Source organism: Colletotrichum higginsianum, assembly GCF_001672515.1.
Source record: "Colletotrichum higginsianum IMI 349063 chromosome 7 map unlocalized unitig_7, whole genome shotgun sequence".
NCBI lineage: Eukaryota > Fungi > Ascomycota > Sordariomycetes > Glomerellales > Glomerellaceae > Colletotrichum > Colletotrichum higginsianum.
In genome coordinates, this window is record NW_017263917.1 from 3144393 (window position 1) to 3572146 (window position 427754).

Here is a 427754-nt window from a genome sequence, read left to right on the forward strand (position 1 = left end):
AATGGTCAAACTGTCTTCAGTGTTCTTATCTGTTTCTACTACAGAGACATGATATGCGCAACCAGCAACACACTCTGAACTAGGTTTTATCCTCAATGAGAGAGAGAATGATGCTCAGGATCAGGACCTGAGAAATACGTAAAGATGACAAAGCCCATGCAATACCATTTCCTGCCCAAAGACTTCCATCCACCAGGGAAAGCAGATCAGCCCGTCTATCTATGCCAGCTTCAAAGCGGGGTTCATGGAGAACATGGACAGAAGGGAGATGTAGTTATTTAAGAAGGCACGAGAACCCTGAGGAGAGTACTTGGAGCCCTGCAGCTTGACGGTGATGAGAGGATCCTTGGTGGGATCATCCGACATCTCGAGCACCACGTCGTAAGGGGTGCGCTCTCGGGCCGCGATGACCTCGGTCATGACGGCATCGCCAATCGCGCCGCTCTCGGCCTGGCCTTGCTTGTAGTCGAAGACGGCCTGGAACAGCGGGGCGCCCGTGGTCGCCGTAGGCAGACCGGAGCCAAGGCGGTCGTGGATGACGCCGTAGGGCACGCGGGAATGCTTCAGGGCCTCCCTCACGCTGTCCTTGACGGACACCAGGTGCTCGCCAAAGGTGTTGGAGGAGGTGAACTCGCCGAACCGAAGCGGGAGAAGGTTGGCGAAGAAGCCCATGGCCGACAGCTCGTCCATGGTGGAGCGGTTGGTGTCGGCGATGCCGATGGCGATGTCGTCGCTGCCCGTCATGCGCGACAGCAACACGTGGTAGGCGGCCAGGTAGAACTGCATCGGGGTCGCCTTGTGCTTCCGGCTGCGGTCCTTGATGCGGAAGGCGACCATGGGATCCAGACGCCCGATCGCCTCGTGCTGGTGCCAGATGCCCGCCGCTCCCTTTGGTTCTTGCGACGAGGCGTCGCCGTCGCTCGTCAAGGTCTGCATGAGTGGCAGCGGCGTGGACGCGGATGACTTGCTGTGCATGGAGCTCCAGAACGAGATATCCTCGTCGAGACGGCCCTCTTCCAGGTCTTTGCGCTGCTGGGCGGCGAGGTCGGCAAACTGAACCGTCGGCTGCTTCAGCGGCACGTCGCTGTAGTGCTTCGCTGCTTCAACAAAGAGGTTCTCCGTGGTCGATCCGTCGCCGACGAGCCTGTGGTAGGCAACGATCAACAGGTGCTCGTCGTTGCCCCAGTGGCAGTCGACGAGCCTGAGCGTGTCGCCCCTTGCGATGTCGTACCTTGTCTCGTGGAGCTTCTGGTACGCCTCTTCCGCCGCCGCTCGGTCTGCAACCTGCAGGATCTGGACCTTGTTGTTCGTATGCTTGAGGACCGTTTGCTGGAGGATCTTGTCCGAGTCGGAGTCGTCGTCGTCACCCTGGTCGAAGGCCGTCCGGAAGATCTCGTGACGACGCATCACGGTCTTGAGAGACCGCGAGAACCGCTCGAGATCGATGGCGCCCTTCATGAACATGCCAATGGTGTTGTTGAAGACGGTAGGGTCGTCGATCCCCTGCTGGACCTTCCAGGAGTATTCCTGGGCCAGGGACAGCTTCTCGTGGCGTACGACGACGGGTCCGTCGTCGTCGTCGAACTTCTCGGCCTCGTCATCCGACAACGAGTCAACCGAGCCAGTAAGGGGCGTTTCGGCGGAAGTCTCATTCGTCGCCGTGTTGGACCTGGTATCGTCGGAGCTGTCCGCCGGGGTCTCCTCTCCTTGGTTGACCAAGGGAATGGCGCTCGCCGGCAGTCGCGAAGCGGCGTCGTCGGCCAGGTCGGCCACGGACGCGCCGCTCAACACCTTTAGTAGTGGAAGGTCGAGGAGCAGCTGCTTCGAGAACCAGGAACCAACAGTGACGGCCCCCAGAGAGTCGACACCTTGGTCTATGAGGGGGACATCCGGGTGAAGGCTCTCCCCATCCGCGATTTGCAAAGTGACACGCAGCTTTGCCGACAGATTGTCTAAATGGTTCATCAGTTTAACATGTTCCCAGAAAGAAAGAAAAAAAAGAGAGGAAAAGGAACTGTTGGCAGCCTTGGGCTCTTACCAATGACAATCTGTCGAACCTGGCCCAAGGTCGTTGCCTGCTGCAGCTGTTCCTTGACGGAGCCCTTGGCGCCGCCGCCCTCCGCGGCGTCCTTTCGCTGCTCGGGAATCTTGAAGTTTCCAACACGGGCGTCGTTGAAGAACGTGATGCGGTCCTTGAGAGCAGGGTCGAGTGCGGGGATGCCCGTGGTCAACTCGACGTCCGCCATCTCGATCACGGTCCTCCCACGCTTCTCCTCGTTCTGGAACCTCGCGAGCGTCTGTTTGCCGGAAACGACGGCTTCGGCGAACAGCGTGTGAAGCTCGTGCTCTTCGACCGAGTCGAACATGAACCGGATCGCGTTGAAGTCCTCCTCAAGCTCGGCCCTGGTGACGAACCCGACACCGTAGACGGCTCCGATGTCGATAGTCGAACCCTGGAGTTGTTCACAACGGTCAGTCGAGCTCTGTAGACGGCCGATAATCAAAAGTGGCATGATGGAAAAAGAAGGCATAGTCGGAGCCTTGACTTACCGCCAATCCCTTGGACAACCGTTGCTGAGCCAGAGCCTGCAGGTAGGAGTTTGCCGCACTATAGTTCGCCTGGCCTGGGTTACCCATGACCGCCACGATGGACGAGAACATGACGAAGAAGTCGAGCGGGTTGCTGCTGGCCGGGTCGGAAAACCTCTCGTGGAGGATCTGCGCGCCCCGTACCTTGGGCTCCAGCACCATGGTCATGGACTGGAGGTCCATGTTCTTGAGCATGACATCCTGAAGGACCAAAGGCCCAAAGGCAATGCCGGCCGTAGGCGGCAGCTTCAAATCTCGGAGTTTGGCAAAGCCAGCGTCGACAGACTCTTTGTTGGCAACATCCCTAAAGAAAAACGAATTTGTGGTTAGAAAACGAGTGTGAGATATCGATACGGGGCCAGGGGGACTGGGGGACTGCATCAACATACATAGGCAAAACTGTAACTTTTCCGCCCAAAGCTTCAACGTGGGCAATCCATCTGGGATCAACTCGAGGGTTTCTGCTGGTGAGAACGACATACTTGGCGCCGTGCAAGACCATCCACCGGGCCAAGGACCGGCCCAGGTCTCCGGTGAGGCCGACAAGCAGGTAGGTCTTGTTGTCAACAAAGAGGTTGGCAGAGTCGACCGGGCGGATATTTGCCGATAACGGCTTCTCCGCCTTCCAGTCAACCAGAGTGGACAGCTCCAGGCGCTTGTCGGTCGAGCCAGAGAGCTGACTGGCAGGGAAGACTTGGTAAACTTCGTTGCCGATAGTTCTTCCCGCCGCAGCAGCGATCGATTGTTCGACCACGCTTTCTTCTTGAGCCGAGCCTCTGGAAGATGATGAAGTTGTGCTGCGGACGATGTAATCGCAGCCATACTTGTAGCAACTGGGGGGGAGCACATTGGCCAGGCGATGGCCGATACCAACGGCGGTCTGGTCGGTCGACATGTCGAAGAAAGCCGTGAGGTTGGCCGGGCGAATCTGTTTCAGCCGGCCATCGGTCTCCTTGCCGTGCAAGATGATCCATCGAGCGGAACCGGCGGGGGAGGAGGTGCTCTTCAAGCTCGGCGATGTCGTGGCGAAGCTGATTTGGAAGCCCCGTCTCTCGGCCTCCTCCAGCAGGATACCGATGCAGAAGCTCGGCGGCTCGAAAACGAGAACCGAAGCCGCGGGTCCGGAATCTTGGGCTACGCGGGAGACAGCTTCGCCAATGAGTGTTGCCGCCACCGACATCAGGAGTTCGCCGGGGTCCTTGTCGGCCGCATTGCTTGGCGCCGCAAAGACGTGGTTTTGCGGGACATGGACTATGGACGCGTTTTGCTCCGAGAGGGCCACCACGGACGCGCCGTCCAAAGTGTTTCCTTGCACGAGGTGGAAGAACCCAAGGTGGCTCACACGTATGGCCTGTGAGAGAGCGTAGCGGACACGTACGGTCGTGTTATCGGCCTTCTGGGTGTCACCCAGGCCCGGGAACGTCTCGACGGCCTCGAGGTAGTATGCCGAAGGCTTCGTTTGCTTCAGAGCGATAGGTGTCTGGGCGGGGTCGAAGTCTCCCAGCACAGGGCGGCGAGAGGAGTTCATGCGGTCATTTCTCGCCTTGTCGTGCTTCAGGCGGGGAATCCAGGCGCGACCCTTGCACCAGTAGACTTCGGGTTCGTCGGTCCACGTCGATGCCGCGGTGAAGTCGTCGTCGCTGTCCTCGAGACGCAGCAGTTGCTCGACCAGGAACTTGGTGTCCAGGTCCTTCGCGGAGTCGACGTCGATGAGGGTCAGACCTCGGTCGGGATGCTCCCGCGCGATGGACCTCAGCATGCCGATGGTGCTGGCCTGGTGCGGGTTGTCGATCCAGGCACTCTCCGTCAGCCACAGCATCTTGCCGGCGAGGAAGAGCAGGTTCTTGACGGCCTCGAACTTGTCCTCGTCCAGGTGAGCGAAGATCTCGTCGTCGATCTCGGACAAAACGACAAAGGTGGACTTGGGCTGCAGGTCCGCCGACGCGAGCTCGTCAAGACTGGTGATAGACTGGACGGATCTGTGCGGAAGGGTACCAGTCAACTCCTCCATGATGCGTTGCGTCTCTGGAGACTTGCCGCCGACGACGACCAATGGCGGGTAAGAGGTCTTGATGGGGGCAGACAGAGGGTTGTACAGCGCGTCGATCCTGGAATCAGCGGCGTACGTGCTGAAAACGGACGTGGGGAACAGGTTGGCATCTCGATCGAGAGTGCGGCTCTCGATACCCGAGAACCCAACACGCTTCAGGATGGCGTCCCACCGGTCGTACGAGACAAACGGCTCCAAGACCCGGCCGTCGTCAACGCCGGCCCACCAGTCGGGGAACAAGCCGAAGAGGAAACCGAGTCGGCTATGCTCACGGTGGGTGATCTCAAGGATGACCATGTGACCGCCCGGCTTTAGCAGCGACCTGGCGTGTGCCATGGTCTCCTCGAGCTTGGGGGTGGCATGGAGGACGTTGGACGCGATGATGAGATCATACGAGTGCTCCTTGAAGCCCTGTTCTGCGGGGCTCGAACGGATATCGAGAGACTCGAACTGCATGAGCCCTTCCGTGTCGAACTCGGCAAACTTGGCGCGAGCCTGCTCGAAGAAGTCGGTCGAGATGTCGGTGTACGTGTAAATGTTGAGCCCAAGCTGAGGCGTTGACAGAATGTGCTTCGTAGCGCCGCCCGTGCCCGCGCCTACGAGGAATAACAGGTGGTCAGTGACAATGAAATACAACCAAAAAAAAAGCAGGAAGGCGAATTTTGGCGTCTTGTTTCTTGGACTTACCGATCTCGAGGACATCCATGGACTGGAAACGATGAGCGATCTGGGCCACCAGGTCCCGGGCGTAGTACAAGGCCGGGCCGAAACTCAGCTTGTTGGTGTAGAACTCGGTCAACAAGCCGTCGTGGTCCATGAGATCGAACGGGCTCTGGCCCTGGCAGGTGACCGAGAACAGGTTCTCACCAACTCGCTGAACGAGGCGAACATGTGGGTGGTAGGAGTTGCTGTCGAGTAGTCAAGTCAGACACAGAAACGCAATCACACACACACACACACACACAAGGTCATCGACTCCAACGGGACAGGGATCTTGTACATACCTCTCACATAACTCCTGGATCTCGGCAGAGCTGTCGTTCTCCCAAGACACATCATACCACAAGTCGTTTCCGTTGCGGGCCTCGTTCTGGACATGCTTGAACCAGTCAATCTGTCTCTTGAAGTGGGGGGCAGCGCTGTCGTAGTCGGCGCTGGTGAGCTTGTTGAGGAAGGACTTGATGTAAAAGTAGACGATGCGTTCGATGATTGGTATGGCCTGCTTATCCTGTTCCGTGGCCCAGTGCGCCGGATCGTCCAGAAGCTTGTCCTGTGTAAGCGGGTTCCAGAACCACTTGGCAAAGATGCGATGGTCTGTGGATGCTGTCGGAGGGGAGAACGGCTTGAACATGATGTTCTCGACTTGGAGAAGCGTCGTCTTCTCGGGACCAAAAACGGTGATGTCGCCGCTCAGGAAGTCGCCCTTGTCATACGTGTTGGTGGTGTTGAACGCGAGCTCGTCTGCGCCGGACTCAGCAGCCGCCAGGCAGAGCGATGGGACCAGGGAGATTCTGTCGATATGGGTCGGGACGTATAGTGATCGGAGACGTCGGTCACCCGGCGACGAGTAAGCCCCGATGACGGTCTGGAAGGCGATGTCCAAGGGCGCCGGGTGCATCAGCAGAGGCTGGCCGCGTCCGGCGTCCTGCAACTTGAGGAAAGCAAGCGTGCCGGTGGCTTTGGCGTCGGCTCGTCTCATGGTCTTCAGGCAGCGGAAGTCTTTGCTGTAGTCGTAGCCCATCAGGTCGAGTTCCTTGTAGAAGGATTCGACGTTGACCCTGTTCATTTGGGGGTGCTCTTCCTCGGGTGCCGGCAAGACGGACTTGTCGTCGCCGGCGGGCGAGGATGGCTTGTCAGCCACCGTGATGATGATCTCTCCCTTGGCGGAAGTCGAAAGCTCACTCTCCTTGGACAGACACGAGTCGATGAAGAACTTGAGCGTAATGATGCCGTCCTGGCCGGGCTCGCTGGTCACGCTGGCCGAGAGGTTAAGCTCGACCAAGCTGTTGTCGTCCTCGAACACCACGGCCTTGCTGATGTCCATGTCCACAATCTCAAGAAGCTCCACTTCGTAGTTGTTGTCGCTGGCCACACGCATGGCGGCCTCCATGGCCATGACGATGTAGCCAGCGGCAGGGAAGACGGTCTGTCCTTGGAGGGCGTGGCCGTCCAACCACTCGAGGTCGCGGGGTCTCACAAAATTGTTCCACTGGAACGTCGATGCGGTGGAGGACAGCTTCCCGAGCAGGAGGTGAGGGTGCTGCCCTCGAAGATGCTCCCTCGTAGAGCGCGACTCGGTCCAGTAGCGGCGAGAATGATCCCAGGGGTACAGCGGCAGCACCTTTGCCAGGCTCTGGAAAGGTTGCTGAGGTAACACTTCCTTTGCAAAGCCGGTAGCATCGATACTCGGGACTCCAAAGCGCTCCCAGAGGTATCCGAGACCTCGTGAAAAAGCGGTCATGTCGTCGGCTCCTCTCTCAAGGCACCCGGTATACGGCAACTCCGTTCCGTCGAGGGTGTCCTTGACGGTGGCGAGACAAGGCCCCTTGAGAGCAGGGTGGCAGCCGACTTCGATGCCAACTTGTAGCCCTCGGCAGGTTACGGCAGCCTTCTGGACGGCATGAGAGAAAAGGACCGGAGACACGAGGTTGTCCTTCCAATAAGCGGCGGTAACGTCCTCTGCGGCCATCTCCTTGTTGGTCTCGTCGACGGATGAATACCAAACAAGACCGGTCTGGGCTGGGCTGGCATCGGCAACGGCGCAACCGCATTCCTCCAACAGCTGGACGTAGGGCACCGCGCAAGGAAGCATGTGATGTGAGTGGTAGGCCTTGTCGACCTTCAAGAGCCTTGCGAAGGTGGATTCGTCCTCCAGAACACCCTGCACGTGCTGGATTGCATCCGCATCACCAGAGATGGTCACACTGTCGGGTGAGTTGCTGGCTGCGACACAGACCCGGCCTTCAAAGGCCTCCATTTCGCAAAGCTCTTTTGCATCGTCGTACGACATGCCTGCCGCCAACATGGCACCAGGTTGCCCGCTTGGCGAAGAGGCGTGCTCGGCGGACACAACGCCGCGAAGGTAGGCGATCCGGATGGCTTGAGCAGCGCTGATGAATCCTGCCGCAAAGGCACAGGCGATCTCGCCCGAACTGTGGCCGACCACCGCGTTGAACTGTATGCCGGCGGCAGAGAGGAGTCTGACCAGTACGATCTGCACAGCGCAGCATAATGGCTGCGAGAAGCTGGCTTGCCTGACGTTGGAGGCCTCGCCCTCCAACATCAACTGGTCGTAGAGGGTCCATGATGGCCGATACTTCTCAGGGAGCGTCCTCAGCGCTTCGTCGAGCTCTTCGATGATGCGTGTGGTGTATGGCACACCGAGCAGGAGCTTCTTCAGCATTCCGGGCCACTGCGCGCCCTGCCCTGTGAAGATACCCAGCACCCGAGGCTTGCCCTTGGTGTCGGTGCTGAAGTCGGTCCAGACTTCACCGTCCTCGATGGCGGCCTCCAGTGCGAGTCGGAGGGTCTCTTTGTTGTTCCCGACGATGGCGCGACGAAACGGCAAGACGGATCGCTCCTCGAGCAAGGTGCAAGCCAGATCTTGCAGGCTGAACTGTTGGGTGTCGATAAACTGAATCATGCTTTCGAGCGTTGATTTCATCGACTTCTTCGATTTTGCCGAAAGAACAAGAGGCAGGCAAGATGCCTCTGCCTCTACGACAGGTTCAGCTAGAGGCGTGCTCTGATCGGGGCCCAGATACTCCTCCACAATCGCGTGCGCGTTTGTTCCACCGAAACCTATGTGTCCAACATGGGTTAGCTGTTTCTTCTTTCTGTCTTGCTTGGGGATAGACAAAGGCGGTGATCTCTTACCGAAGGAGTTGACACTGACTCTTCGAGGCTGGCCAGGTGCAACTGTCGGCCAAGGGATGGCCTCGGTCGTTATTTTCAGATGGTTGTAGAAAGGAGCCACGCGGGGGCTCAGCTTGTTGAACAACAGGTTCGGCGGGATCACACCGTGCTTCACAGCCAAGCAGGCCTTGAGCAGGCCGGCAATACCGGCGGTACCTTCGGTATGACCGACGATTGTCTTGATGCTTCCGACGAAAAGAGGGTCATCGCCTGCATTGCTGTTGTCTCCCTGCCCAAAGAAGGCAGACGCAATGGCATTTGCTTCTTGCGGATCTCCAGCCGGTGTACCGGTTCCTGCACAGCACCGTGTTAGACTAAGGACATGAACACTTCCGGACAATCAGTGGGACGGCCGCTTACCGTGCGCTTCGAAGAACTGACAGCGTTCCTGGGGGTTGTTGATGTCCAGGCCTGCCCTTGCGTACGTGGCGCGAATGAGGGCCTCTTGTGCGTCGTGGTTAGGCATGGTGATGCCCGTTGTCCGGCCGTCCTGGTTGATACCGGTCTCCCTGATGACACATTCAATCGTATCACCGTCTTTCAGGGCCTGACTCAATGTCTTTAGGACTACAGAGCACACCGCTTCCTGGAGGGCCACACGTTTTAGTATGACAGATGTCTTGCGGCCGAGACCAGGCAGGGAGTTGGTAACTTACTCCTCTGGCATATCCGTCAGCGCCAGCATCCCACATGCGGGACCTGCCCGAGGGTGACAGCATGTTCAGTTTGCTCTCCAGGACGAACGTCATAGGGCCCAGTATCAAGTTGGCGCCAGCGGCAACGGCCATGGTGCTCTGTCCACTGCGAAGCTGTTGCACGGCAAGATGTACGGCGGCCAACGATGAGCTGCATGCTGTATCAATCGTCATCTGCGTTCAACGACGCAGGTTAGCTCTGTGAGACAGATATCGAACTAATACCAAGGCAGGGATCAGAGGGACCACTTACACTCGGGCCATGCCAGTCAAAGAAGTAGGAGATGCGATTCGAGGCAATGCTCACCGCCACGCCCGTGGCACTGTAAGTGGGAATACTCTCCAAATCGCGTGTCGAAGTGGTCTCGTAGTCATGGGTCATCATCCCGACGTAGACAGCCGTGGACGACCCCTGAAGGTCCTGCATCCGCATTCCAGCGTTGGATACAGCCTCATACACCGTCTCCAGCAGAAGCCGCTGCTGAGGATCCATGCTCTCTGCCTCTCCTGCTTGGATGTTGAAGAAAGGTGCGTCAAAGGCATGCAAGTCCTCCTTCAGAAAATACGCGTAAGACGCGTTGGTGCGTCCATGGTGGGTGCCATCGGGATGGTAAAACGTGTCGACATCAAACCTTTCCTTTGGGATCCTGCTCTGAACATCGCGAGGCTCTTTCAGGAGGTCCCATAACTTTGAAGGTGTGTTTGCAGCCCCGGGAAAGCGGCACCCACTTCCGACAATCACCACCGGCTCGTTCGGGTAGTTTCTCTGAGCCATCGCGACCTTGACTGAGACCTTCGTCGAGCTCTGGTTAGCGCAATAGGAAGGGAGAACTGCTTGGGCGTTAGCGAATGCTCCGGCAACAAGAAGGCTGAGTGAGACGCTATAAATACCAAGTAATTCTGAGAAGATGGTTATATCGAAATGATTTTACGTAGTCATCTACATGCATCTCATGGTATCGTCGCCATTGTTATAAGTATGAGATTTGTACACCAGTGTTTCCATGCTCTCAAAGACCCAGCAAGTTACAGACTTTCGGTTTCGGTCAATCCGTGATAGGAAGTCGAATCCACCTACTTTCGTTGGCGAATCACAAAACAGACGCCCGAATCCTCTGTAAAGGGCCCTCGGCATGATTCGGCGTGTCCACAACCAACAGATTGTTCGGCAGTCGGTATTATTCGGTGATACAAATGATGGCACGCAGCACCGAGCAATGAAGGGATTTCGGCAGGAGACGAATAGAGAAAATGCTGGGGTTGTCAATGCCTGATCAGCCAGATTGTATTAGTATATACAAGAATCCCATTGGTCCTGTGAGATACAACGTCGCATGTCCGATATCTTTTACACCGAGTCTTTCTTTCCAAGATTCCACTTTGTCTCGGCTGTCCCCTATATTCATCCATCGACCGCAATGCTAGTTCGCTCTCTTTTGGAGAGCATCGAGGGCTTCCGAACAGGCCTATGGCCAGACACGCGACAGCATGCCCCTTGGCTTTGGCCATACGCGGCACTCATCTTGGGAGTCGCCGTCTTTGGCTTACTCTTTCGCAGAAAACGGTCCAGTCTGCGAGTGTATAACCCGAAGAAATGGTGGGAACTCACAAACATGAGGTCCAGGAGGGACTTTGACACGCATGGTCCGGACTGGATCCAGGCTTGGTTCTCGAAGAACGACGAGCCCATCCGCTTCGTTGTCGATTCTGGATACTGTTCCATCCTCCCATCCTCCATGGCTGACGAGTTTCGGAAAATGAAGGAACTTTGCATGTACAAGTTCTTGGCAACCGTAAGATGTAGCCCCCCTCTCACTTTTCACTTCCAACCCAAGATCTAACATTTTGGCGCACATAGGACTTCCACTCCCATCTCCATGGCTTCGATGGGTTCAAGGAAGTCACCCGAGATGCGCACCTTGCGACCAAGGTTGTGTTGGGCCAGTTTCAGACACAAGCCAACAAATACGTGGTCCCACTGTCTTTAAAAGCCAAGAGTGCTATATCAGACGTGATGGGCGACAACAAAGGTACGTGATCACTCTCCTCAACCTCACAATGAACGAATTCGGCTCTCGCAAATCAATCGTCACACAGTAAACTGACGTGGGTTCGTTGCCGCACTAGAATGGCACACGACGCATTTCTACAACCAAGGATTGGACTTGATTGTACGCACCGTCGAGTTCATAATGGTGGGGGAGGAGTTGAGTAGCAACCCAGAATGGTTGGACATTTCGAAAAAGCATGCCTTGACGATGGCTGTACACGCTCGCCAGCTTCGTTTGTGGTCCAAGCTGCTACGACCTTTTGTCCACTACCTCAGCCCTCTAGGCAAGAATCTGCGCGATCAAGTAGACAAGACACGCAGCCTCGTCGAACCCATCGTGCAGAAACGACGTTCCGAGAGAGCGGCATGCTTGGCCAAGGGCGTGAAGCCGCCGGTGTATGTCGATTCGATACAGTGGTTTGAGGAAGCGGCCAACGGCGACTGGTAGTAAGTTTATCTGCTTTATGGGACAACATCATGTTCTATTCCAGTTGTAATTGTGCCTGGCATTGAAACGTAGCTCTAACGTACACTAGCGATGCTGCAGGTGCTCAACTCGCCATGCACTTTGCCGGAATCTACGCCACATCAGATCTCCTTATTGGCTCCCTTGTAGACATATGCAGACACCCGGAAATCATAGAACCACTGCGTCAGGAGATCCGCACCTGCATTGCAGAGGGAGGCTGGACGCCCGCCTCGTTATTCAAGATGAAGCTCCTCGACAGCTGCATGAAAGAGACGCAACGCATCAAGCCGGTCGAGTGCGCCACCATGCGAAGTTACGCTCTGCGGGATGTGACGTTCTCTAACGGTACCTTCATACCCAAGGGCGAACTGGTGGCCGTTGCGGCAGACCGGATGAACAACCCCAACGTATGGGAAGAGCCGGAAAAATACGACCCTTACAGATTTATGCGCATGCGCCAGGATCCAGAGAAGGCCGCGAGCGCTCTCCTGGAGAACACCAGCGCCGACCACGTTGGCTTTGGCTGGAACCCTAGGGCGTGCCCCGGCCGTTTCTTCGCCGCCAAGGAGGTAAAGATCTTGCTGGCCCATCTTTTGATCCAGTATGACTTCAAGCCTGTGCCTGGGGACAACCTTGAGCTTTTCCGCCACTCGTTCAGTGTTCGGATACATCCCAATACGAGGCTCATGGTACGAAGGCGTGATGAGGAACTTCCTCTCCCAGGTAGTCAGTAAAATGGGCGTCCTAGACCGTCTCCAAGCCCCAGAGTGAAGCAGATGGCATTGAAAGAGTCTTGACTCGAGCTATTGTCGTAGATCACATGGTTTGGCAGTTTAATACTTGCAAGATGAGTATTTCCAACGGAATACAACAATGAACGAGACAAAGGGTGCCAACAAATCTAAAAAATTGTCGCCTCTGACCTTCACTTGCCTGCTCTGATAGATTGGTCTTTACGGTCAACAATCGTAGTTTGATAAACTGGCGATAGCCCGACTAGCCACATCGAAGATATATGTCTATTTCGAGTTTCTTTCTCCAAGGTTCTCTATTTTGTTCGGCCACTGTTCCTAATGGGAAGGCATAGCCCCCTATATCTCATTGTGACCTGGCGGCTACGGTGCAGTCAGCACATTTAATAACAATTTCAAGTCATCGAACCATAGTCCCGTCACTTTAGCAAAAAGTAAAAAGTTCTTCATTACTGTATATGTGAGAAAAAGACAAGCTGAAATCTCAATAATCCGAAGCTCTCAGCCTCTAGAGATAACCCAGCTACTTGGGTAACGATGCGTATATAGCCTTCTCAAATGTCTGAGTGAGACCTCGACAAATCGGATCATTCCAAGGCTCGAGCTGGTAGGTAACGAGCGTGCAAAGACCAGCGGCAGGGTCAATTTGCTGCAGGTGGTTGGAAAAGAAAGTGTCAGCATGTCGAGCGATCCCTGACGCAGATGAAAAGAATCTTACCCAGATGATATTCGGACCGCCTCCCAAGGTCATCGATCCCTTCCGCCGCCACTTGTCCCCGTCGAGATCCTCCATGGGAATGATGCCGCCAAGCCCAAAGTTTCGTCTCAGCCCCGTCATGGGCATAGGCCCGCCGTAGTTGATGTGCGTCGCCGAGTCCATGTGAGCGTTCATTTGCTTTTCGAGCCTCTCGTCCAGGGCGGGCTGGAACATGAGCTTGACCGTGTCCGGTTTCAAGAGGACACCGTCGTTCTTCAGCAAAGAGAACAGGACCTTCATGTAAGACTCCGGGCTTGTGAAGATGCCCTGGCCTCCGAAGCATTCCTCGCCGTCCTGGCGGAAATAGACCGTGTCGTCGTACACGAGTTTCCCATCTTCCCTGCTGCGTTGGGTCTGATCGGCTCGGCGGGCCAGTAAGTCGGGGCGCTGCTGCAGCTTGAAGGTCATATCAATGATATCCAAGGGATCACATAGGTTCTCTTGCATGTAACTCTCCAGGTCCATCCCGGTGGCTCGTTCTACTAGCCTGCCGGCCCAGTCGAGATTTGACCCGTACATCCACTCGACACCAGGGTCGTTCACAGGCGGCGGCGCTAGTCGACTCTGGATTCCGAATTTGTCGGCTGCAGGGAGGTATCCCTTGGACATGTACTGCTGTAGGAGAGGGTTGATCAACACATACGAAAGACCCGATGTGTGCGTCAAGAGATGTCTTTTGTTTCCCAAAGAGTGGTTTCACAAAGTTAGAAAACCATTGCGAACCCCGAAATGTATCTGGCAACGGAATGTACCAACCTTAGCGTAATGATGCCTTCGCGATCTCTCATGATTGCGTTTCCGGCATCGTCAAACCCAGCCAAGACCTTCATGGATGTCAAGTCTGGGATAATCTTTTCGACGTCTTCATCCAAGCCGATGAGGCCTCGATCCACACATTGCAGCGCCATGATGGAGGTGAGGAGCTTCGTTGCGCTGGCGAACCGCATTGGCGTATCTTCCTCCATCGGGGGAAGTCTCCGGGTCTCATCACGTCTTACCGTCCTGGCCCCGAAGCAGCGCGCATAGTCGATTGTGCCTTTGGGGAGTATTCTACCATTGAGTTACTGTTCGAATGCGTAAAAGGCTCGCACAGGTTGTCTGCTGAGGTAGGGGTTGAGGAATTCATTCAAAGAACATACCGGTAGTGTTCTTCGCCATGACAACAGCCCCCGGAATCTTGCTAGACTTCACGGCGGCCGCAAATGCTGCCTCCATAGCTGGAATTGTGGGGACATCGGCGGTTGAACCGCCATCAAAAGCAATGCTCCCCATGATTTGGCTTGATGATGAGGCTCAAGGACGTTGGCTGCGTGATGGTCTCACTCAAGAGGTTCAAGGTAAAAGAACTTCACAGAAACTGGACCAACAGCAGTCTGTCTTGGGCAGCCACATCAGCAAACCTCGCGTTGAAGCTTGCATCATACTATACTGAACTCCGCTCTATTTTTGGACCCGCCTTGGTACCTCATACATAGCCGGCGGGTAATACGGCGTGTTTCGGGATTTTGGATCGGGGTTATATGCAAACAATCCCTTGATCTATAGGCTACAATGCACATCTCAGTGTGGCCCCACAGAAGCCGATAGAGCATTTGCCTCTGAATAGATCTCCGAGGACTGCAGCAGGCTCACAGCTCTCGGTGACTTGGTTTAGCGCGTAGTCACGCCGAACGTCTCTATCACCGTCATATGGCAGGACCACCACCAAACAATGAGTTATCAACCTAGGTCGGTATTAACGGTCGAGGACGGACTCCCGTCGTTGTAACAATAGATACCGGTGTCGGGATCCCCCTAAATGAGCGCGGTATCTCGAGACCTACCAACCTGCTGTCACCTTGGCAAGTGGCTGAGCAGGTTGAACATCCCCTCTTCGTTCGGTGTTTCATTCAACGACGATTATCTCGCTCATTGTGCAGTGTCAGGGGTCTAATGCCGATGTGTTGTACAGCCTGGCCTTTCGTTGTAGTTATCCATCACTAGAACCTAGCGAGTGTTTATGTATTGAGCAGGCAGTATCGATGGTAAATATGGAGGCTTCGAGCTGCCGAGATCCACAAGGTACGATTCGGCATCAAGATTCTGACGTGCAAATCGCATTGAGTACCCTCACTGGTAACAACCCGGGTAATTACAACCAGAACATTTCTCAAGAGTTTCCATAACATTTGACCATTTACACGTGATTCTTTGATTCTGATAGTTGCCCCTGTGCCCAAGTGCACAGCTAGAGGTATACTGAGTAGATGCATTTGAAGCTGAAGCGATTCTAAACCCAATTTTACTCATCTACAGAAGCGCAGTAAGGACACCTACCCCCTTATCCCTCATCGTTGTTTTAGATTCACGGCTTACCGTTTCTCGCTGCCTAGCATCTTGAGAGAAAATGTCGACCTCGAGTCAAGCCTTCGTTCATAGCCCCGTTGCCATAGTTGGCATGGGGTGCAGGTTCTCTGGCGATTCAACAAGTCCGCAAAAGCTATGGGAACTGCTCGAGCAAGGACGGAGTACTTGGTCCAAAATCCCAACTTCGAGGTTCAATGTGGGCGGCGTATTTCACCCTGATGGCCAAAGGGTTGGTTCGGTACGTTCTACCACGTCGATTTGCACAGTTACTGGGCCAATGGACCCGATACTCGTGAGCATCTTTTCTGACACCAAGCTCTGTCAAAATAGACCCATGTGAAGGGCGGGCACTTTCTTGATGAAGACCCTGCATTGTTCGATGCTTCGTTCTTCAATATGACCAGTGAAGTCGCTAGGGTGAGAACACACTTTGCTTGGTGAGGTCAACGACAAGAATCTGATGAACGGACAGGATATGGATCCGCATCATCGCTTGATGCTCGAGGTTGTCTATGAGGCTCTTGAGAGTGGTATGTGCCGAAGCATTGAGACATACGATACCCTCGTGCTAACACTCTTCTCTAGCTGGCATTCCTCTCGAAAGTGCCGCAGGAACTAACACAGCGGTGTTTGGCGGCATCATGTACAAAGATTATCACGATTCGCTCAACCGCGACCCGAAATCTCTGCCTCGCTATTTCATCACGGGCAATGCGGGTGCGATGGTAGCAAACCGCATATCGCACTTCTTCGATCTGCGTGGCCCCAGCGTTACTATCGACACTGCGTGTTCCACGACACTGACGGCTCTGCACCTGGCGTGCCAGAGCCTGCGTGCGGGAGAGTCGGATATGGCAGTTGTGGTGGGTGCAAACCTGATGTTGAACTCGGATGTCTTCGTGACCATGTCCAATCTCGGGTGAGGCCAATCCCTCCCTTTCTGCGTCCCCATCTCAGCAACGAAGTGTAAGTCGAGTCGTCTAATTCTGCGATCAGGTTTCTGTCCCCCGACGGCATCTCGTATGCTTTTGACTCTCGCGCCAATGGGTACGGTCGTGGTGAAGGAGTGGCCGCTATCGTGTTGAAAGCGCTCCCAAAGGCATTGGCCGATCACGACCCTGTCAGAACCATCATCCGGGAAACGGCGCTGAATCAAGACGGGAAAACCCCAGCCATCACCGCCCCCAGCGACATGGCACAAGAACAGCTCATACGAGAGTGCTACAACAGAGCCGGGATCGACACATCGCAGACGTCTTACATCGAGGCTCATGGGACTGGAACACCCACAGGGGACCCCTTGGAGATTTCGGCCATATCAAGAGCATTTCAGGGTCAGCCCTTGCATGTCGGCTCTGTCAAGGCCAACATTGGACACACGGAAGCTGCTAGTGGTCTGGCGGGCATCATCAAAGTTGCATTATCCCTGGAAAAGGGCCTGATGCCCCCCAGCCCCCGGTTTCTAAGACCCAACAAGAAGTTGATGCTGAAGGAGAAAAATATCAAGGCGCGTGTCATCCCGTTTTATGAATCGTTCGTGCGAGGCTAACATTAAACAGCTCCTCTCGAGCGCCCAACCTTGGCCGCTAAAAGATGGTATCCGTCGCGCATCTGTCAATAACTTCGGTTTCGGAGGCTCCAACGCCCATGTTATTCTCGAGTGGCATAACCCAGACTCCCAGGACCAGGAGCAAACCAACGGATCTGCAACAGTCGATGCAGCCTCCGGCCCAGCTCGTATCTACATTCTCAGTGCAAAAGACGAACCGGCGTCTAAGCGCATGATATCGAACCTGCGAAACTACATCGAAAATGCCGACTCAACCCAGGAAAGAAACCTACTGGCTAGTCTCGCATACACTCTCGGGTCTCGTCGCTCGGCTCTCCCGTGGAAAACTGTCTTTGCGGCTGACAGCCTAGATGGCATCTTATCCAGTCTAGATGGCGGCCAAAACCAGCCCGAAAGATCTAGAAAGGAAATCCGCGTCGGTTGGGTGTTCAGCGGCCAGGGGGCGCAATGGCACGCCATGGGCCGGGAACTGTTCGAGGCTTACCCGGTGTTCAAGACGGCGATTCGTGAATGCGATTCCTACATCAAGGAAATGGGAGCAACATGGACAATCACGGGTAGGCTCCAACGTTCCAAAATAAGATTTCGCGTTCCAAAACTAACCTGTGCAGATGAGCTCCACCGCGACGAAGAGACGACACGGGTGAACGATGCCGAGTTCAGCCTGCCGCTGTCAACCGCCATCCAGATCGCAGTCGTGCGTCTGTTCTGGTCATGGGGAATTCGACCTACAGGCATCACCAGTCATTCCAGCGGAGAAGCCGCGGCAGCTTTCGCAGCTGGCGTCTTGTCGGCTCGATCTGCGATTGGCATCACCTACATCCGAGGTGCTTTGACGCGTAAGGGCAAGTCGACGTCCGGTCCCAAGGGTGGCATGATGGCCGTGGGCCTTGGCAGAAGCGAGGCGGATGACTACATCTCTCGTGTCATCGGAGACAACAAAGCCAAGCACTTGGTGGTGGGATGTGTCAACAGCCCGTCCAGTGTGACTGTCTCGGGCGACCTGCCTGCCGTTGCAGAGCTTGAGCAATTGCTACATGCCGACAAAGTCTTTGCCAGGAAGCTAAAAGTCACTGAAGCATTCCATTCTAGTCACATGAAGCCAATGGCAGCCGAATTTGCGACGTTGCTGGTTGGGCTGCTTGAGGCAAACGACGTCGACCTGACGACAACACCTAGTTCAATGGTCTATTCGTCTCCCAAGACTGGAAAACGTATGAGCAGTCTTGAATCTTTGTTGGTTCCCAGCCACTGGACAGAGAGTATGCTTCAAGCCGTCGAGTTCGAGTCCTCCTTTATCGAGATGTGCTGGGACCCCAAGACGAAAGAGCAATGTGTCGATGTGGTTGTCGAAATCGGACCTCATGGGGCACTGGGCGGTCCCATAACGCAAATCATGCAGAAGCCGGAGCTTGGAGGAGCGTCAGTCTCCTATCTCAGTTCTCTTTCTCGCGGGAAATGCGCCGTGGGCACTACCCAGGGCGTTGCCATGGCGCTTATGCGGCAAGGTTATCGTCTGGAGATGGACGCCATCAACTTCCCCCACGGTCGAGATGACACCAACGTCAAGGTTCTCCACGACCTGCCGACATACTCTTGGAGCCACCAACTACGATACTGGAGAGAGCCGCGCAACAGTCGAGCTCTCCGGCAGAACGAGCACCCGCCGCACCATCTCATCGGATCGCGAGACCCGCTATCGCCATTTTCCGCACCAACCTGGACGAACACGCTCCGGATGTCTGATATTCCGTGGGTTCGGGATCACGTCGTTGGATCCGACATCGTCTTTCCTGGTGCCGGGTTCATCTCCATGGCCATTGACGCAATGTCTCAAGCTCATCAGCCAAACCCGGACGAGAAGACATTCTTCAACCTACGGGATGTGGATCTCATGCAGGCTCTCGTACTGCCTGTTGACGCAGAGCTGGACGTGGATTTGCGCCTGGCCATTCGCCCTTGTGATGAGAAGTCTCTGGGGGTCAAGGGGTGGTACGCGTTTTCTGTCCACTCCATCTCTGGAGAGAAGAACACCTGGACCGAGCATTGCACCGGGCTGATCCGGATCGAGAAGCATGACCGGACGAGCTGGGATGCACCGGATTTGCCGGCGCTGAAGATGATGGATGCAGCAGTGTATAGCCGCAAGACGGATCCAAAGATCCTCTGGGAATCTTTGCACGAGACGGGAATACGTCACGGCCCAATCTTCCAGAACATCTCACAGATTCAGAGCAGTGGACGGCTGTCCCTCTGCACTTTCCAGGTCGCCGACACTGCCTCTATCATGCCATGCTCTTACGAGAGTCAGCATATAGTGCACCCGACTACGCTGGACTCGGCTATCCAGGCGGCATACTCTCCACTTGTCTCGACCGGCAAGAGACTGAAGGCCGCTCTCGTACCAAGACGGCTCAAGAAGCTGAAAGTAGCATCTACCCTCTTCAACTTCGGGGCTGGATCCGTGCTGGGTGCGCAAGTCTGTCTGAAGAAGCAGTCTTCTCAGTCGTTTTCCGCAGACTTGGCCGTGTTTGATGGCGTGACCGGCGACGACAACCCTTCTACCCCAGACGTACTGATCGAGATCGAGGGCCTTTCCTTTCAGTCTCTTGGAGTAAGTCTATCGGGCAAAAGCATGGATTCCGATGGCGGTGGGGATACTCGCAGCTCCTGGTCATGGGCCCCCGATATCACTTTGCTGGACTCCGGCCGACTGAGTAGTCAGTTGAGCGCTGAAGCTGAGCCAAGGGAAAAGGATCTCATGATGGACCTCCGAAGATGCACAATCCACTTTATAACGGAAGCAATGGAACAGCTAATGACGGACGACATCGACCGACTAGACGGCCACTGGAAAAAATTTCACCACTGGATGACGGCACAGCTTGCGCTCACCCGCGAGGACAGGTTGGGCCCTGACAGCTCCAGCTGGCTCCTCGATGATGCCGAGCACAAAGCGAGCGTAAGAGCCAGAGTCTTGGAAGGCGGCGTCAACGGCGAGATGATAACTCGTTTGGGACCTCAGCTGCTTCCAATGTTGCGTGGCCAGGTCGAGCCCCTCGAGCTGATGATGGAGGGGCGGCTCCTATCCAGATACTACGTCGAGGCGCTCAAGTGGAAACGGTCCAACACGCAAGCCAGCGAACTCATCAAGCTACTTGCACACAAAAACCCCCGGTGCCGTATCCTGGAGGTCGGAGGAGGGACGGGAGGCTGCACGGAACTCATACTGAGTGCGTTGGGAGATTCCAAGCCTGTGGATCGCTACGACTTCACCGATGTCTCGGCCGGCTTCTTCGAACCTGCGCGGGAGCGGTTCGCAGACTGGCAAGACGTGATGACTTACAGCACTCTGGACATCGAAAAGGACCCGGCAAGCCAGGGATTTGAGTGTGCTTCCTACGACATCGTCGTGGCTTGTCAGGTCCTGCACGCGACCACTAACATGAGGCGGACCCTGAGCAACGTCCGGAAACTTCTCAAGCCAGGGGGAAAGCTCGTTCTCGTTGAGACCACCAACGACCAGCTCGACTTGTTCTTCACCTTTGGACTACTGCCAGGCTGGTGGCTCAGCGAGGAGGAAGAACGCCAGCTGACGCCATCACTCACCCCTGGCTTGTGGCGCACGATGCTGAGTGCGAGCGGCTTCAACGGCGTGGAGCTGGAAGTCCGTGACTGCAACGATACGGACTTCTACATGATCAGCACAATCATGTCCTCGGCAACAGTCGAGCCTGTGACGGCTGACAGGGACTCGTCCTCGGACGCCGTTCTGGTGTACGGCGACCGCCCTCCTCCATCGGAGTGGCTGACCGATCTGCAATTATCCGTAGCAGGCGCCACAACTATAGGCTCCGCGCCGTCTATAACTTCGCTCGACGAAGCAGATGTTGCCGGCAAGACGGTCATATTCCTCGGCGAAGTCCAGCAGAATCTTCTCTCGAGCATAGAAACCGACACCTTTGCGCGAGTCAAGTCGATGCTGATGGATTCCAGAGCCGTCATCTGGGTGGCTAGGGGAGCGACCATGGCCTGTGATGATCCCAGGAAGGCTCTGCATGTCGGCCTGCTACGAACTCTGCGGAACGAGACCAATGGGAAGCCATGCATCTCGCTCGACATCGATCCCTCGCGCGACCCGTGGACCCCCGAGACGATCGATGCCATCCTCCAGGTCTTCCACACCTCCCTGGGCGCGGCCAACCAACACTCGGATTTCGAATATGTAGAGCGAGACGGCATCATTCATGTCCCGCGCGCCGTCAACAATCCTGGCTGGAGAGACTCCGATACAGCCGAGGCCACGCTGAAGCCTTTCAAGAGCAGTCCGGGCAGCCGACTCAGGATGCACGTCGAGAGACCGGGGCTTTTGGACTCGCTCTGCTTCCGGGAAGAGGAGATCCCGGATCTCCCGGCCGACTGGGTCGAAATCGAACCGGTCACGTTCGGGTTGAACTTCACGGATATCATGGTCGCCATGGGTCAGATCAAGCAGGATCCCGAGCCCTTTATGGGGTTCGAGTGTGCTGGAGTGATCACGATGCTGGGAGAAGCAGCAGCCGCCGAACGGGGCCTCAAGGTGGGAGACCGTGTCTGCGCGCTGCAAAGAGGACACTGGGCAACGAGGGTGCAGACCCCGTCGACCAACGTCGTCCTCATCCCCAGCGGCATGAGCTTCGAGGACGCGGCCTCGATCCCCCAGGCCTTCGCCACCGCCTACATCTCCCTCTTCACGACGGCGAACCTGCGGAAGGGAGAGAGGGTCCTCATCCACAGCGGCGCGGGCGGCGTCGGCCAGGCCGCCATCATGCTGTCGCAACTGGCGGGCGCCGAGGTTTTCGTCACGGCGGGGACCCAAGCCAAGCGCGACTTTGTCTGCCGCAAGTTCGGCATCAGCCAGGACCACGTCTACTCAAGCCGAGACGCTTCTTTCGTTGATGGGATCAGGGAGCGTACGGGCGGCGAGGGCGTGGACGTGGCCCTGAACTCGCTGGCAGGCCATCTTCTCCAGGCAACCTTTGACTGCATGGCCGAGTTTGGCAGGTTTGTCGAGATTGGTCAGAAGGACTTGGAGCAGGACAGTCGGCTGAGCATGCATACCTTCATGCGGAACGTGTCGTTCCAGTGCGTTGATCTCCTCGCCTGGGAAAGGGCCAAGGGGGACGCGGTTCAGGAGGCGTTGAAGCACATCATGAAGCTCCTGGAGGAAAAGCAACTTGGTCTGATCGACCCGGTATCGGCATATCCCATTTCCGACATCGAAAAGGTGTTCCGAACCATGCAGGGCGGCCAACACGTGGGCAAGCTCGTCGTGACGGCGTCGGAAAAGGACCTGGTCCCGGTGCACGGGGGGGCGTCGCCGCTCAGGCTGAGACCCGACGCATCGTACCTCGTCGTGGGAGGCCTCGGAGGGATCGGGCGGAGGATCTGCGAGTGGCTCGCCGACCACGGCGCCAGGAACCTGATCATCGTGTCCCGGAGCAGCGCAGAGCGCAACCCGTTCGTGACGAGTCTGGAACAGCGCGGCTGCGTCGTTCTGCATCACGCGTGCGACGTGGCGGACGAAGGGCAGCTCGCGACGATGCTCCGGCGGCGCGAACAGGTGAAGATGCCGCCCATCCGAGGCGTCCTGCAGTGCGCCATGGTACTCCGGGACGCCCTCTTCACGCAGATGACGGCGGACGACTTCAACGCGGCGCTGCGGCCCAAGGTGCAGGGGAGCTGGAATCTCCACGAGACCGTTGCCCAGGACGTCGACTTCTTCGTCATGCTGTCCTCCCTCGTCGGCGTCATGGGAGGCGCGGGCCAGGCCAACTACGCGGCCGCCAGCGCTTTCCAGGACGCCCTCGCGCAACATCGCAGAGCCCAGGGCAAGCCGGCCACGACCATCGACCTCGGCATGGTCAAGTCTATGGGATATGTTGCCGAGGCGGGTCAGTCAATCTCGGAGCGTCTCGTGAGAATCGGCTACAAGGCCCTGCATGAAGAGGATGTCTTGCTGCTTCTCGAAAAGGCCATCTTGTCCCCTTCACCGCCCTCGAGCTCCTCGGACCCGTCGCAGGGGGTCGTTGTCACGGGCATAAACACATCGAGGGGATCCCACTGGTCCGAGTCCCGTTGGATCCAGGAGGCTCGCTTCGCGGGGCTTAAGTACCGTGAGGCCCCCGTACAGGGAAGCCGGGTCGCGGGGTCCTCCAGCCAGCAGGGCCACGACGACATACGCGGGGAGCTTGGCCGCGCGGCCTCCTACGACGAGGCGATGGGTGTCGTTCTGCGAGAGATGTCACGCAAGCTGATGAGGATGTTCGGACTCGCAGAGGACGACATGTCGGCGTCCAAGAGTCTCACGTCCATCGGCGTCGACTCGCTAGTCGCCATCGAGTTGCGTACCTGGATCACGTCGCAGCTCAACGTCGACGTGCCCATCTTCGAGCTGATGGAGGGGAACACGGTGACCGGTCTGGCTGAGGTGGTAGTGAGGAAATTGGGCCATGTCAAGGCGGATCAGTCTTAGGAGTCGACGGTGCGGACAATAGGTAGAGCTGAATGGGGGGATGCTTCTTGATCGGCGAGCAGCATAGGGGTAGATAGGTTTTTTTCGTCTCGTCACATATTAATTCTACTACGAGAACCTCGCTCTGACTCGATGAATGGTCCGAGTGACAAGTTATACTGTTCGAAGACAACACTACCTGAATGGCCATTGACGTAGCTCAGCCCATATGTGTTAGCTAGCTGGCCCGTCATGAAACCAGGAGACATACAGAGAGACTCCTTGTGAGTGCCCTAGACCAAGCTGAACAACACAGAAAGATCACTCGAGGAGCAGTACTAAGTTGTGTGAGCATTTCTCTAATCAGTTTCTCCCCCTTTTGGTGTATGTCTATAAATCTATGGAAATGAATTGCATTAGTAGAAGGTGATATGACATAAAGCAACAGGGCCGCCGGTTCTTCTATTCTAATTTTTGTCATTTAGAAGCTCCTCCCTATGCAGTAGCGTTTTTCTGTCTCTCCCCGGTAGACGATGCCATGGTGAGGCCGACAGGTGTCGTGGCCCCGTTCGTTCTGGGGGCGGGCGTAGTACTCCTCGTGGCCGGGGCGGATCGGTTGTGAGCCATGTGAGCCTTGACAAGGTGACCGGCGTCCAGGGCGGAACACAACGAAAGCTCCCCGGCGAGGACGGCGGCGCCAATAATGCGTCCCAGCCGGCGGGCATTCTCGCCCGGCTCCGTGGGGTGGGAGCCCCGGACGCCAAACATGTCGAGCATGGCGCTCTGGGGCTCCAGGATGGTGCCGCCACCCAACGTGCCGACCTCGATAGAAGGCATCGAGACCGAGATTTGGAGGTTACCGTTGATACTAGGAATTATCAGTATCCGTTGGTACAGAAGCCCAAAACCTTTTGTATGTGTGTTCGTGCGCGTACAGTCATGCAGGGACAGAAACTTACTTCTTCATGATGGTGATGCAGTTGGAGCTCTCGACCACCTGTGCGGGATCTTGGCCAGTTGCAATGAAGACTGCGGCAACGATGTTGGCGGCCTGGGCGTTGTAGCCTCCCAAAGAAGCCGCCATTGCAGAGCCGATGAGGTTTTTGGATACGTTAAGCTCCACCAAGCTGTCCACATTGCTCTTCAGGACGCTCTTGACAACTTCACCAGGGATGATAGCCTCAGCCACAATACCCTTTCCTCGCCCATCAATCCAGTTGATGGCAGCGGCCTTCTTGTCGATGCAGTAGTTGGCGGACAACGAGACGATCTTCATATCCTCAAAGCCCCCCTCGGCGGCCATGACGTTGAGCGCGTACTCGACGCCCTTCGAGATCATGTTCATACCCATGGCGTCCCCTGTGCTTGTCTTGAAACGGATATACAGGTTGGTACCGGCAATGGCGGTCTTCATGAGCTGCAGACGCGCAAATCTGCTGGTGGAGTCAAAGGCCGCCTTCATCGTGCTCTGCCCAGCCTCGGAATCCAACCAGTTCTTGGCGGCGCCGGCACGCTCTAGAGAGTCGAAGCCCACACAGGGACCACGGGTCATGCCGTCACTGGTCAGGACAGTGACGGCGCCTCCTCCTGCATTGATTGCCTTGCAGCCTCGGTTGACGCTGGCCACGAGCACTCCCTCCGTCGTGGCCATGGGAATGAAATAGCTCTGGCCGTCGATGACCAAGGGCCCGGCGACTCCGACGGGGATAGGCATGTACCCGATGACGTTCTCGCAGCAGGCGCCCAGAACTCGTTCCCAGTCGTAGTTCTCGTAAGGCAGCTTGGACTGTTCGAGAAACCAAGTCTTCTCCGTCGTCGCGCGGGTCCTCGAGATGATGGAGCGGCGAACTCGAACGGCGCGGCTGCAATCCCGAAGGCTCCTCTCCAAGCCATACCCAGTGATCTTCCCTTGCAGAGAAAGTGAAATGACCTCGTCATCCGTCATGTCGTATATGCGCTTCTCGGCAAGTAGTTTGTCCAGCTGAGCTTGGCTGTGGGGGGTGACATTGACTCTGCGTGGCTCTGCCTCGTCTTCGTCATCGCTCGAAGCAGGAGACACAAATTCCGGTTGGATAGCCTCTTCGGCTTCACCTGAACGTGAGTCAGTACCCCGTGTACCGGTCAACGACTCAGTCGCAGCCGCTTTGGGGAGGTCGTTCGGATCGTGTTGGCCGTCGGTATCTTTGATGCCCCATCGAGCGACATTGAAAAGATAACCGTTGAGAATCACGCTCATGGCCAGGGCTACGATAATCCACTTCAAGACGACTGTGTTTTCGAGGCTAGTGGAGATGATGCCAACCATTTGTGCACCAACTCCGTACCCGTACCCGAGAGGCTGATGGTGGTTGTTGTCGTCACCGATGTGATCGCCGTGTTGAGTCGAAGAGCTAGCGTAGTATGCCGAGGGAAACTCCAGCTCGTACTTGATAGAAGGCAGAACCGTGACCACGGTGGTCTGTTGAAGTCCTCTCGCCCTAAACAGAATCTCGTCCAGGCCGTTGGAGGCGATCTTGAAGGGGTCGACGGGGGGCGTCGCCACTATCCCACCAGTCCAGGATGCCACACCGGCAGTACGGAAAGGGATGGTACAAAGATTGACGGTGTTGACGGCGAGGAAACCTGCCACCATCCAGAACTTGAACTTTGGCACGCTTCCTCTCCGGGCCTCCGGGCCAAACAAGAGTCCATTCTCTCCGGACTTGCCGTTCAGTGCCCAGTCGTTGCTCGAGGCCACGTTCTCGGCGACACGGCGGCTCACGCCATCATCTTCCAGGGCTTTTCGTATGTCGGCATGGCGCTTGATGCGGTTGATTTCCAACTTGATACAGAGGATGGCGGTGTAAAACGTAAATAGCAAGAGGCAGTCGAAAACGAGGACCCAGGCCGCTAAGAAGCAGAACTGCTGCAGACCCCCCTGGACGCCAGAAACAGCTCCGGCAACAAGTATACCAATCTCAATGACGTAGTCCCGGACGATTTCGTATCCCCTGTCCCTGATTGCGCTTTGCACGGCGGTTTGGATAACCCCCTGGGCAGGGTTGGTGGATGTCTCCTCGGGACGGCGGTGCTGTACTGCGTGCGACAAGACGGCACGGGTAAACAGGATTTTCTTCTCGAAACCGATGGTGACGACCAAAAACGGCAAACCTTCGGACAAAAGCACGGTGGAGATGGGAACACTGTACTTTGTCGTCACACTCAAGCCGGAGAAAAAGGCGAATGTGGAAGAGATGAGGACGCTGGTGGCTAGCCACACGTTGGATCCCAGCTTCCTCATGCTCAAAAACAGAGATATAAAGGTAAGATGCATGGAAAGGTAGCCGAGAACCATGATGATGATGTCGGTCGTCTCTGCGCTCTTCAGCAGGTAGAGGAACTCGGTCCAGGCGTCATGGAACCAGCGAGCGACGATGCTCTTGGTATGAGCCCTGGCGAGCTTCATGATCCACATCTTCTGTTCCGTCTCTCCCAACTTGACGGCGGGGGACTCATAGTCGGCAGGTAGGCTGGGGATCTCTTGGACTGCGGCGAGAAACTCAGGGGCCTCGCTGTACTTGATGGAGAAGGCCAGAGCGCTCTCATGCGAGTAGGCGGTCGGGTTGTTAAAGGTCAGCGGCAGATGAGAGACGGAGAGATTGCTGGGGAGAGGAACAGTGTGCGGAGAAGGCGCAGACACGAGGCGGTTGGGGGATGAGTCGGGGAAGATGAGGGTAGCCAGTGCCAAGTGCTCGGCGTCGTTGGGTAGGTCGGTTGCGACGTCAAAGTTGTTCCACTTCCAGCTGGTCTCGGGGCCGGCAATGAGATGCCTGCTTCCTTCGGCCAAGGAAGTCCATTCGGCCGTTCTGGACGTGGTACGGGTGGCGTCCGAGAAGGTTTCCTTGACGACTTGGACGTAGGTCGTGCTAGCTAAGATGGCGGTGATGCATATTGTGTGTATAGGGTGGGTGTAGGCGATCTTCGAGACGCATTGTATGATGGAGGCGACTTTCTTGTTTAGCCTGGACGGTGGAGAAGGCCGGTTGTCCGGCTGTTCACCCCGGAAGCGGGACGGGAGAAGCGAAGGGGGAATCATGACGGATGAGGGCTTGCGCCGAAACGGGCCTTGAGCACAAAGAGTAGATCCTACGATCTGTTCGACATCCGATGTCAGCAACCACAACAGAATGATTTGTTGACGCCCCCTTAAAACCCCTCCAGAGGTCTTGCGACACGCTCACTGCGCAGACTGCGTGCATTAGATACGATCCCGGCCGCATTAGATGCCCGCATTGGAGGACCAAAAGGGGACTGAGTGGTGTTGTAGTAGAAACCAGGCGGCATACCTTATCTCCCGGCTTCCTAGGTGTGAAGCAGTAGGTAGGCCGGATCCGCCAGAACGAGTGGTGCTTCAAAATAGAGCCGGCGATATCTCTGAAGGGCACCAATGGGCAGTCGATACTGCTGCCGCGTTGTATGTATCTGCGCGTGAGAGAGAGTATGTGTGGAGGAAAACCCAGGCAAAACCAGACAACGAGATAGACACCGCGGCGGTAGGGCACGTGGCCTGCAATATTGCGGCGTCTTCGCGTCGGCCGAGCTCTTCGGCGTGGTGTGGTCGGGATTGGGGTTCGGATTGGAATCCGGATTCCGATCCTGGTGTACCGTTTTGGTCGGGGGATGCAGCCCGTAGCTGAAGATGCCGTTTGCCCCCAGAGCGGATGTTGAAGAAGGAGGGATTCGACTCCTCGACTCTTTGATTCCTCGCCTCCTTGACCAACAGTGGCACTAAGGGGCAAGACCGAAGGAAGCAACGGCAACGGGAACCAGAGACGGCGCGGGTTCAGACCATGATGGGCGACGTGGTTGGATCGACGACAAGAAAAACGATTGCGTTGCCTTGCGGCAGTTTGTGGACCTTGGGAGCGCTGTGCCGCCCAGCATTGAATCCTACGACCCGCCAGCGGCGTTGGCGAGGCAGACAGACACGACGCAGCGGTTGTGGCGGCCAGCAACCACCAACCGGGCAATCATCTCCAGAGTGGTTGATTGATGAAACGGCAACGAAGTTCCGAGTTGCTCCACCCGGATGACTCGATTATTGCGTCGGCTATGCATGTACTCGGCTCTGAAGAGAAAAGAGGAGACTTCTAGGGGCTGGAAGAAACGAGATTGTAAGGCATCCGTTACTCTGTGCTCTCCGTGCCTGCACAGAACGAAGAGAGAGTCCATCCATACAGCGGGCATGATCGGCTGCCGGACCAGTCCTCACTTCTTCCCTTGACCCATGTCGCCCGCCGTATTCAAAGGGTTCAGAAGCCACCCCCAGCCGGCTTGCAGGTTGCTTGGTTCTGACATTGTGCTGGGTTTGCTTGGCAGGGGTACAGGTGAATCTTGTTGAAAGCGGGAGGGATGGGATTGGATGTGGTGCAGGAGGAGGAATGGGATAGGGTGCACACTCACTACGTTACACTAAGGTACCCTAGCTACACTAGCGGGACCAAGTCAAGCTTTGGTGGCCAGTTCCGTGTCTCCATAATTACAGGGAGAGTGGGGGTCGGTGGAACTGTTCTTCCCGGGGCGATCAATGCTGCTCTCCGATTGGTTAAGCACCGCCGGCGTTCAACGACAGGCCGTTGCGGTCCAATCACAACTAGCCTACGTGCTTAGGGTACCTTTACATAATTACATGATCTATCCGCTTCGGCTTCCAAGGCACTCAACTCAACTCACGCAACTCACACTCACTCGACACCATCCAACGGCCCGCCGTTTCGAAGCCCTACGCCACCACCTTCCTAACTGGCCTTGAACCTGCAACCAACCTTCGTTTCCCCTCTCGCCGTTGATAACGGCATCGGAGGAGCCACGGAACCTAGACGGCCAGACCCTTTCAGATAGGTATGGAGCTACGGGACGGCCCCTTAGCCGCTGCCTGACTTAACAAATCTATGGATATTCCCCGCCTGTCTGCGCAGCCTGCTACAGGTATGCACCGGGCCTCTGCGATGCGACATCGCGATGACTACATATGCATATGGAGACGGAGGACATCAGCTCTTACGTCGTATTCTGGCGGGCCTCCAGTTCCATATTGTTGTGCCTGCTCGCAAAGGATTCGATTCCCTGGCTCGTGGCCGAGTTGAAAAGGAATGCTGGACAAGTGAGCCGGCTCTTATTAATACCCAAGACGTTGCAGCCAGAGTTTGCTTTGTACCAGACTATGTATGTAGCGCGCCCAGACTGTTCCACGTAGAGTTCCCTTCCAGGCTTCGGCATTGATTCTTGAGAAACGGCCCCCTCCCCTTCTTATTCCCGTCTCCTTGTCGCGACTCACAAGTCACAGGGGTACTGCAGCACACACGATGGACGTCTGCCGAAGCCCCCCGCAACAAGCCCCGGAGGCGACCAGCTTCGCCGCGAACAAGCTTTCCGTTCAGTCGTACCGCAGGTCGTGCGACCGCTGCCACGTCCAGAAACTCAAATGCTCTCGGAACACGCGGTCTCCCACACAGTGTCAGCGCTGCGAGCGGGCTGGACACAAATGCGTCTACAGCCAGAGGAATCCCAGACAGTCAACAAGGGTGAAGGGTAACGCGTCCTCTGCCGCGCGGGGAGGGGCCGGCCAGTCGCACCAGCTTCCTGTCCCAGCCGGAGGGGACGATGCGTCATCCGACAAGTTGTCGCCCGAGTGGCCGGGCACCCTTGATGGAGATGCCGTCGACCTTCTACAGGAATGGACCTGGCAAGACTTCACGGGGGGGCCTCTAGGGGAGTATCATGACCTCCTAGGCCAAACTCTGTACAGCCCGCAGACAACGTCGACGACGCCGCTTTCGGTAAAGGATGGGATCACCACCGCGACGACTAGCGAGCAGCAAGATGTCTTCGAACGCCTGTCCAGCATATCAAAGACTCTGGAGGACTACGTGCACTTTTTGGCCAACCAGTGGGACCGTAAGGAGATCCAAAACTGTAAGAGCGTCTGCTACCATCCCTGTTTTCCCCGGCATGAGTGATCTGGTCCAGGCTAACCCCCCACCCGCCATCTCACAGATCCCATTGGCGAGGTTTTCGGCACCTTCCAGGCTTTCCTGACGACGCTTCAGGTACAGAAGCCGATTGAGAAGCCTGGCGTGCTGGAGGGCTGTCAGCATACCAGAACCGTCCTCCTCGCGTCTCATTGCTACACGGTGTGCGTCAAAATCATGGAGGCTCTGGCCGAGACGCTGTGCCAGGACATGTCCGCCCAGGCCTCGCAGAACGCGCTGCGGCAGCCGCCCGGGGACGTCATTTCCGCCAGCGGCTCCGAGGTCGACTTCCTGGTGGGCGAGTCGTTCTCGCATTTGCACCCCCTTGCCAGCTCGCTGGTGTCGGCCTGCACGACTCTTCACACGGGTGTCGGCATCCTGTGCAAGGTCGAGGTGGAGCTCGGCGTGCCCTGGGGGAACAGCATCATGGCCAGAGAGGCGTTGCCTGCCGAGGGCGACGGGGACGCCCTCTTCCCGTCGCAGAAGAGGAAGGGGTCGGCAGGGTTCACGCAGGCGGCTCGGTTCCTCGGTGTGATGCGGGAGGGGGCGGGCAGTGATTTTGGATACATCAGCAATCTCCAGAACTTCCACCGGCATCACGCCGAGATTCTGCGGCTGACAAGACAGCATACCGTCTGTTTCCTGTCCAAGATTTTGTCGCCACAGACAACCAAGACTTAGCACGGAACGGTTGCGAGACGTTGAGAACAGACCGAGTATCATAGAATCACGAAACAAATGTGCCAGGGAGCCAAAAACTTGATCGGATGTTAGGGTTCAATCTGCCATGACTACCTTCCAATCTCGAATTCAAGAGACTAGAGACGGTAGAGTCTCGCAATGTGCCACGAAATCTAACGCTCAAACACAACGACAATCTTCTCTCCCGAAAGCTCGCCGGCCCTGACAACCTCCATCGATTGCTTCACCTGCTCGAACCCTCCGTGTATCACACGCAAGGGATGGTGACGTAGCTTGCCCTCCTCGACGAGCCTTCCGGCGACGCGCCAGAGCAGGGCTCCAAACTCGCGCTCCTCGTCGGAGCCCTCACGGCCGTAGGGCGCAGGCCAGGTCGAGCCCTCTCCGAAAATGGTCGGGCCGAGGGTCCAGTCGGTCGTCACCATCTTCCGCGTGGCCGCGTGCTCGGGGAAGGGGTTGAGAGAGACGTAGCGCCCACCGGCGCGGCCGATTGCCTTGAAGCAGGCCGTCGTGGACTCGACGTTTGTGATGCAGTCCAGCGCATACCGGAGGTTGTTTTTTGTGAAGGCACGCTGATGAGGGGGGGAAGAACGAGAGGGGTTCTTGTTAATGTTTGTCGCGGCAGGGAAAGGGTGTTGTATCTTACAATAGTTTCGGCACATTGTGCGTCGTGGTAGTCAAACACCTCTTCGGCACCGTTCCTCCTGGCCAGATCGAAGTTGTGAGGTGAGCAAACGGCGATGGGAACATATCCGGACCTGTAATCGTGCAATGCCGAAATGTCAGACACGCGTTCAGTGATTAATGGCACAAAACAACCGCCGACGACTGTGGTTGAAGGTGATACCGCTCGCTAGCGGGCCATCATGATCACAACACTTTCGATTCTATGGCAACGGAAGGGAGACGATATCTTCGGGACTGCAACATACTCTCTCAGGAACTGCATCGTGATGGTGGCCGTGGCGGTGCTCCCGCCGTACACGAGGACGTACGTCGTCTTGACGGGCTTGGCATCATCACTAGTGTGCGGCAATGGGATGCCAAGAAGCTTCAAGGCTAGGCCGGCCGTGCTGATGCCGGCAGGCAGGGCGGCGGCTGCTTCCGTGGCCCAGCTGTCGGGCACCTTGGCCCAGATGCCCCCACGCGTGATGGTGTACTGGGCAAAGGCCCCCTGGTCGGGCGTGCGAGGACACATCTCGTTCTGCGCGCCGTAGACCCTGTCGCCGACCCTGACGTGCGTGACGCCGGACCCCACCGCGACCACCGTCCCGCAGTAGTCGGTGCCCAGGAAGGCCCACGGCGTGGCGAAGGCGCCTCGCATCTTGGTGTCGCTGGGGTTGAGCGCGACGGCGTCGACGCGGACGTAGACCTGGTCCGCGGGCAGCTTGGGGCACGGCGCGTCGTCCCAGATGACCACCTCATCGTGATCGTTTACCGTCATGGCCGTCTGCTTCGCAGGCGGGGTAAACGCGGCCTCGGTCGCCAGGCTGCCCATTGTGTCTTTCTTGTCTGTGCGTGGGGAAAGATAGGGGAGGGGAGGGGGAGGGAGGCGGATAATGGGAATCTGTGGTGTGATTCGACACCTTCTAAGCGTGCTGTATCGAGTGCTTCAAATGTCCCTTTTCCGGACCTGTTTTTTTTGGTTATTATTGCAGGGTTATTTAAGAGCATCCTGCCGCTAAACACTGGATGCATCGAGCATCCTCCTGATGCGTATCCACTTGCGGCCCGGTCGACATTCAACACGGCGTTTTTCGGTGTTGAGGTAGGAAACGCCGAACATCGGCGTGTAAGCCATTTGGCTGTTTATGGCCAAGATCAACTCAGGCAAGCATGGCGGGCACGTTTTGATAGATTCACAACAAAATGGGTCGTAAAACCGAAGCCGGGATGCCGTTTGCCGCCGTCTTGGTAGCCAGTACGGTTCCCCTCCAGGCCTCTCTTCTCGTCAGTCACGAAAAGGTATGTCACCGTATGCACCGCCATCACGAAACCCCGATTTTTCTTTTCGTCGCAGACTGACAGCACCATATTCCAGAAATCAAACCCCCTCGACAAACCCCGCAAGCGATTGACATCATGGGCGTCACAAAACCTCAACTCACGACGCCGCCCAGCGCCCCCAGAGCGCTTCTGTGTATCCACGGGTCTGGTGGCTCAGCCAACATATTCCGCGTCCAGACGGCCAAACTCCGCATGGCTTTACGACACGAGTTTGAATTCGTCTATGCCACCGCCCCTTTCGAATCCGAGCCCGGTCCGGGTGTGTTGCCGCTGTTTCGAGGCATGGGCCCGTACCGTTCCTGGTTTTTGAAGGACGACGGTGACAAAAATACCAGAGTGAACCGGGCGAACGACGAAGAGATGCCCAGCGCGGAGACTTCGTCGGTGGGCGGCCGGCTCTTGGCCGTGAATAAACCCGTCCAAAAGGTTGTTGAGGACTGGCAGAAGAACAACCCGCAGATTCCCATCGTCGGGGTCATCGCCTTCTCCGAGGGCGCGTTGGTGGCCGCGTTGCTGATTTGGCAGCAGCAGATGGGAAGGCTGCCGTGGTTCCCAAAGATGGACGTGGCCATGTTCATCTGCTGCTACTACACCGAGGAGGCCACAGACTACATAAAGACCGAGTCGCCGGGTGACCAAAAATCGATCCTGATCGACGTGCCGAGCGTTCATCTCCAAGGCCTGCAAGATTTTGCTCTCCAAGGGTCGCGGAAACTGGCCGCGACGCACTTTTCCCCTCAAAACGCCGACATACTAGAGTTCCAGGGCGGGCACCACATTCCCAGTAGGAAGAGCGACATCGATGAGGCTGCAAGGCGTTTCCTCAACCTGTACAAGAATCGGAAACCCAAAGCACTGAACGCCTAAGTGGGAACAGGATTTGGTTGGATTTACGGCTGCTTTCGCGGTCCATCTCGTAAACATAGTGGCAATAGCGAAACGGAATAATAAGCGAATGTACCTGTAAGCAACTGCCCGCGCCCTCTAGGGTCCCGGTGGCCATTAGGATGTACTATCGATTGTGTTCTCACCAAGAACGCTCGCTCAGCGCGTCGGCTGTCTTATCTGCCTTTAGGTACCTGAAGGCTGACTAACACCGTCCACAACCGAGAAGGAATTCGGGATTCAAGCCAAGCCAAGCCCAGCCTACTTAAGCAGCGGCTCGCCCCGTCCCTAGCTTATTTGCTGTTTACGATGCCGGTTTACAGGCGCCAAGCCACTTGACTCTCTCGGAAAGACAACGGCACCAACAGCAGCCCGCCTTGTCTTCACCTGGCCATCTCTTTTGGCTTTCGAAATCTCTGCATCAAGCCACGAATGTGCTTTGATACCCGCTCTTCTTTTTCATACTCGGTCGCCCCTAAGAAACCCCCTACCGACCTCGGTCTAACCCAAACAAGTCGCGTGGCCACCGACATCCGGGACGATGGAGAAACCCGTCAATGACGCCTCTGTGTCCATCGGCGCGCCGGAGAAACGCGATCACATCGACGAGATACCCCCGAAAGAGCTTGGAAACACACAGGAGGTGGTGGAGGATGTCGAAAAACGGGAGTACCTTTCCGGTGTCCAGCTCTGGCTGGTGCTTGCCTCGGTCACTCTTGTTGCCTTCGTCATGCTCCTCGACATGTCCATCATCGTGACGGCAAGTTCTTCCAAATCTGCCATCTGCCACTTTGTAAGCCTCTGACCTCGTGCGAACAGGCGATTCCTCAAATCACAAACGACTTCCACTCCCTCGGCGACGTCGGGTGGTACGGCAGCGCCTTTCTCCTGGCCAAGTGCGTCACGTCCCTCCACCACCGCCAACCCAGCCCACCTTATCGCTCTCATTTCTCCATTTTCTGACTGCTTTCGGATTCCAACAGCTGCGCCCTGCAACCTCTAGCTGGACGGCTGTACACATTGACGAGCTACAAGGTATAGCCCTTGGCTGCTCTCCTTCCCGGCCACATGGCTAACACGGTGTAGTACACTTTTCTTGCGTTCCTCTTCGTCTTCGAGGTCGGCTCTGCCGTTTGCGGATCTGCACAGTCGTCCAAGGCATTGATCGTCGGTCGAGCTGTGGCCGGCATTGGTGGTTCTGGTATCATGAATGGTGCCCTCACCATCGTCTCTGCCAGTTCCCCTATAGACAAGCAACCGCGTGCGTGGCTCATCCCTCGCCTGTTTTCTTCCTCAATTGGTTAACTGAAAATGTACACAGTCATGGTAGGGACCATGATGGGATGTGAGTAACTACCAAAGCAGAACCAAATTGGTGATGTCGCCTCTGACTCTGGCAATCAGTGAGCCAAATGGGCATCGTGTGTGGACCGCTCGTTGGAGGCGCTTTCACACAGGGAGCTAGTTGGCGATGGTGTGAGTGTCCTTCTGATACCAATTCGACACGTCCCTACTAACAAACCCCTTAGGCTTTTACGTCAACCTACCCATCGGTGCTCTGGCGGCTGTTCTGCTCCTCACCATCCGTATCCCTGATCATCGCTCCCCTGAAATTGCGTCTCGACAAACGCGTTTGAAAACGATAGTTTCCAAACTTGATCTGACTGGCTTCCTCTTTTTCGCTGGTTTCGCCGTCATGATAGAGCTGGCACTCTCGTGGGGAGGGTCCGACTACCCCTGGAACAGTCCTACCGTGATCGGCCTGTTCTGCGGGGCCGGCGTCTCCCTGGCCATCTTTGTGGCATGGGAGCACCGCGTTGGTGACGATGCCATGATCCCAGGCTCTGTTGCCTGCCGGCGTGAAGTCTGGAGCGCTTCCCTTTACCTGGGCTTCTTCTCTGGCGCGTTACTATGCTTCTCATACTACATGCCCATCTACTTCCAAGCCGTCAAAGGAGCATCCGCCCTTATGAGCGGTGTTTATCTCCTCTCCGGGATCTTGCCTCAGCTGGTCATGGCCATCTTGTCCGGCGCACTCAGTAAGTGATCAAGAGGGATGATGGACGTGCCACTGGCTGCATGGTTCTGAATAACTAACATCCACAGTTGGAAAAATGGGATACTATTTACCCTGGGCATTGGCTAGCTCCGCCATCATGCTTGTTGGCGCGGGTTTGACGACAACCCTAACGGTACAGGCAACGGTTGCCCAGTGGGTCATGTATCAGTTTGTCGCCGGATTCGGTCGAGGCTGTGGCATGCAAACGGTGAGCCCTCTCCTTCTTGTTTTCCAGATCATACTAGAAAGGTCTCCTGGCTGATTCTCTTCCTCCCATGCAGCCTGTCATTGCGATCCAGAACACGCTCCCAGCCAAGCAAATCCCGCTCGGCATGTCACTAGTCATCTTCACGCAGACCTTCGGAGGGTCCCTCGCGCTGACGATTGCGCAACTCGTCTTCAACAGCTGCTTGAAAGAGGCCATTCCCAAGTTCGCCCCTACGGCAAACGTGGACGCCATAACCTATGCTGGCGCGACCGGCTTCTCCTCGGTGGTCACTCCAGACGAGCTTCCCGGCGTTCTGCGCTCCTACGCCTACGCCATTGACAAGACTTTCTACGTTGCGCTGGGTGCTTCAGCAGGGACGTTTTTGTTTGCTTGGGGCATGGGATGGCGAAAGATTCAGCAAAAGAAGGGCAATGATATTTCGGGCGTTCAAAGTCAACCGGCGGCGACCGATGGAAGCAGAACAGAAAGCAACGAGGCTTAAATCGGTTTTAGGAGAACTTGTCTACTTAAGCCAGATGGGCGCTCGCTGAAGTGGCATGTGTAGAGATGAAAGGTGTGGTGGGTGGAAGAGTCAGCCTTCGACTGTGGCAGGAACGTTTTTTGTGAATATTATTACCGTTTTTAATACCAAAGAACACTGATTGGAGGCTTGCAGCCTGCAACGAATCCAAGGTGGATTCATTTGTATCTTTCTCATGCTTTCAATCCATAAAACTTCTAGAGAGCTTCACAAGTGAATGATTGAATGGATCTCGCTGAAGTCAACCTCCTTCGTTGTGTCTATCCCACCTCTGTTGCTGCTTTGGTTTGATACCGGCAATTTGAGCATCCACCTATGCCGTACCAGATATCTCAATGTGTTTGAGAAGGTGTTTTGCCATTTCTGTCTTGCCCAATATGTGGATAAAAATCAGAGCCGTCTGCTTGAAAGCTACACGCCGCAGATGAAACCTAGGTAGGTTCTTTTCTGGTGATGCCTCCAGGAACTTGCCCGACTTACAAAAAAACCCTTCTGTCAGGTTCTACGGCTGTCATGAGCCCAAAAGAGTTGCAGGGCACCAGACAGTTTATTTCAAGTAGTCTCACACCACAAGGAATCTAAGCAACCTCTCTGTATCAGTAGGTCGTTTTGGAGGTTCTGTGAGAAAAGACCGGGGTAAAACACAGTCACCAACCCCTACGTTCATTTCGTTGACTTCCCTGCTCTGTATTGCAGCCCTTGACAGTAGTCCATAGTAAAGAGGTCAACAGAAATCTAGATATACCTTCTCTGGCTTGTATTCGGAGATAAAATTGGAAATGGGGTGAAATATCGCCTTCTTTCGACACGACTGTCGACTTCCATCCATCGACTGTCGGCTCCGTTTCGCTTTCCCCAGGCCAGTTTGTCTTCGAACCGTAGCGCGGACTGAGGATTTCGTGACATCGTTAGAGCTCGCTTCTGTAGGAGTACGGATGCGTCGAGAGGCCAGTCTAGATTTTCGATGAGAGAAAAGCCGGAGGTGGAGGTGGCTTGTCCATTCAACAGTTTGAGTAAAAGAAGGGTCGACTGTCAAGAGTTATGGGGGTAATGTGAGAGAGGCTTGACTAATTTACTATTTCTTTCAGCCCAAAATGACACAAGTCCCCAACATACCACCAGTTTACCGGGGTCATAGCCCTCGATGTGAGCTGAATTATACGGGGGGGAAAAGTCAACCTCAGCCCATGGTTTCATTATGTCATCCTGCCGTAGCGAGGTATGTTGTGTTATATTGCATGTGCGAATTGGCAAAATAACTGTCCAACTTTCTATATTGCAAGACTTCAGAAGAAGGCCGCACACCCTCCTTCAAGAATCAGCTATTCCTCCCAAGCCTTTTTGTTAAGTTTCTGCGCATGTGCATAGGCACCGATACACCATAGAGTCTTCGAGAGAGCAAGCGTACCAGCTCCTTTCTATTCCCCTCCCCCAGAACCGCCCAAGGAACGACAATGTCAGCTTGGAACACTTAATAGACTGTGCTGCTGACCTTTGGCACGCCAAATCCATGGAAGCCACGAGAGACAACGCGTTCAGTGTCATAGAATTTGGCGACACAGGATCTTCGACCGAGGGTCTTGTAAAGCATCTGCATGAGCATATTCGCTCCAAAAACTGTCCAATGGGACGGTTTTTCATGGTAACGATTCCTCGGCGACGTGTCAAGCATTACCCTTGCAAGTCTGCTTCATCAATTGACCCTCCAGCGTTGGGCCAGCCCTCAAGTTCCTAGCTTGAAGCACTTGAGGGGATATGGCGCATCGAGTCATGGAGAATGGCTTACCATGCCTTGAAACGAGTGTTTTCAAGAGTACAGCAGTGTGCTAGGAAAGCATCATCGAGGCATACCCTTTGAGTTTGTTAGGAACGTCACTTTCACCATAGCCTCGAGCTACGTTGAAGGTTATGTTGTTAGTTGGAGGCCGCTCTTTATCCCTAATGCTGTGATTCTAGGGATGATCCGAAAGTTCTCATAGTGATTATGCTAAGAAGCCATGGGCAATAACAGCGAAGCCAGTCACTAAGCCGGACTACGAAGTGTGTTGAAACACGTGGGCCTTTTGCTTGCTTTGGTAGTCTCAGGCTATTTTGGACTGGTTCGCAATGAATGAAAAGGGTTCTCAGTGAAACATAACACTAGTCTCAATAAAGGGTCATTAATCGATGGTCTTAGACGAATGGTTTCATAAGGAAGTGGCTGTACTGATAGCATAGTATTTGCCCAGGATTGTGTAGGAACAGCCGGCATGACAACATTTTCGTAATAGTTCCTCGAAAACCCCACGACTAAGTTTAATGCCAATCTTGGCAAGTTATTAAGTTCCTGGTGTGAAGGCCCTATGGAGCCTTTCACAGACCGCCAAAGCCTTCTGTTGAACACTTTTCCTGGATGGTGCGGTTGACCCCACGGAGCGTATCCTGACGACATTTCGGATTTGCTTAACGCAACTGCCGTCATAACTGTGCTATTCCCTGCCACATACACTTTGGATCTGTTATAAATCATTTTGCACCTTTTCTCCGCTGCTTTCATACAGCTGACGGTTGTAAGCAGTCTTGCTCCACGGTGCTACATCAGCGCGCCGCAGTGATTAGGTTACATGGGCAGCATGGTGAGCAACTTGCCTTACTTTGCAAGCAAACAGTAGAATTCAAACAGCATGAAGAGTGTGGAGGGAATACTGAAGCATTTCGGAAGGGCCAAGGTCAAAGTCATTAATGTCAAATCCGGACATAATGTAGGAAAGACCGCGTGGTCCCCCCCCCTCGCTAATGAAGATCGAGTACAATGGTAACGAAAATCTTGTATTGGAAGATGAGCGTGTTAAATGGTCTTTCGATCATTCTCATGCCATCATATAATGACTCATAAAAACATAGTTCCATTAGATTGTGCGAGTCTCTTTTCGTTGAGGCACTCGATCGACCCTTTCAAGAATGCATGCATCCTCGGCCGCCTAAACTACCTTTTAACTGCAGATGATGTAACAACCATTTTCCAAAATAGCAACACGCTTAGTCCAAGGGTTGTGTTACAAAAGGGAAGAGTGACACATCAAGCTTTTGTTTTTTATAATGTATCAGGACATGAGGAAGTTCCATCTCCAGCAATAACGAGAACCAAAGGGGGGAAACAAGCACAGTATCAGGTACTTACTAGCTATTAGCTATCCAACTATTCAATTTATCCTACCACCTTATCCATAGCAGAGCAAACAGGACCTCAGAATTTGATTTATGCGTAGCAGTGCTAGGAGCCCAAGCTGCTTATTAAGGCATCTTCTCAAATGCCAACACATCGCCAGACTGCTTGGTGACCACTAGGATTAACTGTGTTTAAGTATCATAGGCGTCGACGGGCACCAGATCAGTCGACGAATAGCCTCCCCGTGCTTGGACGAAATCGGCCTCAGAAGAGAGTCGACGTCTTGGAACTTCATCCAAGTGACAAAATGAGCGGCCGCGATTGTCGATCGACGATGTTTATCGCGCCGTTCCTGGTTGGGTGAGACATCGGACCCCGGTCGCTGCAGAGTGTTGTGCCACGGGGGTCAGGCCTGCACTCAGGCACCGATACAGATGGAATGGTGTGGTGTGAGTTTGCCCAGCAACTCGCGCAGCAGGTGACGATATGGATGAAGTCACTTGAGGGGAGATGCTCCTCATGAGAATTCGGCTGCGCTTCTCGTCCCTCTCGCTCTGGTATCTTGAAGCTTGGTCGTCGCCGTTGGAAGAGCACGTTCCCCGAGATATATCTCCCCCTTCGATCGGCACTTTCATGGGCAAGTCCCCTAAACTGGAACTATTAACAGGCGCATCAACCCCTCATTCAGCCGACAAGTCAGCGGCTGCACCCGCACCACCCCCCAACTATGCTAGCCCAGGGCGAGGGAGATGGGGCAGTTTTGGGATTCATGGTTCATCGCGGCTTCGTCGACGAGGAGTCAGATGGAGAAAGCTAAACATCAGGAAAAAGTCTCTCTGCTATGCTTACTCTCCTTCTCCCTTTCTCTGCCTTGGAGAGAGATAAGGCCACAGTGGATGATTGATCAGCTCCCCGGAATGCCGGCGAATGTTCCGTGCCGAAATGGCGGTGACGGGTCTCTTCCGAGTCCCCCCCCCCTCTCGACCCACGCTGCGGAACTCCCAAGCAAGCCCTGGGGACTCTGGGACAACTCACGTCTGGTGGGAATGGGCGGCGGGTGGAGACGGCCACCCTCACCGCGGCCATTAACATCGTGGCCGACGCATGGCGGTGGAGGTTGGGCATCATACACCGCGCATGATCCATTTTAGCGACGTGGCGGAAAGAGAGGGAAAAAATCGAGAGAAGGAGAAAAAAGAGAGGAGCTGATGAGAGCTGAGCTGTGGGTTTGGTTTGTATGGTGCGGTGCTGGTCGTGCCAATAGGCCGCATGTGACGAAGACGAGAGAGAGAGAGGGGAGAGAGAGACCGACCGCCATTGACAGCCCGCCTCGCCTCGCCCTCTCCTTTTGCTCGCCCTGCCTCGTCCATTTTGACTCTACGTATGATGAAGAGCTCCGGTCCAGTCAGCCCCGGGTTTTAGGATAAGCTGCTCGTTTATGGCTCTCGTGGTTGGGTCACCACTCACAGGATCTAACACTATTACTGCATCCCACCGCTCCTCTCACACCTCTCACACCCCACTGTCGTCCCGTCCCCCGTCATTTTTGCAGATGCAATGATCCATCATTCTTCCTAACCTCTTCTCCGCCAGAGCTTCCTCTCCCTCTCTCTCTCTCTCTGTCTCTCTGACTACTACCTACAACCATTGAACCCTTTAAACGACCCCCCCTCCTTTGATCTTTCCACTCCTTCTACTCCTTCTTTTTTCTTCTTTTCCTCTTTCCTGTTTCTGGGATGTGTGGCAAGAGATGGTGATCGGGAACCGAGATTTTTCAACCTTTAGGAGTAAGAGTACCAAGAGCACCAAGAGTGACTCGGGGAACGGGGACGATGCGTCGATAGGCACGCACGATAGCTCGTATGAGCACCCTCTGGGTGAGTCCAACTCTCGGGAGAGATGGGGTCTGCTATGATGCGACGCCGAAATATTTCTGTCTTTTTCTTTCTTCTTTTTTTCTTCAATACTTTCTTTTCTTGCTAACATCCGAGACAACTTCCAGCTCGCAAAGGCTACGACATTGGCCCCGCGTCGAGGTGCGAGGTGGGAGACGTCTTCGAGTTCCTCTGGGCCGACTCGCACGAGTTCGAATGGGAGTGGAAATGCCTTGGCTACACTCGCTTCATCGTGCTGCGACACAGCGACACCTTTCCGCATCACTGCGTGTGTGTGTAAGTAACTGCTCTCTGTCTTTCTCTTCCTCTCTCTCCCTCTCTATCACCCTATCTCTCTATCACTGTTCCTCGAGAGTCTTACCCCTCCTCACTCAACACCCCACCCACCATCCATCCCCTCCCCCCTCCCGGCAGACATCGCTAATCTCTCGTCAAACCATGCCAGGCCGATTTCCACCCCCACCAAGAACGATTTCCAGAAACCCGGCATCGACTCGAGCCAGCAGGGCTACGTATTCGACGAGAATGACCGCACGCCGCCCTTCGACCGGCTCCCCTTCTCGCCGGTCGGCATGCAGCTGCGCCCGGGCAAGTTCCGCGTCAAGGAAAACTCGCGCGCCAACTACGCCGACGTGCTCGAGATCGACCACGACGCCCAGGTCATGGTCGTCGGCGACGTGACGCGCTACTTTGACCGCGTGCGGCGCAACGTCAACAAGGCCGTCATGCGCAACGTCCTGAAGAAGGCGTTGGAGCAGTACCGCCAGGGCAAGCTGGTCGGCAAGAAGGGCGCCAAGCTCGAGGCCAGCGAGGTCAACGGCGGCGGCAGCGGCAGTGGCCAGGACGACGACGAACCCGAGGGTGAGAGCGACCCCGACCACCCCGACGTCTTCCTAATGCCTGACGAAACGGCCTCCGTCATCGAGAAGCGACAGCCAGAATCCCCCCTCATCAGCAGCAGCAGTGCGGCAGCAGCAGCAGCAGAGATGCCTCCCCCGCCCCCTCCAGCTCCACCGCTACCTCCGATGGACATGCCGATGCCGACGCCGATGCCGATACCGATCCAGCAGCCTTCTCCCCCGCGGGACGACGCGGCCTCGATTCGCTCCCACGCTTCCCGCGAGAGGAGACACTCCCGGAAAGAAGCGCATTCCCCGCCGCAGGACGATACGGCCTCGATTCGATCCCACGCTTCCCGCGAGAGGAGACACTCCCGGAAAGAAGCGCCCCCTCCGCCGAGAGGCGAGGACCTGCCGAGGAAAATGTCCGACCAGCACGTCGACGGGGCGTCCCGGCCCTACCGGCAACGCATCGACCTCCCGCGTTCGCGCAGCCATCGGCTGCCCGAGCCCGAGACGGGCTCCATGTACGACGTCGCTACGGCCAGGGCGGACTGATGATGCCCGAAAAGGGAGGACGGAGACGCATTTTTAGAACGGGCTTATTCTCCAGGAAGCTAAATGTCGTCGGTCCAGAGTCGGTCTCGGGCACTTGAAGGCGGACGGGCTACTGCTGGCTGTCCCAAATGTCTTTCGCCTCTCTTTTTTATTCTTTTTTCTCTCTCTTTTTTTTTATGACGCCCTCATCATGATTGCATGCATCCAATGTCCTTTTCCTCTCATTTTTCTCCCAATTTTCCCAAAAAATCCTTCCTCTTGTCTCGTCACTGCGACTTACAGCCTCCTCAACATCAACAAATAACGAAACGAGAATCCGCCAGCATTCACGGAGTACAATTAGATTTGTTTTTTTCTGCGTCTCTCTTTTTAACCAGTATTGCCGGTCCAACGACCCATATACAGAAAACAACAAAACATGTACAAAAATGATATTATCAAACTACGAGTTTGTCTTCTCTTCTCTTCTCTCACTCTCTTCTTGGCCATATCTTACCCCATGCTGATCGAGGCCAATGATGAAGTTGACGAAGTGCCGTGGATGCATCTAGATGCATTCTGTAACATGTCGCTGCTTGGGTAGCAACTTGGGCAGCAATCGATGCTTTTTTTTCCCGTCAAGAGACGCTAACACTGCGGCTGTCTGCATCCCCGTGCAGGGTTGCTTCACGATCCTTCACAAATCACCAACTGGCTGGGCCAAACGTCTCGTTCTCCCCCACCGTTTTCAAAATGGCGCCATACGTGGAGTCCTGCATGCGAGATACGGTCAGTTTAAAATGAGCTCTCCACGGGGGGCGGGGAGAGAGTGAGGGGGGGTGCATTGGACAACAACGCAGCGCAATCATCGATCGGGGTCGGAAACCGGCAGAGTGCGCCTGCGGTCGTTATCAATACCATAACGTACCAGAGTGTTGTACACATCGACGTTTCCCCACCACTGCGGTATCGTGACGTTGGGCAGCGTGATGGCGAAGAAGATGACGATGGTGCTGATGATGAGACCCGCGTCCAGCGCCGCGGCCGTGATGTAATTGTACGTCTGCCACCAGCCCCGGAATCGCTTGCGGATGCCGTGGTTGAAGATGAGGCCGACGATGGCCCAGCTCGAGAAGCTCAGCGGCGTAGCCGGCGGCAGCCAGCCCATCGCGCCCAGCATCACTGGGGCGTGGAGCGCCTTGGCGAACTTCAGGTTGAGGACCTTGGCCAGGACGTAGAAGACGACCGGCAAGCAGGCGCCGATGAGCCAGAAGTAGTTGAAGTTTTGGTAGATGGAGCCGGCGCCGAACATCCTCCTCGGCCCGATGACGCCCCAGACGATGGAGGAAGAGAAGAACGCCCTTCCGTTGGGGCAGGTGAAGTGAGCATGTTGGGTCCTGTTGACGCTGGAGTTAGAGACGTAGACTCGAGATAATATTGTCGGGTCAAGGTCAAGCAACATGGGAGCGAGAAGCTTACAGTGCGCAACAATCCTCGATGTTGCCCAACGTCCAGTTCATCACGGCGATCTGCACAAACACGGCCCAAATCGTGGCCACCACCTGGCACCAAAAGGTGGTACGCGGCGGGATCTTCATGTAATGCGCCATCTTCAGGTCCCCCGAGTACGTCTGGGCCTGGCCCAGCGTAATGGTGCTGTACACTTTGAAGATCATGACGCCGATGGGCTTCCCGGGGATCATGAAGCCGGCCAGGAAGGGGGACAGCACGTTCAGCGCGAGCCCGAGGTTGGAGATGGCCAGGATCGTGCACGTCGGCACGACGAAGACCATGGCCAGGAGGTTGGCGACGATGAACGCCCACCACGGCAGCTGGGAGTCGTAGCCCTCCACCGTGGCGAACCCCAGACCGACCGCGACGAGGAGCAGGACGGCGTACCACCACTCCGGCGCGTCCCGGTACTTCTTCATCAGCCTGAGATGGACGTCCGCCTCCTGGTTGCGCGCCGCCCGCAGCCGGTACCAGATCTCCCTGCCGTGGAAGAAGCCGCAGTGCACGATCGCCGCCGTCAGCGCTGCGAACGACAGGCCGTAGTTGAGGGCGAAGGTGGGTGGGAGGAACAAGGGGGAGTATGCCTTGTACTTTTCGACGTCAAACGTGTAGCCCGGACCCAGGATCCTGCTGACCTTGTAGGAGCTCTGCGTGTTGTCGTACGTCTGCGACGTGTTGATGGGCAGGTAGTCGGCGAAGAGCGCGCCCGAGTACGCGATCCCGATGGTCGGGATGATGACGAAGACGAAGAGCCCGATGAGCACGTTGATGTGCGTGTGCGTCGGCGAGAGCAGAGGGTCTCCCAGGTACGCGGAGACATAGGTCCAGTCAAAGGTAATCGGGATGAGGGAGAGACCTGTGAACCCCCCAAACAGCTGGTTTACCACGACGTTGTTGGGCTTGATCCAGGTGACGAACGCAAACACCGAGAGCCCTTGCCAGAGCACACCGGGGATCCAGTAGTAGCAGAACATGGCGCCGAGCACGTAGAAGAAGTATCGGTAACGGCTGATGACCCAGCCGTTGCTGTGCGTTCCGTCGTTCTTGCTCTTGTCGTGAAGGGCGTAGAACAGGGACGTGTTGGCGAACTGATTCGGCCAGATCATGGCCGACGGCCACACGAGGAACCGTCGACACAGGCCGGCGAGGCCGATCCCGATGAGCTGGGAGCTCAGGGTGAAGAGGATCTGGAAGCCCCAGCCCAGGTTGATGTCGTAGAACGGCTTGCCCTGGAGCGCGAGGAGGGCGTCGGTGCTGTATGCGTAGCCGATGGAGACGTTGGACATGAGGGTGATGACGACGTGCTCCTTGATCGTGAACGGCCCCGTGTTGAAGGTCCACTCGACGCCGAACGTGTTGAAGACCCTCGTCGGTACGACTCTGGCCCATAGGCAGCCGATTGGGTACACCAGCAGCTGGACGATGATGGACGGGAAGTTGATGGCAGGGCTCCTAGAAACCGTCGTTAGCAATGAAAGGAGCTGCTCTTGCGTTTCCAGAGTCGTCGTCGCCCGGGCCCCGCTTACCTCATGCTGAGAAACATGTTCAGGCCACTGCCGACTGTCACGAATACCATGCCCAAGATCCATGCCCGGACGGTGTTGGCAACCTCCCCGCCGTCGGTGTTGCGGACGGCAGCTCTGACCTCCTCGAAAGGCGAATCTTCGGTAAAGGTACCGCCATCTGTACTGATGACCTCCTCTGAGTCTGCGTCCTGAAGGCCCTTCTTGGTCACATCGTCCTTTTCTCGGGAGGCATTAGTTTCCCATCGCTCATTGTGCCCTGGGTCTGTCCCCTGTTCGGAGATGTTCACGCCGTGTTGTTTGCTGTCCTCCATGACGGGAGGGACGTGGAAATGGCTCAGATATGATTCTGGTGAACGCAACCGTCATGTAAGTGATTCAGAATCAAGGTCTGCTGCGCAAACCAATGCCGCAATAATTGCTAATTGGTAGATCACGACTCGCCGAACATTGGTGAGCTGCGGGGTGGGAGGAAACAAAATACGGGAACCTCGTTCTACACGGGTCTTATATCCCCCAAAGGGGCAGTTGAACCCAAACTCAATACCTCCATGGGACGGAAAGTCGACCAGGTCGCCCGTTGATATGATAACCGTCACAAGGACATCCTATTACCGTAACGTATCACGCGGGCCCTGCTATCAACTCTTCTCCACCGTGTTCCCAGTAGTTCGTGTTATCTAGACCCAAGTTGGAGGCGGGGTGATGCCGTCTTCCCCGGGAAGAGAGGGGGGCAGATTCGGTGGGAACTTTTGCCCGCTTATCGTCTTGACATGTCTTGTCCCGACGCGGCAATGCTTGTCCAATAATCCACTGTTGGGATCCCTTGACCTTTCACGTCGGCACGTTGCGACCGCGTGACGGTGCCGGTTCAAGGGCATCCTACTATTACCCCGCCTCGAGATAAGGTGATACGATACTGTCCACTATGGAAAGATGAACCTTCTTCTTCCGTGTCGCAATCAGAGGAAGGGTAGGACGGATTGATGCAATCACGATGATAGGTCGGGAGGGTTCCCGCGGGGCGTCTTCCGAAGGGCAAGGATAATCGGACGAGGATCCCGGGCTTTGCCGGGATTGCCACTTGGAGGCGGTTGGGTTCCCTTTTTATCTTCAAAGGGCTCGGGATCTGTGGGAGTCCACCGCGGCACTAAGCATCGTTTTCGTCGTCAAGTGTTGGACACGCATTGTAGTTGAACTCACTACAAAACATAAGGGGTTGAAGGCGATGACGAAAACGAGTGCAACATTGCGCCTGGTTCATCTTTTCTCCAAGAAATTGCCTTGCTTGCGACGTCTTCCGCTAATAAGACATGGTAGACGTGGAAAAAGCAGGTGCTACCACTCCGACTTGGGAATTATGTAGACAGGCGATCAATTGTGAAATCTTGCTTCATGTAAGTACACAACGTAGACAATGTCTTAAGGGTTGTTCACAAACAACCAGCCCTCCTGATTGATATCTGTCTAGGTAGACCTGCTACCTGGCTTTGATCAATTGAGATCTGATTCTTTCGAAGGTCGACTACAGAGACAGTTTGTTCATTCCTACCATTGGCTGCATCAATTGTTCGCTCCCTACACCATCCTAGTCTGACTATGGACACAATCCCTATCGTCCCTAATCGCTAGCCGTCATAAGTCCTAGCCAAAATAGCACCTTGCGATTCACATTGCACCTTTTGGCTCTGGCTAGTCTATAGTTTTGTGAAGAAGTCATGTAAGCTCAGTACTAAGTAGGGCATGGAGACGAGTCTTGTCGATCCAATTCCGCGATGAGGACGTTGGATATTCAACGGAGCACCGTGCCCATTCATTTGAAATCCCGGGATGGGTATGACGCTCGATTGGATTTTTGTACAAGAAATTCCAAGCTTACATTATCTTTCTATTGTCGTCCTTTGGCAGGTCGACTAGGTTTGCTCAAAAGTCGTTGTCTGTGACAGTGTGACAGTCAGCTCTATAGTCGACTTGGCACTCGTCACCGCCCCCTGAGCCAGTTAGTCTAGTTCCAACGCCAATGAATTTTCAATTGGACTGGACGAAAGTCCTCGTAATACATAGGAAGCTACAATTAACGTTGTAGAGTGGTAATCCAGACGAGGGTCCTTTTGTGGGAGATATCCTTTTTGGTCAACAACGACAAGCTGCTCTCCTAAAATTGATTAGCAACTACAACAAGTATCCTACTCCACCATTCTACCATTGTATCGACTGGTTCTTATTACTCTTTGCTACAAATCGATATTCTGTATGGTGCATAAGGAGGAGGGCTAGTTGACTGGGAAGACGGACATCGTTAGTGTAGCATGGAACAGCGTCTATATACTTTTGCCGCTTAGTCACCGACTCCAGGTCTTCGAAAGTCGACGGTCTCCTACAAGAGAATGGGACGATTGCAAACTTGGAAGAAACCGAACATTATGTAACGAATCTTTTGTTTTGTGAATCGTATATCTTCAATGCGTTTCTGGCTTGCCGAGCTGCCTATAAGAATTCGAAATGATCTCCCACGGAACTCGGATGCTCATCGCGTTTCAAGACCGGAGGCTGACTGTAAGAGATCACTCAGCCAAAATGAAGCGCATTAGATATAATCTGCTACTTTAAGAGAATAGTACTATGAGAAAATGCGATTTTCAAAGGGACAAATAGAGTTAATAGGGAGACAAAAGCAAGAGATCCTTATGTCCAGTAGATAATTGGGGGGAGGGTTCTCCTCTTTTTCAGATTCCATCCTTGAATGCTATTTCGCAAGAGTGTTCCACGACCACAGGCACAAATCTTCTCTCTCCCAACCCTGTCTTAGAAGAACCCTATGCTTTTTGAGAGTTTAATTCAATTATTTTTGTTTGTTACACATGGTTATTTGACTGAATGGTCGTACCAATCTCTATTACAGCAAGACGACACCAAAAGATAACATAGCCGCTGGGCACAAATCTAGGCTCTCATCAGACAAACAGTCCATTTCCCATGACATAGGGTTTATTTCTTAGTTGTCAGATATAATAAAGTAACCTTACAAGAAGTGCATCCATGCCTCCCTCCCCATCGGCCCCATCAGAGACTACACTGTGGTGCTCAACATGTGGCTAGATTATCCTCGGTTAATTCGAGAATGATCAAGGCCGGTCTGCAGGTCATGCTGCCAAGCAATCACTCCACGGTGGTTGGTTCCTTCAGAGCAAGGATGAGGGCTACCTCTGTTCCTTCTTTTCTATACGAATGCTGCCGGTCAAAGCGTCTCCGGGACGGCATGGTTCGATTTTACGTCGTATTCCTATTGGGGCCTCTAGCGCTTTGTTCTAGAGCCTAACCAGATGCCAGCAATATGCAGATGTGGCAATGCAGCAGAAGCGGAAATCGCGTGTTACATTTCCGGTGGAGGTCTTCATCCTTCCACAAGGTCTTGATCCTGCGCATCCGCCGTTCAGTAACAGCTTTGCTCAACATCAATACAAATAAGCTTGGCTTACTTCACTTGTAGACAGAGGGCTAACCTCAAATGGCTGGGCTCTTTGCGTTCCTGTTGGTCCGAACATGGGAAATAGCCAACAAGAGTCTATGTGTAGATGTTCAACAGCATATGTCTGTGCCGGTTAAGGCAGTTGATTCTTTGACGTGCAGAGTCACAACATCGGACTCCTTTTGAAGGATTTGCTTTGGCCAAGGAGGATTCACAACCCACCCAATGATCACGTTGCTTGGCAGGAGATTATAGCCTATTTTGCCAGTGCAGCCGACTGACTAATGCGGCCCGAGATCCTTCCTGTAATCAGCTTCCCTATCGAGCACGAAGTTGGATCAGAATGACTTAAGCGACATCGTCGCCGCTTGGCCAAGAGTCTGGATTCGGCTGGCGTCTTGAAGCGCCACAACACTTCCGGAACGTCTGGTATGTGTGTACACTTGCTTGACGATCGCATTGCAAATTGCTGTGGTGGGTATATGCCAGCCAGTGTGCTCGGCCCAAAGTATAAGAATCGTCTGTAATCACTTTGAATCTGTGTCCAGCTGTCTTGCTCTACCCAACCAACACAAACTCTCATCAAACTCTGTGACCTGTTCCACAACTTTCAACATGAGATTCGCTGCCGCTGGTCTTGCCCTTTGGGCGTCTGTTGTAAGTCGAATTATGGAACCTTTTTGTATCTTGCACTGCTGATTCACATCCCCAGGCCGTTGCAATTCCGTCAGACAAGGGCTACCACTACCGTTCTGCCGAAGAGATGAAGGACGAGCTGCTGCCCTTGTCTGAGATGTCCTTCACTGGCCCAGTCACCGTTGGAGGCCCCAATGTCACTCTCCACGGCGACGCCTCGTCCATCTATGACCAGATCCTGGCCCTCAACCCTGAGTTCGATGCGAGCGCCTTCGGAGGCGCCGCCAGCGTCGAGCGCGGCTTGGAAGCCAGACAATCCACCGTAAGTTTTGCTCTCTTCAACATTGGTGTACGAGATACTGGGCTGCCCGCTGCGTCCCGTTCGCTTGGCCTCCCCCTATTTCAAGGTATGGTCTGCTAACGGTTATCAAGGGTAACTGGAACTGCAACAACGGAGTCACTGTTGAGAGATACTACTCGCAATGTGCCAACGCCATCAACCGCCTGTTCACTCTGGGCACCTCGTACTGCAGTGTTGCCCCGAGCACTTGCGCTCGGGTGAGCTGCTCCAAAAGTTGCTCCATTTACCTGTGCAACAACGTAAGTTGCTATATCAGTCCTCCTCCCAATAGGAGAGAAGGCACCCATTGCTGATACGTTTCCAGCAATTCTCTCAAGTCAACGTGTACTGCCAGGATATCGCTATCGACATGGGCATCATTGTTAGCAAATGTGGCTCGGACAACGGCAACGGTGACACGAGAGCTCGCGGTAGCTTGCATTTTACCGGTCACTACACCTCGCTCACCCAGCAGGCGTGCTAGACCGAGGCTTGCGTGGAGATACATGTTGTAAGGCACTTCAAGCGATATCAGCTTTTATTCAGATCTAGTCATTCGTTTCTATGTGCTTTTCGGAATTTATCCGATTGTTTCGAACACCAAAAGTTCATTTACGTGCTATTTGTCCTCCTTCACCCGCATGTGCTAATGATTCGTAACCAAACATCAATACCTGCAAGAAGATCTGTGGCCATCGATAATGAGCAACTGTCATGGTAGACAGCGTGCTGTTGATCCAAGGGCCATGTTCCCTGCCGCTCTTAGCAAGACGCTTCTTGGTCATTCCTGGATCATGTGAGAGCTATGTCGCTCTCTCACACATTTCGGGACTTGAAGGAAATCCACAGGGGGGGCTTGTCCCAGAAGAAGAAGACCTTCTGCCCGACTGCCCATGCTCGGCTTTCAGGTGCCAGCTCCAGGTCGAAGTTCCAGATGATGCGGGCAAGAATCAATCTCATCTCAGCGTAGGCAAGACTGTTGGATAAACAATGTCAGCTTGATGCGACTGGTGGAAGAAACACACAATTTTGCACGAGTGAGGGAAACCTACTTCATACCCAGGCAGTTGCGTGGGCCGTACGAAAACGGTTGGTGCAGGTTCTTCTCGTCGCCGTCGAAGCGCTCATCGCCCAGCCAACGCTCTGGAATGAAAGAGTCTGGGTTAAGGAACTTGGAAGGATTGTGGTAGACGGCGTATTGCCAAATACCTAGAGTGGTCTGTAGAGCTTTGTTAGTGAATCAATCCTGCAAAGGGGGCCCCATCCACCACGTGTGTCCTGGACTCACCCCTCCAGCCACCCATTCGCCGGCGATCTGCGATCCACCGACGGGTGTGCGGCGTGGCAAAGAAATTGCTACGGCAGGGTGGACGCGCATGGCCTCCTTGAGGACGGCAAGCATGTAGGAAAGCTTCTGAACACTGTTGACGTCGATGTCGGCGTCTCCTTGGAAAGCCGATCGGACCTCCTCGTTTAATCTGGCAAGCACCTCAGGGTGGATGCAGATAAAGTAGAGAGCTGCAGCGAGCGTTGTTGCGGTTGTCTCTGAGCCAGCCGTTGTCAGAAGAACGGCGTTATCTCGCATCTCCTCTTGAGATAGTTGCTAACATTCGTTAGAAGAGAAATTCTCTGCCGGATTGTCAAGGGACCCGACCAATGGGTTACCTACATGTTTCTCAGGGCTTTTTATCATTGCATGCACAAAGTCCGGTCTATCTCCCTGCAGGCTGAGCCGCTTTTTCAGACTCTCTTCAGCAAGCTCTTGACTGAGACGATGTTGCTCAAGTAGTCTGCTGGGGAAAACAAGAGCGCAGTACAGAGGCTTCAAGAGGGGGAAGAAAGGAAAGTCGTGGAGGACCTGCATAAAAGCCACGCTTCCGAGGGAGTCGAAGAAGCTTTCGACCCACGGGTGAGACGAGGCTGTTTGGAGGCACCCAAACGGCTCACCAAAGGCCAGATCGCCGATAATATCGAAAGTGATCCATTCAAACCACTTGGAGGCATCCAAGGGCTTCATTCCACCTTCCCCATGCTCACGGAGTCTCTGGATGATTAAGTCAATGTGTCTATCCATCAGAGGCTGCTGCTCGCTCATGGCACGCGCCGAGAATGCATGCGATAACAGGCGCCGCATTGGACCGTGTCTTTCACGCGAAGCGGGAATAAGACTCTTATCCGCGCCCTCGTTGGCATATTTGGGATCTTTGCCGTTCTCTTCTTGGCCGCGCTGGAGGTGGCCACAGACCTCTTTCCACACCTCAGCATGGGAAAGGGCTAGCTCGTTAGGGCCGACCCGAACGATATCACCATAGCGCTTGTGTAATTCCAAGATCTTTAGATGAGGCGTGCCTCGGAGAACGTTGAATGCCGCAGGCAGTGGCGTGGCAGCCCATAGCTTCGGACCGGGGTATCGACGTAGAGGATGGAAGAAGAGGTTGTAGATGACGGTCGCTACGCCATAAAGAGCGAGCTGCATCGATCCTCGGTTAGCTGTTCCAATCAAACTTGGCCTGAAATAAAGTAGGTGCTCACCAAGGTGGTGAAGACGAGCAGCAGCTCGACTGCGGACGGCATATCGATGTTCAAAGTCGATGTTGTGGATGGATATCTTGTTGGGGCTTCTCCGGGACGAGTGTTCTCGTGGCATACGAAAATCCGATTGTTCATTGATGGGTTGAACTTGGAAGACCGAGAAGCAAACCCGTAGTCTTTTTATGTCTGTTGTCTTGACTGATCTTCAGTGTTCTGGCATGACGTACCACGATGTTTTTCGGCACATGTGTCCCATCCCCGTCCTGGGTCCGGCGGGAGCGCTACAATCCCGGTTCCCCGCCTCGGGCCAACGCCAGGTAGATACTCGGGGTCTCATCTCCTCTTTCGTAGCTGGTTCACCGAACACCCACCCACGTCAAACTGGGCCTCCAGGTGATGACCCTGATTGACTGGTCTGTGGTTTCTATGATTTGGGACCGGCCGAAGTTTGCTGTCACGACTGTTTCAGCTACATCCTATAATGCCTTTTCTAATGCGTCAAAAGCCTGGTTTGCCTTGATCAGAGGTTGCCGTTTTTGTTGAAATTTCGACATAGGCTATGGCCAAAGTTCATGAATCGTGGGGCTTTGGGAAGCAGCTTTACAGCCATTGGCTCGTCGAACCCTTGGGTGTCTATACGGATACCCCATCTTCGGCATTGAGGCTCTGACGGGTGCGGGAACCAGCAGCGGACCGCTCGGAAAGTTTTCACTAAGCCTAGCAAGTTGGAAAGGAAATGAAGTAATGTTAACACAACACATCAGACCCTCTACCATCATTGACACAGTATGCGCTAGGTTAAGGGGAAACCAAGTGAATATTTAGCGGGCTACAACGTCTAGGCTAGTACAACATGAGCAGGTGTTGGATTTGAACCCACGACCTTTGGAGTTTAGGCGGTCACAGTGGGGGGGGGGGAGCGGCCGGTAGAAAAGGGTGCCCATCCCACCCGCCAAGGCGGGGGGTAGTGGGCACCAGCCGAGCCCAAGCCTCCGAAGGGCGTGCCTGCCAAGGCCATACATAACCTTGACCAAGCAGCCCACACGAATAACAGCACCACTTTGTTGGATCGATTCGTGCCACTATTCGCAAGCCGGCAACCTGTGCCGACAGCAGGAATATGTGCTCCCTCTTCTTACTGTACTAAACCACTAACAACCGAGATCGACGACACATGGGGCAGTGGATTTATCCCGCACTCTCCGGCATTCGTAATCGAAGAAGCTGAAGTTTTGGATTCCAGTGTTAGCGCACACGGTGGATGACTCCATGGCGTCCCCACGACGAGAGCAGAGAGCTTCAATGACCGGTGATGGCTTTGCCGCTATTATTGAGGCAACGGTACTTGAAAACGGCCAATGCGGGGCTGCGGACGTCGGCTTCTTTCAAAGAGACAATCTGTAGGAGTGAATCTTACCTGGTCAGAGCCAAGGCGATGGGGATGATAGTGAACCTTGTTTTGGGGGCGCGGAGTGAGACGACTTGGGAGGACGAACTGGGGTGCTTGTGACTGAGACGGAGGATCGTCAAGAAAATGTTGTTTGCTGATGTTGAGTCTTGAAGAAGAGTTGTCATCAAGCTTGGTATTCGCGAAGAGAACGAGCCTGTCTATCCAAGAGAAGGAGATGAGCATTCTTCTTGACCAATCTGTGTGCAGTACACTAACTTGCTCCATCGGGCCAGCGGGCAGGGACTGCGAATGTAAAAACGGGGAGAACGTGGTCCCCTATCCTGTCAGATGCAATTTAACACCTACGGTCATTCCACCAAACCAGCACCTGTAGGAGCCGGGAGCCCTACGCCAGGGTAGATCAGAGATTACATTGTTGCCTAGACTTGGCACGTCTTGTAATGATGGCATCTGTAGAGGTGCCGGATCACTGCTCTCTCTCACCCTTGTGAAAAACTTCTCTAGATTGATTTGTTGGTTCATCACTTTCTCACGCTCGTTGTTTGCTCTCTCGAGTTACGATTTCTTTCGTATCATAGGACATATTTTGCTGGCGGTGTTGGTCTCATCAGACCTCAGAAAAGCTCGCTTTTATGACAGCAAGAAAATATATCTTCAAACTGGATTGAAATCACCCATCCGTGACCGCAGCGGTCAAATCAGCTCTACGTTCTCTACGCCGCTGCCTCTGCGCAAGCCTGATGCGGTCGATCTTCCTACTGATGGAGTGCTCACAAGGGACAGGCGGGATTTGAAACTCCCACGAGGCCTACTTGTACGTGTTCGATGCCTCCTTCTTGAAGCTTGCGATGACATCTGGGGTCGGTATGTAAACTGGGACAAAAAGCCCAATAGCCAGACTGCCTCTTACAGCCGAAATGTTCGGGGTTATCAAGCCAAAAAGGGGTACTTACCTGGTAACTTGTATTAAGTGTACTAACAATGGTATGGAGTGCTTGTGGGTACATGGACCAATGAGAAGCTTTCCCCGCTACCTCATTTGGGTTTAACTTCGGGAATAGGGATCGACGTCTTAGTCATTCGATTTGTACAGTGACGCCATCCCGTAACCTAAGTCGCATTTCGCTTGAATTTAGTCACCTACTTCTTCACTTTCTCCTCTTATGCTAGTTCCATTCCAGATGCCTCCCGCCGCAAAACCGATGTCATATATAACCAAGCCCTTTTATTGTGTCAATACCATCTACCTCTAAATCCACAACGCGACTGCTAAGTCTCTCCTCGTAGAAAGTGCGCAGCCCCACACAAACACATCCACCTCAGTTTCCTTCAGGGCACGTCTTTCCGCGGAACGGAGGCGCAGCGACAGCATTAGATAAGCCTGGACACGACAATCGGTGAGGGCGCCAAGACCAGCGCCAAGGAAAAAAATCACGTTCTGGCGCCTATCACCTCGCACCACGCGACCCTCTCTTCTTCTGTCCGGGGCCTGGCACCGCCCTTTTTTTCCCTCCCGTTGATGTAATCTTCCACTGCTCCAGTGTGGGTGAGTACATAGGTAGGTGGTATGGGCATGGCTTTGAATGTGTGTGTACCGTGTACCCCCCCGCTCTCTGACTCTCTCTCTTACTTTCGCTCTCTCCTCTCACAAAATTCCGCATCCTCCAAGGAACCGGGAAGTGGAAGGGGAAAAAAACACTTCGCCGCCAGCTTCGCTCGAAACCCCAAGATGCCAGCGACAGGCGAGTTGGCAACATCGACTCCCTAGCATCTCCCATTCCAATTATCCCATTCCCCTTCCCCCCCATGGTCGGCACGACAAAGCCGACCCCCCGGACCATAAGCCTCCAGTGAGCGCCTCCCGTTCAAACCCACACCCCGCCCGCGAACAGCAAACGGGCACGGCGCCGAGACCAAATAACCTCATCCGACGTTGCCGTACTTCCGTGTGCCAAAACCCGTCCCTTCCCAGAGCCGAGCACGGGAGACCTAAACACCCACCCACCCCTCCATTGATAAGACCGCAAACGTCAGACAAGAGCGTGCCGAGGAGGCCGCCGTGGCACGCGTTTCCCCGGCCCCGGGGCCTTGGTGTGCGTCTTGTGTTCCTGCTGGGCCCCTTCTTGGCCTTTGACAAGAGCCATGAGGCTCGCGTCCCTTAGCCTCATGGGGTGGTCCTCCTTCCTACTCCCGGGGTCCGCCCTCGCGACCGTCCCCATACTCACCGAAGTCTCACTCAAGGGCTGCGCCGATGTGTCCTGCCCGGCCGGCGCCGGCGCCGGCGACTTCGTCGGCGAGTCCAACTGCACCCTCGGCGGCTCCAACCTCCGCCGCATCGGCATCGCCCCCGAGGTCCTCGACATCCCCATCGACGACAACAACATGACCGACATCCGCAAGCTCTCTCTCACCGTCGCCACCCTCGCCAACGGGCCCTCCCAGACCTCGCCCAACTGGATGAAGAAGCAGCTCTACACCCAGTCCTACTACCTCGGCGCCCCCGCCGGCCTCAACCTCTCGTCCGAACGCTACCCCAAGGGCTGCGCCCTCATCTTCCAGCACCTCTTCCAGACCCTGCCCATCGCCCACGAGGTGCCTGACCTGGACACCACCGACTGCAGCCCCTGGCTGCAGCAGTCGTGCATGGACGAGATCACCGGCTACGTTGACGACTTCCGCGCCGACCACGCAAAGAATGAGACCTTACCGCGCTGCCAGGAGCTCGCCATGTACCTCGAGGACCGCACCCGCCGCGACAAGAACTTCCGCTGCAACCTCATCGCCGGCGCCGTCAACATCACCGGCGCCGAGATCATCGGGCCTGACGCCCCGACCCAGCTGGCGCGGGACGCCGGCGCCAACAACGAATGCCACCCGACGCTGCCGCGCTCCTACGACATGCTGAAGCTGACCGACGTCGAGCTCATTCTCGACGAGGAAGGGAGCACGACGAAGCCGACGGGCGGCCTCAACGGCTACACCCCCGTCATGAGCGTGCTGTTCGACAAGCTGCTGTACTCGCAGTGGATCTGCATGAAGACCATGAGCGAGTTCGACAAGGAGAACTCGAGCCCGAAGACGAGCACGCCGGTCATGGCTGGTCTGCTCATGGGCTTAGCCACCCTGCTGGCTGTTTTGATGCTGTGAAAAGGGCACGAGTCTTTGGCAGAGGAGGCGGCACTTTCTATCACGCGACAGAGAAAGCGAGAGAGACAGGGAGGTCATTTCATGAAAATGAGAAAGAGAGAGAGAGGATAAACAGGACTGGCCCAAAGATTAATCATGACTTTATGCGATATATACCCAAATGAAAGCATGGCGATACATGTCATACGCCTTACCCAATCCACTGTACCCCTACCTAAACGCCCGATGATGCATGTATGCGATGCAGTGATGATTGAAAATACAATGCGGATGGCTTGTCTGAGTGAGTTAAATGATGATGCCCCGCTGCGCCCATCCGCCTTTGCCCTTCCAGGCAAAGAGGATCATGCCACACGCCACCCAGACGGTGATGGCCATGGCCCAGAAAGTCGGCGCGTAGCACTGCTGGCCGTAGCAGAAGACGTCCCCGCCGCCGTCGCGCTGAGGCGAGTTCTCGGCGCCGGACTGGTACACGGCCGAGTAGACCAGGCCCCAAAACGTCGACCCGAGGGCGGGGAACATGGCGACGATGCCCCAATTGGTCGCAAAGTTCTCGACGCCCCAGATGACTGTGATGATGATGGGCGTCAGACTGAAGACGGCTCCGTAACCGGAGCCGATCAGGCCGGAAACGATCCAGAAGCGCTCGCCGTGCTCCTGGATGAGGCCGGAAGCCAGGGCGACCAGGCCGAGGGATAGCACCATGGCGAAGAACAGGAGAAATGCGACGCGGGAGATGGCTGGCCTCCCGCGGAGGAATGGCGGCGACGACGAAACCTGCAGGTGCTGCGTCTGTGGCGAGGGTGCCAGCAGGTCGGTCAGGGTCCCGGTGGCCAGACGGGCAACCGTGCTCGTAATGCCAACAATGGAGACATGCGTCGCGGCCGACGTCGGAGGTCCGACGTAGCGCATGGTGGGCGGATACAGGGTCCCGATGACCGTGCCCAGATTGTTGATGAATGCCTCACCGGGGCCGATCATTAGCAGGAAGCCGAGAGCGAAGCACCACATGGTCTTGTCGGCCAGAAAGCTTCTCGTTTCGGCATTGAGCACCATCTTCTTCCTAAGTTTGGCGTCGTCTTCGGCTGGCCCAAGAACGCCGCCATCTTCTGGGTCGTCATCGATTTGTCCAATTGCACCGTAGCCTCTGCTACGTTCAAGCTCGCGCGCGCTGAGAAATGAAGTGCTTCGCTCCAGAAGACCGCTCCGCTCGAGCTCCTCGGCGGCTTCCTCAAAAATGTCCTCCTCGTCGACAACCTTCAGAGTGAAGGCCCCGACGACTCCGACGACTAGCAGAAGAATGGCCAGAAAGACGAAGAAGTGGAAAACATCCAGGTCTCCAGCCGTGCCGTCCGGCAGGCGCTCGTAAAATACATGGCTGCCAAGCTGGCTTAGCCACATGCCACTCAATCCAAAGGCGGCGATGGGCACGGCAAGAGCCAGACCGCGATGCTTCCCCTTACCAAAGTTCTTTGCGCACGTCGCGACGGCGGCCAGGTACATGGAACAGGTACCGACGCCGACGCAGACAAACGCGAAGATCATCAGGGGATAGGTCCAGTCGGCACCACCGGCGATGCGGTTGCCGGCATAGTCGCGCAGGCCTCCCAGGTTCTCGGCCTCGAGCTTCCGGTATGTGCCGGCAGCCAAGGCATAGCCGCCGCCGAACAGTATAGCGGCCAGTAGGGAGAGGGGTGGTGTGCCGACGCGGTCGCAGATGTAGCCGAGAAACGAGACGGGTAGGTAGAGAGCGATGGAGCTGCCGATGGCGAGCCCGTTGACCTGGAACTGGGTGTAATGCAGACGCTCTTGGAAGATGTGGCCGTACATGGAAAAGACGGTGATGGAGCCGGCGCAGAGGGCGGAGATTAGAGCGGCGACGAAGGAGATGGCTCGCAGGGTGCTGGCCGCACGGCGGCTTGGGCGCTTGCGCCAGGAGGAGGGTCTTTCGGAGTCGAAGGATGATCGCGAGCTGAAGCGGCTGATGGTGGAGGATGCATCGTTATCGTCGTCGTCGTCGAGGACTGTTGCCACGACGGTCCGGTCGTCGGACGGGGTCGGCGGAGTTGACGGGCTCGTGGCTCGCGCCATGGTGACTGGCGGCTTCGGCCGGGAGCTTTGAGGTCTTGCTGGTAGCTTTTCGGATCTCGGATCTCGATAGGAGGAGAATTGCGGTTCGGAGATTGTGGGAGGAACGGGCGGTAAGTGATCAGGCAACGAGATAGATGGAAGAGTGAGATAGAGGGAGCAATTAGACAGAAGAGACAAGATGGTCGCAGCTCATTCTTGCCGTAGGGAGCAAACAGATAAGGAGAACATCAACGGAGGGATATTATCAAGGACGGAAGCGAGAGGGAGGAGAAGTCTCGGGATGCGGATGGCGGATAGTAGAAGTGACCGACGGACTGACTAACTGGCGGGGGGGGGTGACCGAAGATGGTGGGAGGAGACGGACGAGACGACGGACTGTCCGCGTCGCAGCCAGAGTCACGATTTCGCACGTCAGCAGGTCGCCTCCGTCACCTAATGATGTCGTGCTCGCAGCGGCCAAGGTGGACCCTAGGTCGCCTGGGCTGTTTGAAGACCGCTGTGGCTGTTTGTTGAAAGAACTGACACGCCGCTGAGCACAGAGCCGAAGCTGCGCTGTGGCAGCCGTTTAGGGGGGGCTGGCAGCACCTTTGTGCTGCACTCGGAGCTGGGGTGAACCAGGCAGGCCAGGCAACGGCGAAGCAAATTAGCCGAGAGGGCCCACTTTCGACATCTGCATAAGCGAGATCGGAGCCCGGTCGATTCGCTGCCGAGGTCCCGTCACCGCTCCCTCACCGAAGCTTTGACCGAGAAGGCCGCCAGGTGAGGCTTTGCCGCCCACCCAACGACCTAGTGGTACAGACTACCCTCACGTGTGTACAAACACAGCCGTTACTCATCTGTTTGCATCCAACACGTCTAATGTCCATCCCCTCACTCTTTCTCCTTCTCTCTTTTCTCACCTCCCACTATGCTTCCCGCTGGCCACGCTTTCCGATCATAGCTTCACGATGACCCCGCCGGACAGAGACGAAGGAGACGAAAAGCACCCAGATAGGCCCGAGCAAGCCCTATCCCAGTCTTTCTCGCAGCTAACACTCATCGATGGATCCCCTGACGTCGGCCTTCGACAAGCAAATCTACGCCATCTTCTCACAGAAATCTCGCCATGGGAACTGATTTACCTGCGATCTTTGATCCAGCAGACGACTCCCAGGCTTGCAGACTTGCCCGACCTTCCTGAAGAGGTCGTCGCCGCGATATCCACCCTGATCGACTGCCCCGATGTCCTCACGTGCAAAAGGGTTTCCAAGGCATGGCGAAGAGCTTGGACAGCCGACCTTGTTGCAAAAGATGTTGCGCGAGCCCACTTCCCCGGTCTGATCGAGCTGTCGCCCGAGGAGGCGTCGCCCTGGCTCCTCCTTCGGCCAGCTTTAGCAAGGACCGTTTCTGTTGCTCGTGGTGAATGCATATCATCCCTCTTCAACGAAACGACGGGACCTTCCCTGCTTGAATGCACCACCACACTGAAGCTTGACGCCCGCGCTTGTGAATATGCCAAGCACAACACCACCCGTCCATCATACCCGCTTCCCGGTGGTGCCGGTTACGCTCCCGGACACCAAGCCTCCAACGACTTCGCTTATTGCGACGGAAGAGTTGCTTGGCGATGGGACGAATACAGTTTTTTTGTCGACGACATTCGTGCCTTGACGAGAACCTTGGTTTCACCCTCTGACCTCGTCGTCAAGGGCGAAAAAGACTTCACCGTATGCGCGTTGTCAACCCAGCTTCTCGTCCTCGTCAACGCTCTCACAACGAGGTCCTTGTAAGTTGATTTGGTTCGGCTTTGGATTTTTGCAGATCGCTTAGACGGCTTCGTCTCTATTTAAGTCTAGGCTTCGCCAGGCCGGCTCCAAATCAATGAGAACATGAGTCCTGATAGGCTAACTCGACTAGGATTGTTTGCCATCTCGAGACAGGGCAATACCGACGAGTGACCCTGCCTTCCCGCATGCACGAAATCACCCTCCACAAGGAGACTTTCGTCGTCACATTCGGCCCTTCCCTCGTTCGAGCAGATCCCCATGTATGGCGCTGGGGAAGTGGTCTCGCCAAGCTGAAGGTGCCCAGGTTCACCGAAATCCCCGAGATACGCAAGCTCATCGACAAGTTCTCCTGCAAACTTGAGCCCTATGAAGCGGCTTGCATGGTGTATTTTATACATCATCCGACTAAACAAGACCTTCTATATCTTGTCACTGGTTTTCATGTCCACTGTAAGTCAACCAAACACCCTCAGCCTGGCCGTATTGCCTATTTGCAGCCTCTAACACATCACCAATCGAAAGTTGCGGCCAGCTCGACAGACTTCGATTCGGTCGACACATTTCGCGAGTGTTTCCACAGCACATTCGTGATTGTCATTCATAAGTTTGACGCGATGAAACATGTTCAGACGTTCAGCTACGAGACTCCCATAATGGAGAGATCGATATCTGTTGGCTTGCGACTTCGATGCCGTCCCATGAACTCCTACGGGCTCTATAACCTCGGTTTCAACTTTGGCTGTAATCGTGCCCGCAAAGTCGACGGCGAGTCGCCTGGTACAACGTCTAGGGTGAGGAAGACCCTCATGGCCACGACCATTCATCTGATCAACTTCAACACGGCAAACGAGACTTTTACGTACGACACACGAGCGATTCGCAGCATGCCTCTGTGGGATCATGATGTCTACACTTGGCGAAAGGTACTTTCGGCAAGCTATTTCTGGAACGGTCTCATTTACTACATGCAAGATGATACTGCTGCTAAGTGCGAAGGCGATGCATCCAAGTTCAGGGGCGTTGGAGCGCTTTGCATTGCCACAGAGTCTTCAACGCTGATCGTGGGCGAAGAATCGCCTTGGTTCAAAGAGGATAAGGTAGCTCGGCTCCTTGGAGTAGACGATGATTTCTTGGTGACGGTTTACGAGAAGGGGTACGCTGTATGGAATTTCGGCAGCCCTACTTGGAGAGACAAGCCGTGGATTCCAAGCTCTGGACGCCTCAGACCAGCTGCACCTCCCGAATCAGAATACTGGCGGTAGACCCAAGGCTGTAATGGCTCGATTAACCCTTGGGTACGGCGGTATGTCGGAGTCCAGGAAGAAGAAGAGGGCGTGATGATAGTCGCGTTAGTCACGTCTGAGAGAGCATCGGTACAGCAAAGTCCAACCATGAATCATGGGATGGATATCCGTTGCCGCTAGTCTCCCATGTTGCTTCTGTCAGTGATGGCTTCTAGGACGCCAGCTGGCGCCAGCCGTTCCGCTGCTATCAGAAGGAGGCTAGTTGCAGAGCTACGACAAGACGTCTAGGCGTTAGTTAGTACACACCGCCCCGCTCTCACCATCTTCACGTCTCACGATCTCTCACAGCGCCGCCATCGGTCGACGAGAGATGACCTCGGATCAACCCCGGACGCAACCAACTCGTTACGGAATGCCGTTGCCCGTGCGGCGGCACCCACCATGCGCCTCATCAACGTCAACACGCTTTCTCTAGATGAATTCTACGGCGACGACGTGCCCCGGTACGCCATTGTCTCCCACACATGGGGTGCCGAGGAGGTGACCTTCCAGGACTGGAGGGATCACAGGGTCGCGAGGGAGAAGAACGGGTTCCAGAAGATTGAACTCGCCAGGGCGCAGGCGCTTCGCGACGGCCTGGACTACCTCTGGATCGACACCTGCTGCATCAACAAGGAGAGTTCCGCCGAGCTCTCCGAGGCCATCAACTCCATGTTCGCCTGGTACGAGTGCTCGATGAAGTGCTACGCCTACTTGTCCGACATCGAGCATGCCGGCGGGGAGCTGGGGAACAGTAGCAACGAAAGCGACAAATACCAGGTTCTGTCTCGGAGTCGATGGTTCACTCGCGGATGGACGCTCCAGGAACTCCTCGCGCCTCGGGAGGTCTTCTTTTTCTCTAGGGAATGGAGTCCCTTGGGTAACCGCAGGTCGCTAGCCGACGCCATTCAGAGTATCACAAACATCGACTGCCAGTACCTCCACAGGCGGAGCAGGAAACTTCTCTCCGGCGCCAGCGTCGCCGAGCGCATGTCCTGGCTCTCGTGCCGCAAGACGACGCGGGTCGAGGACATGGCCTACTGCATGCTCGGCATCTTCGACATCAATATGCCGCTCCTCTACGGCGAAGGCGCCAAGTCCTTCACCAGGCTCCAGGAAGAGATCCTCAAGACCTCGACGGACCAGTCGCTCTTCTGCTGGTCATGGACCGAGAGCGACCCGGGCTCGTGGGTCAGCATGCTGGCGCCCTCGCCGCGGAACTTCCGCAACGGCCAGGGCTACCAGCCAGCCAACGACGCGACGAGCCGGCCGGTGCCGTACTCGATGACGAACTTCGGTCTCTCGATACAGCTGACCCTGATCCGGCCGGCCGACATCCGCATCTCCAACTTTGGCTTCCGCCCACCGCAGTACATCGGCGTGCTGGCCGCGAGCACCAAGGACGGCTATCTTATTGGCGTGCCGCTGGAAGAGGCCGGCGTCACGGACACGTACCGCGTCATCCGCGACTTCCCGCGCCCGATCGCGCTGCAGTGGACCAGCCTCCGCACCCTGAGGGCGGAGAATCTCAAAGGAGAGGTCCACGACATCTTCGTCCCCTCAAAGGCGTCTGGGAAGGACCTCGAAGTTGTGCAGGTCAAGCCGTACGACTCGAGCTTCCACCTAGGGGAGTACGCCGTCATGCTTCTCATCATCAACAGCAGGGGCTCCGGGGTGGAGATCTTCACCCGCATCGAGGCCATCCCGAGGTACACGGATTCGATGGCGGGTTTCATCACGATGAAGAAGTTCAGACTCCCGCGGAACCTAGCCAACAACAGCTCCGCGTCCTCGAACTTTCGCGCGACCGAGGCGCACGGCGCTCTGGTACGCCTCCACTCCAACTCGCTGAGCCAGAAGGACGGGGCCCTGTGTCTGCTGTTCGGCGTGCTAGTCAGCGAGGAGAGGCAGACGAGGTGGATCTTCCGATACCTCGAGGGCCTCGCCGAGTCCAAGGCGTCGTTCAACGAGGCGAACCTGGAGAGGTTGCTGAGAGATGCGTCGACCAACTGGCAATCGCCGTCGTCGAAAGCGGAGGCGAAGAGCGGTTCCGCCCAGACGACCGAGAGGAGGCGCGTGACGAAGCGGGACAGCATCACGACGTCGCTGGGGCCGGAGTTCAGGGCTGAGGTCAACGATCGGAAGACGGTCGCCAAAGCGGCGCATGTTATTGTTTCGGGGCTGCCGGCGGGTTTGAGGACGGTCGAGTCATTGTAACTCTTGGGGGGGGGGCTTGACTTGGTGTCTATGGATGCCATTGATGTCTTTCCTTGTCTTCGCATGCCTGTATTCCACGGCTGTTAGTTACCAGACCGATTCCTATTTGCTTTTCGTTGTGTTTCCTCGAAAACAGGGACAGGCTACTCACAGTGAGGTGTGTTGAAGACCCAGACGCCGTGGCATTAGAGTGCGTTGCAGCGGAAGAAATGCAGGGCTGCCTCGCGCTCGCTCGAGTAAATCGTCGACGTCGCCATCGTGGCGGCTCTCGCCACGGACCTACTCTACAGGGCTACCAGTAGTAGCTACATGATCCATCCACAATACAACCCACATTCCATGACAGAGACTTTCTTGCCGAAATCCCTTCTAGCTAGCTGTGCCACGAAAGTATCATTGACCCCTTCCGCCCGTCTCCTTCCCTCCACAGACAGCGGACCGTTTCATGCCCTTCTTTCGACCGCAAGCCACCATGTGAGCCCCACGCAGGCCGCGAATCAATCATGACAGAGACGGCCTTTTCCATCGAGGTCAGCAGTCTTGATGGACATCGTTTTCAGATGTAATTGATATCCAGAGGCTGTTAGTTCACTTGTTGACGCTCCCATGTTGGTTCAAATCGGACTACGTTGGGTTCAGAGAAGGTTTAAACATGGAGACTCGAAACAGCTAAGTCGATGAAGCTAGACCTGATGTAGAGGGGAATCATTGTGCATTGTGAACCACATCTACTCTCCTCTCGACTTACTGCAGATTACATAACGACTAGACAGCTTTATCGAGCCTCTCACGGATGTTCTTCACATGCCAGACACCCCCTTTGCCCACGATCCACATCTCGTTCTCCCCAAACGCCAGATTCACGGGATCGTTGCCGCCCCCTCCGACGCGGATCGAGCCGAGCGTCCACCCTGATTCCGGGTCCAGGACGTCCACCACCTCGCCGCCGGCCCCGAAGACCCAGCCGCCGCGGCTCACGCGCACGCCGTCGTAGAAGTACTGCATCGCGCGGCTCAGCAGCCTCCGGTTCCCGAGCAGCGGCAGACGCCTCCCCGACGAGGAAACGGCCAAGTCCCACGCCCAAAGGTCGCGGGGGCCCAGGTTGTTCCGCCGTAACGGTTTGGTCTCGGAGGCGCCCGTGTCCGCCAGGTAGAGCGTCCCACCGTCGGGCGAAAGCGATATGCCGTTGGTGTTGCCCTGAAGGTACGCCAGCTCCTTGACCCGGAGAGTGGTGCCGTTGACGAAATAGACCGTGGGCAGCGTGGGCATGGAGTAGGGGTTCAGATCTCGGCCCTGCAATACAGCAAAAGTCAGAACAAATGGGTACGTCATCACTGATCAGATACATACCCAGCCTGATCTGGAGTCAGTCAGATAGTAGTTCCCCTCACGGTCCAGCTCGAGATCGTTGAAGCTCATGAAAGGCCGCTCATAGAAGTTGTTCAGCACGGTCTTGCGCTCCCACGTCTTCGGGTCGATGGTCGCCAGGTATGCCGTCTCGTCCGGGCCCCCGTCCGTGACGACGTGCAGCTTGCCGTTCTGGTACACGCAGCCATGGACGTTGTAAGTTGGCGGGTCCGTCCGGATCTTGGTCAGGTTGTTGGTCCGAACGTCCAAAACATACTGCCAGTCGTGCGTGCCGTTCTGGCCTCCAGGAGGACCCCATTCCACGAAAAATAGTAGCGACTGCTCGGGGATATAACACGAAGCCTCGTGTACTTGAAATGGGAGGACCTGCAGCTGCTCGACGGTGGCGTCTGGTCCGATGATGTCGAAGAAGCGTTCGTCGTAGGCGACAAAGCTGGTCTTGTTGATGTGCTCGTTGCTGCAAGCCACATCGTCCCGTTGTCAGAAGGCGAAATACTAGACGGTTGGGTGGTTTGCAAATCGTTTTAGACTTACATGGCGGCCACCCTGGGGTCGGACACTTCGGCAGCAGATGGTGCCTCCCACACGGAGCGGTTGAAGCGGCCCGGTATCACGGCGAGGAGCGGATCCTCGTTGGAGACCCAGGCCCATCGGTCCGGGCTGAAGCCCGACGGCAGGGCGTCCAGCTGGCCCGGCACCGGGCCGACGAGGCCGACGAGGAGACTGGCGGCGGTCTTTGCAAACATCGTTCTGATGGTTCGGGCCATGATTGCGCGAACTACCGGGCAGTAATCTTCCCTGATGGGTATCTTTATACTCTTCCTGGTTATTGGTACTTTTGCCGGATTCTTGTTTTCACGCCAAGCACTCGGGTTACAGTATCGGACTTGGCCCGCGATCATCGTAATTTCTGTCCCGAACTCGGACTCCGCTCCGTTACCTGTCGGCGGGCTATTTCCGGGAAAGGAGGGAACGCTACGGTGATCGATTAATGTAAGTCAAACTACCCCCATTTCGGCACCCCCCCCATCTCGGCACCCCCAGCCCCACCAAGCTACACTAAAACCTACTACTTTCTATACATACTATATAACCCTACTTTTAAGACTAAGAATTATACTAAAATTATTTATAGTAATTAAGTACTATATATACTAAAATTTACTATTTTTATATATGTTTAGCTAATACTTACTATATACTAGTAGTTAGAAAGTAAAAGTAGTATTTTACTAGTAATATACTATATTTCTTTTTATAAGCTTTATAACTTAAATTTAAAGCTAAATAGTATATAATAACTACTATAAGTATTTATAGAGTACTACTATAGTTATATAAGGTTTAATTTAATATTACTTACTTAATAGCTTTTTTATAGCTATTTATAAATTTTCCTTACTAAATTAATATAAGTAGAAAACTAACTTCTTTATTTTAAGCTTATTAATAGTAGTATACTATATTGCTCTATATTATAATACTAATTATATAGAAATATACTATAATAAGTAGTTTTTATATTTTAATATAATTTCTTTAAATTATAAAAGATGTTTTAAAAAATGTTAAGGTTTACTAGTAAAATACTAGTAGATACTAACATTAGTATTTATAGTATAATTAGTATATAGTAGATAGAAATAATAGCATATTTACTTTTTAAAGATACTATATTACATACTATTTACTTAAATATATAATTTTATATTAAATATAATAAGTAGGTTTATAGTTATAAGGGTGCTAGAAAGTAGTAGGTTTTGGTGTAGCTTGGTGGGGCTGGGGGTGCCGAGATGGGGGGGGTGCCGAAATGGGGGTAGTTTGACTTACTATGTAGTGATGCATATGTAATTACGGGCTGCATTCAACTTTGCTTGCTCCTCTAACCCTTTAATAGGATCACAAATGAGCTGCTTCCCTTAGTCTAGTTGTGGAAAGTAATAGGTCGACATACATATATTTAGTACCTAGGAAAATCCATTTTGCTAGTGGTGGCCTTGTCCCACCTAGGCAATGTCCCTCGACATGGAAAAAAATTAATGTTCCTAACATTTCCTAAGTAGGACTGCGTAAATGCGGATGGGATCCACCTTTCCTTTATCCAACCTAATATCTATCAGACTGAAACGGCTGCTAGAAGGGCCCTGTCAGTAATAACAAGGGGTCTGTCGAAAGTGGTGTGGGCTTAGGTCACCCTCGTGACAACCGGAAAATAGATCCTAGGGGCAAATGCGCAGCCTCGCTCGGGAAAATGTTGGGAGCATTGATTGAATGGATCTAACCACCTAAAAATGGGGTTTTTCACGTTGAGGGACATAGCCCAAGTAGGGGAAGGTCATGACTACCATCGTCGTCAGGAGGGATCTTCCTAGACAACACATCCGAATATACACACAATTAACTAATCAATCTTTCTATAGGGTTGCCCTGCTCAGCTTGCCAGTAATAATTAGGAGACAGTGGACTCTATGTCAGTCCTGCTAGTCATTTAGTTATAGTATCCTTGCTATTTTTTCATCTGCAAAAAACCTTAAACTTTTGCTTTTCAACCTATATTCAGGCGATGCTACAGTTATAGCCCCTAGAAGAAGCTAGCTAACTTATTTAGCTTTCGCGAAGTCCGGTGGCCAAGACAAAACGGTTCAGATAGTCACAAATTGGTCACTATTCCTTATGATTTCGGCATTTCTGCAGTAAAACTTGAATGTACACCCTGTGCCTGAAAACTTATAAACCGTTGCTCTTCTCCTGTGTGCCAGGAGCTGCGAATATCTGGCAGTTAGTTGCTTCTGCAATCAATCACCACATTCCAGTCGCCATTCAATTTACCATCTTCTTGCAACGCAAGCGCTCGTTATCAATCTTAATCATGCTATTCCTCAATATTATCCATTGCTGGTTAGCACTACTTTCGCTACTTGCCAACACAGCAAGCGTCTATGGAATACCAATCCAAGATGTCGGCTTCTCAACACCCGCCTCTTTATCCAAGCGCGACACAGAAACACTTCGCGCAACACTAGTTTGCTTCCATACACAGCGCTACCACGTCGCCTTGATAATCGACCGCAAAGACTACGATGTATCCTACCGATATCATGCCACCCAGAGAGGGAATTCGCGCACATTCAAATTGAGCCGAGACCGGAGGCAGGGTGGCAGCTATGTGGACTTTGGACTCCCAAAACTGACTGCTGATGTTCCTCTCACCTCTTTCGCTAGCAACTGGGATGACGTTGACAATGCTATCAACGTTGAATCCCTTCTTCCAGCTTCAGGCTATGACTGCTGGCAATACGTCAAGAATGCCCTTGCGACCATGCAAACAAGAGGGTGGGTGACTGGGTTGGATGTGGCGAGTGCTTATAGCGAACTTCTGGACAAGGCTACAAATGCCGGGATGGAAATAAGCTGTCAAGCATTCTGAGGTGTGTTATTGGGGTTATTGAGTGTCGCAGGGCGGTGCAAAGGGAGTCGCATTTGGAACTAAAAGCACATATAAAACAGTATGCTATTGTACCAATACGAAGGGCGTAGATACTACTTTCTGCTTGGGCAAAACAGTTTTTTTATTAGTTCTCTTTTCTTGTACCAACCTGAAGTCATCAAGCGAAGGCTGGGGTTAAAATACTAATGAAAGCGAACACGTAGTATGGATGCGTGGCTTGTTATATCCAAAGTAGCCGACGAAGCAACAGCACCGGCGGCAACCTCAAGAACGCGTACCAGTGCTAGGAAATGTGCTCCGACGGACCTAGGCCCTTGCGTTGCAAGTCCTTCTCGTGGGAGTCGAGTGCGAAGGATTGCCATATCTTTGACGTCTCGGTGGAGGACGGGGTCCAAGTGGAAGAGGGCACAGGGGGTGTTCTTCTTCAACAGGGATTGCTTTGCATACAACCCGCGTCCTGGCGTGAAAATCAACGAACGGGACCAGGGTAGCATGTAGAGAGATATGTCAGCCAATGCTTCACGCTGCGCGTCACACGATTGTACCCAAAACCGAGTTTCCACAACATCAGCTTTCTTTGACACTTCCGGTACGCTACTGCTATTCAGTGGTTGGGACGCTAGTTTGGGTGTAGATATAGGCGAGTCCGTCTGGGGTCCAGCATCTCATCACCGTATGGTGAGCACTCCTATGATATATTGAGAACACGATCACTTAAATGACATTGAATTTAGTTGCCCGATCCTTCGAGTTATTTCGCTCAGTGCTAAGCTGGGCTTAGTATTCTTTTAGCAATGGACCAGCATTCGGAACGATAGCTTTGCACCCCACGAACGATTTGCCCGGCCCGTTGTCGGACGGACATTTGGTCATCTTGTCGGGCTATGTTTTGTCGCATCTGGCGAGTGCGGGGACAAGGAGGAAAACCTGCGGACTCGTCACTCGGGATCATTACTTCCATGAGATGCGATTGATAAGAGTGCGTGGCAATTAATCCTATGGGAACAATATCAAACTTGTGACTAGTAGTACAGACAAAGGAGATCTATGGTATCGACTGTGGCCATCCTGCTGTGGTATCATCAAACTCATGAATCAAGCAACAAAAGCCATCAACGCCGCTACATCCCAAAATGTTCTAAAAGAGAGTATCTTTCAAGCGAAGCGCGCATTTGTTAGTGGTTGCCGTTGACCTGGGCCTTGCCGCCCTGCATCGCCTCCATACCGGCGTTGAGCTTGCCGAACTGCCACTCTGGCAGCGTGATGCCCGTCTGCTCGTTGATGGTGGTCATCAGGGGCGGCAGCATCTGGTAGATGTTGCGCATGGTGTCGGCCCCCGAGTTCCCGCCGCCGCCGGCGCCCTCGCCGCCCTGGCTGCCCGTGTTCCAGACGCTGATCTTGGGCTGCAGGCCTTGGATGGCGCCGGCGTTGGCCTTGGCGAGCTCGACGTAGGTGCCGTTCTCGATCATGAGGTACTGCAGCAGGCCCGAGGGGCCGCCGAAGGCGCCGGCCATCTTGCCGTAGGCCTCGGCCATCGCGGCGACGCCCTCGGCCTTCTTCAGCGCCAGGGCGAGCTCGGCCTCGGCGGTCAGCTGGGCCGAGTACTGGTGGGCCTCGGCGTCCTGGCGGGACTTGTAGGCGTTGGCATCTGCCGTCTTGGTGGTGCGGTTGAACTCGGCGGCGGTAAGAGCGTCGGCGTCTTTTTGGGTCTTGTAGGCCGTTGCCTCTGTCTCGCGCTGGCTCTTCTCGAAGTTGGCCTTGGCATCGGCCTCAATGGCGTAGGCCTCGGCGTCGGCCTTCTGCTGGCGGGCCTCGCGTTCGATGGTGGCCTTGACGACGTCGGTGGCACGCAGGCGCTCGATCTCGGCGGCGGCGCGCTTGAGCTCGACCTGGCGCTTGAGGTCCTCGTCCTTGGACTCGAGGGCGCGGCGGGCCTCGACGCGGGCGATCTCGACGTCCCTGCTGAGGGAGGCCTGGCGGGTGTCGAGGTTGGCCTCGGCGGTGGCGCGCTCAATGTCGCGCTCCGTCTTCTGGACGGCCGTCTCGGCGTAGATCTTTGCAATTTCCCGCTCCTGCTCTCCCTTGCGCTTGGACTCGCCGACGTTTCCGCGCAGCTGGGCCTCGGCGACGTCGATCCTGGCCTGGTTGCTGGCGCCCTCGTGGGCCTTGCGGGACAGGGACTCGAAGTAGTTGGAGTTGGGTGCGTCCTTGAGCTCCTTGACGTTTGCGTTGTAGATCTTGAGGCCGAACTGGTCGAGCTCGGACTGGATGTTCTTGAAGATGCGGCGCTTGAAAACCTCGCGCTCGGTGAAGATCTCCTCCATGGTCATGCTCGAGACGAGGACACGAACCTCACCCTCGATGATGCCCTTGACGATGTTCTCGAGGTGGGCCATGGTGCCGCCCTTGTTCTCGCCCGAGTCGGCGAGCAACATGGCGTACTTCATGAGCGAGTCACCGCGGTCCTCGCGGCGGTTGGAGGAGACATGGTCATCCTCGTCGTCGTCGCGGCTTGGAGCAATAGAGTGGCCGGCCTGATGCGTAGCGTTGGCGCCGCGCTGGTTGACATCCGGACCGACGGTGAAGACGACGGGCAGGAGAAACTGGAGCTTCTCCTTGGTCATGGCTTGCAGGTTCATGGCATAGTCGTGGGGCTGGACGCTGAAGCGCATGCACCGCTGGAAGGGCCACACCCATGCTGCCTTTGTGATCTTGACCGTCTTCACGGACATACCCGTGATGGCGAGGTACTCATCGGGGGCGGCGACTCTGTACGACATGTTGGCGGTGTTAAGGATTGGTGGTTGTGGGATGAAGAAGTGGTGAGAGAGCGGAGGTGAGTAGAAGAGGGGTCTGGGTGCTCTGAATTGAGAGGTGGGTGGCCTAAGTTATTTTAGGCCTTTCGTGGCGTGATAGCCGAATGATATCTTGATATATTTGACGTAGTAGTGCGATGCCGAGCGAGATGACTTTGCAAGAATGAAGGAGCAGCTGTGTTAGATATGTGATTGATGCCCTCAGAAAAGGGATACTGGGGGTAGTGTTTGGGAATAGGGTTGGTTAGTGGTATGACAGACGAGTGTTAGCATGAGGAGACGCCGCCATGTTATATAACAACTCAGCAAGGCAAGATGGCAGGCACATCAAAAGTTCGACCTTGATGCTCCCGTCACCTTGGCTGGCGCGGAGAACGCCCAGCCAAGCCGGCCAACGGCGACGACTGGCGCTCGGACGAGGCATCTTTCGACGAGATCAAGGATTGGTGGCAGCCTATCGAGTGAGCCTCGTGTGGTGATCATGGTCACTGGAATGAGAAAAGATGTGTGTGTGGTCGATGGCAGTGCACCCCTTGGACCCCTTTGGGCTGAATTAGTCTGACGCAGGAAGGAATCCGGCAATTCAGGGGCACGTGAGCCACCAAATGGGTCTCGGACCAAACATGTCTTGCTAATGATTGGACGTGGTAAGGAGAAGTCATATGAATGGGGCAACTTGTACACGCTAGAGCGCTTCTCGAAGCCTTCCCCAAATGGCTGCCTACACTAAGATGGCTAAAGTTGCTCCACTCGTCTTACATAATTATGGGGTAGTGCTGATCATCCCTGTTTCGTTCATCTGAGGCCCGCCAACAAGGTCACCATCCATCCATCATCCCATCAGAGACCAGCCAGCCTCTTGTGAGTCTTATCTCCCTGTCACTGGTCAAACTTGTATCAGGCACCGACAAACATGGACTTGAGGCCAGCCCATAGTATTTCCGGGGTTCCTGGAACGAGCATCGTTCATCACGACATGACAACGATGGCCTCAATTTCACTTTGCCGCAACCGATACCGAGCCGAAGTCCCCTCTCAGGCACCGAGCAGAGGACTGAGAGGATATGCCCCGCTTAGAGAGGCTGGCGGCGACCCTGGTTCTCTTCACCGAGGCTTGACTTTGAGACTTTATGATGCCCCGATCAGCCAGGCTTGAAAAGACACATTCCTATTCCGGATACCTCGAGGCAGAAATGCCTCAACAACCGTCGTCAATGGCGAGTTCGCGCTTCGCCTCCAAATGGCGACCGAGGCCCCGGGCCCCCGATGTCCAGAGTGGACACCGACGGCGGGCCTCATTCGGTCACCTGTTGCGGAATGCTGGGCAAAATCCGTACCTGGAACATATCCCCAATGGGATGAGCGACAGCCCGGCACAGCACAGCACTTTAGTCGGGCGCATCGCCCCTCTGCTCCCCAATGCTGGGAAATGACTCTCCTCCAATGACTCCCCTGAAATCAATCCTCATGCCAATAGTGCAACACCCGACTGGACCGCCAGTCACTAGCGCTTGCAATGCCCCCTCGTCTTCGCCCAGCCAGCCTCAGGCGCCCCAAGAAACACCCAAGCGCGATCAACCACACCACCGAGTCACAGCCTCAGCCCGTTCTTGGGGCCTTGCTCATCTTTCCCGCCTTGGAGCTCGTGCATCTCCGAGCCGCCCTATGAATGTCATCGAGAATGAGCCTCGTGATGAAGAAAAGAAGCTCAATGGGGTTCCGCCGCCCCGCATCGCAACTCTAACTGGACGCATGCATTCCTGGTCTCATTCTCAGCCCTGCGGATGTTTAATTGTCGGCGTTGGCCGAAAACACACTCGCCTCCTCATTCAATGACCTACTCATTCAATCACCCATTCAGTCACCTGACCACCTCCGAGGCAAATCTTACACACACGTCTACTATCTTGCTGCCAAGGTCCTTCAACGGCTCTGCGGCTCTCAATCCCATTAGACGTCATTCTGCCTTAGTCACAGGGTGGTGACTGGACTGTTGTTCATTGAGCACTACTAGCAAGCCCAACGTCCCAATCATCATCGCGACTGCAACTCACGCCGCAGTCCGTCGTGTCACAGAAGGCGTCGGTAATCGTCGTTTGAGTTCATTTCTACCCTTCAGGGCAAGGTTTTTTACTCCATCAGAATGTCCAAGGCCCTGGAAGGCGGCGGCGATCCGCCACCTCCATCGTATAGTGAAGCAACGACTTCAAACCCCTCGTCCTCATCATACAACCCCGGCTCATCGGTCTCTGCAACGCTTGAGGACCTGTCCTCTCTTCTCCGTGTCACCCAATCCCAGCAAACAGCGCGCGACACCATCACAACAACGACACTCCTCCCACTACTGACGCCCCATGTAACATCCCTCCTGAACCGATTGGGGAGGACACCGCACCCGCCGGCGCTGACGGAGCTCTACCTCGTGCCCGCCGCCGCAGTCGGTCCGCAGTGGAGCATCACCTCGGACGCCGACAGGAGAGCGGGGGAGGTTGCCCAGGTCATCCGCGTGGAACCGGAGCCGGACCTCGGCTCGAAAGGTGCAGGCGATAGCAAACGCGCAGTCCCGGACGCAGGCTTGTCGGCCGCGAGTTCATCTCGCGATTATGAATTTGACGAATGGGGTCGCTGGGACGACGACGATGCCGCCGCCTCGACGCCCAAGGAGGGATGGTGGTGGTGGAACGACGAGGCGCTCGCGCGTCGTCTTGCAAAACTGCTACAACCCGAACCTCGACTCGACCGCACCGTCGTCAGCGCCGTGATGGAACAGGCGAAAGAAGAAAGAAAGGCAGGCGGCTGGGGGATGTTCCGGTCCGGAACCGAGTCTCCATCCTCGTCTGCCCGGCCGCTCTCTCGGCAGGCGCAGCCTGACAGGTCGACGCCGCTCAGGCAAGAAGAGGACGTCGCCATGACGGTGCGCGCGGGAGAAGTCACCTTTCGCAAAGAGAACGAGATGGGGATCTGGGAGAGCATGCGCGGTTATGGGATCGTTGTGAGAGTCAGAATCCGAAGGGCTTAAATTAAAGCCTTGTCTCTTTCTTCTTTTCTTTTCTACATCGGTGAATGGTGGAAAAGTACAGCACGCAGCATTTTCGGCGTCGAAATGTATCCTCCAGCAAAAGAGTAAACTGCGAACTTCATCTCTCATTTGTTTACTACTGAAGCCATTCCCCCGTACTCTGCAATGAGTAGCCTTACGCTACACGTACGTTCTCCCCCACGAATTCAAAAGCGGGAAATCTTTCCGATACCCCACATTTGTAAAAGTGAGCCTCTCTGAGATGAGGGAGCAACGGGAAGTTGATTTCGGTGCTGAGCAATTATAATCCTCTCAGGGTCAGGCGCTCCAGCCGAGGAGGGTGGCCAGCAACCTGTACCAGCTGTTGAGAGGTCTAACATGGCGACCGCGTCCCCGGCGAAGCTCCAGACTGCGTAGCCCCAGAATGTTGAGCGAGGCGAGGAAATCCTGTATTTGCGGGCTCATCCCCGTCGGGAATTGCTTCTTGTGGCGGTACAATGTGATTGACGTATGTGCCATAGATTGGTAGAGACATATGCCGCTCTCGTCGGTGATGGTACTCGGGAGCCTCTGCTGACGGTTGTAGTTGGTTCTTGACATTAAAGGGCCTTCTAGAAGGCCCGGTGAACTTGGGAGCAGGTGAGCGAGAGGTTGTAGAGGCCGTCACCTCCTCCTATCGAATCATGCCCGCAGATTCGAAGGGCCACCCTGCCGGGGCCCGGTGTCTCTCTGCAGGTCCAGGTGCTCGAACGCCAGCATTGACGAGGCTCTTCTGCATTTGTGGTGTATTGAATATCCACCCATGTGGCCGGGAAGACGATAGAATTCTGAACTACCCTTTCCCATCCGGGTGAAGACGTAATGCTCTCGGTAGGAACATGTAGCCGAAGGTGCTGATTCATTAATCATATATCCTTCCTGCAATGACTGCAGAAACACTGCCAGATACGCAAAATTGTGAAAGAATCTTAACGTTGTTGAGCATGTTGATTATCGCATTTGCTATGTTCTTTTTTACTCCGATGCGTCTTTTGGAATTTGCTTCCGAATGCCCGCAAATGAATTCTATGAGGTCATACAATAAATCGCTCCTCTGAAGAATGCTGCGTGATGGGAGCAGTTTAACAAAAAAGAAACACAGGATACCAGGAAACAGCTAACACATTGTGATATAAACTGCTTCAAAGGTCCGAGCGATACACAACCCAGCCAACCAAGTTGCGTCCTTCAACACTAACATACTATGGCCAGTGACTTAGGTACGTGGCTAAGGCGGTCCCTCTTGAGGTCGCACAGGTACACAATAATACGTATAAAAACCTGTAGGAAACACAGCATAAGTGCTATACCTAGCACTGGAAGCAGTATATGGTCACTGCTATTAAGAAACGCAGAATCATGAAAGCTTCCAGGACCATGACCACCTTATAAACCAACCCTACTACTACTAGGGCCAGTGACCACTGGTTTTTCGAAGATTATATAGGCGGAATGTTCAAGCTTTAGAACCCTTGGTATGTCACACCTTTGGTATCATGCGTCAAGATATCCGCGAAGAAATTGAGCAAGATGCTCGTCTATACAAACAAACATAGCATGGTTTGGATATCGAAACGGATCAAGGAAGTACAGGATTGGATTTTACCCAATACAAGCATTATCATGATTCAGAGAAGGACAATACCAATACAGTTAGCCTAAGGGTGCCTTTCGACGGTGATGTTTGCCGTCTAACTCTTTTCTGCTAGTTGTTGCCATTGTTGCCCTTTGCAAACATTTGATTGGCGTATGTTGGTTGTTGTTTTCTACAAACAGATCGGCATTTTGGCAAAGACTCACTCTTTGTTTCCTGTCCACCTTCTGCTTCCAGACCTGCTGTTTACCACTCGGGGCAGCAAGCCTAAAGTGTTGTTAGAATCACCAATTGAAACATTACACATCCAGTAACCCCTGAGAATTGTCCATCAGGCTGTACGATAAAATCACATTGGCAGAGATATTTGTTATCTACCATGGCTGACTGACTCCATTCTGGTTTTATTCTGAATTGCCCTGTTGTCAAATTATCTAGTGAATGGTCGAGCCACACGACTTTATTTTCACGTTCTGAGTATAGTCGAGGCCGGTGCCAAGAAACGTGGGAACCGCATTTGGAAAGGCTGAAGTGAGACCACGGCATCTACATTTCTCGCCCCCTGCTGCTCGTCCTCGTTCAATCATTCTCGACATTCTTGGATTACCAGCTGAAATACCTTTTTGACGTCTTCTAGGTGGTATTTCGACCCACCAAGCGGGAATGTTTCTATTCCACATGGCCCTGACCGTGACGACGCATGGAGTCTGATATATCACGGGACGGACCGAATCCTAAGGACCATTCCTCTTCCATTGCCCATACAGTCCGGAGACTACCTACCCACGTTACGGAATTGTTGCATTGATCAACAATGGGCCCACCACAAGAGCAGGCCCAAAACGGAGTCGATGCGGCCATCTTCCAAGTTGCGGCAGAATCCAAGTCCGATTCCAGCCCAGGCTCAGCAAAAGACGCGGCAGCAGTCTCGGTCAACAATAGAAGCGACGCCCATGCTGACACGCAGCGTTCCTGCGATCGATATCCTGGCAACCAGACGAGTACATCATGCGAGAATATCGAGGAACCGAAAGGCTGGAAAGCCGACGACGGGCGAAAACCGACCCTGGCGACCACAACCACCGAGCCGTGCTCGAACAAGCCCAGTTGCGAAGACTCTGCCACCAGGCCGCAGCTCAAAACCACCGCCACAACGAGGAGCATCAACCCGAAGCCCGTCGTACGGCAGTCGCGATGGCGGTTCTTCAGCGGCTGGATCGTGCACCTCCCAGCGCTGGTCTTGACAATAGGCGTGGCTGTCGTGAGCCACCAGAGGCTGTTCTGGTACCCGTACTCGGGCGTCAAGGTCGGACGGCTCGACCTGACGGCCGACGACCTCAACAACATCCTCCAGCTGCCGGCCAAGATGCACGAGATCTTCATCGTGGCCTCGCTGTCGGCGATCGGGCTGAACATGTTTCGGCGGCGCTTGATCGGCGACGGTGTCCGGCTCGGGTTTCTCACCGGCGGCTATCGGGTAGGAGACCTCGAATATCTCATCAGCCCGGCGTTTTGGCGGCAGGGAACCTCCGGGTTGCAGCTGTGGGATATCCTTCTCGCCGCTTACCTCGTCTTCGCGACGATCTTGTCGGCGCTTGTCGGACCGGCGTCGGCAGTTCTCCTGATCCCAACGCCAGGCTGGTATCCCTTGGATCACGATCTGGCGTTCAACAACATCACCATGCCGATGGTGTACTTCTCGAAACCCGAGAGTGTCTGGCCCGAATACTTCAGCCCGGACAGGGCCCCGTGGACGGACAAACCGGTCTTTGGCCCGGTCGTTGTGAACAAATGCACGGGCGTCCAGGGGATCTACCAGAGCGACTGCGCCGCCGGGGGGTTCTCTGAGATCTGGAACTGGGCTGAGAGCTTTGGGTCGAACAACCTGCAAGACAACATCACGTTCCAGTCGCTGAACATCCGGCGAAACCTGATGTTCACCCAATCCAACCGGTCGACAACGATCGCCACGACGCCCTCGAGGTTCTTCGCGACAAGTGTCGGCCTGTTCGAGAAGTACGTGCAGCAGAACCCGGTGGGCCAGTTGTCGAGGGAAGCCCGCTACAAGTTGGAGCCTAGGGGGGTTCTCTCGACGGATACTCGGATGAACCAGCCCATATACCAACCCCTTGTGCAATCCAAATGCAAAGTCCACCACAAGGACGACGTGATCTCATCGGGTCAACCGGTGTACTACCCAACAGACTATCTGAACTGCTTCAACGACTCGACGTGCCGGCAGGTCCAAGAGCAACCCCGGAACTTTTTCCTGACGTGGATGAACCAGTCGGAGTGGATGCACCGGCCAACCGCCTCGATATTCCGCACACAGGGCAGGGGAAGCCCGGTCATCAACATCGCCGGCCAGGTCCCGGTCGGGGTGCTGAACGGGCAGAAAGACTTGATTTACGGCTGCAGCCTCCTCGCCAGCTGGGTCGCGGCCAACTACACCTTCGACCCCTGGGTGAGCCACACGCTCCAGTCCAGCGTCAACAGCGTGAACGGCATGAGAGAGATCGTCGGCCGAGATTCGCTGGAGGACGGGCGCGTCATCAGGTTCAACGAAAGCTGGTTCCCGTTTCTGGACCCCAGGTTCAACGTGACGGGGGACGACAGCTTCCCCGAGACGTCCAGCGCCGTCCTCCGGCTGCTGGACACCTTCACCACCACGCAAGACGTGAACGGCACGGCGCAGACAGTTCTGGCCGCGGTCGAGTCCGGCAACATCCCCGCGGCGGAGCTGCTGATACAGAAGTTGTTCGCCGTGTACCTCACCGACGGCCTGGCCCGGACGGGGTCGGGCGAGGGCGCGGGCCTGATCCTGGAGGAGAGCGAGACGAGCATCGTGGGCGTGGACCTGCTCTCGCAGCACGGCCACTTCGGCGGCGTCAACTACTTCGACGCGCTCAACGCGACGCACTCGACGTGGCGGAAGCAGAACATGACGACGGTCGTGAACCAGACGATCGCGGAGCTGTCGGCCAGCATGTCCTCGGGCTACGTCCACGTCGACTTCGACGCGCAGCGGTACGGCTACGGCTCGGGGGACCCGCGCACGACGCTGCGGTTCGCCATGGCCGTCATGATCATCTACCTGGCCACCGTCATGGCCTACGGCCTCCTCATCGCGGGCGCCCAAGTGCTGGAGCACTACAAGATCGAGTGGAGGGGCAAGCCGGTGCGCGTCTGGAGCGTCATGCCCTGGGGTAAGTTGGAGGACCTTTCGGTGCTCGCCCTGAGGTCGCAGCCGCCCGCTGACGAGAACTTGACGAGTTCCGGGCAGGACGCCAAGGAGGGAAGAGTGTGGGAGAGGGTTGTGAGAGTCCGGGCGGATGATCGGCAGAATCTGCACCTGGTCGTGGATGAATCACGGCCGATGCAGCGGGTACAAACCGCAAACGGTGGCTTGTACTTTTGATTTTGTGTACGCTACGGAAGCGTGTGTTAGTCGTACGGAGATGCAGTTCACGATAGTCAGGGGGGAATTTTATTCACGCCAAGAGGAATGATGGATGAGATCCGGTCCGATGTGTAATGAAATGCTTGCTCGAGACCTTGGCCTGGCCTGTCAGAGACTCCCGAAAGGGGTCAAGTCCACTTTTACATATTAATCTCGGCATTGAATCGGCGATTTGCTTGATGGCTTCACCTGGAAGGTCTCGCATATGACGCATGCATGATGGCAACTTTTTTTTTTTTGGAATCTCATTATTTTCCGGCCGTATATAGAGCACACTGGGTATCTCGCGCCATCAATCATTAAAGAAAGAGAGAAAACAACTACCCTTCCTTCAAGCCTTCTCGCCCTTGATCACCTTGTTGCGGCCGATTCCGATCATCTGGAGCATCTCCCTCCAGAAGGTGACGGGAGGGTCTTGAACAACGGCGTGCTGCTCGTAGGCCTCGATGATGGGGCGGTCCCACGTCAGGTCGACGTCCTCGGGCTTGATGTAGTGGGTGCGCTTCAGGACCTTCCAGAAGATGAAGAGGAGGGGCGCCACGATCTGCATCGTGTAGTTGGAGAAGAAGGAGCCAACGTCGAACTCGGGGCGGAACGCGGACCATCCGTAGGTGAGGATGACGATGGTCTGGAGGACAAGGGCGATGTAGGCGCCATAGGGCTGGAAGTACCCGTAGTACGGCATGGTGCGGCGGTCGATGCCCTGGGCCTTGCACGCGCGATGGTAGTTGATGAAGGTGATGGACATGACGATGTAGTTGATGACGCCGCCGCCCGTGATGAGGGCGAGCAGCCAGCTGAGCACCGTGGCCGAGCCGCTACCGCACTGCAGGAAGGAGAGCATGGGGAAGATCATGGTAACGGCGAAGCAGTAGATGGGCACGCCGTTCTTGGTGGTCTTGCGGAGCAGAGCCGGGGCACGGCCGTCCAGGGCCAGACTGTACAGGGACCGGGTGGCGCAGTAGGTGTAGGTGTTGCCGGCAGAGAAGATGGTGGTGAAGAGCAGGGCGTTGACGAGGTGGGGGAGACCCTGGATCTTCATGTTCTCCATGGCCATGACCCACGGGGACGCGGCCGCGGTGCCGCCGCCCTCGCCGCCGCCCAGGTAGATCTTCTCGAGGATGGGGTCGTTGTGGGGGAGCACGATGCCGCAGGTCAGGGCGGCGCCGACGAAGAAGATGCCGAAGCGCAGGTAGACGGTCTTGAAGGCCGACTTGATGTACAGGCTCGGGTGCTTGGCCTCGGCGGCGATCATGGAGATGTAATCCGGGCCGACGATGGTGAAGGTGGCCGTGGCCAGGGCGCCCATGAAGCCCTCCATGCGGCCCGTGTCGCCCTGTGTGAGGTACTGCGAGAAGGCGCCGGGGTTCTTCCAGTAGCGGAAGCCGTACGCGTCGTGCTGCGGGTTGCCGCCGACCATGGTGATGAAGGTGAAGAAGAAGAGGATGAAGATCAGCAGGACCTTGCCGCCCGAGAGCCAGAACTCGGCTTCACCGAAGATGCCAACAGCAACAACATTCAAGAGACTAGATTCACACCACAACGTTTAGTATATATGTGCATACACAGCAAAGAACCACGGGGAGGCATGGTGAGAAGAGGTGAGCGAGAACGAAAAGAGGCCGCAGTCACACCGTGGGCGGTCACAACGAGCTCTAGAAGACACTATCCGGTCGGTTCTGTTTCGTCGGGTTTGAATCGCTGGACGCCGGCATTGCAAAAGTGAATGAATCCACCGGCACAGAGTCCGTCCATACACAGCCACATGTAGCTAGCTGGTTGGGCGCTCACGAATTGTGGCTTGACCTCCCGCGACAAAGAAGAAAACAAGGATATAGCCAGACTTACCCGTATGCAAGAATGATGGCGATGCAAAAGCCTGCTGTGGGGCCTGGCTCTGTGATTTTTTCATTCCAGAAGGAGCAAACGAGATTCAGGGCGGTGATTTCAAAGGGGATCAACAGCGCCTCGTAGAGGAAGTAGTTCCAGCCGACCATGAAGCCGAGGGCGTCGTCGACCCAGACGCCAGCCAGGCGGATGAAGCCGCCCGAGACGGGCATGTAGGTGCTCATCTCGGCGATGGAGTTGTTGACGAGGGCGACGACGCAGGCGTAGAGGGTGTAGGCGAGCAGCAGGCTGCCGGGCCCGCCCTTGACGAGGCCCTCGCCGATGGTGACGAAAAGGCCGGTACCGATGGTCCCGCCAATGGCGATCAGCTGGATCTGGCGGTTGTCGAGCCGGCGCTGAAGGCCGTCCGAGTTGTGTCGCACCGAGGAGCCGTAGCTGTCGAGGGAGACCCTCTCGCCGGGCACGGCTTCGGCCGGGCCCTTGAGCTCGGGACCCGACATTGTTCTGTTGGTTTTGGAGGAGGGGGGATATTCCAACTCAAGCCGCGACGACGGGGCGGGTTTGTTTCGAGCCTAGAGTCTTGCCCGTGGGGGTGTTTAGGCGCGAGACGGAGACCGGAGGGAGGAGACCACCGGGTGCATGTGGAGGAATGTGTACGGGAGGGAGGAGTCGTAAGGGTCGCGCAAGGTGGAAACCCGTGGGACAAAGAGATGGTGGGAGGGAGAAGAAGAGAGACACGGAAAACTTGGAACCAGGTACGTCGAAACAAAATCGATGGGGAGAAGGTTTGGTTTTAAGGGAGGGAGAGAGATAGATAAGGGATCAGCGAGGGGGGATCTTTGGGGGAAAACTCTTTGCGACAAGCCCAGAACAGAGAGAGAGAGAGAGAGAAAGTCTTAAAACTTGGTGCCACATCCCACGCACACCCGCACACACGGTAGGGTACGACATGCTTCAGAGAGACCGCGGGTATTAGGCCAATCTCTCCAGCTCAACCCCAAGAAGCGTCTCGGCCAAATCACAGCCTGCGGTGGTACCTCCACGACCGTTGATTGCAGCAGCAGGCGATCCAGGGACTCGTACGGGCGAGCGATCCATTCAGAGCCCAGCAACGTTGGAGGTTTGTGTGGAGTTGACCAGGACCGTCCCTGATTCCGTCCCAGCGCCGGCCGTGGGTCCCCCCCAGTCGGTCCAAACTCCAAAGGGACTCTTTCCCACCCACTTCTCCCTCTGGGCCAGTTGGCCGCGGCGATTGGGCTGGCTGCCTAGGGCAGAATGTGTCCGCAATGTCGTCATATGCCTGTGTTAGCGTCCTTTTTCCGAACGCGGGCAGTCTTCAATTTGTCGGGATTGGGTCCGGTCATGTTATGCTCATAGACACGTGCAATTTTCGCCGCCTTCGAATCTTCTTTTCGGAAGGTTTCTCTTTCTCTCTCTCTCTCTCTCTCCCTCCCTCTTTCGCAAGCATACTTGCGCCCCCCGGTTTGACCGTTTGCGCGCACCTCGTCTTATCGATATCGTACCCGTAGAAAATCTGATGTTCGCGCCGATGTGGTGGGAATTCTCCAGCTTTATCTGCAGGGACGATATGCCTGAGAGGGCAACTCTATGCGGGGTGGCCGCGATACGTATCCCCCATATCTCGCCCATCCCAATCTGCCAATCTCACTATCAGACCGGTGTGTCAAACGGTTCTGCGAGGAGGGGGGAGCGGGCCCCCTTCAAGGGAGCCGGCGCGCTCTGTGAGGGGGGAGGAAATGGATGGGCCAGCTCGCATTCGACGAAAAGAAGAGGCAGCCAATAGCCAATGAAGATGGGACGGAATCGTCTCCTCAGATGATACGGAGATAAGCTGGTTCGGTGGCCAATCCCCCTTCTCCGGTTTTCTCATACTCGCCTCTTGTTTCCCTTTTTTTCTTCCTTTTTTTTTCTTTCGGTGAGAGACCGACAATTGAGCCCCCCCCCCCCCCCCCCCCCAAAAGGCCAAAATGGCGCGAGGCTGGGGGCGAATTCCCAGGGTGATCCCGCGACCCATCATAGTCTCATACCCTCTCCTCTTTGCCCAGCGCCGCCAGCCATGGGGGGTACAAAAAAAATAACGAAAAACTTTGTCTAAATGTCATCAAACAGCACGACAATTGGCCAATCACCATTGTCGGGTTCCTTGAGAATGGTGTTTGAAAACTCGGATTGCACCAACTAGAGTGTCTCTAAGGGTTCGTGGTTATCCACTTTATATGCAGCCGCCAGTCAATGCCCGACCAAGAGAGGTGGGACGCTCTTTTGTTGTCTTCTAACGGGGGGCCGGCCCAGAAACCAAATTAGACAACTCCACAGTGTTGGGAGTCGTCTGGAGAGTCGAGAGTGGCGGGTGTGCGACGGCGGCGAGCTCCGTCCGGCACGAGCAACCGACAAACTGCGGCTATGGTGAATCCAGAGAGAGAGTCTGAACAAAGTCGCAACAACAACGATGGACGGTCGTTGAAAGAAGCTCATCTTCCGAGGTCGTTGGTTCAAGAGCCGATCAGATCAGCAAGCGTCGAAAAAGAACTCTGGTCGGGCTTGAGCCGCATTGTCTTGTCGGATAAGAAGCAAGAGGCCACGTTGCTGGGCGTTTTGGCAAGGCAATTTGGCGGGCGTGTCAGTTGAGTTTGTAGGTTCCAAGGGATCCCAAGAAAGCCACCCAAGAAGGCCAAGGGGGGGAAACGCCCGGGTGTTTTCGAAAGGACGCGATGCCATTTGCCAAGACCATGTTCCCCCCTGGCCCCTCCTCCACGAGGGGTGGAGAATAGAGCACGACACCCTTGGCCGCGTCTTACGGCGTGGATCCTTCCGACGGCTTGATTGGAACGGAAGCAGAAGTGGGGGTCATCATGCCCGTACGGCCCCACAACGTGCGGAACCGAAAGTATCCACTTTCGGTCCTTGGATGCCCTGCCGAGGACCCGTTCTGCTTTGCTTGGCGCATACCACTGCATGCTGCAGCCTGCAAGCGCTACAGGGCTTTGGGGAGGGAAGATTGGGACAATGACGTAGCACATGCGCCGTTAGCGATGAATAATCGCGCGGGGGCGACCGATGGATAGGACATCCATGCTCGTTGTCGGACGACTCGTTCCCGTAATGAGACATGCCGTGTACATACGAGACGACCTGCTCCCGCTTCCTTCCCGGCTGGCCTCGGCTATGGAATATGTACAACGCAATGCGACCGCCATTTGAGCCAGTCCGGCGCATTGTTCGAATTATCTAATGCCAACCAATTCAAGGTTTTTGAAGAGTTTTCTCCTCTTGTTCGATTTCGTCGGAGCCGCGCTCGACACGGTGCGAGAGAAAGCAACCCAATCTCTTTCGTGCTGCCGTCAAACTAGGGTGTCTGTCTATCCTGAAGGATTTACGCGTTTTCCAATTTGGCAATGAATGGTTTACTGAAATGAGGCCATCGTCGACAGTTTAGCACCATGCCGCGGACCTTGCAGCTTGGAATCCACTTGAAGTGACAGTAGTCAATGCAGATGCTTTATGCTGCGATGCTGAACTAGTAGAAAGAAGACCATTGGCAGTACCAAGTCTAGCTTTCCTACCTGAAGCTGGCCAAACTGGGCTTCAAATAATTACACCCATGGCAGCTTCGTTTGGACTCTCCCGCCGATCTTGGTTATTTGCAGCATCGTGGGTGCGTCTATCTCAACACACATCACAACACTAGGGTGACTTATTACCCAGCTTTGCATTCAATAGACAGATGATGGTGAAGGCTTCAGAAAATCATTATTTTTCAAGCTTGGCCTCCATTAGTGAACTAAACGTGGCAAATTGCATATGTATATCACCCCGAAGCCCATTTGATGAGTCGTTTCTACCTATTTTCGATTCCGGGACGAAGGATGTGACAATTGCAAGTAAATGGACGACCATAGATAGCTTGAGCGTTCAAGTTCGGAGAGGCCGAACAAACTTGCTGACATTTGCGATTGAGGTCTATTTCACAGTTGTCCCGAGACATAACCCGGGCAACTGGATGAGAGCAGCTGACTGCAACAGCGAGGCCTTCCGTATGTACCTCGGGACGACGGCGGACCACAAGCCAATCACAATGCAAAGTACTTGCCGTAGTACTGTTTACCGTACCATTCCAAATCAGACACCATTGCATCCTCAGGTTCGGGCGAACGCAGGCTACCGGCTTTCTTGACTCTTTGGTTGATGCGCGCCGGCTCGACTGCCTTGGTACACAAGACGGACCTCATCTGTCGCACCACCGGCATCCCCATTCCCATCGTCTGGCACACTTTGGACATAAACCTTCCACAGAGGCCTCTCTGCACCACCCAGAGCCAAGCCTGAATAATCTTGCCTCTCTTGGCCAGCTGCGACTGCTTGGAAAGGTCAAGACCCTTTCAAGCAAGACGGAACGCATCATGACCCAGCCCACCGCCAACGCCGATCAGCCCCCGGATTATGCGGAGAACCCGACCATCATCCAAGGAAGTCTACCCCCGGATACTCTCCGCTTGGCGGGCCGCAGTATCCACTCCGCCACGTTCCGCGACGCCGACGCGCCGGGCCTCTACGAACTGAACCACCAGATCGATTTCCTGCGAGAGACGGACAGGCTGGTGCAGTTCACCCGTATCGATTACTCCGTCAAGAACCGCAGTCGGGACGCCGCCTCCGTCCCCGAGATCGTCCCTCATCCGAGACACATCTTCAACCTGGAACGGCCGCAGGCGATCATGCAGGAGGCGTTCCCGTACTACATCAAGTCTGTGTCTCGGAGCGGGTTGGGCAGCATCGGGCTCAAATTCTCGAAAATCGGCAAGAGCGTGTGCAAGGCGTGGCGCGTCGGACGCAAGGCCAGCGACAAGAGTGTGTTCGAGGCCCGCGAGCTCCTTTTCGACGTCCGGTCCAACAACGACGTGCTGGACTGGATCGACGGACAGGAGGTCCGGATCGCGGTGGAATACTCCCAGGACAACATGTACAGCCTCAACATCCTGGCGCCCATGGACCGGGCGATGCGCGATGCGCTCGTCGCCGCGTGGTGCGTGAGGCTGTGGAACAGCTTGGCTGTGAGGTTTCACAAACGGGAGACATGGAATAGAGGTGAGCATTCTGCCTTCGATTTGATCCAGAGCAAAGCTAATAATGTGGCTATCTCACTGTTGAAGTCAAATACATCATGCAGACATGCACAGCTAGTCTGACCAAGTGAGAGAGAGAGAGAGAGAGACTTGGGACGGACCAGAAGCCATGGTATTTCCTAATGGCCAAAGCCCAGGAAACGACGATCATCGGACGATACTTACCCTTCGTCTAAATGCCACATCCCGCATCAAACCTTACCATGGCGCTTCCAGGCACCTTATTGCGATGCTCGGATCCCAATGGCACGACCAGCCGAGACCCGCTTTTCCGTTCGGAGCTGCCGCCGCCGATGCCGGGGCCCAAAGCCCACCACGTCACCGGAGTTCTCCCGACAAAATTTGCACTCGACGCAAACAACCGGGAACAGCACTCTTGAGGTCTGACATCATCGGCACCATTCACATCGCTGCGTTCATCATTCAAGACACACCAGAGTTTATTCACTTCCCACCGTTGCGTTCGCACACACATACACACATCCCCATCAAGTGTAATTCCCCTCGGCTGACTCAGCTGCGCTCGAAGAAGAACAAGAAGAACGTCACCTCACCCCAAGAACACAACCCCCCTCCTCCCCTGCAGCATCACCGCCGCAGTCCGCCCCGCTTGGTACCGACACTCCTCCTACCCAAGTACTCCGTACCACGGTCCACCATCTCATTCCACCGCCAAACTACCTCTGAAGTTCAACACCCAAGATGGACGGACCCTACGCTCGGGAGCTGGCCACCGCCATCGCGGCCATCCAGCACGCCGCCAGACTCAGCAGACGCGTGCTCGTTGCCTCCGACAAGGGCGTCGTGACCAAGGAGGACCTCAGCCCCGTCACCGTCGCCGACTTCGCCATCCAGGCCCTGCTGACCAGCACGCTGCACGCCGCCTTCCCGGACGACAAGTTCGTTGGCGAGGAATCCGCCGCGGACCTCAGAGAGAACCCGAAACTGTGCGAGTCGGTGTGGGCGCTCCTGCAGCAGGTCGCCGGCGAGAAGGAGGACGACTCGTTGTGCAAGCTGCCCGCGTCGCCCGAGGAAATGTGCGACATGATCGACTGGTGCGGCCTCGGCGAGCCCTCGCCCACCGGCCGCTTCTGGGTGTTCGACCCCATTGACGGCACAAAAACCTTCGTCAGGGGCGAGCTGTACGCCATCAACGTCTGCCTGATGGAGGACGGGAGGCAGAGCGTCGGCATCGTCGGCCTGCCGCTGCTGTCGGCCGACGCCAAGGCGCCCATCAACAACGACTCTATCGACCCCACCGGCACCGGCAGCATCATGTTCGCCGTCCGGTCCCACGGCACCTTCATCCGTCCGCTGCCCGGCCCCATCGACCTGCAGCCGACAAAGATCCCCCGCCACGCCGAGGCCGACTCCCCGGACCTCATCTCCGTCACCTGCATCGAGGGCTCCGAGTCCGGCGCCCCCGGCATCCACCAAAAGGTCGCCGAGCGCCTCGGCGTCGCCTACCCGGGCAACGACCTGCTCGGCTGGGTCCTGCGCTGGACCGTCCTCGGCCTCGGCCAGGCCAACTGCACCTTCTGGGCCTACCGGCGGCGCGACCGGCTCGCCAAGATCTGGGACCACGCGGGCGCCATGTTGCTGTTCGAGGAGGTCGGCGGCAAGGTCACCGACGTGGACGGGAACCCGGTGAACCTGACGGCGGGGCGGAAGATGGTGGCCAACTACGGGTTCGTCGCCGCGCCGCCGTCGGTCCACGCCCGCGTCTTGGAGGCCGTGAGGGAAACGTTGAAGGAAAATGGTCTGCACGAATTGCTGGGTTAGATCGAGCCAGGACGATAGACGGATGGGGTTCGGCGTTTAGAGGCTTACTTGCATTTTCTTAACTTTTTATCAACCTACTTCATGATTGTGTTGCAATTGGAAACATCAGACCTCGATTTTCCTCGTGATGCTTGTTGGGATGTTTCCTCTCGAGTAGTTCAATGAGCAGAAATCGTTAAAAAGCCCCCTTCAACAACCACTAGGGGCTCAGTTTTCCTACTTATCATCAATTCTATCAGGGGACGCACAAAACTGGGTCCATACGAAGTTCAGATGTTGTTGCAGGTAGTAGATGTATAGGGCGTTGATCTCTGCCACGCAATCAACAGCGTCGTTTATGCGACAGATGTATAAGGACGGACTACATACTCAGTGGTCTAATCTGTTGACCACGTGCGCACAGGATCGTTATCGCGACGGTCGGTGACAACCTTGAGTAAAGTAGTAATTCCTTTCCTGACGGTCTCGGACTTTGTCCCAACTGGTCGTCGACACCGCGGCCTGTGTAGGCCCAAAGTTCTGACTTAAGGGACGGCCTACAGACTGAACTCTGTATTCCGAACTGCTCGAGGACGATTTTTGGTTGCGTCTCTGACCCGACCGGCTATCAGATCAGTCAATAAAAGACTCACTTCTTTCCCCTAGCAGTGAAGGGCGGCAACGAAGGGACATGCAATAAAGCTTCTCCAGATCCCGGCTACAACGTGTTACTTTTTGTTTTCAGACCCTCCATAAGGACATTACGAAGCGTTGAAGATTAACTTCTTGGACTACGATGTTTAAGATCGGAATCATCAAAACGTTGTAGTACTATCCCCCTCAAGTATCGAAAACTCTGCTGGGCATTCGGGTTTATTGGCTCATGGGCACAGAAGCTCATGCTATTCAAGTCATGCTATGGCTTCCAACACGACCACACTTTAAGCCAGTAGTATTGATCTCCTACAAATAGTAACCAAATGCGCTAGTATTTGGTTTGCATTAGTTTCGTTTTCTCAGCCCCAAATACACAGCTCATGCATTCAGTCCTGCGCACTCGGCAATTCTTCGTGCGTACAAGAGATCCTGATTGGTTATGTATGCTTAAATGCTTAACAGAGCCTGAGTGGCTACATTGGCAGCCCCCATGTGGCGTCCGCCTGCTTTGGTCTTGATGCTTTTCAATCTGAAAGCTGACATGTAGTGTGGTCCGGTCTTACATGGTGGGCAAAGGTCAACTGTTTTCCTGCAGAGATAACGACCATGTTTAGGGTCAGTGGCGCCTTTGGGTTACCACAGCCTGCTTGAACCATCCACAACATTAATTTTGTCTGTTGAACTGGCGTCAAACTTAACGTAAACAGCCCGACAAATAGAGTGAAGCAAACTCCCAGGTATATCATCCTTCATTGTCCATTTAACATTCGAACCATTCGCTCCTCCAGTGCCCGTATTGTTTCTCTCTTTGCCTGGTGTTGGCATCCGCCCTTGGCCCCCCCGCAGTAACCTGACTTCGCACATTGTGTTCCTGTAACCAACGCGGCCACACTCTTCCATCATGAGTTTCGCAAAAGGATCGATTGCCAAGAACAGATGCAAATGGCACTACAATACGATTGTCAATTGCGATTATGACCTTAATTCAGACTCCATCGGCGGTTATTCACGTGGCCAAGTGCCTCCCGAGCCAGATATTGCAGGAATTGGTGTAAGCGCAACGTCCCCTGCCCGAAAGGCGTCTTCATCAATCTCACTGTGTAAATAGATCGTTGCTGTATTCATCGCAGTCACTTCTTTTGCCGTTCTCATGGGCGTCTTCGACGCCCTATGGATACTACTCAAAAAATGTCGGTCCAGGAGGTAAGTCGGTGTGAAACAAAAGCAACCCTCCTTAGTGCCGGGTTGAACGCACAGAGTCTGACCCTACTCGTACAGATCAAAAGATCGCTCCAGGAAACGCAAACAACTCTGGAACAACTTCAGTCGATCGGAGTTCTTCCAGGCTATCACGATATCCTGTAGCGACCAGCAGGTCTTCACGGGCGGGGCGTACGTCGTCACACTCCAGTTCTGGAAAGGCTGCTTCATCACCGCCTATCACTACAACATCATCGCCAACATGCTGCTGCTCACTTGCGCGACTCACTTGATGTCAGTTGTGATATCCAGGAACTATTGGAAGAGCCCCCTCGTTGCAATCGTCCGCGTAATACTGATCACGTCAGTATTCATATTGACCGGGTTCGTGCTCTCGAGTCAAAAGTCCAACTTCCCGATGAAGGTACCCGAAGATGGTGATCCGGATGTGGCGCTCTTGCTTCGAGCCGCCTGTTATCAGGATGAGCGCGGCATGGAGATGCTGAGGAACAAGCTCGTCGACTCTTTCAAAGATCCCGAGGCTGCAAAGCAAGCATTTGTGTTTAGCAACCCGGGAAATTTCATCCACGGTTGGAACCTTTACCTTGCTATCTTGGTATGGTACGCCGTCACCATTCTCGCCGAATTCGGACGATGGTTCTACCGGGCCAGAGAACGACGGAAGCAGAAAAAGTTGCAGGTCATGGAAACAAGGGGCAAGCTCTTGCGCGGTCTGGAAGACCGCACATCGTTCTTGGGCAAGATCTTCTACTGGATTTATGGGTTTTACGTGATGGGCGGACTTGTTATTTGTGGGATAACTGTGGTGGTTTGCGCCATCCAGATAATGAAGTTGAGAAAGTGGGCGAAACGTTCGACATGGCTCAAAGTCGATACGGGAGGCCAGAGCGAGGAAGATGACGCGACATCCTTCGGGCAGCTCGTACCCATCATTCTTGTAGGATTGGTGGTTTTCAGCGCTCTTGCAACGTTCAGTGGTAAGGCCTACCCAACGTTCAACATTCCATGCCAACTTCGTTGCTTATCAAGAACATTTGTGTAGACCTGCGGCTTCAAGGGAAACGTAACAAGGCCCAGGAGGTCAAGCCTACGAAGGGGCATTATGGCCCTATACCCGGCCGTTAACAGCCATCCAACCCATTTTGGACGGAGTCCACGTGGGCTGTAGCGGTTCTCGGCAATTGGTGACAGAGAGAATTGTGTGCTTTTACCTTTTGGTTGGTATTTCCAAGAGCCGAATGTTCGTGGCTTGGGTCTGGATTGCAACGAAGCTTCAGTTGGCATCCCTCACTGTACACTTTTATGTCTCCAGTCTTGATGTAAACGAAAAGACATCTCTATTGCCAATAGGAGGGGGGGTTCTGAAACTCAACAAACCGCATCACCGGAGTGGGCTTGCACGAATGCTCCTCGTCTGGTGACTTCACCGCTTGCCTTTCACAGAATTGGCTGACTCACGACCCTGTGCTTGAATAGATGGCAATGGGATTAGTTTTAAAATTGTGGCGAATACTTCATGGTTTCCAAACGAAAGTAATCAATGTCGATTCTTCGACGAATAAGGACTGTCCCAGCAATGCGTATCAGATGGGGGCGGGATTGCGATTCACGAGAACCAAAGGCAATGCCACCACCTACGCCTAACTCCATCGGTATCCAATGCTCTGTTCGTCGCTCAAGTAAGGGTATCTTCGGTCTCTAACGGAATTTTGCGTCCTCTCTCTGCGTCGGTCTCGTACTCGTGTTGGCCGAATCCAGCTCGTGGCTGGCCTGCCCAGAGGCGTCCAGTTCATATGCCTGATGCGCTGTCGATTCCATCTCGAAGCGGGGCCCCGGGGCCGCAAGTTCGCTGTGGCCGTGCCCAAACTTGGCGTTCTGCTCTTCGTATGCCCATCCTGGCGATCCTCCTCCTGTGGCGACCGTTGTAGCAGTCGATTCCGGGCTTCCAGCAGCAGATTGTCTCCTCTTCCTCCTCCACAGGAAAAATATGGCTGCGGCAAGTAAGGCACCGCCAGCCACGCCACCTACGGCGGCACCAGCTATGGCGCCGGTAGATATGGAACCCGATCCGGCGGTCTCTGGTTCCGTGGCAACTGTGGACTCTGCGGGGTTCGAGCTCGCAGTGGGCGCAGCGTTCGTCGTGGAGACGAGCGTCGTGTCGGCGCCGGTTCCAGTTGCGGTGGCTGTCGTCGAGGCTGTCGTCGTAGTTGTTGAAGTCGTGGAGCATGACGCAGTACTGATTGCTTCGCCCCAGAAGTGACTCTGAGGTAGAGATGTAGCTGTCGAGGGAGTGCAAAGAAGAGCGATACCGTTCAAGTCTTCCCGGTACGTGCCGTTCTGACCGGACTGACAGCACCATCCGCCGTTGTCTAGTTTCCCGTTGACGCCCCAAAGACTCCATGTTGAATCAGGGCACTGTGTTGAATAGGTTAGGCGGTACTCGAATAGCAAGGACACCAAGGCGCTTTTTACCTGTGGGCGTTCCAGCGCCAATTGTCTGCAATCAGAGGGATCTATTGTGAACGGGTGAGCCAAGATCTGGAGACGACTGGTCTCAGTCTTCTTTCTTGTACTCACCGGAGCAGCAATAATTCCCTACATAGTCGCCGTCCCCCGTACACTTGAAGCCAGACGGGCAACATCGAGGCTGCGCGCCTGTACCGCATTCGACTGGGGCGGTCGGAGGACACGATCTGTCATTCCGCAGAGCCCATCCACCCGCATAGGCGCACTCCTGGGCAAAGGCTTTCTGAGTCCCGACAGTCGCGGCCAACAGCAGAGAACGGAGTCTCAGTTGCCATACGCCAGCGTCAGGTGCCATGATATTGTGTCGCCGGGACAAGATTCCTGCGATCAATGTAGTCAATGGGAGATAAAGAAGAGTGGAAACTTCCCGCTAGGAAAACCCCGCGAAAGACCCAAAGGTAAAAGGGAGATTCGAGACGAGATCAACAATGGAGCCAAAGGGTGCCAGCCCTGCGAGTGGGTGCATGCTGGGCCATGCGAGGGCTCCGTTCGGTGGTGCCATAGGCGCGGATTTATTCCTTCTTACGTGCTGCCAAGCGTTGGCAAATTACACCGCACTGCCTCGTTCTCCCCTGTGGACGAGTTCAAAGGCGTCAAATGCTGGGCGACTAATGTCTCGGCGCTTGAGACGCGGGCACAGGGGGGGGCGGATGGACACTACCGTCAGATTTTAGCAAGAAGAGCGGCGGCCGGCCACTGAGACCTTGGGAATCTTGATTTTGGAAACGGAAAACGGGGGCCGCTGGCGTCTGAGAGGCAGCCGCCTGTTGGGGGCCGTTTGAATGATTAGGCAAAAGACTACTAGAAGCTGAGCAGTATGATGCCGATGGCTGAATGCATAGGATGGGTGAGATGGCACTCGACCGCCAACAACTGCCCCCTTTTTCAAAAAGGATTCTATCCGCCTGCGGCGCAGCATCGCCCGCCCAAGGATGTCTTGTTAAGCGACTGCCCCCTGTCTCTCTGCCATAACAAGTCGCCGTGCACCTGGGGTAGCAGCTCCACTAAAGGCAAAGTTCAGATAGACTCGAAAAGAGCTTAGGCCGCAGCTTAACCTTGATTCTTCAGTGACTGTTCAAACGTCAAATTGCGTTGGTAACTTGTGCAACTATTTGCCTCTGACTTCTATTTGGCTCTGATATCTGTCGAGTTAAGTGGGATCTCGGGAGAAATCCACAACTCAGTCATGTGGAAGATTTCTACTAATGACTCATTTTCCACCCAGCTTAGGTTCTCCTGTCGCGCTGTAAGGTGTGAGATCTGAACGGGCGGTCAACAGCTTTGATATTCAGTCCAACTCCCAATAACCGGCGATGATCTAAATCAACAACGAATGCCTTCAGACGCTAGTGATTTTGGTATTGGGGGTGGGTGCAAATACAATTACAAGCCGGATATGAATCTGTCATATCATAAAATTTACTCGTCTCGGCAAACACGTCGTTCTTCGGATCATATATGGCTCACACGACTACAATCTCTTCAATATCCCAATTCTCGACCACGAAGTCACCCTCGTCTCTGGTTTGGAACATGCCGACTCTTTTGTAGTTGCCGGTTTCCTCCACTTCACACCAATGAAGCATCAGCCCTCGAACAACGCCATGATCCTCCTGACATCGCCCAATGGCTACGAATGTCAACCCGACGCCCATGAGCTCGAGTTCTCCTTGGTGCCAACGCACAATATCACCGAGACAGTCGGGCCAGATGAGACATTTCTGTCCATCTATCGAGGTAATCGTGAGATGGGCTTCTGACGAATCCAAAGTTACGCTTCCGCCCCTGCTCCAGAGGGGATCTCTTCGAATAGGTCCACGCATCTTCATAGATCCCTGAACAGACGCATCAAAGTTCCCCGAAACTTCAACGTCAACGACTGCGAAAGATTCTACAACCACCCTGCTATGTTCAAAAATTACACCCTCATCGATCGCAGCCCAGGACCAAGATGGTGCTCGGCAGTCATCCGGTCGCTTGCATCTCTTGGAAAAGGACATCTCTGTTCGCCACAGCAAAAACGAAGGTAGCCGTTCATGTTTCCACAGTCCGGCGAGGTACTGCGCGCCAGTTGATTTCTGTAGCTCAATGGCCACGCCACTAATCGCAGCCAATCGGTCTTGCGGAAAAGTCAGCTTCAGAGCCGAGTATTTGCGGACGACCCTGGTCCAGGTGACAAATAGGTCGGATGCGGAAAGCGAAATGTGCCGTAGACCCTGCGGGTTCAAGTACGAAAAGTGGCTGTACATCTCTTCTCTATTCACAGGCTCTGAGACCTCTCGAGTACAATGCTGGACAGAAAGGTTGTTTCTACCGCTATAGCTTCTGTGACAGGAGCAGCTCCATCGCGCTGTTCTCCAGCCGTACTCGAGAAGCCGAGGGGAAAGCAAGCGCTCCTGGTATGCCCATGCACGTTGTGCGATCGGTTCTGTGATGGGTGGTGACCACCACGTGAAGGAGTCCATGTATGCTGTTCCTGACTTGCTTTGTGGGAGATTGAGTAGAATCCGTCTTTCGCTGAAGTCTGGTCGTCGCTGTAGAAAGCCCTCTGTGAAGGTCTTGGAGGATGAGGCGCAGATGGTCAGATCGGCATACTTGTAAATGTCGGGCATCTGTAACAGCTCGATCTCCAAGTCTTGAGGGTCGTCTTGAACAATGCATAGACTATCGATCCAGACATGTCGAAATCCCAGCTGCTGAACGACTTGAAAGGTGTCTTTGAAAACGGCGGGAATGCAATCATGGGGTATCTTCCAAAGCTGAGAGGATTGGATCTTAGATGAGTTGCACATCAGTGCTTGAGGCCCGCCCCAAGTGTAAGAGAGACAAACGTAGGCTCGAACATCAAGCCCCAAGGTGCGCTTGACCACGACGTCTGCTCCAGGGGTTTCGCCAACATCGATGATGCGTGTTGGTTTGAATCGCTCTTGGTCTGGGGTCTGTGAATCTGCTAGGCATTTGCAGCTTGACAACCAGTCTTGGATTTCCGACTTTGTTCGTTCGGAATCAACACTCGGGTCGAAAGCAGGTAAGATGCACGAAGCGTTGTCGTCTATCACATGTTAGTTTCGGCATTACGACTCAACGGTTAATCCTGGTTTCATCCACTCACCAGTATAGGTATATGCATTGTAGCGACGTGCTGTTCGCCCATTGCCGCAATCAAGGTATGCAATTGAGTGCAGAGGGCTGTCTGGCTGGGAACTGGCCGGCACTCCCGCGAAGACAAGTTGGAACGGTCTCCTGCTGAGGCTCCGCGCCAAATAACGAGCGCGTTGGACCATACCGGTACAGCAGAAGCATTTGCCAAAAAGATGCGTCTTCATCAACAGCCGCAGACTCCGCTGATTGTGAATCGCGAGCAGGTCTTGGCATTGTGCACACCCTGCGCCGGCGGCCTTACGAACCTGGCCGATTGTATGCGGGAAGCGTGCCCGGGTCGTCTTATGCAGCGGTGGGTACTTCTGTTCGACTTTCAGGGGAATTCGACAGTTGAAACATCTGCCATTTTCTGGCTTGTCGTCATGATGAGACTGTCGAATACTTTCATTGGACACTGACATTGTGAGTCTCGACAAGCTGACTGGCGCGGAGGTTTTCGTCAAGGTTTGGAAAGAAACTTGGGAGGTGCATTAATGAGCCATTCGGTTTTAAACATTTCTGACCAAAACTTGAGGTTGTAATTATGCATGGAAATTGACGCCGTCTTAAGCATTATGAGACAGACCAGCCCGGCCAGTCCTTGGCCCATATCTTGACTGGTTGAGCTCTAAATTTAGCCATTCATTTGGAGTCTCGGTTTTGCTGTTGGGGGCTGGCGCTTAGGTATCCTCTCACAACAAAGTAGCCAACTGCATACAACTTCCCCTCCCTTTGTTCCGCGCTTCCCCTTCTGACCGTATCAAAATGCCGCCGACAGACGTTTTTCCATCCTTTCCCGGTTTCCCTCTGGAGCTGCGGCTGAAGATATGGCGCGAAGCACTCTTGGTCCCATCTGTCTGGGTCGCGGTTGTCGATGGCGATGCTGATGCCCTTAAGGACACTGACAACCGGAATCCTCTGCCCATCAACATGGGTTTCATCGGCTCTGCGGCGTACCTTGTGGGCCTTGCCTGAAGAGAATCCCGGAAGCTGATGAAAGAGCTATTCGCCAACCCTCTTCAAGGACCACGGCTGGGTGCAGGCGCCGCCGCCTCAGCCTGCTAGCTGAGATTTTCTCGAATACCCGGACTGCCAGTCCCCTCGGCAAAAGAGTCAACGGCCTGGAGCAGTTCGCCTATCCAAACGGCCCCTGCCTTCTCCCCGCCCGCGGCGGCAATGGGGATGGGAGCGAGAGGTGCGAGCGTGCGAGCGATGCGGCCGCGCGATGGTAACACCAGCAACAACTGCCGCGGGAAGAGCAGGAATAACGGCAACGATATAAGAGGTAGTTAGAAGATCACGTCATGGCAATGGGGTGGGCTTGGGATTCAACGGCAACAAAACACCATGTGCTGAGAAGGATTTCGGTCTAGTCCTAGCGAAAAAGGGCTGTCTATCTATTTTGCAAATCATCAAATGTTTTCCACAGCCGCTTGCCTTCTATCGACCCCTTTTCCAACAGCATCCCACGTAAAGCATCCCATACTTACTTCTTGCCCTCCAAGTACAGTTCGTACTCGTAGCTGGAGAACAGGAAGGGCGCGACACCCTTGAGGTCGTTCTCGAAGAGAGGCATGCTGGCGTAGTACTACAATATTCCAAGTTAGCAGCGGCTCACAACAGAATCATTGACAATGCCACACGACTCACCTCGAACGTGCCGTTGGAGCTCAGGCTGCCGGTCTGCACGGTCCATCCCCAGACGAGGGCGTTGTCGCTTTTGCGCGTGTCGGCGAAGGTGCCGGTCAGCAGCTTGTAGCCGCTGAGCGCCGTCTTGAGGTACTGGTCGCCCTTGATGTACCCGAGGCGCAGGCTCTTGAGCAGGCCGTAGACGAACATGGCCGAGCCGGAGCTCTCGATGTAGTTGCCCCACTGGCCCTCGGTGCCGGGCGTCATGACGAGCCACCAGCCCTTCGTCTTCTTGTCCTGGGCGGCGACGACGGCGTCGGCGACGGACTGCAGGTACTTGATCAGGCGCTCGCGGCCGGCGTGGTCCTCGGGGAACAGCTCGATGACGTCGACCAGGGCCATGATGTACCAACCGACGGCGCGGCCCCACACGTGCGGCGAGGCGCCCGTCTCCGGGTCGGCCCAGATGGCCTTCTTGGCCCAGTCGAAGCCGTGCAGCGGGAGGCCGTTGGTGCGGTTGCGGTCGACGGTGGTGCCGGCGTCGATGAGGTCGAACTGGAGCGCGATGTCGTCCCAAGCAGTCGTGTTGTCGGGCTCGAACTCGCGGGTCCAGCGGGCGTAGAAGACGTCGAGCATGTAGATACCGTCGAGCCACATCTGGTCGATGTAGACGGGGTAGCGGTGGTAGAAGCCGCCGTCGGGAGTACGACCGGTGCGGTCGATCTGGTTCCGCAGGGTCTGGGCGGCCGTCTTGTAGATCTCGTCGCCGGTGGCGTTGTAGATGTCCAAGAAGGTGTGGCCGAAGCGGATGTCGTCGATCGAGTTGCTGTTGTTGTACAGCAAGATCTCGCCGTTCTGCGCCGGGTAGAGGAGGATGTCGGTGGCGTGCTTGACATAGTCGTAGTACTTCTGGTCGCCGGTGCGCTCAAAAGCCCGCAGGACGCCCGAGTAAAAGGACGAGATGGTGTAGGCGTGGGTGGGCTCGACACCGTGCTTTATCTGGGAGTCGGCCATCCAGGTCAGGTAACGAGGATCGCCATTGAGCTTGCCGGGCTTGATCTTCTCCTCGGGAGCGATCGAGAACCATCCGTTGGGCAGCGAGATGGCCGCGGAGGAGAGGGAGGCGCTGGCCAGCGCGGTGGCGGCGATGGAGGTGATCTTCATTGTTTGGATGCTGTTCCCGTTGACTCTGGACTCTAGAGATGAAGAGCAAAGCTGGTGGACATCATGCGCACTTCACGGGCTACATGGCTTCCTATTTATAAGCTGCTACCCTACAATGGAACACTCGTCAGGCTCACCTCAACAATGTCGTGAAGTCGCCATTTCCCAGGTTCCCCTCACGGGTGACTGGACCAAGATTTAGCCAAGAGATGGCCAGCTCAGTGAATTGGCTCGGTTCCACCAGCTTATCCGAAGCGTCTCCATGGCATGGTACAATAGCTTCGAGTGGAAATCCCCCAGGATTCGGCATCTCAACAAGCCATAGCAACAGCAACAGCAACAGCAATGATGTCAAGCCGAGGACGGAGAGGCTGGTGGCCGCTGGCCGTCAACATCCAGACGGAAAAGCAGGGTCTTAGTTGACCAGACTGCGGGGTTTACCCTGCTGTTTATCTCGTGAGGTTGCGGGGAATATGTTGGGGTTGCGAGTCTGGCGCGGGGAACCCCAATAGCTTGTCCTTATGCTTAATTTTCCACCTGGGGAGACCCATGTGATCCGTAGCGATGAGCTCTCTCTGGATGTCATCTGTCCCTTGGCCATTGAGCAGTTGTTCAGTCAGACGGTCGTTGGTCGATATCATGAAACAAAGGAATGCGGCTCCGAGCTCCGATGAGACAGGATCGAGCTCGACACCCTCCCGCAAACCAAACAACCCCTCACCTCCCCCCGGCGCCTCACGGAGACAAACGTGCGACATCTCCCCAGGTGCCGGGACGGCAGTCGTCGTTCGGGGGCATGGTGGCTGCCTCCCGTGGGCTTTCCGCTGACCGTTTCCAGATGCCGCCGCTTTCCAAGGATCGTATCTGCACTGGCAATCCCTCCGACTGTCAGCGATAGACCACCTCACCACCACCTCTCGCAAGTTTATACACCAATCAGAAGCGGCGGGTCCCCAAAAGAGAGTGGTTGACATGGTGCAACGAGTCGATCAGGTCCCCCTCGGCTGGTGTTAGGCCGGCCTGCCTGCGTCAAATCCTTGGCGCTGCCCCCGACCTGAGTGGGCGGTGACAACGCCTCATATTAAAGCAATATGCAGCATCGCCATTTTGCCAAGACAATCCCCTGGAGGGTTTCTCTCTCCCACTTGTACCGCATCTTGACTTTTCCGCCGAGAATGACGGCCCGTCGTCTGGGGTCTTTTCCGCGCCGTTGTGGCCGAGGGGCCATCCGAGGGCCTTATCCAAGCCCCCGGAACTCTCGCTCGTTCGCATAGCAAGGCCGGATCTTGATGCAGCGCCCGGCCCGACTTATGCCCGTGGACCGCGGCTTTTTTGGACTGACTGTGGTTATCTAACATCTAGCTCTTGAATTCCTCGGAATATGTCATGCTATTGACACTTCTGTGGGTTGGTAACGTTGCACCTTGACTCTTGTCAATTGCCGCATGAAATTTCGACTAAAACGCAGCAGAAGCCCATCGTTGGCAGCACCTGTAGGAGACGTAGAGGATTGATTGTTTAAACAGTCTATTTACGAAGAAATAAAGGTTGATGTTGTTCATGTTTGATTTTCTGGCGGTAAAAGGTTGTGGCAATCTCCAAAGTGTTACAAGGCCTAAACATGCCCCTACGTTCACTTGATCGAGGACTAAGAAACTACGAGCATCACCTTTCGATATGCTATTGGGTAGAAACGGGTCCTATCTTCAGCTCTATTTTACAACATATCAAGCGTGACCGTCGACTCCTCAATTTCCATTAGGGTAGAGCAACAGGCTTGAACACGATTGATCTCGCCTGCCGCGGCCCTACCATGTCTGCATTCACATGAGATAAAGATAAAACTTGGGAATAACGACGGATATTTCCTATCCGGAGCTACAGCTCCCAGTCCGAGAGTCTGAGACCAACCGTTGATTATTGATCAGCCGAAACAAAACTCTTCAATCTGAACGTTTGCTGTAACACGAAACCCGAATAGCTTGCGCTCTTTTTATGCTGTCCAAATGTAGAGCTTCCCGTATGCCCAAAGTAAAGTATCAGCAGCTGTTATAAAAGCCAGGTAACAAGGCCCTGTGTAGAACGACTCAGGAACGCACTTCTTGCTTTTCGTTCTTCAGTCAACTTCCCAGCTGTGGCTTTTAAGGATGCGGTTTTCTGGAAACGGCGGTGGGCAGCAGCACACTAATTGTCAGATCTCGATGTCCGCTGGCTCATCATTCTTGAAGACAGTCAACTCCGCAGCTCTTAGACATTAGCCAAGGATTCTTCGCCCAAGCTAGGAAAGTGCTCTCAATCCTTTGCTTGAGCAAGGATGTCGGGGTTGAAACATAGACCGTCTCTTCTGTGAGAAAACTCGTTTAGCCCTTCAAGTGAGTGCACTGTGTCAAGTATTAAACCAACCCCATTCGCTCTTCGCACATCAACCGGCAACATGGAATCTCGAAGCAGCCCAACCGAAGATCCATAATCTCAACTTGACAAATCCTCGGCTCTTGGATGGTTCTCTGGCTGTGATTGTGTGGGGGACGGCGGGTCCCCCCCGTCCGATCAAACGCCGGTCGAGCGGGCCCGCGTGCCCCCCGATATGCCATCACGCCGGCAATAAGGTCCGTTCGCAAAACTCTCAAAAAGCCTCAACTCCACTCGCCTCGTCACGTCCAAACCGCCGCAAGACAGCCTCAAGCCTCACCTTGCCTTCAGGGACTAAGCACTGTCGTCTCCTTGTCCGCTTACATCGAAGCGAAAAAGAATATAAGAAAAGAAGAAAAGAAAACTTCAACATGGCCGAACAACGGACGGTCCACCAGCCCATCCACCCCTCCGTCCGCGCCAAGCTGGACCCGGAGTACGTCGCCCTCCACGACGCCGTCATCCAGTACATGGAGCCCTCCGAAGTCCGCCCCTGGGACCCGGCCTCGCGCTCGGCGCCGAACCCGCTCGCGCACACGACGCAGAGGCTCTCGCCCGTCGGCGCCACCCGGGACGAGGACCTCGGCGGCGGCGTCCAGGCGCGCGTCTTCGTGCCCGAGGGCACGGCGCCGTCGCCGGCTGGGTGGCCCTGCATGGTCTGGCTCCACGGCGGCGGTTGGGTCAACGGCGGACTGGACAGCGAGAACGGCTTCCTGACGCACGTATGCCGATGTGGGTGTCGCCCTTTGTGGTTTTTTTTTGGTTTTTTGGTTTTTGTTTTTTTATCCTTGAATTCTCTTCGTGCCAGACGTCGGCAGTGTTTTGTTGACGAGAGCCCAACAGACGTGCGATGCGTGGTCGTCACCATCAACTACCGCCACGCCCCGGAACATGTCTATCCCGCCGCTGTCGACGACTGCCTCGCCGGTCTGAAATGGGTCGTCGACCCGGCGAACGCGGCCCGGCTCGGCATCAACACGAGTCTCGTCACAATCGCCGGCCTCTCCGCGTTCGTCAATTTCCCCCCTCGTCTCCAAGACGATCCCCTCCCACCCCCTCTCCTCTCCCTATAAGACTGACTGACACAACTACCAGAGGCGGCAACCTCGCCGCGGTCCTGACAATGAAGGCCGCCCTCGCCAACGTCCGCCCGGCCCCAATCTCCCAGCTCCTCATCTGCCCCGTCATCGACAGCACCGCCACCGCCGAGACGGGCTGGGCGACCACCAAGTACGTCCCCTGGCTGACGCCCGGCCGCATGTCGTGGTACCAGAACCTCTACTTCCCCCGCCCCGAGGACAAGGCACGGTGGGACGCCTCGCCGTGCTTCGCGCCGCGGGACGTCCTCGCCCGCAGCCCGAGGACGTGGCTCGCCGTCGCCGAGGTCGACCTGCTCACGCCCGAGGGGCTCGCGTACGCCGCGCAGCTAAGGGACGCCGGGGTCGAGGTCGAGACGGAGGTGTACAAGGGCGCGACGCACTCTGTTCTCGTGCTCGCCGGGTAAGTGGCCGTCTCTTGCTTTCCATCCATCCATCTGTCTTATCTCTCCGTTTTTGTGTCTGTCCGTCTGTCTTTACTTTGGCCCTTGAACGTCGGCTCTCTGACCTTCTTTTTCTTCAGTGTGCACCAAATCAGCAGGAAGCTGGTCCACGACGCCTGCGCCGTGCTCGCAAGGGGCTTCGGCTCGACTTATGATCCTGCTGCCGCCCCGATCCTGTCGCAGCAAGAGTAGGTCGACCAATCTCTTTAACGGGCAGCGCGGCCGGCGGTGTTGGTCTCCTCACATATCGAACGATCGATGATTCCCGCGAGGTGTTCTCCATGATGATGTTTTTTCTCGTCACCGCAAAGTAGTGTATAGAACGAAACTTCTTTATTTACAAGCTATATACCATCAAGGCTCTTATGTAACTCTCCTACTCGTCGAAGTGAATAATACAACGTCGGGCGCCAAAACGTCTACCTGGTCTACCGGTCTATTATGCTGGGAAGGAAAGGGCGGGATCTAGAACAAATCGATTCCAATGCAAACAACCTACTCGGCCATCAGGAGCTTCTGCAACTCGGCGAAACGAACGGGCTTTGGCAAAAAGACGTCGAAGCCGGCCGACTCGGCATCCCGCCGGGCATCCGAGCTGGCCAAGCCAGTCAGAGCGACGACAGTCGTGGCCTGCAGCTTGTGCTCGCGCTCGTACTCGCGTATCCGCTTCGTCGCCTCGAAGCCGTCCATGACGGGCATGCTGATGTCCATGAGAACGAAGTCGAACCGCCGGCGCTTGCTGGCGGACGCCGCGGTCGACGCGCTCGAGGCCGCGATGAACTTGTCCAGCGCCTCCTGCCCATTCTCAGCCTGCTCGAACGAGAAGCCGCACTTCTTCATGAACATGACGAGGAGCTTGAGATTGATCTGGTTGTCGTCGACGAGCAGGATGTGTAGCGTGTGTTGCTTCTGCTCGACGATGACTGGCTGTCCGCCGTTCAGCGCCGGGGATACGGCGAGAGCGCCGAGGGGCTTGATCAGCGGCTGAACGGACATGGCTGGTTCCAGTTCAGACAGCCTGGCGTCTTGATGGAGAGGCGTGCCAACCCTTTCAACCTCGTGGGTCCGCTTTTCGTTGCCGGCCAAAGACCCGGCTGGGATTCCTGCTGCACCGTGGTTCTCCCTCATGTCTTCGGCACGCTTGAGGCAGTGGGTGAAGACCTTGGCCAGCTTTCTTGGGCCACAGCTACATGCAGTGTTAGTGGTAAGGGGAGACCAAGCACGCCCGGGGGACGACGAAGAGCACTCACGGCTGGGGGATCACTTCTACAATCTCGGAAAACTCCATCAAAAGCTTGCTGTGCTCTTGCAGAATGCGTACCGCTTCTTCGGCATTCGGGCTGACGATGACGAAAGGAGCCTTCCTGCGGCTCACGCTCCTTTGCGTGTTGTCCCTAAACCGCTTCTCGAGGATTTCGACAGAGGGCGGTTCGGAGTACAGGTAGATGTCGGCCTCCGGTGGACTCGCCGCGTCTTCTCTCGCCACCGACATCTGGAACCACTCGGTGCACGTCTCGGTAAGGATCCCAGTCAACTTGGCCGTTGGCGTGCTCAAGGGCTGTAATTCGATTTTAGAGCCATCTGCCGCGTCTAGGAAGACGACTTGCAAACCCCGGGTCTGTTCGACGGCGTTGCGCATCACATCGTCGGGTTCGCCGCGGGCGGCGTCGTCGGAAACGGGCGAGAAGCTGAGATGGACGTCGATTTCGGTGCCCCTGTTCTGTTCCGATCTGACTTCGAGGCTTCCTCGCAGGGAGTCGACGATCTGCTTGACGATGCTCAACCCTAGGCCAGTACCAGGTTGAAAAGTGTCTTCCTGACTGAAAGGGAGGAACAGCCGCGTCTGCTGGAACTCTTCGGACATGCCCTTGCCGGAATCCGCCACCCGTATCAAAGCATCAATCTTTGACCCTTCGGCCCTCGCTTGGCCGCTGAGGGAGACGAGGACGAAACCGGACGACGTGTACTTCAGGGCGTTGCCGAAGAGGTTCATGATAATTCTCCGGAGGGCACCGGGCTGCGTCTTGACGAGCCAAGGAGTCTTTGGGTCGATGTCTATCAAAACGGAAACCAATCCCTTGGAGCCTTGATGCTGAAAGTTGACTACCGACCTGACGTTATTCGACTCGTTAACACTGATGCTGGGCTTGGGCGCCTCGAACGGTCCGGCGCCTGCTAGCTTCTTGAAAGCGTGACCGGCGGCGATGGCATCAACGACTTCCTCGACGAGCATGGCGAGGTCGACGACGGACGTCATGCTCAAGCTTTCCAGCGAGTCGGAGGTGATGGCGACAGGCCTGTTCTGGTTCTGTCTCGCACGCTTCCTCATCTGTGCCCGGCCGAGCCTGTTGATCTTGCTGTAGTCGAGTACGTGGTTCAGTGTGTCGAGTAGAGTCTTGCCACAGGTGGCGATAGAGCTGATAAGGCCGGACTGGTAGGGATCAGTGCTCGTATCTTGAAGGAGCTCGGCAGAGCCCAGGATTCCGTGCAAGGGGCTGCGCAACTCGTGGCTCATGCTGGCGATAAAGGTGGTCTTGGCGGCCTCGTTCTTCTGGCTGTTGATGCGGCCGACCTGGGTCATGATGCTGTTGCTGAAAGCCCGGAGATAGGACAGGTCTTGGTCGAGGTTCATCATGCGGCCCGTCACCGACGTCCACAGGAAGCAACCGCCGGCGAGCTTATCCTCCCCGTAATCGAACAAAGGGACGAAGACGACGGCTTTCGCTCCGGGGATCTTCTTGAGAAGCTCTTCGTGGACCATCTTGACCTTTCGCCGCCTGCCCTCGGATCGATCGACGGGGACGGCGCCGTCGACGCCCATGGTCTCCCTGTCGCTCGCGCTGTCGTCGCCAGAAGAGACGCCGATGCCGGCCTCGGTGAAGGAAAAGGTCTTGCCCATGGGGAACATGGAGAAGTACTTTTCGAGGATGCCGAGAGACAAGGCCGGGCCCTGTTCGATTTTGGCGCGCGCACGTTCGTCCGCCACCGAGAAGCTCAGGATCTTACAGGGTCTCGAAGCCGGCGACGTGTCCGAGTCGGAACTGTCGAGGCCAGAGCCCGAAGTGGCAGGTCGAGCGACATCCTCCTCATCGGAAGACTGGTTTCTGCCAGACCTGGAACGGTTGACCGGCGCGGCACTAGTCGTTGCGGTGGCGCCGAAGAGGGCGACGCCGTCGGCGAGGGTCGACTGACGGAGAACCTCGGCTGCACGGTTGAAGAGCTTCGACAGGCCATCGGCCTTCGGCTGAGGCACCTTCTTGGGGGAGGGTGGCGTCTCGGAGAAGGGAGGCGCCGGCTCGGACTGACGGGATGTCGACGACTCTTTCGACCGATCTCGGGCTTCGGCGTTGCGGAAGTACGAGTTAGAGCGTGGCAAGGGACGTCTCGTCGAGGTGAGGGCCATATCGGGGGGGCGTACGGTCGAGGGGCTCCGAGGGAGCTCGTCCTTGGGCGCCGTGTGGTCTTCATTGAGGGTTGAGCACCCCTCGATGAAGGTGGCCAGTCCACGTACGATGCGCTCGCCCTTGAAGCGGTCGACTCGATCGCGGGCCCATTCCAGGTGTTCCATGACGGTCTGGGCGACGCCTTGCATGAAGCGGATCTCATCGGCCGTCAGACCATCGTGAGGACGCTCGTCGGAGACAGCAAAGGAGCCGATCTTGTGGCCGGTGCGCGAAATGATGGGCACGCCGGCGTAGAAGCGCACGCCGGGCTCGGTCAGCACGTAGGGCCGGTTGCAGAAGCGGGAGTCTTCACGGCAGTCGTTGACGATGAGGCCGGTGGCGGTATACGGCTTGCCTCTGTGGTCGAGGCCGGTACAGGTGTTCACCAGAGAGTGTTCGCAAACAGCATCCGGGCGTGACAAGATGACGGCGCCGACTAGTGGTAAGTTACAGTTGTCAGCACATCAGCTCCAACCATGTAGGCACTCGCCCCTCTCCCCTCCCCTCTCTCCACCTCCTCAATGTGTCTTGGAGAGGCGAGGCTGGTGATGGGGATGAGAAACCAGAAGCCGACGTGCTATCGGCATGATGGCGGCGTTCTTCCCTCCTGAATCAGTAGGGGCAGTGTGGTGTTCTACGTTGGACAGGCAGGGGAAGAGAGAAATAGGGGGAGAGAGAGGCTAGCTACGTACGCCACAAATCACCATTGGTACTGCTGGGCTGGTCCCCGTCCTTGTTCAGGCCGTCGCTCTGGTGGTCTTGCAGGTCGTCGAGGTCTCCGAGCTGGACGTTGCGGGTGGCCTCGGCGAGGATTGTCTGGGTGGTGGTATCGATCAGCGATACCATGGCACGCTTGACATTGAGTCGCAAGACGGCCAGCTGGGCAAAGGCCGTCAGAGCCTTGTCGGACGAGGGCTTTGGCCTGTAGCCGCTCCCGTGTAAGTCGGGGGCGGCGATACTGTCGACGCTGAGGGCGACATTGAGCGACGACCCCTGGGCGACTTGCCAACTCTGGAGATATCGCTGCACCTCGCGTTCGCGCTGGGCTTCGGACATCGGATGAGAGATGCGAGGATTGCGCGCGCGCGCTCACCGAGGGGGGCACAGCAGGGGTGGCGATAGGGGAAGGAGGGAGGGGCGGGTGAGAGCGGGTGAGAGCGGGTGAGAGCGAGTAAGAACGAGCGAGAACGAGGGTGAGTGAGCGAGTGGCGTGTGAGCCTTGTCTCCAGTGGCTGGTGGTCTATGGCTGTGGTGTGTTAAGGCAGCGCCGGCGGCTCGGTCACATCTGCCCTCAGCCTCGTCCTTCTTCGTCGTCGCCTTCGTCTTCGTCGTATCGTCGTGGTCGTCGTCGCCCGTTTCACTTTTCGGGAAGTTTGCCTGTTTTTCTCTCTCTACTTTTCTGCTTCTGGCGGGGCAATGTCCGGCATGGGGGGGAAACGCTAGAAGGGCTAGAAGGGACTAGGCGGGAATAGCACAAGGGGGGTTCTCGGAATTGTTGGATAGATGCATTTCCGGGGCGTGGGTGTGGCGGCCTAAAAAGCGCCTTACCTCTTTAAGCGCCTGTTGTGGCAGGTGAGGTGAAGAAATACTAATCCTGCCGAGAGTTTCCTCATGTCTTGGGCGCGTGGTATTACATCATAGGTAACCGTCAGCTGGGTCCACCACCATCGAGATCGAAGGGTGCCCCCCCCATATTCAGTTCTAGATGGGCCCATGAAGCGCGGCCCAGGCAATGACTCGGGGAGAGACTTCCTCTAGTTTACAGCTCTGCAGACTGCACTGAACCAACCTATTGCAATGCTCCTCGACACTTGGGAGGTGCATCTTGCCCATCTCTCTTATACTGGATATAGGACTCATTAGTAAGCACAAGTACACCTGCAGGTATCGCATATCTCGACTCTACTACTCACCCTCCTGTGCAGATTTACCCTGTCTGACTCGGGTTCCAAATCTCATTCTCAACGACTCGAGTGGGTGGGATGCGGCGGAATCTGTCCCGCTGTCACTCTGCACACCTGCCCGGTCCGGTACCTAGGTACGGACGGATACACTGGCTGATGTTGCCGTTGATTCTCCGTTGGTTCTCCCCATTTCAACGATTTCGTCACCCATGCTTGACAACCTAAATATCCCGCAGACGGAAAAATAGGCCAACAAGCGAATATACACCAAAGCCATAACATGTGGGTTTAAAGTCGTTTATTCACCTGGGTCGGATATTCCAAGAGCTGCGAAAGTAAATCTGGGCCGACAAATGGCAGCCTCGGTAACCTGGCTACACTTTGCGGTCCCGAAGTCAACACCAGAATGGTAGCGAAATGCCAAAGCTCGATGAGCACCGTTGGTCAACGTAGATATGGTCCATCCTCAGGACTCAAATCGTTGTCCTTCTACAGTGCTTGGTTCTTCCATTGTTTTTATTTCGGTTGGGGGTTCTTTCATGCACCGGCAAAAGCAATCAAACACTGCCAGGCAGAGACGCCTGTTCATATGCAATGACCACCCATCCACGTCTTGTATTAACCTTTTGATTGCGATATCATGCATTCCTGATAACCACTCATGAGCTGACCCATAATGCTATCTTAGTTTTCCGGTTGACTTGAGATGTGGTGAAAAGAAAATACCTGGATCGCAATCGAGTCAGAAGCAAATACAACGGAAGCTGGCATAGTAACTTAGTGTCCAAACGTGCTCTCGGATAAGAGATCTTCCACCTTGAAATTGTTCCGTTTAACCCCGACAGATCGCTACCTACTTCTTCGTCGCAACCTTGGTCGAGATATTCGGACTTGACTTCTTAGTCTGCAATGATTGTGCCGGGCTGGAGAGGGTAAGAGGGAGCGTGAGTCGGTTTTCTGCAACGGTTGACGGCGCCCAGCGACCACGACGACTATCCGATGAACGCAAACCTCCGCCCAGATATATCAGCTTGTCTCGAAAATTGTTGTTCCCAATATGTGTGGCCTCTCGGCATTTGATCCAATGCCGACCCTCTTGGTGCCTGGAACCCATCGCGTTTGCGACTTCCTTCGCGCGGCCGAATGGGGAAACGAGGAGAGACATCGCCAGAGCTAGTCTGGCGCCTCTCCCGCTTGGCGTCGCAACGGCCAGTGACTCACTCACTCACGCCCTGACTAACAAAGAAACACGCACGACTAACAAGCCAGACTCTATAACTCACCGATCGATACACTCAATCACCTACGACAGCCTTGAATCTCTCTTTTTACACCCCGACCAGCACCCCGCCACCGGCCATGGGCTCTCCACTCTATTCCGTCCTCGTCACCGGCTCCGCCGGCCACCTCGGCGCCGCTCTGATGCTCTCCCTCCCCTCCCTCGGCCACGTTCCGCTCGGCATCGACATCCTCCCCTCTCCGACAACAACCGTCGTCGGCTCCATCACCGACCGCGCCCTCATCGCCTCGCTTCTCGCCCGGAACCCGTCCATAGCCCACATCGTCCACGCCGCGACCCTGCACAAGCCGCACGTCGACTCGCACCCGCACTCTGCCTTTGTCGACACAAACGTCACCGGCACCCTCGTCCTCCTCGAAGAGGCAGCTGCCGCCGCCGCCGCCGCCGCCGCCGCCCCCCCGCTTCCCCGGCGACGCATCGCCTCCTTCGTCTTCATCTCGACGACCTCGGCCTTTGGCGGCGCCCTGTCCCCGCGCCCGGGCCGGCCCGCCGTCTGGATCGACGAGTCTGTAGCCCCCGTCCCGAAAAACATCTACGGCGTGACCAAGTGCGCCGCCGAGGACCTCTGCGCCCTCGCCCACCGTCAGTCGTCCCTGCCCGTGCTCGTCCTCCGCACCGCGCGCTTCTTCCCCGAGGCCGACGACGACGCCGACCGCCGTGCCGCCCTGCCCGACGACGCGAACCTCAAGGTCTGCGAGCTGGCCTACCGCAGGGCCGACATCGCCGACGTCGTCTCCGCCGTGGTGTGCGCCATGGACAGGGCGGCCGACGTCGGGTTCGGGAAATACATTATTTCCGCCCCGCCGCCATTTTCCCAGCCCGCCATCCACGACGATGACGACGACGACGACGACGACGACGACAGAGACGGGAAGGTCGTGAAGACACAGCTCCTGCGTCGCCTGGACGAGGATGCGGGTGCGGCGCTACGGGAGGCCGTGCCCGGGTGCGCGGCCGTGTTTGAGAAGCTTGGATGGGGGTTCCTCGGGCGGTTGGACCGGGTGTACGACTCCTCCAAGGCGGTCAGGGAGCTTGGGTGGAAACCCGAGTGGACTTTTGAAAAGGTCGTCGAGAGGCTGGCAAGGGGGGAGGACTGGAGGAGCGAGCTGACGCACAGGGTCGGGAAGAAGGGGTACCATGCCGTGCCAACGGGCGTGTACACGTCGTGAGGGTTTTGTAAATCTGGGATCGAGAACATTAACGAGGTACGAGAGGTTTCGTGGACGGTGGTGGATACTGTGAAGACTTGATGAATTCATATTTGGTATTGAAAGTCTATGTGTGCTTCATCATGATATCCAACGAAGAAAGTAACAAAAAAGGAAAAAGCGTAAATGGGTACTCTGGAAATAAAAGGGTACTAACAACAAAACCGCCAATATGTGCAATGCATCGTTGGGTGTCTCATCTCTTTTCTTCAAGGCTATGCAATCTCCCCGGTGTCCCTCTCACTCAGAATACCAAGCTCATGCCCCAAGTCTAGAATCTGCGACGCCACGGCCTCAACATCCCACGTCTTGATGGGGACCCGATGTGCGCCGTCCCACTCAACGAGCCGCGTCGTGCCCGGCTGGCAGTACTGCTTCAGCAACCGGCGATGGTGGTCCAGGCCGGCGTCCTTGAGGCCGTGGACGTGGATGGTCGGCAGCTTCAGCATGTGGGCGGTGGACGAGCCTTTAGGCCAGTCGTGGAACTCGACGCTGGCCTCGGAGGCGTCGCCAACGCCCTGCGGGGCCTCGAGGCGGTCGTCCAGCACGATCAGGGGCGCGCGGCCGGCGAGCAGAACACCAAACTTCCAGTCGGCGGAACCACCGGCCGAGGCGATGCGCTTGCCGTATTTCTGCTTAAGCATCTGCTGGGTGTACATGAGGCTTGCGCTGATCTTGGCCCCCTGGCTGAAGCCCAGCAGGCCAACCCATTCGCCCGTGGCGCCGAGCGCGTCGTCGTCGTCCATGGCCATACGTAGCTGGAAGTGGATCTCGGCGGCGGCGGTCTCGGCGTCGACGGCCTGGTGCTCAGGGAGCCAGCGCAGCCAGCGGCGGAAGGGCCCGTAATCGCCGTAGACGGAGACGATGTCGTGGTGGGGGGCGCAGATGAAGGGCCCGTCGACGAAAACGAGGCGGAAGTGGTTCTTGAGGCGGGAGATGAGGGCGCGGCACTGCACCTTGAAGACGGAAGCGTTGACGCCGCCGCCGTGGAGGCAGAGGATGCGCGGTAGGTGGAGCGTGGGGTCGGTGCCCGGCGGGAGCGACGTTGCACTTGGCATGTTGTGTGTTTGAACCGAGGGGACTGATGCTAAAGCAGAGTCGAGTCTACTGCTGTGTGTGTCTCGGTCTCTCTCGGGTGCTGTATAATGGCGATAAGAGCGAGGTGTGTATGTGCGTGCTGTAGATAATGTTGGTGCAAAGAGAAGACAGACTTTTCGGGACCGAAGAGTCGAAGATCGGGTACTTGGGAGAATAAGAGATGGGAACCAAAGAGCGAGGAAGACGCGAGAACGGGATAGAAGAAGGGCGGAGGACCGGAGACTTCTTCACTCGAATCGAAAAGGAAGGGCGTCCTTCAGTCAGCCGGCTCTACCTTGCGCTCGCTCGTCCACAACACCCTCTCTCTCTCTGTCTGTCTCTGTGTGTGGCCCTCGAACCTCGAATGCCGACCTATGCTTTGGCAGCTTTGCGCAAGGGCAGCAATCAGAGCGCAAAAAGTGGGGCGGCGGATTCGCCCTTTGTCCGTCGCTTCACCGGCCGGAGCTCCGAACAGGGACTGGGACTGGGGTTAGGACTGAGGCGGGGACTGGCGCCGGCTCTTGTCAGCGTCGTTTCGCTTTGCTGACCTCCCCATAAACAACCGAATGAAACGGAGAATGAGCTTGACGACCAGGAAGGAGCTTGACCAAATTAATTGATAGTCAGGCCTCGTCGCGGCACGAGTCAAATGATCCCAAGAAATGCGCCGGCGCGAGATGAGGGGGCCAAACGACGAGAGAGAGAGAAAAAAAAACCCCCGGGTAATTGTGACAGACAGGCCGTGGGGTCCTCCGTTGTGCAACGATTCCCTCTGGCGGTTGAAACGTCTTGACGTTGTGCACCTGGTTTCGAATAACTTTATGAGAGCCAACTTTGCGAAGGAGACAGACGAACTGTTGAAGCGTTGTCCCTGAAGCAAAAGCAAGCACGAAGGCTGTTGGTCCCAGTGGGATGGTCAAGCGGTTGCGACGCCGAACATCAGACCGGTACGGGTACGGTGAGAAGACCGGGGAGCGAAATGAGACGAAACATGCGTAAAGCTTATTCGGTGCGACTGATTCGTAGTCGGAAGAGGAAACAAACCAAACTATGTGTACAGGTGAGTCGCACTCCAGGGCATAGAGGAAATGTCAGGTTATGCTTGAAGCATCCGGCGGGCGTTTTCTTCTGTTCTTCTTCTTCTTCTCGTTCGCTGCACGAGGTCATCGGACACTTTTTGGGAGAGGTCCGGGCGGGAGGGGGGCTTTCTCACGTCCCTTGGCGACGACGCCTGGCCGAAGCCCGACGCTTGTTTCTCGCCGTCTGTCTTAAAGCCCCGGCGACGGCGACTTGACATGATGGGAAGAGGAAAGTAGAGAAAAGGAGTATTAATAACCCCGAAGGTCTCGTCTCGCCTGCCATTGCGACGCAGTCTCTCACACACAACAGCTCACGTTCGGAGCGCCTCGACTTCTCGCAACAGTTGCTTGCATCATCGGCTGTGAGTTGTAGGCTGTCGCAGAAGGCCGAAAACGGAACCAACGTCGGGATTCCCGTTCGGCGCAGCATCTCCGAGTGCCGAAATGAAATGGTGGTCGTCAATGATTACCGCCGGGCACATACAAAGTCCGTTTAGGGTCCGGACACGCCACATGTTGCTTCTTTGCTGCCGGTGTGTCGTCACTCCATAGCCGCATCGCCATTGCGGTCCACCACCATCTATCTGCCCGTGTTGACGTCGCTGCTGAGTGAGTCAGTAGGTTTGGCCGCCGAATAATCCAGAAGCACAATAGCTGTCAACCCAAACGCAAAAGATGACGACAGGTTGTCGAGTAAGTAGGTGTGAAACCCAGGTAGAATAAGGTTGGTAAGGTCGGAAGAGAACGGTGATCTGGAAGTGGAGTCTGGACTTTGAAGATGGATGTGATGCGGAAGAGTCCAACAGAGTGTTTGGGGACAAGGAGGAGCCAAGGAGGGAGGGAGGCAGGCCGGCCAGGAGAAGGGAAAGGGCAGGGATGAATGGGCCTCCTGCACCAGCAATGACTCAGCCACACGCCAATCCTGCACCAGCCCCATTAACCCCATTCTTTCCTGAGCATCAGCCACATCATGACGTGCCGTTGTGCCCCTCACGTTTCCCCTCTTCTAGTTTCTCCCTCTTGTTTCTTGGTGCAGCAGGCCACTGTTTGTCTGTTGTACAGGTACGTACTGTGTAGCTCCTGCTCCCTTTGAGCTCTGAGCTGGCAGCCACGTTACGATGACATAACCGTTGAACCCAAGAGGTCTCGCCTTCGCGGCCAAAATAACTGTCATTTATCTTCATCTTCTTCTTGTACGGAAACAAACTTTGTATATACCCAGCACTACACTACCTAGGGTGAATCACACGCCGTCTAAGCCTCAGCAAAGCTACGATATCCTGCCCACATTGACAACGACCCTTCTGCGCCACAACCATACGTCTCCCGCCCCCCCGCAGCACACACAGCACACGCAACAGCTCATTAACCCACCTCTCGGTCTCGCCGTGACGACAGCTCCACATCAGCTACGAGTACAGATACCTTGCACTCGGTTCCTACAGACCAATCGACCTACGGACCTACAAAAGCAATCACTCCCCGCAGCACCTGCCTGCTCCTACATCAGCCAAATCACTAAAGATCTACGCACACGTCTCTGAGATACCCAAAGTTTGCACTGCATCGTTACTATTTGCCTTCTGTCATTGATACCCCTCAATACCCGTCTCAACCCAACCGACCAGCCGATCTCGCTGGTATAACATCTTGTCGATAGACCGATTCGCCATAATGTCAGGCACAAACCCCGAGAAGCCTCCCATCCAGCCGGAGCAACAGCTCTACCCCCATCCCACCGGCGACAACACCTACCAGCAGCAACATCAACAACAGCAGCAACCGCCCCAGTACACCTCCGGCGCGACGCAATACAATCCCGACCAGAAGAGCGAGCTCCCCGGCGGACATGGCGCCCAGACTCAGCAATTCCCCCCTCCGCCCCCAGGCCCACCTCCTGCGAACCAGCCGCAGTTCACCCATGCTCCTCAACCGCAACAGCAATACAACCAGACACCGCAGCAGTCGCAACAGCACTACCAGGCTCCTCCCCAGGGCCAACATGTCCCCGGCCAGCACACCGAGGGCGTCCTCCCCGGCGCGAATCCCGGCGACTACGGCGCCGGCCGCCACTACTCCCAGTTCGACGGCCCTCAGGGCAACACAGCACCGGGTCACGTTCAAGGCGGTCCCTACGTAGACCCGGCCGCCGCCCATGCCGCCTACATCGCACCCACCGGAGCCGCGCTTGACCCCTCTGCCCAGCACAAGGAGAAGAAGGGATGGGGCGAGCGCCTCTCCCAGATCGGCATGAAGGCCGCCGTCCCCATCAACGCTCTGGCCAACAAGATGGGCTCGCAGAGCTTCTTGCCCACCACCATGGACAAGGAGTGCGAGAAGGCCGCCAAGATCGTGAGGAGCTTCTGCAGTAAGTTTTGATCCCCGCGTCGGTGCGCCTTTAGGCAGACAGTCTTTTCGTCCATCTTTATGTCGCTAACAGTACCCCAGAGGAGGGCATCACGTCCGACGTACCCGCTCAGACGCAGGCTTCGGAGCACCTTGAGCCAGGCAAGCACGCCGACGGCCATGGCTCGCGCCCTACGACGCCGGGCAAGGAAAAAGTCCGTAAAGAGCAGAAGGCCATCGTCAAGATCCCCTCAAAGGTCATCAACAAGGCTGTCGGCTTGGCCGTCTTTACCACCGCCCGGGTCGGCTTTAACTTCTCCGGCGCCACCGGCTCCGGCGTCCTCATCGCCCGTCTCCCCGACGGGTCCTGGAGCCCGCCATCCGGCATCCAAGTTCACGCCCTAGGCGCCGGCTTCATGATCGGCATCGACATCTACGACTGCGTTTGCGTCATTAACAGCCGCGAAGCCCTCGCCGCCTTCATGAGCACCCGCGTCTCCCTAGGTCCCGACGTTGCCGTTGTCGCCGGCCCCTACGGCGCCGGCGGCGTCTTGGACGTTGGTGCCTCGTTTGGTGGCAAGAACCCCGAGGACAAGAAGACGGCCGAGCAGGCAGACGCCGGTAGGCCGGTCGATGACGGCAAGTTGAGGCCGGACGAGAAGAACAAGCGCAGAAGCAGCAGCTCCTCCATCAAGCCTGTCTTCTCCTACGTCAAGTCCCGCGGCTTCTACGCGGGCATCCAGGTTGACGGCACCGTCGTTACGGAGAGGAAAGACGCCAACGCTGCCTTTTACGGCCAGAAGGTCACGGTCGACCAGATCGTCCGGGGCCAGGTGCCTCCTCAGGGTCCTGGTGGCTTGTGGCCCACGGGCGCGCAAGCCCTGTACGAGGCCCTCCGTGTCGCCGAGCAGCAGAAGCCCCTCCCCGAGGTCCACCTTCCTCAAGCAATCCCCGGCCAGGTTCCTCCCCAAGGCTCTATCCCTCAGCAGCAGCAACAGTACAGCGGTCAACAGGCCCAGTACGGCACCCAGCAGCCCCAGCAGTCCCAGTACGGCCAGCCCCAGTACGGCCAGCCTCAGTATACAAACTCGGATGGAGGTCCTCTTGGATCGCACCCGCCCGGCCAGGGGCCCACTGCCTCCGGAGCGCTGAACCGCGAGGAACAGCTCCCAGGCTACGTCGACGATGGTGTGGCGCGCCCCGGCGTTGGCGACCACAAGGGCCACTACCAGTAAACGAACAAGCATGACGTTGCTTTGACCTCTTGGTTGCATAGGAATGTTACTCTGAAGGTTATATATCCCCGGGGGGCGTGGCGTGGCGTTGTGGCATTGCGTTGTGGCATTTTGCCAATCAGCTGAGATAGCCCAAATGGAATTCTCATCAAAAAACATAATTTCTGCCCCATTTGGGTAAATTTGGGTGAACGTCCCAGGTGCTGTTATGATATTAACAAACTGGACAACTTCGTGTCTGCTTCTCTCCTACAGCATGTGCTATACACCCGCAAGCCTGACGGCCGAAACGTGCAGTACGACAGCGCCGTCCCGGAGGCGACGTGGAAAACATGTAACTGGCCGGCCGAGACGACGGGCGCCCTTGCTAGCTCGCCAACATCGAGGCCTCACGTCCCCGGGTGGTGGTGGCTCGATGTGACACGCAGCCGGTAGTGCATGACAAAGGCACGAAAGGGGAGATGCTTCACGATGCGGCAGCGGACGGGACCGCCTGCAGACTGGCGTGGGACAAGATCGGCTGTCGTCACGGTCACAAACCCCCAATCCCTCCAAACGAGCGAGTGTCGTTTGCACTTGTACTCGTGCAGCGTGAACAAGCGGGAGCGAGGGGACGGTATAGATAATATCGAGATCAAATATGTCCGGCCGCCATCCCCCCCCCCCCCCCCCCCCCCCCCCCCCCCCCTCCAGCTCCGTGTGTCAGACAGGCTCAGCACTGATGAAGTGAGTGGTCGATTCGGACGCACTGCATTTGCGGGCAGACAGGACACTACCGGATGGGCGTACATAGTCTGCAATCCCTCCAGGTTCCAAGGAAAGTCAGTGTGATTCGGTTCGATGTAGCTCATCTCGCATGCCGCGCCATGGTTCCAACTGGTGGTGGTCTCACGGATTGGATGGTGTATGATGTGTGCCTACGTCGCATCATGTCTGGTCGGCCGCGTGGTTTTGCTCATGTTTCGATCACCGCCAAGTACATCCCCGAGAGGCAAGCATTACTGATTAGAACTGGGAAGGGGTGAACGATAAGTTGCAAAATGAGAAGGGAAAGAGGAAGGGTTTCACAAGAGAAGAAGAAGAAGAAGAAGAAGAAGAAGAAGAAGAAGAAGAAGAAGAAAGCAATGGTTGGGTCCAAGGGACATGCAGGCAGGCCGAGTGCCGGGGATTAACGAGGCCCGGCCAACCTTGCCAGTCCTTCGCCGGATCATCATGTTTGTTTGAAACGGGAATTCGACGCCTGGTACTCATGGCCGTAACAAAACCATGTAAGTAGCATCCGGCCAAAACAAACCTCCCGTGTCTGCGGTGTGGAAGCATCGCTTTGCGCTGGCCGTTGTCGTCGATGAACCCGGCGAGGCTTGGCGGAGGCGGGCCGAGGCAGGCGGAGGGGCCAGATCATGATATGTTCGCACAGCAGCGGCACAGCCCAGAAGGGACCACGACTGGGTTCAAGTGCCGGCCGTTTGCCGTTGGGCGTCTGCCGTGTTTCTATTTCCCGGAAAATTCGAGAGGTTCAGTACACGCAAAAAGCAACGACGGTTCGTCCCAGGACGCAGCTGGTAACGGCCTCGCACAACTAGTACTAGTGCAGAGCGAGTCGGTCGAAAGGTTGAAACGGACGGGGTTCGTGATTCCAATCGGCTCGTGGAGCTCGAAGATAATCGGACAAACTTGGCCGTGTGGTTGGAATCTGGAGCTTGCCTTGGTCCTATGAAAATAATAAAGCCACAAGCAAAAAAGGTTGGCAGTGGGACACAGGGCTGGTTCTCGACTGGTTCAGCACATGCATGCATGAGCTTGGCCTTGGAGGCTATTTTGCCTCGTCCCCGCCGGGAGTGGAATCTTGTCTTGGGTGAAATCCTCGCATGCCAGCTCTTAACCAGCGAGGCGGTACGTAGCGTTCGTGACGAATGTCCGGATGATTGCCTGACCACAGTCAGGTTGAGCAGAATTACAGCCGAAGCCGTGCTGGGTCGGTTGGTGGAGGAAAAACAAGCAGACCATCAGACTCGGCGCGCCGGGTCGCGTTGAAGACGTCATCGACTCCACGACGATGAGACATCCGGGATGTGTGCACGCCTCGTCTTCTAAAAGACCCAAACCCAAGTGCCAGGTCTCGAAGAGTCGTCTTTCTTGCTTCGGCCTTTCGCCGGCGGCTCAGGGCCGCTATTCCTCCGCCCCTGTTTTCCCTATTTTCTTTTCTTCTACAAGTACCTCTTCAACCTCCCGAGCTGCCCACGGCCCCTTGTTCATCTGACACCCCACGGCAAGGAAACGGTCGCTGGAACTGACATTCTGGACGGAGTGGTGGACAATTGGAGACTGGCCCGCAGGCTCCATTATAATTCCTCTCTGGCAGTGGGCATATAGACCGGCGGGCAGGTCGATCGACCGTTTGTCTCCAGAAATACCGCCCGTTTTCCCCCTCCGTTCTCTGCCTTGTTCTGGGGGTACGGCCCATGGGGGTGCACTCTGTCCGTTGCATGATTAGCACACGGTCATGACCAGCTGGCCGGTGCAGCCATCGTCTCATCGTCTGCGATTTTTGAGCAGATTAAGCTCATCGCCAAGTCGACATGTTGGTGATGACTGGCCGGGGAGAGCTGGCGAGTCTTTCAGTGCATCGAATGGAAAGAGGATGCCTCTAAGGTTCACGGTATCGAACCGAAAGTCTGATGAGCTGGGCCAGCTGCCGCTCCAAGCACCCGCCATGGTTTTGGGCAGAGTGTCTTCCATCATGGCCAAACAGGGTACCATACCTGCGTGTCCTTTTTCCATACACCATGCCGATCGGCCGCGGTTCGCAGCAGGACCCGCGTTATGTTTCGTCGAAGCAGTCCGGGAACCCAACAGTGCCGGCACACTCCCTGAATCAGGAGTCTCGGAGTCGCTATCAGTTGATGATTTGTTACAGGGCGGAGCAGCATTGACGGTGGATCCGGCTCCCAGTCAGCCAGCCAGGCCCGTTCAGTTGCAGGGAAGCAGAGCAGCATCACGCAAGCAACCACCTCCTGTCTTTTTGCGGGTGCCGATCACGCTGAGGTGGTTGGCCGGAGCGGCATTTCAGCACCTAAGCGCTCCGTAACCGTTGAGGGCTGGATGTGGAGTTGGTTGAGGGGGCCTGAGAATAGCGGTTGAAGATCCGAGCCTATTTTGCCTTGGAGAGGCGGTGACCATCGAAAGAAGCGCGCGAGGCAAAAGCAGATACCAAAACCCGTGGTTCTGGTCGTGGTGTTCGAGACATAGACGTTAGTGGGGGCTGGCTGGCGTTGTTGGCGGCTTCGCAGGTGTTTGGCCACCCGGTGGAGAGAACGGCGACGACGCGTAAGGCGGCCCGGTTTTCTTTCCTATGTGCTGCGAAAAATAGCAACGTCGATGTCGGGACGCATCCACGCACATTGCGGCATCTTGATTGCTGGCCGGCAGAGCGTTTCATTCGGAGGAATTCTGGACAGGCGAGCGGGTGGCAGACAGAGAGGCATTAGTGGCACATGAGCAGGCTGTGCTCGTGTATAGCGGGTACGGGGTGCGCGAGGGTCCCTGTAGCAGGTCACTAGCACGCTGCACATTGTAACCACGGAAGGTAAGTCAGTGAGTGGTAGGTACTGTAATTGTAGGGGCAGGGCAGGGTCTGTTTTCGTAGTGTACTTCGTGCGAACACTCCGGTAGTGGACGGGGCGAGGGCACACCGTTGTTAAGCAGGACCGATGGCGATGGCAAAGCAGACCGCATCAGAGAGCCATGACGGCCGTTGCAAGAGGTGATCGGCGATATTGGACGCCGATGGGCATGTTGATGAATCCAGATTCAGTATCCGTAGTTGAGCAGTGAATACAATTAGTGAAGCTGTCTGTGGATCCGGAGCTTGTTGCTTTATTCGACGGAAATGCCCTGTCGGAAACTCGAAAGGGTATCAAGGAGCAGATTGACGAAGCTAGGACGGGTTGGTTGTGTGCATAGAACCAATTAGGCAGGTTTCCAAAGGGGAGTTTTATTGGGTTTCAATGGGAATAGCAACATTGAAGTCGCTCAGCACATGGGGAAACGGTCGAGGAACTAACTGACAGGAGGAGGCAGAGCATGGAAGCACAGAAAAGCAGAGCAGAGATAAGATGAAATGAGATGAGATGAGATTGCAGTGTGGCACTTGCAGGTACGGGAGCGGTACTTGGGGGAGGCGGTAATTTCGGCGGACTCGGAAGGTAGTCGTTGAGTTCCTTGGTCTCTTGGCCCCCTCCACTTCCCAGTAACCAATCTTGATTGTCGAGTCGTCGCTTCCAGTGTCTGCTTGACAGGTTTCCTGTGGAAAAAGACTGAAGAAGGGAAGGAAAGAAGGGGAGAATGGAGAGAGTGGAGACAGGATGTAACAGGGGATCGACTATTGGGACCCCCTGAGAGGCTTGGCAGAAAGTACATCGTACTCTGTAAACTGGGAAGGGGGGGAGTGGGGAGGGCAGGAAGCCAGCCGAAGAAAAAGCCCCCTGAGAGGAAGAAGTAGAAGAAGAAAAAGAAGTCCTAAGGGCCAATCATGTCTGACCATTTGTGGCAGTTTCCTTTTCAGCCGATGGGCCAGGTACATGGCAAGTCCGGCGGACCTTCCAATCGAGTGCTCCTGCCTCAAGCACGTTTGCAGCGCCACGAGATGTGCGATTGGATCTCATGATCTGTAGGCCAATGAGACGACACGGATACTATGCCTGTGGACCGTCATTCCGGCTCTCGCGAACTCTGATACGGGACCAATTCGTCATTTGTTTTTGTTTTTCTTCTCTTGCCCTCCCCGATTTTCGTTGGCGAGTTTTTATCAACTCTTCCCGTCGGTCCAGATCCCCTATCATTGATTGACGGTGACATTACCGGAATGTTGAGTCGAGTACGGACCTTCCGCAGTGCTTGGGAGCTGAGACGGACGACTCGCAAGACCCGCGAGCAAATCTTACATAACCATGGCCATCCTTGGCTCGGGGCATTTGCACCTGGACATGGAGCGCAAGTCAGGAATAGGCGCCGTTGACAACGCCGTCTCGACGGGAATGTCAGTCACAAGGTAGATCGGTCGGTACCCAATGCCACGCACGCTCTAGCGGGTTGGTGCGTCTACTACATCAATTTGTTGGACGCTTGCCGTCACGGTACCGCAACGACATTTTTGGGAATCCGGATTCCGCACGCGGGGGACCTGTGGATAAACTCACAAAGCATTCGCACATCGGCGACTGAGAGAATTCCCGGCGCGCATGTGTCTGATGCACACTTCACGCCAGCCCATGGACCCCCCACCGGCGCCATTTCAACGCCGCTATCGCATCCTGGTCCTGGCGGCCAGTCAACTCCCTTCGTTCCTTCCCCGTCCCTGGTCGCGCGGGCTGGACCTCTCGTCCTCCCCACCTGCCGTCCACTGGCAATTGCGCACCCATGAACCCCGTCCCTGTTCGCAGTGCCACACGCACCCAACGGGCCAACATCCAGCCAGTTGAGCACCCCCTTGAGATCTCTCTTTCACGCTGTGCCCATCTTTTGCAGTCTCGAGATGGAGGTGAGGCGCGGAGGCGCGACAAGATGAGATGCAGTGACGAGGGAACATACATCGCGTGTGTACCATGGGAGCATGGGGAGGCGCATCTCCATCCCGTGTTCATCTGCATCCCCATCGGTATCTGCATCCCCGTCCGTCATCATCAGACTGAGGTGCTGCCACCGCCGCGTGTGCACCCATCATCAGGCATGTCGTGGGTGACAAGACGGCCGTCGACGGTTGATTCGTCCCGCCTCATCAACCTCCAACTCGGCGGCGACCGCCCCTATGCAAGACGCAAGCTGCAGGTCCCGTTTCCGCCTCAAGGTGACTGTACATCGTACTCTGTACCGTCCTAGGTTCCCCTGCACCCTGCCTCTGGTAAGCGTCCATGGTTCGTCGAAACACGCCTTTCTCGCTTTTTATCTCTCGCTCTCTCTTTCTCTTCACCCGAACTGCCTCACTTCCTTGACTCTGGTTGTGCGTGGCCTTTGCTCTTTGGCACCACCGAGGTACGGGCGTCGGCTGGTGCTAGTGCGTGCTGGTGCTTGCTTGCCGCTCGGCACTACAGCTGATGACACTTACCGCCAACCAGACAAAGGTTTGTCGAACTACCTACCTTAGGTAGCTAAGCCGCGCATCTGAGAATTGGCGGACCCTCCTCCTGCACATCCCCTATTTCTCTCTAACACACTCTCTCCTCACCTTGACTAGTGAAGACCCTCCTCCCTAATATGTGCTGTGTCGCAAGGTATTTACTGTGCTGCTTCTGTGTGTGTGTGCCCGTGTCCCGGACTGGTTTGGAAGTCGCCCATCCTCTTCAACATGACAGGCCACCCCTGGGCGCCCAATTTAATGCCAATCACCCAATCCCACCGGCGTTCCCACGTCGTCTCGACTCTCGTCATCTCATTCGCAGACGCGGCCACACCAGCCCGACTTGGCCCAGTCTCGTTTGGTACCAGCCAACTCCAGTCTTTCGAGGTGTCGAGTGAAAACCCTCCCCGAGCTGGTTTCTATCACGAACGGTCAATATTATGCCCGCTGAAAGAATACATACAATACAGATAGGCTTCACTTTGCGATCCGGTCCCCCTTCCTGGTCGTCATATCTAGGCAGTTCCTCTTTTCTTTCTTTTCCCATCCCACTCCCGTTCCCACCCTTCTTCCTTCGTTCGTTTCCCACGCCCCATGCTCTCTCTTCCTGACCATCTTATCCCATCCCACCCACACGCCCCTCCCCCCCTTGCCTTCGAATTTCTCTTTTCTTCCCACCCCCGAAGTCGCCCCTCTCCCCCCCCGTTCGCCGCTCCACGCCGCTGTACCGAGTCCCCTTCTCCCTAGTGCAAAGACCTCGCCATCTGGGACCCTGTCTCTCCTAATTGTCCTAGCCTCCCGTTGCGAAGCCCACGCACTACTCCACGCCCCGAACCGAGGATCCTCCTCTCCGACTACCAGACCTCTTCTACCTATTCCTCCCTCATCTCCCACTCTCTCCCCCTCCAGCTCTTTTTCCTCCTCTGTCTCTTCAGCTCACGACGAATCTGGATCGCCAGCCTCTGCCTGTCTGCCTTTTCGAGTTCCGAGTGGCAGAGAGTCCCATCAGCAAACAGCTTTCCCGATCACTTGCCGGTCCTATGATCGTGTCACTCGCTCAGCAACACTGCTAGTTACTATATTTAGTGCTCGTGTGTTTTTCTTCACTTCTTCGCCCTGTTCATACCGTATTCTATTTGAGAGAACGCCTCTTCCCACCCAAAACGAATTCGCATCGTCGAGCCGTTGTCGAGACTTACACACTGGCCTGTACACCAAAAGAACCACGCGAGAACCCGATAACGACTCTCACCGACGATTACGTGTATTTTAATACCCCCCCGCCCTCCAAAACCAACTACGCAAACTCACAATCAATCAAGCTGGACGAAGAACAGTTCGACTCTTGTGTTTCCGGACAATGGGAGCTAAGCTGCCTGGTCCGCATCGCGCCTGCAGTATGCGTAACCCACTCACCAGAATGCTGCTTTTCGCAGTCGTCGTGTTGGTCATCATGGCCCTCACACTGAGAAACGACGCCATCGACGTGCGCGGCCGCATCATGAAGACGGGGACCGGTGTCAAGTCATCCATCACACACCAACAACCCCTGGACGCCGTCAAGTCCCACGCCTCCTCGTCTCTCTCCGACAAGATCCCCGCCGAGCCCGCTCCCTCAACGACCCATGTCATGAACTGCGATGTCAACACCGATCACCTTAGGACGCTCAAGGACAAATACGGCCTCGCCGACAAGATCCACTACTTCAAGCGCTACGTCACCTTCACCCGTAAGGCCATCCAGCGCAAGGGCTACACCGTTCTGGACCAGGACTTCCTCCCCAAGAAGTTCAAGACGGTCGACATCGGCAAGTCGTACGCCCCGGAGGACTGCGCAGCCCCTCTGGAAGTCCCCGTCACCCAGTCCCCCTACCCCTCCACCGTCAATGCCTCTGACTTCATGTTCGCCGTGTCCACCACCTACAAGCGTTTCAACGACCCCAAGACCAGTCCGATCAAGGAGTGGTCCCACTGGCTAACCGACAGCAACGGCAAGTCCAACGGCGGCAAGCTTCTGCTGCTCCTTCTCGACGCCAGCGACGCCGAGCTCAAGGACGCCAGCGACAGGCTCAAGAGAGTCGGCATCGACGCCGATGTGGCGCACTCGGACCCCTCCATGGAGATGGCCGTTCGCTACTTGACCCTCGTACCCTACCTCTACAACCATCCCGAGCGGAAGACAAGAAAGTGGCTCGTCACTTGCGACGACGACACATACTTCCCCAGCATGCACGGTCTCATTGACAAGTTTGCTACTTTCGACCACCTCGACCCTCTCTACATCGGAACCCTCTCCGAGGACGTCAACGCCATTCACCGCCACGGATCCCAGGCTTTCGGCGGTGCCGGCGTGTTCCTCAGCGTACCTCTCGCAGCTGCCATCAACCAGTTGTACGAGTCGTGCAAAACGGAGCAAAAGGTCAAGGAGGCCAACTCCGGCTGGGGCCCCCAAGGCGACATCCTTCTTCGCAAGTGCATTTACGAGAATACCGAGGTCCGCCTCACCAACCTGTGGGAGCTGTGGCAGCTTGACTTGTTCGGCGACCCAGCTGGCTTCTACGAGTCTGGCATCAAGCCCCTGAGCCTGCACCACTACAAGGGAGGCGGCTGGCACTTCGCCAAGCCCTTCCAGTCGTCCAAGGTTGCCCACGCCTGTGGCGAGGACTGCTCATACCAACGATTCATCACGGCTGACGACTTCATTATCGCCAACGGCTTCAGCATTGCCCACTACCCCCAGGGCATCGACTTTAACCTTGACCAGATGGAGCGCACCTTCACCCCCGCTCCCGATGATATTGGCTGGAACCTGGACTACATGTTCGGTCCCCAGCGCCGATCCCTGCACAAGACTGGCCGAAAGATTGCCTGGGAGCTTCAGGAGGCTCACGTGCAGGAAGACGGATCCGTGCTTCAGGTCTACACGAGGAGAAAGGACGACGAGCGCTGGGTTGAGGAGGACGGCGAGCCCATGAGCAAGATTGATGGCATCATCGAACTTGTCTGGATTCCCTCGACATGAAGCGGTCCCTCTCATCCCCCGAGCACGAAGATACGACACGGGCAGAGGATCCTCCGTGAGATCACTCGCCTCATGATTTGACGGGCCGGAGGCAGTAGATGAAAAGGGCCACTTTGCAGTATACTTTCATCTAAAGCATTTCGCCAATCCAGGACATACTGGCTCGTTTTGGCGAGCTGGTCTTGGACCGATCTGGCACGAGCCAGATTCGATTTAGACGGCAGCGTGAAAGCTATCTGGCAAATGCTGGCTAGATGATGTTTCCATGGGCCAACAAAAACATTCTTCCCATCCAGGACAATACGACAGACAAAACCGCCTGGACAACAACAACATCATAATTATAATCCGCTGGCCCGCGATACCCCCTCCTTTTTCATCAACTAAAGCTATCGTTCTGTTGGACTTGCATTCCGATTAGGGCATACAGCTCGCAGTGAGCTTTCGGCGTTTGAGAATGGTGCAGGGTATTCCTTTACCACTGCAAGCATTCTAGCCAACGCTACATCATCATTTTGTTACCTTTCTTTTCTACTCTTGTGGCATTGCATTGCACATAGCTGGATTGCATGGACGAAACTTGCAATCGGTACATAAAGACGTGCGACAGGGCCGGACGTTCGGAGTCTCAAGGATAAGGACCATTGGGTGTCCTTTTGTTTGGAGGTCAACCACCTGGTTTGGTTTTAGGTGCAAAGAAAAGGCAGTCAACTACGCCTTGTATAGAATTTACCGGTAGAACGATTGTGTATACCACCAGGATAACAAAAATCTTGAAGACATTCATAAAACCATTGGCATGGCCTCCCATGGCAAACTTGTTGAGACCCGGTAACTCGGGATCACCGCCCTCTGAAGATAACTCGATGACAGGGGAAGATGAGACGAACTGCTCCGGCCTGGTAGCCTTGTCTTCCAGGCTGAGACACAAACGGCGAGGCACCAACGGCAACCCAGGACTCTCAAACAGTCCCAGCCACGCCCCACCCCCACTTGATGCAGGGCTTAAGCCACAGTTGCACCCGCGCCCCGCCAACGTCAGTTCGCAGCGTTGGGCTCTCTCCTTCCATGTTCCCAGAAATGAAGTCATGAGGCTTCATCACCTGGCGTAGCTCGAAGCTCCCCAACGCTACAACTCCCAACACCCCGAGTGGCCCTGTCACGATGGCGACGTGAGTTTATTGTTCCCGGACCCAACGCCCGAAGGCTTTTCTAACTGCTCCGTCATGACCAGCATATCCAACATCCTGTCGCTCCCCTTTCGCAAATCCACCCAGCTGTCGCTCTCGTCAACAATACGACAGTACATCAATACCAAATATGACCAGCACCCGGACATGTTCCGCCAAGACCTTGAGGTCATCGATGCCCTGCGACGGGATGCGGTCAACGTAAGGGAGCCGCACCCCAGCGGCATCAAGAAGCTCCAGGCCTACGCTGGACAGCTGGCGTGGATTGGCGGCAAGTTCCCAATCGACGTACGTCTCCCCGACGCTCTCATGGCAATGGGAATTGGTCTGGAATACTGACGAGTCTGGTGATTAGATCGGCGCTGAGTTCACGTGGTATCCGGCGCTGGGTTACAACACCGAACGGCCCATGGTTCGAAACAACCTCAAGTACGAGCTAATGAACATCCTCTACAACCTCGCCTCACTGTACTCTCAGCTCGCCGTCGCGCAGTCGAGAACAGGAACGGAAGGACTCAAAATCGCCGCCGGATATTTCGCCTCGGCATCCGGAGTGCTGGATCACATGCAGAAGGAAATCCTTCCCGAGCTGCGCATGTCAGACCCCCCTGAGGACATGGACGCCGACACCCTCGAGTCGCTCTCTTACCTGCTCCTGGCACAATCACAAGAATGCTTCTGGCAGAAGGCCGTTATGGACGGCTACAAGGATGCCATCATCGCTCGTTTGGCCGCCCGCGTGTCAGACCTGTACAGCCTGGCGGGTGAGGCTGCGATGAAGAGCGAGGCCATCAGTTCTGCCTGGATCCATCACATGAGCGCGAAGCACCATCACTTCGCCGGTGCCGCGCAATACCGCGCTGCGTGCGACTGCCTTGAGAAGAGGAGATACGGTGAAGAGGTCGCTCGTCTGCAGGACGCTGTGGGTTGCGTGAATGAGGGACTGAAGGAGAGTCGGGGCGGATACCTGAACAAGGCAGTGCTCGAAGATTTGAACGGCCTGAAACGTAAAGTCGAGGAGGATCTAAAGCGGGCGGAGAAGGACAACGACGTCATCTACCTTCGTGAGTGTTCCTATCCTGGGAGATGTTGGAGAGGAGCCCATGCTAACATTCTAAGAACCCGTACCGCCAAAGTCGGAACTGAAGATTCTCGATAGAGCCAATATGGCTGTCGCCAAAGTCCCTCCGCAGGTGGCCAACCCTTTCGACTACCTCGGAGACCAGGCCGAGTTTGGTCCTGCGCTCTTCACGAAGCTCGTTCCGTTCTCGGTCCACGCCGCCATCACCATCTACGAGCAACTACGCGATCGTATAGTAAACGAGAACATCATCGGACAGATGGAAACTCAAACAGAAAAGCTTCATGTCATGCTGAGTGCCATCAACCTACCTGGCTCACTGCAGGCTCTGGAGAAGCCGCTCGGCTTGCCTCACAGCTTGGTCCACCATGCGGAAGAGATACGGCAAGCGGACGCCATAGGCCGCATTCAGCGGGCGTTCTCCGACATCGATAAGCTTCGGACTGCCGATCTTGCGGTCTTCAACGAGGGCAAGGCGATCCTCGCGGCAGAGGAGGAGGAAGATAACCGAATGAGACGGAAGTACGGCACCGATCGTTGGTCCAGGCCCGACAGTCGCAGCGACCCCCAGGGAAGTCGGTTCTGGGCTCAAGTGGCCGAGATCGAGGGCTACTTTGCGAGCAGTACGAGCAGTGATGCTGTCGTGCGAGATAAGTACAAGGAGGTCCAGGACTTGCTCGAGATGCTGTCGGGATCGGACCGGGCCATCATGGACTACGTGCCTTCCTCCAGGCGGATGGACATCCCAGAGCCCCTGAAACCGGTAATAGGAAGGCTTCGGGGTGCCTACAACGACGTCCTCCGACTAGAGTCCAAGAGGAGAAAGAAGGCAGAGGCGCTGCGGGAGAAGGCTAGAATGGACGACATCAAACCGGATATCCTTAAAGAAGCGGCTCGGCTCGAGAGGACGTACCCGACGACAGCTATTGTCCCGGCGCACTTTGAAGACTTCTTCGAGAAGCGCCTCGACAAGCTGTACGACGCCGAGATTGAGGCTGTCGCGAAGGAGGAGGACGAGCAAGAGCGGCTCATGGCCGAGGTTCAGAGAGTCAACCGGGAGTTTGAGGCTCAGAAGCGGAACTTGTCAAGTGGTAGCCGCGAGCGCGAACAGGCTCTGCAGAGGCTCGACAACGCCTACTACAAATACAAGGAGATCGTCAACAACGTCGATGTCGGACGAAAGTTCTACAACGACCTGAGCAAGGTGGTGGGCCAGAATTTCCGGGATCCGGTCAAGGCTTGGGCTGCGGAACGGCGGATAGACGCCAAGAGCCTCGAAGAGTAAGTCGCTCTTCCAAATGCGACAGGTGCTTGTGCTAACTAAATCTGACCCAGGGACCTCAGTATGCCGCCGCTAAGCTCCCTGAACATCAATAGATCACCGGTACACTCTCCGACTGGCTCGAGCTACGACCCGCGGTCCCAGTCCTACTTCAGCGCGAGCGTCGTTCCCAGCACGACACAGCAGCAGCAGCAGCAGCAGCAGTCTCAGCCGCAGCAACCCCCCACTCGGCACGAGGTGCACTCGCCTGTCGAGGCTCACATCCAGTCTTGGGCCGGCTCGACCGTCGAGCCTCAGCACCCGAGACCTGCGGCTGCTATGGCAGGCATGTGGCAGCCCGACATGGGCATCAAGTTCGGGGGTCAACCTGGCGCATCCGCCTCGGCTCCGGCTCCAGCTCCGGCCCCGGCATCGGCCAGCGGACAATCGCCGCCGCAGGGAGGCACCTGGAACCCTGCCTCGGGAATCAAGTTCGGATAGGACACGGAACGGTTTCCCCCGCCCAGAGAACGGAGGCGGAGAGATTGAGTTTGGTTTGGGTCTTAGGGGATGAGCGAGCAGTTGCGGCGTTGGTAGGGTTTTAAGGTTGAATTGCTAGATAAGTATTACAGCTCCCGTCGCAAAGTAATAGATACCAAAGATTTATAGTCCATCATCATCCGGAAGGCGTATCGGGTGATTTGACTGTTCTTGAACTTGTGACGGGAAAAAGAGCAATTAGGTATTCTTATATAGCCAACAGCTACCGCCTAGTGCCCCACCATGGCCTGCTGTGTCGGGTTGTATCTGTTTCCATGCGGCTTCGCCGCGTCGATGATGCGCCGCATCTCCCCCTTCTCCTCCTCGCTCAGGTCGATGTCCCTCGACGCCCAGTTCTCCTCGAGTCGCTTGGCCTTGGTCGTGCCGGGGATGGGGATCATGCCCTGGGCGGCGACCCAGGCGAGGGCAATCTGCGGCAGGCTGCACCCCTTTCGGGCAGCGAGCTTCTTGATCTCGTCAACGATGGCCTTGTTCTTGTAAAAGTTTTCGCCTTGGAACTTGGGGCCTGTTGGTTTTTGGTAGGGCTTCTGTTAGCAAAGAGTAAAGGAATCACACTTTGTTGGGTGAGGAAACAATCTCCTAAAGAGAGAGAGAGAGAGAGAGAGAGAGAGAGAGAAGTAGAACTCACTTCCGCGCCGGAAATCATCGGGGGCAAAGTCATCGGGGCTCTTGAAACGGAAGTCGTCGACGAGCCAGCCGTGGCCAAGCGGGCTGTAGGCGACGTAGGCGACGCCGAGCTCCCTGGCCGTCTCGATCAGCCCGTCGGTCTCGTGAATTGTTTCGAAGGCTGAGTATTCCGCCTGGACGGCGTCGATTTTGGCGACTTTTAGTCCGTTAGTCAGCTGAGTTCTTTTCGATTTTTGGCCAACTTTTTCTATTCTCTCATTTTTTTTTCTTTTGGGAAGGGTTCGAACAGAGACTTACTGGAGTTCGCCTTGCGGAGAGTGGCGGCTGAACACTCGGAGAGGCCGATGTACTTTGTCTTGCCGGCCTTGCGGATCTCGTCGAGGGCTGGGATGGACTCCTCGAGGGGCGTGTCTACGAGGGGGAGGCGTTAGCAAGAGAGGGTCGAGGAAGCCCACGCTCGGTAGTCAAGGTCACTAACTGGGGTCGATGCGGTGGAGGTAGTAGAGGTCCGGGGTGAACCCGAGCCTTTCGATGGTGCCGTCGATGTACTTCTTGATGTGGGAGGCGGAGTTGGTGACGGCCATGCCTTGCTCAAAGACGGCGAAGCCGCACTTGGAGGCAACTGTTGGCAATGCCATGTCAGTCGAGAACAAAAAATTGTGAGGGGAAAGGGGACGACGACCACGACGTACTGAAAACCTTGTCGCGGACGTTGTGTTTCCGGATGAAGTCGCCCAGGAGCTTCTCGTTGACGCCGGCCTGGTAGACGACCTAATGATTATTGTCAGCATATAGAGCCCCAGCGAGGAGGGGATGAGGAGATGGAAGAACGGCATAGGAAACTTTGCCAGAGGGGAAGTCATCGGGCAACGGGCAAGCTGTGTCACTCACGGCGGTGTCCCAAAAGGTGCAGCCAAGCTCGATGGCCTTCAGGAGCACGGGCTCGGCCTCCTCGAGGGTGAGGTTGCTCCCGAGGCCGAAGCTGAGGCCCATGGCGCCGAAGCCGGGCGAGTTGACCTGGATGTCTTGGAAGGAGAACGTCTTGACCATGGCGGCGGTTTTTGCTTGTTGATGTGGCTGAAAGTGTAGTGAAGATGATATTGACAAAAGCCGTGAAGATTCGGGAGGTTCGTCGTTGATTAAGAAGACGCCCAGGCTGGAGGATTGCAGTCAGGTCATATAAGTCGGGTTTGGTGAGTATGTTGCCCTCCGTGATGTAATAATGGCCTTTGCAAGGGGGGGTGTGGGGGACGCTCCCGCAGCGCAACCATGGAGTTATGGAGGTGTTATCTGCGATCCCCCCCGGCTATTGACGTGCCGATCGTGGATCTGGTGGCGTCGGTCCATTGAATGACCCCAGATGTCCGCCCACCCAACTCGACAACATCCTCAGAGAAACGGACTTAAGGATCTGGTCCCTCCGGTGATCTGTAGGTGTCAAGAGGGGTTCGTGAAACCAAAGAAAGCAGAAAAGCCCTCGCGCGGCCGCGGACAACGTCCGGCAGGCATTGGGGGGAACTTCTTGTGGGGCGTCGTCGGTGTTGGTCGAATCGCCTCCGTGCTCCGTGTGATTCCCACTCGCTTCCGCGCCATAGGAAGGCACCCGAAGCGGAAGTGTGAACGCTTGTCGCATCATCCCTGTGTCTAGTTGCTCGTTGCGGAGAGTTTCGGACTTGATCCGTACATCCAGACTTTGTAGAACTGGTGTATGCCGCGGAGTTATGGAAGCGAGCGGCTAGTCGCCGTTACACATATCGTATGCGACCAGGTGAGCAACTCTAGGCGGCAATTTAGCACTAGGGTCTTATTTTCCAACGTACATGCCATCTCGAGTCTTTTGTAAAGCTTATTTTCAGACGAGGGAGATGGCGACTAGCCTAGATTTAGCATCATAGGGCGTCATCTCTTCCATCGCCTCTGCTATATCTTCCTTTTTTGTTTCTCGTTTCTCCCACGAGCAACCCCTCTCAACAGTGCTTCGATCCCTCGTTAATGTTGATTTCGAGAAAAGGTAAGGCGGGGCTGACACAGGATCGTGGAAATCAACCCCCTAGCTTCCGCTCTTCATCGCGAGGATGTACCAGTGCGTTTATCCACTGGTGACGTACAAGGCTTCCGTGAGGTATGATCGTAGCCCATCGTAAACTTCACCGTAAACAAGGTTTCCAACTCGAAGGCTTGGTTCAACGTCTTGCCAATCTTTCGGCGGGTCCGGCCTACCCACTATTCTGGCTGTCAGCAATGAGTCGCGGAGGCGGTGCTGACATTTCGGGTTTAAGAGTCCTATCTCCTGGATTCACGTAGTCTTGTAAATCAAAGCCCTTGCTCTCGTGGAATTGTACAAATACTGCCATATCTCTATTCCTATTTTTTATGTTTCACCATAGTCCACATGATGTTCTTTGAGATGTCCGCCTATCGGTTATTCGGGCTGTTGGCCATTTGCTTCTTGCCCCCGGCTCTGTCGACTCCCACCAGCCACGAAAACGGAACCAGCGTCACAACCTTGCAAGTCATTCCGGAAACCCAGTCGCTAGAGAATATCGCGGTCCGTAACAATGGCGACCTCCTGGTTACCTCCGTCGCTTCGTCAACTCTGTTCGGGTTGTCGCCCCATGGAGAACACCCGCCGATCCCGGTTGCTCGGATTTCCGGTGTAACAGGTCTCCTGGGGATTGCTGAGCTCGAGAAGGACGTCTTCTTCGTCGTTGGTTCCAACCTCACGTCGACGGAAAACTCGAACGGGGTGTGGAAGGTCGACCTTCGCAACTTCCAGGCCTTCCGGAACGGTACCACCCTCCAGCCGGCTTCAGTCTCTTTGGTTACCCTAATACCCTCGGCTCTGCAACTCAACGGCATGGCTCGCCTCTCCAGCAACGACACCAAAAGCCTCCTCATCTCGGATTCCTCTCGGGGCACAGTCATACGCCTGAACGTTGACACGGCCGTCTACGAAACGGCCGTCCAAGAGCCCGAGATGGCTCCCCTGACCACAGGCCTGGGGATTGGTGTCAATGGCATTCGGATCCGCGATAACTACCTCTATTTCGTGAGCCTGGACCAGGGCCGTTTTGCCAGGGTACCGATATCCCTCGCAAGCGGAGAAGCACTTGGCCCTGTCAAGACGCTTGCCTCCGGCATCACTTTTGGCGACGACTTTGCCCTCTCGGGTGACGGCCGATGGGCATACGTCGCCACGAACGGCCCTCGGGAGGTCATTGGGGTTGATCTGCTGCTCGGAGGGAAGTTCGTGGCTGCCACTTCGCCCCTGCTTGGATCCGCCTCGTCGGTCGCTCGCTCAACGGGCCATGCATGGTACGTGACTGGTGCTACTCCATCAGGGAACAGCACAGTTGGCCACGTGTCTAGCGTACTGTTCAGTTGCGGGATTTTAGTGTAGGAGTTGTAAGAATTCACTTGTTGGAATAGCTACGTGTAACAGCGTTCAATGCACACATATGGGGTAGGCTACGAGACAACCCCTATTTAAAATACAAACATGCAGTTTTGCTTTCGTCTTCCGCATCAATTGTATTGGATGGTGTCGTGCTTATTCAATCCAACACATCCGTCGCGTTGTTCAAGTACGATTGGGTCGTTGTCGCTTACATCTATTGTGCTTGTGCTAATAACAACTCTCAAGAAGGGAAACCCCTACCAAGCCGTTGAAACTAAGTCAGACACATGCCTAGCCAGTTACAGACTGTAGTCTCGGTTCCAACGGGCTCTGTGGCAGAACCTCCCTGTATCTACAGTCATACTGCAAATTGCCGCCTCCCATAGCAAGCCAACCAACCCGCCTAATAGACTGCCCATTGTGTCACCGGCACTGACGATACCAAGATTCAATAAGCAGTCCGAATGGTCAGAAACCGCTTTCAGTACGCCGTCAAACACCTCAATGTATACTGCGCCTCCTAACAAGCCAGAAATAAGGGCCACACCAAGCACAACCCAACTAGAACCAAGGAAGAAGATGGAGTCTGCCAACAACAAGGCCACCATCCAGGCTAATAGAATCAAAACAACCCTGTGGTTCCCAAGTCGGAATGGAATTGTTGACAATCGTGCTGTGAAATTGCCAAGATAAAGCGCAAAGGCAAGCGCAGATGTCCACGACAGGAGGGAGGAAAACGAAGAACCATCGAGGGCGAGGGCTACTCCGGGAAACACCATGGCCTGCGCAGCTGAAGCAAGAAATATTGTAGGTAGGTACTGCATCGTCGTAGCAGCCAACGTTCCGGGGTTCCGAGATATTTTCCTTGGATCTTTGTCCAGTGTCGTCGAGGTGGCCTCCATCAGCGATGTGTCGTAGTAGCTCGCTGTGTATCGATTGTCCAGATCAACATCTCCATTGCCAGTTGCAGAAGAGCTCCTTGGCAATACGACGAAGTAGGCAAAAAGAATCGTGAAAATCAATGGATACATGTATCCAGTCCCCTCCCTCAGTGTCATTCCCATGGACGACGTCAGCACTAAAGGCCATGTAGCATTTGCCATTTGGCCAAGGCTGGTGCCGGCAGCCCAGGCAATGAGTCCGAGGCGACCATAGCGTCGAACCGAGTCCAAGCAACAAAGCTCAGTAGCAGCCGAGGAGGAGGCAGCCAACAGTGTCATCAGAACGCGCACAGGAGGCAGTACGTTCGGGGGCGTAGCGGAGACGACAACCTTGACTAGTAACCATAATCCAGCCAACAGGACAAGGCGTGCATTTTGAGGGATGTAGCCAAAGACTGAAGGTAGCAATAGTTTGGCTAGACAAGACGGAAGAAGCTCGAGCAGGAGGACGATGGCCTTTGGGTATGGGATGATGAGATAGTTTGCTGCGTGGCTAACGCGTGTGAGGATGGTGGTTGCAAGACCTGTGAAGACGAAGTTAGCATCCTCAAACTAAACTGCCAAAAGTCGGTGGGAGAAGGAGAGCAAACCTATCAGTGCAAAGCCTAAGAACGTTCGCGTACGGTACTTGGTAACAAGCGGGCCATCCAGCTGGCTTGAAGACATTTTCGTGTGCATCTCAGTCGGAAGTCAAAGTTCTGCAGGACCTGAGAGGGGGAAAACCAGAGACACAATGAGGTCGAGGAGAAGCAAGTGGAAGATGAAAGGAAATTCTGAGGAGTGCAGAAACGACAATCATTGCTTGGCCTGCTAGACATTACACCCAAGGGTTTCCGCCCGGAACACCCACCCAGCCGAGCTCCAACACAAGCGATATGACAGTCGAGTCCCACCATCCCTACCTGAACCCCGCAGGAACTTGCTCGGGCATACCTAGACACCCGGGTGACAGAATATAAAGCATCCCCTTTTTTGTTTTTGTGGAAAGCGCGCCAAAAGCGGGCCGCTCCCCGAACACGAGATGGGGTAGACTGAAATCTTGTAGCAATGACCCTTGGCACATGTTGCAGGGGTCAGTTGGGTGGGAGCAGTAAACTCATCGAACCCCTGCTGTTCCAATCAGGTAGCGTATTTAACTGTACTTGGGAAACGACGATGGAAAGACAGTTTTTCTCCGGTACAGTATTCGAGATCACAGTTCGGCAGCACCATTCATGAAACTCTTCTTCACTCGGAACATAATGGCGGGGACTCGGTCACCGTTTGCAAGAACTATCTACAAGCGGTTGGGTAATGTGCTAGCTTGCATAAGCGCAGCAAAACTCGGTCTACTTTGGATCACACTTACAATCCTCACGGTTGTTTTGATTCTGGTATGTTCTTGTCTTCTTCCTTGGGTCCTGTTAATGAAGGTCTAACCTCTCTTGTATCCTGTTCCCCCTTTGTAAAACGATAAACTGATGCCTTTTGCGTTGTGTCTAAGGGGAAAACATCTAATTACAGATGGCCTAAAGAGACCGAAGTGTGGGCAGGGACTCGTCAGAAGCTCGCAGAGTTGAATTTTTCGGCCATAGAAAACGATTCTTTCACTGGCCATCGTCATCTGCGGTTGTTTATGCCCGCCGATGGCCCCAGCATAAACCTATGCAAAGTCGTACATTCTGCAGTTGCTCTTGGATATCCAATGCCTATCCTGCTGAACTGGAACGGAGAGTTTAACCGGCCTGATTGGCACTTCGCAGGTTCTCACATTTCGAAACTGGAGTCCCTTCTTTTTGCGCTTGATACGGTCTACGAAGAGGACCACGCTGCCGATAACGACATTGCACTCATGGTTGACGCCTACGACATATGGTTTCAGCTCCCTCCCTCAGCTCTTCTTGAGAGATTCCACAAGTCAAACCTCGAGGCGGACAAAAGACTGCAAAAAACGTGGACGGATTCCGGTTATGATCCTCAGTCCCCCGCCCCCCCGCCAAAACAAAACATAATCATCACCACAGCCAAGGATTGCCAGCCCGGCGCAGAATCCGGTTCTCAGCCCAACTACCCTCACTGGCCTGACTCGCCACTGCCTTCGGACTTTTATGGAGAAGATACGGACAAGATCGACCCTTCTGCGGACTCTGCAAGAAAATACAGGAGAGTTCGACCGAGATGTGTGAACAGCGGAATGATCATGGGGAAAGTGGGAGCTCTGCGAGCGGCACTTCGAAGGTGTGTAGAGAAGGTCGAAGCCGTCTCAAAGACAGGGCGCCAACTATGGAGCGACCAGGCCTTGATTGCGGAGGTCATTGGAGAGCAAGAGATGTGGCGCGAATGGGTCCGTTCTGTCCTGCCACCTGTCAATCAGAACCGTCCGCAGGACTTGTCCAGGGAAGTTCGGAAGGTTGCGGAAGCAGCTCTCGACGGGCAGCGCTTTGAGTTCGGAATCGGCCTAGACTACACCTTCAGCACGATGCCTCCAACCTGCTCGGCTGAAGAGGATGGCTCATTTGTCAGATGGGTCGACCGAGAAGCCGTGCATAAGGCGTCAGAGAAGGCCGGCGTACCAGGCAGTGTCAGAGTGCCCGATGTGCCAACAGATCTCGGAGGCTCAGACAGCCCTTTGCAGGGAGGTGGACTCTCGTGGGCTGATGTCCCTCTCTACACTGACTTCTTCTTCGGCAACGCTCCGGTTGCAATCCATCACAATGCATACATCTCGGGTCTGAAAGCATGGAGGTTGGAGAATTGGTGGAACATGACGTGGTTTTACCCACATCTTCGAGACTTGGTCACTATTCAGCTCCAGCAGCAGGAAAGTCCAAGGCCACTGGCGACGATTGCCGCTGGGGCGACGGAGCAAAAGGAGATTGTCTACTGGGCACCACCAGAGGATTCGGGTAGGAGAACGATCAAAAGCCTCAGGTGGTCAAATGACGGGGCGGAAACAACAGTTGTGGATTGGGACGGCATCTGCCTGAAAGGTCAAACGAAGTGGCATGAGCTGATTTTTGGTGACAAGGAGGAAGCTGTGTCAATCTAAGAGTCAATTCTACTCCACCTTTGTGGATGAGGAAAAGAGATGCTGTATTCAGTGAATCGTGCAAATAGCAAAGGATCCTGTGACAAAAGTTCCAGTCCCATTCCAGATTCCCTTGCCAAGTGTTCCAGTTCCAGGTCACGAGTCAGACCCAGTCAGTATTCGGCCAATCGTCAAGTCAAAATGAAAGACGTGGAGAGCACAACTCCAGTCTGTGATCAAGTATACGCAAAAGGGTGGCAACTTTCCCCACAGAGAGCAATTTTGAACCAGACAAAAGTCTGTTGGTTGGCTTGGTTTTCATTGATTTGGCGGTTGGTTTGGTGCTTCGCCCAACAGGTGCCGGAACTCTTACCTGAATTAGCCCTACAGGGGGGTGCTCGTTCCTCGTCGAAAAAGAAAGGAGGGATGGCAAGCCCCGTTTTAGGGTCCAAATGAGCGAAGAGGCTCCTTCTGTGCGGGGGTGACACAGGAAGGGCCGGGCCCCCAATCCTTCTTCCGTCGGTATCTTCCGGTGGAGCGGGCCTTGCGGCGAATCCAAGAGCAGCCAAGAGGTACATGACTCAGGCCTTGTCAGGCCGTTGCCTCGTCTCAGAATATCCACTATGCTGACAGGGGAGATCGACAGTCCAGTCGGAAGTCACTCCGAAAGAGGCTCGCTTTTAGTTCCCGCAACATTTGAGCTTATCGCTTTTAGCACGCTACCCCATAAATTCGCGAACGCCTAACGCTCACGAAGAGGATCTTTAAAGTGACTCCAAGCAAAAGCTACAAGCCAGAAGAGCCTAATAAAGCAGAACACAAGGAAAGGAGGAACAGAACTAGTTGAATGTCTTCACTTAGTCCAGTACGTCTGGAGGGCTTGAAAGCCAATAAGCATGGAGTTGAATAGCCACCTTGCCGGATAGTCTTACACAGTTCAGGTTGCAGTTTTAAATTTATGGCCCATCACCATCCAAACTTGTGTTGTTAACCCTTGCCAGAAATTTTGGACTGACGCTGTAAAGCGGCGTGTGACGCCCATTTCCAGGATACATTACGTCTTGAACTGGGCCTTTTGATCCCGCTGAGCTTCTTGTCGGCTAAGAAAAGTATAAGCCATTCTTGCAGCTCAGCCAACAAGAAATGAAGCAAGCAAGCCTGGTTTGAAATGGCCTTCATATTTCTGTTCTGCTTGATGTAAATCCTAGCAACATTGTGGGGGTACTGCCTTGTGACTGCACGTCTTCAATACCAGCAAGCATCACCAGTGCTGCTGCCCTGTTTGTATGTGTATTAGTTTATGCTTTAAACCCCTTATTCATTCTTGTTCACTTTTACTGACTTTTTAAACTATTGAGCATGGGAAAGACGTTGTAATTGGTGCTCTTTGAGCCTATATCTGTCTTCCAACAAACCAATCCAGAAAAGACTGACTAGTGATGACTGCGATATGTGTGTTTCAGATGGGACATGTCCTGAGTACTTTCAACATACCTCTTGGCCCAGGCCACAAGTTTTTGGTCGAGCTTGAGGGTTTGAATGCATTCTAACGCCTGTCGCATTTGACATGGCTGCGGTCGCACCGACCTGGACTCGACGGAGTCCACTGCAGCTCCCATGTAGCCCAACCTATCGCAGGGTCAACAATCCATAATCATTCAATATGCTCTTCATGAGCGTCCGATAACCTGCAGCTGACATGGAAAGCCTCCAACAAAGGACTGCATGTAAGTTCGCATCAGCCAGGATGTGGTTCCGCATCTCCTGCAGCTCCCAATACTTAGCTTTTCTGCCTACTCGATCATGATATCCAAGAGAGTAGGTTCAGCGAGACAAACTGTATAAATATATCCAAAGCTCCCTTACTATTCTACTTCTGTTCTCACTCATCATCTTCATCTCACTCACAATCTTGAAACACCCTTCCCTATCTTCTTACAATGCATTTCTCCCTCACCACCGTCCTTGCCTTCGCGGCGTCTGCTTCTGCTTGCTATGGAGGAGGCCAGGCCTGGGGCAACATCAGGCTTGAGGCTGTTCGTCTCGCTGAGGAACAATGCAGGGAATGAACTAGGTTGAGTTCAATGGTGGCGAAAACAAATACGGCTGCAAAAACATGGGCGGGGGCGTGAGGGTGAATTTTCGCATGAGAAACGGAGATGACGGCGGTCCTCGCCGTACACTCGACTATGCCACCTGCATCCATTTCCTCAAGAACCCAATCACGAACTGCAACTTTGGCGGTGAAGACAATCAGGGTGCTTGGAGGCCTCGGTAAGAACCTTACCCTCAATTCTTTCTTCTAAGAATGCCTTGAGCTAATGTACCTAGCGCCGACCCCAACGTCGGCAACTGCTAAACGCGCCGTTGATCTCAGCAACATCTCCTCTTCTAGAATGAGGTTCTTGTATTTTCTCCAAACGACACATTTTTTGTTCGGTTAAGGTCATGCATGTGCAGAGGATAACATGACTTTCGGCAACTGCACGGTTTGCTTCAAAGTTTCCGGGCAAGTGGATGCAATACTGTTAGAAGAAGTGTATGAAGCTCTTATCTTCAATCATTGTAGAGTAATTTTGTCAATAAACCCTACGCACACTGGCAGATTTGTCAAATTTGCACTATCCCTTGAACAGCCTCTTTATGCAGACTATCTGGCCTTCTTTCGTGCTGTTAATCTATGGATTGTGCTAACACATTGTACGATTGCTGGTTCATTAAATGTTTTCGTTCATGTTCTGGAGATAATGCCACGTTATGTCTTTTAGGAACAATTTCAAACGAAACTCATCAGCCGGGTCAAATTAGCTCGGAGGATCATCGCCGAGGTCAAAACGTGGTCACACTGAGATCAAACCCCGCTTGATTTTGTGACCAGGGAAGAGAAGTTAGACGGAGTCACGTGCATTATTCTTGGCCATGTCACAAGATTCGTGAACAATGCTTCTCACGATGCGGACACTCCCTGAGCAATTAGTGGTATCCACGGATCATGTACAAATCTTGCATGGTTACCAACCTCAGAAAACCCCTCAGTCCCCATAATACACACGAAACAAATAGGAATGGAAGCGGCGCCGCCTTGGTATTGGATATGTGTAGGGATACTTTGGTGTGACCAGCTTCAGCCGATCCCGGCTGCTTAGATACGGCGGAGCAGTCGTTTTAGCTACCTGAAATGTCCTGTAGTCCTTCTCGCATAAGGCCAGGTTGCGAGCTGTTAAGAACGAGCACAGATGCCGAAATTCTTCCTGAATCCACGCCAAGTTCAACACATTTGTCCTCGTTACGCAGTCTCACTCAACCTGTACTGAACCTTTCGTGTGCGCCAAGTATGAGTTATGGGTCGAGACGCCCGCGTTGGGCCAACAACAACTACTCGGACCACTCGCCAGCAATGTCCACCGCCACTTCCTCAGCAACGAGCGAAAGCCATGACAGCAAATCAGAAGGCCTATATGGCTTCAGCAAGCTTCCTCACAAGCTCTGGATACTTTCATTGGGATTATGCAGAGGCACATGGCGTTGCATGGCCGGTTGGGCAACAATAGGCATGCTGGGCCCCACGTTCGGAATAGCCGCTGCAACATCCCTCATAATGTAAGCTGTGATCTTGAGCTGCCTATGGACTGGCTATAGACTTACTTTAAGCAGAATCCTGATCTATTTCCTGGTTTTTGTCTGCAAACCTCTCTCTCCGCTAGGGCGGTCTTGCCTTACGATTTTATCTCCAATAATGAAATTACAACTGATGGCAAGCTAGTTGATGGCATCTCTCGCTGGCTGACTGAGTTCACCCGCTCAGTTGTATCTCGAAATTTCCATTCCTACAACAATTACTGGCGACCATACCTATTATTTTCGGCACTTGCAGCAGGTTGTATAAGTGCAGAGGCTAACATTTAGCTTAGTAACAACAGTCTTGATCTACTCGTTGGCCATAACTGTAGCTCTCTTTCGAGCGAGCGCACTCTCTAGAAGATGTACCTAGATCCGCTGCTGACAATCCTTGAGTACTAAAACCGACAAGGGTCCTTTACGCTATTCGAACAGGCCCGCAGTATCTTCAACACCCAGCTGGATATGGCCCTTGTTCTCCTAATTGACGTCAAAACAAACCCTACAGATACCTGGCCGCTTTTAGTAAAGCAGCTTGACCTGCTTCGAAAAAGATAGTTTCTCACACGTTTTAAATAAATGGAAACGTCGCCAGGAGTTGTTACCAAGCAAGGCATCTGGCCAGGCCCCATTACAGTCGTTGGGACGGGCCTTCTGGATCGAGTCACCTTTTTCGACCACAGCAATCGAAGCTACGCAAATTACGGAACCTATCACAACACATTCATAGATGCGCCGTTGAGCACTTTGGCACAGGATAATAACTTCTGGCGGCCTCCTGACCCACTATCAGCCCCCCCCTAGGCAGCTGGCAAGCAACTCGGGCCAGTTGTGGTCCGCAAATGATGCATATTATGCTTCGGCTTCTTTTAAGACGACAATTGGATCGGTTCGGACCGGCTTCACTGAAGAACAACGGAACAAAGTGAGAGCCCACGTTCAAGTAGCGAGGCAAAGTGGGCTCAGGTCCAGGTACTGGGATATCCCTGACTGGCCTATCGGATACAGGGATTACATCTGGAAGGTTTTGATTGAGGAGAAAGTTGACATGCTTAACGTGGATGATTTAGAAAGTGCTGCTCGTCGGGGTTGGACGCAAGGTTATCTAAGAGATGTGCTTTGGATGTCGCTAGTGTCCACATACCTACTCGGCCGCACTGTTTTTGTCTTGTTTTTATTTAGACGCCTATTAAAGAGACAGTGTAGATGCTAGTGCAGGTACTAGTTGAGTTACTGCGATCGACATCATTGTAGGCCAGGAGCGTAGGCGCCCGAGCACAAAAGGTGTATTGACGTGTCGAGGAAGAACCTGTCAATAACTTCCGGTGGCGCGATGTCGATATCGTCCAGCCGGTACAGCTGCAAACTGTAGTTTCGTAACATGTTGGATAGCTTCTGCGCTACTCCTGGGACCTGGAGAAACAGCCAACTCCGTTCCAACAGTCCGGTTTGTGTCATAGCATCCTTGACAAATTGCGAGCTCGCCGATACTATTCAAGCCAGTCAGTCGGTCGGTCGGAGAAACACGCCGGTGGCTATGTCTACAGAGGGAAATGCTGTCTGAACTTACACACGCCGTACTTCTCCATCTCCATTTCAGACTCCAAGGTCCGGTACTTTGTACACATGGGATCGGTGGTCTCCAGCTTTCGGGATTGGATATGCATGTTGTAAAGCGTGATCTCGAACGGCGCGCCGTGCGTAGCCCACGCCGACCAAAAGTCCTGGCCGTGTACCATCTCGACGTACTGGAAGAGGTCGTCGATGACGGTCTTCTCGATTATCCATTCCTGGCTCTCCAGGTTCCAGAACGCCGGACCGAAGGATTCGATGGTTCGGTTCAGCACACCGGCCGAACCCGACATCATGTTACGCATCACGTCGTGGTTCGCGTTGCGCGATCTCCATACTGTTGTGGCTGCGACATAGGCATCGAACATCTGGTGTATGCTGAATGGCTGGACGACGATGGACTCCGAGTCCAGCCAAAGCGCGTAGTCGTATTCGAGCGTCGCGGCCGCCGCTAATTTCTTGATCGTCTGGTACTGGTACTTCCCGCGTTCTCGGAGCACCGCCGATGTATCCTCGCGCGTGATTTTGCCGTTTACTATTGAATGAAACACTGGCGGGAGAATATCAAACATGTTGATAATATCACCATTCGTCTTCGGTCCGTTCACGTTATTCGGTGGGACAGGGAAAATGCTGAAAGTATCCCCGCAGCTCGTCAGGTTGTCCACAGCCCCCCTGAACGCATCGACCTCGCCTGAATCCGACACGATGACGTTAATGTCGATCTCTTTGTAGTCAGTACAAAGACACATGAGCGATTGGAGGAAGTCGACGGCTAGCGGCATGTGTTCGCTCTGGGTCTTGTCAGTAACAGTGGCTGATAACGCATTGGACTTGGACTGAGGGACGACCTACATATGCTGTCAAGACGATGCTGTACTTAAGGTCATGAAGATCCACCGAGTGAAAGGCTGTCTGGGCTCCTTTTTGCGTCTTGGCGTGGTCTACAGACGGACGGGGCAAGCGTAGATCGAAGTGCAGCTGTAAGGTATAGCTGAGAAGCCCAAACAAGACGACAACGCAACTCAGGAAACTCAGGTACAGAACCCGCAAACATCTGGGGTTCGCGTCGAGGCCTTTTTTCGCGAACATGGTTGGTTGCTCAAGAGGGAGTTCCGAGAATACAGAGAGTAACTCCAAATCCAATGTCGCCTTGCGGCGAGAGAGTTCGTACGAACAAGCCGACTGCGTCACCACCCACCACCCGTCACTCAACGATTAAGTGAACATCGAGCTTTCGTCACAACTCATCCCCGCTCCCTTCTGCAAGGTAAATAAATGCTGATATGATGTAAGAACCACTCGGCCAGAGTTTATACACGAACTCTCCAACTCCTGGTGAGTTATAAAAAAAACCCAGTCCAGCATTTTGACAAGAAAAAAACACCAGATGCGGACCAACGAGAATTGATGGACTAGTTGACATGATATCGGCCTTGCCAAACATCATAGAACCGTGCCAAGTTAGACAACCTCAGTGGTTGGAGCTAGCACCGCACGCGAACTGATGAGAAAATAGGTCCCCTATCTCTGTCAGCTTACCCACGGGTCGAAACGCCCGAATACGAGGATAAGAAGACCAGATCAAGCATGCTGTACAAGGGTTAGCCCTCGGCTTTCCTTCTTCGACGTTCCCCTACCTCCAACCGGTCCCGCTCGGCGACTTTCCGAGCTTGTTGGGCCTACGAGATCACCAAGAACGGGACAACACCTGACGAAAGTGGACGCTACGCAACTCATACAGACGGTACCCACGCGCATTGAGCAGTTCGGCTATTCACAGAGACAAACAGCACAGTCTCCGGGGTCATCACGATTGTAAAAGTTGGTTTTGTCCCGAGCCACCCGGAGAGAGATGCGATGAGGGGCCAGGAAGGGAAAAGAGCCAAGAGCCAAGAGCCAAGAGCCAAGGGGTTGGATGTGTGGATTTAAAGGCATTTCCGGGAATGTACATGCATGCAACCTTGCTACGACGCCGGTGGCCATCGAATCATCAACGTAGGAATGGCCATGCCCGATCTTAGGATGCTCAGCTCTCACGAGGCGTTACTTCCCATTGTTTAGTTACGTCATATTGTCCAAGAGAATCGTCGAGCGGCAACCATCGGAGTTGGTTTCCGTCGTTGACCAAGGCTGTCGCCAAGCGAGGAAGAACAACTCTTATCAAGCTCGGAATCAAGCACGCAGTGACATCATTGTCAGTTATCCTTTGGTTGTCTCAGTCTCATCAACCACAAAAGAGCTTATCGGACGCGGACAGTTTGAGAGCAGTGCCAACCCAGTTCTACCAATCCATGGACCATTTCACAAAAGAGACCTGGGACTTCGCCTTTGCACAGAAGACCACTCGTTGGCATCGACCGGATTTGTCTCTACATCTTCAACTTCAATTCTAAATCAACATGCGAAGAGCACTGCTGGCTGGCGTGGTTCTTAATATAGCCTCGGTTGCTGCCCAAGACACAGAGGTCTCGTCGTGCAGCGCTCTCTCTTGCATCAATTCCGAAAACCAGGGCGTCTGTGCATCGGGCAACTCTTTCCGCGCCGTTGGGGTGGGAATGGCCTCTGAAGTCCTCGTTATCTCGGGCGAAAAACTTTCCTTCACTCTTGTCGACGGCAGCCCAGATGGCGTGCTTGCATCCCAGGAAGGCTACCAATTCTCCACCCAGACGCTCTATGTCGGCGTGCCACCCAACCACAACTCAAGCAACGAAAGGGCCGTATGTGCCCTGATGTTGCAACATCAGGCGCAGACATTTGGACTGCCGGAGGACAGCGCGCGAAACACAACTTCTTGCCGCGCAGTAATGCCCGATAGCTGTCAGAACGAAAGGACCAGTTTAGTAGAGCGGTTCCAATACACTGGAAGCGCTCAGAGCAACCAGACCGGAGGCACCTCGCTGCCACGATGCAAGTCGCTGGCGCAATTTCTCAACACCAACATTAACCGCGAACTGTCCTTTTGCGGACGCTACACCGGCTTCATCAACATCACCGGAGGCCCAATCTCCGGTGCGGACCTTTCTCCCAGTCCGGTTCGGCTCCAAAGCGAAGGCTGCCAGCCCGTCATCCCCGAGAGCTACGAGCTCCGCAGAGTTGCTGAGATGCGACAGATTCTTCCCACAGGAGAGGTCAGCAGCCGATCTTCGGGTGGCCGCTCAGGAGTGACTCCCATATTCACGGTTCTATACGACGAGGAAGGTGGCAGCCCTATCGTGCAATTCACCTGCATGAGGACGTTCAACTCCGATGGCGAGGAAATGCCGGATGCTTTGAACACCGACGAGAGCGGCGCCGTCCCAAAAGAGCCTCGTGCCATCGTCGGGATTACTGCGTGTCTTCTCAGCTTCGCCTTCCTCCTTGCCTGATCAGCGTCATCAATTTTTGCGTTAGGAGATCCACTTTGCAAGGATTATATTGGTAGCGATGCTAGCTAGAAAGCGTTCCTTAGAATAAAGAAGTATGAAAAGTCTTTGCCTCTGTTGTACTAGGAGCAACCGTATTCATGCAAAGTATAGAGAATTACAGATAGTCCTGCGTTTGTATCGTAAGCAAGTGAAGTTTGCGTATTGCTTTCGATTCAATTGATGGGTTATTGACTAGGTCGGTATTTAGTTAAGGTCTAGGAATACTGGCACCAAATAGCCCTGTTGGACCGACCCCAACCTGTGTCATCTCATTAGGCGCGCAAGTACAAGTGAAACTAAGCAGCCCAGTTTGAAAGATAATGCGGTTTCTCTACTTGCAGACAGCATTGGTTGTTGAATCTGTGGCACTTCCAGCATTGCTGATGTCGGAACAGACGCCATTTCAGCAAATGCCTCTGCCGCCGTTACACGCATCGCTCTCACCGGATGCCGGCTGTTTGGTCTGGCGGGTATCAATTTAACCGAGATCGGCAAACGTAGTGGCATTCAGGACACTGGTTAGAGCGGCAGGCAAGAATTTCATAGTGGCAACGTGCTCTCGTGGGGAAAGTTCAGCGCAAGATTCGGAACAGGACAGTAGTCTTGCGAGATGACGATTTGAAATTCGAAGATCAAAAGATTGTTCCTGGCGATGGCTTTAAGACGGGCAGAAAAAACGCAGAAGACTGAGCATGCGTTGAGCATGAGCGTACAGCGAGCGTTTAGGGATCAGGAATTACAATTTTTCTCAAGCGTATGTACTGTTCTGAAGTTTGTTCCGCATATGTCGTTCCGACATTGATAGGAAGCTTGACAATAAGCGCTCGACAGGGGATGGTGCTCTGCCACAAAAACGCCTGATCCAAAGTTACGACTGTTTCAGTACCTTCTAGAATCCTTAGGTCTACACGTCGAACTGTAGAACATTCAGACTCGCAAGTTTGAATCCCCCAGCCTTACCACAATGCTTACCGTTATGGTTGAATAGGGGCAAGCCCGGCCGATGAGCGGTCTCTGGTGAACTCGCTTCCTTGCAGATCCTTCGATGTTCAAGCTCCGTCGTCGCCCCGTCAATGGTTCTGTACAACTTAGTCGCCTTGATATTCCAAAACGTTTAACTTTGCAGTGCAGGCTAAACGTGTCTGCCCACACAAGATGGAAAGTGATAATCATTCCTTTTCTGAACATGGCCCCAATCTATCATTACTGCTAATAGCAATACGCTTCGTTACTTCGTTGTCGATCAACTATTTCAAGTCAGTTTTTAAGTACCCATGAACCTTTGCGGACTTCGGCGACCCCGCTCCACTCCGAACACGTACCGCTCCGCATGGCCCACTCTTTCGGCCCAATTCCGAAAACGCGGCACACCGGGAAACAAGGGCCGGAGCTGATGGAGATTACGTGTATTCTCTCAAAATAGAACAGAAAACCAACTTTCTTGCGATGGATTGAAGAATAAAACTGCTACAATCAGCTTGAACATCACCAGTATCCCACATTCTTCCACAGATCCTTTGTGTTCTCCACGTTCCTGACGCTCGCACTGACCAATTGACTCTTTGCGGCAATGATCTCAGCCAACTGCGACACGGGCACGTTGCTCAGAATGTCGGACACGCTGACGTCGCTCTTGACATCCTTTGAATACCCAGGCGCGCGCCTCGACAGCCACCAAACTGTCAACGCCGTACGCATTCACGGGTCTGCTCGAATCCAGGTCCTCGATTTCGGTCAACATCGCCTTGGCAAGCTTGCGCATCAGGGCACCGCACACCAACTCCGACGGCTTCGCCAAGCTCGTGGCCGCCGCCAGCGCAGCCTGCAGCTCCGCCGTCGTATACTCATTGACCACAGCAAAAGACTGCGTGTCGTAGATGCGCAGGTGCGCAAAGCGGCCGTCCTCAAACCAGTAAGGCTCATCGTGGCCGTTTTGCTTGGGCAACCCGCCGGTGGAGAGGCCGACGACCGACTGGACTGGGAGCTCGTCGGCCATGGCTGCTTGAACAGTGGCCAGCAGCTCTTTCTCGCGGACACCGATCATGGCGCCCGATTCCAGGTAAGTCGGAATCTCGCCGCGCTCGGCCGTGATGCCGATGCCGAGCACGACACCGACGTTGATGCTTGTATCCTTGAGGCCGTGGGCGCGACGGTTGTGCATCAGAGCGTCCTTGTAAGTGTTACCTGCGTTGTAGTTTCCCTGTCCTCGGGAGCCTACGATGCCGCCCACCGAGGACAAACAGTTGAAGAAGTCGAGGTCCTTGGGAAGCATGTCGTGCAGATTGCGTGTTCCTTGCACTTAAGAGAATAATGTAAATCTGTAGTACTGTTTTTCTTTACTAGCCTTACTATAGAATCTAGAAGTTTTCAAAATATATTCATTATTTGTAGCATTCAAAAGAAGCCTAAAGCATATCTCACATCAACGCTTAGTAGAAACTAAGTAGGAGTTAAATAATCGGTTTAGCTTCAGCTCCTTAGAGATTACACTAGGGGCCCCGCCTAAATAAGGCTCTACTATTAAACACCTCTTGCAGTAGCTTTACTAAATTACATAATAGCCCCTTGCTGCGCCAGCTAAAGTAATTCATGTGGAGGTATGCCAACAGGCCAAGTAGGAGGTCTTGGTTCACACTGGACTAGGACTCCATCTGCACATACCAAGTACCATCCAAGCGAGGGAGTTGGACGCATCCATCCAGGATAGTCGGAATAGAGTCGGTCCCGACCTTCCTAGCAGCGTCAATCGAAATGCGAACGGTCTCCCTAGCCGGGGTCGTTATGGTGTCCACATAGTTGCTGAGGATTACGGCCTTCCAAGTAGCTGAATTTTTGTTGAGAATCCTGAAGTTCAACTGGGGATTGGCCGGTGTGGTAGCGCCGAAGTCAAATATAACACTGACATCCGGGGTCGCAAGCCATCCAAGGGAGCCGCGCTGATCGATCTCGCCCTGGAATTCCTTCCGATCGAGATGGTTGACGCTCAACACAGGGTAAGTTGCGCCGATGCAAGAGTTCTGACGGGTGTCGAGTTTGTCAACAGCTAGGGACATGACGGAAGTAGCCAGAGGGGCAACGGCCAAAAGAGAGGCAAAGAACTTCATGATGGCGGCTTTTTAAAGAGTGTGAAGCTGGAAAGCTAATAAAGAGTGTGATTTGAGAGATAAGCGAGTGAGTGAATGTTGGAGTAATGAAAAACGAGCATCGTAGCAGGAAAACACCGCCCACTTTATACTTGAATCTGTGGGGCCCGCCAATCTTCACATCAATACGCTACACATATGAGAATGCTCTGAAGTTGCATAATGCTATATTTTACTTTTACTTCTTCACCTTGGATTTCTAATGTTATATCGCAAGGCGCATATAAGCCACAATTGCAGCTTAGCAATTGTGGATCCACTTTTGACCACGACATGTTAGTAAGGAGGCAATGCGCTAAGAGTTTGGTAATCTGAACTGTGATAATTGTCTAGCTATGTCTATTCTGCCTACGGCTGGGATAATCCTCTCACCTTGTAGCCACGCATCCCTACCCAGATTACAAACCTAAACCCCCACATACCTAAGAATTCTCTGCTTATCATGTGCTTTTGGTGTGCACGGTAGGGCACTTAGTGATCCTGTAGAGAAGGCTAGTAACGCTAATATTGTGGGGTCGATAATATAGTTAAGCTGTAGTATAGGTTGCCTGCTAGAAAAGAAATTATTTTAAGAACACCGTTAGGCAACATTGAACACTGTGTAATTTCGGTCTTGTCCGTACACTTTATGCGTTTAAGGCCATCGTTACTCTTTTGTATCAACAATCAAAATCCTGTATACTAGGTTTACCAGGATACCTCTACTTCTTTTCAGTAACATGGGTATATTAAGTACAGTAGATGCATAAAGTTGCTCGGAACACGGCATGTGAGTAAGTGACGGATTCACCGACGATCTTGGCAAGGCGGCAGTGTTTGTTGGCGCGTCGATGCCATTCGACCTAGATACGGGAAAGGTTCGTCTAACGTACGATGGAACGGGATGCCTGCGGGCGGAACGCCTGGACGCGGCTGGAAACGCGATCCCTGAAGACGATGGGTTACGTTGGGCGAATGGCTGCAGGACGGCCACCGTAAGCAACGAGTTCGAGAGCAGAAACCCGGATGTTCGGCAGACTGCACCCCAGAGCATCGAGGTCCTTCTGAGGTACCATCCTCGGACTCACCCGCAAAGGATTCAGATCCCAACGGTGCATGTAGTTGGTGCCAAGGACGGATACGCCCAACAGGGGTTAGATCTGGCGTCTCTTTGCGACTCGCGTGTTTGCCAGATCATAATCCACGAGGGTGGTCATGAATTTCCTAGAAAGGATGAGGCGCTTCAACGGGTCGCTGACTGCATGCAAGCTGCAGCCGCCCAGACGAGTTACCTCCAGTGATTCGGGTTCACTTGGGAGTTGGTCCAGACCGAAGCACGCAATGTCTTACTTCTGTTATCTCTTCTGGCAGTCGAGAAGGACTTCTATTTGATGCTACGATTAACAGTTCATGAATGTCTGCGTATCTGTCTTGAGCCGTGTCAACCTCAAATTCTACTGGTTCGTCTTCACCTCCATCATCACTCTGGATCTACAGCCAAAACCAAGGAGCACGCCCGAGCCTCAGAATGGCACAATCTACAGACCCCGGGAGTTCACCTATGGCGATGCATGAACCTCTACAGGCCCCTCCGGCTCCCCAAGCCTCAACCGATCAGCAAGTCATCGAGAGCGATCATGCCGAACCAGCAACACCATGGACGGCTCAAGGCTGGCGCTTTTGGGCCGTCTTTCCCGGGCTCTACCTCGCTATGCTGCTGACAAGCTTGGATGCATCTATCCTCGCCACGTCGTTGCCAACCAATGTCTCTGGACCTCCACGTCGGCGCACGCTACATCTGGATCATGAACGGATACTTCCTCACTACTGTCGTTGTCCAACCATTGGTGGGACAAGCTGCCGATATTCTCGGCAGGAGGATTCCCATGCTCGTCTCTCTATCACTCTTCACACTCGGGAGTGGACTTTGCGGCGGATCGACTTCCTTGCCCATGCTTATTGCCGCGCGCCTAATCCAGGGGTTTGGGGGAGGAGGCTTATTCGTTATGACAGACACCATCACCGCCGACCTCAACCCTTTGCGCGATCGCATGAAATACGTGTCCATGGTCATGATGTTCTTGTATTTATTATTCCCGTCTTCTTATCTATGTTGAGACTATCACTGACTTGTTCACAGCACCCTAGGCTCTTTCCTGGGTCCCATCATCGGCGGTGCTATTGTCGACAACACGACCTGGCGCTGGGTCTTCTATATAAACTTGCCTGTTTGTGCGGCCGCCCTCTCCCTTTTCTCTCTCTTTTTACGCGTCAATCACAAGCGAGAGGGCACCATTGCTCAACGGCTTGGACGGGTGGACTACTCCGGCAACTTCATTCTCGTATGCGCTGTTGTCTCGATTCTCATCCCGTTGACCTGGGGAAGCACTACCTCCAGCTGGAAATCATGGCATATTCTGTTGCCCCTTCTGGTCGGCTTCGCTGGGCTTATATTCTTTGGTGGACACCAGGGAAAGTCGCCCGTGAGCCCATCATGCCTCTCCGGGTCCACAGCAACATGTCTTGTGCTTTGGGCTACGGGATTACCTTCTTGCACGTTGCACGGAATCGTCCTCAGCTGGCTCAGCTTCTTTCTTCCAGTGTACTTCCAAATTCTCCTCGAGTCCACTCCCCTTCAGTCCGGAGTCAAACTCCTCGCCGTTGTCATCCCTCTTGCCCCCGCCGGAATGGCCGGCGGCATCGCTATAGCTTTAACCGGTCACTACAAGATTGTCATCGTTGCCGACTTCGTCCTCCTGTCAATAGCGGTCGGCTGTATTACCACACTGGATGCCAACTCCTCCACCGCCGTTTGGATTGTGTTCCAAGTTCTCGCCGGGCTGGGCGGCGGCCTCTCCCTGACCGCTACCCTGCCCGCTGTCCAGGCGCCGGTGCCCGAATCAGATGTGGCCATCGCCACCGCCGCGTGGGCTTTCGCGCGGTCTTTTGGAGCCATCTGGGATGCCGCCATCCCTTCCGCCGTCTTCGATTTCCGTTTCGACGAGCTTTTCCATCTCATCCCTGAGCCGTCGGTGCGTGACCTGCTCGCCCACGGTGTCGCGTATGAGCATGCCATCCGCTTGCTCATTGAGCAGTTTGACGCTCAGCCAGTGCTCAAGGAACAGGTCATCCATGTGTATACTTAGGCACTCAAGAGAGTTTGGGTTGTTCTGATTCCGTTTGCTATTGTTCCCATTGGTCTGGCTCTCTGCATGAAGGAGATTGAGCTGAGAAAAGAGTTCAAAACCGACTTCGGACTCAAAGAAACACTGGAAGCCCGAGGCCAAAAACTGCAAGGTTGGTTAAATAGTGGATAATATCCTGAAAATGCACCTCGCTTTAGAATTAGAGATATTGCCCTTATAAACAGACAAAGAATCACTTTCCGGACAAGGAGGACGAGTACTAAAGGATTTTGTGCAAAAGAACTTTATAAAACCTGACCCCGCTTCAGTTGAAGTGAGCCTGGCTTTAGGGACACATACTCCAGTCAGATAGAAGCGTCCTTCAATTGAAATCTCACCGACCTGAACTTGGCCTCTGTCTATTGTCATGGGTAGTAACTCAGACTCGATTGTCTGGATTTTGACGACTATGCGAAAATTGGCTGCCTTCTGCTAAACTTAGCTGCTCTTGCAGAAGACACTCGCAGACACGGTACGCAAATGGATCTGCGATGCTTTTCAACGATAGTGGGATTAAGGCACACATCGGGGAAGAAAATATCCTGCAACAGAGCGAGACGTTTTCCCGGCCGCCTTACCAATTTGGTTTTCATCCGAGGTCATTGAACGGGCTGAAACAGTCACGTTACATAGGGAAATAGGGACTCCCATTGTTTGTAAGCGAACAGCCGCAGACATACGCTTATGCTGTGCCTGTATAGGCCTTCGGCGCTTATGGCTTACACAATACTTTTCAAACTCGCCTGTGTAACTGTGATTTCCCTGGAGTTAAGGGTTCACGCGCCAAAGACTGAACCGATCACCGCACCCCCGAGCTCTCGTCAGTAGACGCCCGGGACAATGGTCCACTTCTTCCGGATCTTCTCCTCGCCAAACTGGTCGACGTACCAGCGCCTGCCGCTCCTCGCGCGCGGGAACATGACAAAGATCTCGTTGAGGAGGAAAGCCCGGCCGGGGACGCTCCAGCCGCTCGCCATCCAGAAGCCGAACCACTCGACCCACTCGCAGAAGTAGTGCGGATACAACATGTAGCGGAACAGCATGGCTTCGGGGATGCGGTAGTGCTTGTGCACACCCTTGCCGCCGTTGCCGCCTTTGCTGGCAGCGACGGCCTTTTCCTGGCGCCGCTGCTCGGCGCGGCGGATCTCGCGGAGCTCCTCGTCGTGAAAGTAGTTGCCGGCGAGGCCGACATAGAAGATGGCGATGCCGGCGACGAACTGGGCGACGCCGCCGAAGCCGAGGGCGGCATCCCACTGGGCCTTTGTGGTGGGCCCGTAGGCGGCGAGGTAGCTGCCCAGACAGGCGCCGTTCATTAGCTGGAAAGACAGGGCGGAAAGGGCGACGAGGAGGTGGATGGGCGACATGGAGGGCTGCACGATGGGGAAGATGACTGCGCGATAGGCGTAGTGGATCGTCTTGGTCGTCATTGTCAGTTGTACGGATCTCGCGTTGTGGGTTTGTGGTAAGACCCGAATAAGAAGAGAGAGGGGGGACATGGGACGTACGAATAGGCCGGCGAGCACCTTGTTCTGCCACGGCAGGTCGTGGATGCCGAGCTGGGCGGGCAGGGTGTTCATGATGTACAGCAGGGTAGTGACGCCAGGGATCTCCATCAGGAACCAGGCGAGGCGGCCGGGGATGTTGAGGCGGCTCTGGACCGATGTCTTGCCCATACCGTACCAGCTGATGAAGTATTGCAGCGAGCCAAACTAGTGCGTGTGTCAGCCACGGTCCAGCTCGAGACTGATTTCTCTCTCTTCTCCTCTCGAAACAAGACAGAGAGAGTGTGTGAGTGTGAGTGTGTGAGAGACAGAGTTGGAGAGGTAAAGGGAGAGAGAGAGTTGGATATTAGAGAGGAAGACATACCACGGGCCAGGAAAGCTGCCACACGATGGTGAGGGTCTCCCAGTTCTCCCGAGTGGGCGGCAACCAGCCCTCGACAAGCGCCATGTCGGGATCAGTTGACTGGTTGTGGAAAAAGAAGGCAGGGCAAAAATGAGACTATGTATGTGAAACCGTGTGTCAAGAAAGATTGTTTTTCTGAACCCAACCCAATTCCTCCTGATCACTCTTCAATCCTGCGTGTTGTGTTTTGAGCTTCCCTCCCGCCTATGCGATGCTGAGCGAAATAGGTGGTGATGTGGTGGTCAATGACATCAAAACGAGGGTCCGGGCGGGAAATGGGGACGACGATGCGCCTACACACCGCTTTCCCCTTCTGGGCCAACCGAAAAGCGGGTTCCTGAGCCACCCGGGCCCCTAGCTGCAGACCCCTGTAAATCGGAATGTTTCCCCAGCGCTCGCTTCTCCACCACAGCTTACCCCTTGCAGCAGCAGCAGCAGCAGCAGCAGAGCATCATGACAATCACCATCACCCAATTGGAGATGCCCACATCCAGTATCACTACCGACAACCATTGTCACACCAACACACCAGTGCATCTTAATAAAGTCTTACTCTTCAGTTCGCCCCTGTCTGATTCCAAGTCATGTTTTCCAACGCCATCCCGCTAAGAAAAAAAAAGATGTTTTGTACAATGAAAACAAGACTCGCGACTCTGCTTCGCTCTCTCGCAAAAACAAAGGGGCTGCGATGAACCCATGCCGGCGAGTAAAATGGATGCAGATAGAAAGTTAAACCCACCGACGCCTCTTCATGAAGGACGCCGCAACGCTTCCATTGTCCCATTTCCCATCTTCACATGACGATGCAGTCCCGGTCTCTAGCCGTTTGAGAGCTGCCGACCACTCCGCCCGGTCCCATTACCCGGCCTCGCCCGCCGCCCACCATCGGCCGAGGCGGAAAAGACGGCCCCGCCCCGCCATTGTTGCCTTGCCGCCCAACCGTTGGGCTGCTTGCGTGATGTGGATGCCCGGGTGGCGGCTCGTACTTGGCTGCCGCCTGCGCTTGCTCGTACGTCGGGGGCGCATCGTCCAACCCTTCATCCGCCGGCCGATTTACTCCTGACCGGCGGACGGGGACCACAGGCGGCACAAGTGGCCGCACCATCTGCGGCGGTTGGCCCGGCTGACGCCCCGATGTTGGCGGCACAGCTGCGTTGCTGTTCGAGTTTCGCCGGCTGCCCTGCGAGACTGTCGAGTTAATGTTGCCGATGCTGTTGCTGCGCGGGGCGCCCGCTCGTACGGCCTGCCTATTGGCCACGCGCCTCGTCGTCGGGCCTTGCTGCAGACGTGCTTGCTGCTCAATGTACTGTTCGCTCAAGATGCTTTCCCGCCGACGAGCCGACTGCTCGGCTCTGTGCCGCTGCTCTTCCTCCTCCTGTAGCTGGAGAGCCAGTGCGAGATCTCTGTCCTCCTGCTCGTGGTTGGGCGATAGAGGTGCTTCGTCTGACTGCGACGGCGGCTCCAGCTTCTTCTGCCGCCCGCGACCCTGCACAGTCGACCAGCCTCCTTCGCCCTCGTCTCCCGTGTCGACTCTAGGTTTGCCTCCTCCCGAACCGTTTTTGTCGCCGACGCTGGCCTGGCCCCCGCGGGAGCTGCCTTGCGACTGCTCGCCCTCGCCGCCCACGAGGCGGAAATCACCAGAGTAGTATTCGGTTCGCTCGCCGTTCACGTCGGCCAGCGACTCCCAGACCACTTCGTCGTGCGCGGCGTAGCCCGCATCGGTAACGAGCACAAGCAGCTGCTGCGTCGAAGGATGCCGATAGAGCGTGGAAAAGTGGTCGTTACGGAAGAGGATGGCGAAGGACCCAGGCCTCATGGCTCTTGTAATGACGTCCAGACCCGACGGCGTCAGCTGCGTTGCCGATGTTTCCAGGAACGCTTTTATCGCCTGTATGTCCGAAAACACCTCCTCCTCTTCCTCCGTCAACGTGCCCAGCTTCTCCTGGAGCTCCTCGTCCCGAAACAGCAGTGTCTGCACGTCTTCAAACGAGGCGGCCTGGCGCTCGAAGGCGGCATACGCCGGGTCCGATTTGGTTGGCAGCCATCCGTGGATCAGCGGGATGGCGAAAGCAGCGTACAGGGCCATCTCCTTGGTGTCTTCAAACGTTCCCGGGATCAGGTCGTCGCGCTCCGTCGGGTGCAGATGGGTCAGCGAGGTGCGCTTAAAGGCCTTTACAATATCGGGCGTCGGCACGAAGCGCGGGTTCACGTTCATGCCCGTGTGGAGGCCCTTGAGAAAACCGTAAAGCAAAGATACGTCGGGCAGCGACTCTTGCGTTCTCCTCATGAGCTCGTCGACGACGGCGTCTAGAAGGTACCCGAGGCTGATTTGCTCCCGAGAACGGAGCACCTGCACGAGTGCCGTGTCCGACAGAGATGGCGGTGTCGTCAGCGTGAGCGCGTTGACCAGGGCCAGCAGCGGACACGGCCCGTTGGCGTTTTGGACGAGGATGGGCGAGATGCGCGGGTTCTTCTCGGCGCTGTGGTCGTACCAGGCAACGTTCTTGATCTGGTAGGTTTCCGACTTGCCGTCTACGGGACGTGGCGGCTGCCGGGGCGGAACCTCTTCGTCGTGTCGTGGTGGCAGAGCTGGAGGCAGCTTTTCATCTGCGGACTGTCGCTCAGACGTTTCGGGGTTCTGGTCCGTCACGTGCGACCTGCCCGGCGGCGGACCAGCAGGTGGTTCAACATCAATAAGGTTCCAATCGTCCATGGGAGCGTCCTCGACAGTGAGAGGAGGAGGTATTACGGGAGCAGCAGCCTTCGCCTTGCCCTTGTTTTGCGAGCCCAAGTCGTCCCACGCGTGTTGGTCTCCGGCAACATCGTTACTGACTGGCTTCTGCGCTTCCGCAGGCTTCTTCGTCTGATTCTCCGGCAGCTCGTCCCACGCGGGAGAGGCGGGTTCAGAGGGCAGAGATAGTAGGGCCGGGGATGTCGATATCGCAAGCAACTTCGGGTCTTGGGAGGCAGCCCATGCATCGCGCTCAGAATCCCCGCTGTGCTGGGTGCGGAGAGACTGTTGAGCGCTGGCCGTAGCGGCGTTGGCAGCAGTGGCAGTTCTTTGGGCATGATGATCGAGAGCGGGTTGCCACGGATTGTTACTCATCTCACCGGTGCTCATTTGCGACAGAGGCTGCAACGGTGGCATTGTCGGGGGACTGTTGGCCAACGGCGGCGATGTCGGGTCGGTGTCAGCCCGAAAGTCCTTTCTCTTGAATGGGTTTGTATCGGATCGTGCAGGCGGTGGCCCCGGCCGCAGCACAAGCGGAACACTGTTGGCGTCGGTCGTCGGTTGGCCGACGGTTGGAGGTCGGTGATCATGACCTTGAACGTCGACGTCGTCGTCGCCCCAAGCACCATTGGTCATATGAGGGCCCTGTACCGCAACGCCTGCGGGCCTGAGCGATTCGGTGATGTCTTCTGGTATCGTTTGCTGGTTCAGGGCAGCGGCGCCCTTCTGCTGGGGGGCATCGTCCCAGACGCTGCCTGCGTCGGTTGACGGGGAGTCGGTGGCACCCCCCCAGAGCTCCTTTCGCATGTCTTGTACGCGCGGGGTGCCGGCGTTGGCGTCGATGGAACTATCGTCGGAGACGGGCTTACGGGTAACCATGTCGACGAGGGTCCCGAAGTCTCGGACAAGAGAGAGCGCGAGAGGGCAATTAAGAGGTATTTTTCGTCGGGACGGTCTTCACTCGTGGGAGGCAAGAAGAAAGGACGACGAGGCGTAGATTAGGGTATCGTATCGTATAGTATCGAGCCGTAGCGTGTCGTGGGATAATGGGGAGAAAGTCGGAATGGCAGCTGGTGGAACGCTGCAGGCGGGGTTGGGGAATGCTCGGCAAGCGGACTGGGCGACGAGAGACCTGGGTGAGACTGAAGCTCCGGGGAGGTGTCGTCATCCAGGTGGGCTGCTCTTGGAATCCTGGTATCCCGCCTCTATGTTCTGGGGTAACTGCAGGTAATCAGCTGCCAAAAATTGGAAAAATTGGGAAAAAAGTAAGCACATAGTAAAAAAGGGTATTAAACAATCACCAACGGCGGTTCCGAGAACCCTGCTAGGAGGAAAGGAAGGAAAGAGGGGGTTTGCTCGGGATGGGTTACCTCTATTCCCCCCGGCCTCTTCCGGGAGCTGAAAATGGCAGGCGGCCAAAAAGACGAAGCAGAATGTTTCAGAGGTTGCAGGAAGATTGGCATGGGTTTTGGGGAGTTGGGGAAGAAGGTGAGAGGGAGAGGGAGGGAGACAGCGAACGAGTGAGAGTGAGAGAGGGTGAAAGTGAAGGTGAGAGTGAGGGTGAGAGTGAGAGAAAGGCAGAGAGTCTGAGCATCTATCCTGCTGCTGCAAGTCGGAGTGAGGAACGAGGAACCTGAAAACCGAAAACCGAAGCAAGCCAAGACCACCCACCACCCTCTGTGCATTGCACACGCCGTTGGACTGGAATTCTGCGGTCCACGCAGCGCAACGCAACGGAGCGCAACGCAACGCAACGCAGCACATAGCGCAGTGCAGGCGCTGGACACATGCACGAGACACGGAGGACAATGGACGAGGGTGGCGGTGCGCCTTCCTCCCCCCCACCACCACCAATTGGAGGCGCTGGCGGGACAGGTAGATAGGTACCGAGAGGGTAGTGGCACAGCTACCTCACCCAGCTCAGTCCTATGTTTCTTCTCTGTCCTTCTCTACATTGTGGGCTGGGAAAAAACGGTGTACTTCAAGGCAACGTTGGGGAACCAATCCAGGCCAGGCAACATGAGTCCTGAGACCCGAAACAAGTCACTGTTCTCCACGCCGAGTTTCAAAGGCTTTCATATCCAATGTCCCCTCCAGCCCGCTTGACAGCTCCCTTGAGCTCCGACGCATCCAAGTGGGCCGCTGGACGCAGGGCCGGGGCGGCACCAGCACCTCGACTTACGCGGACAGGGAACCGCAGCAGCAACCAACACTCTCTGCGAGAAGCTCTGCTGCGCCCACCAGAGGCAACTTGGCTACCTATGGCTGCTTGCTGCCCGCCACCGCCGTGGGGAAGATCCCTGGGGTGTCCCCGAGTCGAGTCGAGCCGAGTCAAGTCGCGGAGGCTCGCCGCCAGAAAACATGCATCTGGGAGAGAGTGAGAAACCTCCTCATCTCACGGTCGTGGATTGGTGACGCCTCAGCTCGCTGTGAATCACCAGCCCGCCAACCCTTATGCGGTATTGACAGACGAATGCAAACGGGAGCATTCGCATGGTGACGACGACGACCATATCACGGCTTATTCACGCGCGTGTCAATGCGCCGTACTACAAGTGTAGTTCCTGCTCCGTAGGCGACGGATGATGGGATGGGAAGCTTCACCACCTGGAGCTTGCGCGTCCACTCCTCGCCGATATGCACACACACCCACCAACCAATCAGCAAGCCTGCCCGCTCCGTTGTCTTGAGGCTCAGCCGGTCGCGTCGCGATACCTAACAGACGATTGTAGGGAGCAGCTGTGCAGGCCAAGGAGTACCTATTCATACACGTATCGGTGTCCGATAAACAGAGACGGACGAGATTGATCCCAATTCACCATGCACCATGGGTCACCCAAGTGGAAGAACGGCTGGACTGTGTGGGTGACTTGAAGATGTGGCGTCAATTGGTAGTCTCAGCCACATTCGGACAGGACGGACTCCACAGGCTGCCCCATCTCCCCTTGTGCCTTATGCCCCTTTCAGCCACTCGCCTTCATGGATCGCCCCCGCGCAATGACGCAGAAGGTCCCGCGCGGTGCTCCGTGTCTGTGCCCGCCGCGACTTAACTCTCGCCGTCCGTCGTCTCCAGTTTACGGACGGGCGAGCCGCCGTCCTAACAGCCCGTCGCCAACCCGCCGGTGCGCCCTTGTTAACAACACCATCACAGCTGTGGTCTCGTGATCCACATAGTCATTCACCACACATTTATACGCTCATCCACGCATGTGGCTCTTACACGCATTGCCTGGCTCTCAGCCCTTTCAAGCTCCTCCCCTCCTCCCTCCCCCCCAATCGAAAAAAAGTCCGAGCCTCCGTTTCATCGCGATGGCCCCACAATCGGCCTGACACTCGGTCTGGGGGCACGCAAACACGTGTGTACTTACTTAGGACCAGTAATGTACCGCATCTCACTCATAGATCATGGTTATGGTCATGGTTCGCGGAATCCTTGAAGAGCTGGTCCCCCCCCCCCCCCGCCGTCCAGCATGAACAGGTCCAGCATGAATGTCGCCGGAAGCAGTCTTCGACAGAGGTCCGGACGACACTTTTCGTATGCGTTAACCTTGGTTCGGGTCCCATGTCACTCGGTGTCTCCTCTTCATCTCCCAATCCTTTCGTGGCGCGCCCCTTCTGTGCTTGCCCGTTCGTGCCTCAATGGGACCGTTTGACGCTAATAGGAGGTGTATCTTCCGCGTTCTGCTTGCTCAGACACCACCAACGGAGTCTTGTTCCTTTCCTCCATCGTGAGTCCTTCCACCACCCTTCCATCCTTGCGTCGTCGGTCTCCCACTCAGGGACAGACCGATAGAGTGTGACTCACCTGTACTGATGTTCTGAGTAATGACCAAACTTATATGGCAACGTAAGGGAGGTATGTACGCCGTAGAAGCAGGGGAGGACGAGAGGGTTCATTTGCTAGGTGCATGATCTCAACCTTGGACAAACCTTTTTTTTTCTTCTTCCCTCCCTCGTTTCAACTCTTTGGCCGGGCGGGCTTGCATCTCTCGTCATCATGCCCAGCTGCCACGCGTAAAGAGGGATATGAGAAATCAGAGGCAAAAAAGAAACATAAAAAAACACACACAGACTTCACACCGTTCACACCTCGTTGTGGAATCCGGGGGTGCGTCGGAACTCTAATAACGAACGGGTATCCGGCCAATAAAGACGTGCTCCGTGACCGCCGGTCCTCGGGAGGGCTGCCGGGGACGGGTCAAGAGACTGCACGGCGAGTTCGGGAGCACATAAGTAGCTATTTGCGTCTTGCAAACCCCCTTTTCGGGCTCCCATGTCCTCGCGTGTCCAGATGGTCTCTCATCAACGGGGATTTGTGATATTTCGATGGTGTTCAGCGCATGTCCAAGTGATTTCATGGGAGGATATAGGGACACGATGCTCACTCGCCCCAACGGAATATTTCAACGGCGAAAACCACACCCGCGACGTTTCCGTCGACTACGTTGCGTCCGTCCCTTGAAGTACTACCGTGTGGTTCAACCAGCAAAACTCAAGAAAGAAACGGAAAGGAGAGAGTCCCTCATCAAGGTGCCAACCCTGAAGTTACTTTTGACTTGAGAAAGGAGACGAAGCTTCAGCAAGAAACCAGGTGAGCCACATCATACAAGGGAGTGATGTCAATTAGCCAGTCAAATGACATTATAGGCAATCGGACTTCTGACGGTCGATGTCTGGATAACCGCTTACACGAGAAGCTCTCGCCCACACGGGCTGCGTGTACTGAAAGAGACGACCCGGTGTGGTGAAAGGTGGGAAAAGGAATATATAGAAGACTACTGTGCCGGACGAGGAAAATATGCCCAGGCGCGGGTTCCCAAGAATGCTATGAATCTCATCTGTCTCCAGAACGCCGAATTAGACCAGGAATCAGCACCCTTCCCACGACATCCCATCAATCGCCCGTCTCCTCGACCAGCCACCTCTCAGCCTATGCCGGAAAAGAACAATAGGCAAAATCTCCCGTTTCTTACATCTTACCACAACCCCGTCCAACGGCTCCCTTTCTCGATTACAGGCCCCATCACCTCCCCACATTGAACGACTCCAGTCTCTTACACGATGGCATGTCATACGCGTCGGCCTTGCGCATCTTCTCCGGGTCCTGGAAGAACCAGCCGCTCGCCGAGTCGTACAAGCGCTGTCTCGCCAGCAACTCGTTCTCGCACTGGAACCGCAGCGTCCGCACCAAGTTGTTCTCGGCCGTCTGGTCCAGCTGGCTGAGCTTACCCTTGGTGAGGCTCTCAACCTCCTTGGGGTTGACAAAGTACTTGACATTCAGCTTGGGCGTCGTCCGGCCGAGCGTGTTGGCGCCCTTGGGGTTATCGTAGACAATGCTCGGCGTCGCGGGCCCGCCGCCGCTGAAAAGGCTCGAGATGAGCGGGAACACGAAGAGTAACAGGATCGGCAGGAGGCCCATAAGCGTCGACAGGCCACCGCCTTGCTGCTCCGTCGCTTCACGCGGTCTCCTCCGCGGCCGCGCGCCACCGAACTGATGTACCCTGAATCCCGGCCCGCCACCAAAGTTGAAGACGAACTGGGGCCCTGTGTCAAAGCCGCCTGCACATCACCGTCAGCATCTGGTTCATTCAGCATGGACACCTCAAGACTCACCTCCTCCGAACGGACCGCCGCCGAACCCGCCCCCAAAAAACCGCTGGAACATCTCCTCGGGTGTCATCTCGTCCATCCCGCCACCTCTGAAGCCGCCACCTCCCCCTCCTCCGCCGCCGCCACCACCAGCTTGCCGTCCGCTGAACCCGCTGAACGGGTTCTGGGCCTGCGCCTGCCCGAACCGGGAGTCCGGGTCTGTGCCGAAGCGATCAAACTTTTCGCGCTTCTCCTTGTCGCCCAACACGCTGAAGGCGCGGCTGACCATCTTGAATGCCTCGTCGGCGTGCTCATGGCCGTTCTTGTCGGGGTGGGTCATCAGTGACTGTTTGCGGTAAGCCTTCTTGATATCGCTCTCCGTGGCTGTCTTTTTGACCTCCTCGAGGCCAAGGATGTCGTAGAAAGCCGTCGGTGAGCACTTGCGGATGCGCAGCACCGCCGCCTTCTGTTCCACCGTATACGAGCGGCCCTGGTTGCCCTGATTGTGCTCGCGGCTGCGGGCGCCACCGCCGGCCGCATCGGCCCCCGAGGCTGTTGCGCTCGGCATGGTGCCCGGTTTTCGTGGGTGTGGGCGCGTATGTGCGTCGGGTGCGTCTCTGTTTTGGGGGTTTGGTGATGGTTGCTGGGGCAAGCCGAGGGGTCGTTTTTCGAATCGCTGGAAACCGGGTGGGAAATGCGTAGAAAGACGCTGCGGGATCTAGATGCGTTCCGATGGGCCGTAAATCAACAAGAGACTTTTCGTGGCTGTCATGCGCAGGGTCGTTGTTGGCTGATGCGATGTTGATTGGCGGTTTTTTGCCAATCTGTCAAGATAGACGTTGCAAGGCTAGATGGAAGGACGGATGGAGCCCCCGGATGGATGGTTTCCCCCGCACCTGCTGAAGCGAAAAGACAGTTGTAAAGGCTGACCCGTGTCTATATTCAAAACTCGACAGAGTGCGTCCTAGGAGGGATCACAAAATACGACGTCCGTGTTCTGGGAGATGTCGTGGAGTCGATGGCCGGGTTGTAGGTATAGCAGGGAACCGCGGTTGCGTCGCAAGAAACGGAAAGAAGGTCGCAATGTCCTCCTTGCCGAACAAGACACTCTGCAGTTGTCCCCAGCCGTCCCAGCGCACTTGATGGCTGTCGAAATTGACGAGACCCCCGACGCCCGGGGTCTACAGAGTAGCTGATTGGGTGCGGCTTGCGCTTACTCATCAGAGCTAGGTCTCGTCTTATCGATAAGTCACGTCACCACCAGGGACTTGCGTTTGGAGATAATGGCCCCCGGGTACCTAGCTAGTTAGCTGTAAGCTATTCGCTTTAGAAGGTCGACGCCAAAAAATCAGTGACGATATTCCCATTGCTTCAACAGCCCAGCCAGTCCTTGCGCCAGCGGAACCGGTCGACCTCCCACTTCCCAGTGTCCACGACAATGGCGTCCAACAGCGGCGTACCCGAATCGGAGGACGTCAAGTCCTCAATCTTTAGCATGCTGCACGATTACGGTAGTACGTGCATCCCACTCTCTCGCCCATCACCACCACACATGTACCATGATCACTAACACACCACCTCCGACGACAGCAAACCCCCTCCCGCCCGCCATCCACGCCATCTTCATCGCCGCTCTGCACGCGCGGCCCCTCAAGGTTCTCCCGTGCTCCTTCGCGCCCGCCCTGCTTTTCAGCAGCTACGTCAACCTTGCCGGCTTCCCTACCGACAGCGCCGGCTTCACCTGCGCCCTCTCCGGCCTGTATGCCCTCCTCGCCCTGCGCCGCCGCCAGCCCCTGCGCAGCAAGTTCACCGCCCGTGGCCTTGTGCGCGGCACCGCAATTGGCATGGGCTTTGCCAACTCGGCTGCCGGCGCCTGGGTCTACGCCAACGGCGACCGCAAGGCGGACGAGGCCGCGAGAAGGGAGCGGAACCGCTGGGGTGGCGACGCGTAGAGTCGTTGAAAAGGGAGACCCGTTGGAGATGCCCGATCGCGGGAAAGGGGCTTGGGAGAAGAGCAGCTCGTTGTAGTCCGCCTCTGTCAGGCCTGCAAAAACTGCAATGGATGTTGCACGCCTCCTCGGATGCTTGTTGACTGACTGACTGACCGTTGCAAAAAAGAAGCCAGAAACGCCAAGCCAAGGCGAGGCGGGGGCCCGGGTTGTCGACAGCACGAGGAACATTATAGGATTGTACAAGACGCATTGTCAGATATTGAAAGGCGTCGGGTTAGACGAAATGTCGCCACGCGCGAAACGGCGGTGTCCGGGTGAGGGTCGACACGTCGCATTGCCATACAAGGCTTGGAATCAATCCTCGACGCGGGTGTATCACACGCAGGGAGCAGATAGACAAGCAGGGGCTTGTAGGATAGTATCATGTAAGACCATCACAAATACTTACTCGACAGTAAACATGGGCAGTGTTTGCTTGTAAAAAAATGCGCTTTTTACTCTGGGCATCGCCCCCACAGCCATTCCGCCATACTAGTTGTACAATGCAGCAAGAAAAACCGATACGTGACAAAATGGTGCACTCGGTAACTCGGTAACCCCTCGAATCTCGAGTCCAACGCCATAAGGAGACACCTCAGCTCTTGATGAGTCCCCATCTTCTGTCTATCCATACAAATGAAAAAATTTCAATAGCGGTCCCCTTCCCAACAGTCAGTGCTGCGACTTTGGGCGGTCCCAGATACCAGGCCCCTTTTGTGCCCCAGTTTTCTCAGTCCCTTTGTCAAATACTGCGACCTGATCATCCTGTCTGGTCGTCTGTCCTATTGCCAATGCTTTGTAGAGCCTCTCGTGTTCATCTTTGCCTCTCAGTACTTCTTCATCCTCAGGTCCTCCATGTGGGGCCCTACATGTAAGAAGGGTATCATGCGTTGCTGTGCAGTAGGACCCGTTTTTCTTCCAGAAAACCTAGGTTGTGGCTGTGGTGCTGCAATGCTCTCCACCAAGTTCAGGCTTCGGTAAACATCCGCTCAGCGCCATGCAAGTCCTGGAGATGCTGTGACAACCAGACATGGTCATCTTACATCTTTGACCCGCCTGGCTGTGGTCTGCATTCTATGACCAGAGAGCATCCAGACAAAGATGACAAAGACACTGAACAGCGTCACCCGGACGAAGTGGCGGACCCGAAACCGCATGTTTGCATCGTGAACAAACAGGTTGGACAGGTCCGAGAGGTCAAAGTCGGTGAGATACTTAATATCGCAGTCTCTGACCTTGGGTTCAGCATATGCCCGATACTCATCAACAATGGTGTTGAGCTCCCAGCCCGTCACCTTGCGGACGACACCGACAACACACCCAGTGCGGTGCTGTGATCATGTCAGTAAGTGGGAGAAGGTATGAGAATGAACTTGGATGAACGCACCTTGCCATGGTTGCAATGGATGAGTAAAGGATGGTGCTCGCGGTTCAGGACCAGTCGCAGGATAGCCTTCATTGTCCGGATAGGGATAGCCTCCTTCTTTGTGCCCTTCATGTTGAATACATGATGGCGGATGCCATTCCCAGACATGAAGGCTGTATATGGCTCATCGACATCATCCTTCTGGACAAGGGTGCTGTGTAATTGGTCAGCATTGAGGGGACCACTACACAGCAAGGTGAGTAATCAAGATGACTTACACAATCGACTTGAGGCCAAGATTCCGAATGAAGCCGAAATCCTCGGGCTTGGGATAGCTGCTGCGATACACTCCTGGGACCACGACGCCGAAGTTGATAGGTCTCCCGTCAATGGGCAGGACTCGCTCGATGCCTGGAGATATGGGTGAAGCCAACGGTGTCTTCAGCTGATCAGCGGCTTTCAGGAGCGCATCTTCATGCCAGACCACGGGTTTTTCTCCAGGGGCAGCGGGCTTCGACTTTTCATCTTCCACCAAGATGATTTGCTTCTGTACGTAGACGTCCAGAGTGGTGTCGGGGGCAGACACAGACTCGCGCGAGCCTTGACGTGAGGGGCCCTTGACCTGGTACTTCTCTGCCAGCTCGAGGGGAACGGCGTCTTCTTGCTTGGAGTTGCGTCTTGTCGGGCGGTAGGTGGGATCTTCTTCCGGGTGACCACCTCCATCCTCGAGGAAGGGTCTTGTACTTCTTTTTGAAACAATGGCGCCAGCCATGTTGGATGGATTCATGTAGTCGACTTGTTAAGGTCGGGGTTAAAGAGAGGAGTCTAGCTCGCGTGACTCTATTCAGGATCGTCGAGTGTAATTTTGGGTTCGTGGGGCTGTATAGTTCGTCGGTCGGGGGCGGGTTAGAAAGAGGTAAGAGGTCGTGTGAGCAGATCGGAAAAGCGGTTGATTCAGGTTGTTCAGGGTTGTGTTGAAAAGCGATTGATCGGTTTGTTTTCCTCCCGTGGGACAAGAGGCAGTGTTGAAGAATTGTCCCTTCGCGTGTCCTTACAGAGGACAGACGCAGACCTGACGGGCGGCAAGTTGGAGATTGAGGTCCATCTTGTCGAGAGCGCGGGTCAGGGTGGTCTTGTTGGTGGCGTCGCAGGCAGGCGACGGGTGATGATGTTCGCAGGGACTCTCGGTGATGAATCTGGACAGGCCGATCGTGGAAGCGAAAGTGGCTAGATTTGTTGTGGGAAAGAGGGAAAAACGAGGTACTGTAGTCTGTAGGAGGGAGGAAATAATAGAACCCTGGGTGCGCGCGGGAGGAGCGGGTTAGTAAACGAGCATCGTAATGTCATGTGTGTGTGTGTGTGTGGGTGGGATGGGCGATGTGCAGCCGGCGTGGTGGTTGAAGTGGGCGGGGCGTGGGTGCGGCGGAGAGGAAGAAGCGCGGAAGCACAGGTGCAGTGCTAGCGTGCTGGCAGGACTATCCAGTCCCCCCATGGAAACAGATTGCTGTTTAGGTGAAGCGAAGGGTGATTGACTGTGAATGACGGGTGGGCAGGGGAGTGGCGTACGTACCTTTCCTGGCGAGTCCCTGGATTGATGTTTGGCTTGGCTTTGTGAAATTCTTGGCTAAGACGAGATGAGGTGGAATAGAAAGATCTTCCTCGAGTGTTTTTTTTTGTCTCAGAGTCAAGGCCCAAGTATTGATTGGGTGCTCGGGGGGAAAGAGAGGAAGGAAGAGAGAGAGAAAGAGAGAAGGACAGACGGTTCACCGTTTACCAGGGGAGAAGAGGGAGAGAGAGTGTGTGTGCGAGTTGTGTGAAGCAGAGGACGGGGACCTTTCTGAAGCACTAGCAGTGAAAAGTACCTATGGTTGGAAGGTACCTAGGTACGAGTAGGTACCTCCGCTCTGTGCTGGTGGATGAGGGGACGGGGTGGGGTGATGCACTGGCTGGTCGCATAACCAAATTTGGGGAAGAGATGCTGGCAGTCCGTTCCTACAGGGGACCTGGATACTGGGTACCTGCCTATGGGTAGAAGCTGGAAAAGGCGTCAGAGGAGGGGAAACGAGAGGGAAGAAAATGCTAGGCCAGCCTGAATACAGTGCCAGACAGCAAAGCTCTCGGGACTCTGGAGGGAAATATCCGTATGTGCTGAAAGAATGACACAGGACGCAAACGAGGCACAAGGAGGTCACCACAAGAAAAAAAGGCATTGGAAAGTTGTGTGGGCTGGACCCGGCCATCCATTCGCGGTCATTGCGGTACTCAGGCCAGGCGGCACTTCGACGGTCAGAAGAAAGAAAAACGAAGAAAAAAGATAAATTGATAATCAGATTCGAACGGCCCGGATGACGACCCTGCGTACCTCTCCCGCGAAGAATAGGTGCAGCTATACCTCTTAGCTCCGTGTGGGGGGGACACCTGCAAGGACACACTCACTAAGCCACAAACGGATAAGGTGCGGGCTTTTGGAGGGTGGCATGCTGAACCTCACTCTGTAAGCTTCGGGTCCACTGCAGCCAAGCTGACCTGGAGAGGCCGTCCGTCAGGGGGAGGAAATCAAAGGAGTTAGAGCCATGGAGGAGATTCAAAAAAAAAAAAAAAAAAGAGTACGTACTTGCCTCTACTCAGACATTTTATTCTTAGTACTTACTGGGTACTGATGGCATTCGGTACGTACTCTCAATCTCTCGCCCTTCCCTTCCCGGACAGGCTCACAAATCCATGGAAGAGCGACTGTAGGCAAACACCGAGGAGAATCCCGCATCAACCTCACAACTTGCATCAACCCGGTAACTTGGCACGTTGGAACCACCCGCTGGCCGCGCAACGAGACGCGAAAGAACATCAAACCGCACCAGTGGTCCCCCAAACCAGACCCGTCAGCGTCTGCCACGATGGATGGGTGGGCTCAATCGAAAAGTGTGACAGTGACCGCTAGGCGACGTGAGGGGCACCTTGGAGACCGACAATAACATCATCACAAGGCTTGACGAGAAAGAGGAAAAGAAGAAGGGAGAAAAAAAGACACTGTGGCTGGCGGCGACCTGAGCGCAACGCAGCCACAGATCGGTGGGTGAGCACTGACGCTTAGTCACCCAAAGAAGAAGGCGGCGTAGAGCCTGCGAGTTGGAAACCCCAGAATACCTTGCAGACAGGCAGGTAGGCAGACTCCAGACACGCCAGACTGTCAGTCGCTGCGACTCAGCCGTGCGTGGTTGGGCCTCTTCCCAGCCAGCAAGGAACTCTTGATGATCCCCATCGGTACACTATCTCAGTAGCCTGTAGGTACTGTGAGAGAGCGTCCGTCTTACGCGAGTGGCGGTTCTGAACTCAACCGTGTTTGTCGTCCAAGCTGCAGTACCCTCCACTACCTTGGTTACATACTTCATTCGTCCATGATGCCGATGCCGCGCACGCGCAAGTACTCCCGCGGATCAACTCCAGCCCTCCCCAAACTCGTTGAATGGCAGACAGGCGTACTCTGCAACAGTCTGTTTCACGGGCCAAGTATCTAGAGTCGCCTGTACACCAAGTTGTACGCATAGATACACTGCCGCCTGGTCGGGGATGACAGGGATTCTCCAAACGATCAACAGGCGCGCGTGGCACACTGTTGTGAGCCTGTGTCAGCCATCAAGAATTCTCCAAATCGAGCAGACGACAGTCAGTTGGACCGCGCTAGCCACGGCGACAGCCTCGCTCTTCTGCCGATCATCCTGCCTGTATCTTGCCGTCCCTGGCAGACTCTGGTGAAGTGGGAAATCGCGCTACGTGCTAAAAAGTTTTGGCATCTTCGACTCTAGGTGACACGGCCTCAATGTTCAATCCAAAGGGCTCTCCGCCTCACCTTGAGCCCAGCGCTATGCACCATGTGCGTTATTGGCTTATATCAGACCAGGAGGCGTCATGGCGGAGAACGTCTGATCCTCTCTGCTCTCAGGACCCCTCTCGGCTGTTAACGCCATTCCAGAGTGCCGTCCAACAGTGAGAAGATGACTGCCGTCGCATGCCAGCCAAACTGCCTCCCACTCCGCGCGGCCGTCTTACGTCATGTTCGCTCCCGTCGCAGCCAGAAGCAAACAAGTCCTTCAACGCGTGTTGAACCGAGCGCGGTTGTCGTACAAACACGCCGCTGCTTCAAGAGGTGCAGCAGTGTGATTGATGATGGAATGTTGCCAGGCTGCATAAGCCACGACGGGGGGAGGGGCGCTAACCACGACCACAGTGGCTGGTGTCGGATCTCAGCGGCAGCCAGCAAACCGGAAAACAGAAAAAAAGAAAAACTTGAACCGGCCATTCGGTTTCCACGTCGTTACCCTACAATGATGCATTACCTCACCTGCCCGATCTTCACCTTGGTTGCGCCTCCATCACGGTATCGGTGACGCTGCCAACCCGGCCGAATCAAGGAACCCGTCTGTTCCCTCTCCTTCTCTCTCGCTCTTCGGACTCTGAGTCGAGTGGCCACCCGGATACCGGCACAGCACAGCACAGCATGGCGACTTGTGCTGTGTGCGGGTGCGCACAACATTTCCGCATCCGCCGTCACCTCGGAGGACTGGGCTGATATCACTCACCGAACGCCTCTCATACTCCACCCTGCCATCCGGAGCATCTCGCCTTTTCGGCACCGAGCACTACAATTAGAATAAAGAAAAGAAAGTGACAACATTCTCTTTCTCGCCTTGCCATGAAACCGGCCCACAGGGTCCAACACCGATGACAAGGCCCCCAGTCCCGCAGCGGCGGGCCATCCCTACTGCGTACTGGTAGTCGTGCAACAGCATGCTGTACCAGTACCGTGTTACCTCGTCAATATTTTTGCATCACCTTCAGGTGTGACGCCGTCCGTCAGCACCACATCCCATCCAAATCTCGGGGGTCTATCCCAGAAGGCCCAAAGCAGGATCCGACTAACAATGGAGAAAAGATTGCAAGATGAGCAATCCAATACTGGAGAAGCTCCCCCACTGCCATTCCCGGCCTTTCCCCCCCTTTAAATCCAGACACACACCTACGCATACCGTACCTAACCTGGTGAACAGTAGGTGGGACGGACTTCTTGCTGGGCCAACCGCACTTGGTCCTTCATGCATTCACGTAGCGTGCAGCCCGGGTGCCATCGAGTGATGGGCGACGTGACAAGCTTGCCTCTGGCGCCGCACTAGGTTACCCTCCGTCCAGCTCGCCGCGCCGTCCATCCTACTCCGTTGCTTCTAGCGCGTCCCATAGCGTCGGTCCGCTCGGAAGCTTCGTGAGTCTCTTTGCAGGTGGCATCTGCCAGCCATACATGCTGGCGGTGACTTACAGTCACAACGGTTCCGGCACGGCCGAAGTAGACCCACCCATCACAGCAGGTCGGGAAGCTAAAGGTGCCAAAGATATTGGTGTCGGTTCGCCAATGACAAAGGCGGAGGAAAGCATCAAGTGCCGGCATCGTGCATATTTGGTAGGTACTTTGAGTTGGTACGTAAATCAATTCTCCCGCCGGCGCGCCCACCTGTTGTGTCGTCGTTCGACGCTGCCTATGTGCTGTTGTTTGCCCGCCGCCTATCCAAGGCACTCGAGAAAGAAAAGAAAAAAGGCAGTTCGAAAGGGCAGACACGCGGGCCTCAAGTCGTATAACACACGGCGCGCCTACATGTTGTCTCCCTGCCTATGCAGCCCTATCCCATTCAAGTCTTGCAACGCCGGTAAACAAACGCCAATCAGTACTTCGTGTTACTCATCTCATATGCCTCCCTCCCTCTCGGGTCCAGTAGAATGGACCATGGCGCTAGTTCGCAGGTCCTCCCCCCCTAACAAGCCGCATTCCACATCTCATGCGCGAGCATCGCGCCAATGACAGAGGCGCCTTGCACGCTCGACGTCGGCATGCGGTTCCCGTAAATCTGGAGCGCAAAGTGACATGATACTGCCAGCTCGCCGATGCCCAGCGACGTGTTAATGATGGATGCCCAGCTGGGCGTCTGCTCGTTGCGCATGTCCTTGATCGCGTCGCCCGTGAGATGGATTGCAATGGCCATGCTCAGCAGCATGGCGCCAAACATCACGTCTCGGCTGTATGGGTATGACCCAGATGTCGCGTGGAGCCATGCGCCCAGGAGGATCGCCAAGGTGAAAACGTCCAGTAGTCGGTTGTTGCGTAGACCGCCCGTTCTCGCCAATGGGCCAGTGTTGGCAGTCTCGGACCTGTTGTTCCCTGCTTCGCCGTTCTCACCCTCCTCGGGCTCATCCTGGCTCAGCGTGAAACTCGTGTTGAGAAGGTCGGCCAGGGAGCTGCGCGGATCGGTGGGATTGGATGCCGAAGGCGCAAAGAACGTGGGCTGCGCGAAGGCCACTTTACTTACGCCTCTGTTTGCGTCATCCGCTGAGGCGCTCGTTCTGGACGCATTCGGGCTGCCGATGGAAAAGATAGACTTCTTTTCGACCGGTTTTGCCAGAGTCTTGGGGCCGTTGCGAAGCTTCTGCGCCGGCGTGATGGGCGCTGGAGGCACCTTGTACCAGAAAGGGCTAGAATTCGGACCTGGATCAGGTTGGCCAAACACCTGGTTCGGCGCCTTCGGAGGTCCGAAATCGTTGAAGGCGCGGTGTTTCGATTGCGTTGGAGACCAGTCCATTTCTTCCGCGTATTGAGGCTGCGATGGCTTCTGCGGCGTCCCGAAGCCAGCAGTACGGGCGCTTGATCGATGCTGTAATTCCCGCTGAAAGAGTGCCGGCGAGCCAGAGCCAATACTCGTCGGACTCGGGGGACTTCCGGGCCGCGGGCTAGACTCAGCCAAAATATCGTCAAGAAGGGTTGCCATATTCTTGTTGTCATCTTCACGATGCTTTAGTTGTTGCTGCTGCTGCTGCGGCCTTGGAGGCGATGCCACAGGCGTGCCGATAGTCCGGAATAGTGGCGTCGTATCGATACGGACAGATCGTTGAGCAAGGATGTAAATCTATGTCTTAAATCAGCAAAGTTTGGAAGATGAAAGTAGCTGGTAGCGCTCACCGCCAGCATGAGAACTGCCATCAGGCCGTGTAGGCTGATCTGGGCGCTCTCCTCAGCTGCGCGACCCCCCTTGAGCTCGGTCATCCTCATGGCCAGGAATCTCGTAAACAATATCAACCCCTGAAATGTGTACCAGTGCGAGAGCCCCAGAATATGCCGAGAGAAGCCACGGAACACCTGAACGAACTTGGGATTCCACCAGACGCTGACAGCATTTGCCCACAAGCTACAAGATATCAACACCTCAGGCTTAGGGAGAAGCAGCGTCAAGGCAATGGAGAGCTTCCGGGCAATTGTCACTTCGGCATCGGGATCTCGCATCGGCCCTTCGTCCGACTGTCTCGCAAAGACGGCTGCCAAGCAGGTGACATGCCACAGGTATTGAAACGCGACTCCTCCAAACCAGAGCCACTTCCCGGCCACTGCCGCCATGTCTAACGACGTCAATTGCTTAGGAGCGACTCGGCTCTTCCTGCTCCTGTCCATCATGCGCCGTAGATGGTCGGTCCTGGCCGTGTAACCAGCTTGGTCAAGCTGGGCTTGGACCTTGGGCTCGCATTGGGCGCATATCTGGGGGTATCGCTGCTCGAGTCGCCGGCGGAATTTGTACATGTTCTTTTCCAATTCGGCATAGTCGGGGTGATCGGGGTCCTCGGGAAGGTATTGCGCCAGAGAGCTGGTAAAAAGGTGTTGGTTCTTGAGGCATGTCGGGCAGAAGATGCTTTGGGACGGGCTTGCAAAATCGGGGGAATGTGATCGCGCTGTTGCATATGTCGTCGTTGCAGGCACCGATGTCGTTTTGGCCACTGGAGGGTCGGTGATGTCTCCTCGCTGCAGAACGTTAGATAGAGGTCGTGTTGTTGCGCAATGCGCGTTAGGGTGACTTGCCTCATCCAAATAGTTGTTTGCGTCGCAATGAAGGCAAAGGAACTCGCGAATCAAGCCGTCATACCTTGTAGAGGAGCGTTTTCCACAGTAGAAGCAGGTCAGTAACCTGCCACTTCTTGACTTTGCCATGTCGCTCAGAGATTCAAGGCTCCCCAGGCCGCAACAAGAGATATATGCAGGGCAAGGGGGGTGTTCGTGTCTTTGATAATGTTGTCACCCGGAACTTTCTGGGTTCTGCCGGGCGGTGTGGGCGTGTTTCTGTCAGAGAGCAAGGGAAGTCGCAGGGATCTTGGAGGATGAGCAGGAACATGAGGTCATCCTATTTTGCTGGCAGGACTCAGGGGCCTCTGGCCCATGGGTGCGTAAAATACACTAACAAACATCACCAGATGGAAGCTACCACCACCTCCAGAGGGTGTGCTGCAGGGAGGGTTTGGCACAACCCCACAATTGCTTAGCGATCCATCGAGTCTCTTGCAGCAGTGCACTAACAGCAACTGGGCTGGTCTCCCTTTCACCTCACTCAACACATCGTCGTCAAGTGAGTGGACGATATCTGGTCAACCTGTACAAAGAGATTGATTTCCAGAAACAACTAAGCTTTGGGGAAGCATTTTCCCTGTCAAATAATTGCAATCAGACCTCCTAAATCTCAGAACAGAATCACGCTGGTAATGCAACGACGGCCCACCTAGTGAGTTGCATTCTGATACTCACAACACGTTGCTAACACAGCCATAAAAGCCAAACGTGCTTTCTCCATCTTTGCTTGCAAAGGCATGGAACCAGGCCATATAAGAACTCCTGACTCTACAACATCTCAATAAGATGGCAGCTGCATCTACTTTGATCGGCATTGCCGCTGCCTTTTGTGCGCTTGGTTTGGGGCTCATTTTGCGTTCCTCTTGGAGGGCCTTGATTGGTACCCTTTCCCTAGGCGCGATCTCACTCCTAGTCTTCGTCACGGTATGTCAAAGATATCGAATGTACAAAGTTTCAAACACCAACACAATATAGGCTCGCCATCTACAAATTCAGCAGAATCGACTCAGGCGCCCGGTCCTATTATCCGATGCATCTGCCAAAGACTCTTCGGGGCTCGGCTTGTTGAAGGGAGCCTATTTTCTGATTGTGCTTGGATCGGGTGGCCATACCAAGGAGATGCTCGCCATGATGGGGATCGACTTTCCCAACATCCCCGATATGCATCGACGCTATCTCATTTCCAGCGGCGACGCCATGTCTCTTAAACACCTCGATGCATTCGAGAATGATCTCAAGGACACCCATGGCGAAGAACAAGCCGGTACTCACGACAAGTACATCGTTGCCAGAGCCAGGAAGATACACCAGAGTCTACTCACAACGCCCTTTACCGCCTTGCTATCAGTCATCCAGATCTTCCCGCTGCTCCTGACGTCCCCGTTCAAAGGCGCGAGAAGCCGCCAGCAGTTTCCCGACATCATCCTCACCAACGGCCCAGCCACGGGCTTCATCGTTGGACTGGTCGCCTATACCCTGAAAATGTTCTACATCGTTCCCGAGGACACTATGCAGGTTCTCTACATTGAGTCTTGGGCACGAATCCGGACTCTTAGTCTGACCGGGAAGCTTTTCCATCGCACCGGATTCGCTGACCTATTGCTGGTTCAGCATGAGAAGGTGGCCAGGACATACGGCGTCAAAAACGCGGGCTGCATGGTTGTGAAGAGAACCGGCTGACATGCAGGATATCATTCCGGATCATGAGGGAGGCCGGAATAACCTTGATGAGAAGCAACTAATGGAAGTTCGGAAAAGAACAGCTTGCTCTCGATGGCATGTGGCTAGAGGTATTGGCGTCCAAAACCGAAATGGCCAACGTGTCTGGGATGGGGTGGAGGAGCTGCAAATGGGAGGCTCGAGGGATTTGGTTCCCCGGGAGGATTAAGCGGCGACCGTTGTCACCCGATCAGCCAAGAAAAGCACTGGCTATGAAGGTTCCATTGAGATCTCTACGGCAAAGGCTGATTGACTGATGATGGTTAGGTGCCGGGCATTCTGACGCGGCTCGATGGATAGCCGACTTTACAGCGCGAAGAGAAAGACCCAGGTTTTCTATCATTCTCCTCTGGTTTGATGATATTATACAGGGTTTTGTGATACATGTAATGCTTGCAGAAACTGTAATGCCTCCAGTTCAAAGCAAAGTCGGTTCCGGGCTCGCCTCGGGCTTCTCTTCTGCCTCACCAAAATTGCCGTAGCTATTACTCTTGGTCTCCTCCATCGCAAGCGACTGCTTGCTCGCCCAGCCCTTCCAGCGCTCGAACTCCTTGTTCTCGAGGTCCTGGCTGATCGCCAGCCTGTTCTTGCCAAAGTACGCACCGACGTGTCTGGCCTCCTCCCGGGCAACGCGTTTCTCGATCTCCTCCTCCTGGCGCAGCGCATAGAACTCCTTTCTCGCGACATCGTAAGCTTGGTTTCGCTTAAGCTTCTGGTTATGCATCAGCCAGAGCTGGCGCTGGACGACACTGCATAGCTGTTAGTTATCTACCCCACGATGTCTTGTGCATGCTGATCAGCTCACCATTCACCGGTCAAGGGCAAGCCGGGCTGACGCAGTCCCTTGGACCAATCGCATTTTTGCGCGTCCTTTCCGTCGGACTCGAGGACTATTCTCGGACGTGCCAGCTCCCACGGATGATCTTTGTAGAAGGTCACTCGCAGACTGTCCTCCTGGTGCTTTATTATCGGGGGCTTGTAGATGTTGCTTGGCTTGCGGAGCTTCAGGTTTGCGGACTTCTTCTGAACCATGACTGGTCTCGTGAGGATCTCAGAGGGCGGGATATCTCTCATGACCTGGAACCATGGCGGCTCCTGGACGGTAAAGCCAGGCAGGATCTTTGTGCTGAGCTCCTGGCTCATCGTCTGGTAGACCCGGGCGGGCCTAATCTGTCGACCCATTTTGGCCTAGCAAAGTCGTCAGAACCAAACCTCCGTGTTCTCGGTTGTTGTTTTCTCTCTTTCCCACCACCGAGACTTACTGTTTAGATCGGTACAACAACAGCAGGGCGATCAATACACTGCTAAGGTCGGAACGCTTGTCGTTGTCCCGAGCTCCGTTAATCAATCGCGAAAGCGCATCTCAGAAATTTGGAGCGTCGGCCAATCCTAATGCCGACGCCCGGTCCTGCCGTCGGCCCCACCCATGCTTTTGCCTGCGAAATAATTCGTTTCCCAATCATCCCGGAGCTTTCTGGTACACCAGCTTGCAGCTCTCTCCGACCTACGCCAATCCTTTCCCCTCCCTTCCTCTTACCTGCGAGCTCACACTCTTCGATGGAACGGTGATGGCCAGGCCCGCAATGCCCGACAGCCCATGAAAGTACTTAGCCGGATTGACGGGTCCGTATGCGGCGCGATCCTCTCGACTCGACCCTCCGCGACTCGAGTTGCAGTTTCTTCCCAGCCGAAGCTTCGAGCCGACAGACCTTCGAGGGCGCCGGCGTCCCAATGCCGCCGATACCAAACACGATGTTCTCGCCTGCCAGTTACTCAATGTTCTCAGACAGCCTCGTGGCTGCTGTCGACTTTTCTGCCGGCGCCCTCAAATCACCCCCGTGCCTGGGCGCGCTCGAAGCTGACATGCCGCGAGCGCTTCCAGCGGTATAGTCATGCTGCTGCGACTGCAGCAACAGCGGAACCACAGTCCGATCCCTTGGTCATGCAGAAAAAGAAAAGGCGACTTCTCAAGGTCGTGGGTCATCATGACGTCGGGACCGTGGAGGAGCACTGGGAGCTCGTCGAAGATCCCTATCTCAACAAGTACGCCCGGCCAGAGGATACCAAACTTGTGATATCCGAGAGACCGGAGGACCAGAAATATCCATCACCTCACGAAACCCTCTGCGGCAATGAAAGCGTCAAACAAATAGTGACGAAGCTGTCGTCCATGGTCAGGTCCAGGCTGAGGTTTCGTTCGGATGTCAGGTCGGACTCGATATACGAATTGTACACGGCACTGCCAGAGCCTCGCATGGTACACATATCAGCAAATCTGCGCCATCGTCTGCTCAAGTTGTTTGGCATGCCGCGGAAGAAGGAATCTCAGTCAATGCTCCGATACTTTGCACTCGTTGGCGAAGTCAAGGACTGCGGCATAGCCCTTCAACGCACCGAATGGAACTACGCCCTGGCCCTGGCTACCAGATACGTTGGTAGGACCACCGAAACAGAGGTTGAGTATGCTCTCTTGCTGTGGAGGGAGATGGAGAAGCAAGCAGGCGTCAAGGGCAACAACATCACGTTCAACATATTGTTTGACGCTGCGTCAAAAGCTGGAAATTTCCAACTAGGCGAAATGCTGTGGAAGGAGATGAAGGCACGGAAGATCCGGTTCAACCGATATCACCGAGTCAGTCTGATTTTCTTTTTCGGACTTCAGGAGAATGCCGACGGCGTCCGGGCTGCCTACAAGGAGATGGTGGAAGCTGGAGAGATGGTCGACACTGTGGCTCTCAACTGCGTCATCGTCAGCTTTCTGAGATGCGGCGAACAAGAGGCGGCGTTGAAAGTCTACAACTACATGAAGGGAACCGGGTCAAAGGCTGCCGTCAATTTCCCTCGAAAAGACTACTTCAAGGACCAGGTAGTTACCAAGATCCTTTTCATGTTCGCATCAGTCGGCAGGATGGTACCGGAGCTTCGGCCTCAGTTACAGGAACTCGCAGGCACCGCCCCTGACATGCGAACATATCGCATTCTCATCAAGCACTTTGGCGTCGAGAGAGGCGACCTCGGCAGGGTTGCCCAGTTTCTCGACGAGATGTGGCAGTTCGAGGTGCCTGTTGACGGGTCCGTCTTTTTGGCCATATTCGTAGCCTTCGAAAAGCACGGTGGCAAGGCCTTTTCCGCGTGGACACCAGCCCGGTTGGAGAAGGTCTTATCCGCGTTGCTGAGAGCGATCGACTACAAAACCGAGGGTCTTTACCTCGACACCTGGCTCATGGGGTGGGCGCTTCGGGCCTTTATGAAATGCGCCAACGAAGTCAGAGCTGGGGAAGTGTACGAGGAGTTTCAAAAGAGGTGGGATTTGCCGCCGGACAGAGCGCGGTACATGGAGGGTTATGTCGCCAGGATCTTGCATCGCAAGAGTTAAGACCGTTTTTCCAGCATCTAGCCTGTGACCCGATCGCAGGAAAGGCTCAAGGCAGTCAGGCAACTGCCATTGTAAAACAAGTATAGACAAAATGATACCAATAATTTCACTCGCAGTATGAAATTCGCCATGCTCTGGTGACTTTTCCCAGATGCTTGACTCATCCATCCATGGCTTATCTGGTTCATCAGACCAACCAATATTTTCCAGCACTCTTTGAAGATTATGGCTTGGTAATAACGTAGTGTCAGTCAAAAGATCTATACGGCATGGTTGTGCTAGGAGCGATTCGTTCGTAAGCGGTCGGTGAGGACGAAAAGTCTCTATTTCTGCTTTGTACATAGTCGTCCTCCGTTCCAACCCAATCCATGCTGTACACTTGCGATCGACTCAAGGAAAACGCAGACATGGCCCTTAAGCCTTGGGCTTCTTGGTTTGCCAGACTAGGAAGCTCGTCAGCACATTCTAGCCCAAAGGGAGGGGGCGCCGAGGCAACAGCGAAAAAGCACGCACCGGCGATGCCGAAGGGGGCGAAGAAGCCAACGGCAGCGTAGGTCCAGAAACCAGGGGCGAACCACTTGGACTTGGGGTTAAAGGGGAGGTTGGAGTAGGGACCCTCGGGGTAGTGGTACGGCGAGGACATCTGGGCGCGGGTGGTCTGGAAGCCGCGGCGAGCGACAACGGCACGGGTCTGGGGGACCGCGCGGGCGGCGGCACGAGCGAGCATCTACAGGGAGGGTCGGTCAGCATCAATTGGAACAGGAGGGGAATTGGGGGGTCGGTCGTACTTTGGCGGGTTGTTCTGAGGGGATCGCGAAGCGCAATTGGGACAGGGAGTGGTGTAGTTGTGGTGTTGAAGTCATGCAAAAGAGTGGTCTGAGAGTGTGCAATCCGGGCGAAGCTCCAGAGAATCTCCAACGTCGTCGTTCGTTATGTAAGCGCACGTGACTTTGAAGCCTGAGGTCGGTAGCGGCAGCAACAGCATCATCCAGTCCTGCGAAAGGGATTTCGAAGGCAGCGTCCACCGTGACCGCCTTCCGTCCCTGGTGCTGTCTTCCCGCACGTCCCCTGTCCACTTGCTTGGAATTTTTTTTCTGCCTTTCCCTGTGCTTCACTCACCCGCCAGCAATTTCCTCCGAGCGCCTGAGTAGTGGGAAATGCGACGCCTGCTGCACAAGCGATCGATCTTGGACCAGGCAAAATTGACGAAAGCCACCACACCTTCGCAGAGACGGATCGCTGCAACTCGGTCCCTTTCGGTCTGCTACAGCTTCACACACTGTAGGGGGTTGACTCCCTTCTACCACCCCCTTTATCACCAGTACAACATTACCTTACTGCCGCCGCCGCCGATAATTCGTCTCCCTACAACACACCTTGGTGCACCAAGGACTCGCCCGACATGGACGAGCTCTTCGATGTCTTCGACGCTCAGCCGGGCCAGGAACAGCCCGAGTCGCATAGCGAGCACGAAGCCGCCGTCGCTGAACCTCCCAAGAAGTCGCGCAAGAAGGACAAGAAGAGCAACAAGCGCAAGGCCGATGGTGCAATCAAGAATGGCGTTGTCGCTGAGAAAGACGATGCCGAGATGCCCGACGCCGACGACGTCCCGGAGAACAACTCTGCCGGAAACCAACCTGAGGACGCCGGTGCAACCTCTGACGACCAGGAAGACAGTCACAAGCGCAGGAAGAAGGAGGACGAGGCCCAGCCGGTTCTGACCGACACCTTCCAGACTGCCCAGTCGAGAGAGGTCGCCGGCGCCACAACCTTCACCCAGGCTCAAGACGAGTCGCTTGTCCTGTCCCACAACATTCAGCACCAGGTCGCCTTACCTCCTGATCTGGACTACGAATACGTCCCGCTCTCCGAGCACAAGCCGCCGGCGGAACCCGCCCGCAAGTACAACTTCAAGCTGGACCCGTTCCAGAGCCTGTCCGTCGCTTCGATCGAGAGAGAAGAGAGTGTTCTGGTCTCTGCCCACACCTCCGCCGGAAAGACCGTTGTCGCCGAGTACGCCATTGCCCAATGCCTGAAGCGCAACCAGAGAGTCATCTACACGAGTCCTATCAAGGCACTTTCCAACCAAAAATACCGAGACTTCGAGGCCCTGTTCGGCGACGTCGGCCTCATGACGGGTGATGTCACCATCAACCCTACCGCTAGTTGCTTGGTCATGACCACCGAGATTCTACGCTCCATGTTGTACCGCGGTTCCGAGATCATGCGCGAGGTTGCCTGGGTCGTCTTTGACGAGATTCACTACATGCGCGACAAGACCAGAGGCGTGGTGTGGGAAGAGACCATCATCCTGCTTCCCGATAAGGTTCGCTACGTATTTCTGTCTGCCACCATTCCGAACGCCTTTCAGTTCGCCGAATGGATTGCCAAGATTCATCACCAGGCCTGTCATGTTGTCTATACCGACTTCCGACCCACCCCTCTCCAGAACTATTTCTTCCCCGCCGGCGGCAGTGGCATCTTTCTGGTGGTGGACGAGAAGGGCGTGTTCCGAGAAGGCAACTTTCAGAAGACCATGGCTCTGATCGAGGCGGGCAAGGGACAAGACCCCAGCAACGCCAGCGCCAGCTGGAAGGGCAAGGGGGCCAAGAAGCAGACCCAAAAGGGCGGAGCGGCGGCCGACATGAAGGCCGACATCTCCAAGATTGTCCGCATGATCATGCAGAAGAGCTTTCACCCCACCATCATCTTCAATTTCAGCAAAAAGGAGGTTGAGAACCTGGCTCTGCAGATCTCCCACTTCCAGTTCAACAACGACTCAGAGCAGGCCATGGTTAAGACTGTCTTCAACAACGCCATCCAGAGCTTGTCCGAAGCCGACCGCGAGCTGCCCCAGATTCAGAACCTGCTTCCTCTCTTGCAGAAGGGAATTGGTGTGCATCACTCTGGTCTTCTTCCTATTCTGAAGGAGACCATTGAGATCCTCTTCCAGGAGTCTCTCATCAAGGTTCTCGTTGCGACGGAAACCTTCTCCATCGGTCTCAACATGCCTGCCAAGACCGTCGTCTTCACCCAGGTGACCAAGTGGGATGGTACCCAGCGCAGACCTCTCACGCCGTCCGAGTACATTCAGATGTCTGGACGTGCCGGTCGTAGAGGCCTGGATTCCCGTGGTATTGTCATCATGATGATCGACGACAAGATGGAGCCCGATACTGCGCGCGCCATTGTTGTCGGCGAGCAAGATCGTCTCAATTCCGCCTTCTACCTTGGCTACAACATGATTCTGAACCTGCTGAGAATCGAGGCCATTTCTCCTGAATTCATGCTTGAGCGTTGCTTCCACCAGTTCCAAACTGGAGCTAGCGTTCCGGCGCTTGAGCGAGATCTCATGTCTCTTCAGCAAGAGAGGGACAACATGTCGATCGCCGACGAGGCCACCGTCAAAGACTACTACAACCTGCGCAACCAGCTGGAGCAGTACACCAGCGACATGCGTGCTGTTATCCAGCACCCCGAGCACTGCGGAGACTTCATGCAGCCTGGTCGCCTGGTTCGCATTCACGACCCTAAGAAGACCAATAACACCGTTGGAGGCACCGACTTTGGCTGGGGCGTTGTTGCAGACCTGATTCGCCGCCAACGCAAATCCAACGAGCCCGAAATCCCTCCTCAAGAGTCATGCATCATTGACGTCATGATGGTTGTTGACCAGAAGAGCGCTCCGGTCGCCGAGGGTGCCAAACTAGCCTCTGGTGACCTTCCTTCGGGCCTGGTTCCTTACCCCAAGCCCGAACAACCTGACAACGGTGCTCGCTTCGAGATTGTCCCGTGTCTGTTGACTTGCGTCAAGGCCATCAGCCAAATCAGAGTCTTCATGCCGAAGGACTGTAGGTCACAGGCGGCTCTCCAAGAAGTTGGCAACTCTCTCCGAGAGGTTCACAGACGGTTCCCCGACGGACTCCCCATCTTGGATCCCGTCGAGAACATGGGTATCAACGACGATGCCTTCAGGAGCCTGATGAAGAAGATTGAGATGTTGGAAGCGCGCCTGCTCACCAACCCCCTTCATGGATCACCTTTGCTGCCCCAGCTCTACCTCCAGTACCGCGCCAAGGAGAAGTTGACCGAGCAGATCAAGGCCAAAAAGAGAGAGATTGCGAGACTTCACAGCATTGCCCAGATGGACGAGCTCAAGGCTCGCAAACGTGTCCTGCGCCGCCTTGGCTTTCTCAATGAGTCCGAGGTTGTCGAGCTCAAGGCCCGTGTTGCCTGCGAAATCTCGTCCACCGAGGGCCACGAGCTGGTCCTTGCCGAGCTCCTGTTCGACCGTTTCTTCAACGAGCTGTCCCCTGAGCTGATTGCTGCGACGCTCAGTTGCTTCGTCTTGGACGAGAAGCTCGAGACCGCCGCCCTGCGCGAGGAGCTGGCCAAGCCCTACCGCGAGGTCCAGGCCAAGGCAAAGCAGGTCGCCAAGGTTAGCCGCGAGAGCAAGCTTGAGCTTAACGAGGAGGAGTACCTGGCCGGCTTCAAGTGGCAACTGATGGAGACCGTCTACGCCTGGGCACAGGGCAAACCGTTTGCAGAGATCTGGTAGGTCCATCATAAATATGCAGGTTGTTGCTTGAAGGTTTCACTGACACGACACAGCAAAATGACCAACGCCTACGAAGGCTCCCTTATTCGTCTCTTCCGCCGTCTCGAAGAGCTCCTGCGCCAGATGGGTCAGGGTGCCAAGGTGATGGGCAGCGACGAACTGACTCAGAAGTTCGAAGACAGTCTCGCCAAGATCCGCCGCGACATCGTCGCGGCCCAGAGTCTGTACCTCTGAAGAAGGGTTGTTCGGAACCCCCACCATTTGCTGTTGGTATCATCAAAAAACTCTACCAGCCCCCCACCAAACCATCCCGTTCCCTGTTTCTTCTTTTTTTCCTCTTTTTCATGTAGCCCTGGGGGACATCAAGGCGTTAAAAAGGTTGCAAAGAGAGGTTTTATACCATGTAGAATCTTGTGTGTGCGGATTCGGAGTTGGATGAGGCTCTCAAAAAGTCCCCTTCTCCATGGCCACCAATGAAAGCAGATAATGGCCCTTTTTTGTTTTCCCTTCCTTACTCCCTGATGCCTGTGTGACCTGTGATTTCTGGCTCATGAGTCCTATTTCCGCTATACTTCCGGCATTTGCTGCTGTTGCTCTTTTGATGCTGTTGGTATCAATAAAAATAAAAACCAAAGAACAATTAATAATCCCCACGTTGGAACGCCAGAACGACGACGGCCCCCTCACCCCTATCGATCTCCCGAAAAGGCCCTGATGACGCCGATGATGATGCTCAGGGTCACGCCAAACCCGATGAAGTCCTGCCACCGGCCTGAGAGCATATTCTCCTCCCGCGACAGCCAACCCAGGCACCCCAGCGGCCAGAAGAAACCGACGATGAGGCCCTCAATCAGCACATCCAGGATGCCGCTCATGGCCCCGAACGCGTCGTCACCGCCGCCAGCGCCCTCGCCCCCTTCGCCACCGGCCCCCGCCGCGCCGGGCAGGGCCGAGCCCGCGTTGGAGTCGATCCACGAGTCCTCGAGCGAGCGCATCGTGTCCGGGCTCGGCATCGTGTCCGGGGTGTACTGTGTCGAGCGGATCTCGCGAAATTGCAGGCGCAGCTGGTTCACCTCGGCGGCGGTGAAGCCCGCGTTGAGGAGCCTGTCGAAGCCCCGCGGCGTCGGGCGCTGTTGCTGGCCGTGGTGGTGGAGGTTGTATGACGACCCATGTTGGCCGTGTGGCGGGCCGTCTATAAAGGAGGAATTGGTTGACGGGCCGCGCTCGGAAGGGGCGCGGAGGGCGGCTTCGGCCTCGGCGGCGAGCTCGTCGTCCGTGAGGCTGTCGCCAATGCTGCAGTTTACGTAAACCCTCTGCGGAGGTGCTGTTTCATTGACCTTCGCCTTGCCTTTCCCCTTTGGATCGTCAAAGGCCGCGCCGGGCGTAGACGGGGTCGTCGGTTGTGAGGCGGCCGGCGGCGGCGGCGGAAGGGGTCGGAGGACGGAGCTGAGGGCGGAGGCGTCGGGTAGGATTTTCCCCTGGTGGATGAAGCGCAGACGACGCTGGGAGTCGGGCTGGGCGAGTCGGCCGCGGATGAGGTGCTTGAGGGCGGCGACGGTGGTCTGCGAGGGGGAGGGGATGTCGAGGTCGAGGTCGGGGATCGCGGTCGTGAAGCGGATGCGGAGGAGGAGCGGGGGTGTCCAGGGGCGCGGGGCCGTCATTCCGGCGGCATTGTTCGCAGAGGGTATGCGGTTAAGTGATTGGGTTCCGTGTTGGTGTAGCTGAATTAGCGTTGTAGCCAGAGGTTGGGATTTTGCTTGTTGAAGCTGTCAATGAGGGAGCTTGACGAGATGCTGGATGGATGACATACATCCACGTAGAGCTTATCGTTATCTGATATCCAAATCGGCGATAGGCGCCTATCAAGATTTACCCAGTTATCCAAAGCCTCTGTCGAAACATACACTGCTTATGGTAATAATACTCATATGCTGAAGCTCCGCAGCTTGTCTCCTAAAAAAACCGTCACCTTGTAAACTATCTTCAACGTTCCAGACCTTTGCATGAATGTTGTTGGTGTTTGAATGACAGATGGCGTGTTGTCGTAACGCTAGAAAGTTTGGCCATTCTACCCTAGTCTGTGTCGTCTGAGTCTCTATTCGGATTCTTCAAGATGAACGAACCACTTCCTCCAATTGCATTTGGAAAGAGTGGGCAGGTGTTTTGTTGGACCCAAGAATCCAAACATTACTTGACTAATAGCAGACACACGAGTACGAAACAGATATAACTCAAAATGTTGGTTGCTTCGACAAGTCTACCTACTTATTCTCTCGCTTCGGTGCAATGGTCCACGCATCCCTCCATCGCTGAACACCTGAACACGCTGCTTGTCTCATCTCAGCAGCCGAACCATACAAAAAAACATGTCATCCTCGAATCCCAAACATCGACATCGATGTATAATCAGACGCAACGACCACTAGCAAAAGGTATGATCAGTGGGAGGCTTGAACTCCCGGCCTTGGCATTACTCAACATCTCGGATGAGATATTAGTACCACGCTCTAACCAACTGAGCTAACCGACCTATTGATTGTTGTCATTTTCAATGGCAAACAGTATATATGGAGCTAGTGGAGTTGTGAGTCATGGTTAACCTTGCGATCGCCACAAGGTCCCTCAGTAGCCCGTTTCGTGCAGTTACGGGAAGTTCCAGAAAGGGTTTCCAACTCGTTAGGGTTCTTACAGTATTCTTTTTTGAATCGGACGAAGCATAGCACATACCGCTCCCTCCCCCATGCAAGCTTCAGTCGCCTTCCCCCGCGTTGGGATGCTCTGTCGTGGATCGCCCCAGGCCCCCCAAACTTGCTCTCTGGCAAGGATTGACACCGCCGCACCTTGCACTTGTGTCTGACAGTATCGGACGATGTCATGAATCGTGTTCTTTTGCGTTCACATTCAACGTTTAAATATACCATTCTTGTCCAAGTTTTGTTTCTTGCCACTGATCCCGATAGGTCGGGAGCTTCGAATTATCGTGTTCCGGTTTCTTTTTCCTGCCTTTTCCTCCCACCCCAAATAGAGCCCTAGAGCCCATGTTGTTTGGCACCTCGGCAAAAGCGAGTCAGACAGCTGCCATCTGCCTCCAATCCGCCTTGAATAACACCACCACAAGAATAAAGTAGGTCAGTTCTGCAACTTAAATCTTTGGCTTTTGTTTGAGGGCAAAGTAGTCCAACGTATAGTTACGGCAAGACCTGGCTGTTGCCGAAATAAATGTCCAATGATGCCAGAGGGCCTCCCCCTTACCCGAAACGCTCATTAGGCAAGGCGAACATACACGTACACACAGGCGAACTTTATCTCCTGGTCTAGATTGTTGGCGATGGATGCGAGTCGTACCTATGCTCCGATAGCGCGTTAGTCAGCTGGGCTGTTTTGTTGTTCCATCACTCACTCCAAGCCAGCCCCCTCACGTTCCCTGGCCTCTCCCCGTTTATCTCGCCGGGTCTTGGTCACTAGAAGTTCATGTCACGTCCCGTTGTCAAGTCCACTAATTAACGCCCTGTTCTGCCCCCCACCCCTTCTATCTCCCTCAGTACCTCATCGCACCCTTCAGTTGAGTCTCACCACCACAAGCCTTCTCGAGATGCCACGCAGAAGGAATCCGTCCAAGCAGGTATCTCGACGGAGCCACCGCGGCTGCCACCGTTGCCGACTGCACAAAATTCGGTGCGATGAGACCAAACCTCAGTGCGGACCGTGTGTCTCGCGTGGCTATTCCGACTGCGTGTATGTCCAGATCCTCAAGTGGGAGACCGACTATGTCGGCCGCGCCTTCGGCAGGGCCGGCGTTTGGTCGAAATCCGGGGCCGGCACCAATAACAAGAGAAAGGCGTCGACGCCGCCGTCGACCCTGGACATGAGCAACCACAACTACTGCAGCGTCCCGACCCGCGTCCTTCCGTACGGGTTTCTGAACTCCTTCGTCACTGACTTCATGAAAGAGGAATCTTCCTCCTCTTCCAGCGACGACAGCTCCAGCGATGACCACAGATCCGCAGCCCTCACGTTGAGGAAGAATCTGGGTTCCCTGAACCGGCCGGTGACGTATATCCAGCTTGACACTCAAGCCGAATCGCATCTCTTGTCCTACTATCTCAACCGGATCTGCCCCATGACGATACCGTGCGCGAAAGGCGAGTCGCCCTTTTCGGCGCTCATCTTCCCCTTCGCCGTCTCGTCCGCCTCGCCGGCTCTCATGCACGCTTTACTGGGTCTCGCAGCTTCCCATAGAGCCAGAACAGACAGCAGCTACCAGTCCGTGGCGCTGAGCTACTCGGCCAAAGTCATCCGGTCGCTGCGCCTGACCATCGGCAACAGGTCGTCCATAGACATCGCGGCAAGCTCCGAGATCCTCGTCCTGATGATGCTTCTCTGCCAGCTGGAGATCATCGCCGAGTGCGACAAGCGTTGGGTTACGCATCTCCGAGGGGCCCGGGACCTCATCAGGTTCAGACGACAGGGCATGAGTTCGGATGCCGCCAAGATGGCGGCCAAGCAACAGAGCCCGTGGGGGCATATCATCAAGTTCGCGGAGCGTTACTTTGCCTTTTACGACGTCATGGGCCGGACGGCCTGCGGCGAGGAGCCCATCTTCGGCAACGACTTCTGGTCGGCGCAGGAGGACCAGCTCGATCTGTGGATGGGCTGCTCCCCCCACCTAGTCAGTATCATCGGCGAGATCACCGAGCTCAGCTTCAAGTACAAACGCCTGTCGGCCTCGACGACGGAGGACTACCGGCAGGACCTGGAGAAGCAGCGCATGAGGCTGACTTCGGTCCTTCAGCGGCCGAAGCTCAAGAGTGACAGCGACGACTTGATCATCCGAAACACAGTCGAGTTGAAGCGGTTGACCGCGGAGCTGTATCTCCACTCGGCGCTCAACGATTCGACCCCGACCACGCCGATCATCCGGCAGAACGTGAAGAAGATCCTGCGTCTCGTCGCGATGCTCCTCGGAGCCGGTGTCAAGGCCGGCCTGACATGGCCGCTCTTCATGGCTGCTTGTCAGCTCGACCCCACGGAGGAGCTCGAATGGGAGACGGAGGATCTAGACTATAAGGACGACGACGACGTCGCGGTTCCCCATCACGCGCGACCGTTCGTCCTGTACGTCCTCGAAAAGCTGTCGGATTCCCTCTCAAACGTCACCAGGACTCGCTCCGTCATCGAAAAGGTCTGGAAGCAGCGAGAGGCCGCATCGTTCCTTTCTTACGAACGTCAGCAGTCGCCCAGTCCAAAAGCTTTTAATGACTGGGCTCGGTTCGTGGCGCCTCTGTGCCACAACATCAGTCTTGCTTAAGAAGTGCTCTTTTGAAGGCCGAATTCGCCGTTTCTGCTTGGGGCAAGGTGACAGAATCCCATCTTTCTGTTGTATGATGTGTGGTGACTCGAAACCTGCGTGCTGTTTTGTTTTCAATACGGAAGGAGTTTGGAGGGGGCCTCTGGTGCAGTTGAACAAACATTCAGTATTATTGGGAAATATCTGTGATGGTTTCGAAGAAAAGAAAGGGGCGAATCCAGCTCGTCATCCGCCTGCATCACAAGATCCCTCCCAGATCATACCAGACAGAATGAAAATTGCCTAAGGTCATGACCAGGTCGCAGGACCGAAGGTGCCGTTCGTAGGAATGGCTTTCAGAGGAATGCCCTGGCCGTCAACCGTAGTCTTCTGGATCGTGTTACCCCACCAGCTGAGCTGGACGCCGGGGAAAACGAGGGTGAAGAAGATGAAAATGGCAGAAATCGCGAGGCCGGAGTCGAGGGCGGCGGAGAGGACATAGTTGTACTGTCGTTACCAGGTCAGTTGTATGGACTAGGTACTCAAATTGGAACAGAAACAGGAACAGCAAGCCGATCTCAAAAGCACCTACCTTTGCCCGCCATTGCGGATATTTGCCCTTGAGCCACTTGTTGAAGATGAATGAGACGACAAACGCCGAAGTGTAGTTGATCCCAGTCGCAGGGGGCACGTTCCCGGTCCCCGCGAAGAAAAGAGGCCAGTGAAGATACCTCAGGAACTTGTTGTTCGGGAATCGCTTCTTGAGGAAGAACGTGACCACCGGCAACAGGGCACCAATCCAGAAGAGATGCAAGAGGCCCGAGTAGATCTTCCCAACGCTGTAGAGACGGGCGGGGCCGATGGCGCCCCAGACGATGCTCGAGGAAAAGTTGACCCGTCCCTGCGGGCAGGTGTAGCCGTTGGGCTGGCTCTCGTGGCAGATATCCCTGACGTGGTTGAGCATCCAGAGTAGGACCGCGTTCTGAGTCAGTGAGCCCGTAATGCAGGCAGTGAGCTGGGCTGCGAACAGAGTCCGCCGCGGGATCTTCATGTACAGGCCGAGCTTCATGTCCGAGGAGAAGATCATGGCCTGGCTGAGGCCGGTGTAGGCGTAGAATTTGAAGATGAGCATCACGATGGGCTTGCCCGGGACGGCATAGCCCGAGATGATCTCGCCCAGCACCGTGAGAACGTTGCTGTTGAGGTTCGCGACGGCGTAGACGCTGCCGGTCGGGATCAGGTAGACCAGGGCCAGGCCGAAAGCGACGAAGACGCCCCAGACCGGCATCTGGGTCTTGTACACCTCCTGCACGATGATCGTCAAGGCCAGCACGACGGCAGTCAGGATGCCGTACCACCACCACGGCGTGTCGGGATACTTCTCGATCAGGCGAGTGTGGACGTCCTTCTTCCGGCCCGGGTTAAAGGCGCCGATGATGTCCCTGTAGTAGTTGATGAAGATGTAGGTCGGCACGCAGGTCATAACGGCGAAGGAGATGCCGTAGCTCAACGCAAAGGTTACCGGCATGAAGAGGGGGCTGTACTTCTCGTACTCTTCCACCATGAAGTTCCCATCCCTACCGACCACCCGCGTGGCGTTGTAGATCTTGTCGGTGTTGTCGTACGTGTCGGCCCCCGAGAACGGAAGGTATGCAGTGTACCACGTGTTGGTGTAGTAGAGAATGGGAGTAACGAGTGCGAAGAGAATGACCCAGCCAGCGAAGACGTTGGCTTGCGCCCAAAAGGGGACGACCAAAGGAGAGCCGTTGTAGGCAATCTGGGACCAGTCGAATGTGGTTGGCAGGTAGGCAAGGCCTGTGGACATACCGAAGAGATTGTTGACCACCACATTGTCTGTTAATGTTAGTCAACCAACATTTGATGTCTCTGAAGCTTGCGTTGTGTTGGCAACTTACTTGGTGCAGCCCAGCAAACGAACGCAAAGGTACTCAGCCCAGTGAAGAGGTATCCCGGAAGCCAGTACCAACAGAAGCTGCCCAGGAAGACGTACAGAAAGAATCGATATCTCGATATCCTCCAGCCGTCGGCTAGGGGGTTGGCGCGTCCGTGCAAAGTCTGGAACAGGGCCGCGTTGGCCAGGGTCGACGGCCAGATCATGTGCGGCGGCTCGACGATGAAGCGATACGCCAGCCCCGCCATGCCGAGACCGAACAGTTGCATCGACAAGCCCAGGAGGAATTGGTAGGGGACGGGGGTGTCGAGCCCGTAGAACGCCGAGGCCTTCTGGGCCTGGATAATGTCGGTGGCCCACGACGGCCCGAAGGACAGGTTGGACATGATGGTGACGACGGCGTGCTCCTTGATGTTGAAGCGGTTGTCCGGGTTGAGGACGAGGTCCCAGCGGCCGAGGACGCGGACCCTCTTCACCGGCAGCAGACGGGCGACGGCGCAGCCGACGGGGTACGAGATGAGCTGGGCGACGAGCGACGAGATGGTGACGCCGGGGTAGCGCATGGAGAAGAACTGGTTGATGCCGGACCCGACCATGGTGAAGACGACGCCGAGAACCCACATACGGAGCGTGTTGACCGGCATGGTCGGGTCGTCCGTGTTGGGCACGTTGGCGCGGACCTCGGGGTACGGCGAGTTGTCAGAGTCAATGTCGAAGTGGTCGCCAATCTCGCCGATGGCGTAGGTCATGGCCTTGTCGAGGTCCTCGACATCTTGCGCCTCGACATTGGACGTCTGCCGGGCCACCGCCGGGCGTGCCTCGGTCACCTTCTCCCCGTGCAGGTCCGTTGCGACGGCGGACATGGTGACTGAGACGGGAGACCGCGCAGGTAGGTTCTCTAGGCCGGTGGTGGTTATATGCAAAAACGAATGAGGCGTTGAACTGGGTTGGACCTCGCTCGCTGGTCAATGAGAAACTGACGTTTGTGTGCTTGTAGTTATAGAATATGGGCGTCTGGTGCAGAGACGTAAGTTCACCAACGTTGCGAGGATCGGTAACGACCTTCCCCAGGTTCCGGATCCTACATTCTAATCTGTTTATCGTCCATCGCCCTCCATGTCCCCTACAGGCTAGATAGCCTTTTCACGGATGTTTCCCCATGACACAGGCTAGAACTGACCGGGGGAGGAAGAGACGTATGGAAGGTCCAAGCTATCTGGCCTGTGCAGCTGCCAACGGGCCTAACGAGCTTCCACAAACGTCCGCGTTGCTGTGTTTACAATGGAGAAGAGGGAGCTGGTGGGCGGGCGAGTAGTGCGGGCCCGTGAAAGCTTGCTGGCATTGTCAGGGTTCCCACGTTGCATCTCCGAGGCCGGCGAGAGAAGAAGTGAGGCGGAGGGGAAGGTCCAAGCCGTCGTATGTAATCGTAGACCCCTGGGATCATGCGTTTGGATGTGTGCTTGCGAGCGAGCGGCCAAGCGGTCCAATTACGTCCTGGTACTGAATGACTGTGCATGAGAGGGGAAGCAGGAGAGCCAATGACATGGTTGGTGCTTGCTGGGTTGGCATAGCTGATACTCTCTAGCATTGGAGCCCTGGTGTTGACAATTCTGACATTGAGGACTACAAATCTCATCAATGCCTGATTTGAACCTCACGTGCTGATCATAGTTGCACAGTCATAGCCTGCGCGGTATTACTTCTTGCCTCGTTCCTTTGCCCGAGAGTATTCTCCATCATAAGTCAGCCATGGCCAACAACAGCCCCTCTTTGTCCAAGAAGTCCAGCATTGTAATCATTGGCGCGTGAGCAATTCTTATTAGCCTACGTGTTTGATGATTTTATTTCTGATTGCTGTTTAATAGGGGAACCTTTGGGATTAGCACCGCGTATTTTCTAGCCAAACGCGGCTACGCGAACATCAAATGCCTCGATCGCCACCCTCCGCCGAGTCCCGACTCTGCGGGGTACGACTTGAACAAAATCATCAGGACCGAGTACGATGAGCCCCTTTACACCGAGCTCGCACTCGAAGCCCTCAATGCTTGGCGGCAACCCGAGTGGCGTGGCATCTTCCACGAGACAGTATGTTTGATAGCCCCGAGCCCAGCCGTGTCCATTCACTTGCCGATGGTGTCCCCCCTGACATCCTAGCTAGGGCCGCATCGTGACAACACTAGGGGATCCTCTCGCGGAGAAGCATCTCAAGGAGTCTTACGAGAACCTGAAAAAGGCAGGGCAGGCCGGCAGCCTCGAGCTGGTCGAGGGCAAGGAGCAGATTGCCAAGCACGTTCCCCAGCTGCGCGATGCGGACGGGATCGAGAACTGGAAGGGGCTCTGGAACAGCCAAGGCGGATGGGCGCACGCGAAAAAGTCGCTCGAGAAATGGGGTCGAGAGGCGCAGGATATGGGCGTCCGCTTCGTATCGGGACCTGGGGGCACCATGGTCGGGCTCAAAGTTGACGGTACGGGCAAGCTTGATGGAATCAGCGTTGCTTCAGGCGACATTGTGCGTGCCGACAGGTACATACTCTGCACCGGAGCGGCGTCGCCAGAGGTACTCCCCGAGCTATCCAGGGAGATGTGGACGAAGTGCTGGTCCTTGGCGCACGTTGAGCTGAGCGACGAGGAAGTTGCCCAATGGAAGGGGATCCCCGTTGTCGACAACTTCGAGTTGGGCTTCACCTTTGAACCAGACCCCGAGACTAGTAAGCCGACTTCCAACTCAATGCTGAGTGTCTACATGACTGACAGACTTGAAGGATGGATGAAAATCTGCGACGGATCCCCCGGCTACCAATACCGAGTCGGGACTTACACCGATCCTTCGGGCAAAGTCGAACACTACTCGATCCCTCGATATGCCAGTACACATCCCGAGGACGGCATCCCTGAAGAAGCCGCCCGGGCCATAAACCGCTTCATCGACACCGTCATGCCACAGTTTTCAGGGCGGCCACTGCTGGGTGCGAGAGTCTGCTGGTGTACCGACTCTCCCGACGCCCACTGGCTGATTGACAACCACCCAAAGCACCCATCTCTCCTGCTGGCCACTGGTGACTCGGGGCACGCCTTCAAGATGTTCCCGATCATCGGCGACTATATCTCGGATGCTTTGGAGGGCAAGGAAAGGGGCCTGAGGAGGGAGTGGAGGTATGGCAACAGGCAGTCGAAGCCCGTCGCGACTCGCCTAGGCACTGAAGTCAAGGACCTGAGAGATGTAATGCGCCTAAAGACGACATAAACCTTCCCGATCGCTGGCATAGAAGAACAACAGTAGACAAAGAGTCAAGCCGACGAGGGCATATTTTTCACTGATCTAAGCCGAGACAATGCCACCCAGTAAACACCGGAACATATAACGCCATCCTAACAATTTTCGGGACAAAAAGCGAAGCTCATGTCTTTTCGTACTCAACCCTGGTTTCTGTCGTGACCCTGATGCTCAGGCTTGCCACCCGCTGTGGCGGGTTCGGGCGGGAAATGCCATCAGCCACGGGCTGAATCTCCCCAACGCTGTCCATGCTGCTGCTGTCCTCGTCCCTCCGCCTCGACTCGATGATGGTCTCGCGATGGCCTTGGCAGTCGTTCCGAAACGCGTGGCCGCACCACAGCTTCGCAACATCCTCGTTCGCGCCGCTCTTTGGCTCCTCTTTCGAGCAGAGGGAGAGGTCGTCGTTCGAATGCAGCTCGTAGGCCTCGGACTGGACGTTGCGGCGCCTCTTGTTGTTCTCGATCGTCGTAGAGTAGGGGTTGTTGGCCTGGTAGGCCTGGTAGTTCGGGTTCGACTTCTTGTCCTTGGAGCCCGTGATGCGGGAGGTGACGAACATGGGCAGGTAGCGCGTGAAGAACGGCTTGAGGGACGGGACACACGCGCAGACAACCCCGGCGTTGACCTCGATCGATGCCCAGTTCAGTTGCTTATTCACGTCAAAGGTGTAATCCGTGCTCTTGAACAGCGGCGGGAGGAGAATCGTGCGTCTGATGGCACAGAAACATACGCTGGGCGTGGCTCGTCAGCAACATGGCACATTTTCAACGGTGCAGAGTGCGTATCGACTCACAAGCCGCCCGTGGCGAAAAGAAGGATCAGGGAGCATTTCTGCCTCGTGGCCATCTGAAGAGGGATGATGATGTTGAGGGGGAGCACCAAGCAAACGACGTCCATGATGATGTTGGTTCCGCTGAGGGCGAGGTAGATTTTGTTCTTGTCGATACATTTTGCCGAGTCCCTCGCCGAAAGGATCCAGGATGCGTGTATCGGCCTGCAGCCGAAAACGATCAGAAACAGATACGCCAAGGCGTAGGCCGTAGCGAAGCCGATGAGAGCCATGGTGACGAGCCTGAACCATCGGTCTGGCGAAAGACGCAGGTAGAGGACGAGCAGGGAAAGCTTCGCCGTCGTGACGCTGAGGGAGTAGACGGCGATGGCAATCAAGCTGTGCTGAACACGGTGTTAGCAGTGGCCTTCCCTCTTGTTTGTCGCAATCATCAATGGGGAACATACCATCAGAAACGAGGGAGAATAATCGGCACGCTTGACCTGCCACATGTGAACTCCCACGCCGAGGTCACATACTAGCAAGAGTCAGTAAATTGTCCCGAGAAAAGGCAGTCACTGACGAGATAGACTGACGTTTGATTGACAGGCAATAGAATATCACGGCCAACACCAGTGAAAAACCGATGAGATCTGGGAGAGGCGTCGTGAGCATATGAGCGAGGATGATGAACACAAATGGGCCGCCACTAACAGTCATCGGGACCAAAAGACCTCTTGACCAGAGATAGCCTCGTAAACGCCCGAAGGCAAACGAAAATGACGGAAAGCGAGGTCAGCGTGCCGCCCAAAGCCAGGGCTTCAATCGTGACCGTCCCGGCGTCGAATCGACCTTGGCCAGCCGGCGGCTCGGCCATGTACTCGGAGACGGAAGACGACATCTGCTCATCGAGAGCTGAGCCTTCGCGGCCAACAAAAGGGAATTGACCGGTGATGAAGAAGGGCTGTGCAATCCCAAAGCGACGCTTGAGCCTGGCGTTGAACGAAGTACGGGGATCTAGTGTCTGAAGTATTCGCGTGGAACTCGGGCTCTTTTTTACCATGTTGTGTCACCCTGAACCGGACAGGATGGGACGAGCCGTGGGGCCGGTGCCGCGCCGAGTCCCTGACGGGAAATTGACAAGCAAGCACCGTTCCTTTTTTCTTGGGCGCGGGCTGTCTCTGAAGATGCGTATAGCCCGGGGCTCCGGAGGGAAAAGTCGGGTGTCGAGGGACATTGTGATGAGACCCGGGTGGCAGACTCTGCCATGCGAAGTCCATGCGATCCCCGCCCGAGGATCCGTGTGTAATGAACCAAAAGACAAGAAGCAACTTGTGTCAAAAATCAGAGTCGCTGGACGGTCCGAGCAGATGTTCTCGGGGTGAAAAGTGACAGATGCGGGTGGGTTCTCGGCTGTCTCGAGAAGCTGGACTCGAAGGGGGCCGGGGGTGGTGGTTGTCAAAAAGTAAGCACGCTTCGACGTGTCCGACGAAAAAAGCAAAAATATCAAAAGTGGTGCTATCATTGGCTTCAGCATCTTGATCTGTCATCTTGGTTCCCTTGGTTCTCTTACAGCCCTAGCAACGTCCGTGGGCAGCTTTTCTCCCTCTCTCGAGAACGATGCCTCCTTTTCTCTCGCTTGTCGAACCCTCTCCAGTAATCCTCAGAATGGCCGAATCAGAGCCAAGATGATCAGAGACGATGGAAAAAGCAACGATCAAAGGCCCCAACGGCGGGATTCTTACCCGCCGCAACACTAACTGGGGGGCCCCATGTCTCTTTACCCACTTCGATGATCCTGTTTGGCCTGGTTCTGAGTCTGGGCTTACAAGTTGTCGTCTGATGGGCATCGGAGAGTCTGCCCTCAGGAGGGGGAAAGAGCTTTTTGTTCAGATGAGCTGTGAAGTTCAGGCGACTGCGTATGATCGGGTTCCCAAGTCATTGCTTTTTATTATTATTAGCTAACGTGTCCCCCTTTGTAATTCACGGCAGGATCTAGGGAACCGTGCGGTCTTCGAGATCATCGATCTTGGGATAGAGAAGTGACAAGCAAATATCGGCTAACTGCTGTGACTGACACCACGGCCAGCCTTCAACTGTGACTGTGAACTTGGCCGATTTAGGCTGGCCAAGTCCGGCCCCTCTCGGTCATATTCCGCAAAGCAAACATATGGTTTGAGCCGGGTTCAACCCCCTCCCCCGACCCCAGCTGTCGACAAACCCCGGATGTCGTACGCACGAACAGGATCACTCGATTTCGGTCACCTCCCAGCAGAAATTTAGTGCCGCTGCCGGGGTGAAAGTTTGCTTCCTGACAAGCCTTCGGCTGTTGGTCCTTCTGTGTTACGGGGCAAGAAAAACACAGCCAATGTGATAGAAGATGCCAGGTTTCTCTGTGTAATCTCTGCTTTTAATTAACCACCTGTTTTCCTCGGTGGACGTCGCCGCTCTACACAAACAATCGACGGCGGCTTGGCCTGGAGATCCTCGTCACCCTGCGAAACCGCCACTGGCAGAACATCCTTCATGATTCCGGCCGTTTCTCGGTAGGCGTAGACGGGTGCATGGTCAATGGGTCCATATCGTGAATGCTCCCTCTTGCTTGCTGGCTCGCATGATAGCCTTCAATGTCCCCATTGACGCTGCCCTCAACATCGACTACACCAGCCATCCGAGGCGTTGTCGGAGACGTAGGGCTTGCGGGCGACTGCGGAGGCCCGTTGTGCCTCAGATGCATTCTGCCAGTATTATCAGAGCCGCCGACAACCTCCGAACAGGGCCTCTGAGGGCTTTGGCTGCCGTATCTCAACGTTCTGGGCCATGACAGCAGCGGCCTCACGAGGGGGGCACACGCGCATATGATGGCCGATGTCGGTTCGGCAAGGCTCAAGAGGCCCAGTGGTACGTTGTTGTACGTCGGGTCGTTGTTGTCGAGACCGATTGGCAAACTGACTATTCTCAAGATTGATATCGCGCTGGTACTAGGCCGAGAGTCAGAATTCTCGCGATTGACTGGGTGGCAAACCTCAACGAGGGGGGGCGGTTGCCATCAATCCAAGCTTACAAAATGCCGACACCGAAGCTGGCAATCAGGCCAACTTTCTGCGTCGGGGCAAGGCGCATCTTCTGGACGAGAGCTATGGGCAGTATGAAGATGATGATGTTCGTTACAAGATGCATAGCTGCATTGACATAGCCAAAGACCAAGAGATCGGGCTTTTTGCCGTTTGGTGAATGCCCGTTTGAGGTAGACCGGTCCAGGATGATCCCACTGTAGATCAGCATGGCTGATACGATGACGAAAAAGACCCCAGAAAACCCATCGCAGAAAATCTTGATGCTAGGGAGGGCGAAGGCACGGCGGTATTGGAGCAGAAAGGTCGCTTTTGCGAAGGCAAAGGAAACTTGATACAAGATGACACTTGCAATCAGGTACTTCTTCAGCATCAGTCCGTGTCAGCACTGATGCAACAGATGAGGTCTTTGAAGAGCGTCTAACCTGGGCGTATGCCCTCGATTCTGAGTGCGGCACCGTCCATACATGCGAGCCGAATGCCCCGTATGTCGCGCCTAGATGGGGAGGAAACGATGTCAACCTCGTGTGAAGTAGCGAACCCACAGCCGTCGACTTGGACACCTACTGCATTGTACCACGGCGCATTGCGCAATGGCAAGAATCTTTGTGGGAAGAGTCAGTAAAACGGAAAGGCTCAGTAGACTCATGCGCACTAACAGAAGCCCAGATAAACATTGAATCATCCAGTCCCCATGCTCGCAGGATGTATCCCCTGATGTATACCCTGAGAGCCATGAAGAGTACCGTAATTGCCATGAACGCTGACGAGACTCCGATGACGAGGGCATTCCTGTTGTCCGTCGACGTCGTAGGGGGAGCCGCCGCGTCGCTCATCTTGACTTGACGTCGGGCGATGGATTGGGGGGATTCCCGGGTTACGGCCGTGAGTACTAGACAGCGTTAACTTGGTCGAAGAAGGCCAGCCGATGGGGCGGCACCTAGTTGGTCGTTTCCTCCAATGTCAGAGAGTTTCAATTAGCAGGCGAAAACTCCCGCTTGGCGTCAGAAAACATGCTGATGGAGATTTCTGTCTCAGCGGTTCAGTGGCGGCGTCGATTCGGTCTTAACGTGATGGGTTCGACTCCTCCTGATGTTCACCAAAGGAGAAGAAGAAGAAAAAAGGGAGAAAGAAAAGAGAAACCCATCCAGTATGGGGGTGAAAGACGGTAAACCTTGAATATGGGAGCCACAGGGCTATATTGGCATGCGCCATCTTGTCGGGCGGGCCGGTTTTGGCAACGTTCAAGTCTTGGATTACAAGCTGTCGTTACCAAGCTCGATTTGACATTACCTTGGGCCGGATGCGGTCTAAAGCCTCGTCATAGAATGCCACTCAAGCGTAGATAAGCCGCAGACCATTGACGGAGTAAACCACATGCGTCTTTTCGAGAGTAGAGTGGCGTACCGGTTGGGGCTGGGTTTATAAATTTCTCAGCGGGCTGGTACTTTTCCACTCGTCGAGGCTTCAAAGCGTCCAAAGGCTTCGCTTGTTTCCATTCAACATGGGCTGGGGTCGAGACTCTGCTCCGCCATTGCAAGTGGCACTTATTTTCAATTTTTATTTTTTATCAGAGCGAACAAAGAAGCGCAAGTCAACAAGTGGCAAAGATACAAGCTGCTTCTCTTTTTGAGTGGAATTTAAAGTATTCCACTGACACTTTTTATCAGTACGTCCTCCAAGCCGACTGCATTCCACATTCCGTTGGAAGATGATTTTGGAGAGTTGGATTTGAATTTTTATTATTAACAACCAATGGCAATGTTTGCACAAATTTGTTGTAAAATACATGGGGAGCTCCAAAGATGACCTTTCCTGTTAGTTGTTTCTCTACAAGAAATTTCTACTAGGCCTCTATTTTTTGCGCAAATGATCGTAGAGGGTCTTCTCCGTTATTTAGACTCACTCCCAAAAACCCATATGCAGATCAGTCAATTTGCTTTTAGCTCAGGCTCACAATAATAAGCGCGATATCTTGCCAAAGCTGTATAAGCAGGCATGTTTGTTGGAGGCTCGACACTCATCCTAACACTAAACGTCGTCCGCAGCTTATAACCGAAGTTATGCTAAAGGTCAATCAGGGGCGGCATCTAGTTTCATTCTGGACGAAGTCAACTCTCTCCAGGCGATAGTCATACGGTTCGGAAACATATACGTACTAGTGTAGCTTGATCAACTTCTTCACACATAATTCGATAGGAACGATGCTGTCGGTCGATATCAACAGCCGCAAGCATTTATATTTTGTTGTATTAAGTTTTCTTAGCGATTGCAGGCTCATGCGTCCCCAGTCGTCGAATGCAAAGGGGGCTCTATCTTCTATCGCTTGACGCTATTGTAAGTCAAAGCACCCACTTTTGGGCCACCCCCACATATGGGCCACCCAAAAATGCCTCATCACCAACCTCCTCCTTCATCCTCCTCCAACTTCAAACTATCACATCTTTTTCCAACCTTATGCAAATGGCCTCATCTTTTTAGGGCACCTTATTCTAGGCATTATGAGCCAGTATACAGAAAATGAAGTCAATCAAGCGCTTGAGGCCATTTCGAACGGTCAGAGTGTCAGGAAGGCTGCCCAGCAGTATGGTGTGCCAAGGTCTACCCTTCAGCATCGTCTTCAAGGCACCCAGGCAAGGGCAGCAGCATTTTCTGACCTGCAGAGGCTCACAGTGAGCCAGGAGGCCAAGTTGGCTGAATGGGTGCGAATCCAGCATGCCCTTGGGCTTCCTCCAACCCATCAACAAGTGAAGCATTTTGCAGAAAGAATCCTTCATGCCATAGGGGATACCCAACCTATAGGGAGAGGCTGGGTCCAGGCCTTTATAAGGAGGAATCCATCAGTCAAGGTCAAGAGAAGTTGCCCTATTGATTCAAGACGTGTTAATGGGGCATCTACTGAGGTCATCAGGGACTGGTTCAAGCATCTCGCCATACCAGAGATCATCAGCATCAAACCAGCCAACAGATATAACATGGATGAGACTGGTATCCTTGAGGGCCAGGGATCTAATGGGCTGGTGCTGGGGATGTCTGAGGCGAAGTCTATCCGCAAGAAACAGCCTGGATCAAGGGCATGGGTGTCTATTATTGAATGCATCTCTGCCCTAGGCCACAGACTTCATCCCCTTATTATATATAAGGGTAAGACAGTCCAGCAGCAGTGGTTTCCTCTAGATCTTAGCCCTTATGAAGGCTGGCAATTCACAGCAACTGAAAATGGCTGGACAACAGATGCTACTGCAGTTGAATGGCTGCAGAAGGTGTTTATCCCTCAGACTGTCCCTCAGGGCAAGGGGGATAAGGAGGAGGCTAGACTATTGATCCTGGATGGGCATGGGAGCCACACAACGACTGACTTTATGTGGTTGTGCTATATAAACAACATCCATCTATTGTTCTTACCGCCACACACCTCCCATGTCCTCCAGCCACTTGATCAAGCAGTCTTCAGCCCTCTTAAGGCAGCCTATAGGAAGGAGCTTGGATACCTTAGTCTATGGAATGACTCTACTATTGTAGGCAAGAGGAACTTCCTAGGCTGTTATTATAAGGCTGCCCTTGCAGGTATGACGATGCAGAACATCAGAAGTGGTTGGAAATGGACAGGGTTATGGCCTGTCTCTATGGCGAAGCCTCTGATGAGCTCCCTCCTACTCCCAACAACACCAAAGCCATCAGCATCGTCAGATCAGGTCAGCAAAGGGCAGTCTAGGGGCAAGGAAGCTGAAGGATGGGCATCTGCGTCGTCTGCAGTGGCATGGTCGACGCCAAGGAAGATGAAGGATCTGTCTGGCCAACTGAAGCTATTCACAGAGTTGGATAATGATGCGCATACCCAACGCCTCCTTTTCATGAAGGTGAAAAAAGGCTTCAGCGAGCAGGCCTATGAGCTGGCCACTGCCCAGCATAAGCTGGAGCTTCTGCAGGCCCAAGTTACCAACACTGCAGTAAGGAAAAGGAAGGCAGTTCAGATCAACCCAAACACTAAGTTCGCCAACATCAAAGACATCCAGAAGGCTCAGGTTGAGGCTGGCGATAAAGAGGATATCACAGATGAGTCCAGCGAGGCTGATTTACCTAGTGAGGCTGAAAGCTGTATTGTGGTGGCATCTAGGTGCAGTCAATAGTTAATTGAACATACTGGTGTCGATGGGAATACCCTCATTTTTGGGTGGCCCATATGTGGGGGTGGCCCAAAAGTGGGTGCTTTGACTTATGCCATTGAGATCCCAACCGTAACGCCGATGCCATGAGAATATGCAGCAGATATCATACACTCCCTAAAATCAGAGATTGGACTTGGTTCTGCCCCGAATGCGCGCACCAAAGATGTAAAAGACAAGAGGGATCGGGATCAGGCCAATAGAGATGAAGGCCAGCAAGCTGTTACCCCACCCGAGACCAAGAGCGTTGTACATCTCCAGACCTCCAAGGGGAAGCAGAGCACCAGACAAGGATCGGAGAACAGCCAGCGCGGCAGTGACCGAGGCCGCGTAGAGAGGATACGAGTCGAGCAGGTAGTTCTGGATACACGTCTGTTCATCGAGTCAGCAATTTACTTGCATTGGTCACACTTGGGCAACTGGAGCTTACCATGACACCCATGAGGCCGATGCTAAAGACAACAACACCAAGCATGGGAACGATGAAGTGAACGCCCTTCTCGGCGGTCCAGCCGTAGATGAAGAGGCCGACGGGCAGAACCACGGCGCAGGGCATCGCGATGACCGGGCTGAGGCGAGCCTCGGGCGTGTGCTCGATGTTTCTGGCCTTGTTCCTGAGGACGATGGCGTCGGTGAGGGCGCCGAAGAGAGCGATGCCGATCATCATACCGATGCCCGCGGGAAGGAAGGTGAGGCCGACGGTTCCCTCGTCGAAGCCGTACTGGTCCTTGTAGACGAACGAGAAAGTCGTGATGAGGAGATAGAGAATACCGTAGACGATGGCCACGTAGAGAGCCATGAGAGTGACGATGGGCGTCATGAAGAGGAGCCTCAGAGGTCGGACGATGGCGTGCTTGAACGTGTCGCTCATTTTGGCATCAGCCTGGAGCTTGCTCCGGAGGTCCTGGTTGCCCGTTTCCTTGCGGAGTCGTTCCGCCTTGCGCTCGAGGATGAGGGGGGCGTAGGTCTCCTTGATGAAGAACCAGGAGAGAGGGATAAAGATGCCGCCCTGCGAAGCGGTTAGTTACGATTGTCTGTTGTAAGGCAAGGTCGGTAGACGGCCAACATACCACAATGACAACCAGCCAGTAGATCCACCTCCAACCGGCGGCCTTGATGAGGTAGCCACCGGCAACGGGTCCGATGCAAGGGCCAAGAAGGGGACCGAGGGCCCAGGCGGACATAGCTCGGCCGCGCATCTCGACGGGCATGAGATCGGCGATGCTACCGCTGCCGATGGTGATGGGGACGGCGCCGGCCAAGCCCATGAGGAACCGGAAGGCCATCATCATGGCCATGTTCTGGGACAGGGCGACGCCGACAGTGAAGAGAGTGAAGAAGATGTTGCCCCAGATGTAGAGGCGGGCGCGTCCGTAAACCTCGCTCATGGGGGCGATGATGAGGGGGCCGAAGGCGAAGCCGAGGACGTAGATGGAGACCACGAAGGTCGCCACTGTTGAGGAGGTCTCGCCGAATTCCACCATGATTTTGGGGATTCCGGGCGCAAACATTGAGGAGCCCTGGGAGTGAAGGTCAGCTTTAGTAAGTGATTGGGATCTACGACGACGGCTTACAAGTGGTCTAGTGACGTTAGCAGGTGGAAAATAACACAAGTTGAGGGATCAATGGGTTTGGACTCACGTTACAAAGGTAAGCATGGAGATTGCAGCAACGTTGAACCACTTCATCTTCATCGTCCAGTTCTGGGGGTTCTCCGGGTCATCGGGACCGTCCCAGTAGACGATGTTGGGATCTTGCTCCGTTTCTTTATCGGCCTCGCCACGATTTGTCGTCGACTCGGGGGCGGACTCAGGTCTGATGGTTGCGCCTTCTAGGTCGGAGGCGTTGGGGCTGGTTCCCTTCTCCACGTCGACGTCTCTCGGCGTAGAGCCCGAGGACCTTGGTTCCGCTGCCATGGTGAAGTGACTTGTTGGAGTGTCTGTGTAGTCTTGACGCCGTGCTCGCTGTAGTTGGAAATAGTGTTGAAACGACCGGTACGATCTGCGCTTCGTTCTCGAGTTGTCGTCGTCGTTGTTCGATGCTTTGACTGGGATTCTGAGCCTCGAGAAAGATTCTGGAGAAAGTTAAGACGAGGGAGAGGTAACATTATATCCATCGCGGGAGACACAGACCAGATTAATGATCACAGTACGGACCCCCCTGCTCCCGTTGCACAAAATCCATGCACGCGCCCGCCCACGACGCCAGTAAAAGAGACCGAGACCGAGATACCCTGCTAGTACGAAACCGAGCGACGCAGCGATTGGATGACCGGTTGTTGCTGCAGGAGATCTAACTCAGCCCGAAGACTCGACGGTGCTCGGGCTCGGGAGGGTTTAAATGAAAACACATGGCCCATGCCGGGGGGGGGGGGCTATTGGTGGTATGGCGGCTGTTCCTGGGCGGATTTCGTTCTCGTTTTCTCGTTCCAGCCATGCCATGCTCCAACCTGACATCCGGAATCTGATCGGTGTCAAGTGCAACACGGACTACTGTCAAGTAAAGTATCGGACGAGCATGCCGGAGAACTGGAGAACGGGTCCCGCGAACGGCGACTGGGCCGTGGCGATTGACCTGACGTCCTACACGTGAAAATCCAAAGGGGAGAGAGGGGGGTACGGCTCGGTCTCGGTGACCCTTATTCCCGTCGATATCGTGAACTCTGGATGACGGGATTTGTATGTTGTCAGTGGTCATTTGGTTTGGTTGTCGCAGTGAATCTCCGACGGATGCACAAGCCAGCTACCTACCTAGACAAGCTTTGCTGTTCCCCGCCCCAAAATGGTTCAAGTCTCACTAAGCACGGAAAGACTTCCCTAAACATGATGAGAAGGAGAGGGTCATTGGCCGAGTGTCGAAGAGCGACTCGCTATCCCGAAAGTGTGAAAGTCTCCCCTGAGCCAACTCCTGCGGTAGCCGGTGTGTCAGGGTCACCGGGCGCGGAGATTGCACAACTTAGCCGGGAGCTTGCATAAAAGCCTCCGGAAGAGAGCCCTCCCGCTGGCCAGACCTTGCGGGCCAGACCTTGCGGGGGAACAAATAAAGACTTTGGAAATTGGCTGTTGAATCAGTCCGTTCGCCCACTCCCCCACTCTCCTCGCTTTCATCCCTTCCTACCTACGAAGCAACAATAAGCGCTCCGCTGCCTGAGTAGGATACAGCCCACGGGTGACGCGGATCTTCCCGCAGCACCGGGCTTTTACAAGAACCCGCTGACATGATTCCCGTTCCCAGCTAGATGCAGAAGCTGGGAAACCGACGAGGAATGGTTCGGGGGGTTGCATCGTGGCCGCTAAGGCCATCAGTAGGCCAGCAGCACCAGGCCGGCAGCGCACCGGGCTGCGGTTGTGACCCGACGAGGCAGAGATCTGGTGAACATGTGGCTGGTGCAGTCGGCCCCGTGGAGTACGGATACTTGAAGGTGAATCAAGGCCTCACTAGTCGGCCTAGTCTCTGCCAGTATCCCTATCTCTCGTATCTTCTGGAATACGCGTAAATGAGCAGTGAACCGCCTGACGTGAAACTTGCCATTCGATGCGCCTGACGTTGCACACGGCACCCTGGCTGTATTGCGTGGCATGATGCCCAGATGACAGTTCTCCAACAGCAGGCTTGAATACCCATCCATCTGATCTTGAGCAGTTGCCTTTCACCCCCCTTGTGGCAAGACTCCAAGCAAACCGCAGTATCACGATTCAGTGCCCTCAGTTCCACTGGCTTGGGTTGGCTTTTCCACTCGTCTAATAAGCGTTTACGCTTCCTACGTCAAGAACCCCTCCCCCGAATAGAGATTGCAGCACAGGAAAGCCAAGCTTCTCGAAGACTCATCACGGGGGGAGAAACCCCTGTGTTGAAAAGTTCGGATAGGCCCTCGGTCCAGGAATGGACATGGCGTTGAACCCCTAAGTCCGCCCAGATCCTGGCCGGCACAGCCAAGTCGCTGGGACTTCGGTTTCGGGAACTAAGACTTTAATAAAAATCAAAAATAAAGGATTCGGCGGCCAGACCAGTTCCGGATGGATGCGGAGCCGGTAAGGCCGATAAACCCGGCTGGATTTCCCATGAATGAGGAGTCTGTACGGTGGGGGGAGGGGCTGTCGAAGACGGAGATCTTCGATGTGTTGCAGATCCATAGTATCGCTTAGCAGGCATGGCATGGCAGTCAAAGTAAGAATTATGGATTGGTGGATCTGTGGATTTGTCGCTTTCGGTTTGCGCATATGTTGGCTGTGGAAAATGACACACAGCCCCCTTCGAGTCGACATTAGCTTGGAGCGTCAACCAGAAACCTCATGGAGTCCAGTATCTCACTCAAACACACACACACACACACTCTCTCTCTTTCTCTCTCTCTCTCTCTCACACACAACCAAGACAGCAACGTCGGAAATTGTCCAGCTCACCATAAGAGTCATTGACTGCTTCCAACGTTTGTTTGAGACAACAGGAGAGAGTGTGGAGTTCAACCCCATCGACACAGAATCTCGAATGTCTACTATGTAGTGCTCCTTGGAGCGGGGTGGCAGGGGCCGCTTATGTAGCGAAATTGCCGCCAGAACAATCGAACGATGAAGGCATTCCCGCCCAGCCAGCCCCCTTTTCACATGCACCTCTACATTTAATCATAATCATTAGACTCCTCAGCATCGCCACTTGTCAGCTCGAGCGTCGGTACGTCGCTCTCGTGTTGCGCACGAAGCGGTAGGCGATTCTTTCCCATGCACCAGCATTTAACGTGGCGTACCAGCTGCCGCAGCCTTTCGATTTCGATAGCAAACTAGAACTGGCATCCACGGTCTGGATGTACGGCGTTGTCTGCGTTGACGCGACCAGCCGGACGGCTTCCCCGTTGTCTAGGGCGTCTCTCTGCCGCACAAGACATCTCGGTCTCCGGAGCGACCCTGGGGCCAGGACGCCATAGGAAGAGTTGAGCCTCTTTGTGCAATAGCCAGATGGGCAGCTAAAGAGTCTAGCGTAGAGAGAATGCGCAGAGGTGCTGTCTCGACAGCTGTGCACCAGGCTGAGACAGAAGCGGAAGAACGGGCACAATGACGAAGTCCGTATGGTTAGAATGGCTGTCCGAGGAGACCATGCGCCGGTGTCTGTCATCGCCAGGCTCTAGCCGGTGAGGTTTTTTCCGGAGACGAGGGGTCCATCTTGAGATCGTTATTTGTAGCTAGGTCGTGAGGGTTGGATATCGGCATCACCAGCAGTCTAGCTGTGATAAACAAATCATTTAGAGCGAGCGGATTGTAGTTGGAGCTAGAACGGCGGCCGCCGGGTTTTCACCAATGTCGAGAAGCCGTGGACAGGTATAAGTTACTCTTACCAGACTACACAAGCCCTTGGCATCGTTAAAAAGAAAAGAAGAAGACCGACGAGGACGGATCAAGAACAAGCTGGAGTAGTGCGCGCGCTCAGCATATCCGTCATAACACTAGACTAGTGAGCAAATTCCGATTTGCAAGTCGGACGTAGTAGTCGAAAGTAGTAAAGCATAAGGGGTCGTGGTAGGTCTCACCTGGCCATTCTGATCTGAGATGGTACGAGATGAGATGAGTGTGCTTTCAGTCAGGTGAGTGAGCTAAGCTGGTGAGTGAGTGAGTGAGTAGATCGCCCTTTTAGTCACCCTCCGGCCGGCCCCTCCCCAAAAAGGGCCAGTTACACAGAGCTGCTGCATACAGTAGCAACTTGCATTAGCGAGTCTTCAGTGGCCCACATGCATGCCCGCTAATGTACAACCCTGTTCAGCGGCCTGCTCGCTGCCTTCAAGTCCCACCCAACACCTCGCAGAAACATCATCATCGTCACCCCTTGACGCGGTTTACCACCCACCCGACGCGGTCGCGTAGCGCACCAGACAATGAGCGCGTCCACATGTCCCCCAACGCGCCCGACACATCGACGACCCCGGGCGAGGTAGCATTCGCTGACGACGCCGACCGCTTCGTCCCGAAACCCCTGATCGACGACCTGCTGCGCACGCGCTATTGCATCCCCGGATCTGTCTTCCTCGTCGAGGACATCGAGTCGCTCCCTGTGCCGCGCTCGAGACGATGGAGGGCCGTGAGGCTGATGCTTGGGGATGGCGAGTTGTGTATACAGGCGCTCCTCCGCGGGGAGATGCATCGCTTCCTCGATATGGGCGCTGTGAGGGTCGGGTGCTACGTACGGTTGGAGGAGTTCACCGTCCGCTTCCAGGACGTCGCCGGCGATCGCCTTCCCTCTGGACGAATGCGGCAGATGGTCTACTTGGTCGTCCATGATCTGGTCACTGTTGGATGGCACACGTCACTCACAACCCCAGACGTGTATCCCCAAAGAGCGCAGGAGCCCGCGGTAGACGACGATTTCATCTCGGATAGCGACGTGGATGTTGCCAACGCGGAAGCTGTCGAACTCCCTATGCCAACACGAGATCCGACACCGCAGAACCCACCACCCTCGACGCCGAGGCCGCAACCGCGAGATAATCCCTCGATGGATGAACAGCACGAGGAAGCCGACGATGCCGAAGAAGGCTTCGAGGTTATGCAAGTGTCGGAAACCAAGGCGACGCAGAGGAGAGCCCAGGCGAAGAGCATGCCAGCAGCTGGTGTCGCCCTCCCGCGAGACTGGACAGACCCGAGCATCCCGCTAAAGCTGACGCCTCTACGATCCATCCCGAACCTACCATACAAGCAGAATTGGTCCGTCAACGTCCTAGCCGTCGTGACGTCCCTCTCCGACGTCGAGCCATCCCATATGCCTCCGCATACCCAAAGGACGGCGCGGCTTGCTGATCCCAGCACCAGCAAGCAGGTCATCCTAACGATCTTTCTCGACGCCGAAGAGTTCAGACCTAGGGTTGGTAGCGTCGTGCTCCTCGTCGGAGTCAAGAACCACCGATTCGACGGCGGTTGCTTGAAGAAGTACGTCAGCGATAGGCCCAAGCCGGGACGCCGCTGGTGGTTCGAGGAGCCCCGGCAGTTCGATTGGTGCGACGTAGAGGGCATGGAGCAGTGGTGGCGGCAGCAGTCACAACAACAAGGGACGACCTTTGGCAACGCATGACTCGGAGGGCACACACTTGTCACACGCAAACGACATCAAGCGACACGTACATGAGTCTCAAGAACGGCTACAAGTCTTGGTATTGGTTTCATGCTACAATCTAGCGTTCGTTGTTGCATTGCATGGAACTTGCGAGCCCAACACTCCTCTCACCTCAGGCTGTGCCCAGTATGAGGCACATGCCGGAGGAGGAAAGGCCTTTTCATCCTGTCTAGTTCAAACCCCACGCGCCTAGAACGTTCCGTCCACCCCCTTTTGTCCCCTTGCCGCTCTGCATCTCCAGCCGCTTGACCCTGTTCACGAGCAGCCCGACGCAGATTGGGCCGATGATTGTGCAGAGCGTAATGGCCCACGTCACCATCAGGAATAGCTCGGAGGGCTGATCGGGGGCACCCGTCCCGCCGCTGAAGATGCCGGTGCTCTCGGCCAAGGCTGAGATCAAGTACCCGATTTCACCGCGAGCGACCATGGCGAAGCCGAGAATGCAGGCCGGGTACACGGAAACCGGCATCTCTGGCTCCGGAGATGCGTTCTTTGGGGTGGTCGCGGCTTGCAGAGGATTGGAAGGCTGAAGAGGCACCTCGCTGGCCTGACCTTCCTGCTGGGGTTGCTGTTGATCTCGCTGCGGCATCGTCTCGCCGCTATTAGGGGACGCATCCGTTCCGGTGCCCGCACACTGCGTTCCAGGAGCAAGCTTCTTGGACTGTTTCTTGCTCGCGCCAGATATCTTCGCGGCAACCCGCTGCACCGTTTGAAGGGGGCTTGCAAAGGACAACAGCCACAGCCCGCAAAGCATCTTGCTCACCATCATCAGGATGGTGTAAACGACTCCACGCCACACAATGGGGCCGGAGAACATTCTCGTGATTGGGACGGAGAAGCCGATAGATGCCTGAGAAAGTCAGCCCGATTGTCGATACATCGAAATAGAAAACAACTCACGAAAAAGAATGGCTTCAAAACATGTTCAACAGCCTTGCTGTAGTAATGCTCGTAGATGTTGACGCCCGAGTTGTACGTGTCTGGCTCGCGAACATCAGGGGCCGTCGCCGTCGCCGCTGCTGATGCAACAGCAGCACCTGCCTCTGTTGACGATCCGGTCCTGACGATCTTTTGATCGGGCGTAGTCGACGAGGACCCTACTGCAGATGCCCCTGTCATGTTGCGGGTGCGAGCTGCGAGATGAGGCACCTCGCTATCCCACCAGCTGATGGTCGCGCCTGCGACGTAGGCCGCAAGTAGGCTCGAAGTACCAGCGAACGTCCCTCCGACCACGAGGCCAAATAGCCAACACGTGTGGAGGACGAGCGCAGTCTGCCGCAGGCGCAGGATTTCATCCAGTTTCGAGCCGGGGCTCTTCTCACGCATCGCATTCAACCGGAGCGTCACCGGTCCCACGATGAATTTGCACGCCGCCGGCACCAGCGTCGCGAAACCCAACGAGACGAGAACCGGCCGAACGACTGTGACGGCGTTGAAGTCGCCGCTGCCGCCGCCGCCGCCAAGGTTCGAAACGATCTGGACCATGATCAGGCCGATGACGTCGTCCATCATGGCGGCGCTCGTCAAGACGACGCCCATGCGCGTTGTCGTGAGGCCGCTGGTGCCGAGGACCGTGAAGGTCGTTCCCAGACTGGTCGAGCAGAGAGCGGCGCCGGCGGCGAAGGCCTGCAGTGGGGACGCGCCGACCATGGAGCTGAGGGTGAAGGACAGGCCCATCGGCACGGCGATGCCGGTCATGGCGACGCCGATGGACAGGAGGAGGTTCGCCTTGAGAGACCTGAACGAGGTAGAGAGGCCACCTGTAAAACACTTGTCAGTCGTCGAATTCAGCATCGTAGGGGATGTACAGAAACGTCTGATTGGCGTCTCTCACCTTCAAAGACGATCAGTATCAAGCCGAGATAGCCGAGCTGCATGATTGACTGCTCCATCTCCTGGGGCAGCCATTTGGCGCCGGGAGTGCCCCAGGCGATGCCGAGGAAGACCTGGCCGATGAGGCCGCAGTAGACGAGCTTGTCGAGGGCGAAGTTGACGCCGTTGAGCAGCAGCAGGAAGCCCGAGAGGATGATGATTGTGGTGATGGAGGGCTCATGGTAGGCCAGCGAGGATTCGAATGTCGCCATTGTGGTCGACTGGGGAACGTGATCTTGAGAAAGACATAAATTTCTGATAAAGGAGTTCAACAAGAGAAGCCTTCTGCTGGTCCCCTGGGGTTACACAAATTATCCAGCAATACGAGGGCCGCTGGTGATCATCGTCAAGTCATGTGAAGGGTGAAAAAATGTCGCGGCTCTTGGCGTTGATAGCGTCCTCTCTCGGCGGTCATGGTTCCCCTGAAAGACCTGAAGTCTAGCGTACGTAATCAGCGTACAGGGCGTATGACATCATCTTAGTTTCTATTGTCACGGCCTTTCCGGTACCAACAAACGGCTTCGGCATCAGCAGAACATAAAAGGCTTGGAACCTCTCTAAAGGCCGTCAACTCGGTCCACAAGGCCACAACTTGGAATCGCTTTTGCCAGAGATTGGTCTTAATTGGCGTATCGCCAAGCTTGCTATGAAACGATTCGCAACGCCGGCAGCCAACGGGCATCTCTCTGTGTGTGAGTAGTTCACTGAGGGACCGGTGTTTCTAAAAGACTCGAGCCTCGATATATTGAACAACGAAACTGTTCCAGCCAGGTATATATTAACAATGGTAAAACAGAAAACCGCCGAGGTGACCAAATACTCGAATTTGTCAAATCTCCCAAACTCAAAACTGCAAAGAATAGACCCCGCTGCCAAGTCTCGCGATGGGGTCCAAACATCGGATCCCACATGAGTCATCGAGCCGTCAGTCGTTCATGGCGCTGCCGGCAGAGATTAACGTTCCGTCTTCCTGTCAACTTTCACGAAGAGGCGCCGCCGTCGTCGTCATCTTCCTCGTGACGTCGGGGCTTTACACCCCCCGGCGCGCTTTGCTCAACACGAGGTTCACGCTCCTCCCCCCCTTGTTTTACTTCTTGTTCTTCTTACCACCTTCGCCTCCGCCGGGCGCCGGAGCTGCCGGAGCTGCCGGCGCGGAGGCGTTGCCTCCCGCGGGCGGAGGGATGGCGCCGCCGCGGTTGAGGCACGAGTCGTTGTCCGGCGCCGCGACGTTGATGGGCACCTGGAGCACCTGGCCGACCTCGATGAAGTCCGGGTTCGCAACGTTGTTGAGCTTGGCGATGTCGCAGATGCCTGAGTTGAGGAGCCTCGCGATCTGGCCGAGCGTGTCGCCCGCTATGACGGTGAGCGCCACGTTGCGGCTGGCGTTGTTGACGTCTCCGCCGCCGGCCTGGGGGATGGCGGGCGGCGCCGCGGCCTGCCTCTTTGTCGGGGAGAAGACGTTAGAGAGGCCCCGGGTGATGAGCCCCCGCGGGTCGGTCTGGGGAGGCGGTTTGTTCAGGGGGTTGGCCTGCGCGAAGCTGGTGAGGCCGGCCAGGGCGAGGTAAATGATGGAGGAGCGCATGGTGACGGTAGTTTGTCTTGGGGGGTCTGGCTATGTGAGTCGGAGGTGAGGGATGCTCTTTGACGGGCTGTACGTTTGAGGACTGAGTTGAGTGAGTGACAGGACCGACGACGAAAGAGAGTGAGAGATGTCGAGCCACAGGACAGGAGATGGGATACTGGGGGCTATATGTCAACTGATGGGAGTGTCCGATGCAAGGAAGACGGCAGTCAAAGAATGGCGCAGGCACTGGAAGTTGGGAAATGTGAGACGGAACAGCCCCCCCCCCCCCTCCCTCCCCTTCCACCTCTCATCTGTCAAGATAACTCTATCACGGCAACATACGACATACGACTCTGCCATGGTTCCCAAGAAGTCGCCGGGCGGACTTGGGTCCGTTGAGCCTGGTATGCCAGGATGCGATTGGGCGGCGGACGTTAGGGAGGTGAGGAAGGAGTTCGAGATTCGAAGTGTGGTCATCCCGGCGACGTCCTCAGGACCAGATCCACTGCGTTGTAACCCATTCGAAGAGACACTAAGCCCTGCGACGGCCGCCCTAAGAACACCAAGCCGAGCCGGAAGAGCGGAGGCTAGCGGACGGGTAAGGGAGGGGAAGGGAGGGGAAGGGAGGCCGTTGTAGCCATGGTGTAAGTGAGGAGACGATGGCTCTCTGGAACCCGTCGAGGCCGAAGGCAGTGAGCCCCCTCCCCCAAAAAGCTAAATTTATGGAGAGGGTATGAGATGCGCGTCGCAGCCAGACGGGCGGGCTGAAACGAGCAGCAGTACCATCGACCTTGATGCTGTGAGCGTGGCCGTGGCCGCCCGTTGAGTCAGTGTCCGCTTTCTCTCTTCTCTCTTCCTCGGCCGTGGTTGTTGGGTTGTGAGAGAGTTGGCAGGGGAGAGCCGACAAAGATGGGACAGACGGACCCAGCAACTTGAGACGGAAGCGCCCATTTCCAGACGGGTTTCTCGCGTGTCCTCGAAACTCTATGTTCGGTGCCGTCCGTCAGAGGGATTGCGAGGTGACTGACGGTACACTCGAGTCAGGCTTTTCCTGCCTTGGGGAAGAGAGATACAAGAGAGAGGCTTGCACACATCATACAGCAAGAGAGATAGCCCCAAAGTGACGCTTGGCCTCGATAACATTGCTGGACCAGATCTTTTAATTCCAGGTCGATAGGCTACAGCATTCATTATGCTGATTCTTAGAAGATGATGCCTGCTATGGGTAACAGTGCCGAATGAGTAATGCATCGCCCTGGTTGTTGCCAATCCATTCTTCAATAGTATTCTTGGTATCGAGAGGATGGGAGCTCTTCGGTCGCTCTCATGCACAGCCACCCGAGGAACTCAAAGATATGCAGGACATGACCAGATGAACTGTATCGTTCTGTTGGTCACACACACACACACACACACACACACACACACCAGAAGCGAGTCTGATCTTCGCAGGGAACGCGTCTTACACCCTTTAAACCTCTAAGCCACACAAGCCAATAGCCTGCCCGCTTTGCGCTCAAATAATCATCACCCAGCTTTCAGGCCTCAGAAGTATCCATTTTGCTGAAACTCGACATCTAAAGCTGCTGGTCTTGCGGCAAGAACCGCGCCCTTCATTAGCTCGGCATCGGGCGGCCTGGTTTCCTCCCTTTGATAAGTAGGCGATCTCAATTTCTCAGAAACCAGCCAAGGCGAATGAATGCCCGACGCATCGGGACGGTGTTCTCTTACCGTCTTGCTGAAACCCGAGAGTCGACATGGACACCTGCCCGTCCGAGGGGATCATTTTGCGCAATCTTACGGAGTGAAACAGCTCGGCAGATACGGGGGGCTTTTTCTTTCCTTTGGGAATGGCCATGACACTAGCTAAGTGACAGACGCCTCTGCGAGCTCGGCGAAAACCCGACGGCTCGCATGGTTGATAAATGAGGAGAGAGACAGAGAGAGAGAGAGAGAGTCCCTTGGCAGCAAGCAATCCCAGAGACAAACGACAACCGAGCATCGATATTAAGTAAGCTTACTTGAGGATCTCTTGGCTCTACTCATTGCGGCCGCTCTTGAGAGCGCGCAGCGTTTGATCGGCTTGACTAGTTTATCTCGCAGCTACATGTTCCTGACCAGATCGAACTGCCCCAAGGTCTTGATTACAAGCCCAAAGAGAACCCCCAACACAATCAGGAGCGCTTTTGGCATCGTCTTAGACTCCCAGAACACTTAGCAGTTCTGTATCGTTCCTATTGGGATACGGGACACCAAAGCTCGCTAGTTGCGTACAGGCAAGAAGAAATTAAGATGCTTTCGCACATTGTAGTCAGGGAAGCCGGATATCCCCAACGCAATGACCTGCATGGTTCGAAAAGGCCAGAGGCTGAAGGTTGGACACCCCATCTTTGTCCAGCCAGACCATCAGGTCAATCTTCTTCGACGTCGGCCTCGTGATACTTGAGAAACTCGGCCATGGTCTTCTCCACCATGGGCTCCGCGCGGAACTCGCCCCCGATCCCCCTCAACTTGGCCGCCAGCGCCTCGTCCGGCTCCCACCCCAGCAGCAGCGTCACCAGCTGCCGCGTCACGCCGCGGTTGCAGTCCGGACAGATCATCCGCGGCGGGTGCCGCGAGGCGCTCCGGCAGGGCGCGAAGTACGCCACGCAGAACCAGCCGGGCTCGCCGTCGACCTCGTCCTCGAGCTGGAAGTTGAGCGCGGCCGAGGCGAGTCTGGGCATCGCCGCGAGCGCGTCGGCGTAGGCCCCGACCAGGGGCGCGAGCGCCTCGTCGTCCGCCTTGCCGCGGAAGACGTAAACCGGGTTCAGCAGCGCGTGGGCGGCCTCCTCGAGGAAGCTGAAGTCTTCGAGGTGGAGGTCCTCGTGGGCGTTGTTGGTGCGCGACCAGTGCGTGTACGGCGGCTGGGGAGGGACGTCGTCGCGCTTTGTGAAGTACCAGCCGCCGGCCGGGGTGTTGATCAGGAGCTTGATGTCAAGGAACCTAAGGCTCGGCCAGGGCGTGCTGCCGAGGCGTCCGATGGGACGGAGGAGGGACTCATCGAAGACGCCCGAGACTTTTAGGCTCACGAGATTCTGAGAGAACTCACATATCACAGAGCTCAGCGGGTCCGGGATCCCCGGGTCGTGCAGAACATGCGGCTGAGCCCTTTCGTTCTTCTGCCTCCGAACGAAGAAATCGAGGTCGGCCTTGTTCAGCGCTGGTAGAGACAGGATCCCGATGGCTTCCGCGGCTTCCTTCCGGTGGCGTACTCGGATATCCGGGAACCGCTTCTCGTCGTCGTCCATGCTGAGCTTCACTGACTCGAGGTTCGGCATCTTGGAGGCAAGGACAATTGGCACTTTCGGACACGTGTTTCGGTGACCGTACCTATCATCCGGCCGGAGCATCGCCAGCTGTTTTACTCTCTGAAGGGTTGGTAACGCATGTGAGTCGAGCAGTTGGATATAGGAATGCAAATATCTGCCCTCGTATATGCCATCCTCCTCGGGATACGTATCACTCCAGGGAGCGTGGTTGAACCGCCATGGGTTGTCCGAAGGCGATTCCGGATGGTTTATGAATAGTGCCAGGCGGCATGCTGTCGTCTCCGGGTCTTCCACCTCCCAGCTGTGAAGCACCTCGAACAACGCTGCTATGCCCAGGCTGTAGCTCTCGTCGTTGACGGTTCGCTCCTCTGGTGATTCCGCCCGCCGGGCAGCTGCATCGTCGTAGGGCGGGAGAAGGATGGTGACGGTCAAGCTGGCGAGATGACGCCGTCTCGGTGGTGCGAGCAACTCGTTGAATTTGGTCAATTCGTCACTGGTGATCTTGATGGACCTGAACGTCAACCTCTCCACTGCGGCTTGGAGGCGGCGCGAAACGGCAGCAACTGGGGCCAGGGGTAGAGAGGGCCGGCCGCGGACATCGTAGGGTGTCTTTGGCTTAGAGTCTGCTGGTACCAGGTGGAAGACAATCTCGTCAATTATGTCTTGAGGGAGGGTGTCCATGGTCTGATTGATACAGAGGTGGATGAAACAGCAATCGGGATGTGGGGGAGTAGTAGTCAAGCAGAAACAAAAGGTAAGACATCATCGGATCGTCAGAACCCCTCTTCGATGCTGGTCTAAAGTTTGCTGTCTGCAACTTACCTGTGCAGCCAGCAGCTAGCTAGCTAGCTAGCCGCTCAAGTTCCAGACCAATCAAGAAGACGTTATTCAAACAGTTTAGCACTAAACCCTTTCCGGCTAGCACTGGGCAATGAAGAAATTGTGCTCCTGTCGGGAAGAAATCATGTTGGTATGTGGATGAGCGTGTTACAAGTGTTGTTTATTTCAGGGACCGATTAACGGTACAATGTTGCTTCTATCCCAGAGGTGCATATGCATATGCATATGTCATGGACAACGAACCTCAGGCAAGTCAATACGTTCCATTGCTCCGAAACCCCGGTATTGGATCGCCATATTTGTCACTCACGGTGTGCTGGTTTCTTACCATCGAGACTCGAGTCAACTCATACCGCTCGGATCCCGGGTCCGTACGGAATGGCGGCCCGGTCCGCAGCGCCACCTCCTTTACGGTCATAACACAGGGTCTCTGCCCAGCTTAAATCCTCATTTGCAACAAGTGTACACGTTGGCATCATTGCCAATCATCATCAAACCTTGCGGTCCTGAGCACAATTCCCATTACCTGCTGAGCTCACACAGTGTCACTTGGTTCCAAAAACTCTGCTTACTTCGCGATCTCAGTTGACAAGTTCTTTCACCTTGTCACGTTGACCTCAGCCTCAACTTCTCGCAGAGTTTTCCCATTTTGCTCAGCTGATGATCAAAAAGTCGGCTTGTACTAGTTGCGACATCACTACTGAAAGTAGATACATCGTGCCAACTGCATTCAATCAGAGTCGTCCCCAAGCGCCTCATCTTCGCCACCAGTAGAACTGGCAAACGCTGCAATGGCCTTGCTGAAAGCGGCTTGACGCCTCTTCTCCAGCGTCTCGGCATCCTCCTTGGTGCCCGCGGGAGCCTTCGAGATCATCACGTTGGAGAGATCCTTGCTGGCAGCCTCGGTTTTCTGCACGTTCTTCTTCACGAGGCCGCCAACCTTCAAGCTCTCAAGCCGGCCCTTGTTGGCCACCATGGTGTTCAGCTGGGTCTCGGTTAGGTCCACGATAGTGCTCATCTGGTTCAGCAGTTTCTTCGCATCGTCATCGGACGGGTCAAAGTTCTATCGGCGTGCCGGTGTCAGTCAAGCCGTTTCGGGGCGTAGAGACTGAAAAGCAGGCCACTCACCCCATACTCCTTTATTCCTTTGTTGATGGTGCTGACAATCGAGTTGGACTTGGTCCCCAGCTTGATGGCATCTTTGTAGTTCAGGTCGTTGCCCTTCTGAAGGATCTTGATGGATTTGGTCACCTTGCGCTCGATGTCGCTGAGACTCTTGGAAATATCGGCAAAGGACATGGTGTTGGCTGTATGTTGATCGCAAGTCCAATCGAAAGGCTTGGTTCGGTGCCAATGTATTGCTAAGGCTGCTCTTGTCTATGGAGTTAGTTCAACCATGCTGCTATCGGCCTTCGCGGCCTTTTTATCATTCTCCGGATCACAGTATCGTGATTCACATGCCGTTTACTACCTCGGGTCACTTCCTCTTCTGGCCTTTCAGACCACGGCAGCTCTGTAGAGCATAAACCAGCTTCAGCTGGGGAGCCCTGAGCGATGACGTGCACACAGAGCCTCAACTTCAGGCGTCCAGCAACTGTAGGAGCTAAGGCCAAGGGTCTGCCCTCGAAACATGAAACGATGCGGAGGCCGCCCAGCGATCTTTCGCCTCCAGTGGTCAAAAGGACATCGCCGCGCCGACCAGAGGGTTCTAATAATGGCAGAAGGTCCCGAAATGTAGGTCCAGGTGACGACTGCTTTCGCATAGAAAGTTCTGCCAAGAGGCGTTTTTGGAAGGGTCTCAGTGAAGATGTATCAGTGAAGATATGGCTCGGGCTTGTCGATCTACCGGACGACAGGAAACACATATATTGGCCACCGCCGGCGATTGCACCGATTGGCTTTTGCATCTCTTGCGAGGAATCGATGCCGAGTCCTTACCCACAGCCACACTGCTGTTTAGCGTGAAGTTCAAGCCGCAGACTTCCCTGGCTGTGGCATGGTAGAGAGGTTTCTCTCTGTAACCGACAAGCTACAGCCTCGGCATCCTGACAAGAGTTCACGTGGGTTTCCGTCGGCGATTCCTGACCGATCCTTGGAAAAGGTGAATAGCAGCATAATGCAGTATTTTACAGCGTGCCACGAGACTGCGGACATTTACCTGGATAGCAATGCCGCAACGCTACGAATGGCGCGGCCCGGCCATGGTCCTCAAACACCAAGTCTCACAGGTCCGAGTCCGAGTGCGAGACTCCGAAGCATTCGGACACGGTCTTTGGACGCCACACATTTCCATCAACTGTGTACACAGCAATTATTGGTGATGACTTTTGTTGACATGTCACTGCAAGCATCTAATCATGACTAACCTGCCATTCCGTGGAATCTGCATTTGGGGTGTGCTCGACTCGTCACCGTCTAGCCAATGGAATGAATGAGCTGGGTGAGTCTCGCCGCTTTGGCTCAGCTTCTAAGATAGGCCGGGTGAGGTCAGGGTGAGATCAAGGTGATCTGCACTGGCTCGGAATACCCCAGAGAAAGCTCTTCAGGCACCTAGGGACAGGCTTGACGTTGGCGGACAAGTACTTGCAAAATGAACAGAAAGTATTGAAAAGTACTGGGGATCCTGGTATTTGGAAAGAAAGGGCCTTCATGCCTAGCCAGCAGGGAGCACTTATAGATATTATGGCTAAAGCAAACATAATACAACTTCCATGGCTCATTAACTCATGCCCAAACCAAACTGCGTAAGGCCTACTTGCCAGGATTCATCATCCTTACAGGATTCTGCTCGGCGGAAGAATGTCTCTTTCGCGCCACCACCCACATAAACTCGGCGTCGAAATCCGGATCGTCCTCCTCAAGCTTCCCATCGCCAGCTTGCAATACTTCCACTTGCAAAATGTCGAATCCGACTTCTCTCAGCAGCGCCTGGTTCCCGTCCACGTCATAGCTGCTCCAGAACATTCCGTACCCCAAGAATTCGCCATGGATTTCTTCCTCGTCGATGGTAGCGAGATTGAAAACAAAGACTCCTCCGGGCTTTAGCGAATCATGGATCTTGACGAGCATGGGCTTGAGCTTCGACCGCGGAAGGTGGAACAGCGTGTAGAAACTGACTGCCCCATGGAAGCTCTCCGGCTCAAAAGTGAGTGCTGTCATGTCGCCTGCAACGAGCGTGGCGGCCGGGAAGCGGGCCCTTGCCATTTCGATTTGTCTGGTCGAGATGTCGTTTGCAACAACGTGTGCGCCGTGATTGAGAAGCATGTTCAAGACCGGAACGCCAGGGCCACAGCCAAGCTCCAGAATAGAAGGCGAAGGCTGCAGCTCTTCCAGGAGCCTCTTGGCGTATCTTTCCCGCGGCGATTTCTGGCTGTCGACCCACTGCAGGTACCATTCTGAGATGTGGTCGTAGGCGTATTCGACAATGACTTCAGGTGCCTCAGACATCTTGAGGCGCGGATCACAGCATGTGATAAACGTGGTTCAGAGATGTGGAAGAGATTGCGTGCCTTGAATGGTGCCAACTGCAGTAGGGCCGCCCAACCCTTTTTCTTTCAGACTGCTTCTCTCAAATATGGCGCAACGTATCTCGGCCAACGACAATGAATATTACATGCAGAAAACGTGAAATGGGGGGGGGAGGTTACCCGCTGACTTGTTCCATTATTCTATGCGGTGTGTACGATGCCGGCGCACCGCGCCATTTTTATGTGAGGCCCCATCTAGAGGCAAGGTACATTTGGAACCACCCCATTCACAACCCAAAGTGGACTCTGGCACCCACGCGGCCGCCATTATCTAGTAGTAAGGAGGAACAAAGAGAGGAGACAGATTGTGGTCAATACCATATATCAGATGTCAACATACAGCATGCTCGGATGGTGGTTTTTAGGATATAATGAATGACGAGGCTACTTTTTGATGTGGCAGACTGTTGTAAGCACCAAAACTGACAGGTACAGTTTCACCTACCCTCCTCTCCCGCCTCACTTTGAGCGAGCCACCTTCAATACTAGCTTCACCCTTAAAGCAGCTTCTTTGGATAAGCCTCGAGAGAGGGTTGAATGGCGATTCCATGTACCGCTGATCTTGAATTCTTCTTCGCGGCTGCATTATCGTAAAGAATATAGCAGTTGGGTTGGTTTCCCGACATCAACATGTTGAGAGAGTTGTTTATGTTTGCTGGTATTAACTGATTTGTAAAATTGTACGAAACAAAAGACGAGTGTCTAGCTACATTCAGTTTGAACCCAGCATCAAGACTACAGATCCTATACGGCTTTTGTTGACTAGAACGTACTTGAGCTTCTTGATGGTCTCTGTTGATAATGACAACGAATTCACTGAAGCCGCTTCCAAAATTGTTCACTTCACTTCACTCGTCTCTCCATTGAGTACAAGGAGAGACGTCTCAAGTATCACGCAGCTGCAACACTTCCAATATACACGTTAGCTAGACACACACACATATTCTGAGCAACCATAGCTAATCGATTAAGGTGGTCACCTCCTCTACTTATCGAAAACCGATGGTAACGTAGCGTTAAGTCGAGTTGGTGCCGCTAGTGAGTTCCCTAAGTGACTTGGATTACGATACTTTTAGAACAGGTGTCTCGAATCCCTTGTACTCAAGCCGAAATCAAACTTGCAACTACGTAGAACGAAATTGGCTTGTTTTTTCACCCTTCTTTTTACAAACGGCCACAATAGTCCCGAATTTGACCCTCAACAAGAGTCTGATGCTGTGTGTTCTGGAGACAATTGCCAGTTTGCAGCGATATCTATTTCCAAATTACGATGCAAGCTTCCGCTGGATCCGGGACTGGCATCCTTTTGTCTGATCCTAGAAATTGGCAGGGTAGGCAATCGGCTGTGATTCTCACATTCAACCGGGCGGGCTGCGAAGCTTCATCTCTGCATACTGCCACAAAGACTGAACTTTTTTTTCTCTGACCAGAGAACGACTTAGCATAAGCGAGTGATGAACGAGATTGAATGGCTTCATTGAGTTTAATTTTGGACTGGAAGATACCACAGCAATGATGTAGTACAAGCGCCTCTTTTCAAAGCCCTACTGCAATCATTGTCCAAACGCCAAAGGTCAGCGACACGCGACCTGCCCATGCATGAGCGGTTGAAATCTATTAGTGCTGTACGGAAGCCCGGGGTTTCTAACACCAAATGTGTCGTACATGTACTATAAAGTATGCGTAGGCATCTGAGCAAGGAGGATAATTGAACTGCGTCATGCATGGGAGAGACGCTGTTCTGGAAATAGACGTTAACCAACACCGGGGGTTGAGTTCTTGATACCAAACGTCAACGAGTGTAGAGTCGTCAATTCGAGGCGACACATCTTGAATCTTGAAGCTGTATCCCGCCACCCTCAACTGACACAAGCCATTACTATTGCTGACCAACACCGACACTTCCCTGATAGACACAACGTAGCACTCTTCAAATCAACTGAAGAGCTGGCACAATGCATGTCGGATACGAAGGGGTGTCCCGAATCCTGCAAGCATGCATCATCGCCGGCTCGATTTAGCCGTGTGGCGCACCAAAAGGACGCGACAATATGTCATAGACTAGCCCGGACAAGGTTGACCTCGAGCGACGATTCGTCGGAGCCGTTTCCCGTTGGACCAACGCCACTGGACTCTCTCGCCCCAATCTCAATGGTTCCAGCACCACGGTAGACTGTGGGCTATCGTTGGCATTGATACTGTGGGCTATCGTTGGCATTGATACGACAGCCTACCCGAGGCACCGTCCCGCCTGGGTCGTTTATTGGCCCGATGAAGCGATGATGCAGCCAACACGAGCTTCCAAGACTGGGAAAGCAGCATGGGGTTGAAGAAAGTAGCACGCCGGGGTCGCCTATCTCCGCGTTCTTCCCCTGTGACCGGGGAACCAATTAGAAGAGTGGAATTGCTAGAGAGACACAAGGGATACACCCATGGCCATCTCCGTCGAGCGCTTTCCGCAGCTGTGCCACCGGGCGGCTAACCCGCATCAGACGGAAGCAATGTTGCTTTGGTACCGAGGCGCCGAGGAGACGCTCGGCAGGGCTTTTGGAACCGAACTGCATGTTGCCTTGAAGCGGCGCAGTGAGATTTTCCGGGATCAGGGCTTGAGTTGCCGGATATCACGGACGGGGGGGGGGGGGGTTTCTTTCATGAACGCTGCTCGTTTCGTTTTGCCTCCTGCCATCGTCCTCCACCACGGTGTGCAAATTGCTTCTTTCATGCGACTCTGATTTGCGGGACGAGCGAGAGGCATTATCCAGGTGGACGACTCACGAGCCGTTTGCCCGCCGAGCGTGCGCGCACGAGAACAAGCGACCGATCCGGGTCCAGTTTACGTCGGGGGCACAGTTGGGCTCTAGCGGAGAGACCTGGGGAAACTGGCGAGACGTCTTACGTACGGGAATCCGTAATATCTGGATTGCTGTCGATAACCTTATTTCGCCAACCGAGGCGCTGGGACAGAAAGTTGTTTGTAGAGATGGCAAGATTCTAGGACGGGGCGTGGACGGTTCTTTTTGGGTGCTTGGTTGCTTCAGCGTGACGCGATGGAATCCCCCTTGACTACATGCTAAGGAGCCCGTCCCGTGTCATCCATTCCCGCGGTGGTGTTAACGACGAGAGAAGTGTGAAAGAAACCACTGGGGCCCGTTGCCGAGGATGTTGCCCGAGTCATTGACGGCTTCATTCGCTGGGCTGTACGATTAGATGAATGTGCCGATTCAATGACAATGCCGACTCGCCGTCTCACCAATCAATCCCCAACAACAAATCAGCCTGATCATACATATGAGTGCGCCCCCCCTCAAAGGGGGAGGAGGGGGGGACCTTTTGCTTCGGGCGAACGAGTTTGGCAGGGATGCGGTCGTCAGGAGAGTCAAGGACGCATTTTATCTTTGCTTCCTCCAGAGCATCCTTTTGCGGAGACGAGGTGAGGGGAGGGAAGGGGGGGTTGGGCTGGTGTGTATTTGTGTACTATGTATGGAGGGGGTTCTCAGTAACTTCTCTGGATCGTCCACATCCATCCGCCCGTCACATACCTGTAAACTCACTTTCTGTCATTTGCCTGACAAGATCAGTGGTAACGCCCTCTCCGTGATTGGCTTCCTTCTCCTCTGTCGACAGACCATGATCCGTGATGTGAACCGGTATCTGCCGTCTCTTCCGAATTGCCTTCCCGAATGATAACAGTCGAACCGTCCGCCCCCGGCTTCCGTCCAGCCTGCGTCGGAACTGCGCTTTCCCCAGTCCTCTCGCGTGCCCTTTGCAGGGATCCTCTTCGGATGAAGAGCTACGAAAACGGGTTGGCGCCATGGAGACAACGACACTAGACAGGGACCATGCCCGGTCTGCCAAGGTCCCTTTGCAATCGGTAGATCCACAGAAAGGGGCACGACTTTTTTAGCACGACGTTTGTGTGTGTGTCCGAGGAGGGTGGCGATGACTGCTGAACATTCGTGTGTTTTCCATCTCACAGCAGAGTACCTGTAGCACCGGGGTGACTGGTGGTAATTCCCCTTGCTTCCCCGACCTTGGCCACCCGTCTTGGGAGTTGCTTGTGCCTGCTTGGCCGCCATCCCGTGCTTGGCGCCCAGTCCCCTTGGCGATCGATCTAGCAGGCGGCTCTTTCGAGTTGGTCTGTCTTTTCATCATGAGCCTCGCAACGTCATGTTGTCTTTTGGGATCGGCAAGTTCAGCAGTTCGTGGGGCGCTGACAGGCGCTGCGGGAGGGAGAAGAAGACATAAGGAGAAGAAAAAGAAGACGAGGAAGAAGAAGACGACGAAGACCAAGAAGAATGAAGCGAGCGGAGGTCGGCGGCCGGCGGGGATATGGATTCGTTGCCGTCGCCCTTCTCACCCTCTCACTTCAAGATCCGTCGTACCTACGAATGCATCGCATCGTTGATCATGGACACGAACGAGAGAGGCCGGGCCCTCTTTTTTTTGGTCCATGTCGACACCGTTGGTTTTGCCCCACGAGCCCAAGGCACTTTTGATTATCGATGTGCTCCAGTCAGCGTCTCCCTCTATCAGTCGGTGGAGAAGATACAGACCGCACTACACTATACAGTCCGCCCCTCATAGACCCCAGACCCGTTATACAAGTAGTGTGTCTCGAACTAGTTGGCGGGTTCTCTGTATGTTCTCTGCATGTTCGGACGCAGGCCGGCGGACCGGTCTCTCTGCTCTGGGTGTGGGTGCCGTACTGTCCCGGGACCATCCTATCAAAGGACGCCGTTACACCTCTTCCGGGCAGCCAGAGTCCAAACCTTGCCATCCCAATCCCACCCTCCTCGACGGTGGCGAGGAAGATCCAGGTTCTTTTGCAACCGTGGACCGGGTCTACAATGATTGACCGGGACCGCGTTGGCTGCACGTATCTCAGTGTAAAGATCCAAGCAGGGGGACGATGCCGTTATCGGTCAGGTCAGTCCAGTCAGTGCCATCTGTCGAGCCAACAATGGACCACACACACACACTTACACGCGCCCGTCCAGACAAGCTTCCGGGCACTTTTGGAGCGATACTATCGACGCGACAGACAGCTGTTGAACTCTATTAGGCAGGTCGAGCTATCGGTCCCCCTGGTCACCGATATGGCTACGGACCATGGTGTCAGTCAGTCTAGTCTGTCAGTCGATGGCCCATGGACAACACCACCACCGCCCGTTCAAATACTACAAGACGGCGCTCGTTCCCCGTCGACGATTCAGGCTCTTCTCACATTCCTCAGTCGTCACGGCCAACCAACACCAGCCTTTTGAGTTTCTTTTGCCCTTTGAGAACTCGGCGAACTTGGGGCGGAAGTGAACCTCACCCAAACTTTCAAACCCCCCTCCCCCCCCCCAAAAAAGACCCAAAGGCCCAAAACAGCGACACACACACACACACACAATGGCCTTCAACAAGTGGCGGGGCAAGGTGTCGGAGCGGCCCATCGTGGTCGACGCCGTCACGACCGGCACCGACGCGCAGGGGCTCGAGACGGTCAACCCGGAGGCCGAGCTGAAGAAGTTCAAGAAGCTTCACAAGTGGGATCCCTTCCTGGAGATCGACACGCTCGACACGGCCGAGAATGCTCTCAACTCGGGCGACTACGAGAAGGAGGCCGCCGTCGAGGCCGCCCTCCACGAGGACTCTCCCTACGCCGAGGTCCGGGCTTCGGTGAGTTGTTATTGAATCCATTCTCTCTCCATGATTGCCATATGTCGTCGTGGTTCTGTCTGTCGGTCTGACTAACATGCAATGACCCAGGTACTACCTTTTGATGACCCCGACATGCCCATCAACACGATCCGCGCGTGGACCATCGGCGCCGTCATGTGCACCATCGTCGCCGCCTGCAACATCCTGCTCGGCCTGCGCCGCTCGCCCATCATCATCACCTCCACCGTCGTCCAGCTGGTGTCGTACCCGATGGGCTGCGCCTGGGCCCGGTTCGTGCCCGAGGTGACGTTCCGCCTCTTCGGCAACGAGCTCAGCACGAACCCGGGGCCCTTCAACGTCAAGGAGCACACCATCATCACCATGATGACGGCGGCCGGCGCGTCGGCCAGCTACGCCATCGACATCCTGCTCGCCCAGGAGCTCTTCTACAAGCAGTTCTTCGGCTGGGGCTTCCAGGTGCTGCTCATCATCTCGACGCAGGCCATGGGCCTCGGCATCGCCGGCATCCTGCGCCGCTACCTCGTCTGGCCGGCCGCCATGGTGTGGCCGGCGACGCTGATCACGACGACCGTCATGAACTCCCTCCACGACCACTCGTCCTCGGACCCAGCCCTGACCAACGGCTGGAGGATCGGCCGCTACAAGTTCTTCCTCATTGTGGCTGCCGGGACCTTCGTGTACGAGTGGATCCCCGAGGTGTTTGCGCAGTTCCTGCAGATCTTCACCTTTGTCTGCTGGATCGCGCCCAAGAACGTCGTCGTCAACCAGATCTTTGGCGGCCAGACCGGCCTCGGCCTCATCCCCATCTCCTTCGACTGGAGCATCATCTCGGGATACCTGCTGTCCCCGCTGCAGACCCCGGCCTTCGCCATCGCCAACGTCGGCGTCGGCATCATCATCATGCTGCTCGGCTGCGTCGGCCTGTCCTGGGGCGGCCCCGAGTTCTACCGCTACCTGCCCATCAGCGCGAACCAGAACTTTGACCACTTCGCCGAGGCCTACAACACGAGCCGCATCCTGACGCCCGAGTTCACCTTCAACGAGACGGCCTACAAGGAGTACTCGCCCCTCATCCTCGGCCCGGCCTTCTCGCTGAGCTACGGCATGGGCTTCGCCGGCCTCATCAGCACGCTCGTCCACGTGGCCCTCTTCTACGGCCGCGACATCGTCGACCGCACGCGCTCCGCCACCAACGAGGAGGCCGACGTGCACCTCAAGCTCATGCGGCGGTACAAGGAGGCGCCCGAGTGGTGGTTCATGATCATGTTCGGCGTCAGCTTCGCCTTCGGCATGATCGCCTCGCAGGTCTGGAGCACGCACCTGACGTGGTGGGCGTACATCATCTGCATCCTCATCGGGTCCTTCTTCATCCTGCCCGTCGGCATCATCCAGGCCGTCACCAACCAGCAGACGGGCCTCAACGTCGTCACCGAGATGATCGTCGGCTACATGACGCCCGGCCGCCCCGTCGCCATGATGCTCTTCAAGTCGTGGGGCTACATGCTCTGCTACAACGGCCTGCAGTACGTCTCCGACATGAAGGTCGGCCACTACATGAAGATCCCGCCGCGCACCATGTTCGCCGCCCAGACCTTCGCCGTCGTGTGGCTGTCCATGGTCCAGCTCGCCGCCTACAACTTCCTGCGCGGCAACATCGACGGCATCTGCACCCCGAGCCAGGCCCAGGGCCTCACCTGCCCCCAGGCCCGCACCTTTTACAACGCCAGCGTCATCTGGGGCGTCATCGGGCCCCGCCGCATGTTCGGCGCCGGCCAGCTGTACTCGTGGGTCAACTACTTCTGGCTCATCGGCGCCGTCTGCCCCGTCATCCAGTACTTCCTCGCCCGCCGCTACCCGCGCAGCATGCTCCGCTACGTCTTCTTCCCGGCCATCTTCGGCGCCGCCGGCATGATCCCTCCCGCGACCATCTGGTGGCTGGGACAGTGGGTTATTGTCGGTCTCATCTTCAACTGGTGGATCCGCGCCCGCTACACGGGCTGGTGGAGTAAGTTCTTCTCGTCAACCCAACCTCTTCTGTTGGGGGTTTATGTTTTGTTTCGTCTTGCTAATCATATATCTCTCTCTCTCTCAGCTCGCTACAACTACGTGCTGTCCGGCGCTCTTGACATCGGTACCGCCCTCTGCATCGTCGTCTCCGGCCTCGCCCTGGGTTTGTCCAACACGACGTTCCCCGACTGGTGGGGCAACACGGTCCCCTTTAACAACCTGGACTCGGATGGTGCTGCCGTCAGCAAGATCCTTCCCAAGGATGGATCCTTCATCGGACCGACCTCCTGGTAGAAGAGGGTTGAGCAGCAATCTTGGGTGCGTGTTTGGAGCAAGTAAACAAAGTACGATAATGTTCGGCGATAATAGTGGCAAGAGTGTTTTGAAACTCGGTGTGCGTGCGTACTTAGTTGATATAGTTGCCTCAGGGCATACTGCATGATTTCATCTTATGACAATGACAAGATATCCCTTCTTTTGAGCAAACAATCCATCTTCCTCTTCCGGCGGTTAGTGACTTTAAGCCGACACTCACTCTGAGATATCTTAACTACCAGCAGCTACTTAGGTTGGTTACGCTACTTGTGCGAGTCTCTTGGTGCGCCCTCCCGAAAACAACGTCAAGACAAACTTCCCCTCGTGGAACCCAAACCGAGTCCGTGAGACGTTGGACGTTGATTGATGAACAATCAGATTGGTTATGCCGCAGTGCGACTTGGACCCCCCAGAAGCCCTCCCCCCACAGCACCACCACTTCATGCTGACGGCCGGCGCCCCCTTTCTCAGCTGCATTCAGGGGGGGGGGGGGGGGGGGGGGGGGCCAACGGCATACGATGGTGGGATGTGACGCGGCGTTGAGGCTATTGTGTGATCCATCATGCAATGCAACAAACGGGATGCAAGCAATGTAACGTCCTTGGCAACAGGACAAATCAACTGCTTTACTCGAAGTCAACGGTCTTCTATCTCTCCTGTTCAACGCAAATAAGACTCGAAAGATCATTCCAAGGACAATGGAGTACAACCCCCAGACCCCAAAAGACATGTTGCAAGTCGCCTCCATGGGACTGAACCCCGTGGACTGACCCCCATGGTTGCTCAGCATCGAACTGAAACCAACAAAGCAGGTCGCGATGGATTGCTGCAGAAACCAGCCGACTTTATCTCTTGTCTTCTTTTTGCAGCTCGGGGGCGAACGCTCTCGAGAAAGCCGGCATCTCGAACAGGATAAAACGATGCGAATACCCAACCGATGTTCCATCGCCATGTCTGCCAGGCTCTATCAGACTGCCACTCAAGGTCTCTTTTCGATTCTCTCCTGCCCCGTTCATACATATCACTCCTTGTTTCTTTTGCCACCACCATCACCATGAAGTTCCTCGCCAGCATCGTACCCTTCTTCGCCTGCGCCGGCGCGCACACCATCTTCCAGCGGCTGACCGTCAACGGCGCCGACCTGGGACGCCTGACGGGCATCCGCGCGCCCGAGAAGACCGACCCCCTACAGGACGTCAACGACGCCGGCTTTGCGTGCAACAACGACATCCGGCACGAGGACAGGTCCCTCGTCGCCGTGCCCGCCGGCGCCAGGGTGGGCGCGCTCTGGGCTCACGGCATTGACGGGCCCCTGTACCCGAACGACGTCGACAACCCCATCGCCCCGAGCCACAAAGGTTTTTTTTTTGGTTTTTTTACTCCAAAAACCTCCCAAGCATATGATGCTCTAGTGAAGGGAAGTCGAGGCTGATGAAGAACAAACAAAAAAACCCGCAGGCCCCATCATGGTGTACCTCGCCAAGGTCGACGATGCCGTGTCCGCCAACAGGAACCCCAAGGGCGCCCTGGACTGGTTCAAGATCTCGGAAAAGGGTCTCGAAGACGACGGCGTCTGGGCCGTGGACGAGCTGATCGCCGACGACGGGTGGTACAACTTCACCATGCCCTCCTGCGTCGCCCCGGGCCAGTACCTCATGAGGGTCGAGATCCTCGCCCTGCACGGCGCGTATGACCAAGGAGGGGCCCAGTTCTACATGGGATGCGCGCAGTAAGCAACGGAAACACTCGACTTCCTTTCTAGAAAGACGTCGTTCAAGCTGACGTTCGTGGTTTCTTTTTTTTAGGATCCGGGTCGACGGGGCCGGGAACGGGAAGCCCCCCTCGGAGCTCGTCAGGTTCCCGGGCGCCTATAGCGCGACGGACCCGAGCATCCACGTCAGCATCTACGACGACTACGGCCGGCCGAACAACGCGAGGAGGCCGTACAGGATCCCAGGTCCCAAGGTGCTCTCCTGCAACTGAAAGGCGTTGGTTATGGTGTTGTCTTCGAGTTGGGGAGTCAGTGAAGCCAGACTTGCCTGATGCCACATATTAATGGATGGTGGCCTTGACTCGGCTGTTTGCTGGTATTGGAAGCCGATTTCTGGCAAATCATGTGCCCGGGGATATTATAGAAAAACGAATTGTTCATGGGCAATACACCACCCTCCAGTACGTGACTTTTTACATCTGTGCATCGTGAATCACACGCATACCCGGCCCGCTTCGACCTACTTCTCGGAGGCCAACTTGATGTTGTACTCGAGCTCCTTGGCGGCCTTGGGGTCGCCCTTTCTCTCCGTAAACTTCACCGTCAGCCCGTCCTTCACCGCAAACACGGAGTCGTCGTTCAGGTATTCCGAGTCCTCGTCGAAGACCTGCGTCGTCACCGACTTGAACCCTTCCGATTGGACCTGGAGGGGGGGCGTTGTCAGAAAACTCGATAGTGAAGCAAATCATGTCTTTCACACGAAGCTACGTACGATGAAGTGGATGTGGGCCGGTCTGTAATGATGGCGGTGGAGCATATCCAGCAGTTTCCCGGCCGGACCGTCGCCGGGGACCTTGTAGGGCGATGTCAGCCTGCAGATTTAACCCTTCTCCTCTGAAAGGCCACGAGACTCACCGGGTAAGGCGTGGGCCGGAGGCAGTAGAACTCGTAGCGGCCCTCCTCGTCCGTGATGAACTTGCCGCGCAGGTTGTGCTCCGGCTGGTCCGCGTCCTGCTGCTCGTACAACCCTGGCGCGCCGGCGCAAGTCAGCTCGGGGATCAACTAGAGAAGGTCCGCACACGGAGGGGAGGGAGGGGGTGGGCAGCGGCGTACCGTTTGTGGAGGCCTGCCACACGTCGACAGACGCGTTGGCCAAAGGCTTCCCGGTGTTGGAGCACGTCACCTGGCCGTACATGAAGGCGACCTCGCCGTCCTCGGGGCACTTGAGGACGATGGTATCGCCGTTGGGGCGGACGGGCGTGTCCGCGCGCCAGAAGGGTCCCAGGATCGCCGTCGCCGTCCCGGGGGCGCCGTTCTCGGTGGCCGCCCGGTTCGTGATGTCGTCCACGAGCCTGCCGAGAGATATGTTCATTAGAAAACACACTACCCCGAAGGCGCTCTCACATGTCCTAGAGAAAAAGAAGAAAAAGGAAAATGAAGGAAAACTCACGATTCCAGACCGATGACGTCGCAGAGGAGCTGGCCCTCGTTGCGGCGGTCGTTGCTCATCTGGCCGGCCCAGTTGATCAAGTTGACGCCGGCCATCCACTCATCCGTCGTGAGGTCGACCTCGCGGGCAAAGTCGTGGATGTGCTGGATGAAGGAGGCCAGCACCTGGCGGAGTCTGGGGTCCGTCTCCTTGCCCATGGACGCGATGACCTGCTTCGTGAAATCCTGGCCGAGACCCTGGTGCTGGCCATCTCCGTTCTGTAGTAAGCCCATCGGTAACGAGTCCGTGCTGCGTGGGTGTGTGGGTTTGTGTATATCTGTCTGTCTGTCTGTCTCTCTCCCTCGAAGCCTTTGGGCTCTGGTGCGTGTGAGCGATGTAATGATGGTCTTTGGTATCTGGCTGTGGTGTGTGAGTTTGGTATGTAGTTTTCTAAAGGATGTCAAACAGCTTCACCACTCATCCCGTCACAGTCGGTCTCGCGGTTCGATGAGAGGTTTACTTTGATTCTCCAAACTATTGGCGGGCGCATTACTCGCACACCAAGTGTTTTGTAATTGCACATGCCCAACGGGTACTGCCGGCCGTGGCTTCATGCTTCCGGAAGCATTCCCGGGCCCGGGAGGCGCCAGCCAAACTGGAGCCTCTCATTTCGGGTATGGGGAAGTGTAGTGATCCGATGCAAGGGGGGGGGATCGGGCGATTGGGGGGGGGGGGGGAATTCATTTGCCGATATGTGTTGTTCACGCACCGCACGTACCTGGTATCATACTTCTCTTTAAGATCTAACCGCCAGGGATCACTTCTATTGACTTGGAGAACCCCCTTTCCGCCCCGCATCTTGAAGGAGTGAGATGGCTCTCGGCAACCGGTTGTGAGCTGGGATCGCATATCTGGCCCGGCTGCCGTGGAAGACTTGGGCCGGATGAAACGGTAGGATTTCGGACGAGTCGTCGAGTGGGGTACTTTTCCGATCTCAAGAAGGTTGGACGGACATAATCAATGGCCGCGAAAGCCGAGAATGGCAGTGACTTTGTTGAAGGGGGGGGGGGGGATGTCATGGCATACCAACAACTTGAGCTTCGCCTAGAGAACACCTGTAACTGGACTATCATCACTCAGAGAGGAGAAAAGAGAAACTTCTATAGCATCTAGCGCCTAGTCTCGTCAGTCTCGTCAGTCTCGTCACTCGTAGACAGCATGTGCATTCATGAAGTCTTAGAGACACCGTTCGCGCTGCCAACCCGGTGATCTTCCTCCGGCCCAAACTCCCAGCTCGCCTCGTCCGAGCCGTTGGGCCTGCTGGCCCTCCTGAACCCGATATCGAAGCCGTCCATCTCCACGACGGGCCGCACGACCTCGATCTCGGCGCCGTACCCCTTGGCGTACCACCTCTCCCGGACGCCGGGCGACGAGCCGCCGAACAGCGCCGGCGCATACCGCCGCATGGCCCGCAGCGCCGTGGACGAGATCTGGTCGACGCTGTGGCTGTGCCTCAGCGCGAGGAACTCGTCGCCGGCGAGCCTCCGCAGCTCGCGCTTGACGTCGTCCGGGTACTGCCCGGCCCTGAAGAGGAGCAGGTCGTACTGGAGCAGCGACGCCTTGGCGTGCCACGACCCGCCCCGGACGGCCCTGTTGTGGAGGCCCGTCAGCGCGGCGATGGCGCCGATGCATCCCGTGCCGTAGTCGGAGATGGGGAACGGGGGCACGACGGGCTCGTCGAGCCCCATGAAGCGGCCCTGCTCCCACGCCACTCCGCTCACCTATCATTGTCACCCAAAAGAAAGTCAGTCATCCTTTTCTCTCAAACGTACGGGGCCTCTCCCCACCGCCGAGCGGTCCTCCGGAACACTTACGCAGTCGGCGATCTGCTGCCATCCGGGCCTCTGCCGCCACTCCCCCTGATAGCCGAAGCAGTTCTCGCTCACGTACACGAACCCCCGGCCGCGCTCCTCGGCCAGCTTGGCCAGCGCGGCGGCGCCGTAGCCGAGCTTCTGCAGCGCGCCGGGGCGGTACCCGTCGAGCACGACGTCGGCCTCGGCCAGCAGGGCCTCGAAGCGCCGCCTCCCGTCCTCGGTCTTGAGGTCGAGGTCCGCGGCGCGCTTGCCCATGTTGCCGTCGACCTGGAAGAAGGGCACGTCGCTGAGGCCCGGGCCCGTGATCTTCAGCACGTCGGCGCCGTACTCGGCCAGGATGCGGCCGATGACGGGCCCCGCGATGATGCGGCACAGCTCGAGCACCTTGACGCCGGACAGTATGCGCCTGTCCGGCGTGCTCGGCAGCGGCGTGGGCGGCGTCGAGTCTTCCAGGACGTCGACGCTCCATGGCGGCAGCCTGAGATTCGTGGCGCCCTTGCAGAGAGGAAAAAGGAGGAGAGTTAGAGAAACGCAAAAATCGTAGCTAGAGACAGACAGGGAAAAATGCATGTCACAGTTGGACTGTGGGTTTCCCGGAGCGAACTCACGTGTGGTGTTCTAATAAAGTCCTCGTGCTTGAGGACGGGGACGCCGGCCTGGCGTTTCTCGCCGTTCATACGCTCCAGCTCCTCCACTGTGAAGTTCTTGACGTGAGACTCGATCGTCTGGACGATTGCGTCGTGGTCTTTCAGGTCCGATCGGAAGGGTTCCAACCCGATCATGCGGAGCGTGGTCGACGCCTCGAGGGATCCATGGATGTGGTAGTATTCGCCTGGCCGTTTCGTCTCGTACAAGTTGGCAGACATGCGGCGGTAAGGGTCCGACTGGGCCTGGAGCAGATCCGTGTCTGTACAACGTTAAAAATGAATTCGGGACCTCTCTCACGGTGTTTGGTTTTGATAGAGAGATAGAGAGAGATAGAGAGAAAGAGAGAGAGGTGTAAGCCGCGTTACCACAATCTCACCTTTCAAATACTGCTTCACTTCACGATCCAGCTTGCCATAGCCCGCGACCGTTGCGAGATATGCCTGAATCAAGAACGCCGTGCTCTTCTCCAGGTTCACGGAAACTCTGTTCTCGCCGGCGGTCCCGTACTTGGTGGCCGCGAGTGCACCGGCCACACCGCCTTCGATGGCCTTCAAGGCCGCGACCAGTTCCGTCTCCTTGAAGGGGATCGGGAAGTACGGCAGGTTGCGAGCTGCCGAGAAGCGCACGTTTCTTGCAATCTTCTCGGCGTCGGCGGGGATGCGCACCTGGCCCAGGACGAAATCGAGGAGGCGTTTCGTCTCGGCGACGGACGAGTACTCTCGACCCGACATCGTGACAAAGGTGCGAATTTGCTGCGGGCGGGGTTATGAATCAGGATGTGAGTTCCGGGAAGGGCGACGAACTGGGGGTGAAGCAGAGAAGCAGATATCAGGAAGCACTGGGACAGTACACATACACTTACACCGAACTGAAGTGCTGGTTCTTTCTTCTCAAGTACCTCGTCGCGCTCGCGCACTTTACGCATACAAGTTTGCGACCATCACCATCGCACACGCGGAAGAAGATCCAATCTGTTCTGTTCGTTCCGCCCGTCAACACTCGGGAGCCCGACCGTTTCTTGATAGCTAGCCAACCCTTGCTTTACACCCTCATCCGTCATCCGATCCGCTAGCTCGGGAGCGGCAGCTTTGTCGCAGCGATTGACATCGAAACGTCGGACCCGCATCGGGAACTGGGCGGGCAGTGCGTACTGTACATCCTGTATGGGGTATGCGCTCCCTTACCCCCCCTCCCCCTTCAACGATGGGCGGACAGCCTACAGTTCCTCCATCCGTGAACCCGGTTTCCGATCGCTTCGGAATTCGGGGGGTCTCAAGGGGGGGGGCGGGCTGGCCCAATGGAGGGGGGGGGGGAGAGGGGAAAGGATGGTGGTGCGGATCGGGGTTTAAGCTCTGGCGCTGAGGAATCAGAGGATGGCCGTTTGGTTTTCTGTCGGATGAGGGACTTACTTGGTCGAAGTTGATGTCACGTCGGCTAAGGGTCGACCGGCTTCGGGTTTGTTTATTGGTCTCCGATAAAAACTCTTGAAGCTACCGCCGATTCGACATGGTGTCGTCGGATGGTGGGATTCATGTCTGCCGTTCCTCGCCGGTTTCCATGCACGTTGGAGCTACACCATGTAGATAGAGAAGCATGGCTGGCTGCCGCACCGTAGGTCTATGCTGCTGATGTCTTTGCCGGTGCAGTCGAGGAACAGAGCGACAATGGCCATTATCAAGGTCCAATCTCTTGGACGGGAAACACAAAAAGATCAAAGTGCCTGCTTGTAGAATGGAATCAGTATCATTCCCCTCAGTAGAACTGGGGAAGCTGGGCCAAAAAAAAAAAAAAGTCCGAGCAACATCTGCTTCAAGAGAGTTGAAACCGGCTTGTATCGTGGGCAGAGCGGATGCGGGCCAACAAACAAACAAACGTCTGCCGACAATCAACCCCCCGTAGCTCAGCAGCCCGTTTCTTCAAGCAAACACCAGTGAAAGTGAGTGACCTCAGCAAATAGTCATCATTGCAGACAGGAAGTTCCATGTGAAGTGGAATTGCCCATTGCCTCTTCCGGCTTACCCTGCGCAATCTGTAAATGACCGAGACCGAGTCGGGTAGTGTTCTCGCTTGTCTCCATATTCTCCGTCTGACAATATCGAACACGCCGGGCCGGTTCGTCACGCCATGAAGGGAATGAATCCGGGGGCACAACCTAACCTGTCTGTCTGTGGGCTGGAACCCCCGTCGGAGAACAAATGATTCCCCCCCCCCCCCCCCCCGCAAAAGGCACGCAACTCGAAGCCAAGTCACTTTGCAAACCCCGGATCTCCCAGTCTCGGGGTCCAACGTCCTCGGTTGTAGTAGAGCATCCCGTCAAAAGTTGTGTGTGGAGTGTCACCGACAGACATATCTCTCTCTTTCCTCCAGACAGAGGCGGATGGACACATAGTACGCACACACAAAACGCACACATACAAACCCTTACACGCGCGAGATGCCCACAAAACGAGTCCGCCAGAGCGAGCGGCGCAGATGCGTCCAGGCCTGCGCCAACTGCAAACGGCGTAAGGAGCGCTGCGATGGCCGACAGCCCTGCAGGAGGTGTGTGATCCGCCGAGTCGAGCGCGACTGTGCCTTTGCCAGTCCGCCGACGGCTTTCGATGCTCCAGGAGGCGGCTCCTCGTCTGCGAGAACCCCGGATCGTCTGGGTTCTTATCCTCCTCTTCCTCCTCTTCTTCCTTCTCATCCTTCTCATCCTCCTTCTCATCCTCCTTCTCATTCCTCTCATTCCTCTCATCTTCCTTCTCATCCCCCTTCTCATCCCCCTTCTCATTCCTCTCATTCTTCTCATCCTCCTCACGGAAGCCCGGCCGCCCACGGTCATCATGCCTTCAACCCGTACGGGCCAGCCGCCGCCGCCGCCGCCGCCTCCTCGTCCTCTTTTCACGGAAATGGCAGTGTCCCGCCCAGTCACCATCATCACAGGCGGGCCTCGTCGTCACAGCTCAGCCACCTCTCCCAGAGCACCGTGGTGCCGCAGGTATCCCGGCTCATCGCCGACGGCAAGGGCCGCTTCATGTTCATCGGCGACGCCGCCAACCTGGCGTTCGTCAAGGTCATCCGCCGGCTGGTCCGCGACCGGGTGGGCTCGTGTCCCTTCACCGACGACCCGCTGCGTCACATCATGGTCGAGGCCACCCCGGAAGGGCGCCCGAGATGGGCCGTCACGAACCCGGCCGACGTCCCCGCCAAGCCGAGCCCGGAGCAGGCGAGATACCTCCTCCGCTGGTACCTGCGGGCGACCAACTGCATCCTCGACGTCTTCGACGAGGCGGAGCTGCTGGAGGACCTCGAGCACTGGCTGCGCGGCGAGCCGACGACGACGATCCAGGACGACGAGGCCATGGACTGCCTCTTCTACCTGGCCTTCGCCATTGGCGCCCAGCGGTGCCCCGACGGCGACGGCGACCGCGACGACGACGCCGAGAGGTACTTCAACTACGGCCGCTTCCTCGCCGTCTCGTACGCCATGGAGAACCCGACCAACAACACGGTGCGCAGCTACGTCCTCGTCACCGTCTACCTCCTCGGCGCCTCGCGGCGCAACTCGGCCTTCATGCACCTCGGCGTCGCCGTCCGCGCCGCCTACGCGCTGGGAATCCACCGGAGAGACGGCGACATCCCGGCCCGCCTCTTCTCGGCGCAGGAGAAGGACACCCGGGAGCGCCTGTGGAAGGCCCTCCGCGTCCTCGACCTGTTCCTGAGCGCGTCCCTGGGCCGTCCGCTGGCCACCTCCGAGACCCGCGACACGGCGCCTTCGTCATCGTCCTCGTCGTCCTCGTCGTCCTCGTCGGGCGAGGCAAAGGGGGAGGGAAACGGGGACGGGGACGGGGACCGGATGCACTACTCGGCCTCGCTGGACCTCTGCGCCATCTTCGAGTCCATCCTGAACGACGTCTATGCCAAGCGCATGGTGTCCGCCGACGCTCTGGAGCGCATCAGCGAGCGGCATCGTCGTTGGGCCGCGAGGTTCAGCGACGGCCTCGCCGCCGACGGCATGAAGCCGAGCAGGTACGTCGACGCCGCCGACGGCGAGAGGTATCCCAACATGGGACTCTATTACCTGAAAAAGGCGTACTACTGGAGCATCATGCTGCTGTCCCGGCCGTTCCTCATCGACTTTGTCTCGAGGAACATTGCGCGGTCCCAGGCGTTGTCGACAACATGGGGCGACGATACACACACACATCCCCATCCAAATACTCATACTCATACACATACACATACACCACAGTCGTCGCAGCCGTCGCCGTCGAGTCAGCTCCTCGTCCACGCCTGCGTCGACTCGGCGATCCGCACCGTCGACCTCCTGTCGAGCCTCATATCGGACAAGAACGTCGCCAAGCGGCACCCCTTCGTCATCAACTCGGCCTTCGTCTCGGCGCTCGTCCTCGGGCTGGCCATCTTCGGCGACCTGGACACCACGTTCCCGCTGGACCGCGGCCTCGACGACGCGCGGGCGCTCCTGCGCAAGTTCAGCCGGCACGACCCGGTCGCGAGCAGGGAGCTGTCCATCGTCGAGCACCTCCAGGGCGCCTGCGTGCTGTACAGGGAGAGGCGGGCGCGGCGCAAGATGGAGTGCCAGGGCGTGCTGATCGGCGAGCTCTTCGGCACCGTTCACGAGGGCGCCCCGGCGACGACGGAGATGTTCAGGACGGGGCCGGGCTTCTTCCATCGGGGAGCCGGTGGCCCCGGGCTCGGTCTCGGTCTCGTAGACCACAGACACAGAGGCGGTTCGGAGGCGGGGGAGGTGAGCAGTGTGGATCAGACTGTTTCCTTGACGACCGGGAGCACGGATGGGCCGTCGATGATGGACGGCGAGGCCGGTCGAGGGCCGAACGCGCCCCCGATGGACATGTTTCTCCCCATGTCGCCGAGGACGCTGCTTTTCGACTCGTACGGCCAAGACATGCCCTTCTTCCCTACCATAGATGCCAGCTTGACGCATCTGGGCTACGCGGATGATGTGATGCTGTCTGATACGGGCGTCTTGCCCGAGCCTGCATGCTAGGTTAGGCATGGACTTGTATGGCCTAGTTGGTGATGAATGATGAAGAAACTTCCAATACCCCCGAGACTGGGAACCACTAAACGTCAGCTCTTTCGGCCTCATGACCAAGGGAGGGGTTCGTTATTTCAAACGTTATGGATACGGCTCGCGCAGGCCGTAAAATTTGAATTATGATTTTTGTCACAAATCATTACACGCGTCAAACACCTCAACAACACACCACAGCAGCAGAAGCAGCAAACTCCAAGTGCTCTCTCTCTCTCAGAAGGCCTCACCCGCAGACCGTCTCAAAGCAGTCGTCACGAGATCCGGCTTGTTCAGGAACGGGGAGTGCCCGGTCTCAACCGACTCAACGACCACGTCCCTTCCGGCAACATCGATCATGCGCTGCTGGGCCTGCGGCGGAATCGCCCTGTCCAGCTCACACTTGATGTACGTGACCGGGACGTCTCTCCAGGCCGCGTAGGTCAGCTTGCTGGAGAAGGTCCGGTAGCTGTGGTGCCTCAGCCCCGAGACGGCCTCTCTTGCTGCTTCGTCGTCCAGATCGTTGTAGAAGACCTCCGCCGGCTGCGCGGGGACGACCCGCGTGCCGTCTTGCGACACGATGAACCAAGATGGCAGATCCCCCTGGAGCATGTCCAAGAGGGAGACCCCTTGAAATAACCCACGTCAGCTTTTCCGGCCGGTTTCTTTCTTTGATGCTATGCTCCGAAATTACAACCCTTACTTACCTTCCGGGGCGAGGAACGCAGCGCAAAACACCAAGCGGACGATCCCGCCCGGCTTGCCCTGGCGTTGACGGGCCGTCTTGTCGAACCCACGACAGGCTTCACAGCCCACGATGCCCCCGTAGCTGTGCATAAAGAGAACGACATCTTGACCGTCGTCGACTGCCGCCTGAATCTGTTGTCGGATGGCGGCGACGTCGGGCCCGAAATCCGCCAAGGGAGGCTCTGCGCCAAAACACGGGAGCCGGACAAGTATGGTAGCGTAGCCGAGAGCTGAGAGCTGAGAGGCCACCGGTAGGAACTTGGTTGCGCAGTGCCACGCTCCCGGGACGAAGATGAAGGTAGGCTTGGCCGACATGGCGTTGACGTTTGGTCGGTTCTAGCTCGTTTTGAATGGGTGTTTGTGTTAATGCTGTGCCTGGTTGAAGCTTTTTGCGGACTACCATTTGGCCTTCTTTAAACCCCTCCACACGGTACGATGGTATCCGGGGGGGTTAGACAACAGCATATGCCCGAACCTATGTCACAATGTCTTCGGATCGGAATCCGGGGTTAGAAGTCCAAGATGGAGCATACCAAACAAAGCACCAAAACGGGATGCCGGGAGGCAGGATGTCAAGTTTCTAAACAACAGGATCATCTTGAAGTATGTAAAATGGGCAAACATTTTGCACAGCCACCCTTTTAGAGTTCCGGCGAACGAAAAAAACACTGAAGCTTGAAGGCAACACACGATCCCAAAAGTCCCCCTCATGTTCTGATACACTCCGTAGTCAGTGCGCGTCTGTCACCCGATGATTGCTTCGGCAGAGAGGCCGTTTATAGGCGACCCGTTCCCGAAAGCGTCCCATCCCCGACCCCGATAGGCTGCGATATTGCCCCTGGAAGTGTCCTGGACGCAGTGATTCTTTCATCCGACAGTCATCGAAGCGATGTTTGCCTTGCATACGGCCGTATCAGCACCGGCAACGCGGGATTGTACCCCGAGGTCTGGGGGGAGGATGGCAAACAATGTCCCAACAAGAGCGTCATCGTTCTCGTCTGAATAGTCGGTCAGGCCACAACGAATGACTGTGCCGCAGCGATGATTCCCTTCTTTGTTCTCGTCAGGTTGGCTTCTGTGTGACTAGGACCCTCCGTCCCGGCAGTCCTCGGTGTTGGAATATAAGTTGAAGGCCGTATACCTACCTAATCATAGGTGGTCTGTTCTGTTTCACCATCCAAACCGCGGGAACTCTATTCAAGTGTTTACTTACTCGAATACCGCTTTTACACTTTTTCTCCTGAGAAACACGAACTTGCTCATTATCCGTGAAGTTCGAGCATCCGAGATGTCGCCTCCGCCAGAGTTCTGTCAGCCTCCGACCAAGAGCTTCAGCGTGGCCGTCGTCGGGGGCGGTATCGCCGGCCTGACCCTCACCCTCCAACTGCTCCAGAGCCGGATACCTGTGACGCTCTACGAGCAGGCCGCCAAGTTCAGCGAGATCGGGGCGGGCGTGTCCTTCGGCCCCAACGCCCTCCGGGCCATGTCCCTCATCTCGCCGCACGTACGGCAGGCCTTTGAGAACCATGCGACGAACAACCTGTCGGAGGACCACCGGAACGTGTGGTTCGACTTCCGGTACGGCGAAAGCTGCGGCGGCAGGCACCGCGAGGGCGAGCTGATCCACCGCCAGGTGTGCGAGACGGGCCAGACCAGCGTCCACCGGGCGCACTTCCTGGACGAGCTGGTCAAGCTTCTGCCGGAAGGGGTCGCCGTGTTCGGAAAGCGGGCGGTGGGCTACGAAGACGACGGCGCGCGCGTGTCGTTGAGGTTCCAGGACGGCACGACCGCCGTCCACGACGCGTTGGTCGCCTGCGACGGCATCAAGTCCAGGCTGAGGAGCGTGATGCTCGGCGAGGGCAGCCCGGCCTCCAAGGCCGTCTTCTCCGGCAAGTACGCGTACCGCGGCCTCGTCCCCATGGAGGAGGCGGAGCAAGTGTTGGGCGAAGAGCTGGCGAGGAACAGCCAGATATACTCTGGACGGCACGGGCACATCCTGACGTTCTCTGTGGCGAAGGGCAAGATGATGAACGGTAAGCAGCCCCTGATACTATTGGTTACTACTTCTCGGGCCAACATCAGAGGCTAATGGGGGCGGCAGTGGTTGCTTTCCGCAGCGCGGACGAGTGGCCGTCGGACAACTGGGTCGTGTCCGTGGACAAGGAGGCCATGCTCCGGGACTTTGAGGGCTGGGGCGACCAGTGCCGCAAGATCATCCAGATGATGCGCAAGCCCGACGTGTGGGCGCTCTTCGACCACCCGCCGAGCCCGACCTACTACCGGGGCCGGGTCTGCCTGCTGGGCGACGCCGCGCACGCCTCGACGCCGCACAAGGGCTCCGGGGCGGGCATGGCGATCGAGGACGCGTGCGTCCTGGGGAACCTGCTGGGCCTGGTCCCGGACGCGCGGGGCCCCGGGGGGGGCGTCGAGGCGGCGTTCGCGGCGTACAACGCCACGCGGCGCGAGAGGTCGCAGCGGCTCGTGGTCGACAGCCGCGAGCAGGGCCGGCTGTACGACCTGGAGCTGGGCGACGACCCGGCGTGGATCGCCGAGGACCTGTCGACCCGCATGGACTGGGTGTGGAAGTACGACCTGGCGCAGGAGCTGGAGCGAGGCCGGAGGGAGGTTGAGAAGTACCAGAAGGCGTCCGACACGCGGGCACAACTGTAAACCTTTACTGTGAGTGATGATGAGGGAACGATTTCTCTTGTTTTGTGTTGGAGGGGGGGCCTGATGAACAAGCACAAGCTAGGGTGTTCTATCACAAAAAGAAAGCTCTCTGCGCGCAGCAACTTGCATGTGTCAGAGTGCAGTTTAACAGAATGTCGGAGTTTCCCAGATCAACTCAAGCAACTGACTAGTAACCCATATTTCACCACTTCCATCCTGAGCGTATATGCCTGCCAGTTTTGTAAATGTTAGTTTTACAAGCCCATATACAGAGGTGTTGTGAACAGACTCTTAGCTACCCACTGCTTTCTCACATATTTTAAGTGCCTAAACAACTTCAACATTTTAACTTTTAGATGTAGTCCCTTAGCTAAGAGCAATAAGATTAGTTAGTACCTAATTCTAGAATCTGTACAGCACCTACCTTTTCTGTACACTTTCGGGGCATTTTGCCGAGCTAACTTTCAAAACCCCGGCAGGGTGTATCAACTTTACAACTTGTACGTAAGGACTGCATTTGTAAAGACTCCATGAGCAGCCGTTGTCTAAAGCGAGTGTGCATGTGCATGTAGACCTCAGCACCATCATTATGAAGCCATTCTGCGCAGCGCCACTCCAACAATTCACCACATCGTGAAAACGTCTCCGCCCTGGTGGTCTAGCGGTATGATTCTTCCTTAGGGTTATCGTGAGATATCTCGCAATTCACTGGAAGAGGTCCCAGGTTCGATCCCTGGCCAGGGCCCATCCCTTTTGGCTCTCCACCGCTGTGTAGGTGGAGCTTTTGCTGGGGACTATATCGCAACTTGTGTGTGGCTTGCGTGGATACACACAAGAGTCAGGCGGGCCTTGTCTACCTACGGCTCTGCAATTTGGTACAGAATTGGTCTTCTTTTACGTCAGGTTACTGACGGCAGGGCAGAGTGTTTACTTGACATGTCTAACTAAGGCTGAGTTGGCTAGCTAGGTGACTCTTAGAGGGGGTCGAATTGTATGCTTTCTTTCAGCATCCAGAAATTGCCGATTTTAGTCTCTCGCTTTAGCGCGCTTGTTCCTCACATGGTCCAGAACCAATCATTGTACACGGACTTGGTCAGAAAAGAGCCAAATGTAAACATGAATCTTCGTTACGCGTTATGCAGTAAACCATGAAATCTACGGGGTATCGATCGTATCGTCTATGCTCATGCCAATACCGCACAAGACAGGCTGTAAATCATATCCAATGCAACATGCTTCAAAAGAACCTTGCCCATCATAGCCATCGGTCAAGGGCGGGCCGGGTCCTTCAACGGCTACAGAGAGGTTTTGCCGGTCGAGCAACGCGTGTGCTACCCCCAAACCAAACCATCATTATCGTTTAAACATTACGTAGGCTTTCTCCAATCCCAGTCGCTGGCCATGCCTCTGGAGACGGCAGCCATGACGCTGCCCAGCGCAAGGCACACGCCGGCCCATATCCAGGCGCTGGAGAAGCTGACGGAGCGCACCAGGGCGCCTCCGACGGGGGACCCGAATAGCAGGGCGACGGACATGACGGCGTAGGCCATGCCGAGGCGGGTGCCGATGTAGTCGCGGTCCCGGGTGAGCTTGGCGAAGGTGGCGGGCTGCAGCGAGAAGAAGCTGCCGCTGCTGAAGCCGTAGAAGACGAGGGCGACGACCAGACCGGCGGTGTGCTGGACGGCCATGAGGCAGAGCGCCGAGACGGACATGACGAGCACGGCGGCGACGAGCAGGTTCATGCCGCCGAGGCGCTGGGCGAACAGGTTCGGGATGACGCGGCCGAGGATGGAGCCGCCGTTCATGATGGCCAGCAGGTACTTGTCGACCTGGGAGCTCGCGGCGCCGCGCTGGAGGGCGAAGCCCTGGATGTAGACAAAGGGCGTGTACATGCCCAGGAAGACGAGGCAGCAGGCCGCCACGAAGAGGAGGTAGGGGGCGTCCGTGAAGGCGGACCGGTCGATCCAGGCGCGCCTCCGCCGGGGGGTCCTGGGCGTGTGCATGCTGACGATGGACACGCCCTGGGTGGCCAGCGCCACCAGCGCCATGGTCCGCACCGTCCAGGCGAAGCCGATCTCGGGCTCGAGGGACCGGAACAGGATGGGCAGTACCAGACTAGAAAGAAGAGAGAGACAAACACCAAACGTCAGTGTCTAAGGTCTTCTTCTCTTGAGGGGGGGAGAAAAATAAAGGAAAGGGCCAGAACTTACCCGCCAACACCGCTCCCCGCGGCGGCGACGCCAAAGGCCACGGGCAACCTCGTGGAGAACCACGGCGACAGGACGGCGACGCCCAGGACGGCCAGGCTGCCCATGCCGGCGCCGACGCAGAGCCCCTGCGACAGGAGCAGCTGCCAGAGGGTCCGGCTGAAGCTCTGGGCGACGGTACCGGCGACGATGAGCAGGGAGCCGGCCCAGAGCAGCTGGCGCGCGTAGCCCAGGTCGAAGATGGGGCCGGCGAAGCAGCCCAGGAAGACCATCAGGAAGCTCTGCAGGGAGCCGATGGTGGAGATGGCGAAGGGGCTGTACTCCTGCAGCAGATCGGCCTCATAGTGGACCTGGAAGACGCCGAAGCTGGCGACGAGACCTGTGGGACGAAATCCTGGTGTTAGTCTTTTTTGACTCTTTGGGCCAGCCCACACAACCACCTTGGGGCAGCGGTGTTTGGACAACTTTGACGACAACTCTTGTGACGGGAAGAACAGCAGGATACAGGGCGACTTAGAACTAAACTCACCCCACGTATTGAAGTATATGAAGAAGGACGCGAGGACTTGGAGCCAGGCCCTCGAGCCGCCGTTCGGAGGGCCCGGTGCCGGCTTCTCGGAGAGGGCGTCCGGCGTTGTTGCGAGGTGGTCGCCGCCGTCGCTGTCGCCGCCGCTCTCCTCGTCGGTCCTCGGGGAGAGGCTCGGGCTCGGCGTGTCCTGCTCGGAACTGTGCTCGGAACCGGGATCGGAAAGGTCGTGCCCAAAGGGGGACTTTTCCTTCTCCGCCAGGAATGGCATGACGCCACTTTATTTTCCCTTTTTTAGCTCAGCCCAGGGGCAGGGTTGCATCGAGAGGTCATGCAGGTAGGTAGGTAGGTGTGTGCTGCTGGGTTTGTCGCCGTGTGTGCGTGCGAGCGTGCGTGCGTGCGTGTGCTTCTGCGTATATCTCTGTGTGTGTGTAGGTGTGTAGGTGTGTATGTGTGTGTTCGTCTTGGCTCTTCCTCCTCCTCCTTCTTCAATACCCAAACTCAGAGTTGAGAGGTGTTGATCACCAAGCGACGTATACACACCACCCAACTTTGAACAGTAACAAACAAGCACCGGAAGCGCCAGAGAGGGGAGAAGAGGGGGGAGAAAAGTAAGATAAATGACGGCCAACTCTCTCCGCCCGCTGGATGAATCTTAAAAGGAGAGAAGAAGAAAGAGAATTAGCACTGATTGTTAAATACATTCCAAGGCGGACTCCTCCACGGTGTTGGCCTTCTGAGGAGAGCGGCGCCTGGGCCTCGCCGGAGCTCGGGTTGAACGCTGCCTTTCGCCGTCGCGGCTGTCGCAGCCCGTGTTACAGAGACCAGATGGCCCTCGAAACATATCGTCGTTGCGACGATGGGCGGGAAAAACACGCTGGTCCAGCTTACCAAATGTTTCTCTCTTTCTCTCTCTCTCGCGACAGGACGTACGGATCTGGCTGTCCTTTGCGGTGAAGCACGCGCGAACTGCAAACTAGAGTTGGCGCGCGCGTTTGGTACGTGTTTCCAATGACCCCGGGGAAGGGAAGGGAAGGGAAGGGAAGCTGGCGGTTGAGGATGCGAGGATGAGAGGATTGGTTATTACGTTTGCCGATGCCGATTAGAGCATCACCGATGCAGGTCGTCGGTCGCGGTGCAGAAAGCAGAAGTCCGATCGCAGTAGCAGCAGCAGCAACAATAAGAAGCAGTAACAGAGACTTGACACTTCACAACCTTTCACTTGAGCTTTTTTGGAGGCGGGATGCCCTCGGGTAGATGTGGTCACTCCCCGTCGACGCATCTCGGGCCTCGTCTGGAATCTTGGGCATCTGGAAGACGCCGCCGGTCTTCGAGGTTGGGGTTTTTTTTTTGAAAGCTCGTTGAAAGCTCGGAGTGGTGGATTCGACGATTGATCAACTACTACTACTACTATACCTACTTGAGCCGTCGCGGCTGGGGCCATGGCCGGGCGGTGAAGAGAGAAATGCCCTTTGCGACCGGTTCGGCCACAGTCCGTGGGTCGGCGGCGGGGGCTCTGGCACGATGCTGCTCCATTGCCCGCTGCCTCAACGCCGAGTTTGCTGATTAGAGCCGCGGGGTTCTCTTGATAACGACTCGACGAGATCCCGAAGGCCTCCCACGAGCTTCTTGGCAGAAGGGAAGTTGTGGAGAAACGGGGACGGGTTACGTGATGTTTCTTAGAAAACTAGAAAGGTGGCCAGAAGGGGGGAGGGGAAGGGGGGAAGCGTGATAAGAAGGGGAAAGAGAAATGAGGGACAAAGTTTGAGTGAGAGCGAGCGACGCTGCGAGCTCACGCGCAGAAACCGACGGGATTTTCGTTTATGTATTCGTGTAGATGGGTTTGGTCTAGTAAGTAAGTACTGTAGAAACAACCGTAACAAACAAGCGCTTGGGTGAAATGACGTATAACCCGCCGGATGTCATCCCACATTCCGGCTGTCTAGACCGAGTTATTGTATCTATCACGCTTGGCTGACTTGTTTGTTGACTTGGCAAGGAGTTGTCACCCCCCCCTCCCCCGTCGCGGATCGGGGCCTTGCTGTGATGGGCAGTCGATCAAGAATGATGAAGAGCAGTAGCCGCTTCAAAAATAGAGTTGCGGGTTCTCCCACCGGCGGCCTCTGCGCTCGATGGCGCCAGCGTGTGTGTGTGTGTGTGTGTGTGTGTGTGGGTGGGTGGGTGAGTGGCAGCGTGATTTGGTGTGGTGTGATGGGAGGGATGTTGTTTTATGACCCTCGGACTTATCAGTTTTGGGGAACTCAGCTCTCGGTTTATCATCACGGTAACGCTTCAAGGATTCAAAATGGGGGCGGCCGAGGGATTGCAACACACGCTCATTCCATGGCATGGCATGTTATACGGCCGGCCCATGTGCACCACAACCTCAACCGGCTGATCGTAGATCCATTTGGACGTTTCGAGTAGTCAAGTGGGCTCCTCATGAATCAAGTCGTCTTCCACACGTTGATTGATCGATTGGCACCGAGTAGGAACCCGCAGTCCCAAGTTTTTGTCAAGTAGTGAGTGAGTGGCGTGGTGATGTGCAATTCCCAGGGTTGGGATTTCTCTAAAAAGAAAGTCGCTCCAGTATTTTGTGTCCCCCCTTACGGGTATCGTGCTTCCATCCCAGTCTGAGAAACAAAAGGAGAAGCGAAAAACAACAAAAATAAAAACACGCAGAGCAGGGACGGGACCAGGGTTTGTCGCCCCCCCCCCCTTCCCTTCTACGACTGACTCAGGTACGATAGGTAATCTCTCCATCCGTCGTCGCCCTGGCCGACGTAGCCAATGTACATGTCCGGCCTGACGACAACGGTGAAGTTGTCATCGTCAGCCGCCCACTCGGCCGTGAAGGTCGACGAAGACAACTCTGCCGGAGAATCCCCAGCTCCTGTCGACGTCGTACGAGTCTCCTCCTCCGTCTGTTGGGGTTTGATGTTGAAGAGCCTGACGCCTGCCGATGGGGCGCCGCGGCTTGCCCCCGGCTGCCCTCCGACCCTGAGCACCAGGTGCTTGCCGTACTGGCTGGAGACGAGCTCGTAGAGGCGCTTCGGCTCCCCTCCGGAGACCGGCGCCAGGAGGACGTCCGGACAGCGCCGGCCTGCGGTCCAGATGCCGTGGGAGGACTCGTGGACCAGGGGCGAGCCGGTGCCGTCGTAGGCCACGCCCATGCCTGCGGAAGAAGAAGAATAAAGATTAGCCGAAAAAGCTCCCGAGTCCTCCAGTTTTTTAGTGGTTGTTTTTTTGGTAGTTTTTGCCCCCCACCCTCTCTTCTTTTATGGCTAAACTATTGGGGGTGGTGCGTGGAGACTCTGGAAGAGGACAGTCGCATCGGAGCGCGCTCTGAAGGTCCGTTTCTGTCATGTCATCTCCCAGGTCTCCCCTTTTCTTTGTGCGCAACCCCCTTTTTGTTTCCGGGGGGGTGATTTTCCCCATTCTCGTTTCCTATAGGGTAAAAGACCAAGGGTGAAAGAACCCCGGGGAAGCATGTTCCCTGATCAGAGTTTGGCGGAGACGGGAGTGCCAACCAACTCTAGGGAGGGAGGGAGGGAAGGTTTGCTCGGTGGGAAAGCAAACCCTGTATTCTGCCGCAACATTGAAGAAACATGTAGGAGACGAAGCAGAACAAGCTTACCCGTGATGTAACCGGCATTCTTCTCGATGGTGGAGACGTACTCCTTGGCCGTCTTGATCGTGTCTCTGACGAGCGCCGCCGCGACGTCGATGACGCCCTGCGCGACGGTGCGTCGCTCGACGTCGTAACTCCGGATGAGCCTGTCGGCCGCGTCCGGGCTGAGCCCATCGTTGGTGAGGACGCCCGCGAGCCGCCAGGCCAGCGCGAAGGCGTCGGCGATGCCCGTGTTGAGACCCTGGCCGCCGTTGACCGAGTGGACATGGGCCGCGTCGCCCGCCAGCACGATGCGGCCGCCGCCGTCCCGGGAGACAAAGGTCCCCGCGATGCGCTCCTTGACTGTGTGTGTGTGCGTTGCCTTGTTAGAAAAAGAAGAAGAAGACGACGAGGGAGAAGAATAACCCGTCACATCAACGAAAAGGAAGGCCATCAAAAACACTCACCGTCAAAGGTGCTGAACCACTCCGTCTTGACAAAGTCGACGCGGTGCGGGGCCATGTGCTCGCGGATCGAGGCCTCTGCCTTGGCCTGCGTGATGTCGCCGTCGAGCAGGACGTAGAAGCGCGCCATGCCGCGCTCCCGCGGGATCCACGACACCCGGCTCTGCCCGTTGAGCTGGAACGTGATGATCTCGGAGCACACGGGGAACGTCGTGTCGAGGAAGGTGTCGAGCACCGCCCAGACCATCTCGGGCTTGGTGCCCGTGAAGCTGATGCCGAGCGCGTTGCGCACCGTCGACCGCGCCCCGTCGGCCCCGACGGCGTACCGGCTGCGGATCGTGCGGCCTTTGCTCGTGCTCACCACGACGCCGTCCGCGTCCTCGGCGATGGCCGAGACCGTCTCGCCGTAGCCGATGGGCGTGCTGAGCCGCTCCGAGAGCACCTTCTCGACGACGGGCTGGCCGATCATCAGGAAGTTCTTGCGGAAGCAGTGCTCGAGGCCCGTCCACCAGTGGCTCTGGCGCGACTTGAAGTCGCCGTCGGCAAACGTGGAGCTCGCTGGAAAGGGGGAGAGAAAAGGAGGCGGCGCCGGTCAGGGACTTTCGTTGTTCTACACGGACGGAGCGGCGCAAGAGCGCTGGGAGGGGGAAAAAATCACTTACTGTTGCATGTGATGCCTTGCTGGATGAGGTCGTCGAGGATGCCGACGACCTCGAGGGACTGTTGCGTGCGGGCGTTGAGCGCGTCGGCCCTGCCCAGTTCCAGAGGGCCTTGCTTGCTGTCTGGATGGGCCACGTCAATGGCCATGCTCTTCTGTTCTTTGACGAGGTTGACTAGAAAACGTTGTGTCTTCTGTTCCCCCTGAACATACCAATAATGCATACCGACACACCCAGCTGCTCTGCCAGGTAGCCGGTGAGAAGGCCAGTTGGCCCGCCTAGTTGGTCAAATGTCAGAAACCTTGGACCTTCCTTTCCCTCTTGCGGATTGTGTGGCTGATACCTACCGCCGATGATGGTCAGGTCGACCTGGGTCTCGAGAGTCTCGTCACGGGGAATGGAGCCCATTATTGCAGTAATGGTAGGATTGGTAAGAGTGGTGGTGGTATCAAATCAAAGACAACAAAAGAGAGATGGGAAAATGAGTGGGTTGCAGACGTCCGAAAAAAAAGGTGTAAGTCGGGCTTCGAGATATGGCTCTCTCTCTCTCTCTCTCTGTCTCTCCTTGTCTCAGACGCCGTGTACAACAAGACTACCCGGGTACGATATCCTCGGAAGTAAAAGAAGAGCAGGACCTGCAAACCGAACGAGTTCAGATTGCTAAGCAGATCAGGTCAGGCCAGATCAGGTCAGAGGCGGTGATGTCGTCTTAGTCGGTCGTCCAACATGGCGCGATGAACGGCTCTACTTGACATGCGTGGTACATATCAGATACTCCACGCTCCCCCCCCCCCCTCCACATCTCTCCCCCGAAGGCTGGAACCGGAACCCATTCACAAGGGGACCCGTTCCGTCCCCTGGACCGAGCCCCCGGTGTGGCCGATGCGGCGATGCCTGGTGGAACACAAAGCAGACGGCCATGTATCATCTGATAACGGGATGTGCCGGGGGGGTTGTGGGAGGTGTATTGTCCTGACATGAAATCGAATGCTACGCTCCTCCACCGCGCAGCGTTGTGGATGCACTCCGCATAGAGATGAAGAAGGAGGGAGGCCTGGGGGAAGAAAAGGACTGCACAGCAAACCTGGAATCTATGTTCGAACTCGGCGATCTCAATGTGACCTTCCCATACTTACTACGGGCTTTTACCAGAGTAGCGTCGCAGGTGATGGACCCTCTCCTCCCTCCGGCTGGCTGGAAACACCTGCCCAGTCGAGTTATCAACGCCGTGACGGGGGTCCCCGTCTGTCACTGACCTCATGGCCCTCCGTTGATTGTCGCCATGGAATCCCGGGCTTGGTGTCCCTGTTCGGATGGGCGGATCCGGTAAGGTGCCGTTTTTTTTGCAGATTGCAGAACAACCTTGTCTCCACGGCCCAGCCGCCGCGCGGGAGGACCCTCCTACTGTACCGGTGCGGAATCTGACCTCCCCCCCCCCCCTCCTTAGCAAAGCGGCTATTGTTATTCCCTTCATCTTTCTTTCTTTCTCCATCGTCTTGCTCTTCTTCAGCCCACCTGCGTGTGCCGCGGCAAGGTCCCGTGGCCTCGTTTTGGACCCCGTTGGATGACTCGATTCTGCAGTGTATAACATGGCGTCCGGCTCCACACTCCTTTACGCCCCCCCCTCCTTTGCAGGGATGGGATCCTTTTTCCACCTTCCCTTGACGACGACGGACGACTCCCGCGCGGTTGCAGCTGATATGTTTTTGGTAAGGATACAACTGGCGAGATCTTGGAAAAACGCGCCGGTCTTCCCCCTTTGAGCCGGCTCTGCAGCGTTTTGTTCCACCCGTGACGTGGGTCGACCCCAGCTGTCAGACTGTCAAGTCGAAGCTGGGTAAGGTGGTGGTCCCAGGTCCAAGTTCCGTTTTCTGATCCTATTGCATGAGCTTCCCTGAAGTTGATGGGCCCTGTTCCTCCTGTGAAGTGGCAACCCTGACTCGATCGACGATGGATACTCAGTTGCAGAAAATCTTGTCAGTGCCTGGTTGGGTGGGGGAGAACAGGTTCAGAGCAGTGCTGGATCGATGTCTGGATGTATTTTGATCCCGTCGGAATCTCCTTCTGTATCCGCACGGGTTGGATGTTAGAATGTCGTCGGAACTCCAGTGCAAGTGGTCGCGCCACGGCTCCGTTCTCCTCGACGGACCACGGAACCGGCTGGTATAGCCTGGTCAAGGTCGGAATTTGGCCGTTATGGGCCAAACCCGCGTATGTACGAGGCCCAGTCCGATGGGGTATCCGAACATGGTCAGATATGGACGTGACCAGATGCAGGCAGACTGACCGTGGCGGCCACTGCCGCGACCTAGCCTGCTGCTCCTTTTTTTTTTCCTCTCCTTCTTCCATGACCCTTTCCCTTGTTCGTGATCGTCATTTCCGAGCTGCAGATGCAACGTTGGCGGCTCGTTGCCGCGCGATCAGGAAAGCTGGATATAAGCCCGGTTGCCTCTCCCGAGCCGTCGAGGGGCGTGTTCTCCCTTTCTAGACCAGACTCCCCCCAGTAGACTTAAGATCAAGCTTGTATTTGCATCTTACGATCCATCTTGCCAGTCTTAAGGGAACCTTTGTTGGTTTGACTGGCCAGCCAAAGAGCCTTGTTGTCCATCCTCATTCAACCCTTACTTTCTTCTGCCTTGCTGCATAACAACCCTTACCCATTCTTCCCGCCTTCGAGCTACACCACCAGCCAAAACAAACATGCCGTCCGCCATAGAGACCCCGGTTCGCCAACCATCACCAGAGGTGATGCTCATCTCCAAGGTGGCTCCCCACATGATGGACGACGAGGCCCTGTCCACGGCCGCCGCCATCCTCGACATCATCTGCCGCTACCGCATCCGGCGGCCGCACGAGACCTGCCCGGCCGAGCTCGAGGGCCGCCTCGGCTTCCTCTCCCAGATCTACCGGAAAGTCAAGGCCCGCGCCCAGATCCGCATGTGCCTCCCCGCCTTCCCCTTCAAGTCCCCCAACACAAGGGACAAGGTCCTCAGCCGTCTGCCCGACAAGGCCGAGGAGTTCTCGCTCGCCAACCTCAACGGCCTCTGCTCCGCCATCAAGGACTTGTACGAGCCCGGCGCGAAGCTCACCATCATCTCGGATGGACTGGTGTACAATGGTGAGTCTCGCTGGGCCTTTATGACACCTCCCTCTTGTGTCCAATCTTCTTTTTGTTTTTGTTTTCCTTGGTCTTCTTTTCCTTGGTCTTCTTTTCCTTCCCTGACTAACACCCTCAACAAGACCTCCTCGGCGTCCCCGACAAGGAGGTCTGGGCATACGGAGAGACGTTGCGTGGCCTCGCTGCCGAGAAGAACCTGACCAACATTGAGTTCTCGCGCCTCCAGGACCTCGTCCACCTGCCCAACCTCCCCAGCAGGCTCGAGGAGATCACATACGTCGCCAACGCCACCAACTTCCGCCGTGCCCTCCTCAACACCTTTGGACGCGCCGACTACGACCCCTCCAAGGAGATCTCCCAGAACCAGGACACCTGCCTGACATATCGCGGGTACATAAAGTTCCTCGAGACCGACCTCCGTCACGTCTACCCCGTCGGAGAGGACCGGTCCAAGACCAAGTTTAAGACGGGCATCGAGTACATCTCGAAGCAGATGCTCCAGCGTGGTGATGTAAGTCTTCCGTCTCTTCGTCAGGTTGCATGATATCTCGTCTCTCGGGAAGAAAAAGGAGGGGAAAAAGGAAGAAAAAGAAAAAAAAAAAACCCCGTCGTACTCACACTAAACGAAACCCAAAGGCCTTCGCCCGCGCCGTCCGCGAGAACTTCCGCGACCACATCCGCCTCTCCATCCACCCTTCCACCGGCGAGAACAAGATCCCCATCAGCCCGCTGCCCACCACGAGCTACTACACCACCCCCTGGCACTGCTCCATCGCCTTCGACCTCAACGGCGCCGTCACCACCGGGCCCCGCTCCGACTTCGAGAACGACCCCAAGTACGAGCTCGTCCACGAGGACGGCCGGCCCAGCTACTTCCGCGAGGCGAGCGACCTGCTGCGCTGGAAGTCCGACGTCACCTTCGAGCCCATGTACCCCTGCGGCCTGCTCATCCGCCCGGCCGCCGGGCCCAAGAAGCTCTCCATCCACGACGTCGAGGCCGACAAGGTCCGCGCCCTGGCCGAGGTCAACTCCCCCGTCGTCCTCAGGGGCTTCTCCAAGACCAAGGACCGCGACCTGTTCGTCAAGAAGGCCGAGGAGTTCGGCAGGCCCTTGCCCTGGAAGTTCGGCCTCGTCCTCGAGGTCAAGGACCAGGGCGCCGACACCCGCGGCCTGAACAACGTCCTGTCGTCCGAGTGGATGCCCTTCCACTTCGACGGCCTCTTCAAGACGCACAAGGTGCCCCAGCCAGACGGCACCGAGAAGCTTCTCCCCAACCCGCCCAGGTAAGCCTCATTCTCCCCAATCCCCCCCCCCCCCCCCCCCCGTTCTCATGCATGCTATTACGGCATATGGCTGCTCATGATCCTCCAACTTGTCTTCTTCTCTAACACTCGAAATCAACCCCTTAGATTCCAGCTCTTCACCTCCATCACCCCCTCGCCGAGCGACACCGGCTTCACCCTCTTCACCCCCTCGCGGCTCCTCTTCCAGAACCTGCCCGCCCACCTCCCCCTATCGAGGCTCCGCGAGCTCACCTGGAACGTCCAGACCAGCTCCTTCGACTCGACCAAGATGACCGGCCTGCCCCTCGTGGTCCCCCACCCGACGACCGGCGAGCCCTGCCTGCGCTACCACGAGCCCTGGCCCGAGACCAAGACGGCCTTCGACGCGACCTACGTGTCCATCGACGACGTCGGCGAGGCCGAGAGCGCCGACGTCTGCGACACCATCGACTCCCTGCTCCACGACCGCAGGAACACGCTCTACTTCGCCTGGGAGCAGGGCGACCTCCTCGTCAGCGACAACATCCTAGCCATGCACACGCGCAGCGACTTCACCGCCGGGTCCCCGAGGGAGATGTGGCGCATTCACTTTGACTAGCTGACGGGAGTCCCGAGTGGGTGTTGGAAAGTCTCTTGCACTTTCTCCTGTACATGAAAACTGTTTGCAAAAGTTGGCATATGCGGTGTTGGTTTAGGATTCCCCCTCTAGTTTTTTAGTTTTTCTCTTTCGTTTTTTCTTGGTTTTTCCTCGCGATTGATACGCCTAGTTTTTTAGTTTTTTTAGCGGAAGAGATTATTTAATCACTCCAAGTCTCTTAAGTGCGAATCTGACCCGTGCTGTGTTGTTGATTCATACTACCTAGTTTGTAGATATTCACATTACACAGGGAATAGAACCAAAATACGTGCGTACTATGAAGCCGACAATCCAAATTCCAGAGTCACATGACCCAACCAAAACTCGTCTCTTTGATGGCGATGATCTACGTGATGTGCTACGGTACGTGGTAAGCTTCATCTTTTTGCTAGGTAAACCTGCAATGTTAGACCGACAAGCCTGACCCTTGGAGATCCATCCGTGTGTATACGGGCCTCAGTAGATCTGCTGCTGATCGGAGTGTGGCTGCAATTAAAAGATCTACCACTGAGGGGAGCTAAACCATCTGCTTCCAACTACGTTATACGCGGTAAAACATTCTTAATGGGGTTGGCACTGGTAAAGAAGAAAGATGCGGAAAGATAAGGAAGAGGTTGGATGGAGGCACGAAATAGAGCCGGTGGGATGCGGGAAATAGTAATCGGAAGATCAACAGCGTTCGAGTCAATCAACTTGGCCCTATACCACAACAAGCAGTATGCCCTACACCCAGTTAATTCGGCCTCCCCGTACGTTCCACCGGACATTCTTTCGGGGCATAGCCTCTTCTTCCCTTTCGGCCAACAGTCAATTGCCTGCAGGAGTTCATAGCCCCTGGTACGACATTGCTGTGATCTTCACCTGAGACGGTTACGATATAGGTAGGTGTCAGTTGTCAAAGTGGTAAGGGGGGGACCTGTAAAGGCTAAACTGAGTAAGGCGTCTTGTCTCCTTGTCACACTACGTCGACTCATGCAAGTTGACAACTTAATCACACATTCTACCCCCCTCTCTCCCCTTTGCCGCCGGCAAGCCGCATCGTACCTTGGCAGGCGCGGGACCTCGGACGGCAGATGTGCTGCAGGGGGGTGAGATATCGTCAACCCACCGCCGGATCATCTTTCGGTGGGTTTTTCTGTGTTCGGCCTGGCGCGGTCATCTTCCGAGTCTAGGTAGCACCGTTCCTTCGCCTGACAACAACGAGAGGGTCTTCAGCCCGTCTCTTCGCTTTTCGGAACTTTGTGAAAAAGGCTCAGGGGGCGGTTAAACTTGGTCTGCTGACGAATAACACACTGATGTCTATTTTTTTCCCTACGTCAAGTTTGTCCGTGGTATAACAATAGCCCTCGCTTGAAAGAAGCACACGGGCTCGTCGAGCTTGGGTGGGCTTTCTCTTCAAGGAAGAACCGCGTTCGAAAGGTGGTTTAGAGGCAGCTGGAAAATGGCAGGGGAGATGATATCCAAAGGGCACAAATCGCACTCTGTCAATGTTTAACGATAGGTATGAAGGCTCGACATGGCGGAAGTGACATCGCACTATTGCCGAAGTGATGATGGAATGGGCTTAGATATGGAGACGAGACAGGGGCGAGAAGATTTGATGACTTCCCATTTCACTTCTAACCCGCACTGGGGCCGGAATCCGAAGACGGGAGGGACCGGAGAGGGGCAGGGGGGGTTGACGCGCCAGCTTTGAGGAGGCGGGAGCCGCAGGAGATCTCGTTTGGGGTGCGCAACGCGGGAGCGGCGGCAATTGAGATTGATAGTGAGATGATACACTGCCGTTCTGGTGCTTGGTTTGTGTGTTTGGTTTCGGTGCCGGTCCAGAGTGCTGATATTGCCCGAGACCGAATGTGCCGTCGCTGGGTGACGCTCCGATGAAGAGCGCGGCCCTCTTACACTCGACCAGCCGAGGAGGAATCCTGGTTACTTGGAACAGCATTTCGACTGGACTCGTTGGGTTCGACTCGATTGAAACGGCTATCAAGCTGTAGTTGCCACGGGGAGGATCTGGGTGGGAGGCTCACCCTTCGTTAGACCGGAATCGTCGTAAGAGCGAAACCAAGTCGGCTGATGTGAGACGACTGGGTCCTCGCTTCTTTAATCAATGCTTATATAATCTAGATTGGAATTACTCGAGTGAGTTCGATACATCAGCCGAGGGTTGATGACGGCCAAGCGCTCTCGCGCCTACCAGGACAATCGCATCACACAATGCTGGGAAAGGGAGGATGAACAAATCAAAAACATGTCAGTGGTCACGGTGCAGCAGGTAACAACGAGTCAATGTTTAGAGCTTGATTCAAATCCTGACCTCTTACTTTAGGCCAACCAAGCTACCTGAAAACCCCATGGGCTCATCATTGTACGAGTTTGCATCAACCGTGATGACCCAGAAGTTGAAACAACTCTGTCCAGTGCCGTTCACCCGCGTGTGTCATTATCCCTAAACGCCATTCCAAGCCAGACGATTCCAGAACACTTGCCGTTGCCAGAAAAAAGAAAACCCCAAGATATCGTGAGATGGGGAAAAGTCGTAACGAACACAGAGGGGAGAAGGCGGAGACGAGAGGCAAGACCATTCAGATCTCGTCCTGGTTCTCGCCGTTGTCCATTTCGACATCCTTGTTGTCATCCTCCTTCTTGTCCTCATCCTTGACGTCGAGCTTCGCGACATCGGCGGCGGCGTCGGCAGCGGCAGCCTGGTCGGCGGCATTCTCGGTCTCAGCCTTCTCCTCGCCGTCATCAGCAGGGGCGGCAGCGGCAGCGGCGTCGGCGGCCTTCTTGGACTTGACGGGAGTCTTGCGCTTGGCAGGGGTGCGCTTCTTCTTGGCGGGAGTCTCGGGAGCAGTCTCCTCGTCATCGGCGCCCTCGCCATCGGCGGCAGCAGCGGCAGCAGCGGCAGCGGCGGTCTTCTTCTTGGCCGGGGTGTTGCGCTTCTTCTTGGGAGTCTCAACGACGAGCTTCTCCTCGCCATCCGAGTTGGCGAGCTCATCGCCCTCGTCAGCGGCGGGAGCAGCCTTCTTCTTGGCCGGGGTGGCGCGCTTGCGCTTCGGGGTCGCGACGGGCTTGCCGTCCTCGTCGACGGCGGGGGGCATATCAGCGAATATCTTTTTCTTGATGGAGCCCCAGGCGTTGGAGGCGGATCGGTGGTTGGTCATGCCGCAGGCGGCAGCTAGCTTCTGGTAGTCGATCTGCGACCAAGAAGAAGAAAACGTCAGTTCGGTTCGAAAGCGGAAGGTGAATCTATTTGACGGAACTCTGGAAATACTCACCTCGGGAGGAGTCTTCATGCAGCTCCAGGCGAGCTTGAGGATCTCAAACTCACGCTCGGTGAGGACCGGCTTGGCAGAAGCCTCGGGGGAGGAGCCGTCGGCAGACATGATGTATGATGCTTGACGAGTGAGTGTAGTTTATGAGTTACTTGGCAGTAAGCAAAGAAGAGCGGATGGTGCTGAAGAAGCAACGGTGACGGGAGATGGTTGGTGATGAGCTAAAGGAAGAAGACGATAATGATTGAGGAGCGATTGGGTAAATGTAGTGTTTCCCTGATGAGGTGGAAGGGAAAAGGTGTGCGAGAGAAAGCTCAAGAGGAATCGAGAAATGGAACGCGTCTTTTTGTAAAAGGTCTTCAGGCAGATGAGGTGCTGGAAGCAGCTAGGGCAGGAGCGAAAAGCAATGATTGCTGTTGCCTCATAAGGAGCAAGACTGAGAGGACGACTAAGATGAATCTGAACTTGACGTGAGAGAATGAGATAGGAAAAGAGCGGAACTGCCTGAGCAGGCATGTGGCTGGGACTGGCACGGTGGTAGCTTTCATCTTGTTCTTACTTAGGTAGCAGGTAGCAGCAATGCGTGTGGAGCATAACAAGAAGGAAGAAGTCTTCCATCCTCCAACAATTAGTTTCTAAACATTGTTCCAATGTGGCAGTGAGACAGCATCTAGAGGCTGCCTAGGTAGACAGAGTGGAAGGCACTGACAGTGGTTTGTGTTGTTGTGAAATGTGTTGTTGTAAAACAAGCCCAACAACAATATTTTGGAAAGACTACAGCTGCCTGCAATGCAAATCGGCACTGGGTGTTATTACTTTGCTTCCTTTGTTGACTTGGAGGGGCTGGACGATGAACGCTGTCGCTTGTTTGCTTGGAGAACAAACCAGAAGACCACCTCATTCAGGTAGCCCCTTCTCAGGTTGACCCGAAGGCGTGAGAATATGCTTTCGATAAACAATGTTTACTCTAAGAGGGGGGGGGGGGGGGGGGGGGGGGGAGGGTTGACATGGCGGCAATAGCAGTGTTGATCAACGTATTTCTTTTCTCCTGGGTTGCAATTGAAAGCCATTCCAAGGTCGAGTCTCAACTTTATACCTCACAAGAAAACTCCCATGCCACCGCGGAGTGGTTGGAGCAGAGTTGTCTGTCTAAATACACGTAATGAGGAAAAGGATACATGATGAGCGGTTAGTAATGAGCGGTGAGCTGCACGCAAAATACCTAAGCTGGTCAAGGGAAGGAGCAAGCAGCAGTCCCAGGCATGAATACGCATGCAAAGCTCACTTCAGTCCTCCCAAAACTCTATAGCGGACATCGGAAGTCCTTCGTTCTCTCTGCAGAGAACGACCGTTTTCCCCTTCTGATCATGAACTCCGTTCAGGTTGCTGTTAACATGGATCTGTTGATCATTATCGAAGATCCATGTTGGCTCGCATCAGCCCACGGTCGATATGCACGCAGGGATCTAGCACGCTTGCAGCCTGGCGTCGGCGTCTATGGATCTGGCATACTTTCTCTGGAGGAACATCCTTCAATACCAGAAGGACAGTGATAACTGAGAGGCGTAGAGTACAACAAAGGCCAGTGCCGACGCGTTTCTAATTGCTTCGTCCCGGCATCCTGACCTTCATCGAGTAGGCAATCCGCAAAAAGGCTACGAAGAAAAACATCGTCAAAGTCTCCCGACCATGTTTCCTTCGTAGCACCGAACTAGCTCGTCACTGCCCTCATTTCAATGGACGCTAACATCGGGTATTCATTGTATGGTTTAGAAGGTGATCGCCATGCGCATAGATCCCCCCTTGACACGGACTGGTCACCAGCAACATGGATGGGCATCAAGTTGGCTGTCAGGTTGGCGCCTGTGCTAACACCGGCATGGCGATGCTGCCATTGCAGGTTCCATACATTCGTCCAACTCCGCTACCTAACCAGTGCATTCGGCTATACGTAGGCCTAAGTCAGACTACCCACTTTTCGGCACCCCCCCCATTTCGGCACCCCAAAAATGAAGCTATTCCCATCATACTCGTCGACTTCAATTAATCATTGACTTCTTCTAGATGCAACAACAATACAGCTTTCAGCTTCACTAGGGTATTCAGAGTCGCTGGATTCGGCTGCATCATCCTCTTTTTCCCCAGCCTTAAGTTGCGCCTGCTGGATGTCTTTGATGTTGGCGAACTTAGTGTTAGGATCCAGCTGGACTGCCCTTCTTTTCCTTACTGCAGTATTGGTGACTTGGGCCTGCAGAAGCTCCAGTTTCTGCTGGGTATTTGCCAGCTCATATGCCTGCTCGCTGAAGCCTTTTTTTACCTTCCTGAATAGAAGGCGTTGAGTAAAGGCATCATTCTCCAGCTCTGTGAATAGCTTCAACTGCCCAGCTAGATCCTTCATCTTCCTTGGCGTCGACCATGCCACTGCAGATGACGCAGATACCCATCCTTCAGCTTCCTTGCCTCCAGACTGCCCTTTGCTGACCTGATCAGATGATCCTGATGCTGCTGGTGTTGATGGGAGCAGTAGGGAGCTCATCAGAGGCTTCGCCATAGAGACAGGCCATAACCCTGTCCATTTCCAACCACTTCTAATGTTCTGCATCGTCATACCTGCAGTACGAGCCTTCTGATAACAGCCTATAAAGTTCCTCTTGCCTACAACAGTTGAATCATTCCACTGACCAAGGTATCCAAGCTCCTTCCTATAGGCTGCCTTGACAGGGCTGAAGACTGACTGATCAAGTGGCTGGAGGACATGGGAGGTATGTGGCGGTAAGAACAATAGATGGATGTTGTTTATATAGCATAACCACATAAAGTCAGTCGTTGTATGACTCCCATGTCCATCCATGATCAGCAGCCTGACCTCCTTGCCCTGAGGAAGAGTCTGAGGGATGAAGACCTTCTGCAGCCATTCAACTGCAGTGGCATCTGAAGTCCATCCATTCTCCGTTGCAGTGAATTGCCATCCTTCATAAGGGCCAAGGTCTAGAGGAAACCACTGCTGCTGGACTGCCTTGCCCTTATAGATAACGAGGGGATTCAGAACATGGCCCAGGGCAGAGATGCATTCGATGATGGATACCCATGCCCTTGATCCAGGCTGTTTCTTACGTACAGACTTCGTCTCAGACATGCCCAGCACCAGCCCATTAGATCCCTGGCCCTCAAGGATACCAGTCTCATCCATGTTGTATCTATTAGCTGGTTTGATGCTGGTGATCTCTGGTATGGCGAGTAGTTTGAACCAGTCCCTGATGACCTCAGTAGATGCCCCATTAACACGCCTAGAATCGATAGGGCGACTTCTCTGGACCTTGACTGATGGATTCCTCTTCAAGAAGGCTTGGATCCAGCCTTTTCCTATAGGCTCTGTATCCCCCATGGCATGGAGGATCCTTTCTGCGAATAGCCTCACTTGCAGATGGGTTGGGGCAACACCAAGGGCATGCTGAATGCGAACCCATTCAGCCAGTTTAGCCTCCTGACTAACAGAAAGTCTCTGCAGGTCAGAAAAGGCAATTGACCTTGGTTGAGTGCCCTTAATCCGATACTGAAGTGTTGATCTTGGGATGCCATACACCTGACCAGCCCTCTTAATGGGCATGCCGTTGGTTATTGCGTCAAGGGCCTGATTGACTTCATCTTCGGTATACTGGCCCATAAGGTTGAAAAGAAGCTCTGAGGAAAAAATGAGGTTATTCGCATAAGTATAGAAAATGTTGTTGATGTTGAAAGTTGAGGGGTATGTTCTGGTGATGAGGCATTTGAGGCATTTTTGGGGTGCCGAAATGGGGGGGGTGCCGAAAAGTGGGTAGTCTGACTTATTGAACTGAAGAAAGGGGGTGGGCGTGTTGTTGGGAACACGCAGGTGAGGTTATCCTGGCGTCACGACCTAGATGGGCTTGTACTGATGTCAGCGCTGCTCAAAAGAAGCTGTCATCGCCTAGATTGGCTTTCGTTGAGATGCAGTCTGCTCTTTACGGAGATCAATGACTTGATTGTGAACGCCTGCCTCGAGCTTCTGAGGAAGGTCTTCCGCCCCCTGATCGGCAGTGCTGGAAGACCATGGATAGGGTGCTATCCAACGCGTTTATATTCGTGACACATTTTGTTGACGAATCACGAGTTGCTTTCTCCGAATGCCAGTCCAGCCAAAGGTGTTATTATTTCTGTGCAGCCTCACCGTTCTGGGCCGAACAAGACCACGGTAACATGGGTATCGGTACAGCCCGGTAATCCAAATTCTTTCAGCTCGATAGCTAACAAAAAAAGGGCCAAATATCGTTGACTGGGGGGGGGGGGGGGGGGGGGGGTCAATAGTTTCTGTGACCGATGCAAGGATAGCTCTATCTTCGAGGTCTTCAACCGACATTACAAGTGCTGATGTTTAGGCATTTTAAGATATGTTCAGCCGTTTGATTATCAAAAGTTGTATGCCATTACCTGTTCGCGCAGTCTCCTTGTGTATTCGCCAGGTTGTACACAGCTTGTATTGTGACTTAGATAAGGAGGGGTGTAAGGTTCTGGAGTCGACAGTCTCAGGCAGATCTCCGGTTTCATACAACTTCGACAGGGCTCAACTAAACGTAGGCGCTCCGTCCGGGAAATTCGTCCGTCGGGACGGATGACGACTGCAACATGCAAATTATTTGTAAGCCGGAACATTGGCGATAGCACCAAAATGCGAGAGGACTGGGGCTTCGACGTCCATGCGCGACTCCCAACACGATGCCGAAAGCGAAAGCGACATTGGACCTGTAAATCGACGAATAACATCATAAAAAGTTTGACTTATCTATCCACTGAGAAAGGAATAGCGCTGGGGGAGGGGGGGTGTTTTGGATTTCTTTTTTTGGAACCACCGGCTCGCCCCGGAATCTGGGCGGATCATCGTCCAACTGGAAGGGCAACAATAATGTCTGCTGATCCTTTTGGTTTATGTAAACAGTAGACGCAGGGCCCAATACGTCTGAGGCAAACCGTCTTGTGGGATTGAGTGGAAGACGGACAGAGCTTGTGAAAATAGTCATGAGTCGATGCGCTCGTCGCATGTTGATGGAAAGAGACGGAATGACACTCCGCTCTATGATCTTTTGAGCTTCTCACATGACCCCGTCGTCAGTTATGGGTGAACTGGACAACGGAGTTACTTGTAACTGAATCTAACCCCCACGGTTGACCTCCCTATCAATAAAGAAAAGACCACCATTTACCAGAGTTATCCCCATCACTCATTGGTCGTGCGCCTGTGCAGAGAGAACCCCGAATCTGAACTGTTCTCCAGCCCCGGCTTCAAGAGCAGCGACGGGATCTCATAGTCCCCAGCGTTCTGGTGTCGGTAGGGAATGGGTTCGGTGACGGGCAGATCGCGCAGCCTCTGACGGAGCTCGTCTGCCGCCGCCTGGAAAGCCTCATCGTTCGATCGGTAGGCCATCCAGTAGAGGTATGACGGGAGAACATCGACGCCGGTGTAGAAGAGCATCCCGTGAGTTATCGGGAAGAGAAGGTCCTCAATGGGGCCAGCGATGCCACGGGCAGAATATTGCTGGCTCGAGGCTCCAACCGTGACGATGAGCATCGCGCGCTTTCCCTTCAACCTCCCTTCTCCGTATCGATCGCCCCAGTGCTTTTCGTTATACTCGCCCAGGCCGTATCCAAAGCCCGACGTGAAGACCCGGTCTACCCAGCCCTTTAATATAGCCGGCATAGAGTACCACCACAGCGGGAACTGGAAAATGATGGCGTCAGCCCACAGGAGCTTCTCCTGTTCGCGCTTGACGTCTTCTGTGTGCGAATCAGATGCCGCAGCGGCTGCTGATGCTGTGGTAAGGCTGAGAGGCTCCTCGGCGGGGTGCTGGGGGAAGTCGTCGCGGTCGAGCTGGGGCTTCCACTTCATTGCGTACAGGTCTGAGACCCGGACCTCGTGGCCCTGGGCCTCGAGTTCGTCGACCGTGACACGGAGCAGGCTGCCGGTGAGGGAGCGAGGCTCGGGATGTGCGAAGACAACAAAGACTTTCATGGTGAAGGGTCTATACTATTGGGAATAAAAACGTGCCGTGGGGGGAAGTCAGGGTTTCTGAAGACTTTCTGGGCATGAAGTGAGTTGCTAAGCCAGGTCGACAATGAGCCTTTTATGTGAAGAGATGAAAGAGGAGGGAAACGTACGTAAGAGGGGTCGTGCATGGTGTCTTGAGTTGGTTTAATAAGAAGACCGACCTTCGGGCGAATTCGTAAGTGGATGCGATGTCCGAAGGGGAGTGGACCGATACCGAAAGATTGCATGGATTGCCTGAAGGTTGTGTGGATGGGGTCGACACGATTGTCTCTACCTAGGGCGTGGGCGTGAGTTGCTTGACTCGACAAGTTGGAAACTAACACAAAGGGGGACGGGGACTGATACAGACGGGTCGGTGTTGTCAAAGAAGTGCGAGTTCGGTATATCTGTAGCTCCTGGTTTTGTCTATTTACTCTTTTCTTTTGAACAAGATGATTCAGGCCATCGCTTGATAAATGTCACAAGCTCTCTTGATCTAAGCACCCCTCACACACACTATATTTATTCCTGGATGTACTTCTTCAGCCCGCGGAGGCGCTCCTTGGCGGTCTCGAGTACCTCGTCCTCCTTGCAGACGGCGAAGCGAATGTAGTCCTCAGCGATGTGGGCGTTGGGGTCGGTGTAGAACTCGGTGGGCGGAATGGCGGCGACGCCGACCTCTTGGATGAGGAACCAAGCGAGCTTGAAGTCGCGCGGGCGGCTGGCGACGTGGGGCGGGAAGGGGTAGTCTTCGGGCAACTTGACCTTGGCCATGTTGACGAGGACGAAGTAGCCGCCCTCGGGCTCCGAGTAGGGCATGCCGAGCTCCCCCCAGACCTCGTTGAACCGGTCCATCTTGCCCTTCATGTCCTTGATCGTCTCGTCCCAGAAGCCCTCCTTCTCGGCTTGCTCGAACCCTTTTGACGTTTGTTAGTTTCGTTTCTCTCATCCTTGTTTGGATGGGTTGAATGGGGATGTGCGAGTTTGGCGATCACGTACCGACAGCGCATGCCTCTTGCAGAGGCGACACGGAAGAGTAGCAGATGCGGGTGTGGGCGGCCGAGACGTGCTGGATGAGCTCGGCGGGGCCCATGAGCCAGCCGACACGCCACCCCGTGGCGTAAAAGTTCTTGCCCGCGGACCCGACGGTGATGGTCAGGCGCTCAATCTCGGGGGACAGGGTGGCGATCCTCGTGAAGGGGACGTAGTACAGGCGGTCGTAGACCTCGTCGGAAAGAATGATGATCTCGTTCTTGACGCAAAGGTCGCCGATCTTCTGGAGCTCGTCCTTGGAGAAGACCTTGCCGACGGGGTTGTCTAGGCCGGTGAGAGTCAGCGGGATGTAAAGCAAGCGACACTGAAACGGGGGACAAGAACGAACGCGGTGTGTTGAGGACGATCATCTTGGTCTTGGGCGTGATGGCACGCTCGAGCTCCTCAAAGTCGATGGTCCAGTTGGCGGCGGATGACGTCGTCGTGGCACCGTCCGTGGGAGGATGCAGAGGAACGTAGGTGATCTTGCCGCCGGGCATCTCGATGTTGCTGATGTACCTAATCTGGAATCAGCATGGCTTTGACTCCCATCACGGAGGGCGCTCCGGACTCGGGCTGGCTTACTGGTCGAAAAAGGGCTCAAAAACAATGACCTCGTCGCCGGGCTCGATGAAAGCCATGAAGGCGCTGAGCATGCCTGGTGCGCTATTAGCCCGGCGTCCTCACGTCGTGGCCGCTCCCCTTCTGGCTCGTGAATCGGATCTTACCCTCGTTTGCGCCAGTGGTAATGGTGACCTCAGTCTCCGGGTCCAGCTTGCGGCCCCAGTGCGGCGAGTAGGCGTCTGCAATGGCCTTCCTCAACCTCGGGCGACCCTTGGTAGGACTGTACTGGTTGCACTCGACACGGTCCAGCGCCTGCTTGGCGGCGTTGAGAATGAAGTCGGGTGGGTTGTAGCCAAAGAAACCCTGGCCCATGTTCACGATGGGCTGCTTAGGCGAGGCGGCCGCAGCCTCGTTGATGATGGACCTAGACATGACAATTAGCAAACGTCTCTTTACAGGTCGCTCTGTGCGTCAGTCGCAGTGACTGTGCTGTGTCTGTCTCCCGGCCCTCAGAAACAAGGGCCGGAGCTCGGTAGTACACACCAGACATCCTGTCGCCGGCCGGCAACTCGGGCCGCGGGCTTGATCTTGCTGCTGAGGGACATGGTGGAGGAGTGGAAGGCTCTTCTGGCGGTGCTGCTGCTGGTCGTGATGCGCGACCGGAAGAGAGGGAGGACGAAAGAGTTCATGGACGTAGGAGAGAGGACCCCAATTGATGAGAAATCCAAATCGGAGCGGCACGGAGGATCGAGTTGACCAACCCTCTCTCAGGACTCAAGCAGACCAGACGATGCTCCGAAAATTGGCAGACGCTGATTGCTTGTCGGCGCGTCAAGACCCATTCCCGTCTGGAGAGCTGGAATGGCGTAATCGGCCGTCCCGATGTTCGGGGGGAGACTTCGCTCTGTAGCGGGGTGAGCCGGCCCAATGCGCTTTGTGGCGGGGTAAAGCAGGTCCCCTTTTTCGTATTACGTAACTTGGAATGGCCGATCCTTAGTTTATCCGATGAAGTTGGAGTCAACCCACCAAACCCCCAATTTTATCCTACCCCAATCTCTCCAACTTCACATTCACCATCACTTTCTTTACTTTTTGCCTTCTTGCCGGGGTACTGTCCTTAATCCGGGGTTTCCTATCCTCTCGCCCCTGAAACGACGAAAGATGCATCTTTGTTAAGCCCTTCAACTCTGGCGGCAAGATATAAGTAAAGGCTCCTTTCGTAGCCTCAACGTGTTCTAGCAGGCACACAAAACAGCTCTAAATCCTCGTTTTGTTAGTCGAGGTCCTTGTGGAAGGCATGGAGAAGGACGTGAGGTTAGATTGTTCGCCAAGAAGAGCAAATCCAAGCGTAGACAAGAATCGATGGCGGCCTTCCGGCCAATCGACATGGCAATAGTTAAGCCAGAGTCTCGCTTCATTCGGAATCCTGAAACTCAACGCGCCGTGAGACAGCACATGTCATTCAATTGCCGACCATGATGGCGGTCACAATCACCCTTACTGCTGGGACTTCATGCTATTCCAGACTGTTTATTATCCGATCTCTAACGAAGCATTTGCGAAGACCATTGAGTGGCTCGCAGTCTACCCCGAACCCTCTGTTGTTGATAACATTTTCCTCAAGTCGCTCCAGAACAGAAAGCCCAGAGACCCTCTATCCAACCAGGAACTCTGAATTCGGTATTAAAACGAGATGATTAAGGACGTAGAGAGGCTTGCTAACACTAAAGTCGGGGAAGTGGAGAGACGGTTCAACTGCTGGGTCAGCCAGCGCTGAGACTCGAACGACAAGAGCAATGTACCCAGCTTCCGTTTCCGTCTCTGCCTGTGCTCGACCAGCAGAGTATCGATACCATTCTAGTCTTGCCCGAGGAACCCCGCTCCAGTTCCGAGAGACATTCGTACCTGTTAATTCGTTGGGTTTAGTTCGTCACTAACGAGCAATCGCTGATCGTAGTAGACTTTGTCTTCATGTAGGAATAGACGGTTATTCATGGTCAACACGTTTTGGGCAAGAGGATCCGGATTTCATGCACTTAGAGCAGGGAGGATCGGCTGAGGAGTTTCACGGGGTTCTGAATTTCTGGGCTTGGCCAGATGAGAACTGCTAGTATCACGACCACTCAGCGTGCTTGTCACGATACACAGCAGCGAGGCCGCGAGAATGTTCCAAGACTGCGGATGTGAGACAATTGAGAACATCAGTGTACCGTTACGTTGCAAACAGCTTCTTCTTTCGAGACGGCGACACTCGTCAGTATAAAACGTACAATCGGCTTGAAACCACTACCGCCATCTCCATCAAGAAGTTGGTAAAGAAACAAAGACAATTGAAGTTATTGTACACCAGTCAAAGTTTACAGCTTCTCCCAGTCCTACCAATTGCAGGTGGACCCGAAATAGCACGCTCTCCCATACATCAAGTTGCCTGTGCACTCAGAATACTCGGCTCCCACCGATGAGTTCGTTGCAAGAAACAACGCAGTGTTGATGTAAGATGACAAGCAGATCATGGCACATCTATCACCGTTGTCAGAAACACGCCATCTTCCATATTATATCGTCGCTCACTCTGCAACAGTGGTGTTGCTAGGACCGAGTATGAGGTGCAACAGTATCACTGCCACTACTAGGGTCTCCGTGCAGGTAATTGCGTGGTGCTATGAGATTTCCAAAGAAGCCAGCGGCACCACGGGTTTCTCCTATGTCACCGGATTCTAGACCATGCGCGCTTCAAGGCCTGAGCAAGCGTCCAAGAGATGATGTTCCCAGAGGACAGCGGCAAACAGTGCTTCATTAGACCGTGACGCAGTTCAGTGGACCTTGATAAGTGAAACTGAAATCTACAACAAGGGGCCTAGGGCTCGATAAGCCGTTGCCAACAACCATCTTCAAGCAACCCTAGATATCTATGATATACGGTCGCTGGAACATACGTTCATGTTCGATCGTGCTGACTGTAGGCGACGGTAGCAGGGCTGTAGACGCTTCCACCCAGTGCGGTGCTTCCATTAAGGCAAGGTTTCCGTACGGAACAAAGCTGAAGAACCCCACCAAGCCCAGTTCTCCTCTTCTTCCTGATTGGTCTACGCTTTACCTAGCATGGGATTGTGGACCCTCACAAGCTGGGCGACACACAAATCAACCTTCCCGTCCGCATTAAGCCATTCCGAGACTAGCGTCATGAGCTTGGATCTAGCTCCTTCCTTCGATTCCGTCCCCTGTATCCCTCCCCCCAAAAAAATCCCTTGTCTGTCCCCATCCACACGACACCCGAACCAAAACGAGCAAGGAGGCTGCATGATATCGATGGCCACTTGTTGCCGTTGGAATGCGAAAATGCGAGAAGCGTGGAAATGGGAGCGGCTACACGGCAGCGCCAGGGCAGCCACCCCAGCCCAGCACCCAGCACCCGTTAGCCGCATACACACAAATACCACAACCTGAGTGACCCCGAAACATTCCTTACTCTCACTCCCTCCTTTCGACAACGTCCATGTCACTGTCATTGTCACCGTCAATGTCAATGTCGCCTCCTTCGAACAGCTGGTGCAGTCTCGCCGAGCTCAACCGCGCCTAATTCGCACCGCGATGCGCTGATTCAAGCCTTTCCGCAAGAGCCTCACAAACATCGACTTTCCTCCAGATACGCAAGAGACGCAGATAGACACGCGCAGACTATGGCCCTCAACTTGCGCCTGCGGGTCGTGATCCCCATCGTCGCCCTCATCGCCCTCGCCGCCGTCCTCGTCCGCTTCCACGAGAGCATCGCCAACACCGACTCGCTCTTCAGCCTCCCTTACCACGCAAAGACCGCGGATGGCGAGCACCCGTCGTCGTCGTCGTCGTCGTCGTCGTCGCCAGACTCTCCGATAAAGGCGGATCCGAATCCGAAACCCAAGCCGAACCCGAAGCCCCTTTTCGAACAGACGCCCGTTTACAAACCCGCGCCGAAATACACCCCGCCGCCCGTCATCGACCCCTTCCCGCTCCTCGCCAACACCGATTCCCCGCCGCCCCCGATCCCCGCACACAATGTGCCCCGGCCCGACCTCCACAAAACCTACGGCCTCGACCGCCCGCCGCCGCTGTTCATCGGCTTCTCGCGGCAGTGGCCCATCCTGCTCCAGTGCGTCGTCAGCTACATCACCGCCGGCTGGCCCGCCTCGGGCATCTACGTCCTAGAGAACACGGGCGTGCAGTTTGCCAACGCCCGCGGCAACCTCACGCTGCAGAACCCCTTTTACCTCAACCACACCACCCTCCGCCGCCTCGGCGTCAACGTCCTGCAGGCCCCGGCCCTGCTCTCCTTCTCGCAGATGCAGAACACCTTTCTCCACGAGGCCCACGCCAACGGCTGGCCCTACTACTTCTACTCCCACCAAGATGTCCTCGTCTTCTCCTTTGAGGACGGGCCTGACGACCGCCACCGCCCCGGCGACCGCGCCTGGGAGTACTACGACGACGCCGACCGCAATGAGGGCGCCCGGCCCGCCGCCGCGGGGCAGCCGGGCTACCGCACCATATACGAGAACTGCCTGCGCGATCTAAACACGACGCTGGCGAGGGGCGAGCGCTGGGGGTTCCGCTGGTACCAGTACGACCACCTGACGCTCGTGAACCGCGACGCCATGGACGCCATCGGGGGCTGGGACTCCCTGATCCCCTACTACGCGACCGACTGCGACATGAACGCCCGGCTGACCATGGACGGCTGGTCCATGAAGCACCGACGAGCCGGGCTGATCAACGACGTTTCAACCCACCTCGAAGACCTGGCCGTGCTTTACAGGGTCCCGGGCACGGAACCCAGATTCGTCGACCCGAACCCTCCCGCGCCCGATAAGAGGTCCGACAACGAGGGGCGGGACGAAGGGAAGCGGCCGACAAACGCCACAGCCACGCCCGCCGGCACCACGCCCGCCGGCGCAGACTACTTCCGCGCGGTCGCCGACGTCGGCTTCGACATGACCAACTACAAGTACCGCGACAGTGACCACAACCGCAACTCGTGGCAGAAAAGCCAGCACGGCGGCGCGGGCGAGCCCTATTACTACGACCCGGAGGGCTTCGCCGAGGCCTTTGAGGTGCTCGTCGGCGCGGGCCGCAAGATCTTCGAGCTCAAGTGGGGCCGCGGCGGGTGCGACATCGCCGAGGGCTACGGCCTGAAGATCGAGGACCAGTGGCGCGTCATGCCCGCCAAGAAGAAGGACGGCTGAAGGACGGCCAAACAAAACGATGGAGGGGGATGAGAGAGACGTATGAGTCGTGATACCCGGTGCACATGATCTTGACGGCCGTTTGCCACCAAGCGCATGAGTTAGAATCCTGTTTTTTTGTCTCTTTTGATTTTCCCCATGACACCACGCGCACGAGTCAGTATCTGTCTATCGACGTCATAGAGGACCAGTGCACGTAACCATGTATAGATCATATCAAGATATTGTAATGACGAGTAAGTAGGTTGACAGAGCAATCCTTCAATGTGTTAGCGTAAAGGCGCATTAGAATTCACGAAATAAAATGAGACATGTTTGTGATATCTTTGGTATTCAGTGGTCGATGCCATCTATGCGGGGGGAAGGATATCCGTATCTCTCCTCTCTCGGAGTTCGGATCTTCCAGCGCTGATGCCATGCGGATGCATATCGTAAGAGAGAAAAAAAGAGATAAAAGGTAGAACAGATGAAAAGATTTCGTACACATGGTCTCAAAAAAAGGAATAACCCCCAATACGCCATACCCGTTCTATCTAGGTATTGCCCTCCGCCTGTCAATCCAGAATAACACACGGAGCGATTGGCTCACTACAGTATCCAACTGCTTTGCTTTTCCCCCTCTCTGGGCCAAAATGCTCCCACTCTCTCGCGAACATATCATTATAGATAAAGGAAAGAATAAAAAAGAAAAGAGAACGAGACACGGCCCGATGCAAACTCATGCCTCGGTGACGTTTCTTGTTGTTGCCAGAGCACCGGGGGCCTGAATGTCGCCCACCAGGCCGGCCGTCTTGAAGCCGCTAGCGGTGGCGGCGATCTGGGACTTGGGGGCGTACCCAGACTTGGCGCCGCCGCTGCTGAGAACCTCCTTGCGCGTGACGTTGAGCTTGTCTGCCGACAGACCCATAGACTGGAGAAAGTGGACCGTCTCGGTCCACTCCTTGTCCTTGCGAGCCTCGTTCCAGCCGAGCTCCTCGGCCATGACGTCAATGACGCGGGGCAGGGCGCGGAGGGCAGACTCGGCATCCAAGAAGGCGAGACGGGTGCGGCGGGAGATCAGGTCGGTGGCGGTCAAGGCAGCCTCGGCGCGGACACCGTGACGGATCTCGCCGACGACGAAGGGGAAGTTGGGCAGGATGCGCTCGGAAGAGAAAGCAGCAACCGACCAGGCGCGGTCACCGTAGTTGTGAGCCAGGTGGTTGGCAACGTCGGCATCGAGGGAGAACTGCGAGCTAAGGTGGGCGGGCAGGTGCTTGGAGAAGCCGTGGGCGCCGACGAGGGGCACGTTGGTGGTGATGCACTTGCCAGTGGTGGTGAAGGCGGGGAGGCCAGCACCGGAGATATCCGGAAGGGTAACGGGCTTGGGCTCGAGCTTGAAGGTCTTGATGGCCTCGTCGACAGCATCCTCGGCCATCTGGCGGTAGGTGGTCCACTTGCCGCCAGCGCATGTAAGAAGGCCGGAGTCGGAGACGGTGACGAGGTGGGAGCGGACGAGGGACTCGGTGTTCTTGGCGTTGGGGTCCTTGACTAAGGGGCGGATTCCTGGAAAGGGCTGTTAGATTTATCCGTGGATTCAAAACGGAGCATGGGAAGAAGAAAACTCCAAAAACTTACCAGACCAGGCGGCGAGAACATCAGAGCGGGACAGGGCAGATTCGGGGGTGATGAGCTTGTTGACTTCCTTGAGGATGAACTTGATGTCATCCTCGCGGGCGATGGGCTCGCGCTCGACGGGGGCAGCATTGTCCGTGGTTCCCGCGAGCGTGTATCCTTGCCAAGGCAGCACGAAAATGACGCGACCGTCTGAGGTGGCAGCATCGAGAAGACCGATTCCGTTGGGGCAGATATCGCCAGGCAGCATGATGTGGGCGCCGGAGGCGGGGGCAACAATAGGCTTGCGGTCGGGGTTGTCCATACGCTCGACGGCGTCAGCGAAGGGGCCGGTAGCGTTGATGACACCCTTTGCGCGGACGGTGAAAGAGTCGCTGCCGGGGGTCATGACATCGCGGACCTTGGCGCCAGTGATCTTGCCGTTGGGGTTCTTTTCCAGAGAGGTGACCTCGACGTGGTTAAGCACGGTTGCGCCGTAGAAGGCAGCAGTCAGGGCGAGGGAGACGTTCATGCGGGAGTCGTTGTGCTGGCCGTCGTAGTAGACGAGAGCACCAACCATGTTGTCGCGGCGGAGCATGGGGAAAGCCTCAAGGGCCTTGTTGGTGGAAACGTAGTAGGAGCTCTCAAGGCCCTGGGAACCGGCGAGGAGATCGTAGGCCTTGGTGCCGGCCCAGAAGTAGGGGGTCTGCCACCACTTCTGGATGGGCAGGAGGATAGGCAGAGACGAGGACAGGTGCGGGGCGACGTTGAGGAAGGTCTTGCGCTCGTGCAGAGCCTCCATGACGAGCTCGAGCTGGGAGTAGTCGAGGTTCCAGACAGCCTTTTCGAGGTAGCGGACGCCGCCGTGGACGAGCTTGGTGCTCTTGGACGAGGTTCCGGCGGAGAAGTCATCGCGCTCGACGAGAGCGACCTTGAGGCCGCGGGTAACAGCATCGAGAGCAATACCAGTGCCGGTAGCACCGCCACCAATAACGAGCAGGTCGTACTCGTGGTCATCTGAGTTGTGGGCGCGAAGGTCGGCCAGCTGAGAGGCGCGATCCTTTGTGGCGGGGAACGAGGGCGGCACGATCTTGCCCTGGCTGTCGCGCTTCAGCTCAACGAGCGGCTTGTCGAAGCTGTGAGCTCCGCGACCGCTGAGAAAGGTCGAGTAGGCGACGACACCACCAGTGGCGGCGACGGCCGCGATGGCGACGGGCCTTCTCAGGCTCGAGAAGCGGGACGCCATGCTGTGGATGGGTCGCTCTTCTCTTCTCTTTTTACTCGGGGTAGATTTGGACCGAGGCCGAAGAAGGACGAGAGAGTGTTGTGTTGGAAGGCAAGCAGCAAGTCGACGAATCCCCCGGCGTGGAGTGGGACGTCTGCGGTGATGGTAGTAGCTGTTGTATTGGTGGAGGGGTCACAGGTGATGATGATCCTGTTGGAAAGTAGAGGAAGGGGGAGGAGGAGGGGGAGGGAGGAGAGGGAATAAAAGGGAAAAAAGGTAGAGGAAGCGGAAGCTCGATGCTTAAGAGGGTCCGGAGGAAGTGAGGACGTAGATCGGCAGGTGTCAGAGGCCGGCCGTTGGCGACGAGCGAGAAAAAAAAAACAGTAAAGAAAAGCAAGAAAGAGCTCCTTCGGGCTGGGCCGCCTCAACCGCAAGCTGGGCGCTTCGATTCGTGGAATGACACCCCGAGCTCAGGCAGGAATGGCGCCGTTCGTCGAGAGCAAAATCTTCCGTTGGACAGGGCAGGGCGGGAACAGTAAACTCGCGTTTGTAGAGAGTACCTATGACAGGGTAGGGTAAGGTAGGGGAGGTAGAGAGAGAGGGAGGGAGGTTCTATGGGGAGAAAGAAGGGACAGAAAACAAGCCAAAGCAGAGAAGAGGCTAAAAGTAGATCGGGAAGGGGGACGGGGGCGGTACGGAGATACCTTGTCGTGGAGATGAGAGGCAAGGCAAGGCAAGACAAGACGACAGCCACCGGTGACTTGCAGACTAGGTGGAAGAAAGCTCGAGGTTTGGCTGGTAGCGACGGACATGGCTCATGGCTCGCATCGGATTGGACTGGACTGGATTGGATTGGGTTGGGTTGGATCGCACCCCCACGTGGTCCGGCAGCTGGCGTCTGTTTCTGGCATTCACCATCACAGATAGATACACTACGATGTACTACAGCACCCTCGAGCTCCCCCTTTCTTGTTGTGTGCACTAGGCCACTAGGTAGGTACCTTGCAGAACATCAATGCCGCCATAGCACTCGTTGATGGCTACTTGCTGGACCCCATCATTGCTTGTCCAGTGCCGGGCGACTCCAAGCTACCTGTCGCGTCGTCGCGTTTTTGCATCGTCGGCCAGTCGGGGTCTGACATCATGGACCGCATAGGAAAACATGGCACCGAGCCCAGTCCGAGCTAGCAGCTGGTGGGTAGTACTGTACCTGTACGCAAGCGGGCAGTGAGTGGGTGAGTGACTGAGTGACGGATCCATGGAGAAATGAATGGGGAAGTGGCCCCAATGTCGAGGGGCGAGGGGGGGGGCCGGGGCGGCTTGGGAGTGAGTCGTCGCTATGCCATCCGTGCGGTGTTTCCGGTCAGAGCCTCAAAATGTCATTCGGTATTTGGAGGCCGAGACCATGGCCCAGCGTCGGGTTCCTGTCGGTGTTTATGAGACAACCGTATCCGCCAATTCCCCCAGTGGACCACGGCACCCCTGCCTCGGCAGCTTCGGCTGGGAGGACCGAACACTGAAGAAAGAATTGGAGAAAACAATAGGGGACCGAAGGCAGATGGCCCCACATGGAATAAATTGGAGACACTGGTTCGCCATGATCGGCGGAAACCTCCGAGGGCAAGTGCGGAATCTCTCTCTCAGAATCTGGAAGGCAGGGCTGGCATTCCCCTGGGTATCCCATTGGCTCCGGTTCGGTCAATACCCCGTTACAGGCAACCCCGACCCACTCCTTTTACAGTCAGGTCAGTTTGTCCATCTGGAGACCCATTGAATCCTCCATCATGCACTTTACGCACAGCAATTCTGAGCTCGCCCTGCCTCGGTATTCCCGTTCCGCGACCACAGCCAGCCGCCTGCAAACCCCGGAGCACAGCATAGCAGGCGTCTCACCTTGCATAGGTACATGCTATTGTACACACTCAGTCTGCAGAATCAGCACCAAAGCACCGCTGCCTGCTGAATCTCGAGACACGCATGCACCCAACTGCACCACCACACACACACACACACACACACACACACACACACACACACACACACACACACACACACACACACGCTAACCACACTGTTTGATCAGGGACCAAACAGCAAAAGATACAGACAGAGACAGATGCTAGTGTAGACAAAACAAACAGACATACAGACAGACCGACTGACCAACACGAGCAATCGGCCCGGCCAATGGCCCGCGTCTGAATTCTCTTCCTGGGCTCCTCCCAAGTATCCATCGTGGCATGTTTGCCCACCCGCCGCCACGCCATGTTGGCACTAACTGTCGCTCTCCTTCCGCAAGCCTCACATGTCGGCCCTTTGGCCGGGGTCTGATTACTCTGGGCCCGCCTCACTTTGCATCTTGAGGCCCGACGTGAGGCTTGCCCAAGCGTACTCAAGGGGTCTGAAGGGGTCTGAAGCTGTCTGAAGGGCTTTTCGACCAGACATCTGGCTCAGCTTAAGAACCGGCCGCCCTCCTCTCCCGAACGCGCACCGTTTTTGGCTCCCGGGACCGACGGCCAATTCACCACCACTGCCGAGCGCCACCGCTTCTGCTTTGCGCTAAGCAAAGCGTCCCGTCAACTTCACACATCCCACCAAGCACCACCACCACCACCCGCTGAGCCATCCAGGTCAAGGAAACCTGCCTTCAACCCGCCGCCATTTCCCTCCTGACTCGATTATTACCTGTATCGCATTCCCGTGCCCACTCAAAGGCTGACATCCGAAATCCGATCTCTTCGAGTCACTCTACCTCTGCCTTGTACCCTCGTTCCATCTTGTACATCTACGTGCAGAATACTGGACCCGGCGCAGCACTCGAACCCCTCCCTCTGAGAATGCGCCTGCGGTAGGGACACCGTTGTTGCACCCGCACCCCGTGCCCACCCCGCGCCCGCCCGCGCGCCACACGCACATACCCACCGTCCGTCACCGTCACCGTCGTCACCGCCGTCACCGTCCGCCGAAGGTCACGATGCAGTCAGTCATTTGTTCCAACGTGGCAAAACTGCCTTCCCTGTTTACTTGGCTTCCTTTCGGCCGCCAGCCCGTCCCTGCACGCAGAACCAAGAGTTATGCCAGGCCACTCGAAACACGTTATCCCACAGTCGATGTACACCCCGCGGCGCTACGCTCAACTTTCAAGAACCCGGTCAAGTCACTGTTTGATGGATTCGATGATTTGTCGCGTTTCGAAACTCGCAACTGCAGCTGCGCCCCACTCATGGTATCTGTCAAAGTGCCAATCTCACACAGTAGGACGTTGGCATTGTTATCCCCAAAGTCAATCAATCTGGGCCTTCGAACTCTCCAACCGTTCTGAGTGATCCTGCCTACGGTGCAGCCCGAATACGACGTTTCTCCAACGTCTTCCTGGCTCTTGGCTGTTCGAGTGTGCCGCACTCGTCTACCCCGCGCTTCTTGAAGCACTCCGACTCAACCTTAAATCGTTCGCGACACGCGACGGTTGCCGACTTCTGAGTCCTGAATAACAACCAACAATCGGGGACAGGTATCCGACGAGTCAGCTTGGGCGAAAGCTTATGGCACATAACACTGCCATCAGTCCATTATTGTCGTTTCGGTCCATTGCGCTGTGCAGGAACTCTGGTCACCTCGACTGACACGCAACGAAGCGCCAACTCTACTCGACTCCGCCACGATCCATCGCAACCTTCCATGGTAGAGAGGTCATGCTCACTCACTATCTGCTTCCGAACTGTCCAGAGGGAGGTCATCCGATGCCATTGCAACGCAGCGACCCGGCCTTGTCATCACCTCCCTTTGCCTCTCCGTCCAATGCGCGCCTACTCCCCAACCTGGCGTGTACAGAAGTTCGGGCGACAGGAGACCGTCCCCAACTTTGCCCATCTCCCTCACCCTACTTGGGTAGCAAAGTGCGCGTGCGATTGACGGACCGTGCAAATTGGCACAAAGCTTGACAACTTACCAAGCCCGTCCGAAGTTTCAATGCGCAAATGCAGCGTGACTCGCGAGGGGAGGAGAAGCTTTATTGAAATGGTGGTGGGTGCGACCGGACGCGCGCACCGGAATCTGACTTTTGCGGTATGGCCAATCAAGCTCGGTACCGCTGTGTCGCCGTTTCTCTGCACATTGCATGCCGTTCACTGCCAACGGTCGAGGTGAGAGCATTGACAACGCCATCGGTACCGGGGAAATGGTGCCCCTACTGGGGATCCGCGAACTGGGGGCCATTCGGCCTCGTTGCTACCACGATACCGAATCCACGCAACTATTGGATTCTAGCCGTTCCCAAAAAGAACGTGCAAACCACTAACCGGTCCCTTCGAGAACCACCTTGGGGCTCTTCACTGGTGTTCTGGCCTGCCACTACTCAGGCAATCCCAGTTCCAGCCGCTGCAAGCCCAGACTGTCATTGATTGATTGCGTGCAAACGGCGCTTCGCGACTGGACTTACACTGGCAGTCCAGGGTCTGGAAAGCGCAATCCGGCGGCGTGGGTGTGCCGTGTATGCGGCCAGTCCCCCCTTTTTCTGGTCCCCTTGAGAAAAATCGCCGACACGACGGAATAATTCCCAAGGCGCCAGGCCTGGCCCGCACCTCGGGCGTCGTGACAATCTTCCAGCGAAGTGGCTTTTCTCTCCCAAGGGGTCCCAAATGGGCGCCCTCACTCACGAACATATACTAAAGTGTTGCCGGTGCGCCTCCTGGTAAGTTTATCACACACGCAGAAGGAAGCCTGTCTTTTCTGCTCTTGGTGGCTGGGCTGGCTGGCTGGCTCTCTCTTGCTTCGTGCATCATCACCTATAGACGCCCTCTCTTTACGACTACGCTCTTGAGCATGGGAAAACTTTGTGGTTCATTGCCAAAATACGACAGTTATAAACAACAACCAGACCAAGTCTGATTGCCCTTCCCGATAGTAAACAACAAAAGAGTCAAGACAAGAAACAAAACACCGCCAATCCCATCCATATTCGACACAACGCTTCAACCTAGCAAGACGGACAAGACAAACACCGAAGCATATCGACGAACTCAAACAGCGACGCAGAAAATATCGAGAAGAGAAAAATACCTTCTTTCGCTTTTCCCCAGGGATTTTTCCACTGTAAGGCAGATTGTTTCTCTCTCATGTTGCTGCTTTCTTTCTCTGGTTTGCTTTCCGTCAGACCCAACGCGTTCGCTCTCATCCACGACGCGTGAGGAGAAGCAAAAGGACTCCCTGAAGTTCAGCTCTTTTCAGCCCCGTCTCGTTCACATTTTCGAGTCCGTCGCCCGTCCTTCTCTTTCCTCCGAACCTCTTTTGGTATCATCCGTCGTAATTTGATTTCCTTACTCCTCACTCTTCACGACCTTGGCAACGTCGGACTTTGACTCATCGTCTTCATCATTCATGATGACAATGACTTTCTCTCGTTCATGCACGCACACACAAACAAATCAGCAACACATGAAGATAGCTGTGGCCCCCCTACACCTTGTCCAAGCGGTTCTTGTAGGTGTTGGACCACACGTCCCGACGGGGCCGGAAGAGACGGGTCAGGCCAAAGTAGGGGCTGTTGATAGGGCTCTCTCCCGTGTACATGAACACGTCGTACAGGAAGCCTCCAAGGAGGGTTCCGAAAAAGGGGGCAACCATAGGGATCTGTCAATCGTTTCTTGTTAGCCACAAGCCTCGGTAAAAGTTTTTCGCCACACACGACAACCGGCTCCATCGAAGGAAAACAGGGGCCGAGGCAGAAGGATTCTTCTTACCCAGAAATAGTATCCACCGGCGGACCACACACCAGGACCGTATCCGACAATGTACGAAACCAGACGGGGGCCAAAGTCACGCGCCAGGTTGATGGCATAGCCCGTCTCCCAACCCCAGCAGGCGCCAATGCCGAAGATGAGGAAGAAGAGGGCCAGGGGCATGAAGGGTCCGGCAGCTCCGTTGGCGGGGTCGGCGAGGGCGAAAATGACGAACTGGAGGATGCTCGACGAGATGATTTCGGAAAAGAACATGCCCGTCCGCGTCATGAACTCGGCGGGGTATGTGCAAAAGACGCCGGCCGTTGAGTTGGGTCCTCCGACGGTGCGGATTCCGGCGCCGCCCTCGAACGCGTCGATGGCCTTGATGTAGTTGCCATACACAATGAAGGCCGCCGCCATGGCGCCCAGCAGCTGACCAATGAAGTAAATGGGGAATTTACGCCACGGGTGGCCACGGTATACGCAGTTGGCGAGTGTCACTGCCGGGTTGAGATGGCCGCCGGATTTCTTGCTGCAGTAGACGCCGAGCATGACGCCCAATCTGGAGTATCGAGTTAGCCCATCTGTTTTTCCATCTTGCCACGCACGCTTCGCATACGTTGAAGTCACGTATGGAACTATGAGTGTGTACGTGTGTACAAGACTCGGAGAGATTGCAAGGGTTTCTTTCACTTACCCCCAGCCCCATGAGATACTCTGGTAGTCACCCTTGGTGCTGTTACTCAGGACAACCTGGGCAACAACACCGTCACCAAAGAGGACGAGGACCATGGTTCCGAAAAACTCAGAAAAGCCGTCCTGGAGGTTCTCTCGGATGCGGGCCCAAGCGAGCTGCTTCTCTTCCTGGTGAGGGGGAAGCATGCTGCCGACGGCGTGCTCCTCGTGGGTCTCTTCGCCTCCCATGTCGTGCTTGAAGGTCGGGATATGTTGCTTTCCCACAGATGAAGACTCAGACACCGATTCCGCTGTATGGACAGTGATGACCATTAGAAACGAACCGATAACTTGAAGCTGACGAGGAGAGGACGCGAGAGAGAGAGAGAGAGAAGGGAGGAGGGAGGAAGAGAGGGTCAAGGCAGAAAAGCCAAAGAAGGTTGATGAAGATGGGATGAGAGAGAAGAAAGGAAGCAGAAGGCGGGGCGATGGTGATGGAAGGATGAGAGGAAGGAGACAGGCGAAGGTCTGGCCAGCATATCATCCCACGCCCAACCCATGGGGAAGAAGCATCTTCTTATGGTCCCCACGGGCTCGTGGTGTTCCCACGGGGCCGGACACCGTTGCAACCAGTGCGCCGGGATGCGGTCTGCTTTCACGGGGAAAGAGGAGAGAGAGAGGGACGTGGACCGAGAGTTGGGAGAGGGGGGAGGGGTGAGGTTCACACAACCAACCGGGGAGAGGGCGACAAGGGGAGGGGCAAGGAGGAGGAGTTACAAGGTATGGCGAATGCAAGGGAAATCTTTTTCTTGAGGCTTACCCATTCTGGATCACGTTCTCTTGCAAGTGCTTGTTGCGTGCGAAAGCTTTTTGTGGTTTAGGTACGTGGACCTCTCTTCCTTCGTCGACCGATTCGAGAGGATGTGCTCCGGGAGATTCCACGCTGGCGCCTTGTTCTCCGGCGGGCGGATCCTTCCAGCGACAAGAGAGATTGAGAGGGAAGGGGGTGAGTGTCTATCTTCTTTCCAATTCCGGACTCTTGGGAGGGACCGACAATTCGGGATTGGATCAGGAGGAGGAGGAGGAGCCAAGCAAAAGCGTCTCGGTGATAGGAAACCTCGTGAGAGTTCTACAACGGGTTACGTGGTACGCTACGGTGATACGGATCTCGCGGAGAGAGGGAGATGGAGAGATGAGGATTGGGGATGGAGACGATGGTCGCACACGAGATGAGGGACACGAAGGGCGGGAGGAAAAAAAGTCGAACGATGTGGGTGCGGGAGAGATGGAAAGTCGCTCAGTGTGTGAGTGAGTGAGTGGGAAAAAGAGAAATTGAAGAGGAAGAGATGGCCAAAGGGTGGGACGAGATGGGGAGGGGGGAATATGGATGCAGTTCGGTGGCTTACACCGAAGATGAGGTTGGAGGCCGGCCGAGATGAACGAGATATGTCTGCCGGACGGCGGCCGAGGTTTATGAGAGAGGAATTCTGGACCTTCGTCCTCTCGCTTCCCCGCTTATTCAAAGGAACCCCCGTCCCCCCTTCTATCCCTTCCGTTATCGTTTGTCCGGGGTTCGCCAAGGTATGATGGGCGAATGTGTGCGTGTGTGTGTGTACAGTATGTGTGTATGTCTGTCAATCTGTTTGCCGAACGATCCACGGTCCACGGGCAGAGGAAGGGGGAAAGCGCACAAGGTTGCGCGAGGTAGAGGTACGAAGACGAAAGAGAAAAGGCAAAAAGGACACCCTTCCACACTTCCGCACCACTAATAGAACTGGCAGGCTTCCCCTTTTGGAGATGCAGAGACGCGGCTTTCTCTCCCCCCTCCTTTTGGTCCTCTCCCCATCCCCTTTTCGCATGGGGGCATGTGGTTTTCCCTCGAGGCAAGGTAAGCTTCTGGGGCGGTTCCCACGTGTGGATGGTAACGTAGGTAGGGGGGGGAGGGGAGTGAGTGTCAGAGTGGGATGGATATGATGAAGATGGAGAGGGCGGAGCCGTGGCCAGATGAAGAAGGCGCGCGAGGAAGGAAGAGAGGGATCCAGAAAAGATGGAGAACGTCTTGGGTTGTCGGTCGTTCAAAGAGTTTGGAAAGTCGTGGGACATACCTGTAGGACGTGGGGACCGCCGTGGGACTCAAAAGGTAAGTTTTTTCGGTGCGTCTTCCGTGGGCGGAGGAGGATGACGGGGGAGGATGGATCCCCGGTCTTTTGAATCCTTTCAGGTTGTCCACACTAAGAAGTACTTGATGGTTCGGAACAGAGATGCTGATTCCTGTTCCCGTATATCCATCTGTATAGGCAGGCAACTCGATTCTCTTGAGGAGAGGGAGAGAGAGAGAGAGGTCATCAGTTTTCCTGTTCCCTGAGGCTTGCCATCTCACCCGGGGGGATAGGGACGGAAGGGGACGAGGGGGAGAGAAAGAAAAAAAAAGGTAGAGGAAACAGGTTGGTTGTTTGGCCCAAGTCTCATGACCTTTTTCCAAAGAGGCTTGGAGATCAAATCTGCAGTCAAGCAAAGCAGTACGCGGCAATTGCATTTCGCAGCAGGGCCCAGAGTCTATCTGTCTGCCCGCCAGCCAGCCAGCCAGCCCAGTCGAGTGAGCGTTTCCAGTGTGTGACCTCCCCTCCCCCCCCCATCGGTCCCAGTTTGAACCCTCCTCCCCCTTCTCCACCCATCATCCATTTAAAGCCGAGAGTGCGACTCTTTTCACTCCGGAACCTTGACTGATCAGATCGGAAGATTGCCTCTTCCATGATACATCCCTGGAAACCATCTGGGGCCGGGCGATGGGCGCCAAGGGGTCCATCGAGGTGGAGTGTCCAAATCTGACAGTGACGAGCCACACACACGCACGTTGCATGGGTGGTAGTGCAGTGTGCAGAGTACAGAGTACAGGCAGTGTAAATATGTAGTTGTAGTGCAGGCAACGCTACCTTGGTTAGTAACTCTGTTACGCATGCAGACACACACACACCCCTCAGCCCATCCCACCACCACCACCCCCTCCGAAACTACCGCGGCAAAAAACGTCATGCATACGAAGGGTACATCTACCATTGGTCGCTGTAGTGGTGGTACGGAGAACGGGTAAGTACTTGTCGGGAAGAAGAGAACGGACTGCTTCCCGTCATGGTCGAACGTGAAACCATTCGCACTTTTTACCCAAGTTTTTAATTTATCTTTTTATTTTTATTTTTTTCAAATCCATTTTACAGTTCTGTTCTTGAGGGGGGGGGAGTCTCTCTTTTCTCTCCTCCCTCGGCGTAATTTTCGTTGTCTGCCCCATCCAGTTTTTGAGCCAAGGTAAAAAATAAAAATGAAAATAAAAAAAATACATAGGGGAGAAAACCACACAAAAGAAAATCACCGTGTGTCTACCGATGACGTGAACTCACCCACAGCAAACCGGTTGAGAAGAGCAGAGCCGCCTGCCCGCCCCCCCCCCTTCCATGACTTGGGCAAGAAAAGAGGACAGAAGAGTTGCAGTACGAAGACCAGCTCCGTCCGGCATGCCCGTCAAGCCGAGGGGCAATGTTAGTCTGCGGTCCGCGGTCACGCAGCGCTTACTTGCTTTCTAGCGTGTCAGGTATTTGCATACCTCCATAGAGGCAAAAGGAAGACGCCCCTCCCTGTCCTGTCAAGTCCGCAGCCGTGATCCCTGGTTCTTTTTGCCCTTTCGTAATGCAATGCAACTTTCGCCTCTCTCTCTCTCTAGCTCTGTCTCTCTCTCTCTCTTACACACTCTTGGCCTTCCCCCGCAGTTGGTTACTCGAGATTGGACAAATGAGACGAAAGGGGCTGGGCGGGCTGGTGCAACCTGGCAGAGGGGGAAAGAAAAAAATCGTGTGTGTAGTGTACGCTAACATGCACCACTTACATGATGACTGGTTGGTCTTGTCCGTTTTGGAACAGAAGTCGAGGGCGGGGGAGATGGGACATGTCATGCAAGGTGGCAGGTTTGGCAGGTCGGCAAGTGGTTTTTTGGGGGGGGGTCTTTTTTTGGTCCTTCAAGAGGTCTACTTACTGTTGGTCTCATTCAATGTTCGCCCATTGCTTCTAGCGTTGAAGACGAAACTGTCATGCCGCCCCCTCGGCTTGTCTTTGCCTGTCAGTCGGGGTTGGGAAGCGCTGAGGGCGAGGAAAGCTGGTCGGCCGGCTGTTCCCCGGCGCCGAATCCCTTGTCCGCGGTCCGCCGTCTGCCGTCCTCCGTCTGCCTTCCGCCGCGTCCGGATCCAGCACAGCAGTCGAGCGAGTCCAGTCCGGTCCAGACCACAATCTCAACCGGAAAGCACGATGATGGTGGCGGTGCTACTGCTGCTGCTCGTTCCATGTTCCATGTTCCATGCTTCGTGTTCCTTTAGCCGGTCCTCGCGTGCGCAAATAACAGCAGCAGCAGCAGCAGTAACAGAAGCATCAAGATGCGGCAAACCAGCGGCGCAGACAGACACATGACACGCACACGACACGCCCCGCGGATGGGACCGCCGGCGCATCCTTCTCTTCTTGGGGCTCTACCCCGTGCGTAGCATGCCAGAGAGACAGAGAGAGCGCGCGAGTGAGCGACAAGGCCCGGAAACCCCGCTTTCTTCCAAGAGCCTCGGGCCACCGGCCATTGCCATGGACCTCTTCCGGGCCCCCTACTGGAGATGATGAGACCGCCAGGAGGAGTACAGGTAGTAGTGGTGTACACTACAAAGTACTTACCTACGTAAAGACCGGCATACGGCCGGACCCACCGCGCGCGTGCGCCGCCGGTCGACTTCGCCGACGCAGCCCGAAACTCGTTGCGGTTCGCGGCGCCACTGGGAAATGACATCAAACTCCATCGTGAAGGGGGGCGGATGAAGAGAGGGGGGGGGGGACCACTGCCATCAGCCGTCCGGCTTGTTCTCAATCCCCGTAACCTCGTCCCGCTCTCCTCCACTCTTTTTTCTCTCTCCTTCTCCCTCGCTGATGATGGCCGACGATGCTCGCCAACCTCGAGCCGTGGCCCGACGTAACTCGGTGCCTTGACCCCGAATCCTCCTCCGGCCGGCCAACCCCGTTCGTCCCTCTCTATCTCTTCCTCTCGTCCCGGTTCGTCTTCGCTCTTCCTTCAGAAAGGATTCCCCGCCTGTCCCTTGTCGTGGATTCCTACAATTTCCTCGTGAGCACATGTCAAGAGGCAGAGCCCACTCCGTTCAACCCGTTCGCGTGTCTTCCCTCCCCCCTCCCCCCCGGTATTGAGGATGCTGCATCTGGGGTCTCCCACCCATTCCTTCCACCCCCCTCCCCATTTGACAGACTGGCGGGTTCTTTTCTTCTTCTCGGATCCTGTATCTGTACCAGAAACTAAGAGTCCAGCTCCTTGGTGCTCATCTCGTGTCATCTCCACACGATCTGGGGGATGGGGTAGAGGAGAGGAGGGGAGGGGGGGGGAGGGAGACCTGCATGGGAATGAGGGGTAGCTCCTCGAGGAAGCTGTCGTTTCCCCGTGGAGGGAGCTAACCCGACACGCCGTCTCTCTTCACACCCTCCTCCTCCTCACCCTCACTCTGCCTTCTCCGTCTTGTCGCGTTGGAGATGGGTAGGACGGAGGGCGGAGCTGGGTTTCCCGCCTGCGCGGCACCTACAAATATTTTTGCCAGCCCGTGAAACTTAACTTAACTCACTCTCCCATCGTGTTGTCCCTCTGTCTCTCACTCTCTCTCTCTCACTCTTCCTTCTCTTCATCCCGTTCCGCAAACAAACTAAGAGATACCCAACTCTCCTCCTCCTCTCCCATTCGTCTCATCCTCCTCCTCGGTCGCGCACGTCGCCGTCTCTGAATGCTCTCGTCTCTTCTTCCCATCCGACTCAAACCTGATTCCGATACCAACATGTCTCCCACTTCCGTCAACGGGGGCGCCGCCCCCAACATCTCCTTCGTCGGTGCCATTGACCAGGGTACCACGAGCACCCGTTTCCTCATCTTCAACCCCCAGGGCGAGGTCATTGCTACCCACCAGCTGGAGTTTAAGCAGATCTACCCCCAGCCTGGGTAAGTCGACGAGCGCTCCCCCTGTGGTCGCAAAAAAAAAAATAAACAAAATAAAATGTGATCTCGAATCTTCAGCAAGGCTAATGCGATTCGCGACAGCTGGCACGAGCATGACCCCGAGGAGCTCGTCTCCTCGGTCGAGAAGTGCATTGACGGCGCCGTCCAGACCTTCGAGACCCAGGGCCACTCGCGCGACCAGATCAAGGCCGTCGGCATCACCAACCAGAGAGAGACCACCGTGCTCTGGGACCGGACCACCGGCAAGGCGCTGTACAACGCCATCGTCTGGACCGATACCCGCACCAAGGACCTCGTGCGCCGCCTGAAGCAGCGCCTCGGCGCCAGCGAGCTTACCCAGCGGTGCGGCCTGCCCCTGTCGACGTACCCCTCCGTCGGCAAGCTCCTCTGGCTCCTCGAGAACGTGCCCGAGGTCAAGGACGCCTACGAGCGCGGCGTCCTGGCCTTCGGCACCATCGACACCTGGCTGGTCTACAAGCTCAACGGCGGCATCGCCCGCGACGTCTACGTCTCGGACCCGTCCAACGCCGCGCGCACTATGTTCATGAACATCCACACGCTCCAGTACGACGAGGACCTCATCGACTGGTTCCGCGTCGACCCCAAGAAGGTCAAGCTCGCCAAGATCGTCCGCTCCTCGGACCCCGAGGCCTACGGCTCGCTGCACAACACCCTGCTGAGCGGCACCAAGATCACCGGCTGCCTGGGCGACCAGTCCGCCGCCCTCGTCGGGCAGAAGGGCTTCACGGCCGGCCTCGCCAAGAACACGTACGGCACCGGCTGCTTCCTGCTCTACAACATCGGCCCCAAGCCCGTCATCTCCTCCCACGGCCTGCTGACCACCGTCGCCTTCGACTTCGGCCCCGGCAAGACCATGTACGCCCTCGAGGGCAGCATCGCCGTCGCCGGCTCCAGCGTCAAGTTCCTCGTCGACAACTTCGGCTTCATCGAGTCCTCGTCCAAGCTCAGCGCCCTCGCCGAGACCGTCGAGGACAACGGCGGCTGCACCTTCGTCACGGCCTTCAGCGGCCTCTTCGCGCCCTACTGGATCGACGACGCCCGCGGCACCATCTTCGGCATCACCGCCTACACCCAGCGCGGCCACATCGCCCGCGCCACCCTCGAGGCCACCTGCTTCCAGACCAAGGCCATCCTGGACTCCATGGAGAAGGACAGCGGCGCCGCCCTGACGGAGCTCGCCGTTGACGGCGGCATGTGCAACTCGGATCTCGTCATGCAGGTAAGAATTAGAAAAAGATGCCCCTCCTTCTTCATACCCCTCCCCCTCCCCCGGTCACCGGACCTTATCCGAGCATCTCTTTTTCTCTCTCTCTCACCTTATTTCTCCCCTTCCCCGGCGGAGAAGATCCAAGAAACAGGCTGGCTGACCCTTGCAACCCCCCCAAAAAAAACAGACCCAGTCCGACCTCATCGGTATCCCTGTCAACCGCCCCGGCATGCGTGAGACGACGGCCCTTGGCGCGGCCATCGCGGCAGGCTTCGCCGTGGGCGTGTGGAAGAGCTTCGACGAGCTCAAGGACGTCAACCTCGAGGGCCGCACCATCTTCAAGCCCACCATCTCCAAGGACGAGGCTTCCCAGCGCTTCGGCCGCTGGGAGAAGGCCGTCCAGATGAGCAAGGGCTGGTCGAGCTAAAGAGGCACTTTGTGTGCCCCTTTCTTCACGTCATGATGTCTCTTCTTTTTTTTTTTTTCTTTTTTTTTGATCTTCTTCTTCTTCTTTTCGATATACCACAGTCTGTTGTTGTTTGGGGCGAGTCCAATCACGATGGGCACCGCGCGCGCGCATGAATCCCTTTTTTTTTTTTTTTTTTGGCGCCACTTTGGAAGGAGACAAAATCCCTCCATCTGTATCATAGGATAGTTCGACGGACGGTATGACGCGATTTTCCCCTGCAGTGTGTCGAAATCCGAATATGTGTGTGCTGGAAACTGGATCCTCGGGTCCCAGTCTCAACTTTGCTTATCCCTGTGATGATGATGGTGATGACGATGCTCGTTGGTCGCCAATCTTTGCAAGACCGCGACCCTCCCCCCTCAAGTCGGACGGGGGTGTTTCCAGGGAAGAAGCCCGCCCAGTCGCATGTTTCGTCTCGATCACACTCCACGTGTGTATGTCCCTTGCCGGATGATCGGAGATTGAAAAGGCGTTCTCCACGGTCTCCATCCGTCCCGTTCGGTACCGAGTCAGTCAAGTCAGTCAGTGACTTTCGGGATCGTCAAAAAAAAAAAGTTGGGGAGGTCGGACCCCTTGTGCGGCCTTGTTCCGAACTCGACCCTCTCCCACTCCACCTTCCAAGAGAGTATGGTTAGTCAGTGAGCGGGCTGGTGAGACGTCAGTCAGTCAGCCACCTGAGGGAAAGGGGCTGGTGGAGGAAGAGGGAGTCTCCTCTCTTGGCTTTGGGTCTGCGGTAGAAGACTTCCAAGACTCTAAGCCCACGATCGTGTTTCTCACTCCCAGGCTTCCACCGTTACCCCCACCTTTTGACCGTTGCATGGCCCCATGGATGATCCCCGCGGTAGTAGGCTGGACAGGGGGCGACGGCAACGAGCGGGGAAAAGAGCTCGGAGCGGCCGGGGGGAGGGGTGTGTGTGCGTGTGCAGCATAGTAGGCCAGAAAGATTCTACAGGCTTGTTGGTACTCTGTACAGTACAGTAGGTTGGTAGGCTAGACTTTAGCAAACGCAAAAGCTTGGAGACAGGATGAGGGGTTGACAGGATGAGGGGAATGAAAGGCGGCGTGGTTCCTGCATTGCATGTCTTGTCTTTTAGCTTGCTGGATGGAACAGCCTGTGGCTGACGAGCGCCGTTGCGTTGGGCCCGTTGCGTTGCGGTGGCCAGCCAGTCAAGTCAGTCAGTCAGTCTGGCCGGTCGAAGTCTTGTGACGGACGGATGGCTTCGGGGATGGCTCCTATTCTCGTCATCGCCCCCAAGACCGCTCCATCCGTCCCGTCTGTTACATGCCTGTGCTTGCCCTGCGGACGGATAGGATGGTCGGGTCTGTATGGGTATGCGTGTGTGTACAGGTATTTGTGTGTTTGTACATCGGTTTCCCGGGGGAAAGGGAGAGAGCTCGGGGGCTTAGGTGGTTGGTGCTCGTTGACAGCGCGACGGAGTTGTTCTTGATGCTATTCCGTTGTCCTCGTCCTCGTTCTCGGTTGGCCGAGAGCGGTACATTATATGTCGATTAGTGGTCGGAAGAAGAGGGTTGGTTGAAGGGGATGGCCGCACTCTCGGTACGGATGGATACCTGAGTAGTTATGTGAATGCCGCGGCGTCGAAGCCAAGATGCAACTCTGGCTGTGGATGAGAGTGGGTCGATAACTGGACCTTCGTCTTATTTTTCGCCTTTTCCCCCCCCATTCCTTCTCTTCCTTTGCATTCCTTCCGGTGGTCACTCTCTCACCACTCGCACTCGCACCCGCACTCACTCTCACTCTCACTCGCAAAGTCACTCGTAATCTCACTCTGAGTCTCACTCTCACTCTCACTCTCACTCTCAGTGTGCGCAGTGTTTGTGCGTGTGTCGGGCGATAAACCCCGAACCGCCCCGCGGCGCAGCTCGTCTTTTGCTGACAAAGTCGCTCCATCGCGGTCTTGGCTTGCCGAACTTTTCCCACCCGGCCGACCTAGGGCGGGCCCTCTTTTTGCCTCTCGCTGAAGATTCGGTGCTTGTTTTCCACTTCCCTCTCCACTGTTGACTGAGTGCGCCTTGTTTGCTCTCGACTTGCACTTGCAGACTTGCATTGCATGCACAGCACAGCACAGTACAGCGTACAGCATACAGCATACAGCATACAGCACGCTCACCTCTCACCCACTTCGCAGAAAACCTGACTGACACGAGCACAGAGAAGAGTGACTCCTTGACAGCCAGACCGTCGTCCGTCATACGCTGCTCTCTTCCACGTACGACTCCTCCCTTCTCCCCTCCTCTTCCTCTTGCTCTTCCTCTCCCCTCCGTCCCGGGCAAGGCCGGGATATGACCCATGCGCCCCCAGGTGCTGCGGCGCAATCCTTCTCTCCGGCCATCCTAGACCTAACCGGCTGAGGCAACTCACTAGCCAGCCAGCCAGCCAGTCTGCTGCCGTGTCTGTTGCTTGGCCTGTTTGCCGCCGCCCACTACTACTGCTGCTGCTGCTGCTGCTGCTGCCGCCGCTGGTGCTATTGTTACCGCTGCATTACTGCTGCTGCACGTCCGGTCTGCCAGTGAAATGACCACCGCCTGACCTCACACTCCGGCCAGGCTCCTCTCAAGGCTCGATCGAGGCTCCATCCAGAAAAGGGTCCCCCCCCCTTCCTGATAAGAGCAAAACACCATCTCGCAGTTCCGTCAAGTTAAAAAAAGGGGAAATGTGGAGTTCCCACGACAATGGGACAGACATGCTAGACACGAATGCGAATGCACGTCCGCAACAAATGGCCGAGGAGGAAGCGAACTCGGTCTTCAGCCACGACGAGGGCTCGAGTGGTGATGACACGACCAACAACGGCTCGGCCGGCGCCCCGAGGAAGCGCAAGAGGGAGAAGCACCAAAAGACATCGTACGTTTCCAGTTCTTGCCCAATGGCGTGACCCACGCATGAGATGAGATGGACATGGACGTGGACATGAAGTTGCAGATGGCCTTTGGCTGACACGGACGAACCCCCCCCTTCAGATGCGAGCTGTGCAAGGCGAGGAAGGTCAAGTGTGATCGCGCCGAGCCCGCCTGCTCGTGGTGTGCCCGGCACAATCGAACCTGCGTCTACCTGGAGAGACAGAAACCCGGGAGTCGTATCGGCTTCAGTCTCGAACTCGAGGCCAAGGTCAACCGCCTCGATGCCCTGTTGCAGGCTCTCGGCCGTCGTGTAGAGGAGCACATCTCCAACGACCACGTCGCTGCCGCCACCACCACCGCTACAGCTACCGCCCAAACCCTCTCGCCGGCCATCAGTAACCAGGCGCCCTCTCAGCCCGAGGCAGGGTTTCGTCAGGACGGGAGCGGCATCAGTCCGGGCCCTGGCCTCACTAGACCGCCGCCGCCGCCGTCGCAGACGTCGAACGGTCGTACGCCCGCCTTCTCGAGCTCCTTCTGGCAGGCCGGCGATGCCCAAGACGCCCTTCAGAACGCCGGCGATCGGACCTCGGTACAGGCTCTCTTGAACCTCTCGGCAGGCGACTCTTTCGGCCAGCCAGGCGCGTCACCCGGCGTCACGGGGCCTCGGAAAGATGCACCATCGACCGTTTCGACCGTGTCCGAGTTCCCACCGCACGACATGCTCTACACGCTCGTCGACCTGTACTTCAAACACTGTAACACGTGGTGCCCGATCCTGGACCGTAAGACGACCTTTGGCGCCTTCTTCGGCTCGACCTCCCTTAACGAGGCCGACCGGGTCCTGCTGCACGCCATCGTCGCCACGACCCTGAGGTTCCTGAAAGACCAGCGGCTGTCGTCTGAGATGCGGTCGCACTACCACGCCGTATCGAAACACCGGGTGCAGATGTACGCCATGGAGAACGTCAGCATCGCGGCGCTGAGGGCCCTGGTCATCCTCTGCCTGGACGAGCTCGGGACCTCCAACGGACCCCGCGGCTGGAACATGCTCGCGCTCCTCGCCCAAAACGTCAGGCAGCTGGAGCTCTGCGAGGAGAGCAGCGTGTACCTCACGGCCGAGGCCGAGGAGACACCGCACACCGGTTCCATCCGCCGGGTGGCCATGGGCCGGCCCGAATCCTGGATCGAGGACGAGGGCCGGCGGCGCCTTTGCTGGATGGTGTACCTCCTCGACCGTTACGCGACCATCGCGACGACGACGTTCGACTTCATGCTCGACGACAGCAAGATGAAGCGCGGCCTGCCGTGCTCGTACGACCTCTTCTCCCGGAACGTCCCCGTCGAGACGCGGTCGTGGATCCAGGCGCCGGACCAGCAGCCCGACGCCCCGGCCATCAACAAGCCCGAGAACCTCGGCAGCTTCTCGTACCACTGCGAGATCCTGCGCATCCTCAGCAAGGTGCACGACTTCCTCAAGACGCCCATCAACGTCACGTCGTCGGCCGAGATGGCCGTCTGGCGCAACACGTACAGGTCGCTCGACGGCGCGCTCGACAACTGGCTGCAGAGCCTGCCGAGCGAGTACAGCAGGATATCGGCCCTATGCCACTCCGACCCGGCCAGCCGCGTGGCCAACTGGTTCATGCTGCATAGCGCCTATGTCACGTCGGTCGTGCGTCTGCATTCCTCGGCCGCGTACCCGACCGTGCGGTCGCACATCTTCGTCCCGTCGCACTACGCGATGCAGCGGTGCCTGTCCGCCGTGCAGAGCCTGGGCGACATCGCCCAGGACGTCTTCGAGGCCAACGGTCTCGATCTCCTGGGGCCCCCGTTTGCTTTCTCCTTGTGGGTGGCTGCGCGGTTGCTGCTCATCCACGCCGCCACCGTCGGGTGTCCCGTCGACCCCAAGATTGACTTCTTCATCGAGACGCTGCGCCATGTCGGGCAATACTGGGAGGTGGCGAACAACTACGCCAAGATCCTCGCCCGGGTGGTGCAGCGCGGGCGTCAGGGCGACATGAGCTTCACCGCCATGAGAAAGTGAGTGTCAACCCCCCATCATCCACACGGGCCCGTTCCCAACCATCTCTCTCTCTCCCTCTCTCTGTGTCCTTTTGCTAACAGTGCGCGTGTCTTCGCAGGAGCGCTCACGATCTCGTTACATTGACATCCTCCACGCGGCGGTCTGGGTTGGAGCCGACATCGACCCAAGTAACCTCCCTTAGCGAGCTCGACAACATTGACGTTTTCGACTTCTTCAACTACCCCAAGATGTCGGAGCCGACAAGGATGGCAAACGGCCAGACCAACCTGTTGCAGGCCCAGGCCATGAGCGGGCTGGGCGGCGATTCCATGAGGAGTACCGGGGTGCCGGATCCCGAGTCAGATTGGCTCGGCTTCAACACGCCTTTCAACTGAAGATCTCTCGTTGTCGTTGTTACAGCGGCGCATATTATATATTTGCCCCCCTCTCCCTCCCCCCCCCCCCCCCCCCCACTATGCTCTTCATTGAACGGACCGGAGGTTTGCTTCCATTTTTCCATTCTTCTTTTTCATTAGACACAAAACAGCATGCAAGCTGGGACTGGCGCTGGAGGACTTGATGGAATATTCACTGTTGAGGCGTTCATGGGTGTGTGGCGTTGTACATACTTGTCTTGTTGATGGATCAAGGGGTGGTGTGTGTGTATATGTGTGTGGCTTCGCGATAACTTACATATATTACAGCCGCAAGGGAGCCAGCCAGCCCGCCAGCCGTGAGGACGGTCCAATTGAAAATCCCGCTGATCATGATCCCCCCCCCGCACACAAGCTGACGAACAACGCTCCACCGTGATCAGGCCGAGCTGAGCCACATAATGCTGAACGTCCGTGTCCAGTGACGTTGAAACGCTTCTCCCTGCCTCTCCCTCTCCCTCTCCCTCGCCATCTTTCAAAACTCTCATCGCTTTCGCAACTCCCTCTGAACCAGACGGATCGCTTCTGTGTATTCGACTTGGACGAAGTATTGTTGAGAACATTTCCCCTCACACAAAAACCTTTGCAACAAACAACAACAAACAACACTAAGAAACCATGGCGCCAAACCAAGGGCTTGTGCACCTCAAGGAGTACGATGTCAAGGACAGCAACGTCGAGCTCATCGGCACCGAGATCGACCACCAGGTGAAGTACAAGTCCGCCGCCGCCGAGCCGGCCTGGAACGACGGCCAGGTCGGCCAGGAAGCGGGGCTGCACGTCTGGCGCATCGAGAACTTTGAGGTCAAGCCGTGGCCGCGGGAGAAGTACGGCCAGTTCCTGGACGGCGACAGCTACATCGTCCTCCACTCGTACAAGGTCGGCAAGAGCGAGGAGACGGCGCGGCTGGGCCACGACGTCTTCTTCTGGCTCGGCGCCCACACGTCGCAGGACGAGGCCGGCACGGCCGCCTACAAGACGGTCGAGCTCGACGAGTTCCTGCACGGCGCCGCGACGCAGCACCGCGAGCTGCAGGCGGCGCCCTCGGACGCGTTCCTCGAGCTGTTCCCGCGCATCTCGATCCGCTCGGGGGGCGTCCGCTCCGGGTTCCGCCACGTGGAGGAGGAGGACATGGGCGGCGGCGGCGGCGCCAAGGAGCCGGTGCTCACCCTCCTGCGCATCTTCAAGAACCCGTCGGCGGGCGCCGGCGGCGTCGTCGTGCACGAGGTGGAGCCCCGGTGGCAGAGCCTGGACGAGAGCGACGTCTTCGTGCTCGACGCGGGCGACAAGATCTGGCAGTGGCAGGGCCGGAGCTGCAGCCCGATGGAGAAGGCCAAGGCGGCGCAGGTGGTCAACGACATGACGCTGGCCAAGCACATCGACGTCGAGGTCCTCGCGCAGGATGAGTCGAGGTCGCGCGTCGTCGTGACGCTCCTCGGCGGCGACGGCGACGACGACAACAAAGCGCCCCGGTCCGGGTTCCGGTGTCCCCGACCCGTGCGGTCGGCGACCAAGGCGCAAGCCGGCGGCGAGAGGCCGCAGAAGCTCTTCCGGCTCAGCGACGCCTCGGGCGAGCTCCGGTTCGACGTCGTCAAGGACGGCAGCCGGGCGGCCCTCTCGGACTTTGACGGGCAGGACGTGTTTCTGCTGGACGACGCGGGCCGCGCCGTCTGGGTGTGGGAGGGAGAGGGCGCCAGCCGCGGGGAGAGAGCGAACTGGCTCCGGGTCGCGCAGGCGTATATCCGGCAGCTGCAGGGAGGGGGCGAGGCCGAGGAGGCCCACCTCACGCCGCTGGCCAAGGTGAGGCAGGGCAACGAAAGCCGGGCGTTCTTGAAGGCGGTGCAGGCGTAGTGGACTCGGAAGAGAAGGCGACGCAAAAGCGGGGTTGTTGTAGCAGCAATATCAGATTCGGATCATCCTTTCTCGGTGGAGTTATCTTTACATGAGGAATTTAATAGATGACATGTCGAAGCTCACCAAACTCGACAAGGTCGCCTACTCTCTACCAAGAGAAAGCTTCCTATCAAAAGAGCTCAAGCAAGATGCGCCTACTCAGCGAGAGAAGTTGACGACACAACTTTGAGGCCAGACAAACCCCGCCAAATATGTCCCATATGTATCAACCAGGTAGCATCGAGATACAAATCGGAAGATCCCCCCCCTTCCATCTCAGATGATGGGGATGACTCTGTCCCACAAACTGGAGTTGAGAACCTCGCTGTTGTCAATGGCAGTCTGGAACAGCAGGACCATCAGAATGAACCGGAAAATGAGCACATCGTCGACATCCCTCGTCCGGTCGTCCCTCAGCGGCGAAAAGTGGTCCCACAACCGCCATCCGTCTTCCTGCTCCGAGTTACAGACCACTACCACGCATAGTCTGTCCACCAGCATTTGGGTACTTTCTGTTGACATGTCGGAAAACGGAGCAGTAATGGCATCCAATTCCTTTTGATACTTGCGAAAAACCTCCTTTAGATGACCAAGATCCTCTGAAGGTATTGGTGATTCCTCATCCCCATCCGGAATGAGCATTGCTTCGAGAGTCTCTCGGGCAAGCTTCAGAGTGTCCATCAGGTTGCGGATCCCCCGTATTATCGGGAGATGGCGGCTGCGGGCGGCGGCGGCGAACTTGCTGTTATCATTGGCATGAGACCCGCCCGAGTCGGCTTCCTTTGCTGGAGCATTGAAGATCTTGGCTTTCGCCGCCTTCTCCGCATGCGAAAGCATCAGGTAGGTCCTGTAAAGGTCGCCGGTGCGGAAATCCACATCCTCCTGGTCCTCTAACCAATAGTCGACCAGACCCAGCTGCTTGAGAATGCGCCTCCGAAGATCTTGCTGGGTCGCGGGATCGGCCTTGCCGTACCACTCGCGAACCTCGTCAGGGTTGTTCACCTGCTTGAGGCACAGCTGAAGCACGGTCGTGTCGCCGCAGATTTCACCCCAGTCGATATCGTCATCCGAATCGAACCGGCGCCAGGAAGGGAGGCGGTATTCACTAGTAAGAGTCGGCCAGCTTCCGAATTCCGACTTGCCAAATGCGTGGAGATCTGCCTTTGCCCAGTATTTGCCACACATCGCTAGGGTGGTGAGCGAACAGTCCACGGTGAGCTTTGATGAAGTGAGCGGGAACAACTCGGGAGGGTCGTCCGGCGTGACCGCCTTGAAGAGACAGTGATTTACAGTGACGAGTTCTTCGAGATGGGCACGCGACCCGTAGAACCTATGGAAGGGTGTCGTCGAATGAATAGACTGCGTGACCTCGGCGACTTTCACCATTTGATCCTTGAACGATTCGTAGTCACTGAACAAGTTCACTTTGATCTTTACCTCCTCAGACTGGGACAAGCCGTGGAGTTTGATGATGCCAAGGGCGTATTGCATGGTGCTCTTGAGCTTGTGCGGGCTCGGAACCTTTATTGTCTCGTCCGTCGGGTGGTGGTTGGAAAACGAGCCGATGGACCCCAGTATCGGGTGTTGGCGAAAGTCGAACTGAAAGGAGCGGCCAATGATGACGGGCTGTTCGGGGATGCCCCTGGTGAATGGCCATCTCTGGATTCCCACGGCAGCGGCCGCCGCGATAACCACACCGCCTTGGGCGTACGCGGGGGCGGCGACGAGGTCGTCCGGCAGGAAATCGGCAACGGCTGACCGGAGACCGTAGTCGTTTTCCGACGACTCGGCCTTTTCCTGCAGCCCTAACCTATCCAGGAGCCAGGCCTTGACCGGTAGGTTGTCCTTCTTGGATGGCTCGGTCTTTCTCAGCGGTTCGACCTTTTCCAGCTCGGTGACCTTGAAGAAGGCGATCCAGGTTGCCGCATTCGCGCTCTGAAGCACGTGGCCGGGATCGACATCCTTGTAAGGCGAGCCGGGGCGTATGGTGAATCCATTGGAATCCCAATCCTTGACCCAGTCGAGCAGATAATCGATGCGGAAGATCGGGGTCCGCGCCGTGTAAGTCAGACTACCCACTTTTCGGCACCCCCCCCATTTCGGCACCCCAAAAATGAAGCTATTCCCATCATACTCGTCGACTTCAATTAATCATTGACTTCTTCTAGATGCAACAACAATACAGCTTTCAGCTTCACTAGGGTATTCAGAGTCGCTGGATTCGGCTGCATCATCCTCTTTTTCCCCAGCCTTAAGTTGCGCCTGCTGGATGTCTTTGATGTTGGCGAACTTAGTGTTAGGATCCAGCTGGACTGCCCTTCTTTTCCTTACTGCAGTATTGATGACTTGGGCCTGCAGAAGCTCCAGTTTCTGCTGGGTATTTGCCAGCTCATATGCCTGCTCGCTGAAGCCTTTTTTTACCTTCCTGAATAGAAGGCGTTGAGTAAAGGCATCATTCTCCAGCTCTGTGAATAGCTTCAACTGCCCAGCTAGATCCTTCATCTTCCTTGGCGTCGACCATGCCACTGCAGATGACGCAGATACCCATCCTTCAGCTTCCTTGCCTCCAGACTGCCCTTTGCTGACCTGATCAGATGATCCTGATGCTGCTGGTGTTGATGGGAGCAGTAGGGAGCTCATCAGAGGCTTCGCCATAGAGACAGGCCATAACCCTGTCCATTTCCAACCACTTCTAATGTTCTGCATCGTCATACCTGCAGTACGAGCCTTCTGATAACAGCCTATAAAGTTCCTCTTGCCTACAACAGTTGAATCATTCCACTGACCAAGGTATCCAAGCTCCTTCCTATAGGCTGCCTTGACAGGGCTGAAGACTGACTGATCAAGTGGCTGGAGGACATGGGAGGTATGTGGCGGTAAGAACAATAGATGGATGTTGTTTATATAGCATAACCACATAAAGTCAGTCGTTGTATGACTCCCATGTCCATCCATGATCAGCAGCCTGACCTCCTTGCCCTGAGGAAGAGTCTGAGGGATGAAGACCTTCTGCAGCCATTCAACTGCAGTGGCATCTGAAGTCCATCCATTCTCCGTTGCAGTGAATTGCCATCCTTCATAAGGGCCAAGGTCTAGAGGAAACCACTGCTGCTGGACTGCCTTGCCCTTATAGATAACGAGGGGATTCAGAACATGGCCCAGGGCAGAGATGCATTCGATGATGGATACCCATGCCCTTGATCCAGGCTGTTTCTTACGTACAGACTTCGTCTCAGACATGCCCAGCACCAGCCCATTAGATCCCTGGCCCTCAAGGATACCAGTCTCATCCATGTTGTATCTATTAGCTGGTTTGATGCTGGTGATCTCTGGTATGGCGAGTAGTTTGAACCAGTCCCTGATGACCTCAGTAGATGCCCCATTAACACGCCTAGAATCGATAGGGCGACTTCTCTGGACCTTGACTGATGGATTCCTCTTCAAGAAGGCTTGGATCCAGCCTTTTCCTATAGGCTCTGTATCCCCCATGGCATGGAGGATCCTTTCTGCGAATAGCCTCACTTGCAGATGGGTTGGGGCAACACCAAGGGCATGCTGAATGCGAACCCATTCAGCCAGTTTAGCCTCCTGACTAACAGAAAGTCTCTGCAGGTCAGAAAAGGCAATTGACCTTGGTTGAGTGCCCTTAATCCGATACTGAAGTGTTGATCTTGGGATGCCATACACCTGACCAGCCCTCTTAATGGGCATGCCGTTGGTTATTGCGTCAAGGGCCTGATTGACTTCATCTTCGGTATACTGGCCCATAAGGTCGAAAAGAAGCTCTGAGGAAAAAATGAGGTTATTCGCATAAGTATAGAAAATGTTGTTGATGTTGAAAGTTGAGGGGTATGTTCTGGTGATGAGGCATTTGAGGCATTTTTGGGGTGCCGAAATGGGGGGGGTGCCGAAAAGTGGGTAGTCTGACTTACTGGAAGTTGAGCTCGCCCCATATCCACTCTTTCTGCGTGTTTGCTGCCCAGGTGCTGATGGCGCGCTTGCTGGCCTTCCGATACCCCTTCCTGGCGGCGACGAGGCCCTGCGCAATGGTGAGGACGGCGAACGCGAGTGCGGCCACGCCCAGGAGGACGGTGAAGACGAAAGTGACGGGGTCCCAGTCATACTTGCTGTCTTTTTGGTCTTGGCTCTCCTTCAGGACGCGCAGAACGGCCCGGAGAAGACAGTCCGTCGAGTTGCTGTCCTCGGGACAGTCCAAGACGGCGGTGCTCATTGTGGAAGCCGGTGTCGTTGGCATTGGTGTCGGATTCGAGCGGGGAACGGGATCGCTCGTCCAGGCGACCTGGTTCTCGAGAGTGGGAGCAGGCGGGGCATGGATGGTCATGGCAGGAACCAAATCGTTTAAAAGGGCCTCGAAAGGTCCTACAGGCTTTTAAGATGCTACTTAGGTGGCCTGCGGGTTGAGTTGCACAGCAGATGAATTGCAGCGGGCCGGCGTCAACGAGCCCCTCGGCATGCATTTCGTACGTAGAGGCTAGTGGACAGAAGCGAACGAAACTCGCAGGCCGGTCAAGCTTTGCGTGCAATGAACCCGCAACGACGGAGGCAGGCGAACAAAATAGCCACAAACAGCACACTCTAGCAATGCATGCATATGTGTGTCTGAGGGGCGTAACCGCTAAGAAGATATTGGCCACAGGAAGATGCGAGAGAGCTCTTTCAGGCAAGCATTGTTCATGTCGAAATTCTGAAAACGGCAAATCATGCTGTTTGCCCTGCTAGACACCCAGACGGCCGAAGAACCGCCTCCAAAGTGTCATCCCCGACGCTCTTCCGTTCAACAACATTCAGCAACGAGTCTAGCAGCCGGCAGCCGACAGCGCAACGCCCTGCATGGCCCCTTTCTCCTCAACACATGCCTGTATACAACACGACCTTCGGTGACTGGCCGAGGAGTCCGATCATGAGAGTGTCGTTGGCAAGCGCTGCGATCCTACCATGGGGATAGCGTAGGTAAGTGGGAGGGAAACAGGTCCATATAGGTCGAGACACTATTGTGATTGTAGTCTTGGATGCGGCGGCGACTGCTGACTTACGACGCCCGCTGAGCACATGGTTGGGTGTTGGAAAGAGAAAAGAACCCCCCCGCCCCGTTAAGAACCCAAAGCGCACACTAGATTGATGGTATCTCCCTTCCCATTCCCAAAGAACACCGTTACGCCGATCCCAACACCCTCAGCGAGCTCGACTGCTCCGTGTCGTGAAGTACCCCTTATGCCATGCCGTCCGTAGCAGACCGTCGTATATCTATTTGCCGTTGAACCGCCGCATGGTCTGCTTCAAATCGGCTTCGATTCTCGCCTGGGGTGCGCTCCCGGAGTCGTAAGCGGAAGTGGAACGGAACGAGGCCCGGTATGCGCTCGGTTCTTCGGACGCGGGCTGGCCGAGGTACATGGAGGTCCGCCGCTTCGCAAGCTGCTTCTTCGACTCATCCGTCGAGTGCACGTGAGCCTCCTTTGGGGTCGAATGACTGCGTTTGCGTCGGTCAGCCTGAAAGCTCGCCGCCCTCGTCATACGTCCTCGCGCTCCGTCACCAGGGATGGTTGCTTTATTTCTTTTACCCATTGTAGGCAGATTTCTGGGATTGCGCGCCCATGATTCCTATAGGTCTACAGGGCGGAACCTGTGAGTCACAAGATGTGGCTGGTGTGGCAGGGCTCAAAACTGATATTCACGAGTCGTCGTCGTCGTCGTCGTCGTCGTTGTCTGTCGTGGCAGGCTGAACGAGCGCGCGAGTAAATTGGTGCTTGAACCAGTGAAGCCGAGTTTTTCAGGAACAAATCTGTAAGGTATAAGTACGGCTTTCATGGCAGGAAGAGGCGAACCGTTTGCTTTCGAATATGCCCCCTCAAGCCCGAAACTTCAAAATGCATCTTTGGTAGGTCCCTGTCTGTCGATGAAGTGTAGACAAGAGCCGCCTAGGGTTGATGCGACGCCCGCCATTAGTCGGTTAGCCAACAACCAACCCGGGACATGTCGGACAAGACGACTTGTCTGATGAGTTCGATGCCAAGAGCAGGCAAGTTGCCAGGCAACATAGCAAGTGTCGTCGAGTCCAGGAGCGAGCGACCGCTCGTCAGTTGTTCGGTGGTCTCGTTGGGTGCTCGTGAGGTCCAGACTCGATGGTCCGATGCAGGGATTCGTGTTAGCGTCGACCATCGTGATGTTACAGGTAGCACCCCCGCCGCGAGCACATCATGGTGGCTGCAGGAGCTCGACGGCTGTAGGCAGTATATGCAATGGGTGAGCATAGCCGGCTTCTCGCGGCTTCGAGCCGGAGGTGATTTCAGGGTAGGTCGGCACCACCCCTGCTTGCAATGCTCGTTTTCTGGCGTCGGCTCCTCTCCAGGCGATGGTCAGGAGTCGTGCTGAGCTTGTTGGGCTTGTGTACTATTCACCCTTTTTGAACCCATCGAGGATGAGGAACTTTGGGATTCCAACACCCTTCAGATTCGTGGGGATGAGGTTGAAACGAAACAGCATTTAGCCGAGGGTTCTGGGATCCGGCGCCGTCAGACACCCGAGGGTCGGAGTTCGAAAATCGCGAATCGACCGAGTGCAACCGCGAGAACATGATCCAGCCCGGGAAAACCCCCGGCCCCGGACAGAAAACGCGCATCACAAAACCATGACAGCTCGCAAACCCCTATAAGAGCTTAACGCGGCAATACTACAAGACGGCGCTTTTCGAAAAGCCGACAAGCTTGGCTTCAAGCTCGTCTCTCACACGCCACTCTCCTCAGTGCTGGGAACACACACAGCGTTGTAGTGCACAAATAGCTCCTTTCCGAGAAATTGCGTTCTCCGCTGATTGGAGTGGAAGAAAACCAACGGGCCATCTTGCGGCAGGCTGTGACGACTAACAGCTACCCGGCGCTCTCTGGCCGACTGTGGCCGGGCGAAGCGGGGCAGAACAAGAAAGGAGACTATCCGGATACCTGAGCTGTTATTGGGTCGGGACCGAAGTGGAAAACTAAAGAGCCAAAGGTCGTACATGCGTGCGGCCCCGTGGTGTCGTGGGCTTCGTTCGTGTCGATCGATGATGGCGAGCGTTGTGATGTTGACGTGGCCCAATGGGACGTTCATGTTGGTGATGATGAGGGGGGGGTGCTTCGGCCTCATGCAGTGTGACATTGCACAAGTCCCCCCGCCTCACTTTTCCTTCATCGAAGTCCGCCTCGTAATGCCTCACTCTGCCTGGAGACCAGGCATCGATGTTCCGCCAGAGGCCGACGAGGCATCCGGATTGCCTCGTCTTGCCCAAGATGGTTCGCACTCGGTTTGGTTTGCCTGGGCGAGAGATTCTTTTACTACGGCAATACAGCTGTGGCCGCTTGCTTCAGCTGCCACTCATATGGCCGACCGGTCTAGTTGACAGAAAGTTGGGCTTCTGTGACAGCATTTACTTTCCGACTTTTCAGACAGGACTGTGCCGCTTGGTGTCCCTGCTCGAGGCCGGTGTATGTTTACTGATGAGAGGGCGGCGGCTGGTATGAGGATGGATAACCGCTGGCTGAATCTTGGGACAAATGAGCATGGATGAAGACGCTGTATCTTAATGATGGACAATCGATGGTTCCGACGGGCGCATTGATGGGGGCATTGCTGTCCCTTATATGTGCAAGTTGGAACTGTACTTGCAATTGCAATTACAACTGCAAATTGTCATGTCAATGCCACTTTGCCCAACCGGGCATTGACACAACGAGACCGGCCAATCGTAAGCCTCGGCGCAACAAAGCCTGCTTGCACTAAGACCCCTGAAGAAAAGAACCGCGCAGCTCGTCCTGCATCACCGAGCAAGGTTGAAGTTGTATCTGATGGTTTGTTTGGAAGGATTACGAAGAAAAAGAACCGTACTTCACACTACTATGTACTGCAACCTTCATCTCTTGAGCACAAAAGGACCATGCCTGAGGGCCTCTGTCTTCCTACTGGGATGTTTTACTCAGCCAAGGCAACTTGAAGTCACACGGCTGCTGGCGTGGCTGTCTCGTACTCTTGACACTTGCCCTTCACTATTCACCGAAAGAGTCCGAGTTGGTCGCTGAACCGCCTTGGAGCATGGGTAGCACGATGCAAAGCGTCGAGCTGCTGTGCTCGCCTCGACTGTTTTGGAGCAGGGTTCTTGTCAATAGTGAGTGAATGGAACAGATTCTATCGGGAATTACAACAACTGCGAGATAATCATCGTTCATTTACCCGCCGCCTCGTCCTATGGAACAAGAAATAATCTACATGTGCTTGCGAAGAATGTCTATCGTCTATGGAGAACGTGTGCAGTGTCATCAAATCGTAAGAGAAAAGGGGTGGGAAAAGAGCGAAAAGAAAAGGGCAATGAAGGACGGTAATCGACCTCGTCATGTCTGCAGCGCCGCGGTGGGCTTGGGAATCTCCATGTTGACCCCGCGGAAACGCAGGGCGCGTTTCTTCTTCGACAAAGTGGTCGTGGTAGACGTCTTTTTCTTGTCCTCCTCCTTCTTCTTGTCATCATCCTTCTTCTGGTCATCCCCCGGCTTGCTCGTAATTGTGGCTTGCGTGGGCACAGTCAAGCTGGCCGACGTGACGGCCGACGTGATTTTGACGGTTGCGCCGGCCGCCAAGGACGAAGGGATGGTGCTGACAACCAGTGTCGAGGGGACCGAGATAACAGTCGCAGCAGAGGGGGAGATGATTTTGGTGGCCCAGTAAGCGTCCAGCTTTTTCTCGACTTCATCAAGCCGGTTGTAGGGCTGGAACTTGGCCATGTACTCGAGGCGCGACTTGATCGCATCGTAGCTGTAGGCGGCCGGGTCCTCCTTTTTGGCCCGCCATTCGCCCTCCATCGGGTCGGCAAACTGCGTCTCCTCGTACCCGAGATCGGTGAGCACGGAAACGTTGAAGGCCGCCATCATCTCGTGATCCTCGTGGATCAGATTGTGGCAGTGGAACATGTACACGCCGGGCCACGGCGCATAGTGCGCCTCGACCGTCACTGTCTCGCCAGGGCCGACCCAGACGACGTCTTTGAGACCCTGGGACTCGTACGGGAACACCACGCCGCCGCGGCCGTTAACGCGCTTGATGACCCGGAAGTCGACGAGATGGATGTGCACCGGGTGGCTCCACCCCCCACCGGAACTGTTTTCAAGCTCCCAGACCTCAATCGTGCCTCGCTTCGGCTTGGCGAGCACGCGGTTGTTGGCATCCGCAAAGATGACGCCGTTGATGCGCCAGTCGCTACCCTGGCGATGGAATAGGAAGTGCTGGTCAACCCCCGTCTTGTGCTTGGGGAACGGCACCGCCCGGAGGGCCGAGGGGACATCAGACTTGTCGCTGACCGAGTCGCCGCCCACGACGAACCGCATGACCTTGTCGGTGTGAAGATAGTCCTTGTCTGGCGCGAACCCTCTAGTGTTGCGCAAGGTGACATTCTGGCCCTTGTAGTTGGAAAAGTCGACGACGATCTCGTACCGTTCAGCCATGGAGATGTAGAGCTCTTGAACATTTTGGGGGCCTGTGAGGAGACCGGCATCCGATGAGATGACGTCGAATTTGATCTTGTTCTGATTGAGATCCTCGAGGTAGAGGAGGAAAGTGCGGGAGATGGCGGCGTCGAGGAGGCGGAAGCGGTACTTGCGCGGCTCGACCTTGAGGTACGGCCATGGCTGCCCGTTGACGTGGATGACATCTCCGTACAGGCTGGTCTCCTCGTTGGCGGGGGAGTACAGAGTGCCGTCTTTGTTGTACTGCTTCGCAGACAGAATGAGGGGGATGTCGTAGATTCCGTACCCGGCTGGAAGACCAAGACCATCTTCGGCTGGGTCATGGAGCAAATATGCACCAGCCTGGCCAAAGTAGGCATTCTCAGCCGTGTGGTCGATGGCGTGGTCGTGGTACCAGAGGGTGCGCGCACTCTGGCTGTTGGGGTAGTAGTAGTCCTTGTATTCGCCAGCCGCAGTGGTGTCTTCGGCCCAACCGTCCCAAGGCGTGCGCTGTGCGGCATTGTTAGCGAATCATATCATTCAAGAAGATTTATGGGGAGCACTCACTGAGTAGGAACCGTGCAGATGGATGGAACTCGCCATCTTGGCATGGTTGGTGAAGCGGACGACTGCTTCCTCGCCACGCTCCATTAGGAACGTTGGCCCAGGTGAGATGCCATCATAGCCGACCAACTTGGCGGGCCCGAGGTTGGGGTAGACTTGTTGCGTAAATTCCTTGATCTCGATCTCGTAGTACCTGATCTTCTTCCCTGTCACGGGGTTGGTGATGGGTTGATTGGGACTGCAGTAAGTTAGCCATTAAGATCTTTGAGCTATGTCAGACATGCAGAGATGGCCGACTTACAACCGCTCTTTCTTGGGAGGGGGGATCGGGAGAGGGAACTCATATAGCCACTTGTACTCTGGGCTCTCCCAGTCTTTGGCGAGGGTGTCCGAAACCAAGGCGAGGACGACAGCCAGAGACTGGCGAAGGGTGAGGGAAACCATGGCGATGAGTAGTGGAGGGAAAATCGCAAAGAGCAGAGCCAAGAAAAACCTATGCAGTGACAGATGATGGCCAAGACGGGTGGTGACGCCTTTTCTGCAGCTGACAAGTTCTGGAAGTGGAAGAGTGTGATGAGATTGATGTCCTAGTTTCTGGCATAAAGGGAACCGGACAAGAGTATTTAACAACTTTGGATATGGATCCTCATAACAAGTGCAAGTAACCAGAGCCGTAGGTCAATGTAATGGTTCCAGTCGCTGCGATCCAGGCCGTCTCGGGGGGTCCACATCGGGCTCACCACCGGGCTCAAGATAGGAGGCCACAAGTACAGCAAGAGTCATAGAACAAAATCAACCAACGTCGAGTAGACGTCGGAACGCACGGAGGTTTGGCTAGCCCATTGAAGCAAGAGAGTCGGTAGCATGATCCGCCCATTATCGGCGAACCCTTGAGAGATGGCAGGGCATGGAGGCGCGCGTCGCGAGTTTCTGCCGGGCTGACACTCAGTCCTCCCATCTAGACCGCGACGTCCAGCGGCGGCGGCGGCGGTAGCGCCACATCGTTGTCCCAATTGTGGTCCGTCCGGGAGGCGCATCACTCGACGGCGAAGAAGAAAAAGGGCAATGGGATAGACGCGGTAGACGGAAGTTCCTCTCGTTAGGAGATGCGATGCGGAGATGGGGTCTGGAACGGTTGGCGACTAAGGTCTTTGGTTCAGCAGCCCGGGATTGACCCAGCTGAACGGGCGACTTCGTCGGGAACACACGCAGGTTATTGGTTGCCTCGACGCGGACCCGACGGCGACCTCGTGGATAAAAGACATTGACAACAGACTAACTTGTGCCTCTGCATACCGTTCAGTCGATGGATGCATGGTCAATTCTCCGAGCGATGAGACGGCCATCAATCTGGTGCCACATTCGCCGAGGCCGTCATCCGATCCGTGGGACGATGACAACTGGTTGTCGGCCGAGTACAATGCTCCGTTCCCGACGCCGTGGGAGAGGATACGAGCGGGCTGGGAAGTGGCACTAAGGCGGCCGCATAAAGAAAGTCCCCAGTGTGGCTGTTCGACGAGGTCTGGGTTCCTGGTTCTCCAACCCGTTGTGGCAAGTTGAGCCTTGGATCTTTGACAATGTGAGATTTCAGTAGCGCGGAGCTAACGTCTTGAAACGGGGCCATTGAGAAAATGCCAAAGATGGCCCCATGGGGCTATTCTGGGACCACGGTGCCGGCTCGAGCATCAACACCGGTAGCTGCAGTCCGCGTGGTCGTTGTCGATGTGCATTCTATCGTATCGACACCGAGAAAGAGTGTGAGTTGGGGGCGAACGTGCAAGAGATCCAGGGGTCTAGTTCGGCAAATGGAAACATCAGCCCTTGAAGGGATTGTCGACGAATGGGAGGCCAAGGGTACCATCCCCGCGCAGGCAGGGATGCTTCCCGAGCCAATAATCCCGATGTCGTGTAACAGGAACCGCATAGCATCTCTCATCGGATGCTTCAGTGATGAGGTGGCCTGGTGGATACCAACAGAGCGGTGTCGTCTGGGATCCGATGGCTGGCTGCTCAACCGTACGGAGACGTCAGATTGGTTTCCGACAGCTCGACCCCAACTAATTTCTTTCTTCTTTTTCTCTTTGCAAATCCGGTAGTTGACGGACGGCCGGCCACATGTCCGTGACGGCCAGCCTCATGTCACCGCCGACCAGTCATGACTCGTGCTTGTCTTCATCGATGCGTCGAGCTGACTAGACAAGTCTAACATCTTGCCGCAGGAGCGGCTGGGCGAAGTTTGGTCCATTGGGCTGGGAGGGTTCGGCGACGCGCGATGCGGGAGCCAGTCAACTAGCCTGCCTGTCCAAGAACAAGACGGCAAGTCAAGCAAACTATCGTACGCCACATTGGCAGCGGAGATGCGATGAGAGTTGCTGATGTTGCTGCATATCGCAAAGATGCGGAACTGAGGCCATGGTTCGACAATGTGCCTGCGCGGTGACCGTGAGCTTCGCCCGATGTTGTTGATGCAGGCAACAGCGCATGTTGACCTCGGATGGACAATGAAAGTTCTGACAGTGCACCTCATCCGAAGTCTCAAGAGGGAATCCCAGCGGACTAGATTCAGGGGTGAGGATGACACGGCGTGGAGGCGGTGTTCGAGTGCCGCCAGAATTGGAAGCGTGAAGAAGAGAACAAGCGAGGAAATGCCGGAAAAGGCAACGCGGCAAGAGAGGGGGGGAAGGTGCGTATCCCCCACCGTTCTTCGTTCCTGGCTGCCCCGGACATACATCGTGGGCATCAGGGCGCTAGTCTCGCTTCAGTTCACTAGCGTCAAAGTCCGGACCATGACCCCCGTCTTCTAAGCTTAATTCCCCAATTTCTGATTGGCTTGCTCCCCGTAGGGTCCACTCACTGCATACAGTAGTCTCGTCTCACCTACCTAATCTTCTTTCGCTGCCGCCAGACGCTCGAGACCTCCGAGAAGCATAACACAACCAACTACTACGCCCGACCGCGTCTCTTCGGCGCTTTGTGTCTAGACAATGGCCCCATCTCTGCGTCTTGCAGTTTCTTTGTGAGTATCAACGTACCCACGAACCAGACTGTCGGAACGTGGACAATAGAACCACAATGGAGCCACAATGGGAGCCACACGGGAGCCTCGCCACACACCCACGAGGCCACGCGAACGGTGCCTCGTCGGAGTCGAACCCTTTAGCCCGAACCGATGAGGGAGGTCATGTTTCTGCGCCCCCAACGTTCCTCGTTTCACGCCAGACGTTGAGTTGAGTACACGAGGGGGAGGGAACACATATTTTCGGACGAGTCTTGGTGGAGCCGCGACGCGCTTTCGCCTCTTTGCCCTCGTCTTTATCGTCAAAGCTCGCGCCCAGACGGATCTTCGGTGTCATCCCGCCGGCCTCTAAAGATCAACCCCCCGGCTAGAAGATCTGGCTCCAACTGAACGAGAACCCGTTGGTTCTCTCTTTGCCGCATCACCAAATGATGAGTCAGTGGCTTTCTATAAACGCCTCGTGGCGTTTGTGCGGTCGACTGACCGGCACCATCGGACTAACGAACCATCATCTCATTCCCACCGCGTGACCTTCCCAGCTCTTCAGCCCGCGCTGCCAATGATTCAGGGTCTAGGGTCCCATCATCATCATCTCCCGTTCACACTGCGATGTGGCGAATGTGAGGATCTGCAGCAGACTACTGGCTCAAAGTTGTAACCTTAGTTGCTGGCGCATTGCAAACCGCAGCCTTGCAACCTCACCACGCGATCCCGGTCTTTCTTGCATGGCTGCATGGTTTCTCTTGCATTACGGCTGCACACGCATATCCACTAGCTTGCACTCTCGATTACTTCTTTCTTCATGAGGCACACCATCTTTGATCCTCGGTGACCGATGCCCCCGCTTTCCATTCTCGTCCTCGTGGAGGAATCAAAGAAATCCATGGGTCGAGGCCTGATCCTCCACAGCACCCCATTTCAGACCACTTCTGCTTGGGCTTGCCAAGCCCGGTTCCCGCGATTTCGTTCCAACCCCATGGATCACCCGCGGTTTACGCCGTAGGTCATGAAGCCGGCTGACCATCCAGACAATCTCCATAAGACGGTGCCTTCATCACGATCTTGTAGCCGATATACCATCCTCTATTATCCTCACTCTCCACCGGAATACTCCATCCTCACACATCTTTGGTGGTTTTTTTTTGCGTTCCACACATACCCATCATGTTTTCGGCAAGATCACTTTTCTGTGCGGCGCTCAGCGCAACCATCTCCCTTAACGGCGTCCAAGCACAAGTGGCAGACTACCCTTTCGACATCAACGGTGCTTTCGAGGGGTGAGCAAATTTCTTCCCCATCCTATCTGATAGCTTGGCTTCGATGCAGCATTTACTGACATGCAACTCACAGCGCTGCTGCCTTGACGACAGAATTCAACTCGGGCGGCACGATCAAGTGCAACGGACAAACCATCACCGTCCCCAAAAACCTCCAGGTCACGTACCCAGCCGCTTTTATTGGCTTCAAGGACTTCGTCGCCAGCAGCGGCGGCTACACTGGGTACAACTGCGAAGTCACAGGCAACGTTGTCAATGGTGTCGCCATTGCTGCCCAGGTCTCCATCGCCCAGGCACTGCTGAACGGTGCCTCGGGCTACGTCGAGAGCGTCAACTTTGATGGCCGCATCAAGCTGAGGAATGGTCCTACGATCCGCATCAACGACCCCCGTGCCATCTACTCCGTCGGTTACAAATCGCAGCCGTACTTCACTGCCGACGATGCCAACCCTAGTATTACCTCCTTCTCCGGCTTTCCCATGTGTGTCCCGCGCAAAGCTGCGGACGAGCTGTGTCCCATGTCTAACCGACCCGACGTTACTCCTGGCGTAAAGCAGGGAACCTTGTAAGCCGCATTCGTTACATCGTCTCTCGGACATTTCATCTAAAACATCCTGCAGCAAAGCACCCGACCCTCTCGTCATGGCGCCCATTGTTGTTGGCGATTTTGTCGAGTACTCGGGCATCCAGGGCGACGGCGAGATCATCGTATACAACCTTGTCGTGAGCAATGCCCAGATCACCACCACCGGGGCGCCGACCTACATCCGCATGGAAGACGCCAACATCGGCGTCTGGACCGCCGACACCGTCAACCAAGAAGTTGCGCAGACTCGAGTAAGTCTTCCACGCACTCAAACATGAAAGTACGGAAGCTAACGGACCACAGTTCGTTGGATACACGTCCGACTCTTCCGCCAACGTCAACCCCATCAAGATCTTCGCCATCGAGTACGACCCCTGCACTGGTGAAGGTGTCGACCGGGAAATCGCTGGCGTCGCTGTCCCCAACACCGAGGCCCGCAACAAGTTCGAGTACCGCATCAAGGCGACCCAGAAAGACCAGTACGCCCGCGAGTACCGCGTCGTCGCCGGCACCGGCACGGTGACGACCAAGAACGGTGTCGTCGCCGGTCAGTATGTCATGCCCGTCTCCGAGTGGATTCAACCCGAGGACACCAACCCCGGCCGCGCTCCCACCCCCCACGACTTCGGCAGCTACTCGTTCCTCACCAAGGGCCTGGGCCGCGATGCCGAAAACAATCTCTGGGGCCCGCTCAACCCTTTCCCTCAGACCGGCATCACGCTCTATGACAACTCCAAGTGTGCACCCGCCACTGGTACTGGCACGGGTACGGGTACGGGTACGGGTACTGGTACTGGTACTGGTACTGGTACTGGTACTGGTACTGGTACTGGCACTGGCACCGGCACCGGAAGCACACCCGCTGCAATCAAGTACAGGGACGTCGTGACCATGCCGACCTTCAACTGGATCTCGTCCCAAAGCGGCACCCTCACTGTCGGGTGCCTGTCCAACAGCACCGACGACGCCGGCGTCGCGATGAAGATCAGCTACGCTAATAAGGACGGCATCACCACCAATCTGACCATGACGTCTGCTGGCAAGGGCCTCTGGAACTTCCAGAGCAACAAGATCAAACAACCGACGGCCGGTTCGGTGATTTGCAAGAGCGGCCTTGGAGGCTCTGTCGCCCGGTGAGGTGTTGCAAGGTCAAATTCGATTGTTTTCTTTTCTGGTTTCTATACTTTCGCCCTCGCACTTTTTTGCGACGATTTGTTAGATGCACCATACCTATAGACTTAGATTGCTTATGAATGATGATGATTACAATAAGACCAGTCTTTCGAGTCGTTTTGAAAGTGGCGGGGCCTAAGTTCAGATCTATGCGGTGTTAGTCCTCTTCATTTCTCAACAATGGGCCGCAAATATGACTGCTTTCATTCGCGTTAGAGGAGACACCACCTGAGACATACCCCGGGGACTTGCTCGCTCATATACGCGGTTTGTACCCATTGTTGTATCTTCCGTAAGTGAAGACACCAAAAGGGCAGGCGGACTTAGCTGGCCCATAGGTGGGATGAAAGCTTGAACATCGAACCACGCTTCTACATCAATGTGCTCAGCCCTACATGGTTTCTGTCAAACAACCATGAGCAGCAAAAGCGCTATAGCGAAAAATGTGAGGCCCAACGCCGTTAACCACGACAGCTCGATGGGAGACCCCGAGGTCGCAGAGTGGACGGTGATTCTAGTCTCCAGTGGCGTCCAAGCACACGACAATGTCCCCGTAGTAGCGTTCATCCGTCCGGCCAACGTCGTCGCAGTCGCAGTTTGTGGCACATTGACCCCTAGTGTCTCCATGATAAGTCTAGAGTCCTTTATCCTCCCCGTCCGGATACCACACCGAACAAAAAGGTAGCACAAACGCACCTCGACAGTACTCTCCAAAGACGGCCGACGCCTGCGCCGCGCCCGACGTCGCTTCCGCCTCGCGCCGGCACCGCGATGCCACCGCCGAGCTGATGATTGCGTCGAAAATGGTCGAGCTCGCCGAGCAGAAGCAGGAGTGCGAGGCCCCGCGGCCGGCGTCGCCGCACCCGGACCTCATGTCGCCGACGATCTCGGCCAGCGGCGACGCCGCGCATCCCGGGAGGCCGGAGTACTCCGGGACGCGCTCGATGAGGATCTGCTGGCACAGGGCCGCCAGGGCGAACGGGAGCGCCGAAAATAGCCGAATCATTGTCTTGGCGCGTCAAATTTGTCCAAAGGGGGGGGGGGGGGGGGGGGGGGGGGGGGGGGAACCGGGTGCAGGATGCTGGCGTCGTTCTTTTGGTGAAGATAAGGGAAAAGGGGGGAATATGGGACACTTTGCGCTTTGAGAAGCGGACTGACTGTTTAGACTACTTAAACTCACTGGCGAAAGACTTGGACATGAGGTCGAAATCATCTTGACTGCGGCGTCACTCTGGCGCCCCCCAGCTTTCACGACCTGAACTCCTTACGCTGAGGGCTTTGTCTTTGTCTAGTCTGAGACGTGTGGCTAGGAGGCGCGTTGTCTGAGTCGCCCGCGCCAAGCGGGGGTTTCGGCCTGTCGATTTTGGTGCGTGTGGAAGGCAACGAAGGATATAGAAAACGTGGCTTGTGAGGTCTCACTTGGATGAAACCAGCCCTGTTTTCTAAATACTTTTTGACTTCAACGCTCCTACGACGTGGCAAGGGCAGGCTGTCAAAGATGCTTCAGGTTGCGATGCATGCTTCACTTCGAGGGACACTTCGACCGTCAGCTCGCACAGCGCTGTCATCATATCTGCTCCGAGCCAGTAATTGGGGTTGAATTGAGGTGTTTTTTACTCTCAAGTCAGATAGTTTTATACATGAACCCGGAGCATCGTAAAAGTCTACTGTCTACATACAACCACGAAGGGACCGAAGTCCTCTAGACCGTCCCCGCTGCGTCGATGCCAGTCGTTCGCTCATTTATCGCTACACGACGGGTTAGCAAACAGAGATCCAGCCACTCGGGGTTAAGTCCGACCTTTCTTGCTCGACTCGAGAATTTTGATCTTACTGAAAGTACTGCCCCTTGAAGCCCGGGAGGATCTCCTGCCCTTCGGACGACTGGTAGCTGACGCCCTTCTTCTGCTGCCACGTCTGCTTGAGCGTGGTGAACTCGCCCATCGTCGGCACGCGGTGGCCGCCGGCCTCGAACTCGTTCTGCGTGAACCCCTCGCGCTTCAGCACCGGCGAGTCGATGGTCTTGAGCTCGAGGTCGTTTTGCGGGCGGGCGAAATACAACAGACCAAGGCGGTCAACGTGGCGCTGGTCCTTGGGTGGCACAGAGACCTGTTCGTGGCAGTCAGTACGTGCTGTTTCTTGCGTGAAGAGGATAAGAGGGGGCGGAAACCCACCCTGTGGACGGTCGACTTGACGTAGCCTCCGGTCAAGAAGCTGAGGGCGTCGCAGGTGTTCACGGTCAGACTTCCGTCCAAAGGTTTAGCCCATTTCCAATCCCCGGTCTCGTGGTCTCGGATCTGCAGCGCGGCCACCGGCTGGCGGAAGAGGAGCGTGATGGTGCCCAGGTCCGTGTGCCCGCGCGACCACAGGCCGTCGTCCAGCTTCTCGATCTCCTCGGGCGTGAACTTGGAGTACTTCATGTACCGCAGGTGGGACTCGTCGTGCGTCTCCCACTTGTGCACGCGGGTGAAGAAGTCCTCGGGCAGCTCGAGGGCGAGGGCGATGAGGTGGTTGAGGGGGTCCAGCACCTTGTCGTGCAGGTTCTAGAAGGCTTGTGAGCACTTGGATGGCCAAAGTATCTCTTAGTATGGCGGGCTATCGTCGTCTTACCTTGGCAAATCCTTCGATCTCTTCCTTGCGGTCTTCCAGCAGTTTGGGAAGGGGTTGTGTGATGTGCCCAGCCCTGGCTGATGAACACACGCGCGTCAGCCACGGGTCCTCTCATGATACCAGCGTTAGTTTCAGCAGAAGTAGTACTCACTCGCCATGTTCCAGACCTCCGTCTTGTCCTTGATGCCGCCACTCAGGAACCGCCTGCCCGCAGGACGATATCCGTTGTAGTCCCCGGAGTCCAGGTCCGGTTCATACTTCAGCTTCTCCTCCAGGGGAAGCTCGTAGAACTGTTGGCCGAGGGAGAATTGCGTGTCGACGGCCTCTTGTGAGATACCATAGTTGATGACGTAGAAGAAGCCCTTGGTGCGGATAGCCTCAATCAGGGTCTGGGCGAGCTCCTTGTTACCCTCAGGCGTGCCGTACTTGGCAAGGTCGATGGTGGGAACTGCAAGGCCTTTCTGTTAGCTACAGCGGGCGCCAAGCAAGGCCTCTCGGAATCTAGAGTCTCCCTGGCTTTCTACCCCCTCCCCCGCGGCGAAAACTTACGGTCAGCCCAATCAAGCTTCTCCTCCGTCTCGGGGACGTGGGTGTATTGGTACAACTGAGACACGGCGGACGGCATTTTGGGGGCGGTGAGACGGGGTTATCTTTTTCTCGAGGTGTGGCAGATCTCTTGTCTCTGTGTTGATATTATTATTATCCACGTTCTACAACCCCCTCCCCAGGTTCCAAGCTCGCCATTTAACTATCAACCGTGACTGCGACTCCGGGTGTCGCCATACCGGGTCTCGCAAGCTCCTCGAGTTAAACTATTACGGTAGCTCCTCTCGCACCCCCCCCTCGTTAAATCCTCGGCCATCGGAAGGCCAATGGCAGCATGTTGATTTCGTTTCGCGTCTGTTCATGACCAAGCACTTGCAGATTACCCCGCGGGATCAATACGGAACAAGACGGCTCTGTTTGGTTGAGGCGCTTGGAGATGCACGATCGCCGCATGTCATCATCTGATAACGGATGGCGCAATCACCAATCCCTCCCCCTGGTCATACCGTTGTCGTCGGCTTTTTTCTGCACCACGGCACCGAGATCCACGCCAAGGGGGGACTGTACCTATTAATCATCTCCAATCACCAGCGGGCGTTTCCTTCTCCGCGAGCGCAGCTCGTCTGCCGGGGAAACCACCGAGTTCGGCGGCGCGTGGACGTGGGGCTCGCGACCGCTCGCCCACCGGGCCTCACGATACGATGTCGTTGCCGGATCGGAGATTATTAGCGTTGGCGATACCCGCTATCCCGCATCCTCCCCCGGCACGACTGGACGCTCGTCATTCCTGGCATGATGGCGAATACTGGGCGAGACTCCTGGGCGTGCGTGTGCACGGCACGGCGTTGGCCCTTGGGTGCCAGGCGGGTGAGCTCCGACGGACAGATGTCGGACAACCACGCCGCGCCGCTCGATGCTGGCGGGCGACCAGGGTCGGGAGTGGCGAGCCTTTATAAACGTGTTGACATAATGGCGAACATCAAGCGAGAGGAAGAGTTTCGAGCGGTTTCCTCTTTCAGCCGGACGTATATAACGCCTCTCGAGCTGAAGTGCCGGACGTGGCTGGATCCTGCAGACAGACCAGTGCCTGGCAGTAGCATCTCTCGACAATGGGGGGCTTCATCGAATCAGTGAAGAAGAACAAGGTGGGGGCGGTGGTCGTCTCCGTGTTCGATTGGTATCGTGAGTTGTTCGGATCTGTCCAAGTAGTTTATCTGAAAAGCGTGGCTGACTGTCTGACATCAACAGCCTCCCACTACCCAGCGGCGGAGAAGAAGCTGCTCAAGAAATTGGACCTCGCAATTCTCGTCTTCGGAAGTTTAAGCTGTAAGTCACAATGGTCCCTGTCCGCTCTACATCTCGAGAGACCGTGACTAATTCGGCTGGCACGCACAGTCTTCTGCAGAGTTAGTATGCCCTTGACTGAGGTTCAACCCAATCGCGCGAGACTAATCGTCAGTAGTTTCTCGGCCAGCAAAATATCACCAATGCATACGTCTCAGGCATGCGGGAAGAGCTCGACGCACGCGGAAATGAGCTGAACTACTACGTCGTAGCGTGTAAGTTGTCCGCGCGATGATGACCCCTTCGAAACTCAAAATGCTGACTGGAGACTAGACAATACGGCCTACGTAATTGGGCAAATCCCTCTCATGACCCTCCAGACCAAGGCCAAGATGTACGTTCTATATTGACAGCACTGTTACATGAGATGTCTATGTTTCTAACTTTGTACAGTGCTCCGTTCCTGCTACCTTCGTTGCAAATCATCTGGGCAGTCATCGCCTTCTCTCAGTCCGAGATCAAGAAAAACTGGCACCTGTACATCTTACGAGCCATCACGGGATTCCTTGAGGCTTCCTCCTTTGGGGGCACTCATCTCATTCGTAGGTTTCTGTACGAGAGCGGGCTTTACATATTCGACCTGCTAACCGCCCCCCTTGCTTTAGTTGGAAGTTGGTTCAAGAACGAGGAGCTCTTCAAGCGTGCCGGCGTCTGGTTCATGGGCAATTCTCTCGGCTCCATGTTCTCCGGCTACCTGCTCGCAGCGATCCACCGCAACTTGAACGGCGTCATGGGGCGTTCTGGGTGGCGCTGGCTGTTCATCGTGCAAGGTATCATCACTTTGCCCATCTCCTTCTTGGGATTTGCCTTTTGGCCTGGACTGCCCTCGTCACCGAGGAGATGGTACTTCACCGCGGACGAACACGCTTTGGCGGTGAAGAGAATCCCGACCGTCGAGCAGGAAGGCATCACCTGGAAGACGTTCAAGTACACGCTCTCCCGCCCAATGTGGTGGATCTGCGTTCCCTGTTACATGTTAGTTAACGCCCGCGTTCTATCGATTGAATGACCTCCCGCATTTGTACTGATATTTCACAGCTTCTTGTGCCAGGCACATTACTGGACTGGCTATATGGCCCTGTGGCTCCGGAGCACTGGTTACTCGATCGAACTGGTCAACATCTTGCCGACCTTCATCGATCTTCTGCGCGCGTTATCCTCCTGGCTAGGAACCACGTTGGCAGGTTGTCTGAGTATCCGCGGGCTCTGGACTTTCCAAGCAGTGAGTGCTGAACTGTCTCGCACGTCCTCGAGGCGCTTGCTTACCTAACGGATCACAGTCCTTTGTGCTCTTCGCGTGTATCGTCTTGTCGGTATGGAATGTCCCAGACATCCTCAAGTTCTGCGCGTTCTACTTTGGAGGCTTCTCCGGAATGGCCTCCCCAATCTTGGTATGTTGCAGCAACGGCTCAGAAAGAGGACATATGGCCTTGTACTAACTAACGGATGAACAACAGTATTCCTGGCTCAACTCCACTCTCAAGGAGAACTACGGTGAACGCGGTCTCATCATCTCTTCCATGATGACTCTAGGCTTCTGCGGACAGATCTGGGTGCCACTGTTCACGTTCCCGACCGTGGAGGCACCGCGGTTCCCACACGGATACCCCGCGGCCACCGTGTTCGAGGTCGCCATGTGGGCATTCTTGATGTTTGGCACGTGGTACATGAAGAGATGGAAGTTGAAGCATCCGGACCTGGAGATGAGGCTGGCAAACGAGCCCACTGCACAAGAAGACTCTTCGACCCTAGGGTCCGACTCGGAAAGACCCGACGTCGAGGCGGCTGTCACGCAAGACAAGGGGAAAAGGGAGGAGGTGGTGGCCGCTCAGCCTTTGGCCGTGAAGAATTGAATCACATTGCAGGTATCACAAGGTTTGATCATGGGTTGGTAAAAGCTGCATGAAGCTCAAAGTTACTCAGAGACAGATTAGAATTATAGAGATTGATACAATTTAGACTTTAGCGTGGAGAACATTTTGTTGTACTGGATGAAATGTCGAGAAATGCCAATTCCATTCTTTATAAGTGTCATCGTTTTACAAAGTCCTACTCTTCAGCTGCCCGCTCTCCAGCAAGCAATGTTTCTTGGATACGCTGGGACGGAAGCCATTTATCGGCAGGGATGAACCACCAAGAGAGAATGGCAAAAATGGTCACGATGCCCATAATCACCGGGGCATAATTGAGAGTCGACGCCTCGACGGGGAAGACATACGGCGAGAACAGCACCGCCACAACCCATCCGTTCCACAGAACGGCAATGGCCTGGAAGGGCTTGCTCAAACGGCCCAGGCTCCACGCCGGCTTCGGGAAGTGCTTCGGTGTCAAGAGAAGACGGCAGATGCAGATCAGACCGTAGGCGGCAGCCGAAGGGACTCCCGCTGCCGAGACGAGGGACGTGAATGCCACGGACGACGGGAGGATGGTGCAGGTGATGACGGAGGCCACGCCCCAGACGACCAAGACGGCATTACGCGGCTGCCCGTCGACGACCTTGGAGACCCAAGGGGACCAGGGCAGGACGCCATCGCGGGCCACCGCAAAGACCAGACGCGATGCAGCGAGAACGGCAATGGCGGTATTCTGTGTTTGTATCAGCGTTTGTTTATAAAGGTCTGGTCTAGATCCACAGTCGAGACTTACAAACCAGAGGGCAACAATACAGATGATGTTCATGAAGATGTGCGCTCTCTCGCCGAGAATGGCTGCGTACAGGGGCACGAACGGCTGAGTACTTCCGAAAGAGAAGAAAGTGTCCGCGTCGGGCTGAAGAGTAACCATTGTCAGTAGTCAATCCGCGAGGCCTCTCTCTATGCTCCGCATGGTGACTTACAACGCAGAACAAAAACAAGATCACCACAATGAAGCCGCCAACGCCACTGGTGACCGTGCTCCAGAAGATGCCCTGCGCGGCTGCGACGCTGGCGTTCTTGGTCTCCTCGGCCACGTGTCCGGAAGCGTCGAAACCAATGAGGATACCGGCCGTGGCGAGGTACGAGAGACACCAGTTCCAGCCCGCCGGGGCGCCCGTCCCGTTGTAGGTGGTCAGGAAGGCATCGTGGGCCGAGCGGAAGCCGTACTCGCTCTTGCTGGTTGCAACGGGCAACCAGATCATGTTCAGGACAAAGTCGAGGAGGACGAAGGAGGTGGACATGTAGAAGATCCACTTGAAGTAGCGTGCTGGAACCTGGCGTTAGCGAGACGCGAATCCATCCTGCACCACTTGGATCAACACTCACGGGGCAAGAGATTCCAGATGGCTGCCAGAGCGAGCATCACCTCTGTGGTTATCCACTGGACAGCCCGGAATTTGACGCTTGATGTGTCTGACGGGAAGTCGAGATCGAAGACCACAATCTCCTGCGGGGTTGTTGTTAGACATAGGACAGATACACGACGACTGGTGCTTGGTTGTAGAGGCGACTTACAGAGAGCATGTAGTTGACAGCAGATTGGGTGTTGCCTGGGAGTTGTGTCAGCCAAATGTCCCGGATCGCCTGATCGATATGATGTGACGTACTGGCACAGAACGTTGTCCAGGCTGTGGTACTCCACCACGCGACGATGAAGCCGAAGAACCTGCCGTAACGGGGTCCTCCGGCTTCGGCTGCCCACATGTAGATGGATCCTGCAAGAGGGAGCGAGGAGCAAATCTCTGCAATTACGGCAGCGGTGATGAAGGTGAAGACACAGGTCACCAGGAAACTCGTCCTACACGTTCATCAGTCGACAACCTTATGCGATGGCAGCAGCCATAAGAGAAGTCAGAGTATACCAGTATGCGAGATTGCCTCCTGCTGCTATACCCGTGGCAAAGGTAACTCGGACGCCACCAATGAAGTATAGAGCGGCTACGGGAAAAAAAGTCAGTCAATTCCTAGCTCAGTCAATCAAAAGCGTTTGCAACAATATGCCTACCGAATGTTGTTGCAAAGTTGTGGAAAACATTGAACGTCCTGTGTAAGACCTAGAAGAGTGAGTCGACTTGACATTCACCGCCTATTCCAGCATCACCCAGCTTACCGGCTTGTAGCCCAAGTTTTCCTACAAGTTCGCAGTCAGCTAGAGTATTGCAGGCACCTGCTCCGAAGATTGACCACTTACCAAGACTCGCGCGTCTCTGGTTGACTCCTGCTCTTCGTCGCTCTGGGAGAGCGTTGCATCCTTGGCGACACTTGCATCTTGGCGATCGACGGCCATCTTTGGTCGCAAGTCTTGGTGTTGGTCCGAGCTGAGCGAATGAGCGACGTCGCGGTGAACGAATGCAGAAGCGGAGAAGACGGGGACGTCTTAATATTAAGAATAGGAATACGGCCATCGGCACAACCGGCCGCCGTTGGAAAATCCTTTCAAGCGGGACGGGTATGGCCGGCTTTTGCAAGTTAGTGACTGAACCTCCAATGACGGATGCACCTTGTCGCGCGATGTGGGACTGGATGGCGGCATCGGTAGTCGATACGAAACGGCATTAGCAGCACGCTGTTGTTAGCAACCGAAATGGGCCTAACGGAGCAGAACATAACGTACTGGGGACCGGCCGGGTTTGAGCGTTGAATTCACCGCTTTCCGAGTTTCTGTTATTTGTATCACTGCTTTGAACACGGTCCAAGACTGAGGGACGACCTGTGACATTACATGACCGAATGTGAAGGTAGTCACGAGCAACTACACTTGAGTGGCAACGCCGCGGTACTATGCGTGATGAGAAAACGGTACTGGGAGCTGCCCATGAGCAATTGTCAGTCGACCCTGGCTTCGTAGTCGTTCCACATACCCCTGATCTCAGACAGTCAAAGTAAGCATGCCGGAGCGAATGCTGATTGCGGCTTGGCTCGACCGACCTCCGGGGAAGACGCCCATCACGCAATCGGTGTTCCGAGAACGCAATGTACCCATCGTGAGAAGAGAAACTCTGGGCTTTGGAAACATGATAAACCGCGCCACTCTTGTTACGAGCAAATCGCCGAGGCCAGCGGAACAACTTATCTCTAGCACCGGTCCGGACCTTGGATCCATGCCAACTTGACTTATTGCTTCGATAGCCCGATACACACTGATCGCTACCCTGCCATCATCGACGACCAGATTCACTCACTAATGGCGATCCTCACTCTGACTTGTCTGGGTCTGCTGTGCGTGATAGTAGCAACAGTTGTGAAGGTGAAGCTCGAGAGTAAACCAGCCCCTAGAAATATACTGATTTTGTGAAGGCCTTCCATCGAGCACATGCGTCTCCGTTGTCCCATATACCCAATGCTGGCTGGGGGGCGGGGTACTCCCGGCTGATATGGGCCTTTCGCGAAGAATACTGTGGCAGGATCACCATTGACCTGCCAAAGATTCATGAGAAGCTAGGTATCCCTCCCCATTTGACGTTTCTTTTGTTCCCCAAAACTCACAATTTTTGGGCAGGCTCCATCGTCCGCATTGGACCGAACGAGCTCTCGTTCTACTCCATCGACATTTATGACCTGATCCATAGCGTCAATAGCGGGTTTGCAAAAGACCCCCGGAATTACGGCGAATTTGTTCAAGACGGGCATCCCGCCTTGTTTTCCATCACGTATGACCAGCGCCGTGTCCTTCCAGAGTGGTAATGACTGATGCGACACCAGAGACCCAGAGGAACATTCGAAGAGGCGCAGGATTCTTGGCCAGCTCTTCAGCCGCAGCAAGATCGGAAACCTTGAAGGCCTCATGCTGCATCATGTCAACGAGTTTGTCAGGGCAGTTGGCCAACAACAGCGCCCTTTCGACGTTGGGCCCGCTTGTCGTGCTCTCGAAGCTGATATCATTTGTAAGATGAGGTGGAGAGTTCATGATGTGATGTCTCGACAAGTTTTGCTGACAATGATAGCGGAATTCTCATTTGGAGAAGCACTCAATGCCATCCGTTCCTGGTCCAAAGGACATGAGACTCCGATCGTTTCCAAGAACGACAAGAAAGCAACATTCATGCCCCTGGTCAGTCCCTCAACTGTTGGCCGTGTTCTCGCTAACAAACTGCAGCTCATGAATTTCCCGGTCCTGTACGACCGTTGGTTAAGTATTGAAGACATACTCTGCCACGTTGAGGGTTCGAAAATATCTTCTCGAAAGGGACTGCAACAATACGACCAGGTCTACCACCACACCCAATATTCTCGCGAGGAGATACTAGCAACTAACTGCTTTGAGTTCTCAGTGGACAAGCGAAGCATGGGTCAAGAACAAAGACCCTGAGAGAAAATCGCCGTTCCCGAATCTGATCAACGTCATGGTCTCTGCTGGTGTGCCAACGCAGACCGCCCTGTCTGAAGCCAAGGAAAACCTCGGGCCGGGGACAGATACAACGTCTGCCTCATTGGCACACATCCTCTATGCTCTTTCGAGAAATACAACCTACCAGAAGAAGTTGTACCAAGACCTCGCACGGGTTGGGTTTCCCACAGACATGAGCGCTTTGGAGAGTATTCCCCGACTGAAGGCCTGTGTGAAGGAAGGTATCCGCTGGGCTGGAGCTGCGGCTGCAATGCTGCCCCGCGTGGTTCCGGAAGGCGGCGTTGAGCTTTGTGGGAAATTCATACCGGAAGGAGTAAGGCTTCAGAGCACACGCAATGATTCATTGCTAATGCTAACCACCTTTTCCACCAGACCGTTGTTACCTCCTCGCCTATCTGGTATCTCAGAGACAAGTATGCCTTTCCAAACCCTGAGCTATTCGACCCCTATCGCTGGATTGATGAGACGGGAACAATTCTTACCGAGAACCCGATACGAGACAAGTTCTATGTCCCATTTTCCAAGGGGCCCAATATTTGCATTGGCAACCAGTAGGTCTCTCGACACGCTTCAACATCCGACGAGCGGCTAACGTACTCCGATTCCAGCTTCTCCTACTTTGAGTTGTTCTTGAGCCTGGCAAAGATGGTGGAGAGTTTTGTTCTCATCCACGCAGACGAGGATGGCGGTGGATTGGCACAAGCAGCCGGGCTGATCAACTCCGACTGGCAGCCGGTTCAACTTCCCAAGAGAAAGGAGTGGGTTGCGGCGGTAGTGACGGAGCCACTGCTCGTCACGGCCATCCCAAGAACTCGTGAGTAATTCTGGCTATACGGGACAGCCGTGTAAATATCCACGGTATGGAAGATATCGTCGGATATTGTATTGTCGATTATAGGGGACCATAGTTGGATGCAGCCTGAATCATGTAGGCCTCAAATACGGTACTGCCGCCATCTTGCTCGAACGCCCATTGGCTGCATTAAATAGACAAGAGCTTCAAGACATAATGCTGTGAACAAGGAACACTATAGACAAATAAGCAACCTACTATAGCTGGTAACATTAAGCATTCTAGACCTGGTGTAAGTTCCCCGTTTGCTTAGCTTTATCCATAACAGGGTATGCTTATGCAGTGTTATGCTTAAATGGATAATTATGTATGCATAACCAAGTGTCGTCTGTTCCCCTATTTCCCTCTGTCTCTTAGTGGCCGTAACAGTACCTACCTAGAGCGGTCCATCCTTGCGGCGGAACCACGCGATTCGGTTAGGGAACTTCGGGGAGATGACCACAAGAGGAAGGCTGTAAAGTCCGACGCGCCTCTCTCTCGATGCCTATGTTTCATTTCTTTGCCAAGCCACTTCGTCACGCTTGTGCCTAGAGAAGTAATCACCTTATTTAAGCCTCAACAGAGGCTGCACCGACTGCAACCTCAGTCCAAAAAGTTCGGCAACAGACCCCCAACAAACAGAGCACGGCACGGCGCTCCGAACTACCGTCGCTAACATGGCGTCTTCTCACCAGAGACCTCTCAGCGGAGATGACGGGGCCGTCGCGTCCCACAGAACCGACGCGACGGAAACGACGCCGTTGCTGGCCGTCGGCGACATCGCCCCGACCGCTGACCCGGACGTGTCCAAGGCGACGACCCTCAACGAGCCCGACCGGCAGGATGACGACCCGGAGGACAAGCCGCTGCCGGGCTGGCAGATCTTCCTGCTGTGCTACGCCCGGCTGGTCGAGCCCATGGCCTTCTTCTCCATCTTCCCGTACATCAACCAAATGGTCCAGGAGAACGGCAACCTCCCCATCCCGGACGTTGGCTTCTACAGCGGTCTCATCGAGTCGCTCTTCTCCCTGACCCAGGCCATCGTCATGATTTACTGGGGCAAGCTGTCGGACCGCGTCGGCCGCAAGCCCGTCCTCGTCTTCTCTCTCGTCGGCGTCACCTTCGCCACCTCCATCTTCGGCATGGCCCAGACCATCTGGCAGATGGTTCTCTTCCGCTGCCTCGCCGGCGTCTTTGGCGGCACCATCGTCACCATGCGCACCATGATCGCCGAGCACAGCACCCCGAAGACCCAGGCCAGGGCCTTCAGCTGGTTTGCCTTCAGCGGCAACCTCGGCCTCTTCCTAGGACCGCTCCTGGGCGGTGCGCTCGCCGACCCGGCGCACCAATACCCAGGACTCTTCAAGGGCCAATTCTTCCTCGACTACCCCTATGCACTTCCGAGCTTTGTTGTCGGCTCCCTTGGCTTGACATCCGCCCTGACCAGCTTCTTCTTCGTCGAGGAAACGCTCAAGAGGGAACGTCATGACGAGAGTGACAACGGGTCGACGGCGCCCAAGAAGGACACCCCATCCATTGCGCAACTCGTCAAGTCCAAGGGCGTGGGCAAGGTTCTCTACGTCTATGGCTATATCATGCTCCTTGCCATCGCCTACACCGCCATCGTCCCCGTCTTTTGGTACACGCCCGTTGAGCTTGGCGGCTTCGGTTTCGTGTTCCTGCAATTCTCAATCATGATGGCGGTCAACGGCATCTCTCAGGCCCTGTGGCTCTTGATCGTCTTTCCGCCCTTGCAGCGCCGCATCGGGACCAACGGCGTCCTGCGCGCCTGCGCCTACGCCTACCCCTTGTTCTTCCTCCTCTGCCCGCTCGGCAATCTTTGTCTCAAGGCTGGCGTCGACGACCCCGGCCTGGTGACCTTATTCTGGATCATTGCGCCCATCGGTCTCGCCATCGGCAGCGGAGTGAGCATGAGCTTCACCGCCGTCCAACTGGCCCTCAACGATGTGTCGCCCAGCCCGCAGGTCCTCGGGACGATCAATGCTCTGGCGCTGACCGGCACGAGCGTCATCAGGTCCTTCTCGCCGGCCTTGTTCGCGAGTCTTTTTGCCGTTGGGGCGGGAACGCAGGTTCTCGGCGGCTACGCCATTTGGGTTCTGATGATTGCCCTTGCGATCGGGTTAATCTTCGTTGTGAGACAGCTCCCTGACGAAGAGGACCTGGAGCAGCTAAGAGAGCAAGAGCAAGCCCAGCAAGAGCAGTAGGCCTTCTGGACTCTACACCTATATAGCAAACTCATTGCTATAAGCTAAACCTGTTGACGCAAGACGTTGTTAGATCATTGCCATCGACTGGGGGCGCATGCCGGTAAAAGTACCTGTAATGTATATCTGTGTTCAGCAAAATAGCCCTCGGCGGGGAAGAGCCAGCCATGGATACATGTGTATAAATATAGCTGTACGCACGATATTTTCTTTGACTTGAGAAGAGCTTTGCAGTATCTAGATGTCGTTCTTACATCTTTTGACTTAATGCGGTTAGCAAGATGCTATCAAATCAACCGATTCAGCATTGTTTCTTGTGATGAACAGCTGAGACTCTCCAAAACCGCCTTATCTGATTCTTACCTCTGCTGAATAGTTGTATGAAAAGAAATCGCCAATTCCACCAGCTGGTTCTGCGGCTACCAACAAGCCTCGCTCACCGTTTCGGAAAAGAGACTGGTTGAGACGGCCAACCATCAAATTTGCTCTGGATGAATCCTGAATGAACTTGTTTTGTTTTGTAAACATTTTTCTGTTTTTTTCCCCCTTTTGCTCGTTTGGCATAATTAGTATGGACTATGGTTACAAGTTTGTGAACAAACAAACATCCCATCCACTCGGGTATGTTTTTGCCAGCTACCATCTCATCACATTCCCGTTCCCGACCTCCTCTTGCTATTGAACTCGGGAATCATCGACTCCGGCTCGACCGGCTCCGTCGTCACCTCGACCTCGCGGTGCTGCCAGATCCTGTTGTCCAGGTGAGGGTACGCGCCCGACGTGCTGTTCTGCTTCGTGAGTTTCTTCCCGTGGTAGTGCTCCCTCGCCGTCGGGGCCGGTTCGTTTTCCGGGAAGTTGGCGCTCGCGGGGCTCCTGATGGTCACGCTGACGGTGCTCTGCGGCACGAGTTCCACGTCGTTGGAGCTCCGCGAGCTGCGGTCGTCGTCGCCCCCGCCGATCGTCCGGAGTCCGATGCCGTACTTGGCCTCCTCGCGGAAGCTGGGCTTGCTGTTCCCGTCGGAGAACTTGGACCAGTCTTTGGAGCCGTCCCGGGCGTGGGAGGCGTTTCCGGACCTTTGGCCGCCGCCAATGGTCACGCCTCCCGACCTGACGCCCGATTTCTTGTTGGAGGAGTTGAAGCCGTATTTGTCCATTCCGCTTCGCTGAGCGGAGTCGAGCAGCCCCTTCCATAAAATCCGGACGATAGGGCCCTGTATCAGAGGTGTGTTAGATTTGTCCTTGTGAGAGCGTTTCGTTTTGATTTCGACTAACCAGCGTCGGTAAGCAAGCTGACACTATGCCACTGCTTATCTCAATGATATTCCATGCAAGGCCTTGGGCCAATGAATCTAGTGGTGTGTCAGTACAGTCCTTTGGTAGTCCAGTCCGCGATGTCGTCCGGGCAACCTACAGGGTATGTCGTTTCTCGTGTACAAAAGAAAAATTCGGAAGCGATAGACACTGCAGAAAACGACGTAGCTTCCGAGCAGGAAAGTAAAAAGAACCAAAATACGCTGAGCCCGGTTCATCTGCAGTTTCAAGACATGGGGGATCGGCAGGTAGAGAATGGCGATGTCGACGATGATGCTCGGTATGGCGATGCAGAGCTGCGTCAGGAACAGGTCGATGCACGTCCCGGATTTCCAGGGTTCCCAGAGCCTGTTCAGGGGTATACATTGTATCGAGGCGGCGATGACGCAGGCGAACGTCCAGAGAGTCGTCAGGCTCCCGCAGATCCAGGCCCCTTTTCGAACTTCGGGCATCGGGAAGATGCGCAGGTAGAGAAGCAGCAGCGCAATCTTGTACACGTTGACGCCGTTGACATAGAGGATCTCGGCGCCGATCATGGTCTGGAATGCATAGAGAGGTCAGTAACTGTCGTTATCAAGGGGTGGTGACGAGTGAATAAAGAATGCGCACCCTGTCGAGAAACTGCATCTGTTGGAGCGTAAGACGGCCAGAATGCAGTCCGATGCCCCCATCCACCACTAAAGCGATCATATCAGCCAAAGTCCGGCGCACCTTTCACGGGGGCTCACTGACAGATCAGGTTCATGATCATGTTCCCGATCAAGATGATCAACGCAGCCAGCATCGTATAATCGTCGATCAGGTACCTCGCACCCTGGAGGTGGCGCGCCGTGAACCGCAAGCCGACCACGAACGCGGCGAAGGCGGTAAACGCTATTGTGATTCCCCGGACATACGAGCGAAGGTCCTCGGAGAGGTCCTGGTCCTCGGCGAAGCTGGCCAGCTTCCTCAGATAGTCCCGCTGGGCTTGATCGATCGTCGGGTCGTCGTACGGGTAGGACGCCATGGTGGCTGCCATGGCTGGCGGCTTGATGGCCACTCGGGGCTCTGTACGGAGCGATGAGGTCGAGGAAACGGGTCGTCGACTGGCTTGGAGGGGTTCACCGGGCAGGCGGACGCAAGGGGACTCTTCGGTGGAAGCACCACGTGGGGACTGAGCATCGTTTTATTCTCTGAACAACTTTTGGGCATCGTCAGCTGCCATTACCCGGCCGAACTCCTTTCACAAAAAAGACCCTCTCCCCCTTTTGCCTTTCGAGAGACACACACGTTTGTTGGTCCATCGCTTGACCAAGTACCAAGTACGTGAGTGTCTGGTTCCTCGGCCCCCATTTGTTGCGGTCGAGCCACGGCTCCATCGTCCAAAACTGTCAATCCTTTCTCTTTCGGCATGTCATGTTTGACAGTTCCATCAAGCCCCGTTGCGGCTACGACCTCGGCAAGGGGCCGTACCAACTCGACAGGGACGTATTGAGGATGGCAACCTGAAAGAGGAAGTGGCTAGAGGGGAACAACATCCGGTCATATCCCGGAGTCGCTGGTTTTGTCAATCTTTGTCGGGTTGGAGAAGAATACCCACGAGGGTTCGCCAAACATCTGTGGGCTCTGGTCAGGGTGATGTCGTATGGGGGGGGCCAGGAACATGTTTGTTTTAGTCTTAGTCCACAGAAGTTCTTCAATGCCAGCCCACGTGTGGCACGGCCGGCAACCACGTTTAAAGACTCGAAAGGGGAGAAACAGACCGGCGCACGGCTCTCTTCCGGGGGCCTGTCAGGTTGTCTCGTCTCGAAAACCGTTGAAGATACAGAGTAATTGTGCGCTAGTTGGGGATTTGTCCCCTTGAAAATACCCTCTCTACCACTAGTGAGTAGGTCCCGCCTGACATACCCCTTGATGGCCAGGGATACCCATGTTCCGTAGCACTAGGAAAGAATCGACAGATCCTCATCCGAGCCACGGCAATCAAGTATGGCTTATCCCGCGGTTGATATACTGTACGTAGCACAGGAAGAGGGTTGCACTGCCTTCTAAGCAAAAACCACGGAACGCGGATGGGGATCACGTTGAGTCAGGAACCCTGCAATCTGCTGCAGGATGCCAAATGTGGGTTCAAGATGTCTCTCTGCGTCATTAATGTCAAATGCTCATGAAGAAAAACGTCCTGGAGGATTCGTCTCTCATTGTTTACGAGGACAGGCCACAGATACGACACAGCGCGTCAGAAACCGCCGAGGCAACTTGGCAAAGGCGGTTAGATCGTTGCAAGAGCCTCACTCCGGAGACTAAAGCAACCCAACTACCGAGATGTCAAAACTAGAAGGATTGCACAACAACGGCCCAGCAGACGAAGCAACGTCATCCACCGCACCCACACAACCAGCTTTTCATGGAAAACATGTATAGATACTTGACAGGCTTCATGTCACATCCGGTCTCCGCCAGATCGAGTCGGGTAACAACCGCTTGCGCCATTATCCCATTGTCCGCTCCGCAGTAACCCCTTCAGACCCCCGCATTGGCCCCTTTTTCACAAGTGGTTTGTCTTGACTCCTGGACGAACCCACCGCCAATGTTGGGCCGCTTGTGGATAACTTCGGAGGACCGCGTAAGTTGCACTAACGGGATAGAGACCTCATGGGACAGTATCCGACAAATATCCCGCCGATAAATCATGTATAGTCCGTGGCTCGCAGAGGGCCATCATTTCGGAGATATTGCTTGCTGGGGACGAGTGTTCATGCATCGCCGGAACGGGTGTCTATAGCACTCAGTACTTTAGGAACCGACATCTGCCTCTGCCCATGACTTGCCTCTCTTGTTATCTTGAAGACCGTCTCTGTTCTCTCTCGAGTCCCTCCGCATCCATCCCACCCGCTTCCGCCCTCCCCCCCCCCCCTCTTCGTCAATCTCTGACAAGACCCAAGATCGCACCCTGCGTGGTTCTCCAGTCTCCAACGTTACATCCAACCACCATGAAGCCCTCCGTCCTCATCGTTCCTGGCGCTTGGCAGCTGCCCACGGCTTTCCAGCCCTTCGCGACTGAGCTCGCCAGCGCCGACTTCAGCGCCTCCGTCGTCTCCCTGCCCACCGTGGGAGGCACCACAACCCCGCTGGCTACCCTGTCGGACGATGTCGCCGCCGTGCGCACAGAGCTCGACAAGCTCGTCGCCGACGGCAAGGAGGTCGTCATCTACTCTCACTCCTACGGCGGTGTTGTTGCCAGCAACGCCGTCGAGGGTTACGACGTCGCTACCCGCTCGGCTGCCGGCGCCCCCGGTGGTGTCGTGAGCATCGTCTACTCCAGCGCCTTCATGCTCCCCAAGGGCTCCAGCTTGCTTGATCTTCTCGGCGGACAGCCGCTCCCCTGGATGATTGTCCAGGTATGTGATCATGAGTCCCATGTTGCTTGCTCGGTGCGCGGGTACAATGTACTGATCTGTATCGCAGGAGGACCGCGTCGTCGGCAACACGACCATGCTTCCCGAGGTCGGCTTCAACGACCTGCCCGCCTCGGAACAGGAGAAGTGGGCGAGCCAGATGACCTGGACCTCCCTGAGCGCCTTCGTCACACCCTCCAGCTACGAGCCCTGGAGCAACGGCATCGATTGCGCCTACCTCTACGCCACCCAGGACAACGCCTTGCCCCTCGCCTACCAGCAGGGCATGTCCGGCGTCTTGCCCGAGGGCTCCAAGACTGAAAACGAGCCTAGCGGCCACTGCGCTCACCTCAGCCGGCCGGCAAACGTCACCTCCATCCTGAGCAGGTGGTACCCGGGCAACTGAGTGCGGCGGGGAGAGCGAGAAACGGGGCAGGCAATCTGCTGTCGTTGTGCCCACATACGTCTAGATGAAATACATAATACAAATAATAATGCGCAATATGACCTCGGTGGAGCGCACGGCGTTGCATGCTCGTGCGATAGTGAAGTGGTGTCCGAGGGGATTCCTGTAGACCTGGCAAATCACCAACCTTGTTTGGCCACTTATATAACCTAGGACGTATGAGCTTCTCCACTTTTTGAAGATATAGAAGAAGGCCCAGTATATCAATGACCCTAAGTGCTATCCGTATAGGGACAAAACGGGCAATTGCGGCCGCCAGATCAAAGTGCACGACCCGTGGTTCCTCTGGGAGTCCCCCCCCCCTCCCAAATCTGTCACTCCAAATCAGGCTAAACGATGTTGGAGGTGTCCTGGTGTGGCTCAGGTGTGAGCTGTTCGACAGGCGACATCCATGCTAGACCGTTTCCGCGAGCAGATTTTCTCGCCTGTCCAAGCACAGTTCATACAAGGGTGCCCTGCTTGGCCCAGGAAGTAGTCGAGATAGGTCAGTCGAGCGAAGGTTATCGAGCTGATCTTGAGACTTTATGCTTATTGCCCAGCAGCCTCGTCCTCTGAATAAGTACAGAGCTTATAGCCAGAGACATACTGGCTTCTTCACGTCGCGTTGTGTGCCCTACGTCGCGACTATCAGCTGACTGCTATCTCCAAGAGCCAGTCTACCGAGACCGTTGTCTGACGACGCAAATAGTATTGATTGTCCAAACTAGGTCATTTCAGAGAACTAAGTCAAAGAGACTCCCTTGAAAGAATACCGATTTTAACCTAAACGATGGCATCACGGAATACGTTGGACTCCAGTAATATCTCTGAAGCCTTGTGAATGTTGCCCCAAGTTTAATTCGCTACCACAGCGAGCGACCGAATCCCACATGACATTTCTTCATCGACATATAGTATGTTCTCAATCACCTCAAGGAGAACCACAGGCCTTTCCTTCACATTCGCCGAGATGAACAGAGCATAGGGGTCCTTGACGGATCCTTTACGGACCAATTTCGAAAAGGATGGCGCCCTCGACCAAATCTCGAAGGCAACTGAAAAGCTGAAAAGTAAGTTAGATGCGAGTAAGACGGCCAAACGCTGGAACACAATTTTGAAAATCCATGTTCTGGCCATTCACCTAGTAGGAAGCGCTTCGCATCATCTGAAGATTGCGCCGTCTGGAAGAAATGACCACAGGACTGATTGTTCACTCCAACGATATTCGAACTCGCCTTACTCACGAAGATACATCCCTGACCGAGGGAATACAGCAATGCGTTTGCTATGGAAGACTACTGCCATAGCTGTCCCCGCTCAGCCTCATCCACAAGTATCGATAAGTCATCGACGACGCGGATCGGCAATCCTGACTTCTGGACATGTCGGAGTTCAAGTCTTAGATTCATTCATGGTAGTACAACGATGTCGAGAGGTTTTGGCGCCAATTAGAGCGCTTCAGAAATGCAACGACGGCACAACGTATTCGCAACAGTCATTCCCTCTTCCAGATAAGGGTTGGAGGAAAAGCCACCCTTACTCGAATACGCCGTCCTCCATTTCCCAAGCAAGTGGCAAAGAGTGCGTTGAAAGACGAAGATTACGAATGTTGGGGGTTCTGCATTCCGAGTCCTGTTGACAAAGGTGTATCGCTATGCGCATCGCCACGTACATGAGCTCGACGGATATGGTCTTAGAACTTGCCCAACGAGGCAGAAACGTCGATTCTCGGGACTCATCCGGAGCCTCCCCCCGTACTGATATACGCATCATACAAGGCGAGCAGCGGATTCGACCAGCTTTGAGAGGACCATGCCGACATCAATCATTTGAATGGTAACAAGTGCACCGCCTTTTGATGCGAGCTGCTGAGTACGACCGTATAAACGCTGCTGAGTTTATGTCGAAGCATGGAATCAGGGCAGGTCCAACTTACTGAAGACTCTGGAGTAGGAGTCTAGTTCAGGGATTTGGCTGAGAAAGATATACGGTAACTCGCTCGGGGAAGTCGTTCAACGAAGCCCTTGAATCAAATTTCCCTAGTGTCTTACAGAACAGGATCAAGACAATGAAGCTCGAGGATCTTAACTGCGTCGACGAATTTAATGGTACGCCTCTTGCCGTTGCCTTCTCCAGAGGAGGAACAGATGTCGCGGTGATGTTGCAGGAAGCCGAGGCAGACTTGATTCTCACAAATGTCTTTAAGCGAGACCTGCTGTGCGCCACTATTCTCTCTGGCTAGCTCCTCGTATCTGGTAGACCTGGCGGCGAAAGTTTTCATATGATGTGTGATGCTTCTCCAGCTCCTTGAAGATTGGTCTAGCCAGGCCTTCATGTGTTCGACATTCTTAGACCGTCAAGAAGAAGTCAGTTTGCAACTGGTGGCAAGTAGTGATGGAAGGCCGTCACCGAGGGAACGGAAGAGACAAGAGCCGAAACTCGTGCACTTTTAAGCCAACCGGATTCAGAGTCTCACGACCTGTTTTTAGCTTCATATCAATGCCCAAACTATCCTGCCGGGAGAAAAGCGCCTGTTTGCCCGCAAGGGAGACTTGTAAAACGAAGTGGCTGAACAGGAAATCAAATGACGTTGAGCGATTGAATGTGACTATTATTAGTCCACAGTTGCGGCTAACCGAACAACATCCAGCAATGGATTCACTTCAACCTGGCCGGTTGGCCCAATGGCAAGGCGTCTGACTACGATTAAATATGTTATCAGGAGATTCTGGGTTCGACCCCCAGGCTGGTCATACTTTTGCAGTTTTTGTTTCACGATCATGTTTCGTCTTATGTTTTGTTCGTCCTAATGTTAAACGTGGTTCGTTCAGTCTGCTGGGAGACTCGGCGGACCCGGTGAGTCACGGGCTTCTCTAGAATCAAACCTCTCTCCCGGAGCAGCTAATTCAAGTGGATCCCCGGTTGCGGCAGTCCCCGGCAAATGGCGGAGGTCGATGTGGGGCTTCCGGTCACCGAACGATGGTCGAACTGCCCAAGTTTACAGTAGTGGAACAGATTGAGCGAGCGCCTTTGATAAATTGGCCAACAGAACGAAGTAATCGGACGATTCCGGACGAAACTGCCGAGGCCTCAAAGCTTCAAACCGTATTCTGGTCAAATCGGGAGGGGTTCCCGCTGGTTTAGTGAACATTCGGCCTCCGGGCGCCATTTATGGGACCGTCGCGATCCATCCCTACCGAGTGTGGTTACAGCGGGCCAACGGCACACTTCGTCACAAAGTTTAATAGAGACACGTCTGCCTCTTGAGACATGCGATCAGGGTAGCCCATTCGCTGAGCCAAGGCCCGCCTCGTTCCTTGCATGCCGAGTGGGAGAGAGGCGGTCGGGCTTCGTTCCTTGAATTCCGTTGTGGGATTGTGACGGTCGGGCCCCTTCCCTGGAGACTACACTCCCCATGGAGGGAGGGGTATTTAAGGCCCTCGCTCGGGACTCGTAACCTCTCCAAGTCGCGATACCGTCCATAGAAGCAGAACCTCGGAAGTGAAACCCGGACCGCCCTGCAAAAACACTCGCCAAGATGCCCCAACACGTCCTCCTTACCGGCGCAAACGGCTTCATCGCCCAGCACATCCTCGCCCAGTTCCTCGAAGCAGGGCACTCCGTCCTCGCCGTCGTCCGGAGCGAGTCCTCCGCCTCCCGGCTCCGCGCGACATTCCGCTCCTACCCACCTCCCCAGCTCGACATTGCCATCGTCCCGGACATCACGGCCCCGGGCGCCTTCGACGCGGTCCTCGCCAGCGACCCGCCCCTCGACGCCGTGCTGCACACCGCCTCGCCCTTTGACTTCCGCAAGGGCAACGCCAGCGCCGACTTCCTGGACCCGGCCGTCAAGGGCACGACGGAGATCCTGCGCGGCGTCGCCCGCGCGGCCCCCTCGGTGAAGAGGGTCGTCGTCACGAGCTCCACGGCCGCCGTGGTCAACGTCTTCCAGCCCGCCGTGTCCGACCCGCCCAAGATCTACGACGAGCGGGACTGGCTCGAGGTCTCGCAGCAGGATGTCGAGGAGGCGCAGGATCCACGTCTGGCGTACCTCGCAAGCAAGGTGTTCGCCGAGAAGGCGGCGTGGGCGTTCGTCGCCGAGGAGAAGCCCTCCTTCGACCTCGTCACGATCAACCCGCCCATCGTCTACGGGCCGCCATACGACCCCTCGACGCTCGCGTCCCCGCAGGACCTCAACCAGAGCAACTTCATACTCTACGCGGGCCTCCTCGCGCCGGAACTGACGTCGGCGTCGCCCGTCCCGCCCGAGGTGTTGCACCTGTACGTCGACGTGCGGGACGTGGCGCGCGCGCACTTGCTCGCGGTGACGAAGCCCGACGCGGGTGGGAACCGGTTCGTCATCGGTGCGGGCGGCGTGTCGAACCAGAAGATCGCCAACGTGCTGCGGGAGAGATTCCCGGAGCTGAGGCACAGGATCCCCGAGGGTGACCCGGCGAAGGCGGCGCTGCCCGAGGGTATCTTCGGCTTGGATCCTTCCCTGGCGGGGAGGGTGTTGGGGTTGGAGTACAAGAGTCTGGAGGATACCATCGTCGATACAGCGACGCCGATTGTTGAACTGGAGAGGCGTGCAAAGAAGACTACGTGAAGCTGTCTGCGGTCTAAGGTTGGGTGGTTGGGAGGAGACTGTGACAGTGTTCTGTATTGCGATTACAAACTCTAACCCCAGCGATGTAGAACTCAGCTTCTTCAAGTCTTTGCGAAGTGAAGGCTTTGGGTGTAGCAATAGGATAACAACCCCTGCTTGCCCATCTCCCCACCGTGGCCACTGTCCTTCATCCCGGCAAAGTAGCCGCCGACGTTTGGCAGCTCGGGCACATTGATCGAAACCGTCCCTGCCTCGATCTTTCTAGCTATGCTTTCAGCCCTGCCTACATCTCTGCAGTAGACGGACGCTCCGAGGCCGGCGTTGCTCAGGTTGGCGCGTTGGATCACCTCCTCTTCGTCAGTCCAGGTGAGGATCGGGAGGATTGGGCCTTAGAAGCCGATGTCAGTTTACTCCTCTCAATGAGTCACAGTCTATCTGCCGCTTACAAACAGCGAGTGAAAGGGAGATCGGGACAATACGAACCGAATTGTTCTTCCCGGACAAGAATCGAGTCTTCCGGGGGCTTTGTGACGATAGTAGGCGGCACCCAAAAGCCCTTGGAATCCAGGGGAAGCTCGGTTGCGATAACGCTGTAGCCATTCCTCTTGTAATGGTCGGCAATATCTTTGACACTGTCATACTGCATCTTGTTTGAGACTGGACCGAACAAACTAGGCGAGGTAGCGTCGCTTTTGATTGAGAAAGACATTTTCACCTCGCTGGTGAATTTCTCGAGAAATTCGTCGTAGATCGACTCGTGAACGTAGACGCGCTTTGTGGCCACGCACATCTGGCCGGCGTTGAGAAAACATCCGGTAGCAACCCGCCCTGCCACCTCTCCAATGTCGACATCGTCCGTGACGATGGCCGCGTCATTGCCAGCCAGCTCCAGCGTCAACCGTTTCAAGGTTTTGGCGCAGTTGGCCATGACGCTTTTGCCCGTGGCGATGGTCCCCGTGAAGCTGATTTTCGCAATGCCTGGGTGCAGCGTCATGGCGATGCCGAGGTCGGCGCCGCCATTGAGTACCTGGATTACACCGGGAGGGAATACGTCGATGAGGAGCTCGATGGACTTCATAACAGAGTAGGGCGTGAAGGGCGAGGGTTTGACAATTATGCAGTTGCCCGTGATGAGTGAGGAGACCACCTTGATATTTGATAAAATCAAGGGGAAGTTCCAGGGGCAGATGGCGCCAACAACGCCCAAAGGGTGATGCGTGGCAACGATCTTGAGCTTGTCGTCCTCAGAAGTGATCTCGTCTTCGAGATGGACCTTGGCTATAGAGCCTGAGCGTGCCGAAAACCGTGAAGGGGCAGTAGGAGAGACATACTGTAGTACATGGTTTGGTCGCAGGTGTTTCCAATCTCGATCTGGGCCACGAGTCTCTGGGGATTGGTGAGCGCCGCCCTCGCTCAACTTTGGTAAAGGCAGAGGAGAGAGTTTCAAATCACCGATTTCCCGGTCTCCTTCATGACGATCTCCATCAGCTCCTCCTTGTGTGTGGTGTATACTTCAACAATCCTGCGTAGGTAATCGCACCGCTCGTCAATCGTGGTCTTGGACCACGCCTTGAGGGCTTTCTGGGCTGCGGCAACGGCATTCGCGAGATCATGGACGGTAGCAATAGGGGCGTCCCAGAGGGGCTCTTCTGTGCGGGGATCGATGCATCGGTGGTGTTTATCGCTGCCGCGGCGCTGGCCATCAATGACATTGAAGAACTTCATCTTGACTGAGACGCAACAAGCACATTCGACAGGATGAACAGCACAGGGGCAAAGGTCGTGAAGTCCGCGAAGAGTTGCGGTGAACGGTGAATGGAACACAGGTTCGGCCACATGCCTTTGCATCCTTTGCACGCCAGACGGCAATACCGGAACATGATCATCTCTGACGTGATTTCAGACGCAACCAGATGTCATGCTGCTGCCAGAATCCCACGCGAAAGTGAGGGGTCCGGTACAGTCGCCGATGTCAGCGCACGCGGAACGCTCCTGAACCGGTGGCGGCAGAATGCGTCACGTTGGGGTAGGGTCTGCGGCAGTTGAGATTGACAAAGGCAGTTTGCGGGGGATCTGCAATGAGTAACTTTGATCGTCTTGTAAGAGATGAGGAAGTCAAGACTGGAGAGATGTCGTGTACTACACGTGTCTGAATGGTGCATTGAGGCTTCCGATGGTCAGCGGTGACCGCAGTATGGAAGCTTTTGCATGTAGTTATCCTGCCGTAGGCGAAGAGAGTTGATGAGCGAGCAGTGCCATTCGGACAATCCACCGACAGACGGAGACGGGGCAGAACAATCTTTAGGTGCTTCGTCGCAACTCTCCACTTTCGGAACAACTGTACTTCACCCTGTGGCGTGGTGGGCAGGGAGACCGTCGAAGACCGGTGGACTTTGCTGACCGGCGCGGAATGATGTAGGGGGTGAGAGACGACGAAAGGTGGAAGATGGAAAATGCAGGGTGGGAAATGCAGGGTGGAAGATGCCGACCGCTGGGAGACGGAGCCGGCCGACAGAGGGGCCGCTGCTGTGCGGCAAGAGGCGCTGTGGGACAGCACAGGACGCCGGGTAACCCTGGCACACTGTCGTGCAGCGTGCTACCGGCCTTCCGAGTGGCGGGGGAGGGCCAAAAAGAGGGGGATGGGGTCGATAACGATAAGCCACCCCCACCAAGATCGCGGATGCTGCATCGGTGGATTAGGTACATAGCTGTGGTAGACTGGTAGAGGCATTTGGACAGGGAACGAGGGGGGAGGGGAGAGTCCGCTGATAAGCTCAAACACGGGCCTTTTGATTCGACGGCATTGCTGTCATGTTCACAAACCGCATTCCAAGAGACCAAAGACCAGACCAGACCATAGGCCAGAGGCCAAAATAGTGCGTCCTTCTGCAGCTACCCCTACCTCACCTGTGTCCTCACCTCCAGAACACCACTTTGCCTGAAGCAGTATCGTCTTCTCGCCTCTCGGCCTTGTCTCGCGTCTCTTGTCGCCATAAAGCTGCGGGGTTGCCTCGACTTTCCATCCCAGACACACCTGCTTTCCTCTTTCCTTTTCTTTTCCCCTCTGCCTCGCGACTTGTCGAGCTCAAGGGTACTCTACACCCTTTGTTTGTTTACTGTTTTCCTTCTTCTAGTCCAAGTCACCGAGTACCTAATCGAGCTCAGAGGCAATATGGCGCCCATCGCCATCTCCCCCGAGCGGGATGCCGGTCCCTTGAACACGCTGACCACCGACTTTGACGATACCATCCGCTTCTACCTGAACGGCACTCGCGTCGTACTCGACGAAATTGACCCCGAAGTCACCCTGCTGGAGTACTTGCGAGGCATCGGCCTGACGGGGACCAAACTGTGAGTATGCCTGTCTCCTCACGTATCACTACGACCAAGCCTCCGCGCCGAATGCACTAACACCCCACTCAGTGGATGTGGCGAAGGCGGCTGCGGCGCCTGCACCGTCGTCATCTCTCAGTTCAACCCGACGACGAAGCAAATCTACCACGCGAGTGTCAACGCTTGCCTGGCTCCGCTGGCCAGCGTCGATGGCAAGCATGTCATCACCATCGAGGGCATCGGCAACACGAAGGCGCCACATCCCGCCCAGGAACGTGTGGCAAAGAGCAACGGGAGCCAGTGCGGATTTTGTACCCCGGGCATCGTCATGAGCCTGTACGCCCTTCTGCGCAACAACCAGGCGCCGTCCGAGGAGGATATCGAGGAGGCTTTTGATGGCAACCTCTGCAGATGTACGGGATACAAGCCCATCCTGGAAGCTGCCCAGACGTTCAGCGTCGAGAGGGGGTGCGGCAAGGCGTGGACGAACGGTGGGTCGGGATGTTGCATGGACAATGCCGACGGCGAGAAGAAGACTGGCGGGTGCTGTATGGACAAGGCCAAGCTCAACGACCAGCCCATCAAGAGGTTCACGCCGCCAGGTTTCATCGAGTACAACCCCGATACCGAGTTAATCTTCCCCCCGGCGTTGAAGAAGCATGAAATGAAGCCGCTGGCGTTCGGCAACAAGCGAAAGAAGTGGTACAGACCAGTCACCCTCGAGCAGCTGCTCGACATCAAGAGTGTCTACCCATCCGCCAAGATCATCGGCGGCAGCACCGAGACCCAGATCGAAATCAAGTTCAAAGCACAACAGTACCCCGTCTCCGTCTTTGTGGGAGATATTGCAGAGCTGCGACAGTACGAGTTCAAGGACGACCATTTGGAGATTGGCGGGAACGTGGTGCTGACAGACCTGGAGCACATCAGCAAAGAGGCTACGCGTCACTACGGGGATGCCCGGGGCCAAGTCTTCGAGGGCATCTACAAGCAGTTGAAGTATTTCGCCGGAAGGCAAATCCGCAACGTCGGCACGCCAGCTGGCAATCTCGCCACGGCGTCGCCAATTTCGGATTTGAATCCCGTTCTTTGGGCGGCCGACGCCGTTTTGGTGGCCAAGTCTCGAGGCCAGGAGACGGAGATCCCCATGTCACAGTTCTTTACCGGCTACCGAAGGACGGCGCTTCCGCAGGATGCCATCATCGCCTCCATCAGAATACCCGTGACGGCCGCCAAGAACGAATTCTTCAGAGCCTACAAGCAGGCCAAAAGGAAAGACGACGACATCGCCATCGTCACCGGTGCTTTGCGAGTCAAGGTGGACGATGACGGTGTCGTTACGGAGTGCAACCTCGTTTACGGTGGCATGGCCGCCATGACTGTGGCCGCCAAGAACACCATGGATTACCTGGTGGGCAAGCGCATCGCCGAGCTCGAGACTCTTGAAGGAGCAATGAACGCCCTCGGCACCGACTTTGACTTGCCATTCAGCGTTCCTGGAGGCATGGCCTCGTACCGGAAAGCACTGGCATTCAGCTTCTTCTACCGCTTCTACCACGATGTAATCACCAACCTAGGCGGACAGAGCCAGCACGTCGATATCGAAGCAATCGACGAACTCGAGCGAGGTATCTCGGGAGGGACAGAAGATCACGGCGCGGCTGCTGCATATGAACAGGAGACCGTCGGCAAGTCTAAGAGCCATGTTGCCGCATTGAAGCAGGTCACCGGCGAGGCGCAGTACATCGACGACCTCCCCGTCCTGAAGAATGAGCTGCACGGTTGCTTCGTGCTGTCCACAAAGGCCCACGCGAAGATCAAGTCGATCGACTACTCGCCGGCTCTAGACATGCCGGGTGTCGTCGACTACATTGACAAGGACGATGTCGACACGCCCGAGCAGAACCGCTGGGGCGCGCCTCATTTCGACGAGCTCTTCTTTGCCGAGGGCGAGGTGTTCACCGCCGGTCAGCCAATTGCCATGATACTCGCCACTTCGGCGTCGAAGGCCGCCGAGGCCGCACGCGCGGTCAAGGTCGAATACGAGGAGCTGCCGTCGATCCTTACCATCGAAGAAGCCATCGAGAAAGACAGCTTCCATAACTACTACCGAGAGCTCAAGAACGGAGACACCGAAGAGGCGTTCAAGAACTGCGATTACGTGTTCACTGGAACGGCGCGGATGGGTGGACAGGAGCACTTTTATCTCGAAACGCAGGCTTCGTTGGTCATTCCCAAGCTTGAAGACGGAGAGATGGAGGTGTTTTCCAGTACCCAGAACGCCAACGAGACGTAAGCCAGCTTATCAGCCCCCATGCTTCACCCCCATGCTAAAGAGTTTTACAGTCAAGTGTTTGTCGCCCGCATGACTGGCGTCCAAGCCAACAAGGTTGTCGTCCGCGTCAAGAGGCTTGGCGGTGGCTTTGGCGGCAAGGAGACGAGGTCGATCCAGCTCAGCGCCCCACTCGCACTTGCGGCGAAGAAGACAAAACGGCCCTGCCGTTACATGCTGACGAGGGAAGAGGACATGGTCACGTCGGGCCAGCGTCATCCGTTCCTGGGAAGATGGAAGGTCGGCGTGAACAAGGACGGCAAGATCCAAGCGCTGGACCTCGACGTCTTCAACAATGCCGGCTGGACCTTCGACCTCAGCGCGGCTGTTTGTGAGCGAGCGATATCGCACTCAGACGGCTGCTATAAGATCCCGAACGTCTTCATCCGTGGACGCCTGTGCAAAACCAACACTATGTCAAACACGGCATTCCGAGGTTTCGGCGGTCCTCAGGGCATGTTCATTGCGGAGACGTACATGGAGGAGGTCGCAGACCGGCTGGGCATGCCAGTGGAGAAGTTCCGCGAGATCAACTTCTACAAGCCACTAGAACCGACACATTTCAACCAGCCCCTGACGGACTGGCACGTCCCGTTGATGTACGAGCAGGTCCAGAAGGAAGCCAACTACGAGGTGCGACGGGAGCTCGTCAAGCGCTTCAACGATGGGAACAAGTGGCGCAAGCGCGGCCTGTCCATTATCCCGACAAAGTTCGGCATCTCGTTCACGGCCCTGTTCCTCAACCAGGCGGGTGCCCTGGTGCACATCTACCACGACGGGTCCGTTCTCGTGGCGCACGGCGGGACGGAGATGGGCCAGGGCCTGCACACCAAGATGACGCAGATCGCCGCCCAGGCTCTCGGGGTACCGCTGGATAATGTCTTCATATCCGAGACGGCGACCAACACGGTGGCCAACGCCTCGGCAACAGCGGCATCCGCCTCATCGGACCTCAACGGATATGCCATCCACAACGCATGTGCGCAGCTAAACGAGCGTTTGGCGCCGTACCGCGAGAAGCTCGGGCCGAAGGCGACGATGAAGGATCTGGCACATGCCGCGTACTTCGACCGCGTGAACCTATCGGCGCAAGGCTTCTACAAGACACCGGAGATCGGCTACAGCTGGGACGAGAACCGTGGCAAAATGTTCTTCTACTTCACGCAGGGCGTCACGGCGGCCGAGGTGGAGATGGACACGCTGACGGGGACGTGGACTTGCATCCGCGCGGACATCAAGATGGACGTCGGGCAATCTATCAATCCGGCGCTCGATTACGGGCAGATCCAGGGCGCCTTCGTGCAGGGCCTCGGGCTCTTCACGATGGAGGAGTCGCTCTGGCTCCGCAACGGGCCGATGGCGGGCAACCTCTTCACGCGGGGGCCAGGGGCGTACAAGATCCCCGGGTTCCGGGACATACCGCAGGAGTTCAACGTGACGCTCCTCAAGGACGTGGAGTGGAAGGAGCTGCGGACGATCCAGCGGTCGAGGGGCGTGGGCGAGCCGCCGCTGTTCATGGGCAGCGCCGTCTTCTTTGCCATCCGCGACGCGCTTAAGGCGTCTCGGCGGCAGTACGGGGTGGAGGCGACGATCGGGGAGGACCGGGTGGGTGACGGGCTGCTCAGGCTCGAGAGCCCGGCAACGCCCGAGCGGATTCGGCTCAGCTGCGAGGACCCGATTATGAGAAAGGCAAGGGTGCTGCCGAAGGAGGGGGAGAAGAGCTTTTTTGTAGCCATTTAGCAACGGGCGCCAAGGACGGGGGAAATGGGGGTCACACGTTCAAGGAAGTCGAATGTGTACTTTGAACAACCACGACATGAAATAGGCGGGCATATTCCGGTAACGGCTTTGATGAACAGACGGAAACTTGAACAACCTTTCTACCCGGCTGATTGATATGTCGTGAACCCAGTGTGAGATGAGACGGTCGTGTTGTTTCTACTTGGTGCGTAGCCGAGAACAGCAACGCATCACACGATCTGACCCAGCGTACCCCTCCCAACTCGCCAAGACTTGGGCGAGCAGAAAAAAGATGGGGTTGGGGACCGTAAGGCACATCGGGGTCGACAGGGGCGTTGGAAGAAGGCCCTCACGGTGAATTCAATGGGAGCTTTACCGAGTCAGAACCGAGGGAAGGGAAAGAAACAGATCAGCAGAGACATAAGAGAGACATAGAAGACAGACACTTGGGTCGAATGGCGCGCTGTGGTTTCATGCTGACATTACGTCGTTGCATGCTGCAGCAGGGCTGGCTAGGTGGCTGTACGGAGATGAGGGCTGGGTGAGGGGAGTTACTGGTATGGACGGATAGGTACGGATGCCACGGTCTATGTAGACATCGGACGGGGACCACACTTGGTGGTGCCTTGTCAGCGCGTCCCTCTGTGGTAACAGACAGGGGGAGTAAGGAGCCAATAAGTGGTCGTGGGTCATCGTTCTCTTCCTTAACAGGCCCTAGAGCCTGGTTGATGGTCTCCTGGGACAGCCCAAATAGAGCATCGTCTGCATTGCGACGGTGGTAGTGTAGGTACCTGGAGGGGGCAGTCTTCGCCCTGGGTCCGTGGGGCGGAAGGGAGCCTGCATCTTGACACATGCTGAGTGGAAATAGGCGGCATGTCTGTGCAGCGCAAGCGCTGGTGAATCTGGCTTGTGACGATTGCCATTACATATTACGGATGGCTAAGATGCCATGTGAGGAGCACGAGATTGTTGTCGAAGATGTCGTTCACCGAGATGGCACGGCGACTATGACGAAGGGGGAGGAAGGGAGGGGGTTAGTAGTTATGGGGGCAAAGATTGTGTGTGTAAGTAATTCTCATGTCGTCGGGCGTCGTCCGATGGCTGGGAGGGGATTGATTTTGGATCGAGATGACTGGTTTGTATTAGCTGCGCCCAGCTTAACCGAGCCACGAGTAAGCACCAACGAGGCCGAGTCAATTCGTCGTGTCGGTACGGAGTGCGTCGAGATGAGGTTGCGGTGTGGAGAGGGGAGGGGACAAAATGCAGTCTGGCTGTTTTTTCGTTATCTCGTTCCTGGTCGAAGGGACAAAGTGACGGTTGTGATGGATGGATGGCGGGAGTGCGATGGGACAAATGAGTGAGTACTGTAGGTGATTGATTACATGAGAGCGAAGGGCGTGAGAGTGAGAGTGAGAGTGAAAATGAAAATGAAAATGAGCATCGTGTGCAGAGTGAGTGACCGACCGACTCGACGAGTGAGCGAGTCCGAGCAGGTGACGACGATCCAAGGTGAGGGGACTAACCCCATGATCCCCGCAGTTGCAGCGTCCCAACACAGCGACCGACCGGCCATGACCTTGGACCGATCTTGCCTTACATGCTGTCTGTCGTTGTTCCTTGTTCCAGTATTCCTCCAGGTACGCCAGCCGGGAGCCAGCCCACTTCCCATGGTAAGGTTGGTAGGCAATTCGCCATCCTATCCGCCTGTTTGTTGTGCCTGACTATTTTTTTTCTTCCTTTTTTTTTCCTTTCTTTTTTGGCGAAGCTTTTCTGAGAACTTTCCCCCTCCCTTCAATTCTATTGGGACCGATCAGTACTCCATCGCACATTCAGCGCAAATCCGCGGGCGCACACAAACCGCCTGCGCAACTTCGAAAGCCACCAACAACCACATCCGCATCCGCATCCACAATCGCATCCCCAACCACCGCCGCAACCACCACTACCACCTCTACCACCGTCAGCCGCTTCACGTTCTGCTGCGCATACGCCGTTCCTCCTCTCACGACACGACGACACCTTCTTCGCCTTGATCGAGTCCGACGATACCGAACGAGACATACGAGCCGGTAGAGATTGACCTACTCCCCATTTCCTTGCGATCCGCTCCATCCCGTGTCCGACAACACCACACCAGCAGCGAAAAGACGAATAACCACACACACACATACACACTCGCGAAAGCAAGCATAGCCGAGCCCATCCCGGCGGCTGCCCGCACACGAAAACGCCGGCTTCTCCTCCCGCATCGCCTGCAAAAGCCCGCAACGTCGCAAACCGCAAACCGCAAACCACCACCTATCCCGTGTCAAATGATCTGCGAACCCTCGTCTTCTGCGTAACCTTCGAGGTCCAATGGGAACCACTGCCCTGTTGAACTGATTCCGATCCCGCCCACCTACCTACCTACTTACTACCTCTCGACCGACAAACCCGCTCGCAGCCGAGCTATCCACCCGCTTCGTCCAGCCCTCGCCATGCAAGACAACGGCAAGGACGTCAAGCCTGACGCCCACGAGGACAAGGACAAGGACAAGCGCGAGAAGCCTGAACACAATGGCGGCCATGCTCACTTGGTCAAGAGCCCCAAGAAGCGCCGCAAAGTCAACCACGGTACGTTGCGCTCTGCCCTGCTCATGCTGGGCTGAATCCTCGAGCCTTGTGCCGCAACTTCGCGACTACACTGCCGGCCGCACCAACCCGCACACTCATATCCGCACCTCGTAAAGAGGCAAACTGCTAATGTTTTGCTCCCTCCCAGCCTGTGTCTACTGCCGCCGATCTGTAAGTCAGATGGCCCCTTACCCGACCAACACAAATGCCATTGCCCTCCCCCCGGCCGGCCTTGCGCATGGCGGTGAAACTATTGTCTGCCTGTTATGCTGCTGTGCGATGCTCCGCCAGCCGCCGGCCCTTGTCTGCATATGTGCCCACGCCCAGCTTTCCCCTCCCGCGGGAAGACTGCGAGGAAACAAACACAAAGCGAGAAAGAGAGAAGAAACCATGGCTGACGGATAGTGTCTTGCCTGCTACGTAGCATATGACATGCGATCTCGTATGTAAGATCTCTTTCTTCACACAGCATTGAACGTGGACCACCCACCACTGGTACCTTGCTTCTGCTCCGCCTATACCCCGCGTCCAGTCGGCTTCCCAGGAACCTGCGCGCACTCGCATCTCGCTTGCCTCGTGCAACACTCGCTGACATGTTGTGGCTAGGAACGACCGTGTACGAGATGCATCAAGCGTAATATCGGCCACCTCTGCCACGACGAGCCGCGCGACCCCGATTCCAAGAAAGCCAAGAGCTCCCATGCCCCCTCCACCGTCGATGATTCCGAGACGACGCAATCCGATATCGCGCGGAGCTCTGTCGACCAATCCGCCGCCGGTTCCATGGGCCCCCCGCCTCCTTTCGACAGGAAGGCGTCCGCTTTTGGCGCTGCCGTCTTGGGCCAAGGGAACCCACTGCACCTCGTGTCACCGGGCTCTGTCTCTGGCATGCCGGGGAACGGCAGCAACATGAACCAATGTAGGTCTTTACGGGCCTCCCCTTCTTACCCATTTCCTGGGTGTCCTCGCGCCCTGCGTCCTCTACACATTTCTCACAGAGCCGCGCTTTGCTCGAGAGAAGACGGAGAAACGGACCACATCACCAGAGACGCGGAAGGCTAACGTAATGCGCCCCGGTCTGATAGTCGCTGGATTTTCCGACGCATGGTTGACGGCCCAGAACCACTACCACGACATGCAAAGCTACCACCCCAACTACATGATCGCCCCCGAGGTCACGCACGAATTCAACCTCTTGAATGACTTCTTGCAGACGAGTCTGCTCGATGACGGCGGCATCCTCTCTGACGAGTCCCAGAACAGCCCCGCCTTCAGCAGAACTGCCGGCGCCAACGACATGCTGCCAACGTTCGGAAACCACAACAATCACAATAGGGCCAATGCCGCCAGCAGCAGCGGCAATGCGCTCTCGCAGCAGATGCTGCCGCCGCCGAACCTCGAGCAGGGCAAGTCGATATCGCGGCCCGGCAGCGTCGTCCAAGCCGACAAGGACAAGGCCCGCGAGTACTACCTACAGGCAGCCGACCCTTCGGGCAACGACACCCCCGAGGAGCGGATGGATCGCGTCTTGAAAGCCAAGTATGAAGCCGGCCTGCTGAAACCGTTCAACTACGTCAAGGGATACGCGCGGCTCGGCACCTACCTGGACAGCCATATTGCGCCGTCGTCGAAGCAGAAGATCCTTCGGACCATTGACCGGTTTCGGCCCAAGTTCCGCGAAAAGGCGCAAGCCCTGACAGACATGGAGCTTCTCTATGTCGAGATGTGGTTTGAGAAACAGCTCATGGAGTACGACCGCGTGTTTGCCAGTATGGCTGTTCCGGCATGCTGTTGGAGGAGAACCGGCGAGATTTTCCGGGGTAACAACGAGATGGCGGAGCTGTTGCACGTTCCGGTCGAGAAGCTGCGAGACGTATGTTTGGTTATTCGATTGTTGGCATACCGAAACTGACCAGACCACAGGGCAAGATTTCCTTGCACGAGATTTTGACGGAAGAGTCTCTCGTGCGGTATTGGGAAGAATTCGGAACCATCGCTTTCGACCCCGCCCATGATACGTTGCTCACAGCCTGTACGCTCAAGAACCCGGACGACAAGGCGACCGATCCGGTGATACACTGCTGTTTTTCCTTCATGATTCAACGAGACAATCACAAGATGTGGGTTCCTCTGAATCGTGGTTTTGTTACGTACGACATGGACGCTGACAAGTGATACGCAGCCCGACCCTCATCGTCGGTAACTTCTTGCCTAATGATCCTGCCCGGCCATGATGATGTAATTGCACTTCAGTGGGGAAGGACTCGAGGTCAAGCTATGGAAAAAAAAAAGGGGGGGGAGGGGGGATTTGGCGTCATTGGATACCAGGGCATTGCTTTCGGATTTGTCGCATTTTTTTCATCTCGTTTTCTTCGCCTTAATGGGAAAGAAAGCTGGTACATACCTATCATAACGCTGTATTTTTTGGTTCGATCGGGCGCCGGAGCGGACCTGCCGGCCGGACCTGCCGTAGTCTTTCGGATCGGAGGTCGGTCGGCTCAACAGTGCCCCACACATCCGGCTGAAAGCTTGTGAGGAAAGAGCATTTGTTTGCGCCTTCCTTGGAGCGTTCGGTGATTGGCACATTCGAATGTTATGTCACTTCTTCTCTGGGCATCCATTCCGCACGTTTCTTCCATACCTTGATCTGATTAGCCGCCGACGAACATCTGCATGAACACTGCGAACCGGCATAACCGTAAAGCTCCTCCGATCCGATGCTTTACTAACTTCGACACTTCTGAACGTTTCCCGGCAGAATGCCTCCTCCAAATCAACCAGCCTCCCCCAAGAACAACCCAGGCGACAAGCTGGCGTCCTTTGCAAGTACGACATTGTAAAGACGGATGTGTTGGTACGGCTTCTGATGCGTCTACAGTCCTTTCGCAAACCTTATTGAAGCACCTCCGGTCTGCCAGTGATCCTCCCGCCATCGACTCGCTGCTTGCAGAGCTCAAGCCGCAGCTGCAAGCGATTGCCAACTTCACCACGATCTCTAGGGCAAAATCCCACAGGGCAGGGTTGGACAGAAAGGGGACCGAGCTGTGGAACTTGTGCACCAGGCTCCGTCGCGAAGATGTCGACGGCGTCCCCCCTGCGAGGAGGAAGCTCTTGCTTCAGAGTAGGGTCTTTTCGTTCTTCATGATCGCTGTCGCAAGAAATAGTTCCCCTGGCGCAAAGCCTCAGATTGCGGATGTGGTGCACCTGACGAGGCTGATGCTCAAGGCCGGAAAGATGTGTATTGGTATGTCACCCTTCCCAGGGCTCTGTTTCCAAAACGACTGAGTGTGGTGCAGACGACGAGAGTATCAGAACCAGTACGAACACCTTGAAGCTCGCCAACGCCATCTTCTCGAAAGGTGCAGGATACGTTGCGGATCTGGGCGAGCTGCAGAAAACGATGCTTGGGCCCGACGACTTGATCGAGTGTAAACGCTTAGATTCTGAATACTATATACTCCGCACCGCACTGGTATGCCACACGCATTTGCGATTATGCGCCATCTGACAATTGATTTTCCAGGCCTGGAAGGAGGACAACCTTACCGTCGCCGAGTTCATGTACGACAAGGGACATCTTGACCCGCAGTCTCTGGACCCAAGCTCTGCCGAGAAGATGACAGAGGTTCTGTTTGAAATGGGCAAAGACCTCTCCAAAAAGGGCGACTTCCCCATGGCAGCACGGTGGCTCGAACGAGCGTACAACGTCATAAACGCCCAGGACCTGGTACACCTCTCCCGCGACGCCATCGAGCTGCGCCTCGCCGTCTGTCAGGCCCTGGTACACGCATTTCTGGGCGTAGATACACAGGACTCATCCCAAAGGGCGCTCGAGCTGGTCAACTATGTCGAGTCCGAGATCGGCGACAAGCCCGTCGTGCTCCTCCTCCGCCTCGAGCTCCTCCAAAAGACGCCTGCTGAGGTCTTCGACGTTGAGGCCTATGCCGACATCCTGAGGCGGATGGTACGCGCCTTCAACTTCTCCGAGGCCCATTTCAAGCTTCTCGTGCACCATGCGCGGAAGCTGCACGACAAAAGCCCAACGCAGGCAACAAGTGTTGTGGACGGGATGCTCAGGGGTGCGATGGTCTCCTCTGGGCGCGATGAATGGATTGAGAGACTAGTTCTTTTAAGGATCTGGATGGAAACGACTCAGAGGGACAGTTTGACGGCCGTCGAAGGGCTGGCGGCCGTCTTGGCCGGGCTTCAGGATAACTTAGAGAAGCCTTTTGGGGCATCTGCGGCGGTTGGGGCTTTGACGGTGAGTTGCACCATTGTGCTGAGTGAAAATGACGAATTCTGATAGCGGACCAGCTTATATGGAAGAAGATCGAGGTCAACTACAGCCAAGGCCACTTTGACATCGCGGATGGCTGGTGTCAGGTCGCGCTGCAGCCCCTTTTTCAAAACGGCGGGCCTGCGAATATGTCGAGGGTCGGCAGGTGTGTGTTGCCCTCGAAACCGATGCAGAGCACGCTGACAAAACCAGAAAGCTCATTCTCTGCGCTCTTGGGAGAAACGACACAGAGAGAGCCCGGCAAGCCCTCCACGACATGTCAGAAGCGGCGCAAAACGAACCCATGACGCGTTATCTGATGTACAAAGTGGCGCTCCGCTCAGCAGATCGTGAGCTGGCGACGGAATGTCTTGAACGAGTTGGGACAGCGGCAGGAAACGAGCCCGACTTCTTATACGCTTGCGTCCTAGAGGCGCAGCAGGCCGGAGATAGGATGTGCGCGATGCAGGCCATGAAGCAGTTGGTCAACAAGTTCGAATTCAGCGAGACGTCCCCCGTGCATCTCCCTGCGCTGTTGCGGTGCAACATTCGGCTGGCTGTTTCGGTCATGGAGAGCGAGAAAGACGCCGCTAGGCAGAAGACTGTGGTGGAGGAGATCATCGTTCTGTTCGAAGGAGGTGAAAATGTCTTTTCCTTGCAACCGGGTGTCGTGGCTTACAAGGTCGTAGCCGCCAAAGCGATTCAACGAAACCCAAACGACAAGGATGGTAACCGCCTCTTCACAGTCAAGGAACTCGACTGGTTCTGCCAGAACGCGTACAACCTCGGCCTCAAGCACTCGGACAACTGGGACCTCGAGCGGCTCGTCCGCCTGTACAACAGCTGCCTCGCCATCGCGGCGCACTACCCCGCGGACATACCCTCCGAGGCAGCGAGCGACCTCGCCTTCAGGACCATGTTCTGCAACTTCGTCGCCGCGGCGGCGCTTATGTCGCTCGCGCGTGTCGAGGATATCGTCGAGCGGCAGCTGCAGCACTACCTCGTCATGCGGCGGCACGTAAAGGCGTACAACGAAGCGCTGGAGGAGCGGGCGGGGGGACTAGACAAACGAGTAAAGACCGATCTCACAGCGAAGTTGGCGACGCTGATGGTGTTTGACTTTGAGGCGGCGATGGCGCTGAAGAAGTATGATGCTCTTGGGTACATCATCCGCACGGCCAAGACGTGTCGGGACGTGAACGCGCTCAAAGCCATGGGCGACATTGCGCTACGCGGCAGGCTTCCCAGCCAGGGTAAGATGCCTTCCCTCACCTTGATGTATCTTGATCTCGGTGCAAGTATTCGACTGACAAACACCCGCCACGGGTAGAGCTATACTCTACGCTAGGGGTCATCGTCAATGAGATCTGGGAGCTGGAGAAGATGAAGGGCGACCGGCTGGCAAAGTACATCCGGTGTATGTTCCAAGCCGTGCTGCCGCTCGATGCTGCGCTGGGGCAGAGGTTGATGAAGCAGGCCATCGAGGTGGCGAGGGATTCCGCCAAAGTGTGTAACCAACCCTAATGGCCTCTGGGTCTCTCCCTGTGGTTTTTGTTGCGTATCCTCGGGGAAGATGATTTGCTGACCAGAGGACATCCGGCTTGCTCAGGGCCAGCACCCGTTCCCGCCAGAAGAGCTCGAGTGGCTCGTCACCGTATCCTTCAACCAGGCAGTGGACGCGTACAACGTGCGACAGGACGACGAGTGCAACAAGTGGGCGGACCTAGCGATGAACCTCGCGCACTATGCTGGAGACGACGGCGAATTGGAGGCCTTGCTGCAGGAGAACCGGATGAAGTTGAAGTTTGAGCTGTAGTCTGTCTGATGGTCTTACATAGTAAGGCTCTTTGTGTGATGTTGCAGGGTGCTGTTACTCATAGTTATCTCAGCTTTGACATCATCGACTAGCGTGGTTCTCGGCACAATTGACCTCATCATTGGTGAGGTTGGTGGGGGGTGAAACAGGTAGATATAAAAAACAGGTGTGCTCTTCTGTATTTGCGGACCAGCCGGGACCTCAGATGGATGTAGAACGCATACCCAAACCTCGGGTTCATAGACCAGCATATGTAACACACATCAAATGTGACAACCCCGCCTGAGCCTTGGATATCCGTCAGCCTTTCCCTTCCCCTTTACCAACCCACCCGGACCGTACCCTTTACCGCCGCCGGCCATGATGCGCGTGTCGTGTGTCGTGTAAGTCGTCGACTTCGTACCATATATGGCCCGTCCTTTTGATAGCAGCCCCACAAAGGGCTTAGCAAATTGCATGCGTTTTGCCAGTCTTACCCTGTATGGAATGCTTTTCCTTCTGAAAGCGTTCTCAGGTTAGCTCTACGACGACCTCGTCACACGTTCGTGGGAAGGGGGGGACAAACCCGGAACTTTGGGTGGTTGTGGGAGGATTTTGTGCTGGTGAGGTGGTGCTCGTGGATGTAGTCCTGCTGGCGCTTGACGGAGTCCTGGTCCATCCGCTCGAGCAGGCCGAGGCACAGCTTGACGTCGTTGATGAGGGCGTCGCAGCGCGACTTGCTAAAGTCCTCGCGGACAACGACGCGGAGCATCTTGAGGTCGTCGGTGTGGGGCGCCATGGTGTAGGCGGGCACGACCCAGCCGCGGACGCGGAGCTGGTGGGCGAGGGCGAACTCGTCGTAGCTGCGGTCCTCGCGGTCGGCGAAGCGGAAGGCGACAAGGGGCAGCCCCTCGCCGGAGCGCTTGGACATGATGACGAAGCCGAGGACCTCGAGGGAGCTCGAGAGGTAGTCGGCGGTGCGGGTGAGGTTGGACATGATGGCGCGGTAGCCCTTCTTGCCGAGGCGAATGAGCTGGTAGTACTGGCCGATGACCTGGGAGGCGCCCTTGGAGAAGTTTAGGGTGAAGGAGGCCTGGTCGGCGCCGAGGTAGTTGATGTTGAAGACGAGCTCCTGCGGGAGGAACTCGGCGGAGCGCCAGACGACCCAGCCGACGCCGGGGTAGACGAGGCCGTACTGTGGGTGTCAGAGAATAGTGCGCGTCAGTCAGGACTCGGATTATGTATGAAGAAGAGAGATGAAGGTGGGCGAGGGGGGGTTGAAGTGTGTGTACCTTATGACCGGAGACGTTGATGGAGACGACGTTCTTGAGGCGGAAATCCCACTCGAGGTCGGGCACGACAAAGGGGGCAACGAAGCCTCCGCTGGCGGCGTCGACGTGGATGGGGACGTCGAGGTTCCTCTCGAGGAGCAGGTCGTTGACTGCCTTGACGTCCTCGTACTCGCCGGTGTAGGTGGTGCCGAGGATGGCGCAGATGCCGATGGTGTTCTCGTCGACGAGGTTCACCGTCTCCTCGGGGTCGATGACGTAGCGGTCAGGCGCGCAGTAGACGAGCTTCTCGTCGACCTCGAAGTAGCGGGCGGCCTTCTCCCAGCAGACCTGGACGGCGCTGGACATGACGATGTTGGGGCGGTCGACGGGCTTGCCCTCGGCCTGGCGCCGGTTCTTCCAGCGCTTCTTCATGGCGAGGACGGCGAGCATGATGGCCTCGGAGGAGCCGACGCACGAAGTGCCGACGGCGCCGATGCCCTCGCCGGCGCCGACGGGGGCGTGGAAGAGCTTGCCGATCATGGAGACGCAGCGGTTCTGGATGTCGGCGGACTGGGGGTATTCCTCGTAGTCGATGAAGTTTTTGCTGAAGCTCTCTGCCTGAAAGGGGGGGTGAAAATATGTGTGTTAGAGGGGTGGTTGTCTTGAAGCATCCGTCTGGGGTGTTTGGTGGTTTACCATGAGCTTCTCGGCTTCTTCTTCCTGGGAGGTGAAAAGGGTAAGTTAGCATTGGGGTGCCATCGCGCGGGAGAGTTTTCGAAGTAAAGCGAGACGGGGAACCGATGTTCACTCACCATGTAAGTCGTCACGAAAGAGGCAAGACTGTGATGATCAGCGGCATGAGCGGGCGAAGCATGAGACGGACGGTGGCCTACTTGAGCATGGGGTTGCCGTCGAGGCTGAGCTCGTCCTTGATCATGCGGTAGGCGACCTCCTTGGGCATCTCGTTCTCGGGCATCTCGCTCCTGGGCAGGTCCTGGTTGGCGAAGCGGGAGCCGTAGACGCTGGTGGTGAAGCAGTCGTCCTCGTCGGCGAGCTGGAGCTGGACCTTGCTGAGCCTCTGCTGGACGCTCTTGAGGTCGGCGGCGGTGGCCGAGTCCTCGGAGCCGGAGCCCGAGTCGGGGGGCGTGTTGACGGTTGCGAGGTGGACCATTTTCGGGTGTTGTGTTGTGTTTGGTGGTGTTGTTGGGTCCGAGGAGGAAGGAGGATGATGGGAGGGGGTGAGAGTGAGTGGGATGATGTGAAGGTGTTTATATGAGTTGAGAAGGTCGGAGCGAGGTCTGAAGAGGCCGACGAGATATGGATCGGGAGTGAAGGAGTGAGGGAATAGAGGAGGGCGGGGAGATAGGAAAAGAGGAGAGAGCGAGGTGTACTACGCGTACACAGTACAAAAAGGCGAAGCAAGGTCAATGAGACGCGGTCGTGGCAGCTAGCTAGCTAGCTACCTACCCTACGTAGCTCATTCCCGTCCGCAACAGCTCCGAAGCGGGGGGAGGGGGGGGGGAAAGGTTCTGAGGTGGGGTGACTGAGCGAGCTGGACCTCACTCACTCGGTACCTAGGTAGTTTGTCTTGCTCTCTCTCACTCTTAGTCTCACTCTTAGTCAAGGTCCTCTCACTCTCTCATTCACTCACTTACTGACGCATGCACCACACTGCATCCGAACCCGGAAGGCGGGGGGCATGGTGGTGCGGTGTAGCCAGTACGTACCGATTTCGTGGCGTGGCTGTTGAAAGCCGCATCATGGACGTGAAGCCATGCAGAGTCCTTGGCAGGTCCTGGACGACAGGGAATGGGGGGAAGCTGGATAGGAGGAGGGGCAGAAGCTTAGGGTACGTCCCGCCGCATCCCGTCGAGTCGAGCAGAGTTGGGCTGGGTTGAGTCTAGTCGAGTCGAGTCGAGTCGGGTTCGGATTCAACTTGCAAGCCAAGCTTGCCGACAACCCGAGATAATCGTCAGTGGCACGTGTTGCTTCTGCTGCAAATACAGAAGCACATGAAGCAGGCCAATCCTTTCCCGCCCCTATTCTTTTTTTTTGTCCCCCTCCGCCTCTTCCCAATGGATGGATGATGTACTGTGTGTCTCTTCCTCCCCCCCCCCAAGCGATGATGCTTTTCAGAAACACACTAATACGCACCACACCACCAGTGACACCACAGCCAAGCTACTCGACAGCTTTCCCCAGGGTCCCAAGCCAACGCCTCGAAAAGCTTGGCACGGGGTGACATTTCGGGTGGTCCACAACACGGACAATGACACACCTGGGATGTTTCGTCCAATCGCCAACCGTGCCGGTCTTCCGTTACACGAAGGGGGCCCTGGTATCCCTGGTGGATTAGCAGGACCCGAACCTGGGCCTGGGCCTGGGCCTGGGCGGGCCGCCTGGAGGAGGGGGGAGAGGGAACCCAGGTCCAGCTCATCAGTCACCCAACATCCATCCATCCATCCATCCATCCATCCGCCGCCACCACCAACAGCACCACCACCCTCGACTGCCCGTCAGCTCATAGACCGAACAAGCTAACATACTATGTACACAACGGCATCGAGAGTCAGCAACCGAGTCTAATGAATTCTGGATAACCCGGCTCGGATGTTGGGTGTTCCTGACACACAGAAGCACAGCCCCGAACCATCAGCTCATTAACCCAGAGTTCTACGTAAATCGCCGTACACCAAGTCCCGCAGTGTTGCCTCACCCATGCCCCCCCCCCGATGCCCAGTGACATCATGACCACCTGTTTTATTCTACAAGGTCCTAGTGGGGGGGGGGGGGGGGGGGGTCACAACAACACCATTGCCCTGTCCCATATTCAACACTCTTCTTGAAAGGACAGAGAATGAACAACAACGGAGAAGTCAAACCATGTCGTTTCACTCCTCGAGAAAGCCCACTCGAACACATCCGTCCAGTAGACCCCCATGGATCATCATCATCACTGCTTCGCTTCTACGCCCTATGGCTCAGCTCCACTGACAAAGACCACCAGCCGCCGAATGTGGACCGACTTTCAGAAGGCCGTGCCTCTCGTAATCTCGGTCAACATCGCCCATGGCCTATATCATTTCGGACTCTTCTCATCTCACACGATATATCGTCTCCCGTTTCGCCTTATCATGGGCCATGTCAGCCTGTTTTCTTCCTGGCCTCCGGCTTCGCTGGTTTGCCCACGCACTCACCCTCTGTCACATATACTGGCCATCTCGCTCCGAATGCTTTACTATCAGACGGTTTCTTCGTCTATTCCAGGACCACGCTATTTCTAATCTTGCTGATACTGCCTAGCCCCTACCGAGTCTCGGGGACCTGTGAACGTCTAATCAGATACAAGGATGCGATGCTTCGTCACCCAGGACTCCTCCCAAGCCCAAGTCCAAGCCCAAGCCCCAGATTCATTTGGCCCTCCACTTTCCCGGGCCGTCGTAGTCATCTTCGTCGTCGTCTTCGTCGTCGAATCAATCCTGCGTCGTGTCCATTGCATCGCCCTGCGCCCTGGCCTTGGCCGCCGCGATCCTCTCGCCCTTCCACTTCTCGATCTTGTCCTTCAGCTCGGTGTGCGGGATCACATCGTCCACCGTCATCGGCTGCCGCGTGAAAGGATCCTTGGGGTCCGATAGCAGGTGCTGCACGATGGTGCCGCGATCGACAATGTGCTTTGACGGCAAGATCACTGGGTCCTTCATCAGGTCACCCATGATCGGGTCCTCGAACTCGGCGGGGATGTCGCCGAGGTCCAGTTCCGCCTGGTCCGTAATCTTCTTTGACTCCTCAAACTTGCTCTTCAGTCTGTCGAACTGCTCAAGCTCGCTGGCGTCCTTCATGCTCCGCTTCGACAGGATGAATCTGGCCTTGTCCAGCACCTCCGGCTTGTACGACCGCCCGTCCGAAGCAACCGCGTCGATGAACGCTTGCGACGACCCCAGGTTGAGGTAGATGTCGACAAAGTCCGACAGCAGCACTCGCGGCTGGAAGTGGTACTTTGACGGGTTGTTCACCTTGAGCTGGCCCATTTTGGGGCCCGCCAGCGTCTCCAGGTTGTAGTTCAGCATGCTCGCCAGACGCTGCACGATTTCTGGCATCGTGAAGGCCGAAGCCAGTGCCGACGTGAAGAGCTTCATCATCGCCAGCGTCTCGTTGGCGAGCTGCATATACGACCCCGCCTGCCCCTCCAGCGCCTGCAGCTCTTCCTGCTTCTTCTCCCTTTCTTGCGCCGACAGGCTGTTGCCGAATTCCAGCTCTTGCTGCAAAGTATGGATTTTGGGGAACTTCGTCAACGCCTCGTCGAGCACGTAGGTGGCATCGTTGAGCAGTAGGTTGACAAACTGAACAAAAAATTGTCGGTTGACCCTGTTGTTTGTTAGCCAGCTGTTCGTCTTTTTCATCGTCCATGATATATTCATAGGGGGTTTTCGGGGACATGTGTGAAGATTGATAACAAAGAGACCAAGCCTCTCGAGGGTGGATGGCAATCGTTGTCAACTTACTTGCTCTCTCGGGTCAACTGCTGCTTGTAGATGTCGTTGCCCCAGACACACTTGATAACTTGGAAGATCTCGTAACGGATGTTGAATTTGTCGTAGAACTGGGTATGGGCACCGGTCGATTCCGCCTCAATGTAGAACTTCATCAGCGCGTGCAAGAGGTTGTCGTTGGCGAATTTCGACCCGTAAAGCTGATCGCCGAGGACGCCCTTCTTGAAGTGCATAAACGGCCACGTGCCGGAGAAAAGCAACGTAACCAGCGAGGACTTGAGGTAGGGGTTCTTGATGTACTCAGACGAGCGTAAGAATGCGATGCACAACGCAATCATCTCACTCCCAACGGCAGAAGGCATGATCTGAGGGAGATACCTACTGCTAGTTAGCGATGCTTGATACGACGCTTGAACGCGAGCTTGAAACCACGGCGCTCATAAGATACCGGAGGTCGACGTACCGATACACAAACTTGAAGTTGTCCACCACGTCCTGGAGCGCGTATTCGGGGAGACACGCAAAAGCCTCGGGCGCCTGGGCAGGCAGGGGAAGTTGAAGGTCCTTGTCCGGTGTATAGTTGGTTTGACTGGCCAGACGAAGCAACCAGACGGCCACGTATCGCATGAACCGAAGCGACAGCTCCTGCATCTTTTCGTCCAAAAACACGCCTTCTATGGCGTATTTCATCGCGATGGCCTTCTCCAGGACAGCCGTGTGCCGTTTGAGCGTCAACTCAAACATAGCAAGCTGCGCCGGTTGCTGTTTTTTTAAGATGCATCAGCTTCAGCACAACTCATAGTACACCTAGCACGATGTACAGCAGCCGGCGGAGACACCACTCACATTCTGCACCTTTGGCCGTTCGGCCTCCATGGCCGTAAGATGCTTCTCGTACCACTTGATGTCACGCTCCAAGCTCTTGAGCTTCGAGTTTGTCGCCTCACTTCCGTAGTGATGCGCGGCAAGGGTTAAGAAGAAGACTTCGGTGATGAAGTTGGAGTTGCCTTCAGTCTTCTTGGCGTAGAATGCATCAGATGCTGACTGGTCCGCGTTGAGCTTGGTTTCTTCTTTGATATCCACGCGGGGGTTGCGCCGGAAATATTCCACCTCGATTCTGTCAACCTTTGAAAATGTGGTGTCCATGAAAGGCGAGCAGAAGCGGTCCAGGATGACAGTCAAGTTCATCATGAAGCCGTCCGAGGATACCTCCTTGGGATCGACCTGAATAGCCCTGCGCTTGTGATTGGTGTTGATTGCCGAGGCGAACCAGTCCAGGACCCGTGTCCGGGTCTCCGTATCCGCCCGGATAAAAGCATTGGCGATGGTAAAGAGTTCGTCCTGATGAACCCGTAGAATGGCTCGCAGGGCGTCTTGCGAGGGCGCGGCCCGGCTTCGGTCCAACCCTCGCGGGTTGGGAAAGTAGGTCAGCGTCACTTCGGACTGCAGAGGCGACAACCGGAAGAAGGGTCCCAATATGGTCTCCCTTTCGACAAACGCGCCAGACTTCTGCGCCGTCATGAAGTTGGGGTGCTGTGAAAGGGCATTCAGCAGAGGTGGGAACTTGGTATACGACATCAATGCCTGTGAGCAAGCGTTAGTATCTTCTGCAGGGAAAGCGGCGAGGCAACAGGTCAGGTCGAAGATGTAGGACGCCGTGCATGAGGCGGAATACCCCTGAAAAGGCGAGCCGTCGTGGGAAAACATCAAGGATGCGCCGATGATAGACAATGAAGGGCACTCACGTTGATGTACGGTTTGTAGTCGCTCTCCATAGTCAACCCAGACAGCTTAGTACTGATGGAATGCATGGCATCGGCGAATACGGCCGGGAACTGTTCGTCCTCCGGGAACCGCTTGACGGCTTCCCGGAGGAAGTCCAAGCAGACACCGTCATCCTGCTCATGTCCCCGCAGCAGGTATGGGACCAGGCTCTCGGGCTGCGACCGTCTGGGATGGTTGTGAGCATGGCCCCGGGGGCATTATGCGCAAGGGCGTTTGACTTACCCAAAGAGATCGGGTATCGTGAGGGCGAACAAACAGTTGCTAACACACAGCCTCTTTGCTTCCTCCAAGATCTCTCTCTTTTCGGGCGTCTCCTTGACGATGTTGGACCGGATAATCCGCTTGAAGCAGGGAAGGAGGTAACCCAGTATCGGCTTTTCGGCGGGGACAGCGGTAACGGCCTCCAGCAGGGCGCTGTCGAGAACGGCAGCAGTGAGCTTCAGTGGCGATCCATTCTCCTTGAGCTCCTGACCTGTCTCGGACAGAAAGTTCAGCCTGGGGCCGTTGATGTCGGTGACGCGGTCTGGGTCGACAGTGATGCGGAAGACGTGGCTGAGTATCCTGTCCGAGAAGTCTTCAACAGATTCTTCCGTGTTGGCCTTCTTCGCGGGCGCAGGCGCTGGGGCGCGGTCGTCGATCTTAGAGGAGCCTCGCTTCTGAGCACCGCCTTCTGTCGTCGGCGACGCAGCGCCTGCGGATCTAACGCCGAGCTGGGTGAAAGGGTTCGCGGCGGCGGGCTTCGGAGTAGAGGAAGGCGTCAGGTCTGCTGGGGACTTGCCTTTGGCTTCGCTCGTCGTTGCTGCATTCGAGGTCTCGGCGTCGGTCTCTGGGTTTGGCGAGCTGTCTTCAGGCTTCGGGGATCTCGTCGACGAGCCGAGCTTGGCCAGCCGTCGAAGTCGGATCTAGGCAGCATATAGTCAGAATCGTAGACAATGTAGGGGGGGTTCCGTGCAGCTGCCAAATCGTCGCCACGGCTTGCAAGCTTCGTCGCTGGTGCCGTGGATACCGCCTTTGCTGGCTCATTTAAACAGCGTTATTCAGGCGTCGCCGCCATGGGCATGCCAGGACGACGGCGAAGGGGACGCGGCAGCGAGAGCCAACAGTATGGAGGACAACACCAAAGGCGACTGAAGCCTAGACGGACCAGGGAAAAGGTATCGGGGAGCTCTCCTACATCGTTCATCTTCTTGGAATCGGGCGCGTCCGGCGCCTGGTTGTTCTCGTTGGGATCCATGGTAGGCTAGCCGTCGGAATCAATGGGTAGTGGTAGTTCGCGGCGAGTTTGACGATACTGAGCCTAGCTTCCTGGGACGAGGCTGAGACGGAAATTCGAGATTGAGGCCGGAGTGTGTACAGAGAAGGGAAAAGTAAGTCGGACGGATGTTGGTTGACGGTCAGGGCCTCGCGGGTTCAGCGCAGGTGGCAGAGGTGAAGTCAGGTACAGGCGAGCAGCAAGGTAGGTAGGTACGGATACAGTGAGGTGCAAGGTGCACCACGACTGGTCGCGGGGAGCAAGTCAGTGACGGGCACCGGGGCAGGCGATGAGAGTGGGGCACGAGGCGGAATTCAGGCACTGTGGTGCACTAGTGCCTGTTAAGTCCGACGCGTGGAGCCCCTCCGATTAGCGGACAATCCACTGGAAACCTTCAACTCAAAGTCCGCCAGAGTCAAGACCACATCGATTAGTAAGCTTTGATGGACTCCGCATGCACTACCTACCTTACCCAAGGTGTGATAGCCTGAGATTCCAAAGCATTCCACACTGGGAAAGGCAACGGCCAACGACTCATGAACTGGACTTTTGTTTACGATAAGTGTAGAGAGTTTGGATTTGTCTATGATAGGGACCGTGTTTTGCTTCTCTTTGTCCGTCCCGGCAAATGCCGCCGTTTGCTGCCCCCCCCTCCTTCTACACCGGATCGAGACATTTTCAAAAACGTCCTTTCTCTCTAGACCCCTAAACTTTTTCCCCAGTCTCGACGACATCTACCACTTGGCAGCTTCAGACGAACAGATGAAAAAGTAGGCGCCTGTTGATGGGTACGTCATCGCAGGTGGCGACGGAATCCAGGGACAGCAGTAGAGGGGTAGAGCTTGGGCGGGGACAAGGTCTTGTATGAGTGAGCGCCTTGGTCCTTGGATCTTTTCTAAGTTTTCGTCAAACGCAACCTGTGACCGGTGCCGACTTCTAGATTGAATGTTGCATGCCTAAGTACTTCCACGTGTTCGTCCATCGTCTTGACTGACTGTGGTATACCTACTTTGGGTGGAAACATTTCTTCTGACCAGCCATTACGAGCATGAACAGAAATATGGCATTGTAAATGCGCATTCTTGTGCCACTCTACTCGATATAAGATAGCCAATTTGGTTTCAAAGGGCGGTTTACTAGATAAGTAGCATACAGCCGCCAGGGTATTTCCGCGTCGTTCCATGTCGTGCATCGCAACCCCGTTGCCCAAGTCCCTGAACTCCAGAAATTTCGAAAAAGTCTTACTGGTACATAAGCCCGCGCGCCTGACAGAAAAGAAAGAATCAATACTCAGGATCAGTATCATCACCCAAAGGATGTGGGGCTTCTCCCGCGGCCTCCATTTTCATTCACCGGCCTGCGGCCTCTGGAAAGCGCGGGTGCAACCTAATGTCCAGCTAGCAATTTGTATGTGCAAAGTCGTGTGTTGGTTAGAGCCACATGTGTCTGGTTGATTTTCAAAGCCGAGGAATGCCGTTCGATCCGTCGCTCAGTCTTCGAGACGTTGACGGGCCGGCTTCGCCATCGCTGTCGGAGCTGCCGCGCGTGCGGCTGGTGCTGCTGACACTACGATTGGCCAGACGGCTGCGCTCGACTTCCTCGCGGCTCTTGTTCATAAGCCAGGCCATGTGCATCTTTAATATGCCCAGGTTGCTCCTGATCTCGGTGATCTGGTCCTTGATCGGCATGACCTGGTTCAGGACCATGACCGTCTGGCGCCCTTCCAAGTCGGTCAGCTCCTTCTTGAGCTCCTCCATGCGGCGTTCCATGTCTTCGTATATGGTCATGACGGCCTCTGTGGGTTTAAACTTTGGACCGCCTTGGACGTTGTTGAGGCTGAAGACATCGTCCCACGAGATGCAATCGCGCCGCTCCTCCTTCAATTCCATGATCTGCCTCTCCTGGTCTTCAGTCTGCTTCTGCAGCTTCTCGATCTGTTTCTCTTGGGCTTTGACCTTGTCGCCCACGACGGCGACAACCTTGTAGATGCAGTCGTCTTGGTGGGCGCCCAGGATCTTGCGAAGCGCCTCGTGTGTGCAGCCGTAGTCGACATATTTGCAGGCAACCGACGCCTCGGGACAGCTGCCATCGCGGTGTTGGCTGACTTCGGAGAGCTTGATCGTCACGCCGCAGTCGGAGCAGCTCGTTGTATTTTTGGTACACTTCTTATTGATGTGGTCCGCCATGGACGCCGCCTCCATCTTGTCTTCGCAGTATTCGCATGTCTGCTCGAAATGCCAGCACTTGCCCGAGACTGCAAGCCACTGCTGCACCCTCTTGTCGCAGGCCTTGTCGGGACAGTCGTGCAGCGTGTACCTGCAGTTGATGGTGTGCTTAACAACCTCCTCGCGCTTCATCTTTTCGCTACATCCTCGCTCAGTGTTGGGGCACTCGACAACCAGGCTATCGAGAATGTTGGTCAAGAGTCTCGACGTCTTGCAGTCCCTGGCGCGAAACCTGGTGCGGTCGATGGGGCATGTATCGGATGAACGGAAATGGCGCTTGAGGCATTCGAGACAGAAGGTATGGTCGCAGGGCGTGATTATGGGGGTAATGACGGGAAGCTTGCAGATGGGACAGAGAAGGTTATCGTCGGGCTCGTCGGCGTACAGCAAGGCGGAGAAGTCGAGCAATTCCCTGACTTTGCTGGGGCTGATGGAGTGTCGCAACGCTTCCCGAGTAGATATTTCTTCGACCGGCCACTGGTTGGGAGGAGTTCGTGCTGGGTTGCCAACGATACGATTAGCTGGGTGCTCAACGATGGGCTCTCGTTTCTCTTTAGGTCCGGGGTGATACTCACGCGTCAGAGGGATGGGGACTCCCTCGAGCGACCGCACAGCCTCTTCAACGAGGTTGTGGACGAGATGGGTAGTGGCAGAGCCGTCGCCAGGAAAGCCAGGATGTGACATGATGGATGGGTGCTCTGGTTGCCAACCTCTGCTGTATATCTACCTATGCAACGCAACGACACAGATCATGAGATGTCCCGGAAGACCATGATATTGGAGCGCGGGGCTGAGGGTGATGGAAATAAGTAGCTTGCGGATATTGTGGGTGTATTCCAGGCGGTGACGAGATGACGATGCTTTCTTGTGGATATTTGTTTGGGGGTGGGTGGTGCTGCCGACGATGGGTTGCGCAGGGTCAATTCCCAAGGGACATGGGAGGAGGGAAGGGAAACTTTGGAGGCAATCCCATCCAGTAAATCCGTCCCGCCTCGCGCCCGTCGGCAAACATGGAACCTTCAGTGATCACAGATACCTTCTTCTGTGCTGTAAGTAAGGTAGGGAAGGAGGTACCTACTTGACAGGTGAAAAGACAGTGACGTGACTCGAGCCGAGGGCGCGATACGCCGATAAGGATCGGTGGAGCCTATCGAGTTCAGCACAGTGTTTTCGGTCGGGGACTGTACTCCGGCACAGTCCCCACACATGGCATTCAGCATTCAGCATGCATTTAGCATTCAGCATTGCATTCAGCATTGTACTTAGCATTGTATTTAGCATTTGGCGGCCGTCGGCCAAATCTCAAACCGCATCTTTTCCTCCTCCAGCGTCTTGTTTCGCACTTTTCTTTATTTAACACTGTAGGGAAACGGAGATTCGCATTCCTTCATCGCCAACGACGTGGATAAAAGGGCATATGTAACCATCTCGGTCGAAACAGGCGCCCTCACAGCAACGGCATGATTTACGACATCTTGCAGCAGTATCGCAGGCTTCTTGCTGCCACGCAAAAGCTCGCCTCGACTCTCGTACTGCAGTCGGCTGCTGCTCCAAGCGGAATGCATGTCCTCATCCAACACATGAAATGAAGCATTGCGATACTGGCACCAAGCAGTGAACATGTCGAGTTATCACGGCACAGCCGTATGCATTCACAACAAGTGGACAAATGCTCCCTTTCCTCCCTTCCATGCGACGACTCTTTAGACACAGCATCATCCATTCGAGTTATTTGACTCTACACTCGGCGGCTTATCGTGTGTGGCTACCTGTGCTTGGAAGGAATCTACAGCGAAGGAAAAGGCTCGAACAAACCGTGTGGCTGTTACGACTGTTTTCCCTTTTCCCCAACTTTCTCTTTCTTTCTTGTTTCCCCTTTTTCTCACTTTTGGTCATATTGACTGGACGGTGTAGTGTAGGCCAGGCGCCGGAGACGATCGCCATCAACTCATCAACTAGAAAGCAAACGCTTCTTCGCCCAACATCCGAGACAACCTGGTTCGATTACTACCCGGGGATACGCGGTTGACGGCAAGCAGATGAATCCCCAGTTGGATCAATACGCTTTCTAGGCAGTCAACACGGAAGGGCTTTAATCGAATTGTATCCAATATCTCACTTGCAGACCTCACAAACAGCATCTTGTCACTGGTCTAAACCAGGCTGGTCATCAACGCCAATAAAGAGTCGCGTGCATATCCAGCATGGACACTTTGAATCTTACGTGAGACTCGCCAATCCATCGCGCCAAACCAACGTTGTCATGCATCGAAGCGAGACAGACAATCAAGCAGCTTTCTCCGACGTGTCACTCTGCCTCAAACTAAGGGTTGGCCGCGGCTGCTCGCTCGAACGCCCTGTTGTCGCCAATCCAACCTCGCGGCGCTAAACCACAGTGGTGGCATCGCCATGCTCGATCCTGGACCCTGAGCTCCAGTTGCAGCGCCTCCCCAACCCATTTGGCGACCTCCAGCTGGACCTGTATGCGTTTTCAGATACAGCCCTGGCGCTGCGCTGCACCCAACAGCAACAGCGTATGCAAATCATCAAGCGGATCATGCCACGCGAGCCGCGCGGCCCCTCCGATATCCGAGTGATCAGAAATCCTAGAGCCTGCTTCATTCGCTCCTTTGCGAAACAACACCGTCCGGTTCGGCCCAGTTCACCCACGGCCAAAGCTCCGCCAATCCCCTCCCCCAGATATCTTACTGCGTGGTGTCCCAACGGAAGCTATCGCAAGTCCGTCAGCCCTAGACGCTGGGGTCGAGGGATGGTGGTGGTGGTGGTGGTGGCGGAATGGCGGAGGTTGGGGTGCTGCAAGCTCACTCATGCGAGCCAGATGTCACTGCTTGCTTGGCTTCAGATGGCGTGGAACTATTTAATCATGGCGACGAGTCGTTCCAAATCTCGAGTGACGAGACGATGCTTCAGTCACTTTCTCCTAGGTTGTGAGGCCATCCTTCCAGTCCGGATTGTCGAGGCGTCTTCATTTCCATCCATTCTTCAGGTTCTATATCCGATAGATCGTCACGCCGTACGCAGCCTGTGTTCAACATGGCAACTTACGGAGACCCCCCGCTCCCTGTGCCGCCGCCTGTGACACCCAGCAAGCGCTCCAAGAAGGCTCCTCAGGAGATACTCTCTGACTTCTGGGACAAGTTCCATTCAAAACACCCCGGAAAGGTGACATCCGTCTTCCCCCGGTCTCTCTACGCCTCTCTGCTCCCCGACTTCCAAGCGCGGGGCGCCTCGTCCGCCCGCAACGCCCAAGAATCGTATGAGGCCGCCGCCCGTGAGTGCAGGGAGAAGGTGAAGCGCATCATCCGCGAGTGTGATCGCACCAACGAAAAGTACACCGACGCCGACTTCGACATCGAGCGCGATCCCTACAGCAACTGTCTCAACGGCCTCATCCGCGACGGGGACTTTGGCCCTGGTGGCAGCGCCGCCGTCGTTGACGGACCCAATGTCAGCAGCTGGGATGTCAAGAATAGCCTCGACACCCTCGCTGCCGCCCAGGTCTTGGGCCCCAACTCCACTATTCCATTTGACCCGGCCGCCGTGAGTCGCTTTCTCGCAAGCGATGACATTTGGAATCCCCTTGCCAACGCTGGAGATCGTTCGGGCAACCGTTCAGGAACAAGGACAGGGGCAAAGTCAGGCCCCGTCAAGGCCTCGAAGCGTGGCGGTGTCCGGGGCAGTGAATGGTACAGCCCAGGGTCGATCCATCGTGTCGACTGGATCTTTGAGACGCCTCAGTTCACAGTCAACGGCTATTCCTCCTCCGATATCAAGCAGGGCGCCAACGGGGATTGCTGGTGGCTCGCTGCCGTTGCAACCATTGCACACCGCAAGGACCTCATGCAGAAGGTTTGCGTTGCGCGGGACGAGGAGTGCGGTGTGTACGGCTTCGTCTTCCAGCGCGACGGCGACTGGATCTCGACTGTCATCGACGACAACCTGTACCTCAGGGATTCTGATTTCGACTTCTACGGTGATGTATACGATGCCAGCGGCAAAAAGGCCCGGCTGCACCGCAAGCGCAACCAGACGGGGTCCGACGCGTTGTACTTCGCCCGGTGCGAGGACCAAAACGAGACCTGGCTGCCCTTGCTTGAGAAGGCCTACGCCAAGGTCCACGGCGACTACGAGGCCATCTCGGGTGGCTGGCCAGGCGAGGCGGTCGAGGATATGACGGGCGGTGTCACGTCGACCATCGCCACCAACCGAGTGCTGCGCAAGGACAAGCTCTGGAAGGAGCTTGTCAACTCGGATGGCGAGTTCGTCTTTGCTCTGGCCGCCATGGGCACCGGTTGGGACTGGCGGAAGAGCGGCCTCGCACTTGGCCACGCGTACTCGATCCTCCAATCCCGGGAAGAAGTAGACGAGGACGGCAAGAAGGTCCGCCTCGTGCAAATCAGGTGAGTCCTCTCGCATACCAGCGATTGTCCAACTTGAAAGCACGCCCGGCTAATGACCCACCAGAAACCCCTGGGGCGAAAGATCCGACGGCGGCGTCGGCGAGTGGAACGGCCCCTGGTCCGATGGTTCCAAGGAGTGGACGCCGTACTGGTTGAAACGCTTCAACCACACTTTTGGCGACGACGGCGTCTTTTGGATGTCATACGAAGACATGCTGTCGACCTTTATGTATATTCACCGCACCCGGCTGTTCGATGAGAAGTGGACCGTTGTGCAGCAGTGGACGTCGGCCAATGTCTCTTGGGTCACGGGCTACCTTCAGACCAAGTTCGTCGTCGAGGTGAAGAAGTCGGGCATGGTCGTAATCGTGCTCACGCAGCTCGACGACCGGTACTTCCACGGCTTTGAGGGCCAGTATTGGTTCGAACTGCACTTCGTCCTACAGAAGGCGACCCCGGAAGCCGCCGGCGACGGCGCCAAGAACGGCGGCGAAAGCAAAGACGCCCCCGAGCCGGAGCAGATCTGCCGCGTCCGCCCCGTGCACAAATGGGAGAACCGGTCCGTCAGCTGCGAGGTCGATCTCGAGCCGGGCGTATACGAGGTCCTCCCCAAGGTCACGGCCGCGCGCCACCACAACGGCGACGCCGCGAAGCCCGTCGAGGACGTCGTCAAAGAGTACGCGGAGCGCAACCCGCAGAAGCTGCGGCAGGTCGGCCTGCAGTACGACATCGCGCACGCCAAGGGGGGCGTGCGGGACGAGGACGAGCTGATTGAGAAGAAGAAGCTCGAGGCCAAGGCGAAGAAGGAGAGCAAGAAGGCCAAGAAGAAGAGGAAGCAGAGGAAGGCGCTCGGCATTGCTGCCAAGGTGCTCGAGGATTCGGCCAAGGTTGTGTCGGACATGGCGAACGAGGGCAAGAAGACCGACGAGGCCAAGGGTGAAGTCAAGGCGGAACCGAAGACGGATTCTGGGCAGGAGAAGGAGAAGGAGAAGGAGAAGGAGAAGGAGAAGGTGTCCAGTGGCAGCAGCCAAAAACCTGCCACCATAGACGACCAGCCAGCGGATCTCGCCAGTTCTTCCAAACCCGCAGAAGGACCCACGACGGAGCCCAAGAAGCCTGACGAGAAGAAAGACGAAAACATGGAGAAAAAGAAAGAGGAGAAGGGGGAGGAGGGGGAGGAAGCCGTCACGGCCGCAGAGGCGTCCGCCGTACCCCCGCCGGCAGCCGCAGATGCAGAGGCCCCCCCCGAAGAGGCGTCGGCTGAGAAGGAAGACTCGGAGTCGGACTCGGACGCCGAATCCACCGTTGAAGACGACGACGACGAAGCGACTGGCACGCCTTGGAATGCCGTCTGCGTGCTCGGGCTGCGGGTGTACGCCCGGGACCCGGATGTGGCGATCAAGCTGACCACGCCGAGCGACGCGGAGGAGGCTTCGAGTCTAATTGTCGACGGGGAGGCCGCCGGTGCGACTGCGTAGAGGGAGAGATGTGTTTGAGGTTGCTATGATTGATGAGACTGTGAATAGAAATGTTTGATGTCTTTGCTTATCGTTTCCTTGGTTGAATGTAGACGGGCGTCATGGCATACCAGAGTTGCCGTATGTCTTGAATTGGAACCAACTGTAAGCGAATGGTCCGCAGCAGTCTCAACGACAGCCGCTTTTAAAGTCAGAGTTTGACTCGTTTCTCAGTCAGATCTGCCTTGCAATTGCCGTTCTTCCCCCCAGTGAGCCAGAGGCAGTGCCACCAGTTATCGGGTCGACATTGGATGGTATCATGGCTAGACTAAGTCTAGGAGCACGTTTCCATCGCCCAGGCCGGTCTCTGCATTCCAGGTGTTTACAATCTGACGCGAGACCCTGCCCCTCGGCATGCTGCGAGTCACAATGGTGTAGCCCACTGTGATGTACACTCGTTCCTTACCGGATAACACGTAGAGACCCGTCCTCTTCAAGCTGCTTCACTGTCTGGGCATATGGCACCGGGACAGTTGGTTGTCAAACGTGCACACTCCTGCCTGGAACGTCATGTCCCGGTTTTGGAGAGAATTTATTCTTAGAGTCTCTTCAAACTCGAGACACAGTATAAAGGCTGAAGACAACAGCGAAGAGAGGGATAAACTGACTGTACACCCCGGGGACTCTGCTCGCAGTGTGCCATATACTCACTGTCTTTCTGCATGACACAAGCCGCCGTGATACTGCCGGAAAGTCAATGGTTCTTTCGGCTTCAAAGTCCGTCACTGGAAATTATCTCCGGGCATTCCCCTTGGACAGCCAGACCTCCAGAGTATCTATCCTCTTCCCGCAACTCCCCACCGCCTTTTGCCTTTGCCTTTGCCTTTGCCTATGCCCCCTTTTTTGTCCCCAAACCGACAGGTTCTGAACGAATCGTAGCTAAGGGGGTTTAAACACCGAAGGCCTCGCTCAGATTCCCCCCCGAACAGACAGGCGTCTTGACACGACGCCAATGGTCGGCCGAGAAAAGAAGCCTTGTGTGAATCGCGACACAACTCGCAGAGCCCCCCGCGAGACAAACTCTAAACGCCCCCATCGTCAAACAACAAAACCCCCGTCCCGAAACATGCTCAACAAGCCTCGAGCTTGAGCGGCCGCCTCTCGACAACCGACCCTAGGCCGCCGTCGTCGTCGCCAACAGCCCCCGGTGCCTGGCGACGACGGCCTCGACCTCCTTGACCAGCTCCTCCTTCCGGGCGGCGGAGCACCAGCTCCCCTCGACGGCGCCCGTCGCGATGCCCCGCCACTCGTCGACGCTCAGGCCGAAGGCCTCCTGCACGGCGCAGTAGTTCTCGAGGATGTAGCCGCCAAAGTAGGCCGGGTCGTCGCTGTTGATGCTGAAGCGCACGCCGCGGTCGAGGAAGGTCCGGATGGGCATCTCGCGCATCTCGCGCACGCCCCGCAGCACGACGTTGGACACGGGGCACAGGCTCAGCAGCGTCTTGCGCGCGGCCAGCCTCGTCAGCAGCGCGTCGTCCTCGGCCGCGCGCCGCCCGTGGTCGACGCGCTCGACGTCGAGGTCGTCGAGCGCCGAGACGACGAAGGCGGCGGGCCCCTCCTCGCCGACGTGCGCCGTGCGCCGGATGCCGGAGTCCCGGGCGGCGTCGTAGACGGGGCGGAACATGGCGGGCGGGTAGGGCGCCTCGCTGCTCGACATGCCGAGGCCGGCGATGGTGCCGTCCCGGAAGTGGCCGGCGTCGCGGGCCTCGAGGAACATGCGCATGGCGTCGTCGACGGGGCAGTGGCGCAGCAGGCAGACGATGTACTCGACCGTCATGCCGAAGTCGGCCTCGGCGCGGCGGCGGGCGCGGCGCAGGCCGTCGACGACGGTGCCGTAGGCGACGCCGCGGGCCGTGTGGGCCTGGGGGTCGAAGAAGACCTCGGCGTGGCGGACGTTCTGGGCGTGCGCCTTGGCGAAGTAGGCGTACCCCAGCTCCTCGAAGTCGGCGGCGGTCAGCAGCACGGAGAAGCCGATGAAGTAGTAGTGCAGGAAGTCGTCGAGCGAGGTGAAGTTGCGGTAGCGCTCGTACAGCGCCTCGACGCCGGCGAAGGCTGGATCCCTGTCGGCGGGCAGGGGGATGTCGTTCTGCGCGGCGAGGCGGAACAGCAGCTCGGGCGCGAGGGAGCCCTCGATGTGGATGTGATGCTCGCACTTGGGCAGATCGACCAGCAGATCGTGGAGGACGTCCTTGCACATGCCGGGCGTCTGGTTGGCTGTGACTTTGTGTGTGTGTGTGTGTGTGTGTGTGTGTGTGTGTGAGAGAAATGGAGCGTGTAAGCGTTGAAAGAAGGTACGTGCGTGCGCATGCGTGTGTGTTTGTGTATGTGTGTATGTGTGTGTGTGCGTGCTGTCCGAGTATTCAAGGTTGAGCTTCCCGACGAGGAGGTTTAGGAACCTGTTGTGGGGGAGGCAGACTATGACTGACTCCAGCCAAGGACGAGAGAGATAGGATGTGAATATGCGAGATGGAGCGTGACGACGATGTAGGTGCAGACAGAGATGTTTCACCCGCCAAAGTCTGCCCAAGTCCCCCGTCGTTGTTGATGTTGCCTTTCTGCCCTCCCCTCGTTCACGAAACAAACTTCTAGAAGTCTGGGAGACGAACGCACGGCTTGGTAAATGTACGATGTGTATCTGCCACCAGAAAGTTTGCCTGTTAACCTTTTCGAGTCCTGCCGTTGGATTCCGATTCACAGGCTATTTTTGGGGGGTTTGAGAACAAAAAGTCAGAAGTCTGTCTGTCTGTTCTTCGGACCGGCTGGTTACGTTATCGGTCCGCCATCTCGTGTGGTGTCGGCGAACGCCGTTCCTAGTCTGGCGGCGGAACACGGCGAAGTGAGCAGCGTTTGGGGCAGCACTAACCTAACGTCCGGCTCGTTTTGCGGTTCTGGCAACACCTCCTCCTTGAAGGGACAGTGAGTCCTCCCCGACAAGGCATCTATCTTGTCAGACTCATAAGGCGGTTGGCTGCCATGATGAATCAGGTCCGGAGAAACGAAACACCCCCAAAGCATACGGTGTACAGAGTTCTTACGATGGGGTAATGTGCGGTGTACAACCAAGAAACACCATGTTGCGAGACCGATGCTCATGATAGGGTTCCCCTGGTCCTGATTAAGCCCGCCCCAAAACTGTCTTTCAACCGTCCCAGTTTTTCACTTTGCCGTTCGTTCTTCTCACTTTTTTTTTTTTCTTTTTTTGGCAACCCACCCCGCGACGCCCTGCGGCATTAAACGCACGACCAACGCAGCCGTCGAACGACAGGATGGTTTGACATATCCATGTTGAAGCGGGCTAAGGATTGGTATGTAGCATCTGCCGTGGGGGAAGGGGGGGGGGGGGGGGGGGGGGGGCATTGGATGAAGTGATCCCTCTTATGACGAAACAAGCTCTGCGAGTCTAAAGTTCGCTTGCGATCGGAGAGCGAGCACGCACCGGGAGGGCTGGCTAGTCAACATTTGGCCGATGAGACAGTCTCGTTGATCCCACCCTCTCTTCTCCTCTTTTCGGGCCCTCGACGTCGGGAGGAGGGCAGACGACAACAGGCAGAATGTATGCCCGTGGAAACCGGCATCCTCCTCTTCGGAAAATCAGACGAAGAGATAACGTTCATACACAATGTTGAGTGAGACCCGACAACGACAGCAGCCGTAACTACGCCCCAAACCTGGCGGCAGCTAGTCCCAGTTGTCTCATACCACACAGCGCTGACATCATCATTAGAGTTGGCCTCCTTCAATGTCTTCAGCCAGCTTCTTCAGCGGCTCGTGTCTCCTGTAAGACTGGTTCGCGTACCCGATTACACTACAGTCTACTGGCCAATTCCCCATTGGCTCTTGTCTCTCTCTCTCTCTCTCTCTGTCGGTTTGATTTTTTTTCGTTGTCCACAGGTGACGAGCCTTGAAGACTGTAACACCCTCCCTTCTTTCGTCAATGGCGTGTACCACCAGAAGAAAGGGGTTTGCTTCCCGCTTCCTGTCGCGCAAGATTCATGTACGATGTACCAGGAGATCGCTACCCGCCCCCCCCCCCCCCCCCCCCCCCCCCCCAACATTTCACCGAGATGCGCGGACGAGGCTTGATCGAGACCTCAATCAACGAGGTCCCTGTCACCGAAAGGGGTCATCTCAGAGCCGGCATCAGTGCCCCCCCAGGCGAGAGTCAAAAGAGCGACGAACTGAACATAGATCCCACCAAGTGTTTTGACTGCAACTGAATGCACCTGACACTGCGGAGGGCGGCGGTGCGCACTGAGTAGTTGATGTAAGTACGGGTACATCACGGACCAGGGATGAAGGACGGGAGAAAAAGCCGCAGGCGACCGGGGTCGTTTCGGCCGTCCGATCGGTCGTCTCGTCGATGGGGGGGCGCCGGGCAGTGCAGTCGAGTCTACACTTACACCACCTAGTAAATAGCAATGCTGAACGGTAATGTGTGTTTTTCTCTCTCTCGACGCTCGCCAGCGTCAGGATTGAGAGCATACGATACCATTCCCAAGTCCTGGATATACACAACAAACACACACTCACACACACACACTCTCTCTCTCTCCCTCTCTCCCTCTAGTTCGTCTCTCACGACCCTTAATGTTTGATGACGGAACGGCCGAACGTGCCCTCTCGGGTTCTTGCCCCGAACCCGTCCCGTCGAGCCAAGGAACCGTTCCTGGTCTGAAGGCCCCCCCCCTCCCCCCCCTCCCCCCCGCCAAGGGGGGTAAACGGTGGTCGACCGGTCTCTTGGCCCCCTAGATATGCTCCGACTGCTGCCAAACCAAACCGCTCTCTCCGTCCATGCTGCTGGCACGGGCGGTCGGCCAGTGCCCCATGGCATCTGGAACATGAGCTGTCGCAACCACCGATCTCTTCGTAGTGGTCCAGAAGAGGCCCTCCTCCACGTCTCTGCCCGCCAGACGTTGCACAAAAAGCTTATCGATGGGAAATAGCCCGCAGCCACCGCGTGCAAAGGCCGGACAGGTCATGTTCGCCCCCCCCTCTCTCCGTCCCTTCGTTTAAGCTTGTCATGGCTGTTTCCGTGTGCGTCCAGAGGCTTGTTTGTGCTCGTCCATCCATCCACCCATCACCAGTCGTCGAGCCCTCTCTGGTGTTCTATTTCTGTCGATTTGAAGCGGGCAACCAACCGGGCCGCGTCTACATGTCACAGACTTTCCATCGTCGTACCTTATCCCAAGTCTTGGGACGCGGCCGTGAGCCTTTCTTGTTCCAAGATCGACGAGGGAAGAGGGGGGGGGGATGACGAACCCGCGGGCAACCCAGGATTCAAGCTTCCTTCTCGACGCCCTTTCCGCTGTGGTCTGTAAGTGGACTCCGTACCCTGATGTCGACACCGACACAGTCTGTGGGTAAAGTTGAGGACCGTTCTTCTGCTACTCCTGTCCGCCTCTGATGTTCCTATCCATGTAAACATCATGTTATGTACCCTTAAAGTCCCCCTTTTCCCGCTGACGGAAATGTGGGATTCGTCAGAACAGCCGGGCCCAGTTTCATGCAAGCTAGCAAGGGGAAAGGGGGGCCGTCTCTTTGGACCTCGCCGTTTCATTTGGCTTGCTGACCGCCCATTGCGAATGACTGCCGTCCGAAGGGACCCAAGTTTTAGTTACCAGCTCCTTCTCCGTAAGCTTCTGGCTGGATCTAGTCCCATGACCAGTGGCACCGAAGTCGTCTTCGTCTTCCTCCTTGTCCAGTATTGCGGGCCAAAATGTCTCGTAGAGAAAGAAAGATACTGTATAGAGAGGGGGGGGGGAGGGATGGTAGGTTGCAGTAGGCCGGACTCGAGGGCAGCTTTGGTCACACTGCATAACGCCCGGCCTTGTCTTGTTCCGCAGCGAAATTTAAACTATGCGATGCGATGCGATGCGATGCGATATTGCCAGTGCCCGTCCGTCCCTGTGTCCGTTTGCCGTTGCAGCTTGCGTCACATGGGCACAATCCTCCAGTTCCGAGAGGGGCGCATGCCCAGCCAGCCAGCTAGTAGTATCTCGAGCCAGGTCGGCCAGAGGGGAAAACCGAAGCAGGTCTTCTTTCTTTTTTCCCCTTCCCTCTCTACAAGTGACGAGGAGGAGAATGTGTATATTTGCGGGGTTTGCACACCACGGCGCGCACCACCTGCATCCAACCTGGGCCGGTTTTTGGCGTTTGCTGCTGATCACGCCTACTGTACCCAGGAGCTGTTCCCATCCCGGCGGAAATACCGAATGGCACCCTCCTCGAGGTCTAGAGTGCAGTCGATGGTGCAGTGTAACCCGTGCTGCACATGGTCCGTTTCGCTTGTTCAAGGGGAGGGGAGGAGGATGCAAGCTTGGGGGATGGAGGCCGGAGCATGTGCCACTTTGGACAGTACCCCGTCCGACGACCAGTGGCCGGTGACAGTGAACGGTGTCGGGTTGCTGACAAGGAGACAGAGACAGAGACAGAGAGAGAGAGAGAGAGAGAGAGAGAGAGAAAGACCTTCTCGGTTATCATCCAGTTGTTATAGCCCCGGACTGGATACCACCGAACGCAGATTGGTTTCACGGATGGAACCCGGCAGACAGGCACATATACACGGAGCAAACTAGCTGGCAAGACACATACCATGCCCACCCACATGGGTCCGGCGACCGTTTTTCATTGCACGGCCTCCTCGCGTGCTCGGGTGCTCGAGCCAGCCTTTGCACAGGGAGCGCCAATCGAGCCAGCATCGCCCAGGTCAGGTTTGCGGTCCAAGTCGGTGGGTGTGCGGCTTTGACAAGAGCGTGGGGGTGTCTCCCTGTCTGGGTTGGAAACTCTGATATAGAGAGAGAGCCTGGAGAGGGCGGGAAGAGACAAGTTCAGGCCGTCCAACCGAGACGAACTTGGAGACGGGTAAAACGCACAGTCCAGAGTTTTGCAAGTTTCGCTATTAATATCCGTCCAGTGTGCAGGAAAGTGAAGTAAGTGACTCTGCACGCGGTACAGTACAGTACAGGTACATTACGGGTACATACAAATCAAGCCAGAGTACAAAGTACGGAGCCGATCGCTTCCATCCGCCGATTCGGCATTCGGTTGTCATCAGATGCTGCTTCGGTCTCCACATCCCCTTTGGGATAAACGTCCTGGCTATAGCTGATGCTCTTAATCTGCGGCGTGCGGCGCCCGTGACCCAAGAGCCCGTTGTTGTCGGTCCTTGGTCCTTGGTCCTTGGTACTTGAAGGGGAGTAGGGGGTGGAGGGAAGGGAGGGGGGGAGGCGGAGGATGATGATGGGGGTTACTATGTAATATCGCGACTCACCCAGCACGGCGGCGCGGACGAATGCAGACCAGCGACAACGTCAGCAACTCCATCGTCTCCAGCCGGTCCCCCCCGTGGTCCTTGCTTGTTCTGGGGTCCCTGATAAGATTGCCCATCATGTCGCAACCTCTCGCGGCATCGTCATGTCTCGTCTCCCCTTCCCTTCCCCCTCTCTCCTGTGGGGGAGGGATGCGCAGCCACAGCGGCCCTGGTCGAGTGACCGGCCCTCCGACCTACAACGGAATCAACGGCCAGCCCCTTCTGTTGGTGAGCTCGCCGCACGACTCGGGGGTCATGTTACATTGCTGCAAAACGACCGCGCCGGCCGGGAACGCAACGAGTCGTGAACTGAACACCCTTTACCGTTCCCCGTTCCGCTGCTTACCTGTAGAATCAGAGGTCAGAGGTCCTGTACAGATATTGCGCGATACATATCCGTGCTTCTCGTACGTAGCACCGCATCGCCGCAGTACCGCAGCGCCAGCCGGGCCGTTGTCCATGTGCTACCCGCTGATCTGCGATTTCCACCACGCAACAACACATGTTCCACCGTGGATCGGAATATTGGACCCGGGTTTGTGAGATTGCAGTAGACAGGCGGTAGATGCCGTGGACCAAGGGTGCAGGATCAAGTAGAAATCCCGCTACTTTTCCGAACGGTGGAATCGCTTGTCGTCTTGTCGTCTCGCCGGATCGCGATAGTACCGTCGACCCAGCCCAGTCCCGACAAGGGAGGTAGCCCCCTCGGTGTGCGGTGTAGGACTATTGGACTGACGAAGTCTATCATGTTGCTTGACCCAAAGTTCCAGGCAGTTAGTTGCAAGTTTGATGGCGATTGTGGGTGCATGTACACCACCACCACCACCACCACCACAACTAACTACCATCGCCGCCGCCACCGCCACACCACAACACACCACACCACACACCACAATTGTAAGCAGCCATGACAGACAGTCGAAGGAGCGGGCCAGCACGCCTGGAATTCGCAGGCCGTTGTGCGCCATGGCGCACGGAGGAAACGTCCAGGGCCTTGCACGCCAACTCGCCGAATGCATGATCCTCGGGAAGTGGGATGCTGCAGCATGGCATGGTGGTAGTGTACTTACAGTATACTAGTAATGATGGGTCGCATCCCCGGGTCGTTGGCGAAGTAAGCTCCTGTCGAAAAGGCCGCGCGGGAGGGGGGGGGGCAGAGATCGTCTCCTGCAGCTAGAGTTTTCCCAGCAGCGGCCGCGGGCAACGCTAACTTTGTCCTCCTATCATATGTACGATGTACTCTGTTGACAGTCCATCGTCCCACCCCCGGCCCCTCATCTCATAGCTCGTTCGGTACATCGTATGTGTACGATGTAGGGCCTGTGCAATAGTGTACTGCGGGCTGCAGGAGCTCATGTCGGTCGACTCTGTTGAGAATCCCGACAGGGACAGGGTTTTATGGAGCGCTCGGAGGCGATTGACGTGTTTTCGACAGTCGGCACGCGCACGACAGTGGACAGTGGAAAGCGGACATGGGACATGGGGCATGGGGCATGGGAGCGTTCCAGGGCGGGAAGATGCGGTTCGCGAGATCAAACCTTGCGCGATCAAGATGATGGGTAGACGCCGTCTCACGCCTCTTGAGGGCCTGTCGTCTGTGCCATTGGTCGCGTGTGAGTTCTCGGCTGACAGACCGAGCAGAGTACGATTACTCATGTGCTACGATGCATTTATTGATGTCGACGGTAGAGAAGTTTACTTGGGCAGAAAAGGCATGGCAGGCAAGCAAGCAGACTAGGAAAGCAAGCAAGCAATCAAAACTAACCAGCCAGTCCGTCCGTCCGTCCGTAGGGTTGTTTTGCCGCGACGGGACCGATGCTACGCCAAGCGCGTGGCTCTGTCTGGGAGATGTTCGGGGAAAAGAGACCGTGGACAACTGGGACGTGGGAGACCTGGCGAGCTTGTCGGAGCAAATTTCGGCCCATCGGCAGCGAGGGGATGGGAGGGGAGGGGAGGGGCCACCGGCTGGTAGTCCGGCTGGTCGACCCGTCCGAGGCTATCATATGCATTCATATGCAAAGACTACCAATCCGATCGTCTCGGGGCTCGAACCGAACGGATGTGCGGTCTGCCTCGTGACGTGACGCGAGCCTCTTCCACTTGTCGCGGCAGTGCAGACCTTCTCATAATGCCCACCTCACCTCGATATCAAAGGTGGGCTCTAGGGTGCACTGATCCGTGCTTGCCACGCCGAGTTGGGATTGACCAGAGGTCCCTGGAGAACGTCGAGATTGAGAAAGCCCTGGAAAGACTTGGCTAGTGTGTCGTACAGAGGCGGGAGCTCCGCCGTTGCAAAGTGTTTCCCCGGGCATCTGGCCGAGACGGCCATGACAGCAGATGGGCGACAGGAGCATCTTGCCTGCTTTTCAAACGTCAGGAGACTGCCCTCCAGGGCATGCATGCTCGGAGCGACATCGCCATGGCGCTGGAGTGTGTGGACGTGTGGACTGCGGGTTTGTCTGGGTTCGCACGTTCGCTGTCAACGGTTCGAGGCCAGGCCTGGCCATCCATCCGTTGGCCCTGTCATCCGATGCGCTAGTGCAAGTCGTGTGGTGTCGTATGTATCTGTATCCGTCGTGAGCATCCGTACTCTGTACAGAGTACGAATCTCGGGTGATGTACGGATATTCCTACATTGCCCCCCTCCCCCCGCCCCTGGGCGGGCGGTGTTTCCCCTGGTAGAGTGGCATCTGTGCGTCTTCTCCGCCAGGGAAGTTAGAAACGGAGCTTGTGGGACATGATTCGGGGAAATTGCATAGCGATGGACTCGTGGCAAGCCGAGCGAAAGTTGGTTTTCAATGGGACCACCTCGTGGGCTCCATTCGGCCTCATGAGCATTTTGCGACATCCGGATGATGCCGACTGATCAGAAGTCATGGAGACGGAAACCACTGGCAGTCCGGCACCACCACCACCCCCCCCCCCCCCCCCCCCAAGTGGGCACGAACTTGTCAATCTGCGGGATCGGTAGCACTGCCACTAGTCCAGGAGGCGGTCGTCATCAAATTCCCCGGCTGGAGGAACCCCTGCCCCCCCCCCAATATGCTGAGCGCCGAGTACCAGACAGGTACTTCGTACAGCGTGCTGTAGTACTGATGCTACTGCACGCGCTCCACGGCCGGCCTGTCTCGGCAAAGGGAAGGGGTTCGTACGTAGACAGGGACCCCAACGGGATGAGTATGCAGTATGGCCACTTTTTGTTGGAGACTCGGCCTGGCACCTCTCGATAGTCTGGGTATGCAGCTCAGCGCGTTCCACCGAGCGAGCCCGCTTCCGCTTCGGAAAGGCGCGTGTCGCGCTTGTGTTCTACAAAGAGGGCTTTCCAACGCTCGCTCCGAGAAGACGGATATCGGGGGCAAAGAATGATTCGGCGGCGTGGGGCCGACGGCTCCTGGATCGGCAGAAGCTAAAAGCCAGAAGCAGGGCGAGTGACCTCAGGCTGCAGAACACGGAAGGGAAGCTCTGGCTGGCGGTGTCATCTCATGTGGTGGGCAGCAATCCGTAGCAGAACATAGTATCCGTACGTAGTTTGACGGTGCCGTTCAGGGCTAGCTAGCGTAGTGTAGAGCTGCCCGCCGACGATCCCTAGCCAGCCGGATGGGCCGTGAATGTGGCAATCGGCAGTTCGCTTTGCCGTGACCAAGACCAGGCGGGCGGTTTGTGTTGGCTCCGGCAAGCCAGGTAATTGGGAAAAACAGACAAATAGCTCCGTATGTTGCAAATCGGCCAAGAATCGGGTGGGCATTGAAGGAGTGGCTGGCACGGCTATCGACATGCGTTTTGACTCGGTCATGAAGATCAGGTGCAATCAGACGGTCTCGTAAGGCACCACCCGCCGCGTCGGTGCCGTGTCGTCAGCAAGAAACTGCGACCTTTGATCTGCCGGCAATGTGAAGAAGATGACGCGCCAGCTGGGACGACGGGGACAGACCAGATGCGACGGATGAGTTATGCACAGCCCTGAGTCGCCAGCGCAGATCCCGGCCTCAACTGGGAAGTTTACCGGGCCAAGGAACCAACGCGCCGAAGATACAATGGGCGCTTCGAGGCTTGCTGTGTATCCATAGTCGTGGGCCGCAGATGGCCGCTCAGCAGCTCAACAGCTCCTCGCGCTCAGGGTTCGGATGGCTTGCCGGCATGCGTGTAGCAGTTATATTGGCTTGGAGGTGATGCCGAGCGACTCGCCCCGAGGTGAACCGTTGAGGACCGAACGTCTGTCTGCCTGCCTGCCTGCCTGTCCATCTGTCTGTCTATTCTTCAGGTTTTCACACAACTGCACCGGTACTCAAGCTCGCATGTCCGGAAATCCGAAAGGTCGTGATAGTCAGTGGGGAGAGAGAGTGAGAGAGGGCGGGTGCAGACTGCATTTGGTCCGGTTAAGAACCGGAACGGCGAGAGGAGCCATTGTTGAGCCCATGAACGAAAATGCGACAGAAACGAACAACTCTGTAGGCGAGTCCTCGGCAAGTTCCAGGTCGAGGATCAGGATACCCGCAACTAGGATGCCAAACGATGAAGATGGGGAACCAAGAGCGAGTCCGAGGGGGCAGTCGGGACAGAGATGTGAAGGTACGGAGGTTCATCGGAGGATCTCCCTGCCAGGGCCGAAGCGCTAGTCTTGTTCCGGACTGGCGTAAGGGTGTACGTAATGCAGGAGATACGTGCCGAAGCGAGGAAAGACTTGGAGTCGAGAACGAACGGGTGAGAAAGCGAGTGAGGGAGAAAACGAGTGAGTGAGTGAGTGAGTGAATAAAACGAGTGAGTGAACAAGTGAGTGAGCACTGCACTGAGTTGGACAAGCGCCACGGACTCTACCATATCACACTCGGCGAGGTATTCTGGGTCGAGCAAAACTCTACTTGCCCCCCTACTGTTGCATATGGCGCATGACATTAAACAAGTGCCGTCTGCCGAGTTCCATTGGAACCCAGCTCAACCGCCGATCTCACAGTCAATCTCAATCTCGAACAGCAACAGGCCACGGCCACGGCCACGGCCACCGGACGCCTCTGGTCGTTACTTGGGGAATGCAGTATACTCTGCGGCTGGACCGCCGCCCTCATCACCGATAAACCGAGTCGAATGACTTCACAGGTTGTTGAGTCGGTAAGAATCACATTGTAAGAATGTCCTCCAACACCGAAGCCTTCCACAACGGGGCATGGATCGGATCCGGCAGAGAGATGATACTGATACCCTGTGGGACCAACTCCAAATCTCAACTGATAGTGGAGGCACCTTGCCCCATCCACACATCTTTTCTCAAAGTCTCCAAGAAAACACTTCAAGCCTCCAACCCATGACTCCAACTCAACAACCGCCTTCGCCCGTCAGTGCCAGTGTGAGTGACTTCTCGGCCGGCGTCGGACAATTTCCACCATGACGGGACCAGTTCTGGATCCGGGCTAATGTGCACTGCTGCGTTATGGCCGCCTGGGTTCTGTCATTGGGCCACCGATCTTGTCCATCTTCATCACACACTCGCAGCAAGCCTCCTTGTCTGTCAACCAGGCCAAATGCCGACTCGTTTCTGGGGAGCTAGGGGGGAACTAGGGGGGGGAGGAAAAGGCAGGATTGGACTACATAGTTTTTCTTGGTCTGTTCCCACGGCCAGGTTGCAACCCCCTCCCCAATTCCAGCTTCCCAAGGTCCAAGGACCAGTCGACACCACTCCCGGCACGGCGTATCCCGTGCTATTCCTAGCTTGTCGAGTTGGGTGTGGGTGGCACACCACCATCGCCATCTGCCACCGACACAACCCTCTCCAGCCTCTCAGCACTACTTGTACAGGTACTCCCTTCGCTTGGGACCTAGAACAAGAACGAAACTCTGGCTCGATCAACAAGGATCAACAAAGGTTTTGTCGACTGGGGGGTGTTGCTTTCTCCTTTGCTCTTTGCCGCCTGTCTTCGAGCCGACAACCAGCCGATTACGAAGGCGCCCTGAAAGCATGTCGTGGGTATTAACCGACCGTGTCCAAACCAACAGGCGGGAAACTCTCCTCATACTCAGAGAACAGGGCATCTGAGAAGACGTGAATAAGAGCCGAGCAGGCTCAAGATTTCGATGAACCCTGATCGAGGCCTACGGTGTCTACCAACACACACGCACAACCGCTCCCACTTGCCAGCATGTCCCGCCTTCTCGTCAACCGTCTCTTGTTTGGGAATGGCCCGATCTCGCCCGATTGATCAGAGCCAGCAGATACCGAATAAATCCCCCCCCCCTTCTTTTTTTTCTTCGTCTCCTCTTCCGTTGCTATTCTGGACACGCTCACAACCAGCTCAGCCCGGCGAGGCGAACCTCCCCGGCAGACTGTCGGACGAGCTTGGCTTCCGCTTTGCCTCGTCTGCACATGCGGGACATTCGGGTTCTGACGCTGGCTCTGGCCCTGGCTCTGGCTCTCACCCCCTCTCAGACGAACACTGGCGAGCAAACATGCTTCTTTCACGCGCCGCCTCATCCTGGGACGCGAGAGGCACCACTACAGGAAGCGTGCTGGAGACGCACTTGAAACTGCCATGGACGGATTGAACACGGCTTTTGGAGGCGGGGGGGGGGGGGGGGGGGGGGCCAAAACCAATTGAAGTCTACCCGTCCATCGACCGTACTGGCGGTCGTCCAACTGAGCCGAGCACTATCTCGCGCCACCCCTTGATCCCGCGAGACGGACAGACTGGTAGTACCACGCCCAGTGCGCTAACTGACGTGACGGCCGTGGTTCCAAGGCTTCACGTCGATGGTGCCACGGCTCGACACCCTCCCGTGCAACAGCTCCAGACGAGGCGGTGATACCTGGTCCTTGTCACGATACCCCTCTCCCTCCCTCTCGCTCCAACGGCTTGCCATTGGCGAAGATAATACACACTAGAGCTTGCCCTGGTGCTTGGCTGGAGGAAGCAGGGCGTTGGCGGTTTGCTTATTTCTCCCCCGTGGCGTCGGGCTGTCACGTCACCGCAAGCCATGGGGCGTCCATCACTGTTCGTTCAACGACACACATCCATCGACTCATTCATGCGTCCATTCGTCCGTCAAGCCGTACTCAGCGACGACACGAAAAGGAGGACAGAAAAGAAAGAAACAAATTAAGCTTCAACTCGCGGACGTTGCTACCCCAAGCCGGTCTCGGCCACCTCCAGTCACACCATTCACCGAGAGATCCATCCTCTCTCCCGCTGAGATATGCACTTGACACTAATACATCCTGGGCCCTTCTTCTCCACGCACATCACATCCGGGCGGAACTCGACGAAGCCGCTGCGGAGTCCCGTTTGGTTTGCCGCCATCCCCCCCCCCGGTTGACAAACGGCTGAGGCGTTGCCCACTCGTGATTTTTTGCATCCGAGCCCCCGAGAGAATCGATCATGTCTCACTGCGGCACTGGACCAATGCTGCCATGTGCCTGCCTCCGCTCCCCTTCTCTGACTCTCGTTGCCCGCAGAAAGCTGCTCGGCCCGGGGGGAGGATGGCCTCCCCAAAGTTCCAATTCCCGTCTCATCCCATCTCTGGCTCGTCCGCCTTCTTTGACTGCTAACTCGAGTCTCGAGTCTTTATTCTTACACACAGAGGAAACAGAATGAGCGGCACACAGACAGATGTCACCACCAATGAGTTGTAACACCATCGCGGGAAAAGCATACAGTCAGGCTCTTGTTTTACCTGCTCGAGGACACGCACTTACTCTCTCAAACACACTCTCTCTGTCTGTCTGTCGCTGTCCCTCAAAACCGCACACCCCTGCCCGGGACCCTGCCCATCTCGATTCCCCACCCTTGTTTTTTTCTTTTTTTTTTTTACTCTCTTCTCGCCCTCCGAGAACAGACGGGAAGAATGAGTGGTTGGACGGACCGACAGGACTCTCCTCCCCCCTGGACCCTGGCCCTGGACGATGCAATTCCCATCTTGACTCGAGTCCATCCTCCTCAAACTCCTAGCACCACCACCGCCGCCGCCTTGCTCTCTCTGCTCCCACGGCCCCGACATCTCCCAAGCATGTGGGCCCGGTGAACCACCCCGCGGGTGCCATAGCCGTTTCGAGCCTCGTCGACTCGTCGAGGCCTGCCCCATGACGTCCACGCGCTGCACGCCGACAGGAGAGGCCATGGGGAGAGGTGCCGCTGCCCTTTCTGTCAACTGTCCCGTACAGTAGACCGACCGGCATGCAGCGTACAACTCTCTTGACGCGTCCCAGCGGTAACAGGCACACTTCGGACGGTCTCCGACGTCTTACATCGACGAGTGCCCGTTTGTTTGCCCCTTCCCCGCCCCCCTGCCCCAGAGGCCGTTGAGCAAGTACGGATACACCCAGACGGCATCCGTCCCAAGCCTGCGAAGCAAGCACTTGCTTTCTGCTTGCGGGGGGGTCGGGACAACCATCGTCGTCGACACTAGCCTCCGCCTGCCACTTGTCACTTGCGCCGGCAGGATGAACGTTGGTCGCCAGCCGTGGCTTATTCTTAGCACCCGTCCGGTCGTCTCTGACCTTGAGACCACTTTGATGCGTGCGTGTGTGTTTGATCTGTTCCTGATGGGAACAAGACAGGACGACAGACTACCCAGCGCTGTCGCTCTACAGGTACTACACCAGCCAATTTATCCATTCATCCACCCACATGTTGTTGCAGGGTGTCTTCCCCCCCCCCTTCTACTCTATTCGTACTCTGTATTGTATTCTCTTTTTTCTGATTATCTACCTGGGGCAACGCTGATCCGTTCCGTCCGAGGGGTGTGCAGGCATGTGTGTGGGATCGCCTTACACACACCATGACCGCTCTGATACCCTTTCGCCTATGCTCTCCCACAGGAGCGTTCGCTCATCAGAGCCTCTTGGTCCCTGTTTCCTCTTGAATTGTGTTGTTTCCCTTCGACCACCTCCGCGTCTCTCTTTTTCCAAGCCACTGTTGCCATCAGCCTGACCACTGTATGTATGTATGCAAATGGCCCCCTTGCCTCCCCCCGCCCTCCTCTGAAGATTATATATCCCCCAGCTATAGACGGATGCTTCCCAGCGGCGGATTACGTCTCCTCCGTACTCGTCGAGCAGGGGACATCACGGCTGCTGTTGCCCACCTTAACAGGCCCATCATATCATATCCATCATATCAAAAACCATCTTCACGCTCCCCCCGTCTAACCCCTAATACCCATCTCACTGTCAACGATCGACAGTGCTGTGCGGGGCTCTGAATCGTGTCACCCTTCAAGTCCCCTTTGGGGGTGTTGCCAAGGAATACCCAGAAACTCAGCTCCTCCTCAGCCCCAGCAGGCCGGACAACAACAGGTCGAATTTCACAAGCAAAGTCTCCAGGACACGAGTCGATTGCCATTAACAGCGGCCCGTCCGCCCATTTGGGAGTTTTCCCTGGCCCGAACGTCTCGGCCCCATCTCTGGGAAACTTGCAGCGATTCGCCCCATCAAGTGCCACTTCGAGTCCGAACAGTCGAGACGACACCAAAGGCCCTCCAAGCAACTGATCTACCACCTGAGAGGGAAAAAGAGGAAAACAGGATCCAACCTTCGTCGAGCAGCGATTACGCCCTCGCTCCTGGATCACGCAGTCCTAGCCCAGAAAACTACAAGCACCACGCCGAAAAAGACTATCCATCTCTCTCTCTCTCTCTCTCTCCTGTCCTCCCGTTCATACCCTGCGGTTCAGTCGGCTTCTGAGGAGCCTGTCAAACTCGTCACATTCCGCACCCTGCCCTCCCACCGGTCTCTGTCTGGCCTGGCAGCAAAGAAAACCCAGCAACAGGCTCGTCGGGAACCCTTGCAAGAAGACGGCGTCCGTTGCGTGGCCCCCGGTGTGTTCCTTTGCGGCAACGTGCAGATAGATTCCCGCTCCTGCGAAGACACCCATCACACACTTCTCACCCCTCCCCATCCACCCCCCACCTAAGCCGACAGCCCGGAGAGGAGCCTCGAATCGGTCACCCGTCGTCAACCCTAGCCCTTTGTCTTTGTTGCTCAGTATAAGTCAGTCAGCAGCAGGTCGGTACTCTGTACAGGGACTCGAAAGACCTATCCATCCATCGCAACGCTCACGCGTCCGAGACCGCTAACCAGCAACGGTCTCGTCTGTCCCAGGTCCAGTCCACAGTGGTACATACCGATACTTTGTGCACTACACCTCTCGGAGAGATAAGACATCGGTCGGGTTCTCGGTTCTAGCACCGAGATATGCTTATTGCCCTGCCCGTAGCCATCATCAGCCTTCAGCAATACGACACGTGCTTGGCCGTTGCAGAACTGGAACGCCGCGCTGTGGGCCAGAACACTTGGCTGTTGTGGGTTATTGTCTCTTGACTATCTTTGCTGGTGGCAGAAGAAGTGCGACAACAATAACAACAACAAAAACAAGGCTGTCGTCAAGTCTCGGGTCAGGTACGTTGATCAGCGTGTTTCATTTCTCCTACTCGCGTCATTTGAAGCCGTGATAATCGCCCTCACACTCATCCTCGCCCTCCCCCCCCCTCCACGATCGATTCATCTTGCAACGCTCAAAATCATCAAAACCCGGCCTCATTCTACCCGGCCCTGAGTGGGCGCCGGCCACCGGCTAGGCTAGGGGGGGGGGCACTCACCCCCCCCCCCCCCCCCCCCCCCCCCTCTGTCATCTGGCTCGCCGGTTAGCATTGCCACGGACATTATACCTTATGCCAGATTTTCGTGACGAGATCGGGAACGCGGTTGCGTGCGTGGTCAGGGCCATGCTAGTCCTGTCCAGAAACTCCAGAGTCTAAAGGAGATCATTGTTCGATAGCTCCCGACGAACGGCTTAGTGGCTCACACCCCCTCTTCTTCTTCCTCGTCGTCGTCCCCATTCTCCTCTCCTCTTCCTCTCCTCTTACTTCTCATCAAGCGCACGTCCGCTGGGGTTGTAGTCGTGGTCGGCTTGTCTGTCGGCTGTTCATTCACCCTGCCAGGTTCCAACCCAACCCGGTGTTCCAACCGAACCCGGGACTTCTGAGTAAACGCTACTTGGTACAAAGAGGAAAATGGAAGCGACCTGGACCACAGTTGGGCCATCCATCCATCCATCCATCTGCACGTTGCTGCAAAGACTGTTGGAAGGATTCTGGATGCACATCATGTCCCAAAATAGTCACCCCCCTCCTCTTCCTCGTCTTTCTCGGCCCACCACCAGCATGTCAAGTCTGGGACTACAGCCCGGAAGAATGCCGGCGTGGGCTCTCTCTCAGAGAACAGCTTCAACGATGACAGGCCTCCTGCATTCAAGTGCAGAAAGGGAGAAGCTTCATGTCCGGAGGCTGCAGCTGTGCTCTCTGCAAGGTCGACCGAACCAACGACGGACACACAATGCGCCCATCCATCCACTCTCCGCACACCAAGTTCCCAGCGGATGTCTCCGGCCCCCGAAGCTGATGCAACCCTCTTTCTTTCTCTCTCTCTGACTCTCTCACTCACTCTCCCATCCTCGCCTGGTTTAAACGCTGCAAGAGCAGACATTGTTGTATACATGTGCCTACAGCTTCCTTTCCACTCTCTTCCCTTTCGCAGATGGGAAAGAAAAGAAGAAAAAAAAAAGGGGGGGGACTCAACCCGCGTAGTAACTCGGAGTGAGGTCCTATACCAGCATCTCCCGCTTGATTTACCCCCCCCCCCCCCCCCCCTACCGCTCATAACACGCTTGATGAGATGATACTACTTCATGTGCAAGTCGAGCCATGCCCTCCTTTCAGTCCTTTTAGCATCCGCACGACAAACCCCTGCTTGAAGGACCATTACCACACTTCCCTGCCCCCCCTCTCTCCAGTGAGTCGCGGCACAGCGACCTTATTCTTGAAGCTGTTGCCGATTCGCCATCCACCCATCCATGGTGTCGAACAGGGATCATGGGGCAGGGATAAGGAGAGGTTCCTGGTGACTTGTCCGAGGTCTCTGGGTCCCCCTCCTCCCCTCCCCTTCCCTTCTCACTCTATGTACACACATACACTGAGTGACTAGCCTCCTGGGCTAGGACCCTGGCATCCCAACAGCGCCCACTCTCCGGTCGAAACACGTTAGTTACTTTGGTTGATGAGCATCTTCCCACAGCCCTGTTCGTCCATCCAGCTTTGCCTGGGGCCCTAGTGGCCCAGCGTATGGACAGGGATGCTGCCTAGCCCTCCATCTTTCTTCCTCGCCCTCCTCGTCCTCCTCCTCGTCCTCCACTTTCGAGTCTCCAGAGATAATATTTCCGATTCTGCTTTCTCATGAGCGGAGAGGGAAGCAACCCCCCCCCCGGCGGAATCCAGACCCCCGATGCCTCGACGGTTCCCGTACCATACCGCAAACCCCATCGTCACTACACACTAAAACCCCCGGCAGTATTGCATCCCGTTGAGTGACATGACAACCCAAGACCACCATACCTTGCCTTTGCCTTTGCCTTTGGGGACGGGTCCCCCAAGAGCCCTCTTCCCTGGTCCAGTCTTCCTTGCCCGCTGCTTCCACTGTACTTTGCACCCCGTCTATCACTCAGTACACTAGACGCCGCGTGCTAGGTTGTTGCGGTTGTGTGTGGCAGTTGTCGCATTTCTTCTGCCACCATCCCGCAGACCGCAGAGCCACAACTCTCTCAGATTTGCTCGTTTCTTACATTTCCCTTCCGTCTTCTGCCCAACAACGACCTGCATCTCGTGCTTGTTCTCTACTCTCTCCCTCTCTCCCTTCCTCCCTCTCTCCCTCTTTCTCTTTCTCTTCCCCCTCTGCCTCCCGACACGCCCCCGTTCCTTATCTATACAAGGCAGCCAGCCCTCCGTCATCCCCGTTTCGCTCCCGCGTTGTTTGGCTTTCCCGCTAGCATAACCAAGAACGGGCCGCCACTCCATCCATCTATCCATCCAACACTTGGACGGGGTTCGAAATCGCATCTCTCGCTAACCAAGCCGGCTGCGCTGCGTAACAACAGAGACCCCAAGACTTCCGTCTGGCAACAGGAATAGCAGCTTCTCCCCCATCCAAGGGAAAGACATTAGATGCAACACGGCCGAGGTCTCTCCCCTTCTCCCCCCCGCCATCCTGCAGTCAAAACGGCAAAGTTCGGGCAAACAACGTAAGCCACTCGGGGGACATTGAAAATATCCAGGCGTGATTCAAGTCACACAGAAACCTGCTGCTGCTGCAACACGACGGGGTTCGTTTCATCATCGCCCAGCTCATATTGCCTGGATACGCAAGAAAGAGAAGGACATAACGACTGGACGGGGACTTCTTCTCTCTGTACATCTCTTTGTCTGTGCCTCTCTCACTCTAATCTCTCTCTCTCTCTTGACTCTTGACGGCCACGACCGGTGTTGTGCTCCGAATACGAGGGAATCGACGATCGTTCTTTGGGAGTCTTGATCGCAAACACCTCGAAACCACGCCGAGCTCTGGTCCATCCGCCTGTATGTTTGTTGAGCAACGTCCTCCCATCCTTCACCATCTCGGGGAGCCTGTGGACAGTCCTCTGAGCCAGCCGCGCGAGTACTGGTCGCTCGAACGGCGCTGCTCCACCATGGCCGCGTCGTCGCACAACCCGTATCCGCGATCTCCCAACCCTTCAACGAGGTCGTACGACTCGTCGTCCGTCTCTTCGGCAACCTCCCCCAGACAACCTGCCCAGTACATACCGCGCGGGCTGATGAACACCGGGTCGAGGACAGCAGCGGTGCCGCCCCCTCAGCCTATCGGCATCCCCCCTCCGCTACCGCCGGTCAACCAGAACCAGAACCAGAACCAGAACGCCTTTACGCCATACACGCCCGTGACGGCCGGCTCGATGATGGGCCGCGACTCACTACCCTCAGCCGACTCGGTGGCGAGCACGCCCGGCCCGTCAACGGCGTCGCTGCCGCCCATCTCCCAGGCCCAGAAGAGGGCGTACCGGCAGAGGAGGAAGGATCCGAGCTGCGACGCGTGCCGCGAAAGAAAGGTCAAGTGCGACGCCACCGAGACGACCAGCTGCTCCGAGTGCTCCAGCCGCAACGTCAAGTGCCAGTTCACCAAGGAGACGAACCGGCGCATGTCGTCCATCAAGCAGGTGCAGGATCTCGAGAAGCAGATGGAGCGCCTGAGACGGGACAACAGCAACATGAGGCGCCTGCTCCAGGAAAGGGACGGCGGTGGCGGCGGCGGCGGCAGCAGCGGCAGCGGCAGCGGTGCCATGGACATCGACACGGAAAGCCTCGGCCTCGGTCTCGGCCTCGATCAGCTTCCCCTTCTCCAGCTGCCGGAGATCGGCTCCGATCCCAAGCGGAGGAAACGGCCAGCCCCTATCCACGACCTGGCCCGGGCGAGGTCCAACATGCGCATCTTCTCCCGCGGCATCTGGAAAGCGCCCTCTCAGTACCACCGCCAGCCGTCGTTGACGACGCCGCTCTTCGACCCCCAGAGACCCGACTTGCCCCCGAGGCAGACGACGGACCAGCTCCTCCACGCGTACTACGGCGCCGCCCACACCATGTTCCCCATCCTCCACTGGCCGACGTTCCAGACGGGCGTCGACGACCTCTACCGGATCGGCAGCGCCAGGTCGGTGCAGCCGGCGTGGCTGTCGACCTTCTTCGCGGCCCTCGCCCTCGGCAGCCTCTTCAGCCAGGACCCCCCGACTCACCGGGCCTATCGGGCGGCCGAGCTGCTCGAGGTCGCCCGGGGCATGATCGACCCCTGGAACAACGACTACGTGCTCGACAACGTGCGCGCGTTGGTGCTCGTCACGCTGTGCCTCAACGAGATGAACCAGCGGTCCGCCGCCTGGACGTGGCTCGGCACCGCCGTCCGCGCCGGGCAGGACCTCGGGCTGTACTCCGAGTCCGGCCCGTGGCCCGTCGTCGAGGGCGAGATGCGCCGCCGCGTGTGGTGGACCATCTACATCCTCGACCGGAGCCTGGCCCTCGACCTGGGCCGCCCCGTGCTAATCGACGACGCCGACTGCGACGTCTCGCTGCCCGCCGGCGTCGACGACCACTACATCCACGAGGGCGGCATCATGGTCCCCCCCGGCCGCGAGCCCCTGAACCACTCCCTCCTGGCCCTGATCAACGTCATCAGGTCCTACTCGTCCCTCATCAAGACGCTGGCCGCCCCCTTCGTGGTGCCCACGAGGCTCGCCACTTTTGACCAGCACTTCGTCACCTGCCTACGAGCCTTTCCCTCCGTCTGCGACACCTCCAGCAGGGGCCCGATATCTCCTCACCTCCTGACCCCCTTTGCCTACCTACTCCACGCCCGCCTCGTCTTACACCGCCATAACCTCTCGCCCAACTGCCCGCCCGACGCTCGCCTCGCCGCCATGGAGCAGTGTACGCACACGGCCCTCGAGACGGCCTCGCTCCTTTCCCGCACGGCCCCGAACCTCGCCGACGGCGCCACCGCCCTCCTCACCACGCACGCCTTCCGCTGCACCCTCTTCCTCCTCCTGGCGGGTTACTGGGACCACGCCACGACTTGCCTGCGCACCCTCGCCTCCATCGACGGGAGACGCGACGTTGCCACTCCCTGCGGCCGCTTCCTCGCCTTCTTCGTGTCCGCTCTCGGCACAAAACGCGGCGAGTACGCCGCCTACGCCGCCAGAGGGACGCCCCCGAAGCCCTTCGCACCGCCTCCTCCTCCTTCTGCTCCTCTGTCCCAGGGCCGCCAGGGCCCGGCGACGCTCCAGGATGCCCTCCTGCAGGACGAGGAGCTCTTGGCCTATGTCAGCGCCGACCTGCAAGCGGCACCTGAGTCCGCCTGGATCTGGGCTGGTGGCGAGCGCGAGGCCGCCGCCATCCTGTCCCCGACCTCTCCGGGCTCCATCATCACGGCACAAGGCGGCGGCGGCGGCGGTGGCGGCGCCAGCAGCGGCCTGTTCAGCGTTGAGCAGCGGACGGGTCTCAGCGAGGACGAGATCAAGGATTGGGGCGGCTGGGAGCGCCTCGAGGCGGCCGTCCGAGGGCTGGCGACCGGGAACGCGACGACGACGACGACGCCCACGCCGACGTCCGCGACGTGGTCCGCTCTGCCGGCCGGCATCAAGACCGAGGGCACGCCGACGCTGCCCAGCATCATGACGGCCGCCGAGGGGGGCAGCAACGACAGCCCGACTGCGAGCACAAAGGGCCGGCCCCAGGACAGGTTGAGCATTGCAAATATTATCTAGAGGAGGTGGTGAAGGGGGAGAGAGGGTTGGATTGGAAGATCCTTTATGAAAGCCTCCCCCCCCCCCCCCCCCCCTAGAAGCTGTATACACGCAACTTGGGGTTGTTGATATATCACCAACAACACCAGGCCAAACAAACTCATGACCGTTTACGAACATCACGGAAACGAACCCGGTCGGGCCACGTCAAAAAGAGCTACGGATTGGCTTTGCTCACGATGGTCCACCGACCAACAGACACACACAAGTCAAGCTGCCGAAGTTCTGGTATAGGACCCCGTTGTACGATAATGTGTTGACCAAGAAAAGGAGAAGGACTTTAGACACCGTCTTCGTTGCCGAAATTCCTTCTCTCTTGCTGCGTCAACTTATCTTTTACCAAATTATTTCAGCTACTTCAACCCTATTTATTGTACCAGTCGTTCTCGCAACATATCCGAGCAGGTGCAGCCGCGCAATCCTCCAACCGTTCTTCAAGCACCATAATGTCTACACACTTGTGCATACCACCGGGGAGGGGGGGGGGGGGGGGGGTTCGGTCGAGCGGTGGAATCGTGTATTTATCTTTTCTTCTTTACATTTTGTCACAGCCTGGCTCGCTGGAAGACTGGGCGGTGGGTTCGAGCAGTTGTCAAGACTTAGACGCAAAGCCCTCTACTGAGTTTTGGGCATGGCCAGGAATGGACTTGGGGGCGAGGGGATGAAAGCCTGGAGAGTCTGAATAGGTTGTTGATATCGGGCGAAGGTGTTGGACACTCTTTCTTCAGGTTATTTAGGGGTAGCATGAGGAAAAGGCCGGGCCTTTTCCCTCGGAGCAGCACCCTGCAAAGAGGATGAACGAGCTGGCTCCGGTCTTGGCTTTATGTGGTCTATTTCTACTGTTCATTTTTACTTGTTTTCCCGTTTTCTTCTTTCTTATCATCATACTCCTTTTTTTATTCTCGACATTTTCGATCAACGCTCGTCAAGCGCTCGTTTTGCACGGATTTGGAACGAAAACGGTCGGGGGAGGCATTTTTTAACCCATCTCGGTATTATTTGGAACATAGAGACTATGTACAAACGAAGCAAGATCGGAGTTCAGGGGTCTATTTCCTACCCTCCAGATCAAGATTACAAACACTGTTCAGTTTCTGCAAGAATTTCGACTGAATAGAAACCGAGCTTGGTAAAGTCCGTTTGAGAGGAGCGGATTTAAAGCACTCGCCAGCCGATGTAAGGCGGCCTGGCTGACAAGGATTCGGTTCTTTGCCATACCCAACGATCTTTCCAACTACCCTCTCCCACGGTATCGAGGTGTCTAGCCAGCGAGGCAGAAAAAAAGTCTGACGAAATTCGCAACCAGAGCTTGTTTGGTGTAAATCCAACCATCGTCAGAATCGCTAAAGCACACCACACGAACCAATTTGATGCCCTTTGCGAAAACAAATCGCCAAGCATTGTTATCTTGGGCGGGGAAAACACAATGGGAGAAGGCCGTTAACAGCTCTGTCTCGTGGCAGGCTGAGCCTTCCATGTGCGTCTCACAGCATCTATCCCCAAGTTGATAAAGACTCAAGCCACGAACCTACAAACACTGTCAGGGTTGAGGGAGGAGGTCTCTCCATGCTCATTAGCCTCACTGAGCTGTGTACCTGACCACCACTCTCCACGAACCCGGTGACAGGGACGGTGTTCCAGTCAAATCCAACCCAACCTGTCTCCAACTGACGATGAATAAATAAATCGGTGACAGTTCTTGAAGCGCACTTGATGTCACAGTCTTTCCCCTGGAACCGTTGGTGCTGCGGCCTCGCGTGTCACGTCACTCGCCCTCGTCCCGGCGGTTCAGTCTCGAGGAGGGGTGGGGGGGTTGGAGAGTAAGAGGCTTGGGTGATGATGCTGACACAGAGTTGTCGGTTCCTCTATACCAGTCACTCGTACCGACCTCGAGCAAGCTTCGTTGGGCTTTTCTTATCAGTGGGCAGTGAGCTCGGTCGGCTCTGCTGTCTTCGGAATCTGCGACGAGATGTGGAGAATCGGCAGGTTAACCAGACAGTTGACTGAAAGTCTGACCCTAGGATGCCAGTCAGCGGCGGGAAGGGAAACGCCCGAGGATGGACGGGTGGGGAGAGGAAAGAGGGCAGGGTGGGGGGGGGGGGGGTGATCGTGGAACCCCAGGGAAAGGATGGAGGCTGATATGGCCCCCAGGTCATAGGCTGCTACATCTCACAAACAATGACAAGCGTCCAGAGGTCGCAAGCAGAATCTGTGTCTCTACCTGGCGGCCGGCATCACCCCTCTTGGGTCTGACTAGCGGGCCGGTTCCCTCACTCACGCGGAGCCGGTCCCAAGATGCGTGTCACAACCAGCACAGGGGTGGACGGGAAACTCGTGTTCGATGGCAGACTTCTTTACCAACGTCCCCCTCCCCTGCAATGCGTGCTTTGTGAGTATGGTGGTGTGGACCACTAGGAAAACGTAGTGTTGGAGGGTTTGGACTAACACCTTTTTGACGGCGATAACCCGTCTGGACCTTGTCATGATGCCAGCATAGCCCTCTTGATCGGCCGAAGTTGCTCAGCCGTCAAGTCCTCGCTCTGCGGTCTGTTGTGTGTCGTGAGTCGTATCGCCTTCCCAACCTCTCCGCCCGACTTGGCGGAGCATGGCTGGCTAAACGAAAACGAAGCTCATGAGCCCCCCCCATCCCTCCCCATCGTCTCGCAACACACCCACCCACCCATGAGCCAAGAGATCCCCCGCAAGCTTAAACTCGCTGATCACTAGGGCCCCGACGGCAAGGGAAGATCAAAAAGTCGAAGCTAGAGGGGCGACCTGGGACGGGAGGCTTTCGCGTGTGTTCTAGGGGGGGGTCTCGCATCCGCCTCTGGGGCTAGGTCAGGGGCTTCCGAGTGTCCGAATGGTGACTGGGTCTTGACAAGTCACCATCGACGGCACCAAATCGTCACGTTGATGGCGTTACAGTGGGATTTGGGGCCTGTGTCTGACCCTCCGTTCTCTCCCACTTCCGTGGAGACTCAGTGGCTCAGCCAATCCTGATGGAATTTTACCGCGGGACAACACTTGGTTCCCTCATCAATCGCATGCGTTTGTGATTATGTACTTGGCCGGCAGCAAGCTAGTAGAAAGGCTCCTTCCGACATTACTGGTAACTTGAGGCATAGTTGAGTTTGGGTAGTCAGTAAAGATACTGACTAGTCGGACTCATGTCAATGACACCACGGAGAAGAGCGGCGACAAGCTTTTCATAACGCCCGTTTCTTGGTGTGCAGCTTCCATCTCTTGTATGAGCACCAGTTGCCAGCGGCAAGATGTCCCAAGATGGCTTGTTGTTGACGTTGGTCGCTAACATGATTGTGCAGTTCACCAGGGACCAGCTAGCTCGCAGTAGTGAAACCTGAATCAGCAGCAGACTAGGCGCGACTCTCCGACAATCGACCCAGTAATAGTCGCAATTTTGCAGGCAGCCATAATCAAGGTGCATCAATCAAGAAGTCGGACTGGGCAGATGGATGTGCAACGGCTGGCAAAACCACAAAAAGATAACCCGAAGAGTGGCTGTGCCAATCGCGGTGAGGATTTGAGCCTCACGCGGGGGTCGAACCCGCAACCTTGAGATTAAGAGTCTCACGCTCTACCGATTGAGCTAGCAAGGCGGGTTATTATTGGATGCTAAAAATTGCCACAATTCTATCTCAAGATCCCTGAGTGGATGCTTTCCTACTGTCCACTCATCAATCCAGCTGTTGTACAGCTTATTTTCCTATCAGACCGCAGCATCTTTTAAAAAGACTGCAATTCTAGTAAAATAAAGTTTAAATCTTAAAATAGATCCTACTTTGCTTAGTTGCTGACCATACTTGTTGCAACCCATCTTCGTTATGTTCCCCTCGCTTCCAACTCACTCTCAATGAGAGTAACAAGCGCTTCATCCGCAATCTTTCCAACAGGTTCCTTCCACCCCAGATCTATGGCCACTTGTGTCCAGTTCAAGTCGTCGTCTTCATCTTCCAAAGGCATGCTATTCTGAAAACGATTGGCGAGCCGATTCCAATTCTTCAAGAGCTTAGATTCCTGGTTGGATATGACAGCCTCTTTGAGCACTGTTTCGTTGTTGGTTTTCTTCACCCAAGATGCAGGCTGACTGCTGTTGTCGTATCCATATACCTTGTTCAGTCTACTCTTGCCAAGAAGATTCACCGTGAAATGCACTTCCAACTTGCATTCATCCTCACCCTTGTAGAGGATTTTGTCACGCTTTCCATTCAATAGCCCAAGTAATAAGACCCAAGGAATACACCACCACCTACAGAGTAATTTGTAGACTAGTCCTTGCGTAAAGGTCAGCATATTGTCTCATTCTTTAGGGACTTTGTCTAGCTTACCTGTACTTCTAGCGAAGTTCTTTAAATCCATCTTTGGGGTTCTCTAATCTAGTAGAGAGCGTTTGGGTTAATGCAAAAACATGAATTGCAGCAGCGATACGTTGTATATGTTAGTAGACAACACAAAGCGACCAGCATTAGAACTCACAATTGACATCATTAGTTCAAGACTTATGAGTAGTGAGCCGAAATGATTTAGCTTAGCCTTGTTCTACGGCTACACTAGTTCCACTTTGGCCAGGTTTCCAAGGTTGCTCGTTTCAACATATTGCTAGCAAAGCCTCAGCAAGTACCGCTATGATGTTGGAATTTCTTGTCACTCCCTTTAGATACTTACAATTCTGGCCGTTTCCAGAGAACCTTACATGTGGAGGTCTCTTTCCTCGTCATTGTCCTTCTCAGCAAGCTTGTTCCTCCTGCACGGTTGGAAGGATCCGCAAGTTTGCGTGCCTGTCCTCAATCTCGACCAGGACAAGAACTACGCCGCATCTTCTGAGGAGTATGTGTAAATATTCAAGACCGATCTTCACGAGGGCGGATAGAGGTTCCGGTGTGGCGTCTATCAGGTCGAGGGGGGGGGGGGGGTTCGATGGCTCTGCGGTGATCGTGTCACCCAATTTCGTAGCGGAACTGGAATGACAGGGGAACAAATGTCATCGAAATGCATCCTGCGAGCCAGAATGTGAGAATCTCGCCCATTGAACAGGTTCTGAAGACGAAACCAAGACAATGACTGATCAACCTGCAAGTAGCGAGTTATTGGCGGTTACGAGGTGGCTGCGGATTGCGAACCACCTGCTATTCCACGAAGTACAAGGGAATTTGACACGCCAGGTCGGTGTGTAAAGGGTGAAACAATCGCCAAGGGTGTCTAATGTAATTACAACGTGTGCGATCGATACTTACACCGAAAATGGCGCATTGCACCTAGGCATGCGAGAAGTGGTCAAGTGCGCATGATCCCTGTGCCTGCCTCATGGTAAAGGTGGTTAGTTCACTCGGAGAGCATGAAGAACCTACCACGCCTGGTAGCAAGAAAACGTGGTTAGTGCTTTACAACCCACCTCATGATGACGGCCATCAACTCGACTGAAACCGCGCCCGCAGCATCTCTCGAAAAGTTCCTCTTGCTCCGTGCTGATGCTCACGCCAAGAGAATGCGCAACCCCCCCCCCCCCCCCCAACTTTCAAAACTCTTCGCCAAGAAGGCAGAGCCTATCTCAAAGTCGTCGTAGATATCCAGCAAATGCGAGAATAGAATGGAAGAGCTCCTGTTCGCCAAGGGAATGGCTCCGGATGCAGAGCTGGTCCTGGTCCCGGCCTTCGAGGGAGACATGCCCGTCGACATCGTCGAGCGCCTCACTTCACGGCGATATGTCCCATGTTTCGTATTCGTCCCGGCCCTCGTCCCGTTTCTCGGGGACTCAATATTGAATAACAATGTCTTTCTTCCGGCGGACGGTATGACCAAGGCCCACATTCCTTCCCGTGGCTCTGTACCAACCTTTCAGGTCTGCCCGCGAGTGACATCGGCAACTCTACTAAGCTCCAGGCGATGGTTGATTGAACCGATCAACGCTACCAGATCTTTGTTGCGTGCAGAAAGAGGCCATAGGACCTATAAACGCTCAGGTGCTGGCCTACAGCGGAACTTGGCGTGCTGTGGTTTTATACCTGAAATTGACCGGTCCACATGTACCAGCTAGTCCTGACCAAGAGGCCATGGGAGGGAGACTTGTGACCATGACGACTGTCCGTTGAAGTTAAACGACCCAGGAACAAAGTAGATATTGAAGTAGCCTTCAGGAGTAGTGACACAGAGAGCATTGTATCTATAAAACGTGGTGCTACCTGTCATGTATACAAGCTTCGTTGGCGAATCCAATCTACAAACAATCTATCCCCCCCCCCAAGAGAACAGCGGAACCGTGTCATCAAAAAACAAAATACCTAGTCGCTTCCAAATTATGATGGGCACCAATCGTCGTACAAGTACAGCTCCCAGCCTGCTCACTCTTGCCCCCCTACGCCCGTGAGACCGCCGGCAAGCCCTTGCATCCTCCTGCCGAGCAGGTCATCTGTGCTCTTGAGCTTCACCAGGCTCGCACTAGCGCTCTTGGTCGCGGCTCTGGCCCGGCCGTTCTTCTTCTTGCCGCCTGTTTCGGCTTTCTCTACAATAGACTCGCTCTCGTCCATGGGCTGCGGCTCCTGAGTCAGCGTGTTCCTCCGATTAGCCCTTGTCATGCCAATCTCCAACGGACGATCCTCGTCACCGCTCGACTCGGCACGGGTGTGGTGACGGCCTTCGGTGTTGCCATTTGTGACGGGCCCGCCGGCTCGTCGGCGTCCACGGCTCTCGCGCTCGTGAACGGCGTCGGCGGAGGCAAAGATCTCCGTGATCCACTCGGCGGACCTCTCAAAGTGCCGCCACGCCGGCGGGTAGACGGTGGGGAACTGCAAGAAGCCGTGAGAGATACCGGGGATAAGCATCACCTCGGCGACGTCCTTGGGATTGAAAACAGGTTCGAGGCCGTCGCCAAAGTCGGAGCGCTCAGAACGGGCTTGGTCGAACATGGACTCTTTGACCTTGCGCAGACGCGCGGAGAATATGACGGTATCGTCGACGAGCGGGTCCCGCTCGCCCGTCAGGAAGTAAACCTTGGGGAAGCGGGCGAGGAGAGAGTCGGGGGTCAGGACGGGGGAGAGAAGGTAGTCTTTGCTGAAGTCGGGGCGGTTGTGGGGGCCAATGTAGAGGATGATCATGGCGCGCATCATCTCGGGGGTGAGCACGCGATCGTTGAAGTAAGAGATCATGGAGGACATGGCGAGGCGGGTTCGCAGGGGCTCCGAGTGGTGGGAAGTGCTCTGCTTGCGCTTGGCGTCGGCGGTCGAGAACTGCGAGTTGGAAGGCCCTTGAGGGCCGCCATGCGAGTATTCGGGATGGGGGCTGGCCAGGGCCTGTTGTGACGCAATCTCGACCTCCTTGGCGGTCAATTCCGTAGATTGCTTATTCGAGCCATCGTCCTCGTCATCTGTTTGGTGGGGTGTGCCGATCAGGTCATTGTACTGCGCGCTCTTCCTTCTAATGATGGACTGGTTGGTGCTCCTCAGCCTTCTGTCCTTCATCAGCGACATTTGCTCGTCTGACATCCAGTTTCCAATGTTCATGTCGAGTGCCGGGTAGAAGAGAACCAGGCCATCCGGCAGCGGCAGATCTCCCGTGCTCGAGTAGCGGCGCATAGGGACCGAGGTTCGCTCGACGATCATTAAGGTTGTCGCCGTCGCCAGGTTGCCGCCGGCACTGTCGCCCGTCAGGACGACCCTGGGCGTCTCTCTCCCGGACATGCCGATGCATCTTCCCTTGCTACGGATAAGGGTGGTGTACACATCGAAACACTCGTTTAAGGCATAGGGGTATGGGAACTCGGGGGCCTTTTTATAATCCAGACTCAGAACAGGCATTCCCGTCTTGGACGCCCAAGCGAATAACTTGTCGTCATTGCAGCGAGGGTCCATGGCTACGAAGCCACCGCCGGGGATATCCAGTACGATCCTGTTGTGCCGGGCGAGATCCGTCAAGGGGCCATCGAAATAGAGCCAAGCCGACACGGGCTCCTTGTAATCACTGCCCGCAGGTCGCGGGATACGGATGGCGCGTGGCGGCCAGCGGGAGAAGCGGGGTCGCATGAGGCCTTGGAAGAAGCGCAGGTAAGGTGTCGTTCCCTTATCCCACGACACGCGCAGGTGCTCGACGGTCAACATGCCGCGCACCTTGCGCACTTTCTCATCGGCCTTCTCGGCGGCGAACATATAGAAAACGGAGAAGACGATGCTGGCGAGGTCGCGCAGCCACTTTGCGCGAATCTTCATGGCGGTCCAGAAGCCGGCATCCAAGGCGGTCAATATCCATGTGGCGCGAAAGTAGGTGGCATCGTACATGTTGGCCATGGGTTCGGGGCTCGCAAGGCCGACAAGAGTGCTGAAGTGCCGAGCTGCGTAGAGATAGATCATTGTGATGACGACCGTCTGCCATGTAGTGAGGCGCTTGGTCGTCAGCTTCGAGAGGAAACGGATCACGGGCGGGCCATGGGGATGTCCTCTGTGGCACAAGGCCGGTCAGTAAAGCGTCGTGACGAGGATCGCACAGGTTTCGGGGTGCCGCATCACGTACCGGAAGATGTATGCTGACCAGAAAGCCAGCACCGCCAGCACTTGGAGGCGGCGCGACTTGACCGACGGCCTTCCCAAGACGTGGTCGATCATGGTGGGTGGCAGATGCTACGTATCGACAGCAGCGAAAGGGAATCGTCGTGGAAGAGAATAGATGGGTTGTTTGTAGGTTCCGTCACGAGGTCATGGACCTGGGTACTGAGAGAGCAGCCGGGAAGGGGGGTACACGGTAGGCTGACCAAGCAACAGCACAAAACCACGAGGTCGTGGCTGGGACGGAGCTGGCGTCGGACTCGTCGACGGGACGGCGCAGCGCGAGTAATGCGATAGCTCAGGGCCAAAAGCCCATGGCAAGGTGGCGGGACCCGGGAAAGCGCTTGGCAAAGGAAAAGCAACAACGGACAGCTCGGGGCCACGGACCGCCGCTCGGTGCCTTGGGTGATTTCGAAAAATAGACACCCGCGACCCTCCTATAACCAGTTGGGATCGTACGTGTACGTGCTGGAGGGAAGTGGCAGGAGAGAGAGAGGGCCAGAGGGCGGGCGGAAGAGGGAAAAGTTTCCAGGTCGAGTTGAATGGATGAAGGAATGAATGACGGTGTTTCGGAACTGGCGGAGCGGAATGATGGGAGGATGAGAAGAAGAAGCAAGAGGAGGAGATGAACCGTCAAAGAATAGAGCTGTATTGCTGGGAGGAAGAGAAGAAGCGACGACGAGACGACGATGGCAGTGGTGACAACGGGAGCAGAGGCTCCTCCACGAGAGAGGGTCCCGACCCAGGCTTGTCAGGGTATTGGCGGCACATGTTTCAATGTGGGAGAGAGCGTCGGTTTGCCTTGGTGGCTCGGTTCAATTGCTGGCTTCAGGCGTGAGATGGTGACGTTTGTTTGGTTGTTTTGGGGGCGGGCGCGCAGCTGACATGTGAAGAGGGCCCTGACTATCCAGGTACGTACCCACACGCCTGCCGGAGAGAGAACGTGACCCGCCCGGGGTAGAGGGGCACGCGGGCACTTCGGCCCAGTGCGCTAGTCCTGATTAGGGTGTGTTCCGGAGCGGACCCCGGAGATGGCCAATCACCGTCTGTCGCTTGTCGCTTCCCAGGCTTCAGCGCGCTGTTCCCGCTGTCGAACTCCCCTGAAGACTTGCGTCGCTGATGCTGCAGGCCCCTCTCTCCATCGTGGGGTTCGTCCCGTTCTCCAGGAGCAACTGGCCGTCGCCGGACCCCGAGGCCGAGAGACACTTACAGGTACTTTAGTTCCCGGGAGTCGGTAAAGTAAGATGTTGCTCCGTTTCCACCTTGCAACTCCCTGGCAGCTCTGCAATCAACAGTCTATCCGTTCATCGGCTCCAAATCTGCTGACATGGCTAGGAGCTTGCAAATCTTTCCCTCTTCTTCTCATGTTGACAGACAGACAGACAAAGGGGAGCTCTCAATGTGTTATTATCTGCGTGTTGCGAGACACCTGGCTTCTGCATGACTGCACGATACCTGCAGGTCTGATTCGCTCAACAATGCACGAGGCTAATCGCTGCTGACATTGGGTCCCGCATCTGACTGTCCTGCTTACTCGGGCTAGATTCTAGGTCTGTTGGGCATCACTGGCGGATCAGCAACTGCCAACCCCCGGGAAGAACTCATCTTCCGCGATCAAGATATACGGTAGATCACTGGCAGCTTTCATGATCGAAATTCGGGTTTCAGCCACCTTGTTACACAGCACCGGACGATCACGACTAGGAGGCCTTCCCCTGTAACATGGTCCCAGCCTATAAACAACGTTAAAGATGGCTCTCTTCGAGTATGAACCGCTGGACCTAGGTGTGAAATCCTTTCGACTTCTGATGCTTCACCCCGGCGCCGGCGGTGAGGTGGCCTGTGACATCTTCCAGGCGAGCCTCGAAGCGGAAGACATCATTCCCTACGAGGCACTATCGTACGCTTGGGGGAGTAACGATCTGTCCGAGTCCATCACCGTGAATCGTAGGAGGCTTCCCATCACCAAGAGCCTGTTCCATGCCATGAATCATCTCCGGCGCGATGCAGGCAGAATACTGTGGGTCGACGCCGTCTGCATCGACCAGAGCAACGTCGTGGAGCGAGGACACCAGGTGGGACAGATGGGCGACGTTTACAGGGAGGCGGAGCAGGTCCTCATATGGCTGGGGCCCTCGTCGTACGAGACCAAGATCCTGATGGACTTCTTGAGAGCCCTCTATCGAGACTCCTCTCGCCAGAAAGATGCGGGAGATCTCAGCCAGGCGCAAGAGAACTGGTTGTCCGCACAGCAGGACGCGGGCATCGGCCGGGCTGCTCTTGACGATATCCGACGGCAAGCCCTAACATCTCTTCTTGAAGAGCCCTGGTTCACACGGGTCTGGATCCTGCAGGAGGTCTCTCACGCCCGAGCTGCTTCCGTGTGCTGCGGCAGGTGGACCGCCCCGGCTCACATGCTCTTGAGCGCCGCAACGCTCGTCGGCGTCGACCCAAGTCCTCAGTGCAGGGCTGTCTTGGACTTGATGCCGAATCCATTCACCAGAAGATCCGCAAAAACAAAGACTCTCCATACCTTGCTGCGAGAGTTCCGTGTGAGCCGAGCGAGCGACCCCCGTGACATGGTCTACGCTTTGCTCGGCATCGCCTCGGACATCCCCCTAAGCGATCCCAATGGACTGCTCCTGCCGGATTATTCCAAGACTGAGGCACAGCTCGTCCAGGACCTGCAGGCGTTTCTCTTCTTTGGCGATGTCGAACACCACCTGGGCAAGATCGACGACCTCAGAGCGTTCCTTGCCCTGCTGCCCTCATTGACGGATCAGACGTGCAGAGACTCCATCGCTGGTGGTCGGGTGGAAGATGTGAAAAACTTTCTTAGGGGAGGAGGGCAGCTTGGGATAGTAGACGCGCCCTCCAACGCACTTTCAAGTGTCAAGAACGAGAGGGAGCGGTTGTTCGTTCGAGATCTATCCCAATTCCGAAACCCCAACCTCATGATAAGTGGATCCGGTCTCGAGTCTCTTTTCGAACAGCTTGATCTGAGGGAGGCCAAAACTCTCTTGGACCTTTGCGGAGGGAACTTGCGAATTTCGGAGGAATTCGTCACTGCATTCAGATGGAATGGGCGGAAGCGAAAAAACACAAAGGTTTTGAAGTTTTTGCTCAGACAAGAGAACAGTGGTGTCCAAGTGATGCAGGATGGATTCGCCGAGATGGCGGCGTTTTGCGATGCGAAGACGATGAGGACAGTCATTGAGCGTCAGGAACAGGCGTACCACATCACGTCGAGGCTGTCTCTCATGGCTTATTTGAATGAGAAACATGGACGGGATATCATGACGATGCTTCTCACGTGGAAAGACGACAGGGTGCAGGTCACTGACGACGGCTTGTTGAAAACTCTCGAACTCAATGACGCGGACGTTGTAGGATTGCTTCGCTGGCGCGGTGTGCCGGGTGTCAGAGTAACCGGCACTGGCACGAACCCCTCTGATCCAGAGAGCAGTTGGACCTCGACGGTGACCTTCGAAGGAGACTCCACCGTCTGTCGCCGTGAGGCGGAGGAAGTCCGCCGAAAGCTGCGAGAGTCTTGGGAGGGCGTCATCACAGCAAACGTAGGGTACACCAACAATGGAATTTGGGAAGACTTGGTTGCAGAGTTCTGAAGGTCGACAACAGGGCGATGGAGCTTGGCGTAGACAGATGTGATGGTCTCGCTGGCTTTCTCGAAGACTTCTTCATGTGTTGGCGTTGGGTGAGTAGATATTTGCATTCATTTAAAAGCCAGTTGAAAAGCAAAATTCTCAGACATGGTCAACAATTCAAAATCTCCTCTTTATCGACGGTGTTGCCTCCTGTCGGCCAGGTTAAACACACCACTAGGTGGGTTGGAAAGCAGGTATTTTTTCACCATGTATCTTAGTCCATGGAAATGGTAGTTGGATAACAGCAATTCCTTTCGAGAAAAACAAGCCATGAGATCAATAGTATGATGAGTATAAATCCCGCCTGAACAAGCCCTGAATCCAAGTGCTCACTCCTCCGTCCGAGCCTAGCCGAGATCGGAGGGATACCCCCGGCCCGGACCAGAGTGTACGTACCCCCCCGGGAAGGTGGGTATACCCCTCCACGAACCGGAGGCGGCGCATCTTATCGATAACGAGATTTGTCGAGTCACCTCCGTCAATCTACCGCGCGAACGGCCCCAAATTTTAAAACCGATGAACCTTCCTCTTCAACACACCAACCATTGTTTCCCGCAGAGCCCGCTGTTGTTATTTTCTTCTTGTTTTTTCTTCCCAGAGATACCATAGAATGGCGTTCCGTGCCCCTCTGCGATTGCAATTGGCCAAGTGCCAGCCGCGCCTGGCCGTTGTCTCGCGCATGAACAACACCCGCGCGCTCTCCTCCGCGACCGCCGCCGCCGCCGCCTCCTCGAACCTCCCCGAGGACGTCAAGAGCAAGATCACAGTATGTACCTCGGAGATCCGCGTAACACCATTCGCGTTGTTGCTAAATGGACCATTTCCCCCAGAGCCAGGCCTCTGTACCGAACCCCGATCCGACCGAAGACTCGGCGAGCGCCGCCCTCGTCCGCGAACATGCGCCCTTCATGGTCGCCACCTACGCCCGCCCTCCGCCCGTCTTCGTCAAGGGACAGGGCTCCGTGCTCTGGGACATCGAGAACAGGCAGTACCTCGACTTCACCGCTGGTATCGCTGTCAATGCCCTGGGGCACTGCGATCCCGAGCTCACGAAGCTCTTGACCGAGCAGGTGGGTAACTCCGAGGTGCCGTGAGTCATTTTTCAACGTTCATGACTGACCGAGGGTGCCTTCTCTCCCCATCTTGCAGGGTAGCACGCTCATGCACGCCTCGAACCTCTACTACAACCCCTGGACCGGTGCCCTCTCCAAGCTTCTAGTCGAGAAGACGCGCGAGGCGGGCGCCATGCACGACGTCGACTCCGTCTTCGTCTGCAACTCGGGCTCCGAGGCCAACGAGGCCGCCATCAAGTTCGCCCGCAAGGCCGCCAAGGTCGGCCAGTCCTCGAGCGACAAGTTCGAGGTCGTCTCCTTCAACAACGCCTTCCACGGCCGCACCATGGGCAGCCTGTCCGCCACCCACAACCCCAAGTACCAGGAGCCATTCGCGCCGATGCTGCCCGGCTTCAAGCTCGGCGCTTTCAACGACGTCGCCGCCATCAACGATGTCGTCACGGACAAGACGTGCGGCGTCATCGTCGAACCCATCCAGGGTGAGGGCGGCGTCACGCCCGCGACGGACGAGTTCCTGGTCGCTCTGGCCAAGCGCTGCCGCGAGGTCGGTGCCGTCCTGATCTACGACGAGATCCAGTGCGGCCTGTCTCGCACCGGCACCTTCTGGGCGCACACCCACCTGCCCAAGGAGGCCCACCCGGACATCATCACCACCGCTAAGGCGCTGGGCAACGGCTTCCCCATCGGCGCCACCATCGTCAACAGCAACGTCTCGGAGAAGATCAAGGTCGGCGACCACGGCACCACCTTCGGTGGCAACCCCCTCGCCTGCCGCCTGGCCCACAACATCGTCTCCCGCCTCGCCGACCCCGGTCTGCAGAAGGCCGTCGCCACCAAGGCCGACATTTTCAAGGCCCGCTTCGACACCCTGCGCCAGCGATTCCCCGACCTGATCAAGGAGGTCCGCGGCCGCGGCCTCATCCTCGGTCTGCAGCTCACGCAAGACCCCACGCCCATCGTCAAGGCGGCTCGTGAGCGCGGCCTGCTGATCATCACGGCCGGCACCAACACCCTGCGCTTCGTTCCTCCTTTGACCATCACGGAGGAGGAGATCCAGCAGGGCTTGGACATCCTGGAGGAGGCTATTTCCGTCACCCGCTCGTGAAGAAAAAGAAAAGAGCGTCTTTTAGTTTTGGCAGGGCTCGATCCGTATAATTCGTTTTTTCTGGCGCCGGCGTTTAAAACCCTTTACGAAACCTAGACTTAGATTCCACCAACGCAAGCAGCGACGAGTTTTAAATAACCACCGAAGGCAACAGAGGCCGGCGACGACGTCTTCCCGACGTATCTTTTTCGATGAGGTTCTGATGAATACCAACTTGTATCCGATTGAGTGCACAGCGTGATCATCGTAAACCAACTATGGCTGCCGTGCGTGCAGTTACAGTGCCCCAATTTCGTTCAACCACACACTCTGGCATAACCAACCCGGCAACAACCCTGAATAACATGAGCTCTGTTAAGTATACTGAACTATCCTCTTCCAACAGACCTTTCTGAAGCTGGCCCTAAATTTGAGGATGCAGTATTCCTCATATTGTAGAGAGAAAAGACTGTTTTGCCCGGCGGTGTGTATCGGTGACATGGGGGGTCACGTCTGGAAAGTGGAGCCCGGCCGAGATCCTCAACGGGCGGTGCGGGGCCGGCCGGCGACTGGTATTCCCGGATACTCCGCTCCAAAGGCTTCACAACTGTCTTGTGGGGAGAAGAGACAGACGGAGTGCTTTGAATTACAGCAAGATCACCACCCTGCACACCAGTTCTAAAGTCCGGAAATTCAATGTCACACATTGTGCGGTTGATTTCATCCGCTCTCGAGTTAACTCACTACAACGCGACGTTGTCGGACTCTCAGTATGACGAAGGGTCCACTCGTTGATCACTCAATAGAATTCGCATCCCCATTCAGTTGTATTTCGAGAATCATACGCTATCCCGCCATACGCTGGAAAACCTAGGCACGCGGGCCTCAGTATTCATTGCAGGGTTGTCGCCGATGGCTTCCAGCTTCCACGTCGAAGAAGCCAAGGCGGAATTCTAATCATTCTTCAAGTCCCGGCCCAATTGCCGAAATCGCCCCGCTGACAGCATGTCAGGCCATCACACCGGTACCGAGGTAACTACATCATGTCCTCTTTAGGACATCCCACCGAATCTCCTCTCTCAAAGTCCGGCTCCGTTCAGACCATCTTTGTGCATGTCCGATAGCATGAGCCCAAAAAAGCAAAAACCGCCGCAACTCGAGACGATTCTTGGCGGATGACCGGACAGACTGGCTCCAACATCCGACGGTCGATTCCACCCGTCTCTCTGTCCCCAAGTCCAGCAACGAAAGGCACGTCAGCGGCCAACCGCGCCCTCGGAGGATGGGGAGTGGGTGTCATGATCCCTTGATTCCTTCAGAAGAAAGAAACGTTTTCTTGGTACTTGAGACGGTCAGAAAGGAAATCGAAAGACTTGGGACCGGAACAAAGCGCTGCCACTTACTTCTCCCTCCCTCCACACCGAGCCGCAACGGAGGTTTCTACTTCAGTCCAACACCGCGAATCTTCCGTCCCACCCTTCAGCCCCCAAAACACCAAACGTCAGTCGGTAACCATATCGGGACGAAGGCCCTAAAGCAAGGCTTTGGGAAACGACTCGGTGCCCGCTGCGCACGAACCGCCAGTTGTTTCGAGTCGCACCCCCCACACAACAGATCAGACCGGCCTCATCCATGAATCAGCCCTCGACCAATCGCAACTGATCTAGTCCGATGGTTCGGGTCTGATGTCTGGGTCTCCTCTGCCCTACGACGGGTTCTGATCAAGCCTGTAGCCCACCAAAGACGTAGCGGCCGCTGACAAGCTTCAAAGGGTCTCCCGCTCATTGGCTAACTAAGCTCGCGGCTGGCAGTCGTCAGCTAGGAACCTCCCGCCTGCGGAAGGACTCCATCCCTGTACCATGCCTGGCATCGCTGCATCGACGCCTTCGAGGCCGATCCTCTACGTGCTGTCCCCCCCTGGATCTATGACCCGCCCCCCATTGCCCTATCGGGGTGAGGTTGCGGTACCTGAAGCCGTTGTGCTGCAGGAACAGAAAACAAACGGTGAAGCAGACCAAGAAGAAGCTTCTTGCGTTGAACCTGTATTGGTTTTTCGGGACCGATGTCCCCCCAGTCTGGTGTATAAGAATGCAACAGTCACCTTCCTCCCCCCTTACCCATCCAATGTCACGATCACAGAACTATGAAAGTCGTTGACCCGACGTTCAGCACCAAGCATCAGCGAATACAACAAACCCAACCGTTACTAATTCACGCCCCTCACCTGCATATACAACATAATAGCCGACAAATAAAAGCCCGGGAAACAATGCACCGCTCAGCAGCAGCAGCCCTCCTCCTCGCTCTGTCGGGCGTGGCGTCCGCCTCCCCCCTCGCGGTGGTCCGCCCCCGCCAGGCCGACTTCTCGGGAAACCAGCAGGACGGCCTCAGCGGCGAATGTAAGTCGACGATCGTCATCTTCGCCCGCGGCACCACAGAGGGTGGCAACGTCGGGACCATCGCCGGCCCGCCCTTCTTCCAGGCGCTGGCGTCCCAGGTCGGCGGCAATCTAGCCGTCCAAGGCGTTGAGTACCCGGCCGACATCCCGGGCTTCCTCGCAGGCGGCGACGCCTCCGGCTCACAGATGATGGCCTCCCTCACCGAGAAGGCCATTACCAGCTGTCCCGGCTCGTCCGTCATCATGTCGGGCTACTCCCAGGGCGGCCAACTAGTACACAACGGCGCCGCGATGCTGTCGCCCGACACGGTGGCCAAGGTCGCCGGCGTCGTCATCTTTGGCGACCCTTGTGAGTCCCCATCCCCCCCCCTGTCCTGCTTTTCTTCCCCGTCCGTCAGACTCGGAGAACTGACATCGCCCAACAGTCAACGGCCAGGCCGTGCAGGGCGTCGACGCCACAAAGACCAAGATCATCTGCCACAACGGCGACAACATCTGCGAAGGCGGCAACCAGATCCGCCGCGCCCACCTGACGTACGGCAACGACGCCGGCGAGGCGGCCCAATTCGCCGCTTCGATGAAGCCGGCGGCCGCCCCCGCCGCCGCCTGAGCGGGAGGTGGAGGGTGGCCCAGCAGCCTTCTCAGAGTTGACCTCGGAGGCTTTTGTCTTTTACTTTTCATATTACATACAGAGTATCTTCCGTAAAATACCTTTGGGTGTATGTACCGGCGGTGGAAGAACGCGGTTTTCATCTTCATTGGCATAGCTTAGCATTTTTTTGCGTGGCCCGTATCACAAACATCTAGACATGATTACTGAATCCGAATACTTGCGACGTACAACCTTGAACCTCTTTCGTGAACAAGTTGTACGAATACGTTTTGCACTTCGGGGATTTCTTTCCTCTCCCCCCACTGTGGAATTATGGAAGTCGGATGGCTCCCTGATACTGATATGCCCGAGTTGGACAACCCTTCGACGAGCCAAGTGGTTATTCCGTCGTCGTCGTCGTCGTCGTCGTCGTCGTCTCGCAAGCTTGACACCGAGCCCCACCCCCCCGATTTGTCTGGTATGATCAGCAGCCCAGCAAGTGAGTTTAGAGAAAAAGTCCCGCTCACTCGTCGATGGATATGTGTTGGCGTCATACGGGGCCTGTGTGCATGCATGTAACGCCGAAGGTCATCAGGCCGTCCCATTTCGGCCGTCCAATTAAGACACTCCGTGAGGTCGTGATACTGCGGAACCGTTGACCTTGGAACTTCAACGCTCATCAACCTGAAAGGGATCCTGTCGCACCCTCACGACTTCGGAGCAGACCTCCCTCTCGGCCTCACGACAGCAACGCACTCCCACGCCCTCCCCCCTACAGCCTCCATCCTCTCCTCCCCCCAAACCTCGACCTCGACCTCGCCCGCGACGCCCGCCTCCTCCAAAGCACCCCGGAAATCGTCCCAATCCATCCTCGGCCCGACGTAAACCACAACCTCCACCTCCGCCCCCGCGTCCCGACGGCCGAGAAACGCCTCCACGTACGCCCTCACGAGCGCCACCTGCTTCGGGTACACAAACACCCAAGCCCTCGCCCGCGCGGCGAGGGGCTCGAGGGCCCAGGTCCCCGGGACGGTGCGGTGCGCCGCATGGTACCTGTTCGGGCTGGGCGCGACCTCGACGCTGACGAGGTTGGGCGGCGGCGCGAGACCGTGCAGCAGCGCCTCGACGAGGCCGGTGCCGCTGCCGATCGAGAGGGTGAGGTGCGGCGAAGGCGGGAGGAGGGCGTGCAGCGCGCGCAGGAAGGGGCGGGAGAGGCTCACGCACGAGTCCGGGAGCGTCTGCGGCTCGTTGGTGAGTTGTGGGAGCGGAGGGGAGACGAAGGCGGTCGATGAGGGCTCCTCGTTGTCCCGTAGCAAGTCTTCGTCGGCGCTCAGGGCGGCGTTGTCATCATTGTCAGCTCTCATGACCACTTTGTATGGTGGGAGGTATGACCAATCGAGGGTTTAATGACGTAATGGTGATTTGCTGTGTATATATGTGTGTGTGTGTGTGTGTGAGCTCTACGGAAGCAAAGTCGGAGGTGCAACGGTGAGTGAGCGGCGATTTTCCCAGTTGGCGCCGGCCCCACATCCCACCAGCATCCCGCAGTGCTACTCCGGGCCGCGCGGTTCGCTCCTGGGAGGAATGCCCGGATTTTGACCGCCAACATTATACGTCATGGTCGGATAAAAGCACCACGCTGTTTTCATAACGCTGTATTTCCTAGACGAACAAGCTAATGCGACAAGCTCCAAGGAGCATAGAAAAACCAGTCCAACTCCAGGTCGCGACTCGACTCGCGGAACGATGCCATCCGCAAGTCCATGCAACCAAGAACCGTAGTCACCGACCCAGTTTACAGCCATAAATATACACTGCTTCCTCCCTTACAAACGCTCTCGAGAGAACCCGTCATCCTAGACTGCGCTGTAACCGCCACGGCTCCCGCTGCCGTTGACGGTGCTCAGCACGCTGCGGGTCCAGTCCTTAACCAAGTAAGGGATATCGCGGATCGTGTCACCGTGCGGCAGAAGATCCCAGCCCCTAGCGCCGTAGCGGTTGTAGTTCAGCCAGGAGCCAAAAATGAGGTATGCCGCGATGCCGAGAAAAGCCCTGTAGAGTAGAAGGGAATGTTAGTCGATGCTGTCACTGCCGGGCCATGCGTGCATGGCACTGCGACAAGGTCAACGACTTACAGAACAATGAACCAGGTGAAGAAGCCCCAGTGGCTGCTCGAGTCACCGCCGCTGCCGCCTTCGCTGGGCGGCTTGCCGAATGCATCTTCGCATGCCCACTTGGTGTGCCAAGTCAACCTCAGGACGTCCATGTCGTTCTTCTCGTTCGGGCCGTAGCTATTCCAGATCAAGGCGCTGTCGGGCTTCAAAATCTGCTTTTCCTCGGGCGAGGGCCCGTCGTCTTCGCCGTCCTTGCTGTCTTTGCCGTCCTTGTCATCCTCGCGTGCTCGGAATTGGCTGCCGTCGTACTGGTCCTCGGGCTTGACTTCACCCTCGAGGCCCGACTTCTCGCGGTCGCAGATGAACTCAATAATGGCCTTTTGATTTCTGCCGCTCTTCCCCAGAGGATAAGAGCCACCGTTGAGGATGAGCCGAACCCCCTCCTTCTTCGCATCCGAGTTGGAGTCGCTCGACTTGAGTCGCTCGGGCTTGGCGTCCAAAGCCCTTCCGCCGTGGTCGCCCAGCTCGCCAGCGATGGGTATCACCTTTTCGACTTCGTCCTTGTTGTCCTGGCCCGGGTGGATGTTACGTTCGATGGCACAGACTGTCCGACGAATGTTAGTCAACTAGCTTTGCGGGAAGCTCAGGCCAGCTGAACCCTTGAAACGTCAACGTCAGCGGGAGCGCATACCTCTCGTGAAGCTGGGGCATTGTTCCTCATTCTTGACATCTCCCTTGCGCTTGAGAGGAGCGCAGATGTCGACCGTGTAGGACGTGTTCGTGTAGGTGGGGGGATGCCATCTGCTGGTCACGACGCTGTGCGGCCCGGCCAGTTCCCCGAGATTGAACGAGACATCGTCCACGAGGATGTGCTTGCAATCCAGCATCGAGGCAGCGGGCAGCGGGGACATCAATAACGCCAGCAAGAACGCTGCCTCTGTCCGCGGGAGTCGAGGGAAATGCATTGCAGAAGACTCGGGCCAGCTGTCTAGATGTATTCTTCGATGGAGTTCGGCAGGTCGGGAAAACGGCGTGGCTTCAGGTAGAACGAACGGACCGATCTGATGGGTTGGGGGAAGTGACCCAAGACGAAAGCTGTTTTTAGTGAGCTGCAATAAGGTTGTATGGGTACCCGTGGGGGGAAGTGAAGAACAAATGTGTTGTGTAGTTTAGTACGTAATGAGTGTGGTCCTCGAAGCTGAAGAGGCAATTGAAGTAGTCGAGGTCACGGGCGTGTCGTTCATGTGGCTTGGGTGCTCCTGCTGGTGCTTTTTGGAGGCCGGGAAGGGGCAGTGGAGTGGACGGGGATGGGGGACCTAGTACGGAGCACTTGACCGTTTAAGCCGGACGGCAATTTGCTTAGCTCGTTACATCATCGTCATGCCGAAGATCTAGCGTATCACGTGCAGCCGCCCGGCCCGCCGCCTGGGGCAGGAAGCAGGTCACCTACAAGAGCGGCGGAAGGATGCATAACACAAATCAGTCTGTGCTGACATAAGCATCGCCAGAATTGCAGTAACATCCGCCGCGCATCTGGCATACTGAGACTGCTCCGTGAAACTAATGCCCTAGTGTAGGGATTCTTAGGTATCTGATACATCAAGTGCTGTATTAAACTCGCTTCTCCAGAGCGCTCGAAAGGCGCGATGGCGTGTGCATGCACCTTTCAATCCACCATCATCCTGCTTCTCGCCCCCCCAGATCCATCAGCCGTAAAAAAATATAATGAGAAAGGGGAAAAAAGCAGTTGCCGTCCCATCCCTAACCGCACCTTGGAGCACAAGGTAGATGCGCCTTCGTAGGGGTATATAAGATCATGTGAGATCAAAAACGAGCCAGTCCGTCCCCTGGACCATCCCAGACGCCAAATGTGAAAAAAAGACGCTCACAACCGGACTTCTCTCCCTCTACCCTCCCCCTTTCGCGCCGTTCTCGATTCATCGTCAATCCCACCCCCCTGACTGACTTCCATTCTCAGCACATCTCCAGATATGCCGGCTACACCTGTGCTGGTGATGTAAGGTCTTGAATACCATAGGCCACGAACCATCCTACATCCCGTGGGGACCCATCATACCGCCCATGCCTTGCATCTGCTGTTGTTGCTGGTGTTGTTGGAGGTGCTGCTGCTGCAACACCACCTGCTGAGCCCTGCGTTGTGCAAGAACGGCCTGTATCTGGGTCTTAGCCTCGATCATACAGCTTCTCTTGAACGAATCCATCTGGTCGGGCGGAATGTTCTCAACCGCGCCACCCCACTTGGCAGCCAGAACAGAGATCTGTTTGTTGTATATCGCCTGTCCCTGGATCTTAACCTGGTTGGCGAGAGCACTGTTATTGTTCATCGCCTGCTGCTGCTGCATCTGCATCATGGCCTGCATGTTCATGTTTTGGCCGTTCATCATGTTCTGACCTGCGCCCATCTGACGCTGCATCGGGTTGCCCATCTGCGCCTGGATCTGCGCCTGGAGCTGAGCTTGCATTTGCGGTGTCATCTGCCCGCCATTCATCTGGTTGGCGCCCATTTGGCTGAGTTGCTGGGCGTACCGCTGCGCCAGTTGCTGGTTCATCATGTTGCCCATGTTGCCCATGTTACCGCGCTGCTGCTGCTGCTGCTGCTGTTGTTGTTGCTGTTGTTGCTGTTGCTGCTGCATCATCATTCTATGCTGCATCTGCTGCTGCATGTACTGCTGCTGCTGCTGCGGTGTCATCTGTTGCGCGTTCATGTTGCCGTTCATCATGTTGCCCATGCCGTTTTGCATAGCCGCCGCCATCTGCTGCTGCTGAATGGCTCGTTGTTGTTGGGCGACCTGCGCTGCGATCAGATTGGGATTATGCACGGCCTGAGGCATGGATCCCGGGGTGCCCATCATCATGTGCTGACCCATCTGAGAGTTCGATGCCATCATGTTGGGCGGTGGGCTAGCCTGGTTCATGCGAGGAGTAACCGCCACGGCCGGACGGGAGCCCGGTGTTCCCTGCATAGTAGGTGTTCCATGATGCATGCGGGGCGTGCCTGCCTGGTGGCTCTGTTGGCTTGCGCGGGCTGACATGCTGTGAGACATAGGAACGCCGCCGACGTTGGCTGGGTGGCCAGGAACTGCGGACGGGGGGCGTGGAGGGCTGTTGGCCATTTGGGAGTTGGACTGCTGCATGGGCACAGCGCCAGGCATGGGGGAAGACATGCTGTGAGGCGTCCCTTGGCGAACAATGGGCGACGACACCGTGGGCTGAGATACTTGAGCCAAGCGAGACTGCGCCTGGGCTGGTACGCCGCTTGCAACAACGCCAGATGTGCCATTGGGCATAGCACCGTTCGCCTGTTGTTGCTGTGCCATGTTTGCCGCCGCGTTCTGGCTGGTCTGGGCAGCCTGGCTTGCAGCGGCTTGTGCGGCCATAACCCGTCTCTGTTGCTCCCTCTGCTGTTGCTGCTCCTGGCGAGCCTTGATTTCTTGTGCCATTTGATGCTCGCGCCGCATCTTCTCCGCTTCTGCTTGCCGTTGAGCCGCGATAACAGCTTGTTGTTCTTGCAACTGCTTCTGCTTCTCCTGCGCGAGTTTGCGCTCGGCCTCGGCCGCCTTGACCTTTTCCTGTTCTTTTCTCTCGTCGTGCTCCCTCTTAATATCAGCGATCACCTTAAAACGCTCGAACCTTGGCTCAAAGGTGGAAACCACAGCTGGGCCCTCCTTGTCGGCTCCGCTGGCTCCGCCTTGCGCGCCGTTGGCGGCAGAGGAAAGACGCTCGTCCAAGGTAAGCATGTATCTTTCTTGGTCGGCCGCAGCGGCCTCGTCGGCAGCCATCTCCGCCACCGTTCTCTTCCTCGTCTTGGGCTGAGGAGGCGAGTCCGAGTGCTTGGGATGGGCGAGAAGGTCGAGAAGGGTCATTGTCTCTTCCGCGTCCCTCGTCGGCTCTAAAAACAGTTGAGCGTTGGTGGCAAGGAGGATCTGCGACTCTGCAATGTGAATGTTGCTTCCATCGAGCTCCATGCGCTCGCGCTTCAGCTTCTTGGCGGGAGGGGGCATGCTGCCTGCGGTAGGAGTAGGCGGGACCATCGATATCGGGGTGGAAGGAGGTACCATGCCATCAGCGTTGCCACGCGCGTCGACTACGCCGTGGGGAGTCGCAGCCTTAATCTGCAGATCCGCCTGCAGGCTTTCGGGCGTAGGGTGCAGAACCACTGTAAAGGTCTTTGACTTTTGGGGGCCTCTGTTCTTCTGCCCCTCGCCTGGCAAGCTCGGGGCTGGCATGCTTGCTTTGTCTTTCTCCTCCGCCGTCTTCGGCTTCGAGTCCTCTTGGTTTGCGGCCGGACCATCTGGGTGAGACCCTGTCGACTCTTTGGGATAAGGCACATACGGCGAAGGCACGATATATGGGTTGTGGTTATGGATGGACGAGGGTACCACTTTGTTCGATGCCGACGTCGGTCGCTGGATGTCCTTGGCCTGTGCCACCGACTTGTGGTCGTGCACCTGGACGATCAGGCAGCCCTCGTAGAAAGGCACGCCGGCCTGGGAGAAGTATTCGAGGAGGTCGTGAGGGACAGTCCGCATGCGCAGGTGCTCCAGAAAGAGCCGCATAGGAGACTTGTACGGAAAGATGCCATCCTGCTGGTCGAACCGAAAATGGGTCGGGTGCATGTGAACTACCAGAGACGGAGGGTTGCCCGAGTACTTTTTCAGGATGTATTCGTCCGTCACGACTGTGATGTGTCAGTACCAATGCCCATCGCTGTACCCAGAGAGTGTTCGAGAGGCAACTGACTGTACGGCGGCGGCTCTACAAACTGGACGGAAGTCATATCAGCCGCGAGCGACGCTGACCGCAATCCTACGCTGTTTCTAGAGATGCGACCGGCCTGGGTCGAAGGCTCGCGACGGGTGCGATTTGTGGGTCGCGCCGATTGAGGGTTCACGCCGTTCGCCGTCGCAGCATTCGGAGGCTTCTTGGTCGACATCGATGGTGATGGCGATGATCGGGCAGAGCTTGCTCCATTGGTCTGGATGCCGGGGGGCACGGGACGCTTGACTTTGGACGCGACAGAAGGCGGATGGACCGCTGTCACGACCGGCGCCATGATGGCCGAATTGGGCGGCTACCGGTCCGCAGCAGGCCGAAGAGGATGTCACGACGCTATTCTCCCACTTTCTAATTGATGCCCAGATGCGTGTTACAGTGCAATCATTGAAGGAGATGCCGGGCTCGTCGATCGTGATGGGGGGTTCCGGGGGGGCGTGGTCGAGGTGGATGGATGATTCGCGTTGACAAATGAGGTGACGTCGGCGTGGAGAAGGGTAATCGGGGTCGAAAACGCAGTCGCGAATGGCGGGATAACGAAGCGAAAGGTCGAAAAAGAAGATAAAGTTGCAAAGGAGAGGGTAGAGAAGATGCACAACAGCTCCGATGGATGGGAATTCAGAGCGTGTGTGGGGTTGGGGATGTGGTGTAGTCAAGGCTTCCGCGCAAGGAGAGGCTCCAAGCAAGTCCGAGACGGGGTCGCAGGCGTGGACGTGGTCCGCATGGAGGAAAGGCGGCAGCAGAGCCTCAGGCAAAACCCCGGATGCACGACCCACCGTGCTTCTACAGTATTGAGACTGTCCCATCCACTTGGGTACGTACCTTGGACATCCAAGGTTGTTGCCGCTGTTAAGCCGAAGGAAGGAGCATGGATGGATCTCGATCCAAGATGGCCAGAGAATCATGCCGCACAACAGGATTCTGGCTTGTTTCCTCTTAGGTGCAGGTACAGAGTTTAGAAGCAGGAAGAAAACTAATGATCATTGAGCCCAGGGGCTCCTTCGCTACCCGGACATTTCTTGCTTCGCAAGCTCCGCAATGGCAATTACCTTCCTCATGAAAACGTCACATGATATCTCGTGGTATCTACATACAGTCCCAAACAAAAAACACACGATACCGCATCGGCCGACCAGGACCTCCGAGTAGACATAGGAAACTACACGTGAAAGTGTTCGGGCCCTCCGGGCCATCCATCCTTTGTACAGCAGAGGTGGTATTTACTCCTTGCCCTGGACACGCCGGGCCCAGTCATCGTGGACCCGCATGCCGTCAACTACAACAACGCCCCGGCCCCGTCCGACACGGTCAGTTCGCTGCCACCACTTTTCTTCTTTATCAGGTCTCTCAGCCTCTGACTCGCTATCGGCGAGGCCGCCGTGGCCGCTCTCGGCACCGACAACCAGGATGATGTCGTGACGCAGCCACGTTTGCAGGTTAGAGACGACGCCGCCGTTCTCGCCCGCCAGGCTCTCCTGCAGATAGATGATCTCAGGCTGCAGATGGCGAAGGATGTGGTTGTGGCCGTTGGGCGTTGTGAAAGGCATGACCATAGTCTCCTTCTCGACCAAAGCCAACGCCTGGGAGTAGACGGCATTGAAGGCGGGGTTGCCGGATGAGGCCTGCACCGTGGGGCTCTTGGAAGACTCTTCGCCAGGAGTTTGGGCTTGGTGGTGCTCAATGTTAGAGAAGGACGAGCTCAGCGAAGGTGGCGGAAGGTTACTCGTAGATTCGCCAGCGGTTTCCTTAAGACCAGGCGCATAGATCAACACGAAGAGCTTGATGTTGTTGAAGTCATTGTAGCGCGGGATGTGCGACAAGATGGACTGCACAAACGGTCAGACATTGGAAGGGAGGGGGGGGGGGGGGGGGGGGGGGACGGTCAAGTCGGGGAGGGAAATTGAGCTTACAGCGTGTTCATGGAAGCCATCATCATCAAAATCGTCTGCATGGCCATCGGCCGAAACAACCACAGCAACCGTCCTCCTTCGTTTGCTCGGGTCTCTTGGCCCCGGTGCGCGGTCCTTTCTGGCGTCTGCCTCCTCGGACCAAGTCTCGTGGTCAGCGTACGCGTTCTTGTCCTCCTCACGGATGGCCGCCAGAGCCCGGCCGGCAACAGCACCCGCAGCGGCGACGCCTGCGGTGACGGTCTTTCCAGCCGACTCAAAGAACTGCTGCGGGCTGGGTGTGCGCCTCAATGCGCCCGACATGCGAGCACCCCATCCATCGGCCGTCGGGTCTCGGGATGCGTCGGTGGTGCCGTATGTTTCGGTCCCCACGTTGCTCGGGGGAGGCTTCGGCCCTTTAGCAGTGCCGTATGCTGGATTGTCGCCGTAGTCGGCATTGTCATAGTCGAGGTCGGGGTACTGCTCGCTCTCGGGCGTCTCGTCCTCGTCCTTGCGTTGGCTCCAGACCCAAGCGGCCAAACCGACCGTCGCAACAGTCACTGTGACCGCAAGCGGCACCCAATGGCTCCATACCCCGCGCCTCCGAGAGTGTTGATCATTGGGCCACGACATTTAATTGCACGTGGTCATTGCACTTGGGGCGGTGGCCTAGGTGTAGTGTATGTATCGGCTTGGGAGGAGGGTTAACAGCGGCTTCGAGCTTCCTGGGGAGCTTTCCGTCAAAAGTCCGTCAAGATTCGGAATGTTGCGCAGGTAGAGATGTCTCCGGCGTGAAGATTAAGACGGTAGTCGCAAGAGAAACCTATGGTCTCGACTTGGGTTTCGTGATGGGGGAATTGTCAAAAAATAGAAATGCACAGGCTGGAGATCACCCACTTGTCGCAAAGCTCGGGTGGCTGGTCTTGGAGGAGCCAGACGGAATGTCAACATGGGGATGACAAGGAGCTAGGGCCCGGGGGGGCGGCCAGGGACCGAGGTTGACAGTGGCTGCCATTGGTTGCCGGGCCAAATACCTCAGCATCTCTTCGTCCTCAGCTGCTGCACTGGCAGGCCGAGGATGTGCCGGCCGTCACGTGCATCTATCCCCCACGACCATGACGCCGATCGATAAGAGTGGATCCCAGCCAATCCGCTGAGGGGCGCATTTTTGGGCGATGACTCCCCTCCACGGCGACTGCTGCCAAATATCAAAAAAAAATAGTCACCGACTAATTGGGCAGGCATCGCAACAGCGCAAACTGTATAGATCTACGTCACGATTCCACGACAACACCGAGTGCCTCCCCTCTGCTAGCCCATAGTTCCGGAATCTGAAGTACACCAAACTCCCTCGCCTCGGTCCCTCCGCCAGCAGCAGCCTCTCGACGCATACGGAACACCCCACCAACGCATCTCCAAGATGCCCCACGCTGTGTCCATGCCCTCACCGGGCCTTCAGGCTTTGATCCTTTGCGGTCCCGGATCGTCGTTCCCGACCTTCACCTCGAACCCCGATGAGAACCCCAAGGCCCTCTTGCCGATCGCTAATAGGCCTATGGTCTGGTACCCCGTCGACTTCTGCTACCGCATGGGCATCACCAGTGAGTGGCCGCGGCTGGTCTTGCTCTGTTTGATGAATCTCATCGCAGTCTTGCCGGGTGCCATTGTTGCATGAGAAGCCACCTAACTGACTGATCTAGACATCACTCTGATCTGTCCCGCCTCTGCAGGGGAAGCCATCACCACTGCCCTCAACACAAACCCGTACTTGACGGCACTTCCCCTCCCAAGGCCAGACATTCTCGCCCCCAAGGACCTGGACCAGACCACGGGCACGGCTGAGATTCTTCGTCTTCCTGAGGTCAAGGAACTCGTTACTTCCGACTTCGTCGTGCTCCCCTGTGATCTCATCTGTGAGATTGCCGGTGAAAAGCTGCTACAAGCATGGATGGTGAAGGGCGCTAGCATGTCGGATCTCCTTAACGCACCAAAGTTCTCAACGGGCACTTCGAACCCATTCAGTGGTGGACTCGGCGTTTGGTACGAGACCAAGACTGCGACGCCCGTCAAAGGAGAGGAGACGGACTTCATTGCCGTCACTCCGTCGACCCCATCCCATGTCTCGCCCCCCAAAGGATCGTTGCTGCCACACCTCTCGAACCTCGTCTACTCCATGCCTACGGACTCTCTCAAGGATCTCACTGAAGAGAGAAAAGGCCTTCCTGTCCGTCACGGTCTCATGAGGAACCACCCACGGCTGAGAATGCTCACCACCCACCGAGACGCCCACTTGTACATCCTGCCGAGATGGATCATGGATTTTGTCGACAAGAACGATCGCCTGGAGAACATTGGTGAGGACGTCATCGGCTGGTGGGCCAAGGCTGGCTGGCAGGCCGGCCTCGCCGAAAAACTCCATCTGGACGAGGTCCTGCGCAAGGACGACGACGAGGACGACGACGATTCCCTGCAGGAGAGCACGTCATCGCCACAGGACGAAGATCCCGAAGAACTTCGACCGTATCGAGGCACGGAAGACGGCAGATATGCCGACTCTCGGCACTCGGACGACGCGAAAGCCCACGGAGCGGCGACCAGCGTACCTCCGATGCTGGCCTACGTGCACCCTTCTCAGCCCGACGCACCCATCATCAGGCGCGTAGACACAGCCCAGCTCCTTCTGAACGTGTCATTACAGCTGGCCAAGGTGCCGTCGGTGGAGGAGACGGGCGCTGATGCGGCATCCCCCTTTGCCCACGCCAAAAAGGTGGCATACCCAGAGGGTGTAAAGGGTCGTACAACAATCACCAAGGCCGACAGCCTTGTCGGCGAGAACGTCACGGTGGAGGAAAAGGTCTCCGTCAAGGAGTCCGTCGTCGGCGCCGGCTGCCAGCTGAACGAGGGAGCCAAGCTGTCCCAGTGCCTGCTGATGGAGGGTGCCGTGGTAGGCAAGAATTGCAAGCTCACGAGATGCATCCTCGGCAAGAGGTGTGTCATTGGGGATAACTCGGTCTTAACAAACGTCGAAGTCCAAGAGAACCTGCTTGTCGAAGCCAAGAGTAAGTACAGCCCCGTACCGTACGTCTGCCCAAGAGATGTCAATCACTAACACCATGCCAGCCGAGGAGAAGGACACGAAGCTGATGAGCTCTGACGGTTTGGAAGCCACCGAAGAGGAGATGCAGGGAGTACTGGAAGACATGGACAACGAGATCATGGCCCAGAACGAGGAGGCGGTAGAATAAGACCTGGAGTCGGCTCAAGAAGAAAGAAAGGCTCACACTGCTTTGCAGCCGGACCCATCAGCTAGACCTTCTTTTCCGTGATGCCTATCGTGTTCCATCGTGTGCTGACGGCGCTCCCCTTCTAGAATGCTACGAGCGCCACCTGGTCCGAGATAAAAGCAATATTGGCTTGGGAGTGTGGAACGATGTGTTTGGTACTAGCCACCGCCGAGGACGAGCCACCGCTCGCTAGATTCCCACGGAAAGGGCGGAAGGCGCCATGGCAGCAGCAAAGACCGGATGCTGGCTTGACTCGCGGCCGAGACGACCATCTGCCAGCAGTTGATGCGACCTAGGCGCAGTCGGGCTACGGGTGGTTCATTGCAACAATGGGGACGACGCCATTGGAAGGGCATCCCGGGGAAGCTGAGCGGCATCCGGTAGACATGCGCCAGAATTGCCGCGGCGGGCTGGAGTCCGCGGAGACAAATGCCGTAAGCATTCTTGAGGGCCCATGCAGGCCTAAGTAGGCTTGAGATTCTCGTCGGGGACACTCTGGGTGAGTCCTGACTCGATTAGGGCACAAAGGGATCCAAGGTATGTTGGCTAGCGAGGAAACATCCGACTTGGCCTATCTCAAGCTGTCTACATATGTGAGGCAGTCTGGCGGTGGACGTCCGCACCGGGCAGAGTGCCGGAACACCATGATCAGGTCTGACAATATATTGCCATGAACCATCGGAAGCCGTTCACAACACCTTGGCCTAACCATCCGAACCACGGTATCCCCTCGAATGGTATTGTCGAAACGCCACTGGGCGAAACCCCCTTGATCTTCTAACGCGGGGCACGAGCATGGATCTATTGTCCATAAACCTACAAGATGCACGCCAGGGGGGGAAGGCAAAATTCAAGAGAAAGAGAGAGAGATAGAGAGTGAGAGACTTTTGGGATTGAGGGTTTTTTTGCCCCTCAGAACCAAAAACAGCACACGCGACTTTGCTAGGGGGGCAAGTTCAACACTGCAAGGATGATCAATATTGGGAACACTACGAAGCCCAAGGAGAGACATATCAGCGAGATGGACGCCACGGTCCAAGCGGCAGCGTGGGCATCCCCAGCCGATGCCCAACATCGGAGGATTCGGGTGCTCGCAGGTGTCAGGATGTGAGCTGTCACAAAAAGCCCGTGAGCAGTGGTTGTTGCGGTTCATCCCAAGTTCGCGGCCGAAAGGCCTGGCATCGTCCCATGTTGCCTCAGACTCCCTCGGCATGAACGGGCCAAGGGGGCAGAGAGAGTGGGGAGAGGCATGTCCCACATCAACTACACTACACGAAGGGGCCCAGCGGCCAACATCTGATGGATTCATGGAGGAGGGAAATCTAGTGAACGGCTAAATCTGAATCGCGCAATGTCGTCGTACAGAGATCGATTGAGTCCAGGCCAACGGCTTCCAAGCCCATAGAGGCGCCACGAACGAAACAAACCAACAAGAGGGCGTCCAGGGGAGACATGGTTTGAGGGTTTGAGAGAGGGGGAGAGGAATGGGGAGGGGGGCAGACAGACAGTAAAGCCCGTCCAGCTCTGGTCAGGAACGCGGTTCCGCGGCTCGACGGTGGTGAGACCCGAGAGTGCGTCGCCCGCGCGAGAGTTGTGCGTTCCTCGTGGGAAGATGTCGTGGCAAAGCAAGAAAAGCTCATCCGGGGGAATCAGAGAGAGAAAGATAGGAGGCGCCTGTCGACCCACGCGTCGTGTTGAGGACAGCCCTATTTCTCTCTCTCTCTCTCTCTCTTCCTCTCTCTTAAACACACACACGCGCGCGCGCGCGCTTCCAAACTACAAGGCAGAAACAGTCAGAAACGGGCGTCTTGTCGGTATTCCTCTCGCGTGTGCGGAGCATAGGAAAAGTAAGAAAGAAGGATCTGGTCAGCGCGCAAGCCTTGCGTCTGAACGTTTCTCTCAAGATAGAGTGTGTGCGGGAAAGGGAGGCGGAGGGGCGAAAAGACATCGGTCTCGCTCGGTATGCGTCTGGGATGGGCAATGAAGTAAGCAGCACCGTCCACCATCTCCACTGACCACGGCGGCGAAAGTCGTGGAAAAGTCCTACTATGGGAACGGTAGTGCTGTGTCACTTCCCCCCACCGCCGGCGTCGAGCTGATGAGCGAAGGTCCTGGAGCTTGGCTTGTTCGCCGCCGCCGCCTCGTTCAAGGGGGAGCGCGGGAAATGGACACTAACGTCGAGGCGCGGAGGCGATGTGAATCATTAGCCATATCGACTTGAGGAAGCGGCACAGTGATAGAGTGGTGGCCACTGGCTCAGGCGCAGAAACACAGGTGTCAAAAGCTGAGGTCTACATGCTGTCATGTGTTACTGCAACGCGTGGAAGCAACGTCGGCGGCTCTTTGAGGGGCTTCAATCCCACCAGGCGATGGGGTGAGTGGTTGGCCGGCTGTCGGTGACGACGATGACGACGATGATGATCGCCGTCGACGGTTGAGCCCATTCAGCCAGCGGCAGCAGAGCACTCATTGTGTGGGATGAACAAAGGAACAGGATGTGGGCGATGCCCGTCCGGATCACGCCCTTGGAACTCTAATTTTGTCTTCGTCTGAATTAGGATGATCGGATCTATCAGACCCGGAGAGAAAGAGAGGCTGGGCCTAGAGAGGGGAGCTCGCGAGGCCAGGGAGGCATAGAGCTGGCACCAGGCATGGACATCTCCTCCAACGCTGTCGGCCCATGGGCCTATTTGGGATCTGGGCGGAGGGATGAGGGCAGCTTCTGAACAGAGTCTATTCCTGGGGAGGGGGATCTATTGCAACGACGGCAACAATGGTTCCCAACTCGGAGCGCGATAGCGAGGTCGGTGAACTAAGGAGAAACGACCACGCCATGGCTGTGCCAAACTCCCCACAGGTTGTGAGGGCGGGCGGGCAGGGGAGAGCTCGGAGCTTTTCGCGAGCGTTGACTACCCCGATACTGCATATGTGCGTGCGTGAAGAGAGGGAGGACATGGGGGTTGCATGAGAGAGAGGTCTCGGCTTCGGCAGTGTTCGTCGTCGATCATGGACCGGCCGGGGACTTTGCCGTCCATGTCCTCGACAGGGGCGGCGCCGGTTGGGAGGTAGTAGGTAAATGTGCTGACGGACTCGGGGCTCGCATCTTGTGCGCATCTGGCCATGCGTACCATGCGTGTGTATGTGTATCCATACGAAAGAGTGGTACTTACCGTCGGTTGTACATCAAGTAGCGCGTGCAATAGACGCCGGCGTTCTCGAGGTAATGTTTCTTTCGTGGGTGAATTTTGGATTCTTATGTGCCCCCGTATCCTCTCGTTTCCCCATGCATATCTCTCACGAGCACAGTACTAGCATCCACATCATGTCCACCGCGAGTATAGCACCCGTATACCAAGGAGCCAGAGCTGGGCCCGGCTGGACATGAGCAGCTCGTCCCTGCGATGAACGGGATCGCAGCTGTTCAGCATGCGTCGTCTGTGCCGCCGTCAAGAGAGTAGACGGTCCCCCGAGAAGCCATGGCGTGGGCAGCGTGAGGGTGATGGCCGACATGGGTTCTGAACCTCTCATCGAGCGGCCTAGCACCAGACACGGCTCCGACGATGATGATGGAGGAGGGTGTGTTGACTGATGAGCCTCGCCTTCCTCTTGTCGGAGATCATGAGGGGGTAGGTGTGTGTAGGGGGTGTATGTGAAGAGGGGAGTGAGAGTGTCAAGACTCAAGAGAACGCAAGAGAGAGAGAGGGTCTCAACATGTTACATGGCACACGGATGGGCCTCAATGTCGTCCGAATCCGTCCCCGCTTTTCCTTTCAAGACGCGCCTGTTGAGCCCCCTTGTAAGTTGTCCACGAGCTTGTCGACTTGTACTGTACTTTGGGAGGGTCAGCCAAGGGTTCTCTCCCATTGTGAGTGTATGGAGTGTTCTGAGCCTCTGAATGGGAGGATTTGGGGGGTAGAAGGATGACCTAAGCAAACACCCCCCCTCTCATCACCCACCTTCACCCTCCTCCCCCCTGCTCCCAAAACTCTCTCGCTACTCAATCTCACTCACATACAGACACACACTCTCTCTCACTCTCCCCATGATGAAGAGGCACAGACGGCACAGGCACATACACACCATCACACATACACATACATGAGTTGGAAACCAATGAGGTGATGGATCATCGTCAAGCATCATCAATCGCGATGAGCACACATTCAGCTCTTTGGCTCACCTCTCGCTGGTTGGTTGAAAGAGAAGCTGAATTCCCCACGGACTTTCTTTTCTCTCGCAATTCAATGCTTCCCCATCTTTCCTTTCGATTGTAATAGACACCATTTCTCCGAGCACAACCGATAACCTTGACCTCGCAGCAGTGCAGTCAGTCACTGCAGTGTATTGGCCAAGCAAACGACTCGAGCCTTGCTGCTCGACCCAGTCTCTCACACAATATCTCTCTCTCTCACTCTGTTTCTCTCCCTTCAGCCCGCAGCGCCGATGGCCGCGAGGCTTTCTCTACCATACACATTCCGGGCTCGTCTTGCTCGTTTGGTCCTCTCGCAGTTCTAGTCCCCCGCTGGTCTCGAGTCCGTCTCCTTCAGAATTGCTTGACGTTTGCTTTTTGCACATCTCTCATCTGCGTCTGCATCGTCCCTGTTTCAGCGCCTCTTTTTTCCCCTCTACACACTACAGCACGAAGAGGATAACGAAATTTTGAGCCACAGCAGCTAGCCATGCGCCCTTTCCAGCCAGTTATGCAGGCCCTGTTGTAAGCTACGTCAGCCCTCTCTAGTCATTCTTCGTCTCCGAGTTCACTGTGTGTGTGATGCGCCCCCCCCCCCCCCCCCCCCCCCCCCCCCCGGGATGGGAGTGACCGGGGATCTGACAGGGGGGGGAGGGCATTGCAGCGCCGGACAGTTGGGTTTTTGCTTTTCGCCCTCATCGCCGTGCAGCGCTTTATGCTCTCTTTAGTCCCCTCATCACATCTCACTTTCTACATTGTGTCTCAAATGCATTATTCAAGAGAGAGCGACAGTGAGCGAGAGAGATCCGATTGCTGGGCGCCTAAAAGTAGACTGAAGGGGGCCTGTGCCTGATGTCTCACACTCCAGCTGGCCCATTTCTCGGCCATTGAGCCCCCGTACGTAGCAAAACTTATCAGTCTTCCATTCCATCGCAGGCGTGTCTCCATTCCCCAGCGTTACACACATTCACACAGACAGCAGACTGTAAGACATACATGGCAGCCCAGTAGCCTGCCCGTCTGTCTCTTTCTCGGCCTCCCGTTCCCCTTTTGCAAGCCCCAAGTGGTCTGTCTGCCTACGTATCTTCCGTCTCCGAACCCCACCACCACCACCTTGACTACTGCATTTGTCTTCGCTCTGTCGTGCACCCTTCTTGGTACTCGACATCGGAGACGCGTTATTCTACCACATATGATGATGGGGACTTTCCAGCCTCCCTGCTTCCCTCGGGCTCACCAGAGCCAGTCTACTGCTTGTCTCGCCTGCTCGGACGTCCAAATCTGGCAGA

At 55.9% G+C, this 427754-nt stretch overlaps 130 protein-coding genes across 130 annotated transcripts; 61 read left to right on the plus strand and 69 right to left on the minus strand.

Moving 5' to 3' along the window:
* Positions 1–219: 219 nt before the first annotated feature.
* CH63R_10646 (Beta-ketoacyl synthase domain-containing protein) lies at positions 220–10024 on the minus strand (the record flags this gene model as incomplete). The annotated part of the gene is made up of 9 exons (XM_018305620.1): positions 220–1952; positions 2039–2453; positions 2551–2893; positions 2979–5235; positions 5327–5547; positions 5644–8848; positions 8915–9140; positions 9211–9423; positions 9503–10024. 9 exons carry the CDS (start codon positions 10022–10024, stop codon positions 220–222), a joined length of 9135 nt encoding a protein of 3044 aa, XP_018155044.1.
* Positions 10025–10667: 643 nt separating this feature from the next.
* On the plus strand, positions 10668–12502 carry CH63R_10647 (P450 monooxygenase; the record flags this gene model as incomplete). Its single annotated transcript, XM_018305621.1, has 4 exons — positions 10668–11042; positions 11108–11279; positions 11377–11746; positions 11836–12502. 4 exons carry the CDS (start codon positions 10668–10670, stop codon positions 12500–12502), a joined length of 1584 nt encoding a protein of 527 aa, XP_018155045.1.
* A 541-nt stretch (positions 12503–13043) lies between these two features.
* Positions 13044–14549, minus strand: CH63R_10648 (Beta-lactamase; the record flags this gene model as incomplete). Its single annotated transcript, XM_018305622.1, has 3 exons — positions 13044–13950; positions 14034–14313; positions 14417–14549. The coding sequence occupies 3 exons, from the start codon at positions 14547–14549 to the stop codon at positions 13044–13046; spliced, it is 1320 nt and encodes a 439-aa protein (XP_018155046.1).
* A 1114-nt stretch (positions 14550–15663) lies between these two features.
* Positions 15664–23707, plus strand: CH63R_10649 (Type I polyketide synthase; the record flags this gene model as incomplete). The annotated part of the gene is made up of 7 exons (XM_018305623.1): positions 15664–15861; positions 15954–16040; positions 16096–16153; positions 16209–16542; positions 16620–17136; positions 17183–17750; positions 17805–23707. 7 exons carry the CDS (start codon positions 15664–15666, stop codon positions 23705–23707), a joined length of 7665 nt encoding a protein of 2554 aa, XP_018155047.1.
* A 474-nt stretch (positions 23708–24181) lies between these two features.
* Positions 24182–27761, minus strand: CH63R_10650 (3-hydroxy-3-methylglutaryl coenzyme A reductase; the record flags this gene model as incomplete). Its single annotated transcript, XM_018305624.1, has 2 exons — positions 24182–24554; positions 24646–27761. 2 exons carry the CDS (start codon positions 27759–27761, stop codon positions 24182–24184), a joined length of 3489 nt encoding a protein of 1162 aa, XP_018155048.1.
* Positions 27762–30030: 2269 nt separating this feature from the next.
* CH63R_10651 (uncharacterized protein) lies at positions 30031–31377 on the plus strand (the record flags this gene model as incomplete). Its single annotated transcript, XM_018305625.1, has 2 exons — positions 30031–30640; positions 30722–31377. The coding sequence occupies 2 exons, from the start codon at positions 30031–30033 to the stop codon at positions 31375–31377; spliced, it is 1266 nt and encodes a 421-aa protein (XP_018155049.1).
* A 173-nt stretch (positions 31378–31550) lies between these two features.
* On the minus strand, positions 31551–32893 carry CH63R_10652 (Enoyl reductase; the record flags this gene model as incomplete). Its single annotated transcript, XM_018305626.1, has 3 exons — positions 31551–31967; positions 32042–32153; positions 32328–32893. 3 exons carry the CDS (start codon positions 32891–32893, stop codon positions 31551–31553), a joined length of 1095 nt encoding a protein of 364 aa, XP_018155050.1.
* A 584-nt stretch (positions 32894–33477) lies between these two features.
* CH63R_10653 (Oxidoreductase) lies at positions 33478–34269 on the plus strand (the record flags this gene model as incomplete). Its single annotated transcript, XM_018305627.1, has 1 exon — positions 33478–34269. One exon carries the CDS (start codon positions 33478–33480, stop codon positions 34267–34269), a length of 792 nt encoding a protein of 263 aa, XP_018155051.1.
* A 559-nt stretch (positions 34270–34828) lies between these two features.
* CH63R_10654 (Efflux pump) lies at positions 34829–37056 on the plus strand (the record flags this gene model as incomplete). Its single annotated transcript, XM_018305628.1, has 7 exons — positions 34829–35041; positions 35107–35183; positions 35271–35322; positions 35374–35548; positions 35817–36326; positions 36394–36554; positions 36628–37056. 7 exons carry the CDS (start codon positions 34829–34831, stop codon positions 37054–37056), a joined length of 1617 nt encoding a protein of 538 aa, XP_018155052.1.
* Positions 37057–41993: 4937 nt separating this feature from the next.
* On the plus strand, positions 41994–43535 carry CH63R_10655 (uncharacterized protein; the record flags this gene model as incomplete). Its single annotated transcript, XM_018305629.1, has 3 exons — positions 41994–42120; positions 42246–42414; positions 42584–43535. 3 exons carry the CDS (start codon positions 41994–41996, stop codon positions 43533–43535), a joined length of 1248 nt encoding a protein of 415 aa, XP_018155053.1.
* A 683-nt stretch (positions 43536–44218) lies between these two features.
* CH63R_10656 (OPT family small oligopeptide transporter) lies at positions 44219–46863 on the minus strand (the record flags this gene model as incomplete). The annotated part of the gene is made up of 4 exons (XM_018305630.1): positions 44219–44287; positions 44443–44911; positions 44994–46478; positions 46553–46863. 4 exons carry the CDS (start codon positions 46861–46863, stop codon positions 44219–44221), a joined length of 2334 nt encoding a protein of 777 aa, XP_018155054.1.
* Positions 46864–50633: 3770 nt separating this feature from the next.
* Positions 50634–51478, plus strand: CH63R_10657 (Secreted protein; the record flags this gene model as incomplete). Its single annotated transcript, XM_018305631.1, has 4 exons — positions 50634–50675; positions 50731–50976; positions 51087–51254; positions 51320–51478. The coding sequence occupies 4 exons, from the start codon at positions 50634–50636 to the stop codon at positions 51476–51478; spliced, it is 615 nt and encodes a 204-aa protein (XP_018155055.1).
* A 332-nt stretch (positions 51479–51810) lies between these two features.
* Positions 51811–53568, minus strand: CH63R_10658 (Cytochrome P450 monooxygenase; the record flags this gene model as incomplete). The annotated part of the gene is made up of 5 exons (XM_018305632.1): positions 51811–51970; positions 52047–52213; positions 52283–52597; positions 52664–53464; positions 53527–53568. 5 exons carry the CDS (start codon positions 53566–53568, stop codon positions 51811–51813), a joined length of 1485 nt encoding a protein of 494 aa, XP_018155056.1.
* Positions 53569–57079: 3511 nt separating this feature from the next.
* On the plus strand, positions 57080–58084 carry CH63R_10659 (uncharacterized protein; the record flags this gene model as incomplete). Its single annotated transcript, XM_018305633.1, has 1 exon — positions 57080–58084. The coding sequence occupies one exon, from the start codon at positions 57080–57082 to the stop codon at positions 58082–58084; it is 1005 nt and encodes a 334-aa protein (XP_018155057.1).
* Positions 58085–58372: 288 nt separating this feature from the next.
* On the minus strand, positions 58373–60175 carry CH63R_10660 (MFS monocarboxylic acid transporter; the record flags this gene model as incomplete). The annotated part of the gene is made up of 1 exon (XM_018305634.1): positions 58373–60175. The coding sequence occupies one exon, from the start codon at positions 60173–60175 to the stop codon at positions 58373–58375; it is 1803 nt and encodes a 600-aa protein (XP_018155058.1).
* A 947-nt stretch (positions 60176–61122) lies between these two features.
* CH63R_10661 (F-box domain-containing protein) lies at positions 61123–63279 on the plus strand (the record flags this gene model as incomplete). The annotated part of the gene is made up of 4 exons (XM_018305635.1): positions 61123–61940; positions 62072–62324; positions 62415–63101; positions 63172–63279. The coding sequence occupies 4 exons, from the start codon at positions 61123–61125 to the stop codon at positions 63277–63279; spliced, it is 1866 nt and encodes a 621-aa protein (XP_018155059.1).
* A 347-nt stretch (positions 63280–63626) lies between these two features.
* CH63R_10662 (heterokaryon incompatibility protein) lies at positions 63627–65441 on the plus strand (the record flags this gene model as incomplete). Its single annotated transcript, XM_018305636.1, has 1 exon — positions 63627–65441. One exon carries the CDS (start codon positions 63627–63629, stop codon positions 65439–65441), a length of 1815 nt encoding a protein of 604 aa, XP_018155060.1.
* A 765-nt stretch (positions 65442–66206) lies between these two features.
* On the minus strand, positions 66207–67711 carry CH63R_10663 (AkeP protein; the record flags this gene model as incomplete). Its single annotated transcript, XM_018305637.1, has 3 exons — positions 66207–66734; positions 66792–67266; positions 67344–67711. 3 exons carry the CDS (start codon positions 67709–67711, stop codon positions 66207–66209), a joined length of 1371 nt encoding a protein of 456 aa, XP_018155061.1.
* A 1970-nt stretch (positions 67712–69681) lies between these two features.
* CH63R_10664 (uncharacterized protein) lies at positions 69682–70239 on the plus strand (the record flags this gene model as incomplete). Its single annotated transcript, XM_018305638.1, has 1 exon — positions 69682–70239. One exon carries the CDS (start codon positions 69682–69684, stop codon positions 70237–70239), a length of 558 nt encoding a protein of 185 aa, XP_018155062.1.
* Positions 70240–71435: 1196 nt separating this feature from the next.
* CH63R_10665 (SPFH domain/Band 7 family protein) lies at positions 71436–73040 on the minus strand (the record flags this gene model as incomplete). The annotated part of the gene is made up of 1 exon (XM_018305639.1): positions 71436–73040. One exon carries the CDS (start codon positions 73038–73040, stop codon positions 71436–71438), a length of 1605 nt encoding a protein of 534 aa, XP_018155063.1.
* A 2179-nt stretch (positions 73041–75219) lies between these two features.
* Positions 75220–76095, plus strand: CH63R_10666 (Nad dependent epimerase dehydratase family protein; the record flags this gene model as incomplete). Its single annotated transcript, XM_018305640.1, has 1 exon — positions 75220–76095. The coding sequence occupies one exon, from the start codon at positions 75220–75222 to the stop codon at positions 76093–76095; it is 876 nt and encodes a 291-aa protein (XP_018155064.1).
* Positions 76096–78542: 2447 nt separating this feature from the next.
* On the plus strand, positions 78543–81146 carry CH63R_10667 (Short-chain dehydrogenase; the record flags this gene model as incomplete). The annotated part of the gene is made up of 1 exon (XM_018305641.1): positions 78543–81146. One exon carries the CDS (start codon positions 78543–78545, stop codon positions 81144–81146), a length of 2604 nt encoding a protein of 867 aa, XP_018155065.1.
* Positions 81147–81519: 373 nt separating this feature from the next.
* CH63R_10668 (Amino acid permease) lies at positions 81520–83536 on the minus strand (the record flags this gene model as incomplete). The annotated part of the gene is made up of 2 exons (XM_018305642.1): positions 81520–82714; positions 83037–83536. The coding sequence occupies 2 exons, from the start codon at positions 83534–83536 to the stop codon at positions 81520–81522; spliced, it is 1695 nt and encodes a 564-aa protein (XP_018155066.1).
* Positions 83537–87457: 3921 nt separating this feature from the next.
* Positions 87458–88251, plus strand: CH63R_10669 (3',5'-bisphosphate nucleotidase; the record flags this gene model as incomplete). The annotated part of the gene is made up of 2 exons (XM_018305643.1): positions 87458–88142; positions 88235–88251. The coding sequence occupies 2 exons, from the start codon at positions 87458–87460 to the stop codon at positions 88249–88251; spliced, it is 702 nt and encodes a 233-aa protein (XP_018155067.1).
* Positions 88252–88882: 631 nt separating this feature from the next.
* On the plus strand, positions 88883–89962 carry CH63R_10670 (3',5'-bisphosphate nucleotidase; the record flags this gene model as incomplete). The annotated part of the gene is made up of 1 exon (XM_018305644.1): positions 88883–89962. One exon carries the CDS (start codon positions 88883–88885, stop codon positions 89960–89962), a length of 1080 nt encoding a protein of 359 aa, XP_018155068.1.
* Positions 89963–91499: 1537 nt separating this feature from the next.
* Positions 91500–92944, plus strand: CH63R_10671 (uncharacterized protein; the record flags this gene model as incomplete). Its single annotated transcript, XM_018305645.1, has 4 exons — positions 91500–91649; positions 91707–91801; positions 91877–92796; positions 92862–92944. 4 exons carry the CDS (start codon positions 91500–91502, stop codon positions 92942–92944), a joined length of 1248 nt encoding a protein of 415 aa, XP_018155069.1.
* Positions 92945–93517: 573 nt separating this feature from the next.
* CH63R_10672 (WSC2 protein) lies at positions 93518–94640 on the minus strand (the record flags this gene model as incomplete). Its single annotated transcript, XM_018305646.1, has 2 exons — positions 93518–94234; positions 94419–94640. 2 exons carry the CDS (start codon positions 94638–94640, stop codon positions 93518–93520), a joined length of 939 nt encoding a protein of 312 aa, XP_018155070.1.
* A 1168-nt stretch (positions 94641–95808) lies between these two features.
* On the minus strand, positions 95809–97908 carry CH63R_10673 (HET domain-containing protein; the record flags this gene model as incomplete). The annotated part of the gene is made up of 2 exons (XM_018305647.1): positions 95809–97397; positions 97458–97908. 2 exons carry the CDS (start codon positions 97906–97908, stop codon positions 95809–95811), a joined length of 2040 nt encoding a protein of 679 aa, XP_018155071.1.
* A 343-nt stretch (positions 97909–98251) lies between these two features.
* Positions 98252–98718, plus strand: CH63R_10674 (uncharacterized protein; the record flags this gene model as incomplete). Its single annotated transcript, XM_018305648.1, has 2 exons — positions 98252–98439; positions 98583–98718. The coding sequence occupies 2 exons, from the start codon at positions 98252–98254 to the stop codon at positions 98716–98718; spliced, it is 324 nt and encodes a 107-aa protein (XP_018155072.1).
* A 254-nt stretch (positions 98719–98972) lies between these two features.
* Positions 98973–100279, minus strand: CH63R_10675 (Cell wall glycosyl hydrolase YteR; the record flags this gene model as incomplete). The annotated part of the gene is made up of 2 exons (XM_018305649.1): positions 98973–99074; positions 99137–100279. 2 exons carry the CDS (start codon positions 100277–100279, stop codon positions 98973–98975), a joined length of 1245 nt encoding a protein of 414 aa, XP_018155073.1.
* A 3535-nt stretch (positions 100280–103814) lies between these two features.
* Positions 103815–104423, plus strand: CH63R_10676 (putative lipase/esterase enzyme carbohydrate esterase family CE10; the record flags this gene model as incomplete). Its single annotated transcript, XM_018305650.1, has 2 exons — positions 103815–104191; positions 104312–104423. The coding sequence occupies 2 exons, from the start codon at positions 103815–103817 to the stop codon at positions 104421–104423; spliced, it is 489 nt and encodes a 162-aa protein (XP_018155074.1).
* Positions 104424–104726: 303 nt separating this feature from the next.
* On the minus strand, positions 104727–108730 carry CH63R_10677 (Hsp90-like protein; the record flags this gene model as incomplete). Its single annotated transcript, XM_018305651.1, has 3 exons — positions 104727–105417; positions 105482–108110; positions 108367–108730. The coding sequence occupies 3 exons, from the start codon at positions 108728–108730 to the stop codon at positions 104727–104729; spliced, it is 3684 nt and encodes a 1227-aa protein (XP_018155075.1).
* A 2207-nt stretch (positions 108731–110937) lies between these two features.
* CH63R_10678 (NAD dependent epimerase/dehydratase) lies at positions 110938–112047 on the plus strand (the record flags this gene model as incomplete). The annotated part of the gene is made up of 1 exon (XM_018305652.1): positions 110938–112047. One exon carries the CDS (start codon positions 110938–110940, stop codon positions 112045–112047), a length of 1110 nt encoding a protein of 369 aa, XP_018155076.1.
* A 254-nt stretch (positions 112048–112301) lies between these two features.
* Positions 112302–113144, minus strand: CH63R_10679 (Citrinin biosynthesis oxidoreductase CtnB; the record flags this gene model as incomplete). The annotated part of the gene is made up of 1 exon (XM_018305653.1): positions 112302–113144. The coding sequence occupies one exon, from the start codon at positions 113142–113144 to the stop codon at positions 112302–112304; it is 843 nt and encodes a 280-aa protein (XP_018155077.1).
* Positions 113145–115916: 2772 nt separating this feature from the next.
* Positions 115917–117823, plus strand: CH63R_10680 (LAS seventeen-binding protein; the record flags this gene model as incomplete). Its single annotated transcript, XM_018305654.1, has 2 exons — positions 115917–116610; positions 116691–117823. 2 exons carry the CDS (start codon positions 115917–115919, stop codon positions 117821–117823), a joined length of 1827 nt encoding a protein of 608 aa, XP_018155078.1.
* Positions 117824–122772: 4949 nt separating this feature from the next.
* On the plus strand, positions 122773–125011 carry CH63R_10681 (uncharacterized protein; the record flags this gene model as incomplete). Its single annotated transcript, XM_018305655.1, has 5 exons — positions 122773–122873; positions 123091–123649; positions 123701–123853; positions 123913–123942; positions 124733–125011. 5 exons carry the CDS (start codon positions 122773–122775, stop codon positions 125009–125011), a joined length of 1122 nt encoding a protein of 373 aa, XP_018155079.1.
* Positions 125012–125358: 347 nt separating this feature from the next.
* On the plus strand, positions 125359–126960 carry CH63R_10682 (Ph signal transduction protein; the record flags this gene model as incomplete). Its single annotated transcript, XM_018305656.1, has 1 exon — positions 125359–126960. The coding sequence occupies one exon, from the start codon at positions 125359–125361 to the stop codon at positions 126958–126960; it is 1602 nt and encodes a 533-aa protein (XP_018155080.1).
* A 1226-nt stretch (positions 126961–128186) lies between these two features.
* Positions 128187–130993, plus strand: CH63R_10683 (BRO1-like domain-containing protein; the record flags this gene model as incomplete). Its single annotated transcript, XM_018305657.1, has 4 exons — positions 128187–128438; positions 128506–129214; positions 129270–130512; positions 130567–130993. 4 exons carry the CDS (start codon positions 128187–128189, stop codon positions 130991–130993), a joined length of 2631 nt encoding a protein of 876 aa, XP_018155081.1.
* A 269-nt stretch (positions 130994–131262) lies between these two features.
* Positions 131263–132730, minus strand: CH63R_10684 (Alcohol dehydrogenase; the record flags this gene model as incomplete). Its single annotated transcript, XM_018305658.1, has 6 exons — positions 131263–131558; positions 131682–131876; positions 131978–132091; positions 132159–132302; positions 132373–132451; positions 132572–132730. 6 exons carry the CDS (start codon positions 132728–132730, stop codon positions 131263–131265), a joined length of 987 nt encoding a protein of 328 aa, XP_018155082.1.
* Positions 132731–134087: 1357 nt separating this feature from the next.
* Positions 134088–135080, plus strand: CH63R_10685 (uncharacterized protein; the record flags this gene model as incomplete). Its single annotated transcript, XM_018305659.1, has 1 exon — positions 134088–135080. The coding sequence occupies one exon, from the start codon at positions 134088–134090 to the stop codon at positions 135078–135080; it is 993 nt and encodes a 330-aa protein (XP_018155083.1).
* A 296-nt stretch (positions 135081–135376) lies between these two features.
* CH63R_10686 (Protein BTN) lies at positions 135377–136696 on the minus strand (the record flags this gene model as incomplete). Its single annotated transcript, XM_018305660.1, has 2 exons — positions 135377–136542; positions 136609–136696. The coding sequence occupies 2 exons, from the start codon at positions 136694–136696 to the stop codon at positions 135377–135379; spliced, it is 1254 nt and encodes a 417-aa protein (XP_018155084.1).
* A 1006-nt stretch (positions 136697–137702) lies between these two features.
* Positions 137703–139046, plus strand: CH63R_10687 (uncharacterized protein; the record flags this gene model as incomplete). The annotated part of the gene is made up of 1 exon (XM_018305661.1): positions 137703–139046. One exon carries the CDS (start codon positions 137703–137705, stop codon positions 139044–139046), a length of 1344 nt encoding a protein of 447 aa, XP_018155085.1.
* Positions 139047–140965: 1919 nt separating this feature from the next.
* On the plus strand, positions 140966–141384 carry CH63R_10688 (Secreted protein; the record flags this gene model as incomplete). The annotated part of the gene is made up of 3 exons (XM_018305662.1): positions 140966–141061; positions 141100–141299; positions 141357–141384. 3 exons carry the CDS (start codon positions 140966–140968, stop codon positions 141382–141384), a joined length of 324 nt encoding a protein of 107 aa, XP_018155086.1.
* Positions 141385–142578: 1194 nt separating this feature from the next.
* On the plus strand, positions 142579–143201 carry CH63R_10689 (uncharacterized protein; the record flags this gene model as incomplete). The annotated part of the gene is made up of 3 exons (XM_018305663.1): positions 142579–142625; positions 142730–142905; positions 143056–143201. The coding sequence occupies 3 exons, from the start codon at positions 142579–142581 to the stop codon at positions 143199–143201; spliced, it is 369 nt and encodes a 122-aa protein (XP_018155087.1).
* Positions 143202–143222: 21 nt separating this feature from the next.
* CH63R_10690 (uncharacterized protein) lies at positions 143223–143856 on the plus strand (the record flags this gene model as incomplete). Its single annotated transcript, XM_018305664.1, is given in 2 exon segments — positions 143223–143380; positions 143400–143856. The coding sequence occupies 2 exon segments, from the start codon at positions 143223–143225 to the stop codon at positions 143854–143856; spliced, it is 615 nt and encodes a 204-aa protein (XP_018155088.1).
* A 32-nt stretch (positions 143857–143888) lies between these two features.
* Positions 143889–145000, minus strand: CH63R_10691 (uncharacterized protein; the record flags this gene model as incomplete). The annotated part of the gene is made up of 2 exons (XM_018305665.1): positions 143889–144133; positions 144214–145000. 2 exons carry the CDS (start codon positions 144998–145000, stop codon positions 143889–143891), a joined length of 1032 nt encoding a protein of 343 aa, XP_018155089.1.
* A 689-nt stretch (positions 145001–145689) lies between these two features.
* Positions 145690–145976, minus strand: CH63R_10692 (uncharacterized protein; the record flags this gene model as incomplete). The annotated part of the gene is made up of 2 exons (XM_018305666.1): positions 145690–145808; positions 145856–145976. The coding sequence occupies 2 exons, from the start codon at positions 145974–145976 to the stop codon at positions 145690–145692; spliced, it is 240 nt and encodes a 79-aa protein (XP_018155090.1).
* A 641-nt stretch (positions 145977–146617) lies between these two features.
* CH63R_10693 (uncharacterized protein) lies at positions 146618–147583 on the plus strand (the record flags this gene model as incomplete). Its single annotated transcript, XM_018305667.1, has 1 exon — positions 146618–147583. The coding sequence occupies one exon, from the start codon at positions 146618–146620 to the stop codon at positions 147581–147583; it is 966 nt and encodes a 321-aa protein (XP_018155091.1).
* A 1524-nt stretch (positions 147584–149107) lies between these two features.
* On the minus strand, positions 149108–149894 carry CH63R_10694 (Beta-ketoacyl synthase domain-containing protein; the record flags this gene model as incomplete). Its single annotated transcript, XM_018305668.1, is given in 2 exon segments — positions 149108–149263; positions 149274–149894. 2 exon segments carry the CDS (start codon positions 149892–149894, stop codon positions 149108–149110), a joined length of 777 nt encoding a protein of 258 aa, XP_018155092.1.
* A 367-nt stretch (positions 149895–150261) lies between these two features.
* CH63R_10695 (EC13 protein) lies at positions 150262–150726 on the minus strand (the record flags this gene model as incomplete). The annotated part of the gene is made up of 1 exon (XM_018305669.1): positions 150262–150726. The coding sequence occupies one exon, from the start codon at positions 150724–150726 to the stop codon at positions 150262–150264; it is 465 nt and encodes a 154-aa protein (XP_018155093.1).
* A 1748-nt stretch (positions 150727–152474) lies between these two features.
* Positions 152475–154061, plus strand: CH63R_10696 (Major facilitator superfamily transporter; the record flags this gene model as incomplete). The annotated part of the gene is given in 3 exon segments (XM_018305670.1): positions 152475–152827; positions 152885–153878; positions 153891–154061. 3 exon segments carry the CDS (start codon positions 152475–152477, stop codon positions 154059–154061), a joined length of 1518 nt encoding a protein of 505 aa, XP_018155094.1.
* A 689-nt stretch (positions 154062–154750) lies between these two features.
* CH63R_10697 (3-oxo-5-alpha-steroid 4-dehydrogenase) lies at positions 154751–155879 on the minus strand (the record flags this gene model as incomplete). Its single annotated transcript, XM_018305671.1, has 2 exons — positions 154751–155638; positions 155796–155879. The coding sequence occupies 2 exons, from the start codon at positions 155877–155879 to the stop codon at positions 154751–154753; spliced, it is 972 nt and encodes a 323-aa protein (XP_018155095.1).
* Positions 155880–156627: 748 nt separating this feature from the next.
* Positions 156628–159444, minus strand: CH63R_10698 (Duf544 domain-containing protein; the record flags this gene model as incomplete). The annotated part of the gene is made up of 1 exon (XM_018305672.1): positions 156628–159444. The coding sequence occupies one exon, from the start codon at positions 159442–159444 to the stop codon at positions 156628–156630; it is 2817 nt and encodes a 938-aa protein (XP_018155096.1).
* A 4144-nt stretch (positions 159445–163588) lies between these two features.
* On the minus strand, positions 163589–164722 carry CH63R_10699 (DnaJ domain-containing protein; the record flags this gene model as incomplete). The annotated part of the gene is made up of 2 exons (XM_018305673.1): positions 163589–164124; positions 164179–164722. 2 exons carry the CDS (start codon positions 164720–164722, stop codon positions 163589–163591), a joined length of 1080 nt encoding a protein of 359 aa, XP_018155097.1.
* Positions 164723–165592: 870 nt separating this feature from the next.
* CH63R_10700 (uncharacterized protein) lies at positions 165593–166106 on the plus strand (the record flags this gene model as incomplete). The annotated part of the gene is made up of 2 exons (XM_018305674.1): positions 165593–165668; positions 165745–166106. 2 exons carry the CDS (start codon positions 165593–165595, stop codon positions 166104–166106), a joined length of 438 nt encoding a protein of 145 aa, XP_018155098.1.
* A 1073-nt stretch (positions 166107–167179) lies between these two features.
* Positions 167180–168298, minus strand: CH63R_10701 (Tyrosine phosphatase; the record flags this gene model as incomplete). The annotated part of the gene is made up of 3 exons (XM_018305675.1): positions 167180–167476; positions 167533–167725; positions 167790–168298. 3 exons carry the CDS (start codon positions 168296–168298, stop codon positions 167180–167182), a joined length of 999 nt encoding a protein of 332 aa, XP_018155099.1.
* A 5011-nt stretch (positions 168299–173309) lies between these two features.
* CH63R_10702 (uncharacterized protein) lies at positions 173310–175525 on the minus strand (the record flags this gene model as incomplete). The annotated part of the gene is made up of 2 exons (XM_018305676.1): positions 173310–174455; positions 174509–175525. The coding sequence occupies 2 exons, from the start codon at positions 175523–175525 to the stop codon at positions 173310–173312; spliced, it is 2163 nt and encodes a 720-aa protein (XP_018155100.1).
* Positions 175526–176557: 1032 nt separating this feature from the next.
* On the plus strand, positions 176558–177118 carry CH63R_10703 (UDP-N-acetylglucosamine transferase subunit ALG14; the record flags this gene model as incomplete). Its single annotated transcript, XM_018305677.1, has 1 exon — positions 176558–177118. The coding sequence occupies one exon, from the start codon at positions 176558–176560 to the stop codon at positions 177116–177118; it is 561 nt and encodes a 186-aa protein (XP_018155101.1).
* Positions 177119–177575: 457 nt separating this feature from the next.
* Positions 177576–178339, minus strand: CH63R_10704 (37S ribosomal protein S25, mitochondrial; the record flags this gene model as incomplete). Its single annotated transcript, XM_018305678.1, has 2 exons — positions 177576–177906; positions 177963–178339. 2 exons carry the CDS (start codon positions 178337–178339, stop codon positions 177576–177578), a joined length of 708 nt encoding a protein of 235 aa, XP_018155102.1.
* Positions 178340–179099: 760 nt separating this feature from the next.
* On the plus strand, positions 179100–180533 carry CH63R_10705 (Pentatricopeptide repeat protein; the record flags this gene model as incomplete). The annotated part of the gene is made up of 1 exon (XM_018305679.1): positions 179100–180533. One exon carries the CDS (start codon positions 179100–179102, stop codon positions 180531–180533), a length of 1434 nt encoding a protein of 477 aa, XP_018155103.1.
* A 414-nt stretch (positions 180534–180947) lies between these two features.
* CH63R_10706 (Cytochrome-c oxidase chain VIIc) lies at positions 180948–181396 on the minus strand (the record flags this gene model as incomplete). Its single annotated transcript, XM_018305680.1, has 3 exons — positions 180948–180976; positions 181047–181260; positions 181322–181396. The coding sequence occupies 3 exons, from the start codon at positions 181394–181396 to the stop codon at positions 180948–180950; spliced, it is 318 nt and encodes a 105-aa protein (XP_018155104.1).
* A 539-nt stretch (positions 181397–181935) lies between these two features.
* CH63R_10707 (DSHCT domain-containing protein) lies at positions 181936–185325 on the plus strand (the record flags this gene model as incomplete). Its single annotated transcript, XM_018305681.1, has 2 exons — positions 181936–185087; positions 185145–185325. 2 exons carry the CDS (start codon positions 181936–181938, stop codon positions 185323–185325), a joined length of 3333 nt encoding a protein of 1110 aa, XP_018155105.1.
* Positions 185326–185780: 455 nt separating this feature from the next.
* On the minus strand, positions 185781–186752 carry CH63R_10708 (uncharacterized protein; the record flags this gene model as incomplete). Its single annotated transcript, XM_018305682.1, has 1 exon — positions 185781–186752. The coding sequence occupies one exon, from the start codon at positions 186750–186752 to the stop codon at positions 185781–185783; it is 972 nt and encodes a 323-aa protein (XP_018155106.1).
* A 1931-nt stretch (positions 186753–188683) lies between these two features.
* Positions 188684–190399, plus strand: CH63R_10709 (C6 zinc finger domain protein; the record flags this gene model as incomplete). Its single annotated transcript, XM_018305683.1, has 1 exon — positions 188684–190399. One exon carries the CDS (start codon positions 188684–188686, stop codon positions 190397–190399), a length of 1716 nt encoding a protein of 571 aa, XP_018155107.1.
* A 288-nt stretch (positions 190400–190687) lies between these two features.
* Positions 190688–193153, minus strand: CH63R_10710 (OPT family small oligopeptide transporter; the record flags this gene model as incomplete). The annotated part of the gene is made up of 3 exons (XM_018305684.1): positions 190688–190885; positions 190971–192232; positions 192295–193153. The coding sequence occupies 3 exons, from the start codon at positions 193151–193153 to the stop codon at positions 190688–190690; spliced, it is 2319 nt and encodes a 772-aa protein (XP_018155108.1).
* Positions 193154–194039: 886 nt separating this feature from the next.
* CH63R_10711 (FAD dependent oxidoreductase) lies at positions 194040–195534 on the plus strand (the record flags this gene model as incomplete). The annotated part of the gene is made up of 4 exons (XM_018305685.1): positions 194040–194095; positions 194156–194375; positions 194449–194998; positions 195053–195534. The coding sequence occupies 4 exons, from the start codon at positions 194040–194042 to the stop codon at positions 195532–195534; spliced, it is 1308 nt and encodes a 435-aa protein (XP_018155109.1).
* A 154-nt stretch (positions 195535–195688) lies between these two features.
* CH63R_10712 (Integral membrane protein) lies at positions 195689–197393 on the minus strand (the record flags this gene model as incomplete). Its single annotated transcript, XM_018305686.1, has 4 exons — positions 195689–196292; positions 196355–196734; positions 196798–196868; positions 197045–197393. 4 exons carry the CDS (start codon positions 197391–197393, stop codon positions 195689–195691), a joined length of 1404 nt encoding a protein of 467 aa, XP_018155110.1.
* Positions 197394–198854: 1461 nt separating this feature from the next.
* Positions 198855–200240, minus strand: CH63R_10713 (Integral membrane protein; the record flags this gene model as incomplete). Its single annotated transcript, XM_018305687.1, has 4 exons — positions 198855–199311; positions 199395–199734; positions 199972–200008; positions 200064–200240. The coding sequence occupies 4 exons, from the start codon at positions 200238–200240 to the stop codon at positions 198855–198857; spliced, it is 1011 nt and encodes a 336-aa protein (XP_018155111.1).
* Positions 200241–203693: 3453 nt separating this feature from the next.
* Positions 203694–205754, minus strand: CH63R_10714 (Major facilitator superfamily transporter; the record flags this gene model as incomplete). The annotated part of the gene is made up of 5 exons (XM_018305688.1): positions 203694–203930; positions 204001–204579; positions 204641–205127; positions 205212–205644; positions 205727–205754. 5 exons carry the CDS (start codon positions 205752–205754, stop codon positions 203694–203696), a joined length of 1764 nt encoding a protein of 587 aa, XP_018155112.1.
* Positions 205755–209447: 3693 nt separating this feature from the next.
* CH63R_10715 (uncharacterized protein) lies at positions 209448–210623 on the plus strand (the record flags this gene model as incomplete). The annotated part of the gene is made up of 1 exon (XM_018305689.1): positions 209448–210623. One exon carries the CDS (start codon positions 209448–209450, stop codon positions 210621–210623), a length of 1176 nt encoding a protein of 391 aa, XP_018155113.1.
* A 211-nt stretch (positions 210624–210834) lies between these two features.
* On the minus strand, positions 210835–212749 carry CH63R_10716 (Sodium/hydrogen exchanger family protein; the record flags this gene model as incomplete). Its single annotated transcript, XM_018305690.1, has 3 exons — positions 210835–211515; positions 211566–212425; positions 212500–212749. The coding sequence occupies 3 exons, from the start codon at positions 212747–212749 to the stop codon at positions 210835–210837; spliced, it is 1791 nt and encodes a 596-aa protein (XP_018155114.1).
* An 875-nt stretch (positions 212750–213624) lies between these two features.
* Positions 213625–214119, minus strand: CH63R_10717 (Intracellular hyphae protein 1; the record flags this gene model as incomplete). The annotated part of the gene is made up of 1 exon (XM_018305691.1): positions 213625–214119. One exon carries the CDS (start codon positions 214117–214119, stop codon positions 213625–213627), a length of 495 nt encoding a protein of 164 aa, XP_018155115.1.
* Positions 214120–216512: 2393 nt separating this feature from the next.
* CH63R_10718 (Oxoglutarate iron-dependent oxygenase) lies at positions 216513–218090 on the minus strand (the record flags this gene model as incomplete). Its single annotated transcript, XM_018305692.1, has 1 exon — positions 216513–218090. One exon carries the CDS (start codon positions 218088–218090, stop codon positions 216513–216515), a length of 1578 nt encoding a protein of 525 aa, XP_018155116.1.
* Positions 218091–218979: 889 nt separating this feature from the next.
* On the minus strand, positions 218980–219548 carry CH63R_10719 (uncharacterized protein; the record flags this gene model as incomplete). Its single annotated transcript, XM_018305693.1, has 2 exons — positions 218980–219312; positions 219378–219548. The coding sequence occupies 2 exons, from the start codon at positions 219546–219548 to the stop codon at positions 218980–218982; spliced, it is 504 nt and encodes a 167-aa protein (XP_018155117.1).
* A 1452-nt stretch (positions 219549–221000) lies between these two features.
* On the minus strand, positions 221001–221696 carry CH63R_10720 (Methyltransferase; the record flags this gene model as incomplete). Its single annotated transcript, XM_018305694.1, has 1 exon — positions 221001–221696. One exon carries the CDS (start codon positions 221694–221696, stop codon positions 221001–221003), a length of 696 nt encoding a protein of 231 aa, XP_018155118.1.
* Positions 221697–227170: 5474 nt separating this feature from the next.
* CH63R_10721 (OPT family small oligopeptide transporter) lies at positions 227171–229744 on the plus strand (the record flags this gene model as incomplete). The annotated part of the gene is made up of 3 exons (XM_018305695.1): positions 227171–227440; positions 227531–229448; positions 229536–229744. The coding sequence occupies 3 exons, from the start codon at positions 227171–227173 to the stop codon at positions 229742–229744; spliced, it is 2397 nt and encodes a 798-aa protein (XP_018155119.1).
* Positions 229745–230819: 1075 nt separating this feature from the next.
* On the plus strand, positions 230820–231748 carry CH63R_10722 (glycosyl hydrolase family 61; the record flags this gene model as incomplete). The annotated part of the gene is made up of 3 exons (XM_018305696.1): positions 230820–231123; positions 231224–231494; positions 231571–231748. The coding sequence occupies 3 exons, from the start codon at positions 230820–230822 to the stop codon at positions 231746–231748; spliced, it is 753 nt and encodes a 250-aa protein (XP_018155120.1).
* Positions 231749–231996: 248 nt separating this feature from the next.
* CH63R_10723 (Dioxygenase) lies at positions 231997–233198 on the minus strand (the record flags this gene model as incomplete). The annotated part of the gene is made up of 5 exons (XM_018305697.1): positions 231997–232179; positions 232249–232329; positions 232392–232504; positions 232590–232828; positions 232927–233198. The coding sequence occupies 5 exons, from the start codon at positions 233196–233198 to the stop codon at positions 231997–231999; spliced, it is 888 nt and encodes a 295-aa protein (XP_018155121.1).
* A 933-nt stretch (positions 233199–234131) lies between these two features.
* On the minus strand, positions 234132–236158 carry CH63R_10724 (CoA-transferase family III; the record flags this gene model as incomplete). Its single annotated transcript, XM_018305698.1, has 4 exons — positions 234132–234686; positions 234738–235274; positions 235388–235686; positions 235804–236158. 4 exons carry the CDS (start codon positions 236156–236158, stop codon positions 234132–234134), a joined length of 1746 nt encoding a protein of 581 aa, XP_018155122.1.
* Positions 236159–237861: 1703 nt separating this feature from the next.
* On the plus strand, positions 237862–240438 carry CH63R_10725 (C6 transcription factor; the record flags this gene model as incomplete). Its single annotated transcript, XM_018305699.1, has 1 exon — positions 237862–240438. One exon carries the CDS (start codon positions 237862–237864, stop codon positions 240436–240438), a length of 2577 nt encoding a protein of 858 aa, XP_018155123.1.
* Positions 240439–240699: 261 nt separating this feature from the next.
* On the minus strand, positions 240700–241524 carry CH63R_10726 (FAD binding domain-containing protein; the record flags this gene model as incomplete). The annotated part of the gene is made up of 2 exons (XM_018305700.1): positions 240700–241091; positions 241170–241524. The coding sequence occupies 2 exons, from the start codon at positions 241522–241524 to the stop codon at positions 240700–240702; spliced, it is 747 nt and encodes a 248-aa protein (XP_018155124.1).
* Positions 241525–242497: 973 nt separating this feature from the next.
* Positions 242498–243879, plus strand: CH63R_10727 (Mannitol 1-phosphate dehydrogenase; the record flags this gene model as incomplete). The annotated part of the gene is made up of 2 exons (XM_018305701.1): positions 242498–243242; positions 243311–243879. The coding sequence occupies 2 exons, from the start codon at positions 242498–242500 to the stop codon at positions 243877–243879; spliced, it is 1314 nt and encodes a 437-aa protein (XP_018155125.1).
* A 1367-nt stretch (positions 243880–245246) lies between these two features.
* CH63R_10728 (major facilitator superfamily transporter) lies at positions 245247–246883 on the minus strand (the record flags this gene model as incomplete). The annotated part of the gene is made up of 3 exons (XM_018305702.1): positions 245247–245994; positions 246090–246465; positions 246616–246883. 3 exons carry the CDS (start codon positions 246881–246883, stop codon positions 245247–245249), a joined length of 1392 nt encoding a protein of 463 aa, XP_018155126.1.
* A 2455-nt stretch (positions 246884–249338) lies between these two features.
* On the minus strand, positions 249339–251753 carry CH63R_10729 (FAD monooxygenase; the record flags this gene model as incomplete). Its single annotated transcript, XM_018305703.1, has 5 exons — positions 249339–249787; positions 250250–250585; positions 250690–251244; positions 251349–251519; positions 251558–251753. 5 exons carry the CDS (start codon positions 251751–251753, stop codon positions 249339–249341), a joined length of 1707 nt encoding a protein of 568 aa, XP_018155127.1.
* A 2292-nt stretch (positions 251754–254045) lies between these two features.
* CH63R_10730 (Taurine catabolism dioxygenase TauD) lies at positions 254046–256344 on the plus strand (the record flags this gene model as incomplete). Its single annotated transcript, XM_018305704.1, has 4 exons — positions 254046–254463; positions 254586–254974; positions 255100–255746; positions 255873–256344. 4 exons carry the CDS (start codon positions 254046–254048, stop codon positions 256342–256344), a joined length of 1926 nt encoding a protein of 641 aa, XP_018155128.1.
* A 2621-nt stretch (positions 256345–258965) lies between these two features.
* CH63R_10731 (uncharacterized protein) lies at positions 258966–259766 on the minus strand (the record flags this gene model as incomplete). The annotated part of the gene is made up of 1 exon (XM_018305705.1): positions 258966–259766. One exon carries the CDS (start codon positions 259764–259766, stop codon positions 258966–258968), a length of 801 nt encoding a protein of 266 aa, XP_018155129.1.
* A 5119-nt stretch (positions 259767–264885) lies between these two features.
* Positions 264886–265677, minus strand: CH63R_10732 (uncharacterized protein; the record flags this gene model as incomplete). The annotated part of the gene is made up of 1 exon (XM_018305706.1): positions 264886–265677. One exon carries the CDS (start codon positions 265675–265677, stop codon positions 264886–264888), a length of 792 nt encoding a protein of 263 aa, XP_018155130.1.
* A 537-nt stretch (positions 265678–266214) lies between these two features.
* CH63R_10733 (Aminotransferase class I and II) lies at positions 266215–267977 on the minus strand (the record flags this gene model as incomplete). The annotated part of the gene is made up of 6 exons (XM_018305707.1): positions 266215–266609; positions 266692–267009; positions 267074–267243; positions 267310–267382; positions 267453–267712; positions 267832–267977. The coding sequence occupies 6 exons, from the start codon at positions 267975–267977 to the stop codon at positions 266215–266217; spliced, it is 1362 nt and encodes a 453-aa protein (XP_018155131.1).
* A 2991-nt stretch (positions 267978–270968) lies between these two features.
* On the plus strand, positions 270969–272507 carry CH63R_10734 (uncharacterized protein; the record flags this gene model as incomplete). The annotated part of the gene is made up of 1 exon (XM_018305708.1): positions 270969–272507. One exon carries the CDS (start codon positions 270969–270971, stop codon positions 272505–272507), a length of 1539 nt encoding a protein of 512 aa, XP_018155132.1.
* A 718-nt stretch (positions 272508–273225) lies between these two features.
* Positions 273226–275343, minus strand: CH63R_10735 (Glycerol-3-phosphate dehydrogenase; the record flags this gene model as incomplete). The annotated part of the gene is made up of 2 exons (XM_018305709.1): positions 273226–274049; positions 274122–275343. The coding sequence occupies 2 exons, from the start codon at positions 275341–275343 to the stop codon at positions 273226–273228; spliced, it is 2046 nt and encodes a 681-aa protein (XP_018155133.1).
* A 5433-nt stretch (positions 275344–280776) lies between these two features.
* Positions 280777–282538, minus strand: CH63R_10736 (MIP family channel protein; the record flags this gene model as incomplete). Its single annotated transcript, XM_018305710.1, has 4 exons — positions 280777–280950; positions 281061–281601; positions 281737–282025; positions 282535–282538. 4 exons carry the CDS (start codon positions 282536–282538, stop codon positions 280777–280779), a joined length of 1008 nt encoding a protein of 335 aa, XP_018155134.1.
* Positions 282539–287521: 4983 nt separating this feature from the next.
* Positions 287522–289406, plus strand: CH63R_10737 (Glycerol kinase; the record flags this gene model as incomplete). The annotated part of the gene is made up of 3 exons (XM_018305711.1): positions 287522–287733; positions 287809–288991; positions 289167–289406. 3 exons carry the CDS (start codon positions 287522–287524, stop codon positions 289404–289406), a joined length of 1635 nt encoding a protein of 544 aa, XP_018155135.1.
* Positions 289407–292123: 2717 nt separating this feature from the next.
* On the plus strand, positions 292124–294728 carry CH63R_10738 (C6 transcription factor; the record flags this gene model as incomplete). The annotated part of the gene is made up of 3 exons (XM_018305712.1): positions 292124–292314; positions 292431–294350; positions 294452–294728. 3 exons carry the CDS (start codon positions 292124–292126, stop codon positions 294726–294728), a joined length of 2388 nt encoding a protein of 795 aa, XP_018155136.1.
* A 657-nt stretch (positions 294729–295385) lies between these two features.
* On the plus strand, positions 295386–296618 carry CH63R_10739 (Gelsolin; the record flags this gene model as incomplete). Its single annotated transcript, XM_018305713.1, has 1 exon — positions 295386–296618. One exon carries the CDS (start codon positions 295386–295388, stop codon positions 296616–296618), a length of 1233 nt encoding a protein of 410 aa, XP_018155137.1.
* Positions 296619–296936: 318 nt separating this feature from the next.
* CH63R_10740 (uncharacterized protein) lies at positions 296937–301002 on the minus strand (the record flags this gene model as incomplete). The annotated part of the gene is made up of 2 exons (XM_018305714.1): positions 296937–298593; positions 300677–301002. 2 exons carry the CDS (start codon positions 301000–301002, stop codon positions 296937–296939), a joined length of 1983 nt encoding a protein of 660 aa, XP_018155138.1.
* A 923-nt stretch (positions 301003–301925) lies between these two features.
* On the minus strand, positions 301926–302274 carry CH63R_10741 (uncharacterized protein; the record flags this gene model as incomplete). Its single annotated transcript, XM_018305715.1, has 2 exons — positions 301926–302148; positions 302240–302274. 2 exons carry the CDS (start codon positions 302272–302274, stop codon positions 301926–301928), a joined length of 258 nt encoding a protein of 85 aa, XP_018155139.1.
* Positions 302275–305038: 2764 nt separating this feature from the next.
* On the minus strand, positions 305039–307150 carry CH63R_10742 (Bilirubin oxidase; the record flags this gene model as incomplete). The annotated part of the gene is made up of 3 exons (XM_018305716.1): positions 305039–306652; positions 306710–306944; positions 307008–307150. The coding sequence occupies 3 exons, from the start codon at positions 307148–307150 to the stop codon at positions 305039–305041; spliced, it is 1992 nt and encodes a 663-aa protein (XP_018155140.1).
* Positions 307151–310886: 3736 nt separating this feature from the next.
* Positions 310887–312722, plus strand: CH63R_10743 (uncharacterized protein; the record flags this gene model as incomplete). The annotated part of the gene is made up of 4 exons (XM_018305717.1): positions 310887–310999; positions 311073–311564; positions 311620–311836; positions 311889–312722. The coding sequence occupies 4 exons, from the start codon at positions 310887–310889 to the stop codon at positions 312720–312722; spliced, it is 1656 nt and encodes a 551-aa protein (XP_018155141.1).
* Positions 312723–313173: 451 nt separating this feature from the next.
* CH63R_10744 (uncharacterized protein) lies at positions 313174–313755 on the plus strand (the record flags this gene model as incomplete). Its single annotated transcript, XM_018305718.1, has 2 exons — positions 313174–313353; positions 313444–313755. The coding sequence occupies 2 exons, from the start codon at positions 313174–313176 to the stop codon at positions 313753–313755; spliced, it is 492 nt and encodes a 163-aa protein (XP_018155142.1).
* Positions 313756–314588: 833 nt separating this feature from the next.
* On the minus strand, positions 314589–315993 carry CH63R_10745 (2OG-Fe(II) oxygenase; the record flags this gene model as incomplete). The annotated part of the gene is made up of 5 exons (XM_018305719.1): positions 314589–314867; positions 314933–315301; positions 315369–315445; positions 315520–315816; positions 315918–315993. 5 exons carry the CDS (start codon positions 315991–315993, stop codon positions 314589–314591), a joined length of 1098 nt encoding a protein of 365 aa, XP_018155143.1.
* Positions 315994–317023: 1030 nt separating this feature from the next.
* Positions 317024–319111, plus strand: CH63R_10746 (Major facilitator superfamily transporter; the record flags this gene model as incomplete). Its single annotated transcript, XM_018305720.1, has 9 exons — positions 317024–317096; positions 317163–317240; positions 317310–317320; positions 317377–317473; positions 317532–317592; positions 317652–318233; positions 318297–318480; positions 318539–318649; positions 318716–319111. The coding sequence occupies 9 exons, from the start codon at positions 317024–317026 to the stop codon at positions 319109–319111; spliced, it is 1593 nt and encodes a 530-aa protein (XP_018155144.1).
* A 196-nt stretch (positions 319112–319307) lies between these two features.
* CH63R_10747 (Amino acid transporter) lies at positions 319308–321461 on the minus strand (the record flags this gene model as incomplete). The annotated part of the gene is made up of 10 exons (XM_018305721.1): positions 319308–319844; positions 319905–320027; positions 320095–320441; positions 320501–320621; positions 320690–320724; positions 320782–320972; positions 321037–321112; positions 321180–321228; positions 321285–321305; positions 321366–321461. 10 exons carry the CDS (start codon positions 321459–321461, stop codon positions 319308–319310), a joined length of 1596 nt encoding a protein of 531 aa, XP_018155145.1.
* A 1359-nt stretch (positions 321462–322820) lies between these two features.
* On the minus strand, positions 322821–323081 carry CH63R_10748 (uncharacterized protein; the record flags this gene model as incomplete). Its single annotated transcript, XM_018305722.1, has 1 exon — positions 322821–323081. The coding sequence occupies one exon, from the start codon at positions 323079–323081 to the stop codon at positions 322821–322823; it is 261 nt and encodes an 86-aa protein (XP_018155146.1).
* Positions 323082–323111: 30 nt separating this feature from the next.
* On the plus strand, positions 323112–324344 carry CH63R_10749 (TRI11 protein; the record flags this gene model as incomplete). Its single annotated transcript, XM_018305723.1, has 4 exons — positions 323112–323225; positions 323446–323835; positions 323895–324073; positions 324131–324344. The coding sequence occupies 4 exons, from the start codon at positions 323112–323114 to the stop codon at positions 324342–324344; spliced, it is 897 nt and encodes a 298-aa protein (XP_018155147.1).
* A 687-nt stretch (positions 324345–325031) lies between these two features.
* CH63R_10750 (Major facilitator superfamily transporter) lies at positions 325032–326579 on the plus strand (the record flags this gene model as incomplete). The annotated part of the gene is made up of 1 exon (XM_018305724.1): positions 325032–326579. One exon carries the CDS (start codon positions 325032–325034, stop codon positions 326577–326579), a length of 1548 nt encoding a protein of 515 aa, XP_018155148.1.
* A 647-nt stretch (positions 326580–327226) lies between these two features.
* Positions 327227–328908, minus strand: CH63R_10751 (Integral membrane protein; the record flags this gene model as incomplete). Its single annotated transcript, XM_018305725.1, has 5 exons — positions 327227–327790; positions 327852–327928; positions 327991–328429; positions 328500–328567; positions 328623–328908. The coding sequence occupies 5 exons, from the start codon at positions 328906–328908 to the stop codon at positions 327227–327229; spliced, it is 1434 nt and encodes a 477-aa protein (XP_018155149.1).
* A 1954-nt stretch (positions 328909–330862) lies between these two features.
* CH63R_10752 (FAD binding domain-containing protein) lies at positions 330863–331673 on the plus strand (the record flags this gene model as incomplete). The annotated part of the gene is made up of 2 exons (XM_018305726.1): positions 330863–331270; positions 331338–331673. 2 exons carry the CDS (start codon positions 330863–330865, stop codon positions 331671–331673), a joined length of 744 nt encoding a protein of 247 aa, XP_018155150.1.
* Positions 331674–335250: 3577 nt separating this feature from the next.
* On the plus strand, positions 335251–336318 carry CH63R_10753 (NAD dependent epimerase/dehydratase; the record flags this gene model as incomplete). The annotated part of the gene is made up of 1 exon (XM_018305727.1): positions 335251–336318. One exon carries the CDS (start codon positions 335251–335253, stop codon positions 336316–336318), a length of 1068 nt encoding a protein of 355 aa, XP_018155151.1.
* A 101-nt stretch (positions 336319–336419) lies between these two features.
* On the minus strand, positions 336420–338166 carry CH63R_10754 (Aldehyde dehydrogenase; the record flags this gene model as incomplete). The annotated part of the gene is made up of 4 exons (XM_018305728.1): positions 336420–336706; positions 336769–337596; positions 337650–337704; positions 337771–338166. 4 exons carry the CDS (start codon positions 338164–338166, stop codon positions 336420–336422), a joined length of 1566 nt encoding a protein of 521 aa, XP_018155152.1.
* Positions 338167–339490: 1324 nt separating this feature from the next.
* Positions 339491–343723, plus strand: CH63R_10755 (Xanthine dehydrogenase; the record flags this gene model as incomplete). The annotated part of the gene is made up of 3 exons (XM_018305729.1): positions 339491–339669; positions 339742–341943; positions 341998–343723. 3 exons carry the CDS (start codon positions 339491–339493, stop codon positions 343721–343723), a joined length of 4107 nt encoding a protein of 1368 aa, XP_018155153.1.
* Positions 343724–346200: 2477 nt separating this feature from the next.
* On the plus strand, positions 346201–352428 carry CH63R_10756 (Transcriptional regulator; the record flags this gene model as incomplete). The annotated part of the gene is made up of 12 exons (XM_018305730.1): positions 346201–346326; positions 346943–347255; positions 347422–348209; positions 348260–348456; positions 349095–349162; positions 349215–349580; positions 349633–349808; positions 349860–350597; positions 350651–350778; positions 350826–351865; positions 351961–352118; positions 352204–352428. 12 exons carry the CDS (start codon positions 346201–346203, stop codon positions 352426–352428), a joined length of 4323 nt encoding a protein of 1440 aa, XP_018155154.1.
* A 444-nt stretch (positions 352429–352872) lies between these two features.
* On the minus strand, positions 352873–354849 carry CH63R_10757 (Glutamate decarboxylase; the record flags this gene model as incomplete). The annotated part of the gene is made up of 6 exons (XM_018305731.1): positions 352873–352926; positions 352994–353602; positions 353700–354296; positions 354375–354398; positions 354491–354518; positions 354572–354849. 6 exons carry the CDS (start codon positions 354847–354849, stop codon positions 352873–352875), a joined length of 1590 nt encoding a protein of 529 aa, XP_018155155.1.
* Positions 354850–357151: 2302 nt separating this feature from the next.
* Positions 357152–358530, minus strand: CH63R_10758 (ubiquitin elongating factor core; the record flags this gene model as incomplete). The annotated part of the gene is made up of 2 exons (XM_018305732.1): positions 357152–358043; positions 358181–358530. The coding sequence occupies 2 exons, from the start codon at positions 358528–358530 to the stop codon at positions 357152–357154; spliced, it is 1242 nt and encodes a 413-aa protein (XP_018155156.1).
* Positions 358531–358552: 22 nt separating this feature from the next.
* CH63R_10759 (ubiquitin elongating factor core) lies at positions 358553–361187 on the minus strand (the record flags this gene model as incomplete). Its single annotated transcript, XM_018305733.1, has 5 exons — positions 358553–358918; positions 359015–359752; positions 359914–360118; positions 360176–360855; positions 361098–361187. 5 exons carry the CDS (start codon positions 361185–361187, stop codon positions 358553–358555), a joined length of 2079 nt encoding a protein of 692 aa, XP_018155157.1.
* A 1475-nt stretch (positions 361188–362662) lies between these two features.
* Positions 362663–364114, minus strand: CH63R_10760 (TRAF-type zinc finger; the record flags this gene model as incomplete). Its single annotated transcript, XM_018305734.1, has 1 exon — positions 362663–364114. One exon carries the CDS (start codon positions 364112–364114, stop codon positions 362663–362665), a length of 1452 nt encoding a protein of 483 aa, XP_018155158.1.
* Positions 364115–366484: 2370 nt separating this feature from the next.
* Positions 366485–369329, plus strand: CH63R_10761 (Calpain family cysteine protease; the record flags this gene model as incomplete). The annotated part of the gene is made up of 2 exons (XM_018305735.1): positions 366485–367851; positions 367916–369329. The coding sequence occupies 2 exons, from the start codon at positions 366485–366487 to the stop codon at positions 369327–369329; spliced, it is 2781 nt and encodes a 926-aa protein (XP_018155159.1).
* Positions 369330–370482: 1153 nt separating this feature from the next.
* Positions 370483–371565, minus strand: CH63R_10762 (Adenine deaminase; the record flags this gene model as incomplete). Its single annotated transcript, XM_018305736.1, has 2 exons — positions 370483–370638; positions 371332–371565. 2 exons carry the CDS (start codon positions 371563–371565, stop codon positions 370483–370485), a joined length of 390 nt encoding a protein of 129 aa, XP_018155160.1.
* A 4789-nt stretch (positions 371566–376354) lies between these two features.
* CH63R_10763 (uncharacterized protein) lies at positions 376355–376754 on the minus strand (the record flags this gene model as incomplete). The annotated part of the gene is made up of 2 exons (XM_018305737.1): positions 376355–376553; positions 376639–376754. 2 exons carry the CDS (start codon positions 376752–376754, stop codon positions 376355–376357), a joined length of 315 nt encoding a protein of 104 aa, XP_018155161.1.
* Positions 376755–390176: 13422 nt separating this feature from the next.
* CH63R_10764 (fungal specific transcription factor domain-containing protein) lies at positions 390177–392798 on the plus strand (the record flags this gene model as incomplete). The annotated part of the gene is made up of 1 exon (XM_018305738.1): positions 390177–392798. The coding sequence occupies one exon, from the start codon at positions 390177–390179 to the stop codon at positions 392796–392798; it is 2622 nt and encodes an 873-aa protein (XP_018155162.1).
* A 3879-nt stretch (positions 392799–396677) lies between these two features.
* On the minus strand, positions 396678–397148 carry CH63R_10765 (uncharacterized protein; the record flags this gene model as incomplete). Its single annotated transcript, XM_018305739.1, has 1 exon — positions 396678–397148. The coding sequence occupies one exon, from the start codon at positions 397146–397148 to the stop codon at positions 396678–396680; it is 471 nt and encodes a 156-aa protein (XP_018155163.1).
* A 2045-nt stretch (positions 397149–399193) lies between these two features.
* On the minus strand, positions 399194–401446 carry CH63R_10766 (Hormone-sensitive lipase; the record flags this gene model as incomplete). Its single annotated transcript, XM_018305740.1, has 2 exons — positions 399194–401282; positions 401355–401446. The coding sequence occupies 2 exons, from the start codon at positions 401444–401446 to the stop codon at positions 399194–399196; spliced, it is 2181 nt and encodes a 726-aa protein (XP_018155164.1).
* A 1691-nt stretch (positions 401447–403137) lies between these two features.
* CH63R_10767 (HET domain-containing protein) lies at positions 403138–405012 on the plus strand (the record flags this gene model as incomplete). Its single annotated transcript, XM_018305741.1, has 1 exon — positions 403138–405012. The coding sequence occupies one exon, from the start codon at positions 403138–403140 to the stop codon at positions 405010–405012; it is 1875 nt and encodes a 624-aa protein (XP_018155165.1).
* A 649-nt stretch (positions 405013–405661) lies between these two features.
* Positions 405662–407229, plus strand: CH63R_10768 (Acetylornithine aminotransferase; the record flags this gene model as incomplete). The annotated part of the gene is made up of 3 exons (XM_018305742.1): positions 405662–405817; positions 405882–406121; positions 406201–407229. The coding sequence occupies 3 exons, from the start codon at positions 405662–405664 to the stop codon at positions 407227–407229; spliced, it is 1425 nt and encodes a 474-aa protein (XP_018155166.1).
* A 2122-nt stretch (positions 407230–409351) lies between these two features.
* CH63R_10769 (Cutinase) lies at positions 409352–410216 on the plus strand (the record flags this gene model as incomplete). The annotated part of the gene is made up of 2 exons (XM_018305743.1): positions 409352–409955; positions 410032–410216. 2 exons carry the CDS (start codon positions 409352–409354, stop codon positions 410214–410216), a joined length of 789 nt encoding a protein of 262 aa, XP_018155167.1.
* Positions 410217–410905: 689 nt separating this feature from the next.
* On the minus strand, positions 410906–411562 carry CH63R_10770 (uncharacterized protein; the record flags this gene model as incomplete). The annotated part of the gene is made up of 1 exon (XM_018305744.1): positions 410906–411562. One exon carries the CDS (start codon positions 411560–411562, stop codon positions 410906–410908), a length of 657 nt encoding a protein of 218 aa, XP_018155168.1.
* A 492-nt stretch (positions 411563–412054) lies between these two features.
* CH63R_10771 (Autophagy-related protein 27) lies at positions 412055–413277 on the minus strand (the record flags this gene model as incomplete). Its single annotated transcript, XM_018305745.1, has 3 exons — positions 412055–412250; positions 412334–412916; positions 413004–413277. 3 exons carry the CDS (start codon positions 413275–413277, stop codon positions 412055–412057), a joined length of 1053 nt encoding a protein of 350 aa, XP_018155169.1.
* Positions 413278–414363: 1086 nt separating this feature from the next.
* On the minus strand, positions 414364–417386 carry CH63R_10772 (uncharacterized protein; the record flags this gene model as incomplete). Its single annotated transcript, XM_018305746.1, has 2 exons — positions 414364–417011; positions 417074–417386. The coding sequence occupies 2 exons, from the start codon at positions 417384–417386 to the stop codon at positions 414364–414366; spliced, it is 2961 nt and encodes a 986-aa protein (XP_018155170.1).
* Positions 417387–418326: 940 nt separating this feature from the next.
* CH63R_10773 (Peroxin 22-like protein) lies at positions 418327–419625 on the minus strand (the record flags this gene model as incomplete). The annotated part of the gene is made up of 2 exons (XM_018305747.1): positions 418327–418932; positions 419017–419625. 2 exons carry the CDS (start codon positions 419623–419625, stop codon positions 418327–418329), a joined length of 1215 nt encoding a protein of 404 aa, XP_018155171.1.
* Positions 419626–420412: 787 nt separating this feature from the next.
* On the plus strand, positions 420413–422237 carry CH63R_10774 (Eukaryotic translation initiation factor subunit; the record flags this gene model as incomplete). The annotated part of the gene is made up of 3 exons (XM_018305748.1): positions 420413–420593; positions 420693–422051; positions 422113–422237. The coding sequence occupies 3 exons, from the start codon at positions 420413–420415 to the stop codon at positions 422235–422237; spliced, it is 1665 nt and encodes a 554-aa protein (XP_018155172.1).
* A 2948-nt stretch (positions 422238–425185) lies between these two features.
* CH63R_10775 (uncharacterized protein) lies at positions 425186–425460 on the minus strand (the record flags this gene model as incomplete). The annotated part of the gene is made up of 2 exons (XM_018305749.1): positions 425186–425390; positions 425447–425460. The coding sequence occupies 2 exons, from the start codon at positions 425458–425460 to the stop codon at positions 425186–425188; spliced, it is 219 nt and encodes a 72-aa protein (XP_018155173.1).
* Positions 425461–427754: the final 2294 nt, after the last annotated feature.